At 41.6% G+C, this 449871-nt stretch overlaps 7 protein-coding genes, 1 long non-coding RNA gene, 1 other non-coding gene and 2 pseudogenes across 15 annotated transcripts; 3 read left to right on the top strand and 8 right to left on the bottom strand.

Annotated features, from left to right (window-relative positions):
• Window positions 1–6072: 6072 nt before the first annotated feature.
• Window positions 6073–9992, bottom strand: LOC134207599 (basic proline-rich protein-like). 4 transcript variants are annotated; one of them, XM_062683304.1, is made up of 4 exons: window positions 9975–9992; window positions 9778–9875; window positions 9415–9675; window positions 6073–8448 (listed from the first exon to the last, which is right to left on the bottom strand). In XM_062683304.1, exons 2-4 carry the CDS (start codon window positions 9799–9801, stop codon window positions 6901–6903), a joined length of 1833 nt encoding a protein of 610 aa, XP_062539288.1. In that variant the 5' UTR covers window positions 9802–9875; window positions 9975–9992; the 3' UTR covers window positions 6073–6900. The 4 variants fall into 4 exon arrangements, with proteins under 4 accessions (XP_062539288.1, XP_062539289.1, XP_062539287.1 ...); XM_062683305.1 differs by having other exon boundaries at window positions 9415–9672; XM_062683303.1 differs by having other exon boundaries at window positions 9778–9878; window positions 9975–9989.
• Window positions 9993–12401: 2409 nt separating this feature from the next.
• Window positions 12402–13827, top strand: LOC134214150 (transmembrane protein 183-like). The gene is made up of 2 exons (XM_062693571.1): window positions 12402–12797; window positions 12859–13827. The coding sequence occupies exons 1-2, from the start codon at window positions 12749–12751 to the stop codon at window positions 13824–13826; spliced, it is 1017 nt and encodes a 338-aa protein (XP_062549555.1). The 5' UTR covers window positions 12402–12748; the 3' UTR covers window position 13827.
• A 5281-nt stretch (window positions 13828–19108) lies between these two features.
• Window positions 19109–29578, bottom strand: LOC134207597 (luciferin 4-monooxygenase-like; annotated as a pseudogene).
• A 22777-nt stretch (window positions 29579–52355) lies between these two features.
• LOC134214138 (uncharacterized) lies at window positions 52356–53093 on the bottom strand. 2 transcript variants are annotated; one of them, XR_009979679.1, is made up of 4 exons: window positions 52790–53093; window positions 52666–52738; window positions 52552–52614; window positions 52356–52492 (listed from the first exon to the last, which is right to left on the bottom strand). It is a non-coding gene; the product is annotated as an uncharacterized LOC134214138 (long non-coding RNA). The 2 variants fall into 2 exon arrangements; XR_009979675.1 differs by having other exon boundaries at window positions 52666–53093.
• Window positions 53094–56937: 3844 nt separating this feature from the next.
• Window positions 56938–80680, bottom strand: LOC134214110 (probable 4-coumarate--CoA ligase 1). 3 transcript variants are annotated; one of them, XM_062693554.1, is made up of 3 exons: window positions 80620–80680; window positions 58192–58759; window positions 56938–58134 (listed from the first exon to the last, which is right to left on the bottom strand). In XM_062693554.1, the coding sequence occupies exons 2-3, from the start codon at window positions 58743–58745 to the stop codon at window positions 57021–57023; spliced, it is 1668 nt and encodes a 555-aa protein (XP_062549538.1). In that variant the 5' UTR covers window positions 58746–58759; window positions 80620–80680; the 3' UTR covers window positions 56938–57020. The 3 variants fall into 3 exon arrangements, with proteins under 3 accessions (XP_062549538.1, XP_062549532.1, XP_062549528.1); XM_062693548.1 differs by lacking the exon at window positions 80620–80680 and adding an exon at window positions 58830–59129; XM_062693544.1 differs by lacking the exon at window positions 80620–80680 and adding an exon at window positions 58830–59121 and having other exon boundaries at window positions 58192–58773.
• On the bottom strand, window positions 67748–69468 carry LOC134207332 (uncharacterized). Its single transcript, XM_062683053.1, has 2 exons — window positions 68903–69468; window positions 67748–68840 (listed from the first exon to the last, which is right to left on the bottom strand). Exons 1-2 carry the CDS (start codon window positions 69466–69468, stop codon window positions 67748–67750), a joined length of 1659 nt encoding a protein of 552 aa, XP_062539037.1.
• Trnaa-agc (transfer RNA alanine (anticodon AGC)) lies at window positions 71233–71307 on the top strand. The gene has a single exon. It is a non-coding gene; the product is annotated as a tRNA-Ala (tRNA).
• Window positions 80681–82128: 1448 nt separating the features above from the next.
• LOC134214098 (probable 4-coumarate--CoA ligase 1) lies at window positions 82129–83910 on the bottom strand. The gene is given in 3 exon segments (XM_062693539.1): window positions 82129–82491; window positions 82493–83242; window positions 83318–83910. Coding segments are annotated over 3 exon segments (1647 nt in total). The 5' UTR covers window positions 83884–83910; the 3' UTR covers window positions 82129–82160.
• Window positions 83911–88025: 4115 nt separating this feature from the next.
• LOC134207331 (smoothelin-like protein 1) lies at window positions 88026–103294 on the bottom strand (annotated as a pseudogene).
• Window positions 103295–103347: 53 nt separating this feature from the next.
• LOC134207590 (uncharacterized) lies at window positions 103348–414147 on the bottom strand. Its single transcript, XM_062683296.1, is given in 17 exon segments — window positions 103348–105328; window positions 105331–105357; window positions 105360–106598; window positions 106601–106633; window positions 106636–106746; window positions 106749–106778; window positions 106781–107144; window positions 107146–107178; window positions 107180–107457; window positions 107460–107719; window positions 108193–108266; window positions 108322–108441; window positions 157054–157217; window positions 157284–163750; window positions 163921–164192; window positions 303517–303927; window positions 413769–414147. Coding segments are annotated over 16 exon segments (11049 nt in total). The 5' UTR covers window positions 303589–303927; window positions 413769–414147; the 3' UTR covers window positions 103348–103823.
• LOC134207589 (cartilage oligomeric matrix protein-like) lies at window positions 143858–175250 on the top strand. The gene is made up of 6 exons (XM_062683295.1): window positions 143858–143915; window positions 172486–172857; window positions 172913–174190; window positions 174245–174473; window positions 174530–175038; window positions 175109–175250. Exons 2-6 carry the CDS (start codon window positions 172662–172664, stop codon window positions 175204–175206), a joined length of 2310 nt encoding a protein of 769 aa, XP_062539279.1. The 5' UTR covers window positions 143858–143915; window positions 172486–172661; the 3' UTR covers window positions 175207–175250.
• Window positions 414148–449871: the final 35724 nt, after the last annotated feature.

The raw sequence follows: 449871 nt of genomic DNA, 5'->3' as shown, positions 1-449871 counted from the left end.
AGATCTGACGTTATCTTAAAAGCAATTCTCTGCTTAACTTTCAAAGGACCTAAGTAACATTTTGTTCATTAATTAATTTGAGTACTGCAATCAAAAGCTTTCATGTTTCATGTTCTGTTGATTACCCTATTCAAATTAATTCATGAAAAATGTTATCAGGTCCTTTGAAAAGTTAAGCTAAATTTTTTGAGGAAAATTTACTTTTAGGATTTAAAAATGTTTTGAACTTTGGAATTTTTTTTTTGATGCCAAATGTCTCAAAAATACATGAAACGTCAAAATTTGGTGTCATCAAGAAAAAAAATTTTTGGAAGGAATTGACTTTGTGGGACTTTTTCCAAAGTCCCAGTAATTTTTTTTTTCAATTTTTTTTTTCGAGGTAACAACAGATCTCGACGTTTCATGCATTTCTAAGACACTTGACACCAAAAATAATTTTGATTTCGATTTTTTCGATCGGATGCTGTGCTTGCGGATCCAACATTCTACGAGCCTGGTGCAGTTGATTTGATCATCAGTGCCAGTCTTTTCTTCGACGTGCTAATGACAGGGAGCTGGAACATTGCAGATGGTGGTTATGTACAGCATTTGGATGAGTTATTTGTGGGAGAATCTCCGGTGAATTCGAACGCCTCCGGCCTGCGGTAGCCAACTTATCCATGGAACGTATTGATGAACTATTAACGAGGTTCTTGGATCTTGAGGAGTGCCAAACAAACAGCTTGCTTTCCCTCGAAGAATCTGCCTGCGAAAACATTTTCAACCGCACGACCATTCGTGATGCTGCTGGACGGTTTATTGTAACCTTACCAAAGAAGGAGCATCTTATCCAGAAGTTAGGGAGATTCTCGTACAACGGCACTAAAAGATTTCTTGCATTAGAGCGACGGACGATTGGACGCAAATCCACGGTTGAAACAAATGTATGCCGAATTTATTGCAGGAATATGTTCGTCTAGGCCCACATGAAGGAGGTTGACGATTGCGAAGTAGCCTTACAAGCAAGGCATTACTATATCCCTCACCATTGTGTTATCGCTTCCGATAGCACAACCACGAAACTACGCGTAGTCTTCAACGCGTCATGCCAGACAAGCTCGGGAATTTGCCTGAGCGAGGCGGTGATGGTTGGTCCAACGGTGCAGGAGGATTTGAACTCCATAGTCCTTCTTTTTAGACTACACAGATTTGCGGAGTTTGCTGACATAGAAAAAATGTATCGCATGGTGAAGCTCCGACCTTGCCAAAACTTGCACCTGATTATTTGGAGAGATGATCATGGAAGTCCGCTTCGTATATTCAAGCTGTGCACCGTAACATACGGTACAGCTTCAGCTCCTTATGGCATATGCCACCAAATGTCTGAAAAGACTTGCAGAACTCGACGGAACCCGCTTCCCAGCCGCTGCCAAAGTACTGAGTGAAGATTTTTACGTGGACGACATGGTGTCAGGGACGGAATCCATCGAAAAAGGCATTCTGCTCTGTGAAAACATTCAGCAGCTGCTACAAGGAGGAGGTTTTACCCTCCGTAAATGGAGCTCTAATTGCCCTACGATACTGGAGCACATTCCGCCCGAATACAGAGATGACCGTACATCATTTTGAACTGGATGATACAAGCGCAACAATCAAGACACTGGGACTTATCTGGGAACCAAGATCAGATAACTTCAAATTCAAGGTTCCATTGTGGAATCAATCTGTTATTTGCAAGCGATCAGTGATTTCTGATTTGGCCCGTGCATCTTTGATCCAATTGGGCTGATTGGACCAATCGTTATAATAGCACGTATTTTCGTCCAAACCTCTGAAGCAGAAGGTTTCTTGGGACGAATCGCTTACCGAAAATGATCAATCCCAGTGGCGAGATTTCCGGTTAGGATAGGCGAACTTAAATGACGTGACAGTTCCTCGATGGGTTTCCTACCGTTCCGACAGCATCGTCGCTCAATTGCACGGATTTTGTGGATGCTTCTAAAGTGGCCTATGGGGCCTGCACATTTATGTTCGGGTAGCACACTCTGACTGTCTAATTTCTTCCCATCTGCTGACTTTCAAGGCCAGAGTGGCACCGCTTGATTTCAAAGAAAGAAGCAAAAACTTATGGAAATTCCCCGACTGAAGCTACTCTCCGCCCTACTCTTAGCCCACCTGTTCGATAAGGTTGCTAAAGCTGTCAAATGCACGACCATTTTTCTGGACGGATTCGGAAATTGTTCAATACTGGTTGGCGTCATCACCTTCTCGTTGGCAAACCTTCGTAGGAAATAGAGTTTCCGAAATCCAACATCTGACTAGAACCGGTTCTTGGGGCTACGTTCCGGGTAGCGAAAATCCATCAGATGTGCTTTCTCGTGGAACAACTCCGTTACTACTGAAAGATGACGAGGTCTGGTGGCACGGACCAAAGTGGCTTGTTCAGGGTGAACAAACTTGGCCTTCTACACAGAAGGTGCTCCACAATCGACTAGATCCAACACTGCCCAACGGCTGCAGTCGTGAATGTTCTTCCACCCAGCGAGATATTCGAACTGGAGTCTTCACTCGACAACATAATACCCCTTACAGCATTACTGCTAAGATTCAAATTCAACGGTCTGCATCAAGAGCAGTCAGAAAAACGCACAGGTGTGCTTACGTAAGAAGAGCATTAAAGCAGCTGGCGACAATCACCCAGCATGAATGTTTTTCAAACGAGATTCAAGATCTGCAACGAAAGGGTAAGGTCAAACTTACTTCGCGACTCAGCTCTCTCCATCCAACTGACAAGCGGTATACTCCGAATCGGCGGCCGGTTGCAACATGCCAACGTTACCGCCGATCGAAAGCATCCAATTATTTTGTATAAAAATCATCCCTTCACAAAGCTAGTTATGCTTCACTACCATCATAAATTACTCCATGCTGGACCACAACTCTTAGTTGCTGCAGTTCGTGAACGATTCAGGCCACTTTCAGCCAGAAGTATGGCACGTTCAATTGTACATTCGTGTCAAATGCTTCCGATGTCGTCCGTCGAACCAAGAACAGCTAATGGCTGACTTGCCACCTGAGCGAGTCACACCAGCGCCACCGTTTCTTCGAGTAAGGGGTGGACTAAAACTGCCGGTCCATTTTTGTGAACTATCCACAACGAAAGAAGGTTCCATTGAAATATTTTGCTGCCATTTTTGTGTGTCTCGTAACAAAAGCGGTGCATGTTGAAACGGTAGCAGACTTGACAACAGATGCAATCCTCGCAGCTCTCGGAGGTTTGTTGCCAGAAGGGGAAAACCTGAGATAATCATGATGAGCGACAACGCAACTAATTTTGTTGGCGCTCGAAGACAGCTAGATGAAATGCGTCGTATGTCTCCAATCCAAGCAAGCACAGGAGAAGGTGGTCACAGAGGCTGAAGAACGATATAAAGTTTCCACTTCATTCCGGCGAAATCCCCTAATTTCGGTGGCCTCTAGGAGGCCGCCGTAAAATCATTGAAGTTCCATTTGAAACGATCAGTTGGCTCCAGAATATTATACCCTGATGAACTGCAGTCTGTATTCGCCCAAATAGAGGCGTGTTTGAATTCGCGCCCTCTAACGCCTTTAAGCAATGATGTCGCTGACCTTGAGGTACTGACACCAGGTCATTTTATCATCCATCGTCCGATGACCTCAATACCAGGGCCAGAAATTTCAGCAGATGTTCCTGAAAACCGGCTATCTAGGTGGCAGCGCGCTCAACGATTCATGCAGTCAATTTGGACGAGATGGTCGTATCAATACCTGTCAACGTTGTACAATCGTACCAAATGGAGGAGGCAACGCAACAATCTAACTGTTGGTACTATGGTACTAATTAAAGAAGACCATGATCCTCCATTGAATTGGATACTTGGACGAGTCATCCAAACACATGCTGGAGCCGACGGTAACGTGCGTGTAGTTACCGTGCGTACCGTAAACGGAAACTTCACAAGAGGAATTTCAAAAATTTGTCCGTTGCCTGTTCGTGAAGGTGATCCAGCTTCTACAAATGATGAGTGAAGCCCATCGATGAGGATGGGCGACAGCGGGAGCCAAGTGGCTCCCGCGTGCCAGTTAAGTGTTTGTTTTTAATATTAGATAATGTTTATAATTTAATATTTTCAAGTGATTTTTTTTTTAAAGTGTTCAAGGTGTTTTTGCTTAGGCCCTTGTCAAAAGTTACACCAGAGTTAAAATGGCAATCCAATGATGCAGATAATGTTTTTTGGCCATAAACGATGTATATTCAAAATTTCAGAGAAATCAAGAAATACAAATCTCGCGTGATTTTTGAAAACGTCGTAAGTCCAAATGAGTGACTCTCTTTCATTACGCTCTCTTTTGCTAATATCTACACGTAAAAAAATAACCTTATATGTTATGGCAAAAAACCATTCGAAAATACTCTCATTATGTCACCTAATGAAAAATCCCATATCAAAAAGCTAATAACACTCATAAGTTAATGAAAAGTATAAGTTTTGGAATGTATGTGACTAATGCGGTGTATAAGTTTTTTCTTATACATATCATTAAGCGCCTGCCTTGTCAAAAAGTATTAGAAATCTTAATAATAAATAACATTAAATTTTTTTACGTGTAGGCTAGTTTAAAATTTGTTGCAATATTTTCACCTCAGCACACTAGACAAAGCTATTTTTTCAGATCGGTGCTGGAAAATCCAATGTAAATGTTAGAATGGCTTTGTAATAATCGAAAGAGAAAGTAAACAAAGAGAGCCTCTCTTTTGGACTTACGACGTTTTCAAAAATCACGCGAGAAATATAAATCGACCTTCGATTTCACAGAGCCATTGCACGGTGACGTCATCACATCGTCTATCTCTTTTCCACCTGTTGAAAATTAGAAAATAACAGGACCAGTACTTGTTAAATTTGACAGGTAATGGTCCTGTTGTTTTCTAATTTTTATCAATGGGAAAGAGATAGCAAAAATTCGTGCAATGATCTATATGAACTTTTTTCGAGGAGATGCAACTTTTTAGTACTATAATACCCGTTTTTGAAATTCGAAAAGTCGAATTTCATTGGCACCCTAATGCACAGCTAATCAGGTCTTTTGTAGGACACAGTTTTCCTAATTATTTAGCACAAGTTCCTGCGTCGGTACACCTGTGTTCAGAATAATAGCAGCGGAAGCCGTTTTTCATACAAAATGGTCAACTTTGATAAGCTGTAACTTTGCAGCCCGATGACCGATTGAGCTGAAATTTTGGCAGGGAACTACAAATATGATGAATTTTGCACATACTAAGTATAATTTTTTTTTTTTTCGGATGACGCGTTCAAATACTACGCACTAGGTCAAATTGTTCAAATTAATAGCAGTTTTTGTTTTGGAAATATCAGAAAAACAATTAATTGAAATGTTATCAATTTGAATTCAGGTGCTGCGAGACACTAAGTTTATAATTTAAAAAATATAAATTGTTGGATTTGACATTTGAATTGGCCAATATAACAAAAATAAAAACTGCTTTTTTTTTTGAACAATTTGACCTAGTGCGTAATTTTTGAACGCGTCATTCGAAAAAAAAATGATACGTAGTATGTGTAAATTTCATCATATTTGTAGTTCACTGCCAAAATTTCAGCTCAATCGGTCATCGGGGTACAAAGTTACAGCTTGTCAAAGTTGACCATTTTGTATGGAAAACGGCTTCCGCTGCTATTATTCTGAACACAAGTGTACCTACATACAGCACGTGCGAAATATAACGGCCACTCTTGAAATCTCTAATTAATGCAATCTATGTTATAAGCGAATGATAGATTCGGAATAAGACTGACTCGTTAATCAGTACAAGTTAACTTTTTATGCTTCAAGATTTCCAGATTTCAGATATAAAGTCGTAACTAAGAGTGTAACATTGCAATCAACAAATATTCGTACTCCTAATTTCTAAGATAGATCTATAAATGATTCATACAAAAAGTGTTACATAGGGGGAAGGGGGATGGAGTCAAAAATGACCAATTTTTCCGTTACGTAATTTAGGGATCTTCTCTAACGGGGTATTCGGAGTATCAAACAATCATAATATCCAGTTTTTCAACTGCCTTTATTTGATTCTCAAAATACATTTTTGTTCCATACACAATGTTTAACTATATTATATTCCAACATTACACTTTATATTCTTATACGATCATACGCACTTACATGGAATAATGGATAGGTGAAACTTGTTTACCTACAAGCACATACAAACAGACATAACAATATGACACTCATACATATTTCATCGTTCACTGATCTACTGGTCGATTCGAATAGTGGTTCGCTGTGATCAAGTGACCATTCGTAGCGCGCCTTAATTTTGCTCGGGTTTCATGTTTGCTTACTACCGCCATGCCACATGGTTCGTGTTTCGCTTGCATCCTCATATTTTATTACCCAATAGTGAATAAAATTGAATTGCCGTCTCTTTTTTTTCCACGAAGTTCACTCACTTTTTTTATTAAATTTGAGTAGTTCCACTTTTAATGAAAAGTAAAATTTTCCGTGGGAAAAAAGAGTCAGCAATACAATTTAAATCACTGGTGAGTAAAATCAAAATGAGGGTGTAAGTCGACGTTAACAACAGAGGTCGTTTTGTCATCGTTGAATGTTCTACGTGTTATGTCTGTTTGTCTGTGCTAAAACTCTTACAATATGGTCTACATTTTGGAGATTTCCGCTCAACGTTGTCCTTGAATAAAGAATAAAAAAAAACATGATAAAACTCATTAAAAGTAAACGTTCCCTATCTTTATCCAGAGAATCGAACTTATTATCCCCGTTCGTATCCTGTCGAATGCCGCACTGCGTTGTTCGTTGCGTAAATTTTAGTCAGAGCTGAGATTCTCTTAGCGATTATCTGCCGGCTTTCTACTGCGGTGGTTGTCCATAACCGTAGCCATAGGCTCCCTGGGGCGGAGGGCCCTGTGGCCCTGGAGGAGGCATTTGACCACCTGGCGGACGCTGATACTGATAACCTTGGGCCGCTTGTTGATATTGACCCTGGGGTGGAGGAATCGGAGAGTAACCTTGCTGATGGTAGCCATGGGGAGGATACGGAGCCGGGCCTGGAGGTGGTCCTTGTCCTTGCGGCCCTCCTGGAGCTGCTTGGGGATAACTGCCTGGTGGTTGTTGGTGCTGAGTGGATGGTGGCGTGGCGCTATAGGACTGTGGTGGGCCCGGAGGCTGTTGACCAGGAGCCTGCGGTTGAGGATAGCTGCTTTGTGGGGGATGTTGGCCAGCTGCCGCCGGAGGAGATGTGTATGCTTGGGGAGGTACGGGACCAGGGGCTCCTGGAGCTGCCGCTGCATAACCTGTGGAAGTGGTTGGTGGCATTGAAGCGTGCGAAACGCTGGCAGGAGGGGCGTTCGAGCTCGGACTGGGCGAAGAGGTTTGACCAGGTGCTGGACTTGATTGATTGGTGTAAGTTGGTGCGCCGCTCGTCTGGGTTGAAGGAGCGCTTGCCGAAGTTGGTTGACTTGGGGCGCTCGTCGTTGGAGGACCATGAGGAACAGGTTGGCTTGATGGATAGCTGGAAGGATATTGTTGTGGCGGAGGATAGCTTGGTTGACCACCGGCCGGTGCATATCCTGACGGTGGCTGTCCATAAGCATTCGGAGGATTTGGGCTTCCATAACCGGGGTAAGCATGTGGCATCGGTGGTCCTCCAGCAGGCTGTGGTGGATACTGTCCGGGCGGTCCATACATTTGCGGTTGTGATGCTGGAGAATTGGGCGGCCCTTGTTGGTAGTTTCCTTGTTGTGGCCCACCTTGTGGTCCCTGTGGAGGTCCTGCGGTAGGATACGGAGATCCTTGTGGAGGTGCCGAACCAGAAGTTGTTGGAGGCATTCCACCATGATGATATGATTGGGGAGCATTAGGAGGATAGCCTTGAGCAGGATTGGGTGGTCCATATGGTGGATAGCCTGGTTGGCCTTGGTATGGTTGATTCGGTGGAGGATAACCGGGATAGTGGCCATGCTGTTGATATGGACCGCGCTGAGGAGGATAACCTTGGTTTTGTTGTGGTATGGGCGGTTGCTGCGGTGGAACGCCTGGTCTTCCAGGTTGTCCGGGAACCGGTGGCCCCTGATTGGCGGCAGTTTGTCCTGCGGAAGATGTTGGTGGAGGTGCCTGCGGACCTCCACGATAGCCTGGTTGCTGATTCGGTGGAGGAGGATGAGCTTGGCTAGTGGGTGGTTGAGGTGGTGGCTGAACACCTGGTTGAACTGTCGGCGGTTGTTCGGCTCCAACTGGAAGCGCGCCACCCGGAGCAGCTGATTGGTTCGGTCCCGGTGTTTGGGCCTGTGGGCCATGAGTTGGATCGCCTTCGTGGCCTGGCATTGGCCCTGGGGCCGCACCACTAGGAGGAACTCCATGCATTGGAGGACCACTACCGTGTTGCAATACATGGGGAGGCTGTGGAAATATCAATTTATGAATTCAAGCTCTTTCTGGTAAAAAAAAGCGAATGTCGCAGGAGAGTTTTCGTCATCAACATCCCCTGTTTAAACCCTTCCAACCCACGATTAAGATTTCAATAGGAGGAAACACCTTTGAGAAAAATAATACAACAAAAGTTAGGGTATCGTCAGGAACTCCCGGCAGGCTTTTGCGTTTTGGCACACCCCCCTAAAGTCTCGATTGCATTTTTATGTTTCGGTTCAACTGCATCGTAATTTCTCAATTGAGCACACAGTTTTGAGTTTTGACAAAATAGTAATTTCTGTCTTTGGTTTTTGAGTCTGCCGGGAATTGGACCTTACCAAGAATACCATCCGTGGCCCTATTTGGCATAGCCAAAATTAGAGGAACACGAAAACAAAGTTTTTAATTGTTAATCAATAATTTGATTCTTTCCTACTGTTTTACTATTTTTACACAGTATTGATTATATAAGCAGTTTAATGAAACCAAAAAGTGTACCAAATATTACTTTTGTTGTAAAAAAATCGATGAAGGTGGGAAGGTGCAAAATTTGATGGTTCTCTGCAGACCCCATTTGCGGGAAAAAGTTAAATAAAAGTGACAAGCGGAGGATTTGTTTCACCCTTATCCTGGATAGAGCTAAATGTATTTGATGGTAATGTTTTGGTAAGAATTATTTCTGACTCCCTGGCATAGTGCATTGATTATGGCAGGCAAAGAAAAACATTCAATTAGTCCTGTGGAAATACTAATAGAACATAATGTTGAGAAGCAGGCCAAGTTCCAGTTGGAATGTAGAAACATTGAAAAAGAAAGGGAAAATTGATTTCCGTCTAACGCTGTCGATTATTACAAAAATGAAGTAGTTTTATAAACCAAATTGATTAAAACTGATTAGATAAAAGATGTAACAACATAGCGGCATAATTGCGGAAAAGAACCAATTATACGACTTACCGGCAACAAAGCTTGAATGTTATGCTGCGGATCCGCCAGATTGGCCAAGTACACCAGATTCCGGTGCAATGCAACGTGATAGGACATACACTCGTGCGCTTTGCCCATATTTTGGAAGTCCTGAATAGTTTGGATCAATCCGGCGTTTTCATCCAATATTTTCTGGATGTGCATCGGACTAGGCGGAGGGCCCTGGCCCCGATTCATCGGACCTCCGGGTCCACCTCGGTTCCCCGGATTCGGGGGCTGTTGAGATTGCTGCTGAAATAACAGGAGTAATTTTTATTTATAAGTCACCCTGTGATAGCACATAAAATTGCAACATTTTTGAAAAATCTGAATTGCTCAAACAAATAAACTAACCTGCTGAGAGTAGGCGACCGACATGTTTGTTTTTTGTTTGGAGCTTGTGCAGCAGACCTGACTATTAGCTGACAACGCGCTCAATCTTCAGTCGACTTCTGCTGGTTTATTCCAGTGGATGAAAAGAAAAATATGATTATTTTGGTTGCCAAGTGGCTGGAACTGCATTTTAATTATGATTTTGAAAGTTAACTTACCGTATTTTAGCAATTATTACTAGATTTGATCAGCAGCGGCACAATTTTCATGCGAAGGTGACAATCACGCACAGAAAAGAGTGACTTATTGAGTTACTGGACGCGCATCGCGTATGTACCTCCAAGGTCCATAATCAAAGGTATTCCCGGACTACGCGAGTGACGTGAGTGATACACGGAGTTTAAGCCAGGGCGCTCAGATTATTTTTTGATAAATCGAAAACTTCTTTACTGTAGAAAAATGCGTGGACACCCGTTTGTGTATATGAATTTGTGAATGGATTGTCTGATTTTCGGGATTTTCTGGCTCATCGGTTCGTTTCGTTCGGGATTCATGGTGAATCGTTAAAATACGGATTAGAGTGAAATCAGTAGTGATTCAGTTTAGTTGCAAATTTTCGAATACTGTTCTAGTTTGAATATGAGCCAAAATGGAACAAACTCACAGGCTTCCACAGCAGTGTTCTATTCATGTTTGATTATTTTTCCATTAAATGAAATGATTATGTTGCCACTGAGGAAGGCAAAGTGAATTGATCCGTACATAAAATGACGCATTTATACACCAAAACAATTGAAAAATAGGGGAACGGTTCGCCACTTCATCTCATAGCTCCTATTTCAATCCCATCAAAAACAAAGCAATGGAAAGGAATTTGGTTTGTTTATTATTTTTGTGGTTTTTTTCAGCAGTGAGCACGCATGTTGACAAAAAGAAGCGACGAATTTGGTGCCGTATTTCTTTGTTTAGCGATGAGATGGATATATGTACAGTGAGATGGAGATCGGAACATTTCCCCTATTTGAATCTCGTGATTCATTCGTGGTTTAAATCTGCAGAAAATAGAACTGAGCGGTATAACAGTTTTGAGTCTCGACTGTTATAAAAACCAGTGCAGACTATAGATAGTAGAATCTATAGATGAGCGAAAGCATGGCTGAGTCGATTTTTTTGCCCGTGCACACGCGCATATGACGTCACAGCCCTTAACGTTTCCATTGAAATCGTGACGTCATGCTCGTTTGGAGACACGTTTGACAGTTCGTTTGGAGACAGAGGATTTATCTTCGCTCATCTATATATTCCACTATCTATAGTGCAGACGCGATGCGGAGACACGTATTGGCCTATGGGTAATCGACCATTCGGCTGATCGATTTGGCGGACTGTTACACTAATTTACATTTTTTACGCACGCTGGTAAATCCAAACTTAATCTTGTGGAAATTTTCTTTTCTATAAACTACTACTCATGAATATAATGTGGAGTTTTTTGTGAGTGAAGGTCAACTTTCCCAAAGAACCCATATTTTTTGAAGCCTCTAACTATTTTTTAAATCGAAAACAAAAACCGAAAAAGTACTGCACGTGTGAACCGGCCTGAAAAATTCACCCGATGTTCGTTCAAAATCGGGCCAATCTTTAAAAAAGCTTTTTCGATTATTGTTTTTTATTTTAAAAATAATTAGAGGCTACACGCGAAAAAATGTTGCTATTGAAACTACCATTCCGAGGGTTAATTTAAGAATACGCACCGACGATTTTCAGCAGACAACAAACCCGTTTGATTTTACCATGCGCGCAGTAAAAATCAACTGTGGTCCTGGTGGTATGTTGTTACATGAACTAAATCAGTGGTGAATTTGTCCGAATGCATGGTTAATTGAACTGAAAATTTGTGGTTGTTTTAAAAACATGGCGTAGTCTACAAAATAGTAATTGTTAAATGGGGCACACACTTGTGGTATTCGTACCATGGTACAAGGCGACAAGAAAATAATTCCAAGGCTATCTTTAATGAAGACAATAATTGGTATGGCACTCATTTCAAGATTTTTGTACCATGGTATGAATACCACAAGTGTGTCCCCCATATTACCATGGATTTTTTTTCTGTGTATGGGTTCTATACAGTTACGTCCCTATGAAACTAAGCGGGAGATTTCAGTGTGTGCTCTCACTCTTAACTCGAATGAGATCTCAATAGCGCACAGCTCTTTTTGAATTTGTTCGAGTCTTTTTTGACAAGGGTTGACAGGGTTGAATCATCAAAAGCATATTTTGTACACTGAAAACCAAAACTACCCAAAATTGAGTTGTTTGCACTCAAAACCGTGGATTGGGCCAATAACCCAAATTTGAGTTAAATTACTTTTCTGGCACTAGGTAGTTTGCCTTTAATCCCATGTAAACAATTTACCCAAAGCTGAGTTTAATTTATCCAAAGCGGACCTTAATCAACCCAAAATAGAGAATATTGAATTTACTCAAATTTGGGTTATTGGGCTGAGCAACCTCGGTGAGGTGTTTGCATCTTGCTCTAGTTTTGATAGCAATCATGTGAAAGGGAAAACTACCCAAATTTGGGTAAATTTTTTCTGCTATATTCTCATAAGTGCGTATATTGAACTCAAAGTTTGGGTTGATTTATCTGTCCGTGTATGTTTTAAACCCTGTTTTAACTTGAACATAAAAATTGTTTTTCAAGTCATTATTTTAATACACCTTTTAACGAAGTTTTTTTTATTATTTTATTAAAAAACAAGTTTCTTACTAATTAGAAAAAAACTGCAAAAGTTTCTTGATAGTGTAACCCTGATTGTAAAGCATCAGATTCTTGTCTGGAATCTTACTACGGACATACATATTTTCAAGATCATCGGACACTTCTAGAAGCACCAATTCATATTATGAAATATCTTCCAAGTTCACAACTTATCCGGACATTAGTACTTGGAGCAGATCGTTCCTCCTGAACAAGACCAATATCGGCATGGCCGTTTCTGTGAAAATTAAATCCAGGTCCTTTGGAAGTTCTAGAGGTAGGTTGCTTGATTAGAAGTTTGTTCCATGGCACACCTTGAAATAAATTTCTCTTTTCAGATTTCTCAATTTACGATTTCGCGCACTCAGGGCAGTTGAAAGGCCGTCGGCCAAAAGCCAACGTTCTTGCCGTCGATGCTTGCGAAGCTGATGACGCAATGGATGACGAAATGGTCCCAGTCCAAGGGAATCAGAATGGGAAACAATTGGTACCCAGTGTCCAGGACGAAGGCGTCTATTCGGACTACACAATCGATATATGGTTTATTATATCGGAGTTCGTTCGACCGGAAGATGTTGGTCGCTTTGCGTTAATCTGTCGGAAAACAGCAGAGGTGGTTCAGTCAGCCAAATTTTGGCACCATATCTATCGAAGGCACTACGATCGTACTGTAGATCTCCCGCGGAGGCTTCAACCGGATTTTATGCTGATGCTGAAAGGCCTTCGCGCACGCACCATCCGATCTCTGTATTACTGTTATGAACCATTTACGCATCGGATCGCTGCTACCGCTTTTACCGACCCCCACCGAGTAACAGGTCGTCTGCTCATATTTTCTTGGTATACAAAGTGTAAAGCAACTTGGAACTATTATTTCAAGCTGAAAACCAAATTAATCCCAGGCAGTAGAGCGGACCAGTCCGCTCGAATGCAGAAACAAAAAGATTCCTTGCAGTATTTGCAAGACACGTATGCAAATGCAGAAGAAGGCTGTCAGATATTGATAATTACGACGCAGACCATGCATCTGTTGCCGCAGTACCATGAACAGTTGACCGTAAAATCTTTTACGCAAACGTTGGCCCAAGGTTTCACAAACTACAAGGTGCGACTGCAGATGGCCAACTATTGCCAGCGAGTGGTGGACGAGATATTGTTCGTGCCCGTTCGGAAGGTTCGAGTGCTGGACTGGTGGAATCCGGAGTACTATCAAGTGGATCCTACGATCGAAAAGGAAGTGGATGATGAGTCAGAACCTCATCAAGATATGGAATACGATGCGGATAATGTATATTGGGATGACTAGATGAATTGTGTTTTTATTTAGATAACCCTCCTGGAACTCAAAACTAAATGCACTCACGTTTTCAAGGGCACACCATTCAATGCGGAAGCAGCGTACAACTGACAGTTTTATTATTTCACGCATGCTGCGACGCAGTGTATTGGGTGATGTATGAAAAACGAGAGTGAATTTAGTTTTGGATTCCGGGAGGCTTGTCCTTAGTAATACTTATTATGTATCCATATGATATATCACATATAGGAAGAGATAGGTTTTAAACCTATCAAGTTTAAAACAACTTTGTGATAAGTACCTATTAGACGTTTGGAAAAAAAATTGAAACTTAGTTTTCTTCAACCTATGGCAAAACTATAGATAGTGGAATATATAGATGAGCGAAGATAAATCCTCTGTCTCCAAACGAACTGTCAAACTTGTCTCCAAACGAGCATGACGTCACGATTTCAATGGAAACGTTAAGGGCTGTGACGTCATAAGCGCGTGTGCACGGGCAAAAAAATCGACTCAGCATTGCTTTCGCTCATCTATAGATTCTACTATCTATAGGCAAAACCCATTGCTATCTGTCAGAGTATGAGCCGCCATCCCCTCACATCTGTTTCTCTACTGTAAAACCCATAAAGAATTGTCATTCATTGGTTTTGTGAAGAATATCTCAATGTACGCCAACATCAACGACATGGTTGCGGTGTATACTACCCTTCAAATGATAGGTTGTACAACTATGTACAATAAATCAAAAGTACAATTGTCTGAAATAAATAAATAGATACGTGGTGTTAAGGGTAGGCCTCTTATCGTGTTATCCACTGACCCCACTAGACCGTGTTTCAACTGATTCGTCTAGAACAAAACTTAGTTAAACTGTGCCATATAATCAATATAATCATCATAAATCAAAGGATTTAAAAAATGGTGACGTCGCCGTGGAAGATGTTGCAATCGTTGCGCTCGTTGATCATACACCAGAAAGTAATCATGCTGTATATGTTTGGCATAACGAAACTATGTTATCTTTCGTCTCTGTTACCATCCTCGAAAATCACGTAATGGGTATGTTTTTGTAGAGAGGAGTAACTGGTCGAGTACCAAATTCAGCTGGTCAGGAGTTAAGGAGGTAAGGAACACGGAAGCCTGAGCCTACAAATCCCTGCTTTAAACAGTAAAAGCTACCAATAGTGCGCTGAATCAAATCGATCCCTACCCTTTTATAGATCCCTTCTTTTTCACGTAAATCCTCCCCTCAATCCTTCCCAGTAATATCAATAGACTATCCCGACATCAAAATTACAGCTTAGTTCAACAAAATCTCTGATCTAATGCTCCGACACTTCATCTCACAAACCGAGTTGCCTACTTAACTGCACGTCCAAGTTCCAGCACTATTTGTTCCAGCATAAATCAAAAATTAATTCGTCCCTGAAGGGTATCAACAATCAATTCAGTGGCGCCGGGAGTGGGTGGGACAAGTAGGACATGTCCTACGCATGAATTTTTCTGGGTGGGACAGTCAAAGCATTGTCCTACCCATGATTATGGTAAAACATATGAAGTCATTGGCTGGGAAGAATTTATGTATTAGCAAAAGGTGAACTTAAAGTCTCGTTTAAAGTTAATCAGAGTCTCAACAATAATCATATAGGTTTCTGGGATCATAAAGAAACAGACTACTGATTGTTGTTTAGAACTTCGGTCACTTTATTATCCCCAAAGTTGTCTAATCTTTACCTCTGCTCAAAGTTGTCTTTTCTTTGCCTCTTAGACTTTAAATGTTTTCCAGAAGAAAAATAGAAGATGCTGAAATCTGCAAATGCGAATAATTAATTCTTAGAAGTTATTATAAATAAATCAAGTTTAAATGGATTATTAGAAACCCACGGACCTAGAGGCGAGCCAGCCAAGGGCTACAAGCCTCTCTAATGAAGACACACAAAAAGACCATTTAACATGTTTTCTACAAACCTCAAAACATTTATTGAAATAAGAGGAACCAGAAGCATCCCGAAGTTCGCTCGAAATCTGGTCCATAAGGGATTCTGAGCCCCCAAAATCATTTTTTGACAATCATACGATTTCTTGGTAATTTGCGTTGAATCGCTACATCCATAAGTATTCCGGAAAGTTAAATGAAATCCTATCATTTAGCAATAATTAGTTGAAACCATTGGAGATTTTTACAAAATCCGTGACTTCTCCTGGAAGGTTGTAAACATTTTCGATAATCGTAAGAATTCCAAAATGTATGTCATGCTCTTTGGAAATCCTTAAACTATCTTAAAAAGAAATATTTGCCCTAAAAATCGAAAAAAATATCAAATTACGTGAGTATTCTGTCCGCGAGATCTTTTAAAGTCCTGATTATATGTATAATAGATTATATTGCAAGTATGGCTGTACATATTGAAATGGATTTCATATCAGCACGGGACAGTTATGTTTGCAGCGGCAGCATATGTAGAATGTACATCGTTTTCTTAACACCTGTATACTGTATGTCTCTCCCAACGAACATTGGAAGCTGGTAGAGCACTAATTAAGTTGTAAATCTACTTCTTCAGCCAGAAAACTAGTCTATTCAGCTTGAACTGTTTGTTGGGTTGTTATTTCTGTGTTTCACGTTCTACCAAAACGATTTTTCTGTTAGAGCTTTCACACTAACAGTTTCAAAAACTCCCGTGAGAGTTCTCTCTGCCTTTTCACGTATAGATGTCCAACTAACCATTGTTTCCCTTCCAGCATTCACAATGACATGGTCAGGACAGATCTCGATTGTTGGAGAGTGCCATGTAAGAGGAAGTAATTAATTCATTATCAATATCTATGGTTATGAATGGCAGTGCTGCTTCCCTCATACAATAGTCTAGCCTTGTAACATCTACGAATTCATGCGAATCGCTAAATGCTAATACTAATACCAGACCAGTTACTGTTGCACAATTCAGCATTTCCTATTTGTCCTACCCACGACTCGGAACGTGGATCCGCCTCTGAATCATCATGGCTTTATCGACATCACATCTCTCCTTGAGCGGAGTAGCTCCAGGTTTATCAACTGGCATTGACTTCAAAACCAAGTGCGCATCGAAGTAAACAGCGTTGAATTGAGATTCTATTCCTTCAGTACCATTGTTGTAAGCAACACTTCAGACAACAGATCAATACTCTAGAGTAGAGCGCACTAACGAGCCTGCATTAAAAACAAAGAGACGCAATACTCCTACCTTTAACAACCTCGTGCTCGATTGAAACAACCGATTTGACAGCAAATGCGCTGTTCCAATTTTGACACTTCATCTCTTTGTTATGAGTGCAGCCTCTTTAGAGCGCACTAGAGATCAATAGAGAATATTAAGATAGAGACATGGCACCTACATTGCTGAAATTCTTTGAAATTCTGAAGATGAATGCGGGCTTCGTGGTCGTGCAGTTAGCGACGTCAATCGTCTAGACGCATGTGCAATGGAGTGTGGGCTCGATTCCCGCCCCGGTAAGAAGGAAACCTTTCGTGATCGAAAAAGGTGTTATATGTCCTGTCCATTGTCTAAGTGTTAAGTGTTCAGTCTGTACGACCTCAGGTCGAAGACGGTGTTCCTGTCTTTTTGTTTTCTTTTTAAATTTATACAAAACGAACATATAGGTTAATTACATAAATCTCATGAGGATGATGGAAGTTTTTTATTAAGTAGAAGGGGGATGTGAGGTGTATACAAGATTTATACTCTTGTAGCGTCATACTTCTCGCGCATCATGGATAAGGACGATGATGACAGATTGATTGTATAAGCGTTGTTGTGCATAAAAATGCGCGTCAATTAGAACGTGGCAAAAAAGAGTACAGTTGCTTTAAAATTGAACAGCCCTAAGCCATTTAATTGACTGCTATAGGATAGCGCATAGAAAAAATTAATTTCTTATAATGTGTTACCGAATTAGTAAGTAATTAGTAATTAATATTGTTTTGTTGTATCTTTTTCTCTGTAATAAATGTTTATTCAATAGCTTTATAGCTTTCCCCAGGCATATGATGTCTATTCGTCTGCTGGAAGAATCGGCATCCATCGACACTTCCCACAATCGCAACAAGCGTCATGGCACTGCTTCGTCAAAACATCAGTACCGTCAGGCCTTGGGTCAGTTCACATCCTGACAACAGCAAAGATACTTGGTAGTCCAGAGATGTTCCATGTTGAGTGATTCCTTGCAGTAGTTGAATATTCACAGATTCGTCTTGGGATCAGCAGAGTTTATACATATCAAAAGATAGAAAAAGGAGGTTGAACAATCAATCAAATACAATTCTAAAGAAAGCCGTCAAGCTCGCAATGAAATGGATCTGGTGTGGGGTGCTACAATCAACTCAATTGACAGTTAGATCGGAAATAAAATAGCCCGGGCAGGATCTTCGGCAGGATCAGGCTAATTCGTCTATTAATAAAAAAACCCAGATTAATCCACCTACAGTGAGATTTTGACCCTTCCTTAGTTATAAGGAATTTTTTTCCAGTCTCCAGTATTTAAAACGAGATAAAACTACTCAGCTTCCCACGGCGATTTACCGTGAAAGTGAAAAAATAATTGCCTACCCAAAGGCGGATGTCATGGATTGAGTGACAACTCAACGAATGATAACGTACTGTACTTCATGCTGCCTATCTATAAGGAGCTCGTCGGATTGAATAACTATTGTGACATGGTTAGTAACAATCGTAACGCTGGTTGCATATATTGCACTCGTAATTCACAGAGACCTCGATATTAATTAATCCAGAACTAACTAAATCAGTCATTGATCTGAGCGAAACTCAATAGCGTTCAATAATAACATATATTCCGCCTTATGGATGCTTAATTTGGTAAAACTAAACTTGTTCAATACCTTAAAAATGAGCTAGATTTTTATGGTAGTGAATTTTAGATTTTGCACACATACGCACACATACATGCATACAAGTGGTCTATTAGTGTCTCAAAACATGCTCACATTTGCTATCTAGCTTCCACTGAAGAAATTTTTGAAATTCCTTTCAATTTTTACGTTTTTGCTTTTCTGAGAAGATTTTTTTGTACATGCTTCTATATGTTCCTCAATTAAAATCATTTGTTTCTTTGAAACAAATAAGAAAAATAGGCATAATTCCATATCATCCCAACAAACATTGGAGTCGATGGAACCGCTTATTAAGCCAAAAATAGTCTTCTTCAGCTGAAAAACTGGCTTATTCAGCTGAAATTGTTTGTTGGGATATCATTTGTTATAATTATATTTTCAATATCAAAGTGAATTTGTTTCAAATATCATACATTTTATTTAATAATTCACGAGATTTCTTGATAGATTAATACATAACACATCTGCGTAACGCATACAAAGTGAAATTATAGACACTTCCGAAGGAAGGGTCAAAAAGCAGTAATAAATCAATACACTTTTTATTGTAGTTATTTATATAGTATTTAGTGAATACGTCAAAATGATAATGATAAATTTCGATAAACAGACAATTAAAAACAAATATAAAGTCAAAACTTGTTAAAATGTCCCTTTTTTTAGCAGAAAGTTTTCTATTTCCCGATATTGTTGTACCGCTCGATTAGAATTTCTTTGCATTGTCTTCGAATAACTTTCCCAGAAGGCGTCATTGGGAGCTGCTTTATAAAGTACACTCCTCCGCGAAGTTGTTTGTAGCTACCTAAGCTTCCGTTTACAACTTCATGAATATCGTCAGATTTGACATCCATGCCTTCGCCTTTAACCACAAGTGCTGCGGGTAAATCGTTTCCCGGTATCGGTATTCCGGCAACGCATACGTTTAAAACTCCAGGAATTGCTTGTACAACAGCTTCCAGTTCACTCGGAGATATTTGGTAATTGCCGTACTTGATAATGTCCTTTTTGCGGTCGACCACGTATAGTAAACCATCTTCATCGAATTGTCCAATGTCTCCAGTGTGTAACCAACCTTCTTCATCCAACGCTTCTGCCGTAGCTGTGTCGTTCCCATAGTAGCCCAAGAATTTGAAGACCGGTTTTAGCAAGATCTCTCCCTGTTTCCCAATACCCAACGCTTTGCCATCCGTATCAACGATCTTCGCTTGCACAAGTGAACTTAGATATCCGGTGGACCCACCGCGGTACGTATCGGCATCGCTGCATGTTGCAACGCCTCCTATTTCCGACAAACCGTACCCCACATGACAGGTAGCATGCGTTATCAATTTTCAAGTGCGTATTTCAGTTCGGCAGAAACGGCTGATCCCCCACTGAACAATACTCGGATGCTGGTAAAATCCGTATTTGGAGCTCGTTCGTGCTTCAAAAGTTCCAGTGCTGCAGCCGGTGGAAAGAAGGTCATCGTAACACGGAAGTTTTCAATGATATTCAGCGCCAGCGCTGGATTGAATACATCTCGTGTGATTATTCTTGTTGCTCCGAGAGTTGTGCCAATCAGGAGGAAGAACAATCCGGACAACCAATAGAGGGAACTGAAGCAGAGTAGCACATCAGACGAGTAGATATCCGATATTGTACTTAGGTTTGCAATACAGGTTGAATGAGATAGACAGACGCCTTTAGGCCTACCTGTGGTACCGGACGAACATACAATAATGGCAACTCGGGTAGCCGCGTCCTCGAAATGCTGTGGTCTGTGAAGTACAATATCTACTGTATTTAATATTACTTATGCGACAATTACGACAGCCCAAGCAACCAAAAGTTCAAATTTTACTTAAATTTGTCCCTAACCGAACCAATTGGTTCACTTTTGGTTCACATTGAGTTCCTAGCTCCTTAACAGAACTTCAAAGTTTATTATTGCACTCCCACCATACAAAAATTACTTAAAATGCGAGCTGATTAAGCCAAAACATTCCCTCTTATCCGAACTTTTGGTTGCTTGGGAGACTTACACAAACTGATATTCTTTTCCGGTTGCTTCCAGTAATTCGTCAACATGTCTGCAGCCGTCAACCTTGTCTCCGCCAAGTATGAATACTACTGCATCGTTTTTAGTCATCTGTAGAGCGACTTTCATTTCAGGCCACGTTTCCTGATCGCAGAAAACCACCTGCGATCGTATCGTGGCGAGCATGTGACTAAGATCATCCCGTTTGAACGAAGCATCCAGCGTGTTGACAGGGATTCCTAGGGTGAAGCAGGCAAACAGCACCGGGGCAGCGTTCTCATCGTTGCGGACGGCCATGGTAAATATATTTCCCTGACCGTATCCCATCCGAGCGAGGTTCTGCGCTGCACGGATGGTTCGGAGGCGCATCTCACCGCATGTCACCTGGACACCTGTATCGGCGGAGATTTGGGTAATCTGCTGGGGACTGTGGTTCAACACGGTCAGTATAAAGGCACCCAGCGATTGGTTTGGGTTGTAGAGCGGTTGCACATTGGTACCCCGCCATATCTTGGTGGTCGGGTCGTAGAATGTGAAGATGTCTCTTGGCGATCGCATGGTATTATTTTGAGCTGAAATAAAAAGTATGCAGGGATATATGTATTAATTAACAGTACCCGGATAATGATTTTCAGAATATTCGTGCGGTGCGATCCTTTTGTGTCTTACTACCGTTAAATTAGCCTAAATGAGAGATGTCGTTTTTTGTTTTTCGTGATAGTAAAATAAAACATACTCATTCGATGTTATACGTTGATCCATGTCACGCAGCCTATATAATATATAATGCTAATCAAAGCAATCATGTTTAAATATTTAATGAAACAAAATGTCGTTTAGTCCATAGTCATTGAAACAAACCAGACGTTTTTTTATTTAGGCTGGAAACCTGCAACAAGTTATGGGCCTACGTAACGGAAGCCCATTCAGCATGAAAAAGCTGAACAACGCCAATTACTCGAGCTGGCGCTTCAAGGAAGAACTTTGCTGGTCGGGGAAGAACTGTGACGCTACGTGACACCAGGGGAGAAACCAGCAACGGAAGCGGATGCAGTTTGGGCCGCTGGAGACGCCAAGGGCAGGGCGACCATCGGGTTTTTAATCGAGGACAAACAACACGCGTTGATCCGATCGTTGATCCGACGTTGATCTGACGACGAACTCACCCTGGAGCTTGCCAAAAGGAAACTTCTGGACGAAGCAAGGATTCGGATCGGATTCCGCGATGAAAGCTGTGCCAGGGAAGAATGAGAAGAAGATATCAACGGGACGACAAGAAGGAAGTGAAGTCAAGTAAACCGGGGATGCTTACACCGAAATAGGAGAGCACCGTGTCGTTTGCATTTCTGACGCTGGCCTGCGGAAGAAAAACTGGAGACGCAAAAAAGCCTTGGATCGTGGACTCCAGCGCGACAAGCCATACCGTCACGAGCCGAGATTTATTCCTGGAACTGCACAAGAGCGAAGTCAAACACGTCACGTTGGCCGACGACAACACGGATAAGCAAACCAAGATGAGGTTGTCCAATGACATCATATCCCTCAATATATTCATTGAAATCGTGTTATCATGCTCGTTTGGAGACACGTGTGATAGTTCGTTTGGAGACAGAGGATTTATCTTCTCTTTGATAGCTCTTTCATATGATAGTTTGCATGGTTTGCTCGTTTCGAGTCGAGATGCGCAATGCTACCCCTGGTCGACGGATTAAAGATCCGTCAATGCGATGTGAACGATGCCTGCGAATGATGATGCAAGGGAAAAGGCACACGACCAAGCACACGACGCTTATCCCCAAAAGTCGAAATACCGTTCGGAGGCGCGGACTTGTGCGGACCGGTGGAAGGGCCATCAGTGAGTGACAAGCGATACTTCTTAACCATTATCGATGATTCTTCAAGGTTCTGCTTTTTGTACTTACTGAAGGAAAAGTCAGAAGTGCCGGACAAGATCATCGAGTTCGTGCAGGCGACCAAGACCCAATTTGGTCGTAAACCGAAGGTGGTGCGATCCGATCAAGGAGGAGAGTACACCAGTGACCAACTTCGTTCGTTTTAACGACGAGAAGGCATCAAGGCAGAATTCATGGTGGCTTACTGTCCACAAAAAAAAAACGGGTTACGGAGCGACGAAACCGCTCCCTTTTCGGGATGAGTAGGTGCTTTCTATTCAACGCTGAACTATCGTATCGCGTAGGCCTATCGATACCTGGACAAGTCAACGCGATTGGTGTACATCTGTCGGTGGGACAGATGATGAGATTACCGACAGCGATGACCTAGTCATCGTTGAACCACTGATTTAACTACGAAGATCCACGAGAAGCACGAAGGGAATCCTACTTGACCGTTACCGAGAAATCACCGGCGTGACGAGCAATTTCGTGGCTAAACCACGAAGTTATACCGAAGCAATTCAATGTCCGGAGAAGGAAGCATGGCAGAAAGGGATGGAGGAAGAGATCTAGTCATTAGAGGAGTACCAGACATGGGAGCTAGTACCACTGCCACTGTCACTCGAAACGGGAATTTAAAGCGATCGCCAGGGCACTTACGAAACTGCTCAAGTTTTCGAGTCTGAGAGAACTACATTTGTTCCTGGGAATACGCATAGAAAAGCAAGACGGCCACTACACATTGAATCAGGCCAGGTCTTCTTATTGGCATTACATCCCCACACTGGGACAGAGCCGCCTCGCAGCTTAGTGTTCATTAAACACTTCCACAGTTATTAACTGCGAGGTTTCTAAGCCAAGTTACCATTTTTGCATTCGTATACAGTTAAACCTCCATGAGTCGATGTTCTATGACTCGATATCGACTCATAGAAGCAAATTATTCCATATTAAAAAATATTTTCTGGGTTACTACGATGGTCCCTTCAAACAGCATCACAAGGTTTGTGTATTCCACATCTCGATATTTCCTTGAGTCGATGGTCCCTTCAATATCGACTCATGGAGGTTTTACTGTATCATGAGGCTAACACGATGATACTTTTATGCCCAGGGACGTCGAGACAATTTCCAAATCGAAAATTGCCTAGACCGGTACCGGGAGTCGAACCCAGCCACCCTCAGCATGGTCTTGCTTTGTAGCCACGCATCTTACCGCACGGCTAAGGAGGGCCCCTAATCAGGCCGGGTACATCGGCAAAACCGTAGAGCGGTTCGAGCTCGAAAACGCCAAACCGTGCAAAACTTCAATCGACCCAGCTTACGTAAAGCAAAAGGAGGAGGAAGAACTGCCAACTAAATAATGAGTCGTACCGCAGCTTGGTGGGCAGTTTGCTGCACGTTGCGGTCAAACACACGACCGGAAGTCTACCTCACCACATCATTGCTTGGCAGAAAGTTATCGGTGCTAACCAACCGAGGCACCGTGGGTACTGAGGTACCTAAAATCGACGAAGCGCTTGTGCCTCCATCTGGGATCCGGAAACGAAGATCTGGAGTGTTTTGTCGAAGCAGATTAGGCCGGAGATGAAGTTGACCGAAAATTCAACTCCAGATTTCTGATCAAGTTCGACGGTGGGCTGGTAAGTTGGGGCACTTGCAAGCAAACCTGCGTTGCACTATCTTCCACAGAGCCCGAGTTCGTAGCCCTGGATGAACTGCTGTGGATGTGCAAGTTTTCTAATAAGGAGCAGCGTGCTGGAGTGTATTTTTTTCATGTTGCAAGGCTACCAATGCTAATTCAAATAAAGAGTATATGTAAGTATCGCACACCCAGATTTTTTTACGCGGTTGAAATTATTTAATTTCTGGGTTAACCTGAACTTTCACAGCTTTTAACTACCATCTGAATTTTCTTTGATTTTTTTGTGAATTTTATTTTGAAGTTATTTTTGCTGCTTGGGTGATATATTGTCCTGAGTATCCATCACTCTGGCTCCAAGTAACCAAAAAGAATGATAAAGGAAATCTGGTAGGTGGAATACGCGTCTGGAATGTGAAACCTCAATTGCGTCCGGTTGGAGTCCAAGGGCTTCACGATCAGGCCAAATGCGAGACTAAACAGACCTGGCACGACGGCGCTTCGGCAGGACAGGAGAGTCCAATAAGCCGCTCGTAAAACCAATCATTACGAACGACATGAGATATGATATGACTCGATACAATCGATAACGACCTAGGCGACGAATATAGGATCACGGTCGGAAGCTTGCAACATGCAACAGCAAGTCGCTACGTTTCACAACACGATAATTACGATGAGTCACATCCCCGCAACTTCGCCGTCATGGTGCTGCAGAATCGCCCAAATTGGGCATTACGCGGCTACCTTTTACCAAAGCTGTGGCACCGCCAACGTGCTGGGAACCGACTTCACGAGAAAGAAGCGTTCTATGCACAACATGAGGAGATGTACAATGGATATGGATATGACAGGTGTTCCAAATAACCAAATTCACGATTCAACCATATTGGATTTTAATAATTGGGGAGCCAGCCGGTTTGTTTTCGTTTTGCACTGAAAATAAATTTTTCACCCCCGCCTTGTTCTCTTCCACAAACTTGGCAGATTGGAGCACCTAGTACTGTATTCATCTTGGATTTTGGACTGCGGGACGTCAGAATCTTTTTTATGTTTATTTAAAGGCCGTCATAATCGTCATCGGCGACATGAATGCTCAGGTTGGAAAGGACAAAATGTACAGATCGGTAATTTTTTTTTAAACTTTGCGCCCATGAAATGGTGATTCGAAGCACTTTCTTCACCCACTCCTTACTTACTTACTTATGGATCCTGTACTCCGGTGGTGCAAAGGGCCGACTTGAAAGATCTTCATCCTGAGCGTTGCCCAGCTATCGCTTTAACCTGTTGCCAGTTCTTTTATTTCTTTATTGAGACTTCGCCACCAGGACCCTCTGGGTCTGCTACTGCTGCGATATCCCGCTGTGTTCCAGTCTAATTCTACGCCCTAATGTCTGCGCCCCTACGTAGAGTATGGCTTACCCAGCCCCACCAGCCACCAGGCCCGAATTATATACCGCAGGCATCTGTTGATAAACACCTGCAGCCATTGAGTGTTCTCCACTGATACACACCATGTTTCGCTAGCGTATAACAGCACAGATTTCACGTTAGAGTTGAAAATTCGTATTTTGGTGCGTTCCTAACCATCTTCGATCTACAGCGAAGCGACGCACACTACCTGATATTCCAACACTCCTCCTTAGTGTGCACGCCTCGCTACTGTCCTGGCTCCTTCTAACACCGAGCCTCCCGTCCAGAGCTCCTCCTCGCCGGAACAATTCCTCCTGGTCCAAATCCGTTGCCCGTACAAATGGCCTCCACTCCGATGTTTGTACTACAACCTCTCCAACACATGCGTCTGCACAAGTAGCCCGACTCCGAAGCTTGCACAGCGCCTCTCGATGCTCTGCCGACCAGCTCCTAAATGTTCCGAGCCAAAGCTCCTCCTGGACTCCTGTTGACCAGCCAGCATCCTACTGAACGTTCCGAGCTCCTGATGAATTCCGTCCGGCGCTACTCAAGACTTACGTGGCTGATCCATGATTCCACTGCGCCACGCGACTTATGAGGCCGATCCATGATCCCACTGCTATAACGTCGACGGCCATACCATCCCACTAAGATGGAGAAAAGTAAAACTACGTATTGATGGACGATAAATAAATAAAATAAACGGGCGTGGAACAGATAAAACTCGATTTTCCGAAGGATAAAGCGCCAGCAGGGAGATTGAAACTGTACCGCGCTAATAACGCACCAAAGTTCTATGAGAAGTTGAATTCATCACGTAAGGGCCACGTACCATAGCCTGATATGTGTAAGGACATGAACGGGAACCTTCTTACGGACGAGCGTGAGGTGATCTAAAGATGGCGGCATCACTACTAAGAGGACCTGAATGGTGATGTGGCAGACAATGGTAGCGGTGTGGCAATGAACCTGGGAGCACACGCGCAGGACATACGTCTTCCAGCTCCGGATTTCCAGAAAATCCAGGAGGAGATTGGCAAACTGAAGAACAAGAAAGCCCTTCGGGGTTGACCAACCACCAGAAGAGCTGTTTAGACACGGTGATGAGGCACTGACTATAGAGCATTGCACTGGGTAATTACCATCTACGAAAAGTTAGATTATAGCAACTACCACGCAATCACACTGCTGAACGCTGCCTACAAGGTACTCTCCCAAATTTTATGCCGCCGATTCACACCAATTGCAAGCGTTTACTATGTTCTGAAAACTCATATGGGAATATGAAGGGGAGACTGGGTAGACTTGATCCCCTTTTCTGATTTCCGATGTATCACAGCCAAAAATAAATAAACATACGCGATTTCCACACAGACTCTCTAAGAAATATAGTATTTAACTTTACTTATGTATGACAGTCCTTAAATTATTGTTGTTATTGATACACATTCGATTTTTTGGAGTGCTGTCAAAAATCGACTTTTTAAATTTTCGGGGGAAATTGATCCCTCTCCAAGAACTTGCTTTGATAAAATTAAAGATGATAAAAGAAAGATGCCCCCAGACTTTATAAATATTTTTTCTTCAAAATACGCAGAATTTTCGAATTGCTGTGCATATACATGAACGATTTTTGTTATTGAATTCGACAGCACATACCTACAATTTTAAAATTTGGGGAGACTTGATCCCCTTTTTTATCTATTATCCCTATCTACGCAATACATATTTTTTCCTGCCAAAACTTCATCAAATCTGTCAAATCTACAAAAAAATAGAAGCCTGAATAAAGATTTATATTGTTTTGAATTTTTTCGCCAAATTTTTGTATGGGTGACTAATGGCGGATCAAGTGTCCCTATATTGAGGCAATAACTTCAAATCCAAATATCCTAAAACTTTGATGGAATGTTGACATTTTCATCAGTACAGATCATTAAGCATATTTATGGCTTTGTGCTGTGAAAAAACGAAAACTTTTCATTGTTATGAAAAGTTGTTCAAATTTTGCGTGGTCAATAAACAAATCTTTGGGAAGGTCAAAACATACAAACGACCCTGCAGAATAAATAAGGTTGTCAATCCAAAAAATAACTCACCACATAAAGGTCATTTGTTTAGAGGATCTATACTAAAAAATACGCTAGAACAAAACTACTTTAGTTCTCGATAAAACAGGGGGTGATTAAGTCTACCCACCTTCCCCTATACATTATGTGGGAGATTTTGATTTGAAAAATGTTTTGGAGCTAACAACTTTCTTTCGATGGAACTCGATACACATGTGGAAGTGTTGGCTTGGGAAATGGTTTGTGAGTGCTTCAACTATGCGTCCGATTTGAGAATCTCAGGATCATTCAGTTGCCGCTAAATTGCGAAGGCCGACGAAGGTCCTTCGTAGCTTAGTGGGTTAAAAGCACCAGTCTAGCATACTGAGGGTCGTGGGTTCGAGTCCCATCGAATATCGAAAATCAATACATTTTTCTAATCAAAATCATCCACATAATGTACATATTGCCTTATAAGTTTTCAGAACATAGTAAATTATTGTCCAATATGTACATTATGTGGTCCAATACACGGAAACAAGGCAATTAACGTTGATTAAACCGCCGATTGCCAGAGAGTTCGTGGGGAAGTACCAGGCAGGATTTATGAGCGAACACTCTATCATGGACCAAGTGTTCGTCGTAATGTCGCGAAAATAACGTGTCCACACATCATCTATTCATCAACATTAAAGTCGCATATGATACAATTGATTGGGATCGACTATTGCATTTACTGCACGAACACGGACTTCCGGATAAACTAAGAAGGTTGATCAAGGCGACGATGATTCGGGTGTTGTGCGTAGCTCGAGTACCTTTGGAACGCGCAAATAGCTACGGCAAGGTGATGATCTTCCGTGCCTGCTTTTCAACATCGCTTTGGAGGGAGTAATACGAGAGGCAGAGATTTCCACGAGCGGTATGATTGTCACGAAGTCCGTTCAGCCATTTGGTTTCGCCGACGACATTGATATTATGGCCCGTAACTTTGAGAAGATGGAATAAACCTACATTAGACTGAAGAGGAAAATAAAGCGGATCGGACTAGTCGAAGACGAAGTACATGATAGGAAGAGGCTCATGAGAGGACAATGTTAGCCTTCCATCACGAGTTTGTAGCGGTGGTGACGCAATCAAGCAGCACACGACTGGTTTGGCTTTAATCTTTGACGAGCTTGAAGTTGTAGCACGCTGCAAGTTTCAAACACAAGTTCGTTAAACATATTTTGATAAATAGTTTTTAAATTATTCTTGAATGCGTCTATGAATCGCTCGGAAAGGACTTTAATGCACTGCACATGTCATAAGCCATTTTGATCTTTGTTTGATATTTAATAAAAATAATTGAGGATCGTGTTGTGGTCGGCGTTTTGTGTGATCACCTCACATAAATTTGAAGTTTCAAACCATGGCTAACCATATGTCGGATACACGTGATGTGTCATATAATTGCACCAACTGCGTGTTGGACGACTTTTCTCCATGCACTACCACGTTTCACTTTCATTACATATAATCAATCACTAGATACGCACCTCTTATCGTAATGCCGGTGTTTACACAACTGATCGATGGTCAGTTTTACAAGCACTAATAGTTAACCTGATTCGAAATCAACCGATCAACTTTCCAAGGTGGTATGTCTTGATCTTCACGATCTCACTGGAGGTAGTTTTCGAAATAACTAGCGTTTTGTTAGAGCCGTCGGTTTAAATGTGCCACTGTGTCTTGAACGATACGTTATCTGTTTGTCATTGGCCAGATTTTTTTCAGATCTTTCGTGATAAACAATGTCAACCTACTACTTAGTGATAGGTACACGCTGCCTGGATGCTTTGAATCTGGTCGTGTGCTACAAACAATGTGTATGATGACGAGTCAACAGCCATATACACTCCCGTTCCCGAATTGTGGGGACACTCTTAGAAAAGTATATGTAAATGCATTTTTCTAAATGTATCTCAATCAAGGAATGTAAAATAAAAACATTGCCAATGACAACAACATTGTCCTCTCTTGTAAATGTTGGGACAAACTCAACTCGCAATAAGCGTTTGTCCCAAACTGCAACAGAATAGGACAATGATCGCCTGCCGCGCATTTTGAGAAGTAGTCGGTTTCCGATGATGTTTTTGGTTTAATAAGTATCAGTTATCATAGTTTAGACATAAACTTAACCATCTGTTGACATGATTTGTGTTTTACTTCTGAAATATACAAGTTATCGCAGTTTGAAAAGTTCACAACAATTACCTCTCCATGTTTGTTGCAAATAAAATGGAACGCAACAATGTCTTTATCCTCTGCAGATGAGGACAAAGAGTTATCGCTATTCCCTTTTGTCACTTGTTTTATGCTTTTTTCAGCGACAATTACATTCCTTGATCTCAATGCATCCCCAAACTTTTGAGTGATGACACCAAAGTATTTTTTTATTGAATAATCTTCCAAATTTCCTCAAAATTCTCATAAATGTCTTTCAAAGTGTACATGATGAGCGTGGGGCCCTCCTTAGCCGTGCGGTAAGACGCGCGGCTACAAAGCAAGACCATGCTGAGGGTGGCTGGGTTCGATTCCCGGTGTCGGTCTAGGCAATTTTCGGATTGGAAATTGTCTCGACTTCCCTGGGCATAAAAGTATCATCGTGTTAGCCTCATGATATACGAATGCAAAAATGGTAACCTGGCTTAAAAACCTCGCAGTTAATAACCGTGGAAGTGCTTAATGAACACTAAGCTGCGAGGCGGCTCTGTCCCAGTGTGGGGATATAATGCCAATAAGAAGAAGAAGAACATGATGAAAGCTCTATTTAATTTTTCATTCCGAATTTCGGTCGCACTATTTGTGGGGCCCTCCTTAGCCGTGCGGTAAGATGCGTGGCTACAAAGCAAGACCATGCTGAGGGTGACCGGATTGGAAATTGTCTCGACTGCCCTGGGCATAAAAGTATCATCGTGTAAGCCTCATGATATACGAATGCAAAAATGATAACTTGGCTTAGAAACCTCGCAGTCAATACTGTGGAAGTGCTTAATGAACACTAAGCTGGGAGGTGGCTCTATCCCAGTGTGGGGATGTAATGCCAATAAGAAGAAGAAGAATTTGTGGAAAAATTGGCCATAAATTCAACATGAGTTCTAGAACTTTAGTAGCCGTAAGCGAAGGTTTAGTGATCTATATTTCAGTAAAATATATAGAAAATATATACACAGCAAAAACTATGTGAAATTCAACGACATTTAAAAATGTAACTCTTCCGTTCAAAGATATAAACAAACAATTTAACTTTATTGAATTTTACAATCCAGCGTTGCCTTAATTAATTTATAAAAACTGCATCAATTTGTATGATCCAAATATTTGCAGAAAAAAAACATTGAAAGTTAATAATATTTTACCTGTGTACGAAGAGATTTATTATCAGTCATTCGAGCTTGGTGGGGAGGGTGCGCAGGTTACATGTGAGAGTTAATCTTTTGGAGTCATGTATTGAATGCAGTGCAGAGATACGGACGCAGAACATTTACCTGCTTTCCAAAGGGTGTTCTCAAACTTTTGACCGGGAGTGTACCTGCTTAGTATGCTGATAATAGGGTAGAAGTGGGATGAGAATAAAAGATGACAATGACTATAGCGGTTTTGAGATAATGAGATTTAATTTTGTAGAGCTCAAGAGGTCTCTTGGATAATTATAAACCTTGAAGTAATATACCCATGGTGTTAATCATAAAGGGAAGTCTATTAACTGCGGCAAATAATATTAACCATTTATCGTCTTCAATATGATGATCGCTGAAACTGTAGAACGAAATGCTCTCTGGAATCGACTCCTATAAACTTTACGTAATTTATGGACATTCCCAAAATGCAATGGAAAAGGGCAAGTCCAAAGAATAACTCCCATGACAATAACAGCATGTGATCCCATACATCATTGCGTGATGTCTGATTCGCTCCCAGCTTTGAAGTTCCTATACTGCCACTCACAGCAAGTCAGTCATAACTGATTTTTTGGCGACTTTGAATTATTATCAAATTTTACTTAATTTTCACTTTTTCTATTTTATATAATTTATATAATTACTAATTTTGTTTGATATTTATCTAATACATGCATTCGTATCTTAAACTTGGTACTATACCACGAAGGCAACTTCAGAATCATTTACAAAATTTTATTTTGAATCCTCTGAAGTGCCTTCTTTCTGGTATTGCAGCACCTAGTCCATATTGGCACAACATACAACATGGGTGGTCTAAAAATATGTTTGTAAATCAAAAGATTGTTCTTAAGACAAAATTTTGATTTTCTGTTTATAAATGGATATAGACACTTAATATATTTGTTACATTTGGCTTCAATGACTTCAATGTGATTTTTAAACTTTAATTTTTGATCTAGCAGAAGTCCCAAATATTTAGCTTCGCTAGACCAATTAATTGGAACCTCATTCATAGTTACAGAATGTGTGCTAGAAGGTTTCAAATAAGAAGCTCTCGGGCCTCGGCTTATGTGGAAAAATTATAAACTGAGGTTTGGAAGCATTCGGAAAAATTTCCCATTTTTACAAGTAAGTGGAAAACATAATTAAATTATATATTGTCTTCGCCTCACATTTTTGCCACAAGTGCTCACCTCGGCATGATCTGCCTAGGATCCGACGTATAACACGCGGCAATACCAAAGTTCCATCACTACTAGAGATTCAAACAGCTCAATAAAACCCCAGGGGTCGATCGCATATCAGCCGAGATGCTAAAAGCTGACCCCATTACATCCGCTCAACTACTGCATCATTCATTTCGTTATATCTGGGGCGCCGCAAATTTTCTGGTCGACTGGATGCAAGGTATCTAAGTGAAGGTACCCGAAAAGGGTGACCTGACTGTATGCGATAACTGCCGAGGCATTATGTTGCTGTGTACCGTTCTCAAAGTTCCATGCAAAGTTATCCTAGCCCGAAATAAGGAGAAGATCGATGCGACTCTCCGGCGGTAGCAGGCCAGATTCCGTACCGGAAGATCTTGTGTAGACCATATTGTCACGATCCGTATCATTCTGGAGCAGGTCAACGAATTCCAAGAGTCCCTTTACTTGGTAATCATCGACTACGAAAAAGCTTTCGACCGTCTCAATCACGAGAATATGTGGGGCGCCCTGAGACGCAAGGGGGTTCCTGAGAAAATCATCGGCCTCATCGAGGCACAGTACGAGGCCTTTTCGTGTAGAGTGCTGCACAATGGGGTCTTGTCCGACCTTATCCGGGTCGTAGCTGGTGTGAGACAAGGATGTATTCTATCACCGTTACTGTTCCTCATCGTAATCGACGAGATTCTGGTAGATGCGATTGACCGTGAACCTAACCGCGGGCTGTTATTGCAGCCTATAACCATGGAGCATCTAAATGACTTCGAATTGGCTGATGACGTTGCACTCCTCGCGCAACGGCGCTCTGATATGCAGAGTAAGCTCAACAACCTTGCCGAGCGCTCCTATTAGGCAAGTTTAGTCATCAACGTCAACAAAACCAAATCGTTGGATGTAAACACGGTGACCCCTTCCAGTTTCACAGTAGCCGGACAACCAGTGGAGAATGTTGAAAGCTTCCAATATCTTGGTAGCCAAATGACGTCAGACGGCGGTACCAAGATCGACATAGGCGCACGGATCAAGAAACCAAGGGCTGCCTTTGTGAGTTTAAGAAATATATGGAAAAACAGGCAGATAAGTGAGCGCACCAAAATACGAATTTTTAACTCTAACGTGAAATCTGTGCTGTTATACGCTAGCTAAACATGGTGTGTATCAGTGGAGAACACTCAACGGCTGCAGGTGTTTATCAACAGATGCCTGCGGTATATAATTCGGGCCTGGTGGCCCCACAACTGGATCTTAAACAACCAGCTTCATCGTCGTTGTCACCAGAGGCCGATAGCAACAGAAATTCGGGATCGGAAGTGGGGCTGGGTCGGCCACACTCTACGTAGGGGCGGAAGCGAAATCTGTAAACAAGCATTAGACTGGAACCCAGCAGGGCATCGCAGCAGAGGCAGACCCAGAGGCTCATGGCGGCGAAGCCTCAATAAAGAAATAAAAGAAGTCGACCGAAATCTAACCTGGCCACAGGTTAAAGCGATAGCTGGACAACGCTCAGGATGGAGATCTTTCAATTCGGCCCTTTGCACCACCGGAGGTGTACACTACCGCTAACCGCAAGTCGAGCATATCTGTTGAGTATATGGGCATCCATATACAGATTTATTTATATTATTTATATTATTTATTTATTTATATTTATATGCTCGACTTGCGGTTAGCGGCAGTACGGGATCCATAAGTAAAAAAAAAGTAAGTTAGAACTTCAACAATTTTCTAGTCTAGTCTAGTCTACACATACACAGCCATCACTTGGAAGAATTCTGGAAAATGATAAAATCGACTATTTCTATCATTTTTCTTGAAATTATTTATGTTTGGAGCACATCGATGTAGTTCAAACATAAAAGTGGCCAGGCCTACTATGCAGTGTTGTTGAGTATATAACTATGAAAACCAATTTAACTTGATTTCACATTTGGTCGGGGTTCAGCCAAACCGCACCAAGCGGCTTTTTGACTGACTTGTGATATTTTGTTAGTACAACGACAACGAAAACAGTTTAATATCAATTTATGCATACGTTTGCAGTAGGATATCCTCAGTTATGTGGTTGAGGGATATCCGATACGATTTGCGACCGATTAAATCTGCTAAACGAAGGTTTGAGTAGAAAAATGGGTAATGGTAATTGGCGCTTGGTGCGATTTGGCTGAACCCCGACCATTTAAGACTTAGAACGGGGACATCTCGTACCAACCGCTCTGTTACATTATTAAGTAAGTAATGAATGATTAATCTTTGGGAGTGACTTATCTTTTTTTTCTTCCTAAGCAATGGAGGGGGAATCTGCTCAACAGACATCCTGGGTTGACCAGGAAGTGCGAGGTTAGGGATCACCGAGGGAGGCAGGACTACATCCCCGACCCGCTAAACCGTTTCCATTGCCGCCAAGCCCATAGTCCCTTCGGTACAACCAGAAAGTAATGCTTCAAAGGGGGGCCTGTGCACAACGCACCCTCGAGGTTAGCTGCGTGTCCTTGCAGCACCGAACATCGTAACTCGCTTTTTTAGAAGAACACCATGGTATCTTGCCAGCGCGTTGCCGGCTTTCCAGGTGACCTTACCACTCCCTATGTCCTCGGAAGGTGGGAAGGGTCGACTTCGCGCCTGCTTCCCTCTGCACGACTGGTATCAAGAATGATGATGCCGCGTGCACCCCAAATTGACCTTTCTGCGATAGGGCCTATTCGCCAGCACACAGAGGGACTTGCCGACGCGGTGCCTACGCCTGCCCCAGCCTTGACGAGGACCCCTTTCCGTCCTCGGGCTCGGAACCCGCCCGGTTGACCAACGCCGCGAAAGCGACGATACCATGTTGTTCTTCGCGCGGCCACTTGTTCGATAAAAGGATCGAGTTCGACCACAGAGCATGACCACCGGTATGACCCATGAAGCCGACTCCGATACCTTGGACCACCTCTTATTTGCGCCTGAACTAGCCATCCTTGAGTCCACGCGCCACCTTCTGTGTAGCTCCGAGACGATTTGGGCGATAGCCGATAAAACGGCGTTCCAGCCAACTTCATCTTTACACATCCTCTGAACTAGGTTGTCCGTGGTAGTGTCCAGACCACATGTGGCAAGCATGTGGTCACGCATTACGCAAAAACGTGAGCACACGAATAACACGTGTTCCGCCGTTTCCTCTAAACCTGCGCACACCAAACAATCGGGCGAGGCCGAGCAAGCCAGCTGCGTTACCTGCACTGTGATTTTGCAGTACGCTTAAACGCCGGGCACATCGAACCCCCCATGGGGTGCTTGCTGTTCACAGCTTTGCTGGAACAAATCAAACAATTGGGAGGGTTCGTGCCGCATTGTGCCTTATGTCCCTCCAATCCGCAGCGTCGGCAGAGATTGCTTCTGTCAGGGCCTTTGCAGTCCCATTGCTTGTGCCCCGGTTCCAGGCACTTGAAGCAAAATTCGGGTTGCTCGTATATGCGCACAGGGCATACCGACCATCCCACCTTGACGCTCCCTAACTTGACTACCTTGGAGGCGTCCGCCGCAGATAGCCGAACCAATGCTACCTGCGTCGCTGCCGGATCTTTCCGTAGCCGAACGGCTGCGGTGGGCGTCTCCACTTCACACTGTCGCCGCAGTGCCGTGACGAGCTCTTCGACTTCGGTGATCTCGTCCAGGTCTTTAACCCTTAGATTCACCTCCGTAGTGAGTGCCCTCACCTTGACCGTCTCGCCTAGAACTTCCTCCGCCAACTAGGCGGCGCCCTTTTGCGAGACGCCCCGCTTCAGCTCGAGGATCATCTCGCCCATCCGGGTGCGTCTTATTCGACGTACGTCGGCGCCGAGTTCACCGAGCTTGACGTCACTCCTCATCGCCTTCAAAACGTCCGAGTACTTAGCCTCGTCCGCCGTGATGACTAGGGCATCGCCCCAGGAGCGATTGGCGCCTACCCTAGACTTCTTGCTACCCTCATTCGCCTGGGCCTTCTTTTCGGCCCTTGACGTCTTCGGTTTCCTCTTGTTCTTGACCAGGGTCCAGGGTGCGTCATCCCCCTCTATTTCCCTGGTTTGGTGCGGCTGAGAACTTTCAGCCTGCCGTAACCCTCCACCACCGTCTTTCCTGAGTGGACGGACCTTTCCAGGTCCTTCCTTCCCCGGTTTTGGAGGTACCTGGCCGGGGTTCAGCTTCCCAGCCCCACTACCCTTGTTCGGGGTAGTAACCCTCCGCGTTTTGGAGTGGCCCCCAGGGAGCTCATCCCCTGGAGACTGTCTCCCCCGTTTTTGTGTCTGCTCCGTTGGAGCAGTCACCCCCGACGTACCCGCAAATACTAGAGCCTCAGTCTGGGTAGACCTCGACTCCACCGATTTCACGGGTTTACACTTGGCCGTCCCAACCGCCCTCTCCAGCTTGGCTTGGGAGTGACTTATCTAAGAGGATTAATGTACACTCCTTAGGTTTTTGACGTCTTGGGATGGAACACAGTTTTTAGTCTAATGCCCTGGCCTATACAAGCCTAGGTTCAAGCGCCATTTCTCGCCCTCTGTAATGAGAAAAGAAATGTAGAAAAGGAAAAGCTAAAAACATCACATAATAATAAACCTTCAAGCACAAAATGGCCTAGCTCTACGGTCCGGCCCCACGAAGTGCTTTTACCGACCCCCAGGAATCTCCCGTAAGTATGTACACCTTGTACAATCCCACTACATTCGTGACACAGAACTCCTTCTCACGCACTCAAAATCTACCATGGCACTTTATACCGACTCACATAATAAACTTGGATATAATGACCAACAGTTGATTCCTAACCAGTAATGGACCCTCCAGCCATATTAACATTATTTTAGCGTAATATAAACATTTTATTATAGAATTTCATCGGGAGAACCTGACTTACATTTCAATGATTCGATTACATGCATTGGAAATACCAAAGAATGTGAAAATTGAACAATTTTGTAAAAATAAACACGAGAGTGTCCATTATATGAATAGTTTGGTGGGTCCATAATAAGGAAGGGGAACACCCCGAAACGGAACATGAAAATCAAATCGAGTGTCGACTATAGGATAGCAATTTTCTATTATGGACCTCTAGGGGGTCTACTATCGTACGTACTTTGGACTCCGCAAGACGCTCCGATCGAATAGAGTTCGCCGCCGTACCAAACTGACTATCTAAGTACAAAACGCTTATAAGACTGGTAGTTCTCTACGGACACGAGACCTGGACGATGCTCGTGGAGGACCAACTGGGAGTTTTTGAAAGGAAAGTGTTGCGTACCATCTATGGTGGGGTGCAGATGGCGGACGGTACGTGGAGGAGGCGAATGAACCACCAGTTGCATCAACTGTTGGGAGAACCATCCATCGTTCACACCGCGAAAATCGGAAGACTGCGGTGGGCCGGGCACGTAGCCAGAATGTCGGACAGTAATCCGGTGAAAATGGTTCTCGACAACGATCCGACGGGAACAAGAAGGCGAGGTGCACAGCGGGCAAGGTGGATCGATCAGGTGGAGGACGATTTGCGGACCCTCCGCAGACTGCGTGGTTGGCGAAGTACAGCCATGGACCGAGCTGAATGGAGAAGTCTTTTATGTGCAGCACAGGCCACTCCAGCCTTAGTCTGATAATAAACTAAAATAGAGGGTCTACTATAGCAAGTTCAGATCATCGTTGTTTGTTTATTTTCATTTCACTAATTTATTTATGCATATGTATTTTGTTTGGGTTATTTATACATTCATCCAGTTATCTCTATCGCTTTCTTCATCTGTTTCTGTTTCCTCCTCCGTTTCTTCACTGTCTGACTCATCGGCCAAACTATATAACTTGTTTGTTTCCCTTTTAAGAGCATCTCTGTCCAGAAGAAAAGTGATGAAATCTTCCCTAGTCTTGTTGAAGGATCGAAGTTCTTTTTGTAATGTTTTGAACCACGTGACGCATGGGCGGCAGGTTCTTTTAGGTCCTGACAGTTGAAGATGGTATGCAGTTTGTAGAAGATGATTATTTTCTCGTCTCATGATATGCCCCCAGTACAAAATTCTGTATATTTTTACCTTTTTTCCTATTGTTCTCTTCGAAAGCAGCTTTTTTGTCGACACGCTTTCCGTCCCACCGCAAGCTTTGTACCATTCCTGTGTAGTTTTCCTTTCGAAGTGACGTAGGGTTCTTCGGTTCCTAGCGGTAAGAGCTGTGGCGTTCAGACCGAACACTACTGTGGGCACCACTACTGATGCATAAATTCGTTTGGCGATGGACCATGGTGGTTTGTTTTTTAGAAGGAATGGGAGAATCATTTTTCCCACTTTCGTTCCGTGAAGGCACCTTTTCCTTACATTCTCCGGACGATTGAGAATTGATGTAAGGTATGCCCCCAAGTACCTAACGATGGGCCGTGCTTTCATGTCTATGTTTGCGATGCTGAAGGCTTCTTCAATCGCTGACTTTGTGCATTTAGGGTCTCGGACTAATAGCTCCGATTTTCCAGGATGTATCTCGAGTCCTACCTCCTCCAATAGCTGCTTTAGGGCTGTGCTAATTTCGTTGAGCAACTTTAGGTCATTGCAGATGATAAGAATATCATCTGCATATGCCAGGATGACAGGCAGTTTCAGAGAGCGTCCTATTCCTAACGATATCTCCGGGAACTTTAGCTTTAGCTTGCAGAGAACGTGGTGCATCAGGATTGTGAAGAGACGCGGGGATAGTGGACAGTCTTGCTTTACTCCTTTACTTTTGCTAACTCTAGGGGTCTTCAGATTTCTCCAGCGTAAACATGTTCTATCTTTAAGTTCAAGCTCAATAATCCTATTAATTATGAAATTTGGAACCTTCATGAATATTGTTACCGCTCGTCAGATCCCGACCCGACCACACAAGCGAAGAGAGATCGCCACTCGATTTCAGTACATTCAAAGTTAATTGCCTATACGTCGGGTATTAAGCCACCCGGAATGGAAATTAATTACTATGTCTGTATACTCGATTATGCATATGTACAACATGTGATAGATTTAGTTCGGAAAAGGTATTGGAGGGTAAACCGCCCCTTTTGAATGTACTGAGCTCGAGTGGCGATCGCTCTTCGCTTGTGTGGTCGGGTCGGGATCTGGCGACCAACTGGCACAACCTCACACAACCCTACTCCTACTTCATTGAGTGCCGTTGCTGAGGAAGCAAGTGTGTAGGTAGACCTGTGCGCCGGTCACATCATCGGCGGCGGCGGCGTGGTGGTCACTTTTGCCCCGGTGGCGGCGGCGCGCCGTTGACTTTGATCGGCGGCGGCGGCGGCGGCGTGAACCGGCGTGGAGGAAAAAAACAATGACTGGAAAAATCAATTTTAACTTTTTGTCTGTGCTCTGGGGTCAAATTGACCCCAAATTGAAATTGCTATAACTTTTTCAATGTTTGTCCAATTTTGGATTTTTGGGGCTGTTTCGAAAGATAATTTAATCATCTTTCAGGTCGTTATCAAAGATTGACTATTGGTGGGCGGGTACATCGCGGGGAGGGGTTTTCGTAAAAAATGGTACAAAAACAGTGATTTTTCATGCTTATTTTACTTATATCTGAAAATTCTACCCATTTTGAACTGCACCTTTTCAGGTTTGTTACGCAAGAAGGCGTGTGCTTTGACATCAGGCATTGATTAGTTTTAAGCTTGGTCGCTAGGTGGCGGTATATTTGAATTCATTATTTTAGACTACTCAAGTAATTCCGATATATGGAATTTTCCACATTGTAAATATTCTTATCGCACAAATTTGAAATTTGTAAAGATGACGTCTTTAACAAAGTTCATTTGGTGGGAATGGACTGTCATGTGACGGAATAAATAATTAGGAAATTTACAAATAGGCGGCGCTAGTGTACTTGCAATATTCTTGCATGTTTGAAATATTGCTTTAGCTTGAGATCCCTGATACCTACACCCAAGTTGTATTCGGCAACATTATTCAGGATGTCCAGGACTACAAAGCGGTGCTTAATATAATGAGCACTTCTTCCAAGATGCAGCACTAGTGAGCTGTTATATTTGAGTATACTGTTCCATGTGAGATCTGATGTATTTTGGTTTGTAGCATTTTTGGCTAACATGAATGTTGTGGTAGAGTTCATCAAAAGTTTTCTTTGTATTCAACCTGCTCGAGCGATGCTGCAAATAATAGAATGTGTTCACATAATATGTTTTAGGTCATCCAAGAAAACCCTGGAATTAAGTCCTTTGGGTCTACATGCGTAACCAAAGATCAGCCAATTTGCCGCCTATTTGTAAAATTCCCAAATATTACGTCACAAGACAGTCCATTTCCACTAGACGACCTTTGATCAAGACGCCATTTTAACAAATTTTAAATTTGTGCGATAAGAATATTTACACTGAGGAGAATTTCATACATCGGAATATTTTGAGTAGTCTAAAATAATGAATTCAAATATACCACCAGCTGGCGGCCAAGTTCTAAGCTAATCAACGCCTCATGTTAAAGCACACGCCTTGCTGCAATACCTTCTTAAAAAAGGTGCAGTTCAAAATGGGTAGAATTTTCGGATATAAGTAAAATAATCGTGAAAAATCACTGTTTTTGTACCCTTGTTCACTAAAACCCCTCCCTGCGATGTACCCACCCACCAATAGTCAATCTTGGGTTACTACCTGAAAGATGATTAAACTATCTTTCGAAACAGCCCCAAAAATCCAAAATCGGACAAACAATAAAAAAGTTATAGCAATTTCAATTTGGGGTCAATTTGACCCCAGAGCACAGACAACGTAAGATTTTTTGAGCACAGACAGAAGGTTAATGCGGGTTTTTGGATTCATGCGGTTTTGATTCACACGACAGGAATCGTCCGTATACAAATCAACTTCAGTGGATTAAAATTGCAATATTCTACGTTTGCCGATCATCAAGCAGCACATTCAAAATAGTCAATTGTCGGCGACACTAATCAATACCTGATTTCAAAATGTTATTTATGTTAAAATGTTATGATCAACATAAATAAAAATAAATACTAGCTGAGTAGGACTGGGGATGACCAACCAAATTTAAATTTTTTCCTGAAATTTGGTTAAATATGCCAAAAAGTTCTTGGTGTAGTCCCTGAAGGAATTTCTGGATGAAACTAGAATTTTTTTTAGAAAATTTCTACAGACATTTCTTAGTAAAGATCATAAGCAATTCCTTCGTAAAATTCTATGAGAATTCCTACTGAAATTTGTATAGGTATTCTTTCTAAAATCCATTCACGTTCTCTTTGGGAAATTCCTTTAGTAGAGCTAATCCTGCAGGAATTCATTCGGAAATTTATTCAACAATGAACTAATTTCCGATGGAATTCCTGAAAGAGTTTTCTAATGGAATTTCAAAACGATTTCCTGAAGTAATGTCGGATAAAGTTTTTGAAGGCAACCCGGCAACATTTTTGAAGAAATTTCCGAAAAATATGTGAGAACTGAAGGAATTCTCAAAGAAAAATCAATAGGAACCCTTCAGGAAAATTTCGAAGAAATCCTCGCAGATATTCTAAAGTCCTAACAGAATTTCAAATAAATTTTTAAAGGAGCGTTGAATGAATATCTGAAGGGATCCTAAAAAAATCAAAAGAAATGGAGAATGTCGTGAAGAAATTCCTGAGGAAAATGTCCAAAAATTTAATTCTAAATTTATCTATACCTATGATGGTCGTACACTCCGTGTTGTCCGGAGGAAAACCGAATTTAATTTCCTATTCCAGGTTGCTCGTTCTTGGGCCGCCTGTCGCCAGTCTCCCTGCACACCGGCTGCACGAGCATCTTCCTCGATTGCACACAGCCACTGAGTCCGGGGTCTACCCCGGAGCCAACGTCCTCTTCCACACTCCCGGAAGGTTTTTTGCTGGTCTCTCTACATGTTCAGCCCACTGTAATCTGCCATATTTTATCAGCCTGCCTTTGTCTGCATTTTTATAAACTTGGTACAATAGTGATTCATTCGTTCGTCTGCGCCATTTACTATTCTCCACCGCGCAGTATTTTCTGCTCAAACACTGCATCTTTTTGCCAATGTCATTTGGCTGAAAGATGTTTGGCCGAATGTACCATTTTGCCGAACAGACCATTAGACCGAAAGTCATTTGGCCGAAAGGGTCGATTGCCTGAAAGGGTCATTTGACAGAAATGGTAATTTGGCGGCCGAAAGGGTCGTTCGGGCGAAATGATCCTTTGGTCAAAAAGGTTGTTTGGCCGAAAGGGTAATTTGGCCAAAGGGTCATTTGGTCAAAGGGTAATTTGGCCAAACTGGTCTTTAGGCCGAAAGGGTCATTTGGCTGATGGGGTCATTTGGCCGAAAGGGTCATTTGGTCGAAAACGTCGTTTAGCCGTAGGAGTAATTTGGCTGAATAGGACATTTGGCCGAATAAGACATTTAGCCTAATAGGTCATTTGGCCGAATAGGTTATTTGAAAAGTGAGAAATTAGGAATGAGAAGAGAGACGTCTCAATTCTCATTCCTTATTTCTCACTTCTTACTGTAAAAAGTGAGAAGCATGAGGTGAGTAGCGAGACGTCTCACTACCCACTTCGCACTACTAACTTTTCACAGTGAGAAGTGAGAAATGGGAAGTGAGTCATCTCACGTCCCACTTTCTACAATGAGAAGATATAAATAAAGAGTAAGAAGTGAGACGTCTCACTATTCTCTTTATTATGAAAAGTGAGTTGAACTAAGTGGGTAATGAGACATCTCACTATTCATTTCATGCTTCTCATTTTTTACAACGATAAGTGGTAAATGAGGAGTGAAAAGGGAGACGTCTCAATTCTCACTGTTTACAGGGAACAGTAAGAAATGAAAGTGAGTAGTGAGATGTCTCACTCTTTTTCATTTTTCTCTTCTCACTGTAGAAATTGTGAAGCGCGAAGTGAATAGTGAGACGTCTCACTGCTCACTTCGCGCTTCTCTCTTTTTACAGTGAGAAGTGAGAAATGAGGAATGAGAATTAAGACGTCTCTCTTCGCACTCCTAATTTCTCACTTTTCAAATGACCTATTCGGTCAAATGTCTTATACGGTCAAATGTCCTATTCGGCCAAATGACCCTTTCGGCCAAAAGACCATTCCGGCCAAATGACCCTTTAGGCCAAACTACCCTTTCGGCAAAATGACCCTTTCGGCCAAATTACCCTTTCGGCCAGATTGGTTTCGGCCTAATGGTTTGTTCGGCTGAATGGGTTTCGGCCAAACGACCCTTCCCGTTTACAGAGGTAGTTTTGTCAGTGTCTGTAGGTAGCTTCCTAAAGTAACCAAAGAATTTACTGGAGGAATTTTCAAAGGATAATCCGGAAACAATCTTCAGAAATTGCCTAAGGTATATTTGAAAGAATCCCTAAGGTAATTTCAGGAAAAATGTCTTGATGCTAAGGAACCCCTAGAGGAAATTACAAAAAAAATCCAAAAAGTATCTTTCGCTGGAAATTCTCAATTAATTTTCTTTTAAGAAATTCTTAAGCAAATTTTCAAAACTTGATGAAATTTCCAAAGTAAGTCGTAATTGAATTTCTGTAGGAGTTTTAAGAGAGTTTTTGGAGGAATTCTGAAACAATTTCCTAAGGAACTCCTCAAACATTTTTCGTAGATATTTCAAACAGAGTTTGTGTAGGATTTTCAGAAGGTATATCCGTGTTCCTGAACGAAATCTTGACGGAATGTCCAAAGGAACTTGCGGAGATTTCTAAGAAAATCAGAAGTTCATTCAGGAGTTACTTTGAAAAATCTTTCAGGAGTTTCTTGGATATTCTTTCTGGAACTTGTTCAAGAATTCTTAAGGAAATTTTATCCTAGAACTTTGCAAGGTATACCAAAAGAGTTTCTGGAATTCGTTTCCGGATGAGTTTTTGTAGGACTCCCTGAGGCAAATTCCGAGGGAAACTGCTAATCGATTTCTTAGAAACATTCCAAAGGAATTCCTGGATTTATCTAGGAATTATTTCAGACATACCAGAAGGCATTTCCTCTGAAATTCTGTTAGGAATTTATTCATAACTTCCTTCAAAAATACATTCAGACATTCCTTTATGGATTTCTCTGGAAATTCCTTTAGGAAGGATTCCCGAAGAATGTTTTAAAGGAATTGCTGGTAGAAGTTCCGTAGAAGTTCCTTGAAAAGATCTAAGAAACCTAAATTAATGATTTCGTGTGTGTTACTTCTACGTGAAGTTAAACGATTTACAATGATATGGAAATGCTAATATCATCTTCCAAACTTGGACGTACATGTTCATGATAGCATTAGAGGCGAAAGTATAGAATTGATAGTTCCGTTAGGATACGGCAGGCATGAAGAATGTTTTTATAGAAGTCGATTTGAAAGCGAGCGGAGGGCAATATTTGTGATGGCACATATCACACGACCTTCCTTCTGCCAAGCTCCCGTATGAAGGGGGAGGGAAGAATATCAGTGTGGAAGCTGATATATCTCCACTGGCAAAAGGAAGGTGGTTTGCCATCGCGTGCGGAAGGATTTGCTATCGAAGGATTTGCTATCGAGTACTGTCTCCAAATTTCTAATATGACATCAGCATTTAGTCGAATAGGATTTTTATTGCACAGTTCTGTTTTCTCATTGCGTCCGTCTCGTCGCAACCAACTAACTGTGCAATAAAAATCCTATTCGACTAAATGCTGATGTCATATTAGAAATTTGGAGACAGTACTCGTCGATAGCAAATCCTTCCGCACGCGATGGCATATGAGCAAGTCAAACCACCTTCCTTTTGCCAGTGGAGATATATCAGCTTCCACACTGATATTCTTCCCTCCCCCTTCATACGGGAGCTTGGCAGAAGGAAGGTCGTGTGATATGTGCCATCACAAATATTGCCCTCCGCTCGCTTTCAAATCGACTTCTATAAAAACATTCTTCATGCCTGCCGTATCCTAACGGAACTATCAATTCTATACTTTCGCCTCTAATGCTATCATGAACATGTACGTCCAAGTTTGGAAGATGATATTTGTCAAGGCTGTCGTAGGGTCAAATAATTAGGCGAGCCGTTTTGATAGCGAATGATATTTGTATTCTGTTGTTATTATTATTGGTGTTGTTGTTGTTGCTTCAACTGTAATATAATTCAAATGGTAAGTACAATATTCCATGATAGTATTAGAAAGCTCTTACAATTCGGTGTGCCCTTTGTTTGCGCACCCTACGGTTCGATTTTACGTCCACGTGAGACAAGACCTATTCGATTTAGTTTTAGTATTTGATTATTTTTATTTAATTTCTTCTTACTTTTCTTTCTCTTTTCAGGTATCTACGGATCAACGGACTGGCGGCGGACTCGGACAACGAACTATGCTCTGGACTAAGGAATTCAATGATTAGGGCTTGAATTCAGAAACTAACCTAAACTAACCTCAATTGGTTGAGTTAATAAACTCGTCTCAAACTCAACGTATTTAACTTTCACTGTGTGAATATGGCTCAAATACACACTATTCACTATAAATTACTTATGCACTACTGCTATCCTATTTTTAGTTAAGGTTTTATTTTCCACACGCGAGCTGCACTTTGTTTTACTGCGAACTGTAAAAAGAATGAAGGGCCGGAAATGGTTTTTGACAGGTCGTCCGTCACTCGTTGACGTCTGTCACTTCGAACAACGCACCGCTTTGACAGGTTCGGCGCCGCTTTAAAAACGACGGTGGCAGGGTGGCCAGTTCACCATTTCTGCGTCAACAGTCTCCCCCGGGTGTAGTCCGGAACCTTCCGGAACTTCACGTTTTTCCTCCAAGTCTAGTAACGCCAGCCTTGTCACCGGCCTCAGCAGACTCTTCTGTCCTATCTTCACGACGGCTTGTCGATGCTGCCCATCTGCGCTCGGAATCATACGTACAATTCGTCCGCGTTCCCATCCATTACGCTTAAATGGTTCCGCGACCATCACCAAGTCTCCTGCGATCATCGTTCTGGTGTCATCGAACCATTTCGGTTGTCGACGGATCACCGGCAAGTATTCTACCAACCAGCGTTTCCAGAAAGCGTCAAGCTTGGTGCGGATTTGCTCGTGTGATTTCCCAAGAATTTTTCGGCGAACCAGCTCACTTCGCGGGCCCTCTTCGGTTTGGGTTATTGAATGCTTCACTCCACTTGAACTCAGCAACAGAAAGTGGTTCGGAGTGAGTGCTTCTGCTTCCTCGGATTCAAGTGGTAAGTACGTCAGAGGCCTTGAGTTGACTATACTTTCCGCCTCCACGACCAGTGTCTGCAGCCCCTCGTCATCCAGCTTCTCCTCGGAGTACGCTTCGCCCATCGCTGCTTTCACTGACTGCACTAAGCGTTCCCATGCCCCGCCCATATGTGGTGCTCCCGGCGGAATGAAGTTCCACTTTGTGTTGGTACTGGTGAACGTTGCTGACAGTCCCTGGCTTATCTGGTGCTGCAACACTCGATCGGCACCTTGGAAATTTGTTCCGTTGTCGCTGAAAAATTCGGCGGGTGGTCCCCGCCGACCCACGAATCGACGGACGCAGGAAATGCAGGACTCTGTGGATAACGTATAAGCGACTTCAAGATGAACGGCGCGCACTGTCAGGCATGTAAACAATGCGATCCATCGTTTGACGTTGATCTTCCCAACTTCACCAACAGTGGTCCGAAGTAGTCCACCCCGGTATACGTGAAGGCTCGTTCATGATGTGCCAGGCGCGCAGCTGGAAGTGGTGCCATTGGTGGGTTCGCCGGCCTAGCCCGACGGATTTTACAATAAGCGCAGTTACGGCTGACTTGCTTAACCACCACGCGGAGTCTAGGGATAGTGTACCGCTGACGAAGTTCGTTAACAACTGTCTCTGCGTTGCCATGGCGGAGGTGGTGGTGGTATCGATGTACAAGAAGCTCCGTTACTCGGTGTTTTCTCGGTAGGATTACGGGGTGGCGCACGTCGTAGCAGACGTCCTCTGCCGCGCCGACCCTGCCGCGCTCTCGTAACAAGCCGTGTTTATCCAAGATTGGCATCAGTCGGTAGATGGAGCTATGCTTCCCGATGATCTCCTGCCCGGTCTCGTTCGGCGCTTTGTTCGATAGTGCTGCTATCTCATCTGGATATGATTCCCGCTGTACCAACCTAAAAATGGTTTCCTCTGCTGCCCGTAGCTCTGCTTGTTGCAGTTGTCCCGTATATTTCGTACGCCTCTGGGCCGAATTGTGTATGAATCGGAGAGCGTATGCTGTTGCTCGTTGTAGGCGATCCCAGGATGAGAACCTGTCGAAATCAATCGCCGGTTGAAATGAACAGTGATGTAGAACTGGCGTACGCATTTCGTCACTAGTAGCAGTCACTGGCTCTTTCGAGCGGGGCCACTCATGTTCCGGAAGCCGTAGAAAGTCGGGTCCCTGAAACCACTTGCTGTCGTGGTGAAAGTAAGGTCCACTGCCCCATTTAGTTGCTTCATCCGCTGGGTTGGACGATGATGGCACCCATCGCCACTGACTTGCTGTTGTGTGCTCCAGAATCTCACTTACTCTGAAGGACACGAATTGCCGATAATTTCTAGGATCTGACTTGATCCAGGCCAGTGCTGTCCTGGAGTCCGTCCAAAACACTATGTCGGAGACGGGGACATCGTGGTTTTCCCTGACGAATTTCGACCATCGTACACCTAGGACACACCCTTGCAGTTCGAGTCTGGGAATCGACCACGGCTTCAGCGGGGCGACCTTTGATTTGCCTGCAATTAGGCAGCACTGCGGATCTCCGACTCTGTCGAATGTACGCAGGTAGACTGCACAAGAGTATGCTACCTCACTAGCGTCAACGAAAACGTGTATCTCGGAATTGCGGTACGTCCTCTTGTTGGCATGACGGAAATAGCATCTGGGAATCCGGACTCTGGCAATGTACTGGATCATCTGTACCCATCTCTCCCATTTTGCGAAGACGATGTCACTGACTTGCTTGCTCGTCCCACCTGTGCCTTCGCGCCACAGGTCTTGAATAAGGACCTTGCCGTGTATGATAAACGGAGAGAGCAGCCCAAAGGATCGAATAGGGTCATAACGCACCGTAATATTTGTCTCTTCGTCGGCCGTGTCGTTGTATGGATCAGCGTTTGCACCTCTTCGCTCATCTGTGTGGGAGAACTCCGTTCATCGGTTGAAGGGCTCCACAGCATTCCGAGTACCCTTTCGGATTTCGCTGCATCTACCAGGTTTAGCTGCTTGTCTGTTTCAGGTTGCACTTCACCCAGACGCTCTAGTACCGTAGCACTGTTCGACCGCCAATTGTGTAGCTGGAATCCCCCGTTATTGTGTACGTATCGTACTTCGCTTGCTATCTTTGCTGCCTCTTCTTCCGAACTGAAACTCGCCAGATAATCGTCGACGTAGTGGTCGTCGACAATCGCTTTCGCCGCTTCGGGATAAAGCTCTCGATGTTGCTCAGCGTTCCGATTTTTTACGAATTGTGCCGAAGCTGGTGAACAGGTGCTGCCAAATGTGGCGACATCCATAAAGTAGACGGTTGGCTTTTCGGACGGTTTGGCACGCCACAAAAAACGCTGGGAGCTCTTGTCTTCTTCACGGATTCGGATCTGGTGAAACATTTCCTGGATATCCGAGCTAAGTGCTACTCCATACAGCCGAAAGCGAAAAAGAACGGCCGGAAGAGAAGAGAGTTGATCGGGGCCTTTAAGAAGAGCGCTGTTCAGGGATATGCCATCCACCTTGGCCGCTGCGTCCCAGATGATACGGACTTTCCCCGGCTTCTTGGGGTTTATCACCGCTCCAACCGGAAGATACCACACTCTTCTAGGATCTGCTGCTTCCATTTCCGCTTTCGTAGCCTTGTGCGTGTAGCCCTTTGCCTCGTATTCGCGAATTTGCCGGTGGAGATTCTCCTTCAGTCCCGCATCGCGATCCATTCTGCGTTCTAGACACTCTAGTCGACGTACTGCCATGTAGTAATTGTTCGGGAATTCCACCTGGTCTTCCTTCCATATGAGGCCTGTTTCGAAATGATTTCCTATTCGCCGAGTAGTAGCTTCCATAATAGTGAGTGCTCGTTCCTCTTCTTTCGTCAGCGCGATTTCTGCCGGTCGGGCGCCAACTCCTTCAACGGCGAAAAATTCCTTCACTGCATCGTGGAGTGCTTCGTCGCAGGAACATTCACAAACGTGGAAACTGTAGGATTCTTGTTTGCTGTTTCCTCGTGGACCGTAGACGCACCAACCAAGTCTGGTTTTAACCGCCACCGGTGCTGATCCTTCACCTTCCCGTACTTTCAAAGGCAGCGCCAGGCGCAAGTTGTCTACCCCAATTAGGATCTTGGGCACTGCGTTCTGGTAGCTAGTAATAGGGATGCCTTTCAAGTGTTTGTGTAGTTGAGCTGCTTCTTCTATCTGGAAACTTTGAGCAGGGAGTCCTAGGTTGCTTACCGTTCTTGCGTTCAGCAGCTTATGCCGCTTTTGTTGACCGATTCCAGCGATCTCGATCGAAATCTGCTGCGAGCCTTTTTCTACGCGAGATGTATTCCCGGTCCACCGTAGACATAGAGGAAGGGTATTACCTTTCACACCGAGCGAGGTAACCAAATCACTTTCTACCAACGTCAGGTCAGAACCTTCATCGAGAAAGGCGAATGTGTCAATCGATCCTTTACTTCCATGTACAGTCACTGGAATGATCCGAAATAGCGTCGAAGAAGTCAGGTGGCGATGAGTATGATTTTCAGCTATCTGCATCGTGAGTTCCGACGGCTTCGGTGGACCTCTAGAAGAGTGCAGAAGCGGATGGCGGAATTGGCACCCTCCGATGTCACAGAGCTTTCGTCCGCGACACGCGCGTCTTCCGTGGCTGAATAAACAGTTCTGACACAGACCCAAGGATCGCACTCGTCTCCAGCGATCGTCGACGTGCAACTGCTTGAACGCATTGCAGTCACGCACTCGGTGTCCGCTTTTGTTGCAGTGAGTACAATCGAAGTGCTTCGGCATTTCCTTGTGTTCACGTAATGAATCCTCTGGTTTTGCAGATGCTTCCGTTGCATGAGAGTTAACAAATCCTTTGTTCTTCGGACGGTCACGAACGCTGCTCCGTTTTACCTCCGGTTCAAAGGTCACCACACTAGTTGCATCCCGTACCACTGTTGCCATATAATCACCGAAGGTTTTTAAATCGACGCATTGGAATCCTCGTTTGTATCCCGCCCACATCATTCGTTGATCCCCGGGAAGTTTCGCCACAAGCTCTTGCAGTAGCGATGGGTTCGATAGGTGAGCGCGTTCATCCGCTGCTTCGATGTGATCGCACAGTGCCTGCACCGCCATTCCGAACTCGATCAGCCCTTCCAACTTGTCGGACCTAGGAGCTGGAATTTCTCGCACCTTCCGAAGCAAAGCGTTGATCAGCAGCTCCGGACGTCCAAACCGCATACGTAGGGTCTCGATCACTTGTGGCACTGCTGCTGGAAGTACCAAGCGACTGCGAACTGTTTCGAGAGCAGGACCAGATAGGCATCGTTGTAAGCGGAGCATATTTTCTCCATCCGAAAAACCACAAGCTTCGCTTGTGTACCGGTAGTTTGAGATGAAGATCGGCCATTCAGCTGGGTCACCGGTAAATCGAGGAAGTTCCTTAGCCAGGGACTGCCTTGCTGCAAGCTGCTGCTGTGTGGGGCGAGCTGGGTCTAGCTGGGGAATCACCTGGTTTCGATGAACATTTTCGGATTGACGAGGGGACAGAGACGATTCAACCGTACGCGAGGGGAGATTACGCGTTTGCACACCGGATGAATATTGTTCAGGTTGATTGTGGTACAAAGTTGCATTGACCTGGTGCGCGAATGAATCTCGCAGCTGCTCATGGGAATTTGTAGGAGGCATACAAAACTCCCCCGGGCGCGCGTTAACTCGCAGCTGCCCTTGGGTAATTTGATTGTTGGTCGTGGGGCAATAATTGGACGCTTTCTTCTTTATAATTTTGATAGAATGGCTCAAGGCTTGACGCTTACCTGGGGGTTCCATATCATTCGGATGGATTTCAGATGATGGGTTCGTTTTACTCACCGACGGCCAGCCGGTTTGGCTTACCGCCTTCTCCAGTGGCCAGAGATGTCTCTGCGGGAAGGCCCCACCTACTGCTCCCAGTTCGCCTTCGGGAACCGACTGCAGTTTCCGATTCGCCTTAGGGATTGTGCCGGTTTGTTTTACCAAGCGCGACGGGCTCGCGTGCTTTGGTTGCTGTACATCCGCCAGATTGCTGATGTCGTTTGCTTCCGCACCGGTCTGGAACCCTTCCAGAACCTTCCGGCATAGCTCGAGCTGCACATTCAAATCTGCCAGTTGGTCAGGTGTTGGATTGGCGCGACGCTCGCACTGCTCAACCCGGTTCCTGAGTTCCTGCAGTGCGACATGAGGATTCTTCTTACCTTCCAAAATCTTAACTGTGCGCGGTTCGACCGCGGTAAGAGGAATCGACACCATAACAGGAGCAGTAGAACGAGGAGTGCCAGCTGGTGGGACCGACCGACGTGTCTTCGAAGCTGTTGGAGCTCCGGGAGGGAGCGGTGTCGATTGGCGCTTGTCGCATGGAGGCGACGTCACTGCATTGCTCGCTCTGCTGTGAGTGGTTTTTGTTTCCTCTCCGCCAATTACCTTGTTGATTAGCTGCTGCTGCTCATCCAAATGACGGCGCTGCAGCTCTAGTTCCAAACGAGCGCGTTCTAGTTGTTGCCTTTCCGCCAGTTGACTAAGGCAAACTGAGAATACCGAGGTTGAGCTGGACCGACTGGATCCACTGCGTACCGAAACGACGTCTTCTTGCAGTGTGGTGCAATTGCCGCACACCCACGAGCGATTTGCGATGCTCTCGTTCACTCCGCCACAAGTGTAATGCATCCATATGTCGCATTGGTCACACTGGACCATATCCTCCGCATCGTCCGGACGTTGGCAGGCCGCACAGTTGGAGTCCTCCTCCTGCCCTTCCGCAAGGCCATCCATGTTCCTGTCCATGACCACGAATTTTGAAGTTTTTGTCAAGGCTGTCGTAGGGTCAAATAATTAGGCGAGCCGTTTTGATAGCGAACGATATTTGTATTCTGTTGTTATTATTATTGGTGTTGTTGTTGTTGTTGTTGTTGCTTCAACTGTAATATAATTCAAATGGTAAGTACAATATTCCATGATAGTATTAGAAAGCTCTTACAATTCGGTGTGCCCTTTGTTTGCGCACCCTACGGTTCGATTTTACGTCCACGTGAGACAAGACCTATTCGATTTAGTTTTAGTATTTGATTATTTTTATTTAATTTCTTCTTACTTTTCTTTCTCTTTTCAGGTATCTACGGATCAACGGACTGGCGGCGGACTCGGACAACGAACTATGCTCTGGACTAAGGAATTCAATGATTAGGGCTTGAATTCAGAAACTAACCTAAACTAACCTCAATTGGTTGAGTTAATAAACTCGTCTCAAACTCAACGTATTTAACTTTCACTGTGTGAATATGGCTCAAATACACACTATTCACTATAAATTACTTATGCACTACTGCTATCCTATTTTTAGTTAAGGTTTTATTTTCCACACGCGAGCTGCACTTTGTTTTACTGCGAACTGTAAAAAGAATGAAGGGCCGGAAATGGTTTTTGACAGGTCGTCCGTCACTCGTTGACGTCTGTCACTTCGAACAACGCACCGCTTTGACAGGTTCGGCGCCGCTTTAAAAACGACGGTGGCAGGGTGGCCAGTTCACCATTTCTGCGTCAACAATATTAGCATTTCCATATCATTCTAAGAAACCTTTTATGTAATATCTGGAAGAATTAATTTAAGGAATTCATGGAATAATTGCCGAAAAAAAAAATCATAGGAGAAATTTCCGAAGTAATTCTCAAAAAAAAAATCCGAAGGCATTGCTTAAAAAAAGTGTTGATAAACAATTTCCGAAGAAATTCATTATAGAATTTCTACAGGAATTCCTTAAGGAGTCTTGGAACGAATTTCTAGCTTATTTTTCGTAGGAATTCCATTCCATAAGGAATGTTCTAAAGAAATTCGTAAATTATGTTCTGAAGAATTTCGTAATGTAAATTCTGAAGGAATTTTCGGAGAAAAAAGAATTTCTAAAGTCACCTACAGGTTTAGGTGCTCGACTGAATGCCAAAGGCTTGGCTTAGAAGAATTCCAAAGATCAGTTAAACATTGTATGTGTTATTCTACTTGGTAGAAGAAATCCACTAGATGAAGCCTAATGCAAACTCATAAACTTATCAACCAACATATTTATTAATCCACACAATGTATTTCACCACACTGACTTAGAGACATCATCTCGTAAGGTAGATTTGAAATTGAATTCTGACGATTTCCACCTTTTCACCATTTATGAACTATCATAAGACGAGATTAGTACTATTCCAATAAACTCCACCACGTTGTATTGCTTTACAGAAACGTATTTCGTCTTCAACTATAAGGCCATCTTTAGTTTGTACTTTACTCGACTCGACTTAAGTTAATTGATTTTTTTTTATTGCGATTAGTCATCGGCGTGGCAAAATTAAGATCGGCGGCGCGCCGACCCAAAATTGTCGGCGGCGGCGGCGTGAGTAAAACCACCGGCGGCGGCGGCGCACAGGTCTATGTGTAGGAGCCGGACAATACTAAATATTCATCATACTTGGTTGGCATGTGTACAAAAAAACATATGAGATAGTTAGTACGTTTTGCGAGAGTTCGGCTGTTACCTGGTGCTGGGAATTTGGTTTCATCATTACCCGCTAAGCTGCGGAGGACGACGGAGGTCCTTCTTAGCTTAGTAGGGAAAAGCACCTGTCTAGTGTACTGGGGTCGTGGGATCAAAGCCCACCGAAGGGGCGGTTACCCTTCAATACCTTTTCCGAACTATCTATCACATGTTGTACATATGCATAATCGAGTTTCAGACATAGTAGGGGAGAACGGTCCAAAATGCACCCCTTAAGCTTTTTCGATGTTTTCGCGCATATAAACAAAAATAGGTACCTAAGCATCCCGCATAGAAAAAAAAAAAAACATTTCGTTTAATGTACTGATTATAAACTCATTTTAATACACACCGTTAACATTTACGTTGAAGTTCATTTACATTAAGACCATAATTGCTTTTCAGTTTTGGATTATGAACTACGTCATTTGCACAACAATACATATGGTTAAAGTTCGGAGGACAGTTGATGAATAATTGTATATAATCCGTCTATCGAAAGATTTTGACACTTTCCATTCCGTGCATCGGAGTGGAATAAAACACAAGTAAAAAACACAAGTTCAGTTAGAGTGTTGTAATTTAGATTCCAACCAATTGGAATGAATAATGGTAAGTTTGACTGAATTGCATTGATTATTTTCTTGCTGATTATTTGTTGCTTGTTATTTTTAAGGCTGGCTACCGAACTTGTCGCCAACCCTTTAAATTTCCGGAAGACGATTCCGGTGGACTATGGTGCACAATTTTGTTTTGAGCTCCTTGCTGGTACTCGGACAATGATCAGGATCTCCTAGAATGGGAACAGATAGGGAAACAGACGCTGTTGTGAGCCGCTTTTAACATGGAGAACAGACGCTCGATTAGATTGGCACCCCAGGAAAGGATCAAACCTCCCTATTCCATGTCAGCGTACGACCCTAGTTCCCACCAGAGTTGATGGTTACCCGATCTTCCCCAAGGTGGCTCGTACCCCAGCCAGCACAACGGGCATGCAGGAATAGGAAGGATGATAGGAATTGCTGGGTAAAAGGCTGAGGGCCGCGAGATTTGGTCAATTTATTCCTTCAGGTATACGCGAAGTACCAATGGTACGCTCTACCAAGCATTTGCCGTGATTTGAATCTCAATTTTATACGTTTGTTATGTTTGGTAACATTTATACTTATTGATAATAAACAGGATTTGAAATTAATCAGAAAGTTGATGAAAATAATTATTAAATTGAAAGAAATTGAAAATAAAAATTTGAAGCAATAATTAAACGCAAGAGGTACCGTTGCACAAATTTTCCTGATATACTCCGATTATAACTTTAAAATAAAACTTATTGTTCGAATCTCGTAAAGTGAATGATATCTCAACATTATGTTGTAGAATATGTGGAAAATTTTGTTCGAGAAAATGACGATTTTTGTATAGTAACATAACTTAACCGCCCTTTCCACATATTGTAAATTGGTGAAATACCATTTATCGTATTGTTGAAAATATTTGAGGTAGTGTAGACGTATTGTTGAAAATATTTGAGGTAGTGTAGACGTATTGTTGCGATAGATGATTCGTACTGTTTTACAAGTATTGTTTGGAATGGTTTTGAATTATATAGGAGACAGTAATGTAATAGTCCAGAACTATGTGGAATTTCAACGTATAGGTGCAAAATTTACAAACCCAGCTACATTTCACAATGATCTCTTATTCAAAACAATAAGGTTTTCATGACTTTCCAACGCATTTAAAAAAAGTTTTAAAAATAGGCCTGGGGCAAAACGCCCGAATGGTGGTCTAAAATGACTCAATTGCATGCAAAATGATGGTGAACGCATGGTTGTTTGTTTTTCTTAATGGATTGAACTACAATCTTACGGATGTGGTGGAAGAATAGCAAATCATTAAATTTGAGTAAATATGAAGGGATTTTGCTATTTTTTTCCAATGGAGCTCAATGATGGATAACTAATTATGAATTGTAATAGTAATATTCGTTCATAAATGTACTACAACAGATTATATAAGTGATTTTATGAGTGAGGCCATTTTGCCCCAGGGGTGCATTTTGGACCGTTCTCCCCTAATTAATTTCCATTCCGGGTGGCTTAATACCCTGCATATAGGCAATTAACTTTGAATGTACAAAAATATACTCCATATCCTATACCACACCGTGTGAAATTTCTATGATTCTACTTTATCGCTCGATGACAGCTGGCTGTCTTCTCCTCCACTATTACAAAACGTTAATTAGGCCGCGATAGCCGTCTCTTCGAAAACCATCCTCTAGATACAAGAAGGTTAGGTGTGCTTCGAGAAAGGTGGATTGATCATATGGAAGATGACTTGTGGATTTTTATCAGTCTGGTTAAAAACGTGCAGTTATGAGTAGAGCCTCTTTTGTGTACTGCTCATACAGGACACTCCGGCATTAGTTTGGTTATGAATAATTAAGATAAGACTAAAAGAACGTCTGAATGTAGAAAGGCTGACCAAGTTCCACAAAGGACATAAAGCCATGGAAGAGGATGAAGAAACTGCGGTTTGATGTTTACTTTCTTCTGCCACAATATAGTTACTTATTTATCTGATTTACAACTGCTAACATTTAAAGTAGATAAAGTGAAAATGAAAAATCGCACCGTTTCGTGTGGATTACACAAAATTCAAAATAGTATCATAGATAAAAGGGCACCTACCTTAGCCGTGCGGTAAGATGCGTGGCTACAAAGCAAGACCATGTCATGTTGTAGGTGACTGGGTTCGATTCCCGGTCCAGTGTAGGAAATTTTTGGATTGGAAATTTTCTCAACTTCCCTGAGCATAAATGTATCATCGTGCTAGTATAATAGTTTGTTCAATTTTTTATTTGTTTTATTGTTATACTATTGCCAGACATCGTTGTAACCTTATTACTCCTACAACCTTATATTCAAGCAACACTGAGTTTTGACAAAGCACTTCCATCATTGTTTTTATTATACAATTCGATTAAAATATCTCGGCATTGCCTTCGCTGAACCTTCCCTGATGGCGTCATCGGAAGCTCTTTCGTAAAATACACACCTCCTCGAAGTTGTTTATATGTGCCCAGACTACGCTCTACCAAACTATGGATTTCCTTCGTTTCGACATCCTTTCCGGTATTTCGAACAATAAGGGCAGCCGGTAGATCGTTCCCCGTTACAGGTATTCCAGCAACGCAAACGTTCAACACTCCCGGAATCGTCTGGATGACTCCTTCCAGCTCGCTGGGAGAAATCTGATAGTTGCCGTACTTTATGATGTCTTTAATACGATCGACCACATACAGTAAACCGTTTTCATCGATCCGTCCAATATCTCCCGAGTGCAGCCACCCTTCTTCGTCCAAAATTTCCTTCGTAGCCTCGTCGTTTCCATAGTATCTTAAGAACTGATAATCGGCTTTCACCAAGATCTCTCCTTCTTGCCCAATGTTCAACGCCTTTCCATTTGCATCCACTATCTTCGCTTGTACCAGAGGTCTAAGGTATCCAGTGGAGCCACCTTTGTATGTATCGGCATCGCTGAACGTCGCAGCACCTCCCAGTTCAGACAAACCGTACCCCACCAGACAACTGGAATGTGGCACCAGCTTATCCAGCGCGTATTTAAGTTCTGCGGACACGGCAGATCCTCCGCTGAAAAGCAATCGCATACTGGAGAAATCAGTTTGTTGAGCCCGTGGATGTTTCAACAGCTCCAAGGCCGTAGCCGGCGGGAAGAATGCCACCGTTATTCGGAATTTTTCGATGATTTCTAGTGCTAGTGCTGGCTCGAAAACGTGCCGTGTGATGACCCGTGTCGCTCCGGCGGCGGTCCCAGCTAGAAGGAAAAGTAACCCAGATAGCCAGTAGAGGGAGCTAAAGCTAAGCATGTTATCCATCGAAGATATTTCTAATAAACTGATAACATTGGCGATAATAGCGGAATGTGACAGGCATACACCCTTGGATCGTCCAGTTGTGCCAGAGGAACATACGATAACAGCAATTCTGGAAGCCGCGTCCTCAATGTGCTTTGGCCTGTGAAGCAGTTAGTCATTGGTAATTAAGATAATTCAAGGAGCTCATAGAACTTACACAAACTTATCCTCATTGCCAGTCGGCACTAGCAGTTCGTCCACGTGACTGTAACCCTCAATGCCCTTGTCACCAAAAATGAATACCTTCGGCTGGAGGTTAATCATCTCCAGTGCAGCTTTCATTTCCGGCCATGTGCCCTGATCACAGAAAACCACCGGCGATCGCGTAGTACCGAGCATATGGCTCAGATCATCCCGTTTACAGGAAGCATCCAGGGTGTTGACTGGAATTCCCAACGCAAGGCAAGCAAACATCACTGGGGCAACATTTTCCTCGTTCCGGACAGCCATGGAGAAGATGTTCTCCTGAACATAACCCATCCGTGTTAGGTTTTGTGCTACGCGGATCGTTCGAAGCAGCATCTCTTTGCCGGTTACCCGAACGCCAGTATCTGCGCAGATTTGGACTACCTGTGCGGGATTGCGAGTCAAGGTGGTTAGGATTAAGGCACCTAGCGATTGGTTTGGGTTGAAAAGGGGTTGAGTGTTGGCACCGCGCCATATCTTGGTGGAGGGATCATAGAACGTGAAGAGATCACGTGGAGATCGCATCTTGGTGTGGGTGGCTGGAAAATAATATCTAAATCAATCCTGGTTAGTAAATATTCTTTGAATAACAAAGTTAGAATTTCCTACCGGGTATTCAGTTATAGAGCTTCAGGTCGTTACTACTCGGTGCGTTTGAGTTTCGCGTTGGGATCACACTGAATCTGATGCTCAAAATAATGTTCGTTTCGGTGGGGTCATTATCTTAAATGCGTCCGTTTTGTTAGCATAGCGATAGGCTGAGAAAAACATTATCTGTACAACTGTGATGGATAACAGCCGTCACGATGATTATAACAATTATTATCATCATAAGCAGACATTATGATGTCTATAGGATTGGCTGTGTCTACAATGAGACATTTTTTATATTGTTTTAAAACTGCGGGCTTGATATCTGAATGTTTATTTAATCATTATCAGGCTAAAGCTGAAGTGGCCTGAGAAGTACGTAAAAGCCTTCGCTCATTCCATAGAAGGAGTTTAAATATTAACAGTATTACAACATTTATAACCATGGTTTTGGTAAAAACGGTGAATTGAACGCTTGTTGGGAATCGTTCGAGAATCAAAGCAGAATATTTGTTACTAGTTCCATCATTTGGTGCGAAGCGCTCGGAAATTACACATCTGACAGCTATGAGGCTTGGTTACTTGGTATTAGGATCAAATCGGTGTGTAATCGAGGGTGTTGCAGCGGCGAACAATACAGCGTTTTCAAGAAAAAAGTGTCGATGAAGGAGACATGACGGTGGATTAATACTGATGGGGAAGAGCATTTTTAACTCATCCGCAGGATGCTGTAGTAGATAAAATCAGGTCCACAATCCATCGAGAATAAAAACTACTGATTCATTTTATTGCAATGTGCGATACTGTCTATAAGTAAGTATTTCAGTATTTTAAATTCAAAGAATAAGAGATTGTCTAAATCAGATTTTGGAGAGCCATTTGTGTTAGGTGGTTTAGAATTGAGTTGGATTTGGATTTGATATGGATTTTGATATAGATTCAATTTGAATCTTCGCCATCAGGGAAGATTCAATTTAGATTGAATTTTGATTGGATGCGGTTTCGAATTCGGGTTGGATTTGGATTGGATTTGGATTGGATTTGGATGAGATTTTGTTTGGATTTCGATTGGATTTGGAATGAATTAGAATTTGATCTAGATTGATTTGCATCACATTTGAAATGAGATTTGGATTGATTTGGAATGGATTAGGAGTGGGTTTGGATTGATTTGGATTGGATTTGATTGTTATATCGATTGGATTTGGAATGAATTAGAATTTGATTTGTATTGGATTGGCATTAGATTCAAATTGGATTTGGATTGGATTTGGGTTTGATTTGTCTTAAATTTGCATTGGATTTAAATTGAATTTGGATTTAAATTTTAATTTGGATTGAATTTGGATTGCATTTGAATTGGATTTGAATCGGATTTGGTTGAGAAATCGATTGGATTTGGAATGAATTATAATTTGATTAGATTTCGATTAGATTTAAATTGGATTTGGTTGGATTTGGGTTTGATTTTTATTGGATTTGTGATGGATTTAAATTGGATTTGGATTGGATTTGATTTTGCATTTGAGTTGAATTTGGGTTGCATTTGAATTTTTTTTTGCAATGAATTTGGATTGGAATTGAATTTGATTCAATTTGGATTTGGATTAATTTTTGTATGGATTTGGATTGGATTTGGATTGGATTTGGATTGGATTTGGATTGGATTTGGATTGGATTTAGATGGGATTTGAAATAGATTCAGATTGAATTTAATTTTTTATTGGATTAAGATTATATTTGAATTGGATTTGGATTGCATTTGGATGAAATCTTGACTGAAATTCGATTGGATTTGAAATGAATTTGAATTTGATCCAGATTGGATTTGCTTTACATTTGAATTGGATATGGATTAGATTGGGATTGGATTTGGATTGGGTTTTAATTGGATTTGGATTGTATTTAGATTAGAGTAGGATTGGTTTGGATGGGATTTGGGTTGGATTTTGATTATATTTTTTTCGGATTTGGTTTGAATTGAATTGAATTGGATTTGTTTAAGATTTGAATTGGATTTGGATTGGGTTGGATTTGGGTTTGATTTAGATTGGATTTGGATTGGATTAAAATAGGATGTGGTTTGGATTTAAATTTAATTTGAATTGGAATGTCGGAAGAAAGAATAGCAAAAACAATATTCACAAAGAAAAAGAGGCCGGCGACTTCGTGGAAGGCCACGAACACGCTGGCTGCACGCGGTGGAATCGGGCCTATGGACCCTACACTACTAAAAATCCACACATATTTATTGGCAAAAATCCATAGATTTTACTTATGATGTATATCAGCGCACACATAACCATTCTCCACGCGAACTACTAATAAAATAGATATTTAAATAAACTTTATGTGTGGTCTCGAATCAGCAATTATTTAATTTATGTGTGGTTCTATATCGATTATATTAGGGTGGAGCTATTGCAAAAGTTTATAACGGCGGCTCATATATCTTATATAGATATTTTTGGCAGTGTAAACGTTCGGGGAAACTTGAATAACATCGCCTAAGACCAACGATTATGAAGCTCTACAATACGCTAGGCATAGTTGTATCGACGTTGTAGCCAACCAGGTAGGTCCATGCAGGTTGGATTGGAATTTAATTGGATTTGAATTAGATTAGGATTGGATTTGGATTGGATTTGGATTGGATTTGGATTGGATTTGAATTTGGATTTGGATTGGATTTGAATTTGTATTTAGATTGGATTTGAATTTGGATTTGGATTGGATTTGGATTGGATTTGGATTGGATTTGGATTGGATTTGGATTGGATTTGGATTGGATTTGGATTGGATTTGGATTGGATTTGGATTTGGATTGGATTTGGATTGGATTTGGATGGAATTCGGATGGGATTCGGATGGGATTCGGATTGGATTTGGATTGGATTTGGATTGGATTTGGATTGGATTTGGATTTGGATTGGATTTGAATTGAATTTGGATTGGATGGTTAGATTTGGTTGGTTTGGATTGGTTTGGATTGGATTGGTTTGGATTGGTTTGGATTGATTTTGGATTGGGTTCGGTTTGGTTTGGATTGGTTGGATTGGTTTAGATTGGTTTGGATTGGTTTGGATTTGGTTTGGATTGGTTTGGATTGGTTTGGATTGGTTTGGATTGGTTTGGATTGGTTGGATTGGTTGGATTGGTTGAGATGGGTTCGGTTGGTTGGATTGGTTTGGTTGTGTATTGGTTGGTTGGATTGGTTGGATTGGGTTCGGTTTGGTTTGGATTGGTTTGGATTGGTTTGGATTGGTTTGGATTGGTTTGGATTGGTTGGATTGGTTTGGATTGGTTTGGATTGGTTTGGATTGGTTTGGATTGGATTTGGATTGGTTTGGATTGGTTTGGATTGGATTGGATGGGGTTCGGATTGGTTTGGATGGTTTGGGATGGTTTGGATTGCGTTTGGAGTTGATTGGATTTGGATTGGACTTGGATTAGTTGGGATTGGTTGGATTGGTTGGATTGGATATGTGGATTGGATATGGATTGGTTTGGATTGGATTAGGATTGGTTTGGATTGGAATTTGGTTGGTTTGGATTGGTTTGGATTGGTTTGGTTGGTTGGATTGGATTTGGATTGGTTGGATTGGATTTGGATTGGTTTGGATTGGATTGAGATGGGATTCGGTTGGTTTGGGAATGGTTTGGGATGGTTTGGTTGCGTTTGGTTTGATTGGTTTGGATTGGACTTGGATTGAATTGGGATTGGTTTGGTTGGTTTGGTTGGTTTGGTTGGTTTGGTTGGTTTGGGTTGGTTGGATTGGTTTGGATTGGTTGGATTGGTTGGTTGGTTTGGATTGGTTTGGATTGGTTTGGTTGGTTTGGGTTTGGTTGGTTGGTTGGATTGGTTTGGTTTGGATTGGATTGGGTTTGGTTGGTTTGGTTGGTTTGGTTTGGATTGGTTTGGATTGGTTTGGATGGGTTCGGGATTCGGTTGGTTTGGATTGGTTGGTTTGGAATTGGTTTGGAATTGGTTTGGATTGTTTGGTTGGATTGGATTTGGTTGGTTTGGATTGTGTTTGGATTGGATTTGGTTGGTTTGGATTGGTTTGGATTGGTTTGGATTGGTTTGGGTTTGGATTGGTTTGGATTGGATTTGGTTGGATTGGATTTGGATTGAATTTGGATTGTTGGTTGGATTGGTTTGGATTTGGTTGGTTTGGTTGGGGTTGGTTGGGTTTGGATTGGTTTGGATTGGTTTGGATTGGTTTGGTTGGTTTGGATTTGGGTTTGGATTGGTTTGGATTGGTTTTGGTTGGTTTGGATTGGTTTGGATTTGGTTGGTTGGTTTGGTTGGATTTGGTTGGGTTTGGTTGGATTTGGTTTGGTTTGGATTGGATTTGGATTGGATTGGTTGGTTTGGTTGGTTTGGATTGGTTTGGATTTGGTTTGGATTTGGATTGGTTGATGGATTGGTTTGGGATTGGTTTGGTTTGGTTTGGATTGGATTTGGGATTGGTTGGATTGGTTTGGATTGGTTTGGATTGGTTTGGTTGGTTTGGATTGGTTTGGATTGGTTTGGTTGGTTTGGTTGGTTTGGATTGGTTTGGATTGGTTGGGTTGGTTGGTTTAGTTGGTTTGGATTGGTTTGGTTTGGATTGGATTTGGTTGGTTTGGTTGGTTTGGAATTGGATTGGTTTGGTTTGATTGGTTTGGATTGGTTTTAATTGGATTGGTTTGGATTGGTTTGGTTTGGTTGGTTTGGTTTGGATTGGACTTGGATTGGTTTGGATTGGTTTGGATTGGTTTGGATTGGTTTGGATTGGATTTGGTTTGGATTGGTTTGTTGGTTTGGATTGGATTTGGTTTGGATTGGGTTTGGATTGGATTTGGATTGGTTTGGGGTTGGTTTGGATTGGTTTGGTTTGGATTGGTTTGGAGATGGATTTGGATTGGTTTGTGTTGGATTTGGATTGGTTTGGTTTGGATATTTGGAACGGTTTAATGGTTTGGTTGTTTTGATTTGGATTTCGATTGATTTGGGAATGAACATGATCTAGATTCGATTTGCTTTACATTGGATTGGTTTGGATTGGTTTGGAATGGTTGGATTTGGATTGGTTTGGATTGTTTGGTTGGATTTGTTTGGATTGGTTTGGATTGGTTTGGATTGGTTTGGTTGGTTTGGATTTGGTTTGGTTTGATTGGTTTGGATTGGTTTTGGATTGGTTGGATTGGTTGGATTGGATTGGTTTGGATTGGTTTGGTTTGGTTTGGATTGGTTTGGATTGGTTTGGTTTGGTTGGTTTGGATTGGTTTGGATTGGTTTGGTTGGTTTGAGTTGGTTTGGATTGGTTTGGATTGGTTTGGATTGGTTTGGTTTGGATTGGTTGGATTGGTTTGGTTGGTTTGGTTGGTTTTGGATTGGATCTGGTTGGTTTGGATTGGTTTGGATTGGTTTGGTTTTGGATTGGTTTGGATTGGTTTGGATTGGTTGGTTTGGATTAGATTTGTTTGGTTTGGATTGGATTTGGAGGGGATTGGATTGGTTTTGGATTGGATTGGATTGGTTTGGATTGGTTTGGATTGGTTTGGGTTGGTTTGGTTGGTTTGGATTGGTTTGGATTGGTTTGGATTGGTTTGGATTGGATTTGGATTGGTTTGGATTGGTTTGGATTGGTTTGGATTGGTTTGGTTGGTTTGGTTGGTTTGGTTGGTTTGGATTGGTTTGGATTGGTTTGGTTTGGATTGGTTTGGATTGGTTTGGTTCGGTTTGGATTGGTTTGGATTGGTTTGGTTGGTTTGGTTTGGTTGGTTTGGTTGGGTTTGGTTGGTTGGATTGGTTGGTTGGATTTTGGTTGGTTTGGATTGGTTTGGTTTGGTTGGTTTGGATTGGTTTGGATTGGTTTGGATTGGTTTGGATTGGTTTGGTTCGGTTTGGTTCGGTTTGGATTGGATTGGGATTGGTTTGGATTGGTTTGGATTGGTTGGTTGGATTAGGTTGGTTTGGATTGGTTTGGATTTGGTTTGGTTGGTTTGATTGGTTTGGTTTGGGGATTCGGTTTGGTTGATTTGGATTGGTTTGTTGGTTTGGTTTGGTTTGGATTGGATTTGGTTGGTTTGGATTGGTTTGGATTTGATTTGGATTGGTTTGGGACTGGATTTGGTTGGTTGGATTGGATTGGTTTGATTCAGTTTGGGTTGGTTGGATTGGTTGGATTGGATTTGGATTTGGTTTGGTTGGGTTTGGTTGGATTGGATTTGGATTGGTTTGGTTTTGATTGGTTTGGTTGGTTTGGATTGGTTTGGATTGGTTTGGATTGGTGGTTGGTTTGGTTCGGATTTGGTTGGTTTGGTTTGGATTTGGTTTGGATTGGATTAGGTTGGATTTGGATTGGTGGTTGGTTTGGTTGGTTTGGATTGGTTTGGATTGGTTTGGTTTGATTGGTTTGGTTTGGTTTGATTCGGTTTGGATTGGTTTGGATTGGTTTGGGATTGGTTTGGATTGGATTTGGATTGGTTTGGATTTGATTTGGATTGGTTTGGATTGATTTGGATTGGGTTTGGATTGGTTTGGATTGGATTTGTTGGTTTGTTTGGTTGGGTTGGTTGGATTTGGTTTGGATTGGATTTGGATTGGATTTGGATTGGATTTGGATTGGATTTGGATTGGATTTGGATTGGATTTGGGTTGGTTTTGGATTGGATTTGGATTGGATTGGATTTGGATTGGATTTGAAATGGATTCGGATTGGATTTGAGTTGGATTTTTAATAGGATTGAAGTTGGTTTGGAATATCAACTTATGTTTTATGTTATTTATATTTATATAAATGTGTTATAAAGTTGATGCAGGATGTTGTTAAAATAATTCAAATTATGTTTAAAAAAAATTGCACTATTTTACCAGCCGGATCGGAAGCGAACACCATCTTTGCAGGGTTGCTGTCCGGCTTTCTTGCAACATGCCCAGCCCATTGTACCCTTCCTGCTCGTTATTCATTCTTCGCCGCCACACACCGTCTTCTTGCACAATTCGAATGTCTCTCGAATACTCCGAGTGCTTGCAGGTCCTCCTCGAGCATTGTCTATGTTTAATGTCCGTAGAGGACTACCGGTTTTATCCACGTTTTGTTCAAGACACATTTGGTGCGGTGGTGAATCTGTTTTGACCGCAGTTTCTTTTGGAGCCCGTAGTGGGTCCGACTTCCACAGATGATGCGCCTTCGTATTTCACGACTAAAATTGTTATTAGCATTTAGCAACAATCCAAGGTAGACGAATTCATCGACCACCTCGAAGGTATCCCTGTCTATCGTAACACTGCTTGTAATCAATGGACAGATGGTGCGTTGGATTTGCCGTACAGTAAAGATCTGGTCCGTTATCGAGTGGCTGTCATCGAAGCCTGCTTGATAACTTTGCAGGCGGCATTTAGGATGGTGATCGCTCGAAAGTTCTCACATTCCAGCTTATCGCCTTTCTTGTAGATGGGGCATATGGCCCCTCCTTTCCACTACTCCGATAGCTATTCTAATGCTAATTTATACAAGTAAATTTAATCTATCTTAAGGTTCAGTAACGATTGCCTTCAAAATTTTAGTGCCAATTTTCTTCAAATTCCAAAAAGGCTGCAATATTCGGTTGTGGGCACCCTTATTTGTTCGGTTGTGGACACCCTCATTTTATTGACAAATCAATCAATATTGTTGTAGCTTACTTATTTTTAATTACGTTTTTTTGCAGTTTTTTCGATTATTTGGGCATTAATTGATAGAAATAATGAGTTTAATTTACATTTTTGTTTTTTTGGGCTTGTCTAATTGTTTGGTTATTGTACACACACTTTTTGTAACTAATCGTTGACCGATTTGATTGCAAAAAGTTGTATTCAACGGGGAGTCCTGTTCTGTTATTTTCTATTGAAAATTGGTCAGATCAGACTATGGGATCAAAATTTATGGCCAAAATATTTTTTTATAATGAACGTGCAAGGCACCATTACCGCTAGGGGGATTAATCAGGTTTTTTGATCACGTGATGCATATAAATGAATGCAATAATCGTCAATGGAAAAATGTAATCCATTCAACTAATCTACAATTTTAGACCTTTTTTGTGAGTTTCCAATAAGTGCCTCCTGGCAATTAGAAAAAATAAATTATTCCGTTTCTTAAAATTTAGGTGGTTTTCATTCTTTTTCATTTTTTATTTTTAACTGAGTGTTCAAAGGTGTTCACAACCGAACCACAAAATTGAAATGCCCAAAAATGTCAATTTTGCGAAATAAAATCAATCAATAAAGTTTCCCAAATCGACGAAATCAATATATTTTTTTCGCTTGTACCTTGAACCCCCGAAAATTTGAACGGTATCTCGGGGTTGATTTTTTAATTCGAACTTCTGAACCGGTTTCTGGCTGCTCTATTTGCTGTTTTGTTTTGATTCTTTCCGTTTCACGATGTTTTCCTTTCTCAAATCAAATTTAGAAGTGTTCAAATTGAAAACGGTCAAATTCATCTAGCTTTCCAATTGTATATACACCCAACCAGTGGATGGCAGATTTTTATACAGTTCTGCATGAGAACCTTACAGAAACTGTATAATAATTGGGCAATTTTGGAAGATTTTAATACAATTATTGTATTGAAATAACACAGATTTGTATTATTTTAATACAATTTTTATATGAAAAGCTTACAGATTTTATACAATAATTTTCAGATTTGTTTTTTGGGTGTACAAATGTCGGCATAAGATAAACTAGGGCCAAAGTTATAGACAAAAAAGAAAAGGGTGCCCACAGCTTTCTAAAGTTATAGAACTCCATATATGGATCCCCAAGACCTTCTCAAGTATTCTTGAGAAGCTGATCATCAGTAAGGGTGCTATTATTAGTCTTTATATAATTACAAATATAAATAAAATTTGGATCCAGAATCTGTAAATAAATATTAAATGGTTTAATAACTATTATAAGTTCATCTCCCTTTCTCCTGTCTTTTAATTTGCATTAGAACGTTCTTCGCGGTGCGCCTCATAACCTTCCCTGATGGCGTTAGTGGTAGTTCATTGGTAAAATACACTCCACCATTCAAATGTTTATACCACGCTAGTGATTCTTTAACCTTTTCCACAATTTCTGCCGCATCTGGATTCGAAGCGGTGCCATCTTTTCGGACAACCAAAGCCGTGGGTAAATCTAAAATTTCAACCGGAACGCCAACTACGCAACAAGCTGCAACCCCTGGAATCGTCATTATTACACTCTCGATTTCACTCGGTGACACCTGGTGACCGTTGCATTTCATGATTTCTTTCTTTCGGTCTACTACGTACAGATAACCTTCCTCATCGAACCGTCCAATATCTCCCGAATGTATCCAACCTTCGCTGTCCAGGATTTCCTTAGTGGCATCGTCGTTCCCAAGATATCCGTTGAAGGCATACTCCGATCTGACCAGAATTTCTCCTTCCTGGTTAACGTCTAGCGGCTTGTTTTCATCGTCAACGATCTTAAACTCAGTTCCTGATGCCGGAAACCCAACAGAACCATCTCGGTAGAGCTGCCCATTGCTGAACGATACCGCTCGTGCTGCTTCCGAGAAACCGTACATAATTTCTAGTGATCTTCCAGGAATCAAACGTTCGAATGATCGTTTTAAGGAGCTGGGAACGAAACTGCCACCAGTCAATGGCATACGTATACTTCGCAGAACGGCAGTATTTCCCATTGGACTGTTGGCAACGGCCAGAGCTTGTGAAGTTGGAAGAAGTGCAACAGAAACGTTGAACCGCTCAATGATGTCCAAAGTTAGTTCAGCGTTGAAGGATTTGCGGGTGATTATTCGAGTGGCAGCCCAAATCGTGCTGGTCAGAAGGGCCGCCATCCCGGACAGCCAGTAGAGCGTACTGAAAGCCAGTGTTCTGTCTGTGGAAACACAGTGGAAGAAGTTGGCCACGTAGGCGATGCAAATCGAGTGCGATAAGCAGACAGCTTTGGAGCGACCGGTTGTTCCGGAGGAGCATAGGAGTACTGCTAGGTGGTTAAGTGGGTCGGGGATTTCAACTGGCCTGGACAATATATAATCCACGATTAGGTTAGAAAATTTAACAAAAAACCTAAATGGACTTACACAAACGCTTCTTCGTTATTCGTTGGCTCTAACAAAGTATTCAGATGATCGTATCCTTCGACATCTTTTTCCATCAAGAAGACTCTTGGAGAAATAGCTATTGCATCACATGCGGCAAATAAAGTATCTAAAACTTCATTTTCACAGAATATAACCTTCGGTTTCACTATTCCCAACATGTGGCTCAGATCATCCCGATCAAATGTTGGGTCTAGTGTACTAACTGGAATGCCAAGGGCAAAACATGCAAACGCCACTGAGGCTGTATGTTCCCCATTGCGAACGATCATTGCGAATTTGTCTTCTGATCCTAGTTTAGTCGCACTATATCCCAACTTGATCAAGTTTTGGGCTATCCTTATCGATCTGAGACGCATTTCAGCTCCCGTAACCTTCACTCCACTGTCGGCATTGATTTGCACCACTTTTTCTGCATTGCGCTCCAAAATTTGGAAAATTAGATCACCAAGGCTTTGATTAGGATTGAAGAATGGTTTTCGCGGTAAGCCACTCCAAACTTTGGTTGACGGATCATAGAAAGTGAAAACATCTTTCAATTGTGACATCGCTTCAACTTTACACCACTGTTAGGGTATCGATCTGTTATGAATAAGTACTAAAACAAGACTAAGTTGAAAGCAACAATATTCAATAGAGATTAATTAGCCATTAACGATGCAATGAATATGTATACAGCAGTAGAGTGCATCGATCTTGTCAGTATCCATGTTTCGCATGTGAGGATGTATCGTGTCTGTTTTTTCAAAGTCAACTGCTTATGTTCGCTCATTCATAACGCCTCGTCCCGTTATTTGTTTGAATAAGTAATTACACTAGTTGCCGCGCTTGTTCCGTGCACCGTCCGCTCAAACATGGAGGTCACTAAGGTTTAACACGGATTACACGTGTCTTCCGTGAATTAACGACGTGTCTTGAAACTGTGGAATTTTCTTGGTTCTAACATTTTCTAATTTGGCTGCAGTTTTACTGTTATGGAAACTCATATGTGGATATGTACGTTATGTGGAAGATATTGATTTGGAAAATGTATTGGAGGTAACCACTTTCCCTTCGATGGGACTCGAACCCATGACCCTACAGTACGCTAGACTGGTGCTTTAACCAACTAAGCTACGAAGGACCTCCGTCGGCCTTCGCAACCTAGCGGCTACTGAACGAGCTCGAGATTCCCAAATTGGACGCATAGTCAAATCACTCGCAATCCATTTATCAAGCCAATACTTCCACATGTGTATTGTACACGTCCACATTAGAGGAGCGTGAGTATTTAGAATGTCTGGCGGCTATACACATTCTTCATCAGCAACGGTACTGATCAAGTGCGGTTGTGTAAGCTATTTGCCAGTCGGTCGTCAAGCTCAGACCCGACCGCATTGCGTAGGCAAGAGCACGCAACTCAAGTTCAGTTCAATCAAAGGTAATTGCCTATTTCCGGGGATTAAACCACCCGACTTGGACGTTAATTTACAATGTTATGGAAACTCATATGTGGATATGTACGTTATGTGGAAGATATTGATTTGGAAAATGTATTGGAGGTGCTCTTGCCTACGCAATGCGGTCGGGTCTGAGCTTGACGACCGACTGGCAAATAGCTTACACAACCTCACTTGATCAGTACCGTTGCTGATGAAGAATGTGTATAGCCGCCAGACATTCTAAATACTCACGCTCCTCTAATGTGGACGTGTACAATACACATGTGGAAGTATTGGCTTGATAAATGGATTGCGAGTGATTTGACTATGCGTCCAATTTGGGAATCTCGAGCTCGTTCAGTAGCCGCTAGGTTGCGAAGGCCGACGGAGGTCCTTCGTAGCTTAGTTGGTTAAAGCACCAGTCTAGCGTACTGTAGGGTCATGGGTTCGAGTCCCATCGAAGGGAAAGTGGTTACCTCCAATACATTTTCCAAATCAATATCTTCCACATAACGTACATATCCACATATGAGTTTCCATAACATTGTAAATTAACGTCCAAGTCGGGTGGTTTAATCCCCGGAAATAGGCAATTACCTTTGATTGAACTGAACTTGAGTTGCGTGCTCTTGCCTACGCAATGCGGTCGGGTCTGAGCTTGACGACCGACTGGCAAATAGCTTTACAACCTCACTTGATCAGTACCGTTGCTGATGAAGAATGTATAGCCGCCAGACATTCTAAATACTCACGCTCCTCTAATGTGGACGTGTACAATACACATGTGGAAGTATTGGCTTGATAAATGGATTGCGAGTGATTTGACTATGCGTCCAATTTGGGAATCTCGAGCTCGTTCAGTAGCTGCTAGGTTGCGAAGGCCGACGGAGGTCCTTCGTAGCTTAGTTGGTTAAAGCACCAGTCTAGCGTACTGTAGGGTCATGGGTTCGAGTCCCATCGAAGGAAAGTGGTTACTCAATACATTTTCCAAATCAATATCTTCCACATAACGTACATATCCACATATGAGTTTCCATAACATTGTAAATTAACGTCCAAGTCGGGTGGTTTAATCCCCGGAAATAGGCAATTACCTTTGATTGAACTGCAGTTTTACTATTTGAAATGGGGTAAAATGACCAGTGGTAGAAACATTAGCTAAATTCTTCCTTCGTTGCTATTATGCGAGGAAGCTTTTTACGACATACTTTCACATAGTATCCGATGACAAGTTACAATTATCTTTTGCGTATTACGTATGGGGCCGTACACATATTACGTAAGCACTTATGGGGGGAGGGGGGTCGGTCAATATCTTACGCTCCATATAAATAAAAAATAATTTGTATGGAAAATATCTTACATGGGGGGAGGGGGGGTCGAAAAACCCAGAAAAAATGCTTACGTAATAAGTGTACGACCCCTATGTATATATGTAGTATACGGAAATTCAAAACATTTTTCGCAAAAATTTGACCTAATTTGTCAAATAGTACACCCAACCAGCTGTATAAAGTTTTGGCATATACAATTCTGAGCAGTTCAATACAAACATTGTATAAAACCTTACAATTTTATATCATTTCAATGCCGTATTTGTATAAAAAGTTTATTTTGTGGTTTCACCTTACAGAATTGTATACGCCAAGATTTTATTCAATAGCTGTGAGCAGTACTGCAAAAGGTCGTGATCGTCATAAGACAGAGAGCAAAGTGCCTTATTCTATTTCAGGCGACCAAATGAAAGAATCGTGGGTTCTTGAAAGTATGTTGTGCTTTATTATAAAATATTTTTTTTGTCTTTCTCGTACACCAAGGTGTAACGAAAAAGCTATATATTCACTTCCAAGACGATTTTGTGATAGAAGGTCCGGAGACCCATAGTGTTATATACCAATCGACTCAGCTCGACGAATTGAGATGATGTCTGTCTGTGGGTGTTCACCAGGAGGAACGGCTCAAACAGCGTCTGCCTGGTACCCAGCGGCTGATTAACGAAATGCTGTATCGCGTCAGCTATACCTAAGGCCCCACCAGCGTGATGTAGGTAACGCGATCCCGGTAAGGTAGCTTACTGAAGCCTCTCAAATACCACGAAAAATGGAAATAGAAGAAAAAGAGAACGTTATTTTTGGCAACCGACCCGGCAACGAAATGAAGGACAAGTTTTATGAATATCTTGATAAAGCCTATAGAGAGTGCCCAAAGCATAAAGTGAAAATGGTTATCGGAGACGCTAACGTTCAGGTCGGCAGAGAGAACTTTTTCGTACCATAATCGGTAGCGAGAGCCTTCACTCCGCTACCAATGACAACGGCCTACGGCTAGTAAATTTCGCTGCTGTCAGAGGGATGGCCATCAGTAGCACCTACTTTGCACGAAAGAATATCCGAAAGCACACCTGCTTACAACCGGATAGACCATCTTCTGGTAGATGAGCGCCATTTCTCGCACATCGGGACATTCAGAGGTCCGAACATTGACTCTGATCACTACCTCGTTGTCAGTAAAATTCGATCACGGTTGTCAACTGTATCGAACGAAAGATCACAGCGAACGATGCGTTACAATATCCAGCGATTGTCGGCGGAAGGAGTACCGACTGAGTACCGCCAGAAGCTCGACGAACGGATAAGTGCAATCAACGTTAGCGACAACATCAACGATCTATGGGAGTCGATCGATGGAGCGGTGAGCACAACAGCACGAGAAGTGGTAGGCACTGCACAGAGGCGATCCAAGACGGGTTGGTTCGATGTGGAGTGTCAGAGAGTGACAGGCGAGAAGAACGTTTCCAGAAGCCAGCAGGATGTTGGTGTCAGGTACCCGATCGAATAGAGATCGGTACAAGGAAGCAAGAGCAGCCGAAAAACAAACCCACCGCAGGAAGTAGAAAGAGTATGAAGAACAAGTGATTAGCGAGGTGCAGGAAAAATGGAGCAGAACGATATGCGGAGGTTCTATGAGTCTGTCAATGGCGTGCGGAGAAAGACAGCGCCATCTCCCATCATGTGCAACGACCAACAAGGGAATTTGCTGACAGATAAAACCGAAGTGGCTGCCAGGTGGAAGCAACACTTCGAGACTTTGTTGAACAGTGGAAGTGACGGTGCTTCGGTGAATAGAATAAATATTAGCGACGATGGACAAACTGTGGAGTTACCTATACCAGATGAGGTTAGAAAAGTGATTAAAGAGCTCAATAACAATAAGGCTACGGAGAAGAACCAGCTCCCGGCTGAACTTTTAAACATGGTAGTGAGTAGCTTTATGAAGTTCTTTAGAATAGCCTGCTAGCTGGTGGGACGGCATCAAGAGAGGGAACTTTAAGAAAGGGCACAGACTGGAGTGCTCCGAGGAATAACCCTCCTTAATTCAGCGTACAAAATTATACCCGTATCCTGTTCAACAGATTGAGACCGCTTGAAGAGTCCTTTGTCGGCGAATACCAAGTAGATTTTCGTGAAGACCGGTCAACGACGTTTACTCTGAGACAAATCCTTGATAAATTCCGGGAGTACAACTTGCAGACACATCATCTGTTTATTGACTTCAAGGCGGCATACGATTCAGTGGAGCGGAATGAATTATGGCAAATTGTGCTAGGACATGGTTTTCCGGCGAAACTGATACGGCTGATTCGTATAACGTTGGACGGATCGAGATCAAGGGTGAGGGTTGCGGATGAAATATCGACATCATTTGTTACTTTAGATGGATTGAATTGAAGCAGGGTGATAGACTCTCGAATCTACTGTTCAATACAGCGCTCGAGGGAGCGATTAGGAGAGCTGGTGTACAAATAAGCGGTACCATTATCACAAGATCGCATATGCTCCTTGGATTTGCGGACGATATCGATATTATCGGGATATTATCTCGATATTATCTCCGTGCCGTGGAAGAGGCTTTTGCGCCTTTTAAGAGGGTTGGATTGGACTCACGATCAATAGCTAATGAAGTACATGGATTCGTGGATTCATTAGTGGTGGTGGTAGTGAAATGGTGCTGGATGGTGAAAAATTTGAAGTGGTAGAAGAATTTGTGTATCTTGGAATATTAGTGATGTGCGATAATGATGTTACCCGCGAGGTGACAATACTCGGCGATAAACAGGAGAACGGTATCTGGCGGCGTCGCATGAATCACGAGGTGGACCAGGTGTATACAGGGCTGGATATTATTGGGCTTATACAACACGGCAGACTACGGTGGGCTGGACACGTTATTCGTATTCCGGAAGAACGTTAAGTGAAGATAATATTTAGTAGAGAACTCGGAAGAGGCCGCAGGCCTCGTGTAAATCCACGTACATGATGGCTTTTTGCAGTTGATGAGGACCTGAGGGCGATTGGCCCAGGTCCAAGATCGAGTCAAGTGGAGAAGAAGACTCCATTCGGCGTAGGTTCATCGAAGAGCTGTAGCCCATCAAGCATCAAGCATTGGGGGGACTTAAGGACAATCCTCACGGAATCCAAAACTGAAAGCACTCGCATTTTCAAGGGCACCCCATTCAAAACGAAAACCACGCACAACTGTCATTTTTATTATGCCACGCATGCTGAAAAACATGAAATAATAAAAATGACGGTTTTATCATTTATTTGGAATACTCATTTGCCGTAAAGCGTTATGCAACATACACACCAGTCAAGCAGTTTGACGAACATTAATTCCGCTCCCAAGAAAACGCTTCGGTTGCTGCTTTGTTTGAACGTGTGGGAAGTTGTTCGACCAACCATTTGACAGTTGGAGGCTTGGTTGGAAAAAATTAAAACGGTTTGATTTTGGTTTGAGTTGTCGGGGGTGGAGTCAAGGTTCGCCGAACATGTTTGAGCATTTGTAGTGAAGTTGCACAAACCCCCATATATTTTTTCACGGTTGGTGCTCAAGTTGGCGCTTCGGTCGTTCGTGTATGATATTGTTGGTCGAATAAATTGGTTGTTCGTGCCATTGTTGGTAAAACTTGATGGATGTTTGAATCAACGAGAGGTGAAGTCAATGTTGGTCAAACTGCTTGACCGTGTGTTCGATCCATTACGGAGCCGGGATCATGTTTTTGTGTACAGTTTTTCATGATTCTTATACACTAATGTTAGTTTTGGGGAAACGAAAAACTCGCGGTTTGGTCGAGGTTAGGGAATACTATTATACAATGGGAAAGGAAGAAAATTTAGGGTGCTTAATCAATTACAATGCTGATGTTTGCACAGTTGAAATCCTTGGCAATGTTTCACATCTGAAAAGAGACAAATATTTTATGGGAGACAGCATACCCGTAATGCTGGGTAGATACTTCTTCGTGGTGTGTTACGGGGTAAGTTCTACCATGGTCACATTGCCAGCTACAGGCACATCCTGACCCAACGAATACCTTCCCAATATCCAACTCCGTGGTACCGTCAACTGGGGGGAAGATGATCATTTTTAACATAAAACATGCAATAACAATGTGTGTTTACATTTTAAATCGAAACAAATATTTTCAAAACATGTACTGCTATACGTTTCAATAATCAACAACTTTAGTTTTCTGAAATGCGTTCGCATTTATTAAAATAAATTAAATTATCACACATTTTTTGAATAATCTGGTTTGGGGTGAAGTTGATCAAGACAGCTCTACTAAAACCATTATGACCTAGTAGTCAAAATACACTAGGTTATTTGTATGAATGTTGAATTTCTTACGTAAAGAAGTCTAAGAAGTCAATATTTGAAACGAAAATAGCGTTATTTATGACTATCTCTCTCTTTCTTCCACAAAATACATTTTCATGAAGAAGGGTATAAAGATCGCTTGAAAAACCGACTTTTTATCCGAGGCTCGGAGACCCAAGTCGTATATACCAATCAACTCAGCTCGACGAACTGAGCACATGTATGTATGTGTGTGTGTGCGTGTGTGCGTGTGTGCGTATGTGTGTGCGTTACAAAAATCTCACATCAAGATCTCAGCCGTCCGTGGACCGATTTGCACGATTTTAACACTAAACGAAAGCTATGACTTTGTCATTGTACAAGTTCAATTTTTTTGCAATCGGACATTTGGTTCCAGAGATATATTAGAAATACGAACATGAAGTGTATTTTCAGAAAACTAACAAAATAATGTCACATGAATATCTCAGCCGTCTGTAAACCAATTTGCATGATTGTTCTTTAAACGAAAGCTATGACTTTGCCATTGAACCCATTGTATTTTGTTTTTGTAATTAGACATTGGGTTCCGGAGATATCTCTGAAATACGAACATAAAGCATTAGACGTATCAACTTCACACATTGGTAAAATATGTCCCAACAAGATCTCAGTCGTCCTTGGACCGATTTGTGCGATTTTATCTTTAAACGAAAGCTATGTTTTTGTCATTGGACTCATTAATTTTTTTCTGCAATCGGAAATTCGGTTTCAGAGATATCTGTGAAATACGAATATGAGACATATTTTCAGCCTACTAATGAAAAATTGTCACACCAATATCTTAGCCATCTATGACCCGATTTGAACTCTTTTGGGCTTAAACAGAAGCTGTAATATTGCCATTTAAGGTGGCAAATCAAATCTGCAGCCTTTTTGTATTTTTTAAAAAATTTTATATTTTCAGAAATATCCTTTTTTTTTATTTTGAAATCGATAAAAGCATGATAATATCAGTTATTTTATATTCAATTGAAGGTCATATGCATAGAAATTGTAATATGCACTGGGCACACACAACCATTCAAAAGTGTAAGAAGGGTTGCGTTCACTGTAGGTGGATTAAGTCAGGTTTTAATTTTCATATAGCAATTTTTATTCTATTATAACATTATATTTTTATGTTTCTTATTTTCATATTATAAAATTCTCATATTTTTATGCTTTTATATTTTTATATTATTGTATTATGTACCTTCATACTGATTTAACATTTTCATAGCCTACTACAAAACATACCGGGAAGGATAGCATCACAACCTGCCATGTATCCTTTATGTGGACGACTTCCTGGCACATAAACTGCTATCTGATAAATAACATTCTAAATAATAAATAAATTCTTTACAATTTCCAGCTTCTTCTACAAGAGGTGTACATCCCGAGTTAACTTCGGCTCCTAGTTGATGTTGTATTCTGCAAATATATATCAAATTTGATATAATTTCCTGTCATAATGTTATTCATTTCACTAGTTGTACTTATTTATATACAACTACCAAAATAAGAACTCAAAAAAACGCGGTGCGTATGGTACGGTATGTCCACGCATCCTTCAACTCCTGTAGATTCGTGATATGTATCATGTTGAAGTGAATACTTGAACACGATACATTTCTAAGGGGAAAATGGTAAATGCATCATGAAACAATCATGATTATCCTTAAACAATTGAAAAATGCTCCTTAAAAAACTGATCATTCTTCCTTAAATTATTGAACAAATTACCTTGAAATATATAAAATGCTCCGTAAACATTTGAAAAGTGTACCGTAGAAACGAAAAAAAATGTACCGTAAACAATTGAAAATGCTCCTTAGAAAATAAAGATTTGCTATTTAACTAATGATAATTGCGCAGTATATTGATATAAGAATTATTGTGAAATAGTTGAAAAAGTACCTTGAAATTGGCTGTCATAAAGTAGAATCTTGTGCACCATTGAATAGCCCCGGGAGTATGAAGCTGATTGTTTTGCTTGGTAACCCTATTCAACAGAAAAACGCCCCGAAAACTAAGGAAATTGCTCCCTAATAAGAAAAAATACTCCTTAAACCAATAAAAAATGCTCCTTAACCTGAGAAAATGATCCTAGGTCAAACCTAGGCCAGACAGTCAGGATAGCCACGATGCGAGTAGATAAACATTTAAATTCCGGTAGACTTGTCCTTATTAGATGAGCAAACTTCATACACAGTACAAACAGCACGTGCTATCAAAGCATTCACCGTCACGCTTCTTTAGGTTTATTTTTGTAAGCGCAGATTTCGACAATTTCGAGTTCCTCAAGCCGTGGGTTATTATAAGAGATATTTTAGTTACAAGATAAAAATTGTCGCTGTCGTGGCTGTCCGGAACATCTTTTGCTGGCGAGGATAGGGTGCTAAACGTCAATGAAGGAAAAATACATACGATTTGACAGTTCGGTACCCAACATGTTTCGGTCAGCAGAACAAAGGGAACCGAAGCGACAATATTTATCTTGTAACTAAGATATATTTTATGGTTATGCAGGGAAATTGATGAATAAACCTATTAGCATTATATGCAATGTGATTTTAATGAAATTCGTATCGTCAAGCATGTTTATGCGATGTGCAGTTGTATGGGACGTCTGTTTGTCTGTGAGCAGTCTGGTGCACAATTTCTTTAACAATGCTTTGCATTGCTTGTAGGCTAAGATTACATTTTGTATAATAAACTTGAGCATTTTTTTTTTTACGGAGCACTGTTTTTAGTTTAAGGTGCATTTTCTCAGGTTAAGGAGCATTTTTTATTGGTTTAAGGAGTATTTCTTCTTTTTAGGAAGCATTTTCCTTAGTTTTCGGAGCATTTTTCTGTTGAATAGGGTTACCAAGCAAAACAATTAGCTTCATACTCCAGGGGCTATACAATGGTGCATAAGATTCTACTTTATGACAGCCAATTTCAAGGTACTTTTTCAACTATTTCACAATAATTCTTATATCAATATACTGCGCAATTATCATTAGTTAAATAGCAAATCTTTGTTTTTCTAAGGAGCATTTTCAATTGTTTACGGTACATTTTTTTCGTTTCTACGGTACACTTTTCAAATGTTTACGGAGCATTTTATATATTTCAAGGTAATTTGTTCAATAATTTAAGGAAAAATGATCAGTTTTTTTAAGGAGCATTTTTCAATTGTTTAAGGATAATTTCATCTGTTTTAATGGACAATTTTTGGGCTCTGCGGCAAACACGACGCAGTGGGCCTTGCCGCTTTGAAGTTTATGTCATACCACTGGTATGCTGTGAGCCTCAATATTGACAAGAAAAATTATTAGGCGTCATCTAACTCAATGATTTTCCAGGATGCTTTCTTTGTACTGGCTGCGTTTGTGTTCGATTAGATTAGATTAGAAATATTTTATGGGAGACAGCAACGAGATGAAGACATGCGAATGGGATTTAACGTTAGACAACAATAGGAAGACATTCTTAAAGAATTTCAACATCAAAAGAGATGGATGGACGACGATTACAGTCTAACATCAGCAACTTTCCAAAAATTGTGGAAATGGAACATGTATTCGAGAAAACAGCCTCCAAAAAACTTAGACTGTCGCTAAAGATGTCGGTGAAAAAGTGTTTGGGAGGTAGGGATGCGATTTGCTCGAGAGAATAGTGTATAGCTTCTAGTTCAGCAGTATACACGGAGCTATGCTCTTCGAGCCTAAACTAGGTGTTATGAAAAACGTTGAATACATCGAAATCAGTGGAGTCATCCGAATTTGACCCATCATGAACAGGTGGCTAGGGGTGCGCTGGTAGCGATGATCCGATCGACGTCTGCTTGCTCTGAACAATTCAGTTGAACCACGGGAGACGGGGGGCAGCGAGGGCAGCGGTGATACGATGAAGCTCAGCTCGACAAATGTGCAAACATGCGATTTTTTAAAGCAAATACGCGAAAACTTATTGACGGGGATTATACGACAATTCCCCGAAAACCAATTCACTGGATGCAATTTCCCCGAATAACAATTGACCTTACCCATTCAAAAAATGTTATTCGCTCAATCGATTCTTTTGCTTTTTTAGCCTCTAACTATTTTTAAAATCGAAAACAAAATCCGAAAAAGTGTTGCACGTGTGAATCGGCCTGAAAAATTCTCCCAATGTTCGTTTAAAATCGGGTCAATCTAAAAAAACAGCGGAACCAAGCCACAAACTTTTAGACTATTGCGAAAATTGTTGATGGCAGCTCACTTTCTCTCAAATTATTTTAAAACGTTAAACGAAAAGTTACAATATTGCCTACAAATAGGGTAAATCACTACTTGGGCCTATGGACCCGATTCCCGGCTCACTGCACAGAAAACTAAGGATTCATACTTTTTGGAAGCCGTAGGTTTATGGCTGATAATTTTTAAAATGTCTTCCATTTATTTCGCACAATACTCAAAATTTTTCAACTATTTATTTCACTCCTAATTGGTCCAATTATAGAAAATAAAAATGTAGATTCCGAACATTCGCTCTCCGGTGCTACACCACTGAGCCGGAGTGAATCTTTCCATTTTTACAAAACGGTATTTTCATATAAACACCTACCTGAAAATCGTCACAGTTATCGATACAATCATTGTTTCAATCTGTTAATCACCACACAATAATTCTAAACTCGCGCACTTTGATCTTTACTATTTGTTCGTTTCACTAGAACTAATATAAACATATTAGAATACATTTAAAAATGTATCCTCAAACCGAACAAAAATTCACCTCGGCCTAAGAACTTCTAGCCGCACCGTGCTACCAGAAGGCCAGGAGTATTTTTTTAGTAGGAAAAAAGTCCTTCATCGTTCATAGGAAAACTATCTAATTAGTTGACGCTATCATGTTATTTATAATTCTCTCGATTTCAAAAAGTGAAAAAAATATAGTTTTTAAGCGTTTGGAAGTAGTTTGGATGAGTGAATATATCTTTTCAACCAAATAAAAATTATTATAAATAATACCATCTGGCATCATGTCGACGTTGAACGTGCAAATTTTTGTTTACGTCGCATTTTCTTCCGTCCCGAGAGAGAATGAGAGTAAGATGTTGAGAGATTGAGCGAAATTTTGCTTAGCCCGGGAACTGGGTTGGATGTGGGCTGGATATGCAATCGTTATGACTGAAATGAGTGCTGTACAGCTTTTTCAAACGATGTTTACCAAGAAAAGCTATTTTTAATCAGAAGTGAACCCCTTTGCAGTATTGCACGGCCCACAAAATTCAGGAAAAGTTGCTTCCTGTCATAAATATCAATTAAATAATTCAGTCGTATGCATGTTAGGCCGGAAATGGGGTAAGAAACCCTAATCCACTAAACTCAAAAATCTTCATTGAGCATTGCCAACCTCTACCGACCATAAATACAAATATGGAGAGTCAATATGAACAAATGCTAAATTATCAATCAAAGCAATCTACCATTTTTGTATACGAGGGGTCGTAAATGAGACAATAATTTTCGCTCAGGAGTCTAACAAAAGGCAAATTGCTCAATACCTATTTCTGAAAAATTCAGTCGTCACGTGGAGGATTGTGGCAATGGATGCTTTGATAACATGTGCTATTTGTTTTGTGTATTTTTTTTTACATCTATCAGAGCCTTGGAAAATGATCACGAAAGTTGTCAACAAGGCACAATAGCATCTGCTGGGTAAAATGGGTAAAATGAGCGAAAGTAACATCAATCAGAGAATCAATATAAACAAATAGAGGCCGGTGACTTCTTGGATGGCCACGAACATCCTGGCTGCGCGTGGTGGAATTGGACTTATGGAACCTGGGCGTTTATGGAACCTGGAGGAACTCAAAACCGACGATCATATATGACGGACTATACAATACGCCAGGTATAGGCGTAACGACGCTGTAGTCAGCCAGATATCCAGATACCAGGTAGTTATTTAAAAATGATATATACTTGCAAGTAATAGTTACTTTACAAGTTTTCAATATTGTGTCTTAATCTTTTTCCCCGACGACAAGCAAAACTGACGTTCCAGATCCTAACATACCTACAGCCTCCTACAGCAATCTTCCGGAGTAAGTGTAATAACTATAAAAAATATAGTAAAGTTTTTTTTCTTTATTTTGCAAATTATGTGCTGCTCTTAATAAGTAGAATTAATTTCCGCACCTCTCGCCGTAATATTTTGCCTGATGGCGTCAAAGGAAGCTTTTCTGCGAAATACACACCGCCTCTAAGATGTTTATAATCCGGCAACAGATGATTCACTCTTTCGGCTATTTCCGTTGCATCTAGATCGGCGGAGTAATTCTTTTTCCTAACAACAAGAGCCGTTGCCAGATCATTCGGCTCCCCTGGGATACCGACAACGCATACTGCTGCAACTCCTTCCATTTCTTGAATGACACTTTCAATTTCTGTCGGAGAAATCTGAAAGTTGTTATACTTGAACATGTCTTTTGCGATCCACTACATAGAGGTAACCGTCTTCATCGAATCGTCCAATGTCACCGGTATGAAGCCAGCCAGCGTTATCCAACATGTCGCTGTATGCTTGGTCATTCCCGTAATACCCCTGAAACATATATTCCGCCTTCACAGCGATCTCGCCTTCTTGACCACTTTCCAGAGGATTCCCATTGTCGTCGATGATTTTAAATTCAATACCGGCTCGCGGAAACCCGACTGATCCATCTCGATAGAGCTCCTGTTTGCTGAACGAGACCGAATAAGCAACCTCCGAGAAACCGTAAGCAACTTCCATCAATCTTCCGGGTATCAGTTTTTCAAAAGATCGCTTCAAAGACGTCGATACGGCGCTTCCACCACAGAATACGATTCGAACGCTGGAGAAGTCCGATGGTAATGCCTGTCCTTCGTGAACAATTCCATAAGCTTGAGTTGGTGTTATGCAAAGGGCCGTCACTTTGAAGTTTCTGATTAGATCTATCGCCAGCTGGGGTTGATAGGACTGACGGGTTATGATACGAGTGGCACCCATCAACGTACCGCACAGAAGGGTGATCAGTCCGGATAGCCAGTACAGCGAGCTGAATGCGAACGGTCGATCACTGGGGTGACACTCGAAAAAGTTAGCTGCATGAGCTATGCAGATCGAGTGCGACAGACAGACAGCTTTCGAGCGACCTGTGGTACCCGAAGAGCACACAAGGATGGCCAAGTGCTTGACGGGATCCGCGATCGTGGTTGGTCTGCAAAACGAAATTGTTCACGCGATATTAGATGTTTATCTACTGTCAGATGTGATCATTAAAGATGATACCTACACAAACAGTTGCTCTTGCCCAGTCGCCACCATTAGACGATCTACTTGATAGTGTCCATCCACAGAATTGCCCATAAGAATAATTCGCGGAGTTATCTCAGCCGACTTGCTAGCAGCGACCACTTCATCCAAAATGTCATTCTCACAAAAGATCACCGACGGTCGGACCGTCTTGAACATATGGCTCAAATCATCTCGTTCGAACGAAGGATCCAGCGTATTGACTGGAATGCCCAAAGCGAAACAAGCAAACAGCACCGGGGCCGTGTGCTCTCCATTTCGGACAACCATCGTGAAAATTTCCTCGGAATGAGGCATTTTCCTACCGTGACCCATTTTCATCAGGTTCTGAGCGATTCGGATCGATCGAAGGCGCAGTTCGCCCCCGGTAAGCTCAACGCCACTGTCGGCGCTAATTTGCAACACTTTTTCGTTATTGCGTTCCAGCATTTGCAGGATCAAATCGCCTAGGTTTTGGTGAGGGTTGAAGATTGGTTTCCTCCGCAGACCGCTCCAAATCTTCGTTGACGGGTCGTAGAAAGTGAGAACGTTTTTCAACGGATGCATGATCGGCAATTTAGTTAGAGCGATGTGTTCGGATAAGGAATGCAACAATGACTGGCGGGATGGTGCAGATGAGCGAGTAGTTTCATACGGCAGCTGGTATCAACTGCTGGACATACGTCCGGTGCAATGTTTTGTTTGCTTATGTGCTTTAGAGATAGTTTGTGAAATTCGTTAGCACTGGACCATATAAGGAAAACAAAGGGAGATTGCTTCAGCTGCTCTAATCTAATCTTCATTGAAAGGTTTTTCTACATTAGATGAAAGTCGAACTGCAGAGAAAATCCGAAGATAGTCCATCGCTACGTTGTGTTTGCACAACTTCGAGTTAAGGTCACTCCTGACGGAATCCAAGATTAAAAGTGCTCGCGTTTTCGGGGGCACACCACTCGATACGGAAGCAACGCACAACTGTCATTTTTATTATTTCACGCATGCTGCGACGCAGCAAAGCTAAATCAACAAAAATGACAGTTGTGCGCCGCCTCTGAATCGAGTGGTGTGCCCCTGAAAACGCGAGCACTTTTAATCTTGGATTCCGTCAGGAGTGACCTTAACTCAGCCTTATCGACTTTTGTGCAACACTAAAAGATAGAAGGGAGAAAAAATATTTGCAGCTGGAAAGCGGAAACAATGTTGATATCGTACTTCACCATCTCAGGTATGGACAAGTTTTAGTATAATTATTTACGTAATTTGCAGATAGGCTAATCTATTTTCGAACAAAAGAAAAATATATACATTTTATTACATGAAAGACTACCGTCACAATAATTTACACTTTTTCGGCTATTAATACCGTCATCGGGGGCGACAATGGGTCAAATGGGGGTGAGAATGGGTCACTGTTTCAAGTACTTCCCTCCCCTCGGATATGTGATCTTGCCGCGATGGGTGGGCTTACGCCATTAGCACTGATATGGCAACCAAAGACATATCCTGTCGTGGTAGTATCACATGTTGACTATTTTTGTTTGGTGCCGCGTCACATATCTGGCATTACTTACTTGATACTTGACTCTTCGATGAACCTACGCCGAATGGAGTATCTTTCTCCACTGGACTCGATCCTGGGCCAATCGCTTCCAGTCGCCCTGAACATTGAGCGCCCTCTTCAACTGCAAAAAGTCATCGTGTACGCGGCCTTCCACGAAGCCGGCAGCCTCTTCCGGGTTCTCTACTAAATATTATCTTTGCTTTACTTCCGGCATACGAACAACGTGTCCAGTCCACCGTAGTCTGCCGTGTTGTATAAGCTTAACAATATCCAGCCCTTTATACACCTGGTACAACTCGTGATTGCGACGTGCGACGTCGCCAGATACCGTTCTCCTGTTTACCGCCGAGTATTGTCCGCAGCACCTTACGCTCACACATTCTGAAAGCTCTCCTTTTAACGCCATGGCCGTATAAAGCCACCGGAAGAATCAGAGTAGTATACAGCGCGAATTTTGTATTCGTTTGCAGACTACGAGACATAAGCTGGTTACGAAGTCCGTAATAAGCCCTATTTGCAGCTGTAATACGTTTTTTAACCTCGCGGGTAACATCATTATCGCACGTCACTAATGTTCCAAGATACACAAATTCTTCCACCACTTCAAATTTTTCACCATCCAGCACCATTTCGCTACCACCACCACTAATGAACCCACGTTGATTGCCAGCGAGTATATTTCGATTTGCTGGTATTGATCGTGTGCAATCCTCACTGTCTCCCTCTTAAAAGGCACAAAAGCCTCTTCCATGGCACGATGATTAATCCCGATAATATCGATATCGTCCGCAAATCCCAGGAGCATATGCGACCTTGTGATAATGGTACCTCTTCTTTGCGCATCAGCTCCCCTAATCGCTCTCTCGAGCATTATATTGAACAGTAGAATCGAGAGTGCATCACCATGCTTTAATCCGTCTAAGGTAATGAAAAATCCCATCAGAAATGTCTACTATTGTACTATTGTACAATATGTCATTCTAAATCTTTCTTGTAGAATTTTCTGAAGGATTTTTTTATTGAATCGAAAGAGTTTTGATAAATATCGGAAGGAATAAAAAATGATTTGAAGTCATATCTGGTTAATTCCCCATGAATAATTTGTAATACTGGAGGAACTTTGAAGAAGCTGATTCCAGAAGTAATTCTGATCAAACGGAGGGTCTGCAAATCGACCTGATCGAACCACCTGTACACCTCGTCTTATTGTGCGACGTAGGATCACTATCGAGAACCATTTTCAACGGATTACTGTCCGACATTCTGAAGACGTGCCCTGCCCACCGGCAACCGTTTGTAGCAAAACGCGCCTGTTGGGTAGGACTCCAATCATATCTGACACGATGACCTCCGGCGAGACTGAAGGTTTGGAGTCTGAATCTGAATTCCCAGCGAAAATGCCAAGGGGGTACCAGGAACAATGCCAAGGTCAAGAAGGCACTTTCGGATAAAATATAAACATATACTACACGACCAGCTCGTCATTGATTATTAATTTTTGCTGCATAGTACAAGCGTTTATTTTCATGATGTTATGCACTATTTAGGATGTTACACTTTTCTTCCTTGCATTCCGGTCAAGAGACGGGTTGCAATTTATCAGCGCAACATTATCAGACCAATAAAAAAAAAACTCATTTAAAACTATTCTGCAGGTGTTGTTATATGAGTAAAAGCAATTCGATTGCTGTGGTTCAACAGCTCTAAGGTAAATTATCATAGGGTTGTTTATTGCCATTTTTTAGGTGTGTGAATAAGTTTCGAGGGATTCCATTGTTTAAGGAGATCGTAAGTGATGTACACCTCTCTTTTGTTCCATTCCTTTTCTAAACATCTGTGATGGATATAAATCTTTTCGTCTCCACCCTGTTATAGCTATAATTTTCTCCATTTGTTGTGTGTATCAAAAATATATATAACAAAGGGTTCTAACTACTACACATTAATTCTTTACATTCAATCTCTTTCTAACAAACATTTGTCTCTTTCCCTGTTGATGCTACAAGATGACTGCTATTTCTTTTGTTACTTTTAAGGAGTACTAAGCAAAGGTTACAGATTTAACCAACACCGAACGAAGAGTTCTAGCAGGGTGTGTGTATGTGCGTATGAGTGTTTAATTTGAATGGGATCAACCCAACATAGTTCTGCATCTGATTTATTCTTCAGAGTGTATGAGTGCGATTGTTTGCTGCTCAATTGTTGGAGTTGTTGGTTTTCCGTGTATTTGTGTGTATGTGCGTTTCGCTGTTTTGCATCTAACCTATAACTAGTATTTTTCTAGCTCAATGAAAAATAAGAAAGGTTGCAAGAACAAAAGCAAATGTTTCCCATGCGACGCAGAAGAACAAGGAACCACTCTCTTTTCGCTGTCTCTATCAATCTGAAGAAAACATGTTGCTACCATTTTATGTTTATATGGGCGGCTACTATCTCTAGTATTCATATATTTCTATTTAACAAAAAACATAAATTCCTTACTGACGACGGATCACAATCACAATCTTTTCGAGTCTCTCTCTCTTGGTTGGCGGTTTTATCGGACAAAACTTTCCTTAAGGCAGCTTTCGCTCGTATTTCTCCTAAAGTTACATTAAAAAACTATCTCTGCCAGATGGAATCTTCACTGTGGTGCAACTTGCTCTGTTGGTGTTTTACTAATACGCGCTTATCCAATGTTACTCCTTAACTGCTTACGATGGTCCTAATCCTATACTTTTTAGCTGCGAGCGAATAAATCCATAAACATAAATAGTCAAATAATATTAAAAACAAATAAATTAAAAATAAAACAATTTTACTGTTAGAAGCTTTCTGGAAGCAGTTTTCGATGAGTAATTTTCTCAAAGTGTAGCATTGTAACAACATGCAGCGGATTAAAAAACTAAGGGAGGGCCAGGAGGTATACCTTTTTTGGCGAAGGCAGAAATCTGGTTTGTTTTCTACTTTCAACTAATTGACTTTATATATTTTTCGAAGAACGAACAAGTGGGACGAGGAATTCAAGAAACTACGACGCAGCGAGGTTTCCCTAACTCAACTAATTGACACTACCCCAGCTTTTCGTATTTTAATAACTGAAGTGCACAGCGGTGGATAAAGTGAGAATAGTGGGGGTTTGCCGAATTTCCCCTCCTGGTTTCAATCCTCATTTTTTGAAACGTCGGTAAATCGATTGTACGGCCAATATGTAAAAGGCACCATTTCCAATCGGACTTTCGCATTTACAACCATATCTTCAACATCCAACAGTGGCGCAATCCCGGCTTTTTCGCTGCAATTAAAGTTTTGTTTTGAAAAGGTAAAAAAGAAATGTTAGCAATAAACGTGACAATATATAAAACCTACTATGGACTATGGAAAATTAAATTTTAGTGTGTAATTCATTTTAAAATGTTCTATTTGTCCAAAATGGCGTAGAGAGAACTAAAAATGTTTTTCATTTTTTTTTCAAGTGATTCCGGATATAAAGGGGTATCTGTTTTTCATTATTAATAATATGCTCCTACTATCAACAACATTTATTCACTAGAAACAGGAAATTTAGAGCTCCAAATTTGTGTCGTGTTTTGTTTGTTTATCCGACATTAACTTACTGCTGAAAAAATCCACAAACATGCGAAATAAAACAATTTGCGCACCAATTCTTTGTTTTCGAAGATGGTATTGATTTGGGTACATGGTATGTAATTCGAAGGGAGCAGCTCCCCTATTTCATCATTTTCTGTTCAACTTATTCGAGATTTTAACATGAGTTTTCGATCCGTATAGTATAGTATTGTACCAAAATGAAAAAGAATCCATAATGTTCGATAATGTTTTTAAATGAAATTGATTGGTATTTGACACTTATGGGTTTTCAAGTCTTCTATTTAAAGGTTTCCGGTTTTGAGGTGGTGAGCCAACAAACCTTTTACGTATACTTAGTATGCGAGAAAGGCAAAAAACCTAAGAGCTATATGGAATGGATGAAACAAGAAATTAGAAACAAACATTAGAATAGGGAATGAGTAGATGGCCGTGGACCCCGTGCGTATAATGGACCCCCTAGACAAAATCCCAAATTAAACGCTGGAATCGACTTCGCTGTTCAGCATGATAACTTCCGTCGGGTGAAAGCTGCTTCACGTAACAGGACAGCAGTTCCATACGATTCGTTGAAGAGACAGGAAGCAAAAGATTCCAGTTATATTAACTAATTTTGTAAATGTAAAATATGTTAAAAGGGTCCATTACTAGCACACAAGGGGGTCCATTACAGGCACCCAAAGACATGTGGGAATGAAACATGTTGATCAAATGGAGGGACCAGAATATGTATATAAATAAACTCGACGATGCGTCTTATGGACCCAGGGTGGATAATAGGTAAGCTGTTTTAAATGTTTGGCTTAAGCACGAATTTGTTTCATGTACGAAACACGATGCTGGTACCAGTTGGCTTGATCATCTGGCGCAGCAAAAACCTACAAAGATTTGTCAAGAGGCTCGCTCTGGCTGAGCGACTGAAGTAAATTTTAGTCGTAAGAAGGTCCATTACTACCCGAGCAGCTGAAGTCAGACTAAAATGGTATTGCAGCAACTTGATAGTGACCAAAATCTAGTCGCATATCCGTTGCAGTAAACTATGTGGGACATGTGTGCTACTTGGGTAGGCCGCTCACTCCCCTAATATGTAGGCTAGGATTTTTGTAAAGAAATTAGGATGAAACATGTAACGAACGCTTTCGCAACACTACCCTACAATGCAATGTACCATGCGCCCCATATGCTTTAAGCTCCTATCGTGCTGCCGTCGTGACTCAAAATTGCAAAATAGTTGCCATAAAACTATTCTATTACACTCAAATAAAAAAAAATGACGATTCTTTGTTGCCGGAAAACTAACGAAAAGTCTTTGAAAACAATCGGCTGCAATTTATTGTTAACACACTCAAGATAATCCAAATACTAAATTTTGCGATACTCCAAAAGGATGAGTTAAAAGTGCGATTTGTTTCTATTTGTTTTCTATTTTAAGTATGAGCAAGAGACTGGCCCTGGAAACAAAATGTTTTCGATTTATACGGGATACCCCCTTTCCTGGTTGTTGGCTTTGCGTGATGTGCACATGGGGTACGTGCTGTTAGTAAATGAGATGTGAACAGTCACTGCATTCAAATATGCATCGCCATCTATAACGCAGCAGGCAATGCAATTGCCTGAGGTGTAGGTAACTTAAGGCTCCGTCAGACTTTGCAAGCAAATCGCTCGTGTGAGCGAATGATTTCTGAGAGCACTTGCTGTTGCAGTCACACGTAGCAGCTTTTCACTTTCAGCAAATGTCAGATTTACTTTCGTACAAATATAAACAAAAATCTAATTCCATTCCTATTTTTGCAGTGCAACACTGCCACCTGAAAACTCTTTCCTTTTGCAGGCAAACATTTTTCTGCCGCTTGTATTTTTATTGTGGTTTGAAGTTACATCGTTGAACACTATTTTCCTAGAAACTAGATCTTATTAAAAATTGAATGCGGTCGGTTGCGTTAAGATCCGTTGAAAAACATCCGAGATATGGTCATTTTAGTAAACCTGTTTCCGGATACTATGGTCAATTATGTAAGTATATCCTACCAATCACGTATATATTATCCGGTACCATATCAATATTGGTATTAAATTTCAAGATTTTTCATGGAGATGCTTCAGCATATTCAACATATTCAGGACGATCAGTTGCCCTGAGCACTCTGTAGTAGGTTCCAGGTGCCCCGAGGAAGTGGCCAATTCGAAAAACGTTCAGAACCCTATCAATATGGGTATCAAACTTAAGATTTTTCATGGAGGTGCTTCAGGAAGCATATTCAGGACGATCAGTGGCCTGACCACTCTGTAGTAGGTTCCAGGTGCCCCGGGGCAGTGGCCAATTTGAAAACGTTCAAGAACCCTATCAATATGGGTATCAAACTACGATTTTCCATGGAGATGCTTCAGGAAGCATATTCAGGACGATCAGTTCACCTGACCGCTCTGTAGTAGGTTCAGGTGCCCTGGGGGAAGTGGCCAATTTGAAAAATGTTCAGAACCCTATCAATATGGGTATCAAACTTCAAGATTTTTCATAGAGATGCTTCAGGAAGCATATTCAAGACGATCAGTGGCCCTGAACACTCTGTAGCAGGTTCCAGGTGCCCCGGGGGAAGTGGCCAATTTGAAAAACTTTCAGAACCCTAACAATATGGGTATCAAACTTCAAGATTTTTCATGGAGATGCTTCAGGAAGCATATTCAGGACGATCAGTTGCCCTGTCCACTCTGTAGTAGGTTCCAAGTGTCCCAGGGAAAGTGGCCAATTTGAAAAACGTTCAGAACCCTATGAATATGGGTATCAAACTTCATGATTTTTCATGAAGATGCTTCAGGAAGCATATTCAGGACGATCAGTTACCCTGGCCACTCTGTAGTAGGTTCCAAGTGTCCCGGGGAAGTGGCCAATTTGAAAACGTTCAGAACCATATCAATATGGGTATCAAACTTCAAGATTTTTCAGGTGATACTTCTAAATGCATTTTAAGAACCAGCAGCTATCATGACCACTCTGTAGTAGGTTTCAGGTGTCTTGGGGAAGTGACCAATTTGCAAAATGTTCGAAACCATATCATCATAGGTATCAAAGTTCAAGGTTTTTCATGGAGGTGCTTTTGGACTCTCCTGTCGAATAGGTTCGCCGCCGCACGAAGTTGACCATCTACAAAACGCTCATTAAACTGAATTCGGCCTCTATGGCCACGAAAGTTGGACGTTGCTGGCAGAAGGACCAACGCACCCTTGGTTTCGAATGGAAGGTGTTGCGGACCATCTATGGTGGGGTGCAGGTGGAAGCCAATGGAGGGTGGTGGTGGAGGCCAATGAACCACAAGTTGTAACTGTTAGGAGAACTACCCACACGGTCTGTTTTTCATTTGATGGTTAGGTGCTGCCGATGATGGAATCGGTCTTTCCTGTAGGGAATATAATCTTTCAGGATTATAACGCTCCGATGCAGCGAAGATCATCAATACGTATCACTCGCATATCCGAAAAAAAACAAAGCCAAAGCCGCTGTGACTTTCGCTACATAAAGCCGGCTCCATTCTACTCGATCCATGGCCTCGACGTCTGCGAAGATCCGCATGGCCGTGTTCCACTTAGTCGATCCACCGTGACCGCTGCACGCCTCTTCTGCTTGTACCAGTCGGATTATTATCGAAGCATCATCTCCAATCAGGTTGTCGTCTGACATTCTGGCTTTTGCCCGGCCCACCGTAACCGCCAAAACATTACCGTGTGGGTAGTTCTCCTAACAGTTACAACTCGTGGTTCATTTGCCTCCACCACCACCTCCATTGTCTTCCATCTGCACCCCACCATAAATGGTCCGCAACACCTTCCATTCGGAAACTCCAAGGGCGCGTTGGTCCTTCGCATCAACGTCCAACTTTCGTGGCCATAGAGGAAGACCAGTCTAATAAGCGTTTTGTAGATGGTCAACTTCGTGCTGCGGTGAACTCTATTCGACAGGAGAGTGCAAAAGCATCTCCATGAAAAACCTTGAACTTTTATATTCATTTTGATATGGTTTCGAACATTTTGCAAATTCGCCATTTCCCCAAGACACCTAGAACCTACAACAGAGTGGTCATGACAGCTGCTGTTTTTCAAATTGGCCTCTCCCCCGGGGCACCTGGAACCTACTACAGAGCGGTCAGGGCAACTAGTCGTCCTGAATATGCTTCCTGAAGCATCTCCATGAAACATCTTGAAGTTTGATACCCATATTGATAGGGTTCTGAACGTTTTTCGAATTAGCCACTTCCCCAGGGGCACCCTGGAATCTACTACAAAGTGCTCAAGGGCAACTGATTATCCTGAATATGCTTCCTGAAGCATCTCCATGAAAAAATCTTGAAGTTTGATACCAATATTGATATGGTACCGGATAATATATACGTGATTGGAAGGATATACATAATTGACCATAGTATCCGGAAACAAGTTTACTAAAATGGCCATATCTTGGATGTTTTCAACGGATCTTAGCGCAACCGCCGCATTCAATTTTCAATAAGATCTAGTTTCTGGGAAAATAGTGTTTATCGATGTAACTTCAAACCACACAAAAAATACGAGCAGCAGAAAATGTGTTTTGACATAGCCTCCGAAAATCCGGAACATCTCCGGTGTCCGGTGGCCAATATTCGTGACCGTACATGTTCCCAAATCTTGACTAAATTTGCCGTCAGAATGCTTCGGTTTTGTCAATTTCATCAATTTTTCGAAAAGTTATAAGGATTTGAATTTGGGCCAAATTTTGCCTAACCCCTGTAGGTACCCAAGATGGGGAAGGTCATTTGGCCGAAACCCATTCAGCCGAAAGCCATTTGGCCGAATGCCACTAGTAAGTAGTGGCGCGAAGCGCAATAGTAAATAGTGAGACGTCTCCCTTTCTACCAAACGACCCTTTCTACTAAACGACCATTTCTGCCAAATGACCCTTTCTGCCAAATGACCCTTTCGGCCAAACGACCCTTTCGGCCAACGGACCCTTTCGGCCAAATGACCTTTTCAGCCAAGTGACCCTTTCGGCCCAACGATACTTTCGGCCAAACGATCTTTTGGCCAAATTACTTTCGGCCTAATGGTCTGTTCAGCAAAATGGTATATTCGGCCAAACAACTTTCGGCCTAGTGGCATTCGGCCAAATGGGTTTCAGTCAAATGACTCTTCCCCAGGATCCCTACTCCCGACCACACCATTCATCACCATAACTAAAACGGAAGGAATTGTTGATATGGTACTTATTTTACGAGATGCCATTGCCACGTTCATAAGCACCTTTGCGTTTGGCATTGAGGAAGGCATTCGTTGGGTCAAGATTTGTCTGATGCTGGCAATGTGAGCAAGGTAAATCTTACTTCTTACTCCAAGGTAAAACTTACACCACGTAAAGGTGTCTACCATGCGTTACAGGTCGATATTCAGAGAATATTTTTTACATCAAAGACAAGATCCTGGCGGATGCCGCGTCTCTGTGCGATATAGAATGGGTCCTACGGGAACCGATCCGTTTAGTTACGTTTCAGTGATGGCAAAGAAATGATACTGGATTTGCGATCGAGCCTCAACCAAATCAACTTAATCGAAGATTTGAGAACTTAAGTCACTGCTAGATGTGCTGTCCTTGGGTGGCGACTAGAGTGGGGCGTCATGGTCATTTTTTCAAATCAATGGTTTTTCGAAGCCATTCTGGGTCCTGAACAAGTGTGCCGAATTTGGGACCAATTGGTTGCTTCCTCGCTTTCCGCATCGCGTTTGAAGTTTATATGGAAATTAGTATGGGAGAAGGCATAATTTTGCATTTCTACTACTAGATGTTTCAATTTATTGTAAACCAAGTGACACATTGCGTTAAAGTATAACCCAAAGGATGCCGAAAAACTTTGCTGAAGAAGGCACGTTGCTGGAACGCCCACGAAAAAAGTTATAACGCTTCGAAGATTGAGTGTTCAAATCATATGCAAAAAATCGTTTATTCTGCCAGCACTGCTGAACTACGTAGACCAATAATTTAACTGAGTGTTATTTCAAAATAATTGATCCTACTGGGCTGTAGAGCAAATGGGAGCTATCTGGAATCATTTCACAAAGAAAAAAACCGACAAGACTGAAGATGGGTTTTGCCCTTCGATAACCGATAACCGTCCGGTAGTGCTGGCAGAAACATTGATTTTTTGCATATGGTTTGAACAATCAATTTTCGAAACGTAATAACATTTTTTGTAGACCTTCCAGCTATGTACCTTCTTCAGCAAAGTCTTTCGGCATCTTTCAGACTATATGCTAACGTATTGAGTCACGTGATTGATGATAAATTGAAGCCGCTAATAACAAAAATGTAAAAAAGTACGTTTTCCCATACTAATCTCCATGTAAATTTAAAACGCGATGCGGCATGCGAGGTCGCAACCAATCGAGCCCATATTTTGCACAGTTGATTAAAGATCCCAAAACGATTCAGAAAAACCTTGATCTCACTTTATCGGACGAAATTTTGCGATTTTCCTTACAACTGCGCCCCACTCTAGTGGCGACTCATTTTGAAAATAAAAATTCCCTGATTTTTTCTGGTATTTTTTTCCAGGATTTTCGTAAAATTTCCAGGATCTGTCTGACTTTTATATACCTGGAAGTTACAGAACCGATCCGGTACGAGACCCTCCAACATCTGAAAAGGGAAATCCCCATACAAATGAAACACATTTCTACTTAACACGAAAATAATTCGTGCAAATGGAATGAGATTTGATTTATGGAGATTCTTGTAGACAAGAAATGCCTACTATAAAGCTTGAGACCCCCTAACCGTCTTCTGAATAAATTGAATGTAAAAACAAGTTTCAGAGTATTAATCAATATTGGGCAAGACCAAGTATAATTAAGTTTGAAAAGTACATAGAAAATTGATAATTATTGAAGTGATTATCATTATAACAGAAGTGCCGGTCAATCAGTTAAGTGAATAATCAGTAAGAACGTTGTTCTCTCTAAAGATGACTGGTACAATAATTTTGAAACTATGAATATTTGATAACATTGAATGTTTGAATTTATTCCTGGCATTCTTTATTCCGTTTCAAGCATTATGAACCTTTAATTGTATTTAATCGTCTGGAAATTGTTTAGTAATTTACTGGGAAATACTATAGAAATTTTTGAAATATTTTCTGAAACATCGTATATTGTCTTCAAAATTCAGGAATTCTTAGGAAATTTCATCCAGGAGTTCCTTCAGAAACTTCTCTTAGAATTTCTTGAAAAAATCATCAAGGAATTATTTTAGAAATTCATCCAGGAGTTCTAATAGGGAATCCTGCAGACATTTTTGAAAATACCTTGTAGAATTCTTTAAAAAAATCATTCAAAAAATCTTTCAAGCGTTCTAGCAGAATTCATTCTAATACTCCTCCGGAAATTCCTTAAAAAATCCTTAGGTAATTCGTTAAAGAATTCTTCTAGCAATTTTTTATGAAATTCTTTTAGAAATTATTTGAAAAAACATTAAGGAAAAAATCCTTCAGAGTTTCCTTCAGAATTCTTTCTGCGAATTAGTTTAGATATTGTTTAAAATATCCGTCAAAAATTGTTTCAGAATTCTGCCGAAAATTCCTCCAGGTATTCCACTGAAAACCCGTACATCAATTCTTTTCCTTCAAGCTCCTTTAGACCTTTCTTTTGGAAATTCTTTTTGGAAAGTCTTTCGGAAATTCCTTCAGAAAATCCATTCTATGAGGAATTCATTCGAAAATTCCTTTAGGAATTCCTTAGTAATATTTGCAAAAAAATAATCTTCCGGAATGCCTCTTCAACAATTACTTCAGGAGAAATTTTCAAAGGAAATTCTGAATTAATTTTTAAAGAGTTTTTAAAGTAATTTTGGAATTATTTTCAGAGAAATTCATGGAGATATTTTTAAAGGATTTTTTTTAAACAAATATCCTAAGGATGTTTCCATTGAATTATTGAAGTAATATCTGATAGAATTCCTGAAGGAAAATAAAAAAAATCCGTACGAAAATTCTAAAGGAATACCTGTATGAGACAATTCGAATGAATTTCTGAAAGAATTTATAAAAGAAATCGTTGGAGAAACTTTCAAAATTATTTCTAGCTGAATTTTCTAGAGGAATTTTTGGCAGTTTTCAAAAGAAAAAAGGAAGATATTTTGAAAGGAGGCTTGAGGTGATTGTTGAAAAAATTCCTAAAGAAATTTCCAGAATTCTTTCTATCAAATTTCCAACGTAATTGCTAAATACCTCCAGAAATTGCCTCGACAATTTTTCCACGAACTGCTTCGAAAATTCATCTAAAGTTTATTAAAATCAAAATTAATATCAGAATTCAAAATTTACAGAAATATTGAGTACACATTCAAATATAATGAAAAATATTCAATTTGGTGGGTCATGTGCCCCATCGTGCACCAGTTTAACTCCGCCAGTGTTCAAGCCCACAAGAAACAAAATATATCCTTCTTGAGTTTCATTTCTATTGCTGATTTCCCTGATTGAACCAAGAATTCCCTGTTTTTTTCAGGTTGATAATAATTCCATGATAATTCGAGGCTTTCCAGGTTTTTCCAGGTAGTCGACACCATGTGTCTTCCTAGATCAATAAGGTAGTTCAGTTTGATTGGGGAGAACTGAAGAATCCGTCTGCAAATGCGTCAAATAAAAATAGACATTTTTTTCAGATACGGAGAGCTATAGGTAAGCCGTAGAAAGTAGTTCGTGTCCTCAAATCGGACGTTTCCAAGTGCTTGCAATCTTGGCTCAGGGTTCGATCACTTCCAACTTCTTTTCCAACCCCTCCACCAGCTTGATGTGGGTTGCACGTTTGCCTTCGATTCTGTCCTTATTCTTGAAATACTTTTGCAGACAGTAAATCTGTTTTTTGCCTCATACAACAAAGTTGTACCGAAAGGCTATCCCACAGTATCATATCTGAGCAAATGTCTGTATGTCCGTGTGTATGTGTGTGCACAAAAGCTTAGAAAAACATTAAATAACATAATAACATATAGTAATCCTTAGCCGATTTTCTGGCAACAAGTGGCCTAGTTGATCACTATTGAATTTGATAACGATCGACTGTTGCGTTTAAAAGTTATCATGAAGATGGTACATTGACATATATTAGTTAGTTAGTTAGTAAGTTAGTTTTTTTATTGGCGGAACGGAGCTCAAGCAGTTTTAGCATCCGCTTGTTAGGCGGTTCCAGATCGAAGGTAGGAGATGAGACACTGGTATCAAATTTCAAATAGACGAGAAAAAATAATTCTGTTCATTGAAGGCTTTTAATTCGCTTCTGATTTCCTTTCTGACGATCATGGTTAATGGTCAGTTTCAACTAACATAGGCTCTGTCTCAACCGTATATAAAAAATCAATCCGCTTTCCGTTTCAAAAATGTTCATGCTGCTTCACTTAATAAAATTAAAAAAAAAAAGATCTTTACAAAAGCAAAGTAAACTTTCGTGACCCATACATATGAAAAAAAAAAAAAAGTTGCGTTGATCGCATTTAGAAAACCTGACTTCGATCACTAAGGCAATTTTGACAGGCATGTGGTGGATTGAGGCGATGAAAGCTTTGATAACACGTGCTTTTATGTTGCAGATAAATTGTGCTCAAAAAATATATCAAAAGTAGTCATTTTATTATGAGGAACAAAATATTCAAGCAAGAAACACAAATGTTTTGACCCGGGCTGACACGAAATGTATCTGGTCACTTTACATTTAAAACATATAAAAAAATTGTTATCCATTTCCCATTTTAGCTTCTCTGTCACGAAACAGACGTAATGAACGAACTAACCGATGCATGCTGCCCATTCGTTCCGTCATCCAACTACCATTATCAATTGGATAATGGATTCATAAACAAGCTGCCGAAATTATTCAATCAACGTTTATTGAATTTTGATGTAGGAAACATATAGCAAAAGTATATTGAAACAACCTTACCAAATTAATTCATTTCAAATTTCCACATTTTTGCACCGATTGACGCATGTTTCTTTGCATAAATCACACAACCGCACTGTTTTCTCGACAGAACACGTCGGTATATATCCGGTAGTTTGCGATTTTTGCGTTATGAAATTTGTGAATGGGCCCTTCCTTAGAGGTTAAAAACGCCTTCGGTGTCAAACGCATGTAGTCTGGAGGCGCATGGTACATCATATGTTAGAGTCATGAATGCGTTTGATCTCACATTAGATATTTCACTTAATGGATTGTAGAATTTCTCAAAGATTTTAGCAAGCAATTGCGAAGGAATTCTCAATAAATTTTTTATATAGTTGCATAGCATCTTTGAAAGAATTTCTCATGGGTTCCGTAAGATAAGCAAAAATATATCAAATTATTTGAAAGGGGATCGATCGGATGACAGTCATAGCTTTTTTTTAATTTGGCGTTTGATTCTGAGAGTTCTAAGTTGATTTCAAAAGGGATAATTGTCGAAATAGTTATTACGGATTCCAAAGAGTTTCCGAAATTATTCTGTCGCCTGTCGCTTCTGATGTAAAGTAAAAAATTGATTGATTGATCCTGATTGATGAAATCAAATCCATAATGATTTTGAAGGTTTGTAAAAATATTTTTTAGGAATCCTTCAAAAGAAATTGAAAAAAGATTCAAAGGAAACACATCGACACTGTTGTTTCGTAAGGGCCAATGTCGCAAACGTAAACAATGCCTTTGCAAATTCCTCAACAACTAGGACGGCTCCCAGCTGACAACCACTTGGAACTGGTGGCGGTCCGCGTCTTCTATCGAACGTAAGTGGAAAATACCACCAGAAGGCTCTAATCTTCCTGAAATCAGCAGAAGTCAATGTTTACGCTTGCGATTTTCGCCCTTTTGAAACAACAATGTCGACATATGCTTTTGAAAGGGGTTCAAAAAGGGAGTTCGCGAATCGCGCTGATTAATATTTTGTCACCCGTGGCTTTTAAGCCTACCCATCCAACATTAGAAAACGGTAAAGCGCTTATTCAACCAAAAACAGTCTTCTTCAATTAAAAAATTAGCTTATTTAGCTTAAATTGTTTGTTGCAATGCTATAAAAAATGTCATTACGCTATTAACGTTCTGTTTGTTCCGGGTTTAAAATAAATTACACACCAAATTTAATGGATAGATGAACAAATGAATCGTAATAATACTTACTCAGCCACTCGGAAGGCGAGTGTGAAATTATGACGTCGTTGTTGCGGTGTTAATTTGGTAAAATCAAAAGCGTCTGGAAGGAAATGGTGAATCAGCGCACAAAATGCCATTCCATCTGACCAGCTGGTGGAGAAGTTGTCTATCTTAACGTTCTGTGGTTGTGGTGATATAGTTGGATGCGACGCGAGGGTGAAACAAATAAACGAAAACGGAAGTTAAATATCGTGACAGTTGTAGTTGTTTGATAAAATTAAGAAATGTTTGACCTGAAAATAAAAATCCACAACCAATTTTGTTCAGTGTATATCAAACAATTAGAAAGATAGCAAAGAAGCATAGTTTTGGTTGGTGCTTAAGCAGTAAACATAGAAACCACATCCATATAGTAAAAGCCAACACATAAATTACAAGGTTAGATCAGATTGCAAACGGTGAGTGGGTTGAAGGGTGGGGCAGACGGAAAACAGAAACAAATTTTGGGAAGTTATTTAATTTCCTTTGAGTGAAGAATGATTGACAGCTCTAGGAAATGAGGAAATTGAACTGTCCCTGAAAGTCAGACATTTTACATGGTTTATTCTTATGTGATAACGCTAAGGTTAGGTAAGAAAATACTTAAACATATTTGAGTAGCGAAATGTAGTCCTGAATTCATCCGCTTACGTTTTGTTTGTACAGAAAGGGCAAGATAGAAGCGCAGCTGTCAACATCAAGTGACATTTTACATTTCCGTGGATATGTGCGTAAAAACCGTGACGGTGACGGATTGAGCAGAAAATGTAAACAAAGCAGAACAACAGGGGTAGGAGTAGAACAACATCAATTTTTGTGTCACACATAATTGGCGCCCTAATTGACAACTCAGGTGTTGTTTGGTGTGTTTCTTGGTGTATTTGCAACGGTTGCTTTTTAAGGGAGCGATTGCGGTATATTAGGTACCTCGTATCCCCTTGTCTTCATCTGGCACCACTGCAACAGTTGGTCCTTGACAGTGGCTGCACGGCGGTTCAGTGACGGATCAGTGAATTGAAACATAGGCCCAGCGGTGGCACCCGGTGTCGATGGGGTTGACGGTGTTCGGGGGGAACTGTGGTTGATCGACGGGGTTGATTTATTTTACAGTTTTTTTTATTGGATGGTGGAAGTTCGTTTTATATTCACGGGGGAACAGATGTTTCAACACACAGTAGCATATAGGGAAAAAGAAAAAGAGAAAGAAGAAAGGGACAAAGAGAGTCACAATGAATTTGAGCTTACGATCTGAGGCTGAACAGGGGAGAAGGGCTTTACGCGCATCCATTGCCGTTCGTTCGTTCGAGGAAGATGGCAACACTGGTTGAAGTATATGACGTTTATTTGTTGATTTAGTAGGATTGTCGGTTCTTCTGATGGAACTCATTACTCGTTAAAGCTTTCCAGTTGTCATGTTAGAGTGACTATGGTTTATTGTTAGATTACTATTGCTGTCTACCGAGTTGATAAATGTCCATGTCGGATGATTTATTCTAACACGTTTATGTCGACTGATACTTTCAAAAATTAGTAATGATATGTGTCTGATATTACAATAAGCAATTATGATAATGTTTGAACTACTGGAAGAAGCATGATTCGTTTATGGTATGTATAAACAATCTTTTACTCGAAGTAATACTTACTTTGGGGGTGATTGTGATGTGATGGAATTTTGTTTATCAAGTTGTCGGAATTTTGCCATCGCGGACATGGGTTTCGCTGGGCCAACCGTTTTGGTTGTCACTGAAATAATGCGAAGTTCGACGTTAGCTTTATAGAGTGGCTGAAAGTGACATATGAATAGGGAAGAAAAACTCACCTGTCGTTCGGGTGGTTACCATGCCGCCATCTTGGGACTGAACCTTGGAGGATGACGTAGTGGTTGTTTCTGAAAGTACATGAACAAGTATTGTTAGATTCTAGCTGATTAAGCAAGCTTCAGCGGGAAGTCTATCAGGAATACAGCAGACTTTCGCTAATTGCAATATTTTTGAGCTCCGTTGTAGAATAGTACGTAGCAAAGCATAACGATTTTGAATCAAATCAGATAATAGCATTAATTCGAAATTAAAACTCCTTGTTTCTTTCGCAGGCTACTATTTCACTGAAGAGCAGTTCGACAGTTTAACCAAAAACTGAAATCACGAAGCAGAAATCTTTTGTTATTATTATTATTTTTAGAGTAAAATTTCAGAGAGTTTTTAAACTCTGGTATTTTGAAAAAATCTTATAGATTTTTTTTGTTATTTTTGCTAAAAATATCACTATTTTCGAGGATAGAAAATCTCCGAAAACTCAGCATGCAAAATTTCTGTTAAATAAAGATTACGTAATTGAGAACTAGGAAATAAAAATTCTGTTGTCATAATCTGTCCTTCCATAGGATATGCCCAATGATGGACATACGTGGATGAGATCTCAGTCTAAAACATATTACGAATTTGAAAATTTAGTCAGTATTTACAGCGACAAAAGTTCAACATAACCTTGACGTATATTCTACGGATGAATTCAACATAATCACATTTTTTTTGGCTTTAAACTGTTTTCAAACCACAATAAAACCATTGACCTGAAATCTAACCTAAAATATTGGTTTTACAGTTTACCCAGGTAACCATAAGCATTCAAATATGCCGTATGTGCGACTATAAAGGCTACCACAGAGCTAACAAACTTCATACTGGCTCTATATTAGCCCTGTATAGCCGAAAAGGCAAAATAAAGTGCTAATGGTTACCTGGGTAATGCTTTACAGTCGAAAGGTCTTGCAGTTAGCGAACGCCTATTGTACTTAGGAAAAGGGTTAATTCGTACAACTAAGAGGAACACAAGCTTAACAACTACTAATGCTAACAAGTTTGCTTTCAAAACTACATATACTGTGAATAACAAATGGATAACAATGGTGAAATGAGCGAGCGGAATTTTGCTTCAATTAATAATGGCCAATTCAGGTCTGCTGGTCGCGTTTCATGAGGATTCAATATCCACTGAATTAGTTTTGATGAGAACTGCATGATACAGATAAAACCACACACACTCGCAAAAACAGGGACATGTTTTCTACCTAAAAAATGCCACACCGCATGGTAGAGCAGTAAGCGTCTATTCGCACGAACATAAACAATGCTGCCATCTTGACGCAGAAGCATGCACTAAAATTGGGCGCAGGGCAATTCCGACGACTACACGCATGCTGACAATTATGGGCGCGTGGGCAAGGCACACTGTGGCAGCGGAACACGTCAAACAAAACACTGAGAGGAAAACGTAGATGCATTTCAAACTCACAGAGCTCTCTACCGATGCGTACAGTAGGGTAGAGTATTTTGCCATTTATTTTGCACATCAATCACATAGTCGAGGGTTGAAAGTGCGCCATGGCGGGTCCATCTCTGCGACACCGCGCGCGCTTGGTAGTAAAGGATGCACATCAAGACAGGAAGACGCTTGCACGACCAGTTTGCTTTATTTTGCCGCAGTGTTGGTAAATAGTAGTAGTAGAATCATCCGACTGTTGCTTTGATCAGTGGCGCTTTCTGGCGCTATCGAGCGCCTTGATACTTCTTCTATCCGAAAATTGTTCAACGCAATTCATTAACAGTGACAGCGTGTTCAAAAATAGAGCACTTCTTCACCAAACATTCAAAAGTTCATGTCCCCGTAACACCAAAATGTCCGGTTTCTTTCCAAACACGAATTACACAAGTAAGCGTTTGACATTTACATCAAATCAAGCGATCCACAGAGTTTGCCAATGAATAAAAAACAACAGCGGTAGTGATGAGAATGCAGTAAACGGCTTAACAAAACAACTGCATGCGTGACTTTTTTGTGGGTGTTGGCAATGTCTTCGATTTGTTGATGCTTGCCTTGAAATTTCACCAATTCCATCGTACAAACACACGCGCTAACGCTTGTCCGATTAACAATTATCAAGTAGGAACGCTACACAGCCTACGGTTTCCTAAGAGTTGCTCACGCAGTCTTCACACACAGCCTGCTTCGATTTCGATCGTCGTCCAAATACGCTAAGACAAATAAGCACATAAATCCCACAGTAAAACCTATATGGAATGTTGATTTCAACTCCGCTTGACTCCTCCGTGAGTCGGCGAGAGTCTACTTCGAGGTTGGACCTCGTTGCTTCAATACGAGCGTAGCCTGATGCACGTTACACTGCAAACGATTGACTCATGAGCTCCTCAAATGCATCCTCCACATTGTTCTCGTCCAGCAGACTGAGATTGTTCATCGGTATGTGCGGCATTGTTCGACTACAGGCCAAACCACCACCTAGTGGAGGTTGATAGTACTGTGACGGCTGTTCTTGTACAATCATTGGCTGTGCCCGTTGAGTGTACATTGGCGATTGCTGCTGCTGGTAACCGCCAACCGTGTGCTGCGAAGTCATTATGTTGTACTGTGCCGGATTGTAGCTGTGCCCAAGAGCATATGACACGGGACGAACACTATTCTGCGACATACCAGACTTATCCCGCAGGATGTTATGCGACGAAGAAGTCTTGGACAATGCATTAAACGTTGGTTTTTGACCGGCAAAGTAAGCTTCCATGGTACGCTGTTTGTCTGTGACGTTACGATTCGGTTGACCGAATCCTCCTTCGTAGTTTGGAGGAACAGCTAAGGTATGACTGGACTTGGCACGTGTCAGCGCATGAGGAGCTGTCGCTTGCTGGTTCAATCGCACCCAAGAGTCTGTTCGAGCCAGTGGAGCTGGTTGATAAGCAGGACGACTCTGAGGGACACCCTGCACATTGTTGTATATTACATGCGCAGGCACTCCGTACTTAGGAGGTTGCATTTGTGCAGTAGCACTAGCGGGAGTTTGAGGCGTCACCTCTACCTTCGGGACGGCGAATTGTGGTGCTGATCGTTGTCCATATGGTGAAAACCCTTCGTATGAGCTGCCGGAGTCTTGCGAGAACCGCTTTTGGGCCGCTGCTGCAGCCGCTATTGCAAGCTTGTTCGGTGGTGTAGGGCTCTTTTGCTGGATCTTTTTCAACGAACTCTGAAGGTTCTGCGCAATCAACGAACCGCGATCATCACCTCCACCCCCACCATTTAAATGCGAAGTCTTATTGCTAGAATAGCTAGCTTGTTGGCTTACTGGCGCTCGCATAACTTTAGCCACTACTCGCATTTCCTGTGAGTCCAGAGATTCCAGGTCATCCACGTCATCGTCAATCGGAACGACTATATTCGAAGGCGACAATGACGACGAGTTCCGATGATCACTTACTCCTAAATAGCTCATCTGTTGTCCCGCTGGGCTGTACACTGAGTTGGTATTGGTCAACACTAGCGGTTGGTTTTCAGGATTGGTCAACGAATCGCTACGGTTCAGCGTAAACGTTGAAACCAACTCAGGTTGAGTGTAATCGGTGAAAGTGTACTGGAAATTATCCATCGCAGCTGGTTGCGAAGCCTTGTACACATCCGGTAGTGAAGGTCGTTTCTCCAGCACACGATCAGACGCTTGGAAGCTAAGCGGTTTCTCATTGTACTTCAGTGAACCCTGATAGGTGAGTGAGCTCTGCGTCGGCAGAGATCCCTTATTCATCCCGAACTGGTTTGCCGTGAACTTTGTCGAAGCGATACTGGCAACGCGACCGTTAGCCTCGGTAGGTTTCTTACCAATCCATGGCGCCGGAGGGTTGGAGATTCCGCGCGATCAGGGTTTTGAAGCGGTAGTTGAGCACGTTATGTGTCGGAGTTCGTTCGATCTTTGGAAGAGGGACATAGGGAGTTTCGTGATAGCCAGCCGCCGCGAGCGATTTGACCAGCCCGAGCTGCACCTGTTTGGGTTCGGGTTTTACTTCTTCGGTTTCCTTGAAACCGGTAGCTACGAGCTGTTTCACGAGTCCACTGGAAACGTTAGCGGGAATGGGTTTGATGATCTCCGGTTCCTGATGGATGGGTTTGAAATCCAGATTGGCCGGGGGAAGTTTTTTGGGGATGGGCTTAAATGCAGAAGTTGGGGCATGGGTAAACTGGTTGGACAAGGAAGGCAGATGTTTGGGTTCAGGTTTGCTCACAACAACCGGCTTTGATAGCGGTTGCGGAGCTGTTTTGGACTTTACTGGGAGAATAGGAGGCTGTTGAACTGAGCTGTTCGTTGGCTTTGGTGGAAGCCTGGGCTGGGTGGGAGGTTTGGGTGCTACATGGTTCATGTGGACCGGCTTTGGAGGTTTCGCATATTTGGATCCATGTGACTCGTCGAAAGAGTTGCTCTCAGCTTTCTTCCAGAAATTCATTGCTGAATTCTTGGGAGCGTTACGCAGTGGCGCAGATTGCTTGCCCTGTCTACCGGCGGATTCGAAATTGTTCTTCAGGTGATCGAATTTGCTGGTCAGTTGTTGTTCCACGTGCTCTTTAACCGGATTGGTCCACATTTGCTTGGTAGCTTGGTTTTGTTTCTGCAGGAAGGCCATGAATTTGAGATCGTTATCAGTTTTGGGTTTAAAGTCCGGCACTTCAACAGGAGCCGGCTTCGAACCCATGGATCCGGAAGTTTTCGTTTTGATATTGGAAGGGAATTCCTTCGTTTTGGTATGATGCTCTTCTTCAGATTCATCGTCAGAATCAGCACCATTAGAGAGAGGTTTCTTCGGGATGTCGATCGTGTTGGCTCGCTTCATACGGAGCTTTTTGCTCGTATATTTATTCATCGGTCTATCGCCAGGGGATAAAGGAATTTCGTGGGACTCTGGAGTGTGACTTCTTTGGATAGCAGTCTTACGAGCAACAGATGGATGGACGGATTTTACAGGGTTATCTTGCTTTACTTCTCGATTCACGATTTTTTGAACCGTATTAACGACGGTTGTTCCCTTTGCTGTGTTTTTCTGTAAAACAACTTGCTCAGCGGTTTTACGAGGTTCGTCATCTTCCGAAGTAGATCCATCGTTAAAGGAGTATTTTTTACCAATGCACGCTGAGCAGCTGTCTGAACGGGTTTCTGAAGGGCTCATTCTTGGGTGCAGGTTTAACATCAATGGGTTTGTGTTGAACAGCCGCCGGTTCGTAACCATTGATCGCGGATTGATCAAAGCTTTGCGACTGACGGAAGAGTTTTGTCTTGCCTTACGATCGCGGCCATTAACCAGGGCATTGCGTCAGATTTCTGGTTCAATTCCTTGGGAACGAACTGACTGGGGCGCATCATGGCGAAGGTTGATGCTGCCGGCACAGGTGGATCAGACGGAAGAACTGTACCCAGTGAAGGCTGTTTATGTAAAGCATATGGAACAAGGGGTTTTTCAGGAGTTTTAGACTTTTCCGGGGTCGCCGAGTGTGAGTGAGCGGACAAACTATCCATGCGACCTATTTCTTCGATGAACCGACGAGCATCTGCAAGTTCTTCACGACTCACTCCAACCGTATGACGATTATTGCGGTTTCGTCTTTTCGCAAATCGTGCACTGCCTCGTCGAGCCTGATTGTAGTCTACCTTGTCGTCAGCATTGTCGTCCAGCAAGTTCGTTCACGGGAGAAACCTGATCAGGGGAGTTTGTCGGGTTGCATGAGACCGGTTTGAAGCCGACTGACAAGAGTAAGGAGAGCATTGCGTTTGTTCGATTCCAAGTTGATATTTTTCCCATCCCTTAGTGACGGTTGTAAACGTTGAAGTGCAGCCGTAACCTCATGCAAGATACTATCCCCGGAGTCAACCGGCAATCTACCGTTACTAACACTACTACCATCACCGTCGCCGTTCTTAGCGGCGTTTCCGACACCAATACCGCGATACATTTCGATGTTGTCATGCAAACCGGCTGCCAGGGCCGGAGGTCTTCGCCGGACTCTGTGCCGGAGTCTTCGACCGGAGGAATCGGCAGCGTGACGGCCGCGGAGCCGCCGCCGGCAGTGCCGATCTGGCTCCCAGCACCGCTTTTGTTGTGCAACAGAATGCCCTGCAGTAGGGGCAACAAGAGCGACTCACCGTGGATGCCGCTTGCGCTGGAGTCGTTGCTCTTTTGCTGCTGGAGTTGTTGCCGCTCGCGTTGTAGGTCGGCCGTTACGCTGGCCACGATGTCGGCACAGGCTGGAATAGAATCGAATCGATTGGTCGGGGAACAAGAGTTATTAGGGAGCAGTTGGGCGCTTCTTGGGCGTTGCTGGTGTTGTAGTGGCTGTTGCCTGGTGACCGTTACCTTGCTTCTTCTTGTTTGAACTGGGCGGTCTTACTGAGAGGCGGGGCTTACTATGGCGGGAATGTGAACGTAGGCGTGTCGGTTTGTTCTGAGGGCTGGTGGAGTGGTGGTGATGGTGTTGGCGGGAGTTTGTATGTCGCATTTGGAAATTGTGAAAGATAGTGGATGAAGTTCAAAAGGTGTTGTCGGAAGAGAAACTGTAGTAGCTGTATTTGTTGATGAAAGATTCTGTCCAAGGTGATTTGAAGTTTCACAAAGAGCAAGATAAAAGTAACGAGAAACGCAGGCCTTCGAACGGAAATATTTTGGAGTGCGTTTAGTGAGTTTCTTTAGGCGTTTGGGAGCGTTCTAATGAGTAGCAGTACCTTCTTTTCGGCCATAATCTGTCGTAGACGGGCTCTGATTTTGCGGCGGTCCTCGTAGCTTGTGGATGAATCAACAAAAATAAAATACATGGATGAGTGCGTGAATTGAATTTTAAACCGACGACCTTACCAATTGTTTTAATACGGTTTCGTCCCAGATCTGCTCTAGATTCTCGACACTCGGTTTTGGAGCGTTGCTGGATGAAGAGGCAGTTGACTTAACAGTGCGGGTTGTGGTTACTTTCGAGACCTGGAAAAAGTAGACAAAATATTGGATCACAATCTACCCTGGACAGAATTTGTCTGCTGCATTAATTTTGTAATAAATTCAAGCGACTGCAATGGATGCACCAAGCGAACGCACTGCTCGGCTCTGATACGTCTCGGTTCACGGTAGATGGCTATTTTGGGAACGTGATCGCGCGGACGGAACAAAAGCGAAACTTTCCCCCCATGTTGATGAAGACCATCACGAAGGTATATTCAGGAGTAGATCTATTTTAAGCATAAAACGGTTCGGCAACATGAAACGCGCCTTCGTTGTGCTCTGAGTAATAAACGGCTGTCGCAACGCACCGGTTTTGTGGCATGTCGTTCACGTTGAACGTACTGTCCCAATCCCGTCGTGTTCAAAAGATCAGCTGTTTCGAATCAGTCGCAGTAAGCGTTGTCGGAGATGAGCGGAGATGGACAGTGAGAGTGGATTTCAAGGTCGATGGCATGGCATGCTCAGCGTTGCTGCTGATGTTGTCGTTAAACGCTTTTGATTTTCAACTTCCTCTAATAGCTTTCAAAATGATTGATGACATCTAAGCTAGCACCTTGGAGTAGTTCCTTTACTTCTATATTCGCTAGGACTACTCAGACCGTTGCCAATACGTCAAAGTGTGGACGACGGTACGATTCAAGTTCAAAAATCTCATTTATGTCCACAAATAAGTTCAAACTGATGTAAATAGATTACTCATTGAGAACTCGATGTGCGACGGTCGGCTATTTCGGTCCGAACCGTATTAAGACAATTTTAAAAATTTCTCTGCAAGTTCATTGCGGAAGACACATTCGCAGAACACAGATTTCTTTTTCGCCGACAAAAACAAGAACCGGTATTCTGCGACGTTGTTTACGTTCTCGCAAGTCGCAGTTGCCTTCTTTGATCGATGAATGCCACAAAAGGAAGGGCGGTGGCCTTGTTTTGGTTCTGTGCCAAGACGCGAGTCCGCCAAATGGGCACACGCTGTCCCATGGAATGACTATTCACATTTCCGTATAAAGTGACCATTTATGGGAAAATCGCTTGCTGTCGGAGAAAGCGGTGACAGTTTGATCGAGCTTCTACGCCGTGGGAAATAAGATAGGCGTAATTTTTAAACAGATAAACCTATATTGAACAAAAGATTAATTTGGTAAATGCGACTTTTGTAGGAAATTATAAAGCTTGACCTCGTGAATAAGCATCTAAAAAAACGTTCAATCAAGGAAACAACATCCCAACGTCCGCTATGAACAGTGCATAGAAACGTATGGAGACGCAAGGTATATTGTAGGTTAAAGTCAGTCGAGGTCAGATGAATTCGTCACCGTGAGATGGAATTCGGTCTAGATCCTCCATGGAGCAAAGATAGGACTGATCATTTAGTCATAATTTGACTTGGTGACTTGGCTTTGAAACATCGCAATTAATACCAGTGGAAGGGCTTGTCACATACTCCTCATCTAGTGGAAAATGAGCATGAGACTGTATTTATTTTGCGGAGCATCAACAATCAAAACACCACTCACACTTAAAACAGGGAAGGGTCATTTTTCGGAATTATTAGGCCGAAGCCCATCCGGCAGAAAATTTCGCTGACTGAAAAATGTGCTTGGCCAAATAAATCATTTCGCCGAAAATGCTCTCTGGTCGAGATCGTTGTTTGGCAGAAAGGGTTATACGACCAGCAATGTTGTTTGCTGAACGGATCATTTGGTAGAACAATACAGAATATGGAAAGTGGGAAGTGATTAATCATAATTGAAAAGTAATAAATGTAAAGTGAGAAACAAGAAGTGAATTAAGAAAACGGAACGGAAGTAATTAGGTAAGAAATTAGAAGTGAGAAAAATTTCAAATTATAAATTCAACCGTTCTCTTGTTTTTCAACTGATGATTTTCAACCGAAATTTGAAGGAAATATGCCTTAAACACTATATTTTTGTGTAGATGTATTGATTTGGTGATTGGGTCCATGGGTACGGTTTTATCGAGGTAGTCCCCTGGATCAAATGGGGTCAAAAATAGGTCAACTTCCTTTTAATCGTAGATAACTAGTAATAAATGCTCTCAATAATGCTGCAATCATTTTTATTCATCATTTGGTAATAGTGAAAATGGAAACTGCACGTTTGAACCTCCAAAATCTGGTTACAGATGTTCCGGGAACCTGGTTCCCCCAGGGAAGTGGTTTGATTGACTTTTTGATTGACCTGTCATAAGACGAGTTTATATAATCCCATTGAATTCCACCACTTAATTGTATCTTGACAGATACGTATTTCGACCTCAACAGTAAGGCCGTCTTCAGTGTCTCGTACTTGACTCGACTTTTGATTGATTCAGAAACCGTGCTTGCGACACATCGAACTTCATGATTTTGCAACGCAAATACAATAGAAGACATTTGCAGAACATCTGACCGCATTGGCCACTTCCGGAGGTTCCCTGGGAACCTGATGCCCCCAGGGAAGTGGTCACTTTTTGAGTAGTTCTGAAACCCAGCTTGCGACACATCAAACTTCATGATTTTGCAACACAAATACAATAGAAGACATTTGCAGAGCATCTGTGCACATTAGTTACTTCCGGAGGATCCCTGGGAACCTGAAGCCCTCAGAGAAGTGGTCACTTTTTGATTGATTCTGAAACCCAGCTTGCGACACATCAAACTTCATGATTTTGAACGCAAATACAATAGAAGACATTTACAGAACATCTGAGCGCATTGGCCACTTCTGGATGTTCCCTGGGAATCTGATGCCCCCAGGAAGTGGTCACTTTTGAAATAGTTTGAGAAGTTCCCTGGGAACCTGATGCCCCCAGGGAAGTGGTCACTTTTTGCGTAGTTCTGAAACCCAGCTTGCGACACATCAAACTTCATGATTTTGCAACACAAATACAATAGAAGACATTTGCAGAGCATCTGCGCACATTAGCTAGTTCCGGAGGTTTCCTGGGAACATGATAGTGATCACAACGCTGAGATAATTTTATAAAGGATTGTCTAATTTGTAAATCATTTAGTTTTGACAAAAACAAAAATATCTGATTATTTGCCACAATCGACTTTTGAAAAATTCCAACTGAAAAGTAAACAATTTTTTTTTATCTGATTATGTTACAAATTTATAACAAAATATGTTATTTTTTGTTTCAAGTTGTGTAACTTTTGACATAAATTAAGATATTTTATCAACATCCTAGCTTCTAACAAATTTTATAATAGAAATTCAGTATAACATAATGACATATGTTGATATAATTCTGATACGACCTTCTAGTCGGGTTATTTTGCATCACTTGTTACTTGTTACTTCTTATTTCTTACTTCGCAATACTAATTTTTCACAGTGAAAAGTGAGAAATGAGGAGTGAGAATCGACAAAACATCTTACTTCTCACTTTTCGTTTCTCATTTTACAGTCTCTCACATTGCTTCGACTTACGACGTTTTCAGCCATATGACCCGTTCAGTAAACGCCATTGACGGTCGTATGACCCTTTCAGCCAAATCACATCTTCGGCCTAATGGCCCTTTCTACTAAATGACCATTTTGGTCAATCGGCATGTTGGGCCTCCTCGGCCAAACGACATTTTCGACCATATGATTTGATTGACCAAACGACATTTTCGGCCGTGTGACTCGCTCGGCCAAACCTATCGGGCCAAAAAACCTTTTCGGCGAAATGACCAGTTCAACCGAATTCACGGTGTGTCTAAGGGAAAAAATTATTTTTCAAAAATCTGTATCACTGAAATACCCACCACATGAAAGTAGATGATCTCCTCTTTCATATAGTGGGTAAACTAAAATGTTCTATCGGGGGATCAAGAACAATTTTTATTTTTTTCACTATTCTTGGTGCAATCCATGGAAATCTCAAATGGTAGCCGATTTAACCCCCCCAAAAATGTATGGAAAAATGACCCCGATGGTAGAATGATAGAACATTTTGAAAATGTACTTACGCGAAAGAGGAAAACCTATACTTTCGTGTAGTGAGTGTCTTAGAGATACTGAAAATAAGCCTCTTCGGACAAACACACCGTGAATTACATTTACTTCCAAATGACATTTTCGGCCAAACGTTCGATTCGGCTTTTGGCCGAATAAATGTCGTCCAGGCGATCCTTCCTCCTCAAAACAACGATTTTTATTATAAATATAGCGTTGCTCCGGAGGCACAATGAGTGCTCTTTGACCCGGGGAAACAGTCGTATGTGTTTTTGCTTAGGTCTTCTATATTCTGTTTAGGCATCTGCTATCTGTACGATCGCACTCATTCGTGAGGGTGTGATCGCAGCATTTTGCTCCAGATGATTCCATTTAACTCTTATGCGGCCGACCCGTGTTCCTTTTTCAAATTCAAGTGGTGATATTTCAATGAATTTTTATAGCTGAAAGCTGAAACTCAGTGACATCTAAGAACTCCATAAAATGTAGCATCTGTAAGAAAATCACGTTGATACAGTGAGGAGGGACGTGGGGAGGGCATCTGATTTTTTACCACGTGGATGGCCGACAGGGTACCCGTGTTCCACTAAATTGATATTTTCATAACTTTACCAATTTTCAACCGATTTAGATAATTTTGACAGTTTTTCAAACAGAAACTCATATACTTTTTGCCCATTGTCAAGATTTACTGCTTTTGTCCATGGTTATACAAGAAATCTTTGAAGTAAGGCTTAAGAGTCTACACACGTAACCGAAGGACTATCAACCAGTTTCAAATATATTCCATGCTCATTGCGCTTCTTAGAATAGTCGTTGTTCACAGTATATATTCTGGGTCTCCAAAAACCTCTGGAGTAAGGCCTAAGTCATCCAAAAAATCCCTGGAATAAGATCTTATGGGCTGCTAACGTAACCAAATGTCTATCGTGTAAATTCAAAAACGGTACATGCTCTTTATGGTGTTTAGCATATAATGCTTTCACAGTATGAGTTCAGATCATTTTGCCTTCCAAGTAGTTCTTGTTGCTGTCATTGATTCCATGTAGTCTACGAACTCCATACAGTCAAGGTCTTCGGACCAATCTCCGTAATGGAGGCAGTTAACGAAGAATAAACAAGTTGCGTGACCCCTTCTTGGTATATGTTTGTATTCTAAGTAGTTCTTGTTGTTATCGTGGGCTCCAGGTAGTCTACAAACTCCATAAATTCAAGGTCTGTGGATCAACCTCCTTAATGGAGGCAGTTATCGAAAAATAAACTAGTTGTGTGACCCCCCTATCTTTCGCGCCACAAGCAGCAATGTTGCCTGTTGAGGAGTTATGCAATAAGCTCCAGAAAATCATGGTATAGATTAAATTCGATTACTAATTATTGGAACAATTAATTAGGATGCGGTTTTCGCTGAGTGAAAGCTGTTGAGTATTCCTTTTAGCTGTATAGGTTTTCTTTTAACCTGCGCTTGATGGGGAAGCGTCATTAACAGTATAATGAAAAAATAAATTTCCCCATACTAATTTGCATGTAAACTTGAAACGGCTTGTGCTAAATCAGTTTTAATCCAATTGAGCTCAAATTTTCAGAGGACATTCAGAACATGATAAAGAATCAGATGAGCACTGTGGAGCAAAATCGATTTTTTGAACCACCCTATTATATATATATATATATATATATATATATATATATATATATATTTGTTTTTAATGTAGTTCTTGTTGTTGTCGTGAGTTCCAGGTAGTCTACGAACTCCACACAGTCAAGGTCTTCGAATCAATCTCCGTAATGGAGGCAGTTACCGAAGAATAAACAAGTTGTGTGACCCCTTCTTGGCATATGTTTGTATTCCAAGTAGTTCTTGTTGTTGTCGTGAGTTCCAGGTAGTCTACGAACTCCACACAGTCAAGGTCTTCGAATCAATCTCCGTAATGGAGGCAGTTATCGAAGAATAAACAAGTTGCGTGACCCCTTCTTGGTATATGTGTGTATTCCAAGTAGTTCTTGTTGTTGTCGAGGACTCCAGGTAGTCTACGAACTCCATAGAGTCAAGGTATGGGGTTCGACCTTGGTAACGGAGGCAGTTATTGAAGAATAAACAAGTTGTGTGACGCCTTCATGATATTTGTTTGTTTTCTAAGTAGTTCTTGTTGTCATTGGTACCAGGTAGTCTACGAACTCCATAGAGTCAAGGTCTGTGGAACAATCTCCGTAATGGAGGCAGTTATCGAAGAATAAACAAGTTGTGTGACCCCTTCTTGGCATATGTTTGTATTCCAAGTAGTTCTGGTTGTTGTCGTGGGCTCTAGGTAGTCTACGAACTGCATAGATTCAAGGTCGATGGATCAATCTCCGTAATGGAGGCAGTTATCGAAGAATAAACAAGTTGCGTGACCCCTTCTTGGTATATGTGTGTATTCCAAGTAGTTCTTGTTGTTGTCGAGGACTCCAGGTAGTCTACGAACTCCATAGAGTCAAGGTATGGGGTTCGACCTTGGTAACGGAGGCAGTTATTGAATAATAAACAAGTTGTGTGACCCCTTCTTGGTATATGTTTGTATTCCATGAAGTTTTTGTTATTGTCGTGAGTTCCAGGTAGTCTACGAACTCCATGCAGTCAAGATCTTCGGATCAATTGTTTGTGTTCCAAGTAGTTTTTGTTGTTGTCGTGGGGTCCAGGTAGTCTACGAACTCCATGGAGCCAAGGTCGGTGGATCAACCTCCGTAACGGATGCAGTTATTGAAGAACAACTGGGAGGGACGGAAGGTAGCGGTTTTCCTCCAATACCTTTTCCGAACTTAATCTATCAGATGTTGTGCATATGCATAATCGAGTTTCAGACATAGTAATTAATCTCCACTCCGGGTGGCTCAATACCCGGAACATAGGCAATTAACTTTGAATGTACTGAACTCGAAAGGCGATCTCTCTTCGCTTATGTGGTTGGGTTGGGATCTGACGACCAACTGGCACAATCTCACACAACCCTACTTCATCGAGCGCCGTTGGTGATGAAGCAAGTGTGTAGGAGCCAGATAATACTAAATACTCATCTTACGTGGTTGGCATTGTACAAAAACATATATGAGAGAGTTAGTTCTGAGAATGTATTGCGAGAGTTCGCCTACATGCCCGGTGCTGTGAATTTGATTTCATCAGTACCCGCCAAGCTGCAGAGGACGACGGAGGTCCTTCGTAGCTTAGTAGGGAAAACACCTCTCTAGCGCACTGGTTTCGTGGGATCAAACGCCACCGAAGTTCTGTAGATCAATCTCCGTAATGGAGGCAGTTATCGAAGAATAAACAAGTTTTGTGACCCCATCTTGGTATGAAATAGAGTCAAGGTCGATGGATCAACCTCCTTAATGGAAGCAGTTATTTGAAAATAAACAAGTTGTGAGACCCCTTATCGGTATATGTTTGTATTTTAAGTAGTTATTTTCATTGTCGTGGGCTCCGTAATGAAGGCAAGGCAAAATACGTGAATGGAAACCGTATTTTTTTGTCGAAGAGACTTACGAACTTATTAACAGGTACTCATAAATGATTCATAATAAGCTACAGGCAGTGAAAGTTATCTCATGAAAATCTCTATTATTTGCGGCAAATCGGATCGAAAACGTGATAAAATCAGGTTAAGCAAAATCAGGGGTAGACAAAATCTGGGAGTGACAAAATCAGGTCAACCTCATCTGAGTGAATGTACGCAATCCTAGTACAGTAGCCGTTCGATAACTGCAAAATATTTACTTATCAGTTATCGAATGCCGTTCGATAACTGCAACGCACTCTAGACGTCAAACGGTTGTCAATCGACGTCCAGATGTAATAAAAGTGCAACTAAATGCAGCCATCATTGAGTCTGACATCGGTTTGAAGTTTAGCGGTCCGATAACTGTAAAACTGTTGAAACTATCGAATTGCAGTTAAAAAGCATTGCAGTTAAATGGCTTGCAGCTATCGAAAGTCTGCTGTAGTTTTTGTTTTGGCCATGGTACTAGGTAGTCTATGCACTCCATATAGAAATGATCTGCAGATCAACCCACGAACGGAAGGCTATTGGTATATGTTTGCGTTTCAAGTACTTCAAGTTGTTGTCATTAGCTCTGGGTAGTTATTGAAGAATAAACAAGATGTGAAACCTCATCTTGATATATTAGCATTCCAAGTAGTTATTTTTGTCGTGTTGTTGTTGGTTCCAGGTAGTATACAAACTTCATTCATATCACTAATATGAAGTTGTCTATTCTTTGGAAATGCAAAATGTAAATAAATTGGAACGATGCAACTTCACGCCGAGAACGTGAGGGAAAAAACGGACTAATATCGCAAAGATCATGTACCATATTAAAATTAGATTAAGGACACTCCTCACGGTATCCAAGTTTCAAAGTGCTCGCGTTTTCGGGGGCACACCAGTCGATACGGAGGCGGCGCAAGGAGTGACCTTAAAGACCCTCTAGATATTCGTGTAAGCCTAGAAGTCTTACTCCATAAATTTCAAGGATGACCATCAGCATATGCCATGAACGCATTTTATTCATGGACCCCAAAGGCATGTACCAAATTCAAAACAGGGTGATATATCTCTGGTGTGGATCCTAATGCCTTACTTCAGGGTTTTCTTGGATGACCATGAACATTTGAAATGGGTGCATTATATTCTACGTAGCATACAATGCATGTATAACTATTCAAATAGGCCGAAAGAACTCTGGTTACGCGTGAAGTTCTTGAGGATTGTTCAAGTGTTCTCTTGGATAGCCATGAACATATGTAATGAAAGCGGTATATTCTATGTACCACAGATATCTGGTTACGTGTGAAGATCCTGAGGCCTATTCTAGCATTTGCTTGGAAGACCATAAACATATGCTATGGACTGCATTCTATTCTATGTACCACAAAGGGCATGTACCACTTTTGAAAAAAATCTGAAAGATCTTTGGTTACGCGTGTAGATCTTAAGGCCTTTTCCAGGGTTTTCTTGGATGACCATGAACATATGCAATGAATGCGTTCTATTCTATGTACCACAATAGGCTTGTGCCACGTTTGAAACAATCTGAAAAATCTATGTTTACACGTTTGGATCTTAAGGCCTTTTCCAGGGTTTTCTTGGATGACCATGAACATATGTAATAAAAGGCACTCTATTATATGTACCACAAAGGGCATGTACCTGTTTTGAAACAATCTAAAAGATCTCTGGTTACGTGTGTAGATCTTAAGGCCTTTTCCAGGATTTTCTTGGATGACCATCAACATATGCAATGGAAGCGCTCTTTTCTATGTACCACAAAGGGCATGCACCACTTTTGAAACAATCTAAGAGATCTCTGGTTACGCGTGTAGACCTGAAGGCCTTTTCCAGGGTTTTCTTGGATGACCATGAACATATGCAATGAAGGCGCCAGAGGACTTATCCGAGAGATTTCTTCGATAGCGCCTAGGAGGAGGAGTCCAGAGAGAAATCAAGCTCTATCTGGTAGAAGGGCGAATGTCGCAAGAGATGATTCTTTTCGCCGACTTCCCCTCTTTTTAATAAAAGTGACAAGCAGTGGATTTCTTTGTGGTACGATAGAAAACAATGCGAACTTGCATTCTGAGGTGATAAACTGCAAAGAAATCCTCTGCTTGTCATTCTTATTTAAAAGAGGGGAAGTCGACGAAGAGAATTCTCTTACGACATTCGCCCTTCTACCAGATAAACAATTCTCTGAACTCCTCCTCCTAAACAGTCTTCAGGTTTTAAACTTGCTTGCAATTTCAACAATATCTAGCTTTAGCTTTCAGAAACTCTCATTCGAAAAACCTAACATAAGCTAATGCAATTTCCCCCCTTTTTTTTGTAATGCACACTCATCCAATTTTTTTCAAGAAATATTTGAACCATTTATCAACAATTAACTCAGAAGATTTTTAGATAATTTTCCGAACCACTATTTGAATAGCAAAAAAAATAAAATAACTGGAGGAATCCAAAGGCTTTTGAAAACGATTGCAGTGGCCAAATTCTAATAATGTTTCCGTGTGTAACGGGTGGCAGGAATCCCATTGACGGGACTTAAATTATGGTTGGATGCTTAAAGTGAGTAATGTGTGTTCACTCTAAAACACGTATCAAAGATCGCTTCATAAGGTACGTGTTGAACAAATTACAGTGTTCGAAAGATTTTAATTGTAGCGTAATTACGATATCATGTCATTAAATAGGTGTATGGATTTAAATTCCATGAACCGAAATCCGCTGTGGACGCGGATTTTGATTTAAGGGAAATTCATTACATTCGTATTTTTAAAAAGCTTTGCATAACAAATAGTTGATGAATATGTCACTTCAGAAAAATAGAGTACCGTGTCATGCAGAACCTGTAACAAACATGTCAATTGGATTAGAATTGTATATTTTTGTAGTTGTTTCCGCGAATGAAGTGCTTAGTTCTACGGATTTCGATGCCCCACGGTACACTTTCTCGTTAGATATAAAGTTGCTTCCGTCTTTCTGTTCGTTCTGTACATTCTGAAATTGAAGTTGTTGTTGTTGACACCAACGACAGGTGTGACCTAGAGCTGGATGTCCTGCCTGTCCACATGAGGAACATGAAGTCTTACTATTTCTTGTCGGAAATGGATGGATTGTTTCTAAGACCAGACGTATTAATCGGTTGACCTTCGCTACAGTAAGTTTGACACATCATAGATTGGGCAACTAAATTGAATTACTTAATTGGATTCAGTTAGTTTGTTCAACATTACACTGATTCTAAACCACGCAATGAATAGAACATTGAATCAATGAATAATATAAAAATTGAACTATATTTCATCAACGTCTCCTCCTCTTAGAAGTTATCATTTTTGAACATGACCAACATTAATTCACGCCATTTGTGCCTGGTGGTGTCACTGTCTAATTTTGAAACACATTTCCTAATGCCAATTAAGCGAACATCCTGCTATAAAAAAAACGCCAGGTGTCGTCGACGTCGACATTGCGACTGGACTATCTTGGCGTTTCGTCAAAAGAAAGCAATCAAACTTTGACCATTTTCGGTCACCAACACTCGGGGGTTCGAATTCGAAAGAACTTATCACCTGCAACGGCTAACCACCGAACGACTGTCAGAATGTCACTTTGGATCGGATTGTTTGAAATTTCGGTGAGGTCACAATCTGTCCACTGAATCGAATAAAACAACTCTTGAAACGTTGTTAAACAGTTAACGAACGATTACGAAATGAAGTGTGGAATTTTCTTCGCCGAGAGGAGAAAACATTCAGAGGAAACCGCCCGCGTGCGAACGAGACCACACAGACCAGGAGACGACCATCAAGTCGCTCCTACATATAGATTTTCACCTCAAAAATAAGAATGTACGGCCCAAAATTATCGTCCGTGCCGAGATGTTTTGCATCCTCACGGCGGCAGCAGTGCCAGTGGTGTCGTCGTCGTCGTCGCTTTCGAGTGATAATTGCATAAATTTTAAACGTGTCGCATTATTTGGACAGAGATACGATTCTTGTTTTATGATCTCATATGTATCACCGTTTGCTCAGGTCGCCAAAGCAAAGACTGCGGTCATTCAAATGCGAATATTTGGCATGCGTTCAAGTGATGATGACGACGACGTCGACGAATTATGCAATGGAAAAAGGTAGCGCGAAACGGAATCTGTGGGTCGGTAGCTGTTTGTGCCTTGCTCATTGAAGTGTTCAGGTGCAATAATAGGCATGCGCGAACCAGACAGGCACTCCCTGGTGCCTAGTGTGTTTGTTTACGAATAGTTGCGTTGCATTGCCATAACTGCATATTGACAAAACTAGTAGGTAAATGATGTTGTTGAACATCAGGGGGAATAGTGATAATATGCATTCATATCGATTTACAGTACAAAGTATTTGATTGAGTGCAAAATGTCTTTAAATGGTGCGTTTAGGCGGAACGACGATAAACTTATCGCGGTCATGAATTACAACACGTAGCCTATACTAATTCACTTCGATACAGATCAATGGAATGGAAGAAATTTAGACCGTATTGTCATGCCACTTTGTGGTTTAAAGTTACCGGATTTAGCACATTCAGAAGTTCATGCAATACTAAAGCGATTTTAACTCCGTCGACCAAAACTCTGTAAATGGAGCAAATTCTTTGAAATTAAAGGGTAATGTATTCACTCCCAACTTACATTAAAACTTTTGTTGTGCAAGAGAGGCAAAAGAATAACCTTCCCGACTAAATTTGAACAAAGGCATCTTTTAGAAATTGAAGGAAGTCTATTGAAACTTAACGGAAGCTTTGATAGCTATATGAATTTATTCAATCATTAACTTTTGATTTATTGTCGTTAATCCTTAGATTTTGACTTTAATTTAATCTGGCCATTACGTTTCATATACATAGGAGTAGCTAGAGTCCCGGTCTGGGGAGGCCATGGCCCCAGCTGGTTAAGGATAATATTCTAAGGCGATATAGAGCACTGCACGTAACTGCACGCATGGGCTGCCACTCACTCAATATGCGAAAAATCAAACTGATTTCTAGTAATGGTGTGATTTAGCCAATACGTGTCTAATTTTCATATTCATTGTATTAATTATACATAAAGGCGTTTTGCAGTTTTTTTACTCTTTATTATAGAGGTTAGCCCTTGGTTGGTTCACTTCAGGGAAGTGGTGTAGACTTAGAATTCTTAATCACGATGTCCATTAATCGTATCTGGTTTGAGCGTATTTCATTGTATTTTCATGAATTATACACAAGGTTTTCTATATCAAATTTGCAATTTTTGGATCTCTTCATTTACGTTTGTGTGATATGCGGAAAGCTTCAAAAACGTTGAAATAAAGGGGCCGTACTTTCTTCCCAATTTCATGTTAATTGAATGTTATTCCGATTTTTGAGAGCACTTTGAAGGTTGCGAGGGCCGTGCACTAATTACGTAAGGGCTAACGGAGAAAGGAGGACGTTCATTATTTTCGCACCATATTAAAAACATATTCTATAGGATAAAAACTTATCACGGTAATGCCAAAACAATTTTTTTGACAAAAAATTGATTTTATAATATCTTGAAAACTACAACTCTTAGTGTACAAGTATATTCCGCAAACAAAATTAAAATAAATTCCAAAATACGCGCTTTCGCTGGATAAGTCATCAGTTTACAACCTATAGAATTCAAGATATTTAAAAAAAATTTTTTTTTGTCAAAAAAATCATTTTGGTATTACCGCAATATTTTTTTACCATATGAATCAATATGGTCGAAACTCAGGTGTGGTAAAATTCAATTTATATCTGAGCTCTGGTCAAATTTTCAGCAAAATTGGTTCACACGCAATCGAGATCTAGATCTTCAAAGTTGACCATTTTGTATGAAAAACGGCGAGTGGGCTTTTTATTATGCCAGTCACTGTATGACAATACAATGCATGTGTTGCTCACACGAATGCGTTACATTACATTAAGTGTATTCGCATTGACTAGCAATGCATGCGCCACCACAGAATCCTTATAAAGTTTTTAGTAGAATGTCCTTACAAGTCCATTTGTTTAGTTTTCACTATTCAACAAGACTTTGACCTCTTGTAACTTAAAAAATATGCCTTTACCAGACAAACTAACGTAGATCTGAACAGATATTAGGTGATAGAATAAGGAAGTATAGTTTTTTAATAGACTTGTTGATGGAAATGTTAAAAAATCATAAATAAATAAAATAGTTGAATGATTCCAAGATTTGTTCATTTTAGGGTTCATAGAATAAGGAAGTATAGTTTTTTAATAGACTAGTTGATGGAAATAATAAAAAAAATCATAAATAAACAAAATAGTTGAATGATTCCAAGATTGTTCATTTTAGGGTCCTTTCAAATTCTCACTAAATGTGCTTAATTACAAAAAATTAAAACTCTGACGAAAATTAACAAAAATTTCTTACAGTTTTTAAATTCTAATGATTTTTTTTTAAATCCTTAAAATATTCCCAGAATTATAAAATAAAGAAATAGTTGACAAAAATCTCACAGAATCTCAAAAAATAGTGCAAATATTATGATTTTTCAACTTTTTTTTATTTGGTAAACTCAATCGTGTACGACGATTTGCGGAGATTCCAATATATGAATCAATATGGTCGAAACTTAGGTGTGGTAAAATTCAAGTTGTATCTGAGCTCTGGTCAAATTTTCAGCAAAATTGGTTCACACGCAATCGAGATCTAGATCTCCAAAGTTGACCATTTTGTATGAAAAACGGCAAGTGGGCTTTTTATTATGCAGGTCACTGTATATGATACATGCTACGCAACTCAGATAGACTTATCTGAGCTCTGTCTTACCTACATATTCGTACTTAGAACTCGCGACTCTGGTTACCATAGATTCCATCATCTGTTTTGTGGCATACCTAGGTACTTGAATAATATCCAACTGATTCTAATATCTAATTTCGATTTTGGAAAGGTTTTCAATAGAATCATCGTTTGAACTCTCATTGGCTGTATTTAGGAGCATACAAGATAGACACGACTTTTATTTATTTTAGTCGAAAATGTTCCAGCTTTCTTTAAAATCTAACCGTTGTTGGATGTAAGATTAGGAATGTATATTTTTTTAAACAATCTTGTTTTTTTTACTACGGTGTTTACCAGGATATTATTACGCTTTGCAAACACTTAATGATGGCAATGAAAAAAAATCTCTGTCACTTGGAGAAGACTTGCGATGCAATAAGGAATAAGAAAATATTTTTGATCTAAGGTTGGTCTATGAAAATTGACTATTTTGGAATTCAATTTTTCAATTTTTTAGGGAGAAACCATGAGTGGGTCTGGGGGCCAGGCCCTTATCTGCCCCCCCTTATTTACGCCAATGTTCATATACAATGGAAATTTGGTATTGAAATAATTTTCAGTAGCAGGGACAACGAACTTCTACTTAGGCCGGAGCAAATATGAATTCCTTCTTTTGTTCTGTTATTTTTTTGATAACGAAGGGGGTTGGAAATAAGAAATAAATGAATAAATTGATAATATCTCAAAACTCATCAGTTTTCTTAAAGAATTTTCTGGGAAAGCTAAATATTTGATTTTTTTTCAATAACAGTCTGAATTCTTCATTCGATTAATGAAATAAAGGCACGAAAAATCGAGGGAAGAAGGAAATAAAATTTGCTCCGGCCTAGTGACAGCCCTAAAGGATTTTATATTTGTGGTTGATCGTCACTTTGATATCTATGCAAATACTGAAATATTGCCTGGATAAAAAACAAAGACAAAAGTAATTATGGAGCTATTTATGCAGTTTTTGGTTTTGAGTTTGAGTTAAAACTACAAAAAAGATCTCAGTAGCCACAGCGATACGTTGAGTTTTTTCTTTGGCATGTTTCCTTTCTTGAGCAAATATAGTTGATACAAAAGTATAAGATTGCTAATGGCGCTCCTTTTCGCATGATCAACATGTAGTTGGCTTCGATCTAGCAGCTAAAGTACCGGTACTACATTTGTCAAACTGATGTTGGTGATTAAAACAAATATGCACTACAGCATAATGCATAGTAAACGGCCTAACTATGCTTGTCAAAGCATATTTCAACCAAATAAATATAATGACTACAGCGCCACTAGCGTTCTTATACTAATGCTTCTACTGCAAATATCGGCTGTTTTTGTTGTATTTGTGAAATTCAAATTTCAGGTGGTTTACAGACAGCAATGGTAATGATGCCGGCTTACACGGTTGCCGCAAAACCCAGCCAGCGGACAATGACCTCTACAGGGTTACAGTTCCAAAACGTTTCTCCAAGTTTTTATGCTGGAAACTGTCACCTCCTGGAGATGGATTGAATCGTGAGCTGATTCGAACAATTCCGGTCCATCGAAACTGTTACATTACGATTACAGTCATGCTAGGTTTAAACCTTGTATTCTGCATAGTATGAAAGAGGCAGACTTGTATTGGATTGTTATTTCGGGTGGAATCCCAAGTATTTACGGTTGCGACGAAATCTAATGCAGATGCGATGAAAAAATTTCAGCACGCCATAGAAAAAAACAAGAATTTTTGGAGCAGTAGGAATTCGGGAAACGTACAGATCGGTGTATTCTTCCCTTCGTCAGTTTTATTACCCGAAAATGGATTGATTTAGTTAGATTTTTGCAATGAATTTTTACCTAAAAATGGTCGAAGACGAAGTACATGATAGGAAGAGGTTCAAGAGAAGACAATGTGAGCCATCCACCGCGAGTTTGCATCGGTGGTGACGAAATCGAGGTGGTAGAAGAATTTGTGTACTTGGGCTCACTGGTGACCGCCGAAAATGACACCAGCAGAGAAATTCGGAGACGCATAGTGGCTGGAAATCGTACGTACTTTGGACTCCGCAAGACGCTCCGATCGAATAGAGTTCGCCGTCGTACCAAACTGACAATCTACAAAACGCTAATTAGACCGGTAGTCCTCTACGGACACGAGACCTGGACGTTGCTCGTGGAGGACCAACGCGCACTTGAAGTTTTCGAAAGGAAAGTGCTGCGTACCATCTATGGTGGGGTGCAGATGGCGGACGGTACGTGGAGGAGGCGAATGAACCACGAATTGCATCAGCTGTTGGGAGAACCATCCATCGTTCACACCGCGAAAATCGGACGACTGCGATGGGCCGGGCACGTAGCCAGAATGTCGGACAGTAACCTGGTGAAAATGGTTCTCGACAACGATCCGACGGGCACAAGAAGGCGAGGTGCGCAGCGGGCAAGGTGGATCGATCAGGTGGAAGATGACTTGCGGACCCTCCGTAGACTGCGTGGTTGGCGACGTGTAGCCATGGACCGAGCCGAATGGAGAAGACTCTTATATACCGCACAGGCCACTTCGGCCTTGTGGGGAATAAGGTGACCCTGAATAAAGCATTCGCATTTTTTGGTTGCATTGATATATATGAAGAACGCATGTCTTATTTCATAATAAAAATAAAAAAGTAAACTAAAATAAATAAAAAAGTAAACTAAAAATTTATGACAATAATGAAAAAAAAAGGATAACAAATTTGAAATTCAATCGTAGTAGGTATTTGAAATGCTAGCATGCTAAGAAGCTAATGAAAAGAAATTTGAAATTAAATCTTAGTAGGTGAACAGATTGTTCGACGGGTGACATATAATATAAATGAAGATGATTCAGTGCTCGTTTCTTGAGGCGGAAGGACGCTCCAAAGCCTGTTTCCACGGAGAAGATTGGCAAATCGTTTGGCTACGACAATGGTGTAGTTGTTGCTCCCCTACAAGGTAATAAACTTTTTAGGTGTTTGAAGAAAAGAAGCGAAATAAGGCAAAAAAAGAATGATAAGCCTATGTACCTATAAACAAAATGGCAAAAAATAATGATAAGCCAAAGTATGTCAGTGGTTAAAAAAGCCGCAGACAACAAAGAGAATGGCAAAAAATCAAGGTAAGCCATAGAATAGATATGGCAAAAGAAAATGGTAAGCCATGCATATGGGAAGAGAAAATGGCAAAAAATAATGGTAAGCCATGAAGCAAATTTTATGGAAAAAGCTGCATTGAGAAATGCATATTTGAAACAAAGTGGATTGAATTTTGAAATTTGTACACCACCAGAAAGTTGAAAGGTAAAATCCAACTGGACGTATAAAGAGTTGAGGGCTGTTGATCTAAATATTGTGAGCTCGAACCCCAGAGATGTGTGATTCAGCGAGTAGCCATTTCATGTAATGTTGTTTAAATCAGAAGTTCCCAAGCATTTTGGATAAGTGAACCACCTGACAGAATTCCATATTCCTTGCGATCTACCAGGTTCTAACTGAATCTTTAGAAGTTGGAAAAAATGAGTTTGCGTTTGATTGAAGAAATCATAAAAAAATACTTCATTGGAATTGAATTGGAATTGGATTTTGATTAGATTTGGATTTGATTTGGATTTGGATTGGATTTGGATTGGATTTGGATTGGATTTGGATTGGATTTGGATTGGATTTGGATTGGATTTGGATTGGATTTGGATTGGATTTGGATTGGATTTGGATTGGATTTGGATTGGATTGGATTGGTTTGGATTGGTTTGGTTGGTTTGGATTGGTTTGGATTGGTTTGGTTGGTTTGGATTGGTTTGGATTGGTTTGGATTGGTTTGGATTGGTTTGGATTGGTTTGGATTGGTTTGGATTGGTTTGGATTGGTTTGGATTGGTTTGGATTGGTTTGGATTGGTTTGGTTGGTTTGGATTGGTTTGGATTGGTTTGGTTGGTTTGGATTGGTTTGGATTGGTTTGGATTGGTTTGGATTGGTTTGGATTGGTTTGGATTGGTTTGGATTGGTTTGGATTGGTTTGGATTGGTTTGGATTGGTTTGGATTGGTTTGGTTTGGATTGGTTTGGATTGGATTGGTTTGGATTGGTTTGGATTGGTTTGGATTGGTTTGGATTGGTTTGGATTGGTTTGGATTGGTTTGGATTGGTTTGGATTGGTTTGGATTGGTTTGGATTGGTTTGGATTGGTTTGGATTGGTTTGGATTGGTTTGGATTGGTTTGGATTGGTTTTGGATTGGTTTGGATTGGTTTGGATTGGTTTGGATTGGTTTGGATTGGTTTGGATTGGTTTGGATTGGTTTGGATTGGTTTGGATTGGTTTGGATTGGTTTGGATTGGTTTGGATTGGTTTGGATTGGTTTGGATTGGTTTGGATTGGTTTGGATTGGTTTGGATTGGTTTGGATTGGTTTGGATTGGTTTGGGTGGGATTGGATTGGATTCGGATTGGGCTGTCATTGATATTTACAAATGCGCAGGTACAAAAAAGAATACAATTGAATTCATGTTTTCGTATAAACAGCTCCAAATAATTTGTTTATCAGAATAAACAGTAAAAGAGTAGAGACGGTGAATATTGTGGGGAATAAGGCGACCCTGAATAAAGCATTCGCATTTTTTGGTTGCATTGATATATAATGTAGAACGTATGTCTTATTTCATAATAAAAATAAAAAAGTAAACTAAAATATTTTCAAATGATAATAATGAAAAAAAAGGATAACAAATTTGAAATTCAATCGTAGTAGGTATTTGAAATGCTAGCATGCTAAGCTAATGAAAAGAAATTTGAAATTAAATCTTAGTAGGCTAACAGATTGTTCGACGGGTGACATATAATATAAATGAAGATCATTCAGTGTTCGTTTCTTGAGGCGGAAGGACGCTGATTGATTATCGGCGTCCAAAGCCTGTTTCCACGGAGAAGATTGGCAAATCGTTTGGCTACGACAGGCCTTAGTCTGAATAAATAATGAATAAAATTTTACCTAAAAAAACTAAATACGGGCTGGATTTGAAAACCTAAGAGTTAATTTCTAGATTCATTATCCATTTGGTAATGGTTTTTAGCATAAAAATTAGGCGGGGTCAGTGGCGTAGCCAGAAAATTGGTCTGGGGGGGTTTTCTGAATATTTTTTTTTTGGAAAAAAAAATATTTCTTCTAAAAATGTTGTCTCTGGGGGGGGGTGGGGTGTTTATGCCCAAAACCACCCCCGTGGCTACGCCACTGGGCGGGGTTCATTGTAAGTAAAGAGATCACTGGTGGCGCTCGAACTCTGGTAATGGAGGGGCACCAACATTTTTGGCGTAATTAATTAATTTATTATTTGGCGTCAATAGTAACAACTATTTAATTGGAGGCGTTTATCAGTCAAGCGATAAATCAGTTTAAAAAAATCAGACAGTTTAAAATATTAAAAATAAATATTGCATTTTCTCGTCTATATCTATAAAATACATTTATTGGAAAGGTTTCTAGGAATTGTTTGAAATATTTTCCCAAACCTTCCAATTCGAAAATCATTTCAGGTATTCCTTCGGATTCCATCGGAAATTCCGTTCCCTCGGACTATTTTCCAGTGATTTATGCGGAATTTGCAGCAAGAATCCTTTCCACATTTCTAGAGCAAAATTTAAGAAATTTCCTCAGGAGTTTTCGAACGAATTCCTAACGGAATTTATAGAGGAACTCTTGAAGGCATTTCCGACATTCTTAAATTCTCGCAAGAATTCCTCCAGAAATTACTTCGGGATGAATCCATAAATTCCTTTGGAATTTCTTTTCAAATTTCACACATCACATCGTCTTCTTTTTTTGATGTTCGCATTATTTTCACTGCGGAGAGCTTTTCATTTTCTCAAATGTAAAATAGGCGATCATTTTCAAAAGATATCAAGAGCAATAGGAAATAATCAAAAATTATCAAAAATAAAACGCAACACAAAATTTAGTCAAATAAATCTGGTGGCGCCTACGTTGATTGTTTTTTTTCTTGTTGCGTGACGTGAGAGTAAATCGACGGTTTCCCCACTGGGAAAATATGTTTTCAACTTTGCAATAATTATAGAAAAAAGCAGTTCTTACAATTGCGAAATTCATCTAAATAAAGCATTATTGACCATTCAGCTAGAGACTTAGACTTTTAGGGGTTTTGGGACTTAGGTTTTTTGGAGGTTGGTACAAGCACGAGGCTGTTTCTCTTGTCGATGACAGGATGATGGTAATTTGAACGTTAGAGATTTTTTAAAAAGATTTTCGTATAGGAGTTTTTGAAGGAATATCTTGATCAGGCTTGTAAAATGTCATCTGCATGTCATTTGACTAATTTGTTCATAACTTTCTTTAGAAGCCAAATTTATTCCATAATTTTAGATGTGCTCATAACGCTTAAGTAGGGCTATATTTTTGTCCAAAGGTACATTGCTCTAAATATAACATCTGAGGCTGGAGAGTGAAAACTCTCCAAAAGGTCACGTGTCATTTGACATAATGTCATTTGAATGACATTTTGCCTCCTACGCCCCAGATTACATATTTACAGCAATGTCTTGTTAGACAAAGTTGTATGCGCATTTAAGAGCTACAAGTTCGTCATACATCATGAATTGATAGCTACCTTCTGAAAAAAATTCTGGGAAAATTATACAAACGAATGCAAATGACATTTTACAACACTGGTCTTGATGCATTTCTAAAAGAATTTCTGGATCTACCTCCGAAGTAGTTTCCTGAGAATTTGCCGAAAGAATCCCTGAAGAAAATTCCGAAGGAATTCTTGGAGGAATGCACTGAGAAAGAGAATTTCGAAAATTCTTTCAGGAGTTCCTTCGAAAATTTCTTTAGGAATTCGTTCGGGGAGCCGAGGGTAAGGCATTTCTGACAGACTAACCAAATTAATTTCTGAGTGTATTTTTTACAATGTTCTGAAAACTGAAATGTAAATATGTACATTATGTAGAAGATTTTGATTTGAAAAATATATTGGTGGTAACCACTTTCCTTCTATGGGACTTCCTTCGAATCCACGACCCTCAGTACGCTAGACTGGTGCTTTTTGGCAAGTCTTAATCCTAGATTCAATACAGGGTTTGTTTTACTACTTTCCGGATTTTCGAAGGAATTCCCGGAGAAATTCCTGGCAGAATTCCCGAAGGAATGCCTTCAGATAAAAGATATTTTAGTTACAAGATAAAGATTGTCGCTTCGGTTCCCTTTGTTCTACTGTTCGAAACATGTTGGGTACCAAACTGTCAAATCGTATGTATTTTTCCTTCATTGATAATTAGCACCCTATCTTCGCCAGCAAAAGATGTTCCAGATAGCGATGACAGCGATCATCTTTATCTTGTAACTAAAATATCTTTTCTTCAGATGTTCCTGAACGAATTCTTGCAGGAGATACTGAAGTAATTTCCTATAGAATTCCTGTCGAAATTTAGAAATTTAAATGAAAATTCCAATAAGTATTTGTTTGGAAATTCTATTGTTATTTCTTTTGTGGATTTTGTGAATAAACATTTAGGAAATAATATATAAAATAGAACAACTTTGGTGTATATAATTAAATTTAGGGGAAAATATTCGTTAGGAAAATTATTTTGAGCTTTTTAGTGACAAGTGAAAACATTCGATTTGTTGGACTACGTACCCCATCGTGCATCAGTTTAATTCCGGTGATTATCAAAAATTAACGGAAAATCAGTTTTTTTATAAGAACAATTTCAGTGAAAATATTCAATTTAGTGGGTCACGTGACCCACCGTGCATCAGCCGCCAGTGAATCTGATCTCTAACTGTTCGTGAGTCACCAGGCAGCCTAATGTGTAGCATTTTAAATAATGTGGTTTTAAATTTGAACTAAGCTTTATTTTACATTACCGTGTACACACTAAGTTTTTCTTTCTCAAGTGAAGTAAATTTAAAAACGGAATTTTGGCAAAAGAATTCGTTTGTTACTGATTTTCAGCAAAATATTTACCATATCTCAGCAACCGAAACGTCACTTCTACTGAGATATCGGCAAAAGTCATGTTTGCGGCGTTGCCCACCTCGAGAAAATGAACAAAAAAAGCTGAGATCTCGGCGAAAAAAATTAAGTGTGTAGATTCAAATTTACTTCGGTTTGAAAATAGATCAAGCATGATTGCTTTTGCGTTTATTTTCAAACGTGACCATCAGTCCAGTATAACGAAAAAGCCTGATGCAGAAGAAAAATAATAAATTCTTTTTTTCTGCAGCTATTTTATCCCATCTGCGCGCCGCAACATTGTATCAATTTCGATCGATCAAATCATTATACTAAACAGATCGCCCTTCCTCCGACTGGCTAGCATCTCGATCGAAGTAAATCAACCTCCCTGAGAAAATGCTTCCGTTTCGAACGTCGGTAGCCTATTTTTAGCGGCGCGTCGTCGTCGTCGGTTGGCTAAACGCTTTGATTGGTGCATTTCATAGCGGCGTCGAAGCGCAAAAACGAGCACAAACGCTTCAGCTCAGCTCACGCATTGCTAAGTACCCCACTATTCGGGGGTGCAGCATGCACCGCAACGCATCGCAACGGAAACCGAGTATGACTGATCCTCGCCGTTGCTGGTTTCCGCGAGATAAAATTGTCAAATGAAGATCTTTTGTGTGTCATTTTGCTTCCTGCTACCGACTATAGTACTACTGCTGCTGATGATGGGACGGTATGAAGACATTGTCTTCATTCCGTCAATCACTTACTTCGACTGCCAATCAATACTGATCACTCGAGAACGTCCGTGTTATCAGCAGGGATGCCATATACCAGTCAAATGCTTGATATTGTATTTAAATTATAGATATTAAATAGCTCATAAATTTAGTTTATATAGGTTTATATTCTTACATAACCAGAGAGAAAATCAACTACGAGACGATCCAGCCCAGGGCTGAAAGTCTTGCTAATAAAGACAAAAAAAAAGAAAATCAACTTGGGAAGTATTTTAGCATATTGTTTGGAAGGACAATGCACGCTCAAACAACTTGTTTGGTGCCGTGACCTCTATAAGAGGTCCATGTACAGATGTTTTGGAAGCACTTGTCAACTATACATGAAGCATTATAGAACCAATCCCACCGTTTCCTTCCTTCCTTCCTCAAAGGCTCTACATTCCAATTGGAACTTGGCCTGTTTTTCAACTTACTATTCTATAAGCATTTCCTCATAAGCGGGCTTGGTAGTCATATGGCTACTGCTTCTGCCTCATACGCAGGAGGTCGTGGGCTCAATCCCAGGTCCGTCCCATTCTCCTACTTTGTATCTTTCTCTTTATTTCTCATATTCCAGCAATCGCTAGAACTGGAAATGGACTTCCATACCGTTTCCATTACTATTCCTATACCTTCAGTATAGTATTCAGTATGAGTATTCTATCAGTAATCTGCAAGAATTGGAAATGAACTATAGAGCTCGTTTCCTACATCCAATTAGAAATTCCATCAGTTACCTTCTCCTATCTATCACATTGGCAGCTCGTTAACCAAGACGGACCTCTGCCTCTCCAACCTAACCCAGAAATTCCAACAAATTCCGCATGAGCTCGTGGCAAGTGCAGAGGTATATTCGGCTTGCAGTGGGCGAGTGATTGCATCATCATTTCCTCCCCCTTCCCTACATTGACTTGCATTCTGACGTGGCAGGCGCCAGTATGACCTAACAAATGAGATCACCAGTACTTGTACATTGAAGATGTGTGCTAGTCCCAAGAAAACATCTGTTGGTTCCCTGTGCAAGAACAGCTGATCTGGTCATAATGGAGTAGCAACTACGAGCAGTCAATCAAGCTCAAGCTCAAGCTTACTATTCTATAAGCATTTCCTCAGTTATTAATTGAAAGATTTTCTATGCCCGCCATTGCATGAGTATGTATCTTGTGTGGCCAGTACAATGGATACACTATGCCCAGGGTGTCGAAAAGTTTTCTAACCCGAAAACATCCTAGACTGGACCGAGAATCGAACTCGCCATCTCCGGATTGACAATCCTACGCCTTTGCTCGCAAGGCTACTGGAGACCCCCGTGGATCCCACCGTTTCATTCCACTTCAATTATTCATCGTTGGAAACCATCACAGTCGAGTCATACCAGTCAACGACAAGGTCTTGTATTTGGGATCGGTAAAGAGGTTCTAAGAAATTCAAATACGGGCAAGTTTCCTTTTTTCTTGAGCTTTACGTGTCTTAAAATATCTACGATCTCTAGCCAACATCTCAGACGAATCAAACTGAACTGTTTGCATCGAGCCACCGGGACGCACATTTGCCACAAGCTCGATGGAAGCTTCTGAGTCGCCCGTAGTGGTTGAGCCCTTCCCGCCAACGACCTGCAGCCGTCCTCGTTCTGTGTATGGTTTTAATGAGGAAATCTTCTAAATCCCAAACGCATGTCTCGCATGCGGTTAGCGACGTCAATCGTCTAGACGCATGTGCTATGGAGTGTTTGGGTTCGATTTACGCCACGGTAAAGAGGAAACTTTTTCTGATCGAAAAATTCTCCCCTGCTCCACTGGGTGTGTCTTGTCCGTGTTCAGTGTGTACGAACTCTAGTCGAAGGCGGTGTTCCTGCCTTTTTAATGTCATTTTTCTTACGAGCCTACAATGTTTTCTCTACACCGTGTCCCAGTATTGAATCAAATGCTGCCGCAACATTTCATAGAATTGCAAGCCTCGAACAGGTTTGCACAACGATCGATTGATTTGCGCCCCCTGAAAGGCCACTAAATCTTGGCCGATGCTGCAAAATCATCACAAGAAGGAGAACTTAACCTTAAAAAAGTTCGCAAAGCAAGCTTGTTTTCCCCTGTTGGTTACGGGCGACACGTAAGTGCTGTTTTGTCCCCGACAAATTCCTAACCAAAAGGAAGCTTATGGACCAGGCAGCAAAGCAGAAAGGTGCTGGATCGAACAAGACACTGGCTGCGAACCGGCCCCGATGGCAAGAAGAAGAGGCCCGTCGGATGCTATTATTGCAGAAAACTTGGAAGTTCGCCCGCGATTCGGCAAAGGAACCTAGATAAGGAAAAGCTACTAGTTCGATTTGCGCGAGTTAGGGCGTAACGGGTGATGAAGCTTGCAAGCCATGGGTCGACTATTCCGGGCACGGCAAATGCTGGGTAAAGCGTACCATTGGTACCTCGCGTATCTGAAAGAATTAAAATAAACTCCGTCTCGCGGTCCTTATGGCCTATTATCCAGCAACTCCCAGTCCCTCAAGATCGAGTAACCAACCCCGGTGGGAACTATGTTCCTCTTCTGAGATGCAAATCTTACCAAGCGTGTCTGTTCCCCATGCATGGGGCGGCTGATCACCGTCCGAATGCCAGTAAGGCACTCTCAGCAGAATTGTGCACCATTGTCTGTCAGAAATTTTGGCGGAATGGTCCTCCGGAAATTTAGTGGGTTGGACTCTTCGCAGGTGCAGCATCGACGCAAAATGCGAATGCTGTATGCAAGGGAAGTGAGTGAGTCCAAATCTAAGTCAAAATAATTAATGAACTTGGTTTACACGAGCGCCTGCGGTCAGATTGAGGTCCCATTCGTTGGTGATTGTCGGTACTTCATGACAGACTGCCGAATTTTAGTTTCTGGATTTGGATTTATCAAAATTTGTTGAATAGTTTTGTTATCGATTTCAACTCTCTTAACATCAGAGATTTTTTTTTAAACTTTATTTTACCACTCCAGAGATGGATTTTTCTTTATCCGAAAAGGTCCGATAGTGATTCCGTGTCCACAACCTTAGGCATAATGGACGTTAGGCATAATTCTGCCATTTTTATGTCATCTGTTGTTTTTTTAGGCATTTTATGCCTATCGTCCATTATACCTAAAGTACTTATGCCGAATGTCCTTATGTGCTTTTTTTGGAATTTGCAAGAATTTGAAGATAGTTAGCAATCCTATCTGCTTCAAGCATATCCGGACAAAATTTACAAGGGTCAACAAAACTCATAAAAGAAAAATCATTTCATATGTCACGAAAACAGTTGGCGATTTAAAACTCATTCTCTTTGTCAGGCTGTTTAATTACATGGTGAATATGATTTGTTACGCTTTTAAAAACTTATCATCTCCGTGGTGTTCATTGTAGCCGGTCGTTAAGATATTTTACTATTCTTTTTAATAAAATTCCAGCCCGGTACTGTAAGGATCCTTATACTTACATAATTTGGAAACAGTCGTAAATTATAACAAAACTTTTAAAATTACTTTTGATTTTTATGTCCTCAGTAAGGAAGAGGAGCTCAATAAAGGTTTCATCCAGTCCTACAATACTTGGGATCGTGAAAGACAGGGATTGGAATCCAATGGACGTTTTGATAGATTCTAGGAGAGGTAAGAAAGGCGAAGTTTTTTTTTAAATATATTTATTTCCGAGATTTTCAGCTCGTGGCTCATATCGTTAAAGGTGATTTTTTTATGTAGGTCGTCTACGCCCAGGTAGGTCGTCGGGCCCAATCTAAAATATTTCTCGAAACATACTGCGACGCAGAAGATGCGGAGAACTACGACACAGCGGAAAAAGATTCGACGGAGGACCAATTTGAGGGATGCAGCGGCATGGAGACGTTGCGTCTCAAACCGCGCGTCCATTTCGCTGTCGTCTCCGGCATAACGAAACAGGTCAGAGATGAACAGCAAACATACTTCGACGCGATCAAAGGACCTGAAGCAGCCGTTTGACAGGCAGAAATGCAGTAGGATATTGAAGCTCTTTATGAAACTGATACCTGGGAACTCATCGCCTTATCTCATGGGCGCAAACCCGTAGGCTGCAAATGGACATTTAAAAAGAAGGAAGGCAGGGCAGAACGAGTAGTATTGGTCAAGAATATAAAGAGGATGTCGACACTGCATTTCCCAGCCATCAAGAGAAGATACAAATCGAATACCTGTATCTCGAGCAAAAGGACGAGACCGAATTACCAATAAAAGCTCCATTCCGTAGTTCACGCTCTACGTCGCGCTAAACACACGGCCAAACATCTGCGTGGCTGTCTCACTGCACTGTCGTGACTGTCACCAACTCTGCCAACCGAGACTGTACTAAAACAATGAGTGATCTCCGATATCGAAAGGCCACAATGAACTATCAATTGCCAAATAGGCTCTGGGATCGGCAAAACTAATTGATTTGTCGGTGCAGATTGGGTCGGCCACGAAGGCAACAGAGAGACGCCTTATGAAGTCCTCATGAAATTCGGCGGTGGTGTCGTCAACTAAGGAACACAAAATAATTTAACTGTAGGCGCAGTTCCCGCAAGTTCAAACGTACTTTTTTAATTTTTGCGAATTTAGAATATAAATGAACAACCATAATTTACGTAACGGTGGAAATAAAGGCTGGTTTAATTTCCGGTTCTGATAAATACGGTTAAATGGAAATTAACAAACAGCTATAATAGTAACATAATATAAGTAACAATACTAGCCTGCCTGGTTGTATCGTTAAAAATTCAAAGGTTAAAGATTTCCAGAAATCTGAAAAGATTCATTGCCATCTATAAGAACTAGAAATATCCCTAAGTTCACATGAAATCATGGATCTATGTTTGAAGGGGAAGTCAAAAGTCCCAAGGACCCTAAAATTTGTGCGGATCTACCTCTGTAATATTTCTTAAATCACTAAAAGAGTTTTCGGAATTCGTGAGATCTTTTGAAGATCATAAGATGTCATGCATCTTTGAAAACCTTTGTAAAACCAGAAAATGAAATGTTTGTTCTGATAATCGTACAATCAAGATCATTTTTCATTAAGACATTATTGTGTGTACGGATATATTATTTATATCAAAATAATGCCTGGTGTTTTAATTATTGTCACCACTGTATTGTAGATACGTAAGAAGATTTTTTTTTTCTTTATCTGAAATACGAAAAGGATTTTATGATATTTACTAAGCTTCGTATCAGAATTTAGTTCCAACGCAATAACGTTGGCCCCCCTGGCACCACTGGTTCGTCGCACTGGACATTGTCATTGGCGATGAAAGCAGACACGCGCTCGCCTCTTATGATCCCCCGCGGACACGGTTTTGGGGGGGGTGGGAGAAAAGCATATTTTCACGACCGCTCAACGCGAGACGAACGAACGAGCGAACGATTTTTCATGGCCATAAAAGGCGACTCCCCACAGAAGCACAACAAGCGACCAGAGCACCAACGTAGAACCGTAATTCTGGTGTATGGGTTTGATCGACTACTAGCGGCTCAGTTTTGACGGTTGTTTACATTCAGAACGGAGGCGGCGGCGGCGGCTGCTGGAATGCCGCAGCGCAGCAGGCTTTCTGGGCTCGCTGGCACCTGCCACTGGTCTAGGAATTCGGGAGGAATTTGTCTCGCCGCTACACGTTACACAATGCGCGCGGTGACAAACGAACGACTCAGCGAAAACGCAAGGGGTATTTCACAAACCCGAAACGAAGATGATTCACGTTATTTTTAAATCCACCACCGCACACCACCGAAACTTAACGGCGACGGCGATGGTAGACTCTGCTCATCAGATCACTATTTAGTTAGTACAGTAGATATGTATATACAGATCTAGGGTTTCCTTAGAATATCACCTTTAGTAATCCTTAACACAGCGAGGTATTGTACGCCAGGGAACTATCTCTGACTTGGTGGCTTTTTTCAGCGATGATTTGTTGAACTGATTCCGTAGGGATTATTCACCACATGTCCTCGATCACACGTTGGTTGACTTTGGAGTTCCTCCTTCAGGGGACTTTTGTTCTAGGCTATTCTTTGGCTTTGATTATTCACTAAATCACTTGAAGGTTGCATTGATTATTCAACTAGTGATCATCTTCCTCAAGGCATAAATTATGCAAGATATCACTGGGTTCCGTTCACAGTTAGTCACAATAAGGTTTTCGCTTAGGAAAGCAAAACACAAACACTGATACGGGGGATCACGACGGAAGTTGATAATCGAATCAAAAAGTACGGGGAAAAATTCAAAAGATCCGAAAATGGTCTCCTTATTATTTTTCTTCGGCCCTCGGGTTTTCACTGGTCGTGCTAGTCCGGCGCGGCACACGATATTGCTGCTCCTGCTGGACTATTCGCGTCTGAGTTAGTTGAAGTCGGATGTACTACTAACTGGCCACGGCCGTAGCGATTGAAGAAAAGCGGGCTGCCGTTTGCTTAACTATCTCGTGTCACGGTTGATGGTATGGCACGGCACGGTGCGGTGCGGCGCAACGCGTTCAACTGTGAAAGAAAACGGGCATGGGTACGACGAAAAAAAAACAAACTTTTCTTTTCCACGATACGATCGTTGAAAACGACAACGACGAGCGGTGATCGAGCAGGGAAATAGAGCGCTTGCGCTGGCTTGGAATGACCACGGCACATAGTGGAGGAGTCTAGAAGCGAAAGCTGGATTAAAGCAATTCGTTTTTCTGGCATATTAGAAACGTTTATTACTTCTATTAATCAGAGCGATGGAATGGAAAAACAGTGGAAGCATAAGTATTAGAACGCTAGAGGCGCAGTTATCAGCATTTGTGATGAACATGATTCAGCAATAGTTACCTGGATTTTACATTTAGGGTTTGGTCGGCACCTTCAATCTCCAATTTATTGGTTTGTTTGTTTTGGTTTGCTTGTTTTCAAGTACACTGTGTCAAAAAATTGTCCATCATGTGCGCATATAAAAATCAGAGTTGCTGCACTCTTGATTTATTCGACATATAATTAATCCCTTTTGGTGTGTCAGTACTTGAAATATCAAAAAGTCCGTCCAATCAATACATTTAAAATTAGTTACATGAATGAGGCTCGGAAGCCTCCTTTCAAGAGGCTCGGAAGCCTCCTTTCAAGAGGCTCGGAAGCCTCCTTTCAAGAGGCTCGGAAGCCTCCTTTCAAGAGGCTCGGAAGCCTCCTTTCAAGAGGCTCGGAAGCCTCCAAGAGGCTCAGAAGCCTCCTTTCAAGAGGCTCAGAAACCTCCTTTCAAGAGGCTCAGAAGCCTCCTTTCAAGAGGCTCAGAAGCCTCCTTTCAAGAGGCTCAGAAGCCTCCTTTCAAGAGGCTCAGAAGCCTCCTTTCAAGAGGCTCAGAAGCCTCCTTTCAAGAGGCTCAGAAGCCTCCTTTCAAGAGGCTCAGAAGCTTCCTTTCAAGAGGCTCAGAAGCCTCCTTTCAAGAGGCTCAAAAGCATCCTTTCAAGATCTCTCCTTTCAAGAGACTCAGAAGCCTCCTTTCAAGAGGCTCAGCAGCCTCCTCCCAAGAGGCTCAGAAACCTCCTTTCAAGAGGCTCAGAAGCCTCCTTTCAAGAGGATCAGAAGCCTCCTTTCAAGAGGCTCAGAAGCCGCCTTTCAAGAGGCTCAGAAGCCTCCTTTCAAGAGGCTCAAGCCTCCTTTCAAGAGGCTCAGAGCCTCCTTTCAAGAGGCCTCAGAAGCCTCCTTTCAAGAGGCTCAAGCCTCCTTTCAAGAGGCTCAGAAGCCTCCTTTCAAGAGGCTCAGAGCCTCCTTTCAAGAGGCTCAGAAGCTTCCTTTCAAGAGGCTCAGAGCCTCCTTTCAAGAGGCTCAGAGCCTCCTTTCAAGAGGCTCAGAAGCCTCCTTTCAAGAGGCTCAGAGCCTCCTTTCAAGAGGCTCAGAAGCCTCCTTTCAAGAGGCTCAGGCCTCCTTTCAAGAGCTCAGAAGCCTCCTTTCAAGAGGCTCAGAGCCTCCTTTCAAGAGGCTCAGAAGCCTCCTTTCAAGAGACTCAGAGCCTCCTTTCAAGAGACTCAGAAGCCTCCTTTCAAGAGGCTCAGGCCTCCTTTCAAGAGGCTCAGGCCTCCTTCCAAGAGGCTCAGGCCTCCTTCCAAGAGGCTCAGAAGCCTCCTTTTAAGAGGCTCAGAGCCTCCTTTTAAGAGGCTCAGAGCCTCCTTTCAAGAGGCTCAGAAGCCTCCTTTCAAGAGGCTCAGGAAGCCTCCTTTCAAGAGGCTCAGAAGCCTCCTTTCAAGAGGCTCAGAAGCCTCCTTTCAAGAGGCTCAGAAGCCTCCTTTCAAGAGGCTCAGAGCCTCCTTTCAAGAGGCTCAGAAGCCTCCTTTCAAGAGGCACAGAAGCCTCCTTCCAAGAGGCTCAGAAGCCTCCTTCCAAGAGGCTCAGAAGCCTCCTTCCAAGAGGCTCAGAAGCCTCCTTTCAAGAGGCTCAGGCCTCCTTCCAAGAGGCTCAGAAGCCTCCTTCCAAGAGGCTCAGAAGCCTCCTTCCAAGAGGCTCAGAAGCCTCCTTCCAAGAGGCTCAGAAGCCTCCTTCCAAGAGGCTCAGAGCCTCCTTCCAAGAGGCTCAGGCCTCCTTCAAGAGGCTCAGAAGCCTCCTTCCAAGAGGCTCAGAAGCCTCCTTCAAGAGGCTCAGGCCTCCTTCCAAGAGGCTCAGAAGCCTCCTTTCAAGAGGCTCAGAACCCTCCTTTCAAGAGGCTCAGGCCTCCTTTCAAGAGGCTCAGGAAGCCTCCTTTCAAGAGGCTCAGAAGCCTCCTTTCAAGAGGCTCAGAGCCTCCTTTCAAGAGGCTCAGAGCCTCCTTTCAAGAGGCTCAGAAGCCTCCTTTCAAGAGGCTCAGGAAGCCTCCTTTCAAGAGGCTCAGAAGCCTCCTTTCAAGAGGCTCAGCCTCCTTTCAAGAGGCTCAGAGCCTCCTTTCAAGAGGCTCAGAAGCCTCCTTTCAAGAGGCTCAAGCCTCCTTTCAAGAGGCTCAGAAGCCTCCTTTCAAGAGGCTCAAGCCTCCTTTCAAGAGGCTCAGAAGCCTCCTTTCAAGAGGCTCAAGCCTCCTTTCAAGAGGCTCAGAAGCCTCCTTTCAAGAGGCTCAGCCTCCTTTCAAGAGGCTCAGAAGCCTCCTTTCAAGAGGCTCAGAAGCCTCCTTTCAAGAGGCTCAGAGCCTCCTTTCAAGAGGCTCAGAAGCCTCCTTTCAAGAGGCTCAGAAGCCTCCTTTCAAGAGGCTCAGAAGCCTCCTTTCAAGAGGCTCAGAAGCCTCCTTTCAAGAGGCTCAGAAGCCTCCTTTCAAGAGGCTCAGAAGCCTCCTTTCAAGAGGCTCAGAAGCCTCCTTTCAAGAGGCTCAGAAGCCTCCTTTCAAGAGGCTCAGAAGCCTCCTTTCAAGAGGCTCAAGCCTCCTTTCAAGAGGCTCAGAAGCCTCCTTTCAAGAGGCTCAGAAGCCTCCTTTCAAGAGGCTCAGAAGCCTCCTTTCAAGAGGCTCAGCGCCTCCTTTCAAGAGGCTCAGAAGCCTCCTTTCAAGAGGCCTCAGAAGCCTCCTTTCAAGAGGCTCAGGCCTCCTTTCAAGAGGCTCAGAAGCCTCCTTTCAAGAGGCTCAGAAGCCTCCTTCCAAGAGGCTCAGAAGCCTCCTTCCAAGAGGCTCAAAGCCTCCTTCCAAGAGGCTCAGAAGCCTCCTTCAAGAGGCTCAGAAGCCTCCTTCCAAGAGGCTCAGAAGCCTCCTTCCAAGAGGCTCAAGCCTCCTTCCAAGAGGCTCAGAAGCCTCCTTCCAAGAGGCTCAGGCCTCCTTCCAAGAGGCTCGAAGCCTCCTTCCAAGAGGCTCAGAAGCCTCCTTCCAAGAGGCCTCAGAAGCCTCCTTCCAAGAGGCTCAGGGCCTCCTTCCAAGAGGCTCAGAAGCCTCCTTCCAAGAGGCTCAGGCCTCCTTCCAAGAGGCTCAGAAGCCTCCTTCCAAGAGGCTCAGGCCTCCTTCCAAGAGGCTCAGAAGCCTCCTTCCAAGAGGCTCAGAAGCCTCCTTCCAAGAGGCTCAGGCCTCCTTCCAAGAGGCTCAGGCCTCCTTCCAAGAGGCTCAGAAGCCTCCTTCCAAGAGGCTCAGAAGCCTCCTTCCAAGAGGCTCGGAAGCCTCCTTCCAAGAGGCTCAGAAGCCTCCTTCCAAGAGGCTCAGAAGCCTCCTTCCAAGAGGCTCAGGCCTCCTTCCAAGAGGCTCAGAAGCCTCCTTCCAAGAGGCTCAGGAAGCCTCCTTCCAAGAGGCCTCAGAGCCTCCTTCCAAGAGGCTCAGAAGCCTCCTTCCAAGAGGCTCAGAAGCCTCCTTCCAAGAGGCTCAGAAGCCTCCTTCCAAGAGGCTCAGGAAGCCTCCTTCCAAGAGGCTCAGAAGCCTCCTTCCAAGAGGCTCAAGCCTCCTTCCAAGAGGCTCAGAAGCCTCCTTCCAAGAGGCTCAAAGCCTCCTTCCAAGAGGCTCAAGCCTCCTTCCAAGAGGCCTCAGCCTCCTTCCAAGAGGCTCAAGCCTCCTTCCAAGAGGCCTCAAGCCTCCTTCCAAGAGGCTCAAAGCCTCCTTCCAAGAGGCTCTGCCTCCTTCCAAGAGGCTCAAAGCCTCCTTCCAAGAGGCCTCAAGCCTCCTTCCAAGAGGCCTCAGCCTCCTTCCAAGAGGCTCAGCCTCCTTCCAAGAGGCTCAAGCCTCCTTCCAAGAGGTTCAAAGCCTCCTTCCAAGAGGCTCAGAAGCCTCCTTCCAAGAGGCTCAGGAAGCCTCCTTCCAAGAGGCTCAGAAGCCTCCTTCCAAGAGGCTCAGGCCTCCTTCCAAGAGGCTCAGAAGCCTCCTTCCAAGAGGCTCAGGCCTCCTTCCAAGAGGCTCAAGCCTCCTTCCAAGAGGCCTCGGAAGCCTCCTTCCAAGAGGCTCAGGCCTCCTTCCAAGAGGCTCAGAAGCCTCCTTCCAAGAGGCTCAGAAGCCTCCTTCCAAGAGGCTCAGAAGCCTCCTTCCAAGAGGCTCAGAAGCCTCCTTCCAAGAGGCCTGGAAGCCTCCTTCCAAGAGGCTCAGAAGCCTCCTTCCAAGAGGCTCGGAAGCCTGCTTCCAAGAGGCCTCAGAAGCCTGCTTCCAAGAGGCTCAGAAGCCTCCTTCCAAGAGGCTCAGGAAGTCCCTTCCAAGAGGCTCAGGCCTCCTTCCAAGAGGCTCAGAAGCCTCCTTCCAAGAGGCTCAGGCCTCCTTCCAAGAGGCTCAGAAGCCTCCTTCCAAGAGGCTCAGGCCTCCTTCCAAGAGGCTCAGAAGCCTCCTTCCAAGAGGCTCAGAAGCCTCCTTCCAAGAGGCTCAGAAGCCTCCTTCCAAGAGGCTCAGAAGCCTCCTTCCAAGAGGCTCAGGCCTCCTTCCAAGAGGCTCAGGCCTCCTTCCAAGAGGCTCAGAAGCCTCCTTCCAAGAGGCTCAGAGCCTCCTTCCAAGAGGCTCAGAAGCCTCCTTCCAAGAGGCTCAGAGCCTCCTTCCAAGAGGCTCAGAGCCTCCTTCCAAGAGGCTCAGAAGCCTCCTTCCAAGAGGCTCATGCCTCCTTCCAAGAGGCTCAGAAGCCTCCTTCCAAGAGACTCAGGCCTCCTTCCAAGAGGCTCGGAAGCCTCCTTCCAAGAGGCTCGGAAGCCTCCTTCCAAGAGGCTCGGAAGCCTCCTTCCAAGAGGCTCGGAAACCTCCTTCCAAGAGGCTCAGAAGCCTCCTTCCAAGAGGCTCGGAAGCCTCCTTCCAAGAGGCTCGGAAGCCTCCTTCCAAGAGGCTCGGAAGCCTCCTTCCAAGAGGCTCGGAAGCCTCCTTCCAAGAGGCTCGGAAGCCTCCTTCCAAGAGGCTCGGAAGCCTCCTTCCAAGAGGCTCGGAAGCCTCCTTCCAAGAGGCTCGGAAGCCTCCTTCCAAGAGGCTCGGAAATTCTGAAAATGTGCCGAAACAGAGTAAGCAAAAGCTACCAAATCTCGTGTTAAATTTCAATGTTGTAATGGGGCTATCGGTGACGCCAGTGAATCACCACACCAGTAGGATCAAGAACATCCTCTTCCTTGAGCAAAATTTTCCCAGGGCAAGTTAGACTGGTATCTAATTGACAGTGGCATGCTGCAGTCAGTATTGAGTTTGAACCGGTCCCGTCAAGCCTAGACTGAAAATCTGGCATTAAATGTCAAAATGGGCTGATTCATTCTTTTAATTTAAAAAGTAATAATCTTTAGAAATAAAAATGTTGATGTTTATCCTGCCTTCCGGCCACCGTTCGCCGTAAAGTGAACAAACCGCGTGCGTGAGTGAAGATTCGCTCGCTCTGTCTTGCTCTCGGCTGTGCTGGTGATCACTGATGGTGCCCCAAAACTCTCTAATGAGCTTGTGACGGAGATCGAGCTGACGATAACGACAACCGACAACGGCGACAGTGGGTTCAAGGAGGGAAATACGCGCAGTTTAGGAGTCAAACGACAAGGAAATCCCGATAATGAGTTCGGAAGCTGCATTGTGTTTACCACTGGGTACGATTTTTTTTTCCTTAGGAGATTGATCTTGCAGGTCATTGGAGAATGCGAAACAAGGCTGCATTCGGTGGGGCGTAGGCGTGGTGAAACCATAAATAACTAAGTTGTTCGAGATGTCGATGACACTAGGTGTTCCATATTGGTTTTCCGGCATTTTCGAAGAAGATCGTGTGTACGACTTTTCTTCCGAACTGATTATTTTAAGTTAATTGTTTTTAAAGTCAACTGGTGCTTAATAATAGTTAAAAAATTTACTGCTTTCAGATATTATGTAATCACAGTCGGATATGGTTGACACGATTTTAAAAAAAAATCTGTGTGTTGATGTTTTTTTTTCTTACGTTACACAAAAAATGGAAAATGATTGAATCGATTGAAATGAGATAATGTAACCACACCATAGTAAGCAGACAGCTTAAATTATCTGTAGTTTAAATTAGCCAAAATGAATCATTTATTTTCCCCCCGAGGAGGAAGACAATAATCCGTATAGAAACGTCGGATTCTCAGTTCCATGAAGCATCAATATAAATCAATTCTATCTTACCAAAACATCAGTGTCTATCATAAAAAGACCATCACTCTTCGTAAGACTCGTGCATCCAACGTGAAGAGGTTTTGTTTGTCCATATTTCAGTGGGTATACAGATTTCATTTTCACCAGATCGGATGTAGAGCAGACCGAAGTCGATTAAAATCATAAAATGCACGATAAACGATACGTTCGCTTGTATCGGATGGTACTTCCTAACTCTTAAGCCGAGCGCTGATCGTATCGGGCGCGGTCCAGATGCGCCGGTAATGTTTCCATCAAGCAGGTATAAAAAAAGATCATCGGCGTATCATAATCATTATCGTTGTAAGAGTAAGTACTTACAGATCGCTCTTTTTTTTGCACCACACCACCAAATATCATCCCACTTGTCGTAGTCCATGTTCGTGGATATGCGGTTAACGTACAATTTACCAAGGTATCCATTTTTGATTATTGTTATAAAATTTAATAGCAGAAATGGCTGAGTGTGGCGGCTGTGTGGTGGTCCGCATATCGGCTCGTGCCGCTTTATAAACGCACAATGATGAAAATAGCCAAGCCTAAAGGGAAAACCGGCTTCTGGTGGTTTGTTACTACTGTTACTAATGTGCTATGAATAAAGATGTAAAAACAAACAACGGCGAAAAAGTATGTATATTCGAGGAAAGTTAATGAGATTAAGAAGATATCAAAAACGTAGTGGTTTTATTAATGCTCTAGGCAATTTATCGTAAGTAGATTGCAACCGGTATAAAACTACTAATCCTACAAATTTGACAAATGGTAACAAAAAGAAGTAAAATGAACTCAGATTATTTGGCCATTCGCCTTTTGGACGAATACTACAAATATTTTAAGGCAAAAAAAATTCTCGAGGTGAATGTTACTCATGTTTACTTTTTCTTATTTCTTCAATTTGGCAAAAAAGTCAAAATGCTTTCCAAATGATTAAAAAATTGTAAGTTTCGCCTTCCATAAAATAAGCTTTATTGTACTAGAGAAGATGATTGCTCAATTAGCGGTCGCCCATTTCAAAATTTGGTTATGCATTTTGATAAGTTTTCTTAATTTTTGTCGCATTTCTATCAGTTTTCAAATATATTCATCTGCTGCGGGAAATTGAACGCAAATTGAATTGTGGAGCTAGAAATTGAATCCGACCACTACCTCGTTGCAGTATGTCAGCGCTTAAAGCTCTCGACGGTGTGAAACACGCGTCGGAATCGTCCGCCGCGGCTAAACATTGGGCGGCAACGGCTTCAAGAAGGTAGACTAGCCCAAGACTACGCGCAGCAGCTTGAAGTGGCACTCCCAAAAAAAAAATTGTTGATTATAAGCTGAATGCAATGGATAAAGGAAACCACATTGAAGCTCTTTATACGGACTGCTGCAAAGCATTTGATCGCATAGATATATGCATTAGACCTCTTCATGTTTTCAAAAAGTATCAAAAATTCAATCGGTCAGCCCAGAATCACAATTCACATGCTAAAATAAATCTCCTGTCAAATTTTCAGCTGATTCGGATAAAATTTCGAGGTGGCTCAAATCGATTTAGTGTTTTTGGGCTATTTTCAAAATTGTGAAAAAATCTTACAAGAGATATAAACGTCGAAAACTATCGCAACAACTTCTACACGGAAGCTTTGGGTGTGCTCTACAAGTCTTGTTAACATTGCGATTCGTTCCGTTCACGTTTTGTCCATGTTAAAGTGATTTTAAAGCTTTTAAGTGCATAAAAATACTGTTTTCCCCAAAAGTCGTTGTTCTACAAAATTCTTGAGTTTATGACAAATGATTGCCAATTTATTAAGTATATTATTATTCCTCTTTTTTCCCTGAAAATTTGAGTAATATAATTGTCACTGTGCGATTTATCGTTAAACTCTTAAAAATCAGAAGCTAAACACTTGTCATAAATTTGCACGTTAGGATTTCTTCAAACAAGTTGTTCGAAAAACCAATTATATTCCGAGAAAACGATTTTATTTTGAAGCGCTGCATTTTCGTGCAATTTCAAACCATGCGGGTTGAAACGCGCCACCCCGAGGCTAAAACGCGCCAGCCTAAAAATGTAAACCAAGAGCAGTGAACTGACAGAAGAATCAAGTATAAATTTATGAAAAGTCCTATTCTCGTTTCCAGGTAGTCTACGAGCTCCATAGAGTCAAGGTATGTTGATCAACCTCCGTAATGGAGGCAGCTATTGGAGAATAAACAAATTGTGTGATCCCTTCTAGGTATATGTTTGTATTCCAAGTAGTTCTTGTTGTTGTCATACGTGCCAGGTAGTCGATGAACTCCATAGAGTCAAGGCCAGTGGATGAATCTCCGTAATGGAGGCAGTTATTGAAAAATAAACAAGTTGTGTGACCCCTAGTTAGTATATGTTTGTATTTCAAGTAGTTCTTGTTGTTGTCGTGGGTTCCAGAAAGTCTTCGAACTCTATAGAATCAAGGTATGTAGATCAACCTTCGTAATGGAGGCAGCTATTGGAGAATAAACAAGTTGTGTGACCCCTTCTAGGTATATGTTTGTATTTCGAGTAGTTCTTTTTGTTGTCGTGGGCTCCAGAAAGGAGTCAAGGTCCATGGGTCAACCTCCGCAATGGAGGCAGTTATTGGAGAATAAACAAGTTGTGTGACCCTTCTTGAAATATGTTTGTATTCCAAGTAGTTCTTTTTGTTGTCGTGGGCTCCAGAAAGTCTTCGAACTCTATAGAGTCAAGGTATGTAGATCAACCTTCGTAATGGAGGCAGCTATTGGAGAATAAACAAGTTGTGTGACCCCTTCTAGGTATATGTTTGTATTTCGAGTAGTTCTTGATGTTGTCACTGATGCCAGGTAGTCTACGAAATCCATAGATTCAAGGCGTGGGGATCATCCTACGTAATGGAGGCAGTTATTGAAAAATAAACAAGTTGTGTGATCCCTTCTTGGTATATGTTTGTATTGCAAGTAGTTCTTGTTGTTGTCGTGGGCTCCAGGTGTCTACGAACTCCATAGAGTCAAGGTCTATAGATCAACCTCCGTACTGGAGGCAGCTATTGGAGAATAAACAAGTTGTGTGACCCCTTCTTGGTACCGTCAACTGGGGGGAAGATGATCATTTTTAAGACAAAACATGCAACAACAATGTGTGTTTACATTTTAAATCGAAACAAATATTTTCAAAACATGTACTGCTATACGTTGCAATAATCAACAACTTTAGTTTTCTGAAATGCATTCGCATTTATTAAAATAAATTAAATTATCACACATTCTTTGAGTAATCTGGTTTGGGGTGAAGTTGATCAAGACAGCTCTACTAAAATCATTATGACCTAGTAGTCAAAATACACTAGGTTATTTGTATGAATGTTGAATTTACTACGTAAAGAAGTCTACGAAGTCAATATTTGAAACGAAAATAGCGTCATTTATGACTATCTCTCTCTTTCTTCCACAAAATACATTTTCATGATTATAATCGAAAAACTCGGATTTCTACCTAGCGGTAACATTACTTGAACGGAGAGTATTGTTGACTACCGTTTCATAAAAAAATTTGGCACTTCTGGCTGACACATTAAATGATCATCTTCACCTCAATGATCATCTTCCCCCCAGTTGACGGTATATGTTTGTATTCTAGGTAAGTTTTTGCTTTTGTCATTGGTGCCAGGTAGTCTACGAACTCCAGAAAGTAAAGGTATATGGGTTAACCTACGTAATGTAGGCAATTATCGGAGAATAAACAAGTTGTGTGACCTCTTCTTGGTATATGTTTGTATTCCAAGTAGTTCTTTTTGTTGTCGTGGGCTCCTAAAATCAATCCTCCAATTATTGGTACAGTGTTCCAATAGTTGGGGTATTTTGTTATTCGCGTTCATATAGTTGCGAATCCCATAGGTTTTATACGGGATTCGCAACTATTGGAACACTACCGCAACTATTGGTGCAAGGGAAAGAAAAAAATAAAGTATTTTAAAGATACTTTACCAGTTTGAATGAGATTCCAATGTTATTTTTGTTTCCATCGTGTTATGACAGGTCGACTAATTGATCGGTGATGTGGGTTACTGCGTTTAATTTGTAAATTCCCTGCAAACCGTACTACCGCAACTATAGGAACACCCACGACTATTGGAACTGTTACCCTATGTATAAACATTCGAGCTCATTGCGACATTTGCCCTTAGGAAACAACTGTGTAGATTTGAACTGATCCAGACGGGAGTTCCTCTGCTCCCACGTGATTCATTGACTAACGACGGAGATGCCGAATAGAGCACTAACCATTCTTATCATCAAGGACTACACTGCCGTTATACGCATAACTGTCCCATGTACATAGGAAATCTCAGCAAACATGGGACAAATATGCGTATGGCGGCAGTACACCGGACTGACCTTTAAAGTCTGGTAAGTAATTATGACATGTCAAAGGCATCTTCAACACAAATTCAAGAGATGAATCAACTAGTGTAATTAAAATTGAACAATAAACGCTGAATCTTAATTTTTGTATTACTTGTAGAGGTTCGTAAATGCTGTTATGTAGATAATATCATCCAACCGAAAGAACCAGTACGTTCATCCATTTCAGAGACAAGTAAGCTAGTGGTACCGTTTTTTTTCAGGATATTGGTTTTGGTACCATGAATGCTAACGCTATAGTTTATAGGAATATTCTAAAATTCCTGCAATAAATATCAGATTAAAAAAAATTAAACTGAAGAATTCGATTAGAACAGCGGCTCTCAATCTTTTTTATGAGAGGTACCCTTTCAGACTTTTGTATCAATTGGGGGGTACCTATTTCTTTGCTGTAAATGAAAATAAACGTAACTCATGGGCTGAAAACTAATTGGACACAAGGCTCTCTATAAAGGTTGGCTGAAATGTTCGTTTTTCCGTAAAATTTTCCATTTCAAATTCAGTGTATACATCATGTTTCCTACAGGACTTTTAACATGTTTGGAGGCTTCCGAGCCTCTTGAAAGAGGGTTTCCGTAGGGAGGCTCCCGATCCTCTAGAAAGGCGGCTTCCGAGCCACTTGAAAAGAGGCGTGCGAGCCTCTTGAAAGAAAGCTTTTGAACCTATTGAAAGGAGCCTTCCGAGCCTCTTGAAAGGAGGCTTCCCAGCCTCTTGATTTGAAGTTTCCAAGCTTCTTGAAGGGATGCTTCCGATCCTCTTAGAAGGCTTCTGAGCCTTACGAAAAGAGGCTTCCGAACCTCCCGAAAGGAGGCTTCCGAGCCTCTTCAAAGGAGGCTTCCGAGCATCTTGGAAGAAGGCTTCCGAGTCTCTTAAAAGGAGGCTTCCAAGCCTCTAAAAAGATGGCTTCCGAGCCTCTCGAAAGAAGGCCTCTGAACCTCTTGAAATCCGAGCCTCTTGAAAGGAGGCTTCCGAGCCTCTTGAAAGGAGGCTTTCGAGGCTCTTGAAAGGAGGCTTCCGAGCCTCTTGAAAGGAGGCTTCCGAGCCTCTTGAAAGGAGGCTTCCGAGCCTCTTGAAAGGAGGCTTCCGAGCCTCTTGAAAGGAGGCTTCCGAGCCTCTTGAAAGGCGACTTCCGAGCTCTTGAAAGGAGGCTTCCGAGCCTCTTGAAAGGAGGCTTCCGAGCCTCTTGAAAGGAGGCTTCCGAGCCTCTTGAAAGGAGGCTTCCGAGCCTCTTGAAAGGAGGCTTCCGAGCCTCTTGAAAGGAGGCTTTCGAGTCTCTTGAAAGGAGGCTTTCGAGTGAAAGGAGGCTTCCAAGCCTCTTGAAAGGAGGCTTTCTAGCATCTTGAAAGGAGGCTTCCGAGCCTCTTAAAAGGAGGCTTCCGAGCCTCTTGAAAGGAGGCTTCCGAGCCTCTTGAAAGGAGGCTTTCGAGTGAAAGGACGCTTTCTAGCATCTTGAAAGTAGGCTTCCGAGCCTCTTGAAAGGAGGCTTCCGAGCCTCTTGAAAGGAGGCTTCCGAGCCTCTTGAAAGGAGGCTTCCGAGCCTCTTGAAAGGAGGCTTCCGAGCCTCTTGAAAGGAGGCTTCCGCGCCTCTTGGAAAGAGGCTTCTGAGGCCTCTTGAAGGAGGCTTCCAGGCCTCTTGGAAGGAGGCTTCCGAGCCTCTTGAAAGAGGAGGCTTCTGAGCCTCTTGAAGGAGGCTTCTGAGCCTCTTGAAAGGAGGCTTCCGAGCCTCTTGAAAGGAGGCTTTGAGCCTCTTGAAGGAGGCTCTGAGCCTCTTGAAAGGAGGCTTCTGAGCCTCTTGAAAGGAGGCTTCCTGAGCCTCTTGAAAGGAGGCTTCCAGAGCCTCTTGAAAGGAGGCTTTCGAGCCTCTTGAAAGGAGGCTTCCAGGCCTCTTGAAAGGAGGCTTTGGAGCCTCTTGAATGGAGGCTTTTGATTCTTTTAAAAGGAGGCTTCCAGGCCTCTTGAAAGGAGGCTTCCGAGCCTCTTGAAAGGAGGCTTCCGAGCCTCTTGAAAGGAGGCTTCCGAGCCTCTTGAAAGGAGGCTTCCGAGCCTCTTGAAAGGAGGCTTCCTAGTCTCTTGAAAGGAGGCTTCCTAGCCTCTTGAAAGGAGGCTTTCGAGCCTCTTGAAAGGAGGCTTTCGAGGCTCTTGAAAGGAGGCTTTCGAGGCTCTTGAAAAAAGGCTTTCGAACCTCTTGGAAGGAGGCTTTCGAGCCTCTTGGAAGGAGGCTTTCGAGCCTCTTGGAAGGAGGCTTTCGAGCCTCTTGGAAGGAGGCTTTCGAGCCTCTTGGAAGGAGGCTTTCGAGCCTCTTGGAAGGAGGCTTTCGAGCCTCTTGGAAGGAGGCTTTCGAGCCTCTTGGAAGGAGGCTTTCGAGCCTCTTGGAAGGAGGCTTTCTAGCCTCTTGGAAGGAGGCTTTCGAGCCTCTTGAACGGAGGCTTTCGAGCCTCTTGAACGGAGGCTTTCGAGCCTCTTGAATGGAGGCTTTTGAGCCTCTTGAAGGGAGGCTTTTGAGCCTCTTGAAAGGAGGCTTGCGAGCCTCTTGAAAGGAGGCTTTCGAGACCTCTTGAAAGGAGGCTTTCGAGACCTCTTGAAAGGAGGCTTTCGAGACCTCTTGAAAGGAGGCTTTCGAGACCTCTTGAAAGGAGGCTTTCGAGACCTCTTGAAAGGAGGCTTTCGAGACCTCTTGAAAGGAGGCTAGGCTTTCGAGCCTCTTGAAAGGATGCTTTCGGGCTTCTTGAAATGAGGCTTTCGAGCCTCTTGAAAGGAGGCTTTCGAGCCTCTTGAAAGTAGGCTTCCGAGCCTCTTGAAATGAGGCTTTCGAGCCTCTTGAAAGGAGGCTTCCGAGCCTCTTGATATGAGGCTATCGAGCCTCTTGAAAGGAGGCTTCCGAGCTTCTGGAAAGGAGGCTTCCGAGCCTCTTGAAAGGAGGCTTCCGAGCCTCTTGAAAGGAGGCTTCCGAGCCTCTTGAAAGGAGGCTTCCGAGCCTCTTGAAAGGAGGCTTCCGAGCCTCTTGAAAGGAGGCTTCCGAGCCTCTTGAAAGGAGGCTTCCGAGCCTCTTGAAAGGAGGCTTCCGAGCCTCTTGAAGGAGGCTTCCGAGCCTCTTGAAAGGAGGCTTCCGAGCCTATTGAAAGGAGACTTCCGAGCCTCTTGAAAGGAGGCTTCCGAGCCTCTTGAAAGGAGGCTTCCGAGCCTCTTGAAAGGAGGCTTCCGAGCCTCTTGAAAGGAGGCTTCCGAGCCTCTTGAAAGGAGATATTTATTGATCGCCATGCATATTCTGTACAAGACAAAGTTTTGGAACGAAAAAAAAAATACACAATTATCAAAACTTTATCAATAAGTTTTGATTGGAATTGTAATACATCCGCCATTACGCATTTTTGTCCGAGGTACCCTGAGGCCAGCGAAGGTACTCCCAGGTTGAGAACCGCTGAATTAGAACGAACTTTGTGTTATCAAAGCATATCAATGATATTAAGGACAAGCATCACAGAGTCCAAAACTAAATTCACTCACGTTTTCAAGGGCACACCACTCAATACCCGAGCAAAGTCTGAAAATATAATGAGAGCATATAGAAAACATATTTTGATTTTGACATAGAATTGAAATCATAATTTGTTTTCAAATATCATCATGATTGATTACATATTTTGATCTCATTTTGCTGTAGATTTCTATTATTTATGATCTGATATCAAACTGTGTACTTATTTTGTTATCGGAACCAATAGCAAATTTAGTTTTCGATTTGCTCTCATCGATGGCAGGAATAGTTTTCGATTTGATGTCACAGTAAGATTTTTCTGTTATACATTTTGTTATTATAACCGTTAAAGCGACCAAAAAGATATCAAATTAAGTAATCATATTCGGCGATTTCACAACATCAAAACAAGTTATCAATTTGTTCTCAAGATTTGCTCGGGTACGGATACAACTGACAACTTTTGTTTTTATTATTTCAGCTTTGCTGCGTCGCAGCAAGTGTAGAACAATGAAGGTTACAGTTGTGCGATGCTTTCATTTTGAGTGGTGTGACCTTGAAAACTTGGATTTCGAAATGCTTGTCCTTAATGCTCGCTATATGTAAATTTCAGTTCAGTGTCTGGAAGCAGTTATTGTAAAAAAATTATAGCATCCGCCATTATGGTTAGCGTGGAAAGCGGGTATTTCGTGGCTAAAACATCAAGTAGTGTTCGAATTAAAGCTCAGGAAAATTTCCCCTTTTTCTGGGCATCTTCAATAGCAGCTAAAACTGAATATTTATTTTCAGTTTAGTATGCCCTTAGTAACTCTTATTAGAACTTACAATTGCTAGTTTCTATTCCTGGACCTTAATTTAAGCCTTTTTCTAACTAAATGTAGCTTTCGATTAATTTCGCATTAAATTTGTGAACTGATAAGAAATTTGATTTATAATTCACTTCTTCCACTTTAGAAACACTTTTTCCGATTTAGCTGTCATGTATCGCTGCCGTGAAAATGAAAATGGCATTTGAAATCGAACCCTATTTTTCATTTCTGATGTTTAGATAATTTAAGAATATTACATCACAGGACCATTTATAACACTTAATTTAGTTGAAATCGTTCTAAATTCTCGCCCACAAATAAAACTTGAGCCATGACAATAGTTTTGCGGGACGCATATCAGTCCCGCTCAATGCATGATTTTGTAAATGACCACTGCGATTAACATATCGTAACTGCATTGACCGATTTCGCTTCATCGATTATTTGTTTATGATCCTAAGCTTGAGGTATGTCTCTCCGTGCTTTAATGGGAGTGAGCTGTCCACGTGGTTGAAGTGATTATGTCGCTTAGAATTTTTTTCCAGATTGCTTTCGTTAACCACTAGAACAGACGAAGTTTGGATGATCTAAGCAGAAAATATTATTCCAATGAACGTTAGTCCATAAAATAACAGAATCTGCCATAATGATCATCGCGAGACAGTTATGCGTAGAAACTAAGCAATGCACAGTGGCGAAATTCGATTTTAGCGCGTTAATTTAATAGTACTTTTATTATACGATTTAACCTAATGGTATCTTCCAGATATGTCACCAGTAAGCTAATGCACTCCTTAGGAGGTATTCAGCTTAAGGTCACTCCTGACGGAATCCAAGTTCCAAAGTGCTCGCGTTTTCGGGGGCACACCACTCGATTCAGAGGCGGCGCACAACTGTCATTTTTGTTGATTTGGCTTTGCTGCGTCGCAGCATGCGTGAAATAATAAAAATGAAAGTTGTGCGTTGCTTCCGTATCGAGTGGTGTGCCCCCGAAAACGCGAGCACTTTTAAACTTGGATTCCGTCAGGAGTGACCTTAATGATAGACCCCCTATTAGCGAGATGAAAAAAATATGTTTCTCACTTTACAACATACGAGGTTTGTGTCTTCACATAAGTTGTAGCAAAACTTCTTCTGAAAAACTTTGTAGAAGACGCCAAATTCGTAATTTCATTACTTTTGGAGATATATTACTGTTTATGCCTACAAGTTTTAAACATGTTCAACATATAAGCAAACAGGCATATGGAGACGCATGGTGCATTGTTTCATCAACTCCTTGGGACTAAACTTTTTGTGCAAAAATGAAAGGCTTATAATATTCTGCATATCAGTGAGAACATATTTGCATGAAGTTATGATGTACCACAAGAGTAATGACAAAATACCGAGGATTGATTTTTGCTTTAAACAGTAGGAAATGGTTTTTGATTAAACATAAATACCTTACATCCGCTTACAACTCGACAGTTCATGTATTAAATCATAGCCGATTACTTGTACTTAGAAATGCGTATGAGATTGTCTGCCACAATTTGTCCCATGTCAAGTTGTAACTATACCAAATATGCCTAAAAAATCCATAAAATCGCATTGGAGGTGTCCGAAAATTAACGTGGACAGACTTTAGTTCGATAAAAGTTGATTTCATACTTTGTGTATTCTCCGACTTACTGTTCGTATTCATGAACGATTTTCGTTATGAATTTCGACCGTGCATGCAATCTTGGAATTTGGGGAGATTTGATCCCCTTTTTATAATACATACTCAATGAATTTTTTTTTGCATCAAACCCTTTATCAAATTTGGTATATCAGCAAAAACTAGACACCTGAAAACAAATTATTTTGTGTAAAAAATAATCTTAAAAATCCTTAAATTGGGGAGGAATGTTGATTTTTTTTTCAGTACAGATTATTTTGTATATGCATAGCTTCGTGCGGTGAAAATAATATTGCATTTGGTCAATGTTATGAAAAGTTATTCAAATTAAGCGTGGCTACTTAAAAGTTCTCTTCGTCTTCCTCTTATTGGCATTACATCCCCCACCGGGATATTGCCACCTCCAGTTATTAAGTGTAAGGTTTCAAAGCCATGTTACCATTTTTGCATTTGTATATTATGAGGCTAACACGATGATACTTTCGTGCCCGAAAACATGTCACTACGTAATGATCATTTGGCCAGAGGATCTCTGCCAACAAAAATACGCTAAAACAAAACTACTTCCACTTTCGTTAAACAGGAGGAATCAAGTCTCCCAAGGGATCAAGTCTCCTCACCTTCCCCTATTAGCGTTTGTACAAAATTCTTATTTTTTAGTTGATTTGAATTTGATTGATTACAAATAGGCTAATTAAGATTTCGTGGCTAAAACTTTAGGAAGCTTCAAACATTTTGCATTGCCGTCTGAGACATTTTTGTGTTTGAAAGTTGAGTTGGGTGTCGATATGAATTGTATCTTGATATCAACTTATTTGTACGAGGAAGCCAAAATATGCCTTTCTCTCCCAAATCTCATCAATTAACCCGGACTCAATCATAAAATCCGAATGATTTGTGACCTACATTTCGCGAAAAACATCGCAATCGGCAGACCTTATATAGCTACGACTCGCCGTTAATCCATTTTCCGCAGTTGATTGCAATCCATTAGATTCGATTTCGCACGAAAATAAATCCAGGAAACAGATATCTGCTCAATAGTCTGTCAACACGTCCAAGATTCAGCTTGTAGCTCAGCTCAGCTCGAAGCAAACCATTATGGATACATTTATTGCTATATGGAGTCAACCTCGGTGAAAAGTGCACGCAAAAGTTCACTCAATTCTAGTTCTATTTTTGGCCATCCCGAGCCAGGAAAGAAGCGCTCGAAAAGGCAGCTGTCTAGCGTGCGCATCGGTTGTCTAACCATAAACTATCGAGTGCTGTTGTAGCACTAGGCTCGAAAGACTTTAGTGTTTAGAAACGGTCGGCTCGGTCGGCTGCGTGATCTTTCTCCTGAAAGAGTCTAAAGCGATTTAAGCTGGGTACAAACACACGGACGCTGTACAGCGCGTGGGTAAACAACGACTACGACGTCCACGGGATCATACCCTATCGAGTCCCGTTGGAAAGACAAACATCAATGGATGTCGTCGTTTCGCTAAAAATACGGAATATTTTATTATTCATTTTGATGATACCAAACAGAATTGTATCTAGATATAGAAAACAGCGATTCGGCACGCATGGTTCTCTTTCTCTGCTCGGTGAACGCTTCTTTAATGGGGGTCTGGGTCAACGTGCGTGGTAGTAGTACTAGATTCGCGCTGTTCTCCATCATCATCACAGGTTAGCATCAGCACGCACAAATGACGTGTTACTCATAACAGACAGAAAAAGTTACATAAATTTAGAATTTTTCGACTTCGCTCGCTCCTCGTGGATCGGCCGCTGGCTGGTTGTGGTCATTCGCAGGCAGCCCGACCTTGGCGGTTGAAGATGTAAACTATTAAACGCGTATATTCACCTTTTTTGCGAGCGCTCTAATACAGATGGTGTTTCTCAATTCCTCTTCACCGTTTGCCTCATTCATCTGAGTGCCAATGAAAAGCTATCTTACCAACAAAACACTCAAGTGAGAAAGTAGGAGACGAAAAACCCAATATGCTGATATAAATGCAATTGTTTCTTCCAGTAGAATGATTGAGAAATGCTGTTCCAATGGATAGAAGGCTGTGACGTGAGACATCACTCTCGAGGTGCCGGTTGCTTAGCAGCGACAGAAGACAGCTTGATAAATGATTCTCACATGCTTTTAATTACGGCACCATGCGTTCGCTTGGATTAAGGAAGTCCATTTTGCAGAGAAATAGACTACAAATTCTGACAACAATAATATTCGCACTTACCTTTTTGGTGCCGGGTGTAGTGCCGCTTTCGGTCGTCGACTGTTCCTCCTTCGCACTGTTCGCCATCATGGACTCCATACCGCTCATCAACACCGACGCACCGAGAAACTTGTTGAGCAGAGCTCGCGCTTCTCGATCCTCCACACTGTCACCGGATTCTTCCACTGTTGAACAAATAAAACCTCGTTATTTCCTTCTGTTTATTCACAAAAAAATCGAAAATAACTTACCATTATCAGCATTTCGCATCCGCTCCAGCACGTCCTGCACCCCAGACACCCGACTTCCGTCGTTCAGGAACGAACGCGTCTGGTGCCGGCTACTGCTGCTCTGGCTTTTCCGGAACACAACTCCTCCGTCTTCACATTCCTCCGCCTGCGTTGCAGCCATCGATGTCCGGAAGGAGGACTTGGCCGTACTCGTTCGTAGTTCGATGTCGTTTTCGTCGAAGTCGACCGATCCGGATCTGATCGACACGTTTTCACACGGAGTAGACGATCGGCTCGAGTGACTCTGAGTTGATCGCAGAATCAGTCCCGCTTTTGGGTAGGTTTTCTCCGACATCAGTGATGACGAGGATTCCTTATGCACAAAGCGCTCCGTTAGCTCCTTCACAGACCCTTTTCTCACAATCTTAGGCTCTCGCTGGTGTAGATCTTCCAAAGCACCCACTTCCGTAGTCACATGACTCGTTCCGTTCCCGATTTTCTCCGTCTTGGTCACCGAGATCAATCCTTTCCGAGAGTTTTCTCGTTCCAGCAGTTTCTCTCGAACCTCGGCCAAACTGCGCTTACTGCTCGACAGGTTCATGTCTTCCAAATCCTTGGCGTCAGATGAGTAAACTGTAGTCTTGCGTTCACCAACTGGAGCGGATCCATTCTCCGAATAGAGCGTTTCTGTGAAGATCGATCCGGTGACCTTAGTGGCGGTTTCCAGCTCTGCAGCGGGTGCCGCCTTCTTCTTCAATGCCCGGATGCCGAACAGCGGTAGTCCATTTTCGTCCGTCGGACCCACTCCGTAGCTGGAAGTAATGCAGTCCGTAGGTTTAGTTTCCTTTGGAACTTCACGCATCGTTGAAGTAGTTTTCTTTGCAGTAGTTGCAGTTGAAGTCGTTTTGAAGCTACGCGTGGTTTCGGATGCCTTCTTCAGAATGTTGCTCGTTGCCCAAATTGGTTTATCGTCTTTCACCTCCTTTGTGGGTGGCGCAACTCGTTCACCAAATCTGGAGGTCTTTGACGTAGTCGTAACAGTCGTAGTTGCTGTAGTCGCCTTTCCGTTGGTCATCGGTTTGGGTTTTGTTGGACTTGCACTGCGTGGTACCTGTTCGACTTTCTTTTCCACCTCAAATGTCTTCGTCGTTACCCTGGACTCATCTTGGGAAGCCTTCCGCATCGCCATCGTTCGAGTTGGACTAGAATCCTTACGTTTCGGGCTAGGCTCCCGCACACGACTGTTTGTTCTTATGGTAGTACTAGTCGTAGTTGTTGTTGTGGCTACCGCAGAAGCCGGCTTCTCTCCCGATTTCTTCGCGAGTCGTATCTGTGCTCGAATGCGCCGACGTTGCTCGTATCCAGTGACCGATTCTAGCATTTTCTCCAAAACTTCTAGCTCAAAAATGTCCTCAATAGCCGAGCAATCAATCGATGACTTGCGTTTTGTTGGTGCTGCTACAACATTCTTTCCGGAATCAGCGCGCTTCAAATCAGCACTATATCTGCCGGATGTTTTCATTGAATCCTGTTGTTGGACAGGTTCTTCAACTTTCACTGATCGCTGGGTCATATCTATGGATTCCCGACGACCACTGTTGATGTGCTCCAAGGAACTAACCGTGTGGTTCATGTAAGATGGCTTATTTCCAGGAGTTGGTGTATCACGAGCAATGGAACGCTCATACTTTTCAGTGATGGAAGGTCTCTTACTCGTTGACGTGTACTCGGTACGGTCCTCCTGGGAAGTGGTCGATTTTACAAGCTCACTGGTGTCCAGTTTGGAGGAGGAAATTCTTTTCTCAAACATATCCTTCTTGGTAGAAACAGTATCCTTGATGTACGCTGGAGTTTTCGGAGCGCTGTCTCGGCGTGACTTAAGTGTTTCTGGCTTAGGTTCCGTAGGTTCCTCCTTCATTGGTTCTGGTTCAGCCTTCTCCTGAGACTTCTTATAGACACCAATGTCCGTCAGCTTCACATCCTTTTGATTCGTTGTGACAGAAACAGTTTGTTCCTTTCTGCGACGATCTTCCCAAATCGATGGACGGCTTAAAATATCCTTCTGCCTTGCCAATTCAGCAGCGGCAGGTTTGTTTCCATTCTCAAATAGCTGCTTAGCTTTCTTCACCGCTTCCGTGCTGCGCAAAGCCGCACTCTGCGGAACCTTATCTTTTGGTTTGGTAAGTGTGGCTGTTGTGTAGCGTTCTGTTATGTTAGTCTTCGTTTCCGATTCAGTGCCACTGACTTCATCATCAAAATTCTTCTCATGTTTGCTAGTTTGCTTCATTACATTCTTCACCAACTCCGGAGACTTCTGGGGCACAGTTGTTCCCGAGATGAACTTCTTCTTCTTTTCCGAAACACTCAGCAACGATTCATCATCCTCCTCCACAAAACTACGATCCATGTCATCCAAAGTTGTCTGCACTGTTGTAGTCTTTCTATCCATCGTCCTCTGGGTATCAACGTTGCCGAATTTGGAAACCTTCTCATTGACGCTCTTCAAGCATTCATCCGACTCGGCCACATCCACCGTCAGCTTAACCTCCGGCATAAATGGTCCCGAAGTCCTGATCTTCTTGACTTCCTCGGCCGTCGATATAAACTTCGTTACCTTATCCGAAACGCTCAGGAGACACTCATCCGACTTGAGATGCTCATCCATTTCGTCATATTCGCATCGCACAAACCGGTTTGGCGTTTTACTCGATACATCCTTCAGCTTATTGGCTTCTTCGACAAATTTGGACACCTTCTGCGTGACGCTCATCAACGACTCATCATCCTCAGTGACGCGATCAAGATTCGTTATTCTGCTGGCCCGGGCAGCCCGAACTTCGTGGTCTTCCACTTCCGTGATCTCACAACCGATGTATTCGTTTGTAGCTTCTTCGAAAATCGGCACATTGCTTACCTTCGGGACGTGTTTGTGTTCATCGTCCGGTTCCTGGACGGCATCTGGATAGCGAGGCTTACCCGTATCTTCATCTGGCGAAACCGGAATAGGAATCAGCTTGTTCGGGGTAGGCTCCCGCGATGACTTTGCCTGTTGAATGTCAATGACCACGTTGTCCAGATTGTCCGAATCGATGGTCGGTTTTGCTGAAAGGTTGATAGTCTTGGTGGTTACACACTTCACCGGGCGGTCGATTTTCTTTGTCATTGATGAAGTGGTAGTTGTAGTAGTCGTTCCAGCCTTGGTTGCAGCTGTCTTCTTTGTAGTAATGTTCGATTTCAGAACATTATCGCTTGTCGAACGAGCGTATGACTTTTCTACCTTTCCGGTGATTCGGCTCACTGGTGCCGAATCCTTACGATCAGTCCTCTTGATAGTGGTTACTGTGGTCGTGGTGGTCTCCACAGTGGATACCTCATCGTCGACCTCGTTATCGGAAATTCCCGTATCCTTGTCTGACTCCGGTTCTGTGTATTCATCTACAACCTTCTTCGTAGTTTTTGTAGTTCTGCCAAACTTAGAGGAACGATCCTCAACGACGACCTTGGCTAGGACCGGCTTTCGAACTGGTTCGATTTTGATCTTTGCCACCGTTATGTGATGCTTGGTCTTATCGGACTTGGTTGGGCTCGTGTCCTGCGGACGACGTTTCTCCGGACTGGTGGCTGGAGTTCGAACTTTTCCAACAGTGGTACGAGCAGATCTTTCCGACTCAGTTTTGTCCGCCATGTAGGCTTTGCGTTTCACATCAAAGTCGGAAGAGCTCTTGTTGGTCACAACACGGCTGCTGGTTGATCGACGATCGAACTTGGTGTCCGAGGTCTGCTTGGTAAGAACTTTATCGGATTTCTTGGCGTCGATCACCGGCTGAATGGTGATTTCAGTTACCGACATGTTCTTTCCTTCCTTCTTCTGGTTGATTAGAATGTCGGCCTTGGAAGTAGTGGTTTTGGTGATTGCAGTGTAATCGGTTTGAGTCACTGTGCGTGCTGGCGAAGCCTTGCGATCTGGAGATATATCGTGCTTGGGGCTCGGTGAGCGTTCATGTGACCTAGAGCAACGTTGCGGAGATGGTTCATTAACCGTAGCCGACGGCTTGCGAACTGGAGATGGTTGCGATGGTTTTCTAACGGGGGAAGCTTTCTCAGTTTCGATTGGTTTACGCGAGAGACGCTGATCGTCTTTCGGTCGACGATCAGGCGATGGTTGAGAATGTTTTCGAACTGGCGAACTTTCTTTAGGTCCAGTAGGTTTCTTGAAGGGAGTTTCATCTTTTGGATGACGATCAGGCGAAGGTTGAGAAGGTTTTCTCACAGGAGTGCTCTCTTTTGGTACAGTAGGCTTCATAACAAGAGCTTCTTCCTTAGGACGTCGTTCCGGAGATGGCTGGGAGTGCTTCCTGACCGGTGAAGTTTCCTTTGATGGGGACTGCTGGGGACGACGCTCTGGTGATGGTTGTGAATGCTTACGAATGGGAGAAGTTGACTTGTTAGGCATTGTAGTGGAGGCCTTGCGATCGGGAGAAGTTGCCGGTGCCGATGGACGACGTTCGCCTGCGATGAATTCGTTCGTTTTCCGAGCAGTACGCAAAGTTTCACTTTCAATTGATTTTATTTCTTGTTCCAGCTTTTTGCGCTTTTCACGAACTTCCGAACTGCGGGTTACTGTATTGTCGTAAGTACTGAACACACTGGACGTGTTTGCTTCGGTAGTTTCATCAATGCTGTCGACCTTTCCGGACATACCCAGGATTTTTCGGCAGCGCTCTTCGAAGGTTTCACTACGAACTAGTGGAGGTTTTTGTTTGGGAGTTTTAGTCGTTTTGGTAGTTTCTGTGTTTCCCGTAACTTTCGATTTGTCCTCTACATCCACTTCCTCCACTGTGGTCGTCACTTCGATATCATCAGTGACGTTTTCCAGCTTAACATTGACCGTGATATCGTCATTTTCGGTGACTAACTTCGAAGTGTCGATCATTTCAACATCCTCTCGCATTTGATGCTGTGTTTGCTTATTTTCCTGAGTGGAAATTGTGATCGTTGTATCTACGTTGAACGACTCGGAAGAGTTTTCACGAACCAATTTCGCGGAGGTTATTTTAGTTGGAGAAGAATCACGCTTGATAGGAGAAGTTGCGCGAGAGGTATCAACCGAGCAAAATGGAGTGGAATCTTTTGGACTCTTGCTTGGTAAAACGTTTCTTGCGAGCTTGTCAGGTGATTGGCCACGGGGTGTCATGTCCGGTGAATTTTGTGGAACTTTCTTTGGGCTAAGCGAACGCTCTCTTAACTTGGTTTTGTCCACCGTATCGTAAGCTTCCGCCGTGGTAGTTGACTCCTCGGTGGTTGTTTCCTTAAAAGTTGACTGTTTCCGCTCGGAAGTGATGGTCGGTTTCATATAGTCCTTGGTGGAGACATCCGTTCTACTGGACCGGGTGGTTGTGTGAGTGCTGAGACGACTAGTATCGGATTCCCGCGAAGGAGAGCGTCTTCCGCGAGCGAATTTGTCCGGACTGACGCTTGATCTTCCAGTGGTGGAGTTAGACCGAACCGAGCGAGTGCTTTCAGTTGGCGAAACACACCGCAGGGAACGTGCGAAAGAATCATGCGCCGGATCAACGTCAACGGTGACTTTCTGTTGGGTTATGGTTTCCTTTTGTTGTTTCTTGATTTGCTCATTTCGCTCGGTTTCTGATCGTTCTTCGGCAATGAATTGTAGGTTGGTAACTTTCTCGGTGAGGTCTTTTTTCACTGATCGGTGCTCGGTTTCGTCCCGACCCTTATTATTGAGAGCATCGACGGCTGCGTTGAGCCGCTTTTGAGTTTCCGCGTGTGCCTGCTGATCGAAGGGTTTCTCCGGTTCTACGCCGATTTTTTCATAGTTCCGAGTTGTCACAGTGGTTCCATCTTCCAGCTTCTTAGTGATGGTGATCATTCGGGTAGAGGGGTTGATCATTCGCACGTCTCGCTCGATGACCTTTCCAGGGAGTTCAGCCAATCGAAAAGCTTCACTGACTCGGTCCGGATCGCTGGATAAGTGTTTGCTGGTGACATTTCCATCTGTTTCTTGGGTTTGGGTAGTAGTTTTTGTTGACTCCTGCCTGGTACTGGTCGTAAGTCCGCACATAAACTCCGGAATGTTGGTATTGGCGGGAGGTAGCTCGATTTTGTCTGACTCGATTATGTCACCGAAGGTCTGCTGAGAACGGACAACCTTAGAGGAAGACGAAGACATTGATGTGGATTTCTTGGAAACGGTGCTGCCATCTTCGCCTTCGATCACAGTATTTTCGGCCAAGAACGTTGCCGATTGATCACCGGAGCTGCGTACGAAATTCTTATCGTCTCCTTCGAACCGCTCGCTACTAACTTCTTCGTTCTTACCGGCGAACGAAGTGCGTCCACCCTGGATGTCCTTCGTCCCTTCGGTTGTGGCTGAACTTCGTAGGGTGTGTGTCTTACCGTCAGCGCTGTGCTCTTCAGATGACGTAACGTGCCAGCCGCTATTATCTGAAGGAATTACGGTACCAAATCTGAAGGAATAGAGTTAGGGAATATTCATCAATCAAAGGCTCTACAACCCTTTTATAATATATCCAGGATTTCTCTGTAGATCCTCAGATATAGATCATAATAATTTCAAAACCCCCCGCGGTTAAAATACATTATTTTCTAAAAGTATAGAACTCAATACAAAACTCACCGAGTGGGACTTTCCGAGTCTCGAATTTCCTTGGTTTTAAAGCTTTCGAAGCTCTGGTCGGCAAGCGAGTCGCCGTGGCTTCCGGTTACGGATGTCTTCGACAGTCCGAACTTGGCACTGCTCGTGTTGTGTTGCTCCATGATGTACGGAGAGGATGGGGCTATCGGTGCGGCGTCACTAGGGGCGTACAGGGCTTTCAGGCGCTCCTCGCGCAGTTTGTACATATGGGCTCGGATCTCCCGTTTGCGGCCAAAATCCTGTGCGTCGTGCCACTGCGAAAAATGAAACAAAAAGTACAAATTATTATATGTATTACATTGCATGAATTTGCTGTTTAATATGTACTCATTTTTACTTGAGTTGATTGGTCGGTTTTAATGTCATCTATTTCTTTTTTTTTTATTTTAAGAGGGAATACCTTCATATGCCTAGGCCAGCGTTCGTGGTTAGGTGGTTGCCATTACTTCCACACATGTGCTGGAGTGTGGATTTCGTTCTGATAAAAAGCTCCTGCCAGAAAATGCCCACTAAAAAAAATACCTATGCCCTCCCGGTACTATCTTACGGTAATACTTCGGAAGGTAATTCAGCACTCTTCCTAATTTGGGGAACTTTACTCCATTCGTAGACCATTTATAGAGCCATCCGACTCTCTTCCGCTCCCTTTGGATTCAGCTACACCGCCGAGCCATTCAGTTTGTGCCTTGATCGCAACAACTCGGATAGTCCCCGGCGATGGATGAATCTTACTCCTCAAAATTCCACCAACATATTAGGTTTTGTCCGGCATTTGTATGGGGGCCCGCCACTGTGCGTTTATCCAGCATAAGGAAAACAGAGGAAATAATGCATTCTGCAAATGAAAGCTTTTACTAGGTATAAAGCGAATAGAGGAGATAATGGCTTTTTAAATGAACGTGTTTGCTCGGTATAAGGCAAACAGAAGAGATGATGTCTTCTTTAAATATACGCGTTTGTCCGGTATAAGGCAAACCGAGGGGTTGATGCCTTCTTCAAATGAAAGCATTTGCCCGGTTCAAGGCGAATAGATTTGACAATGCATTCTTTAAATAAACGCAATTGCCCGGTTAAGGCGAACTTTAAATGAACACGTTTTCCTGGTATAATGCAACCAGGAAAGATAATGCCTTCATTAAATGAACGCATTCGCCCGAAATAAGGCGAACAAAAAGGTATCGTCATGCCGTGCTTGCCACAGCAAGGTGTAAGAGGGGTCTCGGTGGGCCTCCAAAATTTCCAGCTTCTGCGCCAGACGTTCTTCTTCTTCTTGGTACTACATCCCCCACTGAGACATTGCCCCCCTTGCTGCTTAGTGTTCATTCAGCACTTCCCCAGCTATTAACCGCCAGTTGTCTAAGCCAAGTTACCATTTTTGCATTCGTAAATCATGAGGTTAACACGATAATACTTTTATGCCCGATCGGAGACGAGCCAGCCTAGGGCTGAAAGTCTCCTTAATAAAGACAAAAAAAAAATGTATGCCCAGGGAAGTCGAGATAATCTCCAAACCGAAAATTGCCTGGACCGGCACCGGGAATCGAACCCAGCCACCCTCAGCATGGTCTTGCTTAATAGCCGTAAATCTTACCGGTAGGCTAAGGAGGGCCCCAAGGGAGGGTCCTAAGGTCATTTGCCAGGAATTACGGATCGAGGTAGCCAGATAACTTAATAGTTCAACCCTACAGCAAGACCACACTTGAAAACTTATTTCCCAACACCCCAAATTAGTCTACTCATTTGTTGTGAAATCCGAATTAAATAAAATCGTTAACGACGTTTCAGAAGGTTCATGGTAAAAGTTCCTGGAGGAACTTCCGGAGGAGTTCCTGGAGGAACTTCCGGAGGAGTTCCTGTAAGAACTTCCGGAGGAGTTCCTGTAAGAACTTCCGGAGGAGTTCCTGTAAGAACTTCCGGAGGAGTTCCTGGAAGAACTTCCGGAAGAGTTCCTGGAGGAACTTCCGGAAGAGTTCATGGAGGAACTTCCGGAGGAGTTTCTGGAGGAACTTCCGGAGGAGTTCCTGGAAAAACTTCTGGAGGAACTTCCGGAGGAGTTCCTGGAGGAACTTCCGGAGGAGTTCCTGGAGGAACTTCCGGAGGAGTTCCCGGAGGAACTTCCGGAGGAGTTCCCGGAGGAACTTCCGGAGGAGTTCCCGGAGGAACTTCCGGAGGAGTTCCTAGAGGAACTTCCGGAGGAGCTCCTGGAGGAACTTCCGGAGGAGCTCATGGAGGAACTTCCGGAGGAGCTCCTGGAGGAACTTCCGGAGGAGCTCCTGGAGGAACTTCCGGAGGAGCTCCTGGAGGAACTTCCGGAGGAGCTCCTGGAGGAACTTCCGGAGGAGCTCCTGGAGGAACTTCCGGAGGAGCTCCTGGAGGAACTTCCGAAGGAGCTCCTGGAAGAACTTCCGGAGGAGCTCCTGGAGGAACTTCCGGAGGAGCTCCTGGAGGAACTTCCGGAGGAGCTCCTGGAGGAACTTCCGGAGGAGCTCCTGGAGGAACTTCCGGAGGAGTTCCTGGAGGAACTTCCGGAGGAGCTCCTGGAGGAACTTCCGGAGGAGCTCCTGGAGGAACTTCCGGAGGAGCTCCTAGAGGAACTTCCGGAGGAGTATCTGGAGGAACTTCCGGAGGAGTTGCTGGAGGAACTTCCGGAGGAGTTCCTGGAGCAACTTCCGGAGGAGTTCCTGGAGCAACTTCTGGAGGAATTTCTGGAGGAACTTTCGGAGGAATTTCTGGAGGAACTTCCGGAGGAGTTCCTGGAGGAACTTCCAGAGGAGTTCCTGGAGGAACTTCCGGAGGAGTTCCCGGAGGAACTTCCGGAGGAGTTCCCGGAGGAACTTCCGGAGGAGTTCCCGGAGGAACTTCCGGAGGAGTTCCCGGAGGAACTTCCGGAGGAGTTCCCGGAGGAACTTCCGGAGGAGTTCCCGGAGGAACTTCCGGAGGAGTTCCCGGAGGAGTTCCCGGAGGAACTTCCGGAGGAGTTCCCGGAGGAACTTCCGGAGGAGTTCCCGGAGGAACTTCCGGAGGAGTTCCCGGAGGAACTTCCGGAGGAGTTCCCGGAGGAACTTCCGGAGGAGTTCCCGGAGGAACTTCCGGAGGAGTTCCCGGAGGAACTTCCGGAGGAGTTCCCGGAGGAACTTCCGGAGGAACTTCCGGAGGAGTTCCCGGAGGAACTTCCGGAGGAGTTCCCGGAGGAACTTCCGGAGGAGTTCCCGGAGGAGTTCCCGGAGGAACTTCCGGAGGAGTTCCCGGAGGAACTTCCGAAGGAGTTCCTGGAGGAACTTCCGGAGGAGTTCCTGGAGGAACTTCCGGAGGAGTTCCTGGAGGAACTTCCGGAGGAGTTCCTGGAGGAACTTCCGGAGGAGTTCCTGGAGGAACTTCCGGAGGAGTTCCCGGAGGAACTTCCGGAGGAGTTCCCGGAGGAACTTCCGGAGGAGTTCCCGGAGGAACTTCCGGAGGAGTTCCCGGAGGAACTTCCGGAGGAGTTCCCGGAGGAACTTCCGGAGGAGTTCCCGGAGGAACTTCCGGAGGAGTTCCCGGAGGAACTTCCGGAGGAGTTCCCGGAGGAACTTCCGGAGGAGTTCCTGGAGGAACTTCCGGAGGAGTTCCTGGAGGAACTTCCGGAGGAATTCCTGGAGGAACTTCCGGAGGAGTTCCGGAGGAACTTCCGGAGGAGTTCTGGAGGAACTTCCGGAGGAGTTCCCGGAGGAACTTCCGGAGGAGTTCCTGGAGGAACTTCCGGAGGAGTTCCGGAGGAACTTCCGGAGGAGTTCCCGGAGGAACTTCCGGAGGAGTTCCGGAGGAACTTCCGGAGGAATTCCCGGAGGAACTTCCGGAGGAATTCCTGGAGGAACTTCCGGAGGAGTTCCCGGAGGAACTTCCGGAGGAGTTCCTGGAGGAACTTCCGGAGGAGTTCCCGGAGGAACTTCCGGAGGAGTTCCTGGAGGAACTTCCGGAGGAGTTCCCGGAGGAACTTCCGGAGTAGTTCCCGGAGGAACTTCCGGAGTAGTTCCCGGAGGAACTTCCGGAGTAGTTCCCGGAGGAACTTCCGGAGTAGTTCCCGGAGGAACTTCCGGAGTAGTTCCCGGAGGAACTTCCGGAGGAGTTCCCGGAGGAACTTCCGGAGGAGTTCCCGGAGGAACTTCCGGAGGAGTTCCCAGAGGAACTTCGGAGGAGTTCCCGGAGGAACTTCCGGAGGAGTTCCTGGAGGAACTTCCAGAGGAGTTCCTGGAGGAACTTCCGGAGGATTTACTGTAGGAACTTCCGGAGGAGTTCCCTGGAGGAACTTCCGGAGGAGTTCCTGGAGGAACTTCGGAGGAGTTCCTGGAGGAACTTCCGGAGGAGTTCCTGGAGGAACTTCCGGAGGAGTTCCTGGAGGAACTTCCGGAGGAGTTCCTGGAGGAACTTCCGGAGGAGTTCCTGGAGGAACTTCCGGAGGAGTTCCTGGAGGAACTTCCGGAGGAGTTCCTGGAGGAACTTCCGGAGGAGTTCCTGGAGGAACTTCCGGAGGAGTTCCTGGAGGAACTTCCGGAGGAGTTCCTGGAGGAACTTCCGGAGGAGTTCCTGGAGGAACTTCCGGAGGAGTTCCTGGAGGAACTTCCGGAGGAGTTCCTGGAGGAACTTCCGGAGGAGTTCCTGGAGGAACTTCCGGAGGAGTTCCTGGAGGAACTTCCGGAGGAGTTCCTGGAGGAACTTCCGGAGGAGTTCCTGGAGGAACTTCCGGAGGAGTTCCTGGAGGAACTTCCGGAGGAGTTCCTGGAGGAACCGCTCGAGGAGTTCCTGGAGGAACTTCCGGAGGAGTTCCTGGAGGAACTTCCGGAGGAGTTCCTGGAGGAACTTCCGGAGGAGTTCCTGGAGGAACTTCCGGAGGAGTTCCTGGAGGAACTTCCGGAGGAGTTCCTGGAGGAACTTCCGGAGGAGTTCCTGGAGGAACTTCCGGAGGAGTTCCTGGAGGAACTTCCGGAGGAGTTCCTGGAGGAACTTCCGGAGGAGTTCCTGGAGGAACTTCCGGAGGAGTTCCTGGAGGAACTTCCGGAGGAGTTCCTGGAGGAACTTCCGGAGGAGTTCCTGGAGGAACTTCCGGAGGAGTTCCTGGAGGAACTTCCGGAGGAGTTCCTGGAGGAACTTCCGGAGGAGTTCCTGGAGGAACTTCCGGAGGAGTTCCTGGAGGAACTTCCGGAGGAGTTCCTGGAGGAACTTCCGGAGGAGTTCCTGGAGGAACTTCCGGAGGAGTTCCTGGAGGAACTTCCGGAGGAGTTCCTGGAGGAACTTCCGGAGGAGTTCCTGGAGGAACTTCCGGAGGAGTTCCTGGAGGAACTTCCGGAGGAGTTCCTGGAGGAACTTCCGGAGGAGTTCCTGGAGGAACTTCCGGAGGAGTTCCTGGAGGAACTTCCGGAGGAGTTCCTGGAGGAACTTCCGGAGGAGTTCCTGGAGGAACTTCCGGAGGAGTTCCTGGAGGAACTTCCGGAGGAGTTCCTGGAGGAACTTCCGGAGGAGTTCATGGAGGAACTTCCGGAGGAGTTCCTGGAGGAACTTCCGGAGGAGTTCCTGGAGGAACTTCCGGAGGAATTTCTGGAGGAACTTCCGTAGGAGTTCCTGGAGGAACTTCCGGAGGAGTTCATGGAGTAATTTCCGGAGGAGTTCCTGGAGGAACTTCCGGAGGCGTTCCTGGAGGAACTTCCGGAGGAGTTCCTGGAGGAACTTCCGGAGGAGTTCCTGGAGGAACTTCCGGAGGAGTTCCTGGAGGAACTTCCGGAGGAACTTCCGGAGGAACTTCCGGAGGAACTTCCGGAGGAACTTCCGGAGGAGTTCCTGGAGGAACTTCCGGAGGAGTTCCTGGAGGAACTTCCGGAGGAGTTTCTGGAGGGACTTCCGGAGGAGTTCCTGGAGGAACTTCCGGAGGATTTCCTGGAGCAACTTCCGGAGGAATTGCTGGAGAAACTTCCAGAGGAATTGCTGGAGGAGCTTTCGGAGGAATTCCTGGAGGAACTTCCGGAGGAACTTCCGGAGGAGTTGCCTGAGAAACTTCCGGAGGAGTTCCTGGAGGAACTTCCGGAAGAATTCATGGAGGAACTTCCGGAGGAGTTCCTGGAGGAACTTCCGGGGGAATTTTTGGAGGAACTTCCGTAGGAGTTCCTGGAGGAACTTCCGGAGGAGTTCCTGGAGGAACTTCTCGAGGAGTTCATGGAGTAATTTCCGGAGGAGTTCCTGGAGGAACTTCCGGAGGCGTTCCTGGAGGAACTTCCGGAGGCGTTCCTGGAGGAACTTCCGGAGGCGTTCCTGGAGGAACTTCCGGAGGCGTTCCTGGAGGAACTTCCGGAGGCGTTCCTGGAGGAACTTCCGGAGGAGTTCCTGAAGAAACTTCCGGAGGAGTTCCTGGAGGAACTTCCGGAGGAGTTCCTGGAGGAACTTCCGGAGGAGTTCCTGGAGGAACTTCCGGAGGAGTTCCTGGAGGAACTTCCGGAGGAGTTCCTGGAGGAACTTCCGGAGGAGTTCCTGGAGGAACTTCCGGAGGAGTTCCTGGAGGAACTTCCGGAGGAGTTCCTGGAGGAACTTCCGGAGGAGTTCCTGGAGGAACTTCCGGAGGAGTTCCTGGAGGAACTTCCGGAGGAGACCCTGGAGGAACGTTCGGAGGAGTTGCTGGAGGAACTTCCGGAGGAGTTCCTGGAGGAACTTCCGGAGGAGTTCCTGGAGGAACTTCCGGAGGAGTTCCTGGAGGAACTTCCGGAGGAGTTCCTGGAGGAACTTCCGGAGGAGTTCCTGGAGGAACTTCCGGAGGAGTTCCTGGAGGAACTTCCGGAGGAGTTCCTGGAGGAACTTCCGGAGGAGTTCCTGGAGGAACTTCCGGAGGAGTTCCTGGAGGAACTTCCGGAGGAGTTCCTGGAGGAACTTCCGGAGGAGTTCCTGGAGGAACTTCCGGAGGAGTTCCTGGAGGAACTTCCGGAGGAGTTCCTGGAGGAACTTCCGGAGGAGTTCCTGGAGGAACTTCCTGGAGGAACTTCCTGGAGGAACTTCCGGAGGAGTTCCTGGAGGAACTTCCGGAGGAGTTCCTGGAGGAACTTCCGGAGGAGTTCCTGGAGGAACTTCCGGAGGAGTTCCTGGAGGAACTTCCGGAGGAGTTCCTGGAGGAACTTCTGGAGGAGTTCCTGGAGAAACTTCCGGAGGAATTCCTGGAGGAACTTCCGGAGGAGTTCCTGGAGCAACTTCCGGAGGAGTTTCTGGAGGGACTTCCGGAGGAGTTCCTGGAGGAACTTCCGGAGGAGTTCCTGGAGGAACTTCCGGAGGAGTTCCTGGAGGAACTTCCGGAGGAGTTCCTGGAGGAACTTCCGGAGGAGTTCCTGGAGCAACTTCCGGAGGAATTGCTGGAGAAACTTCCGGAGGAATTGCTGGAGGAGCTTTCGGAGGAATTCCTGGAGGAACTTTCGGAGGAATTCCTGGAGGAACTTCCGGAGGAATTCCTGGAGGAACTTCCGGAGGGATTCCTGGAGGAACTTCTGGAAGAATTGATGGAGGAACTTCCGGAGGAATTGCTGGAGGAACTTTCGGAGGAATTTCCCGAGGATCATCCGGAGGAATTCATGGAGGAATTATGGAGGAGTTCCAGAAGGAACTTACGGAGCAATCAGCAGGAACCTACGGAGGAGTTCCTGGAGGAACTTACGGAGGAATTCCTGGAGGAACTTATGGAGGGAATCCCGGAGGAACTTACGGAGGAAATGCTGGAGGAACTTCCTAAGTAATTCCTTTGCGGAACTTCCGGACGAATTTCTTTGTTGAACTTCCGGAGCAATTCCTCAGTGGAACTGAGTTTAGGGAAGAATCTGGCAAAATAGGTTAATTTTGAGTCACGCCAGAATCCAATGCAATCCATTGCACCAATGTTCTATTAACACGTTAGTGATTATTAGCAGCTTATTTGTCTAAATCGTGAGTTCAGGAGAGAATCGGGCAAAATAGGCTAATTTTGAGTTATGCCACGCACAAAATGCAATCCATATCATTGATATTCTATCAACACTTGAGTAATATTTGAGTCCTCTCCGGGAGCGGCAAATAAGATTTTCCGTTGATTGTTGAAAATTTGTTTTGGGAAATTGATTGAAAAGACTTATTTCCATGTTTCCATGTCCATATAAAATAGCTTTGGTGGTGCCAACTTGCGAATACTTGCAGCTTGTTGTAGAGGTTTAACCGAGTCCAATGTCGATTCCTACCGTTCAAGAGAACGTTGATTTGTAAGGAATTTTCTTTAAAGTACACACTAAAAAAGCGTGCACGAATTTATGAATTGATTTGATTTTAATCACGTCTTCGGAAACACCAATCATGTGCCCTGGAAAACGTGACTGGTGTTCCCGAATCTTTGGTTCACGATACAGTATCAACATCCACCAGAAACTGAATTATTTTACATGCTTTGCTAAATTTATCTTGTTATAGAATTACATTTTGATATTATGTTCAATTCCATTGAATTGCGAGCTTCGAAGTCTGCTGCCGCGTTTTAATTTATCAATATCTTTTTCATTTGTATGTGAATACGCCTCCAAGCAACATTATAGTCTTGTGAAAACCCACCATTACTGGACCAAACTATTGCACTGATAACCCATTCACGGAATTCATTTGTCGGAGATCAAATTTCAGAGCATCCCATTTGCAATGCTAAAACCCTTCGAATAATTAACACGGTCTCAGTTGCGAATTCACCATCGTCCGAAGCGGATATGTTGATCAAGTTGTGTTGGTTAATTTGGCTCTGTCCGGTTCTGGTCGCTCAGCTGGAGGAACTTCGACGGTACGATGACACCCGCGATTGGTACCAGGATCACCTATACGTTCCCAATCGGAATCCAAGGCTACCCCGCAACCGACATGTTCCCCCTGGAATGGATGCCCCCCGGTACGAGTTCGACTGCGATGGTGAGTGTCGATGTTACCAGGCAAGAGTTTCCGAGTTTTAACATTTAACATTTAGCTCATTTTGCGTTAATCTGGAACGAACTGAACTTCCTGCGAAGTTTGGCGGACAAGTGCACCGGATGCCCCCAGGAGTATACGTTCCCTGTTTTGGATAAGGATTACTGCTACAATGGAATATGCTTTGAAGATGTGCAATGCCATGAGCGTAGAGGCAAACCGTATTGCGAACTGTGCCCAGTGGGATTCGATGGAGATGGTCGGAACTGTTCCCGGAGGAACGTATGTCGGAAGCAGCCCTGCTACAAAGACGTCGAGTGTGAAATGGTGGATACGTATCCGTACTTTATGTGCGGAGAGTGTCCTGGTGGGTATGAAGGCGATGGCGTCGACTGTAAAAGGATGGATACATGCGGGAAGCAGCCCTGCTTCACGGGTGTAAGCTGTCAGTGGGCTGCGACTGTTCCTTACTTTGAATGTGGGCCATGTCCGTCGGGTTATGAGGGAAATGGGAGGCTCTGCAGTCGTAACGCTTGTCTGGATAGGCCTTGTTTTTCCGGCGTTAAGTGTTCCAAAAAGAACACAGATCCGTATTTCAGCTGTGGAACATGTCCAGTTGGCACTGCTGGGAATGGAGTTCTTTGTGCTGCGGATTCCGACCAGGATGGTTATCCAGATAAAGCATTGAGCTGTTCGGAGCCACAGTGTGCGCAGGACAATTGTTTAAGTTTGCCGAACTCCGGTCAAGAGGATCTAAACGGGAATGGCATTGGAGATGTTTGCGAAAAAGATGCGGATTTGGACGGTGTTGATAATAAGTATGATAACTGTCCATCCAAATCAAATCGCGGACAGCAGGATATAGATGAAGATAAGATCGGTGATGCATGCGACAATTGTCCAAGTTTGTCTAACACAGATCAACTTGACGTAGACGGAGATGGTGTGGGAGATGTATGCGATGATGATTTGGATGGGGATGGGAAGCAGAATACGGCGGACAATTGCAAGTGGATATTCAATCCTGGTCAAGCAGATAAGGACGGTGATGGCGTTGGAGATGTGTGTGATAATTGTCCGAGCAAAGCGAACAGAAACCAGAAGGACTCGGATGGCGACGAAGTTGGTGACATGTGTGAAACGGGTCTGGACGCTGACGGGGATGGCATTCAGAACATTCGTGACAACTGCTGGAATGTGTCGAATGCCGACCAGTTGGACTCGGATTCTGACGGAATTGGCGACGCGTGTGACAAAGACAAAGACAACGATGGTATATTCAACGAGGAAGATAACTGTAGTTTGGTATCGAACCCGGACCAACTCGATCACAACAGTAAGTTTACTTGTGATTTGACAAATCCCAAAGTCAGACATATTTTTTTTTCAGTGAATGGAGTTGGTGATGCATGCGAAGTGGACTTCGATGGAGACGGTATTGTTGATTGGCTGGACAACTGTCCCAAGAATGCACGAATCAGGCAATCTGATTTCCGGAAATTCATCACCGTAGCTTTAGATCCCGAAGGGTCAAGTCAATTTGATCCGTATTGGGAAATTCGTAATAAAGGAGCGGAGATATTTCAAAAGTTCAACAGTGATCCCGGTTTGGCAATTGGGTAAGATTCACATGATTTGTAATGAGTTTGATAGCGGAGTTTATCATCCATTACAGGCGCGATCGCTTACAAGGGGTGGACTTCGAGGGCACGTTTTATGTAACTGATCAGGAGGATGACGATTTTGTTGGGTTCGTATTTGGCTATGTTAATAACCGAAAATTTTATATGGCCTCGTGGAAAAAAGATAATCAGGATTACTGGGAATCGCATCCGTTCTCTGCCAGTGCGACTTCCGGTATCTTGCTGAAGCTTGTAAACAGCAGCACCGGACCGGGAACGTATTTGCGAAACAGTTTGTGGCATGACGAAAGCGTGTACTCGCAGACAAAGCTCTTGTGGCAAGATCCCGTCAGCAAGGGCTGGCTTCCGAATACCTCGTATAGATGGAAGCTGCTTCATCGACCGTCGATTGGACTGATTCGATTCCGGCTATACAAAGGATCCCACATGGAAGCCGATTCAGGCAACATATTCGATTACGCTATCAAGGGCGGTCGTCTGGGTGTATATTGCTTCTCGCAGGAGGAAATCACGTGGTCCAATCTGATGTATCGCTGTAATGGTGAGTCCCCATAGTCCCGTAGCTCTATTTTTTGAATGATCAGTAATTATGTTTGCCATTGCAATATTAGATAACTACCCAAAGGATATATTTGACGAAATAAAACCTAAGCTACGGCCGGAGCTCATCAAGAAGATCGAATCGCTTAAGGCTGATATAAACTGGTAGATTGCTGCTTATTAACATACTTAACAAATACATAACTGATACTGCAGGCATTTGAATCTACTTTAATGGTTCCGATATTCTCCTAGCTACCTCCGTTTATGGCATGAATCGTTTCAACAAAAAGATATCTACAGTTTCTTTCCGTATCCAACGTCTGTTTTAAGGGCTTTCAAAAATCTAAACTGCTGTAAAAATCGCATTTCTTGACCGATTCTTTCGCAACAAGTTGCATTCCATCCGGATGGACCCCAATTTTTGATTTATACTATATTATACTTATACTATATTATACTTTATCAAGGCTATCCACAGTACGGTTCTAGAATTATTCCAGATTTCGTTGGGGTCAGTTGTCCCCGGAATAAGAGGCCATTTACAATTTTAAGGCAAAACAGGTCGTGCGACACCTCAAACTTCATGATTTCACAAAGCAATGATACAAATGATATTTTTGGTGTTCCTGGCCAATCAGACTCAATCTGGCCACATCGGTCACAATCCGGGAACCTACGGAATGGCCATTTTCTAAATTGATCCAAAATAGGTCGTGCGACACCTCAAACTTCATGATTTTACAAAGCAATGATGGGAATGATATTTTTAGGGTTCCTGGCCCACTCGGATCCATTCCGGTCACAATCCGGAGGACCTACGGAATGGCCATTTTCTAAATTGATTCAAAATAGGTCGTGCGACACCTCAAACTTCATGATTTTACAAAGCAATGATGGGAATGATATTTTAGGGTTCCTGGCCCACTCGGATTCAATCCGGCCACATCGGTCCCAATCCGGGGACCAACGGAATTAGAGATGGGCAAAACGGATCACTTTGATGAACGGATCAGATCTGGGTTATTCATTCTAATGATCCGGATCTTTCAACCGGATCCGATCCTTAGAACAAAACGTAAGGAGAATGCAAAAAAGTGAAACCTTCGTCATTCTGCCTCACACTTTTGAACCGTACTGACAATAACTTTACCCTTTCTTGTGTACAAGCGTACGGATTACAAAGAATGAACTTTTTATTTTATTATTTCCTTACAAATGGTCAAATAATTTGCTGATCTGGTGAACCGGATCTTTTAAAAAATGATCCACGAATCATTCACTCACTTTAAAGATCCGGATCATTTGACCGATTCCGGATCTGAACGCCCATCTCTAAACGGAATGGTCATTTTCAAAATTGATTCGACACCTCAAACTTCATGATTTTACAAAGCAATTATGGGAATGATATTGTTGGGGTTCCTGGCCCACTCGGTTTCAATCCGGCCACATCGGTCCCAATCCGGGGACCAACGGAATGGCCATTTTCAAAATTGATTCAAAATAGGTCGTGCGACACCTCAAACTTCATGATTTTACAAAGCAATGATGAGAATGATATTTTCAGGGTTCCTGGCCCACTCGGATCCATTCCGGTCACAATCCGGAGGACCTACGGAATGGCCATTTTCTAAATTGATTCAAAATAGGTCGTGCGACACCTCAAACTTCATGACTTTACAAAGCAATAATGGGAATGATATTTTAGGGTTCCTGGCCCACTCGGATTCAATCCGGCCACATCGGTCCCAATTCGGGGACCAACGGAATGGCCATTTTCTAAATTGACTCAAAATAGGTCGTGCGACACCTCAAACTTCATGATTTTACAAAGCAATTATGGGAATGATATTGTTGGGGTTCCTGGCCCACTCGGTTTCAATCCGGCCACATCGGTCCCAATCCGGGGACCAACGGAATGGCCATTTTCAAAATTGATTCAAAATAGGTCGTGCGACACCTCAAACTTCATGATTTTACAAAGCAATGATGAGAATGATATTTTCAGGGTTCCTGGCCCACTCGGATCCAATCCGGCCACAATCCGGAAGACCTACGGAATGGCCATTTTCCAAATTGATTCAAAATAGGTCGTGTGACACCTCAAACTTCATGATTTCACAAAGCAATGATGGGAGGTTGGGGCAAAACAACTCGATAAGTTTCGGGCTCCAGAATTCTCCCCTGGGAACTTCTAAATTCCTCCGGAAAGTAATCCACAAATTCCTTCGAAAATCGTTCGAAAATCTTTCTCATGTAATTGTAATTTCTCCTTATCTAGAAACCCCTCACTAAATTCATGAGGAAATTCCTTGAAGATTTCTTTTCTTCTCCAATTTTTCCTTCTAGACATTTCTTTGGCTATTCTTCCAGAAAAAACTCCCGGCATTTCCTTCAGGAATACATTCGTGAGTTCCTTCAAGAATACAAACGGAATTTCCTTCCAAAATTCCGCTAGAAGTTTCTTCAGAAATTTATGACGGAAATCCTCCGATTTCGCTCCACAATTTCACTTGTAAATCTATAAGAAATTCCTTCGGAAATTCTTCTAGGAACTTCTCCGGCCAGGAACTCCTCCTTTAATTCCTCCAGGATAACTTTCAGGAGTTTTTCCGGTAATACCTCCATAAATTTAAAAGCGAAATCCCCTAGGATTTCATTCTGGAATTCTTTCCGCTATTACTTCAGAATATCATTCAAGAATTCATCTAAAAATTTCTTTAGAAATTCATCCAGGAATTTGTCCATATATTTCCTCGGAAATTCTTCCAGGTATTTTCCCGGGAATTGCTTCAGGTACTTCTCCAGGAATTCCTTCAGCAATTTCTCCCGAAATTTTTCCGCGGAATTGTCCTGGAATGCTTTCCGGACTTCACTAGAAATTCACTCCAGAATTTCATTCGGATATTAATTTGAGAGTTCCTCCAAGATACATTTCAAGAGTTCTTCCAAGTATTTCTTCAGAACTATCTCCGGAAATTCATCCGGTAATTTCTTCAGCATTTCATCTGGGAATTTCTGCAATAATTTCTCCTGGTATTTTTCCGGGAATTCCTTCAAATTTTTATCCAGAAATTCCTCCATGAACTTATCCAAGAATTAGTTTAGGACTTCCTTGTGAGAATTCTTCCGGAAGTGCTTGTGGGACCTCCTCCAGAAGTTTTTCCAAGAGTTCCTCTGGGAATCCCTCCAAGAACTTCACAGAGAAATCCAGGAGGATATATGGCAGGAATTTTACGGGAAATGGGATTTCGAAAGATCCTCTAGAAATTCAACTCCGGGTATTCCAACGACTGTTCCTCTGAAAATTTCTCCGGGAGTTCATCCAGAAATTCCTCCAGGAGCTCCTCCGGAAATTACTCCAGGAGTTCCTTCTTAGAGAAACACTCGGGGGAACTGCCTTAGAAACTTCCGGAGGAATGCTCATAGAAACTGCCGATGGATCTCCCGCAGGAATTTTCGTAGTAACTGCCGAAAGAGCTCCAGGAGGAATTTCAGGAGGAACTCCTAGCAGAATTCCTAGAGGGACTCCCAGAGAAACTATTGAAAGAAGTTTGGGAGGAATTTCTAGCTAAATTTCTGAAGAAGGACTAAATGATTTCCTGAAAAAAGCCTGCATGATTTTCTGGAAGAGCTACTGGTAGAACTCCCAGAGGCATTCTTGAAATAACTTCCGGAGGAATTTCTGAAAAAACTCCCGGGAGAATTTTCAAATGAACCCCCGAAGGAACTGCCAGTGAAACTACCAGAAGAATGCTCGAAAAAATTCTTGGATAATTCATATATATATATATATCTGAAGAAGCCTAAATGAATTCCATAAAGAAAGCTTAAATGAATTCCCGGAGGAAATTCTGGGGAAATTTCCGGAAGAGGAACCCCCGTAGGATCTACCGATAGAACTACCGGAATAATTCTCGGAGAAAATCCTGCAGGAACTCTTTGAGGAACTGCCGGTGGAATTCCCGGAGGAACTCCAAGAGAAATTTTCAGAAAAACTACTGGAGGATGTCCCAGTAGAAATCTTGAAGTTTCCACCGGAATTCCATCAGGATTTCTTTGGGAATTAATCTAGGAATTCCTCCGAAAATTCCATTGTTGATTTCATTTACGGTATAATTTCTGTATACATTTTCGGTGGAATTCCTGGGTTCCTGGATTGTGACCGATGTGGTCGGATTGAATCCGAGTGGGCTAGGAACCCTAAAAATATCATTCTCATCATTGCTTTGTGAAATCATGAAGTTTGTGGTGTCGCACGACCTATTTTGAATCAATTTAGAAAATGGCCATTCCGTAGGTCCCCGGATTGGGACTGATGTGGCCGGATTGAATCCGAGTGGGCCAGGAACCCTAAAAATATCATTCCCATCATTGCTTTGTAAAATCATGAAGTTTGAGGTGTCGCACGACCTATTTTGAATCAATTTAGAAAATGGCCATTCCGTTGGTCCCCGGATTGGGACTGATGTGGCCGGATTGAATCCGAGTGGGCCAGGAACCCTAGAAATATCGTTCCCATCATCGCTTTGTAAAATCATGAAGTTTGAGGTGTCGCACGACCTATTTTGAATCAATTTAGAAAATGACCATTCCGTAGGTCCCCGGATTGGGACTGATGTGGCCGGATTGAATCCGAGTGGGCCAGGAACCCTAAAAATATCGTTCCCATCATCGCTTTGTAAAATCATGAAGTTTGAGGTGTCGCACGACCTATTTTGAATCAATTTAGAAAATGACCATTCCGTAGGTCCCCGGATTGTGACCGATGTGGCCAAATTGAATCCGAGTGGGCCAGGAACCCCAAAAATATCATTCGCATCATTGCTTTGTGAAATCATGAAGTTTGAGGTGTCGCACGACCTGTTTTGACTTAAAATTGTAAATGGCCACATATTCCGGGGACAACTGACCCCAACGGAATCTGGAATAATTCTGGAACCATACTGTGAATAGCCTCGAACTAGTGTAAATCAAAAATTGGGATCCATCCGGATGGATTGCAACTTGTTGCGAAAGAATCGGTCAAGAAATGCGGTTTTTACAGCAGTTTGGATTTTTGAAAGCCCTTAAAAACAGACGTTGGGGACGGAAAGGTTAAAATAATAATTGCTTAATTAGCACTCAGTGGCGACGGAATCCGTTTCATCCGAGTCCATTATTTCCGATTTGGTCGCACGCTTCCGCCAGATCGCCCACATGAACAAGTGCACCAACATAAATTCTAGTTAAATTTTTCGTCTTTGGAGGGAGTGGTGTGAAATGCGATCTATGGATTTTGAAATCAAACGTCTAATGAAGTTTCAGCAACTTTAATTTGGAATCGTTTACACTGCGCTCAATAAAATCAAACCTTCTTTTACCAACAGGTTGCGCATCTTTCCTAATTCAGTCAATATCTGTCCTAAAAGACGTACCTCATATCTAGAGAATTTGAAGCGTTGTTAGGAGTCTAACATCTTTTCCGTGCATAATCGGCATAATCCCCCCGTCCATAATCAAATTCATGTGACCTTAAACTTCATCTGTGTCAAGTGTGCGCAGATTATTCACATGACAGATTTTCAAAAATATGTTCAATACAAATGTGTTACAAAGAAATTTACTGATTTGCAACACGATTCAATACGATACGTTAAAGATGTTTTATCGCGACATCCCGAACCTCAGGACACAAAAAAAGTGTCGGGGAATGGACTCAACATTTACATCAGAATAATCAAATATACTTTAAACCGTCTTAGACGGTTTAATACATTCCACTTAACGAGCTTAATATATTTTTCTGAAAATATACTTTACTGTATCCACTGGTTCATCCCAAAAATATTTTTCGACTTTCGAAACACAAAAAGGAAAACGTGTTTTTATTCCGCTTCTCTCCTTTACACCACAATTTTTTGTTACAAATGGGCACTCCCATACTGCTTTTCAATGTTTACCCGACTTGTACGATCCCACCTGCTGATGTTTCCCCATCAAACGAGACATCGTCATTAATTGGCGTGTCAAATTCAATTTTCGAACGATTGCTTACCTATTCCAAATCGCCCAATTTGGATTCGGATCTATTTCGAAGGACAAAATCCTGTTCCGACCATAAGGGGGCGCATATTAGCGCGCTCTCCCACCGACGACGACCGTTCGGTTGTCTTTGCTTTGGATCTTCGTCGCAGTAGGCGGCGCCATCAGCAGCAGCGTCGGCGATCGTTTGTGTTATTAGCCCATTAAAAAGACGTAAAAGTTGTCATTGCCTAATAAAGGTGAATTTGTGGCTCTGACGAAAATAAAATAAGGATTGATAACTTCACACAAATGGTCAAATGAGCAGACAGTTGAGATATCAGTTTCTTTTTTTAATCTTTTGTAAATAATAGAAGTGGCTAAAAGCCACCCTAATAAGGTCGATACAAATTAATTAGTTTATGTCAACACTCCTTTAATTTAACCAAAATATTTAGGGGCTCTCCTTAGCCGAGCGGTAAGACGCGCGGCTACAAAGCAAGACCATGCTGAGGGTGGCTGGGTTCGATTCCCAGTGCCGGTCTAGACTCGACTTCCCTGGGCATAAAAGTATCATCGTGTTAGCCTCATGATATACGAATGCAAAAATGGTAACTTGGCTTAGAAACCTCGCAGTTAATAACTGTGAAAGTGCTTAATGAACACTAAGCTGCGAGGCGGCTCTGTCCCAGTTTGGGGATGTAATGCCAATAAGAAGAAGAATTTAATGGGCACAAAACAGCGTTTTATTTATCTTGGCTCGAATCATTTCTAGATCGAAACTTTGCTAGGGTGCACGAACAGGATAAGTTGGTTTACCGATTTGCAGTACCTGGCAAAATTAAAATTTGCAATAGTTCAGTGATTTTTTTCCACTGTTTTTAATAGTTGGAAAAAATCTTAAAGAGTTCGTCGACCGACTGTTACTAAAATCTACAAAATTTTAACCTATAGAAATTGGTGCCATCCATACTAATACATTGTTGCAGTGATGAACATCTTGAACAGAGGGAACAAAAGCCGTCATCAGGTGCACCAGCTGCAGAACTGAACTTTTAAGGGCCCCAGCCGCGCTCACAGAAGAAAGAGGTTTTCGTACAACGTACGCAGAAAATCAGAATTTTTAGTAAAATTCACTTCACTGCTACTGACGGTGCATCGGTGAACAGAATAAATATTAGCGACGATGGACTGGCTGTGTTCAACAGATTGAGACCGCTTGGAGAGTCCTTCGTCGGCGAATACCAAGCAGGTTTTCGTGAGGGCCGATCAACGAAGGATCAAATGTTTACCCTGAGACGAATCCTTGATAAATTCCGGGAGTACAACTTGCAGACACATCATCTGTTTATTGACTTCAAGGCGGCGTATGATTCAGTGAAACGGGATGAATTATGGCAAATTATGCTTGAACATAGTTTTCCGCCGAAACTGATACGACTGATTCGTATAACGTTGGGACGGATCGAAAACAAGTGCAAGGGTTGCGGATGAAATATCGACGTCATTTGTTACCTTAGATGGATTAAAGCAGGGTGATGCAATCTCGAATCTACTGTTCAATATAGCGCTCGAGGGAGCGATTAGGAAGCTGGTGTGCAAAGAAGCGGTACCATTATCACAAGATCGCATATGCTCCTTGGATTTGCGGACGATATCGATATTATCGGGATTGATCGCCGTGCCGTTGAAGAGGCTTTTGTGCCTTTTAAGAGGGAGACAGCGAGGATTGAACTCACGATCAATACCAGCAAACCGAAGTATATGGTCGCTGATAATCAACGTGGATTCATTAGTGGTGGTGGTAGCGAAATGGTACTGGATGGTGGAAAGTTTGAAGTGGTAGAAGAGTTTGTGTATCTTGGAACATTAGTGACGTGCGATAATGATGTTACCCGCGAGGTGAAAAGGCGTATTGCAGCTGCAAATGGGGCTTTTTACGGACTTCGTAATCAGCTTAAGTCCCGTAGTCTGCAAACGAAAACAAAACTCGCGCTGTATACTACTCTGATTTTTCCGGTGGCTTTATACGGCCATGAAACATGGACGTTAAAGGAGGCTGATCGGAGAGCTTTCGGAGTGTTTGAGCGTAAGATGCTGCGGACAATACTCGGCGGTAAACAGGAGAATGGTATCTGGCGGCGTCGCATGAATCACTAGTTGTGCCAGGTGTATAAAGGGCTGGATATTATTTTTTTTTTAAGGTTTACTGGCGGGACTCTGAATAGAGTAGAAACCTCTGCACCAGGCCTTTGATGATACCGTTGCATAATTCCTTTCGAAGCAGTTTGCCAGCCGTACACGGAACATGTCGTCCAAGAAGACGCTGTTGCAACTGAATCAGAGGGAATTACGTTCATAAATAGTCAGACAGGTCTCATGCTAACTAACATCGTTATAGTTTAAAGTCATTTTTGTCATTTTCTTGTCAGAGTCAAACTATTTTGTCAGTTTTTATGCTATTTAGACGTCTATTGTCATTGTACGCGCTCGAAATCGACCGAAGCAGTTTTTTCAACTCACATGGAACATGTTGCCCAATGCTTCATCGAAGAAACTGAGTCGGAAGTTTTTTTTTATCAAGTATAAGAAAGTGTTCAAACCCCGATTTATAAAAAATGTTAATAATTAATAACTTTTGAAGCAGTTTTCCAGCCGTACAAGGATCATGTCGTCCATTAAGACACTGTTGAACTGGCTCAAAAGACATTACATTTACAACTCTAATAGATACTCTCTCCCATTATCTCATTCCTAATCATATAGATTTTTTTTAATCTTTCGTTTATTTTGGAGGCTCAATTGCCGAATCATATAGATTGATCTGTACGATGTCATTCTTGTCTTTATGGTCAGAAGGTATGAAGTATGCGTTCCTTGAATTACTTTGTTTGCCTAAGTTATTGGTTCATCCTGTGTCAATACTATCAAACACAATGTAAGTTATGTCTTGTAAAAAGTGGAAATTGTTCATGCATTTAGTCTATTTTATTGTTATTCCTTTGTCAAGGTATTACTATTATTATATTCTAATAAGTAGCTTGATCGTTTCCAAACTAACTGTATTTATGTATCATGTACTAATGATCAGTTATGAGTCAGCTATAGGATTCACTTTTCGGTGGTAAAGTAAAGCTTCATCACGCCTATTCCCTACTATAAGTAAAAATTATCGTGAATGAAGCCGTCATAAGATTGTTCATATACCATAATTATAATTTGCGGTATTTTTTATTATTGCTCTTCGAAGTGAGGCATAACAAAATAAAACTGGCACCACGTTCCTAGTTTTGAAAAAACTTCTACTCAGTGAATCCAGCAGTCGATTCCCTACGAATGTCTTGAATTTCGTCTTGTTTTTTTTTAAATAAATGCCTAGCTAGCTAAATGTAAGCGTGGCTACGACTCATCGTCACAGAGAACGCATCAGAAAAGTATTGCCGAAAAGAAGAGAACTCACATCATTATCACTGATGAAAAAGGCCTCTGCTTGGCTGCACTACCATTCAAGGCTCCAAGACACGAGATCCGTTGGATCACATGCAAATGCCGTAAATTAGTGCGTCAATGCCAGATATGTAACGCGGCACCAAATAAAAATAGTCAACATGTGATACCACCACGACAGGATATGTCTTTGGTTGCCATATCAGTGCTAATGGCGTAAGCCGACCCACCGCGGCAAGGTAACATATCCGAGGGGAAGGATAAAGGGCTGGATATTATTAAGCTTATACAACACGGCATACCACAGTAGGCTGGTCACGTTGTTCATATGCCAGAAGAACGTCAAGCGAAGATAATATTTAGTAGAGAACCCGGAAGAGTCCGCAGGCTTCGTGGAAGGCCGCGCACACGATGGCTTTTTGCAGTTGAAGAGGACCTGAGGGCGCTCAATGTTCAGGGCGACTGGTAGCGATTGGCCCAGGATCGAGTCCAGTGGAGAAGGATACTCTATTCGGCGTAGGTTCTTCGAAGAGTTGTAGCCCATCAAGTATCAAGTAAGTACGCCTTTCCAATCACAATCGGCAACAACACCGAAACCAGAAGGTAGAGAAAATTTGCTTCTACTGCTACTGACGCCAACGTAAGCCACCCGATGATTTGTTGCTTAAACGTGATAGGCACCATCCATGTTGTTCGGACACGGATAGATACTAAGTTTTGAAGCAGTGCGTTTTATAGAATCAGCTCAAACTAAAAATAGAATTTATTTAGACAACTTGATAATCAGGATTGTACAGTCTGTGTCGCTTACATATTTAGTTTCCAATCCCTGGCAATTACAAGCACGATAGGCAACGTATAAACTCATACTCGAAATAACCCTAGAATCTATACGAATATTGAATTACTAATATTTAGTAATATAAGAATATCAATTATCTACTTACATCAGTTACTTAATTTAGCAACAACTCAATTAGATATTCGTAGATTAATGTATTATTAAAGAGGATAACCTAAATTATTGGGCTGTATATAATGAGGAAATAATTAGCAACGTTCATATATAATTTTAGGTGTTGTTGTTACCAAACAATATAAATTTTCACTAGCACGAATTTGTGGTTCTAGAGAAGCAATAATTATAGCAATTCAATTATAATTCACTCTAAATCGTTCAATCGTTTGTAATCTAATTACATATGCACATGCGTTGTTCACCAATCGATCGCTATCGTGTTGTTGACATTATACAATAGACGTTGTCTGTCACAACCAGCAATGTAGTTCAGAGAGTAGGTACGACGTCCGTTGGTAGTGGTTGTAACAGTTCCCTGGCCCGTAAATCCAGTCCAAAACCTGCTTCAGGACCAGATTTACCAGAAGATGCAATTTCAATCACTGCCAATTTAGTTACCGGTCGACGGTAAAAACCTTGATTGGTACGCACCGTTGCCTGTCTGATGCGGTTATCCTTTCCAGTTATTACGGCTTCCACTTGACCTCTAATCCATCCGTTGCGGTTGTAACCATCTACGATGAAGACCAAATCTCCAGGTGTCAACTGCTTGCCTTCCTCTAACCATTTGCTGCGGCAGTTAAGTGTAGGCAAATATTCCTTTATCCACCTCTGTTACTAAGCATCCGCAATCAGCTGTGAACGCTTGTATGAATTTCGAAGTGCTTCAGCTGGGTCCATAGGTGATGCTTCCGGGTTCTCCAAACACGTACTAACACCCCTAACGAAACAATTGGGTGTCAGATCTTCAGCATGAATTGAGTCCTGCGGCATGTACACTAATGGTGTACAGATTTATTTATTTATCATCAGACTAAGGCCGGAGTGGCCTGTGCTGCACATAAAAGACTTCTCCATTCAGCTCGGTTCAAGGCTGCACTTCGCCAACCACGCAGTCTGCGGAGGGTCCGCAAGTCGTCCTCCACCTGATCGATCCACCTTGCCCGCTGTGCACCTCGCCTTCTTGTTCCCGCCGGATCGTTGTCGAGAACCATTTTCACCGGATTACTGTCCGACATTCTGGCTACGTGCCCGGCCCACCGCAGTCTTCCGATTTTCGCGGTGTGAACGATGGATGGTTCTCCCAACAGCTGATGCAACTCGTGGTTCATTCGCCTCCTCCACGTACCGTCCGCCATCTGCACCCCACCATAGATGGTACGCAACACTTTCCTTTCGAAAACTCCCAGTGCGCGTTGGTCCTCCACGAGCATCGTCCAGGTCTCGTGTCCGTAGAGAACTACCGGTCTTATAAGCGTTTTGTAGATAGTCAGTTTGGTACGGCGGCGAACTCTATTCGATCGGAGCGTCTTGCGGAGTCCAAAGTACGTACGATTTCCAGCCACTATGCGTCTCCGAATTTCTCTGCTGGTATCGTTATCGGCGGTCACCAGTGAGCCCAAGTACACGAATTCTTCAACCACCTCGATTTCGTCACCACCGATAGAAACTCGTGGCCTCTCTTGAGCCTCTTCCTATCATGTACTTCGTCTTCGACGTGTTGATGACTAGTCCAATCCGTTTAGCTTCGCTTTTCAGTCTGATGTAGGCTTCCTCCATCCTCTCAAAGTTACGTGCCATGATATCAATGTCGTCGGCGAAGCCAAATAACTGGACGGACTTCGTGAAAATCGTACCACTCGTGTCAATCCCTGCCCTTCGTATTACTCCTCCAAAGCGATGTTGAATAGCAGACACGAAAGACCATCACATTGCCGGAACCCTCTACGGGGTTCGATGGGACTCGAGAATGCCCTGAAACTCGAACTACGCACATCACCCGTTCCATCGTCGCCTTGATCAACCGTATCAGTTTATCCGGAAATCCGTTTTCGTGCATTAGCTGCCATAGCTGGTCCCGATCGATTGTATCATATGCGGCTTTGAAGTCGATAAATAGATGATGTGTGGGCACGTTGTATTCGCGGCATTTCTGCAATACCTGACGTATGGCGAACACCTGGTCTGTGGTAGAGCATTCACCCATAAATCCCGCCTGGTACTGCCCCACGAACTCTCTTGCAATTGGTGTTAGTCGACGGCATAAAATTTGGGAGAGTACCTTGTAGGCGGCGTTCAGCAATGTGATTGCGCGGTAGTTGCTACAATCCAGCTTATCGCCCTTTTTGTAGATGGGACACACGACACCATCCATCCACTCCTGCGGCAGAACCTCATCCTCCCAAACCTTGGTAATCACCCAGTGCAGCGCTCTAGCCAGTGCTTCACCACCGTGTTTAAACAGCTCTCCTGGAAGTTGGTCAACTCCAGGGGCTTTGTTGTTTTCAGCCGGCCGATCTCCTCCTGGATTTCCTGGAGATTCGGAGCCGGAAGTCGCATGTCCTGCGCGCGTGCTCCTAGGTTCATTACCATACCGCCACCGTTGTCTGCCATATCGCCATTCAGGTGCTCTTCGTAGTGCTGCCGCCACCTTTGGATCACCTCACGCTCGTTCGTAAGAAGGTTCCCGTTTATGTCCTTACACATATCGGGCTGCGGCACGTGGCCCTTACGTGAACAGTTCAACTTCTCATAGAACTTTCGTGCGTTATTAGCGCGGTACAGTTCCTCCGTCTCTTCACGGTCTCGATCTTCCTGCTGGCGCTTTTTCCTCCGGAAAATCGAGTTTTGTCTGTTCCGCGCCCGTTTGTATCGTGCCTCGTTCGCCCTCGTGCGGTGTTGCAGCAATCTCGCCCATGCTGCATTCTTCTCCTCAACTAACTGCTCACATTCGCCGTCATACCAGTCGTTTCTGGTGTACAGATGAACACCGCGAATTGATAAGCACGTGAATAATACTATCCACCTCTTCTCGACGTGCCTGCCAACTACTACTTCCACGGGGCCAAAGTAGTCAATTCCCACATGACTGAACGGCCTAACGAATGGAGTTATCCGTTCTATAGGCAGCGGGGCCATCCTTGGTGTAGGTGGTTGACTTCTCTTTACTTTACATGATTGACAAGCCTCAACGATTTTTGAAACACATGTCCGAACCTTTGGGATGTAAAATCGTATTCGCAATTCGTCCACGACTGTCTCCTTGTAGCCGTGACCAAAGCGTCGATGTAAATGATCAACTAGTTGCTTAGTAACTGGATGATTTCTTGGCAATATGATCGGGAAGCGCGTGTCGTAAGGAACGAATTCAGCTTCACTTAAACGGCCATCCACGCGTAGAACTTGGGCTTCATCCAAGAAAGGAGCAAGTTTATAGATAATACTTTTTTATCAATCGTCAACCATCGTTCTGTCGTTGATTTCTGATTGTGATACAGAATTGATATTTCATCTCCGAAGACGTCATGCTGTGCCAATTTCCATAGGACGATTTCTGCCTTCTCGTATTCTTCTTGTTTCAATGGTACCGTCGTACATTTCACTTCTCGACGCAGGAACCCTTTCACATTTTCACTGGTCTTGACTGCTTCTAATGGTAGTTTCTGATGACTTCTTTGACAATTGGAGATGAAACGAAACACGCACGAAATAGTGCGAACCCATATATTCCACTTTGAGATGCGCCTGACATCGACGACTGGATAATTGAAATCAGAAGCATGGTAAAGATGACAAACTCGTAGCTCCTCGAGGGTATTCGGAGCCATTTGATTGATCCTCGTCTAACTGTTTTCCGGCGCATATAGAATATTTGGTCCTTCAAACCATTCACCGGTCGATGTCAAACAGCTTTCCCGTTTCTTTCTAGTAAGCAGATCCGCAATGTTTATTTTAGTGCGGATATAATGCCATTCATCAACTGTGGTTTCTTGGAGAATTCCCCAATTCTGAAGCCGACAAAGGGCTTGTACTTCCTCTGGTCGGACTGTATCCACGAAAGAACGGTTCGAGAATCTGACCATAGTAGACGCTTCGAAACCTTTATCCTGTGGTTTGCAACCACCGTATTGGCCATTCGAGCTCCGAGAACGGCGGCTTGTATTTCCATTCTGGGAATGGAGAGCTGCTTCAAAGGCGCAACTTTAGTCTTGGCCATCACTAAACTACAAATTATTCCTCTGGATGATTCAAATCGGAGATACGCTACACACCCATATGCTTCAGACCTCGCAAAATACGTGAAATTGTACTGTATCGTAGCACTTGTACTGTATCGTAGCAGCCACTCTTCCATAAATCCTGAAGCAATATTTTTCCATGTAGGATAAATGGTGCCAACAGCCCTAAAGGGTCATATAGACTTATGACACAACTGAGCGCAGTTCTTTTCGTTGGTCGAGCAGAGCCTAGCAGATATGGTGCTAAGGAATCTCGAAAGGATGTTGAAAAAATAAAGACATCATCTTTGGGTCGCCAAATAACGAAGCTTGTCGGGTTTTTTGGGATTCAGAACCACCCGACAGGGGAGCTCCTTTGCTGATGCTTTGTGTATGTATTTCTTTATCTGGTATTCATTGATCTGCCGTTTGACTTTCTCATTCAGAACTGGATACTTGTCCAAACGACGTTCCAATCCACGTAGTCGATACAAAGCCATAGGTAAGCTATCAGGCAGACAGAAGTTATCCTTTTTCCACAACAAGCTTGTTTCGTATCGGCCGTTTCGTTTCACCGTCGTCCTTTCCATGAGTTCTCTTGCTCTGCGATCCGCATCCGATTCAAGAAGTCAGCTCACTGTGCGTTCAATATTCTCGATGGTGAAGTACTTTCTCATGCTGTCATGCAACTCATCATTCGAAAATCCTGCATTGTGTCCTACGAAAGATTCTTTCGGTGTAGCCAGTCGCCTGGGGCCATAAACAGTCCATCCGAGGTGAGACCTAACACCTATCGGTTCGCCTGCATTTCCAACGCGGGCTTCCAGAGGTGCTAGCAGGTAGGCATGTCGCTCTTCATTTTAGGGTCAATTACGAGGGTGTGTTCGGTGGCTTCGGACACCAATTTCGATGTATACTGTGCAAAGGTACCAAGTGTCACTGGCTGAACAAACCGCTTAAATTGAACCCATTCTCTTTTTGTAGCTGAGGGAAACTTATCGACAAGCTCTTGGATGAGTACAGGGTTTACGAGATGATCGTGAAAATTTGCTGCCACGACATGGTCGCACAGTTCCTGTACTGCCAGTCCGAATGGGATGAAAGTTTCTAAACGATCGGCTTTGGGAGCTTCAGCTCTTCTCACCTTATTTAACCCTCTAAGACCCGGGACGAACGGATTTTTTTCAAATGGCTCGCATTCAGCACCTGATCGTCGGAATTCCTCGCGGTTTCGTTTGTGCTCAATGGGAATAGCTATATTTTTGCTCTGATACATTTTCAAATAAATTTTTTTGTTCAGGTCCGAGTTATTGCTAAAAATAAGTGTGCGCGGGGGTGTTTTTTCTATAATTCAAACATCTCTTCAATATTCTGGACGTGTTCATGCCCAAAATTTATCAAATCACCCATCAAACCAACCAACAAAAGATATTTGTAAAGATTTTTAGTCGATTCCGATGTTTTCACCATTTGAGGATTGACTGAATTCAGGGCCGCATTCAGGGGTTACAATGGTAGAGTATGGGCTAAAAATTCAACTACAATGAAATTTGCATGAGCATGCGGCTGCACAAATTTGAAAAGGAGTTTTAAATATTTAATTTTCAATTGAAAATGAGATTCTGAAATTCTTATCAGGGCCGGATTTAGGGGTCGAAATGGGGGTGACCAGGGGCCATATCACCAATTGCAATGAAACTGGGCATGCGACTGCTCAAACTTCATGTAAACACATCAGGAGGTCAAAGAACTCTCTTTGAATTTGAAATTGACCTTCCGTAATTTTGACCAGGGCCGGCTTCAGGGGTCCAAATGGGGAGGGCAAGGGCCATATCACCAAAAGCAATGAAACTGGGCATGCGACTGCTCAAACACCATGGAAAAACATCAGGAGCTCAAAGAAATCTGTTTCAAATGGAAATTGATCGTCTGAAATTTCAACCAGGGCCGGATTTAGGAGTGAAAATGGGAAGGGCAGAAGCCATAACACCAATTGCAATGAAACAGGGCATGCGACTGCTCAAACTTCATGAAAACACATCAGGAGCTCAAAGAACTCTGTTTGAATTTGAAATTGACCTTCTGAAATTTTGACCAGGGCCGGATTCAGGGGTCTAAATGGGGAGAGCAAGGGCCATATCACCAATTGCAATAAAACTGGGCATGCGACTGCTCAAACTTCATGAAAACACATCAGGAGCACAAAGAACTCTGTTTGAATTTGAAATTGACCTTCTGTAATTTTGACCAGGGCCAGCTTCATGGGTCCAAATGGGGAGGGCAAGGGCCATATCACCAAAAGCAATGAAACTGGGCATGCGACTGCTCAAACACCATGGAAACACTTCAGGAGCTCAAAGAAATCTGTTCAAATGGAAATTGATCTTCTGAAATTTCAACCAGGGCCGGATTTAGGAGTGAAAATGGGAAGGGCAGAAGCCATAACACCAATTGCAATGAAACAGGGCATGCGACTGCTCAAACTTCATGAAAACACATCAGGAGCTCAAAGAACTCTGTTTGAATTTGAAATTGACCTTCTGTAATTTTGACCAGGACCGGATTCAGGGGTCCAAATGGGGAGAGCAAGGGCCATATCACCAAAAGCAATGAAACTGGGCATGCGATTGCTCAAACACCATGAAAACACATCAGGAGCACAAAGAACTCTGTTTGAATTTGAAATTGACCTTCTGTTATTTTGACCAGGGCCGGCTTCAGGGGTCCAAATGGGGAGGGCAAGGGCCATATCACCAAAAGCAATGAAACTGGGCATGCGACTGCTCAAACACCATGGAAACACATCAGGAGCTCAAAGAAATCTGTTTTAAATGGAAATTGATCTTCTGAAATTTCAACCAGGGCCGGATTTAGGAGTGAAAATGGGGAAGGCAGTGTCATATCACCAATTGCAATGAAACAGGGCATGCGACTGCTCAAACTTCATGAAAACACATCAGGAGCTCAAAGAATTTTGCTCGAACTTCAAATTGTCTTTCCGAAATTTTGACCAGGACCGACTTCAGGGGTCCAAATGAGGAGAGCAAAGGCCATATCACCAATAGAAATAAAACTGGGCAGTGGGCATGCGACTGCTCAAACTTCATGAAAACACATCAGGATCTCAAAGAACTCTGTTTGAATTTAAAATTTCAACCAGGGCCAGATTCAGGGGTGAAAATATGGAGAGCGGGCTGCTCAAACATCATGAAAACACATCAGGAGCTCAAAGTATTCTGATTGAACTTGAAACTGCTCTGATACAAATTTCAGGAATTTCTCCGGAAAATACTCCAGGAATTCCTCTAGAAGTTCCTCCAGGAATTCCTCTAGAAGTTCCTCCGGGAATTCATCCAAAAGTTCCTCCAGGAATTTCTCCGGAAGTTCCTCCAGGAATTCCTCCGGAAGTTCCTCCAGGAATTCCTCCGGAAGTTCCTCCAGGAGTTCCTCCGGAAGTTCCTCCAGGAATTCCTCCGGAAGTTCCTCTTGGAATTCCTCCGGAAGTTCCTCCAGGAATTCCTCCGGAAGTTCCTCCAGGAATTCCTCCGGAAGTTCCTCCAGGAATTCCTCCGGAAGTTCCTCAGGAATTCCTCCGGAAGTTCCTCCAGGAATTCCTCCGGAAGTTCCTCCAGGAATTCCTCCGGAAGTTCCTCCAGGAATTCCTCCGGAAGTTCCTCCAGGAATTCCTCCGGAAGTTCCTCCAGGAATTCCTCCGGAAGTTCCTCCAGGAATTCCTCCGGAAGTTCCTCCAGGAATTCCTCCGGAAGTTCCTCCAGGAATTCCTCGGAAGTTCCTCAGGAATTCCTCCGGAAGTTCCTCCAGAATTCCTCGGAAGTTCCTCCAGGAATTCCTCGGAAGTTCCTCCAGGAATTCCTCCGGAAGTTCCTCAGGAATTCCTCCGGAAGTTCCTCAGGAATTCCTCGGAAGTTCCTCAGGAATTCCTCCGGAAGTTCCTCCAGGAATTCCTCCGGAAGTTCCTCCAGGAATTCCTCCGGAAGTTCCTCCAGGAATTCCTCCAGGAAGTTCCTCAGGAATTCCTCCGGAAGTTCCTCAGGAATTCCTCCGGAAGTTCCTCCAGGAATTCCTCGGAAGTTCCTCCAGGAATTCCACCGGAAGTTCCTCAGGAATTCCTCCAGGAGGAACTTCTGGAGGAATTCCTGGAGGAATTCTGGAGGAACTTCCGGAGGCTGGAGGAACTTCCGGAGGAATTCCTAGAGGAACTTCCGGAGGAATTCCTAGAGGAACTTCCGGAGGAATTCCTAGAGGAACTTCCGGAGGAATTCCTGAAGGAACTTCCGGAGGAATTCCCGGAGGAACTTCTATAAAATTTCCTGGAGGAACTTCCGAATGAATTCCTGGAGGGATTTCTGAAGGAACTTCCGGAGGAACTTCGGCAGAAATTCTTGGAGGATTTTCCGGAGGATTTCCTGAAAGAACTTCCGGAGGATTTCCTGAAAGAACTTCCGGAGGAATTCCTGGAGGAACTTCCGGAGGAATTCCAAGAGGAACTTCCGGAGGAATTCCTGGAGGAACTTCCGGATAAATTCCTGGAGGAACTTCCGGAGGATTTCCTGGAGGAACTTCCGGAGAAATTCCTGGAGGAACTTCCGGGGAAATTCCTGGAGGAACTTCCGGAGAAATTCCTGGAGGAACTTTTGGAGGAATTTCCGGAGGAACTTCTGGACGAATTCCTGGAGTATTTTCCGGAGAAATTCCTGAAATTTGTATCAGAGCATTTTCAAGTTCAATCAGAATACTTTGAGCTCCTGATGTGTTTTCATGATGTTTAAGCAGTCCGCTCTCCATATTTTCACCCCTGAATCCGGCCCTGGTTGAAATTTCAGAAGGTCAATTTCAAATTCAAACAGAGTTCTTTGAGATCCTGATGTGTTTTCATGAAGTTTGAGCAGTCGCATGCACACTGCCCAGTTTTATTTCTATTGGTGATATGGCCTTTGCTCTCCCCAGTTGGACCCCTGAAGCCGGTCCTGGTCAAAATTTCGGAAAGACAATTTGAAGTTCGAGCAGAATTCTTTGAGCTCCTGATGTGTTTTCATGAAGTTTGAGCAGTCGCATGCCCTGTTTCATTGCAATTGGTGATATGGCCCCTGCCCTCCCCATTTTCACTCCTAAATCCGGCCCTGGTTGAAATTTCAGACGATAAATTTCCATTTGAAACAGATTTCTTTGAGCTCCTGATGTGTTTCCATGGTGTTTGAGCAGTCGCATGCCCAGTTTCATTGCTTTTGGTGATATGGCCCTTGCCCTCCCCATTTGGACCCCTGAAGCCGGCCCTGGTCAAAATTACGGAAGGTCAATTTCAAATTCAAAGAGAGTTCTTTGACCTCCTGATGTGTTTACATGAAGTTTGAGCAGTCGCATGCCCAGTTTCATTGCAATTGGTGATATGGCCCCTGGTCACCCCCATTTCGACCCCAAATCCGGCCCTGATAAGAATTTCAGAATCTAATTTTCAATTGAAAATTAAATATTTAAAACCCCTGATTTTTAAATTTGTGCAGCCGCATGCTCATGCAAATTTCATTGTAATTGAATTTTTGCCCATACTCTACCATTGTAACCCCTGAATGCGGCCCTGAATTCAGTCAATCCTGCCCTACTCAAATGGTGAAAACATCGGAATCGACTAAAAATCTTTACAAATATATTTTTGGGTTGGTTTGATGGGTGATTTGATAAATTTTGGGCTTGAACACGTCCAGAATATTGAAGAGATGTTTGAATTATAGAAAAAACATCCCCGCGCACACTTATTTTTAGCAATAACTCGGACCTGAACAAAAAAATTTATTTGAAAATGTATCAGAGCAAAAATATAGCTATTCCCATTGAGCACAAACGAAACCGCGAGGAATTCCGACGATCAGGTGCTGAATGCGAGCCATTTGAAAAAAATCCGTTCGTCCCGGGTCTTAGAGGGTTAAGAGCGCGTGGATCAATTGCTCCGGACGTCCGTATAACATTCGGAGAGTATCAATAACCTTTGGAACCGCCTCCAGGAGGAGTAGTCGACTTCGAACCGACTCTAGGGCAGCACCCTTCAAACATTCTTGTAAGCGAACAAGGTTTTCAATGTTTGAGAAGCCGCACGCTGTTGTCGAGGTTCATAAAGCTGCTGTAAAACAGAGGCCATTCTTCTACTTTGCCTGTGAATATGGGAAGCTTCTTTGAAAGAACTTGGCGATCTGCACGCTGGGCTCTTGATGGACCTGCATGTATCGCTAACCTTGCCTGTGGCTCGTCAGATGACTCCTTGTACTCAGAGTCGCCATCGTTACTGTCTTCACTTTGAACGGCCTGGCTACGAATTGATCGAGGATTTACGTTAGCTGCACCAGCAGCCATAGCCGCAACTTCTGGGTGTCGCTTTGGGGTTTCTAATTAGTGATGTTTCACGAAAATCGGTTCCTTATCCAACCACGCTTCCACCATTTTTCGGTTGTCCTGTGCTGTTTCGCCAACAGGTGGATCGCCTCCGATTGCATCCTCCAGTTCTAAATTCGCGGAAAAAAAAATCGTACTTTTCTCTTTGGAACCGCTCTCGTAACTCTCGCTGACGGTTTTGATACTCCATCTGTTCCGCCAACTGTTTTTCCAAGAGCACTGACATCGAGCAAACAAAAGGCGGAGCCACCAAAAAGGCGCTTTTCAGAGCCCCAGGAGCGCTCACAGAAGAGATGAGTTTTTGAACCGCGCATGCAGAAATCAGAATTTTGAAAGAAATTCCACTACACCGCTTCTGACGCCAACGACTGCTTCTCGATGATTTGAGACGTCATGCATGCGAATCAGATCATGATAAAATAGGTAAAAATGTTCAAGTGCGTGCACTGATTTTTGCGGATAATGGATATTACTTTTGGACGTATATTTGTAGTTAATTATATTCTATTATCCCGTGCACTTTTTTATTCCAAGAATTCCGTATAAAATTCATGTAAAGGAGATTTTCTATTCTACAAGAATTGATCTAATAAATCATATTGAAATTCCACTCACTATTTCTGCAAAGGTTTTTTTTTCCGGAAAAATACCCAGAAGCATGTAATAAAAATTCTCCAGGATAAGCTATTTTTTTTCGTAGTTTTTTTTTTTTGCTATCTCTCCTGATAAAGGTTTTGGATTTTGGGCCCTGTGCATTTTCAATGGGGTTGGGATTTTGATTTTCCGTGCCCAAATCTCGAAAACATATGTAAAAATACATGGGGAAAAATCCGCGGACCAAATTCCCGAGGTGTGAGTCTACCTAGTTCCTTCTGAAATTCCTTATCTTTCAATAGTCCAACATGAAAAACTTAACGACGTTTGACATCTTTAGATGTTGCTTGAGGAAATCCTCCAAAAGTTCCTTGAGGGATTTCTCCGAAAATTCCTTGAAGGATTCCTCCGAAGGTTTTTTTCAGGATTTCCTCCGGAAGATCCTTCAGGAATTCCTCCGGAAGTTCCTCCAGGAATTCCTCCGAAAGTTCATTCTCCATTAATTCCTCTAGGAATTTCTTCGAAAACCTTCCTGCTTCTTGGAGCAACTTCCATAGCAATTTCTGTGTCAGCTTCTGGTGAAATTCGTAAAGGAACTTTCGGGGGAATTTCTGGAGGATTTTGCGGAGGATTTCTAGAAAGAACTTTCGGTAGAACACCTCTAAGGAAGGAATTCCTCAGAGGAATTCCTCAAGAAACTTCCGGAGGAAATCTTCAAGGAGTTTACAGAGTAATTCCTCAATGAACTTCCAGCGAAGTTCCCAAAAAAACTTCCGGAGGAATTCACCATGGAACTTCTGAAGAAATTTCTCAAGGAATTTCCGGAGGAATTCTTCAAGGAGCTTCCAGAAGAATTCATCAAAGAACTTCCAGAGGAATTCCTCAACAATCTTCCGCAGGAATTGCTCAAGGTGCTTCCGGGTGGTATTTATGTATGAAACTTGCGGAGTAATTCCTGTTGGAAACTTCGAGTAAGCTCCTGTACTTCAGAAGGATTTCATGGAGGAATTATTGCAGGAATGGAGCAACAGAGAAAATCCTGGAACAGTATTCAAAGATATTCCTAGAAGGATTACCAAAAGGAATTCATCTCGAAGGTATCGCTTGAAAAAAAAATATGAAGGGAGGAACGCCTGAAAGATAACGCCAATGAATGCATACAAGAATTCAAGAAAGAATTTCTGGAAGAATTACTGAAGTAATTTCTGGCAGAATTCCCGAAGAAAATTCTGAAATGCACGATAGAGTTTTTAGAAGAATTTCAAAAGAAATTCTGCATATTATTTAAGAAAGATATCTTTAGGTATTCCTCAAATATACTTTTCTGACAATTTTTAGCGAATTTTGTGAGCGGGTTTCAAGGGGAATTCCCAAACTAGTTCCTTCCACTGGTCTAATTTAGGACACAATCTGTGAGAAACACCCTGAATGAACTTATGAATAACTTCCCTTGCAATTATTTTCAAAACTGAATCTAGACAACTGTACCGGATTAATTTCATTTAAAACTACAATAACAAATGTAACGAAATTCCCGATAAAAAAAGAATTTCATCGCGCATTTTATTTGAATAAACAGACAGTTTCGTTTTTTCCCTTCTGCTTGTTTATTCCGTCCAGTCCCACTCACCCACATGGTTTCGACAGTTAAAGTACAGTTGTATTGGTGAACCCGGTGCGAATCCGTGAAACAACGCAGTGCAAACCCGACAGCTAGTTCCAACTAGCTAGTATGAAACTAGTTCCAACCTGAGCGAATAAAAAAACGTCTTTACACTGAGAAAAATTTTATAGTAGAAACTACCATTTTAAGGGTAATATTGAGAACAATACCGACGTTTTTCAACCGAAGTGCCAATCGTCTTAAAATGACTAAAATATGGTCTTACGATAAAAATAGTACATTCAACCGCTTACATGGTTATTCTTACTGAAAATATAGTAAAATTGTGTGGTAAAATCAACTATTTTGTTCGAGTCTATGCTAAATAACAATTTTTGTGGTAAAATTGAAAATAATATCAATCAGATTTACTACATTTATGGTAAAATTAAGCGATTTGTCCCTTCGGTTGAAAAACGTCGGTACTGTTCTTAATTTTACCACAAAATTGTAATTTCTACTACAAAGTTTTTTCAGTGTACAGCACTTAAGGTGAAGGTGGGTTGAGTACCAAAACAAAGCTTTGAAAGTATTGGTACAATAAAAACTGTCATATACTGTAGTAGTTTTGGTATCGTATTTATAAAAAACTAAGAATATTAGTAGGGTGGTTCAAAAAACGACCCAGCACCACCACGCTCACTCGATTCCGTCCCATGCTCCGAGTGTCCTCCAAAAACCGATTTGAACAAAAACTGGTTGAGCGCAATCCGGTTCAAGTTTGTATGAAAACTAGTATGGGAAACTAATCCTTTTATTACACTACAGTGCCTCCCCTCTGAACGCTGGCGAAAAGAGAACCCACATAGCTGAAAGCAACATTCCTGAGACTTCACTGAACGAAAACTGCACCGCAGGAAAGATCCATTGATCACGTAACGCAATAGCATAATAGCATTTTATACCCCACTTACCCCCACGTCACACTTTTTGTATGAAGTATTTGCCCCTTGCGTGATTGTGTAGACTAGACTAGACTAGAAGTATCTGCCCCTGGTGCGATAGATATCACAGACAAATTCTGGGTATTTTGTTGAATTGCACGTTTCACTGATGCCTTCTGAGAAGCCTAATGATCATGCTAAAGATTCGCAATCTCGCTTAAAACCGACTCCCAACTATTAGAACGACCATTCTATATGGGTTGTCTATGGAGCTGAAGCTCTTGAATATTTCATCCAGTCATCTGGTCTCCCCCCTCGCCATCGCCCAATGACGGAGTGCCAGAATCAGAATAATGTCAAATTCAATCTCACCATATCAACTGTCATACAAACCTGAAACGACCTGTACACGGTAAGCCTCTAATAAGTCACCACCATGTTGAATACATTTCCAGTACAAACACTTATGTTCCGTGTCCGAAACCGACACAATCAACCCTTTCTTCTCATAACATTTTGGTTCTGAAAAGAATCGATTTTTTGACGTCGTATTACGTCTGTCTTATTTATGTTGATTGCGAAAATTGGAGACCGTCACGAAAATATGATAGACTCAGCCGTTTCTTGATAGATTTTCAATTTTTTTTAACCATTCGATCAATGATTAGTCAACGCTTCTTTGTATTCTCTTGAAAATACTAATTTTCAACTACTTATTATCGATAATTGATGAAAAGTCTTGAAATGGGTAAACCAACCAATCCCATACATGCATCGCAAGCACAGGCATCAAAATCAAGTAGCTCGCGGGTTTGGATCTAATCCTCAGTATACAAACAAAATTTCACACAGAGTGGATGCAGCGGTACGAAGGCGCTGATAGCAGTCTCAACGTAAAACCATCGCCGGTGGTAGTCGTCAGGTTGGTTGTGCAGATCATTCAACCTCCAGTGATGGAAGCGATAGATCTTTGCTAGACCAACATTTGCCAACAGCCAAAATATATTCCTTCTGATTCTTCGTCTACATATATAGTAGAGTGGGGCGTCATGGTCATTTTTTCAAATCAATGGTTTTTCGAAGCCATTCTGGGTCCTGAACAACTGTGCAGAATTTGGGACCGATTGGTTGCTTCTTCGCTTTCCGCATCGCGTTTGAAGTTTGTATGGAAATTAGTATGGGAGAACGTATATTTTTGCATTTCTACTACTCATCGTAAACCAAGTGGCACATTGCGTTAAAGTATAACCCAAAGGATGCCGAAAAACTTTGCTGAAGAAGGCACGTTGCTGGAACATCCACGAAAAAAGTTATAACGCTTCGAACATTGAGTGTTCAAACCATATGCAAAAAAACGTTTATTCTGCCAGCACTGCCGTACTACGTAGACCAATAATTTAACTGAGTGTTATTTCAAAATAATTGATCTTATAGGGCTTTAGAGCTAATGGGAACTATCCGGAATTATTTCACAAAGAAAAAAATCCGATAAGAAGGAACATGGGTTTTGCCCTTCGTTAACCATAGGTTGTCCGGTAGTGCTGGCAGAAACATTGATTTCTTGGAATCTATGACAAAAGGTCGAAAGACAAAAGGTCGAAAGGACAAAAGGTCGAAAGACAAAAGGTCGAAAATACAAAAGGTCGAAAATACAAAAGGTCGAAAGGGCAAAAGGTCGAAAAGACAAAACGTCGAAAGGGACAGAAGGTCGAAAGGACAAAAGGTCGAAAGGCACAGATGGTCGACCGGGACAAAAGGTCGAAAAGGACAAAAGGTCGAAAAGGACAAAAGTCGATCAAGAACAATTTGATAGCAAGTTGGGTGTATTCCAAAAGAATTTATGAAATGCATTTAACTTCAAGCAGAAATAACACACTCATCATACCAATCAAAGTTGAAGAATGAGCAATATTCAAAGAAGGAGTAATAACTATTAAACAATATTATGAATATCTGTTAGAGTTCATTTAGGAAATAAATAAAACTAGTGTTGCGCGAGACAGAGTTGTCCTATACAGTTGGCAAAAAAGTTGCTCTTTCATTTTAAATTATTTTGGCGACTAAATAAAATTCATTCAATGAGTGCAAATAATAGATGAATATCTAGGTTTTCTGAATGTCACTTCGATCTGTCAAAATAGTGTACTCCGCAGCCACGCAGACGCACGCATTGAAAATACAACGGCGTGTAATATACGCCGATGTATTTGATGTGCGGCGTGCACCATTTTGACAGATCGAAGTGACATTTAGAAAACTCAACATCCATCTTTTACTTGTACTTACTGAATAAATTTTATTTAAATGTTAAAAATAGTAAAAAATAAGAGAGCAGAGTTTTTGCTAACTGTGTAGTGCAACTTTGGTGCTAGATTGACTTTCTTCGTTTCAGTTCCTTGTCCATTTTAACCTTGATTTTAACCTTTTGTTCCTTTCGACCTTTTGGTCTTATTGATTCTTAGTTCCTTTCGACCTTTTGTCCCGTTCGACGTTCTGTCCTTTTCGACCTTTTGTCCTTTCGACCATTTGTCCCTTTCGACCTTTTGTCCTTTTCGACCTTTTGTCCCTTCGACCTTTTGTCTTTCGACGTTTTGTCTTTCGGCGTTTTGTCCTTTCGACCTTTTGTCTTTCGACCTTTTGTCCCTAACCCGATTTCTTGCATATGGTTTAAACAATTAATTTTCAAAACGTAATAACATTTTTTGTAGACCTTCCAGATACGTACCTTCTTCAGCAAAGTCTTTCGGCATATTCCAGACTATATGCTAACGTATTGAGTCACGTGATTGATGATAAATTGAAGCCGCTAAGAGCAAAAATGTAAAAAAGTACGTTTTCCCATACTAATCTCCATGTAAATTTAAAACGCGATGCGGCATGCGAGGTTGCAATCAATCGAGCTCATATTTTGCACAGTTGATTGGGGTCCCAAAACGATTCAGAAAAACCTTGATCTCACTTGATCGGACGAAGTTTGCGTTTTTCCATACAACTGCGCCCCACTCTAATATATAGCTATATATGTGGACGAAGAATCAGAATGAATAAATTGTGGTTGTTACGCCCTTTTCAAATGTTGGTCTAGTGGTCAGCAGCAGTAACGGCGAGTGGTCGTTGCCGACAGCAGCAACACAAATTTGAAATTTCAACGCAGGGTTCGAGCTAACGTTTGGTTTCTGTTAATGATTAGAAAGACACTTTGTGAATAGAAATAATTCTTTCCAGAACTAGATTTTTATGTGCAGAAAGGGCTGACAACAAAAATTTTGTCTGTTGCGCTTCAGTACTGCTGCTGGGACTGCTGCTGCCACTGGCGTCATCGTTGCGACAGTACTGTGTGGCTCTTTTCCGCGCTCAGCGAGATCTTATTTGAACTGCGATTGACTGTGTGCCAAACCGTGGCAGCCTATTGGCATGGAACATCTAAAAGACTTAGGTTTGGTTGACGATGTTGCGCTACTAGCACAACGACGCCCCAGTCAACACAAAATCGTATATGATACAACATAAGATGCTAAAGTGGAGGCGATATACGTAGGGACACGGCAGGTATTTTCGTCTGTTCGTCATAGTCTCGAAAACCAATAAAAATGACGCTTTTTTGTAAAACTCATACGTACCAAATCGTAAGCTCAGGAGAAACGTTTTACTATAGTGGAGTTCTAGCAAATGTACGTTGCTTTCGTTGGTTTTAGCCCCTACGACGAAGGACGGAAATACCTGCCGTGTCCCTACATGTTACATAGCGAAGTACCTATATCACCTCCACTTTTGCATCTTTTTCATCATATACGATCTTGTGTTGATTTACGGGGCCCTGATATGCAGAGCAAGCTAAACTACTTAACCGAACCCCTTCTTTACGGCGAGTCTCACTATCAACGTCGGAAAGACCAAATCGTTAGATGTCAACAAGTTACACTACTTAACATTTAAATCTTCGTTAAACTCATTGAAGATACACAGCAACTGTAGTTGTTTAGATGACATGTTTTTACCATTATCCTAGGCAGGAAAATAGTTCGACTGTCCAAACCAAGGCCTTTTCAGCACAGGACATGTCCTACTAGTCCAACACACTCCCAGCGCCTCTGTGTTCATCTCATTTGGATTTTTTTTGAGTAATTGTGTACCGTAAACCCCTGGTTATTTGTTTGTTTTCGATATGAACACCTTTCAATATGAACCCCGTTAATCAACATATCGTTCAAGTTAAAAATCGTTCCAACATCATATGGCACGAGGACTCCGCTAATCAGAACGAAGTTCGGTTCATGTTACCGGTAGTCCACGGTATCATCAACGATTACGCGTATATTGGTAGCTAATGTGCTTCACGTGTTGTTATTCGTTTGCATTGAAGCTGTTTGCTTTGTGTCTAAAAAAAACAACAACTTATTCGACCATATTTCCATCATCCATTATTTTTGCGCGTAAAGTGATACATACATGGACATGTGTGTGGATATTCTTCCCTTGTCATGTTTCGCTCTGTTGAATCCGAGCCTTGTACGACGATCGACGGCTCTAATAATGTTTTGTTTTGACAAGTAGACACTTCGCGCGTTAGGAAAGATGATGTGAGGTGACGTTAGTGTGCTAATGGCTGGGTGGTCGTCTTTTGCTATGTCAGGGAACAAATCGCATTGCGTTCTGAGGTGTTGTTTTTTGTTGTAAATACGCTGTGGGCGTGGATTATGGAGGATGGCCGTCGTGTAGGGCGCAGATTGACAAATGACAGATTATTAATTTATTGTTGGTTGTCGAATGGGGACTAGGCAGTGGATGAGGAAGTTGTCTAGGTCATTCGATCGTACAAATAGTTAGAATGATCATCAGTTGATGGGCATGATGTCATGAACATGTGCATTGATGCCAAGTACCCTTTGCTTGACTTGGTTGATTGCGTTCAAGGCAAACGCCTTCCGATTACTATGGTATACAAGTGGTAAGCTTATTGTAGTATACATTTAGGCGATCCACATGCTATGAAAATTGTATACAAGCTCAAAGAGTGCACGCTAAGTATGACCTACTCAAAAAAATGCGTAGAATCCTACTTATATTTTGTTAAATATACTACTTTAATTAAAATTGATTTTTACTTTGATTGAACTGATTTTTACGCTAAAAATGAACTACTCAAAATTAAGACGAATTCAAGTCACTTTCATTAAAATTGGAAAAACATGGAAATTTGAGTATACTTCAATACTATAGTATACGATAATAAAATGTCGATTTTGTAAAAAAAAAATTGTCCTTCATCATTTTAGAATTCCGCAAGTGGGAAACAAATTTAACTATAAATTTGAATGTATTGTACAATAAACAGATCTCTAATTCCAGTTGTCATCAAGAAAAATCAATATTTATCGTATACACTGGCGGACTTAAACTGGGGCACGATCGGAATTTCTTTGCAAATTCCAATCGGCATTTCTCCGGAAAATTATTGAAATTTCAAAGGATTTCAAGAAGTTCTTCCTAGAGTTCTGAAAGGGATGTCTTGAGGAATTAGTAGAATAATTTGTTTGGCCTAAAACCTGGAATATTTGCTAATGCAATTCCTTAAAAAAATTGAAAGGGTTTCTGATTCAATTTCCGCAGAATAAAAGCAATTCTCTTGACAGATTTTCCGTTGGAACTCCAAACAAATTTCTAATGGAATTTACAAAAGAAGTGCGGAAGAAATTCCTGAAAGATTTTGTAAATGAATTCTCGAAGGAAGTGCTAGAAAAATTTCCGAAGGATTTTTCGAGGAAGTTTGGAAAGGTATTTCCGGAGACAAATTGAAAAAAATTGGAATTCCGAAAATGAATTGGAGGATTCGATTGGATATTCCTCGTAATATTCCTTCAAAAATTCAAAGATTGGAATTATAAGAAAATTTCGAAAGTCATTCCAAAATTCCTTTCGGAATATGTTTTAAGAATTCTGCCAGTACTTTCTCAAGAAATCCCTTACGACACTTTAGGAAAAACTACTAGGAGTTGCTTCGAAATTTCCCACAGGATTTTTTCAGATCTCTAGAAATCCTTTCGAAAATTCTTAAAAGGAATTCCTTCGCTCATTTATCCAGATTTCTTTTAGCAACTCTTTCAGGAATAACTTTAGACCTTCGGAGATTCCTTTTGAAATTTCTCCGGATTTCTCTTTGAGCATTCTTTGGGGAATCCATTCAGAAAATCTTTCTAAAATTCTTTCAGGAATCATTCGGAAATTTCATCAAGAAACATTTTTGAAGAATTCCTTCGAGAAATCTTTAGAAATTTCCTATTAGGAATTTTTCAAACAACTCCATAGAAAATTCCTTTGGGGTTTCCAATTTCATTCTCCAATAATTTATTTCGTAAGAATTCTTTCAGCAAAACTTTTGAAATAATTCCTGCAGGAATTTTGAAAGGAATATTACATTATTTTACTAAAGGAAATTCTGAAGAAATTTACAAAGGCATTCCGGGAGATATTTTAAAAATTATTCCTGGAGGAGTACTCTCAACGATTTTCTAGAGAAATTTTAGAAAAAAATCTTGGAGAAATTTCAAAATGTATTCTAGAAGAAATTTCCAAAGAGCAATAGGTTTTCGAAAAGAATTTCTTAACAAATTTTGAAACAAATACCAATTGGAATTTTTATATATTTTTTTTATTCCTACAGGAATTCAATCGAAAATTACTTCGGAACTCCAGCAAGAATTCTTCTAGTAATTTATTCAGGAATTTCTTTGAAAATCCGGAATGTAGTAAGATAAAACAGTGTTTTGAATCTGGAATTGAAAAAAGAAAAACCCAAAAATATCAAGATTGCAGTCGATCCAACATCATACTTTTTCGGATATTCTCAATAATTCCTTAAGAATTTACTTCAGGAGTTGCTACGGAAATATCTCTAGTATTCATCCAGGTGATATTTCATGAATTTATCTAAAAGTTCGTTCGGAAACATTTTTTTTTCGTAAAAAAATACCCCCAGGAACTAACTCGGTTAGTCATCAGACCTTCAGATCAGACCAGTTTCATACATACCTTTGAAAGATCCTCCAGGAATTTCATCATAAATTTCTCTTACTAGTAATATGTACATCGGAAATTCCTCCAGTGATTCATTACTAAATTCCTCAAGGAATTTCTTCAAAAATCCTCCGCAAATAAAACCAGGTGTTCGATTCCTTGTTTTGGCAAAGTATCAAGAAATTGATTAATGATTAATGATTATTGAGCGTTTTAGAGGAAAATGTTACAAAGTTAAAAGACTTCACTGTTCCATTTACTTCCACTATAATCACTTTGTTTCAACAGGTACGTATTTCGTTTTCTACTTAAAAACTTCTTCAGTGTTTTGTTATCGACTATAATGAAACACTGAAGAAGTTTTCAAGAAGAAAACGAAATACGTATCTGTTCAGTGTTCATACAAAGTGATTATAGTGGAAGTAAATAGAAAAGTGAAGGCTTTCATCAAGAAATTACTTAGGAGATAGGGTAACCAATCTAATTTGGACCCCGCCATATTTTGGACCCTCTCCAATTATTTGTCTTGTTTTCAGTCTATTCTCTACAAATATATTTATTTTGGCCCTGTTGTCGGAGCCTTCGGGTTATATTCTAAGTATCTTGACGATTAGATCGATCCTAATTATTTTAAAATACTCAAAATTTGCTGATTTAGAAAACCTTGTCGGTATCGATTCACATTTCGATGTTCGCCAGGAGGTACACGTCCGAAATTACTCATTTTCAATTAAGTTTCAATAGTATAATTCGATGATTTTTTATTTATTGATTGAGTTTATATGCTTGACTATAATGTATATCATGTGTTTAAACGGATTTTTTCACAAGATTTCACGCAGAAACTTTAAAATAAAAGGGATCCAAAATAGATCGAAATTTTTTTTAACCGATACATTTTGGACACCCCTAGGTTTCCTTTTTTGACAACTGTTTGTTTACCAAAGTGGAAAAATGAATAAAAAAGTGCCGGCTGTTGATTTTGTTATAGTTTTTAGTATTCTGGGTCGAATTGGTAAGACAATTAGTAAACAAACTCAAAACTCATTGGTTTGATATGTATTTTCTGTTTTCTCAGCAGCGCATCATGGAAAACACGGCTAAAAAGCGACGAGTTTCCCACGCGGAGGAGACCATCAAAAGCTGTCTGTATGAAATCAAGAAAGGCATGGCTATCAAAACAGCGTGCCGCCGGTACGGGATTCCGAGGTCGACGATCAAGTTCCGGATGAGTGAACGGTATAAACATCAATCTAAACCAGGACCTGCGCAAGCACTCAGCTATGAAGACGAACTCGAGATTGTCCGGTGGGTAAAGAAAATGGCTCGTAAAGGATACCCGGTTACTAAATACCGTATCATGAATCGAGTGATCCGCTATCTCGAAAAACATCCAGAGAAAAACCAATTCAAACATCGGAAGCCCAGTATGTAGTGCCAGTACAGCGATCTTTCTGCCGTAAATATTAACTTTTTCCGGTCGTTTTAGGTGATCATTGGTTCCGCAGGTTTTTGCACCGCCACCGCTCCGAGTTGTCTGTCCGAAACCCGGAAAGTGTTACTAAATCTAGCGCGAACGTAACTGAAGCCGACATCAGAAAGTGATTCGCGGAGGTTTCAGACACTCTTCGCGAGGACGAAGTAGACGACATCCTAGCCGATCCAAGGAGGATTCTTAATGGCGATGAAGCCTGCTTCTACTTGGATCCAACCATCCAAAAAGTTATCGCAGCGCGAGGTGAGCGGAACGTGTATAAAGTTGATCAGGGACAGGCAAAGAAAAATATTAATGTGATGTTCACGTGTTCGGCTGATGAAGAAATGTTTCCCCCCATGGTGGTACTACAATACAAAAAAATCCCTTTGTATGGTAACAAAAGCGTGCCGTCTTGCATCCCCAGCTGGTCAAAGCAAAACTGCTTCCGGTAGTATATTTTGTCGATGGTCATTCTTCACATACACCATGGGAAACGGCCGAAGAATGTAGTAAGCTTGGTATCCATCTCATCTGTTTGTATCCCAACTGCACGAGGATTTTGCAGCCGCTGGACGTTGCAGTGTTCAAGCCGCTGAAAACGGAATGGTTGAAAGTCGTAGATGACTGGAGATTCGACAACCCAAAGCAACACATCAAAACGGAACATTTTTCTCCTCTTCTGCAAAAGGCGATGAAAGCTGTCGATGGTAGCATTATCCGGAATGGATTCAAAGCTTGCGGCCTGTATCCATTCGACGAGAATAATGTGGATTACTCGAAATGTTTGGCTCGTAAGCCGTCCAATGCAGAGCATAATGAATCGCAGGTCGATAATGGTCAGGAGTTGGATGTTCCTACTGCAAGTCGTCTGAAAACTTTTCCAGTAATTCACTCGGACGCAGAGGGAATATTGAACATGATGGGTCGTTCCCGACGATTCCGATACCGAGAAGGCAACGATGCGGACTTCAATTCTGACGAAGACAAAATTCTGGCGAAAGTTTACAAAATGCTGCAACCGATGGCTACCGAAGTTCAAATGAATGAAGAAGAGACTGCTGAAATGTGTGATCAAGAACACGATGCATTTGAGATTCAACCAGTGGACATCTTCCAGGACTTCGAGGAAAAGTTAAACGATCCGCAGTCACCATTTGAGTTTGTTCCAGTCGAAGAAATGGATATGGATGATCAATATGATACTCCAAAGCCGAGCAATGAAAATAGGAGTGCCATAGCTAAATTCCTGGATTCACCCGATACTCCAAAACGTGCAGGAACAATGCAATACAAGCGCCGCAGCCCGGCTGTTCTAACATCACGTCGTAGACTGGAATACCATAAAGCCAAGGCTGAGGATAAGAAAAAGGAAGAAGAAGAGAAGAAAAAGAAAGCTGAACTAAGAAAGAAGAACTCGTAAACCCAAGAATTACGTTGTAGGTAATTCGTTAACACTGAAATATTTGAATATCTGTTTCCTCTCTACTTACGAAGATTATTCGCCACGGAAGATTGAATTGAAATATGAACTATGATTTTATGTTGATCGATGTAGATCGAATTGAATAAAAATAATACACAACCGACTTATGACAATTGGATTTTATTTATTTAATGACAGTTTCAACAGCTCTGCAGTATATTTTTTCTAATAAGTTTCTTAGATATTTAATTAATAACAGATAAATTTAAATTATACACAAGTATCCAAATTTCCATTTCCATTATAATGTTAATATAATAGCCGAGTGCAGGCTTGGTTCTAGTAGGGATGTAATGCTTTGAAGATGAACTGTAAGTACACTTTAAAACTTGAGAAAATACTATTTATTTTGTGGGATCAACGGAATAAACTTCACTGTGTCGAAAATATATCGATTCACATCCAGGGTGTCCAAAATAAATCGGGAGGGTCCAAAATATGCGAAAAACATGTTCAATAAAAATTGGTATTACAAAGTTTTGGTCATGAATAAAACTTCTATCGATATATGCCCTTCAAGATTAATAGTTTTGCTATGAAATCTAGCACCGGTCATCGGACCGGATAGTCTGCACACCGTATCGAATGACAACGGCCAACGATGCATAAACTTCGCAGCCTCCCGCGGAATGGTAGTCCGAAGCACCTTCTTTCCCCGCAAAAATATCCACAAGGCCACATGGAGATCACCTAACCAAGAAACGGAAAACCAAATCGACCACGTTCTAATCGACGGTAAATTCTTCTCCGACATCACGAACGTCCGCACTTACCGCAGTGCGAATATTGAATCCGACCACTACCTCGTTGCAGTATGCCTGCGCTCAAAACTCTCGACGGTGTACAACACGCGTCGGAGTCGGACGCCGCGGCTTAATATTGGGCGGCTACAAGACGGTAGACTAGCCCAAGAATACGCGCAGCAGCTGGAAGTGGCACTCCCAACGGAAGAGCAGCTAGGCGCAGCGACTCTTGAAGATGGCTAGAGAGATATACGATCCGTCATTGGTAGCACCGCAACCGCTGCACTTGGCACGGTGCCCCCGGATCAGAGAAACGACTGGTATGACGGCGAATGTGAGCAGTTACTAGAAGAGAAGAATGCAGCATGGGCGAGATTGCTGCAACACCGCACGAGGGCAAACGAGGCACGTTATAAACAGGCGCGGCACAGACAAAACTCGTTTTTCCGGAGGAAAAAGCGTCAGCAGGAAGATCGAGACCGTGAAGAGACGGAGGAACTGTACCGCACTAATAACACACGAAAGTTCTATGAGAAGTTGAACCGTTCACGTAAGGGCCACGTGCCACAGCCTGATATGTGTAAGGACATAAACGGGAACCTTCTTACGAACGAGCGTGAGGTGATCCAAAGGTGGCGGCAGCACTACGAAGAGCACCTGAATGGCGATGTGGCAGACGAAGATGGCGGTATGGTGATGGACCTGGGGGAACGCGCGCAGGACAGAATTCTACCGGCTCCGGATCTCCAGGAAATCCAGGAGGAGATTGGCCGGCTGAAAAACAACAAAGCCCCTGGGGTTGACCAACTACCAGGAGAGCTATTTAAACACGGTTGTGAAGCACTGGCTAGAGCGCTGCACTGGGTCATTACCAAGATTTGGGAGGCGGAAGTTTTGCCGCAGGAGTGGATGAAAGGTGTCGTGTGTCAGTCACATTGCTGAACGCCGCCTACAAGGTACTCTCACAAATTTTATGCGGTCGCATAATGCACGCAGCTAATGCACGAAAACGGATTTCCGGATAAACTGACACGGTTGATCAAAGCGACGATGGATCGGGTGATGTGCGTAGTTCGAGTTTCAGGGGCATTCTCGAGTCGCTTCGAAACTCGCAGAAGGTTACGGCAAGGGTATGGTCTTTCGTGTCTGCTATTCAACATCGCTTTGGAAGGGGTAATACGAAGATCAGGGATTAACACGAGTGGTACAATTTTCAATAAGTCCGTCCAGCTATTTGGCTTCGCTGACGACATAGATATTATGGCACGTAACTTTGAGAAGATGGAGGAAGCCTACATCAGACTGAAGAGGGAAGCCAAGCGGATCGGACTAGTCATCAATACGTCGAAGACGAAGTACATGATAGGAAGAGGTTCAAGAGAAGACAATGTGAGCCACCCACCGCGAGTTTGCATCGGTGGTGACGAAATCGAGGTGGTAGAAGAATTTGTGTACTTGGGCTCACTGGTGACTGCCGAAAATGATACCAGCAGAGAAATTCGGAGACGCATAGTGGCTGGAAATCGTACATACTTTGGACTCCGCAAGACGCTCCGATCGAATAGAGTTCGCCGCCGTACCAAACTGACAATCTACAAAACGCTCATTAGACCGGTAGTCCTCTACGGACACGAGACCTGGACGATGCTCGTGGAGGACCACCGCGGACTTGGAGTTTTCGAAAGGAAAGTGCTGCGTACCATCTATGGTGGGGTGCAGATGGCGGACGGTACGTGGAGGAGGCGAATGAACCACGAGTTGCATCAGCTGTTGGGAGAACCACCCATCGTTCACACCGCGAAAATTGGACGACTGCGGTGGGCCGGGCACGTAGCCAGAATGTCGGACAGTAACCCGGTGAAAATGGTTCTCGACAACGATCCGACGGGCACAAGAAGGCGAGATGCGCAGCGGGCAAGGTGGATCGATCAGGTGGAAGATGACTTGCGGACCCTCCGTAGACTGCGTGGTTGGCGACGTGTAGCCATGGACCGAGCCGAATGGAGAAGACTCTTATATACCGCACAGGCCACTTCGGCCTTAGTCTGAATAAATAAATAATAATGAAATCTAGCTAAGATTGCATCCTTAAACAGGAAAAAACATATATTTTTTTACATGAACATAAATTCACCTCCTCTGGGTCCAAAATTGGGCGGTTACCCTAGATCCAGAAATTATATTGCATTAAGATATTCCTTCAAAAGTTCCTATAGGGAAACCGTAAAAAAAAGTCCTTAAGGAATACTTGCGTCTAACGTCTACGAGAATTTCTTCAGCAATACTTTCCAGGTGGCCTTACCACCTCCTATGTCCTCGGAGGTGGGAAGGGTCGACTTCGCGCCTGCTTCCCTCTGCACGGCTGGTATCAAGAATGATGATGCCACGTGCACCCCAAATTGACCTCTCTGCGATATGACCTATTCGCCAACACACAGAGGGACTTGCCGACGCGGTCCCTACGCCTGCCCCAGCCTTGACGAGGACCCCTTTCCGTCCTCGGGCTCGGAACCCGCTCGGTTGATTGACGCCGCGAAAGCGATGATACCATGTTATTATTCACGCGGCCACTTGTTCGATAAAAGGATCGAGCTCGACCACAGGGTACCAGTATGACCCATGATGCCGATTCCGAACCCTTGGACCACCTCTTATTTGCGCCTGAACTAGCCATTCCTCGAGTCCACGCGCCACCTTCTTTGTAGCTCCGAGGCGATTTGGACGATAGCCGATAAAACGGCGTTCCAGCCAACTTCATCTTTACACATCCTCCGGATTATGTTGTCCGGGGTAGTGTCCAGACCACATGTAGCAAGGACAAAGGACAATAGGACAAAGATCTGCCTTTTCCATGCTTCAGGGAAGACTCCCTCGTCCAGGCATCTCTGCATGACAGATCTGAACATCTAGGGAGCCTCAGCAATGGCCGCTTTGATGGCCAGGTTCGGAATACCATCCGGTCCTGGCGCCTTACCTACACTAAGGAACTGTGCAATCCCCGCAAGTTCCACCACGGTTACTCTTCCCTCGTCGGCCACCCTGGCCCCTGGCAGCTCCACAAAGTGAGGCCAGGGACTTGGGTCATGACGTGGAAAAAACCCCGCGATGATGCTTTCCAGCATCTCTGGAAACCGCTCTGTAGGGGCCATCATCCCACGTGTCTTGGCCATTATGACCCTATAGGCGTCACCCCATGGATTCGCATTGGCACTTTGACACAGGCCCTCGAAGCAGGCCGTACCCGTAGGCAGGCGCGGCGCAGGTTCCCAATTGCTTGAGTCCACCAGTCCTCTTTCCTAGGCATGGTGGCATCGCATGCACGCGAGAGTACTGTTACCAGCTGCTCGCGGCGGAGCGCTTCCTTAAACAGCTCGTCGTTGAAGTACGATGTCTTCCACATACGAGGGCTAGGCCTTGCCCCTTCTTCTGTCCGCTGAATGCTGGTCGTATAGTCGATACTGTATCGAACCGCCAGGAGGTCGCTGTGAGTGTAGCCATCATCTACCCTTCAGTTCGAACTACTCGTTTGGCCAGGGCTCCAGAACGTAACGTCGATAATCGACTCGGCCCCGTTCCAGCTGTACCAAAAGTACTGGTACCGACATTGGCCAAGTCCACATCCAACATTGCCAGTGATTCCAGGAGGATCTGCCCCCGTTGATTCGTAGAACGGCATCCCCAATTCATGGCCCAAGCGTTGATGTCCCCCACTATCACCACCGGCCTGAGCCCCATCAAGTTAGCCGTCAAACAATCCAGCATACGACCGAACTGCTCGATCGACCATCGAGAAGGCGCACAGCAGCTGCAGAAGAAGACTCCGTTGACTTTGGCAATAATGAAGCCCTCGTGTGTCGAAAACACCAACTCTTGGACTGGGTATTTCCCCGTTGTCCATATCGCCGCCATTTTAGACCCATCGGTGACCCAATTACCGTTCCTGGCGGGTACCCGGTAAGGATCCGCTATGATGGCGATATCCGTCCCCCATTCAGCAATTGTCTGACGCAGCAGTTGCTGGGCTGCATCACAGTGGTTCAGGTTTAGCTGCGTCACCTGCACTGTGATTTTGCGGCACGCTTTAACGCCGGGCACTTCGAACCCCCCATGGGGTGCTTGCTGTTCACAGCTTTGCTGGAACAAACCAAACAATTGGGAGGGTTCGTGCAGCATTGTGCCTTATGCTTCTGTCAGGACCTTTGCAGTCCAGGCACTTGAAGCAAACTTCGGGATGCTCGTATATGCCCACAGGGCACACCGACCATCCCACCTTGACGCTCCCTAACTTGACTACCTTGGAGGCGTCCGCTGCAGATAGCCGAACCAATGACCTGCATCCCTGCCGGACCTTTCCGTAGCCGAACGGCTGCGGTGGGCGTCTCCACTTCACACTGTCGCCGCAGTGCCGTGACGAGCTCTTCGACTTCGGTGATCTCGTCCAGGTCAACCCTTAGATTCACCTCCGTCCTGAGTGCCCTCACCTTGATCGTCTCGCCTAGGACTTCCTCCGTCAACTTCTTGTAGGTGGCGCCCTTTTGCGAGACGCCCCGCTTCGGCTCGAGGATCATCTCTCCTCGTTCACCGAGCTTGACTTCACACCTCATCGCCTTCAGACGTCCGAGTACTTAGCCTCGTCCGTCTTGATGACCAATGCATCGCCCCTGGAGCGATTGGCGCCTACCCTAGACTTCTTGCTAGATCCTGTGCCATTGTTTCCTATTGGAATTTGGCCATATCGGCATATGGGCTCAAAACTTATGGCTAAAATACTATTTTTTTAACACACGAGAAAGGCTCCATCACCGATAGGTGTATCAATCTGGATTTTTAAATAAATTTCCTGAGAAATTCTTTCAAAGAAATTTCCGAAATAATTACTGCAGGAATTTCGGAAGAATTTCCGTGTGGATTCTTTGAAAGGATTTCCAAATTATTTCCTGGAGGAAGTTTCTAAGGAATTTTCAGAGTTATTCCTGGACGAATTAATCAATTTTCTTAAATATTCCTGGAATTGATTCCCGGAGAAGTTCTCCAATGAGTTTCTGAAGATTTTCCTTTAACATATCCAGCAGAAATTCCTTAATCGAATTCTGAACAAATTCCTAAAGGCATTTCCAAAGACATTTCCGAAGGATTTCTCCTAAAGCAATTTTCGAAGGTATTCCTAAAACAATTTCAATGCACCTAGAACAAAGTATTCGGATATTGCTTTGCAGTTCATGTGCTTCAATTCCAATCCTGGCGAACGACACTGGAATGGGTGAATATTTTTGTAAAAGTAAGCAACTTTCCTAATCTCACCTATACCAGGATTTCTAATCTAACTGTTTCATATTCACTAGCCCAGTGAAGTGGACGTATGCTAGACTGAACTAATCGTCAACATAACTGAACCGTTTGTTTGAGAAACTGCATATGTGACATTTTTGGCTAAAATAGGATTTTTATGTATTCTGAATCCTCGTTTGAAAATACGTTATGGCGTACTGCTTATAGTTTTCGAACTGGATGAGTCCGGTACAGAGTTTTGCCAAAGAAATCAAAAGATTCGGTGCGAACTTGTTCAAAAACAGTTTTTTGTTGTTTTATCGGATATGCAGTTTCTCAAACAAATGATTCCTGTTCTAAGTCCCCGAACAACTTTATATAGGACGGCTACTTTTTTAATTTCACCGATCTCGAGATATTTAACCTAACTAGTAGTCTCACATACGTTGGCGCCATCAAGTGTACAAATTCCAAAGCCAATTCCAAGGCAAACCCCTCCCCTTTGCCCTCTAAGAGTTACACAATTTATGGATGTCCCCTTATTGAAATGGATATAGAAAAGCTTGTTATTCTCAATATTCTTTTGATTCCAGGTCGCCCAAAATACCAGTTTGTATTTGATAAAGACTAACTAATGTCCCTTCTATGAGTATCTACTCTTTGTATAATTTTTCTGAAAATTCGATTACTAGTTAGGTTCCGCATTCGTGGTTACAAGTTCTAAGAATTATTGTAAGGTGTGCTTAGTTTATTTATCGATGATAGAGACGTATGACACCCTCAAAATCCAAACATACCCTGATTAGTATCCGGTACGTGCGTGGAATGGTGTAATAAATAATGTTACTCAAGTGATAAGACCATGAACGTAATAAAACAGTCACTGAGCTTGCGTGAACCTATCCTGTAAAATCATTTGAAGATTTTCGATTCGTATCACCACTAAACCTGATCCCGTTTTTCAGCTAACTACGTGCCTCTACGGGTATCAACTAGTTTCACCTAATAGTAAATCATTAGCTTTCAAACGGCTATAATTAGCCCAACAAACAGCCTATAATCAAGCTCGTGTCCATAAATCCACACGCAAACTTGTTGGAATGGCAGCTAATTCATTCAACTCAGGCAAGATGCATCCAATCATCATCTGCATCATCAACCATCGACTCCAATCAATACAGCAATTTCTCAATCAACGATGCACTTATGCGCGCCTTTCTTTCTCCAAATGATTGCGCGGCCACAAACGAAAGCCCTCCTCAAATGAATTGATGGAAGGTAATAAAGATTAACGGCCACACAGTGGGACTGGCCGGCCACTTCTCGGCGGCAACCGAACTAATGCGGACGACGACAGCAATCACCGCCAGGGATGGGCGGTGTGTGCGCGTAGAAGCGTATTTCTCGCCTTGTTCAAAACTGCTCCATCAAGATCCGCTCCAAGGTGCGTCCGTGATGATGAGCCATCGTCTTCGTCATAGCGTTTTCGTCGTCGACGCATATAAGACCTAAGTAGCTACAAACATTCGTACAAAAGTATCTTCACCTTCTACTAGGCGGAACGAAACACCAAAACACCTCAGTCAGCGGTAGCCAGACATGCCGCTGAGGTCTCTACGGAGGTGCCGAGCGAGAACGGGAAGTAAAAGCACTTGTCTAATGTTTATACGTTTTGCTACCCATGGATTTTCCGATGCACTCTGCAGCTCAGCTGTGGTTCTCGCTGCTGCTGATAGGTATGCGACATATAAAAGCGATTGCTTTTTCAGGAATCTCAGTGTGAATAAATTCAATGTTTGAATAGCAAATCACGAACAAAATAGTACAAAATGTTCTCTATGTTAGTCTAAAAGCAACAGTGTTGAATTTACTTCATATTTTTGATAATCGATCGTACATAATTTGATACTTCATAATATGCAGCGCATACCCTTAAGACTGCACCACATCGATAAGCATTAGAACTAGCGCTTCGTGCATGATGATGTTTTCTAGTCTCGTGCACAGTGAGCCCACATAAAGCATTCTATCTTCGGTGAGCATCGATGAGCGCTGCAGAGCTATGCAGCCTACTTAGTTTGTTGTTGAGCTTTTATGTTGGTTGCATTTTGTTCGAATTCCCTTTGAAAAGTCCGCTAAGATGCACTCTAGCTAGACTTTTCTAGACAGTGTCGTGCCAGCCAAGGCAAAGAATAGCGGCTTCTCTGAAGCGGAGGAATTCCACGCGGTTTCCGTTTTCGTGCGCCCCCGCTCACCCGTCGATCGTTGTCATCGTCGTGCAATGGTGCCTCTCAAGCACTCTGGCGCTCTCAGACTGGTATGAAGGTAGATACTTGTTGCTTGCAGCAGGTCTTCGTCTTCATTCACCCAATAATCTAATGATGGGTTCCAAAATGAAAACACAGCTATCGAAACTGAAAAAACAACAGCACAAGACGTGACTGATTATGCTTTTACCTAACCTCTGCTTCGTATCCGACCGGAGATTTGTAGTGCCGTTGAGTGAGTCACGTTAAGATTAGGGCTACGAGGGCGCCCGGCATCGCCGCCGCTGCCGCAGCGGTAGTCTCGGCCGATTATGGAAATGGGTTTATGAACATTCAAGGTTTCGTTTTGTGGATTGATGTTTTGCTTATGGCGATTACATTATAATCACGCCCACCGAGGTACGGGTTCACACGGATATGGCAAAATTAGTGAATCAAGGAAGTCCAATATGGATTTTGGTAATACATTAGTTAACTTTGGAAAACCGATGGTTCGTTGGCGTATAATACGACACCAGAAGCAAGTGCATATCACATTCAAACAATTAGTCAATTACTTGATTAATGTGATTTATTTGGCAGAAGTTCATCACTCAGACAATTAGTAATCTGTTTGTAAAACCAAATTTTATCTAAAACCGTCTTACTGTGGATAGTCGCCCCAATATCTTTTGTGAGTCAGCGAAGGAAATGAGCATTCGTCTGTTTACTCTTACTTGGTCTTATCTCTGGATATGACATGGGTTGAAGTGTGAGTTCTTTACCTGTAAGAAAAGAAAATATTGTTTTAGTTTTTCATAAATGAAAATACTTTGATAAAAAATACAGATTCACAAAAATATTTAAAAATGTCCTGTTGTACGAACTGTGCCGGTGTCTATTTTATTTGTAATCTTATAGGCTCTATGGATGTTATAAAAGCTGCTTCTGAGGTTTTCATAAAACATAAATTTGATTTTGTTTTTAATGTATCTTTTCTTGTATGATTTTTGGAAACAATTTACAACACTGAAAAAAATGGCAAGCTTTTTCAATCATAGATTGATTTTTAAAACCTAAGATTTTCTTGCATGAACATTGATTTTTCAAAAAAAAAATCAGATTTTTATACTTAGCTTCGTACTCTGCCTAGGTTTGCATTGTAATTAGGCTTTTTAGCATTTTAGAACAATTAAGTGTATTATTAAATTTTACGATCAATTATCCTAATTGATCATCGGCATAATAATTGAAAACTATGGTTATTATTAACTTATTAAGCCTGATTTATTACCTACATTTATTGGTTGGATTAATTTTGAAATCCCAAGTTCGTCTGCATTTAAAAAATATTCTAGAGTTCCAAGGGAAAACCTTCGGAATATTTACAAGAAGTTCTTCCGCGGGGAAAATCTTTAGAATTATACGACTTTTTTTCGGAAATTCTGTGGAAAAAAATCGAAAAATGGTCGGTAGAAACTTTGAAGAACTGGCGGTTGAAGGTTCCGAAATGTATATTCACGATGAAAATTCCAATAAACATCAAATTCCGAAGAATGTCCAGTATAAATTAAAAAGAATGTCCAATTGATTTTTTTTCAGAATTTGTAAAATAAAAATTTGAGTATCCTAGGGAAACTTTTAAGAATCTCCAAAGGAAATTCTTCTAAATTTCCAATGGAAATGTTTCAATTTTCTAAAAGAAATTCTTAAAATTTAAATTCTTTTAAATTTAATAGAGTTTCTTTTAAATTTCCAAAAGAAATTATTCGAAATATGCCAAAATGGAAATTCCTAAGATTTTCCCGTAGGAATTTGAAAAAGTCCATCTGAAACTCCAATAAAGAATTACCCGAGGAAATTCTGATGAATTTCATTGTGTAAATAATGAAAGAGTTTGCGGTTGTACTTTTGGAGCATTTTCAGTAGGAATTCTTTGAAAAATAAATGAAAATTTAACGAATTGCCAATGAATTTGGTAATTTCTTGTTGAAATCGCTTAAGATCACTCCTGACGGAATCCAAGTTTCAAAGTCCTCGCGTTTTCGGGGCCACACCACTCGATAAGGAAGCAACGCACAACTGTCATTTTTGTTGATTTAGTTTTGCTGCGTCGCAGCATGCGTGAAAAAATAAAAATGACAGTTGTGCATTGCTTCCGTAACGAGTGGTGTGATGTGCCCCCGAAAACGCGAGCACTTTGAAACTTGGATTCCGTCAGGAGTGACCTTAAAATTTATAAATCATTTCCTGTGCAACTTTCGCACGGAAATTGGTAAAAAAAATCCTGAAAACTTTCAGTAAAGATTTCATGCAATGCTCAGCTGAAACTAGCTGAAAGATATCAAAATGACTACCCGAAGATGAATGAATTCCCGGGAGATTTTGTGGTGAAATTAAAAAAAAAACCTTTGAAATTTTAAATCTCGGTTAACTTTTCAAAAGGACCAAAGTAAAAAAAATATTCATGATTTAATTTGAGTGCAACAATCGAAAGCTTTCATGTTGGTCTATTGATTGCAATGTTCAAATTAATTCATAAAAAAATGTTACTTAGGTCCTTTTCAAGAGTTAAGCGAGAAATATTTATTCTTTGAAATTCCAAGGAATTTTTTGAAGATCCCTCCCCTCGGATATGATATCTTGATGCGATGGGTGGGCTTACGCTATTAGCACTGAGATGGCAACCAAAGACATATCCTATCGTGGTGAAATCAAATGTTGACTGTTTTTGTTTGGTGTCGCGTCACATATCTGGCATTGACGCACTGATCTTACGCATGTGCATGTGATCCAACGGACATCGTGTATTGGAGCCTTGAATGGTAGTGCAGTCAGGCAGAAGCCTTTTTCATCTGTGACAAAGATGTCTCTTCTTTTCGGCAATACTTTTCTGATGCGTTCCCTGTGACGATGAGTCGTAGCTACGCTTAAAACTAGCTAGATATGTTGATTAAAAATATGTTGAAGTTTATCGATATTCGTAGGGAATGGAATGTTGAAACCACTGAGCAAAAGTTTTATCAAAACTAGGAGCGTGGCGTCAGTCTTATTTAGTAATGGTATATGAACAATCTTATGACAGCTTCATTCTCGATAATGTTTACTAATAACGAATAAATAATCATTAGTACATTATTATATATAATAATAGTCAGTTTGGAAACGATTAAGCTACTTGATAGAACATAATAATAATCTTAGACTACCTTAACAAAGAAATAATAATAGAATAGACTAAATGCACGAGTAGTTTCCACTTTGTACAAGACATAAGTTACATTGAGTTTGATAGTATTGACACAGAACAAAAAACACGAAAAACCAATAACTTAGGCAAACAAAGTAATTCAACGAACGCATACCCCACACCTTTCGACCATAAAGACAAGAATGATATCATACAGATCAATCTATTGTAAAAATTGTAAATATAATGTCTTTTTAGCCAGTTCAACAGTGTCGTAATGGACGACATGATCCTTGTACGGCTGGAGAACTTCTTCAAAAGGTAGCAACTTGTCATTTTTATGAACCGGGAATTGAATACTCTCTTATATTTAGTAAAAAAAAACCGATTCAGTTTCTATGATGAAGCATTGGGCAACATGTTCAATGTGAGTCGATAAAACAGCTTCGGTAAATAATGTCAATAAACATTATTGCTAATAATGACAATAAACAACTAAGTAACAGAAAAATGGACAAAATGATTTGACTCTAACAATAAAATGACAAAATAGACCTCTCGGACTATTTATGAACGTTATTCCGATTCCGATTCTGTTGCAACGGCGTCTTCTTGGACAACATGATCCGTGTACGGTTGTTAGAATTAGATAGACAGTATTGACACAGCTTAAAAACATTGACGAAACAATAACTTTTAGGCATTAGGCAAGCAGTGATTTAACGAACGCATATCCTACACCCCAGAACAAACACAATTATTTAATCTTGATTCTGCATAAATAAAAGTCATAAGATAGAACACTAATACGCAATAAGCTTTTACATTTTCAATGTGGTCACATAAAGCTGAAAAACTAAATAACTTAATAATTGACTAATGACTTTTCAAACCATCATAATAGCTCCTCTCGAGTCAAAAGAAGAGGACATTGCATTTTAAAAAATTTTGAAAACTAGAAAAATCTTGTAATAGAATTTTTGATATAATTATTTTAACCATTGATCATTGACTAGTTTACATTCACTTACATTTTGCATTAGTGTCGAGTCGTTTCCAATCCGAGCCTCACTTCAACCCATCCTTATCCTACCCCATGGCGTTTCAGTGGTTTGCAAGGACTCTTCTGCCATTACCCTGCAAAATAAAAATTAAATTCCGAAGAATGGTTTGAAGATAATTCGGGGACTCTTCTTCTTATTGGCATTACATCCCCACACTGGGACAGAGCCGCCTCGCAGGTTAGTGTTCATTAAGCACTTCCACAGTTATTGACTGCGAGGTTTCTAAGCCAGGTTACCATTTTTGCATTCGTATATCATGAGGCTAACACGATGATACTTTTATGCCCAGGGGAGTCGAGACAATTTTCAAGCCGAAAATTGCCTAGACTGGCACCGGGAATCGAACCCTGCCACCCTCAGCATGGTCTTGCTTTGTAGCCGCGCGTCTAACCGCACGGCTAAGGAGGGCCCCGGAGACTCGGGGACTCTTTCGTGGAAATTCTGAATAAAGAATCGAAGAAAAAAAATCCTTGAGAAATTAAAAAAAATAGTGACTGAATTCCCAAAGAACGAAAAATAGGAATATCGGAAAATTTTAATTTAAAAATTCTAATGCATTTCATATAAATTCCAAAGTGTTTCATGTGGCATTACCGTTTTGTATCCCTTGGAAATTCAGAAGAATTTTTCTTGAAAATTTTAGAAGTCTTCTTCTTGAAAATTAGAAATCTTCTTCTTCTCCTATGGCTCCACATTTAGCATTTCCTCAATTATAAATAGAAAGCTTTTCTATGCCATGTGTGGCAAGTACAATAGATGCACTATGCCCAGGGTGTCGGAAATGTTTCCCACCGTCATATTAGAAATTTGGAGACAGTACTCGTCGATAGCAAATCCTTCCGCACGCGATGGCATATGAGCAAGTCAAACCACCTTCCTTTTGCCAGTGGAGATATATCAGCTTCCACACTGATATTCTTCCCTCCCCCTTCATACGGGAGCTTGGCAGAAGGAAGGTCGTGTGATATGTGCCATCACAAATATTGCCCTCCGCTCGCTTTCAAATCGACTTCTATAAAAACATTCTTCATGCCTGCCGTATCCTAACGGAACTATCAATTCTATACTTTCGCCTCTAATGCTATCATGAACATGTACGTCCAAGTTTGGAAGATGATATTAGCATTTCCATATCATTGTAAATCGTTTAACTTCACGTAGAAGTAACACACACGAAATCATTAATTTAGTGGTTTTTAGTTGTTTGATGTAACTGTAAATGTATCAGCAATCAGCATGTAGATTGCGAGTAAGCACGCGCCAGAGATACTTTTTCAAAAGCATATTTATTGTAGAAAAAAAATTAAGCATTCAATAATGAAAATGGTGACGAGTCGATGATTGTTTGTGCTTTCCGTGTCACCTTAATGAACACTAAGCTGCGAGGCGGCGCTGCCCCAGTGGGGGGATGTAATGACAATTAGAAGAAGCTATGATCTAAAGATGCACTTGGCGTTCATTGATTTATTGATTTGTATTTTTTACACCGCTATTGTAATTCAGCAGAAGCTTTTCGCGTAAAGAAAAAAACACGTGGTTCGAGAGCTAAGCCGCCCTCCCCCATAAGGCTTATCGTGGTCATTTTCCAAAAAAAAACACCCGCTCCTCCCCTATACAACTACGTAGTTTCTGGACATCGCTTAAAAATATTAAAAAGACATAATCATTTCGTAGAAAGCTTGCATTAGCCGAGTATGGTTTGTCCAGTGAAAGGAATTGTTTATTTATCTCTAGCAGACCCGACGAACTTCGTTTCGCCTCGAGTTATGCAGAAATTTCTGTTTCATTTGTATGAGAGCCATATCTTCCCTTCCAAAACATCCACATGCCAGATTTGGTTCCATTTGTTTGATTAATTCTCGAGATATAAAAAAAATGGTGTTTCATTTGTATGGGAGCCCCCCTTGGGGAGTAGTCTCTAACTGTCTTAGAAACCTTCCCCGGCCCCAAAAACCTCTGTATACAAATTTTCACGTCGATCGGTTCTGTAGTTTCCGATAAGGGTCAGACAAACAGAAATTCATTTTTATGTATATAGATGGCAATGGTGGATGTGATTCCTTCTTGAAAGTAGGCACTTGCCCGGATTAAGGCAATGTTGGATGTGATCCCTTCTATAAAAGAAGGCGGTTGCCGGGTTAAGCCAATGGTGGATGTGATGATGATGAAAGTTAGCGTTTGCTCAGAATAATGAAATGGTGGATTTGAGCCCTTATTTGAATGGAATTGAGCGTTTGCCCGGAATTCAGCAATGGTGGGAGTGATCCCTTTTTTGAAAGTAGGCGCTAGCCTGGATTAAGGTAAAGGCAATTAAAGTAATTTTATGTGATGAACTTACAATTAAAATTAAAAAAACACAGAAATAAAGTTTTTAAAAAATTAAGGCAATGGTGATATGCCTTCTTTAAAAGTAGGAGTCCAGAATAAGGCAATGGTGGATGTAATTCGTCCTGTGGAAGTTGGCGTTTGCCAACATGAAGCAACTGGCATTGCGATTCCTTTTTTGGAAGTTGCCGTTATCCGGGAATAAGTTAATGATGAATTTGATCTCTTTCTCGAAAGTAGTTCTGCCGTCCTTTCGAAAAATGTCTTCCATCAGTCTAAATTCATCAGAACTACTTTATCTACTAATTAATGATTTTGTGTGTGTTACTTATACGTGAAGTTAAACGATTTACAATGATGATTTACAATTGCCGGTGGAGATATATCAGCTTCCACACTGATATTCTTCCCTCCCCCTTCATACGGGAGCTTGGCAGAAGGAAGGTCGTGCGATATGTGCCATCACAAATATTGCCCTCCGCTCGCTTTCAAATCGACTTCTATAAAAACATTCTTCATGCCTGCCGTATCCTAACGGAACTATCAATTCTATACTTTCGCCTCTAATTCTATCATGAACATGTACGTCTAAGTTTGGAAGATGATATTAGCATTTCCATATCATTGTACTTTATCTATGCCAAAAAATACCCTTCCTCTTTCACAGCTCCAAATAATGCCAAATTTCCGTTATGCCAAAAGACCCACTCTTTTGTTTCACTTCAAAATTAAGCCAAATGTCCATTATGTCAAATGACCTTATGCCAAGTGGTCTTTATGCCAAATGGCCTTACGCAAAACGGCGTTATGCAAAATGACCAAGACTCCACAGTAACAGCTAAGGAGGGAAACATTGAATCCATTTAAAGTACGAAATACATTATACAGGTGAACTTTGATATAACGTACATTTCAATTTCAAAGTTGAACATTTTATCGAACTGAATATTATATGAAAGTATGAATTATTGTGCTTATTTCACACTACTTAAATGTTTTACCATGTTTTACTACCATGTACTTTATAGGCGAATATTTATTTTTTTTAAATAAGATGAGCCTAGCAGTGTGAAACAGCTCCACTTATGCACAATTCGTAATAACTTGTTCGTTATTAAGAAAAATGATTCGTAAAATTGAATTCTTGCTTCATTATCTACAAAAAGGACAGGAAATAATTTGCAAACACAGGGCTTGCTTTTCGTTTTAAACTAGGGCACGATGGGGCACGTGACTCACCAAATTGAGTATTTTTACAGAAATTTAATTATATACGTCAACATTATTCTGAAAAAAATGGCATCCCGCCAATTTTTACCAATTTTGGCGAAACTTTCTAAGGAACTTCTAGAGAAGTTCATGAAGAAAATTCTGAAATGTAGGAATTTTTCTTCATTAATTCATTTGATGATTTCTTCAGAGACTCCTTTAGGAATTATTATTTTTAGTACAACCATATAAAATACCTGAATTCTATCCAATATTTTGTTGGAAGAACTCTTCCAGAAATTTACTGTACTAAAGAATGGAATAGTTTCTGATGGCATTCTAAGAGGAATTTCCGAAGGAGCACTTAAGAAATATCGGAGGAACTTATGAAGGCATTTCCAACAGAACGTTTGAAGGATTTTATGATGAAATTTTCAATAAAATAGTTATTGATTTCCCAAAGGAACTCCTAAAAATCGAAAGAATTCTCCGAATGATTTCCCGGTGGTATTACCGGAAAAAATCTAGAGGAATTTCTCAAGAAATGTTTAAAGGAATTCTGGGAATTCTGAGAAAAAAATTCCAGAGAAATTTCCAAAGGAATTTTTGAAATAGTTGCTGAAAAAATACTGAGGAATGTCCTAAGTAATTCCTCAATGGATTTTTCGAAGGAAGTTCTGGAAGATTTCCTAGAGAATGTACTAAAAGAATTTCTGGAGGATTTTTTTAGGAATTCCTGAAAGAATTTTCAAAGAAATTCCTTTAGGTATTTCTGAAGGAATCTCCATAGAAACATCCAGTGGAATTTTCCAAGGAACTCTTAAATGAATTTCTAAAAAAACCAAAGAAATTTCTAAAGCAATTTCCGAAGAAATTCGTACACGATTTTTCAAAACCTAAAGAAATTTCCAAAGTAATTCGTAAAGGAATTCCCAAATTCCATTGAATCCTCTAAGGAATTTTCGAAAGAATTACCAAAATATTTTCCGTAGGTGTTTCTCAAAGAGTTCGGAAAGATATTTCTGAAGATATTTCTAAAGGATTTCGTAAATGTATTTCTAAATGAATGATTCAAAAAGTTTTCGAAAGAAAATCCAGTAGGAAGTTTTGAGTTCCGAAGAAACTCCTGGGGTAGATTCTGGAGTAATTCTTAAAATTCATTCTTTTAATTTTCGAAAGAACACCCAGATAGGCTGACCAGACTATTTTGGTGAAAAACGGGACAAACGCACTTGCAAACGTATGTCGAAAAAACCTTGTGACACAATTCAAAAGATGTAGAAATTTTAAAATTTATGGGCTTAATTTTCATTTTCCGTGTAAAAAGTTGGAGAATAATTTTAGAGTGATTATTCACCATCATAATGTTCTGTTGTATTAGTTAGTTGGGAGAATACTAAATTACAAATATTTCATTCTTCAAAGGGGCGCAGACAAAAAGACGAAGGAACAAAAAATTACGTTTCTTCAAAATATTTAAAAAAATTGTAGAATTTGACCAATATAAAAAACTTTTCCAATACTGAACAATTGGAAATAACAAAATTATAGTCGAAGTATCCTGTCTAAAGCCGATCTGGGCATTTGAGAGATAAGAATAATTAATTAAAAAAAAAATGCCAAAGGACAAATGCGAAAAGAGGAATAGGGTGGGATTATTAATTTCCCGTGCTAAAATCCTTTTTCTTGAATATAAGTGAGGGAAATCTGCGGATAAGTTATTCTCAACTCAACTATTCTCAAGAATCTCAACTAGGAAAGGACATTAAAAAAAGTAATTTTAATTATTTCCATGAATATGGCGCATGTGAATAAATGTCAAATCTAATCAATTCATAGTCCTTTTTGATAGAAATTACAGTCGCCTCTCCACATCTCGATATTGAAGGGACCATCGAGATAGGGAGAGATCGATGAATGGAAGGAAAATTGAAATGGGTGCTAGATCCAAAAAAGCTCGTTGCTATGAAAAACGACAACAAAACAAAAGTCTTTTCCTGTAGTTGATGTGTTTGTTATTGTCCAATGATGGTCTAGTAGCCTAAACATTTGATCATATCGACATATGAAGAGTGATTCCTGAACAAAATATGATCAGAACCCATCGAGATAGAGAAATATCGAGATAGGGAGGTTATCGAGATGTAGGAAGCCCAAATGTATGTAGATTTAAGGGACTGAGCAAACCATCGACATAGGGAGAGATATCGAGATATAGAAAATCGAGATGTAGAGAGTCGACTGTATTTTAAACGACGCTAAAAGTAGCCGAACACCTCGGAAAGCTTGCCAAATTTATTTTGTTCCCATGTGCTTCCAAAAAGGCGGGACTCATGCATCGTCGTGAAAAGTTTGAAAAGTGAAAAGTAAAACAATTCCTGGCTAATTTATAGGCTGGTTTACAGATCGGACTCTCGGAGATTCCCGCCGGATTGTATTTTAAATCGGGCCGATATTCTAATTTTCTGCAACAGAATCCCATAGTTCCCGCAAACTCATATGGAAGAGAAATTTTCGGACAAGCTCCTGATCTGTAAACTAGCCTTAAAGTACGTGAAGATCGAAAGCCGATCAATTTTTCCCTCGGTTTGGTTCAGCTGATTTATTAATTATTTTTTTGTCGTCGTTTTCTTACAGTGGATGATTTCCAAATATAAATATAGAAACACTTTGAATAATTCTTAATGTTCCGAAAAGAATCAAACGATTGAAAAATATGTATGAGGTAAAGCAGATTTGTAAAAAAATAAAATTACCTACTTCGCAAGAAAAAAAAAATCGAAAGTGAACTTAATCTGGAAATTAGAAAGTCTGTTCCTGCGCTCCTGCGCTTGACGTTGAGGCGTTACCTGATTTTCAGGATATACCTACTTGCCTGCCAAGTTACCGGATCCATTCAATCCACTGATGAAAAACGGGACAAGTTGAGGTTTTTGTAGATTACTACGGGACAGCACAATAAGGTCTAAAAAAGGCACTGTCCCGTTAAATACGGTACGTGTGGTCAGCCTAAACCAGAGGAATTCAAAAAAGAATTTTTAGATTTATGTCCAAAGTTGTTTCCGGAGGATTTTTCAAAGAAACCTCTGGAGGAATCTCTGAAGGAAATCTTGAAGCAATGCCCAAAGATATTCTCGGAGAAATCTAAGAATGTCGGAAGTTCCTTCAGGATTTCCGTTTCCGTCTAGAATTTTGAGAGGGATTCATGAGATAATTTATAGAAGTATTTCTCAAGGAATCGCTACAGGAATTCTTGTAGGAATTTCCAGACGTTTTAGGATTTTCTTAGAAGAAATCAAAGAAAGAAATCGATGTGAAAGTATCAAACTGATGCCTAAGAGAAATTTTGAAGGAATTCCTGGAAGAATTTTCGAAGGAATTAATGGATTCATTTCCGAAGGAACTCGTAGAGAAACCTAAGAATTTCTTCAGGAATTCTATTTGGATTTCTTCCTTTAATCCTTTATGGCTTTAATGGCTTCAAAAATGCGTTCAGGAACTCCTTCGGAAATTCTTTTAGGAATTCCTTCACAAGTTCCATTGGAAATTCTTCAAAATATTCCTCCAGAAATTACTTTACGAATTAGTTCAGAAATTTTTTTCATTTCAAATTCCTTCATGAATTCAAACGGATTTTTTTTTTCAAGAATTGATTTAGGTATTCTTTCTGAGACTCTTTTAAAAAATCCTACACGAATTCAACTAGGGTAACCGTACCCTTAGTGGAGGTAGCACCAATAGTGGAGGTAGTGGGGTTTTCATAAATATATATAAGATTTATCATAAACTAGCGAAAGAGACCCAGCTTTGCCCGGGTGTTGCAAATGTCACAATGAACTATTTGCAGCACCGCACTCTAGATCAATTTCCGCGCGTTTGTTTTTTTTTTCCCTCAACAGCTAAACCAAAATTGTATTCAAATGATTTTTTACATTTCCCCGTTAAATTCACCAACTTTTTGTAGATACAAACCTTGCGGATCCCAAAACAAATCGATTAGGGCAAAAATCTTGCAAATCGGTCAACCCGTTCGCGAGTTAAATCGTCAGGAGGGAAATCTCAACTTATTTTTATTATATAGAAGAAGATATACAATATACGATGGTTTTAGTTGATGCGTCGTGTTTTAAGTATCATGTTAAAAGCATCTTATTCTTAAATTTTGCTTGCAAAACTATTGAAAACAATGATTTTCCATAATATAAAATTAACTTCCTTGCACATATAGTGGTGCAACTGTACCAATAGTGGCGAGCCCCATAAGAAATCAATGGATGGATTTTGTCGATCTATTAATGCCTTCACTATTGGTACCGTTACCCTACAAAATCCTCCAGAAATTCTTTCGGGAGAAATTTCCTTTAGGCAATGTTGTCCTACCCAGTTGGCAGAAAATCTGCTCTTTTATTTTCCACAATACGTAATATCAAAGATTACCTGTACAGACATACGTCGCGACGACGCGACGTGGCGGAGAAGGAAGGAATAGCATTTCGGGAAATTCCGGACAGCAGGTGTTGAAAACTGAAATGTTTGACAATTCGCACAACACAACGCCGCAGTTCAAGTGTAACAAGTAGTGCTGGAATTGGGTCCCAAAGCCCTACATCGTTTATGGTTGCACACGATAGTGCATCGATCAAGAATATATGAACCGATGTCATATAAATTCTGATAATAATCTTAGTTAGTAAAAATGATATTTTTGTGTTTGAGACTTTTTAAGACATGTTTTGGGCTGAGCAACGTCTGTTACTGAAAAGGCAACACATCAGAATGAATGAACCATCAGCCCAAAACGCCAGGGCCATATATTAACTGTCAGAGGTTGAGTCAAGTACCCTGCGGTGTTTTGGTAGTGCGTTTGAATCTTATTCCGTACGTCAAACAAGACCGAAAATGTCGAAGAAGCATTTTCCATCTATTTTTAAATTTCAAATTAAACAATGTTTGAGGCGGAAGAAAAATGGACGCGTTCAGGGTGATTAACTTTATCGTTCCCTGAAAGGACCCAATTGTGTCTGTTCGATGGCACGTGATTAGTATGATTGAGTTATGCGACGATGCACTGATGATTGTTTTACGGAGGTGCACGGCAAATGAAAGCTCTGTGATGTCTGTTGGTCACCTAAAAAAAAATCAGCAAACCGAGTCCTCGTAAACTTTCACGGTATGCCAGTAGCTCCATACAGTAAACTCGCAGCAGTGTACTTTTTTTGTCTTTATTGAGGAGACATTCAGCCCTAGGCTGGCTCGTCTCCGAGCAGTGTAATTTCAAACCTACCATTATTGTTGTATGGCTAATCCAACGCACAGTGACCACTATGGTAAATTTTCGTGTACCTGAGAAAATACGTTGGACGGACCGAACTCCAATGGTGGTGTTCACATTGCATTGGTCGCCTGACCTTGGACGGATTATTCACGGATTCTGCAGAATCAATTGGGCACACCATCACTGCTAAGTGAATCAATCAGAGTATTTTACTCCAACCACACGTGATTGTTAGCCAATTACTGTGCACCTTTGAAGCGCTTAAAATGCCACAAAAGCCAAACCACATTTGGAGCATCAAGTATAGACCTGTGGGCTATACCATAGATAGGCTTACACATGCATCTCGTGTTTCATGCCAACAAAAGTATGATCGTGTTTTCATACCTACTTAAAATGCTGTTGCATTTTTTTGTTCATATCAAGCGTCATTCAAACACATCTTGATTATTAATTGGTTCCGAAGAGCATTACGGCCAGCAGGCTTCGCTGCAGATGTGGCAGATGATAAGGCTGATGGATGGATGGATAGAAGTACACAGCAAACGGACGTCCACAATCATGGACGTGCTTTTGCTTCGGAATGCTTCATTACAAAATTACGCTAAAAAGCTCAAATGGCTTTCATCCTTCTTTCCTCGCCTGTCGTCACACGTTTGGACAAGCGTTGCGATGACTCGTCCAACGTGCGCAAAAGAATAACAACATGAGACATCTGTTTCGACTCTGGTCGAGATTCCATTCCTCAAGCCTAATTTTCAAGCTCCGCTGTTTATACACAATTGCACGTCAAAAAGTGTCTTACAAGCTCTCTCGACGATACCGAAATCTCCGCTGAAATTACCACCGACCAAGTACCGTTGCGTCGGTCGTGCTGCAAATACTCTGCGCGCTTTCCCATCTGGGATGTGCGAGCGAGTTATCTGCTTCGTACGCCGTAGGGTTGCACCACTTCACCGTCACAACCGCGCCCAGGGGTAATTATTTTCGTTCATAAATCCAAATTCTCCTGGCGATTCGACCACTGCTCTGCGGGCTTTGCTGCCATCCATAACTTGAACGATTGCAGCCGAGCTGACGGATGGATAGACGGACAGACGGCTGCTGGCTGGCTCCGCCAAAGACCAGCCTTCCTACATTCACTGTGCCTACATACACACCGGACCTTTTGTTTTCACCACCTTCATCTATTTACGTTGTTCGTGATTCGCGTCAGTGGTTTTGTTGCAGAACTATGGCCAATTTTCTGCCCAAGCAGGTTCTCTCTACTGTGCCGCATCACGTCCGAATCGGGGCGATGAGTCTATTGTTGTGCGGATACTCCTCGGCTCTGTCCAGTGCAGCATGACTTCGTGCCAGTCAATGAAGTGAATGGAACTTTTGTAAATGCTGTTTTAGTTTGAGTTGATAAATACACAGGTTCATGAATGCAATCAGGAACATATTTTCACACGTGACATAAGCTAATGTAATTACTAATAACGATCAAAGGCTTTATTAAGCAGATTTTATAAAAAAATATAACTTTGATCGTTTCAAATAAATTGTGAGGACATAATTTCAAACATGCTTCTGATTTATTTTTCTTCATAGATTTTAATTTGTATTTTTCATTGGCGTGAGCTTACACGAACTAAGCTCAAAGTAGAAGAGAGCAATCAAAAGCAATGAAAATTGTACCCAAAAGATATCGCAAGCGACTGGTAAGTACGATTTTTTTTATTTGATAGAAGGCGAAAGTATGCAGAGAGCCATCGGGGAACAACATTATTTGAAATCGCTGTTATTTTGTCCAACGTCCACACGGATTAGATAGTAGCGTGGGGACTACAAAAGCAGATACAATAATAGCGATTTCACTATGCATTTAGGATATTTGTTCCATTAATAAAAACATACTCCTATATAAATAAAATTCGCAAAAATAGATTTATTCCTATGATGCGTGCTAACTGCTGAAAAATAAAAATGAATGAAAAACAAAATAAATAACGCATCAATTCTCTGTTTTTTTTTTGTTGTTATCAATATGGGTTCATGTTATGAATTCAAGGAGCAGTAACCCTATATTGTTCGGCGTTTGTAAAACGCCAAACTTCATAGATTTGGAAATACAAATGCATAAACTATTGTATAATTATAGTTGACAAAATGACTAAATTTGCATTAGGTTTATTGCCAATTTGCTATGGGGAAAGGAGAGTCCACGTAGAAAGGAATAACAGATTTATATCAAGCTGCAAAATTTTTATCATATGTTTAAAACATAATTAATTTTGATAACATTTTGTTAGGGAACAGATTGGTTTGGATCGTTTCGAGTCCTTCCTCAACCGTGCGTCTCCATTTTTTCCTTTGAAAAATCGTGCTATAGTCAATATAATTATTCAAGAAATCATCATTTTCATCGTCTCGATCTGTTGAAGCATAAATAAAATCAAGACGGAAAAGAAGTTCTATGAAGGATGTGTGAGGATAAATCTGTGAGGATCAGCTGGACCTACCTGATAGCTTAAATTGTCAAGACTAGACCCGAACAGAAGTTTTGCTTCTACTAGGACCAATACTCAGAAGAATTAGTCTATGATGACCACTTGAACACTAAGTATTTGGTTTAGTGTTGTGATAGCTTGCAGAATCTCAAAATTTCTGTTATATTATAGATTTCTCTTTGACCCTTTTCCATTGTCGTTTTTCCGTCAGTCTGTCAAGCAAATAATGGAAGTTCTAATTTAAAACAATTAAAACGCACAATGAAGGTTATCTGACGGTTTGAAATGTAGAATTTGTACCCATCTAACACCATTGATATTATATCAATCTCCGAAGGGTTACCTACGCTGTACCTTGCCTACGGAAATAGAAGCCCAACTTTAGCTTTTCATACACAACACAATACATGAACGACTAAAATAAATACTCCCCCTAAACAATTAGAAAACTCCCATAAAAAAATAGAAAATTGCCAATAAAGAAATCAGGGTATGAGCAATAAATAAATATTACATTTCCACAAATAAAACAAAATTTCCATAAACAGTTAAAAAATTTCCACTAAACAAAAATAAATAAGCCCTTTTAAAAGCAAAAATTGCAATTACAAAAGAAAAATTTTCCATAAAAAAATAAAATGCTCGACGAAAAAAAAAAATACAAAATTTCCATAAATAAATCAATATTAGCAATAAAAAATTACAAAATTTTCCACAAAATAAATATATTTTTTCCATAACACTTATTGCTTTCTTGTATTTTTTTATGGAAATTTTCTTATTTTTCTTATTGCTCTTTTTGGGTATTTTGTGGAAAATTTTTAATTTCCTATGGAAAAAAAAATATTTTTCGTGGAACATTTTCATTTTTTTATGGAAAATTCTTCTTTTATAATTGCTATTTTTGCTTTTAAAAGTGCTTATTTATTTTTGTTTTGTGGAAAATTCTATATTGTTTATGGAAATTTTGTTTTATTTGTGGAAATTTTATATTTATTTATTGCTCATGCCCTGATTTCTTTATTGGCAATTTCCTAATTGTTTATGGAAAATTTCTAATTTTCAATGGAAATTTTATTTTGCTGCCATACATGAACACATTTATGGCTCACTAAATAGTTCAATGATAATATAATTATAAAGAATGATATTTCGTGGTTACTTAGAGCTTAAAATATTTATTAATTTTAAAGTGTTTGTAGAATGAATTTAAAAATCTCAACGATAATATACTCTACTAGAAGAAACCCGGCCTGAGAACATTACGCGAATAATGACCAATTAATTGGAACCCCATTCATAGTGACAATATGTCTGCTTCTTCTTTTCCTTCTTATTGGCATTACATCCCCACACTGGGACAGAGCCGCCTCGCAGCTAAGTATTCATCAAGCACTTCCACAGTTATTAATTGCGAGGTTTCTAAGCCAGGTTACCATTTTTGCATTCGTGGCTAGGATGAGGCTTTTATGCCCAGGGAAGTCGAGACAATTTCCAATCCGAAAATTGCCTAGACCGGCACCGGGAATCGAACCCAGCCACCCTCAGCATGGTCTTGCTTTGTAGCTGTGCGTCTTACCGCACGGCTAAGGAGGGCCCCTGCTAGAAGGTTTCAAATAAGAAGCTCTCGGCTTATGTGGGAAAATTATAAGCTGAGTTTTGGAAGCATTTGGAATTTTTTCCCATTTTTGCAAGTAAGTGGAGAAAATATCCAATTTTTTTTTGCAATCTACTACAAATGACATGAAGGCTTCGCCCTTTGGCTGCCTTGCTGCCTTGGGGAACGCCAGCTCTCACAAGTAATCTATCAGATTTAGAGTTCTGATACTTTACCTGCAGTGAGCGAACTGATAAATAATTTTGGATCAGTTTTATAATGTACAGAGGAAAATTAAAATTAATCAATTTTACAATCAAACCTTCATGCCAAACACTGTCAAATGCTTTCTCTATATCAAGAAGAGCAACTCCAGTCGAATATCCTTCAGATTTGTTGAGCCGAATTAAATTCGTAACACTTAATAACTGATGGGTGGTTGAATGCCCATGGCGAAAACCACATTGCTCATCAGCAAAAATAGAATTGTCATTAATATGAACCATCATTCTATTTAAAATAATCTTTTCAAACAGTTTGCTTATTGAAGAAAGCAAACTGATTAGGTGATAACTAGAAGCCTCCGCTGGATTTTCGTCCGGCTTCAGAATTGGAACAACTTTGGCGTTTTTCCATTTATCTGGAAAGTATGCCTATTGAAAACATTTGTTAAATAAACTAACCAAAAAGGATAAAGAGCTCTCAGAAAGTTTTTGTATGTAGAAAATACCATCATCACCCGGGGTAATTCGGGCTTGGTGGTCATATGGCTACCGCTTCTGCCTCATACGCAGGAGGTCGTGGGTTCAATCCCAGGCCCGTTCCATTCTTTCTACTTTGTATCTTTTCATATATTTCTCATGTTCTAGCAATCGCTAGAACTGGAAATGGGCTTTCATACCGTTTCCATCTTCTATCCCTATACCACCTACAACTTGATTAGTTCGAGCAGGTAACTGTTAGAATTCGAAAATGAGCGAAAAAGTTCGTTTCGGCATCCAATTAGAATACTACACCACCCTTTCATAACTATCACATTGGCAACCCGTTAACCAAGACGAACCTCTGCTATAAAACCTTAACCCCAAGATTCCAATAAAATTCCGCAGGAACTCGTGGCGAGTGCAGAGGTGTTCTCGGCTTGCAGTGGGCGAGTGACTGCATCATCAATTCCTTCCCATTCCGATGACCGTGAGGACGTGGCCAGCGCCGTTATCGACCATCCAAAATACTAGAGCTCTCGAACTGTGCACATTGAGGTTGGAGAGCAAATCCCATGCTTCCATTCATTGGTTCCCTGTGCAATTGCGATTGTTCTGGTCGATCACGGAGTAGCAACTACGAAATGCACGGTCATCATGCTCATGCTCATGCTCATGCAATTAAATTTTCTAGTAATAGATCTCACTTCATTTGAATTAGTTCCCAACGAAGGGTCAAAAACATTCTCTTGATTGAGAATGTCTTCGAAGCTCCGTGTAACCTGATCCTCAATTGGACTAGTGAGACTTAGACTAAAATTATGGGCACTCTCGACCTGATGAGCAAGTTTTTGAGCCATTTCGCCATTTGTTGATAAAATTTTATATCCCTCTTTAAGCGCTGGAATTGGCTTTTGAGGTTTTTTAAGAATTTTCGTTAATTTCCAAAAGGGTTTTTGAACTGGGTTTCAACTTCGAGACATTATTCTCAAAGTTGGTATTTCTCAGAATAGCGAAACGTTTTTTAATTTCATTTTGCAAATCTCGCCAAATAACTTTCAACGCGGGATCACGAGTTCTTTGGTATTGCCTTCGCCTCACATTTTAAGACGCATCAGTAGCTGAAGATTGTCCTTAATAATAATGGAGTTGAATTTAATTTCACATTTAGGAATTGCAATGCCTCTGGCTTCGACAATTAAATTTGTCAAAGATACTAGAGCATTATCAATATCACTTTTGGTATCAAGAGGAATATCAACATAAAAATTCCTATCGATATACGTTTTATATAAATCCCAATCAGCCCTATGATAATTAAAAGTAGAGCTGATTGGATTGGCTTCTAGTGAGATTTCAAATGTCACAGGAAGGTGATCAGAGTCTTAGTCAGCATGAGTTACCAATTGGCCACACAGCTGACTTGAATCCGTTAAAACTAAATCAATTGTAGAATGATTTCGACTGGAATAAAAACATTAGGATATTGAATAGTATAATATCCCGCAGAACAATCTTCAAATAAAAGTTTACCATTGGAATTGTTTGAGCATTATTTCATGAACGGTGTTTTGCATTGAAGTCACCAATTATGAAAAATTTGGATTTGTTGCGAGTTATAATTTGAAGATCAGCTCTCAACAAATTCCTTTGCTGCCCATTGCACTAGAAAGGCAAGTAAGCAGCAATAAAAGAGAATCGTCCAAAATTCGTTTCAACAGAAACTCCCAAGGTTTCGAAAACTTTGGTTTGAAACGAAGAATATAATTTATGTTTGATACGTCTATTAATGACAATGGCAACCCCACCACAGGCGCTGTCAAGACGATCATTTCGGTAAATAAAATAATTTGGATCTCTTTTGATGAAAAGACCAGGTTTTAAATATGTTTCAGTTATAGAGTAGAGTGGGGCAGGAGTGCGCGTGGGGTAAGAGTACGTTTTCGATTTTTTGAAGTAATAAAAAAAGATAAACTAGCAGCACTGTATCAGTTTGACAGGTATTCTGGCCAACTATTATCATGTGTAATTGTAAACGATTTGAATAAACAACAAGGGAGATATGGAGTTAGATAACTTTTTGGTCATTTTGCTAAAAATAATTGGATTTCCGCAACTAGTATTTCATTACCATATATACGTTCAATCAGGTGAACATTATACCATTTCGATAACCTCTTGTATAGAGTACTTTATTGTACAGAACACCAATCCGGTTGGTTTTCCAAGAAGTCAAAACCATTACTTAAATATTTTTTTGGGACTGTGGGGTAAAAGTACGCAGGAACCGGTGGGGCAAGAGTACACATATGAATCTTCAAGTTATGATGTCAAACCCGTATCTCCGGCCGAAATAAGACTTCTTCCAAAGCGTAAAGATCCACAACTAAGAAAAGAGGGACAGAATTTGAAATTATCACAAGTTTTTAGGATAAGTTGAAGTTATTTGGTGTTAGAAAGGACTTAGCGAACAAAGCACTGGAGCGAAATAATGAAATTGTATTAGGACTTGTTGTACACCTAAACATAGTACGAAAACACAATTTCATCTAAATGATAATTTCATTTAATCAAAAGAAACATTCAGAAATTACGCAACGTTTAGCTGGGAGGGGTTGTGAGATATGTGACTATCCATATAATTTTTAGAGGATTCATACAAATAGTGTAAGATAGGGAGGGGAGGGGTGATGAAATAGCCAAATTTTACGTTACGTGATTGGTGGACTTTCTTTAAGGAAAATGCCTTGTACACGCCACGCGAAACCTGATATATATTTTTACCTCTGTAGTTTTTTGTATATATGAAAAACAATGGTTTTTCGTATGAAAGTGCACATTTTTAGGACCCCGTCCCCCTTTAAGAGTTACGTAATCTTTGAACATTCCCTAATATATGCTCATTAAACATCAATTAAATGTTATTAACTATTATTTGTGTTAATATATACTTAAAGCACATGATTGGATATATGCGTACTCTTACCCCACCCGATGCGCACTTTTACCCCACCGGTGGAGTAAGAGTGCGTTTTTCACTTGTCTTGCAACGAATGTCTTGTCTAAAACGAATCTCAATAATTTCAATATTTTTTCTACTGGGTAACATAAAGGAAGAGTATATGAATCATCGATACAGATTTGATATGCAGAAGCTTGCTTCATAAGGGCCACATGATCGATTGAAAACTAAGTGCGTACTCTTGCCCCACTCTACTCTAATGGCAATGTGCACATTATGAACTGATAGGAAGCTGAATAATTCATCTTACTTACCCTTTAAAGAGCGGGCATTCCAATTTAAAATTTTTAAAGAATTACTTGGATCCATTAAAACGAAGTCCAATAACAATTTTTTGAGTGTATTTGATACCAACCTGAACAGCTTCAGTTTTGATATTTGCTTTGAACATTGCATCAATCATGTGATGCAATTGTTCATTTAGAAAATCAAAGTCAGAAGCAGACATGCTACCTGGGCCGTCAGAACGAACGTTATTTTCCGTTGAAGAATGGGTAAAAACATCATTCATGGTCGGTAAATTTTCAGAAATGAAATTTTACCTGTCTGCATTGATGCTTGCAAAGGTGGGCGTGTTTGAAAAATTAGAATTCGACGAACTGCTCGTTACCCGGTGAGAGGTAGGAGCAAAATTTGTTCGTTGATTGTGGTTGGTATGAATTGCTCGACCGGCAAATGATTGCGGATTTTGAGCGTTTGAAATATGCTTAAGGGGCGAATCTGGGATCCTATTGGAATTACCCGTCATCAATTTTGCACAGCAATTCAAAACACTAAAAAAAATTGTTATTGGATTTATGATTGCCCCCACAATTAGGACATGTAAATTTATTGGAATCTTCTCTCACAGGACAGGCGTCCTTGGCGTGAGAGGTTCCACCACAAATCATGCACTTAGCAAGGTAATTAATGTAGGAAATTAATCTTATCCTGTTCAGATACTTGACAGTAAGCTTCCAGGGCATAAAATTGGAAAAAAATTCTTTGAATTTAAAACAACAAAAATCAAAAGCAAATCTCCACCAACCAAACGCGGATTTTGTGCCGCCATTTTGTTTTCGGGTACCGTGGTGCATCGAAACCCGTACATTTAAGCACTTCAGTATATGTAAAAATGCAAATCGAATGCAAATAGAACGTTCGCCATTGATCTAACTGCTCGAGGGCCTCTATTTTTTGTGTGCTCCACTGTATTGCATTGAAAGTAATGAAAAATATGATAAAAATACGAACAAAATCTACACCTTCTGATTCGAAATCCGTCCACCGTGGACGGACTTCGAATCATAGGATCATAATCCGTACAGCTATTTTCTAACAAAATATTTAAATTAAAGCAGACCAATTGATCAAACTAACACTGTGAATAGCACAATCCGCACCTTGAGATGCGATCCCTTTGTTATTTATGCTGTGATCTTACTCTATTGATTGCAATTTTCAATTTAAACACACTCACTTTCGGTACCATTGCGTCCAACACGCGAACAAAATGGCACCTGAAACTTCGCGTTTGCGGGGTGCCGATATGTTTTTTAATTATGGTATTTTAATTTCAGAGTCTACTTTCCATTTCAATGGCCAAAAAGCTTACTGTCAAGCATAAGATCAAGATAAGATAAATGATTCAAAAATTAATTCCCTTAAACCCCCTTTATTTTATTGATATCTCACGAAGTGGACGGATTTCGGTCCCCCACGGTAGAGCATAATTGCACCAAAAGTAACTGTGTTTTAATTGCTAATTGCAAATCATTACATAAGTAAGCGGAATACAATGGAAATGGAAATGAAAGGGATCGCTTCTCAAGGTGCGTATCGAACTATTTACAGTGGTAGTTTAGTCAATCAGACTATTTCAATTTAAATATTTAGTGAAGAAATAGCTGTACGGATCTTGATCCTTTGATTCGAAATCCGTCCACGGTGGACGGATTTCGAGTCAGGAGTAGTTGATTTAATTTATTATTTTATCATGTTTTTCTGAGTTTTTAATGAGTAAATGTGAAACACTTCAAAAGTGGAAGCCTTCATGCGCCTGTGTCAATGACAAACGTTTTATTTACATTCTATACCTATTTTCTAATGACTTTTTCATATACTAAGGTGCTTAAGTGTACGGATTTCGCTGCCCCACGGTATTAAAAACTACCTTCCGCAAAGAGAGAAAAGAACCGCACAGCACGAAAGCACGATGCGGTCAGGGAACAGATTATTGGTTTGGATCGGTTCGAGGCCTTCCTCAACCGTGCGTCTCCATTTCTTCACTTGTAAAATCGTATCATAGTCATGTACGTAAGAGTAACGACATCTGCTGCATTTGACAGGTCTCCTGCTGGTTTGGAACACGATTTTGTATGGGGATAGCAGATGAGTCTTGTTCCAATTCTGACACTGTCGACACTTTGTATTACATCCACTTTAGGTCGTATCTATTTGCTGAGAATTGAAGTAGACAGCGCGTGTGGATGGCAGGTTTTTTCAGTAGTGCAGTATAACGGGAGACATTATGGCATTTGATCAGCCAACAGTAGGCCATGACTCCTCCTTCACCGGACAATCACCGGATGCGGACGCAACTTCACTCCAATGGACCCATCCATCTGAAAACGAGGCCGCACATTTGGCGATCTTGCCAAATTGTTCCTGGTAGGAGCAAATTAAGTAAAAGGTATAGCCATATTGCATGTATAACTAAAGTAGATGTATCGTGGTTATAGCACCAGTTGTCGCAGTAGTGCAATAGTGCTTTCTACACCAAGCGGCACATCTTGTTACTACAAAACATGTTCTGATCATGTCCATACGACACGATAACACCTTCAATCTTCTTTAACACAAATAAAACATAGTTGAAAATGATTTTCTTAATTTAATTTTTATTAATTTTCTATCATGGCCAATCCCCATAAGAAAACAATGGGATTTGTCATAATAGGAACCAAAATTAAGAATACTGCCACAACTGGTTTGTGGGCAATCACGAATTTGAATACGGTTTTCATATTTGCTCTAAGAAGCAGGAAGGGAAACATTTCGATTGACATATAAACGCCAGCCACATGCCGTTTATTTATTTATCTTAAAATATTTGTCCTTAACTATGGCGACGATTGGTACACCCACCCAAATTGTTTGTACGGTAAGTGGAGATTGATTCAGTTTCGGATTGTTTTGTTTTTCATCGGTTTCGGCTTGTAATGTCGAAGGGGCTCTATAGAAAAGCGACGGATTGATTGTTTCGACATTCATCGGTTTCTGCCAAAGGTGCATAATGTGCTCTGGAAGAGCACTGGAATGATTGTTTTGTTTTTCATCACTTTCGGCTTGTGAAGGCGCTCTTGAAGAGCATCGGATTGATTGTTGACTTTTTCATCGGTTTCGCCCCATGTTACTAAGCTGGTAATGTCGAAGGCGCTCTAGAAGAGGGTAGTCCTGCTGACTTGCCAGTGTACATTAAGGCTTGTTCGCGACAAAATCTGGACACAACATTGAGAATTCAAACAAAACGGGATCGAGTTCTGGGACTATTATGGGACTCATTTGAAGATCAACTGGGATTCTCAACAAAATTGAGTGACGGCATTCAAAGAGTAATATCCACAGGAACTTAACCAACTAAATGACAAGTTCTAAGGTTTTTATTAAGGTGATATTTTTTTATTTTAAAAGAAGTTCTCAGGTGCCTTAGGAGTTCCTGCGACCCCTCAAGACTGTTGGCCATATTCACAGTGAAATTCACAGGGTAAGATTATACTTCAAAGCATCTGGCGCAGCAATATCCAATGGGACCATTATATAACGTATAACACCATGCTACTTCCTGCGAGCTACATCCCAACACTACTAGCGTGTGCAGCTTCATACATTTGTTGACACAAACGAAGAGGCACATGTAGTTCTTTTAGAATAGTAAATCAACAAAAGCAAGTGGATTGTTTCCTAGTGGCTGCCAAAACTAAGGTGGCTCCTATTATACCATATTATATCTGTTCCTCATCTTGAGCTTCAAGCAGTCGTGTTAGGTGTGCGCTTGATGCAAATGGTCGTTGATGGTCATTCCATACAGATAGATCGAAGAGTGTTTTGATCAGACTCTAGTACGGTGCTAGCCAGGATTAACTTCGATAACCGAAGGTACAAACAGTTTGTACCGAGGAGTGGATATAAGTACCATGGTATTCATTCCTCCCAGTGCCCCACATATGTGCGGATCGTGGGTGCGAATGGTCCGTTCCGTTAAATCGGCCATGGAAGCAGCTAACAGGGGACGGAGATTGCACGAAAAAGGTCTGCTAACGCTTGCGCAAGAAGCTGAAAGTATGGCAAATTCGAGACTATTGACTTACCTCCCTCTAGACGCTGAGGAGGCATAGGCTCTTACGCCGAATCATTTTATACTAGGCAGCTCAAGCGGAGTACGACAACCAGCGGCGCAAACAGCGAATGAAGCTGCCGCTTTACGGAGAACCTGGGGACAGACACAATTCCAAATGGACGTTGCCGGAAAAAGCCTCAGGGGTCGGATATCAGCCGAGATGCTCAAAGCTGACCCCATGACGTCCGCTCAACAACTGCATCGTTTATTTCGAAATATCTGGGACACCGCAACTTTCCTGGTCGACTGGACGACGATACCGTTCTCAAAGTCCTATGCAAAATTATCCGGATTCAGGAGAAGATCGATGCGACTCTCCGGCGGCAGCAGGCCGGATTCCGTGCCGGAAGATCCTGTGTGGACCATATTGTCACGCTCCGCATCATTCTGGAGCAGGTCAACGAATTCCAAGAGTCCCTTTACTTGGTATTCATTGACTACGAAAAAGTTTTCGACCGTCTCAATCACGAGTATATGTGCAGCGCCCTGAGACGCAAGGGGATTCCTGAGAAAATCATCGGCCTCATCTAAGTACAGTATGAGGCCTTTTCGTGTAGAGTGCTGCACAATGGGGTCCTGTCCGACCCTATCCGGTTCGTGGGGTGTGGGGCAAGGATGTATTCTATCACCGTTACTGTTCCTTATCGTAATCGACGAGATTCTGGTAGATGCAATTGACCGTGATTGGCACCGCGGGCTGTTATGGCAGCCTATAACCATGGAGCACCTAAACGACTTCGAATTGGCTGATGACGTTGCACTCCTCGCGCAATAGCTCTCTGATATGCAGAGTAAGCTCAACGACCTTGCCGAGCGCTCCTCTTCGGCAGGTTTAGTCATCAACGTCAACAAAACCAAATCGTTGGATGTAAACACGGTGACTCCTTCCAGTTTCACAGTAGCCGGGCAACCGGTGGAGAATGTTGAAAGCTTCCAATATCTTGGTAGCCAAATGGCGTTAGACGGCGGTACCAAGATCGACATAGGCACACGGATCAAGAAAGCAAGGCCTGCCTTTGCGAGTTTAAGAAATATCTGGAAAAATAGGCAGATAAGTGAACGCACCAAAATACGAATTTTCAACTCTAACGTGAAATCTGTGCTGTTATACGCTAGCGAAACATGGTGTGTATCAGTGGAGAACACTCAACGGCTGCAAGTGTTCATTAACAGATGCCTGCGGTATATAATTCGGGCCTGGTGGCCTCATAACTGGATCTCAAACAACGAGGTCACCAGATGCCGATAGCAACAGAAATTCGGGATCGGAAGTGGGGCTGGGTCGGCCACACTCTACGTAGGGGCGGAAACGAAATCTGTAAACAAGCATTAGACTGGAACCCAGCGGTACATCGCAACAGAGCCAGACCCAGAGGCTCATGGTGGCGAAGCCTCAATAAAGAAATAAAAGTAGTCGACTGAAATCTAACCTGGCAACATGTTAAAGCGATAGCCGGGCAACGCTCAGGATGGAGATCTTTCAAGTCGGCCCTTTGCACCACCGGAGGTGTACAGGATCCACAAAAAGAAGAAGTTTTCTTGAAACGATACCCACACTTACTCGACGAGCTAAATAGTTCGTGGAGGTAAAACCGATTTCTGTTAGGGACGTACTCTTTATCATAGAAGGAATGGTTGGACAAGAGGTCGAATTTGCAAAGTTTGTAAAGGGCAAGATGGCCGTAACCGACAAATGTTGGTTCAAACTAAAGAGGGTATTATTCGTAGACCAGCTATAGGTTGGCTATTTTGGATGTGGCGCCGGTTGGTGAAACTGGACCCGGATCATCCGCACACCAGTGTTACGGGGATGATAATGTTAACTCTGGCAGCACTGCTTCGACAGGTCTACCACAGCGCCAGGGGAACAATCCTTGGCAACCGGTTATTATAGAAACCGTCCACGTCGAAAGACGTCTCCTATTCCATCTGAAGTCATTTCGTGCCAATGAGCCGTGGTAAAATTATCAATTCTAAAATGTGTTCTCAGTTATATAAAACCCTTTGCTGCTTATCGATACAGAATTCGTTTATAACTATGAACTAGATTTGTTGCTACCTTAATTCACAATTGTTCCCACTTAAATTATTGGAAACAGAATTTGTGCGTTTAATAAAACTAAAAATGTAAACATGAAAATTACTAAAAATAAAAAAATTCTAGCTTGAAGCTTGGCACACCATAACCTCATTTGTGCACGCTATTGGATGGTTATTTATCTGTTTTATTTAATAGATAAATACCCATCCAACAATAGCAGTATGCAAGAAAGTTTGTTCGATTTGCTTCATTTTAGGCTTTTGATACTTTCGCATGTTTTGTATTAATCTTGGGTGATTGTTTCCGAAACACAATAATTTGAATCCGAAATTTATTAGAAATTTATTATTATTTATTATAATAATAATTAGCATTGAGCAATTCGCACAAATTCGTAGGTGATACAAGCCTAGACTATTGTATGAGAGTACCATTACTTTCATCCGTTACGACAGATATTGATTTGGAACTAATCACCACCTCTTAGATGGAAGTAATGCACTCTCCAATAGTCAAGATTTGTCCTGGCACCTCCTTGCGAATGCTAAGGAAGGGGAAGTATGCTTAGTTGGACACCTACTTAAAAAAGATGCAACGAACTCTACGACCTCTCATAGGTGCCACGGGAGGTTTTTTTTAATTGTTAGTGAGGAAGGTTATAACATTTTGGTAGAACGTGAACACTCAGCGAACTGAACTAGCGAAATTCATAACTGGCGCCTTATGAAGCTTCGACTGAATATTCCACCAACAGTGCTTTTTATACGCAGTTACCTTCCCAAGTCTTCAAGCATCGATAGGCGTGTGGTCTACATACCGGCCTCCCGATCCCGACGTCAATGGTTCGAACCCAGTCTGCCGCACTTTACTTTTTTTTAATGTAAATCATCATTCATAAGGCAACATATTGAAATTCATACCGATTCCTTGTGGCAAATTTTCACAAGGCGTTTGATTGGAAATCATACGTCCAGTTTCCTCAGTGAAGCACAGAAAGGGCTTAGATAGAAATACAAAGAAGGAAAGGGGCGAGCCTGGATTTGAACCCACGACTTCCTGCTTATAAGGCAGAAGCGGTAGCCACTAGACCACTGAGCTCGTCATAATTTGAATCCGAAATTTATTGTACATAAAGTCATGAATATCCTTTAAAATACTTATGATACACACATCTTGAGTGTACATTATTAGTACTTTATACCAAGTGGCTTACATGGTTATAAAATAAATTACATTAGGAGAAAATTAAATTTTTCGAGAAAAAATGATCAATTTTTTGAAGGGAATATTTTTTACCAACAGATCTAGGATGAAAAACTTAGCCCGTTGGGCAATAGTTGAAAACATATTATTTTAATTAGCACTGCATAAACTCCTCTAATTATACGCTAACCTGAATCATAATTCAAATATGCCAGTATCAAAGAAATTTATTCGAAGACATCATCTTCAATTACTGCAGAATTTTGCACAAGAACTTTTCCAACAGTTCATCTATGACTATTTTGAACTTTTCCAGAGTGAAAAATACTAATTTCCATATTAATTGCTGCTGAGAATGAAGGAGGAGATGAATCAAACGCTATTGTAACTTACATACACATGGGTAATGGACGTATTCATTTAATTCCTTGACCTGACAAGAAGTGTAAAACTACAGGCCAATGTTCTATTAAATAAACATAAATAAATTAATAATGAATAATATTAATATTATCAATTTTTACTAGAATTTAATATGTTAAATATGCACACATATACTCACAAAATTGCTGATAATTGCCAAATAATAAGAAAAGGGTAAAAATTAAATCTAAATAAAAAAAACAATACCAGCTGATATTGCAGAAATATCGCGAATCGCAGCACCACCTGTGCTCATTTTACCGTAGCCAATACAGCTTCGCTCGCCCTCATTATTATTATTTTTATTATTATTGCCACCATTCGCTATCATTAACCGAGATCCGCTTTATCATGCTTCCTACCGTTTCCCTCAGTTCCGAAAGTAGTTTCACTCGCTCGGATTGTTTCTGCAATTTTCCTGCCGGCTGTGGCAGATGGTGTGCCCAAAATTCAGTCAAATTTCGAAGTTCCTTCGCACTGTCATCGCCACCACCTCGGTTTTCCTCTTCGCGCATTAGAAGTGACGGCAGAGGAAGCGAAATTTTAATTTGCCAATCCAGCTGTATTGCTATTTGCGTTTACATACCTAAGCGATAGGGAAGTGTGACCAAATCCAATTCGAAATCATCGAATGGGGTAATTCACAACAAGATGGATTCATAACTTGTGAGTTGCATTCATAAACCATATAATGAAGGGTTTAAAAATGCAACTCTCAAGCAAGTTCACAAAATGAAGGTTTTTACATTCCTTATGTTAACTTTGTACATTGTTAAAATACTCAATAAACTATGTATGGAATGAAATTCCTGATGAGTTGAGCTTACCTTTCCGAATTCTTTTAGCTAGCTTCAAAGAATGTTGTCAATAATAGTTCCAAATTCCTCTTCGGTCAAAACTATGTTCTCACCCCTTCCTGCATATAGCCAAACAAAGAACTTATCCACGAGCAAGCGAATTAAAATTCTTCAGTTGAACCCGCTGACACACAACGCTGCAAGCAGCCCAGAGAAGGCCATAAATCGTGCACTGTGTTATCTTTTTTGCCGCTGTAGGGCTATGTGGCCCGTGCAATATTTTGCGCTCTTTCTCCAAACAGACTTCAGCAGCGCACCGCGACAGTCTCCACACTCTTACGCTATCTTTATGCAAACAATCAACTACCGAGGCCGTGGGTTTTGCGGACACTTCCTCTCTGCTTTAGCATAATATTCTCACTTTAGCTTCTACACATTATTCTTCAATTGCATCTTCCTAAAAAAAACACGATCGACACACCAACGGGCTGGAACGGAATGGATGTGAGATTTACAAGGGCAGAAGCCCAATGCCACCCGATCACGAATCGTAGAAGGCGCAGACTGGAAGAAATTCCTTTCTTTTTAACACACACTCGGTCTACTGTGCATGTCACGGCCAACTCTGCTTTGGCGGACCCGCGGCTTATATTCTAAACACCAGACAGGATGTGGGGGTTCGTTGTTTGCGTTCACCTTGGAGTCACTCGCGACGGTGTCGAAGAAGGGGATGTTTGCCCCTGGACAATATTCCTAATTCGAGTACGGTGTTCACACACGCGTTCAACTTCGAGTGGACAAAAACGTTCTGAACCGGATCGCGACTAAAATCAAACTGAACCACTGCTCAGGAAAGTGTGACCGGAAAAAGCCGCCCGGCCTACACACTCTGCTTGAAAGGTGGATCGCGCGATCTCTGCGCGAGAGCGCTCCGAATCTGGATCTCGTGAGTTACCGTACCGGACAAGCAGCGCACACCGCACAGCTAGCGGTGATGCATAGAGGAGGCATGAGATTAAATATATAAATAAACGGATCCAAACGCCTCCAGATGATCGAAGCCGCTGCTGGGTCCGCCTGACCGACCGCCCCGGATCGGACTCCACCATTCCAGCATGTGGTACTTACTTGTAGATGAAGACCTGAACGGGCGATCGAATGATTTCCTACACACAAGTGCAACTGCTGGAGAGGTTTGATCGAAAGTTGTGTCTGCACACTGCGGTTGAGTTGACTTTTAGTTTGGCAAATCTCCAGAAATGAAAATAAAACATTTCTTGGGAGATTTGTGGTTCTTTTTAAATTAAGGTAAGCTACGAATAAAATTAGGCTGGCATAAAATACACAGAAATTATGTCCAAAGAAATTGTCGGCATACCACAGTGTAAGCTGGTAGAACATTGTTTCCTGGGAGGACAAGTGGGAGCATCGAAGACCAAACGACGAAAGAGTGAAGTGGAGAGGTACCTAATTTAAAGAACGGTCAGTTTTTCGTTCCAGCTTGGTTGGTTGAAGTTGTTGAGCGCAAGACCAGGCATGGCAAATTGAATGATGACGATTTAGATCAACCCACCGACCGATGAATGAATGATCGCGATGGGAGGCTCATCGGCGCAATAGCTGGGACTGGGAACTGGGACTTCATGGCGCCGCCGCTGTCGCGTTGATCGGTGAACTGGGAATGAACGAGCTGCCGTGTAGACAAAAAGAGAATAACCAAAACATTGTTGCCTTTGGAATGGTAGGAAAGAGTCGAGTGGAATTACTGAATTAAACTGAAGAATGGTGCGGGTGGGCAGAAAGAGTAAAGCTCTGGAATTGAGTTTAATATGTGTGTGCCAAGTTCAATGATGATCAAGAATTGATTGTTCAATGATTGGTTAGAGCAAATCAAACAATCGGCAATCGCGACGAGATTCTATCGCTTGGCAACAACGATTCTGTCGCCGTTGGTATTAAAGCGTGAATGGAGCATTGCCGACAGCGACCCAACGATAGAATCGCGGCGACTAGATGTCGCTAAGATCTGGGGGAGCCTTAACACCTCACCCAACCAGCAGAAGGCAGTGTTTTGTACAGTTCAGCTTCCACACTGATATTCTTCCCTCCCCCTTCATACAGGAGTTTGGCAGAAGGAAGGTCGAGCAATATATACCATCACAAATATTGCCCTCCGCTCGCTTTCAAATCGACTTCTACAAAAAAAACATTCTGCATGCCTGACGCATCCTAACGGAACTATAAATTCTATACTTTCGCCTCCAATTCTAGCATGAACATGTACATCTAAGTTTGGAAGATGATATTTATTTCCATATTATTGTATATACATTATGTTTATTGCTGTCTTTATAAATTTCAATGCTGTTTGCATAAATTCCATTTTAGTTAGAAGCTATATTATATATTATAAATATATCTATAATCAGGCCCGGGTTCCAGTAGTAACGTTATTCTTCAACCGAAGCACCACTCTCTTTGTGCTTACAGGAAGTAGTTATTTACGGAATGCAAATTGGTGGTCGTTAAGTAGCCTACGTTCTTCAATTAGGTGCATTAGACGGTTGTTCACCATTCTCTCGAGGATCTTACCAAGGCAACTATTTAGGTAGATTGGTCTGTAGTTTCCTGGACAACTTCTTTCTCCTTTTCCCTTGTATATTGGAACCACTATGGATTTGGCCCAGCTTCCTGGGTATACGGAGCCTTCCCACAATCGGTTATATGTGTTAAGGAGCAGATGTTTGTACTCTATTGGCAGTTTGGTGATCATGGCATAGTGGATGCCATCTGGGCCTGGAGAAGATCCTTTAAGTCCTTCCATTGCTTCTTCAAGCTCGTTTCGGGAAAATACTGAGTTATATCCGGCTTCTTCTTCCTGGTTTATAAGTATCGGGGATTGTTCGATGTTATTTTTATATGCCAGAAATGCTGGAGAGTATTCCCTATCACTGGATATTTGTCCGAAGTGTGCAGCAAGACTATCAGCGATTCCTTTGTTGTTAGTTGTTTTTTCATTATTGGAATTGGAATTATTGGATCATGGGAACAACGCACTGGCTTCAAAATCTCTACCGAAAAATGTGTAACTATAACGTTCAAACACCCGAGATCTAGAAAACAAACAAGTCAAAGACTTATATTGAACAATACCAGACCAATACCAGAAAAATCATGCCACAAATGCCTAGGAGTAACATTAGATCAACACCTCACCTACAAAACACACATCGAGGAAACAAGAACAGTATGCTCCCAGAGAGTCCAGTTTCTAAGATCCATCGCATCCAGATCATAGGGCGGAGACCGCCAATCCCTGATAAAAATCTATAAAGCAACCGTACTTGAAAAAATACTATATGCAGCCCCGATCATATCTTCAATTAGCGACACGGTAATCAAACGGTTCGAAAGTTTGCACAACAGCGCTCTACGAATTATCAGAGGAGCACTCCATACCAGCCCAATAATAAGCATCCAGGCCGAAGCAGGCATCCCAAACATCAGATTTCTTTTGAACCAAAAACTAGCGATATTTGCAGCAAAGGTAACCAACAATGCTCGTCAACCATCAAACAGCGAAACAGAAGAACTCAGCAGCAACAGTTCAGGGGAACTTTGGAATCAAGGACCAACTACTGAACCAAACACCATAAAAACTAGAAGTAGCCGAATCATCGAAGAATTAGCAACTAACATCCCAGCAAGTAAACCTTTCTACATACCATCTACTCTACCATGGAAAAGAAAACAAATACTTGTCGATAATACAATTCTACACGCGAGCCGGACCGAAAACAATCATCTGGATTTAAGACAACTATTTGCTCAACGAATGCGTACTAAATACAGATTCCATACAGTTTTATACACTGACGGATCAAAAACAGACTCCAGAACCGGCTTTAGTGTAATGAATCGCCTGCTTTGAGTGTGCTCACAGCGGCACACAAGAGTTAACTTTCTGAACAGTATGGCGAAAGGAATCTAAGGTTCGATTTCTCGAAATTAAGCCCCTTCATCGAATAAATATTTGGTAGGCGTAGTAGCGCATAGCTTCCTACATTACCGATACCAAATATTTTTCCATGGAAAGTTCCTAATTTTGAGAAAACCCGCGTTAGATGTCTTTCGCCATACAAATTTCTGGCGGTTAACTCTTGCTGGCTATTTGCGCATATACGATAGCGCTTGGATGTGGAAGCGGCGAGTAGAAAATCAGCCACTGCCAATAATTCATTGTGAAAGGAAACGTAATACGTAAAAGAACCCATAACTTAATTAGCATCTACAGCGTCGAAACCATGGCGGTAATCGAAGCTCTGAAGTGGATATCAAACCAAGATAGAGTAGGTGCTTTTATCATATGCACCGACTCTCTGAGTGTGATAACAACTATCGAAAAGAGAAAGATAAAATCTTCTCTCAAAGATGAAATAATCACACTGTACAATGACATATCCGATAAGGGAACATCCATTACCTTCTGTTGGATCCCAAGCCACATCGGCATTCCCGGGAATGAAAAGGCCGATACTGAAGCCAAACGAGCCCTCGAGCTTAACACCATTATGTAAAAAATAGTTGATCACAAGGAAATTAAAACCATCATTAAAAGAAATATGATTAACAAATGTAAATTGGAATGGGAATCAACCAGAAATAACAAATTAAGAGAATGCAAAAATACCACTACACCATTTAGAGAGGCAACAGGAAATCGCAGAGAGGACGTTATACTAACCAGACTACGAATTGGCCATACGCAATTAACGCATGCCTATCTACTAGAAAAAACAGATCCACCCAATTACACAAAATGTAACCAAATTCTTACTGTCAAACACATTATAGTCAACTGCCCAGTATATGATGATGCTCGGGAAAAAATTGGGCTCCAACCAAACATGAGAGAGGCATTGGCCGACGACAGCCGCCAATCAAAAAAAGTGCTATCGTTCTTCAAAGAAATCGCGTTGATAGATGAAATATGACACACAACTACCCAACGGAAAACCTAATATAAAACAGTAGAAGGGTTGAAAAATTCAGTTCATCAAGTTCCAACAGTTTTACCAGTAACCACCTCACTGAAAATATGATACTTCTAATCAAAGGACAGCGTTAAGCATATTGACGATCGGCAGGCCACCGTAATCGAGAACTAGGTACCAGTCCCCAAGGCGCCAAATCTTATCATAATAGGATGGATGTTCTGCCAGCGGACCGGATGAGATCAGTGAATGAAATATACATTATCTAGATCCTAAGTTACTCAAACTCTGTAAATTGAACAACCAAGACTCGAATAATATTTAAAGAGTCTTTAATAAACATAAAAAAAAATGATTTTGAAATTTGACCTTATTGTCAAGTGACACCGCATGTAGAGCAAGACTCAAGCTAGGATGGTGGCTAACTACATACATACATACATAGTAGAGTGGGGCGTCATGGTCATTTTTTTAAATCAATGGTTTTTCGAAGCCATTCTGGGTCCTAAACAACTGTGCAGAATTTGGGACCGATTGGTTGCTTCCTCGCTTTCCGCATCGCGTTTGTAGTTTGTATGGAAATTAGTATGGGAGAACGTATATTTTTGCATTTCTACTACTAGAGGTTTCAGTTCATCGTAAGCCAAGTGGCACATTGTGTTAAAGTATAACCCAAAGAATGCCGAAAAACTTTGCTGAAGAAGGCACGTTGCTGGAACGTCCACGAAAAAAGTTATAACGCTTCGAAGATTGAGTGTTCAAACCATATGCAAAAAATCGTTCATTCTGCCAGCACTGCTGAACTACATAGACTAATAATTTAACTGAGTGTTATTTCAAAATAATTGATCTTATAGGACTTAAGAGCTAATGGGAGCTATTCGGAATCATTAAAAAAAAATCCGACAAGAAGGGAGATGGGTTTCGCCCTTCGGTACCCATAGGTCGTCCGGTAGTGCTGGCAGAAACAATGATTTCTTGCATATGGTTTGAACAATCAATTTTCGAAACGTAATAACATTTTTTGTAGACCTTCCAGCTACGTACCTTCTTCAGCAAAGTTTTTCGGCATCTTCCAGACTATATGCTAACGTATTGAGTTACGTGATTGATGATAAATTGAAACCGCTAAGAGCAAAAATGTAAAAAAGCCCGTTTTCCAATACTAATCTCCATGTTATTATTATTATTTATCTTTATTAACGAGATTTTCGGCCCTTGGCCGGCTCCTCTCGTGAATCTCCATGTAAATTTAAAACGCGATGCGGCATGCGAGGTCGCAACCAATCGAGCTCATATTTTTCACAGTTGATTGTTGGGTGTCAGGCCATTTGGCCGAATGCCGTCTGGCCGAATGCCGTCTGGCCGAATGCCGTTTGGCCGAACGGGTCGTTTGGCCGAATAGTTTAAAAATTGACCTCAAATTACGAGTAGCGAAGATTGAGAAATGAAACGTGAGTAATGAGAAGTAAGAAGTGAGAAGTAAAATGTGAAAAGTGGGAAGAGAAAAGTGAACAAAGAACTTCTTCCTTCTTCTTTCTTCTCCTTCTTCTTTCTCCTTTCTTCTCCTTCTTCCTTCTTCTTCCTCCTTTTCCCTTCTCTCTTCTCCTTCATCCTTCTTCTTTCTTCCGTCTTTCTTTTTCCTTCTTTATGTTTTCTTTTTCCTTCTTTCTCTTTCTTCCTTCTTCATTCCCCTTTCTTTCTTCTTTCTACTTTCTTCTTTCTAATTCCTTCTTCCTTCCCCCTTCTCCCTTTTTTCTTCTTCCTTCTTCATTATATCTATTCCTTCTCTCTTCTTCTTTTTTCCTTCTTCCTTCTTCTTTGTTCCTTGTTCCTTCTTCCATTCTCCTTCTTCCTTCTACCTTCTTCCTTCTTCCTTATTCCTTATTCCTTCTTTTTTCTTCCTTCTTCCTTCTTTCTTCTTCCTTCTTCCTTCTTCTTTCTTCTTTCTTCCTTCTTCCTTCTTCCTTCTTTATTCTTTCTTCTCTCTTCTTCCTTCTCCCATCTTCCATCTTCCTTCTTTCATCTTCCATCTTCCATCTTCCTTCTTCCTCCTTCTTTCTTCCTTCTTCCTTCTTCCTTCTTTCTTCTTCCTTCTTCCTTTTTCCTTCTTCCTTCTTCCTTCTGCCTTCTTCCTTCTTCCTTCTTCCTTTTCCTTCTTCTTTCTTCCTTCTTCCTTCTTCCTTCTTCCTTCTTCCTGCTTCCTTCTTCCTTCTTTCTTCTTCCTTCTTCCTTCTTCCTTCTTCCTTCTTCCATCTTCCTTCTTCCTTCTTCCTTCTTCCTTCTTCCTTCTTCCTTCTTCCTTCTTCCTTCTTCCTTCTTCCTTCTTCCTTCTTCCTTCTTCTTTTATCTTTCTTCCCTCTTCCTTCTTCCATCTTCCTTCTTCTTTTATCCTTCTTCCTTCTTCCTTCTTCCATCTTCCATCTTCCATCTTCCTTCTTCCTTCTTCTTTTATCCTTCTTCCTTCTTCCTTCTTCCATCTTCCATCTTCTATCTTCTATTTTCCATTTTCCATTTTCCATCTTCCATCTTCCATCTTCCATCTTCCATCTTCCATCTTCCATCTTCCATCTTCCTTCTTCCTTCTTCCTTCTTCCTTCTTCCTTCTTCCTTCTTCCTTCTTCCTTCTTCCTTCTTCCTTCTTCCTTCTTCCTTCTTCCTTCTTCTTTTATCTTTCTTCCCTCTTCCTTCTTCCGTCTTCCTTCTTCCTTCTTCCTTCTTCTTTTATCCTTCTTCCTTCTTCCTTCTTCCGTCTTCCTTCTTCCGTCTTCCTTCTTCCTTCTTCCGCCTTCCTTCTTCCTTCTTCCTTCTTTTTTCTTCCTTCTATTTTCTTCCTTCTTCCTTCTTTTTTTTTTCTTCTTGCTTCTTCCTTCTTCCTTCTTTTTTCTTCCTTCTTCCTTTTATTTTCTTCCTTCTTCCTGCTTCCTTCTTCCTTCTTCCTTCTTCCTTCTTCCTTCTTCCTTCTTCCTTCTTCCTTCTTCCTTCTTCCTTCTTTTTTCTTCTTTCTTCCTTCTATTTTCTTCCTTCTTCCTGCTTCCTTCTTCCTTCTTCCTTCTTCTTTTATCCTTCTTGCTTCTTCCTTCTTCCTTTTTCCTTCTTCCTTCTTCCTTCTTCCTACTTCCTACTTCTTTCTTCCCTCTTTTTTCTTCCTTCTTCCTTCTTCTTTTATCCTTCTTCCTCCTTCGGTCTTCCTTCTTCCTTCTTCATTCTTCATTCTTCCTTCTTCCCTCTTCCCTCTTCCTTCTTTCTTCTTCCTTTTTCCTTCTTCCTTCATCCTTCTTCCTTCTTCCTTCTTTCTTCTTCCTTCTTCCATCTTCCTTCTTCCTTCTTCCATCTTCCTTCTTCCTTCTTTCTTCTTTCTTCTTCCTTCTTCCTTCTTCCTTCTTCCTTCTTCCTTCTTCCTTCTTCCTTCTTCCTTCTTCCTTCTTTCTTCCTTCTTCCTTCTTCCTTCTTCCTTCTTACTTCTTCCTTCTTCCTTCTTTCTTCTTCCTTCTTCTTTCTTCCTTCTTCCTTCTTCCTACTTCCTTCTTCCTTCTTCCTTCTTCCTTCTTCCTTCTTCCTTCTTCCTTCTTCCTTCTTCCTTCTTCCTTCTTCCTTCTTCTTTCTTCCTTCTTCCTTCTTCCTTCTTCTTTTATCTTTCTTCCTTCTTCCTTCTTCCTTCTTCCTTCTTCCTTCTTCCTTCTTCCTTCTTCCTTCTTCCTTCTTCCTTCTTCCTTCTTCCTTCTTCCTTCTTCCTTCTTCCTTCTTCCTTCTTCCTTCTTCCTTCTTTCTTCTTTATTCTTACTACTTCTTTTGTTTTTCTTTTTTCCTTCTTGATTATTTCTTCTTCTATGGTTCTCTTTTTCTTTCTCTTTCCTTATTCTTTATTTATTCTTCATTCGGAGAATTTCAACTATTCGGCCAAACGGCATTCGGCCAGATGGCGTTCGGCCAAATGACCCTTTCGGCCAAATGGCATTCGGCCAAACAACATTCGGCCAAATGACCCTAAACCGATTGAAATCTGTACCATTTCGTCGAAAGACGTTTCGTCGAATGACATTTAGTCGAATGACATTTGGTCGAAAGGACATTACGTCGAATGGACATTTGGTCGAAGGGACATTTAGTCGAAAATGAATTTTAATCCACTAGAGGCGTAGGACATTTGGTCGAACGGACATTTGGTCGAACGGGCATTTGGTCGAATGGACATTTAGTCAAAATCAGATTTCAGTCATATGAATTTTGGTCGTAAGACATTTGGTAGAAAACGAATTCTCGAATTTATAATCTTGGTACATTTAGTCTTTAGTACGTTCCGTACAAAATTGATATTTGAAGGAAAATAACTTTAGCCAATAACGATTAAAAAATAAATTGTTTATTCCGGTGTTTCTAAAAGTCGTATAACTATTGCTCCAATATTGTCCAAAGAATTATGGGTTCATAAAAACAAAAATAATACGAAACGGTGAATATTCCGAGATTATTCCAGACTGGATATTGACTTCGGCGAACCCATCTAACCGACTACATTGAATCTATACCACCTGGCCAATCAAATGTAGTCGAATGATGCCTCGTATAGTCGAATAGACATTATTGCCATTATACGCATAACTGTCCCATGTACATTGGAAATCCCAGCAAACATGGGACAAATATGCCTATGACGGCCAATAATTAACGTATTATGGTTAGAAGACAATTTTATACTGAGCTAATTATTGTATAAATATTGAGCGGAAGAAAGAGTATCAATGAAAAGAATAAGTAAATCATTTTCAATCGACCAAATGTCAATTAATGAAATGTTCCAAAGCCGACTGTGATGAAGTATTGGCAAAATAACATTGATATCATTGGTTTTTGACCATGGGCCGAAAAATAGGCTCACCAGGGTCTCTAGAAGTTTCTTTTAGCTCTGGTGAAAAATCCTCATTAGCTTCCGTACTCGTTTCTTCCGCTACTGATTGAATTTCCTCACGTCCACTGAATTCTTCTAATCAGTTTATTCATGTATCTTGTGGATTATTTATTAAAATTTAATCAAAAATCTTTCGACTAAATGTCCTTTCGACTAAATGTCTATTCGACCAAATGTCCATTCGACTAAATGTCCGTTTGACTAAATTTCCATTCGACTAAATGTCCATTCGACTAAATGCCCCTTCGACCAAATGTCCTTTCGACTAAATGTCGTTCGACTAAACGTCATTCGACTAAGTGTCATTCGACGAACTGTCCCACAGCCGAATGAAGAAATTGTAACATGGCTTAGAAACCTCGCATACGATACGATTTGCGATCAGTTTAATCTGCTAATCGAAAGTTTGGGCAGAAAAATGGGTGTTTTTGTTGGCGCTTGATGCGATTTGGCAGAACCCCGACCATTAATACAACATATAATACATTGAAGACATTTCCATTCTGTTCTATCATCTATCATCATTAATATGAATTACTTTCGGTTTTCATTCTACGAACAAAATATCAGTTTAAGTCAAAAAGGAGCTTTACGCGGTTTTGCTGAACCCTGACCATTTTTTGTAGAAAAATACTTTGTATACGAGAAAGGCAAAACATTTTAAAAGGACGTAGCAGCCAACGTTTATTTTTACAGTTCTATGTCTACGTTTATAGCCCTGTATATAGACGAGGATCTGGAAAGAATAAATTTTGGCTGTTACGCCCTTTTCAACTGTTGGTCTCGATTTAATAAATTAAACTCGGTTACTTTCAAGGAATGTAATTGTCGCTAAAAAATGCGAAAAACAAGCAACAAAAGAGAATAGCGATAACACTTTGTCCGCATCTGCAGAGGATAAAGACATTGTTGCGTTTATTTGCTACAAACATGGAGAGGTAATTGTTGTGAACTTTTCAAACTGCGATAACTTGTATATTTTAGAAACACAAATCATGTCCGTGGCAGGCGATCATTGCCCTATTCTGTTGCAGTTTGGGACAAACGCTTATTGCAATTTGGGTTTGTCCCAACATTCACAAGAGAGGACAATGTTGTTGTCATTAGCAATGTTGTTATTCTACATTCCCTGGTTACTTTATTCCAACAAAGGCTCAAATCTATATAATAAAAATGAAATGGTCTGTGTTCGTATCCGCATAACTCGAAAACGGCTGTACGGATTTTCTTCATTCCTTCAGCAGTTAGGTTCGTTATAGTTTCCGACGGGTTTTTTATGATATTTCCTCATGCGAAAATTATAAGTTGAGTAAATCGTGAAAAACTAAAAAAAGGTTTGTATGAGAATTTCGCATAGGCAGTTAACAAAGCGCATTTTCGCCTACTATGCAGGACAACGTCTGCCGGGTCGACTAGTCTTCTTCTTATATATAAAAATGAAATGGTCTGTGTTCGTATCCGCATAACTCGAAAACGGCTGGATGGATTTTTTTCATTTCTTCAGCAGAAACATTCGTTATAGTTTCCGACGGGTTTATATGATATTTCCTAATGCGAAAATTTCGAGTAAAGTTGAGCAAATCGTGAAAAACTAAAATTGTGATTCCTATGCGAACTTTGCATGGGCAGTTCGGAATGCACATTCTCGCCTACTATGCAGGACAACATCTGCCGGGTCGACTAGTAGTCAATATGACTAACAAAATCTTATGTTAGTTGACTTTTCTTGAGTTTCCAATATTATTTTAAAAGTCTTTTACAAATTTCAATAGGGGAAGTGCACCGGTTTTGGCCAACTTAGTGCCTAATTTAGCCAACCCTGAAAAATACACATTTTTCCAAAATAATCGATCAGTTGAAAGCAGCGTTGAAGGGTGAGGTGATCTCTTGCTGGAACTAATAAAACCCTTGCGAATTGTTTTATTTTTGGAGTTATTCGCAAAATTGGCCAAATTAGGAACATGGCCAAAACCGGTACAGTTCCCCTAATTCAAAAACATTTCTAGCACGATAGCAAGTTGATAAAATTTAAAAAAAATGAAATGAAATCACGGATTGCAAGGACTGTGCCCTAGGGTTTTTGCTCTCCTGGTCACTGTGGACGGTTGAGCTTGCCTGGGAAGTGGTGGGGTTTGACAGCAGCTCTGCTAAACTTTCATAAAAAAAGTTGCATGTATCCGCAAGCAGGCACTACAAAAGCAACTGTGGACCACTTGAAGCGCACTAGTCCAAGTCCTTATATGGTGTGAGACTCTATACAGACCGGACACGACGACCTTCCGGCGAGACAGGAAGTTTACGCAGGCCCAAACTCCTCAAACGTTTACTAACAGATAATCATTGGCCATCATATGTATAGGTAGGTACCCGCAAAGTTGACCCCCTCGGACCAGCGATGTATACCATCTTTTATTTTACGTAGAAAAAGATCACTTTCTTGATTCCATTCGTTCTCCCAAGCCGAGGAAATTTCCGCTTTGATCTAGATTTTTAAATCGGCGCAGGTACTTCAGGATTTGTTGGAGTTTTCGATCTGCCGTTTGCTGCCAGTATGTCCGCGGCTTCGTTTCCTCTGATATCACAGTGACTTGGAACCCATACGTATGCGGTATTGTTGTTCGAAAACATTCTGATAGCTTGCACTAGAGGGTGTCGGTTCTTTGGATTCTCGAGGGCCTTCAGTATGTACACTGGCTGAGTCGGTAATAATTGCTTTCCAGGTAAAATTGAAATCCCTAACGGCTGAGAGGATGGCTGTTGCTTCGGCCGAGAAGATTGAAGTAGGTTTAGGAAGACCTCCGCATGTGCTTGAATTGGGTCCGTAGACTCCAAAGCCAACTTCATTTGCAGTTTTGGATCCGTCTGTGTAGATAAGCTCATAGCCGTTTAGTTTTGTCTTTATGAGTTTATTGAAGCGCGGAACGACAGTGTGGCTGTTCAGGTTTTCTTTAGTTGGAGTGTTTTTAAAGACCATAGGACCCTGGTTGGAGAATAGTCCCACGCTGTGTCTCCAACCCAGTGGATTGTGGACACTGGAGGGAGGGTCTTGTGGGCAATCTGTTGGAGGAGCTTGTTGGTCCAGGCATTGAAAGCGTGAGTGAAGCGGACGAGCATTGATCTAATTCAATCATAGCATCCTACTCCAGTGAGTGAACAGCCTTGCTCAGATGGATACCAAACAACGATTACGAGCGATCGTTGCTGCGTAAACAACGAGCAACAGATTTCGCCAAGCCACACTTGGTATGGTATCCATGGAAGCTACGACTTGAGCATTTGCGTTACGCTTGCTCTACCTACTAGAATAAAACTAAAACATCAAAACACATCAGGTGTTCTGCTTTATTCACTCTACTTTCAAGTTGCTGGGATGGAGGAGAGAAAGTATGAAAGCCTCCCATGCAGTGCATCAGAGTTCCATTCTCATAGCGGACTAAATTTTTATAATGTCTGAAAAGATTTTTCTAACAGCGTGTCGTAACAACACTCATTGTTAGGTTACCAAGTGATTTGCCTCACTCAGTTGTCTCCTATTGGTGAGCGATGAAGATCTTTAAACTTTGAATCAACGAACGCCAAATTTCAACGATCTAGGAAGCATCATCGATTAGGCCGCAGTAGAGCATCAAGTTGGCATGAATTTAGTCGATTTTTACTCATGATCTGATTTTTTTCAATGCCTGTGTTGGCCTCCTTGAGGAGGAACACTTTTTTATCATGTCCGCTCGTCTTTTCTAGGAAGCTGGCGGTTTTTGAGCATACTGCTATTGCGAAAAAGTGTCGGAAAGGCAGAATTTCATTTCATTTAGATCCGACAGACTACGTACGCAACGGTTGAAGGATTGAAGGTTGGTGCGAGTTTGTTTATTACGCTGTCGGAGTTTCTACCTAGTAGTTCAAGACCGTAGAATAGTTTGCAGTCCCACGTCACGATTGTTTTTTGTGTGTTTGCTTGTGATGATCCGTAACAGATTAGGACGACTTGTTTTTTAATCCGATCGCAATGAGACTGAAAACGCAGGTTCCGGTCTAAGTATTCTCCGAGGATGCGGATAGTAGCCATGAAAGGAATTTCATTTCCTATATTAGAAGGATCCTTTTTTGCGCGGTGCTTTCCTGAACACAAGTGAGAAAAACGGTTCTTAGATGGCGATAGCTCGAATTCGACCGATATTGTCCAAGCATACACTGCCTCGATGGCTCTTTGGAGTTTCTTGCGAATCAAAGCAGGTTTATGCCCTGCTATGAGAATAACGATGTCACCCGCGAATATAAAAATGAAGACGCCTTCTGGTAAAGGATTCGAACACTCCGTGCATAGCGATGAGAAAAAGTGTTACCGCTAGCACGGAACCTTGCGGGACTCCAGTTTCCTCCGAGAAGGAGTCGGATTTTGTATTACCGATGCATACCTGAAAGGTTCTGTTTGTCAAGAATTTTCGGATGAAAGTGAATGTGTTGTCACCGATACCCCAGCTGGCCAGCTTTCTGAGCATCTCTGGAGTCCAGGTACCATTGTATGCCTTCGAAAGGTTCAACGTGGCCAAGTCCACGTCGAGGCCTTTTTCAAGGGCGTCGTCTAGAACTTGACCAAGAGTGGCGAAATATGTACTTGTTCCACAAACTTGACGAAATACATGTTGCCGGTGATCAAGGAGCTCGTTGTCTCGTATGAATTGTGTTAGCCTTCGGTTGACCATTCGTTCCATAACTTTGCTGCAGCAGCTGGTCATGGAGATGGGACGGAAACCACTAGGTTCAGTACGCACACAGTATTTTTTATGGATAGGGATAACTAGACTGTGTCGCCATTGAGCGGAAAAAGTTTTGTCTGTCCAAATTCTGTTGTAGTTTTTTAGCAGGACAATTTTGTCGATGGGTGGAAGGTGACGAAGAAGTGGATACCCTAGCAGCACACATGTTCCACAAAAGTTACTGCTACTTATATGTGACCAAATTCAGTCACAATTAAGTTGCTGCAACCATTTTTGTCTGACTTGTGCTGCTCGGGTTTAGCGCAAAAGATAATAGTGTGGCGAAAAAACTACCGAGGATGTTCGCAAAAATCCTCAGGTCTCTTGTGATTCCATTGTCTGTGCTAATTGCGATACCGCTGGTGCTGCGTTTCCATTGCAAGGCGTTTATGCGGCTCCACCCCAGTACCCCGAATGTCATTGCCCCGAAGGCCACTACCCCGAATGGGACAGTACCCCGAAAGTCATTACCCCGAATGGGACACTACCCCGAAATCCATTATCCCGAAAGGCCATTACCCCGAAAGGCCATTACCCCGAATACATTCCGAATCTGTAGTTTTTTCCAGCATTAGTTTTAACACCCACAGATACTGATGAATCGTAAAATGACAATTTTTGAAAACAATAAAAGTATATATGTACTAATTAGAGTTACCTCGAGAAAGGCAATAAAGGTTCTATTTAACCAACATTTTACTTCAACTATCATTCTACGCCATTATTGTGAGGAGATGAGGAGTGAGGAGTGAGGATATAACGCCTTCTTTCAATTAACATAAGGCGAACAGTGAAAATAGTGCCTTCGTTAAATGAACGTGTTTGCCTGATATAAAGCAGAAAAAAGAGATTTGACTGCTTAAAATGAACGTGTTTGCTCATTTTGAGGCGAACAGAGAAGATGATGTCTTCTTTAAATGAATGTATTTGCCCGGTATAAGGCGAACATAGGAAATAAAGCCTTTTTTTCAATGAACGCATTTGCCCAGTTGAAATAGGACAGAGTAGATAATGCATTCTTTCAATGAATGCGTTTGTCCGCTTCAAGGCGATCAGGGTTGATGATGCTTTCTTTGGATAAACGCATTTGTCCGGGATAAGGCGAACAGAGGAGATAATCCCTTTGTTTAAATTAACGCATTTGCGTAATACGATGCGAACATAGGAGATAATGCCTTCTTTTAATGAACGCGTTTACCCGGTTTAAGGCGAACATTGCTGATAATGCCCTTTAATGAACGCATCTCCCCGGGATATGGTGAACAGAGTAGATGAGTAGATGATTATTTTAATGAATGCAACTGACCGGTTCTTTAAATGAACGCATTTGACCGGTATAAGGCGAACCGAGTTAAAAACGCATTCTTTAAAGGAACGCATTTGCCCGGTATATAGTGAAAAGAGTAGATGATGCCTTCTTTAAATGAATGCATTTGCCTGCCGTGCCGAGTTGATAACACCTTCTTAAAATTAAAGAATTTTCCCGGTTTAAGGCAAACACAGGAGATGCTGGCTTCTATAAATAAACGCGTTAGTCCGGTTTGAGGGGAACAGAGTTGATAATGCCTTTTTTTAATGAACGAATTTGTCCGGTATAAGGCGAACAGTGGAAATAATGCCTGCTTTAAGTGAACGCGATTGCCCGGTATAAAGCGTTTACCCGATATGATGCCTTCTTTAAATGAACGTGTTTGCCCGTTATGAAGCAGGAATAAGAGATAATGCCTTCTAAAAATGAACGCGTTCGCCAGGTTCAACGCATCACCTACTCGGTTTCTTCGTGCCGCATGCCTACCACGAAGATGGTCGCGCAACCAAAAGTCATGACAATAGTATGAAGTCTTCGTTCTTTGGTGTCGTCATGCCGATTTGGTTGCCGGAAAGTTATTGTCTCGTGTGTCAATGACGACGGTGCAACGAGTAACAGAGGCGATACTACAACTCGTCGCTACTGTGACATTTCGGGCTGCGATGATGACTATTATCAGCCCTGCATTTATTGTAGGATAATAGTTTGAAGCGGATAATAAATTCAAATAGTTTCAGTTCAATGAAACGAATCGCACCGTTGAGTACCGAGTCTGACACGGTGAACCTTGTCAAAGGTATGGAAATGCTTATATCATCTTCTAAACTTAGACGTACATGTTCATGGTAGAATTAGCATTTCCATATCATTGTAAATCGTTTATCTTCACGTAGAAGTAATATACTCATATCATTAATAGTGTGCTTGTCAAAGAACTATCGGCTCGAAAAATAAGTACGGATATACGATCAAAATCCTCGTGAAAAATAGGTAATTTGCTCAACTGAAGTTGCTTTACTGTTGTATAATTCGTAAAACAAGTAATTATTATTATTATTATGATTCGGGGTACTGGCTTATTCGAGCCATTCGGAGTGATGGCATTCGGGGCAGTGACACATTATGGGTAATGGCGTTCGGGGTAGTGGCCTTCGGGGTTACAGTATTATGGGTAATGAAATTATGGGTAGTGTCGTAGAGTCGTTTATGCTTCTCCATAATTCAGAAGTCGAACTATCGCTGCTTATGCCGTTCAGGAAATTGTCCAGTTTCCAGTGTCCCCCAGCTTAGCGCCGGCGTTTGGGCTTGTTTTCGGAAGGTGATTCCACTCTGGCTGCTACTGCGATCAGATCGGAGGGAGGGCTGACATCAACGTACCTTGTTGATTTATGGATTCCAATCGCTGCAGACTGGTAAATGTTTGCTCCGCCTTTTAGAATCCAATCGTATTGGCCTTGTAACGTGTTGTTTATTGTTTTGGTATCTGCTCTGTGAACCTCCTGGATGGCGATTATGACTGGTGAGGAATCCGAAATCAGTAATTCCAGATCTGAAAGATTATTTAAAAAAAACCGTTCATATTCCATTGCAGTGCTAACGATGTCTTTTTGCCACGGGATGGGGAAGAATTGTTTGCTCGCGTGCTTTGTCTGAGCGCTGGTACTACGGGTTTGAGAGGGGTCCCTAAACTGTCGATTTATAGTGGGGCGCGTTACTGGCAGATGCGGTTGATGGTCCCGCAAGCCATGAGGGTGTGCCACTGGAATGAAGTTGTTCCATCGGTCATACTTTTGCGCGTCTGATCAAGCATCTGGGGGAATAGGGTTTTTTTTGTTGCAGGAGCCGTCGAAAGTCGGGAGTTTTTCACCAGTTTCCGTCCACCAGGGTTATCCGCGCCTAAGGAGCCCTGATTGTTCAAGGCTTTATACTGTTTCCTGGCCATGTTAATAGCTTCCTCGCTGTCCAAGTGGAGGAGTATGATGCTATCATATGACGCGACCCATTTTTGTTTTCACACCGTATGAACTTGGCTCTCTTGGCGGTTATTTCTAAGGTTTTCTGTTGGCCAACGGACGTCGCAGGTTGTCCATCAGTTCCAGTCCACCAAAGTATTTCGCAATGACGGTGCTCCGACTTTTCGAAGTATTATCCTGTTTCTTGGTTCCGTCGATGTACTGATGGGGTAGTATGAAGTTATCACGCGTCCCACTTTTCTCTCCACATGGTATGACCATTGCTCCCTCGCATACTATTCTTAAGGAGTTTGCCAACGAACGCCGGAGGTTATCCACCAGTTCCGGTCCACCAAAGTCTTCCGCACTGATGGTGCTCCAACTGTCCGAGGCTTGATCCTTTCTACTCGCCTTATAAGTTCCGTTGATGTCCTGATACGGGATGCTGAGGTAATCAAACGACCCATGAGATTCGATACATTTTGGCACGGAATCGTACTCTAGCTCAGCTTTGCAGGTTGCGGTTCCAGGTTTTGTTTGAGTAGGTGTATTGTTTTCATCGTGGTAAGGGTGTTTTTTGGTAGAGGAGCCATTTGTATTAGTGATTGATAATATCATAATCTAGAAACAGGACGTAACCTACGCAAATATTCCTTCGATCTCGTTCTCGTCTATTATTTCGTCGGACGGGGATGAGATGTCATGTTCTATGAACTCTTGTTTGTTGGAAAGGTCTTCTTCAAGTGCGAGAACATCTTCCGTATCGGAGATATACATCTGTTATTCGTTAGCCTTAGTTCGTTTGGCGCAAAGGACGAGCTTTGGTTTGTCTGCATCATTTTTCCCACGTTTCGGCTTTGTTCCCGTGTTGGTCACAGGAGCCGCGGCATCTTTCGGCGTCAGGGGGACTGCAGGCGTGGGGAAAGGTGTTTCCTTTCCTTTTTTGCATTGGAAGCAGATGTGGCGGTGTGTTTTTTGCTGTATTTTTTTGGTTGTTGTACTCTTGAGTACTAGGGGTTACGTGGGAAGGTTGAATTTTGGGGGTTTGTTGTCGTTGAGACTTGGGGTTGTTTTTATCGTCGTGGGTTAACGCGTTCTTGTTGGCCGTACGTAAAAATTGTATTTCGATGTCGCTCCTATTTACAGTCTCTTCAAGAGACGCAACTTTACCGACGAGCTCCCCAATAGTACCATGCTTACGGACAAGATCCAACCTGAAGTCTTTCACTAAGGCTTTTTCCAGAGTTTGTATTCTCTCATCCTTCTTTTGTATTTCTCTTTTTTTTTCATGCTGGTAATCATTTTTTCGAGACGCTGGAATTCGGTATTGCTGTTGAAAGTATTTCCGGCACAAACTTTATCCTCAAGGTTTTTTTATGTGAGCATCTTTTTTAACAATTTGTCCAGACAAGGCTTCTAGTTTCGCAGATAGGTCGGAAATGGGTTTATCAATGCTTTGGGAGGCAATGCCTGCAAAAGAGCGCTGGCCAGTACTTGCTCTCCTTGCATCAGGGTATGATAAACCTCTATCCCCTCGGATGTGTTGTATTGCATCCTCGTTTTGATACACCGGGCATTCGCAACTGCTAACAGAATGGTCGTTGGACTTACACCGAGCACAGTATGCAGGGTTTTGGCATTGTACACTTTGCGTAATGTCATGTACCTGATCGCAGTTGCCACATGTTGGGTTCTGCTTCTGACACCTTTGTCTTGTGTGGCCGAAATGGTAACACTGATAGCAGACCATGGGTGCTGGATAGTATGGCCTGGTTCGAATACGCTGGTAACCGATGTCGATGTGGTCAGGTATTGTAGTTCCCCCTCTATGGTGAGAATCACCGTGGATGTGGGTTCCCTTACTTCACCTACTTTCGTAGTGATTCGACGGATGGTGGTTACCCCAGAAATTCCCCCATTGGAATCCTCCCATGATTCCAATTGGAGTCCTACCAGTATTCTCATATAACATCCTCTCGGAACACCAAGAGGATACTATTCAGAATCCAACGACGATTATATTCAAAATCCTAGGGGGTATCAATTAGGAATCACAGGAGGCTTTGAAAAGAATATCAAGTAATGACATGATTGAGAGTCTTCGAAAATTTTGCAGTGGTAGGTAGAGTGACTGCATCGTTATTTTCTACCCTTACCCTACATCAGCTGTATTATGACATGGCAGGCGCTAGTGTGGCCTAACAATTAAGATCACCAGTGACTGGTACCTACGTGATGATGAGTATTGAATCCAACCCGAGCAATACATGTGTTGTAAATCAGATAATGATACTCATATATGAACAAATTTGGTCATATATGAGTTATTGCAACCAAATCAACGTGAATTGTGCTGCTAGAGAAAGCAAGCATGCAAAAACAGCTAATCTCGTCATTATGGAGCAGAAACTACTGCTCAAGCAACTGGGTCTCCTGTTAGCCTTACGTTATATGTACAGTTTTGCAATTCCAATTTTGAAATAAAATCTGGCACCATATAATTTTAAAATCGATTGTTGTTCACGGCTTTGGGACATTTCGTTGAATGACATTTAATTGAAAGACGTTTGATTGAATGTCATTTCGTCGAAGGAACATTTGGTCGAATGGACATTTCGTCGAAAATAAATTGCAGCATAAATCTTCTTATTCTATTCATGGTTAACATTTCTTTCAGCTAATAAAAAAAAAATTAATAAAAAATAAAAAACAACTAGAAATTAGCTCAGCATAAAATTCACCTCCAACCAACGTTAATGTTGGTTAACCGAAAACTAAATTTCCACCAATCGTAATGTATTTTTCAATGTATTTTCTACCAAAGCTCAATCGACTAAAAATGCCTTCCGACTAAATAGTAGAGGTTTGTTTTTAACGACTTCAATATTTTATTAACTTCAGGAAGACGACAAAATATAGTTTTTTTTAGTACCAACGTGCGCTGTAACTTATTTGCTAGATTTTATGAAATGTTGAAGCAGGTTGAAGCGATTCTATATATTAAATTTTTACCGTTTGGCACAACATAGGGTAAATGATATATTTTGGACATGTACATATTTTGGACAAGCCTGAGCTTCTTCGATCAATTTTAGATAATGTGTAGGAAAATTTTTATCGTTAGTATGATCATTGCATACTTTTACCTCAACTCTAGCGGCTCCTTATGAGAATTCACAAATCAACTATTATTTATCTTTAAAATTACCTAAAATGTAAAGCTTTCTACCAAAGTGCCTGCTGGACGCCAGTATGCAGGAGAACATGCATTATAGGACTCTTCGTAACATGCACCTGAAACACGTTTAAATTGGTTCAAACGGCAATCTTGAGGTCTTGCGGCCAAAGTTTGATTGTAATTGAGATACTAACATATTCCAATCGCTTAACATGAACTTGAGACGGATGAAAAAGGAGTGACCAAAATGAAGTTATGTTTTTATGCATCAGACATTTATTGGTCACCCCATGTACAGTACATGGATGAACCATTAATTGCCAACTTTCAGGCTGTTTTCAATGATATCGATAAGATTGCGAAATAGGGGAAGAGGCCCCAAAACGCCCCCCCGATGCAAAACGCCTTTTGTGGTTTCCCTCATATTTACCGTCAATAAGATGGTCGTAACAAAACTAGATCTAAAATTATGTAGGTTAGGCGAAAAAAGTTTCAAAATAGTGTATGGGAAGGTCGGAAAAACTTCAAATTTCCACATTTTGAAGAAACATCTAACATTTTGGCGAGGCAAAACGCCCTAGTGGCTCTAACCTACAATGTACTTGCGTCTCCACGCACTATCCATACCAGAATGCTGATTCGCCGACGCGTGGTACTTTGTTCCCTAGGAGCTGCCAGCTAAAAGGCGTTTTGCCTCATGAGTTTTCCGGCAACAGAATATCACCACTTTTTTGAAATGTGAATATTATCAATATGATTGAGATTTTTGACAATGTTTGAATGGCATCAACTAGCTATCTTGTTTAACTGTTGCATAATGTAAAAATACCCATGAATAGCGTTACAAATAAGACAATAAAGCAGTGTTTGCTTAGCTAGGGCATATTGCCCCTCCTTCCCCTAATGTTAATTTCTGGTTTAATCTCTGTCAGTTAAGCAAATTAATGCATTTAAATGAATGTGGATACGTGTAGGTAAGTCATACCATTGAGATCTATAAGTGGCCATTTTTAAATTAGGAGAAAATGACTATGTCCAAAATATATGCACTTTCCATGTCGAAATTATATATTTGATGTCCAAAAAGAAAATATTTCAGTTCGCAGTATGTCACAGTTTACACCTAGTAAACGTAATTTACTCAAAAATTGGGCAATGGAGACACAAGACTAATCATAGGTTATGTATTTGGATGAACCTAGTGGTTTTCAATTGTTTTATACTATTCAATCTCGATATATTTTCTAATGAATGTCCTGCGCTTGTCCAAAATACATCATTTACCCTAGTCTTCACAACTTGCTCTTAGAAAACTAAAATGAAATTGATTAATCACGTAATAAGATCAAATCCACAAAACGCCAATAATCCTAATCAATCGTTGATTAAAGCTGCTGATAGTCAAATTTAATGGCTACTCTACTACTGCAACGCTGTTTGTTGTTTACTGGTGAGGATTGGTGACACTGAAACCATAATTAATGTCCTCTGGGCATAAATTTCCTTTCAAGACCTGTTCTCTCAAACGTGTTATTTTCTCTGCCGATCCTGATTCTGCTGGGGTTCTGTTGGTCAGTATAGAACCGGTTCCTTATCAGTCAGTCAGGTCTGAACGGAATGTTTTGGATATAGATGGTTCCATTATACGAACATTATATAATGACGTTTTTGCATTGACCTTGCTTTAAGAAAGATATTTTTCATTAGTTCGTTTGACATTATGTTAAAATTCGATTTGCATTTCTACCCTGGGAGCAGCGTGACAACTGAAAAATGAATAATGTGTTGAACAGAGCAAAAATGAAGATCAAGCCGTGAGTTGAAATTCATATCAAATCAAACTATTTAATCTAGAAGTCTGGATACAAAATGTTGGTTTCTCGCATATTTATTGTTCTGAAACTAGAAAAAAATGTGTAAATGCTTCCTATCAGCTATCAATTCATATTACATGGTCGTTGTATGAAAATAAATAACTTTTCAGATACCGGCTCAAACACATACTTTGTTGCATAAGCTGTGAATGAATTCGTTGTAATTTTTTGTAATGATATTTTTTTTCAATGAAGTCCGGCTATATCACCAGATTGGTTGTCTAAATCGTTTCCATTATCGATGAGGATTCCATTTCTTATTTTCTATTTTATATTGGAATCTCAGATTGGGATTAGATGCCCCAATTTTTGATACAGAGTTGCAAAAAGAGGTTTTACAGTATCCCACGAAAACACAGTAGAGATATCATTGTTCTATGATTACCATCGATACAAGATGGAGCGTTATGTTCAATTATTTCCGTCAGCAGTAATCAGAGTAAATATTTCCAAAATTTGATGATCTAGTTTCTCAAAGCCGTTCAAGAATAATTCTGGAAGACGTCCCTCCAGTGTATCCATGATCCTACATTTTGAGCTGAATCAATACTTTTGGGGTTGAATCACACAAACTGCTCCGGGAGTCATTCAGTCTGTGCGCGAAGACTGACGTCGAAAACAACCATCTCCGGCCGGCGATGGATGATCAAATCGAAATCAAACTCATCAATCATCGCCAATTTGGTTCCGTCGGCGAAGTTGAAACAGAATAAGGAAAACACGAGCGTTATAAAATTTATGTCGCAGAGAGGAGGGTTACACATTTATTAAACACAGCTCCATTTGTGGGCGACGACGCACAAAGGCTTGATTGTCATTCGCACACGCAGCCCACAATCGGGTCGGCAGCTTCGTCGCTGAACATGCGGAAAGATTTCACTCGAGTTTCGACTGTTTCCCTATTAGGAGTAAACCCAAAACAGAAACTTACAGGTTGACACAGACTGACCCTTTCCGGAGGTTCGGTAGTCTTGTTTTATGACTTAATACCACTGTGATTCGCTTTTCCATCCAGTTCGCCAAACGGTGCAGCTGGACCCGCCCGACGAAGCACCGACCACCGCTTTCAACCTTTCGTTATAAATAATATGGCCCCAGATGCAGTAGGAGTCGATTTTGGTTAACCGAAGTGGATCCATAATGATAAACCGAATTCGGTACCCCGACATCGTAGAGATCCGCTCACATGTCGGGCGTCGGCGGCGTTCATCCCAGCGGAGCAGCCGCAACTGGACTGATATCTGACTTGGTTTAATATATGATGCAGTCGGAATGGCTCTTAGCTTCCTTAATCGGAGTGATGATTTCAGAATTGGGCATTCTTTTCAAGAGGGAAATGTCATATGAGCTAATCCGGATGACATGTTGAATGATGTATATTTATGGCCCATTGTTTATTTTGTTTTCGTTATGGAATTTTGTCGGTGTGCAATTTTCAAAATGTGGTTCACAGTGTTCAATGATTTTAATAACAAGTAACGAACACATTCAATCATTGAGCAATAAATTCAAACGGTATGAAACGAGAAACGAGATTCGGTTTCTATCTGGCAAGAATGTTCGAAAAATGCTCATAACATTAGTTTTCGACCAAGTTATGTTTGATTTTAGTTACAGTCCACTCTCTACATCTTGGTGTTCTGCAATTCGATTTCTCTCCTTATGTCAATGTTTTAAATTTCTCGTACAATAAAATTTTATGAAAATATATTTTTTTAAATATTCATTTCATTTATTTAGTTTACATCTAAACAGATAACACTGAATCAACAATTTGACGCCACAATGCACGGTTCGAGGTCGCATCTCTCCATCCTCGGATACGCCCCACGCTCGCCAAGTCGTTTTGCACCTGGTCTGCCCATCTCGCTCGCTGCGCTCCACGCCGTCTCGTACCTGCCGGATCGGAAGCGAACACCATCTTTACAGGTTTGCTGTCCGGCATTCTTGCAACATGTCCTGCCCATCGTACCCTTCCGGCTTTAGCTACCTTCTGGATACTGGGTTCGGCGTAGAGTTGGGCGAGCTCATTGTTCATTCTTCGCCGCCACACACCGTCTTCTTGCACACCGCCAAAGATGGTCCTAAGCACCCGTCTCTCGAATACTCCGAGTGCTTGCAAGTCCTCCTCGAGCATTGTCCATGTTTCATGTCCGTAGAGGACAACCGGTCTTATAAGCGTCTTGTACATGACACATTTGGTGCGGTGGCGAATCTTTTTCGACCGCAGTTTCTTCTGGAGCCCGTAATAGGCCCGACTTCCACAGATGAAGCGCCTTCGTATTTCAGGACTAACGTTGTTGTCAGCCGTTAGCAAGGATCCGAGGTAGACGAATTCCTCGACCACCTCGAAGGTATCCCCGTCTATCGCAACACTGCTTCTCAGGCGGGCCCTGTCGCGCTCGGTTCCGCCCACAAGCATGTACTTTGACGCATTCACCACCAGTCCAACTTTTGTTGCTTCACGTTTCAGGCGGGTGTACAGTTCTGCCACCTTTGCAAATGTTCCGCCGACAATGTCCATGTCATCCGCGAAGCAAATAAATTGACTGGATCTGTTGAAAATCGTACCCCGGCTGTTACACCCGGCTCTCTACATGACACCTTCTAGCGCAATGTTGAACAACAGGCACGAAAGTCCATCACCTTGTCTTAGTCCCCGGCGCGATTCGAACGAACTGGAGTGTTCGCCCGAAATCTTCACACAGTTTTGCACACCACCCACCGTTGCTTTGATCAGTCTGGTAAGCTTCCCAGGGAAGCTGTTCTCGTCCATAATTTTCCATAGCTCTACGCGGTCTATGCCGCCTTGAAATCAACGAACAGATGGTGCGTTGGGACCTGGTATTCACGGCATTTTTGAAAGATTTGCCGTACAGTAAAGATCTGGTCCGTTGTCGAGGGGCCTTCAACGAAGCCGGCTTGATAACTTCCCACGAACTCGTTCACTAATGGTGACAGACGACGGAGGATGATCTGGGATATCACTTTGTAGGCGGCATTAAGGATGGTGATCGCTCGAAAGTTCTCACACTCCAGTTTGTCGCCTTTCTTGTAGATGGGGCATATAACCCCTTCCTTCCAATCATCCGGTAGCTGTTCGGTTTCCCAGATTCTGACTATCAGTTTGTGCAGGCAAGTGGCCAGCTTTTCCGGGGCCATCTTGATGAGCTCAGCTCCGATACCATCCTTACCAGCTTGGTCTTTAGCTGTTGAATGGCATCCTTAACTTCCCTCAAGGTGGGGGCTGGTTGGCTTCCATAGTCCGCTGAACTGACGTAGTCATCTCCTCCGCTGCCTTGACTTTCACTGCCTGTACTCTCAGCGCCATTCAGATGTTCCTCGTAGTGCTGCTTCCACCTTTCGATCACCACACGTTCGTCCGTCAAGATGCTCCCATCCTTATCCCGGCACATTTCGGCTCGCGGCACGAAGCCTTTGCGGGATGCGTTGAGCTTCTGATAGAACTTGCGTGTATCTTGAGAACGGCACAGCTGTTCCATCTCCTCGCACTCCGCATCTTGTTTTTAAATATGTTTTCCCTAATTTGAGAACAATGTGGTTCCTCTTTGTGGTCTCCAGTAGCCTTGCGAACAAAGGCATAGAATAACCAGACATCATGCACGCGTACAAAAAAGGATGAGATTGAGCAACGACTGCTACGCGCACATAAAATTTAGCGCACGCGAGTCTCACGAAGCTTGTGTACCTCACATTAACATTGGTGAGTCGCATTGAGACATCTCAATGCGATCAGCTCATGCGCTGTTTGCCATGGTAAACCTTTGCAAACAACAGCGGAGGTGCGTAAAACAGCTTGGGCGGGAAATTTTCATTCAATAATATCGTCGCCTAAGTAACGCCAACTATGCATTCCTAGCGCATGAGATGAGTCTCATGAGACGTACATTGAGACACGCTCAATCAGTTATTTTATGCGCGCGCTACACTATAGGATTTCGGGCGGTCATTAATCGAAAATGTCATGTCTTCCGAATTATTTTAAAATATTTTCTCTCCATTGTCAATACTCTAATTAAGAGAAATTCTGAATTTGAAGTCTCTAGGTGCACTAGTTCCAAAAGATATAAGGTGGCAAAGTCAGAAATGGGTAAAAAGTTAGCAAATTTTCTGAAAAATATTTTATTTTCAACTATTTATTGAAATATTTTTAAATGTTTTTTCTTCAATGTTAATACATCATTACAAAGGTTATTGTATAAGCTTTTAAATGGTGTGCAAAAACTAATGGTTACACTGTGAAAAAAATTGAAAAATGCGGAAGCAATATTTTTTCCAAAACGACGCTTATTTTCAACTTTGATAGTGAAGAACTTTTTTCCTCAGGAATCCCCAGGTTCTTTTATGATACACATCAAGGACAAAGCTTCGACTAAAATGTCCTGAAAGAATTTCTTGCCAGTATTTGCAATTAACAGAGTTAAGTCACTCTGATTTTTTTTCATTTGTTTTTTACCGTGTTTTGCCTCTCTCGTACTCCAAGGTTAATGCTCATTCCAAAACGAATGTTTGATAGAAGGCCCGGAGACCCCTAGTGGTATATATCAACTAACTCAGCGCGAAGAATTGAGGTGATGTCTGTATGTGTGTGCATGCGCGTCTGTATGTATGTGCGCAAAAGAACGCAATCGCCATTTAGACACTTATTTGTGTCCGATTTTCTCGCAACAAGTTTCATTCGACGGGAAATCTAGTCCCATCGTTTCCTATTGAAAATGGGTCAGACTGAACTATGCGCTCAAAGGGTATGGTCAAAATACATTTATTGGTAATAACTTCGACTTTATTTATAACCATTTGAGCTCATTTAATTAACTTTTCAAAGGAGTAAATGAATAAAAACCCCCAATGCAATGCAGCACAACGGTAACGGAAGGATTTAACAGTTCGCTCATATATTTCCTGTCAAATTTTACCGTTTCCGTCGCCATTCCGCTGAAATGCGTTTGGGGCTTGAGTGGTTTGAGTCATTCTCTAAACCTAATTTTCTGAGCTATTCATTAGCTACTGATGGAGAACTAAATATGAGATTTCATAATATGTAAATATTTATAAATCTCCTGGAATCAATAATTCCCGACATGTTTATTGCAAAAGTAAAGACGAACAATATCTTAGTTAGAACGGAGCGTATGAAATTCCTGCTAGTGTTCATGAATGTCTGGCTAATGGTAGGGAAATATTTATTCACTCATCTACACTTTGAGGTTCACTGGCTGAACAACCAGCGGAAAGTCAATATAAACAGTTGAAGAAATTTAGAACTCATAATGCAAGAAAATGATCAAGAGAGGCAAATGTTGACATTTTCCTTCGTGCCTTACATGAATCAGATCCATTTTAAGCTCGATTTGGATAACGAGGAGACGTTGGAAAAATTTTTCACTTAGTTATTCTTATGCCATGCGTAATTTTGTAATATTTGAAGATTTTCAAAAGTTCTTTATCTTCTAATACTTTAGATGAATTTATCTCATCTTCCATCGTTGATGGAATTGAAGAAAATATCATTGAAGACTTAAACCTTGACACAGAAAAAGAATGATGCTGTATATAACTTGTAGAAATCATGAAAACAAATCAAAAGTAATTCAAATAGTGTTGTTATTTAAATTAAAAGAATTTTGCTTTTCGGAAGAATGGAGCATTCTTACATTCCACAATGAATGTCCACATTTTTGAGAATATATTAATCTCATTTTTGAATAACTTGTACACGTAAAAATGTCATGGGATTGCGATTTCTAATTTGCTAATACCCTTTTTCAAAAGTTATTTTCAATTCTGATTATTTGATTAACATTTAATGCTTTATGATCCTTCAGATCCTAGTACTTTGTCAAACAAATTGTTCTAAATACAAATTGTGAGGCATGAGAGTGAGAACAAAAAATATCACGGAATGTCATGAAATTAATGTCATTTAACATGATCGCCGCCATAATGTCCATAAATTGCTGAACTTAGTTTTGTACAGCCCCTTCCTTCTCCTTAAGAAAACGCACGAAATTTCAACTTCCCAAATAGGTTTGCTTTGTCACGTTAATCGAACATATGAAAAAAATAATTACGTAATTCATAGACGATCCCCAAAGGGGGGGGGGGTTGGAAATTGTATATTCATGCTATTTCGACCATACACAGCTAAAACTAAGTGGAAAATCACTTTAAAAGTCCAATTTTATTTTTGACCGCTCGCTTGTATGGGGATCCCCCATAGTGCGCTAGCTTCTCTCGTCGCACAGAATCGGTGCTACGTGAGCTTTTGTAGCTCATGGCACACTGTCTCATCCATGTATACACGAGAATTAAGAGACTCTGAGAATAACAAATCCGTAGATGGCGAGTTCGATACTCGGTCCGGTTTAGGGTGTTTTTGGATTGGAAACATTCTCGACACCCCGGGCATAGTGCGTCCACTGTACTTGCCACACAATATATAGCCAGCCTCACTTGGAAACTTCAAGTCGGGCATCAGGACGCAGCCCTGCCGCTAGCTCTGATGAAGCGTTTATCCCTCTCAACGCAGTCGAGCTCCTCCTGCCAGCGACCAACAGCCGTCCCAGTCCTGCGTCTGAGTTGTGAGATTAGGTTTTCCAAAAGAGCTTAAGCGTTGCCCTACCTGAGAGTGTTCCGATTTCCAGTGCTCCATCGTCCAAATATCCGAGTTCCGATGTCAGTATATAGGGGAATGCGGTCCGTTGCCGGCTTTGGTCGGTTGTCGGCACCCCGTCGTAGCTTTTGACACAAAACAGATGTGGCCATTTTGACATTTGCCATACGTGTGCTATGTAAGCACGATCTTGTTGTGCCCATTTCCGAAGCACATAGAAGCCTTTGTTTTGTTTTACAGAGAAAACCCACTCCAAAGTTTATTTTGCTCATTTGCTAAGTGTTATAAATCGTAGTAAAACGAAACGAACCACATTGTGCAAATGGACGAAAGTTATGGACCAAAAACAAAAGGGTGCCGACAACCGACCACCTTTCCCTACTACCAAAATGTTGGATGTATGAATAGTTATATTAATGACTACCGTCTAGCCGCTTTGGACCAATGCTACGTTATCATCGTGCTAGATTATAGAACGCTTTCTGGTAACGTTTTCGGGGACGGCTACGAAATATTCCGATGTGACGTCAACTCAAACAACAGCGCGAAAACTATAGGAGGAGGAGCGCTTGTCGCTGCTGGTACGAGACTAAAGGCGAAAGCCTTTGACGCTTAGAATTCCGTCGAACAAGTTTGGGTATCCAACAATCACCTGTTACTCTGTGCGTAGCCTACATACCTCCAGATCGATCTCCATCCATACACATTGTTAGTACTGTGTCGAGCAACGCGGCTCCTTGTGACGAAATTGTTATATTGGGGAACTTATATTGGGCGCTCTGCTTTACCCCAAATTCATAGTGGTTTCCTCTGTCCTCTCTACTTTTTATCCTAGAGCTGTCACGTTTCTTGGCAGCTATAGTTCTGCAGATATGTTCTAGATCTTTGCTTTGTGAATGGCTTTGATGCTGCTTCTTTCATTTCAACTGCACCTGCACCATTAGTAAAGTTCGTTCTACATCATCCCCAACTAATTATCGCGGCCAAGGATTATGGCTCTCTTGAAGTCTCCATTGCTTCAACGGCAGTGTCGTACGAATTTCGGGAGACAGACCATCGTAGTATAGAAGCTGTGTTGTCTAATTTGGATTGGGAGCTCAATCTCGCATGCACAAACTTTCTAGCACGTCTTGGCTTATGTTATAGCCAAGCATGTTCCGAAGAAGATCATTGTCGATGGATCCCGTATTTCTTGGAGGACAAATGAAATACGTACGCCGAAAAAAATTAAGAAGGCCGCCCTCAAAAGATTCATAAAATATCGTACACGCCCGCTCAAACAACACTATGTCAGGCTCATATATGAATACAAACGCCTAAGTAAGACCTCTTAGCACCGATACAAGCAGAGAATTCAATCTAGACTCCGATCACATCCAAAATCCTTTTGGAGTTACGTAATTGAAAAACGCAAGAAGAAAGGATTGCCATCTATGGTATTGGACGAATTATCGGCCTCGACACAACAAGACATCTGCATTCTGTTCTCTACAAAGTTCGCCAGCGTTTTCTCAAACAAATCTCATTGGCCGCAAATAATGTTCCGGTCACAAATCAAACGTTAAGCAGCGTGGAAGGTTCTAACACGACGATTTCCAATGCCGCATCAAGACTGGAACCCTCATTCCATCCAGGCTCCGAAGGGACCTTCTTCAATACTCAAGAAACACATCGTCTCCCTGCGTTCTCCGCTTCGAAGCATTTTCCAGCATTCACTTTCAACCGGTTTGTTCCCATCATGTTGGAAAGAGGCGCAAATTTTCCCAGTCTACAAAAAAGGGGAAGGGTCGTTTGGCCGAAGCCCATTCGGTCGAAAGCCACTTGGCCGAATGCCACTAGGCCGAACAAACCATTAGGCCGAAAGTCATTTGGCCGGAAGGGTCACTTGGCCAGAAGGATCCTTTAGCCAAAAGGGTCGTTTGACCGAAAGGGTCATTTGGCCGAATAATAAATTTGGCCTAAAGGGTCATTTGGCCGAATAATACATTTGGACTAAAGGGTCGTTTGGCCGAAAGGGTTATTGGGGCTGCGAAATGGTGAGTTGACATCCGGGAAGGGGCGCCTAACATAGCTCTGGTCCTCACAAGTTCCAATACTCACGCTTCCACGGGTCTTCCGATGACAATTGACCGCCAGCTAAGGGTTGCGTACTTAGCTGGTAGTGCAGCCTGGACACTGTTGTCTTTCTGACATCAGCTAGAGTGAGAGAGTGCGTCCTGTGGGGTCTGCCTAGGATGTGGTGGGGTTCGACAGTGGGCTCTGTTCTTCTTCTTCTTCTTCGTTGGCATTACATCTCCCACTGGGACATTGCCGCCTTGCAGCTTAGTGTTCATTAAGCACTTCCACAGTTATTAACGGCGAGGTTTCTGAGCCAAGTTACCATTTCTGCATTCGTATATCATGAGGCTAGCACGATGATACTTTTATGCCCAGGGAAGTCGAGACAATTTCCAAGCCGAAAATTATCTAGACCGGCACCGGGAATCGAACCCGGCCACCCTCAGCATGGTCTTGCTTTGTAGCCGCGCATCTTACCACACGGCTAAGGAGGGCCCCAGTGGGCTCTGTTGAACTTCTATAAAAAGCTGAATGTGTCCCCAAGCAGGCCCTTTCGAAGCGACCGTGTGCCGCTCAAAGCGCAATAGCCTAGTCCTGGTGTTGGGTGTTTGACCCGACTGATCGAGCGTCTGTCCACCAAGGAGGTGCGGCTCCAACAGCGTCTGTTCTGGCATCCAGCGGCTGAGTATGAAATGCTATTCCCCGGAAGCTATACCTAAGATGGCAGCCCCATCCCGGTGGATAGGGAACCTTGGGCCAACAACCTACTGTTCCCGAAACATCAATTTGTTCGAGAATCCGATAATGAAAGAATACGGACTGATTTTACGGTGACGACTCTTAGCGCGAAACAACGGACACGAATAGGGACATGGAACGTTTTAACCCTAGCCCAGCAGGGTAAATTGGCACAACTTGCCAATGATGCACGCCGCTTGAAGCTTGAGATCCTGGGACTGAGTGAAGTCCGTTGGCCAAACTTTGGAGAACACAAAACGCCGTCGGGACAAGTTCTGCTATACTCTGGTTTACGAGGTGAACACGCTCCCCGGCATCGCGGAGTTGGCTTCCTACTAAGCGCTCAGGCTCACTCTGCGCTTATGAAGTGGGAACCTTTAAGTGAAAGGATAATCGTTGCCAGATTTAGAACACGGGTCCGAAACCTTACTATAATTCAATGTTATGCGCCAACCGATGCTGCCGATCTGCAAGACAAAGAGAACTTCTACAGTCAACTCAATGCCGTCGTAGATAGAATTCCGAAGGGTGATATCAAGATCTGTTTGGGCGACTTCAATGCGAAGATCGGATCCGACAACTCGAACCATGAGCGCATTATGGGACGCCATGGTCTCGGAGAAATGAGCGAAAACGGAGAGCTTTTCGCAGAATTTTGTGGTAATAATGACATGGTGATCGGGGGATCGCTCTTCCCTCATCGACCGTTTCACAACGTCACGTGGGTCTCCCGTGACGGCTTTACAGAAAATCAAATCGACCACATCTGCATCAGCCGAAAATGGAAACGGAGCCTTCTTGATGTACGGAACAAACGTAGTGCTGATATCGCGTCTGATCATCACCTCCTCATCGGCGAAATACGCTTGCGCATTGCGCGGATTCGCCAGCAGGAGGAGATAGTTGGACGACGGTTCAACACACGCTGACTGGAAGATGCCACGGTGAAACGATCCTTCGTTGAAGAACTGGAGACGCGTGCTGCAGATATTCCGGAAGGTGGCAGCGTGGAAGACCAATGGACCGCTATCAAGAATGCCTTTATCGCCACCAGCGAGAACAATCTGGGTGAACTGCGCACCCAGAGAAAACAATGGATCACCGATGAGACCTAGAGGAAGATAGAGGAGCGAAGAGAAGCCAATGCTGCGATAGAGCGATCAAAAACCAGAGGAGCCAAAGTCTTAAGGCTCCCCCAGACCTAAGCGATTTCATCACCGCGACGGCGACAACTAGTCGCCACGATTCTAACGTTTGATTGCTGCAGGCAATGTTCTATTTACGCTTCCATACCAACGGCGACAGAATCGCTGTCGCCAAGCGATAGAATCGCGTCGCGACTGTCGCATCGCGTGTGTTTGGGGGAACCTTTAACCCGTCAACGATACGCGGCTCTTGAGAAGGAAGTAAAACGCTCATGTCGGCGGGACAAGCGAGCGTGGGCAGACTCTCTGGCCGACGAAGGAGAGAGAGCCGCCGCAACCGGGGACATTCGGCTCCTCTACGATATCTCACGACGCTTAAGCGGGGCGAAGATGAATGCAACGATGCCTGTGCAAGATGCGAATGATCAGTTATTGACCGACCCAACTGACCAGCTGAAACGCTGGTTCGAGCACTTCGAACAACTTTTTCAAGTGCCAGCCAGGCCATCACCACCTCGGCGTGATCTGCCTAGGATCCGACGTATAACACGCGTCAATACCGAAGCTCCATCACTGCTAGAGATTCAAACAGCCATCCAAAGCATGAAATCGAATAAAGCCCCAGGGGTCGACCGCATATCAGCCGATATGCTCAAAGCTGACCCCATGACATCCGCTCAACTACTGCATCGTTTATTTCGTAATATCTGGGACACCGCAACTTTCCCGGTCGACTGGATGCAAGGTATCTTAGTGAAGGTGCCCAAAAAGGGTGACCTGACTGTATGCGATAACTGGCGAGTCATTATGTTCACAAAGTTCTGTTCAAAATTATCCTGGCCCAGATCCAGGAGAAGATCGGCCGCATCGAAGCACAGTACAAGGCCTTTTCGTGTAGAGTGCTGCACAATGGGGTCCTGTCCGACCCTATCCGGGTCGTAGCTGGTGTGAAGCAAGGATGTATTCTATCACCGTTACTGTTCCTCTTCGTAATCGATGAGATTCTGGTAGATGCGATTGACCGTGAACCAAACCGCGGGCTGTTATGGCAGCCTATAACCATGGTGCACCTAAACGACTTTGAATTGGCTGATGACGTTGCACTCCTAGCGCAACGGCGCTCTGATATGCAGAGTAAGCTCAACGACCTTGCCGAGCGCTCCTCTTCGGCAGGTTTAGTCATCAACGTCAACAAAACCAAATCGTTGGATGTAAACACGGTGACTCCTTCCAGTTTCACAGTAGCCGGGCAACCAGTAGAGAATGTTGAAAGCTTCCAATATCTTGGTAGCCAAATGGCGTCAGACGGCGGTACCAAGATCGACATAGGCGCACGGATCAAGAAAGCAATGGCTGCCTTTGCGAGTTTAAGAAATATCTGGAAAAACAGGCAGATAAGTAAACGCACCAAAATACGAATTTTCAACTCTAACGTGAAATCTGTGCTGTTATACGCTAGCGAAACATGGTGTGTATCAGTGGAGAACACTCAACGGCTGCAGGTGTTCATTAACAGATGCCTGCGGTATATAATTCGGGCCTGGTGGCCTCACAACTGGATCTCAAACAACGAGCTCCATCGTCGTTGTCACCAGAGGCCGATAGCAACAGAAATTCGGGATCGGAAGTGGGGCTGGGTCGGCCACACTATACGTAGGGGCGGAAACGAAATCTGTAAACAAGCATTAGACTGGAACCCAGCGGGACATCGCAGCAGAGGCAGACCCAGAGGCTCATGGCGGCGAAGCCTCAATAAAGAAATAAAAGAAGTCGACCAAAATCTAACCTGGCAACAGGTTAAAGCGATAGCCGGGCAACGCTCAGGATGGAGATCTTTCAAGTCGGCCCTTTGCACCACCGGAGGTGTACAGGATCCATAAGTAAGTAAGTAAGTTATTTGGCCGAATAGGACATTCAGTCGAATAAGTCATTTGGCCGAATAGGATATTTGACAGAATAAGGTCATTTGAAAAGTGAGAAATTAGGAGTGAGAAGCGAGACGTCTCAATTCTCATTCCTCATTTCTCACTGTAAAAAATAAGAAGCGCGATGTGAGTAGTGAGACGTCTCACTAAATTTAATTATTTTTTTTCCAATAGAAGATCCCATGGTTGGACCTGAGGGTGACACATCCTGTACCCTCTCCCGTCCAAGTCCCCCTGGCCTTGGTACTACTGACGAGTGAAGAAGGGGAAAGGGGGGGCAATATGCCCTAGCTAAGCAAACGCTGTTTTATTGTGTTATTTGTAACGCTATTCATGGGTATTTTTACATTATGCATCAGTTAAACAAGATACCTAGTTGATGCCATTCAAAAATTGTCAAAAATCTCAATCATATTGATAACATTCACATTTCAAAAAAGTGGTGATATTCTGTTGCCGGAAAACGCCTTTTAGCTGGCAGCTCCTAGGGAACAAACTACCACGCGTCGGTGAATCAGCATTCTGGTATGGATAGTCCGTGGAAACGCAAGTACTTTGTAGGTTAGTGCCACTAGGGCGTTTTGCCTCGCCAAAATGTTAGATGTTTCTTCAAAATGTGGAAATTTTCGGTTTTTCCGACCTTCCCATACATTATTTTGAAACTTTTTTCGCCTAACCTACATAATTTTGTTACGGACATCTTAGGGAGCGTCCACAAATTACGTAACGCTTAGAGGGGGGAGGGGGGGTTGAATGAAGTGTGACGATCCATACAAAAATTTCAGATGTTTCATACAAAAAGTGTGACATAGGGGGGAGGGGGGGTTGAAAATTGCCAATTTTTACGTTACGTAATTAATGGATCTTCCCTTAATGACGGTAAATATGAGGGAAACCACAAAAGGCGTTTTGCCTCAGGGGGGCGTTTTGGGGCCTCTTCCCCAACAGGGTTTGTAGAAAACGCTCTTAATAGATAACGAATAACGATAAAAGAAAGGCAAAAACAAGTGATGTGCTGAATCATTATCAGACGATAATGATTGCAATTTTTAGGTGAAAACTTTTCACGTGAAAACAATAGGCGAGTTGTCGCCAGCGACAACTTCTCAAATTTTGTACTCAAACGTTAACAAACAATAATCTTTACCAATATCAGCTTATTGTCAACAAACCCGTTTTATCTTCTATTTGGTGTTATGATTCGAGAGAAAAAGAGTTCCAAATGCAACGGTAAATACTTCAAATCAAAATACGATTTTCAAACGATTCTGGCAAGTTTTTATCACTTGATAATTTAAAAGTAAGATCGCGGGTGCGTTTTGATCATCCTCGATGTTTCGAAAATTTTATTTTTCCCATCCCTAGCAAAATTGTTCCGAATCATAACAAGCCATGATAACAAATTTATCAAACATGTATGAAAGTGCGAGAAGACAGAATCGGATAGGTAGCCCCACCCTCACACAGAAGTGATGATTTTCGTTTAATTTTCGTTCATTTTGTGTTGCGGGCCGCACAGCTGTGTAGAACAAGTTGAAATGCATCATCAGAATCAGTGCTCCCGCGTTTGGAGCCTTTTAAAAGATATTTATCATGGGATATAGCCTCCAGAATCGGTTCTTTATCATGACAGCTTGCGAAAAAAAAGTCTTACGTGGTATGCTACATATCGTATATCAGCGTGACAATTTTCACCCTGGAGAAGACCAGCGCAGAGTGCATCCCGGCACTGTTTGTAGCCTACTGCGATCCGGTGACTGTATCACCCGGTCTATCCATATTCAGCGACCATTGATCACCGTTCCCTCTTCGTTCCATCCCGGTGTTGCGTTGCGTTCTCGTTACTTGGTTGCGGTTACTGGTGGCGGATTAGCGCTGCATTCGTCATAGCTGCGGGGGTGCGCCTAGCATTTGCACACACGAATCATGCGAATACACAGTGTCACCATCCTTGGTGGAATTTGCAAACTTGACGTAATTGGTTTAAAATAAAACTCCAGTTCGACTCGACAGGGTGCAGACACTTGAAACTCCCACGTGCGAGCGCCTCCGCCAGGTCCACCGCGAAGCTCCATAATATCTGCGAAACAGGCCCGAAGTGACGTGGCTTGTGCATTACAGTATTTCACAACTATCAGTAGATTACACCTCAAATAGCAGATGTCAATATTAAGGTTGTAGCTGTCAGTCACAAAGTCAGGCACGCAATCCAAATGACTATTTAGATCGTGCTCATACTCGTGTAATCTCAAATGATTTTCGACGAGGCGTTGAATGGGCAAGTCAGGTTCAAGGTGATCCAACTGAGTGATCGCATAATCGCCCTCTAGACTAATGGTAGCCGATGGCGATCATTAGCTTACTTCGATCAACGTAACTAGATATTGGGACTAGCTCAATCCATTTGTCCGAACTCCCACGGTCGCAACTTTCCTGGAGAAATCGTTCATCAACAGCGCTGATGATCATCTCCATTTCCATCGCGATCCATAAATATCCACCGCCCGCCACGCCGTTCCGCTCAATTTTGCCCGAACTTTTCGAAACTGCAACCACATCAACCTACTCAAGTAAATTATTTTACGACTCCTCAAACGATCACCCCAGTTCCACCGAACAGAACCCGTTGAACAAATTTCTCCTTTCTACGCCGAGCTCTGGCCAAAACAAAGCCATTGGTCACGACAACAACCAGCTTCAAATTTTGCGCAAAACGACTTGCGAACGCAATCATTTTATTTAGCACTTATAATTCAATGTTTTATTGACAGAAGGCGATTGCCTTTTTAGTCGATCGATCCGAACACCCGACCGACCGGCCGTTGTTGTTCGGCGTGTGCTAAATGATCGAGCACTAAGTGCGCCTACGCATCATCTACCGCGCCGACCGGCCGGCCATGTGGATTTCCCCGCGCTCGGTGGCTTATAAATTTGAAATTTTATTGAGTCCGCTCCCGTGAGATACCGGAGCCACCGAGTGATCAACAACACGCGCAAAAATGTTAGAAGAGAGTGAGTGTCGCTCACCACTCTATGGAGAAAAATGCACGCACAGCAAAAGCTACACAGTTGGGGAAAATAAAAGAAAGTCTTTTGAAAATGTAGGATTTCTTGTTCACTACATAAAAAGATATAATTAAGATCTCATTTTACTTTTGATCAAAGAAATTCAAATTACCAAATAACCTCACAAAGTAGTTTTTGTATTTAGCGCCTGGATTACTATGTAAGATAGTTTTAGCGTACATGATCCTTTATTATTCTCTCTGTTCCTCTCTTCTCTATCTGCACACACGTTAAATACGTTCAACGAAAACGCAAGTAAATATGTTAAACACTTCATTATAATTCATTATAAATTAAACAACTGTTGTACATTGTATGCATGCATATATAATATTTTAACCATTTTTGTTTTGTTTCATTTTATTTTCCGGAAATTAAAATAAGAGTGTTCATGCTTACTACACGCTAAGATATTTCAACACAAGTTTGTTTCACACAAAACGGGACCTTGGGTCATATAGCCAGTGTTATACACAATAATGAATAATAATATGATGATCACATTCATATATGTTCCTTATATTTTAATTTTCAGACCAATTGCAGTCGTACAGGCAATTTAATGCTGATTGAAATGTAATGTTTCGTTTTTGCCTTTCTCGTTCAACAAAGTTGTACCGAAAGGCTATCATTTCACTCCGGAAACGAACTTTTTATAGAAGCCTAGGAGACCCATAGTGTTATATATCAATCAACTCAGCTCGATGAGCTGTCCAAATGTCCGTCTGTCCGTATATATGTGTGTGCACAAAAGCTTAGAAAAACATTAGACAACTTTTCATATAGTAATCGTGAATCGATTTTCTCGCAACAAGTTGCGTTCGACAGAGGGCAAAGCCTAGTTGATCACTATTGAATTCGATAACGATCGACCTTTGCGATTAAAAGTTATAGAAAAAATGGTACATCGAACCTTATTAGCATCATATAATGTTGGTGTCTTGGCTAAATGCGGGAATGGCAGTATCACTATACTCGGTGAATTCGGTTAGGTTTTTGTGAATCAAATTCATCTGTGTGTAAAAACAAAATCCCAAGTGTGTACAACAATTAGCTACAATATAGTGACATAGACTAGCTGCAAATATGGATTTTTTTTCCAAAAAGTTGACTGTGCAAGCTTCAACTATGTTCAGAAAGAAAGTATTTTGTGCATGATTTAAAAACAAAATAAAAAAATCAACATTGAAATTATTTTAATTTAATTTATTAAGGATTTTTGCTCAAGGCTCGTTCTCATGCCTTTAGCGGGTAAAAATATGAGTTTTCCAAGGAAGTTATCACTGCGAACTTATGATCATTTGATATAATGAAAAAAAAAATCGGGATAGCCGTATTCTAACCGATCGGACGGTTGTGATTGCGTTGGTTGCGCTGAATTGATTAAGTCAATTAGGTGATGCGACGGCTGATGGTCTCCTAACCTAACTATAGACGCATGTAAATATAAAAGTTTTCTGTATGGGCGTTGGAAAATCTCTTGATTTATTATTTCGCGCTAGAAACGTCAACAAATTGGACGATAAATATCACTTTTGATGGCACCGAATGCCAATTATGAACTGGAGTCTACCTGCTGTCATCAGTGGAGATGTAGACAGATGTGTTCGAAAGAAGACTTCGAGCTCAATACTCAATTTGAATAAAAAATCACCAAGGAAGTTGACGGACACGCATTAAACCGAAAAATGTTATCCTTAGTACCGTGGGGACCGAACTCCGTACAGCTTAGGAGATATCATTAAATTGAAAGGGATTTACAATAATTCATTTACAAATAATTTATCTTATCCTGTTTATATACTTTACAGTAAGCTTTTCGGCCATAGAGATGGGTACTAAGCTTTGAAATTAAAACAACATAAATCAAAAACAAATCGCGACCCACCAAACACGGAGTTTCAGGCGCCTTTTTATGCATGCGTGTAGAACACGCAAGTGTGTTTCAATTGCAAACGGTGAATAATAAATTAAGCTCCGTGGAATACAAATCAAACGCATCGCTTCTCAAGGTTCGAATTTAACTATTTACAGTGGTAGTTTGGTCAATCAATCTGTTTCAATATAAATATTTAGTTAAAAATTGCTGTACGGATTTGGATCCTTTGTTTTGAAATCCGTTTTTTTTGTTTACTTTTTTTATAAAATCAAAAATCCAAAATAACCCACGGACTCAAAAGAAGCTCCGCACGAAGGTATTTATTAACTGAGCGGCCGAAAATTTTGTCTTATAAATTATAAAAAAAGGTAGCATCGCAAAGATTAGCTTTTAATTGCTATTGACCGAGTGGAGAATTCCTACCGCCAGAATGCAAAAGAGTACCAAGATAATTATTAGTTTTTTTAGGCGCAACGCCGAAAAATGCATTGTAACGGAGTATTTCGTGAGTTGTATATTGATAGCTGTCATGTATATTATTTAATTTTCCTACCCCAACTGCTTATGGATTACTATTTTGGGTTTAATTTAAGCGCCAATACAAGCGCTCTCTGAAACGAGAAAAAAATAATTATTTATACTTCAACCTACCCCCCCCCCCCTTTGACCCCCCTCCTAACTTGAGTCTATGATCAATTAGTCGTGCTCCAATTAGTGAACGATCACTGTACGGTGTAGGATGAAACCAGTATGTTGAAAATCAATTTAGTTTGGAATTAATCCATTTTGTGGGGCTAGTATACAAAAGATTATGAATTAAGTTGGATATCCAGAAACCCGTGAGATTTGACAAGTTGTCATCTTCTACTAAGTTGTTCTGATGGTCGGAATCAGTATGTTGGTAATTAATTATGTTTGGAATTCACCCCTTTGATAGGGTTTGCACGTCTTTAATGAATTCTACTCACGAGTAGATGTTTAATTGGTTGTAGGACAAAAGGTCAAAGGTCAAAAGGTCGAAGATCAAAAGGTCGAAAGGATAAAAGGTCGAAGGGTAAAAAAATTCGAAGGGGCAAAAGGTCGAAATAAAAAAAACTGCGTCTAAAAGTCCAAGGAAAAGGTCGAACGAAAGAAAGTCCTTTCTTTTTTTCTTCCCTTTTTCTTATTTTTTCTTCCTTTTACTTTCTATTTTCTTCCTTCTTTTTTTTTTCTTTCTTCCTTCTTACTTCATATGTTTGCTTCCTTCCATTCATCTTTCTTCTTTCTTCCATCTTCCTTACATATTTCATCTTCCTTATTCCTAACTGGAAAGAAATTCAAGTGAAGGAGGCCGCAAAGCCAGAGCTGGGCAGAAATTAAATCCCAACATAAGCGGCAAAGTACAACCTCCAGTTCAACAACAATAAAATAAAGTTCGTGCAAGTGAATCTTCATCATGCGAAGGGAGCAACTGCCGTACTTTGTAGAAGATTCACGAAGAGCAAACTGGATATTGCTCTTATCCAGGAGCCATGGACAAACTACAGTAGGATATTAGGAATTCCTACAACATCTTGTAAGTTAATTTACGATCAAGGACAGCTAGCTCCTAGAGCTGCAATTTTAGTGAATGAAAAAATGAATATCATTCCAATTACAGAATTTATAAAAAGAGACATCGTTGCTGTGTTGATGGAAACTCCTACAACTCATGGGAAGACAGAAGTATATGTTGCTTCCGCATATTTCCCTGGAGACTTGGCGGATGTGCCTCCACCCGAAGTGGCAGCGTTTGTTTCATACTGCAAATCGAAGAATAAGGCGTTCATAATTGGTTGCGATGCCAATGCTCATCATACAATATGGGCCAGCTCGGACATCAATAACAGGGGTGAGTACCTTCTAAACTACATTACCAATAAAGAAATTGATATATGTAATAGGGGAGATGCGCCAACATTTATAAACGCAATTAGACAGGAAGTTCTGGATTTAACACTTTGTAGTCCAAGAATCTCGGAAAAAATAAAAAATTGGCATGTATCAGATGAAATATCTCTATCTGATCACAAGCAAATTCTATTTGAATATGAGGCTGGCCAACAACTCATTCAAAATATAAGAGATCCCAGAAAAACAAACTGGGAGCTATATAATCTAGAACTAGAAGCTGGAGGAAAAACTTTAACAATTAACTCAAGCTCTTGTACACAACTTGAAGAAAGTTCAAAAAAACTTTCAAACTTAATCGAATATGCATATAATGTAAGTTGTAAAGCAAGGGAACGAACTTCTAACAGAGATGTTCCATGGTGGAATAACAAACTACAAAAACTTCGCAAAAAACCCGGAAATTATTCAACTGGGCTAAACGAACACAGCAGTGGGATTTGTATAGAAAAAATGATTATAATGAAGAATTGAGAAGATCAAAGAGGATACATTGGAGGCACATGTGTGAAAACATTGAAAATACTCCTGAAACCGCAAGGTTACAAAAAATCCTCGCTAAAGATCACTCAAACGGATTGGGCACCTTAAGGAAAGAGAATGGCTCTTTCACTACTTCTACAACAGAAACGTTGGAGCTGATGATGAGAACACACTTTCCATGTTCTATCATCAACCATAGTGGAGACCAAAGTACTTCTGTATTAGATACTGGGACTCAGAACAACAGAATGAATATTCGCAACCCAACGAATGAAACGTCCGGATTGGAAAGAACCAGGTATGATGCTTGTGCTTTGGCCAAACACATTTTTACTGAGGAAAAAGTTGAATGGGCGATTGATTCCTTTGAACCCTTTAAGTCACCAGGTAGGGATGGAATTTTTCCTGTACTACTTCAGAAGGGAAAGGCAACCTTAACACCCATTTTACCACAAATATTTCAGGCTAGCCTATCATTGAGCTACATTCCAACTGGATGGCGACAAGTCAGGGTCACATTCATCCCTAAGGCAAACAAAAAGGATAAAACCTCCCCGAAATCCTTTGGGCCAATAAGTTTATCATCCATTACGTTGAAAACAATGAAGAAATAATTTCCGAACTCATAAAGTCAACTTATCTAAATGAAAACAGCTTAAGCAAATATCAATTTGCGTATCAGGAAGGAAAATCTTCAGTAACAGCTCTGCATGAGGTGGTTACAAAATTAGAAAGATCTTTTGATGCAAAAGAAATTTCACTTGCTGCTTTCATTGATATTGAAGGAGCATTCGACAACACATCTCATAATTCAATAACAACTGCAATGACAAAATATGGTTTTGATCAATGCATTGTTACTTGGATCAATGAAATGTTATCAAAAAGAGAGATATCAGCAAACCTGGGAAGCTCATTCATAAATGTTAGAGCTGTTAAAGGGTGCCCACAAGGAGGCGTATTATCACCTCTGTTGTGGTCTTTAATAGTTGATGATCTTCTCAAAGGTCTGGTAGCACAAGGCTTCGACATTATCGGCTTTGCTGATGACTTAGTCATAATCATACGAGGGAAATATGATTGTACTACATATTACGTCTCATCGTGGTGCGATAGAGAAGGACTGAGCATAAACCATTCTAAAACTACTATTCACATGAAGGAAAAAAATCCATAATAAACATAAGACTGAAAGGCACAGTTTTAGAACTTTCAAATATGTCAAATACCTTGGTGTATATCTTGACAGTAAACTAAACTGGAATACGCACCTGGAGCAAGCTATACAAAAAGCAACAAATGCTCTATGGATATGCAATAGAACATTTGGTAAACAGTTGGGTATCAAGCCAAAAATGATCTATTGGATTTATTTGGCGATTGTAAGGCCAAGGATCACTTATACCTCATTGGTCTGGTGGCCAAAAACGAAAGAGGTAAAGGCTCAAAGAATGTTGGAAAAACTTCAAAGACTAGCAACTCTTTCAATGACTGGTGCAATGAGAAGCACACCAACGAAAGCACTAGAAGCACTACTCTATCTACTTCCTTTGCATCAGTTGATACAATTAGAAGCGGAGAAGAGTGCTCTAAGGATAAAGAGATCCTTAAACCTCTTCGAAGGTGATATGATAGGACACCTGAGTATTCTTAAAACTATTAGAATAAACCCCTTAGTGTCGAACAATATAGATTGGATGAAAAAAAAAATACAACTTCACTCGACAGTTTGCAGTATTCGATCCAGGACGTCACTTGTGGCAACAGGGAGGGCCTGACCTCCGACCAGGCTCGATTATTTTCATACGGATGGTTCAAAAATGAACAATCGAGTTGGAGCAGGAGTAACTGGTCCAGGAATAGACATACATATCAATTCCTATGGGATCATGGCCAACTGTATTCCAAGCAGAAATTCAAGCAATACTAGAATGCTCCTCAATATGCTTACGCAGAAACTATAGGCATAATGTTTGATAGTCAAGCAGCTTTAAATGCTCTGAAATCGGCCACATGCACATCTAAAACTGTTTGGGAGTGTATTCAGTCACTCCAAAAATTGTCTTGTCGTAATAAAGTCAATTTGTATTGGGTTCCTGGTCACTGCGGAATTGATGGAAACGAAAGAGCCGATAAATTGGCAAGGCTCGGGTCATCTCAGGATTTTGTGGGACCAGAACCTTTTTGTGCTACATCCGCCTCTTCTCTTATAGCAGAATTGAAGACTTGGGAATCTTCGAAAGTTGTAACCAACTGGAGTAGCACGTTTATTGCTAGGCAATCGAAGCGATTTATCACTCCGAACGTTTCAGTGACTCGCAAAATCATAAAACTTTCTAAAAAAGATCTTTCCATGTATACCGGTCTTATAACAGGCCACTGTCCGAGCCATTATCACTTGAAGCTGTTAGGAAAACTTCAAGATGATGCTTGTCGCTTTTGTGGCATGCAGAAAGAAGACTCTGAACATTTATTATGCCAATGTCCGGCACTTTTTAATCAAAGACGTAAGTTTTTCAGCAAGGAGATAATAGAATGCTTTGAAACGTGGAGATCAAATCCCTATACGGTATTGCATTTCATGAGGAGTGTAGTACCAAACTGGGATAATGTTCTTAGTCATTCAATGACGATCTCTAATAATAATAGTGATACGTCATTATGACTCAGCTAAAAAAAGGGGAATGTATCACAATAGATCAATAAACTGGTCGCAGTGATGAAGATACCTAACAAGGAATAAAAAAAAAAATATTCCTAACTTCTTTCTCCTTTTTTCCTTTTTTCCTTCTGCTTTCTTCTTTTCTTTCACCTTCTTCCTTATCTGGTCGTACACTAATTACGTAAGCACTTATGGGGGAAGGGGGGTCTGCCATTTTCTTACGCTCCATATAAATAAAAAAATATTTCTATGGGAAAAATCTTTCATGGGGGGAGGGGGGTTTGAAAAACCCAGAAAAATTGCTTATTTTTTCTTCCTTCGTTTTCCCACTTTGTTCCTTCTATCTTTATACTTTTTTCCATCTTGTTTCCTCTTTTCTTCCTTCTTTCTTCTTTATTTATTCTTTCTGATTTTCTGTCCCTTCTTTCCTTCTGCCTTCTTCCTTCTTGTTTCCTGTTTTTATTCCTTCTTTCTTTTTTTGCTTCTTCCGTTTTTTCCTTCTTTCTTATCTTTTTCTTCTTTCTTTCTTTCTTCCTTTTTTTTCTTGTTTCCTGTTTTTCTTCCTTCTATTTTCCTTCTTCCATCTTCCTTTCTTCTTTTGTTTTTCCTTATTTCTTCCTTCTTTCTTCTTTTGTTTTTCCTTATTTCTTCCTTCTTTGTTCTTTATTTCCTCCATTTTTCTTCTTTATTCCTTGCTTCTTCTTTTTATCTTCTGTTTTGTTTCATTGTATTTTCTCTTCCTGTGCTTTCTTGATTTTTTCTTCCTTGTGCCTCCTTTCCTTCTTTCTTCCTTCTTCTACTTTCCTTCTAACTTATTTATTCCATTTTTTATTTTCTTCCTTTCTTCCGACTTTCTTTCTTCTTTCTTCCTTCTTTCCATCTTCTTTCTTCCTACTTTCTTTCTACTTTTTTCGTTTTCCTTTCGTCCTTTTTATCCTCTTTTCTTGCTTCTTTCTTATCTGTTTTTTCCTTCTTTCTCCCTTCTTTCTTTCTTCCTACTTCTTTATTGATTCCTGTTATTCTTCCTTCTTTTTTCTTTCTTTTTTCCTTCTGTATTCAATGTTTTTTGCACCTCTCTTTCTTTTGTTCTTTATTTTTTCCTTTGTTCTTCTTTCTTTTTTCTTCTTCCTTCCTTCCTCCTTCCTTCTTTTTTTCTTTCTTCCTTCTTTCTTATTTATTTCTTCCTTCTTTGCTCCTTATTTCTTTCGTCTTTTTTCTTTCTTCCTTCCCTGTTACTTGCTTTTTAATTCATTCCTCTTATTTTGCTATCCTTCTTCTTTCTTTCTTTCTTCTTCATTCTTCCTTTTTTGTCTTCAATCTTCCTTCCATCTTTATTTTTTGTATTTTTCCTCCCTTTTTCTTTCTGCCTTTTCACTTTTCATCACATTTCTCACTTGTCACTTTTTACTTCTCAATTTTTACTTTTCACTTTTCACTTCTGACTTCTCATTTTTAACTTATCAATTCTCAATTCTAACCACTCCCTTCTCACGTCTCACTGCTCACTACTTTCTTCTCATTTCTTCTCTTTTTGTCCTTTCGACCTTTTGTCCTTCGACCTGTTGACCTTCTACGTTATGACACATACTCGACCTTTTGACCCTTCGACCTTTTGTCCTTCGACCTTTTGACCTTCGACTTTTTGACCTTCGACCTTTTGACACAGATTCGTTTAATTCGGGTGAATACATTGAGAGAAAATCCAACCTTCGACTGGGTTGCTACGTTCGCTGTCTTCTACAGAATCTAGGACAAAAGGTCGAATATACAAAAGGTCGAATGGACATTAGGTCGAAGTACAAAATGTCGAAAGGACAAAAAGTCGAGGGGACGAAATGTCGGAATAACGAAATTGGTTAAAATTGAAAAGCCAGTCAATACAAAGCAAAACTATGATTAAGGTACCGTCATCGGGGGTGACAATTGGTCAAATAGGGGTTATGTTTTCTTCAACCTAGAATGCCTTTATAATCGAATTAATGTATCTGAGCATAAGGACATTGTAGTATAAAATACCTTTTGAGCGATTTAGATATCGGACTGCAGACTGTTCATAAGAACGATGGCCCAATATTGATTTGAACCCAAAACCTCTTATTTCTACACAAAATCCTACCACCAATATGTAATATGCAATCACAACCATGATTATAAACCGTTCGGGACGTGCGCGGTCCTGGAACGCTCATGCAGGCTCGTTCATGTTGTGTACCATAAAAGATGTGAATCATTTGTTTAAAAAACTGCATATATCCATTTTACACAATTTCGAGAAAACAACAAAAAACTGTTTTTAAACAAATTGGCCCCGAATCTTTTGATTTTTTCGATACAGATCAATAGATTTTGGCAAAACTCAACATCCTGGGGCATTTCCAGTGCGAAAACTTTAAGCAGTACTTCATATTTGCTCTGCAAAGTGCGTGGACATATGCAGTTTCTCAAACAAACGAAAAAAAAATCATACATTCCTGAACAAATTTTTTTTTCGTATTTTTTGCCAGAATACGTATTTTTGGACGAGGATTCAGAATATATAGAAAACTCATTTTAACCAAAAATGTTACATATGCAGTTTCTCAAACAAACGGTTCATGTGTTTTCGTTAGTGTTGTACAAAATACGATGGCACGCGTGTTATAGTGCTAATAAACATTAGTGTTCGTATGGTTGAAGCACGAAATAATATGCAAATAATTGTTTTATGTATAGCTTTGGATTTGAAAGCCTTTACTACTGTTCATGTTTTGGTGTTTATTTCTTATTTTAAACCAATAACGACGTCACGTTGAATTAAAACCAATATCAATTTGACACTCATTGCTACAAAAAACTGACGATCTTCTGTTTCTTCATGATCGACATTGTAATGAAAATTTAGATTAATGTAGGCAGAGACGCATCCACGTTCCAAGTCGTGGGTAGGACAAATACGAGAAATGACTATTTAGGTAATAGTTATGGTGTTGAAAAATCGATGCAAATTTTACATGAAATCAACTCTAAATATAAAAAAATCTTGACTACCGGGCAGAATCCTCACAAAAAATGTGAAATTTTCGTTGGTCTTAAGGACAAACGTTGTATTTACAAATAGCAGGATTGTTGATTTTACAGTTGCCAGTTGCTCTTTTAAGTCGATCACTCTCAATGTCGATTAAAAAATGGCAAGTTGTAACGATTCGGGAGCTATACTCCATGATAAGTGCTTTTAAAACAGCCCCGATTGCGGGGGACACTAATTCTGATTATTTATTTTAATTTTTTTATACAGCTGTACGATAAAAATATGGTCCTCAACGGAAAATGAGCGAGGACGAAGCGTTGTATCATAACTTTTCGGTGGGTCTGCCTATCCAATTCTGTCAATTCAAGACTTATAATGATTCATAGAGGTTTCTGCCTCTCTCGTTGTTTGTTATCTACCCTTTGTTGCAAACCCTTCGTACTCCACATACCTCAGAAACAAGCTTTTTCGATAGAAACGACGCGTACTACAAGTGCACGACGATCCGTCAAGCACTAATTATTTAACTTCATTGTATCGTGTTTCAAGACAAAAACAACCCACACATTGCTCGCCCGGTGACTGCTGCACTCTGACTGTAAATTAGCTGAAGAACTGCCCATGACATAAAGATGGCAAATTTCTGGAGAATACTTTTTTTTTTTTTTTCATGTAACCCGTTGGCAGTCTCTCGACTCAAACTCTACTCCGGGTCCATCCCTGTTATTCCCCACGGTAATTAAATTTGCTTCTATGAGCCTCTATTTTAGATCAATAACAGACGTTCCTAAGCCACGTTGCTCAAATGGTCACTGTTTTAGGCCTGATCCAAATAGTTTTATTAAATAGTCCCCTTTAATAACATAACTGATCACCGTTTTCATCATTATAACTATCACTCATCACTCCAACTTAACACTAGGTCTATTCCCTGTTGATCCGATGATTAAATTTGCTTCTACGAGCCTCTATTTTTGATCATTAACAGACGTTTCTAAGCTACGTTGCTCAAATGGCCACTGTTAAGGCCTGATTCAAATAGTTTTCTACAAAATAATCCCGGTAGCATCACTTATTATCGTTTTCACCACCATCACTATCATAATTACTATTGTCCCTGTCATCACAAATATCTTATTTACAGTCATAAACACACACACAATGAATCGATCTTCAAAACAGCGCTGTTATATATCATATAAGAACCGACACTTTCATAAGAACGACAGCTTTCATTGGACATGTACCGAATATTTTACATTATTTCTAGTACAATTATAAAAAAATTCCCACTTCTAGCACCTCAACTCAATATTGCATTTCATTCTTCATACTCACTGCGAACATGTTCCCATCCCGTTTAAATCAACTCTGTCTTTTACCTAGCTTCTTTTGTCACTATGTCTACACCACCAATATCAACTTGTGTATTAACCTTTTCACTAACAATTGCATAAACACACAACATCACCATTTTCATATCAACAACCATTTTTTTCACAATTTCATCGAGATCAGCAATCATCACTACTATCCCTACTACAATGTTAATGCAAACAAAAACTAGTCAGTCATTTTTTTCTTCTAAATTTGCAGTTTCCATCAAACAAATGAAGCTCAAAAAATAATAAGCTTATAATCTATCGCGAGAGTCAGTCTTTTTGTAGATATGATGACAAAGAGAGAAAACTCGAATAGAAATGCATTTTGAAACAATAATAACTAGATTTTGATAAATATGACTCGTTTAAAACTAATTTTGGAATCTATTTAGTCTATTTACCAGGCCAACAACACCGAATACTGTTGCTATAAGCCTGTTGATCTTCAAAAGCTTCGAAATCGCCTCCGAATAAGATTCAACAGGTAATAATTTTACAGACATTTCTTGAGCTTCGATTTTTTGATAGGTTTAGGAAGTCTTATGGTAGATATTTATGATCCATTGATTACTGTTAATCTAGTTATAATTATGTCGAATGTTTCTCACTGTGTCATTATTACTCTGTCTGTCTTAGTTATCTTATGTTTTCTACGTTATTCAGTTCAATTCTATACTCATTGTAGATTATGTTACGTTTTGATGTCAGTTCATTGTCTCTATTGCTAAAGGTCACTAAAGGTGGGTTGCTAAAGGTTGCTACAGGTATCCTAGTTCAAGCGTATAAGTAAGCACCGCTTAAGAGTTAAACAAACGTGAAGAAATGGTCTTTAAGTTTTCTAATAGTCTCAAAGCCTTACATACAAGCGTAGCGTTACTGTAATTTTATGGGTCGTGGTCAGCTATAGGATTCAGTTTTCGGTGGCAAAGTACAGCTTCATCACGCCTATTCCCTATGTATTAGAAAAAAAATATCGAGAATGAAACCAATGTAAGATTGTTTGCATACCATCGTTTTAATTTGTGGTATTTTTAATTATGGCTCGTTAAAATGAGACATAACAAAATAAAAAGGTGCCACGTTCCTAGTTTTGATAAAACTTCTACTCAGTGAATCCAAGAGTCAATTCCCTATTAATGTCTTGATGATATTTTCTACTGGTTAATTCCTACCTAGCTATGTTTTAGCGTGGCTACGACTCATCATCATCAGGGAACGCCTCAGAAAAGTATTGCCGCATAGCAGAGATCATTATCACTGATGAAAAGGACCTCTACCTGTCTGCACCACCATTCAAGGCTCCAAGATACGATGTCTGTTGAATCACATGCACATGCGTAAAATCAGTGCATCAATGCCGGATTATATGGTGTTATAGGTGATATTCTCAATACGGCCGTTCAGAATGGTTCAGCGGATGCAAATTATGGATCATTATTAGGTCTTGTAATTTTAAACAAAACGTTCTGACTACACGCGATAAACTATGAATATTATTATATCGGAGTTTTTAATTAGGATCGCGAATCAAGTAAATAAGTATAAGTTTAAATTCTGATTAATATCAAGATACTGATCCAACATCACATCTTCAAGGGCTCCTCACAAGCTACACATTTCATTCAGGCACTTTAGAACGTCCATGTAGTAACTTGTTCACACTTGAAATCTGCCTCGACCAAGTTGGCAGAACGCGCCCTTACCCTTTCTGAACCAAAGGGCAGGGTCAAATTTCTGGAGAATACTAAACTAATTTTTGCTTTAGAAGTGTTTCCAAAATTATTGTTGAAAATATTTTCTCAGTCATGTACATGAAATTAGGAATTTTTGAATTTTGTTCATTCGAACTTCTGTTCCTTCCATCTTTTGCCTATCCGACCTCTAATCATTTCACCCTTTTGTCTTCCTTCTTCTGCCCGAAAGCTTCTAATTTTTTTTAAATCTTTACAACCTTCCAGCAGAGGTTAAGGATCCCACAAATTTCTGCAAATCTTTAATGGTTTCAAGCAATTATTACTAATTTCTTTGAGGCTTATTACTTTCAAAATTTGTCATGGAGCTTGGCGATTCAATATCAAGAGATCGTACCCCTTGCGAACCATATTCCAAGCGGGCTTAGGGATGATTGTGATTCCATAGACTTCAATAAACCCTTCCAGGTTTCTTTTTCCCGTGGACTTCTAAAAATATATTTAAACTAGCTATGACTATAATAAAAGGCTGGAAATGTTGTAAAATTTGAATTAATCACATTTCCTATAACTTTTGTTTAACCTCTAAAAACTATGAGACACTTTTGGAATTGAAACGTAATACTTGGGGTCGTTAAGAACAATCAGTGGACTATTTTTTAGGATCTTTGAAACCTCTATGATTACGGTTTATAGTCTGGATAACTTTGGAACCGCATTTGTTAACACACAGGTCTTGCAAGACGATGCCTTCATACAAAAACTACATACCTTAAACTGTCTAACGTTTGATGAAATTTTTAAGACTTAGAAAATCAGACCTACCAGACAGTATTGCAACTAAATAGTTTCCTAGGTGATATGTTCTTACCATAATCGTGGGTAGGACAATGCCTTGACTGTTCTACCCAGGAATCAGTGTTGGGAAATGTACAGTAAAACACTGTGATTATGCGAATGTTTACATTTTATCCGGTCAAATTTCACGCACCGCACAAACCGAAACAGTTTTCAAAAAAAATGTACGCCTCGTTGTGACATTTTTTTACCGATGAGGCAAACTGTTTGTATGTTCCTGCCTGCTGTTGCGTGAGAGTCGAGCCGTCGGGACTCGGGGCAGTCAGCAGATTTCTTGTTTTGGTTCGTGCGCAGCGCAAACAGAACAGAATCGAGTTTAATTGCCTGTGGCGCAAAGCCTAGAAAGAATGCTAGCCGTTGGTACTAATTCTAGTTTCTAAAATGAGCAAGGAGTAAAGAAATAATCATTTACCACCAAAAACAGTCATACGTCGAGAATTGAGCGTACAGAAACATTAATTGTGATAATAAAATAATAAAATCATGTGCTGACTGTCGTCTGCTTGGTCGTGGCTGCTGCTGCGGCTGCCGTGTTTTTGCTTTTCTTTTACTTCATGGCAGATTGAATGATAAAAAGAAATGTTAACCGTTCCCGTCCCTGCCAGGAATATTCATGCGTAAGACATGTCCTACTTGTCCTACCCACTCCCGGCGCCACTGAATGTAGGCAAGGTAATGTTAATGTCGCGTTGGTTAGTGGCGAAATAGTTCATTTTACCACACTAAAGATACCAAAACTAATGCTGTGTAACACTCAAACCACTCGCGGACTCCACACAATGCTCGCCGGCCGGTTTCTGCAAATTATGGAGGATCGTGCTTCTTTCGAAAGAAGCGACACGTATTACAGGAGCTCGATCTAATAACTACTAATTATTCAGAACTGAGAACTAAAAAAATCATGCAATGCTGGTGGCTGCTGCATGCTCACTGTCAATTGGTTCAAGAACTGCCCATGAAATAAAGAAGGAGAATTCTCTGGTAAATGTTATAAGCTAGATTTTGCTTTAGAAGCCTGTTTCCAAACTTGTTGTATATTTTGTCTCTGTGTACAGAATTATAGATTTTTTAATTTTGGGCTTTCGACTTTTTGTCCATTCGACCGTTTGTTCCTTCGACATTTTGTCTCGTCAACCTTTTGTCCTTTCGACCTTTTGTCCCTTCGTCCTCTTGTCTCTTAGACCTTTTGTTCTTCGACCTTTTGTCTTTCGACCTTTTGTCCCAAAGTCCTTCTTCAAGCAAGTAGACGTTTGATTCCGGTGGACTTTACTTTCGATTAGATGTATTTTCGACCAAATTTCCCTTCGACTAAACGTCGTTTCGACGAAATGTCATTTGACCAAGCGTCATTCGACTAAATGTTAATCAAAGAAATGTTCCAAAGCCGACTACAATGTGTGATTAAATAAATTGGTGCGAGATCAGATGTGTTTCAGCTAGGACGCAGAACATTTGTGCTTTGTTCGAGAATTATGCAGAATGATCGCGCGATGATCCAAAATTCATTCTGTGTTGTGTGGCCGGTAAATTAATGGATCAGTGCTTGTTTGTGCGTGTTTTCGAAAAGTACGTAGAACGATCGCGCGATCAACCGGAATATTTGTTCTGCTTTTTGCGGCCAGTAAATGAATTAAGTTGTGCGCGTTTGCTTGTATTTGAGGTTAGCACGCAGGTTCGATAAAAAGGAAAGTGAGTAGAATATTTTAAATGCGCATAATTATATCCCATCCTATAGATCGCATCGCTTACCGAAGTGAATCCAGAGAATCCAGAACGTTATTTATTGAAATATTTGGGCTTCCGAAACGTGTACATTGGGAATGAGTAGCTAATCCAAAGCCCCATTCATTTGGTTCTCTATACAATTTCGTAAGTTCCAATCAATCACGGAGTAGCGACTACGAATTGTACGGTCATAATGTTCATGTTCATAATATCCGGCACTTATTATCAATCGATTTACTCGAAACAAGTTACCTTTAACGGGGAGTCCTATTTCATTATATTATATTGAAAATTAGTCAGATCGAACTATGAGCTTAGAACATACAAACCATTTTTTCCTTAACCGATTTATTGCAACAAGTTGCATTCGATTGTTTTGTATAGACAATGATCTAGATCGGATCACAATCTTAAACGTTATAGCCAAAATATAATTTACTAACTCAAACTGCGTTTTAAAAACTCCCTCATTTATCGAGCTCGATTAAATAGAGATCTGAGTAGGCAACTAATCTCAATAGGGCACTCAATAAAGGAATACTACCGAATGTCGGACTGCAATCGCACCCTATCCTTGATGGTTCATTATGACTGAAGCTTGTATCTCACACGCATCATCCCTTTGACATCGACATTCCGTGATATTACGCTGCAATTCCGAATGCCCATAAATAACGCACACAAAGTGCGAGATGCCAATGAGTACGAGATTTAATTCCGTTCCTCTACTTTGTCTCTTTCACCTTATACCTAGTCACTATCAATCGATCGATTCGCCTTTCAGCATTCACCCGTCGCGTCATCGAGACTACGACCGATCCGAGCTATGTGATTTCCTTTTAGGGAAGCATGGTTCACCTTCCTCACATATATCGCTTGCTCATAAACTTCGACCGAGGAACCGACTGACCAGACAGACATCGCCAGGGACGACCTTCCCTGGGACTTGCATACGTTTCGCACTGACCCCCTTCTTATCTGCCGCACCATCGAACGAACATTCTTTTAAATACCCTTAGTCGGAATTGCTGCGCGAGAATTGTCGTTATATATGGTTATGGACGTTGAAACCCCGATTGACCGGCCGTCAGCGCGCTGCTACAGTGGCAGTTGATGGCATCATCTGAAACTGGCGATTGACGTGCGATCTCCGGCGCCAAGTAATTTGGCGTTTCGATGATAGGCCCGGTCTGCGTAAACACAATCATTTTACAATTGGATAAGTGTCCGCTGGTGTTGACTCAGTGAAAACGAGAGGTGGTGATTTATTGCACGATTTGAAGGGTGTAGCTTTTATGCAGGTCATGGGAGAGGCTGGCTCATCTTTTTGAGGCTACGATCCATCTATGAATGCTGAAAGTATTGAAGGGTGAATCCTTCAATCATTTCAGCACACAAAGATAAATCATCAGCTCAAAAAGTTGAACAAGCATCCCCCATGACCTGCGTGAAAGCAAAATTATTCAAATCGCTCTATAAATCAACACCTCTCGTTTTTAAACATTTAGATAAAAGGGTTCAAAGGACAAATCCTAATTATCGTAATCATTCTGAAAGAACCAGCCTCAAAATTGAGCATTATTTATCTTTGGCCAAGGATAAAAACCATGGAATTTTGAGTTTGGATTATGAATTATGAGATTTCAAAATATATTATTTTAAAAGCCCCTTAAATTCGAATCTTTAGCAATTAGTACATTTTGAGGTCAAATCTTTGTAAGGAGTGACGAAATGAGCTTTTCAATTCGATCTGGATTTTTTTGATTTCAATTTTTTTTGGGACTCGAAAATGTGTTCAGTAATGACTTATCTATTAAATGAAGCAGAACTTAGATTCGCGAAATATCCCGACTTTTTTTGCCATATCAAAAAAAAGATGCGGATAGATTTTTCATACGAATCAAACCAGCTCCGTGATAAATTCTTCAATGTACGTCAAACACATTCTTGGTATGCAAGCACAGCTATTCGTGACAAGCAAGCGCCCTACAATATTGTATACCACGAATCAAACATCCTTTTCTATAAATTACGGAAAATAATACTCACAGCGACGTCCAATTAGTCGCAGGTCATAAATAAATCACAGGAAAACGCGGCAGCCATTTCACACATTTGCGAATGTTGTGAACGTAAAGGCTTAATTAAGCCATTTGCTGACTTAATTAAGCCATTACGTTCACAACATTCGCAAATGTAACTTTCTTTTACTAGTAGGAACAATATTATCCAACTTTTTGCGCGGATCCTATGATTGCCAGCTGACAATTAAGTGCGCTGAGAAATTCCAATAAAAATATGCATTCCCTACCCAACCCACTTATTTATTGCACTGTCACTTAGTATCGCTCATAAAGCACTTACCATTTTGCGCAGGAGATCCTCATCCTTGATGGTGGTGATGTCGACGTTCGCCGACGCAACTTGTGAAGCCATGGCTTCGCTTTATGTGGGGTGTTCCAATTCCAGAAGCACAAAGTCCTCGTTTAACAAAGTCAGTGCTGTTGACCGTTTACTGTGCTACACAGTTCGCTCGTAAAACTCGATTATTCAGTTCTTGCTTCTTTCAGATGTACGATAGTGGCCAAAAAAAATCAAAACAAATATTGGCAAGTGCCTGTTGTGGTCACTTATATGGGACAGACAGCGTTGTCAATAATTGACATCAAATTGTTCGACAACCACGCGCGCGCGGTTTTTTTGCTGATACACTGATGCGTTGAGGATATGAAGAGCACTCTTCATCAGACAGTTCCGAAACAGGAGAGTGCGAAACTGCAAGTAAACAGATGAGAAAGAGATGTTTAACGTTTTTGCATGAGCCGTATTATTGTTATTGTAAAAATAGGTCCTTCCTAAATAAAAAATAACTGGAATAATTTCTAATTCGTACTTATGGGATACAAACAAAATTGTTTAAGTGTCAATACTCAATCGAATTCAAGCTCTCAACTGTTGTTCTCTAAACTGAACCCCAAGAAAAATCAAGTCAATCAAGTTTAAATCTTTACTATTCATATTTATATCTTTTATAAACCAATAATTGAAATTGGCGCCAATCAATTGGTCTCATGTAAGAAGAAGAGAGTATTGATTGCTGTTGTAACAAATGTATGAAAATATTTTGAACAGGACGGATCTATTCGTTTAAGAGGATTTTGCTAATTAACACGTCTTATGGATTTTAATGTAGACGAGTGGCTAAGACCAAATTTATCTCAAGGTCAGTTAATTGCACCACGAAGGCTGTCATTGCAATGGAATAGAGTGAATGCTTTGGATGATAAATACTTGAGCAATGTTTAGTTTTGTTTGTTTTCAAATTTTGCAATCATGGGAGAAATAATTAAAGTAGGGTTACCATTCCTGGATTTGGCACATGTGTACACATTTTGTGCTAATTGATCTGTTTTAACATATGTTCTACTAGATAACAAAATGATCGAAGAATAATAACTAATAGCACTCCTAGGGATTCAACTCTGGGATAAAATACAACTTTTCCATAAACTCACATCAAAACCGCAATGAATCTTTTGAGTCTCAGTTAAATTTTTACGTTCTGGTATGAAACTAATTCATATCTATCAAGAATGAAACCCAACCGATGGAAAAAATCAAGTCAAGTGGATATTTCAAAAGAAGAGTACATGAAAACTAAAAAAAAGCAAATTAGGTAGGGTTACTGCTCCTGGACTTCATCTCATAGCGAAAAACAAAGCAATGAAAAGGTATTTTGTTTGTTTATTATTTTTGTGATTTTTTTCAGCAGTGAGCATGCATGTTAGCAAAAAGAAGCGATGGAATTGGTACGGAATTTCTTTGTTCCGCGATGAGATGAATATATGTACAGTGAGATGGAAAACGGAACAGTTCCCCTACAATTCTAAAAACCGTTACCGTGCGGGACTGAAATCCGTACAGCACCGAAATCCGTCCACCTCATGAGATATCAATAAATTAAAGGGGGTTAAAGGCAATTAATGTTCAAATAATTAATCTTATCCTGTTCAGATTCTTGGCAGTAAGCTTTTAGGGCATAGAATTGGAAAGAAGGCTTTGAAATTAAAGCAACAAAAATCAAAAACAAATCTCCACCCACCAAACGCGGAGTTTGTGCCGCCATTTTGTTTTCGGGTGGAGCATAAAAGCACCAAAAGTAACTGTGTTTTTATTGCTTATTGCGAATCATTACATAAGATCAGCGGAATACAAATCGAAGGGATCGCTTTTCAAGGTGCGTATCGAACTATTTACAGTGGTAGTTCAGTCAATCAGACTGTTTCAATTTGAATATTTAGTTTAACAAAAATGTACGGATTTTGATCCTTTGATTCGAAATCCGTTCACGGAGGACGGATTTCGAGTCAGGAGAAGTTGATTTAATTCATTATTTTATCATGTTTTTCGTAGTTTTTAATGAGTAAATGTGAAACAGTTCAAAAGTAGAAGCCTTCATGCTCCTGTGTTGATGACAAATGTTTTATTTACATTCGATTTCTATTTTCTAATGAGTTTTTCATACACAGTAAAATATTATGAAAATTAGCCACGACGGAGTTCAGAATTGAATGTAAAATTCGGAAACAGAATGTGTACCGGATCATAATTTTATGTTTCTCCATGATAAAACCATTGAAATTTCAATTGAATATATCTTAATTTTACATGACTCTACCGGAACCTTGGTGAGCGAACACGTGTGTGTGTGTGTCATCCTCCATCCCTCACCCAGCTGGGGGTGTTGGTCAAGTAGTACTACGAATAATTTGATCATAGCTCATGCTGCGTTATGGTGGTTAGGAAGACTAGTGCTGTAAAAAGGAATCACTGCTGAAGCAAGAAGGGTGTCTTCAGGGAGTGTAGGGGATGGGGATACACTAGCTAGCCATAACAGGTACAGCAAAACATCACAAGGACGCCCTTATTCGTATTGACTACTCAGGGAGTAGAAGGTCGAGAAGAGCCACCGCTGCCAACTAAAGCGTGAACCGGATACCTGAGACTCCCACAATATCTGCAACAATAGTAGCAAACGATGCCCTGTACGTATTTAGTTTGCAATATAATATTTACAAATGAGGTATCAAAAATATAATACAATTAACTCTCTAATTCTCAAGATCGCCTTTTAACTGATGTTTAGTATTCAAATAATTATAATTCATAATCAATTTTGTTGACATTGAAGTCAATCAATGTGTACTATTTCAAAGTAAATTGAAGCTTAATTAAAATATCATAGCAATTTTTATGCAAAGTTTATTTCGTGATGTGGTTTTATTTTTATTTTTAGTATTCAAATTCGCATTACTTTGATGGGTGGAATATTTGTGATTAGTAAAGGAAGTACAAAATGGTTTTGAGCGGATACGGACATTTGGGTCTTAGAGGGTTAAAGGAAACAATTGGAACTTTCTCACCAAATTCAAGTGACCTTGGTGAGCGAGCACGTGGCTGTCAAATCAAAACAAACTTCACTGCATTTCATGCAAACCGCAGCTGGCACCTATTTTATTCATATAAGCATCAACCAAAATGGATATCTTCGCATATGAAAACAAAGCAGCCTTTATGACGCTGCATTTCATCGCTGCAACTCTTTGTTTTTGCTTCTTCCGGCGAGAAATCTGTGATGTATTCAGCATTTTGAGTCTCAAATGATTCCGTCTCGATGGAGTTTCCGTGTAATGTAAATTTAAGCTATCGTTTAGCCTAATGAAGAATAACCAAAACGTTTAACCTGTTACACCTTGATCGACTCGTTATCAGGAAGCGGAAATACCCGAGACGATAACAAGTTCGGCTCTCACTCTGCAGACCAATGTTCGATTCCCATGCTCTGCTTCTTTTTTGTTTTCAAATAAAAATTAGAACTGTAAAATTCCAGCACGTGTAAATATAAAACAACCTATAACTTTCTGTCATTTAACACGGAGCAGATTTGTTACATCTACTTGAACGTAAATTTACAGGTTTTGTTCGTACTGTGTATACTAAGGTGCTTAAGTGTACGGATCTCGATGCCCCACGATATACACTTTCTTACGCAGTACATATTATTATTTATTTATTCAGACTAAGCCCGAAGTGGCCTGTGCGGTATATAAGAGTCTTCTCCATTCGGCTCGGTCCATGGCTACACGTCGCCAACCACCCAGTCTACGGAGGGTCCGCAAGTCATCTTTCACCTGATCGATCCACCTTGCCCGCTGCGCACCTCGCCTTCTTGTACCCGTCGGATCGTTGTCGAGAACCATTTTCACCGGGTTACTGTCCGACATTCTGGCTACGTGCCCGGCCCACCGCAGTCGTCCGATTTTCGCGGTGTGAACGATGGATGGTTCTCCCAACAGCTGATACAACTCGTGGTTCATTCGCCTTCTCCACGTACCGTCCGCCATCTGCACCCCACCATAGATGGTACGCAGCACTTTCCTTTCGAAAACTCCAAGTGCGCGTTGGTCCTCCACGAGCATCGTCCAGGTCTCGTGTCCGTAGAGGACTACCGGTCTAATGAGCGTTTTGTAGATTGTCAGTTTGGTACGGCGGCGAACTCTATTCGATCGGAGCGTCTTGCGGAGTCCAAAGTACGTACGATTTCCAGCCACTATGCGTCTCCGAAATACTCTGCTGGTGTCATTTTCGGCAGTCACCAGTGAGCCCAAGTACACAAATTCTTCTACCACCTCGATTTCGTCACCACCGATGCAAACTCGCGGTGGGTGGCTCACATTGTCGTGTCTTGAACCTCTTCCTATCATGTACTTTGTCTTCGACGTGTTGATGACTAGTCCGATCCGCTTAGCTTCCCTTTTCAGTCTGATGTAGGCTTCCTCCATCTTCTCAAAGTTACGTGCCATAATATCTATGTCGTCAGCGAAGCCAAATAGCTGGACGGACTTATTGAAAATTGTACCACTCGTGTTAATCCCTGCTCTTCGTATTACCCCTTCCAAAGCGATGTTGAATAGCAGACACGAAAGACCATCACCTTGCCGTAACCCTCTGCGGGTTTCGAAGGGACTCGAGAATTCCCTGAAACTTGAACTACGCACATCATCTGATCCATCGCTTTGATCAACCGTGTCAGTTTATCCGGAAAACCGTGTTCGTGCATTAGCTGCCATAGCTGGTCCCGATCGATTGTATCATATGCGGCTTTGAAGTCGATGAATAGATGATGTGTGGGCACGTTGTATTCGCGGCATTTCTGCAGTACTTGGCGAATGGCGAACACCTGGTCCGTGGTGGAGCGTTCGCCCATAAAACCCGCTTGGTACTGCCCCACGAACTCCCTTGCAGTTGGTGCTAGTCGACGGCATAAAATTTGGGAGAGTACCTTGTAGGCGGCGTTCAGCAATGCGATTGCATGGTAGTTGCTACAATCTAGCTTATCGTCCTTTTTGTAGATGGGACACACGACACCTTCCATACACTCCTGCGACAAAACTTCCACCTCCCAAATCTTGGTAACCACCGTGTTTGAGTGGCTCTTCTGGTAGTTCATCAACCTCAGGGGCATTGTTGTTCTTCAGCCGGCCAATCTCCTTCTGGATTTCCTGGAGATCCGGAGCCAGTAAAATTATGTCCTGCGCGCGTGCTCCCAGGTCCATCACCATACCGCCATCTTCGTCTGGCACATCGCCATTCAGGTGTTCTTCGTAGTGCTGCCGCCACCTTTGGATCACCTCACGCTCGTTCGTAAGAAAGTTCCCGTTTATGTCCTTGCACCTGTCAGGCTGTGGCACGTTGCCCTTACGTGAACGGTTTAACTTCTCATAGAACTTTCGTGTGTTATTAGCGCGGTATAGTTGCTCCGTCTCTTCACGGTCTCGATCTTCCTGCTGACGGAAAAACGAGTTTTATCTGTTCCTGTTTATATCGTGCCTCGTTCGCCCTCGTGCGGTGTTGCAGCAATCTCGTCCATGCTGCATTCTTCTCTTCCACTAACTGCTCACATTCGCCGTCATACCAGTCGTTTCTCTGATACGGGGGCACCGTGCCAAGTGCAGCGGTTGCGGTGCTACCAATGGCGGATCGAATATCTCTCCAGCCATCTTCAAGAGACGCTGTGCCTAGCTGCTCTTCCGTTGGAAGTGCCACTTCCAGCTGCTGCGCGTATTCTTGGGCTAGTCTACCGTCTTGTAGCCGCCCAATGTTAAGCCGCGGCGTCCGACTTCGACGCGTGTTGTACACCGTCGAGAGTTTTGAGCGCAGGCATACTGTAACGAGGTAGTGGTGGGATTCAATATTCGCACTGCGGTAAGTGCGAACGTTCGTGATGTCGGAGAAGATTTTACCGTCGATTAGAACGTGGTCGATTTGGTTTTCCGTTTCTTGGTTAGGTGATCTCCATGTGGCCTTGTGGATATTTTTGCGGGGAAAGAAGGTGCTTCGGACTACCATTCCGCGGGAGGCTGCGAAGTTTATGCATCGTTGGCCGTTGTCATTCGATACGGTGTGCAGACTATCCGGTCCGATGACCGGTCTATACATTTCCTCCCTTCCTACCTGTGCGTTCATGTCACCGATGACGATTTTGACGTCCCGCAGTGGGCATCCATCGTATGTCTGCTCCAGCTGTGCATAAAACGCTTCTTTCTCGTCGTCGGGTCTCCCTTCGTGTGGGCAGTGCACGTTGATGATGCTATAGTTGAAGAAACGGCCTTTAATCCTCAGCTTGCACATCCTTGCGTTGATTGGCTGCCACCCAATCACGCGTAGGCGCATCTTACCCAGCACTATGAAGCCGGTTCCCAGCTCGTTGGTGGTGCCACAGCTTTGGTAGAAGGTAGCCGCTCGATGCCCGCTTTTCCACACTTTCTGTCCTGTCCAGCAAATCTCCTGCAGCGCCTCGACGTCGAAGTTGCGGGGATGTAATTCATCGTAGATCATCCTGTCGCAACCTGCGAAACCTAGCGACTTGCAATTCCATGTTCCAAGCTTCCAATCGTGATCCTGTATTCGTCGCCTAGGTCTTTGCCGATTATATCGAGTCGCATTATCTCTTGTATTGTTCGTAATGATTGGTTTTCCAGGCGGCTTATTGGGCCTGCGCAAACCTCCTGTCTCGTCGGAGGGCCGTCGTGTCAGGGCTGTTTAGCGTCCCACCTAACACCAGGACTTGGGCTTGTGCACTTTGAGCGGCACACGGTCGCTTTGGTGAGGCCTACTTGCGGATACATGCAGCTTTTTTAGAGGTTTAACAGGGCCCACTGTCAAACCCCACCACATCCTAGGCAAGCCCCACAACTCGCAGATGGCCTGGGGAGGGATCGTCAAGCCCTTGGACATAGTCCCTGCTGCCCGCAATTATTATTACCTTCAAAATGAACAAATATTCAAAATGTAGATTTCCGGTACCAATGGAAACGCAAAACCAAAACAAACATCCGTCAAAATATTCACAGATAACCCACCCTTATTCAAGAGTGCCATAAAGGCGATGGTACTGGTAGTGGGTCAAGAGAAAATTGTTTTATTCAAAACTGGATTTATTTGTAATGGTTTTATTTAGAGTAAAACGATAAAAATGGTGATTTTGCTATTTTGCTTGACTGAAAAATAACAACCATGTTGGAAATTTCGGATTGGTTAGGAATTATATTGCAAATTACAGCTCTTATAAGCTGAATTTCATTGTCATACTGAATATAATCCATGTTACAATGAACTCTTGCGTAAATTTACTAAATATGAACAATTTTTACTTTATAATTCAAAAGCGCTTCGATTATTGTAATAATTTTATAATCATAATTCCGCAATATTTTTTCAGTGCTAGTCGATTTTTCATAGTTTTACGTAAAAATCAACAGCCAATTTTGAAGCGCAAGTTGTTTCTTTGTATGTTTAAACTAAAATTTGCAAAAATATGAAATGTGCTAATTACTTTTAGAGGCATGGCGACAATTATTTTGTGTGAAATATTGTATTATTCTCAGTTTTTGTTTTTATTTATAAATATAATTTGGTCTAAAGCATTCTCAAATGAGAATATTTTGAACCAGCTTGAGATTAAAAAGACTTTGAAATAGTTTTATGAAACATTTGAAAACCATGAGAAATACGTTTTGCATAGATCTAAAAAGTTTCAAGATACTCTTATTCTATTTCTCTACAACTTCTTGTAGAGTGGGCCAAATTGAGCTTATAGGTGATTTACGATTAGTTTATTAAGGTGTTGAAAGAATTTTAGATTTATTTCTGGTTTTATCTAAGCATATGCGGTATTTCGAAAAAAATCGTTTTAGTTGGCTCGAAACGAAATTCCGCGGAATTTCACGGAATTTTAGCATGGCGAAATCTAATTTTTTGATTTCATTTCGTTTCGTGAAATTACAAAAATTTCGCTAGAAAAAACTAACTTTTAACGAAATTTAACGGAATTCCGCGGAATTACGAAACAAATTTAGACTTAAACCATACTGTCTCATCTCGTGTATTATCGAAAATCGTAAAGCTGTTTTCAAAACTAATCTTATACAATTTTTTCTAATAACACTTATTACATAATCCCATTCTGAATCGACAAATACGTATTTATTTTTCTTCTTCAAAACGTCTTCAATGTGTGAAATGTCCAACAATAAACAAAAAATAGCTTCAACTATTCTATCCTATTTTTTTAAAGTGATCCGACTCATAATTTAAGACATCAGGCTCAGAGTGTAAATGTTATCAGATATGAATCAGATCAGTACAACTTTGTCAAAGAGGCAAAGTCGTGGCGTGGATTCCTGAGGGCCTTTGTGAAGTATTTTTAGAGCACATTTTTCATATTAAAGGCCAATTTCTTCACCTCTTACGCCTCAAACCAAGTTTAAGCGCATGACTAAGCACCGCTTAAGAGTTAAGAAGGCCCTAAAGAAAACATTATTATTAAACGAAACACATGATTTTGCGTTGGATTGATTTGAAACACGGCTTTCGTCTTTGATTTTTCAAAATAACTTCGTTTGTAATGAATATTTAGTCGCTTACCAAAGTGGCTTCACATGAATTACCTTTTCAACAAACCAAAGACTCCTTTCGCGCAGCGCTCACGGAGATGCAGAACACTCCTCGGTCTCTTATAATAATGAGTGTCAAACTAATTTTCCTCTCCTAATCCTAAATTGACTTTAAGGGCGTAACTGGCTCATACTGTCCATAGCAGCTGTTTCTTGCAAGTCGGTTGAGGATGAAAATTTGACAACAATTTTTGTATGCCTCATATTCACAAACACATATACATGGACAAACAGACAACAGCTTGGTTCGTCTAATAGATTGTATATATATATATATATATATATATATATATATATATATATATAGGACTATGGGTCTCCAAGCTTCCTATAAAAAGGTTGAATTTGGAAGGAAATGCATTTTAGAAAGGTGCAGAGGATTGTCTAGCCAGCAGATGTATGCTTCTAACAATTCTCTATTTGCGTATACGTCTGCTAAATGTGGATACATAAATAAGTATCCCACTAGATAAAAAATAATATTTATGCATCAATTTTCTGATTTTGAGTTGGCTCAATACCATAAAGCCACGCTGATAAGTCAATATGAAGAATGCTTCAGCGTATTCTTAAATGAAATAAGGTTTTTAACAGAATTTAAATCATAATATAAAAAATCCTACAATTGCTATATTTTTTATATACTTACTGATCAGATTCGGGAGCACACACTCCACGATTAATTTCTTTGAGAGCGGCACAAATGCTGGGGTATTGCCTTATCGTCAGTAGTAAACGTATTTTTAAAAGACTGCTTCTTCTGTTACTATAACTCTATTGGTTGCAAAGCAGTTATTTGACTAAAAACAAAATGAAATCAGAATTGGGTACATAATGTAAAATCAATTCAATCAAAATTCCGCGGATAAAAAAAAATTAAACTTCGTTTCGTTTCCTAAAATTCCGAATTTAATGTACCTTGATTTCGTATCGTTTATAAGTCTCGAAAGTAAATCTATATTTCGTTTCGAAACAACATAGGCATTTTAAATTTCGTTTCGTTTTGTTAGGAAAAAGTGTCTTATCGTATACCCTTAGTTTTATCAAGTGGTGCTAACATTCTACTTTAGATGTGCCTTAAAGCAAAATTTGTTACTTGGGTGTAGCAGTCGTGGTTATAGCACCAGTTGTCGCACTAGTGCATTATATACATCATGTGGCACATCATATCACCACAAAACATGTTCTGATCAGTTATATAAAACGATAACACCTTTAATTTTCTTCAAAACAAACAAAACATTATTGAAAAAAATGATTTTCCTTAATTTATGTCGTCCTTTGCACCAGTTGTCGCACTACTGGCCCCATTATGACCAACCCCATAAGAAAGCAATGGGATTTGTCATAATAGGACCCAATATTAGGATAAGTGCCACAACTGGTACATGATTTCCTGTAATGGATACAGCAGTTTAGTGGACAATCACGAATTTGAATGCGGTCTTCACATTTGTTCTAAGGAGCAACGAGGAAAATCTTTTGCATGACATATCAACACCCCCACATGTCTTATTTAAAAAAAAAAGTTGTTCTTAAGTATGGCGACGATTGGTACACCCACCCTATATTTTCTTTGATTTTCCGAAAGCATTAAAAACACAGCACAAATTAATCCGAAATTGTCCTATTGTCCCATCCGAAAGGTCACAAAATTCTCCTTCGCTCACTGACTACGAGCCGCATGGAAAAATCGCTAACTGCAAGGTAACATTAATTATGTTTTATTTCTGAGACTACTGTTGGTAGCGGGGACTAAATACGACGAATCCTTAATTACCACAACTTATTGCCCTAGCTAGGAAAATGGATTAAGCTAGGGCTCTGTTTGGTAGATCTTACACCGCAACACACTACGTCAAAGTGATCTACCGTGTTACGGTAAATGATAGTTACAATAATCTCGATCAAACCCAAACATCAAACCAAATTAAACTCTTTAAGTTCATATGCGGAAGGTACGTGGAGGAGGCGAATGTACCACGAGTTGCATCAGCTTTTGGGAGAACCATCCATCGTTCACCTCCTTAGCCTTGCGGTAAGATGCGCGGCTACAAAGCAAGACCATGCTGAGGGTGGCTGCGTTCGATTCCCGGTGCCGGTCTAGATAATTTTCAGATTGGAAATTGTCTCGACTTCCCTGGGCATAAAAGTATCATCGTGTTAGCCTCATGATATACGAATGCAGAAATGGTGACTTGGCTTAGAAACCTCGAAGTTAATAACTGTGGAAGTGCTTAATGAACACTAAGCTGCAAGTCGGCAATGTCCCAAATTGCACAGCAAGCAAGGTGGATCGATCAAGTGGAAGAAAATTTGCGGACCCTCCGCAGACTGCGTGGTTGGCGAAGTGCAACCATGGACCGAACTGAATGGAGAGTCCGGCGTTAGTCTGGTAATAAATAAATATGTTCAAATGCCCTGACTTATGTACAGACTTCTCTCTTAAGTTAACAGCGACCGGTGACCGTTGGTTTACTAGAACTTATAGAATTCCAACGAAGCTGAGTGGTTGTGTAAATCCACCAAAAACTTCAATTCAATTACAGTAACATCTACAACGTAACGTGCAGTACGATTATTGTGTGAGGCATATGAAGCCTTTCAAACCCACCCTTTCAATGATAAAATTTAATTTGAAATATTTTTAAAGAGGTGCGATTCTATACAAAAATAACTGATCTGTATTAGCACACTGAAGGAAGAACAGACAGAAAATTCAGGTTCGTCGCTCGAATTTTCCTCCACATCGTTGAAGTCTTTTGATTTTAACTGATTTTTCCTGACTATTTAACATCGGAACTCACATTCTAGCAAGTACAATAAAGTAACAACCACTATTTTATCTTCTTTTATTTTATCGGATTATCTTCCGAAATTCTGCCTGCCCTTGGCTCACATTTTCGCATAGCAATGTACCACGCGCCTTCATGTCAAAATGTCAAGGTCGGAAAAGTTAAACCAAAGAGCCTGCCTCTAGCAGGTTACGATTATTCCAACGTGAATCCGTGAGGTGACTATGAAAGGTCCAGCAGTACCACCAAAAAGTACCTCTACAGGGACAGAGCGGATTTCCTGCCACATAAACCAAGCAACAACCGGGCCCTGTACACCCCCGGAAATATTTATAATTAGGGATTGAATCCGAAAGACAATAATAAAGCGAGAACAAAGCCAGAATCATCACTTCTCTGTTGGGGCGGCCTAGCCGATTCTGTTTTTTCGCACTTGTATACAAGTTTGATGGCACGGCAAATGCTGGGCAAAGCGTACCATTGGTACTTCGCGTACATGAAGGAATAAAATAGACCCCATCACGCGGTCCTTAGCCTCTTACCCAGCAAACTCCTATCCTATCCTATCGAGTCTCCGGGCCTCCTATAAAAAGTTTGTTTTTAGAGCGAACATACAGGCTTTACGTATACTTAGTATACGAGAAAGGCAAAAAAAATTCTCCTTGAAATCGCAAAAGCGGGAGAATTCCTCTCGGAGTTGCTGAAGAATTCCGTTCAGAATGGCACAAAGAATCTATTCTGAATCGCAGAATAATTCTGTTTTATATCGCAAAAGGATTCTCTTGGGAATCGCGATAGTATTTTGTTCAAAATCGTAGAATGATTCCGCTCGACACCGCAGGATGATTCCGTTCAGATCCACAAAAGAACTCCGTCCGTAATAACAGAACGATTCCGTTGGTATCGAAAACAGACTACGTTTGATTGGATATAAAAAAGAACATCGTTCAGAATTACAGATTCGGTTCGAAATTTTAAAATAATTCTTTCTATACCGCGGACAAAAGTTTGGAATCACAAATTGACTCCATCTAAATAGCGATAGGATTCCGTTCGGATTCAAAGGATGATTCTGTTCTGCATCGCAAAAGGATTCCATTTAGAATCATAGAAGGATTACGTGAAAGGATTACGTTCGGAATCTCAAATGCATGTTACTCAAAATCGCAGATAAATTCCACTCAGAAACACATAATAATACCATTAAAATCACAGAAGGATTTCATTCTGAATCGTAAAAGGATTACGTTTCGAATTGCAGCTGGATTATTTTTTATATCACTGAATGATGCAATTCGGAATCGCAAAATAATTCCATATGGCAACGCAAATGAACTCTGTTCAAAAGCCTAGAAGAATTCCGCTCGGAATCACAGGGAGATTTCGCTTGCATACGTGTTCCCTTTTGAATCGCAGAAGGATTCCGTTCAGAATAGCAGATCGATTCCATTGAGAACCGCAGAAGGATTTAGTTCGATAAAGTAAAATGATTCCGTTTGGAAAGGCAGATGAACTCCGTTAAAACGTAAAAGGATTTCGTTAGAAATCGCAGGATACCGTTTGGGCTTGCAGAAGGATTCCCTTCGACACTCAGATGAATTGCATTTGTAATAATAAAACGATTACACTCAACCTCAAAGAAGGATTCCGTTCGAAATCGCAGAAAAAATTTGGTTCGGAATCACAGAAAGATTCCTTTCGGAATTGCAGAAGAATTCCGTTTCGAATCGTGAAAGGACTACGTTCGAAATCGCATAATCGTTCCGTTCAGAATTGTAGAAGCACTGCTTTCGGAATCGTAGAAAAATTTTGTGCGGAATAGCAGAATAACGATTGTATATTTAAATCCAGTTTTTTTAAGCATCGCCGAAGGGTTCTAATTGGTTCCCAGGGTTTTATTCACATCTCGGAAGCATTCCTTCCATTCCATTCTCGTACAACACAGTTGTATGGCTATAACATAACTTTTAAAACCAATTTAGCTAAAAGGCCTGGAGACCCACAGTGTTATATAGGGGAAGGTGGGGAGACTTGATCATCCCCTGATTTATCGAGAAGTAAAGTAGTTATGTTCTAGCGTATTTTTTAGTGTAGATCCTCTAGACAAATGACCTTTATGTGGTGAGTTATTTTTTGGATTGACAACCTTATTTATTCTGCAGGGCGGTTTGTATGTTTTGACCTTGCTAAAGATTTTTTTATTGGCCACACAAAATTTGAACAACTTTTCATATCAATGACTAAATGCTTTCGTTTTTTCACACCACAAAGCCGTAAATATACTTACTGATGATCTGTACTGATGAAAATATCAACATTCCATCGAAGTTTTAGGATATTTGAATTTGAAGTTATTGCCTCGATATTGACACTTAGTCAACCATACAAAAATTTGGCGAAAAAATTCAAAAAAATATGAATCTGTTCTCAGGCTTCTATTTTTTTGTAGATTTGAAAGATTTGATGAAGGGTTGGCAGGAAAAATTATTTATTGCTTAAATACCATAGAAAGGGGATCAAGTTCCCCCAAATTTTAAAATTGCATGTGCTGTCGAATTCAAATCGTTCATGTATACGCACAGCCATTCGAAAATTCTGCGTATTTTGTAGGCAAAATATTTTTAAAAAATCTGAGGGCACCTTTCTAATTTTATCAAAGCAAGTTCTTGGAGAGGGATCAATTTCCCCCGAATATTTCAAAAGTCGACAGCACTACAAAAATCGATTGTGTATCAATGGCAACCATAATTTAAGGACATCAGAAATACTATATTTCTTAGAGGGTCTGTGTGGAAATCGCGTATGTTTATTTATTTTTGGCTGTGATACATCTGAAATCAGAAAAGGGGATAAAGTCTCCCCTACCGGTCGACTCATCTTGACGAACTGATGTGATGTTTATATTTGTATGGATGAAGATGTACAGCTACAGGTACCATAAACCGGGGTAACTTTGATGACCGGGGTAACATTGATCAGATTCGCCATTTGAATAAAATATTATTTTCTGTTATCACAGTTGTTTATTGTGAGTTACAGTTTAGTATCTTAATCTTGACTAAATTTGCTGTTGAATGATATAATATTTGGATGAATTTGCATTTATTTTTTACTGAAATTTGGAAAATTAAATCAACATTAATTTTTGAACTCACAGCAAGCCAAAAAGCATTTAAAACAAATATAATAACAGAAAAATAAGCTCGTACCTATAATTGTAGGTAATATTATTTTCTTGGTTGATCTATATTTTTTGCATCAAAATTTTTATTCTTTTATTTTAAAAAACTCAGATAAATCCACTAGCGGTGACAGCGATTGGAAAAGTGATTAAAATGAGGCGAATATAGGCAATATGTGACAATAAGTACGAAAAAACAGCTTTTTTCAAAAATTGCTCTGTCGGAACCTTTAAACTATTTTTTAGAATTTTGGGTTGTTCTACAGAAATGCTCCAGATGCAAAAATCTTTCATCTTAGGCTTGAACGCCATATTATCCGGAGGATTTTTTTTCTGCTATTGTTTTTGCCTATCTCAAAGTTGTACCGAAAGGCTATAGGACTACTCCAAAAAACAACTTTTGATAGAAGGCCCGGAGACCCATAGTGTTAAATACCGAGGTGATGTCTGTATGTGTATATGTGTGTGTGTATGTGTGTATGTGTACAAATTTTGTAGGCACACTTTTTGGAACTTAGCATTAGCATTATTGTTCAACGAGTGAGCATAGAAACTTCATAAACTGACAATATGGATAAGGAAATTCACCATCAAATGAACCTTCAGACCACCATAGCGCCAACACCTCAAGAGTTTATTTCACTTCACGGATGGATGCTCTCTCAACTTAATCTGAAGAAGGTTATTTCATCGGAGTTCTCCGCTGAACAAAATTGCAAGAACGTTCTGCAGTGCATCGATAATTTTCCTTGGTCATCGGGTAAAATAGAAAACATCGAGAAAGAATATGCCCCATTACCGGTGAAGCCCTGCCCCAAATCAACGGAATCTTCATCGTCAACATCAGAACAAAAATTGGCGACAGAAAACGACATTTTGGATAACAAAATTGGGAAAAAGTGTACCACATCCGCCAAACGACGGTTTAAGCTCTACAAGAACAGTGAGTTCAGTTGCCAACCATGTGGCAGAAATTTCTCATCCAAAGCAGGCTACTCCCAACACTGCAAGGCACATCACATCGATGCGGTCAATGCGGAAGGCGATTCCATACGGAGGCTAAGGTGAAGCTGCACGAGAGACTGCACACCATGAAAGATAAACCTTTTAAATGTAACCAATGTTCAAAACAGTTCATCTACATTCAGGACTTGAGGCGCCACGAGTTGAAACGTCACGGCCGCCATAGGAAGACGGAATGATAAGTTTAGTTCATTATTACATATATATGACGGAATAAAATAATATTTATTTAAATTTAATCCCAACTTCTTATTTAAAACTTCAATGAAAATTCTTTTTTAGTCGCCTTTGTATTGACTGTGATGAGATGCAGAGATGAACACTAGTTCATCAACAATATCTCTGAACTAACAGAGCTAACATGACTAAGTTATTCACGACCAGCTTTGACCAACTCTGAAAAAAATAGGCGATTCGTTTCACCTCTTAAAAATCATGTACATTAAGGAACATCATTGGCGAAATTCCACGCTGTATAAATGTATAACAACTGGATCTCAAACAACGAGCTCCAGCGTCGTTGTCATCAGAGGCCGATAGTAACAGAAATTCAGGATCGGAACGAAATCTGTAAACAAGCATTAGACTGAGCATGATATCGCAGAGGCAGACCCAGAGGTTCACGTCGGCGAAGCCTCAATAAAGAAATAAAAGAAGTCGACCAAAATCTAACCTGGCAACAGATGTCCAGCGATAGCTGGACATTGCTCAGGATAAAGATCTTTCAAGTTGGACCTTTGCACCACCGGAGGTGGACAGGACTCATAAGTAAGTAAATAAATGAATAAAATATTTGACGAAAATTATCAATATTGCATGCAAACTTGTAAGGAAGAGGACCGTTTCAGCGTAAAATAGCTCGAAGTACCGTATCTCAAACGCGCTGTTTACTATTCGTTACTCTTTCCTGTGAAATTCAAATGGACAAAGCTTTACTTATACCGTTTTTGACAAAGCTGCATCCATCGGAGCATCTTGAATCTTGGACCGTTACAAATATTTAACTTTTTGTCAGTGCTCTTGGGTCAATATGACCCCAGGCCACTTTGAAAGGCTGCCATTTTCTTAGTTTTCAATCATTCAGGTAGTTTGGTAAAAATCTTTAAAATAAGCGCTACAGTGTAGGAGAAGGTGGTCGGTTGCCGGCACTGGTCGGTTGTCGGTACCCTGACATAACTTATGACAGAAGACAGTTCTTCTGACAAATATCATGTTTAGGTAATATCAGTACGATGGTTTTGTGCCCAATACCAAACCCAACAGTCGCATCTGTTTCGTTTTACGAACTAAATATTTTTAAGACAAGTAAAAACCAACTCAATTTTTTTTTTTCGATAATTTGATTAGTATTTTACAGTAGTGCTGATCATAAATTTCATTGAGTATTTATAAAGTGAATGAATCCTAATTTGTGATACAATATTGAATGTCACCTAATTACGTTTAATACGTGAGATTTTTTTTTCAAAATCGATGCTAAATTCGATTGTCGGCAACCCTTTTTATGATTGAAATCTCGCTTAACTTTTCAAAAGGACCTAAGTAACATTTTTTCATGATTTAATTTGAGTACTGTAATCAAAAGCTTTCATGTTTTTCTGTTGATTGCTCTATTCAAATTATTTCATGAAAAAATGTTACTTAGGTCTTTTTAAAAATTAATCGAGAAATATCATCAGTGACGGCGTCTTATTAAACGCAGGTAGCTTGTTGTTAGTTTAACCTTGTTGTTGGTTGGAAAAAATGATACTTTTAGACCAACATGTAAAAAGGGCGTAACAGACAAAATTAGTTCTTTCCGATTTCTCGCTTACATACAAAGCTATACACGTAGACAAAGTCCCAGAAAACATAAATTTTGGCTGTCCCGCCATTTTCAATTTCTGGTCTACATTTCTAGACCAACATTTGAAAAGGGCGTAACAGCAAAAAAATCATTCCAATTCTTTGTCTATGTATATAGCTATGAATGTAGACGAGGAATTGGCGCAATACAAAAAGTCTAATAAGGAGGGGAGGGGGGTTTGAAAATAGCTGATTTTGTCGTTACGTAATTAGGGCATGTGCCATAGACACAAAATTATGAGCAAAATTAGATTCACAAAAAAAACGTTAGTGTTTTTTAGCGTGCTTTGCGGCCACAAATTCTGAGTCCATAGTCCGATCTGGTCAATTTCCAATACCAACAGGACAGGATTTCGCGTCGAATGAAACTTGTTGCGAGTAAATCGGTCAATGCTAAGTTCCAAAAAGTGTGTTTACAAGTTTTCACACATGCAAACACACATACATACATGCACACATAACAGACACCACATCAATTCGCCGAACTGAGTCGATTGGTATATTGCACTATAGGCCTCGGAGCCGCCTATAAAAAGTTCTTTTAAGAAATGATTCTAAGGCCTTTACGTACTCTTAGCGTACGAGAAAGGAATAATAGAACGGTGCCAACCAGCGGCTAGAAGAGAAACAACACATTATCGCTAGGTTGGCTAGGCATAACCCCCCCCAGAGACAACATTTTTAGAAGAATTTTTTTTTTTCGAAAAAAATGTGTTCAGAACCATACCCCCCCAGACCAATTTTCTGGCTACGCCACTGGCTAGGTTGTTTTATTTTTTTTTGAATACCTCTACTATTGTTACCGCAACCGTAAATGGATAAAAGCATTGATTTGAAAACGATATGCCTTTCTTAACCTTCCGCAACTCGCTTCAACTTTGATAACACGAGAACTCGCGGGTTGTAAAAAGTAAAACAGTCCTAAAACCCGTTATAATGAAGCCAATTCAAATGATATCAACGTGATTTTTTCGGGAAAATAATAAAGGGGATATATTCTCTCATTGAGGACATTTTTTAAGTCCAATGGATCTTCAGCTGGTTCTCCGGAAGATTCGGAACCAACGGAACACCGGTGAAAATAGTTCATCTTCACAATAAATGGCGCAACGTTTCTTATATGAATTCTAAAAACTCTAAAAACTCTGATTTTTTTTAATCGATCTATAATCCCATGCGGCCTTATGAGTCAAGAAAAAAAAATATTTAGAATTCTCCCACTGAGCGGCGCTAGTGTACATGAAAATACCAGTTTGGTTCGATATCTCGAGATCTATGGGATTTAGGAAATTTCTGTCTTCTACAAAGTTGTTCAAGGATTGGAAACCAATATGTTGAGAAACTGTTAAGTTCAGAATTCAGCTGTATATGATAGATCAGTTCTTCGTTATCTCGGGATCTGTGGGATTTAGAAAGTTGCCGTCTTCTACAAACCTGTTCGAGGATTGGAAATCAATATGTTGAGAAGCTAATTAGTTTAGAATTCATCCGCAAGGAATGAAAGGAAAATTGCCATTTTCTATAAAGTTGTTCGAGCATAGGAAACCCATATGTTGAGAAACTGTTTAGTTCAGCCGTAAGGCGGCGCTAGTGTATATGAGCCGTAAGGCGGCGCTAGTGTATATAAGAGATCAGTTTAGTTCGATATCTCGGGATCTGTGGGATTTAGTAAATTGCCGTTTTCTACAACGTTGTTCGAGTACAGAGAACCAATATGTTGAGAAGCTGAATAATTTATAATTCATCCGCAAGGAGGCGTTACTGTATATGAGAGATCAGTTCTTCGATATCTCGGGATCTGTGGGATTTAGAAAGTTGCCGTCTTCTACAAACCTGCTCGAGGATTGGAAATCAATATGTTGAGAAGGTAATTAGTTTAGAATTCATCCGCAAGGGGGCGCTACTGTATATGAGAGATCAGTTTAGTTCGATATTTCGGGATCTTTTGGTTTTGGAAAGTTGCTATCTTCTATAAAGTTGTTCGAGCATTGAAAACCAATATGTTCGATATTTCGGGATCTGTGAAATTTAGAATATTGCCGTCTTCAACAAAATTGATCGAGGACTGGAAACCAATATGTTCAAAAACAGAATAATTTAAAATTCATCCGCAAGGAGGTGCTACTGTATATGAGATACCAATTCTTCTATATCTTGGAATCTGGGGGATTTAGAAAATTGCCGTTTTCTACAAAGTTGTTCGGGGATTGGAAACCAATATGTTGAAATATTGTGAAGTTTAAAATTCATCCGTAGAGTAGTGATAGTACATGTGAGACCACCAGTTTGATTATATAACCCTGGATCTGTGATATAAGAGAGTGGCCGTCTTCTTCACAGCTGCTCGAGGATGAAAACCATTGTTCTGAAAAACTGTTTAGTTTGGATTACATCCGCTGGGTGGTGTTATATGGATCAACCAGTTTTGTTAGATGTCGCAGGATATTTAAAAGTGCCGTCATTTACAGTTATTTGGGATTTGAAAACCAATGTGTTAAGAAAAGTGTGTCATATAACTACCGTTTCTGCCTCATACACAGGATGCCTTGGGTTCGATCTCAGGCCCATTTCATTCGCCTACTTTGTATATTTTTTTATACTTCTCATGTTACAGCAATCGCTAGAACAGGAAATGGATTTCCGTAGCGTTTCCATTTCAATCCTGTACCGTCAACTTGACTAGTCTAACAGTAACCGTTAGTATTGGAAATGCAGGAGAAACTTATTTCTTACATCCAATTAGAATTCCGTATTTTGCGTTCCTATCACATTCCAACAAAGTTTTTTAGCTGAAATACCTTTTTTTTACCAAATAAGACCAATATCTCTCGAATTTCTAATGTGGTTAATTTCATCAATGACTACTATTTAGGTATTATTATGATAGAATTCATTTGTTTGCGTAGTACATATATTTTTGAGCTATTATTATACCTTTGGCGAAGGTGGAAAACTCTATACAATATTTGATGGTAAAGAGCATTGACTAACTTCCTGGTCATTATCAGAAATGGTTTAGAAGAAAATCGTTGGTCTAGGACGAACTGTACAAAACGACCAATCACGGACGTTCCAGATTTGCGGAAAGGCCGTCTGGTAGCTCTAGGACGAACCATCCAAAATGATCATTTTACGGGTTTTCCAAATTATTCAGCCACCTGGTGGCCACGTGCAGTCATAGCTGATTAAGACTTTGAAATATCTTCAAGACCACCGTCAGAAAAGGTTTAGAAAAAAATGCGCAGCTCTAGGAAAAACTTTCCAAAATCATCATTTCTACGGTCGATCCGGATTATCCCCAAGGCTGGTGATCACCTGCGGTCATAGCAGACCCAGTCAACACAAGATCGTATATGATATTGCATGTGATGCTAAAGTGGAGGCGATATAGGTACTTCCCCATACAATATGTACGTATATCGCCTCCACTTTAGCATCTTATGTTGCATCATATACGATTTTGTGTTGACTGGGGAGTAATGACTGAGAATTTCATCCAAAATCACCGTCAGAAATGGTTTAAAAAAATTGCGCTGCTCTAGGATGAACTTCACAAAATTACCATTTTTACGGATGTTCCGGATTTTCCGGAAGGCCGCCTGGTGGCCACTGCGGTCGTAGCAGAGTAGGAGCTGTGTATTAACTCGAATATCCCCGTCAGAAATGGTTTACAAAAAATTGCGCTGCTCTAGGATAAACTTTTCAAAATTACCATTTTTACGGACGTTCCGAATTATCCGGAAGGCCGTCTGGTGGCCACCTACGGACATAGGTGAGTGAGAACTGCGAATTAACTCCAAGGTTATTGTCAGAAATGGTTTAGAAAAAAATGCGCTGCTCTAGGACAAACTTTCCAAAATGACAATTTCTACGGACGTTCCGGATTATAACCATAAGTCAGATGAAATATAAATAAATAAATAAGGAAGTCCGTCCGATGGTCACCTACGGTTATAGCAGAATAAGAACTGTGGAATTTCTCTAAAATCACCATCAGAAACGGTTTAGAAAAAATTGCGCTGCTCTCAGGTAACATTTTAAGTTTTATTCCGCTCTAAGAATGGTTTTCAAGATCAATTTATAAGATCTAACAATAAAACCGAGTAATACACGGCAACCTTTTGATGACCACTATAAGAGTAAGATATTGCCAAGTGGCCCTCTCCAGATAACCACTATAAACCTATTATAAGAGCATTTAGAAACCCTTTTTAAACCACCCGCAAAAAAGGGAATTTGGCTGCGGCAGCTGTCAAAATGTTGCATTAAAAAAAGAGAAACAAATCTTTGCAGAAAAATAATAACAAAATGGATTGTTGATTAAAATTATGATGATGACAACAAAATAATATTTTATTTCAGGTTGTATTTTCGATTCAGTACCATTGAAAAGAAGTGCGCTTCCGATTTTATGGTCCAATGTTGTGAAAAAAATAAGGTTGAACACCACGCGCCGGCCATATAACGTAGTTCAGGGAAATAAATCGAAAATATTGATTACCACAACATCTAGGATGTCCACTAAATCGATTAGTATTTTTGCCCAAACTATTAATTAATAAAATTATTTATCGGAAAAAGTATGATAAGCGGTGAAAATTTCGTTAAATCATGCATTTCAGTGATATATTTCACTGACTGCGAAATGCTTTTCCGTTTTCAATATGGCCATCATGAAATTTGATCAGAAAAATTTTGCTTTTATAAAACACCGTCATAAACTCTTCGCAATACAAACATTCTTATGGGGGTAATTCATTTGACCACATTATGACCAAAAATTGTAGCTTTATTCGAGCGTTGAAAATTGGATTTATTACGCTCTTCATCACTACCATAGATCTGTTCATATGGTTAATAGGCATTTGACGTTTGAAGCATTTTTCAGCAGATTTATGGGAGGTTTATTGATAGCAATAAGAGCGCCAATAAAACTAAGCAATCAGCTTCGTGATTGCTGCCATAAGTCCGCAATAAGAATTAGATAAATTCAAGAAGCATGGAAATTGTTACTTGGCGAGGACGAACTTCACAAAATGACCATTTTTTCCTACGTTCCGGAATTTCCGGAAGGCCGCCTGGTGGCCACCTGCGGTCATAGCAGTGTGAGAAATGTGTTTTAGCTCAAACATCCCCATCAGAAATGGTTTAGAAAAAAATGCGCTGTTCTCGGACGAACTTTCCAGAATGACCATTTTTACAGACGTTCCGGATTATAAGGAGGCCCGTCTGGTAGCCACCTACGGTTATAGCAGAGTAAGAACTGTGGAATATCCCCAAAATCACCATCAGGAATGGTTTAGAAAAAATTGCGCTGCTCTAGGGCGAGCTTCACAAAATGACCATTTTTTCGGACGTTCCAGATTTTCCGGCCACCTGCGGTCATAGCAGTGTAAGAAATGTGTTTTAGCTCAAACATCCCCATCAGAAATGGTTTAGAAAAAATTGCGCTGCTCTCGGACGAACTTTCCAAAATGACCATTTTCACGAACGTTCCGGGTTTTCCGGAAGGCCGCCTGGTGGTCACCTACGGTCATAGGTGAGTGAGAACTGCGAATAACCTCCAAGGTTATTATCAGAAATGATATAGAAAAACCCAGATTAATCCACCTAGCGTTGGTGGTGCCTTTCTCGCATTTAGTTAAGACACCAACCTTATATGGGATTTATATGGTCCGATGTACCATTTTCTTCATAACTTTTAAACGCAATGACCGATCGTTATCAAATTCAATAGTGATCAACAAGGCTTTGTCCCCTGTCGAATGAAACTTGTTGCGAGAAAATCGGTTAAGGATTACTATACGAAAAGTTGTCTAATGTTTTTATAGCTTTTGTGCACACACATACACACACACACATACACACATACATACACACGGACAGACAGACATGTGCTCAGTTTTTCGAGCTGAGTCGATTGGTATATAACACTATGGGTCTCAGAGGCATCTATAAAAAGTTCAATTTCGGAGTGAAATGATAGCCTTTCGGTACAACTTCGTTGTACGAGAAAGGCAAAAATCACGTTACTTTAGGATGAATTGTTAATGAAATAAATAAATAATTCATTACTGGTCACTTTTCCCAGTGCACCTGAGCCTTTTATTTAGCTATATTTACCCGAGCCTTCTATCGAGTCACTTTTATTATCTTTTCAATTGATGAAGAACAAATTTTTTAAGGAATACATGGTGGTTTGGTGCAAATTGGTCAACTGACTAAAAAGTTATCTCATTTTTACTCAATGTGTTGTACTTTTTACAACGGTGCGAGTCCCGGAAGGTTAAAGAGCAATGAATTCATTTTTTGTTTTAAAGGTAAAATAAGTCCACGCTGACCCACACCACTGTACCGCCACAGGTGACAACTGCCCTAAGGTTTAAAATAATGGTCTTAGGTTGTAGATCCTAACTTCTAAGATCATAGAACTCGAGCCTCAGAAAAGCTCGAAATTAATTGATAATATCTGCTAAATTTATTTTTTCCTTTTTCGCGCACCAAGGTGTAAAGAAAAGGTCTTATATGCGCTACAAAAACGATTTTTCAATAGAAGCAGCGAATTATACATCAGTCAACTCGGCTCGTCGAATTGATATAATGTCTGTATGTGTGTGCAACAAACTGCATTCGACGGAGAATCCTATCCCATTGTTTTCTATTGAAAGTTGGCCCATGAGGCCGGACCTATAAGCTCGAAACTTATGGTCAAATACATTTTGTATTATGCACAAGGAAGGAACCATAACCGCTAGGTGGATTAGTTTGGTTTATTTTTGAATTTTTTTAATGTTGTTGAATTTGTTATTCAACATTTAAAAATAAACTAATTCCATTGCTGTTGGTCTTTTGTTTCGATTTCCAAAGCAAGACTCTAATCTTTAATGTATACAACTAATAACACAATATTTAGTATTCAAAAATATGATCCTTCATAAAGGGAACAAATATTGACTCTACAATCACTAAAGGATTCAACCAAGCTAACGTTTCACAAGGAAATATCAATTAAAACGATTTTCTTTACAATGCAATAGCTCTGATTTGCATCCCTTAGATAACAACGCAGTTTACCTTATGTGGAAATAGAAATCACTTCAGTTGATTGCCCTTCGGCGCAAAGATATCTCGCTGCTGTTTAAAATCAACGTGTTGACACCTTCATCGTCGCACCAATAATTGTTCACTGCACGCACTTAATTGGACTAGGTTTTTTTTTCTTATTTTTTCCTTCACAAATCAACTTCGAGCTTGTTGAGCACTTGTTCATGCAAAACAGTCCATAAATTATCACTTTGCTCTTTTTGCTATGCAAAACTGTATTATCATTCGAATCAACCAACTTCTCTCGCTAATTCACTTATCGTTTGGCCTTATCAAACTCGCACGCACTCTCTTTTTGCATCTCTTTCTCAAGTAATTGGTTATCGCGTCTAACGCATTTTTCTCCGTTCTCATCCGGCTATGAGGAATGTGCGTTTCATCATTATCCGTCACCACCGTTTGTTTTCCACCGCCTCCTATTTCTTCGTAAATGAGTCTCTTGAGCTTATCACCACAAGGATCAGTCGTCGTCTTCGTCGCCGCTGTGAGCCACGTTTATCATCGCGCGTCTAGTCGGTTCGATTGCAAATTGAACACTGACCGCGAAGGCTCGGCCACACGCTAAAATTGGGCTCCCCGTACTCGAAGATCACACCACTGGCTGCCTGGCGCTGCCCTTCCTTGCCTCCCTCGGAGTGGTGCCGCGCCGCCACCACCGTCGTCGTGCCCCGTCAACGTGTGCCGTACGTGTTCCTATGTGTCACTTGGCTTCTGGCTGTCCGCGGTATGGTTGGATACTGCCACACCACCCCACCTCGGGGCGTCACTTGCCAACCCCACAGAAGCCACCCCATTCTCAGTCCGCGTTGATGACAACGGCAGCAAAAGGGGTAAGGTTGGGAATGCGCGAATTCATGCACGTCCGTTTTCAGAGATCGCTACATCGGCACAGTGTCGGGTTTAATGACAAAAGATGGTACAAAATGATTTAGCTAATGAAGTAGGATAATTGAGAGAAAATATTTAACCAAATTCGCATAAGGATGATAAGCAGCTGCCGAGCTTTTTCCAGTTCAGGTACAACGTCTTACACTAGCACAAATTCCAAAACTTTTTAGAAACAGCAGAAAGCGCCGTAGGCCTTTACGTTAACTGAAAACCAGCGGTGTAACGATCGAAGTAATCAATAATAGCTCGATCACAATGTGGAACTTATTATTTCCTCGTGATCAACGTATTTGGATAATCAAACTTATTTCAGCCAGCTAAATTGCGCAAATACCTATCTGCGTTTCGTCGCCGTTGGTGGAGAGTGATGTTAACAAGAGTAAACGAGTGCGGTGGGGTTACGTACCCTGCCATGAACGTTCAGTAGATGCCTATACTTGGAGTTAGCGATTTTGGGCTCGAGCAAGGTATTGACTGACACTACTGGTCTGGCACCGAACTGATGCTGCTGCTGCTTCGCTACACAACGCGACGCGCGGCGATGAATAAGGTGTCGGGTGCGAGGAAGAGTCGTTGGAATAATTGATATTGATGTTGCCTGCACTGTTGGCGGATGCGGAGAGAAGCGGATCACCAAAAGAGTGTGCAGATCTTGTGGATCTTTGCGTAAAGGAGATCGGCAAGATATGAAACCGCTTACAGATGCAGAACTCACGCGGCTAAATGTATGCACTGCCTTACAATTTAAACTTTGGAGATCTTCCTTGCAAGGAAGAGGTAAAATGCCCATAAAACGAAATGCGAAGGACCACCACGGATGAAGTTATACATATAACATAGTCAAGGTGAGCTTCGATGATTGATGACTTATGTTTGGCTAATAGCGATGTAGAGAAGGATTGTCGCCTGACACGGATTAATTGAATCTAAAGGTGACGAATGTCAATAGAAATTAAGCCTCTAAATGTGACTGAAACTATATATAAAAAAAATCTAATGCAATGGAACGCGTTTTCTTCAATACACCTAAATATAGAGAACACCAGCATCAATGTATAGAATGCGTAATACAGACCCCATTCGATCTAGCATTAGCATTACCGTCGTCGGGGGTAACAATGGGTCAAATGGGGGTGAGAATGGGTCACTGTTTCAACCTTGTAGAATAGATTGAATGTATCTGAGGGCAACAAGACTAAAATATAAGAGACCTCTTTGAACGATTTTGCTCTACGACCTCCAGACTGCCGCTCTCATCGGCAGACCCATCGGATGACCCATTCTCACCCCCCAGACCCATTGTCACCCCCGATGGCTGTAGCATTGAGCAATTCGCACTAAGCATATGCGGTATTTCGAAAAATTTCGTTTCAGGTGGTTCGAAACGAAATTCCGCGGAATTTCGCGGAATTTGAGCATGGCGAAATCTGATTCCTTAATTTCGTTTCGTTTCGTAAAATTCCAAAAATTTCGCTAGAAAAAACTAGCTTCTAACGAAATTTAACGGAATTCCGCGGAATTTCGAAACAAATTTAAAATCAAATTATACTTTATATTATCAAAAATTTTGGCTGCGCCGCTGAACAAAATCGTAAAGCTGTTTTCAAAACTTTAGGTTATACAATTTTTTCTATTAACGCTTACTCCATTCTTAGTCGACAAATGCGTATGTAGTTTTCTTTTATAAAACGTCTTTAGCGTTTCCATGATTCAAATTTAAATATTGTGATATTTTTTACTATTTGCACAATATGAATGCGGAATAGATCGTCATGCTTCTGGTCATGCGACGGCCGCTAGTTCGGGAGAAAGCGAAGTGAAAAAAATCTACCTCGTGTAGCAGAAATTTGTTTAACCAGTGTGCAATCGATCGTGTTGATGATGATCACGCCAGCTAGTGTGCGAGAACGAGAAGTAATAAAACTAATGTCTGCATCGAAGAGCACAACATTATTTAGTGCGGAATCGATCGTGTTGTAGAAGATTTTTTAACGAAGCACATTGATCTTGCGTTGGATTTATTTAAAACACAGTTTTCGTCTTCTTGTTTTCAAAATAACATCGTTTACAATAAATATTTTGTCGCTTGCCAAGGGGTTTCACATGAATTACCTTATCAACTAACCAACGATTCCTTTCCCGTAGCGCTCACGGAGATGCAGAGCATTCCTCGGTCTCCTATAATAATGAGTGTTTAACTAATTTTCCTCTCCTAATCCTAAATTTACTATAAGCACGTGACCAGCATCGTTATTGGTCATGAAACTCCGAAGCAAGTATACAATAAGAATAACTTTTTTTCTGTATCCCAGGAATATTATTTAATTGGTGAGCTGTGCATATTTGCTGTTTCTCGGCCAATCATGCTTAGCAACTACGATGTGTACAATTAATCAAGCTAATAAGCTCTTCTTTGACTATTTGCACAATATGTATGGAACATTGCAGATTTGTGGGGATTTCTAGATCTTTGCATAGAATTTGCAAAACAAAAATCCAGAACGGGTTGAAAGATCATTAAAATTGCTGAAAGTTCTTTACTTATGATTGCTTTCAGCTCATACTGACCATAACAGCTATTCTCATATGCCAAGGACACACAGAGCTAATTGTATATAAGACTATGGGTCTGTGAAAGTTAATCTGAAATACATATCTTTGTGCATTTTAGAAAGGTGCACAGGGTTCTTCTAGTGAGCAAATGTATGCTATATATGTAGAATAAGGAATAAATTTGGCTGATACGCCCTTTTCAAATGTTGGTCTAGTAATATCAATTCTCTATCTGCGTATACGCCTGGCAGATGTGGATACATATTTAAGTATCCCACTAAATAAAAAATAAATCTAAGCATTCATTTTCTAATTTTGACTAAGTCAATACTGTAAAACCACGCTGACAAGACAATATGTACACTTAATTTTTTTACAGGGATCTCAGCAACATGGTCAACTTTTACCGAGATTCGCACAGCCGTGCCCCAACAAACATGTTTTTTGCCGAGATTTCTGTCAAAACTGCTGGAAATCAGAAATAATTTGCCGTAAATCAGCTAAGAAACATCATTTTTGCCGAAATATCAGTTTTTTATTTTGCTGGCGCACGGCTGTGCGGATTTTTTCCGAGCTGCAGAAATAAAAACTAAGTGTGTGAAGTATGCTTCAGCATAATTACATAATTCTTAAGTGAACTAAGGTTTTAAGTGAAGTTTGAATCCGTATATGAAAAATCCCACAACTTCTTTATTTTTATATAGGGGAACAGGCGGCTTTGGCAGGTTTTGTTCTATTATTGGCAGGGGGGTTTTTGTCGACCGAATTTTATGAAATTTGGCCACAATATTCTTTGATATGCAAAGAATGTTTAGGCCAAATTTGAGCCTAGTCAGTCATAAAAAACCCCCCTGCCAATAATAGAACAAAACCTGCCAAAGCCGTCATTCCTCCTACTTACTGATATAAAATTGATCAGATTCGGAAGCACATGCTCCACGATGAATTTGAAAGCGGCACAAATGCTGGGGTATTGCCTTATCGCCAATGGTATATGCGGCGAGAATGTGGTGATCTATCACAGATTGCCTTTTCTGTTATTGTTTGATCGCAAAACAGTTACTCGACTTCGAAAAAGTGAAATCAGAATTGCGTACATAATATGAAACCAATTTAATAAAAATTTCGCGGAGAAAAATTAAAATTTCGTTTCGTTCCGAAAAATTTCGAATTAAACTATTGTATGAGAGTAGCATCACTTTCATCCGTTACCATAGATGTTGATTTGGGACTAATCACTATCTCTTAGATGGAAGCAATGCGCTCTGCAATAGTCGAGATCTGTCCTGGCCACGTCCTTGCAAATGTTGTGGAAGGGGATGAATGGTTAGTTGGACACCTACTTAAGAAAGATGCAGAGAACTCTACGACCTCTCATAGGTACCACGGGAGGTTTTGGGATTGTATGGAAGGTTATAACGGTAGGAATCGTTTTGGTGGAACATGAGACACAGAAATAAATAAGACAGAAATACAAAGTAGGAAAGGGACGAGTCTGGAATTGAACCCACGACCTCCTGCTCATAAGGCAGAAGCGGTAGCCACTGGACCACCTTGCTCGTATCACAGTGGGATCTGTTGAATCTCTACAAAAACCACAAGTCTATAAGCAGCTCTGTAAAAGCGACCCGTGCCGCTTACAAAGCATTTCAGCCCGTCAACAGGAGTGCCAACCGGCACATTAAGATCGATACCAATAAGGTCCCAATTACGATATACTGGTCACGGCTTGCGACAACGGACAGAACCTGGATAGTAGAGGAGGAGGTTCGGTTGTGGGCACTCTTTTGTGTTTGGTCCATAACTTTGGCCCTGGTTGATCTTATGTCGACATTTGCATAGCAATCGAAAGCTAAACTTATAACCTTACTACTAGCAAAGAAATTAATATGATTTCATCGATTTAGAAAAAATACTGACAATTTAGAAAATTTGACATTTTGGACTTTTTCATTTCGTGGCTCGGTTGTGGGCACCCTTGAAAACTTAGCTAAAATGAAGAAGCATGAATAAAAACCACCCAGATTTAAAGACAAGGAATGGTTTATTCATTCTAAAAAGCCAGGAGACGCTAAAAAACTCAAATCAATTCACCTAGCAGTGATGGTGCCTCCCTCAGTGCATTAAGGAGGATGTTGAAAAATCACACAAGGAAGGTCTAAAATAGCACTTTAGGTAAATGGGTTTGAATTTTTCATTGATTTACGTTTTATTGGTATGCATCACAGTAAAAAAATCCTGATTAATCACCCTAGCGGTAATAGTGCCTTTTCGTTTATTATAAAAAATAATAATTTGGCCATAAATTTTGATCCCATAGTCCGATCTGACCAATTTTCAATGGGAAACAATGGAAAAGGATTCCCCGTCGAATACAACTTGTTGCAAGCAAATCGGTCAACGCTTTGTTTCAATGACTAGATAATGACTAGACATGCCCAAAGAACAAAAATATTAAATAAACTCATTATTTTGAACAATTATGTCAAACTAATTATAAAAACTGCCTTAAAACGTTATTAAAAATAAGTTAAGGGACAAGTAAAACGATATCGACTGATTTATCAATAAAAGGAGGGTGCCCATACCCGAACCAACCACGGGGCCCACAACCGGATTTCGCAGCCTTTTTTGGAACGGGGAGGAAAAAAATTTGCGCTAAAATTTTGATGGCAATCGACATTGGGCCTCAAAATAGATTAAATTTACTGTGTAAATACGCATTAGAACTCACTTTTTGAATTAAATCCTTTAATTTATGACACTTTGAAAAAGGCCAAAAAAAAACTTTCGAGTTGTTTTTCTTGTACGAAAAATTTATTTGTTTCTAGTTCAAAGTAGAGATGCCCATCCGGGTTGATATTGAGCACAAAACATCATGCTATAATAGCAAATAAATGACGGTTGTCAGAATGACAGCATCTCTTATCTGTCAAAAGATACATAGGGGTGCCCATAACCGAACGGTGCCCACAACCGAACCTCCTCCCCTATGTAGATTGGAAACGACGACATTGGGCTGATGGTCGTGCTGCTCTACTCCCTGAGTAAGGTAGGGTGACACCGGCTTGAGACGGCAAGTGGGCTAACAGTACGGTCGCCTCCGTCCCGGTGAAAAAAACTAGCAGTCCTCCGAATACGTTCAATACTCATGCACCAATCTTATTCGTGAGTACTAGGCTCGGTTGAGATTCCGCGATCGGCTCTGAACACAGCCATATAAGTGCGCCCGTGTCAACCCTAGCATGGACCTCACTGCTTGCAAAGACAATACATGGATCATAAGCGACTACGTTCATTTTTCATTTATTTAGTCTACATCTAAACAGATAACACTGAATCAACAATTTGACGCCACAATACACGGTTCGAGGCCGCATCTCTCCATCCTCGAATACGCCCCACGCTCGCCAAGTCGTTCTGCACCTGGTCTGCCCATCTCGCTCGCTGCGCTCCACGTCGTCTCGTACCTGCCTGATCGGAAGCGAACACCATCTTTGCAGGGTTGCTGTCCGGCATTCTTGCAACATGCTCTGCCCATCGTACCCTTCCGGCTTTAGTTACCTTCTGGATACTGGGTTCGTCGTAGAGCTGGGCGAGCTCATGGTTCATTCTTCGCCGCCACACACCGTCTTCTTACACACCGCCTCGAATACTCCGAGTGCTTGCAAGTCCTCCTTGAGCATTGTCCATGTTTCATGTCCGTAGAGGACAACCGGTCTTATCAACGTCTTGTACATGACACGTTTCGTGCGGTGGTGAATCTTTTTTGACCGCAGTTTCTTCTGGAGCCCGTAGTAGGCCCGACTTCCACAGATGATGCGCCTTCGTATTTCACGACTGACATTGTTATCAACCGTTAGCAAGGATCCGAGGTAGACGAATTCCTCGACCACCTCGAAGGTATCCCCGTCTATCGTAACACTGCTTCCCAGGCGGGCCCTGTCGCGCTCGGTTCCGCCCACAAGCATGTACTTTGTCTTTGACGCATTCACCACCCGTCCAACTTTTGTTGCTTCACGTTTCAGGCATGTGTACAGTTCTGTCACCTTTGCAAATGTTCGGCCGACAATGTCCATGTCATCCGTGAAACAAATAAATTGACTGGATCTATTGAAAATCGTACCCGGCTGTTACACCCAGCTCTCCCCATGACATCTTCTAGCGCAATATTGAACCATAGGTACGAAAGTCCATGACCTTGCCTGAAATCGCCGGCACGATTTGAACGAACTGGTTCAACCGAAATCTTCACACAGTTTTGCACACCATCCATCGTTGCTTTCATCAGTCTGGTAAGCTTCCCAAAGGAGCTATTCTCGTCCATAATTTTCCATAGATTTACGCAGTCTATACTGTCGTCTTGAAATCGACAAACAGATGGCATTCACGGTATGTTTGGAGGATCTGTCGTACAATAATGATCTGGTTGGTTTCGAGTGGCCGTCAACGAAGCCGGCTTGATAACTTGCCACGAACACATTTACTATTGGTGAAAGACGATGAAAGATGATCTGAGATATCACTTTGTAGGCGGCATTAAGGATGGTGATCGCTCGAAAGTTCTCACACTCCAGCTTGTCACCTTTCTTGTAGATGGGGCATAAGCGACTACGTACGACGGGTGGAGATAACGGGTTGGAGGGGGGACCCTATTTTTTTTACAAGGGGTAATGTATTATGCACTGAACCAACACACGCGTAGTAGTTGCCAGTCACCCACTAAACCCTCCTTGGGCGCCAACCTCCAACAATATGTGCGAGTATCGCCTCCACTTTAGCATCTTATGTTGCATCATATACGATTTTGTGTTGACTGGGTGGCCCTACAGATACTACGCTAAGACACTCCTACCCCAGCTTGTGTAGTCTATACACAAACTTCCGCCATGCCTCGGGGTGACCATTGCGGTTACCCGCTACGGCACTCCTTCCTCAGCACAGGACGATCACTTGCTCTTCTATCGAAGGAGACCACGCGCTGCCCTTCCGAAGTAGGGGCACTCTCCGTTCACCACGTGTGTCCGGCTGTGGGTGTGTGGATTCAACACACTACCACCCTGCCGCCGAAGCATAGCTTCTCCCTAACACTCCACTGGCATACTTCGAGGTGTCAATAGCGGTATGTAGAGACCAATCAACGATACTACGCTACAACACGCCTCAGCATGCGCAGTCCACACTCAAACTTCTGCCGTGCTTCGAGATGACAACAGTGATGACGCACTATGACACTCCTGCCTCAACACAAGCAGATCACTCTCTGCTGAAACAGCACACGCACTGCCCTACCGAAGTAGGGACACTCCCCATGCCAATTGACACTCCCTGGGCTCCTGTGCGCTTTGAGCGGCACACGGTCGCTTTGATAGGGCCTGCTTGCGGACACATGTAGCTTTTTGTAGAGGTTTAACAGAGCCTACTGCCAAACCCCACCACGTCCTAGGCAGGCCCCCTAACTCGCAGAGGCCGTAACGCCCTTGGACGTAGTCCCTGCTGCCCCGGAGAATATGGAGAATAGAATGAGTAATTCGACATACCACACAGAAGCAAATACAGGAGCGGCGAACCCGTTCGCCAGTAGTGGGTTGGTGAGATCACCGCCACCAGTGACAGTAGTGCTACAGCAGTGGAGCAGCGACCTGGGCAGAGTGAGTTAAACAAGCCCTCACAAAAGCCGAAAATAGTGGCAGCGAAGAAATTGGTAGAAGAGCTCCACAATTTCGTGGATGGGAGGAACAACGTCCATAAGATTAAGGACATGGTTCACAAAATCCGGAAGGCGCTAGTATCGGCAGCGAATGAATTAGCGCTGTCTAAGGCTCCTGCTGTCTTAGCTCCGCCGGAATAGGGCCATATCGGCACAGTTCCGTCGTACTCTAAGAAGTAAGGGAAAAAGAAACTGGCTGGAGTGCGGAGTACATCAGCCTCCATGACTCCCAAAAGGGACAGAACCTCGCCTGGAGACGGGAGGCCAGGCGGATTCAAGCGGCAAACGCGGGAGTACGCTGTCGAAGGATGGAGTACCGTAGTAGGCCAAAAGAAGAAAAGAAATAGACAGTTGAAGCGAAAAGAGGCGAGAAAAATGGAGCAGTACAAGAAAGAAAAGCCTCCGCTGCGTCAGAAGCCGCCTAAGGGAGAAGCCGTACTCGTCAAGGCCAAAGACGCTACGACGTATGCAGCGCTCCTGAAGAAGGTTAGAGAGGATTCGGAGCTGAGGGACTTGGGTGAGAACGTAGTAAGGACTAGGTGCACACAAACCGGAGAGATGCTCTTCGAGCTGAAGAAGGGCCCTACGGTTGATAGCTCATTTATGCAAGAGCGCATTGCAAAATCTCTGGTCGCAGAGGCTTAAGTTAAATCACAAACTCCAGAGATGGTAATAATGTGCAGGGATCTAGACGAGATCACGTCGGAAGAGGACCTACGAGTTACGAGAGGGTACATTCTCCAGGAAGCTCTGGCGAAGCTACCCTAGCAGCACAAGTCGGACAGTCCTTCGTTGATGGCGAACTTGAACTGGAGATTTAGTGAAGAGTACACACATAGCGACCACCAGGCAATTCGCTATTGTATTGGGCAACGAAACCCTGCGACAACACGAAGAAGTGGAAGACGAAAGCCTTCGATATGGACCTCTTTGTTAAGGCACTTCGAGCGGACAAAAGTTTCGAGAACGGCCGAACTGATAAGAAGGATGGTAACGGCTTGTGATGCTGCAATGCTGCGAAAACTGGAGCCTAGGGAGCAAACGGCGTCCAGCCTACTGGTGGACCGAGAGGCGCAGTGCGCTACGCGCTGCTTGTCTCAGATCCAAGAGGCGGGCACAGATCGATGACGAAACTAGAGAGAGAGGAGTGCAAGGCGGCGTTCCGGGAAGCTGGAACCGCATTGAAACGGGCAATCAAGATTAGCAAGTCAGATGGCTACAAAGAGCTATGCCGAGAAGCAGACGCCAATCCCTAGGGTGACGGGTACCACGTTGTAAAGGCCCGTCGACGCCAGCTTAAATGTGCCCAGTTATGCTGAAGGAAATCGTGAAGGATCTCTCCCGAAACACTATTCGACTACGTGGTCACCGGTACCGTACGGCGAAGAAGAATCAATTTCCGAGGGTCGACAAGTGTCCAATGACGAGCTGGCAGAAGCTGCGAAGCGCCTGAAAATAAAGAAAGCACACGGTCGAGATGGAATACCAAACGTGGCTCTGAAAGCTGCGATTTTGGCATATGTTCAGAATGGTACTCCAGGAGTGCCCACACGAGGGTAACTTTCCAGAAATATGGAAGACCCAGAAGCTGATACTGCTACCAAAACCATATATAGTTGGGAAGCTCCTGGAGAGGGTCATCCTCAACAGGTTGACGAAGTGTATGGAGGGTGAGGGTGGACTGTCAATGATGCAGTTTGGATCAACTGTGGATGCAATCCGGACAGTATTCGAAAGTGCTGAGAAAGCGTCCAAACAGAAGCGAAGAGGAGATCGATACTGCGCAGCGGCTACGATGGACGTGAAGAACGCGTTCAACAGCGCCAGTTTTGAAGCTATTGCCGCAGCGCTGCACAGAATGCGGGTTCCCGGCTATCTGTGTCCCATTCTGAAGAGCTACTTTCAGAGCAGAGTTCTGGTGTATGACACAAACGAAGGGCAAAAGTCTATGCGTGTTACGAAGGGTGTGTCTCAGGGTTCCATACTCGGCCCAACCCTCAGGAACGGGATGTATGATGGAGTCCTGACACTGCAGCTGCCCAGGAATGTGAAAATCGACTTGTCACTAACGGTGATGGGCGAGACACTCGAAGAAGTGGTGAACGATGACGGACGCGATAACCACAATCGAGTTTTGGATAAATGGAGTTAAGCTACAGATAGCTCATCAAAAAACGGAGGTGCTATTAGTCAGCAACTGCAAAGCAATCCAACGGATGGAGATCGTAGTCGGAGGGCATGAAATTACATCGAAGCGGTCACTGAAGCACCTGGGAGTGATGATTGATGACCGGTTGAACTTCAACAGCCTTGTCGACTACGCCTGTAAAAAGTCGGCAAAGCCAATGAACGCGATAACGAGGATCATGCCAAACGTTGGCGGACCAAGAAGCAGCACGAGGCGTCTGCTAACTAGGGTCTCATCATCGATACTGCGGTATGGAGTTCCTGCTTGACGGATAGCACTGCAAACCAAGTGGAACCGTGAAATACTAAAAAGTGTGTTCCGGCTGATGGCCATACGGGCTGCAAGCACGTATAGAACGATATCGTCGGAGGCAGTATGCGTTATTGCCGGGATGTTACCCATCTGCATCGCACTGGAGGAAGATATCGAGTGTTATCAGCGGAGAGACACCAGAAACATAAGGAAGGTGGTGAGAAGCCGTTCGATGTCGAGATGGCAACAGGAGTGGGACAGTACGAAGAAAGGAAGATGGACCCACCTTCTTAATCCGAACCTGGCGACGAGGATAAATAGAAAGCATGGCGAGGTAAGCATCCACCTGACGCAGTTCCTATCGGGCCACGGATTCTTCAGGAAGTATCTGCATTGGTTCGGGCATGCTAACTCACCGTTCACCAAGAGAATCGGTATTGGGAGAAATTCTTTTGTCGGGTAACTCTCCTTCGGTGTAGGCTAGATCTATCTCCGGGGACTAGACTGAGTAGATCCCGACGAAATACCACCAGCGACGGGTAGTCAGGGCACCAGTGAACCGTACGCCCTGCTTCACCGGAATCGCTGGACTGACCTTGGCACCCGGCTGGTTGGCTTCGGGGCAAGAGAAACTCCTTTGACGGGGAATTTTCTGTCGGAGTAGGCTAGATCCGCCGTCGGGGACTAGACCGAATAGATCGCGAAGAATCAGCTGTTAAAAGTCGTCGAGACACAAGCCACTTCAAAGTGGAGGCTGGGTATACCGGCGATAAGACCATGGAGAGGTGCCTAACAGCACAACAGGCCGACTTCTCCGAAGTAAAGCAGATTGGTAGTACCGGAGAAGTGCAGGCATAGACACAGAAAGATTTGATGATAAGGTTGAATGAGTTCGTAGCAGAAGACGCATCTTGCGGTCCCAGGGAGGAGCAAGATAGCAAAGCTAGGAAATGAAGTTTTTTTCCTCAGTTGAGGTTTTCCTCCCATCACAGTGGAAGCAAGTTTCCATAGAAGCAAGGATTACCTAATTGTAGGTAACCTAGCAGCGTGAACCCCAGAGCCCAATCTCCCTAGCAGGCAGCAAGGGGTGATGGAGAATGTTTCCGAGCAGTTTTGCGAGGAAGTGCGATTCTCGGTCCGGTCCAGGATGTTTTTGGGTGGGAAACATTATCGACTCCCTGGGTATAGTGTTTTCATTGTACTTGCCACATAAGATACATACTGAAGCATTGGCGGGCACAGAAAAGCTTTCAATTACTGCTAACAGAATACTTGAAATATAATACTAAGTTGAAAAGCAGGCCAGGTTCCAGTTGGAATATATTGCCATAGAAGAGGAAGAAGAAGATACTAAGATAGAAGAAGTTGTTAAATATTTGAGTAGCTCAAGTAAATGCCATTTATTATTCAAAACATTAAAATTAGCTAATCAATATACATATTAGGGTGGCTCAAAAAACACTTTTTCAAATTTCTTGATGGGCCGTCCTCTTATTCGGTTCTATTTGATGCCCTGATGCTCTGGACAAAATTTCAGCCAAATCGGTCAAAGTTTGGGCGGTGCTAAACTCGTTGGAAGTTTATATGGAAAAATGTATGCAGAAACATCCAAAAACAGTGATTTGCAGTTGAACGGCACAATTTACGATCAAGGATCATGATACTCATTCAGCTCTTGTAGAATTAAATACATAATGTTATGCTGAAAACCGCGAGAAGATTAGAGCTTATTAGGCAAAGATATTAGCATTTTACTGGAGTGTTGTAGGGGTGAATTTATTTCTTTTCAAAGGTAAAAGAAACGAAATTTGCTCAAACCTCACTTCAGAGAAATGCTAATAACTTAGCCGGGCAAACTCTAATCTTGTCGCGGTTTTCAGCATAACATTCTGTATTAAATTCGTCAAGATCTGAATGAGTATCATAGTTCTTCATCGTAAGTTGTGCCGTCCAACTGCAATTCACTGTTTTTGGATGTTTCTGCATACATTTTTGCATATAAACTTCCAACGAGTTTAGCACCGCCCAAACGTTGACCGATTTGGCTGAAATTTTGTCCAGAGCATCAGGGCATCAAACAGAACCGAATGAGAGGGCGGCCCATCGAAAAAGTTGAAAAAAGTTTTTCCCATACTAATCTGAGCCACCCTAATACATATACATAGTATCTCTTATAATCAATTATATTAGGACTAATAACATGTTCACTTCCAAACAGATTATGTTTACCCATCGCTCAGTTAATCGTCAAACTAAATTCACTTTTTATTTCAATCGTCACGCGTTCACTGTTATTGATTCTGGAATCAACAAAATAAAAAAAGCTCCCTAACATGTTTCCAATCAAGGTGCTGCCAGAATTCGGATGAAACCGAGAGTCGTTCACAGCCATAAGCCGAAGCACATTGAAGTATCGAGTGGCAACGCGCAGTGATTCCGGTGGTCAGGCGCGACACGCGGAGGGAAACCCTCGACTGCGATATTACTATTCAGGCAAACCGCTTCCCTTTTATGGAATTGATACCGTAGATGGCTAAATGGGGGTCCCCTCAATGGTACAGCGGCACTCGAAGCCCTCGCATGCTATATGCTCTGCTTCGCTCTCGGTTAGACCAGGCTTGCCGCTGAAACTGGACGCTGAGCAAAATCACCATAACCGTCGACGCGTCATCGTCACTTGACGAGTCACTCGAAGTGCCACAAAAGCAGACCAGTAAACACGCACTTTATGGCGGTCGCGACCTGTCTGTCTACTACTGCATGTCCCGAGAACATCTTGACGGCCGGCGGCGCATCATTCCCCCTGCACAGCGTCTGACAATTCTTATGCCGATCGTAATTGTAATTTCTGCGCGTGATGATCGTTTGTGTTATAATCGATATCTGGTTCGGATCGGATTAAATGGTTCAACTGTGTCCTGATGGTGACGAACGGTCGAGGACGATGATGGGAAGGAACTTTCAGTCAGCGCTCAAGGGAAGCGGCTTCCACTATGCTTGCTCTGCATCGGTTGGTTCGCATTTTCCGCTTCTGCGATATTAAATCCGGAAGTGTAAGACCTGTCCGAGCGTTCTTGGCCTTACCATCGATGGCACGGTCGGTGTCACTCTAAAAGCTCGCTCGGCTGACGAAGACTATGATGGCGGTAGTGATGGTGGATGGACGCACTTGGCAGCCTTCTGAAGTGGTCCTTATGTGGAGGGGGTCTAAGGAGGGCTGTTGATTTTTCCTGGTGATTGTTGCGGCATTTTGTTTCCCAAATATGATAAAAAAATCTATTTAAATCGTTTGCAATTGAGATTTTTTATGTGCGCACAAAGTGGTGTCAAGGATTTCCGATGTTGAAACAATTGTAAATTACAACTTCTGAAAATATGTAGGGGAGAACAGTGCATAATGCATCCCTGGGGCAAAATGTCCTCACTCAAAAAATCACTCATATAATCTGTTGTAGGACATTTATGAACGAATATTATCATTACAATGCATAATTAGTTATCCATTATTGAGCTCCATTGGAAAAAGTGAACAAAATTCCTTCATATTCACCAAAAATTTAACGATTTGTGATACTTCCACCACACCCGTAAGATTGTAGTTCAATCCATTAAGAAAAAACTAACAACCATACGTTCACCATTATTTTACATGAAATTGAGTCACACCACCATTCGGGCGTTTTGCCCCAGCCCTATTTTTAAAACATGTTTAAAATGCGTTAGAAAGTCATGAAAACCTTATTGTTTTGAATGGAAGATCAAATGTAGCTGGTTATGTAAATTTTGTATCTACATGTTGAAATGGTTAGCTATTCTTGTTTATTGGAGTAATTCTCGCTGGAACCAGGTCGCCATTGGCACATATCTTTTGATTTCAAAATTTCCATCACTATTAGTTAGAATATATTGAAACTAGATGGAAAACACTTTGGTTGAGCCAAATTGATGGACCCCTCGTTTCCTAAGGGGATAAACATGTTGTAAAAAAGTTGATTTTTCGATAATTTCAAGGTAAGTAATCAAGTTATACCACAAAATTTTACATTGAAACATCTTCAAAACTCGTTGCTGTTGTATAGAGGATGAATAAAGCTTTCAATTGATGTAAAAAAAAATGTGACGGCCATCTTGGATTTGGCCGCCATCTTGAATTTTAACAAAAATATCGATTTTCCACTATGAGCTCAATGTAAATTCTGAGTAGACCATCTGAAAGCTGAGAAAAAAATACATAAGATACAGTCGAGACACTAGGTGTACATTGACATTTGTATTTTCCAGAGACTCACACATATATACTGAAGTGCTTAGGTGTGCAGATTTCAATGCCCCACTATACACTATACGCGTGCAGCATCAATTTTGTTTTCGGTGCAATTTGAATTGTAGGTATCTAAATTGTTATTGAGTATTATTGACCAAGGAAGAGTTGGAGAAAATTGTTACCTCAAGCCAACGACAACGAAAAATCATTGTATATTCCAGCAAGATGGTGCCCTAGCTCCCACGGTAGCTATACTTCGGGATGTGGATACTCTGAGGGGCCCTCCTTAGCCGTGCGGTAAGACGCGCGGCTACAAAGCAAGACCATGCTGAGGGTGGCTGGGTTCGATTTCCGGTGCCGGTCTAGGCAATTTTCGGTTTGGAAGTTGTCTCGACTTCCCTGGGCATAAAAGTATCATCGTGCTAGCCTCATGATATACGAATGCAAAAATGGTAACCTGGCTTAGAAACCTCGCAGTTAATAACTGTGGAAGTGCTTAATGAACACTAAGCTGCGAGGCGGCTCTGTCCCAGTGTGGGGATGTAATGCCAATAAGAAGAAGAAGAAGAAGAAGAAGAAGAAGAAGAAGAAGATACTCTGAAGTAGTGCGTAACGGTGTAAATTCGGTCATATTGCCATTGCCAGGCTCGGTACAACACTGAAGCTAACAACATCGACGTCCCTACACCCGAATCCCAAGGTGTCAGGTGACCCGTGCCGAGGGGATGAATGGCCTGCGAGTGAAACAATTAGCCAGGCAGTTAACGGAGCCAGTAATGCTTGGTAGACACCTTTATGGTGTAACGTAGTATTTAACGTATTTAACACCTTTATGGTGTAACGTAGTATTTAGCGTGCATTCTATTACTCCTTTGAAATGTAGACCTCCTTATGTATACGACAATGAATAAACAGTTTCATGCTAGACAGCAACGCACACACATGGTGTCAGAAGATACTGGTCGAAAAAAGTGAAAATATATAGCGAAAAGTTTCAAAATTTGACGGAAAACAAGTTCAAAGCGCGATCGGTCGGGAGACAATGAACCCGGAGCGGAAGCAAGTTGAAAATTACTGGGAAAGTGCGAAAATTTCAAGTGAAGAAAAGTGAACATGGCGTCAGGATCCTCGACGGGCCTCAAGCCACCGAAGCCCCTAGTGTTGAGCGAGAACATGGCCGACCAGTGGCGAAGCTGGTATCGCCAATTTAAGTGGTTTTCAGTTGCGACTAATCTTGAAGAAAAACCGGGTTCAGTGCAAGCGGCTACGCTGCTTAGTGCAATTGGCGCTGATTGTATTCGAATTTTCGACACATTTGGTCTGCGTCCTGAGCAAGAAGAAGACATTGATTTGATTGTGGACAGGTTTACTGACTATTTTACGCCGAAGTCGTGTGTTACCTACGAACGTTATCATTTCAATAAACTTGAACAAAAAGAAGATGAGTTGTTCGACACTTTTGTGACGCGTGTGCGTGAGCAGGCGAAAAAGTGTGCGTTTAGTGTCCTACACGATTCGCTGATTAGAGACAGGTTGATCGTAGGAACAAAATTTGTTAAATTGGTTCCACAGTTGCTCAATGATGAACTAACGTTGCAAAAAACAATTGAATTATGTCGGAATTATGAGCTAACCTCAATGCAATCAAAAGAACTGCTCAAAGAAGAAAAAATCGAAGTGGTCAAATCGGTCAAACGATGGGAAGTGAACAGAAGAAATAATGAGCGTAGTGATAGAAGAAATAGTGAGCGTGCAGGTGATGAAACCGTGGACTGCAAATATTGTGGCTGGAAGCACAGAAAAGGCGCTTGCCCAGCGTTTGATAAAAACTGTAATGCGTGTGGACTGAAAGGACATTTTGCGGTGATGTGTCAAGGAAAAAAAAAGTGGAAAGAAAAGTGAATGAAATCAAAGAAGCTGTATATGACGATGAAGATTCTGGAGCGGAAGAAGAGTTTTACGTGCACATGGTCGAAGGTAACGTGCACACGGGTGATGATGAAAGTGACTGGTACGAGACCATCGAAATTCAAGGAAAGAAAATCACAGTCAAGCTGGATACAGGAGCTCAGTGCAACGTTCTACCAGAAAGAGCTCTTCGTGAGCTTTCTCTTTGCATCAAATCCTCAAGAACAAAAAGCTTGGTCACGTACAACGGCCAAAGAATTCCGGTTCTTGGTGAGGTTTCCACGGTGTACCTGATAAAAGGTAGGTCCAGTCCAATTATATTCAAGATCGTAAAGGAAAATGTCACTCCACTGCTGGGACGAAAAACCTGCTCATCATTACAGCTAATAGCTAGAATCCACACAGTTGAAATTAGCAATGTCGATCTCTATGAAGGGTTGGGGTGTCTACGGAATTTTGTGTACGATATTGACCTTGTAGATAATCCAAAGTGGGACATCAGACCTTCGCGTAACGTGCCTCATAGCATCAGAGAGGCAGTTAAAACGGAGCTTGATACGATGGAAAGATTAGGGGTCATTGCTAGAATCCATGAGCCTACCCCGGTTGTGAACGCTATGGTTATCGTGAGGAAGAATAGGAAACTTCGGATCTGCATAGACCCTTCGCAGGTGAATCAAAATTTGTTGCGAAGACATCATCCTCTCACGACGCTGGAGGAAATTTCGTCGCGCTTGACGAACTCCAATCGATTTACAATTCTGGATTGTAAAAAGGGGTTTTGGCAAATCAAGGTTACAGATCGTACATCGAAATATCTCGCCTTTGGTACACCGTGGGGACGATATTGTTGCAAACGGCTTCCCTTTGGATTGGCGTCGGCACCGGAGGTCTTCCAAAGGGTGATGCAAGACTTGCTGGGCGACATTGAAGGCGTCGAGTGCTCAATTAGGTTCTGCAGCGTCTGTATGTAACCTCAAACTGATGACAGATTAGTAGTACTTCGCGTTGGACTCGGGGGCAGCCAACCAATCACGAACTCGAAACTTGTCGGAGTCCGCGTCGGAGTCAGTGGATAGTACTACTGAACTGTCAAAAAAGTTCATTCGACGAGGACCGAATTCATTCGTGACGTCATGCTGCAGAACCTAATGGACGACATCCTCATACACGCAGCAGATTCAACAGAGTTACAGAAGTTGACGAGTACGGTAATCAGTCGGATCCATGGTGCGGGGCCCAAGTTGAATAAGGAGAAATGCCTGTTCGATCAGTCGTCGGTCAAGTTCCTGGGGCATATCGTCACAGCTGAGGGACTGCAAGCAGACAGTGATAAATTGGATGCAATACGGAACCTTCAAACCCCAGCAAACAAACCGCAGCTGCAAAGAGCATTGGGGATGATTACGTACCTGAGTAAGTTTATACCAAACCTATCTGAAATAACTGCTCCGCTGAGAATATTGCTCACGAAGAATGTAGTATGGGACTGGAATATTGAACAACAGCTTGCCTTTGACAGAATCAAACAAATGATGATTTCTCCTCCCATCTTAGCCTACTACGACGTGAATGCACCGGTAACTTTGTCAGTAGATGCCAGTTCGAAAGCCATGGGAGCAGTTTTGTTGCAGCGAGGCCAACCAATAGCATATGCTTCGAAGTCCCTTTCCCAAGCAGAGCTCAATTATCCGCAGATTGAAAAAGAGGCAGCAGCAATTCGTTTCGCCTGCAATAAATTTCATCAGTACATATACGGAAAAGATTTGACAGTTGAAAGTGACCATAAACCTCTAGAGTCGATCTTTCGGAAGCCTCTTGATCGAGCTCCACCGCGGTTGAAGAGAATTAGACTTGATGTCGCGCAGTATCACCCGCGTGTGGTATATGTCAGAGGAAAAGACATTCCAATACCAGACATCTTGAGTCGCGATGTGAAGAACAACCCTACGGATGATGAAGAAGAATTCGAGGTCCACATTGTGCTACAGATGTCGAAGAGATCTGCCAACGAGCTGAGACAGCACGTCGAGACGGACTACGAATTGCAGCAACTAAAACGGTAGTTACAATGGGCTGGCCTGAAAATCGAGATACTGTGGATCCAGTGGTACGCAAATACTGGTGCTTCAGAGATGAGCTGTCGGTGTACGAAGGATTGGTTTTCAAAGCACATCAGGTAGTGGTACCTCGGTCGCTTCGTAAGAAGATGTTAGTAGCAATTCACAGTGGTCATCCGGGATTGCATAGTGGCGTTAGAAGAGCGAAACAGGTGCTGTTCTGGATAAACATGGCTGCAGATATCCAAGAGATGGTAGACTCGTGCGCCGTCTGTCAGAAGCACACTCGTAGTAACGTGAAGCACACCATAGTATCGAAGGAAGTTCCGTCGCTACCTTTCGAGAGAGTAGCAACCGATCTATTTTATATGAAAGGCAAGGAGTACATCATGATGGTTGACAGCTACTCTGGGTTTTCGATTTCAAGGAATTATCGAATACGTCGTAGCGAGCAGTAATTGAGCAGCTCAAAGAATGGGTTGCAGTTCATGGTGTACCTAGTGTGAATCAGGCAATGGTCTACAGTATTCGTCGAAGGAGTTCAAAAAGTTTGCCAGCGAGTGGTGTTTGGATCATTGCACATCTAGTCCAATGTTTCCAACAGCCAACGGACTGGCTGAGCGATTTGTGCAAACCGCGAAAAGTATACTGAAAACTAACAGTGGGTAATGTCTGTGACATAACCGGAAGTGGACGTAGGACTTGGCTTGACCATGCATGTAAAAATACATATTTTGCTCAGCATTATTCATAAGCATCGTTACACGTTTCGTTACCAATCTAGAGAAAAATATCAAAATGGAAAGCTATCAATCGGTTTTTCATCTAATGTTGGTTTTTGTCATTGATGAAAGTATGTAAAAGATAATTCTTTGATTTCTAGAGACGGCAATATCAGCATCCCTGTCCGGGCTGACAATAGTCATTCTCGTCGTATGAAGAAAGCGAAAAAAATATAGTCTTCGTCATAACATTGCCCGACGCGACACCTATTCGTTTTCTTCATGCCGCATGCCTACCACGAAGATAGTCGTGCAGCCAAAAGTTATGACGATTTCCGTCGTCACTTCTTCACATAATCGATTGCACGTCATTATAGACGGAGTAGTTAAAAACATAATGACGTCTAGAATAAAGAAATAGTACGAACTTTGGTAACATAAATGTTTCGATAGCATTTATAACATCTTCATACGTTACTTCAAATTCATTTTCACAAAGAAATAATAAAAATCTTCGCAGGGCAGCTGCCGCTTGAAGAATAATGGTATGAAGTCTTCGTTCTTCGCTGTCGTCATGACGATTTGGTTGCACGACGAAAGCTAACGTTGTGCGCGTCATTGACGATGCGTCGAGTAGCAATGAAGACAATAAATCTCGTCGCTACTGCGGTTTTTCTTGCTGCGACGATGACTATTGTCAGGCCTGTCCCTGTCGCTGGATGTTGGTTCTCTACCGACCGCTCAAGATAAAATTTGAGCAGGCAGCAGGAACTAAACTCGCGTGAGCCATGATTTTATCATTATATCAGAACTCTAGCCGAAACTCCGCCCCTTTGATGAATAAGACCATTGAACATCGTTTGCTCACTGCTAGTCGTGGGTAATTAAAGTGACAAAACATTTCAAAATTATTATTTTCTAAATAATAACTAATGAATAAAAGAGTTCACTATCAAAATAATTATATATGGGACATTCGAAGTATTTTCAATGCCATAATTGCCAAAAATAGATGAACTATAGCATAGGAAATCCGCCGAAGCTCCGTCTTTTCGATGAATAATACCATTGTAAATCAGCTGATGGCTACACCTTTACATTGATCAATAAAGCGAATGATTTCTTCATTATAGCATTGCAACTTAAGCCGATGTTCCACATCTTTGATGAATACATCGCAAAACATTTGTTGGTTCTACCTTTACGTTGACCAACCAAGCAAAAATGATTTTTCACATATATAGTAGGGAAGGGGCAAAATGCCCTAGCTAAGCAAACACTGCTTTATTGTCTCATTTGTAACGCTATTCATGGGTATTTTATATTATGCAACAGTTAAACAATATAGCTAGTTGATGCCATTCAAAATTGTCAAAAATCTCTATCATATTGATATTATTCACATTTCAAAAAGTGGTGATATTCTGTTGCCGGAAAACTCATGAGGCAAAACGCCTTATAAATGGCAACTACTAGGGAACAAAGTACCATGCGTCGGCGAATCAGCATTCTGGTATGGATAGTGCGTGGAGACGCAAGTACATTGTAGGTTAGCGCCACTAGGGCGTTTTGCCTCGCCAAAATGATAGATGTTTCTTTAAAATGTGTAAATTTTCGGTTTTTCCGACCTTCCCATACACTATTTTGAAACTTTTTTCGCCTAACCTACATAATTTTAGATCTAGTTTTGTTAAGGCCATCTTAATGATGGTAAATATGACAGAAACCACAAAAGGCGTTTTGGGGGGTGGATTTGCGTTTTGGGGCCTCTTCCCCTATATAGTATAGTACCACTTCGGTCCACTTCGAGAATCCCCATATATTGGGCAACAGACAGCACATTCACACCATCTTGGGTTACCAAAGATGACTAACGCCTAAAAATGATTGCCAGGGGTGCGATAATTGCAAATATTAAACTAATTTTACAATTTTTGAAAATTTTAATTACATTTTTCAACATTTCATTTTTAAACTAAGATTCCAAAATGGGATCATGTGATGATTTCTAGCACATTATTTTGACATGTTATGCTGCACATTGAATTATACGTTTAAGCACCCCTCGCAATATCTCTTCACTACATTGCTTGTCTTTTGTGATACCGCGACGCTACTGCGTTAACTCTTCAAATCAGCTAGAGTGGTAATAGTGGTAATAGAGTATACTTGCTGAAACACAAAATCACGTTAACCAAGAATATTCAAAAGTTTTATACCAACGTTTGAAAGTTACACAAAATTCAGTAGCTATTTACCTATTCACATCAACAAATAAATCAAATTTTAAATTGAAATATTTAGACTCAAAACAGTGACTGGAGAAATTTCTAAAATTTTCGTTGAAATCTTAGAATAAGAAACGCATTTTCTTTTGTCGTGAGCGAGGAAGACAGAATTTTGTAACAATTCATCGCCATGAACGCGAATTAATAAAATTGTCACGCAAACGCTCTCTAATTAGTTGATTGTACTACATTTTCAAAATGATTCTATTGCGAAAAACTCTTTAGTAAGTATATTAGTGGTTCTGAAAAGATCCATTCACAATGTTAGATGTAAATTTCCTCTTGAGCGGTTCAACTGGGAGTTTATGATTGTTTAAAACATTATGAATCGATGTCTGCAGGAATACCAAACGCTTAACCGCTGCTGCCATCGGCCGAGAAAACTTGATCAGTAGTGTTGTCGTCGACACTCTATCGTCACACACCGCCGTGCCGCGCTTACTGCTGGCTTCTCAACAATGCCGGGCTGAAAATGCCGATGATGCTGACCTGAGAATGCTGACGATTCTGCCTTGCTCTTAAAAAGGCTTAGGTTTGCGAATGCGTGGCTGAGACGATGATGCAACCGTTCAAAAATTCCGACGATGTGCTGCTGTTATTGCTTTGCCTGTTTCGGTCAGATTGAGAGGAAAAATTCGCGCTGCGCTATTTTATGCCTTTTTAGCAGACCTAGCGTGAGCTCATTCGTTGACGTCTGCACCAATCAGAACGTGGTAATGGAATGATGCAAGAATGATGCGGTACCCATATTTATAGGTTTTCGTGAATTCAATGTTTTGCTTTGAAAACAGTTTTAGGCCTATTGAAACAAGTTATCGTATATTATCAAGCATTAATATGAAAGGCATACTTGAAAGCTGTCGATTGAGGGGTTAACTGCAGAAATCTGTTCACTAGGGTAAAAGCTATTAACGTTTGAAATCTTTCAACACAGCGTAACGCGGCCGATTTAGAAATTTTGAAATGACACCCGGTATAGTAAAGAGAGACGTAAGTCCTACGTCAAAAAGTGTGGTGAGGACAAGTCGGACGAGTGAATTGGCAGCACCAAGTGAAAGGTTAATGGGAAGACTTCTTCGATCAAACTTACCAGTTACTGAAAAGAGATTGGTTCCCAAATTGGTTACCGGAGTCACTGAAGCACTATTGGAAGAGAGAAAACATTAAAAGCAGTACGCAGATAAAGGAGCGGTGGAATCAAAGGAATACGACAAAGGTGAGTCAGTGTTACTTCAACATCACAGCGACAAAACCTGGCAACCAGCGAGGGTGGTGTCGTGTTCGGACGGAATACGATCGTATATTGTATCAGATGGAGAAAGAACGTTGAGAAGGAATTCCCATCATCTACGTCCTGTAAAAGCCCTGGACAACGCAGAGCATCAACAGAATCAAGATGCAGTACAACCAGCACCAGGAGATGAAGAGGTTCAACGTGCTGTCCTGCCAGAGGCTAACCTCCGTGCTGACCCATCTCCCAGCGCACCGCAGCCTAGAACGAGCCGCGTCGGCAGAGTGATTAAAAATGTGAATAATCCAGATTTTGAATATTATTGAATTTGTAAAACAGGAAAGATGTAACGTAGTATTTAGCGTGCATTCTATTACTCCTTTGAAATGTAGACCTCCTTATGTATACGACAATGAATAAACAGTTTCATGCTAGACAGCAACGCAAACACACATTACGGAGTAAGATCTTCCTCACTGTGCTCTAGTTCTTACCATTCTTGTTAATACTTATGAGTAATGGTCGGAAGAGTATGGAACGACTATAATTTGCTTTAAATTACCCATCTTTTGAACCTTTTGGATGGAGTCAATGAAGTAAATTATAAAAACGTAGCACGCTCTTAGGCTGGTTTCGAAGCCGAAGACATGAATCTCCAAGCCCCAGAGCGCTGATTAATTAGGAAAGAAGCGGATACGAATTTGGTGGATCTGTGTAAAGGTGAGATTCCGGAATGCCAAACGCAATGAAATCAGATCTCTGTACAAAAACGAATTCGTAGCTCATAAAAAGAAGCAAAAATATGATTGAACTTCAGTACCGATGCATGGTCAATATCAGTATCATCCCACTTATTATTGAAGCCGAAACTGATTGAGCGTCGCGCCTTTGAGAGTTGGCGTAAGCCATTTCTCAAAGGGTATAAATAGCGTTACATTAAGTTTGAAAAATATCTGAATAAAAAACGACTACTTCATTTCTTCTCAATAGAAATGGAGCAGAAAGACATGCACTAAACAAATGACACGGGTATACTACAAAAGTTCAATGAAATTGTTGGAAATGAAAACGGTTGGATGGATTTTCTTCATTGCTTCAGCAGATATTGTAACCTGCGAGTTACAATTAACCCGTTGTGTTTAGTCTTGTCGCCGAGTGTATTTTGGGTAGTTTGTGTGTCGCTTTAACTGGCTACCCACTATGCTTTTGTTTTTGTTTTAATGGCAACATGCACCACCACTGTGGATTTGTAAATATTTTAATTCGTTTGTTTTTCAATTAAAATATGATTAGATTTTCTTGTTTAGCGTTTTGTTTTATTGCTTATAAATTATAGTGTCCGTCAAGTTAGATTTTAAAATAAAGTTAGCGCCAGAGCTCCTCCCGTAGGCTAAAAAGCGACATCAACAAAAGCAGCATAACAGTCGAGCACGGTGGCAGGAGCGATGGCGATTATTTGTTTTGGTCTGGTCGATGACGTGAAAAAAGAAAAGTGACGAACCGTGAACTAGATCGGACGTTGTTTTTGATCCGCTGCGATTCTGGAGAAGTTAGTGCCGTTTTTGGGTGTGCGATCTTCCCATCGACGTGTTTTCAGCTGGAGGACAAATTCCCAGCTTCGTCGGGTGGACAGTTCCGTGATTCCCGGGGAAAAAGTGCCGGTTCGTGTACTTGTGCAGTGTAGTGCAAGGGTGTTGGATCGCCGCCATAGTGGGAAGCTAATCGCCAATGAGAAATTCGCTTCCCGGCGGCCCAGTCAAGCATCCATAAACACTCGCCGTTCTCGCTACGGACGTTCAGCCGAATGAGTATATCTCACGTCCGTAGCTAATTGCCAAGGAGAACGAAGACAGACGCGTAAAAAGGGGTTTACCGTCTGTAGTAGTGTACCGTGGTCACTACTGGGACTGCTTACGGGGAGTAGGTTGGTCCGGTGTATTTACACACCAGTGTCGCTAGTGGGGATCTGACAAAGGAGCTTGCTCTTCCCCCTAGCTAATAGTTAAGGACGGCTGCCGTGGCAGTCTGTAAAGCCCGAGAGTGAGAAAGTGAAGAAGGAGAAGACGAAGAAGATGGAGCATGGGAGAAGAAGAAGAACCGAAGAAGAAAGCGAGAGAGCAGTTAGCCAGCCGCCGCCGTGCTACCGTCGACGAAGGGACCCCAACGAGAGCAGTGAGTCGACCAGTGCCGTAGTAAGGGAGGAGACAGAAGGTCAGATAGAATATAAGATTTTTGAATTTGGAATATTTCTTCTTTTTGCTCATTTTGTCCATCCGAAATCTGAAGGGAAGTGGGAGTACCCTGCTCTAGGCCGCCCTGCCGGGGTGAATTATATGAGGGGAAGATCAGGGCTTTCAATGTGTTCGTTATCGCTTCCGACGGGTTTATATGATATTTCCTCATGCGAAAATCACGAGGTAGGTTGAGTAAATATCTGCGTTTTCCACTTTCTTACCCGGCAGAAGACAAGAGAGGATATGATTCGATCTTTCAATTCGGGCATTTGCTTGTTTTAAAGTACCGAAATGTATGACTCCTTCTGTCAATGAATACATTTGCCCGGCAGAAAGCAAAAGAAGATATGGTTTCTTCATTAAATGCAGGCATTAGCTCGGTCTACTTACAGCAATGATGAGTATAGCAACTCAGCTCATACCTCCTAGAGCCGGCTGGGTTGTGTTCATGTACAGCTCACCGAAACCTGGGGACCTGGGGCAGCAATAATTTAAATATCTTATTTCCTCAATTAAATCCAACTCTCATCCTCGTGTATAGTAACACCATCTGACCTGACCTGACCTTCAACATATCGATGTTGAACTTCCGAACAAAGGCCAAGAAAATGATATTTATCTAAATTTTCGAAGAGATATTATAATTAAATGGGATATCATACTTAAATCAGATCCAACGGGTAACTCCGCTATGATAGTAGTCATGAATTCCAATTCCAGTGAATTCCAAAATAAACTTCATGATAATATATTTTGCCTTCCAAACAACTTTGTAGCATGCGCTAGTTCTCCATATCCCTCAGATTTCGTTAGAACTTGTTTAACTGGTAGTCTCATGTACACTAAAGCCGCCAAGTGTATAAATATCAAACTAAATTTATTTTAACCAAAATCAACACTCACCTTGGGAGTCTCCCAGATGCGTCTTGTATTCCAAACCACAATTAATTTTCAGCGGTCTCCTAAACGCGCTTTGTGAATTCCTACACCACACACCATTTTCCAGCGGTCTTCCAGACGCGCTTTGTGATTTTCCAAACCACAATCCGTTTTTAACGGTCTTTCAGACGCGCTTTGTGATTTTCCAAACCACAATCCGTTTTCCAGCGGTCTTCTAGACGCGCTTTGTGATTTTCCAAACCACAATCCGTTTTCCAGCGGTCTTACAGATGCGCTTTGTGATTTTCCAAACCACAATCTGTTTTCCAGCGGTCGTTCCGACGCACTTTGTAATTTTTCAAACTATAATCCGTTTTCCAGCGGTCGTCCCGACGCGCTTTGTGATTTTCAAACCACAATCCGTTTTCCAGCGTGTCGTATTCCAGCCGAAAACGGCTGTATGGAATCCGCCGTTGAAGAGCGGTGCGACTGTTCGTTTTTAAATTCGACAACAAACTGCCGGTGTAATCTTCATCGTTGCTACTCAACCCGATGGCGCTACCAACACCATCTCACACTGCGATGGCAGCAATGCGCTAGCATTGCCATACCCCGCCGTGCAACCTCTCTCAGCCCCTCACAAGCTACCGATTCATTGGCACATGCTTAAATGAAGCAAAGCTCGTCAATTCAATATGTTGCTCTCCATACTCTCAAATACTCAATCATGATTCTTCACAGATTCACAGATTCTTTCACGATAGAGATCAGTATTAGTGCATTTGCAACATTGAGAGTTCGAATCAAGTCTAATGTAAAACTTGCCACATTGTACGGTAAATTGGGGCACCCGAAATATGTGATTTCACGATTGGTATATTTGAATGTTTATGTTTAATGTAATATCCACAATAGCAGAATCAAACCCTAGTCTAGAATCACTTATACAAACTAAAATCATTAGCCACTTACTCTGAATACTACACAGCGGTCTTCCAGACGCGCTTTGTGATTGTCCAAACCAACTAATTTTCCGGCGGTTTTCCAGATACGCTGTGTGATTTTCCAAACCGTTTTCTAGCGGTCTTCCAGGCGCGCTTTGTGATTTTTTAAAGTACCCAATATTTTACTAATCAGCATATTAATCTCTTGAATTCAACTCACCTTTTGAAATCAGCGTCAGGATCGAAAAATAACCTGGCTGGATCGCTAAAATGTGTAGCCCCAAATGGCCGGAACAAAATGCAACGACAGCAGCTCTCCGTGGGTGCGTGTGCACAGCACGCAGATCTGACAAGAAGAGGCCGAGTCATGGCTTGCTGATCACCTATTGACACGCTGAGGTGTTGATGTATAATCACACTCTGACAGTATCTTGCTCAAATTCTACAGATCCCTTCTTACGAAGGATTCAGAGAAGATAGACTCCTTCTTTTCATTCAGGAATTTGCTCGGTTTGAGACAAAGGGAGATATGATCCCTTCTTTCGAAGGATGCATTTGCCCGGCAGAAGACTGCCTGAGGATGATTCCATCTTTTAATTCAGGGCCTATGGCCTTCTTAAAAAGCTGGTAACATCCCTTTGAAGTGACTCCGAAACCTCCTTTCAAGAGGCTCACAAGCCTCATTTCAAAAGGCTCGGAAGCCTCATTTTAAGAGGCTCGGAAGCCTCCTTTCAAGAGGCTCGGAAGCCTCCTTTCAAGAGGCTCGGAAGCCTACTTTCAAGAGTCTGGGAAGCCTCTTTCAAGAGGCTCGGAAGCCTCCTTTCAAGAGGCTCGGAAAAGTTCTTCCAAGAGGCTCGAAAGTCTCCTTCCAAGAGGCTCGGAAGCCTCCTTTCAAAATGCTCGGAAGCCTTCTTTCAAGAGGCTCGGAAACCTCCTTTCAAGAGGCTCGGAAGTCTCCTTTCAAGAGGCTCGGAAGCCTACTTTCAAGAGTCTGGGAAGCCTCCTTTCAAGAAACTCGGAAGTCTCCTTTCAAGGGGCTCGGAAGCCTCTTTTCAAGAGGCTCGGAAGCCTCCTTTCAAGAGGCTCGGAAGCCTCCTTTCAAGAGGCTCGGAAGCCTTCTTTCAAGAGGCTCGTAAGCCTCCTTTCAAGAGGCTCGTAAGCCTCCTTTCAAGAGGCTCGTAAGCCTCCTTTCAAGAGGCTCGTAAGCCTCCTTTCAAGAGGCTCGTAAGCCTTCTTTCAAGAGGTTAGGAAGCCTCCTTTCAAGAGGCTCGGTAACCTCCTTTCAAGAGGCTCGGAAGCCTTCTTTCAAGAGGCTCGGAAGCCTCTTTTCAAGAGGTTTGAAAGCCACCTTTCAAGAGGCTCGGAAGCCTCATTTCAAGAGGTCCGGAAGCCTCCTTCAAGAAGCTCAGAAGCCTCCTTTCAAGAGGCTCGGAAACCTCCTTTCAAGAGGCTCGGTAACCTCCTTTCAAGAGGCTCGGAAGCCTTCTTTCAAGAGGCTCGGAAGCCTCTTTTCAAGAGGTTTGGAAGCCACCTTTCAAGAGGCTCGGAAGCCTCCTTCCAAGAGCCTCGAGCCTCCTTTCAAGAGGCTCGGAATCCTCCTTTCGAGAGGCTCGGAAGCCCCCTTTCAAGAGACTCGGAAGCCCCCTTTCAAGAGGATCGGAAGCCCCCTTTCAAGAGACTCGGAAGCCTCCTTTCAAGAGGCTCGGAAGCCTCCTTTCAATAGGCTCGGAAGCCTCCTTTCAAGAGGCTCGTAAGCCATCTTTCAAAAGACTCGGAAGACTACCTCCAAGAGGCTCGGAAGCCTACTTTCAAGATGCTCGGAAGCTTGCTTTCGAGAGGCTCGGACGCCTGCATTCAAGAGGCTCGGAAGTCTCCTACCAAGGGGCTTGGAAGCCTCATTTCAAGGGGCTCGGAAGCCTCATTTCAAGAGGCTCGGGAGCATCCTTTCAAGAGGCTCAGAAACCTTCGTTCAAGAAGCTTGGAATCCTTCTTTCACGAGGCTCGGAAGCCTCCTTTCAAAACACTCGGAAACCTCCTTTCAATAGGCTTGAAAGCATCCGTTTAAGAGGCCTGGGAGCAATTTTTCAATAGGCTTGGAAGCATTCTTTCGAGAGGCTCGGAAGCCTCTTTTCAAAAGGCTCGGACGCCTCCTTTCAAAAGGCTCGGAAGTCTCCTTTCAAAAGGCTCGGAAGCCATATTTCAAAAGGCTCGGAAGCCATCTTTCAAAAAGCTCGGAAGCCTCCTTTCAAAAGGCTCGGAAGCCTCCTTTCAAAATGCTCGGAAGCCATATTTCAAAAGGCTCGGAAGCCATCTTTCAAAAGGCTTGGACGTCTCAATTAAAAAAGCTCGGAAGCGTCCTGTTAAGAGGCTAGGAAGCCTGTTTTTGAAAGGCTCGGAAACCTACCTTCTAGAGGCTGAAGCCTGCTTTCAAGAAGCTCGGAAAAGTTATTCCAAGGGACACGGAAGCCTCCTTTCAAGAGGCTCGGATGCCTCCTTTCAAGAGACTCGGAAGCCTACTTCCAAGAGGTTCGGAAGCCTCCTTCCAAGAGGGTCGGAAGCCTTCTTTCAAAAAGCTCGGAAGCCATCTTTCAAAAGACTCGGAAGACTACCTTCAAGAGGCTCGGAAGCCTACTTTCAAGATGCTCGGTAGCTTGCTTTCGAGAGGCTCGGACGCCTGTTTTCAAGAAGCTCCGAAGTCTCCTTCCAAGGGGCTCGGAAGCCTCATTTCAAGAGGCTCGGAAGCATCCTTTCAAGAGGCTCAGAAACCTTTTTTCAAGAAGCTAGGAAGCCTTCTTTCACGAGGCTCGGAAACCTCCTTTCAAAAGGCTCGGAAGCCTCCTTTCAAAAGGCTCGGAAGCCTCTTTTCAAAATGCTCGGAAGCCATATTTCAAAAGGCTCGGAAGCCATCTTTCAAAAGGCTTGGACGTCTCAATTAAAAAAGCTCGGAAGCGTCCTGTTAAGAGGCTAGGAAGCCTGTTTTTGAAAGGCTCGGAAACCTACCTTCTAGAGGCTGAAGCCTGCTTTCAAGAAGCTCGGAAAAGTTCTTCCAAGGGACACGGAAGCCTCCTTTCAAGAGGCTCGGATGCCTCCTTTCAAGAGACTCGGAAGCCTACTTCCAAGAGGCTCGGAAGCCTCCTTCCAAGAGGGTCGGAAGCCTCCTTTCAAAAAGCTCGGAAGCCACCTTCCAAGAGGCTCGGAAGCCATCTTTCAAAAGACTCGGAAGACTACCTTCAAGAGGCTCGGAAGCCTACTTTCAAGATGCTCGGTAGCTTGCTTTCGAGAGGCTCGGACGCCTGTTTTCAAGAAGCTCCGAAGTCTCCTTCCAAGGGGCTCGGAAGCCTCATTTCAAGAGGCTCGGAAGCATCCTTTCAAGAGGCTCAGAAACCTTTTTTCAAGAAGCTAGGAAGCCTCCTTTCAAGACGCTCGGAAACCTCCTTTCAATAGGCTTGAAAGCATCCTTTCAAGAGGCTTGGAAGCAATTTTTCAATAGGCTTGGAAGCACCCTTTCGAGGAGCTCGGAAGCCTCTTTTCAAAAGGCTCGGAAGCCTCCTTTCAAAAGGCTCGGAAGCCATATTTCAAAAGGCTCGGAAGCCTCCTATCAAAAGGCTCGGAAGCCATATTTCAAAAGGCTCGGAAGCCATCTTTCAAAACGCTTGGAAGCCTCCTTTCAAAGGGCTCGGAAGCCATATTTCAAAAGGCTCGGAAGCCATCTTTCAAAAGGCTTGGAAGCCTCAATTAAAAAAGCTCGAAAGCGTCCTGTTAAAAAGCTAGGAAGCCTGTTTATGAAAGGCTCGGAAGCCTACCTTCAAGAGGCTGAAGCCTTCTTTCAAAAAGCTCGGAAAAGTTCTTCCAAGGGACTCGGAAGCCTCCTTTCAAGAGGCTTGGAAGGCTTCCTTCAAGACGCTCGAAAACCTTCTTTCGAGAAGCTTGGAAGCCTTCTTTCACGAGAAGCCTCCTTTCAAGAGACTCGGAAGCGTCCTGTCAAGACACTCGGAAGCCTCCTTTCAAGAGGCTCGGAAGCCTCCTTTCAAGAGGCTCGGAAGCCTCCTTTCAAGAGGCTCGGAAGCCTCCTTTCAAGAGGCTCGGAAGCCTCCTTTCAAGAGGCTCAGGCCTCCTTTCAAGAGGCTCAGAAGCCTCCTTTCAAGAGGCTCGGAAGCCTTCTTTCAAGAGGCTCGGAAGCCTTCTTTCAGGAGGCTCTGAAGCCTGCTTTCAAGAGGCTCGGAAGCCTTCTTCCAAGAGACTCGGAAGCCATCTTCCAAGATGCTCGTAAGCCTCCTTTCAAAAGGCTCAGATGCCTCTTCTCAAGAGGCTCAGAAGCCTCCTTTCAAGAGGCTCGGAAGCCTCCTTTCAAAAGGCTCGGAAGCCTCCTTTCAAGAAGCTCGGAAGCCTCCTTTCAAGAGGCTCGGAAGCCTCCTTTCAAGATGCTTGGAAGCCTTCTTTCAAGATGCTCAGAAGTCTTCTTTCAAAAGACTCTGAAGCGTCCCTTCAAGTGGCTTCTAAGTTACCAAAAGTCCTCATAGTCTTATAGGATTTATAAACTTAATTTGAATTCCAAATTTCACAGTAGCTTTCAGACAAATTTTTGAAGACCCATTCAGGTCCATTTTTCATATCTTTAACTCATAAGTTTATTTTTATTTTCAGCTAAAAAAGGGGGTACTTCAATGAAAGTAAAAGTTCAAAGGGGTACATCTAAAAAAATGTTGAGAACTGCTGACCTATGCCATGCTATGCTAAAGTGAATCAAATCTAACCGTTGAAGACCGTAGTAATCATATTAGAGTACATTTTCTTTATACATATACAAATTATGAACAAATTGCAATTTTTTAAAACTCAGTATTTATTCAAATTTGCTTACCGTTTTGGGTAAACGTACTCGTGCTAAATTCAGGTTTTGCAACTGTTGCCATAAATAACTATTATTCATAGCATAACGATTCCATAAATATCAAACCAGCTCTGAATCCCAACGCAACGCTCGAATAATGCCAAACCGTGGTCAACAACGGCACGATAAAGGATTGTCAATGTCCCTGATTCGGTTCGATGGCATAACCATCACTGACTGCGGCGGGAACAATTGACGTTTATCCTTCGCGTTTCGTTCAAATGCTCACTCCACTCGGCTGCCAGTGCAGTGCCATGCCAGAGGAACAGGCTCCGACAATTTTCTTCCATATATAGAATAATCCTCAAAGCCATAAATTATGCGCTCCTCTCACGAGTATGCAGGCTCGGTGACAAACGCTCGCAACGAAAAGCGGTCGTGCCACTGGCACTTTGTGGAGTCGCCCTGGATGATTCTTTCCGGGATAATCGTCGACCGATGCGGCCTAAGGTCAATGGCGCCCAAGAGGGAAACAGGTTTCCAATACCGGAATTTCGAAACCATAAATCCTTGGAGGATATTAAGTGCACCCAGAAAGAGCGAGGAAGTCTTTCCGCGGCTATAATTTTATCGGTTGAGTGATAATTTAAGGATTTGTTGTTGCATCGGAATTCCTAAAGTTGATAGCTTACAGAGCCAAAAAGATTCATTATTTTTCAAGCCCTCATTTAATGCGTAGAAATTACGTCACGCACGTGATTCGTTGATTTATTACCCATTTTGCTGTACTGTAGCTATTGGGGTCGTAATGCAAAGGCATGTGCGGTATAAAAGAGGTAACATTAGTTCACAAAATTAGCAAATTCCTTAATCTGAAATTTATTAATTCTTGAATTGTTGGAAGCCCACCTTCCTATCATGAAATGGGTGTTTTATGAGATGTTATGGTAACCATTCGCATTTTTTAATATTAGTATTCTATCCAGTTTTTCATATTCGGAAATAACGACTTGCGCGTGTTTTGAAATGCGCCCATCCCTGAACCGTTTGGCAGTAGATTTAATCTGACCATTTCTGGAAGCCGTACAGTGATCCATGAAAATCGAAACTTGTGCAAGTCCCCATTTTTGACGACGGAAAACAGGTCAAACAAAGTGATGTCCCACTGTACAGAAAGTATGATTGCCAATTAACATTATTCACGAGTTCAAAAACGCCGTGAACTAATGTAATCGCTCCAGCAGTTGATGAGCGGCGCACGTTTCTTGTCTTCCATATCCCAGCGGTCGAGCAGCAACAATAACACATGCTTGCCATTAGCGGGACCATCTGTTACTAAATCGATCCAATTGGCATGCATAAACTGCGATTAGGCTACCGCTTCCGAACATTATCGACCTTGGCAGGTGAGAAAGTTCACTTTCGCCCCGGTCTGCAAGGCCATTACGTGGCCCGACCCAATCGGATCGGATCAGGTTCAAGGATGGTCAATAAAACCCGGGGAGTGCGAAAGTCAGATAGAGAGCTGAGCTTTACAAGGTCCTTCTGGTTCGGTTGTTTATCGTTTACGGTCGCCGTCGAAGGTAGGTTATTATACAAGCGCCGGCTAGATTATGGTGCCTTTTTTTTGCACGATCGGGTATCGACATAAATCGCATGACGCGGTGGAGAAAAAGAAGAACTGGATACATTCATGGTGTCACGATCGTTCTGCAAAAGATTATGGTCACCAATCCAATTCACCGACCGGATTCTCTGTGAGTCATGTTGCGACGAATCGGGAATTAATTGTGGTTCTTGCGGTATGATGTTGTTTGCATGCAGGTTGTTCAGTGCGACGACGTGTTTTGCATAGAAGATTGGACAGAATAGTCACAGACAAAAACACTTTCCTTAGTGCGAATTTTGGAATGGTACATCTCAACACATCATAATGGCATAAAACTCGAATCGTGTTTTTCGATTAATCGTGAGCAATCGATCGCTCGCGGGGGTAATGCATGCACAATAAATTACACGAATGAAGTAGCTTAGCTTAGCTTAGCTTTGACTGACTACACATATCTATGGTTGCTACTCCGTGATTGACCAGAATCAGTGAAATTGCACAAAGAATCAACTGAATGATTGACTGGGATTGTTCAAGCATTCTCAGTGTGCAAGTTTCAGTGACTCTAAAATTCAAATGATCAATAACGGCGCCGGCCACGTCCTTGTAGTCAGTTAGGAAGAAGGAAGGAATATTAGTAGGTGGTTTTTGCTATTTGAAGACCGTGTTTACCTCTGCGTCTCCACAAAAACCACAGGAAGGATTATCAGTTAATTGGTAGGCATCGTTGGATCTGGATTCACTCTGATAAGCGATACGACCGTGTCATTCTTTATACACAGTGATTTTATCTAGCCATGAATCGGGCGCGAAAAGTAGTACAAACTAACTACCGGCCTACCGGGCGCGCAATGCAGAACACAATATTTCGTCCGATCGCGCCATCGTTCTGCTGTCCGAAACAAGAGAAATCTCGCACTGAACTGATTTTTATTACCGGCCGCGCAAAGCAGAACACAATATCTCGTCCGATCGCGCCATCGTTCTGCTGTCTGAAACAAGAGAAATCTCGCACTGAACTGATTTTTATTACCGACCGCGCAAAGCAGAACACAATATTTCGTCCGATCGCGCCATCGTTCTGCTGTCCGAAACAAGAGAAATCTCGCACTGAACTGATTTGTATTACCGGCCGCGCAAAGCAGAACACAATATTTCGTCCGATCACGCCATCGTTCTGCTGTCCGAAACAAGAGAAATCTCGCACTGAACTGATTTTTATTACCGGCCGCGCAAAGCAGAACACAATATTTCGTCCGATCGCGCCATCGTTCTGCTGTCCGAAACAAGAGAAATCTCGCACTGAACTGATTTTTATTGCCGGCCGCGCAAAGCAGAACACAATATCTCGTCCGATCGCGCCATCGTTCTGCTGTCTGAAACAAGAGAAATCTCTCACTGAACTGATTTTTATTACCGGCCGCGCAAAGCAGAACACAATATTTCGTCCGATCGCGCCATCGTTCTGCTGTCCGAAACAAGAGAAATCTCGCACTGAACTGATTTTTATCACCGGCCGCGCAAAGCAGAACACAATATCTCGTCCGATCGCGCCATCGTTCTGCTGTCCGAAACAAGAGAAATCTCGCACTGAACTCCCAACAAATTACACGAATGAAGTATGGGAAGAATGAATTATGTACGTGTCAAATGGTAGATGGGCAATAAAATGACTTCATTTTATTAGGCATTATGAATATCGTCTTATCTGCATATTTAGGCGTATGAAGATATTATTATATCCATTCCCGCTTATCATTGTACGGCCACCGTGTTCGTTTAGAAGGACGGAATGAATCATTGCGGTTTATTGTGATGGGTCTGGTAGGTGGATGATGTTCTACTCTCCAATATGCATAGGGGAGAACAGTCAAATATTCACCCCTTAAGCTTTTCGATATTTTTATCAATACAAACAAGAACACCGAACTGTTTCAATGTGCAGATGCAAAATTCACAAAACTAGTTGTATTTTCGATTCCCGGTGCCGGTGTAGGCAATTTTCGGATTGGAAATTATCTCGACTTCCCTGGGCATAAAAGTATCATCGTGTTAGCCTCATGATATACGAATGCAAAAATGGTAACTTGGCTTAGAAACCTCGCAGTTAATAGCTGTGGAAGTGCTTAATGAACACTAAGCTGCGAGGCGGCTCTGTCCCAGTGTGGGGATGTAATGCCAATAAGAAGAAGAAGAAGAAGAAGTAGTTGTATTTTCCAATGATATTCTATTCAAAATAACAAGGTTTTTGTGACTTTCTGATGAAAATCAAGGTCCCTTAAATGCTGCATGCTGCGTTCCCTCCGTAAGTCGATACCTCCCTTACTCGATATTAAAGAATATTAAAGATCGAAGAAATTTTCCAATGCATTTTCACCTCGCTATCTCGATGTTGTAAGACTAAGAACGCATGCACAATATACACGATGAAAGACAATTTGGTCGAATACAGTTTGGTTGATGTCGTTTGGCCGAATAGTAAAAAAACTTAGATTGCGAGTAGTGAAAAGAGAGTAATGAGAAATGAGTAGTGAGAATTACATGAAATGTACAGCGAGAAGTAAGGAATGAAAATTTTTCACATCCAGAAAAAAGATGTGGGAAGTTGGAAGTGAATAGAGAAATAAGAAGTGATAAGTGAAAAATGAGAAATTTGAAGTGAGAAGTGCGAAGTTAGAAATGAAAAGTGAAAAGTGAATAGTTTAAAATGAAAGGTGATAGGTGAGAAGTGAGAAATTTAAAGTGAGAGGTGTAAAATGAAAACGAGAAGTCAGAAAAGAGAAGTGAGAAATAAGAAGTGGATAGTGTGAAGTTAGAACTGAGCAATTCGAAGTAAGAAGTGCGAAGTGAGAAGTTAGGAGTGAAAAGTGAGAAGTGAAAATTGAAAACTGAAAACTTCAAAGTAAAAAGTGAGTAGTGAGAAGTGAGAAACGAAAAGTGAAAAGTACGAAGTGATTATTGAGAATTAAGTAGTGAGGAAGGCAAATTTAAAAGTGAATAAGAAGTGAGAAATGAGAAATCAGAAGTGAGAATTGGGAAGAGAGAAATAAGAAGTACGAAACGAGGAGTGAGAAGTGAGAATTCAGAAGTGAGTTGTGACAAGTGAGGTGACATGTAAGAATTGAAAAGTGTTAAATTAATCCTCATTCCTTCAAATTTCCTTCTCCCTTTTTTACTTCCTTCTTTACTATTGCTTCTTCTTACTTCGTACATACTTATTCTCGTTCTTTCTTCTTCCTCATTGTTTTCTCTTCCCTTCTTTCTTCTCCCTTCTTCTTCTTCCTACTTCATTTTTCCGCCATTCTTATTCCTTATTCCTCATCCTTTCCCCCTTCTTCATTTTCCTTCTTTCTTATTCTTTCTCTTCTCTTCAGTTATTTTTTTTGCTTCTTCCTCATTTCTTCTTCTGTCTTTTTTATCTGTTTTAAATCTCATTATTCACTTTTAACTTTTCAACACCTCGCTTTCGCCTTCCAATTATTATCTGTCCCTTCACTTATCTTGTTTCTGTTTTCCTCACTTCTCATTTCCTGTGAGGAGGATCACAACTATCACATCACACATCTCACGAACATCTCGCTTTTCACTCCAGTTAACCCTCTACAACCCAAATTTTTGTTTCCACTCAAATTCACTATTTTGCTTTCTAAAATCGATCTAAACACGGTTTGGGCATTAAATTTTTTTAATTTGCGATTTTATCAATTTCAAACTTTGATTTTTTAGAATTTTGTTTTCAAGTTTTTTAACCAATTAATTAATTTCTTGAATCTATAATTCTTTTTTGATTTTTCAACATATTTAGCGTTAGAAAATTACCATTTAACTCTGACTTATTGCAATTTTTAAATTTCCAGGATATTATTTTCCGTTTAACGAGTTGGATAAATATTTTAGAGTGTAACATTCATTACCAGTGTTGGGAAATGTCCAGTCATATTTCATGCACCAAACAAGCCGAAACAGTTTTCCAGCAAAATGTACGCGACATCGTGACATTTTTTTGCCGATGAGGCAAACTGTTTGTTTGCTGCTACGTTAGAGATGTGCCGGCGTGCGGTCAGCATTTGCATGAGATTTTTTGTTTCGGCTTGTGCACAGCGCAAACAGCACAGAATCGAGTTTAATTACACCTACCGTAGGTACTTATTTATTCGTTCTTACCTCTAAAATGACCAAGGAGCAATGAAATGAATATTTCCCACCAAAAACGATTATACGTTGTGAAATTATTGTAAGAAAACATTAATTGTGAAGAAAAAAAACCATGAGCTGACTGTCGTTATTGCATGGAAGATTGTTCACCACTATAACTTTCTATTGAATAAGGTCAGTTGTAGAAAAATACAAAACTACAAATATTTCACTCCTCAAAGGTATACGAGGTAGAACTTTGAAATTGACTTTAAACCACATTTAGACATTCATTGAAGTTTATATTATGTATCAACATCAAAAACTTTTCGAAATCTGTTCAAATGAAAATTACAAAAAAAAAACTCAAAGTTGCATCCCAATCGGGTTGTACGCAAAGGTGACGTAGGACTACGTAGCTACACGAAATGGATGGTATTTGCCATAATAATTTGTGTGTCTGAGCAAACTGCTCGGAGTTCAACTGAATCATGAAGTCGAATAGTTGCTCCCAGTTGGATGGACTTCTCTAACCATGGAATTAACATGACTTATCGACCGCATCTACGCTGAAGCCACTCGACTGGCTTTCAGTGGAAAATATCACAATCCTAGCTAGAAGACACCATCCTCAAAAATGTCCGAAATAAAGAAGAAATAAGCAGAATCAGAAGTGGTACGAAACCACACGCAAAAATATTTGTTTGCAACGTTTGGTTTTCGCCCGCGATGGAAACGTACGTGGCAAAGTGAAGAGAGCTTCAAGAATTAATAACACATAGTTCTTTTCAGGACTTAAACTATTTATCCAAGAAGAGGTATTGTCGTCTTCATCAATTTGGCTGTCATCGGCGGAAAGTGAAATTTTCTGGCAAGATTATTTGGTTATGTTTCTGTTAGTCATTAGAATTGAAATCAGTTTTTCCGAGCCATCATTTTATACAAAAGAAGGTCAATCCGAGATAAACTTTCGTTTAATCGTTTTGCGCCGTCAGAAAGCTACTCTTTGGTAGCAGCGCTCGATCGAAGGGATGATACAATAATTTTTCAGCATTGCCACACTGCCACCCACTCCTTCGTGCTGCTGTGTCCGCTCCGCTGCATCGAATGTCGAACCGCTCTCTGTGGAATCCCGATCAAAATGGCTCGCGCGCGTCGAGCAGCAGCTTTCTTGTACTTAATAAATTAAGCCCGTTCGTCCCGCCCCTTTGTGAACTGATATGGGTGTAAATATAATGTGCACTCATAACAATTAATGAAGGGGCGGGGCTAATGGAATTACTTCATTAGATATAAGCTGCTTTTCGGGCGCGCGCGAGCCATTTCGATCGGGATTCCGCAGACAACGGACCGTTCGGAGAATGACAAATTCTAAGAATCCTATGAAATTTTCTCGATTCATAATTTGGTTATGAGATGTTGTTTACCTTAGATGCGTATTGTTGCGAGGAATAACAGCAGAAATTTGACTCAAGACGAAGTTTCTATATATTACCAAACATTATCTCTTGGCATCCGTGTGTCCGAGCGACGTTCACCGATGGGTGGTTGCTGTAGAAAGTTTCCACTGAGGTGGCGTCTTCATTGATTTTAGACAAAAGCCACCATTTTATACAAAAGTAGGTTGATCCGACTATCCGAAATAAACTTTCTTCAAAGTGCAAAACTCAATCGTAAATAGCGAATTTGGTAGCGCGTCGGAGGGAGATGATGCAGTAAATTTGAATGGATGGGATCACTAACAGCAAGCAAGCTACCACGCCAAACCCGATGCCACCGAAACAGTTCATTATTGCAATTAACTCTTTCTTTCCATAAAATGTTGGTCCTGAGAAGAACCAATTTTCTTTTCCCAATGCTCCTTTCCAACTAACTGAGACCACAATTTGTAATAAATTGTCAGCATCGGCACTGCACTATGGTCCAGGATACAGATTTACGCGCAAAGATGCATTTTACGCCTAAACTATATTTTTTAGAAAAAAACTACTGTTTTACAAAATTGTTCGAAATAGTAAGGCCATCATTATGGTGCAACCAAGAAATAGGGTGGCCCATCATATAAAAAAATAGAAAATATTTTTTTTTTATTTCTCGGAATATTGACATAATATGTTCTACAAAGTTGTAGCGCAGCTTATTGCAATTAATTTTGCTAAAAGAACTTTTTCTGTAGCTTTTAAGTTGGCTGATTTAGGGGCCCTCCTTAGTCGTGCGGTTAGACGCGTGGCTACAAAGCAAGACCATGCTGAGGGTGGCTGGGTTCGATTCCTGGTGCCGGTCTAGGCAATTTTCGGATTGGAAATTGTCTCGACTTCCCTGGGCATAAAAGTATCATCGTGCTAGCCCCATGATATACGAATGCAAAAATGGTAACCTGGCTTAGAAACCTCGCAGTTAATAACTGTGGAAGTGCTTAATGAACACTAAGCTGCGAGGCGGCTCTGTCCCAGTGTGGGATGTAATGCCAATAAGAAGAAGAAGAAGAAGTTGGCTGATTTAGAGCAATTTTACTTAATTGGAATAGGATGTACCTCACAAACACAGTATTTTTGATCTACTTTTTTTGTTTTAGAATTCTCGAAAAAGTCATCTTCAGGTGACTTTTAGAGCTAAAAAAATGCAACTTTTGATGGGTAAATATGCTCAATATATTCTACCGATCAAAAGTTGTAATCGTTTTTCTGTCAAAATTATATTTTTTTCAAAAGTTGATATCTCCAGTTAGGGCAGACCAAAAAAATATGTTTACACGGCATTTGGAAGAAAAATTCATATTCCTTATTATGTCAAAAAATTGGAGATATGTTATTTTTTTATCTCAAGTTTTACCAATTTTACTAAAATCATGTTTTTTTCAAAAAAAATGATATAACTCGACAATGGAAGAAGATACAGACGATATTCTTATGGCAAAACACGCGTTTTGGAAAGCCCCAAAAGTCTTCAGAAGGTGACATTTGTGAGAAATAAAAAATGAAATGAGCAGATCATGAATATTGTTTTTTGAGGGACACCCTATTCTTATCGTCTGTATCTTCTTCCATTGTCGAGTTATATCAATTTATTTCAAAAAAACATGATTTTAGTAAAATTAGTAAAACTTGAGATAAAAAAAATAACATATCTCCAAATTTTTGATATAATAAAGAATATAAATTTCTCTTTCAAATGCCATGTAAACATATTTTTTGGTCTTACTATCAACTTACGAAAAAAATGTAATTTTGACAGAAAAACGATTATAACTTTTGATCGGTAAAAGATATTGAGCATATTCACCCATCAAACGTTGCATTTTTTTAGCTCTAAAAGTCACCTGAAGACGACTTTTTCGAGAAATCCTAAACAAATAAATTAGGTTAAAAATACTGTTTTTTGAGGTACACCCTAATGCAATTAGGTAAAATTGCTCTAAATCAGCCAACTTAATAGCTACAGAAAAAGTTCTTTTAGCAAAATTGATTGAAATAAGCTGTCCTACAACTTTGTAGAACATAACATGTCAATATTCCAAAAAATAAAAAATAAATTCTATTTTTTTATATGATGGGCCACCCTATTTTTTGGTTGCACCATAATGATGGCCTTACTATTTCGAACAATTTTGTAGAACAACAGTTTTTTCTAAAAAATATAGTTTTGGCGTAAAATTCATCTTTCCGCGTAAATCTGTATCCTGGACCATAGTGCACTGGCGGTGCGTGATCACCACAGTGCTATTTTTATGGCCAACCCTTTCTTCATATGATATGCTGGTTCGTTGAGGGTTAATGGTCTGCAGCAACACATTGAGCACCACCACCAATGCGATGGATTTCCTTTGAAAATGTTATTAGCGCCTCCGTGATGCTGTGTCCGCTCCGCTGCGATCGCTTTGATGCGTCCGCTATGCGTGAAATCTTGTTCAAACTGAGGATTAGATCCAAACCCGCAAGTGTTTGATTTTTGATGTCTGTGCTAGTGATGCAAGTACGTGATTGATTAGTTTACCTATTTCTAAACTTTGTAACGATTTTGTCAACAAAATATTAAATTTGCGCATCTTTAATATGTGTCAAGATTTGTTCATCACGACACACTGTGAATTGCGCATCTAAATGTAATACATTCGCTACAATACGCTGCATCAAGCCTTCTCACACAAAGCAAAGCGAACGATCGGTACCTAGCGAGGGTATAAAAGAAGCCTCCATGCATCGAATCGGGGCTCAGTTCACTACAGTCGATGGGCGAAAGTCGACTATAAATAAGCATCCCGGGACAAGCAGCAAACTTTGGCTTTGGAGGAAGCCGTCGCCGGGATAGCAGCCAGCATCGTGCAGTTGCTGATGCGGCAAGCAGTCGACGCGGGCCATAGGTAGAAGTCTACCCATCGCTGGTGCCGTGTGGAGCGTTCAACGAGTGAACATGACCAGACGTGCAGTGCAGCAGTTCCGCAACACCCTCCCACCCACCACCAACGTGTAGAATGTTGGAAATTGCAAATGTTATTGCAACCAACTACAATAAGAGTTATTAAATAGTTTTCCATCATGTGGTGAGTCAACGATGGGGGCGAGTGATATCATACGCACTATGCAACTGAAAACCGACGTAAGTTAAGTGCAAATTAGAAGATCACGTCGTGTAATTTTTGAAAATTTTGTACTCCGCAGCGCGAAGCGGTCGGTTTTTTTTAGTTCGGAATTTGGATCCGAAGTGAAAGTGCTAGCTTTGTAAAATGTGAGGAAGTTTGATTCGGTTAATAAATTTCGTAATTAGTTTAAAGTTTTGCTGACAAATCGTTTAGTGTTGAAAGTGAATATGATTGAGCAGATTCCGCAATAACGGTTTTCGGACCACGACGTGGCCGACTAGCAAGCTGGGCAAATTAAAATGAAGCTTGGCAATTCCTTTCTAGGAATTGGCGCAAAAGCCAAGTTTTTAAGCGGAATTTGTTCGTCTTCACTATTTTGATAATTTTATGATGACTCCACCGGAATAAACCGTTACAACTTTTGATCAATTATCGATAATAAATAGTTGAAAAATAGTATTTTCATATGAATACAAAGAAGCGTTGACTCATCCTTGATCGAATAGTCCAAAACAATTGAAAATCCATCGAGAAACGGCTGAGATATTAAAGTTGGAAGACTGTCATATTTTCGTGACGGTCCCTGATTTTCGCAATCGTAAAGTGTACAGATCTCAAATCAGCGTCAATCACGACATACTGCTAGCAAAATTAGAAAAACTTGGATGCTTTGCAACATTCTGCAACTGGCTACCTCCCCCCCTAAATGGTGGAAAGATTGAACAAGTACTGAAATGAATTCCCTTAAACATGTTCACTTTACAATCCCATCATATTCAGAAATAGGTGATTGCAATTCAAAAGATTCTCGAACATTTATTAGGGTATCCAGGATCCATTATAGGGAATGACGGCTTTGGCAGGTTTTGTTCTATTATTGTCAGGGGGTTTATTGATGACTGATTATGCTCAAATTTGACCTTTGCATATCAAAGAATATTGCGGCCAAATTTCATAAAATTTGGTCGACAAAACCCCTGCCAATAATATAACAAAACCTGCAAAGCCGTCTTTTCCCATATATGAAACTTCAAAACAACTCGAAAACAACGAGATCAAGAATTCTCCTTGAAATCCTTCTAGAAGCTCCCATGGGAACTTCTAAATTTCTCCGCAAAGTTATCCACAAATTCATCTGAAAAACGTTAGAAAATCCTTCTCATGTAATTGTAATTCCTCCTTATCTAGAAACCCCTCTTTTTTAGGATATTCATGAGAAAATTCCTTGAAGATTTCTTCTTCTCTCTCCAAGTTTTACTTCTAGACATTTCTTCGGCTATTCTTCCAGAAATATTTCCGGCATTTCCTTCAGGAATGCATTCGAGAGTTCCTTCAAGAATACATACGGGATTTCTTCCCAAAATTCCAACAGAAGTTTCTTCAGAATTTTTTTACGGAAATCCTCCGATTTCGCTCCATAATTTCACTTGTAAATCTATTAAAAAAAATCCTTCTAGGAACTTCTCCGGGAATTTCTCCAGGAACTCTTCTTTTGTTTTCTCCGAGATAAATTCCAGGAAATTTTCCGGGAATACCTCCATAATTTCAGTAGCGAAATCCTCCAGGACTTTATTCTGGAATTCTTTTCGCAATTACTTCAGAATTTCTAACGGGATTTTTCTGCGGAATTCTTCAGAATTCTTTCCGGACTTCACTCGGAATTTACTCCAGAATTTCATTCCGAAATTAATTTGAGAGTTCCTCCAGGACATCTTCCAAGAGTTCTTCCGGTAATTTCTTCAGCAATTCATCTGGGAATACTTTCAAGATTTTATCTGGGAATTTCTGCATTAAATCCTCCTAGTATTTTTCCGAGAATTTCTTCAGATATTTCACCGGAAATTCTTTTAGGAACTTCTCAAAGAATTATTTCAGGACTTCCTTGTGAGAATTCCTCCGGAAGTGCTTGTGAGAGTTCCTCCGGGAGCTCCTCCAGGAGTTTTTCCAAGAGTTCTTCCGGGAATCCCTCCAGGAACTTCACAGGGAATTCCTGGAGGATATTTGGCTGGAATTTCACGGGAAATGGGATTTCGGAAGTTCCTCTAGAAATTCAACTCCGGGTATTCCACCGAAAGTTCCTCTGAAAATTTCTCCGGGAGTTCCACCAGTAGTTCTTCCGGGAATTCATCCAGGCTTTCTATCAGGAACTTATTTAGACTTTCTTTAGCAACTACGAATTCCTCCAGAAGTTCCCCGGAAAATTTCTCTGAGAGTTCCTCCGGGAGGTCCTTTAAGAATTCCACCAGTAGTTCTTCCGAGAATTCATCCAGGCTTTCTATCAGGAACTTATTAAGGCTTTCTTTAGCAACTACGAATTCCTCCAGAAGTTCGCCGGAAAATTTCTCTGGTAGTTCATCCAGGAGTTCTTACAAGAGTTCCTTCAGGAATTCCTTCGGAAATTCTTCCTGCAGCTCTTCAAGAAATTCCTAAAGAAATGCCTCCAGAAGTTCCACCGGCAGATCCTCCGAGAATTCCTCCAGAAATTCCTCCGGGAGTTCCTCCGGAAATTACTCTGGTAGTTTCTCCGGGAGTTCCTCCTCAGAGGAACGCCCGGAGAAACTGCCGGTGAAACTCCCGGAGGAATTCTCGTACTGCTGGTGGATCTCCCGGAGGAATCCCCGAAGGAACTGCCGGAGGAATTTCAGGATGAACTCCTAGAAGAATTCCTAGAGGACCTCCCGAAGGAACTCCCAGAGAAACTATCGGTATTTCGGGAGGAATTTCCAGATAAATTTCTGAAGAAAGCCTGAATAATTTCCTAAAAACAGCCTGAATGATTTTCTGGAAGAGCTACAGGTGGAACTCCCGGAGGAATTCCCGGAGAAACTCCCGGATGAATTGCCGGTGGAATTTCCGGAGGAACTCTCGGGAGAATTCTCGAAGGAACTTCCGAGAGAATTTCTGATAAAAACTCCCGGGAGAATTTTCAAAGGAACCCCCGGAGAAACTGGCAATAAAACTACCAGAAGAATTCTCAGAAAAAATCTTGGAGAATTCATCTTATAGACAAATCTCGTCTAGCTGAAAGGGTATGCTGGACTATCATCATCATCAGAGGACCTCCCAGAGAATTCCCTGAGGAGCTCCCAGAGAAATTCTCGGAGGAGCTTCTAGTGGAATTTCTATGTGAATTCCTGAAGAAGCCTAAATGAATTCCAATTCTGGACAAATTTCCGGAAGAATTTTCAGAGAAACCCCCGTAGTAACTAGCGATAGAACTACCGGAATAATTCTCGGGAGCTCCTGGAAGAGTTCCCGGAGGATTTTTTCGGAGAAACTCCTGGAGGATCTCCCAGTGTAAATCTTAAAGTTTGAACCGGAATTCTTTCAGGATTTCTTTGGGAATTAATCTTGGAATTCCTCCGAAAATTCCACTGTTGATTTCATTTTCGGTATAATTTCTGTTTAAATTTTCGGTGGAGTTCCTGAAGAAATTCTTTGAAATTTTCATAAGAAATTATTCGAAACTTTCAAAGAAAATTTTAGTGAATTTATACAAGAAATTCGAAGATTTTTCGCGAAATTCTCAGGAATGTTTACTGGCAGTTCTGCGGAATTTTCACGGAATATTCTTAGAAATTTTAGTGCAATTTTTCAGATTTTTTTTATGAGAGATAGATCGAAATTAACTGAATAATTCCCTGCAGAACTTATAAAAGAGTTCGTGAAGGATTTCTTGGAGTAAACAATGGTGGAATTTTCGGATCAATTCCTGCTGTAATTTATGGTGGAATTCCCGAAGACATTGAGCATGAGCATGAGCATGATTGACCGCCCACGGTTGCTCCTCCGTTATTGCCAGGTCAGCTGTAATTACACAGAGAACCAACAGATGAAGTTTGGGACTAACATCCTCTTCAATGTGTAAGAACTGGTGACCCAAAATAAGCAATACCAGCGCCGGCCGTGTCCGAATGCAGGTCAATTGAGGAATGGGTAGGAGTATGTTGACATGATTCTCGCTTTGATAGAAGCCGACGAGTCATCTGCACTTCCACGAGAAATCACTGGGATGTTGGATATATGGGGTAGGGAGTGTGGCAGGGTTCGTTTTGGTAAACGGTATGCCGTGTATAGCGTGTAGTTTGATCGATAAAACAAAACTAGTAATTTTAATTTAAGGCCGCACAAAGCAGAACAATATTTCGGTGACCGGCTGATCGTTCTGCTTACCGCACAAAGCAGAACAAAGTTTCGATGACCGGCCGATCGTTCTGCTTCCTGAAGAAAACATGTCTGGACGCGATCTAAACTTTAACTTTCTAATTAATTTACTCACCCGCACTACGCAGAACAAAATTTCGGTGACCGGCCGTTCTTTCTGCTTACCGCACAAAGCAGAACACAATTTTGATGACTGGCTGATCGTTCTGCTTAATGAAGAAAAAAAGGACGCGATCTACGTTCTACGTTCTACACGTACAAACCTGCACTGATTGTTTCACATTCTTATTAATTTATCCACTCGCACAAAAGAACCGGACATTTAGATAATCGCGCGATCATTTTATGTCCAATACAAAGCACAAAAAACTAATTGTTTCATTTTCTTATAATTTTTCTCACCAGCACTGCAGAATCGGACATTTCGCTAACCGCGCCGTTAATAATCTAATAATCTTTATATGTACTTTCCTATAGCGCAAACACAACGCACACATAAAATTTATTTACAAATTTCTTTAGATTTTTCTCAATAAAAATATGTGGATTTTTATTTGTGTAGCACTTGCATTAACTACAACTTATAGGGTTCATGTTCAATCATCTACCATGTAAAAAAAAATCGAGTTAGAAGTTTAAATACGTACAATCTACCTCTTCATAAACCAGTGAAAGGAACTAAGCATAAGAGGAACGCTACAATAGGTCTTATAGCTGGTCGCAGTGGTACACGCGAAAAGGGAAAAATTTGTTAACGGACACAAAATTAGCCTTTAAATTAAGACAGATGTAGGGTAACCGTAGTGAAGGTAGCACCAATAGTTGAGGTAAAATTTTTTGGTGGATCTACTAATACCTCCACTATCTCTCCACTATCTACCTCCACTCCTATTAAAATAAAACTTAGATGAACAACGCAATGCTTGTCCAGTAGGAATATAGAGTCGTTAAGCATTAAAAGACAGATATGCTATATCAAATTATATAGGCTTATAGTGATAGTTATTTTTATCGAAACTACAAATCAGTTTTGAAAATATTTCATGGAAACCTGGGGACATTATTTGAAAAAGAAATCTATGATCCCGAATAGCTTCAGAGTAAAATAGCTCGCGGTGATGAATCCTCAACAAAGAAGTAAAGGAAGTCAATTAAATCTGACCTGGGAGCAGGTCAAAGCTAAAGCGAGCAGCCGCCCAGGATGGAGATCTTATAAGGTCTCCGCCTAGGATGAAGGTAACCCTAGAATCCCATTAGAAAATGAATCAATAGTTTCGATTACATATAACAAAAAAATCGAATTTGTGCACGAGAACAGTCATGGTCATATGGTGAGGGGAAAAATAATTGAATTGGATGGATCTTACTTGTGCAGTGTTTTGGTCAATCTCACTGAGCTGTTGTGTCCTCTATTACCCACAAGAACAGGATGTTTAGCAGCAACCTCAGGTAGGTGATGATTCCATCCAGATACTGTCGTCCGATAGAGTTGGAAAATCATTGTCCGGTTGGCGAAGCAGTTGCTGTTTTCTTATTCATACTGGAGCACCGCTAATATCGATGTTCCGATTTGTATTCCGATTTCTTGCTTTCTTCAGTCTTCAGTCGGAAAAATGAAAAATTTGGTTGCAAAAAAATAAACGCAGCTGTCCAGGCGCAATGTTTGCTGCGATCCATCCTCTATGGTGGAATTCCCGAAGACATTGTCGAAGAAGTTGCTGGAGACATTCCTAAAGAATCCCTGATAGAATTCCGGATAGAATGCCTGGAGCAATTGTAGAAGGAATTCTTGGAGAAAGCTTGCATATTGTTTTTTCGGCCTATTTAATAATAAATATCATTTCAGAGAGGATTTGTTTAGAAATTCAGATCTATGGTTCTAGCTTTCTAAAACTCATGGAAGAATGCAGGATTTTTATAATAATTGTTATAGCTGATTTTATATTCTTTCTGAATACTAAGTTCGTTGATAATTTTCTCACTTTATTTAAAAATATCTGATCATGCATTTTTAAATCCATTATTGTGAATATCCAGTATTGCGTGAATGCGTCACGTTCATTGGTATTGCGTTTTAGTACAAAACGCTGACTTCAACGCCCAGCGCGACGCGATGCGCAACGTGCTATTGTGATCCAGCCTTTACTGTTGGTTTTGGATTTGGTTTCAAAGTTTTTGGAACTTAGAAGGGAATAGTGCCAAGCACTAATATTCATGTGTTTTTATAAAACTACTACAAAACTACGATTTAGAAGACCTTAAAATGTTGCCCCAACCCCTCCCCCCTACTCGAAGTTCTGGCTATGCCTATGAAACACGAACTATGCCGCCGCTTCGTCGCTTCAACGAAAGAGCCAGTTATTCCAGCTTTCCTCCTCCAACGAAGGAGCCATTTATTCCAAGTTTTCATGTAGACCATACAGTCTGATTAAATATAAATAAATATATTAATACTCGCCGATGTGCTCAGGGACCGTGGATTCGGCATCGTAGCGCTGCAGGAGGTTTGTTGGAAGGGATCAATGGTGCGAACGTTTAGAGGTAATCATACCAGTTGATTTTACTGAAACGCCTTCTGTTGACGCCACTCTGTTGGTCTTGCTAGGCCTCCTAAGATCTGAACTCAAGAATTGTTTTAGATCCAGATATTCTGGGAGTCTTGTATTTTGATATACTACTGTAATAGCTTCCATGGCTCCCAACTACGTACAGCTCGGGAACCCATGAACTGCTCTCTGTTGATATTGTAGACTTCAAGATCTGAACTCAAGAATAGTTTGGAGTACTGAATTTATGTTTTGGTAACACTGCGATTTGATAAAAATAGTGTAATTATGTCTCAAGTAGCAATGCAACTTCAAATAAGTTGAGGCCCGTAAACGCTTTGTTGTTTTGTAGATCATCAAGATCTGAACTCAAGGAAGGTTTGGAAGCCCTAGAAGATCTCAAAAAAATATTTACTCCATATTTTTACTTTTCCATGGTTTGCAAGTTTTTGAAGCAGAATATCCAAAATTTATGTTGAAACGACGAAAAAAAATCCGGATTGAATCAGTTAGGCCTTAGGTACAGATCCCTAATGTTTCAAATCGATGTTGTGCCGAGCTCTTCGAGTGTCCCCCACTAGTTTTATGAGTTGGAATGAGCTCCAGGATACCTCAATAACATCATTTCAGAACACTCACACAGGAGATTCGACATCAACATTTTCGACACTCCAAACTCTCCTTGAGTACAGATCCTAATATGTCAAATCGATCATGCGGATTTGCAGCCTTCGATGCTCCCCACTAGTTTTGCAGTATATGAGTTGGAATATTCAGGATACCTCCTGTAGCACTTGTCATTACAGACACACCACAGAATTTGATTCTGACATCTACGACACTCCAAACCATCCTTGGTACAGATCCTAATATTCAAATCGATCAACATGCACAGATCTTTCGATGTCCCACTAGTTTTATGAGTTGGAATAGCTCCAGGATACCTCGCTGTAACACCATTACACACTCACAGAATTCACTAAAACACCTACGACACTCCAAACTCTCCTTGAGTACAGATCCTAATATTCAAATCGATCAACATGCAGATCTTTGATGTCCCTACTAGTTTGCCTTATATAGAGTTGAATAGCTCCAGGATACCTCGTAAATATTATTACACACTCCACAGAATCTGCTTCGACAGCTACGACACTCCAAACTATCCTTGAGTACAGATCCTAATATTCAAAATCGATCAACATGCAGATATTTGTCGATGTCCCCACTAGTTTATATGAGTTGAATAGCTCCAGGATACCTTCGTAACATTATTACACACTCCACAGAATTCCGTTCGACATCTACGACACTCCAACTCTCCTTGGTACAGAATCCGCAATGTTCAAATCGATCAACACGGCCTCTTCGATGTCCCCACTGGTTTATGAGTTGGAGATGGCTCCAGGATGCCTCGTGGCACCATTACAGACACTCCACAGGGGTCCGTTCGACATCTACGACACTTAAAACTATCCAGCGAGATCAGATCCTAATATTCAAATCGATCAACATGAGATCCCTCGATGTCCCCATCACTGATTTATGAGGTGGAATAGCTCCGCGATACCTCGCTGCAACATCATTACAGGCACACCAGGTTCTGTCTCGACATCTATGGCACTCTAAACTATCCTTAGAGGTACAGGTCTTAATATTCAAAGACGATAAACATGAAGATTTTCGATGTCCCTACAAGTTTTATGAGTTAGAATAGCTCCACGGGATTTCGTGACACCATCATAGACACATCACAGAATTCGTTTGACATCCAAAAAGACACTCCAAACTGTCTTTGAGCGCAGATCCTAATATTCAAAACGATCAACATGAAGATCTCCGAGCGTCTAAACTTCTTTTACGAGATGGAATAATGGCTCCACGGAACTTCGGTACACAGTAAGGTATACACCACAGAATTCGTTGAACATGTACGACACTCCAAACTCCGAACAAGCTCAGATCCCTATTTTACAAATCGATCAACTAGAAGATCTTTGATGTCCCCACTATTTTTATGAGACAGAAATAGCTCCATGAGACTTCAATCATAACAGAATTCGTTGAACATTCCTTATACTCCAAACTATCTATGAGTACAGATCAGAATATTCAAAACGACCCACATAGAGATCTTCGATGCTCTCATAACTATTTTGATGAGTTGTGATTAGCTTCCACAGGATTTGGTTACACTATTAGAGACACGCCACAGAATTCGCTCGACATCTACGACACTCCAAACTGTCTTCGAGCTCAGATCTCAATATTCAAATCGATCAACACGAAGATCTTTGAGGTCCCCACTATTTCTATGAGTAGAAATAGCTCTACGGGACTTCGATACACCATTATAGACACATTACAGAACTCGTTGAACATCGACGACACTCTTAAAACTGTCCAATAAGTACAGATCTCAATACTCAAATCCTGATCCAACATGATTAGATCTACGTCATCCCATCTATTTTTATGAGGTTGGAATAGCTCTACTGGACTTCGTTACACCATTATAGACACATTGTAGAATCTAATTTGAACATGTACGGCAATACAAATTGTCCATGAGTTTCAATTTCCTTTTATATTCAAATCGATCAACAAGAAGATCTACGATGGTCTAGCATGAATTTACAGCCAAAAATTTTATGGTAAAGGACATCTAGGGAAGATCGATATAGTACGTACAATAACTTATTTTAATACCCCTCTCCCTTCACATGCCACTTCTTGTAATGAACCTCTAGTTTTTTTTATTATTCGTCACGCACTTTGTGAATAACTACCTTTCACACAAATTTCATCAATAATGCAGGATTATTTCTCGAAAAAAAACACAATGACCTGTTACCTGTTAGTCTACTAAATATTTTTTCGATGAAGAAGATTATTATTGAGAAACTTAACTATTGATTCCTTTTGGTACACTGCTTTCAAAAGCTTTACTCTAATTATGCTGCATGTTTGCAGCAGTGCACCAGAGCTTAACGCATGTCGATTCGAAAGTTTTACTGAAACGCCTTCTGCGTTGATACACTCTGTTGGTCTTGCTTAGGCTCCCTCAAGATCTGAACTTCAAGAATTGTTTTGGAGTACCAGTAGATATTCTAAGTCTTGTTACATGTTTTGTATACTACTACTGTAATAATGTTCCATGGGCTCCTCCAACTATTACACAAGCTCGGGAACCTATGAACTGCTCTCTGTTGATATTGTAGACTTCCAAGATCTGAACTCAGAGAATAGTTTGTTAAGTACCGTTTATGTTTTGGTAACACTGCGATTTGATAAAATAGTGTAATTATAACTTCTCCAAGTAGCAATGCCATAACTTCAAATAAGGATTGAGGCCCCGTAAAACGCTTTGTTATTGTTGAGTCGTAGATCATCGTAAGATCTACGAAACTCAAGGAAGGTTTGAAGCCCTAGAAGATCTCAAAAAAATATTTTACTCCATATTTTTACTTTTCCATGGTTTGCATACGTTTTTGAAGCAGAATATCCAAAATTTATAGTTTGAACATGACGAAAAAAAAATCCCGGATTGAATCAGTTAAATGTTGCCCCAACCCTCTCCCTACTTCGAAAATCCTGGCTACGCCTTCCATGAAGCACGAACTATTGCCTTAACAGCCGCTTCGTGTCGCTTCAACAACAGAAGGAGCCATTTATTCCAACTTTTCCTCCTTCCTTAGGAAGGAGCCATTTATTCCAAGTTTTCATGTAGACCATACAGTCAGATGAAATATAAATAAATAAATAAATACTCGCCTATGTGCTCAGGGACCGTGGATTCGGCATCGTAGCGCTGCAGCAGGTTTGTTGGAAGGGATCAATGGTGCGAACGTTTAGAGGTAATCATACCATCTACCAGAGCTGCGGCCACACAGACGAGCTGGGAACAGTTTTCATAGTGATGGGCAATATGCAAAGGCGCGTGATCGGGTGGTGGGCGATCAACGAAAGAATGTGCAGGTTGATGATCTAAGCCCGGTTCTTCAACTTCAGCATAATCAACGTCCATAGCCCACACTCCCGGGAAGCACTGATGATGATAAGGACGCATTCATAAGAACGTGAAGTACGACAGCTGCTCAAGCCACGACGTCAAAATCATCATAGGAGATTTGAACGCTCAGATTGCCCAAGAGGAGGAGTTTAGACCGACTATTGGGAAATTCAGCGCTCACCGGCTGACGAACGAAAACGGCCTACGCTTTCGCCGCCTCCAAGAATATGGCCATTACCTACACCTACTTCCAACACCTACTTCCAACACAGCCTCCCGTATCGGTACACCTGGAGATGCCCATTGCAGACAGAATCACAAATCGTTCCTGATTGATGGACGGCACTTCTCCGACACTATCGACGTCAGGACATATCGGCGCTGGCGCTAACATCGACTCTGATCACTATCTGGTGATGGTTAAACTGCGCCCAAAATTATCCGTCATCAGCAATGTTCGGTACCGACGATCGCGTACGACCTAGAGCGACTGAAGCAACCTGATGTCGCAGGGATTAGGATGGGAGCATCTTAACTGACGAACGTGTGGTGATCGAAAGCGATAAGCAGGAAAGTTGGAGGAACACCTAAATTGCGCTGAGAGCACAGGCAGTGAAGGTCGAGGTAGCGGACGACGAAAAACCATCCAGGTCCCACCTTGAGAGAAGTTAAGGACCCCATCCAACAAGAACAATTAAGCAGCTGGTAAGCACGATGTCGGAGCTAAACGCATTAAGATGGGCCCGGAAAAGCAGTCCAATTGTCTGCACAAACTGATAGTCGTAATTTGGTAAACAGAACAGCTATGAAAGAGTAGAAGTAATGTGTCCAGCACAGTATGTTGAATTGAATTCAAGTAATGCGTAGTCAGATCTCGATAATTGGAAAGTGGTGATTTACTTGCAAATCTTGTCGATTTGATGTTCCGTATGTCGTTGTTTGAAAAATGGAAGCATCACGATAAACTGATAAGTTTTCAAGGCTGATAATTCTTTCATTTCTCAACGGATTTCCAAGGTTTTATCATCAATCGATTGGAAATGTGTCTACCGAACAATTATGAGATCCATTAATTTTTCTGATACTCTCCTCGTATGTGCTTTTTTTCCTCAAAATTTACCTACTACCTACATGTACCCATAATCAACCAATCCAATTCTTAATCCATTCCTAGCCTGTCAACGGCGACGAAGAGCATCTGGGACAAATGATAATGTCGGCAAATGGACGCTGGGATATTTGTTTGCAATGTTGAATGGAAAATAATGTTGCGAAATATTGAAAGAAGATTAATCCCAGATATATCCGTGGGAAAATTGATAAAATCATACATATCGAAAAATATTTCACAAAAATCCGTTTCAATAATTAACACAATTCAACGTTGCGTACCAGCCACCGGCTACTGCACAATGTCTTAGTCTGCGGTGGGTATTTTTCCCTCGCGAATAATCCAAAACTGCAAGTTTCTTTATCTGGAAATGCTAAACTGTGCGCAGTAATGATGCGAATCCGTAAATACCCACCTCGGCACCATTTTAATTTAATATATTTATTGCGTCTGAACACATACGGCGATGCCGCGTGCACCGTCGACAGCGCGACACCATCGATTTTAATAACCGAAATGCCCATTTTTGTGCACAAAACCGAACCGAGCTGTCACTCCCTGCTCTTGGTACTAAATAAATAAGAGGAGAAAAAGGAGAAGCGGCGCACCGAGATAGGGAGGAAAAAACGCCCCAAGTCGGCGTCGGATGTTTTCGGTCCGCCGTAGACTGGAATGACCATAAGTCGCACACCCCGGTCGCCTCCATTTGTTGATGTAGCTTTTATTTGTTTATGAATGTATCCAATAAATCTTTTCCTTATAACTTTGTTTTTTTTTATTGCCAGCATACACGGGCATGGGATGAATAATGTATATTATGGGTACTTTGTATGACTCGCAAGTCCAAAAGATGTCGCACACAGCCAATATGGTCATTTGTGTTGCATAATAATGGCGATCGAGGCGCAACGACCGACTACGACGACGATCAGATAGTCGATCTGTCACGTGAGATTAAGTTCAGGCAATCTCCGCTGGAACAGTAGCCTGTTGGATTTGCCCAAAGTCTACTGTGTGGCTTCAAGCCAGACGCACGTGCCACGATTCTAGACATATGGAATATATTTTTTGAATGTTTTGCTATGGTGCCCAGATGGCGCTATTCAAATGTCAAAAGTGTGTGTCGCCTTGGCGGAAATATCAATGACCGACGGTGACGGGCAGTTTTCGCTGATGCTGTGCGATATGAATAAGTAAGTTGTCAGAATGTTTATTTCCAACAACTGATGACAAATATCGAGACAAATAATCTAACTAGCTCAATATTATAGCAAATTGGAGCTACATTTGGAGTGTTCAGCGAATGGAAATTTAAAATTCACATAATCCTACGATATCTATTGTAATATATTGAATTTTGGTCATCAACAATTAGCCAGTAAGAAACAACGTTAATAATATGTGGGTTACACACAATGACTACTTTGCAATATCGCAATTGGGTGCCGACGCCAGCCATATCGCTTAATTGCCATTTCCTTCGATTGGCATAAATGAAGTACTGAATACAGACGTTATTGAAAGGAATATCCTCGAGCGTTTACTTATTCGATCGAACGCTTCTTAACAAAAAGTAAAGTAACCACTCATCAGGTCATAAATAAATGTGTTCACTTTAACTTCCATATTACTTCTAAATGGAACAGAGATTCTCAACTACAAATGCGAAAACAAAATGCTCTAATTGGATCAGTAGAATAATATTGGAAAAATAGCACACCGCTAGGGAGTAGCACTGCAACAGGCTTCATATTATTCAACCTGTTTCGGGACAAGTTGCCCCATAAGTCCTGAACGGGTCGCTACTTTGCATAATAAACCAGAATTCTGTCGGCTCATTCCTACTAATTAGACCTGCATTAGCTACCCGTCATCGTCGAAGTAGTAAGTGGGAACACTCAATAACAAGGCTCATTTTGCGATCGTCAGCCTCCGGCGCTGGATGATGTGGATGCGTTCCGATTGATCTATAAATTCAGTACTCGGTTATTAACTCGCCCATCAGTTTGACCAAACATTTCTCTGCTGCCCTACCATCTAATTGCGTTGGGCGCCATTGTGGCACTTGCATGCAAAAATATCGGTCAATGTCATCGGAAAAAAGTTGTGATGTTGTGATCAGCTCTAGCTAGGCTCTATAGCGAACGGAACGCGCAGACTACTTTACCATAGCACAAAGCGATGATCTTCCAATCCAGTACTGTTGGTGACATTTACAACAAAAACGAACCACAACACGCTACTTGATTGTCAAGTACATACGTCAAAATGCATTAGATACATTTTCTTTTGTCTAGCAGAGCGTACATTTTTTATTTCCCTAGGTGGAGCGGTAACTAGCTAGAGCATCATTTAGCTGCAACAAAGTTAACTTGCGTCTGATACAATTCTCCTACCCCGATGTGAACCGGTTGTCATCAATTACCCGCACGCTGCGGATCGGATGGTGACGCAGCGACGCTTCAATTGTCCGGGACTGCCCGACGGGTTCGCGACCGCCCGCAGCAGAAGCATGATCTAATTTATTACCGTAAATGAACACCCGTCGTCGATCATGTCAGTTGCTTTGACAGGGGGCGTCCTCCGGTTTGTTTACATTCGTGACATCCCCGACGTAGGCCGTAGCCAATAAATAAGTTCCGCGGTTTTACATTTTCATTAATCGGTACGCCGAGCTTGGAGTTACTTTACCGGTGCAATATTCTTAGTCCATGTTTCGAATGGTTCATAGGAAGTCGATCATCTACAGTGCAAATAGTTTCACCAATTTGAATTTGATCAATGCAATCCTAGACTAAATTGAAAATGATCTAAAATTGTTTGCTATATATTTATGCATCAAAATTGGACCTATAGCACTTAAGAATACGTATACGCTTAAAATGAACTACTCAAAATTGAGTCGAATCATTTTCATTAAAAACGGAACTACTCAAAATTTGAGTAAAAGATACTACATCTCGATATCTCTCCCTATGTCGATGGTTTCCTCGGTCCCTACAAACTATATACATTTGGACATTCTACATCTCGATAACCTCCCTTTCTCGATATCTCTCTATCTCGATGTATGCTGACCATATTTTTTTTCTGTATTCACTCTCCTTATGTCGATATGTTCAAATTTCTAGGCCACTAGACCATCTTTGAACAATAACAAACCTTTCAACAACAAGAAACGACATTGTTGTTGTCGTTTTTCATAGCAACAAGCTCTTTTGGATCTAGTACCCATTTCAATTTTCCTTCTATTCCTATTCTATTCCCTATCTCGACGGTCCCTACAATATCGAGATGTGGAGAGGTGACTGTATCATGCATTATATTAGTCATAGTATGTGAAAATTTGAATCACATAATTGATTTGAACTACTGGTGCTCTTAGCCTAATCTCTAAAAATTACATTTTCCGATTTAATTATTCTAATTGACGCTAAATGAATGCCTATTGGATATTTCCGGATGTTTTAGCTTCTACCGTGGTCTGGTGGCATTTCACATTACAGAGCTGTGTCGATGGAATTAAACCGTACACGAGCGGTACGCCACCCACATATGCTAATTGGCGTGACACCACCATGAACGTCGTCGCCGTTGATTCCAAATCGACAAATGATTCGCTGGTCGCTTCATCAGTTTCATCCTACTGGGGCTAAGAGTGCGCATGTAAACGCTTGCTAATGGGGAACAGTCAGGTGGCTGCAACGATCGACGAAAAAAAATCACATCACATCCAATCAAGAATGCGTGACTAATTGAAAGGCGTTCAAAATCGATCTCCGCCTTTTACCGTATTTGGAACAATGAGTGCTGATTATGCGCTGCCAAAGTGTATATTCAATTGCATTTCAAAGCTCTACTTTTCATTCTCTCTTCTTCGATTTCCGGCTTTTCAACAACCTGAGGTGTAGTTGCACACCCAAATCAAATAGATTTGGCCATGTAAACCGTCAAACAAAAGTGCTGTAGTTGAGATTTCAGTCAAAGCAAACATAACTATTGTGAAAAATTGTTTTCCAACATGTTTAAAACAATATATGCTCAATTTACCTTTCCAAATTTTGCACCGAAATCATATACTATTCTGAATCATGGGTTCTGAAAATTGGGTTGATTAGTCTAGCAATAGTATAGTTTCGAATTGAGTGAAAGCTGCGTTGTGTAGCGTTGTAATTTGAGCTCTCTGATTAGCCTTCCTCATGTATATACTTTAACTTTCTAACTCCAACTTCTTGTCGATTACTATTTGGGAGTTAATAGCAACCCGACTGGAGGTCCAAAATGATAAAGCTGAAAAGCTACTATTGCCAGCCACGCACATCTTTTCCGTTACTAGGAAAGAAAAGGAAATGATGATATGACATCTACTTAACGAGAGGCCAGCGACTTACTGACACCCTATATGTCAAGGAGTTGGATGGTTGGTAGGGAATGTATTTTAGTAATATCATCATAAGCAAATGATATAATAAGTTTGAATAGACGTTTGGAGTGAACAGGCTATATGTTACTCCATTGATGAGTCCAGGGATAGAGCGAAGCTATTAAACTTGCTAATAGCCTAGGTTTAGGCGTCATTGCTTGCTCTCTGAAACGAGAAAGAAAGTAAAAACTATTAATGCCCATTCCCCTATTGGTTTCCAATGAATCACATACAGTGGCACCTACTCAGCGCTGCCAGCTTCAGGCGCTAACGTATATGCGATAATAGCCAGCATGAGTTAACCACTTGAAGTTTGTATGGCGAAAGACATCTAACGCGGGATTTCTCAACAGTAGGAACTTTTCATGAAAAACTATTTGGTAGTCATGGGTTTCGAGTATAGGGGGTCTTTTGAATCGTAGTTTTATAGCAGTTTTTTAAAAACACACGAATATTAGTGCTTGGCAATATTTCCTTCTTAGTTCCAAAAACTTTGAAACCAAATCCAGAACCAAGAGTAAAGGCTGGATCACAATAGCGCGTTGCACTGGGCGTTGAAATCAGCGTTTTGTACTAAAACGCAACGCCAATAAACGTGACGCCGGAGCACAATGGATACGTTGCGTTTGCGTTTGAGTTTGCGTTTTGTAATCCGTTTGATACTCAAATACAAAACGTACGCAAAACGGATAAGCAACCCACAATGCATACGGTTTTTGACAGTTGAGCAGTAAACATTTTCTTTTCGCTTTTGTGTTTCAAATAAGTTATTAAGGAATGGATAAATGTATCTCTGGCACTCGAGATTTTGAGCTTAATTTATTTTGACAAGTTATTAAAGTATTCCGAAAATTTGAAGGAGAATTAAAACTGAAATTTTGGATGGAAATTAATTAAAAATCGTGTTTGATTCAGGTGTATCCTAGGCAAGTTTCCCACAAGTCATTCCAGGAGAAATTCCCCCGAAAATTCATCCGCAAGCTCCTCCCGGAATTTCTTCATAAAATCCTCCTAGACTTCCTCCGAAAGCACCTCAAGATATTCTTCTGAAGCTTTCTTCAGAATTTCCTTTGGAAGTTTCTCCAGGAGATTCTCCACAAAATTCTCCAGAAATTCCTCCGAGTGTTTATCCAGAAGTTTCTCCGTAAATTATTTTAGAATTTCCTCTAAGAATTACTCTGGAAGCGCCTCCAGGAATTCCTCAAAATTTCCTCCGGAAGTTTCTACAGGATATCCTTCAGAAATTTCCACATAAATTATAAATAATTTATTTAAAATTTTCTTCGGAAATTCCTTCAAGAATACCTCGGGAAGTTTTTCCAAGAATTCCTCTGGAAGTTCCTTCAGGAATTTTTCCAAAGATTACTCAAAAAATTTGCTTTTGAAGTTTCTATAAGGAGTCCTCTAGAAATTTCTACAGAAATTCCTTCGGAAGTTATTACAAAAAAATCATTCGGAAAATCCTCCGAAAAATCTATAAGGAATTCCTCAGGAAGTTCTTCCAGGAACTCCAGAAACTCCAGAATTGTCCCGGGAAATTCTCCGGAAGATCCTCTAAAAATTCCTCCGGGAGTCCCTCCAGGATTTCCCCTCAGAAATTCCTCAAATATTTCCTTCGGAAGTTTCTAAAAGTAACTCTTGAAGTTTCTCCTCCATGAATACTTCTGAAAATTCCACAAAAATGTCCTTCTGAAGTTTCTATACACGGTTAGAAAAAGTACCTAATATTAGGTACTTTTCACTCAAATCGGGGATTTAGTGTGGAAACCCAAAAATAAGTAATTTTTTCTTGAAATTTGGTAAAATTCACTTAATTTCAAGTAAAATATACATAATTTTAAATAGAAACTAACCAAAAGTTAGGTAAATTTCACTCAACTTTTGTAAACCCGAGATTACTTAACGTTGGGTTCCCACACTTTACTGCCCTTGTTGAGTAGTTTTGCTCTTCATTTTATGACAACAAAGGGAAGAGGGAGGGAGATGCAAGATAGAAAAAGGACCTAAAATTAGATGCTTTTTTCTAACCGTTAAAATTCCTCTAGGAATTCATCCGGAAGTTCCTCCAGGAATTCCTCCGAAAAATCCTCTAAAAAATCCAACAGAAATTCCTCCAGAAGTACCTCAAGGAATTCCTCCGGAAGTTCCTCCGGAAGTTCCTCCAGGAATTCCTCCGGAAGTTCCTCCAGGAATTCCTCCGGAAGTTCCTCCAGGAATTCCTCCGGAAGTTCCTCAAGGAATTCCTCCGGAAGTTCCTCCAGGACTTCCTCCGGAAGTTCCTCCAGGAATTCCACCGGAAATTCCTCCATAAGTTCCTCCGAAATTTCCTTCAGAAATTCCTCCGGAAGTTCCTCCAGGAAACCCTCCGTAAGTTCCTTCAGGAATTCCTCCGAAAGTTCCTCAGGAAGATCTTCCAAGATTTCCTCCGGAAGTTCCTCCAGGAATTTCTCCGGACTTTCCTTCAGAAATTTCTTCGGAAATTCCTCCAGGAGTTCCTTCGGAGTTTTTTTAGGAATTCCCCGGGAAGTTCCTTCAGGAATTCCCGGGAATGTTCTTTCAAGCTGCTGGAATTTCCGAAAGTTCCTTCAGGAGTTTCTCTGAAACTTTCTTCATGAATTTCTCCGGAAGTTCCTCCAGGAGTTCCTTCGGATGTTTCTCCAGGAATTCCCAGGGAAGTTCATTCAGGAATTCTTCCGGTAGTTCCTCCAGGAATTCCTCCGAAAGTCCATTCAGATATTCCTCCGGCAGTTCCTTGAGGAAATCCTCTGCAAGTTCCTTCAGGAATTGTTCCGGAAGTTCTTTCAATAATTCTTCCGGAAGTTCCTTGAGGAATTCTTCCTGATATTCCTTGAGGAACTTCTGGAGAGACTTCCGGAGAAATTCCTGAAAGAATTTCCATAGGAATTCTTGGAGCAAGTTCCCTGGAAGCTTCGCTATAGAAACTTCCGGAGGAAATATATGAGGAATTTCTTGAGGAACTTTCAGAAGAATTCCTGGAAAAACTCCGAAGGGAGCTCCTGGAGGTACTTCCAGAAGAATTCCAAGGGAAACCTCCGGAGGAATTCCTGGAGGAATTTCCGGAAGAATTTCTGGAGGAATTTCCGAAAGAATTCCGGGAGGAACTTCCGTAAGAATTCCTTGTGGAACTTCCGGTGGAATTGCTGAAGGAGTTTCCGGAGGAGTTCCTGGAGAAACTTCCGGGAGAAATTTATAGAGGAACTTCCGGGAGGAATTCCTGGAGGAACTTCCTGAGGAATTCCTGGAGGAACTTCCTGAGGAATTCCTGGAGGTACTTCTGGAGGAGTTCCTGATGGATCTTTCGCAGGAATTCCTGGAGGAATTTCCGGAAGAATTCCTGGAGGAACTTCCGGAAGAATTTTTGGAGGAATGTCTGGAGGTATTCCTGGAGGAACGTCCGGAGGAATTCCTGGAGGAACTTCCGGAGGAATTCCTGGAGGAACTTCCGCAGGAATTTCTGGAGGAACTTCCGGAGAAATTCCTGGAGGAACTTCCGGAGGAATTCCTTGAAGTACTTCTGGAGGAATTTCTGTTGGATTTTCTAGAGGAACTTCCGGAAGAATTCCTGGAGGAACTTTCGGAGGATTTCCTGGAGGAACTTCCGGAGGAATTCCTGGAGGTCCTCTGAGGAATTCCGAGAACTTCCGAGAACTGGAGGAACTTCCGGAGGAATTCCTTGGAGGAAAACTTCCGCGAAGTCTTGAGGAAGGGCTTCCGGAAGAACTTCCGGAGAACTTCAGGAGAAATCTCGAGAAAGAAAATTCAGGAGGAACTTAGGGGAACTCCTGGAGGCATTTCCGGAGGAATTCCATGGGGAACTTTTGGAGGAATTACCGGGGGAACTTCCGGAGGAATTCCTGGAGAGTTTTCCGGGAGCAATTCCTGGAGGAACTTCCGGGAGGAATTCCTGTTGGATCTTCCGGAGGCATTCCTGGAGGAACTTCTGGAGGAATTCTTGGTGAAATTTTCTTAGGAATTCCTGGAAGAACTTCCGGAGGAATTCATGTAGTAACTTCCGGAAGAATTCCTGGAGGATCGTCCGGAGGAATCCCTGGAGGAACTTCTGGAGGAATTCCTGGAGGAACTTCTGGAGGAATTCCTGGAGGAACTTCTAGAAGAATTCCTGGAGAACTTCCGGAGGAATTCCAGGAGGAACTTAGGGGGAACTCCTGGATGCATTTCTGGAGGAATTTCCGTGGGAACTTCCGGTGCAGATTTTTTTTGTAGAAACTTCCGAAGGAATTCCTGTAGAATTTTCTGGAGGATCTCCTATAGAAACACCATAAGGAAATTTTTAAGGATTTTTTGGAGGAATTCCTTGATGAACTTCCGATGGAATTCATGGAGGATCTTCCAGGGAAAATCCTGGAGGATCTTTAGGGGGAGCTCCTGGGAGAACTTACGGATGAATTTTCTGGAAGCACATCCGGAGGAATTCCTGGAGGAACTTCAGGAATAATTCTTAGAGGAACTTATAATACACCGGTGTATTTGATCGAAGTGTCATTTAGAAAACTCAAATATCCATCTATTAGTTGTACTTATTGAATAAATCTTATTTAATTGTTAAGAGTTTTAAAAACAAATAGCAGAGTTTTTGCTAACTGTGTAGGTCAACTCTGGCTCTGGTGCGAGATTGATTCTCTCCGTTTATGCTTCTTGTCAATTTCAAACTTATGTTCCTTTCGACCTTTTGTCCCGTTCGACGTTTTGTCCTTTCGACCTTTTTTCCCGTTCGACGTTTTGTCCTTTTCGACCATTTATCCCTTCGACCTTTTGTCTTTCGACCTTTTGTCCTTTCGACGTTTTGTCTTTCGACCTTTTGTCCCTAACCCGAAAAATCAATATGCAAGCTTCCTCCAGGAATTCCTTCGACAATTGCTCTAGTCATTCTATCCGGAATTCTAGCAGGGATTCTTTAGGATTGCCTCCAGCAACTTCTTCGGCAATGCCTTCAGGAATTCCACTTTAAATTTCGCCGGGAATTAGGCAAACCATTAGGCCACCATTATTTACTCCAAGAAATCCTCCACGAACTCCATTATAAGTTCTGCAGGGAATTCTTCAGGTAATTCTTTCGTGCTGTTTCACATAAAAAATTCTAAAAAGTTCCACCGTGGAATTGCTAAGAATATTCCACGGAAATTTTGCGGGATTGCCAGTAAATTGTTTGAATTTCTTGTGTAAATTCCATAAAATTTTCCCCAAAAGTTTCGAATAATTTCTTGTGAAAATTTCAAAGAATTTATCCAGAAATTTCACCGAAAATTTATACAGAAATTATACCGAAAATGAAGTCAACAATCACATTTTCGGAGGAATTCGTAGATTGATTCCCAAAGAAATCCTGAAAGAATTCCAGTGGAAACTTCAAGATTTCCACTGGGGGATCCTTCAGGAGTTTCTCCAAAAATTCCTCCGGGAATTTTTCTAGGACTTCCATCGGCAGTTCCTCCAAGATTTCCTCTGAGTATTATTTCGGTAGTTCTATCGGCAGTTCCTACGGGGGCTCCTCTGAAAATTCTTCCGGGAAATTTTCCAGAATTTCCTCCGGAATTCATTCAAGCTTTCTTTCTGGAATTCATTTAGGCTTCTTCAGGAATTTATATAGAAATTCCTCCAGAAGCTCTTCCGAGAATTTCTCTTGGAACTCCTCAGGGAATTCTCCGGGAGGTCTTCTAATGATGATGATGATGATCCAGCTACAAACCCCTAAAAAGGTTTCAGCTATACAAGATTTGTCTATAAGATGAATTCTCCAAGATTTTTTCCGAGAATTCTTCTGATAGTTTCACTGGCATTTCCTCCGAGGTTTCTTTGAAAATTCTCCCGGAAGTTTCTTCAGAACTTTCTTGGGAAGTTCCTTTCGAGAATTCCTCCGAGAGCTCCTCCGAAAATTCCACCAGCTCTACCAGTAGCTCTTTCAGGAAGTCATTCAGGCTTTTTTTTCAGGAAATCATTCAGGTTTTCTTCAGAAATTTAGCTGGAAATTCCTCCAGAAGTTCTTCCGATAGTTTCTCTGGGAGTTCCTCCTGAAATTCTTCCGGGAGTTCTTACGGGAGCTCCTCCGGCATTTCCTTCGGAAATTCTTCCGGGAGATCCACCAGCAGTTTCTACGAGAATTCCTGTAGGAATTTCACTGGAGGTTCCTCTGAGGAGAAACTCCTAGAGTAATTTCCGTAGGAACTCCCGGAGGAATTTCTGGAGGAATTCCCGGAGAATTTATCATAGGAATTCTAGGAGGAATTGCAGGTGGAACTTCTGGAGAAATTTCTTGAAGAACTACAGGAAGAATTTCCGGAGAAAATGCTGGAGGAACTCTCGTAAGAGCTCCTGGATGAACTCCCAAATGAACTTCCGTAAGAATTCCCGCAGAGAAATTCTCCGAGGAACTTTTGGAGGTATTTGTAGATAAATTCGTAAAGAAACACTAAATGAATTCCTGAAAGAAAGACTGAATGAATTTCCGGAAGAACTACTGGTGGAACTCCGGGGGAATTTTCAGAAAAATAGCCTGTGGAATATCCGGAGTTGAATTTCTAGAGAAATTTCCGAAATCCCATTTCCCGTGAAATCCTGCCAAATATCCTCCAGGAATTCCATGTGAAGTTCTTGGAGGGATTCCCGTAAAACTCCTGGAGGAGCTCCTGGAGGAACTCCCACAAGCATTTCCGGAGGAATTCCCACAAGGAAGTCCTGAAATAATTCTTGGAGAAGTTCCTGAAGGAATTTCCGGAGAAATATGGCCAGGAAAATACCAGGAGGAATTAATGTAGAAATTCCCCGATGAAACCCTGAAAGTATTCCCAGATGACTTGCTGAAGAAATTTCCGGATGAATTTCCGGGGGTTTGTTCTGAAGAAATTCCTGGAAAAACTCATGGAAGATATCCTGGAGGCACTCTCAAATTAATTTCCGAATGAAATTCTGAAGTAAATTTCGAGTGAAGTCCGGAAAGAATTTTAGTGATGTTCCACGGAAAAGTTCCCAGAGAAATTCCTGAATGAATTCCTGGAAAAGTACCTGATCGAATTCCCGGAAAAATACCTGGAAGAATTTCCGGGGAAATACTTGGACGAATTCCTGGAGAAATACCTAAAGAAATTTCTAAAGAAATGCTTAAAGGATATTCTGAAGTAATTGCGAAAAAGGTTCAGAATGAATTTATGGAGGTATTCCTGGAAAAAATCCTGGAAATTATCCCGGAGGAATTAAAAGCAAAGTTTCTGGAAAAATACCCGGAGAAGCTCCTAGAAGAATTTCCGCAGGAATTTCTTATAGATTTACAAGTGAAATTGGTGGATTTCCCTCATAAATTTCTGAAGAAACTACTGGTGGAATTTTGGGAGGAAATTCCGTAAGTATTCTTGAACGAAATGACAAATGCATTCCGGAAAGAAATGCCGAAGAATTTTCTGGAAGAATAGTCGAAGAAATGTCTAGAAGTTAAGCTTGGAGAGAAGAAAAGAAATCTCCAAGGAATTTCCTCATGAATTCCGTAAAAAAAAAATGTTTTAGGTTTAGATAAGGAGGAATTACTATTACATGAGAAATATTTTCGAATGATTTTCAGAGAAATTTGTGGATAACTTTCCGGAGGAATTAAGAAGTTCCCAGGGGAGCTTCTAGAAGGATTTCAAGGAGAATTCATGAGCCCGAAATATTTCGAGTTGTTTTGTACTTTCATATATTATGGATCTTTGATACCCTAATAAGTTTTTGGAAATCTTTTGAATTTCAACCACCTATTTCTGAATATGATTGGATTGTAAAGTACCCATGTTTAAGGGAATTCATTTCAGTACCCGTTCATTTTTTCCGCCGGGCGACGAAAAACTTTCCCTTCGAAACACTTTTCCGGACCAAATACATACCAGCGAATATGAACTCATCCCCCAGGAACTGCGATTTTTCAGTTACTCCGTCGAGCACCTAGAACTGACATACAACTACTTTACACACTGCAACAGCGAAACTAGCATTACGTAGGGTAGGGAACCATTTGGGCAGCACCCCATATTCCCGTCAGCAACGTTCATTACTCGAGCGCATTACAACAGAATTACTTGTTTTTTAGTAGGGGAAAAGACGACTTTGGCAGGTTTTGTTCTATTATTGGCAGGGGGTTATTGTCGACCGAATTTCATGAAAATTGGCCACAATATTCTTTGATATGCAAAGAATGAATGCAAACAAAACCTGCCAAAGCCGTCATTCCCCCTACATGGTTAATTTCTGTCGATATCTAGCAGGGATTGAATCCAAAAGAGAAAGAGCAAGTCTCTCACTTATCATCTCTGTATACATATACGATATGTAGCATACAGCGAGAAACTTTTTCGTAAGCTGTCATGATGAAGAACTGATTCGGGATGCTATACTTACCATGATAAATTTCTTTTAGAAAGCTCCAAATGCGGGGAGCGCTGGCTCTGATGATGCATTTCAACTTGTTCTACACATCTGTGCAGTAACCAACACAAAAGGAGCGAAAACAAAGCGAGAATCACCATTTTTCTGTAGGGGCTGCCTATCCGATTCTGTTTTTTCGCACTTGTATACAAGTTTGATAAATTTGTTATCATGGCTTGTTATGATTCAGAACAGTTTTTGCCTCTCTTTTATCGGTGTTCGTTATCTAATGAGAGCGATTTCTGCAAACCCTGATATCTAGTGATGTAGGTACAAACAATCAAGCCATTTGGTTGGAACGCGGTCGAGCTATTAACGTTGCGGACGGGAATAGGGGGTGCTGCCCAAATGGTCCCGCTCCCTATTTATTCCATGTTTCCAATAATATTCTCGCCGCTATTACTTTCAGAATAACTAAATTTTCCTCGAGCACCAAAAAATTGACGGATGAATTTTTTACGTCTACATTAGACTGGCCCAGCTTAGTATAGGGAGAAAAAAATGTTGTCGAATTCCACAGGGCACCTCCCAGGATTGTGTCTTTAGATGAGAAAATCAATCTTTCAAAATTTCAGGTCAATCGCTTGCATAAGCTGGCGCAATTGATTTGAAGTTTGTATGGGGATTTCAGCCAAAATATATAGGAAAATACACCTCCTTCACTCATCGATTTCTCAAAATTAAACACCTTCATCGAAAAAAATATTTGGTAGGCGTAGTAGCGGACACCTTCCTGCATAACCGGTACCAAATAGTTTTTCATGAAAAGATCCTAATTTTGAGAAAAAAAAGCGTTAGATGTCTTTCACCATAAGGTACACTGGGGGAAGTGGAAAAGGAAAAATCGATAGTGCATGTTTGAATTAGTGTAAAACCAGTTTAAATGATCTAAATGCGTTCAATCAAAATGGGCTATCAAAAACAGTCAATTTTGCACCAACTGTGCGGTTATTCATACCATTTTGGTAGCTTGAAATTCATGGAAATAGATTTTAAAATTAGGAGTTGTTTTTCCACTTACCCTCGTGGGATGGGGTAAGTGGAAAACCCATGTTACCTTGACCTTCCATAGTGATGAGTTGTTACTTATAACTAAAATCAATACGATAATTGCTCTGAGTATCTTTTGTGGAATAATTTCATCATCTTAACGGAATAGATACTCCAGGAATTCTCGTAATAGCTGAGAGGAGCTGGTTTTGCCTTCTCGAACACACTCACATTAAGTGTAGATAAAATCTATATGTTCGCCCCAAAGATGAAACTTTTATAGGAAAAATTACAGGGTTATAAACTAATCAACCTATTTTAACGAATTGAGGTGATGTCTGTGTGTGTGCGTATTTGTATGTATGTGTGTGCGCAAAGCACGTACAAAATAATCAGCTATTCTTAAGCTCTTGTCCTTAACCAATTTTTTCGCAAAAAAATTGCATTCAACGGTGAAACTTGTTATGAATAAAAATTAATTTGAATTATGCAATATATTTACCTATCAGTGCTATTTTTAATTTCTTATACATTTTTTTTGGTAGGTGGATTAATCAAGCATTTTCTCATTTATATTAGTCCAATCACCACTGGAATCACAATAATAACAAAGAAGGATCATATTAAGATTCACAGCTATCGAAATAAACCCTGGAGGGAAGAAAAAAATTGCGTTATTAGAACATTGTCCACTTCCCCCGCAGTGTTTGATAATACCTGGGTGTGTAAAATCTTTGAATTCTTTGCTTTCTTGGTACAAACCACTACAAATTGAATGGTATTAGTTTAATTGTATTGTAACGATCATCTGTGATATAAATTCACTTGACAAAAGGACAATTGGTGCAAATAAAATTGATTTTATGAATGCGAAAATTAACTTTTCGCGAAACCTTAAATTACAGTTCAAGCGTTAACAGCGTTAGTGTGTGTATTATCCAAATTTCACCATAGCAATAGTGTGAGCATCCAAGTATATTCTTGCATAATGTTATGATGTGGTAAAAACTGTAAAGAATGTACAATTCCAATTTTTCGAGTCGCTTTTTACACTTACCCCCTTTTTCCACTTCCCCCAGTGTACCTTACAAATTTCTGGCCGTAAACTGATGCTGGCAATTGGTGCATATACGATAGCGCCTGGAATCACATACAGTGGTTGGTTTCCTACCCGCCGCTGCTATATCCATGCACTATCGTATATGTAAAAATAGCCAGCATGAGTTAACTATCTGAAATTTGTATGGCGAAATACATCTAACGCGGGTTTTCTCAACAGTAGAAACTTTTCAGGAAAAACTATTTGGAACCAGTCTGGCATGGGAAGGTGTCCACATTACGCTTCCATACCAATATATTTTTTTCGATTGAGGTGCTTATTTTCGAGATAATAAACTTTAAAGGCCTTTTCGCCATACTGATTTCCAAATGTTAACTCTTAGTGTGCCGCTGTAAGCACGCTCAAAGCAGGCGATTCATTCATTGCCAATAGTTTAAGCATTTCGATCGTTGCATACCTACTTAAATAATTTCACACTTTTTTGATTTTATAATTTATTAATAATTCGTAAAGGCTGGCCTAAAAGTTAGAAGTACAATGCCTAATTAAAGTAAATTTGGTCGTCAGCATGAAAATATGTAGGAGTTATTCTAAAATATAAAATAAGTACATAGAAAAACCAGTTTCCAACCAAAACAAATCAAGAGTGATTCTAAAATAAACAAAGTCCAACCATGAGTCGAAGCCAGGAGAAAACCAACATATTATAAGCAAAACGAGATTGAAGGCCACACATAACTAGGTGAAGATTAATTGCCTCGATAAGACGTCGTCTAATCGACATGGGTGCAACCTGACATAATAACCTGTCGGTACCGATCGAACCGGTGAGGGTATGCTGCATGAACCAAAGAAGAAGAGTCAAAACATACCAAGCGCATCGGTTGCACTGGCGTTACAGCTTTCTATGGGCACATTCGCGGGAAACCCCGCGGAGTAGCAGACCCACGTACCACCACAACCGTTATCCATGTATGCACTGTGCACACGTACGCTGAGAGAAGATACACATTTGAAAGAACGATTAATATTGTGCTTCCTCGAAATTTATTTCTCGAAAATGTGCATTCCAAGAGGTATGAGTCATGGCATCATGTTTGACCACTACTGCTGAGCATATGAAAGACACATATCGTCCCGATATTTCTGTCGGGATCAGCTAATATTTTTTTCTGCTGTTCCTGAATAAGAAAGACGAGGGAAAGGCCTTTTTATCAGAAATCTGATCTACAATTGAACTGTATTGTCAACTATCCCATAGGACTTAAAGATTATCTAATTTCCCTATTTTTATGGGTGAAAAAAAAAACAAATATTTGTTTATTTGTTTATTTATTAAAATAATTCAACTGACAATGAATGTCTAAATAAATAGTTGATACTCCTTAGCCGTGCGGCAAGACACGCGGCTACAAAGCAAGACCATGCTGAGGGTGGCTGGGTTCGATTCCCGGTGCCGGTCTAGAAGATTTTCGGATTGGATATTGTCTCGACTTCCCTGGGCATAAAAGTATCATCTTGCTAGCCTCATGTTATACGAATGCAAAAATGGTATCCTGGCTTAGAAACCTCGCAGTTAATAACTGTGGAAGTGCTTAATGAACACTAAGCTGCGAGGCGGCTCTGTCCCAGTGTGGGGATGTAATGCCAATAAGAAGAAGAAGAAGAAGTTGATACAAATAGTAAAGTTTGCCAACGAATTGTACGGTCACGCTTATTAGCGTCAGCATCCTGCAATTCGCACTAATATATACCTAGTCCCTTTACGCTGGGATATGGATACTCTGAAGTAGTGCGTAACATTGTAAATCCGGTCATATCTCCAGGCTCGGTTCAACTCTGAAGCTGACAATATGATGTCCCAAAAACCCCAAGGTGCATGGGGACTGTCCCAACTTCGGTAGGGTAATGCGTGGACTGCTTCGGCAGTAGAGTGACACCTCGAGGCATGCCAGTGGAGGGCTAGGCTGCCGTAATCTGGAAAAGTGACGTAACAGCCATTTTACAACATGCATGTTTTCCATTTTTCTGTTCAAAAAGTTCGATGAGTAGTACTCTTTAACACCATTTTTGGAAAACGGCGTATACGTCACTTTTTCAGATTACGGCAGTAGGGTGAGCAGCCAAATAAGACTTACATGTGGCGAGTGACATTTGGAGGAGCTGCATCGACGCCAAGGTCCACACACCCATACTGCCGTTAACCGCAAGTCGAGCACATCTGTGTATGGAGCGGCAGCACAGTGAAGCACAAGTTGTCCACGGGAAGTGTCCCTACTTCGATAGGGTAGCACGTGGTCTGCTTTGGCAAAAGAGTGAGTGATCGGTTTGTGCTGAGGCATGGCTGAAGCTTGTGTATTACATAGATTACATATGCAGGTAGCATAATGCTACGTTTTGACAGGGCAAGTGCAACATACTAATTCGATTCTTCAACCACCGATGCTTTTGGCAACACGACAGCCTTCCTGTCAGCATCAGCATGCAGCAAATCAACATCAGCATCAAAATACATAACCCAACGAATTCGTTGGGCAATGTTGACAGTTCATCCAGCAGCCCCAACAACAAGCCGTCTTCCAAATAATGCTGTCGTCAATGCACTAAAAACCAACACAAAATCCGGAGCAAATATTGAACTCACTGGCAAGCAGCATCCAAGAGTTTCGCTACGAGAAATTGTTTGCCAAGGATGCTATGATGAGGTGAAAGGCGTCTACTCAATAAAATAGAACCAATTTACCACAAATGTTTTAATTCAACCATTCCATGAAATACCGGTCTCAGACTTCCATGGAAATTGGTAGTTTTATTACTTAGGGAAAATTCATTGAACCCGTAACGCAAAATGTCACACTTTTTGTATGATTCATTCAAATATTTTATATGGTTTATCACACTTCAGGAAACTCCCCTCCACCTCTCAACGTCACGTAATTTATGGATCCTCCCTTATCACAAAGCATTAGACACGCAAAATATCACGGCATTGAAAAATTTTGAATTTTGTATTGAAAAACATTGCTTGTATTTGTATTTTGTGATTTTTATGGTGTCTGACCAGGGAGCACTAAACGATTTTATATTTTTCTTTGAAAATTTAGATGTTTTAACATTACAAAAAATTAAAGAAGCGCCTTTTAGCGTTTTTGAGATGAAATTATCAAGTTTTGGGTTATTGCACCATACCCATATGCGACATAATCTACCATGCGACTCCATTGATTTATGGTGACTGCAACGTATAGTCATGTTTTCCACAGTTAAGTACATATTTCAATTTCTTATTCTAGATTAAGGTAACCTTACACCTTGGAAAGAATTTACGCCGGTGTATTATTTATATCGGCCATAAGACATAAAACACGCTCAAAGCGCTCTCGCAGTATCACAGAATGTTCTTCTTCCGAGAACGGAAATCGTTTTACATGAATATATGATAAAAGGTCGAAAGACAAAAGGTCCAGCTTAGCTTAGCTTAGCTTGATTGACTATACCCATCGTAGTTGCTAGACGTGATTGGCCGAGAAACAACAAATAATGCACAACTCACCAATTGAATAGTTTTCTCGGGACTAAAAAAGCTATTCTCACTGTACATGCTTCGCAGTTTCTTTAATTCAAGACCAATAACGATGCCGGCTACACTGGAAAGGAATAGAATGTTAGTTGGGAAGGAAATATATTGAAACTGCCTTGGTAAGCGACTAATTATTTCATTTGAACGACGCCATATTCATGATGATACAAAAACGGAAAAGCACCGCGTTTCTTACGTATTTTCCCGTAGACTGATTCGATATCTTAACTACTTCGCGGCGACTAAAACACGCACTACACAACGCTTGCTCGATAGCTACTCCGAAAAAACACGCACTGAACTGATTAACTTTATTACCGGCTGCACAATGCAGAACACAATATTTCGGCAGATCGCGCGATCGTTCTGCTGTCGGAAACAAGAGAAAACATGCACTCAGGTCGAAAGACAAAAGGTCAAAAGGGCAAAAGGACGGAAAGACATAACATCGAAAGGAGCAGAAATATGCGTAAAGGGAAAACGGATCGTTTGGCACCAAGTTATTTGACATAACGGACTTTTGTCATAATTGTGAACAGTGTCGAAAGTGAGGGTCATTTGGCAAAATGGACAATTGGCAATTTTTTTTTGTTTTCACTAACCCAACAAACAATTTAAGCTGAACAAGCTAGCTTTTTAGCTGAAGAAGCTTATTTTCAACGAAATAATTCCTATTTCAGCTTCCAATGTTTGTAGGGTAATTAGTGGCTCAACTAAAAGGTGCTGGAAAAAACTCGGATTGGTAAATATAACACCGGTTGATAATAATATTAAAAGGACATAATTGTTTTGTTAATAATTCCTTAGCCGTGCGGTAAGACGCGCGGCTACAAAGCAAGACCATTCTGAGGGTGGCTGGGTTCGATTCCCGGTCCCGGTCTAGACAATTTTCGGAAATTGTCTCGACTTCCCTGGGCATAAAAATATTATCGCGTTAGCCTCACGATATATGAATGCAGAAACGGTAATTTGCTTAGAAACCTCGCAGTTAAGGCTCAAGACTCCATCACAATGTTTTCAAAGTTAATGACTGTATCACTTGTTTATGTAATAGTGATGCAATTGGCACGGAAAAAGTGCAGCAGCGATAAATAAATGTTGTTTACAACTGGGGTGGGTGGAAATGGGGTGGTAAAATATGAAGCTGATGCATAATGCTGCCAGACTTGAACGAATTGTTTATTATTTTATATCATAAGACATGTTCATGGTGTACCAAATATATGGGTATTTAGACGATCCCCACCAGTGCGTAAATAAAGCCAAAATAGCAACTTACATCATGACGCGAACTCGCACCGGTCGTTGGTAAACGGGTTTGGGAAATGTAAACGCAACCTTCGGTGAATAGCGAGTTGGCAAATTTGGCGACCTGCTCCAACCGTTGCCAAACCATCACACGGAAATATAGAGTAACGCATAAATAAAAAATGCCGCCTTGAAAAATTGTTCGGTTATTTATCATCAAAACCATTGTTGATGGAGGTCAGTCAGTTTGGATTTCAACTGATTGGCGGCGCTAGTGCATATGAAATAAATAAGCTGATAGGTTAGATATCTCGAAATCTGGAATTTTTAGAATATTGGCGTTTTGTACAAAGTTGTTCGGGTGGTCAAAACCATCGTGACGAAAACAAGTTTAATTTGAAATACAACCGCTTGGCAGCGCTAGTGAATTGGAGAAATAACCTGATGGGTCAGGTATCTCAAAATACCTGTAATTTTTAGAATATTGCCGCCTTTCATAAAGTTATTCGGGTGGTCAAAGCCATTATGACCAACGCAAGTTTAGATTAAGATATAACCGCTTGGTGGCGCTAGTGTATAAGAAATAACACACTGCTAGGTTAGATATTTCAAAATCAAATTTTAGAATATTGCCGTATTCACAAAGTTGTTCCGAGGTGGTGCAAACCGTCATGATGCAAGCAAGTTTAGTTTTAAATAATACCAAGCTTCGCGGCGCTTAGTGTATAAGAAATAAACTGATAGGTTAAATATCTCAAAATCTAGAATTTTCAGAATATTGCCGTATTCTACAAAGTTACTTGCCATAAGACGAGTTCGTACAATTCCATTTAATTCCACCACTTGGTTGTACATTTGAAAGGTACTTAATTCGACTTCTACATTAAAGCTATCTTCAGTGTCTTGTAGCTTGACTCGATTCGACTCAACTCAGTGCCAGCGAGTATTATGGTTTCCAACTAAATTTCTGGTTTTGACTACCCTTTTTAAAACTTACATAATAACCAACCTAACAGATAATTGGGATAACTTTCAGAAGATGGCCACTTTCTAACTCTGAGGGATTGGAAATATTTAACCTAACAGGTTATTTCTCATACACTAGCGCCGCTATGCGTATGAATTCCAACCAAACTAGTCTCCATCATAAATGTTATGGCTACTCGAACAACTATGTAGAAGACAAAATCTTTCTAAGTCTTATAGATCTCGAGATATCCACCCCCCTAAATTATTGCATATAAGCTAGCGCCACCTAGCAGATGTGTGTCTAGCTAATCTGATAATCACAAACTGCATTACGCACATAATATATTACAAAAGTTGGAGCGCGTTCTGAAAAGATTTGAAAATAAATAATAATTTTTCCTGATTTTATTTATTTCCGTGTTGGCCTCAATAGCAACCGGATATTCACCACCGGTGCGAAGCATGATTGCACTTAACAACCTTGTTAGAAACAACCAGTGCGAGAACAAGTGCATAAATAAAATATGAACGCATTTCGTTCCTATACTAGACACTCATTTGGATACACATCGGTGGGGATCGTCTTATCGATTTAAAAAAATGTATACGCCACTTGGAATGTAATAGAAGCTTACATAACATGTTGAAATATTTATTTTTGGTTTTATTGATCAATCCGACAAACAGCAATGATTTTTTCCAATAAATAAATCTGGCAACGGTGAAGAGATGATTATTTCCATGTATATGCAATATCTTTGTTTTGCGTGTTGATATTGGGCGTATACGTTGTATTGTTTGGATTGAATGAAGTTGCGTCGCGTAGATTTTTTGCCTTTCACCATTCCACTTATTGCGCTAATGATTTGAATCTTCCGCATTTATTGCATCTAATACGGTCGTCAAATTTGTCTCTCACTTCGATTTTTGGATAGCAGTTTTGACAGTGTTTTTGTGCGTGAAGTAGAATTAATTGGTAGTCAAGATTGAAGAAAAATGTGAAAACCAGTTAGTGAATATGTTTTAGGAGTAATATCATATCATGAGATGGGAAAAGATCAAGTGAAAAATCAAGTGAGTGTGTATGTGTTTTATCGAACGTTCGAACGTTAGTATGCGTTCGATGAACATACGAATATCGGTCTAGGAAAAACGCAGCTTTAGTTTTTCCAAGCAATTCCTCAGTAATTGCTAGTTTTGATAATGAAAAATTAATATGGAAATGCCATGAATAATATTATGATGGAGGGTAAGTCCGCAATCATGATAGCCCCTCTAAAATATTGAATTTAGTTCAAAACTTTATTAGTATTAGTGCGGATTCGAATAAAATCATCGTCATTATCGGATTGATTACGGTTTATAGAGCCTTAATAACTGTGTAAGTGCTTAATGAACACTAAGCTGCGAAGCGACAATGTCCCAGTGGGGGATGTAATGCCAATGAAGAAGAAGAAGAATTGTTTTGTAAAAAGCTTGCATTGCCGAGAATAAAGCATTGATAATTATTATCCCTCCAATGGATTCATGGTTTGCCCAGTCAAAAGCAATGACCGAGGCAATGACTAATGTGTTTTCTACCTAAAAAATAACGCATTTATTGGGTTGCGTTTGCCCGGCTTAAGGTAATGGTGAATGTGATTCCCTCTTTAAATGAAGACGTTTGTTCGGAATATGGCAATGGAGGATGGGATCCGTTTCTTAAAAGAAGGTTGTAATAAGTCAAAAATCAAGCCATTGTTGTTAGGAATGAATTTATTTTAATTTTTATTTAAACCCCCAAGCTTTTTTATAGCAAGATATTCACTTTCCACTCAAGGAAACTGAATGAACTAGAATGTACTGTAGTAGTCATACAGGCGTTGTAAAATGGTGTTAGAAAATACTACCTCAGATCCACAAAACTCGAAGCTCGAGCTTGGGGACTAATATATATTGAGGACCGCTGACGAATATGTGGAGAAAAGAACTAAAAATTAAAACAGGAGACAATCAGACGAGGTTTGAGAAGCTTGTTGGAGAATAAGGACAGCCTATAAGTGGGTAGAAGTAAGAAAGTTATTTAACTTCCACCAACGATCTCATGAATATTGCTAAATTATCTTGGTCAAATGGACCATTTCAGTCTCCTCTTTTAATCACTCGTCACTTCTAGTAGTGATCACTTCAAACCTATCAGTTGCGTTCTTAGCTATCCGAAAGTGTTAATAGAAAACCATTACAAAGAAGACAGTTGACATTGAAGGACTGTTAAAGTTCTCCCCAGTTGGTGTAATAAAACCAAAGAGTTTTATTTTAATAACAAATCTGACCAAACTAATAGTTTTGTGATATCAGTCAGGTAAATTGAATAAAAGGTGAATTTTGATAACTAATAACTAATAGGAGTTGTTATTATAGATTCCCCATCAAAATGCTATATACACGATTACAGAATCCTATAAGAAGAATTTATCTGTGAACAAAGAAGTAACAAGAAAGGTAAAGCGCTATTTTAAAGTGGCATATGGTTTGGGGTGTGCAGGTGTAATCTTGATGTGCAATAGCCACACCACGTGGCTTGCTTTGCTTCGATCTCTATCCCCAAGGATCACGATCTCCCCTGCCGGACTCGTGCGTCCTAATCGACCGAATCGACATCTGAATTTGCACTTCTCGCTCTTTTTCTTTCCGCACGCGGGGCGAAGAATTTCGTTTCAACCAAGAACAACCGCAGAGCCCCACTAGCGAGCGAAAACTGGCGTGACCAATGTTACGAAAAGAGCCTCAACTGGGTCGTGGGAGATCCGATATCTTCGGACACGGTGGTGCTTTTCGACCCCTACATGGTAACCCCCACTACACGAAAGCGACGCGTCGTGAGTCGCAACGAACGGTTCAGACCCACTACTTTCATCGTCTTCCGTATCAGGGTCTGCCAAAGCGAAGCGAGAAGATCTTCCACTACGATCACATCAGTTTGTCGGATTGAGACACGAACGTCTCCAGGAGTGCAGGTGCAACCGATATCGAAACGCGCGCGCTCCAGCCGGAGCTATTTTGCATGAATCTGCAGATCGAGTGGTGCCTAAATCCGCTCGCAACTGAGGAGACCAGCATCGTCAAAGGGATCAACAACGGCCGCAACGTCATTAGGTACCTTAGTATGAGCCACAGTCACACCCATAGAGTGAATGGGTTAGGAGGAAATTTCATTGTATGGGTACGAAAAGCTCCAATAAAATCATGAAAGTTCAACCTATTACCTCTCAGTGGAAGCTAGTTGTATTGTAAGTATCTATCTTGCAGGAGAATGATTTTCAATTTCCAGTCCGTCGCGATTATTGAGAGAGAGTCTTCGTCGGTTCAGAGATCAGTTGTCTGATAAAAGCAAGTACGCTTGTTACAGTGGGTTGAATTTGGGAATCTGATAGGCTTGAGGAACCTGCCCTGAGTGCCTCTCTCTCAGGTTAACCGGGCTCGGCATCAAAAACAGTGCTGACATCCTTGTTAATCGCAAGGTTGGCGCATAAGTCAGTGCCGGAAAAAAGGCTCTATTTGGAAACCCCCTCGTTTACAAGGTATTTGCCCGGATTAAGGCAATGGTGAATGTGATTACTTTTTAAAAAAGTAGGTACTGGAATAATGCTCTGGCGGATATGACCCCTTTTTTAAAGTAGACGCTTTCCCGGTTTAAGACCATACTGGATATGATCCCTTTTCCAAAACTAGGCGCTTGCCCGGTTAAAGGCAATGGTGGATGTGATCCACTTTTTTAATAGCAGGCACTTGCCCAGATTGAGGCAATTGTAGATGTTATCCCTGCTTTACAAGAAAGCACTTGCGGAGATTAGGGTGAATGTGATCCCTTCTTTCAAAGTAGGCGCATGCTCGGATTCAGGCAATGGTGGATTAGATCCCTTGTTCGTACAGTCACCGGCATAATAAAAAGCTCATTTGCCGTTTTTCATACAAAATGGAGATCAAGAATTGGTTGCCTGTGAACCAATTTTGCTGAAGATTTGACCATAGCTCAGATCTAACTTAAATTTTGCCACACCTAAGTTTCAACCATATTGATTCACAGGGTAAACAATTATTACGATAATACCAAAATGAATCTATTGGCAAAAAAATGTTTTTTTTTTAATATTTTGAATTCTATAGGTTGCAAACTGAAGACTTATTCAGCTAAAACGCGCATTTTGGCAATACAAAAAAGTTTGCTAAATATACCTGTACATTAAGTTTTCAAGATATTTAAAAATTTGTTTTCTGCCACGTGTGTGTCGAACGTGTTTTAGAATGCGGGATAATATTCTACTTACGATAATATTCTACTTACCCCCAACTTCCCCCCCCCCTGGCTATACCACTGGCCGTAATGATAGTTTAGGATAATATTCTGAGCATTGGCGTAACTACAGGGGGCTTTAGCCTAATCTAGAATCAAACCAGCCCCCCTAGAATGTTTGTTACTTTGCATAAGTAATACACAAGCTTTTTGATCATATATTGGGTTACTACAAAACATGAATTCAATTGAATGAAAACAATTCTAATATCTTGGGATAAGAATGCTAATCGCGAAGGAAAATAATGCTCCCTTGATTCTCTGCGCTAAAAAGTCGGAATAGGAAAAGTGATTCCATGCTGATTCAATGCCGATTTAACAAATAACAGAAGTAAGATGCTGAAAGATCAAATACAATTTCTGTGATTTTGATTGAATGAAGAAAATTTAGGTTAACTGCTTTGCTGCATATGGACGTGATATATAAACAACAATAAATTTCGGACAAATTGCTCAAGTTTCATAGGCACACATAAAGATTAAGTTGCAAAAAAATCCTAGTTGAAAATCTTGATGTTTGAATGACATTGTCAGGAAACTATCAATCCTTTGGGATTTTCAGGTTTCTTCAGAGTGAGCAATTTTAACTAAACCGAGCGTATGATCTCTAGGTTACTAGCATAATCCTAAAAAATGCATGGTATTAATTAAATACCTAATCCAAATACAACGTATCGTATGCCTGTATCGAATCTAGAAATTTCGAAGACATTTATTTCTGTAGATCCGCAGGTAGGCCCCGCCAAAGCGACCGTGTGCCGCTCAAAGCGCACAAGTCCAAGTCCTGCTGTCAGGTGGGACACAAAACAGACCTGACACGTCGTACTTCTGACGAGACAGGAGGTTTTACCAGGCCCAATAAAGCCGCCTGGAAAAACCAATAATTACGAACAATATAAGAGATAATATTGGCTCGATATAATCCGGCAAAGACCATAGGCGACGAATAAAGGATCACGACTGAAAGCTTGGAACTTGCATGGAACTGCAAGTTGCTTCAGTCTTCGCAGGTTGCGACAGGATAATCTACGATGAATTACATCCCTGCAACCGTCGTGGGTGGCGCTGCAGGAAATTTCGCTCAAACGGGATGAAGAGAAGTGTGGGAAAAGCGGGTATCGAGCGGCTACCTTCTACACTACCAAAGCTATGGCACCACCAACGAGCTGGGAACCTGCTACATAGTGCTAGGTAAAGAGATGCGCCAACTCGTGTGATTTGGGTGGCAGTCAATCATACAGCGGCGATAAAGACAGAGTTTCTTCAACTATAGCATCATCAACGTGCACTGCCCACACGAAGAGAGACCCAGAGCGACGAGAAAGAAACGTTCTACGCACAGCTGGAGCAGACATATGATGGATGTCCACTGCCGTGACGTCAAAATCGTCATCGGCGACATGAACGCACAGGTAGGCTGATGATATGTGGTTAGACCGGTCATCGGACCTGACAGTCTGCACACATTGCAATCGAAAGACAACGGGCCACTGATGCATAAACTTCGCAGCTTCCTCTTCTTCCCTTCCCTGGTCGAAGCAATTTTCTTTACTGCAAAATATCCATTAAATACATGCTGGATCACCTAACCAAGAAACGGAAAACCAAATCGACCACGTTTTAATCCGACGGTAACGTTACATGCCGACACATCCCGAACATCCGCACTTACCGCAGTGCGAATATTGAATCCGACCACTGGCCTCGTTGCAGTATGCCTGCGCTCAAAACTCTCGCTGACGGTGTACAAACACGCGTCGAAGTCGGACGCCACGGCTTAACATTGGGCGGACGCAAGATGGTAGATCTAGCCTAAGCATCACGCGCAGCAGCTGGAAGTGGCACTCCTAACGGAAGAGCAGCTAGGCCGCAGCGTCTCTTGAAGATGGCTGGAGTTATATCTGATCTGCCATTGGTAGCACAGCAACTGTTGCACTTGGCACGGTGCCCTAGATCAGAGTAACGACTGGTATCAGGCGACCCGGCGAATGTGAGCAGTTAGTAGAAGAAGAGAAGAATGCGCAGCATTGGGCGAGATTGCTGCAACACCGCCACGAGGGCGGAATGAGGCACAAGTTATAAACGGGCGCCGGAACATACAACCTCGATTTTTCCGGAGGTGCGCCAGCAGGAAGATCCGAGACCGTGAAGAGACGGGAGCAACTTTGTTACCGCGCTAATAACACACGAAAATTTCTAAGGAGTTGAACTGTTCACGTAAGGGGCCACGATGCCACATCCTGAAATGTGTAAGGACATAAACAGGGAACCTTCTTCATAAACGAGCGTGAGGTGATCCAAAGGTGGCGGTATCACTACGAAGAACACCTGAATGGCGATGCTGGCAGACGAAGATGGCGGTATGGCGATGAACCCGAGAACGCGCGTATGACATTATTTTATCGGCTCCGGATCTCCAGGAAGAATGCAAGGAGTGAGATTGGCTGGCTTATTGAATAACAAAGCCCCTGGGGTTGACTCAACTACCAGGAGAGCGATTTAAACACGGTGGTGAGGCACTGGCTAGAGCGCTGCACTGGGTCATTACCAAGATTTGGGAGGGGGAGTTTTACCGCAGTGAGTGGATGGAAGGTGTCGTGTGTCCCATCTACAAATGGGCGATAAGTTGGATTGTGGCAACTACAGCGTAATCACATTGCTGAACGCACGCCGGCAAAGGTACTCTCCCAAATTTTATGCCGTCGACTAGCATCAATTGCAAGGGAGTTCATGGGGCAAGACGTACCAGGCGGGCGATGGACGGGCAACGCTCCACTTACGGACCAGGTGTTGTGCCATCGCTGGCAAAGTGCTGCCAGAAAAGCCTGCAGAATACAACGTTCTGCACACATCATCTATTCTGCATCGACTTCAAAGCCGCATATGATACAATCGATCGGGACCAGCTACTGGCAGCCACGCACGAACACGGATTTCCGGGATAAACTGACACGGTTGATCTATGCGACGATGGATCGCACGTGCAGTTCGAGTTTCAGGGGTATTCTCGAGTCCCTTTGAAACATGCAGAGGGTTACTGGCAGGATAGTATTTCGTGTTCACTATTCAACATCGCTTTGGAAGGGAGTAATTCGACGAGCGAGGGATTAACACGAGTGGTACGATTTTCCAATAAGTCCGTCCCAGCTATTTGCCATTTCAGCTGATTTATTATGGATATTATGGCGTACGTAACTTTGAGAAGATGGAGGAAGCCCACATCAGATTGAAGAGGGAAGCTAAGCGGATCGGACTAGTCATCAACACGTCGAAGACGGAGTACATGATAGGAAGGGAGAGAGAGAAGACAATGTGAGCCACCCACCTCGAGTTTGCATCGGTGGTGACGAAATCGAGGTGGTAGAAGAATTTGTGTACTAGGGCTCAACAGATCAAGCCGAAAGAAAATGATACTCAGCAGAGAAATTCCGGAGACGCACAGTGGCTGGAAATCAGGTATCGTTGACTCTGCAAGACGCTTTTTCGATCTAATAGAGTTCGCCGCCGTACCAAACTGAGCAATCTACAAAAACGCCTTCATTAAGACCGGTAGTCCTCTACAGACACGAGAGACCTGGACGATGCTCGTGGAGTGACCAACGCGCTAACAGCCGGAGTTTTCGAAAGGAAAGTGGTGGTGCGTACCATCTATGGTAGGTGCGGAGATGGCTTATGGAGGTACATGGAGGAGGCGAATGAACCACGAGTTGCGTCATGGCTGTTGGGATAACCATCCATCGTTCACCGCGAAATCGGAAGACTGCACGTTTGCCGGACATCACGTAGCTAGAATGTTGGATAGTGAAATCCGGTGAAAATGGTTCTCGATAACTATATCCGACGGAAACAAGAAGACGAGGTGCACAGCGAGCAAAGTGGATCGATCAGGTGGAGGACGATTTGCGGTCCCTCCGCAGACTGCGTGATTGGCGAAGTGCAGCCATGGTCTGGTAATAAATAAATAAAGCCACCGAGTTTGTTTACGTATCTCATTAGAATCCCTGAAACATTTCCGTCGGATTCTTTGGAACATTTCCGTCCGAATACCTGGAACTATTACTAAGTAAATCTTCCAGCGAATCGATCCATCTGTTCCTTTGATCTGTTATTATTACAGCAAGGAAAAGCAACAAAGAAAGAAATTCATGTGAAGAAGTGCAGCCATGGGCCGAGTGAATGGAAGACTTGTGTACAGGCCACTCCGGCCTTAGTCTAGTAATAAATAAATAAATAAAGCCTGGGAATTTTGTTTTACATTTTACTCAATGATTTTTATCCCCGCATGTCTCCCCATACTATTCCGTCAGACAGCAGGGATTCCATTCTGAGTCTCAGTTCTGCAGTGATCACTGAAACATTTCAAATCGTATTCTGTGGAACATTTCCGTCGAATACCTTAAGACAATACCTAAGTAAAGCTTCCAGCGAATCGATCCATCTGTTCCTTTGATCTGTTATTATTACATGGGAAAAGCAACAAAGAAAGAAATCGCTGCCTACGCTCCGTCAAGACGATTTGAAAATGTGACCAAAATACTCGAGTTGCAAAAACAGACACAGAAAAAATAGATCACATTGTCAGCAGAAAATGAACACACTTAATAGACACCTGTTATTAAACAAAACTCTTCGCTAGAGTTGTGCCTCAGTGGAGCACCCGCATCGCACCATCTGCATAGGCATTATGCAAATTAGGCTATGCTTTGGTTTAGTTAAACAGCCAGTAACAGAAGTAACTGGGTAGTGATGAAGACGGCGAAGGTGTCGTCGTCGGCGAGAAAACGATGTTTCGCATACCGGATAAATCCTCTTTTGCATATTTTTTCAATCCAACAATCGCAACTAAACCGGTTTTATTTTATTCTGCGGAATTCGCCAAATTTGGTGTGAATTTTAAAGTAGGATACCAATTCGCTGTGGCCCTACTTCCGATGTTTGGCTTGGAAATTCGGAGCAACCATGTATTGACATGCATTTCAAAAATAGGATAACAGATTAAAAAAAAATCATGGTGATACAAATGACATGTGACGAACTGAAAGTGGATCAAGCAACATTTTTGCTTTATTTGTTACAAAAAATGAGAAGGTCGTTTCACATTTTTCTATTAGCGCAATAGTCTTAGAAACGAGGCAATATACCTACATACAATGATTTATTTGCCCATTGAAACCTACATTTGTGGGAACTGCTCAAAAATATAAACACCGAAACATTCCGCAAATGAAAGCGACAACGGCGACGACGGGGCACAATCAGCTCGCTTATGTTGTTGGGCGAGGGTCACCGCAGATGACTCATCATTCGATTTACCGGTGCGGTTATGGTGGACCGTCCTTCCCTACAAATGGTAATGTTTTTCCAAGAAACACGAACAACGCACTGTTTACGACTGTTTGCCTCGAAGAGAAGTCTGCGCCAGATTTGGTCATCCATTGGCGCCCATCGAGTGAGCTGTTCTCGGAGGAAGACCAAAACATAATCAAATCGTTTCAGCGGAAAATTGTACTTACCCTAAATGCTTCGGACGGAAGTCAATCCGATATCGTAATCCGGTTTAAGGCTTTGAGAAATCTCCTTGGTTTGTTCGTTAATGTATGCACTAATTCACTCACTGTACGGCATAAAGGCGAGAGATAGGGATGTTATTCAACACCGCCTAGAGTGTCGCATTATAACCTACCTGAGTAATCACTGAACTTTTTTTCACTTGAAATAATAAAACACTATAAGTTGAGTGCTCAACACTGATCATGATTGTTGTCTTCTACAACCAATGGCGAGATGTCGTTAGAAGAAGAGATGATGCTTCATAGATTTCTGTCCATTAGATAAAAAACACTTCGCATGTTATCACATCAAATCTTTTTTGCTTGGTTCCAATCGTTGAATCTGAATTGAATTCATTTGCAAATAACTCATACCGAAGGCTTTTTGATAAATGTTGTATGATGTAGACGGTTTTGGATAACATATTGTCTAATACTACTTTACTCGAAATCCAATTCTCACAGCATCATTATATACTAAATGAAATGATAATAAAAACTTACTATTTAACAAAGTTGTAAGTACTACTTAAAGTTCTACCAGTTCTACAACCCCTGTTTTAATTAAGTTTCTTTAATAAGTTGCTGTCAAATTAATCAAACTCTAACTAAATGTTAGAAAATAAATACCTAAAATTAATTATAAACATCCATCTGATCATGCTATTACACAGATTGCTTAAATTGCAATTTACCAATACCACTTGATCCTACGATCAAAGCTGTTTCTATTTATACTTTGAAAAAGTAATTTAATTGTTCCCAAATTCGAATCCATTTTTAATAAACTCAGTAATATAGCAAAACATTTGTTTTGCAATAGAAATTAAAATTGACAACAGCATATTAATTCGATTCTAGAAAAAATCTCCACATATCGTTTCGATTCATATTTCCATTTGTTTGAAACACGTGCAATTGTTATTATTTTTAATTTTTAACATATCATTATATCCCTAATGCGATAGAACCAGTTCACAGCATCAATTATTATTAACAACAATATTGTGTTGCCAAAATTGTGTGCAATGGTACATAATTGTAAAAAAAACCTTCCAACCTTATTTGGATCCCAACACTATATTATGAGTCAAAGAAGGCCCCAAACTAACACCAAACTATAATAAACCACAAATGCACTCTTTTGTGTGTGAGATCAAGCCGGTTGCGTCGTAACCTGCACAGATAAAAATATGCTGTGGTTTTAAATGAATTTTCATGCACATTTGGAGCAGCGCAAATAAACGTGTCATCTAATCGATCTCTACTATTCGTTTAAATCGAAATAAATTTAAATGGTGCTTGCTTTGTAAAATTCAATCAAATTTAGTTGAATATCGAATGATAATTCGATTGATGGGGTAACCTGCAGTTTTACACATCGTTGAATTTTCAAAATTATTTGCTGTGTGGCGTATCTCAGAGCATGGGGTATTATTTTACCGAATGTGAAACGTATCACGTTCTACACGTTAGTTCCCGTTGCTCTTTTACGAAATGTTTCTTTTTCTTCTGATGCTTCGCCTCACCATCATAATGTTATCAAACTCGCAATATCTGCCAAACTTTTCCCGCGACAGGTTCCATAAAACCTGTGCCAAACGCTACCCGATCTTCAACCTTGATCCTGCTAATCAATCGCGGCGAAAGCTACCGAACACACAAAAAACGCGCTCACTGACGACGACGTAGACAGACGACATGCGACTGAGCGAGGCCAGCGGCGACGAACCAACTGATAGAGGGCTCAACCATGACGAATACGACGACGACGACGATAGAAATGCATCATCTCCTTCTGGGTGCCACCGAAACCGAACTAAGTTGGCGTTGGCGGAAGGCTGATTATGCGGAGTAACAGCAGCGCGGGGGTGCGTCGTCAGTTCAAACTAAAGCAACGGCGAACAAGAGTGCTGTGCGATCTACAATACCAACACTCAGCCAAAGAAAGCAAAATAGGCGAGGTTTGTTGAAAAAAATATTCAATGTGGAAATGTGCGGTAGCGACTAGCGAAAACTGTATAAAATGCGTAAGGCGGAGTAGGTATGGAGGGCAAGGTTGGGGAAAACCAGCAACTACCAAGAACGGAAAGCAAACTGAGGCGGCGGTTGTATTCTACGTTCTCGAATATCTGGATGATCGTTTTGTAAGGCATCCCACTGAACTGTTCATTAGTAAATAAGATGTGTGATAGGGTGGTTCAGAAAAAAAGTATTTGTGCAGATTTTTTGCCTTGTACCGTTGGAGAATTGAACCATTTTTCCTTTAAATGATGTGCAAACTAACGGGTTTCAAATTAAAAAAAACGGCTCCGATTAGTACTGTCCACTAATTGTACGTAGGTCAAATAAGTTCATTTTCGATAGGAAGTCCTAATACTTGGTGTCAGGCCATTTGTCCGAATGTCGTTTGTTGAAATTATTTGGCGGAAGCCATATCGGATCAGGCATTGAAAAAATCCACCGCGAGTAAAAAATCGGCTAAATTCATGCCGCTTAATGCTCTCCTGCAGGCTTCCAATCGATGATGCGCGCGTTTCTAGATCTTAGATCATTGAAATTTGGCGTTCGTTGATCTAATGTTTAAAGATCTTCAATGGGAGACAACGTGATGAGCGGGGCAAATCACTTGGTAACCTAACAATAAGTGCGGTTACCATACGCTGTTAGAAAAATCTTTTCAGACATTAGGAAAATTAAGTCCTCTATGAGAATGGAACTCTGATACACTGCATGGAAGGCTTTGATACTTTCTCTCCTTCATCCCAGCAACTTGAAAGCAGAGTGAATAAAGTAGAAAACCTAGTAGAGCAAGCGTAGTCGTAGTTTCCCTGGATACCATACCAAGTTTGGCTTGGCGAACTCTGTTGCTCTGTTGTTTACGCGGCAACGATTGAGTTCATAATCGTCGCTCATATCCATCACTGAGCAAGGTTGCATGACTCACTGGCATAGGATGCTAAGGATTAAATTCGACTAGTTTTTCCGTCCGCTTCCACTACATGCTTCCAATGGTCGATGAAAAAAATTTAACTCAGATTACGAGTAGTAAAGTGTTCTTCCTTCTTCCTTCTTTCTTCTTTCCTTCTTCACCATTCTTCATTCTTCATTCTTTCTTCTTTTTTCTTCTTTCTTCTTTTCTTCTTTCTTCTTTTCTTCTTTCTTCTTTTCTTCTTTCTTCTTTCTTCTTCTTTCTTCTTTTCTTCTTTCTTTTCTTTCTCTTCTTTCTTTTTCTTCTTTCTTCTTTCTTCTTCCTTTCTCTTCTTTTCTTCTCTTTCTTCTTCCTTCTTCTCTCTTTCTTCTTTCTTTCTTCTTCCTTTCTTTCTTTCTTCTTTCTTTCTTTCTTTCTTCTTTTCTTCTTTCTTCTTTCTTTCATTCTTCTTTCTTCCTTCTTTCTTCTTTCTTCTTTCTTCTTTCTTCTTTATTCTTTCTTCTTTCTTCTTTCTTCTTTCTTCTTCCTTTTTTCTTCTTTCTTTTTTCTTCTTTCTTCTTTCTTCTTTCTTCTTTCTTCTTCCTTCCTCCTTCTTCCTTCTTCTTTCTTCCTTCTTCTTTCTTCTTCTTCTTCTTCTTCTAATTTTCTTCATCTTTCATTCTTCTTCTTCTTTCATCTTTCTTCATCCTTCTTCTTCTTTCTTCTTTCTTTTATTTTTCTTCATTCTTCTTTCTTCTTCTTCTGTCTTCTTTCACTTTCTTCTTCTTCTTATTCTTTTCTTCTTTCTTCTTCTTCTTTCTTCTTCCTTTTTCCTTCCCTCTTTCTTCTTTCTTCGTTCTTCTTTTTTCTTCTTTCTTTTTTCTTTCTTTCTTCTTCTTCTTCTTCTTTCTTTCTTTCTTCTTTCTTTCTTCTTTCTTTCTTCTTTATTTCTTCTTTCTTTCTTCTTTCTTTCTTTTTGCTTATTCTTTCTTCTTTCTTATTCTTACTTCTTTCTTATTCTTACTTCTTTCTTATTCTTTCTTCTTTCTTCTTTCTTCTTTCTTTTTTCTTCATTCTTCTTCCCTCTTCCACCTTCTTTCTTTATTCTTCTTTCTTTCTTCTTCCTTCTTCCATTTTCCTTCATTGTTTTATCTGTCCTCCTTCTTCATCCTTTCTTTTTCCTTCTGCCTTCCCTTCTTCTCTAGTCCTTCTTTCTTCCTTCTTTCTTCTCCTTCTCTCTTCTTCTTTCTTCCTTCTTCCTTTTTTTTCCTTCTTCCTTATTCCTTCTTCCTTATTCCTTCTTCCTTATTCCTTTTTCATTCTTTCTTCTTCCTCCTTTATTTTTTTCTTTTTAGTTTTACTTTCTTCTTTCTTTCTCCGTCTATCTTCCTTTTTCTATTTCTTCTTTCTTCTTTCTTTTTCCTTCTTCTCTATCTTCTTATTTAATTATTTCTTATTCCTTCTTTCTTCTTCTTCACACTACCCATGATTCTCTTCTCACTTCACATTTATCTTCTTCTCACGGGTTGGAAACTTTCTCGACACCCTGGGCAATGCTAGTTGAATACTATGTTGAAAACCAGTTGCATACACCAAAGGGTGTCATTTGAGAAAATTTTATTTTTGATTAATTCACCTAAAAGTGAGAAAGAAATTTTATTTTTTTTCAAAATTAGTTGAAACAAAATGGCGTCTTTGGAAAAATTGTCAGAAATTATATACAAATATTAGTTATTGAAAATAACTATTTTCCTACATGTTCGGGTCAGTCTACGTGGTTGTAAGTTACAATTAGAGAGTTATTTCTTCAGGTTGGGAGAGGGATCTCCCACGCTCACCAATTTTCTTTCGAACACGGGAAACTCATTTTTTTTACGAGGGGCAGTGCATAAGGGGGGTATTCAGCAGATTCACAATACAGTGAACCCTCTCTAACTCGATATTTTCTCTTACTCGATGAAATAATAATGAATAAAGTCCTTTGAAGGTATTACTGTGTTACTCCTCAGTAAGTCGATGCCTCCCTTATCGATATTCTCTAAATCGAAGACATTTTCAATTACATGCCTGATGCTGTCAGAATCAGATCACATTGCACAATGTATTGTATATTGGATCATTTGGTCGAATGTCGTTTGGTCGAATACCGTTTGGTCGAAAAGTTAAAAAAAACTTATATTATGAGTAAAGAGTAGTATATGAATTACATGAATTACATCTCATAATAGAAAATAGTGAATAAAATGTGATAAGTGAAAAGTGAAGTCAGAATTAAGAACTAAGAATTTAAAAGTGAAAAGTGAGAAGTTAGAAGTAAGAAAGTGAGAAATTTGAGAAGTGAGAACTGTGAAGTGAGAAGTGAGAAGTGAAAAGTGCAAAATGAGAAATGAAAAGTAAGAAGAGAGTAGTAAGAAGTGAGAAGCGAAAAATAAGAAGTGACAAATTCGAAGTGAGTAGTGAGAAAAGAAAAGTAAAAAGGGAAAAGTAAATTATGAAAAGTGAGTAATGAGAAGTAAGAAATATGAAGTAAGGATTGAGAAGTGAGAAGTAGAAAGTGAGAAGTGAAAAGTGAGAAGTTAGAAGTGAGAAATTTGAGAAGTGAGAACTGTGGAGTGAGGTGTGAGCAAGAGAAGTGAAAAGTGGGAAGTGAAAGTGAAAAATGAGAAGTGAAAAGTAAGAGTTTAGAAGTGAGAAGTGACAAATTTTAAGTGAGAATTGTGAAGTGAGATGTAAAAAATGAAAAGTGAGAAAAGAAAAGCAAAAAGTGAAAAGTAAATTGTGAAATGAGAAATGAGAAAAAAGAAGTGTGAAGTGAGAAGTAAGAATTGAGAAATGAAAAGTGAGAAATCAGAAATTAGAAGTGAATAGTTTGAGAAGTGAGTGGTGAAAAGTGAGGAGTAAAAGGTAAAACATGAGAATAGAAAATCGAGAAGTAAGAATCTAGAAGTAAGAAATGCGTGAGAAGTGAAAAGTTTGAAATGGGAATGGAGAAGTGAGGAGCTAGAAATGCGAAGTCAATGGTGAGAAGAGTGAAGTGAGAACTGTGAAGTAAGAGGACCAAGCGGTGAGAAGTGAAAGTGAGATGAATATTGGAATTTTTTAACTTAATCTTTATTCTTTCTCATCATTCCTTCTCTTTTCTTCCTGCTTTTCTTGAGAAAATTCGTGAAGTAAGAGATGCGGAGTGAGAAGTAAAAGATAAAAAGTTAGAAGTAAGAAGTGCTGATTCCAAACATTTCATTTCTCACTTTTCACTATTCATTTCGAACATCTCACTCCTCACTTCACTTGATAAGAAAATCAATTTTAAATATTCGGTCAAACGGCATTCGACCAAATAGCAATCTGTCAAATGATCGTAAACCATATTACTACATGTTATGTAAAGTGTTTGTTATTGTAAAAGAACAATACAAATCTGTTCACTATCTCGATACGTCCCTAACTCGATGGTCCCTTCAATATCGAGAAAGGGTAAGTTCACTGTATCACAAGCCACACATTTAGTTAGGCGAGGAAACACTTTTTCACCTAGGGTCGATCTAATTTACTCGCACCACCTGCCGTGCTTATGAAACTGTCTTTCGCCCTGCGAAGCGCCTAAGCGAACAATCTTTTTCCGGGAAAGTCCCTGGAACGAACTTGACGGTTTAATTTCTGGCCTGTATCGCCAGATCTTGAACAAAGGGCCGAGATCGATTCAAGCCCAGCTGGAGAAATAACCAAAATAATACCTCATTCTGTTATTGATACCACACACGCACACTGTTATAAACTAGCCTTGCATAAGAGATAAAATATCAAAAAATAATACTAAAATTCAAATGCACAATACTTCAGGCATAACATACTCGAGATCTGTTATTACAATACCAAACGCGTCATAAATTATTATTCGTTTGGTATTTAAATACCTGTAGTATGTTATGCATAAAGTATTTTGTATGTAAAATTTTGGTATTTTACCTCTTATGCAAGGCTAGTTCATACCAATTTATATTATCGAGGTCGTCGCTCCTGCTCGGGTAAGGGCACTACAAAGGGTATTTCGCAGTTTCACTAAATGCACACCCATAATCGGTGATTACTCCAGGAAAATGCCGAATTTCTGGACCCGTTATCATAACTTGGCCTCAACCTTTTCGACCGGGAGTTTTCGCACACTTTCTTTCTTAAACTTATTTATGGTAACATTTTTCGAATGAACCCATATTTGTTGGCGCCCTTATTTTTGGAATACAAAACAAACCATTAAAATTTGCTGAAATTTACTTTTGGCCCAACATTTGTCTGATTTTGGATAAACATCTGGCCAATTCTTCATACCGATTGACTCTGCAGCATATGCAATATGATGTGTTAATTGTACTCCGAAACGTTCTCAAGTTTAACCCAAAGTATCTACCGGATCAACCAAGGCTTTTTGCAATGTCCTCAACAACGACATGTACCAAACCTGATTCAATAAGCATATGCGCACCATGCTAACACAATTTTCTTGAATATCAATAGATCATTCAAAGCTCTCGCAATGTTCTTATCTTCGGCATATACCTAGTCCGGTACAGTGATGAACTTTATAATTATTTAAAAAATCACTTTAATAAAGAATTTTTTTAAAAATACCTAGTCCGATCAAATAAGCATATGAGCATAATGCAACACCTCTCATGGCACTCCAATACGCTCTCGAGTTCAGTTCAAAGTATCCACCGGATCAATCGTGACTTTTTCAATGTCCATGAACATAAGATGTCCAAGGTTCTAAAAAAAATGATCTTGAGTTAAGATCAAGATATCTGCTAGATGCACGATATTTAAAGAGTTGTTTGTGTTGAGTAATGTCTATTCGAATGTGGCTTCGCACTTTTTTCCTTGGGGCGCTAAACCATTGCGTTCATGGACCTGGATAACTACATCAAACAATACGACTTCCAGGATATTTCAGCCTGCAATGGCTAGTAAAGGTGATTATGTCAGGTAAGCTAAATTGAAGTCATGTAGGCTAAAATACTGGGCTATCATATCTAACATCATTCATAAGCTGGATCATTGGATAGATCAAATGGTCTGAGCTACTGGACGTTTTGAAGAACCCAAAAGTGTCGATCCTCGAGATGTAATATAGACGAACTCGAGAAGTGAAACACAAATTCATGGAAAATGGTTAAAGAGGACTAACAGAGTAACCGTGAAAATATTTTAGTATGGCGTCATTTGTTTACACAAGTCGATATCGAGTCTTGGAACTTCGACTCATGGTGGATCCACTGTAGCTTGTAGAACTCCAGGACGTTTTGGAGAACTAAATAGACCTGTGGTAGCTTGTAAAAGGAATGAATGGCTCGCAGGCTCGATGAGCGTTTGGACGTTTTGAAGACCCTGAAATAGTTTACGTTTATCCAAAACTCGATTAAATTATGTCTATACTAGTGTTGGCAGGATCCCTAAAATTTTTACGTCAAATAAAAAGTCGTTCTGAAAGGGTTGAGCCGCAGAACTTCGGCTTACTTTTCTTTTAGGAATTCCTCATGAACTTTCTTTGAAAACACTCCTTATTATAATAATTTCTTAAAGATTTTCTTAAGATAATCCTGAGGAATTTTCCAGGAAAATCATGAAGGTTTTTTTTTCTCTTAAATGATTTACAGAGGAATTTTGAGGGGATCCTTGGAGAAATTTCCGAACGAACTCTTGAAAAAAAATTCGGGTGAATTTCTAAAGAAATTTTTGGGGAAAATAGTTGGATGAATTTGGATCGTTACCGAAAGAAAGCTCTTGTAGCAATTTCCAGAAGAACTCCTGGGACGTGAGTGGGCGGCGCCTTTAGAATTATATCACTTGTGTTTTGGAAGGAATTCAGAGAGAATTTTTGGATAGATCTCAAGGATAATTTCTATAAAGTTTTCGAAGTAATTTATTAAGAGTTCTTAAGAGAATTGCTAGAGAGAATCCGGCGAAAATGTCAGGAGTTTTCAGGTAAATTTCTTAAAGAAATACTGGGGGAACATTTCCCATTGTGGAGACTTGGAAATTTCTAAATAAGCTGCCAAGTGAAATTCTTAATAAATTTCCGAGGGTTTTTTTTTAAGAACTTCCCGAGTATTTTTGAAAAATTCGGCGAAATTCGTTGAGAAATTTTTGGAAGAATTCACGGGGAAATTTCAAGAGTAACTGCCAGTGGACATTATGGATTCAAGAATAATGCAGAACTGACCCGATTTTATCACTACTTAATTTTATCTATCCCCGATTTGATGACGTTTTTGACCTAATTTTATCCCGTCCCGATTTTATCACATTTTCAACCCGATTTTGTCACCCCAAAAAAAATTTTTTGTCGTTTGTTTTATTTTTGTAAATAATACACCGCAAACAACAATAATTATCATGATAAAATCCAAATTTTGTGATAAAATCCGGATATTACTATATCTAAAAGAATTTCGGATGATTTTTCGGAAGATATTTCAGAGGAATGTCTGAAGGAACTTCCGGATGAATTTTTGGATTAGCTTTCAGAACTGTAACTAGAGAAACTTCCGGATGAATCTCTGGAAAAACTTCCGGGGGAATTCCTGGATAAACTTCAGGATGAATCCCTGGAGAAACTTCCGGAGGAATTCCTGGACAAACTTCAGGAGGAATTCCTGGAGGAACTTCCGGAGGAATCGCTGGAGGAACTTCCGGAGGAATTCCAGGAGGAACTTCCGAAGGAGTTCTAGGAGGAACTTCCGAAGGAGTTCAGGAGGAACATCCGAAGGAGTTCCAGGAGGAACTTCGAAGGAGTTCCAGGAGGAACTTCCGAAGGAGTTCAGGAGGAACTTCGAAGGAGTTCAGGAGGAACTTCGAAGGAGTTCAGGAGGAACTTCCGAAGGGTTCAGGAGGAACTTCGAAGGAGTTCCAGGAGGAACTCCGAAGGAGTTCAGGAGGAACTTCCGAAGGGTTCAGGAGGAACTTCGAAGGAGTTCCAGGAGGAACTTCGAAGGAGTTCCAGGAGGAACTTTCGAAGGAGTTCCAGGAGGAACTTCCGAAAGAGTTCAGGAGGAACTTCCGAAGGAGTTCAGGAGGAACTTCGAAGGAGTTCCAGGAGGAACTTCGAAGGGTTCAGGAGGAACTTCGAAGGAGTTCCAGGAGGAACTTCCGAAGGAGTTCAGGAGGAACTTCGAAGGGTTCAGGAGGAACTTCGAAGGAGTTCCAGGAGGAACTTCCGAAGGAGTTCAGGAGGAACTTCGAAGGAGTTCAGGAGGAACTTCGAAGGAGTTCAGGAGGAACTTCGAAGGGTTCAGGAGGAACTTCGAAGGAGGTTCAGGAGGAACTTCCGAAGGAGTTCAGGAGGAACTTCGAAGGAGTTCCAGGAGGAACTTCGAAGGGTTCCAGGAGGAACTTCCGAAGGAGTTCAGGAGGAACTTCGAAGGGGTTCCAGGAGGAACTTCGAAGGGTTCAGGAGGAACTTCGAAGGAGTTCAGGAGGAACTTCGAAGGGTTCCAGGAGGAACTTCCGAAGGAGTTCAGGAGGAACTTCGAAGGAGTTCCAGGAGGAACTTCGAAGGAGTTCAGGAGGAACTTCGAAGGAGTTCAGGAGGAACTTCCGAAGGAGTTCAGGAGGAACTTCGAAGGGTTCAGGAGGAACTTCCGAAGGAGTTCCAGGAGGAACTTCGAAGGAGTTCAGGAGGAACTTCGAAGGAGTTCCAGAAGGAACTTCAGAAGGAGTTCAGGAGGATGTCGAAGGAGTTCAGGAGGGATGTCGAAGGAGTTCAGGAGGAACTTCCGAAGGAGTTCAAAGAGGAACGTCCGAAGGAGTTCCAGGAGGAACGTCCAAAGGAGTTCAAGGAGGAACTTACGAAGGAGTTCCAGGGGGAACTTCCGAAGGAGTTCCAGGAGGAACTTCCGAAGAAGTTTCAAGAGAAACCTCCAGAGGAGTTTCAAGAGAAACTTCCAGAAGAGTTTCAGGAGAAACGTCCAGAGGAGTTTCAGGAGAAACGTCCAGAGGAGTTTCAGGAGAAACTTCCAGAGGAGTTTCAGGAGGAACTTCCGGATGAATTTCTTTGGAATTCTCATAAGAAACGCGACGCGAGACCAGATATTACGCTTATAGTTCTTTCAATCGTCAACAAGTTCCTAGACGAACTTCGCGAGAAATTCCTGAAAGAATGACCTAACAATTTCTGGAGAACTTCTAATACATGACTCTGGTTGAGTGACTTTGCCATCGCCAGTAGCTCTTCTACCGTCACCTTGTGCAGAATCAGTTGCAGTGCTTCTTCTATTTGCTGCTCTCGGTGCTTCTGCACCTTACGTTGCTGCTACACGTGCTGCTGCTTTTCTTACTGCAGTCTACGATGTTTCCACTCTTTTCCTGTCCGTGTTTCTAACCGGTATGACAACCTCTCTTGGAAAATGGATTAGTCATATTACTTTCTTCGTTGTTCGATAAATTTCGTTTATTTTCCATGATCAAGGCCCAGTGGGCTCTCTTCGTTTATTATCTTCACCCATTATATATAGGGGAACTGTTCCGATCTCCATCTCACTGTACATATATCAATCTCATCGCTAAACAAAGAAATACGGCACCAAATTCGTCGCTTCTTTTTGTCAACATGCGTGCTCACTGCTGAAAAAAAATCACAAAAATAATAAACAAACCAAATTCATTTCCATTGCTTTGTTTTTGATGGGATGGAAATAGGAGCTATGAGATGAAGTGGCGAACCGTTCCCCTAGTCGCCTTTTTAAGCCCAAGCTGTCTTGTGTGAAATCTTGCTTTTGCCAACTATCAGTATACAACTGAGATCCATGTGGGCACAGTAAATATGAATCTGATACTTGGAGAGCTTCAAGAATTGAAACGAAAAGTATTTGCATTTGAAAAACCTTCTCAGTTTTGTAAACAACTCTTGATTCCGCAGATGACATTGCTCGACGTGAATCCAGAAAATCATGTATTAAGGTTGCCGAATGGGGATGCGCAATAAAACCTCATGAGAACTCATCGTAATAAAGAAGAGGTATACATACATGCATTAAGTGACACTTTTTTGTCTTTGCTACGTTATAGAATGCGTTGAAACATGATAATCGACTATTAATTGATAAAGAATTTAAAAAATCCATTAATGGAATGTCTTCACTTGTCATAAGACGAGTTGAATACTATTCTATTAATACTACGTCGTTATTTTTCCAGATACTTTTTTTTGACCTCAAATACAAGACCATCTTCAGAGGTTACCCATTAAGCAACATGAAGCAAAAAACAGCTTTTAAATCTATTTGGTTCACCCTTGGGTTCACCCTATGCAATACATACTTTGTATTTGTTGGTATCTCCTATCAAAAACTGCTCATTACCACCCTTGTTGTGTCCCTCCAGTTGAGAACTGTCCGCCAGAACGGTCAACGATGCTTGTGTGTTGGGTGGACTGCGGAATGTTCTACATAGCAGGAAGCCGACCCAACTCAATAAGATTCATTAGACTGGAAAGTGCCGGAGAAACTGAGAGAAGAATTATATTATAATGGGCATATGGAAATGATTTAGTCATTGAATGTGTGAAAACAGATATCGAAACGATTTTGAAAACAATGCATTCTGTTGTCTGTGACAATCGAGAACCGCGTGCTTCAATACACACATTGTAATATTCAATGGAGTGAACTACATATGTACTTCACGTGATAATCATATCCTCAATTCTCGTAAAAATGTGAGAAATTTTTACTTTTGAAATGGCATTAATAGGTATGGGCAAAACCGCTCTTCCTAATCGGTACAATTCATTCACCACTACTCGTTTTCAACCGCAGGCAAGCAGCTCGCCCATCGTCAAGTGGCGATCGCATATCATTGGGATGACCATTTACGATCGATCTGGCATTCGGTTTAGGATGTGTCTATGAGGCCAATTAAATAAGTAGCAGTGAAGTCGTCCGCTCCATTGCATAAGCCAAACTCATGTGGGTTCACTTGAGATCGTTACTCGAACGATAATTGTTTTGAACTTATCTACAATCGTCCAAATTTGGAGGAACGAAGGTTGATTATTCGCTGTAATTAAAATTGTTGCGCATTTTTGTGGAATTATTTATTTCATTCAGCACTTGATTGCTGAGCATTTTTATTATTTCTGTCCAGATTTGGGCAAAAGGTTCTTAAAATTCAACGATGTAGACCTCAAATACCTCAGAAATCCATTGGGTTAAGGGATCTCCTCCGAACGTTGTTGTAAGTGGCCTTCCATAAGACACATGGCTCAATTTGGGGGTAATAAGGTATTGACTTAAGACAATATGAAATAAAAAAAAAACAAGGGAAATGACAGGCCTCTTACTTGATTGGAATGGCACAGACAGTGAACTCCAATCGGAACATTTCCTGTAGTTGCTTTAGCGTCTGGTGACAGTCGCGACGCGATTCTATCGTTTGGCGACAGCGATTCTGTCGCCGTTGGTATGGAAGTGTAAATGAGCATTGCTTGCAGCGACCCAACGATAGAATCGCGACGACTAGTTGCCGCCGTCGTCGCTGCGATGAAATCGCGCTTAGGTCTGGGGAACCTTAACATAAAAGGGTGTATGGTTTTTCATTTACCACCCAATAATTCTGTAATAATATACGGTGTCTTGTAATCTCAAATCATAAAATGTCCACAGTTGCAAAATTATTTGGGGGTTTCGGGAAGCGGAGCAGCTGATCGTCTCAAATAAGGCCGATACAAATATTTAAAATCCATTTTGTCCCCCCCCCCTCGGATTTTTTGCCAATAAATAATATTTTGAGGGGCAACAAAATAAAATTCGGATAATTTTGAGGATTTTCAAAACATTCTTTAACAAATCCGAGGAGTTTTTTGATTTTTTTCATTTTAATATTTAATTTTTATTACCCCCCCCCCTTGACCAGTAGGACAAAAAGTAAATTAAATATTTGTAACGGCCTAATGAATCCGGAGTAGTTTGGAGATGCTCGCATTCTGCCTATCACCTTCACCGTTTCCTTGGTACCAGTATATGCTCGAATGCCAACGGATAAAAATGAAAAAACTGGTAAGCTTAGTAATTAATCCTTTTCAAGCTTTTTCATATTTTATGTATTCCAAGTCTTTAATTCAGACTAGCTTGATTTGATTTTGAGCTTTGGTATGCATTTCTACCAGAGCTTAAAATATTCATCTTCATGAAACAACTTCGGTCCGAATTTTGACAAACATCGCATGAATATTCAAAACATAGAATGACATAGTCAGACGACTACTCCACGAACTCATTCATTCGACTGTCACTGAATGTCTTTACTATGTGCAGAAAAAAACATAATTAGCATTGTTTATGTTGATGTTTACTAGAATGGGGCGCAGTTGTATGGGAAAACGCAAACTTCGTCCGATCAAGTGAAATCAAGGTTTTTCTGAATCGTTTTGGGACCCCAATCAACTGTGCAAAATATGGGCTAGATTGGTTGCGACCTCGCATGCCGCGTCGCATTTTAAATTTACATAGAGATTAGTATGGGAAAACGTACCTTTTCACATTTTTGCTATCAGCGGCCTCAATTTATCATCAATCACATGACTCAATACGTTATCATATAGCCTGGAAGGTACCCAGCTGGAAGGTCTACAAAAAATGTTATTACGTTTCGAAAATTGATTGTTTAAACCATATGCAAGAAATCAATGTTTCTGCCAGCACTACCAGACAACCTGTAATTGTCAGAGGGCAAGACCCATTTTCGTTCTAGTCAGAATTTTCACTTTGTGAAATCATTCCGAATATCTTCCATTAGCTCCAAGGTCCTATAAAATCAATATTTTGAAATAACACGCAGTTAAATTATTGCTCCACGTAGTTCGGCAGTGCTGGCAGAATAAATGATTTTTTGCATATGGTTTGAACACTCAATCTTCGAAGCGTTATAACTTTTTTCGTGGACGTTCCAGCAACATGCCTTCTTCAGCAAAGTTTTTCGGCATCCTTTGGGTTATACTTTAACGTAATATGCCACTTGGTTTATGATGAACTGAAACCTCCAGTAGTAGAAATGCAAAAATATACGTTCTCCCATACTAATTTCCATACAAACTTCAAACGCGATGCGGAAAGCGGAGAAGCAACCAATCGGTCCCAAATTCTGCACAGTTGTTCAGGACCCAGAATGGCTTCGAAAAACCATTGATTTGAAAAAATGACCATGACGCCCCACTCTAATGTTTACCGCTGAAAGTGCCTCGCGGATGAAAATCAGTTCAGTCCTGTGTGATGAATCACTTTACTCATTTGAAACGTGTTCAGATTTCAGATAATTTATCAATTTGTAAAATGTGCATAAATATTCAATGACTAATATTCAACTGAATATTGACTGTCCAGAGCCGACTATGAATGTGTCGGAAGTGAACTGACAAATGAAGAAAAATGGACTTCACTAAAAAATTCGATTATTTTACACTCTGGATTCTACTATTCATTGTTTCAATTGCATTTTTTGTTCGGGATGAACCACTGCGTCCATTTCATTGAACTTTTGTTGTAGTATCATTTGTTTAGTGCATGTCTTTCTGCTTCATTTCTATTGAGTAGAAATGAAGTGATCGTGTTTTATTCAGATATTTTTCAAACTTAATGTGAGGCCTCTTTAGATTAAGGTACCGCTATTTATACCCTTCGAGAAACGGCTTATACCAACTCTCAAAGGCGCGCCCCTCAATTAGTTTCGGCTTAACAATAAGTGGGATAATACTGATTTTGACCATACATCGGTACTGTAGTTCAAACATATTTTTGCTTCTTCTTATGAGTTCCGAATTCGTTTTTGTACAGAGATCTGATTTCATTGCGTTTGGCATTTCTGAATCTCGTCTTTACACAGAGCTCTAATCAGTCAGAGGGTTCAGCAGATCCACCAAATTCGTATCCGCTTCTTTCCTAATTAATCAGCGCTCTGGAGCTTGGAAATTCATGTCGTCGGCTTTAAAACTAGCCTAAGATTGAGTTACGTTTTTATAATTCACTCCATTGATACTTGATACTTGATGGGCAACAGCTCTTCGTTGAACCTACGCCGAATGGAGTATCCTTCTCCACTGGACTCGATCCTGGGCCAATCGCTTCCAGTCGCCCTGAACATTGAGCGCTCTCAGGTCCTCTTAATTGCAAAAAGGCATCGTGTACGCGGCCTTCCACGAAGCCTGCGGCCTCTTCCTGGTTCTCTACTAAATTTTATCTTCACTTGACATTCTTCCGGCTTACGAACAACATGACCAGCCCACCGTAGTCTGCCGTGTTGTATAAGCAATTATAAATCCAGCCCTTTATACACCTGGTACAATTTTTGATTCATGCGACGCCGCCAGATACCGTTCTCCTGTTTACCGCTGATTATTGTCCGCAGCACCTTACGCTCAAACACTCCGATCAGCCTCCTTTAACGTCCATGTCCCATGGCCGTATAAAGCCACCGGAAGCATCAGAGTAGTATACAGCGCGAGTTTTGTTTTCGTTTGCAGACTACGGGACTTAAGCTGGTTACGAAGTCCGTAATAAGTCCTATTTACAGCTGCAATACGCCTTTTCACCACGCGGGTAACATCATTATCGCACGTCACGAAAGTTCCAAGATACACAAATTCTTCCACCACTTCAAATTTTCCACCATCCAGCTCCATGTCGCTACCACCACTACTAATGAACCCACATTGATTGCCAGCGACAATGTACTTCGTTTTGCTGCTGTTGATCGTGAGTCCAATCCTCGCTGTCTCCCTCTTGAAAGGCACAAAAGCCTCTTCCACGGCACAGCCATCAATCCCGATAATATCTATATCGTCCGCAAATCTCAGGAGCATATGCGATTTTGTGATAATTGTACCGCTTCTTTTGCACCAGCTCTCTAATCGCTCCCTCAGGCGCTATATTAAACAGTAGATTCAAGAGTGCATCACCCTGCTTTAATCCATCTAAGGTAACAAATGACGTCGATATTTCATCCGCAACCCTTACACTTGATCTCGATCCGTCCAACTTTATACGAATCAGCCGCATCAGTTTCGCCGAAAAACCATGTTCTAGCACAATTTGCCATAACTCATTCCGTTTCACTGAATCGTATGCCGCCTTGAAGTCAATAAACAGATGATGTGTCTGCAAGTTGTACTCCCGGAATTTATCAAGGATTTGTCTCTGGGTAAACATTTGATCCGTCGTTAATCAGCGGCCCTCACGAAAACCTGCTTGGTATTCACCGACGAAGGACTCTTCAAGCGGTCTCAATCTGTTGAACAAAATACGGGACATAATTTTGTACGCCGAATTAAGGAGGGTTATTCCTCGGTAATTGGCGCACTCCAGTCTGTGCCCTTTCTTAAATAGAGGGCAAATGAGGCCGTCAAACTAGCTAGCAGGCATTTCCTCGTCTTCCCATATTTTCGACATAATATGGTGCAGAACTTCATAAAGCTGCTCACTGCCATGTATGAGAAGTTCAGCGAGAGCTGGTCCTTCCCTGCAGCCTTATTGTTTTCAGCTCTTTAACAGCTTTTCAACCTCATCTAGTGTAGGTGACTCCAAAGCTTGTCCATCGTCGCTAATATTTATTCTGTTCACCGATGCACCGTCGCTTCCTCCATTCAACAAAGTCTCGAAGTGTTGCTTCCACCTGGCAGCCACTTCAGTTTTATCTGTCATCAAATTCCCTTGTTGGTCGTTGCACATGACGGAAGATGGCGTTGTCTTTCTCCGCACGCCATTGAGAGACTCATAAAACCTCCGCAACCACTTGTTCTTCGTACTCTTTTTCTTTCTGCGGTGGGTTCGTTTTTCGGCTGTTATTGCTTCCTTGTATCGATCTCTATTCGATCGAGTACCCGACACCAACAACCGGCTTCTGGCAACGTTCTTCTCGTCTGTCACTCTCTGACACTCCACATCGAACCAACCCGTCCTGGGTCGCCTCTGTGCAGTGCCTACCACTTCTCGTGCTGTTGTGCTCACCGCTCCATGGATCGACTCCCATAGATCGTTGATGTTGTCGCTAACGTTGATTGCACTTATCCGCTCGTCGAGCTTCTGGTGGTACTCAGCCGATACTCCTTCCGCCGACAATCGCTGGATATTGTAACGCATCGTTCGCTGTGATCTTTCATTCGATACAATTGACAACCGTGATCGAATTTTACTGACAACGAGGTAGTGATCAGAGTCAATGTTCGGATCTCTGAATGTCCGCACATCGATAACATCCGAGAAATGGCGCCCATCCACCAGAACATGGTCTATCTGGTTGCAAGTTTCACCATTTGGGTGTCTCCAGGTGTGCTTTCGGATGTTCTTCCGTGCAAAGTAGGTGCTACTGATGGCCATCCCTCTGGCAGCAGCAAAATTTACTAGCCGTCGGCCGTTGTCGTGGTAGCGGGTGAAGGCTCTCCCTACCGATTATGGGACGGAAAAAGTCCTCTCTACCGACCTGAGCGTTGGCGTCTCCGATAACAATTTTCACGTCATGCTTTGGGCACTCTCCATAGGCTTTATCAAGACATTCATAAAACGTGTCCTTCACGTCGTCGGATTTATCGTTTGTCGGTGCGTAAACGTTGATTAGGCTGTAATTGAAGAATTTGCCCCGTATTCTCAACACACAGATTCGTTCGCTAATGAATTTCCACCGCATCACTCGCTTCATCTGCTTGCCCATCACTACGAAACCAACTCCATGCTCTGCCTTTTCACCGCCGCTGTGATAGATGTTATACTTGAATGCAGTGTTGGTCGTGGGGTCCACGGCTCCGGAATTCACGTTCTCCAGATCTAGGCCATCGGACTTCTTGAATAGCAGCCACGTTCACTCCAACCTTCTGCAGTTCACGAGCCAGAAGGCTCACTCGTCCAGGTTCATTTAGGGTCCTGACACTTCCAGGTACCGAGTTTCCAATCATAGTCCTTATTTCGTTGCCGGGTCGGTTGCCAAAAATAACGTTCTCTTTTTCTTCTATCTCCATTTTTCGTGGTATTTGAGAGGCTTCAGTAAGCTACCTTACCGGGGTCGCGTTACCTACATCGCGATGATGGGGCTGCCACCTTAGGTATAGCTGACGCGATACAGCATTTCGTTAATCAGCCGCTGGGTACCAGGCAGACGCTGTTTGAGCCGCACCTCCTGGTGAACAGACGCTCGAGGCGTACCTTCTCACTCTAGCTGATGTCAGAAGGACATCAGTGCCCAGGCTGCACTACCAGCTTCACTCCATTGACTCCATCCAAAAGAGGCAAAAGGTGGGTCATCTAAAAGCAAATTTTAGTCGTTCCATACTCTTCCGATCATCACTCATAAGTATTCCCAAAAATAGTAAGAACTAGAGCACAGTGTGGTAGATCTTTCTCCGTAATGTACCACCCAGCATTACGGGCTCCGTTAACTGCCTGGCTAATTGTTTCACCCCCCAGGCTATTCATCCCCTCGGCATGGGTCGCCTGACACCTTGGGATTCGGAGTTAAGGACGTCATATTGTCTGCTTCAGTGTAGTATCGAGCCTGGCGATATGACCGGATTTACACCGTTACGCACTACTTCAGAGTATCCATTTCCGAGCGTAACGGGACTTTCAATCGACTCCCAGGACTTGTCAAGAAAATATTATCCAACTCAAGTTTCAGGAGGAATGTAACATCGACAAGTTTTCAGAAATAGCCTTAAAACATGTAATGACTGAATAAAGTTTTAAGGTTTCAATTACACTTTATTTACTATAATTTTTACATTGGAGTTACTACTATTTAACCTAAATTTATTTGAAACAGCGATCTTATCGATTGATGCTCAGAATGCATTTCTTTTTCCTTGAACTTACAACATGTTTTTTCGATTTTTTGTTCTGTTGTGTGGACGACACCTGCTAATTTGTGAAATTAAGTCGTTCTTGTATCAAACAGTATTGAGAATAATTTTAAGTGTATTGTTCTGAAAAAAATGTAGTGATTTTTTATGTGACATTGCGGTGGACTTCCAAGCTGGAGTTGCAATGCTCTGACAATTTTGCTGCATTTTGCTTTTAAAGGTGAGAGCGGAATATAGTAGCGTTTGATACACTACTTCGGTAGACCATTGAAGTACCGTTCATAACTATTTTACAGTTGTTTGGAGGTGTCAATTTAGGAGACCGGCTGTACGGGAATATTATGACTTGTGGTTTTGCTCCGTTTATTTTTATCTTCCACATGTCGGCATATTGTTGGAATGAGTTCAAACAATCTTATAATTTCTTGACTGCTGCTTTGGTAATTCGTCCTTTGATCATTATGGCTGTATCGTTCGCGAAGCGAGCCAGACAGCAATCTTCAGGAAGTTCGGGGATGTCAGAAGTAAATATACTATACAGTATGGGGCCAAGCAGGCTACCCTGTGTCACAGATTATCGAAAGCTTTCTCACCATTGAGAAGGCCCATGGGCGATGATGGTGGATTTGCCAACGGACTTATTTCATTTCATTATATTGGTTACGCTATACAATTGATGATGAGATGTGGAATTACCTTTTTCGAAATCCGAACTGCTCTTTGAGGAGAATGTCATTATTGACAACGTAGTCTTGAATGCGTTTAAGTACATATTAGCATGATCATGAGCATGAAGCATGATGACCGTGCATTTCGTAGTTGCTACTCCGTGATCGGCCAGAACAAAAGCAAATGCACAGGGAACCAATAATGGATGGAAGCATGGGATTTGCTCTCCAACCTCAATGTGCACAGTCCGAGAGCTCTAATATTTTGGATAGTCGATAACGGCGCTGGCCACGTCCTCACGATCATCGGGGATGGGAAGGAATTGATGATGCAGTCACTCGCCCACTGCAAGCCGAGAACACCTCTGCACTCGCCACGAGTTTCTGCGGAATTTTATTGGAATCTTGGGGTTAAGGTTTTATGGCAGAAGTTCGTCTTGGTTAACGGGTTCCAATGTTATAGTTATGAAAGGGTGGTGTAGTATTCTAATTGAATGCCGAAACGAAATTTTTCGCTCATTTCGAATTCTAGCCCATTTCCAGTTCTAGCGATTGCTAGAACATGAGAATTATATGAAAAGATACAAAGTATAAGAATGGAACGGGCCTGGGATTGAACCCACGACCTCCTGCGTATGAGGCAGAAGCGGTAGCCATATGATCACCAAGCCCGTTCTTGAATGCGTTTAAGTATTAGTCATTCAAAAGTTTACTGAGTGCCGACAGGAAGCCAATCGGTCTACTAGACCGGGTCTAGCTTTTAGGGTTTAAAGGGTCCAGGTTTCAATATTGAAATGATTTTGATAGTCAGTGTATAAGCGACCGTTTGCTCCATGGGACTTGCTATATTCGTATGGGATTCACTAAAGTGAGACGCTATTGCATTAGCTTTATCTACCGGGGAAATAATCAGTTTGCTAGCACACATTTTAGAGGAGGAACCTGTTGCGGTTTTGATTTTAGAATTTTAGAAAACTTCCAGAAGTGCTTAGAGAATGGATTCATTTTTCTTATTTCATTGCTGAAGCTGCTACTTTAGAGGTCCTGGAATCGAGAAGCAATGATCTTTAAACAATTTGCCTTATACTTTTTGGATACATCACCAGTTGGAACTGGCGCCTGAACGCATGCTCGAATGATTTTTACATTTAAAAGATGTTTATATTTTAAGAATGTTGAAGTTGGTTACTCACTATTGAAACTTTTGGAATGGTGTCATTCTCTGCAGATGTAATGGCGGCTTGTAGCCCGGCTACAGCATGGTCGATGTCTTCCCTGGTGTTCAGAGGTGCGTCGAAGTTGACTCTGGTGTCTACTTTACGTTGAAACTCCACCTAATTTACTCGAAGGAAACTTTTTTGCATGCGGGAATGCCTGCTGTTTGGGCACTCAGGCCAGGAGGGCAAACAGAGACTGGTGCTGCTGAGACTGGTTGCGAAGAATTTTTTGGATTGATTGGGTTGATTCCCTGCCTGCGTTCGAATGCGCTTGTATTCTTCACGTTTTAGGGCGAAGCCAGAGTGGGAGCAAGCCAGAGTAAACGCGACGAGCGATGCGACGCGACGCGACTCACGTAAAAGAATAACAATCATTATCAACAGGCTGTCAAATTGCACTGTCGCGTCGCGTCGCATCGCTCGTCGCGTTTACTCTGGCGGGCACCTTATACACGTACGATCGGTTGCGTGGTGTCCACCACCGTAGTTAACACACTTGGCTACCGCGACCTCTTCAATGGGGAAGTTTTTCATTTTGTGCTCCTGTGTGCTCCTAGCGCATCGCGGCTTCACACCGCAGTTCCTAGCACCGTGACCAAAATTCATGCAGCGCATGCACTGGGTGACATCCCTATTTGCCCCACGTTACGCTTCCCGCAGGAGACGATAATGTCATGGATGACTTTTGCTGCCTTAATCAGGCCTCCGAGGGTCACTGAGTCTTTTTTGAAGTGGACCAAGTACAAGCAATCACGGTACTTACCGTGCCCCGACATTGGAAACACCGCCAGCGGTGCAGTTTGTAGCGCCGTTCCAGGTCTTCCTTGACTTCCTCTGTGTCCATTACATGTAGGCCGCGGATGACTGCCTTAAAGGGTTTTTTTCCGACGGCATATCGAACGTGAAAAACTCCTTTGGAAATTCCTTCAGGAATTTCTCCAGGAATTCCTCCTGATATTCCTCCGAATATTTCACCAATTACCAAATTCCAAACATTACTTCGAATATTCCTTCAGAAAATTCTCTCGATATTCCTCCAGGAATTCTTTCGAATACTCCTTCAAGAATTCCTCTGGATATTTCTCCAGGAACCTTTCTGGATATTTCTGTTGGTGGGGGCGGGGGTGTATACGCCACAACTTCTGCATCGGCGAAGAGTCGATGAAACGAAGAGTAAAATAGAAGAAACGATAGATCTATGTCAGTTACACTTGTATCATCGAAGAATATAGTTTTATCGAATCGAGCTCCGTTGCGTTTATTATTAATTTTCTTCTTTCATTACGCGTTTGTCCAAAAAACTCTTTCGTCGGGTGTTTTTCCGCTGTTAACCTGCTGGTCGTTGGTTTCCCACAATTTCTCCAGGAATGTCTTCGAATACCTACCTGGATACCTGGTTGGATACAGCGTCGATACACCTATGCCTGGATTATTGTAGATCGTCGGTCTTGGGCGATGTTCCTCCAGTTTCCCCGAACGTTCAGGGTCCCCAGGTCCGATTCCACCGCGTGCAGCCAGCGTGTTCGTGGCCTTCCACGAAGTCGCTGGTCCCTATCTGGTTCTCTGTTGAATATTGTTTCCGCTATTCTTTCTTCTAACATTCGCACCTAAATGACCAGCCCAGTGAAGTCTGCCGTATTTTATACGATTCACAATATTTTCTTTTGTCATAAGACGAGTTCGTCTTTGTACCTTCCCATTTAATTTCACAACTTGATTGTACCTTGACAGATACGTATTTCGACCTCAACAGTAAGGTCGTCTTCAGTGTCTCGTACTTGACTCGACGTACGAGACACTGAAGACGACCTTACTGTTGAGGTCGAAATACGTATATAATTTTCTTAACAATATTTGTTTAACAATATATCTCCTAATAGCGCCCTCGAGTGCAATGCTGAACAATGAATTCGAAAGTGGTGTGGAACGAACGAGATTGACATTTCGACTGCAATCCGAATACTTGATTTCGAGCCATACATCAGTTTCGCCGGAAAACCATGTTCGGACATTTTCTGCCACAGCTCATTTCTTTTCACTGAATTGTACGCTGCTTTGAAATTAATGAACAGATGGTGAGTGTGATACCTTGTATATAATGTACTTTGTCTTGTCAAACTTATGCTTGTTGTTTATGGATGTGTCAGATGTACGAAAGTGTTGTGAATGGTGTGTAGAACTAAGTATGGAAATATGTGTAATAAATGTATTGTAAACAGTAAACATATGTTGTAAATATTCACTATAAGTAGATTCTCACAGTGGCGACGAGAAAGGTGAACTGAACGTGAAGAAAATTCGGCCATAGTAAAGCAAATTAGATATAGAACGAGTGTTGATTTGAAACGTTTTGTGTGTTATTTTTGCTTGGTGTTTTTCTTCGATTAATCAGGTAAATATCCTAATATTATGTATTAGAGAGAGGAAACTGCGTAAAGATCATTTCATTCTCGATCTCATTCGTCTGAACCTTGGTCTGAACGGTAAATATACGCAAAAGGTGATTATTTTAATTGAAGAGCAGGTGCGGATGTTCAAGACGTTTTCCAAACCATTCCTGAAGCGGATGTTACAGAGGATGTTGAGAACGGAATTGATCCTTATCAGGTAGAATTATTTAAATTTAATCAGTATTGTGGTACTATGGTTATATGATTCTAGGTTGCATTGGAAAAGCTCAATGAATATTTTGCTCCCAAACATCATGAATCCATGGAGCGTCATGTTTTCTGGACATTAAAACCAGGCATTAATGAAAATTTAGAAAAAAACATGCTAAGAGCTCGCGAACAAGCATACAAATGTAACTTTGGTTCGTCTATTCAAGAAAGTCGGGATATCTGTGTGATTGACAAAATAATTTTACTTGCTCCACCTGATTTACGAGAAAAATTGCTTCAGAAGGATTCATTGAAGTTAGACGATGTGTTCAAAATCGTTGCTTCTCACCAATCGGTTAAATACCAGACTAGTCAGATGATTGTAGCTGGACCTTCGGGAATGTTAAGCACGCCATTTGATGTGAACCGTCTACATGCAAACTCTAGTCGTTTCAATAAATTTTATAATTCCGAGTGTGGGAGGTGTGGCAAAAAAGGACATTTTTCAAATGATCCGAAATGCCTTGCAAAAGATAAGGAATGTCATCTTTGCAAACGAGTAGGACATTATGCAAAGAAGTGTAAAACCGCCAATGCAAAGGGTTCCATACGTCCACCAGGTCATGTACAACGCGAGGCTCAGCGATCGTTTCAGCGGTCTACCAACCGTGTTAGAAATATTTCGGAAGAGCAGGAAGATAGTGAACAGACTGAAGAGCCACCCCAGAGTTTCATTTTCGCTATTGGGGATGGTGATGAATTCATCTGGATCAAAATAGGAGGAATAATGATGCAAATACTGATCGATGCCGGTAGTAATAAAAACATAATTGATGGTGAAACATGGAAACGGTTGAAAGCGCAAGGAGTGGTCATTAAAAATTCAACTACGAATGTGGATCATCAGTTCCGTGGCTATGGAATGGAGGCAAAACCAATGAAAGTGCTGGGTATGTTTGATTCCACGGTCGTGATAGAAGTTGATAATAGTCAGCCGATTAGTAGTGAGGCTCGCTTCTATGTAGTTGATAACGGAAATCAACCACTTCTTGGAAAAGAAACTGCAAAAGAGTTGAATGTTTTGCGTCTGGGTCTACCTAAGCAAGAAGCTAGTATTCATAAGGTACTAGTTGACCCGGCAGACGTTGTCCTGCATAGTAGGCGAAAATGAGCGTTCCATGCAAAATTTCCATACGAATTTTTATTTTACTTTTCCATGATTTACTCAACTCCACTCGTGATTTTCGAATGAGGAAATATTATATAAACCCATCGGAAACGTAAATGAACATATTTGCTGAAGGAATGGAGAAAATCCATCCAGCCGTTTTCGAGTTATGCGGATACGAACACAGACCATTTCATTTTTATATTCCGTGTATAGTAGAAAATCGAAAATTTGTTTTCAATAAAATGAAATATCTGCAGTTATCAGACGTCGCAACTCATTTCTGATTAGTGCGCATGATAGTACATCCATGCGTGCATGATGCGCACTACTAATGAAATATTTCAAATTGTCGCGACTCGCGTCGCAGCGCGAGTGCTCAATCGCGCGGTCCGGTTTGGTGCCGGCCCGACAATATATAAGAAAGAAGAAGATGTTAGTATTTATGGTCCTATAGAACAATATGTATTAAACTTGTTTATGTTATGCTTTGTTTTTTTTTTGTTGAAGATTGTATGCAAAACTGCGTTTCCGAAAATAAAAGGGATTAAACTACATATTCCTATCGATTTGACTGTGACTCCAATAGCTCAACATGTGAGAAGACCACCACTGGCGCTGCTTGGTCGAATTGAGGACAAACTTGATCAGCTAGTATCGGCTGACATAATCGAAAAAGTGGACGGGTTTAGCGACTGGGTTTCTCCATTGGTAGTTATCGTTAAAGACAACGGTGATCTCAGACTTTGTGTGGATATGAGGCTTGCGAACAAAGCTGTCAAGCGTGAATATCATTTGATGCCAACCATAGATGATTTTTTACCTCGCTTGAAGTCTGCCAAATTCTTTTCACGACTAGATATAAAAGATGCCTTTCATCAAATAGAACTCGAAGAATCATCTCGCTTAATAACAACATTCATTACCCATCGTGGTATGTACCGTTATAAACGTTTGATGTTCGGCATATCTTGTGCCTCTGAAATGTTTCAGAAAATTTTGGAGCAGCTGCTAGCGAATTGTGATAATGTGATTAATTTCATTGATGACATCTTTGTTTTTGGTTCGGATGAAGAAGAGCATGATCATTGCTTGAAGCGAGTCCTGAATGTTTTGAAAGAGCACAACGTGTTGCTGAATTTTGAAAAATGCTTGTTTAAAGTTCCTGAGCTGGATTTCTTGGGGCATCACGTGTCCATTGACGGAATACGACCTGCGGATGATAAAGTGTCAACATTAAGAGCATTTCGAGTTCCTAAAGACGCCGAGGAATTGAGAAGCTTCCTGGGATTGGTCACGTATGTGGGAAGATTTCTACCGAATTTAGGAACAATATCAGCTCCGTTACGTGAACTAACTCATCAAGGAGTTACGTTCAAATGGTGTGAGGTACACACTGATGCATTTGAAAAGTTGAAGCATATGATAGCTAACGTAAAACATCTGAAATTCTTCGATAACTCACTACGTACTAGGGTAGTTGCGGACGCTTCGCCTGTAGCTATGGGTGCAGTATTGGTGCAATACAAACACCAATATGATGACTCAAATCCACTAGTCATAGCTTATGCAAGTAAAACTTTGTCTTCTACAGAACAACGTTACTGCCAGACTGAAAAGGAAGCTTTAGCTTTAGTGTGGTCGGTAGAACGGTTTTCAACATATTTGATTGTTCGGAAATTTGAATTGGAAACTGATCATAAACCCCTGGAAAGAATATTTTCTCCTACTTCAAGGCCTTGTCCAAGAATTGAACGTTGGGTGTTAAGGTTACAGTCATTCACTTTTGAGGTGAAATACAGGAAGGGCAAGTCTAACATTGCAGATCCAATGTCTCGGTTGACTGATCATCTTCCTGCAGAACCTGACAACGAAGGTCGCAGAGAAAAATTCTTGGTTTTGGCTATCCTGGAGTCAACAGCGATAGATATCAGTGAGATTGAAACCGAGACTAAAAAGGATCATGAGTTGAAGTTGCGTGCGAGAAAGTTTGCAAACTGGAAGGTGGAGCAATACTGAGACTAAATCTTATGAGCCATTTCAAAGTGAACTAGGTGTTGTCGAAGAACTGGTGGTACGAGGACAGAAAATGGTGATTCCAAAATCATTGCGGAATAGATTTCTTCAATTAGCACATGAAGGACATCCAGGTGAATCAGCAATGAAGCGAAGATTACGTGAAAGAGTATGGTGGCCGGGAATGGATAAAGAGGTCACCAAATGGGTTTCTTTGTGCGAAGGATGTCGATTGGTTGGGTTACCACAAAAACCTGAACCATTGCGTCGTAGACCTCTGCCAGCAGAAGCATGGACTGATGTGGCAATTGATTTTCTTGGTCCTCTGCCATCTGGTGAATACCTTTTGTAATAATCGACTACTTCAGCAAGTACAAGGAGGTTGAAGTCATGACCAAAATTACTGCACGTGATACTGTCGAAAGGCTTAGTAGTATTTTTCGGCGATTGGGTTTTCCCAGAACCATTACGCTAGACAATGCTAGGCAGTTTGTCAGTACGGATTTCAGCGAATATTGCCAGCTACATGGTATTTTCCTCAACTACAGTACCCCTTATTGGCCTCAACAGAATGGAGAAGTAGAACGTCAAAATTGTTCACTCTTGAAAAGACTACAAATTAGTTGTGCTCTAAAGCGAAATTGGCGTAAGGATTTGGATGACTATTTAATGATGTATTACTCAACTCCGCATTCAACTACTGGGAAAACTCCTACAGAGCTTCTAACTGGTCGGACTATTAGAACCAAAATACCGTCATTGAAGGATATAGAAACAGCTCCATCAAGTGAAGACTTTCGAGATCGTGATTGGATTCAAAAGTATCGGTCTGTTGATCGGGAGAATGCTAATCGGCATGCTAAAGCATCGAGAATTGAGTTAGGAGATACGGTTCTTATGCAAAATCTTACTCCTGGGAATAAGTTAAGTACGACATACGGACAGGAAGAATACACAGTTCTTGATAAAAAAGGATCTCATGTAACTGTTCAGAGCGATGCTACAGGAAAGACTTTCCAGCGGAATACAGCTCATTTGAAAAGAATTGATCAACCTATTGAAGGTGAGGTTGGTGAATATTCTGGTGTCATTCCAGCACACTAGGTATAAAAAATAGTGTGAATAACACAACAATAAGGTAGCTGTATGTGGTAAAAAAAATTATTATTCCCCGCAGGTCCCGCCAACGCTTCAATCAATGATCCAGGGTCATCCATCAATTGACCATACAACCCATTCTTTGGAAGTGAACGATAGCCAGACCAGACCAAAGCGTACCACCCGTAGATCAATGAAGTATGACGACTACGTCGAGGAATATATTGAATAGCTAGGTCTGGAGAAAAAAGGAGATGTGATACCTTGTATATAATGTACTTTGTCTTGTCAAACTTATGCGTATTGTGTATGGATGTGTTAGATGTACGAAAGTGTTGTAAATGGTGTGTAGAACTAATTATGAAAATGTGTGTAATAAATGTATTGTAACCAGTAAACATATGTTGTAAATATTCACTAGAAATTGATTCTCACAGTGAGTCTGCAAGTTGCACTCTCGGAATTTGTCAAGGATCATCCGCATGCTAAACATCTGATCCGTCGTTGAACGGCCTCAAGCGCTCTCAGTTTATTAGTCTGTTAAACAAGATACGCGACAGGATTTTGTATGCCGAGTTCAGAAGGGTGATCTCTCAGTAATTGACACACTCTAGTATGTGCCCTTTCTTATAGATTGGGCATTTGAGGCCATCCAGTTCTTCATCCTCCCATATTTGCTGGATAATGTGGTGGATTGATTAATGCAGCTGCTAACTTCCGTGTTTGAGAAGCTCGACCGGGATCTCATCCTTCCCAGCAGCTTTACTGTTTTTCAGGTCGTTTAGAACCTTCTTTAACTCGTCCATCGTTGGTGGTTCCACAGCATGACCGTCGCCGACTATGTCCATCCTGCTCCCTAATACACCTTCATTTTCACCGTCCAACAAATCTTCGAAGTGCTTCTTTCACCTGGCTGCCACCATAGTCTTGTCTGTCAGCAAATTCCCCTCTTGGTCATTGCACATGGCGGGCACTGGCGCAGTCCTATGCCGCGTGCCATTGACAGTTGCGTAAAACCTCCGGATATCGTTTCTATCCATGTTCTCCTACGCTTCAGCTATCACACTCTCTTCGTGTTCGACCCGAAAAGACAGGTGGGGAAGTGCCCCGGAACCCCTGGAAGTGTCCTCACTGAGTGGCGTTCTCAGCTAGCTAGTTTCGGCGAGTCCCGTGCTGGTGGTCGTTGTGCCTGACGTAATTGCCACACCACACGCCCCGGAAAGTGGTGACCAAAGCCTTGGAGGTGAGGGTCTAGTAAGGTCCGGCGGGCTTGCCCCCGCTTACTGGAACCCAAAATCCGATGAGTCACCACACCGAAGGTGAGCACGCGGAACGTCGGAACGAAGACGGAGTCGCCAAGAGTGGACTAGACGAACTCCTGACATCCAACACGAGAAGCTGTTTCCAGCAAGTGTAACCGCATATCAGCCAAACACCTCTCTCTATCTCTTCTGCATGCTCGCACATCTTCGGGCCCCAACGGATCCCGAACGGCCGCATCGAGAATCCGATTACCATGCTATGTTTTCAAACCTATTGTAAATTCAGAATAAATAGATGTTTAAGCTTATTCTACTGTGGTTATAAATTTATTTCTCAGGAAGAGGGTCCTGAAGGTTTTGTGTCGTTTCGCTTGCGTTTTAAGTTGCTTGGTTCGTTGTGTGTTCGCCCGTAGCAAGTAAGCAATCGCCGACCCTGAGAATCCTATTTATATTAGGAGGTGAGCTAGTTAGGAGCGTGTGCGGACGTCCACTGCCCAGGCATAGGTACGTCACTGGCAGTATCACCATCCCTCTAGCAGCAACAAAAGTTACAAGTCGCAGACCATTATCGTTGGTAGCGGACTGAAGGCTTTCCGTACCAATAACAGGGCGAAATAAAATTTCTTCTAATCTGCGCATTTGCATCCCTGATGACAATATTTATATCAAGGCTCTCATAGAAATCATCCCTCGCGTCATTAGGCTTATCGTTTGTTGGGGCGTAGATGCTGATCAGGCTATAGTTGAAGAATTTGCCCTTCATTCTCAACATGCAAATGCGGTCGCTTATCGGCATCCCGATCACCATGAAGCCAACTCCTCGTTCTGCTCTTTCACCGCCGCTATAGTAGATGTGGTACTTGAATGAAGTGTTTGCTTTGGGATCCACCGCCCGGAATTCACGTTCTCCAGTTCTGGGCCACCGTATTTCCTGGATTGCTGCCACACTCACGCCGGTCTTCTGCAGCTCAAGAGCCAGGAGCCCAACACGCGCGGGTTCATTCAAAGTTCTCGCGTTCAAAGATCCGACTTTCCAATCGTTGTGCTTTATTCGTTGCCAGGTCTGTTGCCGTTGAACCAATCCGTTTGCTCTACTTTTGCCTTTTTTGGTAATTGTAGAATCTTCGGTAGGCTACCTACCTACCTTGTGCTACCTACATCGCGTTGAAGGGGCCAGGGTTGTTAACGTTAATTAACCCGTTCTAATCAACAAGAAACCACACTTTCGTTTAGCGATGAAACTCGATTTCAATCAGCTTAAGCTGAAATATATTTATCAGTCAATTCATTTAATTTATAATATTGGTGTTATCAAACTTACAATATAGTGTAGGCTTACTATGGCTGATATACAACAGGGCAATAAGTATAACGAGTATACCGCAAACTGGAATTATAGCGTTTATACATCTATATAATCATGAGTATTTTGCAAATTCATTTTAACTCACATATTGGTTACAACTCAACTACCTATCAAACTGATCCAAAGATTTGACCCAACGACTCTCTCGTGTGTGCACCTATTTAGGATCAAATTCTAGGTTATTCATTCAAGAGGAAATTAACAAATTTATAAGATATCTCACGTTATCTACACTTCCGTAGCTGACACTAAGGTACTTAAGAAACCAGGTTGGATAGGCGCTAGACTATAGCAAGATTTGCGTAACTAGATACTAGTAATAAAGATTTAATTTCAAGAAAGTCGTCTTATAACTCGCATCATCCACGTTTTCCCCAATTTCTCTGCTCCCGGTTTGTTGTCATCTATCAGTGTCATTGCATCGATGGTAGCGTCACAAAGGCTGGTGTGCGTGAGTCTCGCAGGGCTATAGAGCACATTCAAGGTTGCCAGATTGCGCAGCAACAAACCAATAACTCCGTTGCGTTGCGGCAAGTGTGCGTCCCGGTGTCCGATTGCGGGCTCCAAAGGCTTGAAGTTGAGACTCTGCATTCACTCTGCAGCTCAAATCAGAGGAGGCATCAGGAAGTGACCTGTTTGAGCTGAACAAGTACTTGCCTGAGGATGGTTGGCGGAAAACCCTCTCCTGATTCATACACAGGACCGGGTTCGGCTGATGAGCGTAGACTGGAATGACTCACAGAATCACATTCACTAACTTGATGAGCCTCAGCACATTTCGGACAGCATGCGGTTTTCTTGCCATGAACAGCTTTGTGTCCGTACTCGGAACAATTGAAGCAACGCATGACATCAGTTGCTTCGATCACTCTACAACCAATGTTCACTTGTTGACTGTTGATGAGATCTTCAAATCCACGGGCATCGGTCTCCAATGTAGCTGACATGGATCGCGCGTCGTTTTAGCTCATTCGGATTAGTTTTAGATCATGGTTATCCATTTCGTGGTTCTGTTTTTTAAGTTTCGGTATTGGCTCGTCCACAATCATATCCTTACTACAAAAACCGATTATCCTGATTCTTGGTCTTAACGGCTTTTGTATTTCAACGTCGTACTTTGTTTCGAAAAATTCAGAGGCAGCGCTGGCTAGCTTCAACGCGTGTTCCCTCGACTCACACCTCACAGAAACTTTACCATGATCCCTCAAACTTATGTCCTTCACTGGATCGAGTTTCGAGCAGATAACAGCCTTTGTAGATAATGTGGGCTGTTCCTTTTTTGGCTTGAAAAGAACCGTTTGTTCTATTTTCATGACTGTGTTAGACTTGCGTTGCGGTGTGACAGCAGCCGGAGGAACAGCAGGCGGCCGAAGGGCAACTGGAGTCAATATTCTACCAGAAGTTCCTCTAGTAATTCGTCCTCTAGGTCTTCCTCCAGTAATTCGATATTATATATTTTCCCAGAAATTCCTTTGGATATTTTTATTATTATTTATTCAGACTAAGGCCGAAGTGGCCTGTGCGGTATATAAGAGTCTTCTCCATTCGGCTCGGTCCATGGCTACACGTCGCCAACCACGCAGTCTACGGATGGTCCGCAAGTCATCTTTCAGCTGATCGATCCACCTTGCCCGCTGCGCACCTTGCCTTCTTGTGCCCGTCGGATCGTTGTCGAGAACCATTTTCACCGGGTTACTGTCCGACGTTCTGGCTACGTGCCCGGCCCACCGCAGTCGTCCGATTTTCGCGGTGTGAACGATGGATGGTGTGAGGTGTATACCAGCCTTATTGCATCAGTTTCCTTGCCCTGCTCTATACAACACAAAGTCAATCGCATTCTCCTGACATCACTGTGTGACAAGAGTCGACCATCAGCATGATGATGCTGTCGACGTTGCCGGCCGGCGTTTTCCCGATCATCATTGTGTTGTGAAGTTCAGTGCAAACCATAGACGTGTCCTTTGGCCAGCAGATGCATGTGTTTTACGGATTGGAATATTTGAGTATTCACAGATGGTTCTCCCACCAGCTGATGCAACTCGTGGTTCATTCGCCTCCTCCACGTACCGTCCGCCATCTGCACCCCACCATACCCAGTAAACCACATGTCGTAAACAAACAGCAAATAAAGTCGCATTTGAGTCCATTAAAAATCTAAATCGCACTGCATATCAAACTATATCAGATTATTGTCGACAAATGTTGTATAGAATGTATCATATACGATAATTTTTACCATAGTGAAAATCAATCGTAATTGTGTGAATAAAAACTCATAATGATTTATATTCCTTGCAATATCCTACATCAGTGCGAATGAATGTCGACGTGAATCGTAATACAATCGAAACCACTTCAGTCCACAAGGCTTGCAGAAGTTTCAAGCAGTTGTAAAGATATAAATTGTAAAGTTTATGTTGGACAAAAATCCGACTCATTTCAAGATGGGCAGTATAGTGCAGTGATAGAGTATCCGCCTGCAGATCCAAAGGTCGCATGTTCGAGTCTTGGTGCTGGTAGATTTTTTTATTTTTTTATTTTAATGTTTAATCGTAATACTGTTCGTATGATGTCGGAAAAAATCGTGAAATAAAACTCGTATGTACCTATATCGCCTCCACTTTGGTACGTATATAGCCAATCTGTGCATGATATACGATTTAGCTGGTTCTTATATAATAACCTATATCAAGAGTTATAGGTACCAAAATGTTGACTGGGTAGATGGTACGCAGCATTTTCCTTTCGAATACTCCAAGTGCGCGTTGGTCCTCCATGAGCATCGTCCAGGTCTCGTGTCCGTAGAGGACTACCGGTCTAATGAGCGTTTTGTAGATTGTCAGTTTGGTACGGCGGCGAACTCTATTCGATCGGAGCGTCTTGCGGAGTCCAAAGTACGTACGATTTCCAGCCACTATGCATCTCCGAATTTCTCTGCTGGTGTCATTTTCGGCAGTCACCAGTGAGCCCAAATATAATAAGTACACAAATTCTTCTACCACCTCGATTTCGTCACCACCGATGCAAACTCGCGGTGGGTGGCTCACATTGTCTTCTCTTGAACCTCTTCCTATCATGTACTTCGTCTTCGACGTGTTGATGACTAGTCCGATCCGCTTGGCTTCCCTCTTCAGTCTAATGTAGGCTTCCTCCATCTTCTCAAAGTTACGTGCCATAATATCTATGTCGTCGGCGAAGCCAAATAGCTGGACGGACTTATTGAAAATTGTACCACTCGTGTCAATCCTTGCTCTTCGTATTACCCCTTCCAAAGCGATGTTGAATAGCAGACACGAAAGACCTTGCCGTAACCCTCTGCGGGGTTCGAAGGGACTCGAGAATGCCCCTGAAACTCGAACTACGCACATCACCCGATCCATCGTCGCTTTGATCAACCGTGTCAGTTTATCCGGAAAACCGTGTTCGTGCATTAGCTGCCATAGCTGGTCCCGATCGATTGTATCATATGCGGCTTTGAAGTCGATGAATAGATGATGTGTGTGTTGTATTCGCGGCATTTCTGCAGTACTTGACGAATGGCGAACACCTGGTCCGTGGTGGAGCGTTCGCCCACAAAACCCGCCTGGTACTGCCCCACTAACTCCCTTGCAGTTGGTGCTAGTCGGCGGCATAAAATTTGGGAGAGGACCTTGTAGGCGGCGTTCAGCAATGTGATTGCGCGGTAGTTGCTACAATCCAGCTTATCGCTCTTTTTGTAGATGGGACACACGACACCTTCCATCCACTCCTGCGGTAAAACTTCCTCCTCCCAAATCTTGGTAATGACCCAGTGCAGCGCTCTAGCCAGTGCCTCACCACCGTGTTTAAATAGCTCTTGTGGTAGAGGCTTTGTTGTTCTTCAGCCGGCCGATCTCCTCCTGGATTTTCTGGAGATTCGGAGCCGGTAAGATTATGTCCTGCGCGCGTTCTCCTAGGTCCATTACCATACCGCCATCTTCGTCTGCTACATCGCCATTTAGGTGTTCTTCGTAGTGCTGCCGCCACCTTTGGATCACCTCACGCTCGTTCGTAAGAAGGTTCCCGTTTATGTCCTTACACATATCAGGCTGTGGCACGTGGCCCTTACGTAACGGTTTATCTTCTCATAGATCTTTCGGGGGCTCCTTAGCCGTGCGGTAAGACGCGCGGCTACAAAGCAAGACCATGCTGAGGGTGGCTGGGTTCGATTCCCGGTGCCGGTCTAGGCAATTTTCGGATTGGAAATTGTCTCGACTTCCCTGGGCATAAAAGTATCATCGTGTTAGCCTCATGATATACAAATGCAAAAATGGTAACTTGGCTTAGAAACCTCGCAGTTAATAACTGTGGAAGCGCTTAATGAACACTAAGCTGCGAGGCGGCTCTGTCCCAGTGTGGGGATGTAATGCCAATAAGAAGAAGAAGAAGAAGAAGAAGATCTTTCGTGTGTTATTAGCGCGGTACAGTTGCTCCGACTCTTCACGGTCTCTCTGGCTCTGCTGGCGCTTTTTCCTCCGGAAAATCGAGTTTTGTCTGTTCCGCGCCTGTTTATATCGTGCCTCGTTCGCCCTCGTGCGGTGTTGTAGCAATCTCGCCCATGCTGCATTCTTCTCTTCCACTAACTGCTCACATTCGCCGTCATACCAGTCGTTTCTCTGATCCGGGGGCACCGTGCCAAGTGCAGCGGTTGCGGTGCTACCAATGCTGGATCGAATATCTCTCCAGCCATCTTCAAGAGACGCTGCGCCTAGCTGCTCTTCCGTAGGGAGTGCCACTTCCAGCTGCTGCGCGTATTCTTGGGCTAGTCTACCGTCTTGTAGCCGCCCAATATTAAGCCGCGGCGTCCGACAGTTTTGAGCGCAGCCATACTGCAACGAGGTTGTGGTCGGATTCAATATTCGCACTGCGGTAAGTGCGGACGTTCGTGATGTCGGAGAAGAATTTACCGTCG

This window comes from Armigeres subalbatus, chromosome 1 (genome assembly GCF_024139115.2).
Source record: "Armigeres subalbatus isolate Guangzhou_Male chromosome 1, GZ_Asu_2, whole genome shotgun sequence".
NCBI classification, from domain to species: Eukaryota; Metazoa; Arthropoda; class Insecta; order Diptera; family Culicidae; genus Armigeres; species Armigeres subalbatus.
The sequence above is the reverse complement of the archived record's forward strand: the minus strand, read 5'-3'. Positions and strand labels throughout refer to the sequence as shown.

What these genes read in the sequence shown, in the direction of transcription:
- LOC134207599 (XM_062683304.1), bottom strand. Translation starts at nt 9,801, where the DNA reads ATGTCGGTCGCCTACTCTCAGCAG. An exon ending in CGGTCGCCTACTCTCAGCAG is followed by an intron (nt 9,676 to 9,777) that starts GTTAGTTTATTT and finishes CTGTTATTTCAG; the next exon opens with CAGCAATCTCAACAGCCCCC. An exon ending in ACATTCAAGCTTTGTTGCCG is followed by an intron (nt 8,449 to 9,414) that starts GTAAGTCGTATA and finishes ATATTTCCACAG; the next exon opens with CCTCCCCATGTATTGCAACA.
- LOC134214150 (XM_062693571.1), top strand. Translation starts at nt 12,749, where the DNA reads ATGGCCGTTTCTGTGAAAATTAAATCCAGGTCCTTTGGAAGTTCTAGA. An exon ending in GTCCTTTGGAAGTTCTAGAG is followed by an intron (nt 12,798 to 12,858) that starts GTAGGTTGCTTG and finishes TTCTCTTTTCAG; the next exon opens with ATTTCTCAATTTACGATTTC.
- LOC134214110 (XM_062693554.1), bottom strand. Translation starts at nt 58,745, where the DNA reads ATGCGATCTCCACGTGATCTCTTCACGTTCTATGATCCCTCCACCAAG. An exon ending in GGCAATGAGGATAAGTTTGT is followed by an intron (nt 58,135 to 58,191) that starts GTAAGTTCTATG and finishes ACTGCTTCACAG; the next exon opens with GCCAAAGCACATTGAGGACG.
- LOC134207332 (XM_062683053.1), bottom strand. Translation starts at nt 69,468, where the DNA reads ATGTCACAATTGAAAGATGTTTTCACTTTCTATGATCCGTCAACCAAA. An exon ending in AATAACGAAGAAGCGTTTGT is followed by an intron (nt 68,841 to 68,902) that starts GTAAGTCCATTT and finishes TATATTGTCCAG; the next exon opens with GCCAGTTGAAATCCCCGACC.
- LOC134207589 (XM_062683295.1), top strand. Translation starts at nt 172,662, where the DNA reads ATGTTGATCAAGTTGTGTTGGTTAATTTGGCTCTGTCCGGTTCTGGTC. An exon ending in GTACGAGTTCGACTGCGATG is followed by an intron (nt 172,858 to 172,912) that starts GTGAGTGTCGAT and finishes TTTAACATTTAG; the next exon opens with CTCATTTTGCGTTAATCTGG. An exon ending in GATCCCGGTTTGGCAATTGG is followed by an intron (nt 174,474 to 174,529) that starts GTAAGATTCACA and finishes CATCCATTACAG; the next exon opens with GCGCGATCGCTTACAAGGGG.